The 576,716-nt window shown below is 42.7% G+C and overlaps 4 protein-coding genes and 1 long non-coding RNA gene across 15 annotated transcripts; 2 read left to right on the forward strand and 3 right to left on the reverse strand.

Moving 5' to 3' along the window:
* The first annotated feature begins 21,480 nt into the window (after positions 1–21,480).
* Positions 21,481–157,774, forward strand: OSBPL3 (oxysterol binding protein like 3). 9 transcript variants are annotated; one of them, XM_084620605.1, is made up of 24 exons: positions 21,481–21,630; positions 68,547–68,695; positions 71,788–72,034; positions 89,039–89,155; positions 89,321–89,374; positions 89,577–89,690; positions 90,821–90,991; positions 99,572–99,698; positions 101,343–101,446; positions 101,564–101,656; positions 102,245–102,398; positions 108,712–108,842; positions 115,318–115,425; positions 122,822–122,956; positions 123,729–123,822; positions 129,311–129,561; positions 134,338–134,475; positions 137,259–137,322; positions 139,957–140,035; positions 148,513–148,657; positions 150,511–150,655; positions 151,318–151,444; positions 154,036–154,158; positions 156,047–157,774. In XM_084620605.1, the coding sequence occupies exons 3-24, from the start codon at positions 71,942–71,944 to the stop codon at positions 156,141–156,143; spliced, it is 2,664 nt and encodes an 887-aa protein (XP_084476731.1). In that variant the 5' UTR covers positions 21,481–21,630; positions 68,547–68,695; positions 71,788–71,941; the 3' UTR covers positions 156,144–157,774. The 9 variants fall into 9 exon arrangements, with proteins under 9 accessions (XP_084476731.1, XP_084476736.1, XP_084476733.1 ...); XM_084620610.1 differs by having other exon boundaries at positions 71,896–72,034; XM_084620606.1 differs by lacking the exon at positions 21,481–21,630 and adding an exon at positions 22,701–22,906.
* Positions 157,775–176,852: 19,078 nt separating this feature from the next.
* On the forward strand, positions 176,853–207,997 carry GSDME (gasdermin E). 2 transcript variants are annotated; one of them, XM_084620615.1, is made up of 10 exons: positions 176,853–177,081; positions 182,374–182,604; positions 184,213–184,405; positions 194,981–195,152; positions 196,385–196,505; positions 200,476–200,664; positions 202,552–202,679; positions 202,877–203,069; positions 205,618–205,691; positions 207,069–207,207. In XM_084620615.1, exons 2-10 carry the CDS (start codon positions 182,394–182,396, stop codon positions 207,111–207,113), a joined length of 1,326 nt encoding a protein of 441 aa, XP_084476741.1. In that variant the 5' UTR covers positions 176,853–177,081; positions 182,374–182,393; the 3' UTR covers positions 207,114–207,207. The 2 variants fall into 2 exon arrangements, with proteins under 2 accessions (XP_084476741.1, XP_084476740.1); XM_084620614.1 differs by having other exon boundaries at positions 176,854–177,081; positions 207,173–207,997.
* A 22,940-nt stretch (positions 207,998–230,937) lies between these two features.
* PALS2 (protein associated with LIN7 2, MAGUK p55 family member) lies at positions 230,938–368,426 on the reverse strand. Of its 2 annotated transcripts, XM_084618346.1 has the most exons (14): positions 368,197–368,426; positions 365,366–366,870; positions 362,825–362,884; positions 283,291–283,409; positions 272,761–272,913; positions 269,400–269,552; positions 268,553–268,780; positions 254,515–254,646; positions 246,536–246,635; positions 242,833–242,901; positions 241,694–241,855; positions 238,139–238,341; positions 237,556–237,684; positions 230,939–232,174 (listed from the first exon to the last, which is right to left on the reverse strand). In XM_084618346.1, exons 4-14 carry the CDS (start codon positions 283,405–283,407, stop codon positions 231,998–232,000), a joined length of 1,623 nt encoding a protein of 540 aa, XP_084474472.1. In that variant the 5' UTR covers positions 283,408–283,409; positions 362,825–362,884; positions 365,366–366,870; positions 368,197–368,426; the 3' UTR covers positions 230,939–231,997. The 2 variants fall into 2 exon arrangements, with proteins under 2 accessions (XP_084474471.1, XP_084474472.1); XM_084618345.1 differs by lacking the exons at positions 362,825–362,884; positions 365,366–366,870; positions 368,197–368,426 and adding exons at positions 270,712–270,882; positions 296,898–296,965 and having other exon boundaries at positions 230,938–232,174.
* A 254-nt stretch (positions 368,427–368,680) lies between these two features.
* On the reverse strand, positions 368,681–435,621 carry LOC311516729. The gene is made up of 3 exons (XR_014710496.1): positions 435,504–435,621; positions 428,256–428,396; positions 368,681–368,785 (listed from the first exon to the last, which is right to left on the reverse strand). It is a non-coding gene; the product is annotated as an uncharacterized lncRNA (long non-coding RNA).
* Positions 435,622–503,975: 68,354 nt separating this feature from the next.
* Positions 503,976–517,472, reverse strand: NPY (neuropeptide Y). The gene is made up of 4 exons (XM_084620054.1): positions 517,233–517,472; positions 516,180–516,367; positions 508,286–508,366; positions 503,976–505,289 (listed from the first exon to the last, which is right to left on the reverse strand). The coding sequence occupies exons 2-4, from the start codon at positions 516,365–516,367 to the stop codon at positions 505,265–505,267; spliced, it is 294 nt and encodes a 97-aa protein (XP_084476180.1). The 5' UTR covers positions 517,233–517,472; the 3' UTR covers positions 503,976–505,264.
* Between the last annotated feature and the right edge of the window lie 59,244 nt (positions 517,473–576,716).

Consider the following 576,716-nt stretch of genomic DNA (forward strand, 5'->3'; position numbering starts at 1 on the left):
CAAGGTCTGAGGCAGGTCTAACTTAGCAAGATATTCCTGCCTTCTGTGCATTGCTATGTACCCTATAAATTCTGGGGCATATGAGGGCCATGTTTGACACCTACCATATGGAGATTCAATGTAGAAACTCATTTCTGAGGAATACTTACTTTCATACACCCAAACACATAGAAATTCTATTTTGGCAATAGGATAGTGACCATGCAAGTTCTGCAATGCAGAAATAAACAACTTGAAAATCTAATTTAACAGTGGGTAGCAGCCTGCAGGCCATACTAGTTTTCCTAAGCACCGAATTAGATTTATGATTCAGTTTCTCCTGGACAACCACAATTAATGTTTAGACATAAGGTAATGGCCAGTTTCAAAAGGGAGCAATATGTCTATCTGTCTATCTCCTAAACCCAATGTCCAGAACATATACAGTCCTGCCTGACTTTCCACAACCTCCACTGTGAAACTTAAACCAAATGTTCCAGACATTCTCCTCTACAGTGATGAGCAGAATATAATGAGATGAGAATGGTTGTGATTTGCAGCTGGAATCAGTTGTTGAGAGAGTTTTTTGACCCCGATTCTCCCCTGCCTTAGGGCTCCTTTGCACTAAAGGCACACTAAATTGACATGGCTAGCCCCAGGAGTATTCCACATTCACACACCCCCACTATTGATCAGTGGCTAGCACTGGGGACATGATATGGGGAAACGGGCACCTCAGCAGGGCTTTGCTGTACCTCAGCAATCCCTGATTGCTGAAACAGCCCCTTGGTAACTAGCCTGGTGCACAGCAAGCCCAAATCTGGATAGTGCAGAGATGATTTAATGCCAGTCTGCATCCCAACCCCCTCCGAAGTTTCTCTGTGAAATTGCCTAGCCACAAGTAAAGATCTGGGCCTTTGTAACTCTTGTAATGTCACGGCTGACAGGCCCCAACTTTGGATCTCTCCTCATTAGAAAATAATGTGTTAATTTCTTATCACTGGGATGTTTTGAAACAATCACCCCTGAGGGCCCAGTACTGAAGTCTTTAAAGTGGCAACTCTTAGACTGTGCACTCTACCCAAAGCAAATGCAGGAGGCTGAGTTTGTTCTGAGAGGGAGGGGGATGTTTGTGTGTAAGGTGCAGTTCCCTGCTGCCTCTGCCCTTGGTGGCTGAGAAGGGACTGGAATTCTCCCCTTTTGGTTTCCATTCATTTCAATTTGCTGGCTGCTCATGATACAGTCCTTTGATACAGCTGTTTGGCCTATGTGAAATTAACATGTGTTCTCAGTCCAGTTCCTAGTGGACAGGTGCTCATATGCAGAAATCAACATAGCTCGCACTCATTGGCACCCTCATCTACAGTCTCAGCTGTGAGGCCCACAAACTGGATGTGCCCGAGGACTCAAGTGCCCTGTCCTCCCCAGGGGTGGTGGTCTTAGGTCAGGATTGTGACACATCAGCAGGAGGCAGTGTGGGGAAGCTAACATGATTGCTGCCCTTGTTGTACCTGTTCTATGAATGAATATTTAATATTAAGCTGTATCCAGGATTCCTTACTCTAGCACTGGGTGAAAAGGCACATGTGTAATTTACCAGAGACTTTCTCTACCCTATCATTCTGACTACCACATCTATACATCCTGTTCAAACTTAGGGTATATCTACACTGCAGGCTTGCCATGTGTTTTTGCCCAAACCCCCTTACCATCCACACTCAAAGCCCTTAAATGCATGTGAGGATGTAGGATATGAGGCACATGCCACTCTGCAGTGTGGATGCTCTGAGGCGGCCTTGGCTAATACATGTCTGCCTTCGTGTGAGTCAGGTATAGTCTGGTGTGCAGATATACCCTGAATCTCCTTTGCCTCCCTGTGCTGCAGTGTGACATTTTGGGGTTTACCCAAGCCGGTAAAGGGTTCAGTCACCATCTGCCTTGTAACCCAGGGTGTCTTGTGGCTGTGCAGCTTTGGTCCAGCGCTCTGACCCCACCAGCAGCCCATAAGCCCAACCCTGGCATATTTTTTTTACAAATATTACTGCAGTAGGGTGTGAATAGAGGGGCTCTTCGTGTCACATGCACAGTTAAGGACTCCTGTGTTACTTCTCCTTCCCCATCTGTCTGAAATTCCCTCCCATCTTCTAAGGCACTGACTCTTCCTTCTCTTCAGCCATTGACTTTCACTGACTAGTTTTACATGCTGGATGCAATATAAGGAAACCAGTCCTACTGAAGTGTATTGGCAAACAGGCTGTTTGTTTGATTGTTGTTTTATTTTGGTTCTTTAGTTCAGCATTAAGAACAATTTACCAAACCCTTCAAACTTTCTGAAAAGACTGACTCATGCTGGTGACTTAGAGGGATTACGTAATGGCTTGAGACAGCTGTATGCGCCAAATGTCTTTCTCCTGCATTCATTCGTTCCCTTATTCAGTCTTGATCATTTTCTCTGAAATTATTCAGAGGATGCTATAGTTAGCATATTTCATGTAGAACTGAAGACTCAATTAACTTGTTCCCTATAATTAGACAGAAAAGGAACACCTCTGAAAATAAATGGCCAAGAGATGGTGGCTTTATTTTATTTTTGTGGTATGTTACAAAACAAGTGGGTGGACAGTCAGACAGAACTGTGGCTATGGGGCCAGAGCTGCAAGTGGTGTAAATCCACATAACTCCATTGGTTTCAGGGGAGCTACACCAGCTGACATCAGCTGTGCATCTGTGGTGCAGTTGTGATAAGGGCGTAAAAATGATAATGATGATATCAGTGGAAGCCTCTTCTGGCAAGGAGTTCTACACCTGGAGTCCCGCCAATGCAAATGCTGCCTGCCAGCCTGATCATCTGAACTTTGGGTCTCTTGTTGCACTGTCCATGAATAGCTTTGGGACTGCTTTGGGCAGTCATGGCTGATAATGACGTCTGAGGTAACTAGGTCCCAATCCATTAAAGCAGAGATTTACAAATGATGCCCTTGGAGCATTTACTGAGGCCCCATGGGGAGCTGACTGGTCACAAGATACTGTTCTCCTCATTTTCAGGAGATTGATGTATTTTTAGCTTCTTTTAATACAACCAAATACTTTCCTGATGTTACTTCTTCATGTTCATGCCTAGGTGATCACAATTCAGAGACAATGCATCAATGAGACCAGCTCTATATTAAAATGTGGTCCACGCTGAAAATCTGCATTAATGGCTGCATAGAGTTAGGCCTAGTTTTCACTAGTAATTTTTGCTGGTATAATGTCATTTTTGACAACATCTTTATAATGGCAAAAGCCCTGGTGTAGACAGTTATACTGGCAAAAAAGTGCTTTTACTGATATAGCTTATTTTTCTCAGGGAACTGGTATACGCTACACTGGTAAAAGCACTCTTCCCCCCTGCCCCCCAGTATAGATATACTGGCACAGCTATTCTGGCAAGCCCTTTCTAGTGTAGGCAAGGCCTAAGACTAGGTCACTGAAATATCTCTTGAAACGGATAAGGAGGCAATGGGATTTTCAAAAGTTAGGTGTGGTGTATTCTCATTGGCTACTCTCCTCAGGTATCGGCCTCATTGTTGTGTTTCCTTCAATATCAGGTAGGAACAGTTGCAGTACCTGGAGTCTAACATGAGGGACAAAAGCATCACCACAGTGGCTAGGCCCTTCTCCTCCTTAAACAGGAGTGCAGCTTCCAGACCACCGGAAGATGCAGCATTACCAACCCTAAACATTCACAAATCGTGAGTCAGGAGATACACACTCATGAGATCAACTTAAAAATTGAGATAAAACCACAACAACAAAAAGCACATTTTTGGTTTCATTTTACTTGTAGTTTTTGAGCCTTTTGGGCAGTCTTGGGTCACAACTTCATTGTTTTGTTCACAATCACAAGAACTAGAAACATATTTTTCTAATTAATGATGATTCTCACATAATCACAGGAATCCAGGAGTTGGGACTTTTGTTTTTTTCCTTAATCACTACACGACTCGCAATACAATCACTAGAGTGGGCTACACTGAAGATGCATAAAGGAATGCCTTGCTACTGTACTAATCTGTACATCCTGGAACAGTGATGATTCAAGCATGGCCTGAGGCATCATGATTTTTAGTCATATGCCCTTAATCACTTTTGAGGTAAGAATATTGACATATTTCCCAAATGTTTTTTTCTCTTCCTACTAACATCTCTTCTCTGCCTTTCCTGGATTAAGTTTTGGAGTAAAAAATTCAAAAAGCAGATAAGCCACTTTTGAAAATTGGGGGGGGGCCTCTTAAATCACTTAGGAACTCTGAAACTTTTACTATTATCCACTGCATATCCAAATTCTCCCATGCTGTAGCATTTGTTTATGGCATCTGACAGACGGATCCTCAGCTGGTGCAAATTGGTGAGGGCTCCATTAGGAGCTGCTAGGAGCCTATGTGGAGAGTGGGAGTTAAAATGAAACCTTTCAAATCCACATCAGTTCTCATTTTGTTTGCACTAACCGGACCAAAGCAGATCTGTGGGGGCTTACTTCAAAGTGTAGTACATGTTTCTAAAATTTAGACATCTTTCTTGAAAAGAAATCCATAGCCACTTGTTTTGCCATTTGAGAAAGTAAAACATTGTTAAATATGGTTATTTACACTGGCCTTTCCAGGTATGTGTTGTCTTTCCCATTTTTCTAAAAGTCAAAAGATTGTGTGACAGCTGTTGCATCTAGAGGATGCTCTTGTCACTGCACTTCAGTATTTATTACTCAGCAGTACCATAACACATTGTTCTTTTCATCTTTAGTTTATTACTGCCTTTGGCTTATCACAGCTCTGCATATTGCATATTATAATCCACGTGTAAACCTCATGAATTTATAGAAATTGGAGCACCAGATGAGAGCTATGTCAGTAATCAGACTGGTCACCAATTTTACAGACTCAATTAAAAAGTTGCAAAAACAAAGGATGCACATAGGAAATTAGTTCACTGATTGTTGGTTTTTATTAAAAACCTGACAGCACTGCTATGTGCTTCTGTAGTGTATTCTAAACTTACACTATGATCCTTGCCTATTCTTGCTCCGAGCACTCAGGGCAAGTCAACACTATGGTGCTACATCGGCACCGCTGAAGAATGTCTGGTAAAGATGTGCTATGCCGATGGGAGAGCATCTGCTGACGACATAGTGCCTGTGTGGATGGCACTTAGGTCGCTGTAACTTGCGTTGCTCGGGAGGGGTCTTTTTCACACACCCTGAGTGACGTAAGTTACATCCACTTAAGCGGTAGTGTAGACCAGCCCTGACTTATATCTCTGCCAGCAGCAAGGTCTCATCAATTTTGTTCTTTGCCTCTGCATTTCTGGAGTACATCTGACTACCCATGTTGGAGCAAAGGTTCATTTCTTAGTGTTGGCCTATGAATTTCAGGCTTTGACCCCAACCCTGTCCAATGTCCTGCATGGACAGACCTCACTGTGCAAGCAGAGCTCCAATGAATTGTGGATGTGGTGGTGCTAATGTTATAAGGATTCATTGTGAAGCGTAAAGACTGAGAGCTCTTGTACATTTGGTCTTCGCTAGGGTGACTGGAGGTGATTCACTCACTCCTATAAATGTCTAATGTTTCTCTTAATCTTAAAATGTTTCTCTTAATATTATCTGGTGGGATTAATTCTTCTGGAGGGGCTCCCTAGTATACACCAATTACTTGTACTTGGTAGATCAAGCAGAGATGGACCCTGGTGAGTAGAATTGATCAGTACCGCTAACATTAATAAAGCTATGATATTTGAGGCCCTTGAGACAGTCTGCAGCCTTTGGTAAGAAGAAACAGTGAGATTGAGGCTTTATTTCCCAAATTTATAGTGATGTGTGTTTTTATTCTAAAAGAGGTTTCATCTGACAGTCCTGAATGCCCAAAATACTTCTCTTTTAAAGAAGCTGGATTGCATGCTAAACAGTATATTAATGCACCTGTTAATGACTTGGTCTCTTTCACTTCTCCTTTCTTGTCTTCCCCCCCTCCCCAAATCCTGATTTCCATTCTCTGTTATATTGGCTTCTTTAACAGCAGTGGCTGGAGGGACAGATGCAAAAGGGCAAAGCTGTTTGAATTTTTAACACAATAAGAGCCAGTGTTTTCTTGCAAGAAAACAGCTTTGCATCCTGAAAACCAGAGTAATGAGGTAAGAGAATGGAAAGAGAGGGTATTATTGAGCCACAACTCTAAGGGGAGTGCTCAGGTGGTAGTTCTGTTCATCATAGTTCCTTTTCTTACAGCAGGCTGTACAGAGCTGCCTCCTACAGGTAGAAATTGAGACCAGTAGTGTACTCTGGGTTGGGATGGTGTGCAAATTTGCAAAAAACCCACACAATATACAGGTCTTATCTAGCAGTGACCTTGAGAATACTGTTGTTCTCCAGGAGACTAAACCATGAGCATCAGTGCAGTTAAGGCAGAAATGCTGAAGCCCTACACTGGTAGTCCAGCACAGAATTGTTTCCTATTTGATTGATGTGTGGTTGTTCTCTCACCTGGCAGTACTCGTGGCTCAAAGCTAATTCCAGTCAGATATCAGGGGCTAGACTGGATCAGTTCTGTATTTCCGAAAATAAGAGGTCAGTGGTCTTTCTCCCTCTTGGCAGGTCAGTGTTATGATTAAGGACTTCAGCTTCACAGAAGTGTTCACACTTTGGGGGAGAACTGTCAACAGCAGAAACATTTCTTTGCGTCTCTGAGACAGTGGTGGGATGTAGGGAAACCGCAAATGCAACTGTTTGTGGAAAGCTGGATGTACTATTCACAAATCTACTTGACTCAGGCCATGCAAGGTCTGGAATGGGGTATCCTGGAACTTGACAAGACCCTAAGCAGGGAGACTAGTATGAGGCTATACCAGACCTTATAAGAGAGGAAACCACTTTGGGGAAGCCTGTTGCTGGAGAGGTACCAAAGGCTCCATGTAGGGCCCATTTTACCAGATTGAAAGATGGGCTGCAGCAGGGTTCTTGTCTGGTTTGGAAAGCCTGGAACACAAAGTATGGCAAGCTGGCCAGTGGTCAAGAGAGAGAGCGGGTGCTGCAGAATTTACAAAAGCTGCCCATGCTGATTCAGGACTGTGAAGCACTGGCAATGGAGGAGCTGCTGCACCCAGAATTATCCGGCCCTGGTTTGTAATTCCCGTCTGAATGATCAGTTGGTTTTTCCTCATCTGTGTAACAAGAGAGCTTCTGACAGCTAAGGTTGGTCCAGTATGTTCTCTAAACAGCTTTGCACATAATTGGTAATGACTTATTATGTATTCCAGGAATGTATTCAGGAGAACGAGCTGCCTCTCCACTGCTGCCAGAGAAAGGAGATCTGTAATTTAAGGAACTGGAGACCTAACTCTTTACCCAGCTCCAATTACAAGCTATCGTTAAACTCTAGCAAATTGTTAAAGCAGAAAAAGGTACACGCTCAGCAGCACCAGGTGATCCATCTTATTGCATTGTAAATCCAATTTTTGAGAAATTGTTTTTAATCCGACATGATTTAACTGTTTGCAGACTTCATAATATTAAGCTCCTTTCAGTACATCTGGAAAAAGCGCTTCTTGGGGTTGATCGGAACTCTTGGAACGGTACCAGTTTTTACCTCTTGTGTTACAGTACTGTAGCACAATGTAGGTAGCTTTAAAGATTAATAAAGGCCTCAGCCAGTGTCCACTGTCTCTAATGCATTTGTTGATAAGCCTCTCGGGTGAATTTTCTGTGCGAGGTAGGTCAATAGGCACATCTGCTTGTCAGGGTAATCATGTCACTTTTTTAAAAAAAATTTCCACAGACTGATATGCAGGCTCTTTACTTCTGTGCCTGTTTGCAGTCTATTCTGTCTGCCCAAACTGGGCTAAAAAGAATACCTTTTAGCAAGTTCTTGGCAGGGCGGCAGCTCGCCAGCTACTCCTCATGGCAATTGCTTGGGGTGTTCTTTGGGTGCGATCAGATTATGACTGAAAACTGGGAGGAGCCATAAAATGAAGATCTCATTGCAGAACTGTTGCTTGGGCTCTTTCAGAGGAAAACCTTTTAGCTAGTAATAGTTTGACAACTTCCATGTGGGGGCACAGTTGAGTGTATGTAGGCTGTCCTCGGGGGGGCTGCTGGGACATTACTCTTTTTGTAATGTTTATTACTGGTTAAAATCCACTTCACTGTGTTTGACATTGGCTAAAGGAAGACAGGAGTTGATTGATCAGGTTGCTAGGGTGGCAGCATTTCACGTGCAGTCTGCTCTGTTGTTGCATTTACACTCTCCTTTTGCTTTTTCTTTCCTCTGTCCTGCTGGGTGCTGATTTAAACACTTATTTCAGCGGGATAACAGTGGGTTGTATAGCAGGAATTTGCACCCTGAAAAATAGAATCTTCTAAATGCCTAGAAACCATTACAATGTCGTGTACTCAGGTTGAAAAGAGACCCTACAACACAACGGCCCATGGCATTCAGAGGAGCATTGTTTTTTACTTTTCTCTTGCCTTCTGGGGTTTCTTCCCTTAAAGTTTGTTGCTATTTTTACTAATGCTGGGTTAGCAAAGCTATCTCATGTGAATGACTTTGATCTTTTAGGTTGGAAGACTGGAGGAAATCATTGCTGTTCAGACAGGGATTAGATCTTTGTTTTCTGGATAAAATCCTCCACAGGCTACTCAGTTCTTCCAGCACATTTTCAAGGAGAATATTTTAGCAGAGAGAGGATGCTGTTTTTCCTTCATTGGTTCACTCTTCCTCAGTGGACGAGATTAATGTGCAACAATGGAGTGGAATTGTCTAGGGCACTAGCCAGGGACTACAGAGACCTGGGTTCAATTTCTTGCTCTGCCACAGACTCCCTGTGTGCCCTTGAGCAAGTCACTGTGGCCCAGATCCTCAATGAGAGAGGCGCCTAACTCTCATTGATTGCAGTGGGAGTTAGCCATCTAAATATCTTTGAGGATCTGGGGTTTAGTCTCTCTGTGGCTCAGTTCCCCACCTGTAAAATGGGACAAAAGCACTTCCTGACCTCACAGTGGGGTTATGAGGATAAATATATAAAGATGGTAACCAGGACTGTACACCCATCATAGAAGGGGAAGAAACAGTTTTGTGGCTGTATAATGTTGCAGCATTATATCCATTGCTTAAAGATTTCCTTACTACCATTTGGTGGACTTATTTGTCCCTGTATGATTCCATCTCCTGTCTGCAGAAAGCTGTTTAAAGCCACCTTTATCTGCACCCTCTCCCTGAACTGCACTGGGGGAGACCACACAGAATCTCAACCAGAATATTTCAGGTGTGTTTTTTTTTCTGATTGTCCATGCCTCTTTCTTCCTTCATTCTGGAAGTTGTGTGTGTGTGTGGATACACACACATACTTTGTGCTTAGCCAATTCTGCACTTAGGATAAATTGGCAGTTTTGCAATGGCAAAAGAAAAACTTAAGCAGGAGCTAAGGCATACAGGGTATATTTCATATGTAAATCATAACTAGAATGAACACAGAGTATGCATTTTATAAGTGTATAATTTAGAAACACTTCAGATGACCTTCCTGATTACAGACATATTGTCAATTGACTATATTCAACAATGTCTGATTTGTAGATCTGTTCTGTGTAGAAATTTAACTGCTTTTAAAATTTTAGGATGTTTTTTACATGCCTGTTTAAATCAAGGTGTCTTTCAAAGTGAAGTCTCTCTCAGAAGTGAGGGAGAGTGTCTGGAAAGGAAGAATGGGTGAGAAGGAGAGGAATGGTAGAGAGGAGACAGTGAATGTGGTTATGGAATGAATGGGGGCTGGGAGGGAGGGAATAAGTGATTGCAGGGGTTGATGGAATGAAAGGAGTGGGGGAAACTGCACTCATAGGCCTTGATTCAGGAAAGCACTTAAGCCTGTGCTTGAATGCTTTCATGAATAGGGATGTTTTCCTGAATTGCCTTTTAGTTTCAAACTCTTTCTGTAGCAGTTCTCTGTTTCTCTCCTAGGAGGAGAATAGAGGGGAGCATTGAATGACATTGTGCTATGTGGGGTTTTTACTCATGATTCCCTTCTTTATACATTTCCACATTTCACTCACTCTTTCTTTGATATCTGCTGAGCCAGATGTTGACTGCTCATTGAAAATGGTAACACTTAGCTCTTTCTTGAGAGGTACAGCTAATTCAGAACTCAGTGTGTCAGTGTGCTGTAGTTCAAGTAAGTTCCTTCCAATGAGCATCACCTCTTTCTCCACAATTTCATTTACAGTTATGTCTTCCAACTACTTACAGTAGTTTTCTTAGATCCTTCTGGTGCTCTTAGTCATCCTGCCTAGTTTTGACAAACCAAAATAATTCTGTATCTTGAGCAAATTGTATTACCTCACTCTTTATCATCACTTGCAGACCAGAAATAATATACTGAACATTGGTTCCAACACTGATCATTGGGGCATTTGGTTAATAACCTCTTTCTATACTGAGAACTAGTAATCTATTCCTTCTTTCTCCAAACTAGTTTTTAATTCATGACAGGACTTTACCTCTCACCCCTGGTTATCAAGTTTCCTATGTAGTCTCTTGAGAGGGACTTTATCAAAAGTTTGAAGGTCTAAATAAATTATATTCACATTTCTCCTTTATCCATTATTTTAATTTATTTTAAAAATAATTTTAATAGCTTAGACTTGATTTGCCATCATAAATGTTATGGTTGTTTCTCTATTCTAATATACTCATCTACCTGCCTTAGAAATGCATTATTTCTCCCAATGCTGAGGTCAGGCTCACAAGTCTATATGATTCAACAATTCACCTTGGCTCCTCTTTTAAAAGTGAGCACTTATATTTTCACCTTCCTCTGAGTCCTTCTAAATTACATAGTAAAAGGCCTGATCCAAAACCCTTTTCCACTGTTTTAACTTGGTTCTGGATCAGGACTGTAGTGAGAAATTTAGTTACTTCATTCTTTAGTTCTCGGAGAACTCTCTCCTATAACCTGCTCCCGGTGATGTAATGGAATTTAATCTCGCTAACGTTTGCATTACCTTTTTAAACACACACCTCTGACGGTGTGTCCCCTTCTTTACCTGTAAAAAAGTAACCTGTGTGTAGATATGGCCTCCCTCTCCCCTACCTTTGACTGGGGTGAAGAACAGTGCAAATAAATCATTTGGCTTTCCTTCTGTTTGTTTTTCCTCTTTGACTGTAAATGGAGGTGTTTTGAAGAACTTCACTATTTTTAAGATTTTAAAAATGCACTTGTTGTTGTTTTCTGCATTCTTTAAATATGTACAAAGCAATGCATTGCAAATGTTTGCCCTGGGATTTAGTATAGCTGCACAATGGGATTGAGGAGGTCTAATGCTAGGGGAAGATTACATTTCCCATAGTTAAAGACTTTCCTGCGGGTAGTGGTTTTTTTTTTTTTAAATGCTCATGTGGTTTCAAATGGTATCATTTGAGATTACCAAGTAATGATCGGGTTTCAAAAGCTTTCCACCCTTTGTCTAGGAGGTTGCAGAATGGCGAGGCCACTGTATATACTATTATGCCTGTAGGGAGGTGTGGCTGCACACATTCCAAGCAACCATTTGCCAGGTCCATGATTTGGCTGGATTGGGGTGACCACATTGACCTGACTACATATGGGCTGCAGGTGAATGAGTCCCTTTCAAACCTGTAAGCAGTGACCTTTATCTTTGCTTGCTCACATACTGGACCAGTGGGAGGGATGCTTTTTGTTTGTTTGTTTTTTTTGCTTGCTTTACTCCTGTGTTAGCCTTGTCAGTCACTTGTGTCAAATTCTAGTAAAATGTGCCTGTTATGGAAAGGAAGGGATTAAAGAGCAGCTCCAGGTGACTCCACCCTGTTCCACATGCAAAGCTTGCACAGACTTGAGGAGTTCAGTAATGGTAAAGAATGGAGGTGGGATGACCTGCACTCTGAACTCCTGGGAAGGAGTCCCACAGGAGCTCTTGCTGCATGAAGCCTGGTGGTAGTGACTTTGCCAAGCCAACAAAGAAGGGTCCTGTGGCTGTCTGAAGGTTTATCTTTGTGTTCAGTTCTGTAAGATCTTTACCCACTGGAAAGAGAGAAGGTTGGGAGGAAGTGATCCAGAGAGGCAGCTGCATTGCACTCTAGGGTGTGGGACTTATTTGCTTACCAGTGGTCCCTGGACTGGAACTGGGTTCCCTACCAAACCCTCAGGAATGGTTGACTATGGAAGCCTAAGATTGGTGTGGGGAATATAGTTGAGGGAAGGCCCCGAAGCTAGAAGAGCGCAGATCATGAGACTGTGACCCAAGGTGAAGCCCAGGGTCCCTTGCCTAACCCAGAAGGCTATCCCATTGCTGGGCTCTTTACATGTACTCTGAATGAGGTGGACTTGAACACAGGACCTGGATGAAGGAGCAGATCTTTGCAGGGCCAGAGCAGCCATAAAAAGGGGAGTGCCTGGGAAGAGAAACGTCTGCCATGCCCTTGCCTGACCCCTGGGCAGTGCCAGCAGTGAGTATTCCCTTCACAGTACCATGTATACTTTTTCTCTCCTCCCCACCGATAAATGTGTTTCTATACAATTGGTGGTGTTTGCGGCTCTGCTGCTACAGCTTTCCTCCACGGAGGGACTCGGAGGCTCATCCCTCAGCAGCCAACACTGCTGCACGAATGGCATCTGCAGAGTAAAGCATGGATGGAGGTGTGCCTGTACAATGGCCCTGTTTTATATGGTATTGGGCCAGGGAAGGGCTTGGCTGAATTATCACCAATGGGAGGTCCAGCTTCCAGTTCCTGACTGTAGAGATGGTTTCTCCTTGAGGGTTGGGGACACAAGGAGTACTGGTGAAGTTTCAGCTGTTAACTATTTTGATCCTTTAGCATGAAGTGCCTAATCCAATATTCATGCTAGTGAAAATGAGGTAGGATCAGATCTAAAATAGGGAAAGAACAAGTTTTTAAATTACTTTAGACAAGTTAGATGTCTTCAAGTCACCAGGGCCTGATGAAATACATCCTAGAATAATCAAGAAGCTGACTGAGGAAATATCTGAGCCATTAGCAATTGTCTTTAAAAAGTTATGGAAGATAGGTGAGATTCCAGAGGACTAGAAAAGGGCAAATAGAGTAACTATATCTATAAAAAGGGAAATGAGGACAACCCAGGGAATTACAGACCAATCAGCTTAACTTCAATACCTGGAAAGATAATGGAGCAAATAATTAAGCAATCAATGTGCAGACACCTAAAAAATAATACATAACAGTCAGCATGGATTTGTCAAGAACAAATCATGTCAGACCAACCTAATACCTTTCTTTGACAGGGTAACAAGCCATGTGGATGGGGAGGGAAGAGGTAGATGTGGTATATCTTGACTTTGGTAAGGGTTTTGTTACTGTTTTACCTGACCGTCTCATATCTAAACTAGGAAAATCTAACCTAGATGGAGCTACTATAAGGTGGGTGCATAACTGGTTGGAAAACATTCCCAGAGAGTAGTTGACTGTGAACCACTGATAAGCTGGAAGGGCATATCAACTGGGGTCTGCAGGGATCAATTCTGGGGTCTGTTTCTGTTAAATATCTTCATCAATGATTTAGATAATGGCATAAAGAGTACACTTATAAAGTGTATGGATGATACCAAGCTGGGAAGGGTTGCAAGTGCTTTGGAGGACAGGATTAAAATGCAAAATGATCTGGACAAACTGGAGAAATGGTCTGAAATAAATAGGATGAAATTCAATAAGGGCAAATGCACTTAGGAAGGTACAAACTGGAAAATGACTGGTAGTACTGCAGAAAGGGACTTGGGGGTCATAGTGGATCACAAGCTAAATATGAGTCAGTGAAACACTAACATTTTGGGATGTTTGGGGATCATTTTAGCAGGAGTGTTGTAAGCAAGACATAAGAATTAATTCTTCTGCTCTACTCTGCACTGATTAGGCCTCGGCTAGAATATTTGTGTCCTGTTTTGGGTGCCACATTTCAGGAAAGATGTGGACATATTGGAGAAAGTTGGAGAGCAAGAAAAATAATTAAAGGTCTAGAAAACACCACCTATGAGGGAAGATTGGAAAAAGTGGGTTTGTTTCAGCTGGAGAAGAGAAGACTGAGTGGGGACATAACAGTTTTCAAGTACAAAAAGGTTGTTAAAAGGAGGAGGGAGAAAAAATTGTTCTTAACCTGTGGCGATAGGACAAGAAGCAATGGGCTTAAGTTGCAGCAAGGGTGGTCAGGTTGGACATTAGGAAAAACTTCTTAACTGTCAGGGTGGCCAAGCACTGGAATAAATCACCCTGGCAGGTTGTGGAATCGCCGTCATTCGAGACTTTCAGGAGTAGGTTAGACAAATTCCTGACAGGGATGGTCTAGATAATACTTAGTCCTGCCATGAGTGCAGGGGACTAGACTAGGTGACCTCTTGAGGTCCCTTCAGTCCTACAATTGTATGATTCATTGATGTCAAATGGGGTTTTCCCCATTATCTTTAGTGACTTTTGGACCAGCCTCTAAGGCCCAGATCCTCAAAGGTATTTAAGCTCATAACTGCTATTGATATTCATAGAATATCAGGGTTGGAAGGGATCTAAAGAGGTCATCTAGTCCAACCCCCTGCTCAAAGCAGCACCAATCCCCAATTTTTGTCCCAGATCCCTAAATAGCCCCCTCAAGGATTGAACTCAGAACCCTGGGTTTAGCAGGCCAACACTCAAACCACTGAGCTATCTTCTCTCCTCTTGCCTTTTAGGAGCTGGGCCTAAGTAACTGCCTGGAATTGTAATGCTAGTTTTTCCTCCCTTTTGCTGTATCTTGCCTTTGGCAACAAACTTTGCCTGGGGTAACTGACCTGTTCTGTGCAGTCAGGGTCAAGAAAGATTTGTACTTTTCCTATCCTCTAAGGTCTACAGCCAGGTGTTAAAATGGGAAATATGCCATTCTAGCTCACTTCTAAATCTTTTTAAAACTCAGCCCCTGAAGCTAATGGAAGACTTATAGGTGAGGTTTCTACAGGACAATAGCAGAATTCTGTCTATCTAACTTCACCTTTCCACCAAGGAAAAACTAACTGCAGCTTTCTGTTAATGCAGCAAGGTTCAGGCTGGACTGAAAGTGTTTCCTACCAGAACACTCCACTCATTTACTTAAGCTGTGGGCAACCTTTCCAGTTTGTTCTAGTTTGGTTCTTACATGGTGCTCTATGAGGGCTGGGTACAAATGTGGGGGTGGTGGAAAGATGTATTATCTTTTATTCAGGTGTTATGGTGTAGGTGGTGTGGCCTATGCATGCTGAGACTCCCTGTAATGCAGCCCTGGTATAAAGAGAAAGGGGGAAAATGTAAGTCAGAGTGCATCTTTTATTTAAAAAAATAAAATGGTGAGCTAGTGTGGGTGGAGGAAGGAAAGGAGTGTCGAAGTAGGGGTGTAGCTACATTGCCATCATAGAAGTCATCAGCACAGGCATGAATTCAACAGACCCAACCAGTCAGTAACCACCACAACTAACCAACAAAAATCAGGGAAACTGTGAGGACTGATCCAGTACAAATACCCACCCAGTTACTATGTACTGAGCTGTGGCTATTGCAGCAGTTCACTGTTTACCAGTAAGGATCAGACTTTGCATGTGCACGAGCCTGGAACAAATGCCAAGTACAGAGCCTTCAGCTGCTTCCTTATAGGGACTGGCTATACACCGCGCAGGGCAGAGGTAAGCAAGCATTCAGTGTCCTAGCACTTCTTCAGGATGAAGGGTAACCATAGGAGGTCTCCAGGCTGAACAACATCACGGTGCACTGACCAACACAAAGGGCAAGCCAGGAGTAGATGTGAGACATATGAGCAGCCCTCACCAACACACAACATGCAGCCTAGGCACTGACAGCATTAGCCAACCAACCATTTTCAGTGTTGCCAACGCCATGCGTACAAAAACCAGGATTTAGACCCCAAAATCATGAGATGGCTTAAATAACTGGATTTTAAAAATAATAAACGGGGGCAAGGGAAGGTATCTTTCTTCTCAGTTTTGAGGCTTCAGGATACTCTTAATTCATGTTTGCTGGCTCTTCTCTTTAACTCTGAGGGTTAAAAACTCCTTAAAACGAAAGCTGTGACTCCCACAAAATCACTTCATCCAGGTGCTAGGCTCTGAAGAAAAATGTCATCTTGTGACTTACCTGATTAAAATCACAAGAGCTAGCACCAGTGACTTCTCCACAGCACCTGTGAAGCCCAAGCATATAATAGAATATCAGGGTTGGAAGGGACCTCAGGAGGTCATCTAGTCCAACCCCCTGCTCAAAGCAGGACCAATCCCCAACTAAATCATCCCAGCCAGGGCTTTGTCAAGCCTGACCTTAAAAACCTCAAAGGAAGGAGATTCCACCACCTCCGTAGGTAATGCATTCTAGTGCTTCACCACCCTCTTTCAACACCGCTTTCCCACTTGCTGCCTTTGCAGATGCCCCCGGCTTGTGTGTGAAAATGTCATTCTTGTGGGTTTTATCAACCTGCGGAGCATCTTCCCTGACAGTCCTGGTAGTGAACCACACCCACTGATTTGGGCTACTAAGACACCATAGCAGCATCCCATTTCCAGTTTTACATGCTCCAGAGTATCTACTTTATATAGTGGGGGCTTGATTCTTTGCTCTCCCCCATTCAGTGTTAATCAGAAATAAGTCTGTTAAAGTCTACAAGGTTACACTGGTATAGGAGAAAAGGATTAATTAGCTTAATTTACAGTGCTTGTACATATGATTTTTTTCAGCATTCTTTAGACCACTGCAGATCAAATGTACCCCTTTGGTGTAACACTATTGCTTTCACTGGGCACACATCAGCGATGAATCGGTCCCAGGCAATCAGTAAACCATCTCATTGTGGTTGTGCCTCTGAGCCCCAGTCAAGGAACAGGACCCCATGGTGCTAGGCCCTGTCCATTCACAGAACACAAAAATAGTCCTGGCCCCAAAGAGCTTACAAGTACATTTTCCATTTCTCATGTCTTTTAAAGGAATTGATATTGCATTTTATTTGAGACTCCTTCCTTAGGAATTGGCTCATTGCTTCCTACTTTCCAGGGGTAATGTCCAGACCATGAATGTGAAAAATAATTTAAAATAATGGAGGCATCCACTGGTCTGGACAGACCCTCTCTATATATCAAAACATATGTGATAAAAATTAAATCTTCTCTTCGGTGGGGTTAACAACTTTTCTACTCAGTTTATATAGTTCCAGCTTTTGGAAGGGAGTTGCTGGGGTCAGAGTATAGTTCTGCGGGACTCCAGCAGAGGGAGTCTGAACGTGAAGAGGGAAAAAATCCTAGGCTGCCTCCTTTGTGGAGGAATCCGCAGGTCTAACCTATGGGAAAAGGCCAATCCAGCAGAAAGTGATTTTTCTCTTTCATTCACCTCCTTCCTCTTCATGTGATCGCTTCTGGTCAAGTTCCCTTCCCCTGCCCCTCCCTTGCCAAAATGGAAATTTCCAGGTTTCCCTCCCATTTTGTGTTAAAAAGCTGGGGGGCCAATCAGGTGATTTGCATGCGGGTAAGGGTTGGTGCAGCAGATGATCTGGTTGCTTGCCTCCACAGCTATAGACAAGCTGAAACGTCCATTGCAAACTTAGTAAGGCAAAGACAGAGTCCTCTTTTTCTTTTTTTTAAACTGGTATGAAATATTAGGCAAAGTTCATTGTTCTTGGAACAACATGGGTAAGCAGCAGGGCCAAAGGCATTGACACTGTGCCATAAGTGCTCGAGAGGGATAACTTGCACCCCAGAGACATTCAGCAGAAATGTAACAGGAGTATAATTGCACATTGACTTGCTAGAGAGCAGGGGGAATAAGTGAAGGAGGCCATGGCCAGGTGAAAGGAGGGACAGACAGATTAGGAAGATAGCCACATTTAGCAGTAGTGCAAATGGCTGGAAACATAACTGAGGGGGAGATGCAAACTAGTTTTACACAAGATCATGGAGCTATTTAGTCTGTAAACACAGCAGAGTGACTAGACACACCTTACTGTGTCCAGCCATTTAACACAACAGTGTGGATGAGATGTTATCCTTCCCGGTTCTCAATGGTCACCAACACATACTGGAAAGTAAGGCTACCACTAGGTGGTTAAGATGAGACTCCCCAGGGAGGAGGAGGAGGAAAAGGAGTACTACTAGGGGAGGATGAACAGATTTCTGACAGTGAGCCTGGAGGGAGGCTATAAAAAAGGGTAACACGCAAAATGCTCGGACAATAAGCAGTGATGAAGCTGGTCACTTCACTGCTCACAAACCTCTGCCACTATTCAAACTGCCTAAGCCACCAGGACACTGCACTGAGTGTAGATGCTTTGCACAGGTGCATTTTTCTTTCTCTCGGTTGCCTAACTTACACTTGGCAGCGTAACATGCACCTGGCACACCATGCCTTTTTCTGTCTTTGGCCTACTTAGTAACACACAAGTCTGACAAAAATGAAAAATCTTAACATCTCATTGAGTAGGATACAGGAGAGGTAATTGTGTTAGGGTTGGAAAGGCTGGAAATCAAAAGGCAGACTCTTTCATTGGACTAACTGGACTTTAACTGTGTACTTTTGAGAATCAAAACCTGGGAAAGAGCAAGATAGATACACACAGGTAGTGTCAGGGTCTTAATTCAGACCATATAATTTAATTCGGAATTACATTAGATCAAAGGGAAAGTGAACAAGGAATATGTAGAATGAAGTTCCTCTTCTTAATAGCTCGGGAAGAATTACAGTGGCATACAGCTCTATCAACCAGAAGAGGAAAATCAAAGCATGAGGATAAAGTGAAGGTTGAGTGCACAAGACCGAGGAATATCTCCCCAGCTTTCCTTTCATTATTGTAAATGGGATGGTTTTGTGGTAACAGATCTATTTAAGAAGAAAAACACCAGTCTATATGTGTACCTGATTTTTGTGTGTCCACACAGTTTCCTCTGATGAACGATAGATACATCTAACTTTAATTTTGTGGTCTGAATTTACATACTGCCATTATATCTCCGTCTTCCCATATCTGGTGGAGATAACAATGTGATTCTTGAAAGCGTGTCCATTTAATGTTTATTTTAGTTAGTCCCACAAAAGGGATCACCTAAAATAGCTGTTCATTATTTGTCAAACTGTAGAGTAGAACAAAAGAAAAGGGAGGGATAGCTCAGTGGTTTGAGCATTGGCGTGCTAAACCCAGGGTTGAGAGTTCAATCCTTGAGGGCCATTTAGGGATCTAGGGCAAAAATTTGGGATTGGTTATGCTTTGAGCAGGGGGTTGGACTAGATGACCTCCTGAGGTCCCTTCCAACCCTGATATTCTATGACTCTGTGAAAAAGAGGCAGACATCTGAGCCCTCAAAGAGCTTTGTCTTGTCCAAGGTTATTGCTGTCCAGAGGGACCGATTTACACATGTAGGCCACATTCCTTCCTGGTAGAACTGCAGTAACATGAACCCCAGAGATGTGTTTGGTCCATGATGAATAAGAGAACATTAAATCTTGGTAAGAATATATGGAACTCTAAATATCCCTGCCTTTAAGACAGGCTGAAAATCAATATTTTAGACTGGAATTCAGTTTGTCTTTGTTTAGCGTTTGGCTTTGATTTATTTCTTATTGTAGAGCTCTGTAGATATCATGGGCACTTAATCACTTTGCAGCTGGAGGCCATCATAACTTCAGTGCAGTAATGGCAATCTTTAAAGGGGTATTGCCAACTTTAATATGCCCCAAAACTTATATTTGGGGGAAAAACAAGCTTTTATATGACCTAAAACCAATAGAAATCTTTGCTCATTATTTTAAAATTCCAATTGTTTTCAGACCAATATACATTTCCTTGCAATGTTTGAAACCCATACACTGCAGCACTTGCAACCTAAAAGTAGAAAAATATAAATGAAAGTGAAACTGACGTCAGTGCTTTTCATTGGCCAAGAAATGTAAAAATTGGCCATAAAAAGTGACAAATTATTTGTCTCCTGTAAAGCATTATGAATTATAGTCTACGGTGATTTTAGTAGCATAGGTAAAATCTATATTGTGTTACAATATAGTTTTTCCGCTGCCTGTCTTTTTTTAAAGTGCCAGCATTCTCTGATGTATGTACTTCGAACAAATTCATAAGGTACATAGTACAGCGCTGCACGAGTTTTCCATTAAACTGCAGCCAAATAGTTAAGCTGTATTATTTGACATAAATATGATACTGAGTTGGGTCCCACACATTCATGTGGTCGACAGAGTTCCCCCCAAAACTAGGGGCACTGCCACGCTCTTTTTTTTTTTTGCCTGCATTGATTCCTGTCCCTGAAAACCTCTCCTCTCCCTCTATCCCTCTTTAACTTAAACCCCACTGCGATGGGGCACATTAAGCCCATTTTGTCAGCCTGCCTTTACTCTTCCCTAACAGCTTGGCACTGAACCCTGCAGGGCTGCACAGAGGTGTTTGAGGGCCCCAGGCAAAATCTGAAACTGAGCCCACCCACACCCTTTCAAAAAAAAAAAAAATTAACACTGAGGGGGCTTGGAGAGCAAGCCTGCCACTCACTCACCCCATAGGGGCGGCTCCTGTCCTGTGGGGTTGGGCCTGCCTTCTCACTCTGGGTGGTGCGACCTGGCATATGGGGTCACAGGGCCTCTGGGGTTTGGCCCAGCTGCTCCTCCATCATGACAGAGGACAGTGGGGCAAATTTGAGTGAGTGGCATCAGGACCACCATGTGCTACATCGCAATGCCAGTAGGGCCCTCTCAAATGGGCCTTTTGCTTTCCCCCGCATGCAGCCCTGGAACCTGGTATAGTGGCATATCTGAGCAGGAACTTTGTCCACTTACCACAATCATCCCAATTAAGGAAAATGCAAAGCTCAGAACATAAGTTGAAAGTAACTGATTTCTTGGTCAAAGAAAACTGAGTACAAACCCCCAGTTCTCTCTTCCAAGCCCGGGCGTAGCAAGTATTTACTTTGAAAATAAAAATTGTGTGCCATGGCACACACCTGCCTACATCCCTGGAAGCCTTGAGCTAACAATTTGGGAAAGATTTAGAGCACCCATTAAAGAGTACATAGAATCCGCCTAGCACTTCTAACCACGTTTGAAGCACCAAAAAAAAAAAAAAAAAAAAACTCATTAGTGATTCCGCTTGCTTCTTTTTCAATACAACTCAGCCAAGCATGTTAATTTTAGGGTGTTAATGGCTTTTTTTTCTGTGCGGGGGAGGTTGGATTTTTTTCTTAATTGAGTCTACTGCCTTTTAGAGAGAGCCCTACAACTCAGATTCCTTGTTGATCCAGCCGTTCTCAATCTGGAAGTTGAGGGAGCAGATCTTAACCTTAGCATCCAACATGTTCTTGTTGGCTGATGGAATATTTATGTCCTGTCACTAAAGACTCCAAGTATTTAATGCGAGGACTAGAAAAATGCAATGTGCAAGCAACTCCCCCTCCTTCCGAGGAGCCAGTAGCTGCAGCCGCCCCAGCGGAGGCGGGACTGGCTAAGGCTGTTCTTTGTTAGTGTACCGAGCGAAACCACAGGATGGGCAAGGACGGAGCCTGTTCGGGGAAAGGCAGACAGAAGTTAGATCTCTGCCTGAAATAGTGTAACAGGGGCTGGGGACCATTCCTGCCTCCTTTTAAGAATTAAGGTATAATCTTGACTCGTTCCCTTACGTTGCTCTTCTTTTCTAGCTCTGTATTGTACTTGTTGGTGTGCGCAGTAAGGTGGGGGTGCGATCCTTGCACATGTGAACGGACATGGGTAATTCAGCGCATGGACCTTCCTGGTGTCCTCTGAACGTTCCGGGGCGTGTTTGTAAATGGATCTGCCTGGCAGCGTCTGGACAGCCCGGTCCTGTCCGCTCCGCTCCGCGGCTGGGACCGGAGCCCTGGCAGCTCGCGTGACACTTCTTGTCCGCGCCCTTGGGGGAGAGCCCGGTCCCCGCGAGTGTGCCGCCTGCTGGGGGCACGGTGACCGGCCTCCAGCGGGGGCTGCGCGGGAGGAAGGGCACCACACACGTGCCAGGGGTGCTCAGGTCTGCCTGTTACCCCATGGGCAGCAGGCATGCTCCGGCCACGGACAGACCGCCCCAGTGGTTGTGGAAACCGCCGTCTCTTGGCTCCGACAAAGGTGCAACAAAGTTCGGAGTCAGTTTGGTTCACTGAAATCCAGGCTGTGCAGCCTTCGGCGCTAGGCTGCTGGGGGCCCAGACCCAGCCAGCTGGGTGCTGAGCCCCAGAAGCGCTGGAACGAGGGGTGCCGCCGCACCCCCTGGCTTGAAGAGGTTTCTGTTATACACAGGGCTTGCGGGTTTGGTTCAATGGCGCTCAGCACCCCGGGCGTAGAAACTGATCCAGCACCTCTGCTGAGCACGGGGCTTTGCTGTGCTGCCGGGGGAGCCGGCCCACCCCGCACTTGTTTCCACTAAAGTGCCAGCTGCTGCTCAGAGAGGGGCTGGGAACCTGTCCCTCCGGTTGGCCCCCTGAGTGACAGCTCCCCACGCCGCTGGCAGCAGCGTATTGACCGCCCGCACCCCATCCTCTTTCTCCACCTGTCCGAGAGGCGCCTCTCGCTGACATCATGGAAACACCCGCCCTCCTCAGACTGGCCGGGAAGGCGGGCGCTAGCGCCTCCTTTGCGTGGCCCAGAGTAGAGGTTCTCGTTGGTCAGTCCAGCTGTCAATCAATGAGATGAAGCCCGCCAGCTCTGGAACCTCCCTTAGAGTCAAGAGACCCGAAGAGCCGGTCCCACTGCTCCCCGCTCCAGCAGGCACCCAGGTGGAGCCGCTGAGTTTATGATTCTGGTTGCCATCCCCCGCCCACCTCCTTTTTTGCTGGCGCCTGTAGCGGCCGTTTGGGGAGAAGGGCTGAGCTGCTGGTGTCTGCCTGGGAGCTTCCATTAGCCCGGCTGCGGGCACGCGCTCAGGTAGGTGCCCGGCTCCCACCCCGCTGTGACCCTGCGGGGGGTCAGGGACCCGGCTGGGATTTGGCACCCCCGACCGCTGCCTGCCCTTGGGGCTCGGCGCCCTGGGAGTGAAGGGACCTTGTTCCCCTCCCCAGCCGGTTGGTGTCCCTGGGGTGGGTGCATTGCTGCCCCTGAGGGGGGTCTTCCTGGGGTGGGGGCTTGTTGCATCTTCTCCCGGGGATGTGAACTGGGGGGCTTCCAAGGGGCGTGGGATGTTGCTGCTAACTCCCGAGGAGCCCAACGCGCGGGGGATCAGTCGTACGGTACAGGTAAATGGGTCTGGTTAGATTTTCCCCCTTGCTCCGTGACACCCCCCCACCCCCCAAAGCTGAAGAGCTGGCTTGGCTTACTGGGAAAAGAGGAGCTGTGCCTTTTGGGGTGTCCCCTGCCAGCCCGGAGAGAGAGTGAAGAGACTGCGAAAATTGAAGAGGCACCAAGGAAACTTCGTAACAACGAAGTGGCTTTTAAAAACAACCACACACACACTTTTCAGTACGTGGCCGTTGGGAATTAAGGTTAGCTGGAGACTTGGGAGAAAAGAACTGGCTTGGGGGCGAGCTACTTATGCTCAGCCTTCATGTCGCTGCTTGGAAACCTTCGCCTTGCCAGAGCTATCAGCTGTCCTGTAAGTTTCAGTGCAAATGTCTGAAGAGGGTTTAGAGACTGTTCCCTCTTGTGAAATACAGCCAGTCGGGGAGAATAGTTCCTTTCTTCCTCTAATGTATGGGGAATCTTGACTTGAGATATAAACAAAACACATTACCATGTCAGTCGCTGTATATTCTGGCCCCTCTACTAACGTGTCCTAAAAAGAAATAGGATTTATATATCAGTCTAGTCATCTCTTGAAATTCATTGAGATCCTTAGATGTGCTGTTACAGTACGGAGTATTTATTTTGTTTTGATCACACAATTTTAAAAACAAATCTTGACCAGCTTTGAATTGTGCACCATTCAAGATTTTCATTATTTGTTGGGTTCATTGTGTTTTCTTTGTGGCGTTGAAATAGACCTAATTGTAGATTAATTGATATATTAAGCATCTGTTTCTAAAACATAATCCTGTATCAATTACTAAGTCTTCAGGGTTGAGAGGTGAATTTCCCGGGAGTCTTCAGCAGGGAGCCACTGCAGATTTTCCCCTCTTGCTGTGTGCTTTGGAAAATATAACTGGAAGCCAGCTGGCTGCTAAATGTAACTTCAGAGATCTTGAGGATATTTCCAAGTTACTCACTCTCAGCTGATTCTGTGATTCTCTTTAGTAGTAAAAAAACAAAAGTTGCCATGATTTTTCTTCTCTCCTTGTCCACCTCTTTAAGGAAAAATAGGTTAATTAAATCCAATCACTTCAGTACAATTTCCAAACCTGTGTAATTTCCATCAGGACTTTGAGTCCAAATGAGTAAATGAGCATTTAAGTATTCTACTGCATGAAATCCATCTGGTACTCTCAGCTCTCACTTGCTGACTTTCAGTAGTTTAATATTGTGTACCATTTGGAATGGATATAGAAAAGACTATTTAACTACATCCATCTCTTCCTTGGGAGGTAATGTGTCTGGCTTCCCTGTCTCGTCTCCCCCCCCCCTTCCCCTAATGATTGTGAGAGTGCTGTTCAGCCTTGACTTCCTTGAGAAGAAAGGATGTGGGTGGCTGTTTTGTTTGTTTGTTTTATCTTTTCATTTTCATTTTCATTGATTAACCACATATTTTATAATGACAGGTTTCAGAGTAGTAGCTGTGTTAGTCTGTATCAGCAAAAACAACAAGGAGTACTTGTGGCACCTTAGAGACTGACAAATTTATTTGGGCATAAGCTTTCATGGGCTAAAACGAATGTAATGTAATGTAATTTTGACCCTACTGAATTTCAGAAGAGTATGCAGGTGTAATTAAGTATTTAAAGCATAAGAAATATTCAGGCAAACAGGAAACCATTCTAATTTCCATGATCTTTAATGTAATTATTGGGACCATCTCCTGGTTGAAAAATGTAACAATAATTAACAAATACACTTTAATCTTTTTTTAAAGTTCTTCCTAGAATAGGAAATAAATTAATGTAGTTCTTGTTAAATGAATTGGTTGAATGTTCTGTAATTAGATTTCACCAACCAAGTAGCAAGAGTAAACTCCACAAGCCCTATCACAGCCTTACCATGGAATCACAGACAGGCCCTTGGGGCACTTCAGTCTATCTTGCCACCCAGGTAAGCCTGCCTTTGTGGTAGCTGATCCTTGCACCAAAAATCACAATAATATTCAGGCTACTCCAAGTCCCAAAGGATGAGTCACTTATCTCAGGTCAATTGTGCCCCAAATCTCTCACCAGAGACAACTCTTGTAGCCAATACTGTAATTAACTAAAGATTTATTAACTGAGAAAAGAAATGAGTTATTTACAAGGTTAAAGCGGGTGACATGTACACACAAATGAGTTACAATCTTAAATTCCAAAAGATAACTTCTATAATAAGCAAACTCCATATATTCTCTAGGGCTAAACTGGGTAGTGTGGGGTGGTGTTTTTTTGTGCTTAGTAATTCTTCCCCTTTAGGATATGTCTACACTTCAATTAGACACCTGTGGCTGGCCCATGCCAGCTGACTTGGGCTAATGGGCTGTTTAATTATGGTGTAGACATTTGGGCTTGCTGGAACCAAGGCTGTGGGACCTTGCAAGGTGGGAGGGTCCCAGAGCTCAGGCTGCAACCCAAGTCTGCGTATCTACACTGCAATTAAATAGTCCCTTAGCCTGAGTCAGATGGCATGAGCCAGCTGCAGGTGTCTAATTGCAGTGTGGACATACACTTGTAGTCCAAGCAGCCAAAAAGAACCCAGTTTCTCCTTGTCAGAGATGTTTATCCATTTCTCCCCATAGTCCAAGCTGGTGTGATGAGTTTGTGAACCACTCTCTTCCTGGAGGGGCTGAAGAATGCAATTAACAAAGTCTTTGTTCTTTGACCCTCACATCTGCTTATTTGGTTTCAAAGGCCTTCTTGTTGGCCGGGCCCTAAAGTTTTCTGGAGGAAGCCAGCATTTGCATTAGAAAAGGCTTCTCTTCTGTTTGAGTTCCACAGTTACAGAGGTTTACAATGCAAACACTCAATGTAACCTTATACCATGGGCTACCGAGGTTATAAGTGAGATCAGTAATGTGGCATCCTATAACACTAAACACATTCTTATCAATTTAACATCAATTCTAACAATGCTAATGTGCTGATAAGCCAGACTAGTTTCCAGCTATGCATTTGACAGTGTTCAGTGAGGCCTGGGGGGGGGGGGGGGGGGCTTGGCATGAGCTGGCACCGGGTCTGCTGATGTCACACGCTACTCCACAGGGAAGGTGGGCCTATTCGTGGAATAAACTATTACTCAGTGGTGCATGTGTGTGCTAGGGGCTGGTGCAGAATCAGGCTCAGAACAAGGAGGTCGCAGCTGAGAATTATGAGCTTACGTACCAAAGACAGGAAACGCTGGTGAGACTTCAGGTGGGGTTTATTTAGTACAATGATTAACATATAGTTTTTGTGGTGCACTTTGCAAATGCAAACACTATATATAAATGCTAAATATTTGATATTTGTCTTCTCACTACAGCTTGAGCAGTTAAAAGCACGACTATAAATAAGAGTACATTTCATTCAGTAATGGGCCTCCCCTGCATACATTTGCTATATTATATGTACTTTTGTCGCATACCATCTAGAGAACAGATGAAAAGTTGCATTATTCTGGCATGCTTAGATTTCATGGATTCTAATGGCAAAAAATGAGTTCTCAGTTGCTACAGTGGTGTTAGCAGTTTATATATTAATTAGTGTTTTGAGTATCAAGGTTTCTGTTGGTTTGTAGCAATTAACCTTTTAGCTAAATTTCATCTTGCTGTGGTGGTCAGTTCAAAGGAATGCTATGATGAATACGGCTGCAGTAGGTTATAAAATTATGGCTAGCTTTTCTCTTAGAAGAGGCTTATTTACTTCACCTGGGGACACTGAAGCCAGTGGAAACTTTTGCCATGGTTTCAATGGCATTAGGATCTGATGTTGGTGAACATCTTAGTGGTAAAGGCCTGGAAACTCTGCAGTATAGTCATGCAGCAACAACACTCATACTACATATGGACTGTTAGCGTAAAGGGCCTTCTAATTAGATCCTCTTTCCCATTCACACACCTTCTCTATTCAGGGCTTTAGGGAAGGTGCCCCATCATGTGATTAATGCAGAATTAGATTGGATAAAACAGTAGCACATATTCTGTTGTGCAGGGACCCAGAATCCATGACTGTATCACAGATTGTGCTCTGTAATAAACATTCATTTTTAAATTAAAAGGTTTTTTCTTTGCAACAATTTTTTATCACATTTTGTTCATGCTTTAATTTGTCCTCTTCTGTAATCTGCAGATAGCATGAAATGGTAGCTCAGAAATGTGAAATGCATTTCAAAGTGGTGTTAACTCTGAAATCTAAAGAGGACAAACTGAATGTCATTTAACTATTTCAATGTTGATCATTTTAGTTTCCTATTAATGTACTTATCCCAGAATTCCATGCTGCTTCTCATGCCTTCTCCGGTACCAACAACTCACGGGTGTCTCCTATGCACCTGCCAAAAGCTTCAGCTTCCCCTGATGGATTCTAGGATTGCAGTTGTGCAATATATTTTTGTGGTGGTTCTGGAAAATTAAAGATTTGGTGATAGCTTGTTAAATGTAACATAAAAATAACTTGGGGCTACAGTACTGATTGTTTCATATGTAATTCAACAAAATACTTGGCTTCATTTATATTAAAAAGCAGCTACAAAACTTCCAATCTCCTGCACTAGAGTAAAGGAGTACTTGTGGCACCTTAGAGACTAACCAATTTATCTGAGCATAAGTGAGCTGTAGCTCACAAAAGCTTATGCTCAAATAAATTGGTTAGTCTCTAAGGTGCCACAAGTACTCCTTTTCTTTTTGTGAATACAGACTAACACGGCTGTTACTCTGAAACCTGCACCAGAGTGGCACAGAATCTAGGGCCAGTTTGATATGGAGTTCACAGGGCCTTGACCACAGAGAACAATCCTGTATTGACAAAGAAAATGAGGTCACTTCCATATCTCGCTTCAGAGTCTGTAACTTGGCATTGGAGCTAATTTGTCTCTTACAAAATGTTACCGGACCAAAACTTTGCTGGTTTGGCACTTTCAGTCAGTTACATATATAACTGGCTGAAAGTGAGTGGGATATAATGTATATGGTTTGTTTTTATATACATCAACCCCTACTGGTATTTGGAAGGGGTACATTCTTCAGGTTGTGTGGATTTAGACTTGTGCAAGCTAATCATTTGTGGTGGAGGCATTTAAATCCTGACACACCACAAAGGTGCCTGGAAGTAAAGAGGAAGCTAAAATAATGAAACAATAGCCTCTCTGGGAGAGGAGGAAGGGTGTGTGTGAGTTAATATAGAAACAACTAAGAGAAATTTGGTTAAATTAACCCTGAGCACCTAGACTGACATACAAATCAACAAAAGTAAAAACTGGGATATTATGGTGATGAGTGTGCTATAAGTACCTGTACAGAACAGAAAATATGCCTCTTACCATTGGCCTGATCCTGAGAGATGCTGCATTTCCTTAACTCCTATTCATTCAGCTTCAGTTCGTAGTCTGCTACTCTTGAAGAGTTCTTGAAGCTGCTCATCTCTCTTTATATAAAGAAAAGGAGGACTTGTGGCACCTTAGAGACTAATCAATTTATTTGAGCATAAGTTTTCGTGAGCTACAGCTCACTACAGATGCTTATGCTCAAATAAATTGGTTAGTATCTAAGGTGCCATAAGTACTCCTTTTCTTTTTGCGAATACAGACTAACACACTTACAGGCTACTCTGTAATACAGACTTACAGGCTACTCTGAAACCTCTCTTTATATAAAATCTCTTACTTGTGATGTACTTAAGGTTGAGACATGAGTCAATGTTATACTTTTTGCAGCTTCTGAGTGCTACCATAATACTAATAATGAAAGTAAAGAGCTAGTGACTTGATCCAGTTTTAGTATTGCAGGTACTGTGCAAGCTTTACTGTGCAATTCTGCTAGTTCTCTTCAGATACAAAACCCCTACTACTCAATCCTAAGTCATTTCTTAAGAAATTCATATTCCCGTCAATTGTATATCTGTGGTGTGTACAGATGGAAACTAGAATAAGTCTGGAAGCTAACTTTCATTGAGATCTAAGGCATCACTTGAAATGGAGCAGCTAGCCCCATTGTGAATTTCTGGATTTCAAAGTAAATCTCATGTTCATTCATTTCAGTATCGTCTCAAAACCCTTGTGCTTTCAAGAATGGCTCAACACCTATGGAATCAGTAAAATCTAGATCTTAGTGTGCTGTTGATGAGCCATTCAAAGACTGTTGCATCTGTCTACACTTTTCTCGTAATGAATTATGACGTTGCTATTGACAGTAGAGGCAAGAGAGAGCATCTCTGACATCAGTAAAAAGAAAAGGAGTACTTGTGGCACCTTAGAGACTAACCAATTTATTTGAGCATGAGCTTTCGTGAGCTACAGCTCACTTCATCGGATGCATGCCGTGGAAACTGCAGCAGACTTTATTTATACACAGAGAATATGAAAAAATACCTCCTCCCACCCCACTGTCCTGCTGGTAATAGCTTATCTAAAGTGATCATCAGGTGGGCCATTTCCAGCACAAATCCAGGCCCACCTGATGATCACTTTAGATAAGCTATTACCAGCAGGACAGTGGGGTGGGAGGAGGTATTTTTTCATATTCTCTGTGTATAAATAAAGTCTGCTGCAGTTTCCACGGCATGCATCCGATGAAGTGAGCTGTAGCTCACGAAAGCTCATGCTCAAATAAATTGGTTAGTCTCTAAGGTGCCACAAGTACTCCTTTTCTTTTTGCGAATACAGACTAACACGGCTGTTACTCTGAAATCTGACATCAGTGTTTATTTTGAACCATTCGTTCAAGTCTGTTTACCTTATCAACATGCCACACGCAGTTAAAAAGCCTAGCTGGTGGTGGGTTTTGTTGGCATACCATAACACTGCAAGATGTTGCTGAGTGAATCCTGATGGAGGCTGTCGAACATTTTCCTGAAATCTATGAAGTTGGTGTAGTTTTTGCCATTCAATGCGCTCTTCAAGGATTGTTCTTAGGGTGAAAATCTGGTCAACAATGAACTTCTGGGTTGCAGTCCAGTCTGATCATCCCTTTGCTTTGTCTCACCTACTTGCTTTATTCTGCCTAAGATGATACTACCGGAAATTTTACCTGTCACCTGAAAGGACTGTTATGCTTTGCCAGTTGTTGCAATTGCTTAGGTACCTTTCTTTGGTGACTTATTATAATGCAGTTTCCCCATTGTTCTGGAGCTTTTCCTCATCCCAGTTTCTATAAATGTGGTGGTGTTCTGACCTCAATCTGGTCTGTCATTTAAAAAAAAAAATTAAAATTACTTTTTTTTTTTTTTGCTTGTATTTGTTTAATTGCTGGTAGAGTTGTGTTAAGTTCCAGGACGTTACAGTTAATTATATGCTTTCCGTCATGCAAGCCCTACAACAGACCACACACAAAGCACACCCACACTGTCACTTCTCCCTTGACGTACATTTGTACACTGTTTGCTCAAACAATAGAGGCATCCAATGCAAACACAGACTCTTAACATCACATCAGCCACAAGTGGAGCCACATGTATGCATGAGACTTCGCTCATCTCTGCTTGTGCACACATCCCATGTGTCATTCCCATGAAGTGGGAACCTTTGAGTTTCCTTTCCCTCTTTCTTCTCTCCCCTGCTAGCTTCCTGAATGAAACGTCCCATGAGCCATTATGTTACAAAGGGTTGAGAATAGCAAAGAAAAGCAGGAGGCTCATATCTTGCTACAAGAAAGCTTGTTTAATAATCCGCCTTTTTAAAGTGCTGTGGATTTTATCTTCTGCTTCCCCATCACTTGTCTGTTGCACAGATGGGACTGGATTCTCATTTACCCAAAAGCCCTTTTACACTGTCTTGGCAGTATAAAGAAACCATAGAGTGAATGTAAATGTAATTTTTGCTACCAGGGCCTTCATGTAAATGTGAATCAGGCCCCTGGGACTATTCTTCCCAGAAAGATGGAAGCATTTTATTGTAGGTGGCTGGTTGGCTGAGTTCCTCCTTGAAATGACTTATTTTTAGTGCTACTGAGATTTTATTGTATTACAAGGCTTGAGGCATCCTTATATGTAATTAGTATTTCAATCTAAATAAATCTAGGAGCTGGACTGCACAGGGAAGAAGAAACCAAAGTGCATGCCCTGCGTACCGCTGTAGATAGTGGCAGGGTAGCAGGGGGTGTTTGCCTGAAACCAGATGTTTATCCTTGTGGAAAACTGAAGTGGGTTTTGCTGGCTCACTGATGCAGGTCCCTTATTACCCCGCTTAGATATCAGAGAGGTAGGTGTGACTCTCTAAGGGAGGGGTAGATCCAGCTGTGGGCAGACCAGACCTACTAGCGAACACAAGGAACGGCCAAGTCTGAGAAGAAAATTTTGAGCTGAAATATACTAACGGAGTAAAAATAACTTAATTTCAAACTCCTAGATAAGGCATTAGAACTTTACATGTGTGATATCTGTGCCTGTGTTCACTGCATTTCACAGCTAACATTTCTATATATTTGAATGACACCTTAAAGTCCTAAATTGAAATCCTGGTTCCGTTGAAGTTAATGGTAAAACTTCCATTGATTTTAGTGGTGCCAGGATTGCACCCTCGCATGAAACTTCTTGAAAATAAAAAATCTAGTAGCAGTCTCCTTTTTCTTTTGCGGAATACAGTATGTTAAGGGAAACGTCTGAAACATTTCCCCCTGTACTAAGTAACAATAACGTGTACAAGCTGGCTGCCTGCTACCATGGCTTCTGTATGTAACTCCTTGTGCACTGAAGAACCCTTATTGATCTTCCCTTCTAAAAGATCAAATTTCAAGTACTAGGACATCATTTGATGTTTTCTTATGCATCAAAAAAAAATGGTCAGGCTTTACAAAAGCTGCTTTCAATCTGAGTTGATTAGCTTGATTAGCTGTAACAGGAAAGAAGTACAACTTCCTATTTAAGATCTAGCTGTGCGTTCAGCTATCTTTTATTTTCAAACAAACAGCTCATTAATGTTTCATTGCAGTTGAATTGTAAGGTATTGTTAATATCCTGGTGTCGTCATGAGTTGAATTTTCCCATATTTGGAAGTAGTAGGCCACTTGCCTAAGACAACAGCTACTCTCCACTGCAGAGCTACAAGAAGGATAAAGTGGGTCTGTGATGAAAGATCTTCTGTGAAGATTCTTAACTAATGGTTCCACTTCACAGCCTTGATAACTTTGATATAACATCACTACAATAATGACCATTCATATTATGTTGCCATCCATATCTTGCAAAATGACCTTGCATTATTTATTTTCCCATGATTAGGTTATGGGGGAAGCATAAAACAGTCCTTTGTTTAATGCAGAAAGACAAATGTTTACCTTTGGTACTCTCAAGCTGAACTATTAAATGGTAGGTTTCAGAGTAGTAGCCGTGTTAGTCTGTATCTGCAAAAAGAACAGGAGGACTTGTGGCACCTTAGAGACTAACCCATTTATTTGAGCATGAGCTTTCGTGAGCTGCTTCCGATGAAGTGAGCTGTAGCTCACGAAAGCTTATGCTCAAATAAATGGGTTAGTCTCTAAGGTGCCACAAGTACTTATTAAATAGTTGTTGCATATGGAATGGCTATTCAGATTAATCTCAACTCACTGCAGAATAGAATGCCTGTTTCATTAGAGCTTTGGCTGAAAGCTTTTCTGTTTGTATCTTGCATGTTGGCAAGGATATAGTGCTGTTTTAGCATGGTCTGTTATCTGCTGACTTTATCACTAAGGTTGAACTCTGAAGGGAATTTCTTTCCTAGTATCATTGCTCAACAGTGGCAAAACTTGTTGCCACTTGCCCAACTATGAGACAATGTTTCTGAACTGCAGGAGGGAACATGTGGGCATATGTTGAGCACTATGCTTCACTTGTGCCTACATAACTAGAGACTAATTAGCTTCTGTATTTGTAGACTGATATTCCTGAAATGAGGGAGATGGGGAAGGCAGGAGCTAGGAATCAAAATGGAATATTTTTAGAACTGTTGTCTTCTGTTAAAATGTACTTTTCATATTGCTTGACTTCTTTCCACTTCCCCCCACGGCTCTGCCTCCCTCTGTAAGCATTCGCGTGTTCTGGCCTATCTAGATAACTGTATGGTTCTCTTTCCCACTATGTGGGTGCCTCAGCTGCTCCTGCACATAGCCCTTCCAGGAGCAACAACATGAAAATGACAATGTTTGTGGTACTAGGGAGCACGTTATAGACAACAGATACAAATCACGAGACGGGGATTAAAAAACAGTGCTAGTGATTGTGAGAAAAATCAAGTATTTCCCTGATGCCAGTGCTAAAATTGCCCTAGGGTATATGAGTAGATGTAAAGAAATGTGTATTACAATTAAGGCTTCTGATTTTTGGTTTTAACATATAAAACACCCACAAAACACAAACACACACAATGAAATCGGTGTTTATCCAATAAACCCTGGAAATGGTTACTTGTATCTAAGGGTTTGTCTACACAGTAGTAATGTGGACTACTGGGGTGTGAGATTTTTTTTTATTATTATTTTTTTAAAGCACACTAACATGTTGTGCATTGATTGGTCCATGAAGACCCTGCTGGTGTGCACTAAAGGTTCACTAGTGCACTTGAACATAGTGCTGTTTGAAACAATAGTATGTTAAAGCACACTAGGGAACCTTACAACAAGATTACACATTACAATATGGACTACAGTAACGTATATAATATACGTAAATCATTACAATATATTAGATGAGCTCTGAAAGCCCCCAATTGTTTTACATCTACATAAAACTCAGTGCCTAAAAAATGAAATTAATAAACCCCCCAAAACAAGCCCTAATTATAATATGTATGAGGTTTAAAAAAAACTAATATGGAACTACAAATAAAAATAACTTTAGGACAGAACAGCAGTTTTAGATTTGAGACTTTACAATCTAAATTTATGACAGAAAATATCCGGTGACTGTATGGAAAGCATATGACCAATGAATCAAGGGACATTGCATTCATCCTACTGTATATTGTCAAGAGAAATGGACTGTATGGAGGTGCACAGAAGATCGTATATGGATATGACCTTCTAGTATATCAAACTGTTCCATTAGGAGTGGAAGGAAGAACTCATGTGATTTCTAGAGCAGTGACCTAATGAACATGGTGTAGCTATGACCATGTACGTGAACAGGGATGTAGAATTAATTGGCCCAAACTATCAACTAAACAAGACACCCAGATGATTGGGGGCAAGGTGGAAATAACTGTACACCTAGTTAGAGGGACTATTTTAATATGTGGGTTTTCTGAACTACAGTACATGCAAGCTATTCAATTCGATGGTAAGTTTTTTTTTTTGTTTTTTTTTTGTTTGTTTTGTTTTTCTTAAAAATGACCTATAAATTTTCCACAATGGCCTCAAAATGTAGTAATAGGTGCTGCTGGGGCTACAATTTAGTCATTCTTGTAAGAATATTAAGAAAAGGAACTGGACAGTGAACAACTTCTGGGATGTGTATGTATTATTGCTGGAAACATTAGATACATTTGTTTTGTTTTTTCCAGGAACAATTTTCTGAATAAGCTTAATATCAGTAGGCCTCAGCTACTGGAGGGTGACTTGTACATACTGGTGAAATTTAGGTTATTTTAACCTTGTAAAAAAATGAGGGGGCTTCTATAAAGTCTTAAGAATCATCCAGATTTCCAGATGCTTATCAAAGCCTATGGAGCTTGGACTCATAAGATTCATTTCCCCCACCCTCAGACTCATACTTGGAGGAGGAAGATAAATCCTTTCTGGTGTGTTCAGAGGCAGGACAGCAGATCAGTTTCTTCTTTCCTGGTGGGGGTTCCTCATCTTTAGAGCCCTGGTGGGTACAAAATTTGTATCTTCAGCTGATCTGCGATCCGCAAACATGGTCCATGGATATAAAGCTGAAATCCGCAGATTTGCAGGTCTCTACTCTTCTTTCTCGCCTGCTGAGATCCACCCGTTTCCTTCCTCAATGCGTACTCTTTCCCCCCCCCTCCCAAAAATCTGTCATCTCTTTTCTCGCTTAGCCCTGGTCTACACTAGAACTTTAGGTCAAATTTAGCAGTGTTAAATCGAAGTAAACCTGCACCCGTCCACACGATGAAGCCCTTTATTTCGACTTAAAGGGCTCTTAAAATCGATTTCCTTACTCCACCCCTGACAAGTAGATTAGCGCTTAAATCGGCCTTGCCAGGTCGAATTTGGGATACTGTGGACACAATTCGACAGTACTGGCCTCTGGGAGCTATCCCAGAGTGCTCCATTGTGACCGCTCTGGACAGCACTCTCAACTCAGACGCACTGGCCAGGTAGACAGGAAAAGAACTGCGAACTTCTGAATCTCATTTCCTGTTTGGCCAGCGTGGCAAGCTGCAGGTGACCATGCAGAGCTCATCGGCAGAGGTGACCATGATGGAGTCCCAGAATTGCAAAAAAGCTCCAGCATGGACCGAACGGGAGGTACGGGATCTGATCGCTGTTTGGGGAGAGGAATCCGTGCTATTAGAACTCTGTTCCAGTTTTCGAAATGCCAAAACCTTTGTCAAAATCTCCCAGGGCATGAAGGCCGTAACAGGGACCTGAAGCAGTGCCACGTGAAACTTAAGGAGCTGAGGCAAGCCTACCAGAAAACCAGAAAGGCGAACGGCCGCTCCGGGTCAGAGCCCCAAACATGCCGCTTCTATGATGAGCTGCATGCCATTTTAGGGGGTTCAGCTACCACTACCCCAGCCGTATTGTTTGACTCCTTCAATGGAGATGGAGGCAACACGGAAGCAGGGTTTGGGGACAAAGAAGAAGATGATGAGGTTGTAGATAGCTCACAGCAAGCAAGCAGAGAAACCGGTTTTCCCGACAGCCAGGAACTGTTTCTCACCCTGGACCTGGAGCCAGTACCCCCTGAACCCACCCAAGGCTGCCTCCTGGACCTGGCAGGCGGAGAAGGGACCTCTGGTGAGTGTACCTTTTTAAAATACTGTACATGGTTTCAAAGCAAGCATGTGAAAGGATTAATTTGCCCTGGCATTCACAGCTCTCCTGCATGTACTCCCAAAGCCTTTGCAAAAGGTTTCTGGGAGGGCAGCCTTATTGCGTCCTCCATGCTAGGACGCTTTACCACTCCAGGCCAGTAACACGTACTCGGGAATCATTGTACAACAAAGCATTGCAGTGTATGTTTGCTGGTGTTCAAACAACATCCGTTCTTTGTCTCTGTGTTATCCTCAGGAGAGTGAGATATCATTCATAGTCACCTGGTTGAAATAGGGTGCTTTTCTTCAGGGGACACTCGGAGGAGCCTGTTCCTGCTGGGCTGTTTGCCTATGGCTGAACAGAAATGTTCCCCGCCGTTAGCCACGGGGAGGGGGGAGGGTTGAGGAGGTAGCCACGCGGTGGGGGGGGCAAAATGCGACCTTGTAATGAAAGCACATGTGCTATGTATGTAATGTTAACAGCAAGGTTTACCCGAAAGAGTGTAGCCACTGTTTTATAAAATGTGTCTTTTTAAATACCGCTGTCCCTTTTTTTTTTCTCCACCAGCTGCATGTGTTTCAATGATCACAGGATCTTCTCCTTCCCAGAGGCTAGTGAAGATTAGAAAGAAAAAAAAAATGCACTCGTGATGAAATGTTCTCTGAGCTCATGCTGTCCTCCCACACTGACAGAGCACAGACGAATGCGTGGAGGCAGACAATGTCAGAGTGCAGGAAAGCACAAAATGACCAGGAGGAGAGGTGGAGGGCTGAAGAGAGTAAGTGGCGGGCTGAAGACAGGGCTGAAGCGCAAATGTGGCGGCAGCGTGATGAGAGGAGGCAGGATTCAATGCTGAGGCTGCTGGAGGATCAAACCAGTATGCTCCAGTGTATGGTTGAGCTGCAGCAAAGGCAGGTGGAGCACAGACTGCTACTACAGCCCCTGTGTAACCAACCGCCCTCCTCCCCAAGATCCATAGCCTCCACACCCAGACGCCCAAGAACGCGGTGGGGGGGCCTCCGGCCGGCCAGCCAGCCACTCCACCACAGAGGATTGCCCAAAAAACAGAAGGCTGGCATTCAATAAATTTTAAAGTTGTAAACTTTTAAAGTGCTGTGTGGCATTTTCCTTCCCTCCTCCACCACCCCTCCTGGGCTACCTTGGTAGTTATCCCCCTATTTGTGTGATGAATGAATAAAGAATGCATGAATGTGAAGCAACAATGACTTTATTGCCTCTGCAAGCGGTGATCGAAGGGAGGAGGGGAGGGTGGTTAGCTTACAGGGAAGTAGAGTGAACCAAGGGGCGGGGGGTTTCATAAAGGAGAAACAAACAGAACTTTCACACCATAGCCTGGCCAGTCATGAAACTGGTTTTCAAAGCTTCTCTGATGCGTACCGCGCCCTCCTGTGCTCTTCTAACCACCCTGGTGTCTGGCTGCGCGTAACCAGCAGCCAGGCGATTTGCCTCAACCTCCCACCCCGCCATAAACGTCTCCCCCTTACTCTCACAGATATTGTGGAGTGCACAGCAAGCAGTAATAACAGTGAGAATATTGGTTTCGCTGAGGTCTAAGCGAGTCAGTAAACTGCGCCAGCGCGCTTTTAAACGTCCAAATGCACATTCTACCACCATTCTGCACTTGCTCAGCCTGTAGTTGAACAGCTCCTGACTACTGTCCAGGCTGCCTGTGTATGGCTTCATGAGCCATGGCATTAAGGTGTAGGCTGGGTCCCCAAGGATAACTATAGGCATTTCAACATCCCCAACAGTTATTTTCTGGTCTAGGAATAAAGTCCCTTCCTGCAGCTTTTGAAACAGACCAGAGTTCCTGAAGATGCGAGCATCATGTACCTTTCCCGGCCATCCCATGTTGGTGAAACACCCCTTGTGATCCACCAGTGCTTGCAGCACTATTGAAAAGTTCCCCTTGCGGTTTATGTACTTGCCGGCTTGGTGCTCCGGTGCCAAGATAGGGATATGGGTTCCCTCTATGGCCCCACCACGGTTAGGGAATCCCATTGCAGCAAAGCCATCCACTATGACCTGCATGTTTTCCAGGGTCACTACCCTTGATATCAGCAGATCTTTGATTGCGTGGGCTACTTGCATCACAGCAGCCCCCACAGTAGATTTGCCCACTCCAAATTGATTCCCAACTGACCGGTAGCTGTCTGGCATTGCAAGCTTCCACAGGGCTATCACCACTCGCTTCTCAACTGTGAGGGCTGCTCTCATCTTGGTATTCATGCGCTTCAGGGCAGGGGAAAGCAAGTCACAAAGTTCCATGAAAGTGCACTTACGCATGCGAAAGTTTACGCAGCCACTGGGAATCGTCCCAGACCCGCAACACTATGCGGTCCCACCAGTCTGTGCTTGTTTCCCGAGCCCAGAATCGGCGTCCCACAGCATGAACCTGCCCCATTAGCACCATGATGCATGCATTGGCAGGGCCCATGCTTTCAGAGAAATCTGTGTCCATGTCCTGATCACTCACGTGACCGCGCTGACGTCGCCTCCTCGCCCGGTATCGCTCTGCCAGGTTCTGGTGCTGCATATACTGCTGGATAATGCGTGTGGTGTTTAATGTGCTCCTAATTGCCAAAGTGAGCTGAGCGGCCTCCATGCTTGCCTTGGTATGGTGTCCGCACAGAAAAAAGGCACGGAACGATTGTCTGCCGTTGCTCTGATGGAGGGGCCACTGACGACATAGCTTACAGGGTTGGCTTCAGGGAGCTAAAATCAACAAAGGGGGTGGCTTTACATCAAGGAGTATTTCAGGCAGGACTTCACGGAGGGTTCCAATAAGAAATGGTGCACCTAAGTTATTGTTCTTATTGGAACAAGGAGGTTAGTCTGGCCTCTGATTGGTACATGGCTAGATTTACCTCGCTGCACCTTCTCTGAGTGACTGCAGTGTGACCTAGAGGAATGAGTCCCCTAGACAGGGGAAGGGGGAAAAGCAAATGAGTACAAAACAAATCTGGTCTATTTCTTGTTTTGATACACTCCATCTATCTTTTACATCTTTGGCTGGCAGCAGACGGTGCAGAAGTACTGCATGCCATCTACATCTCAGGGCTGCTCGGCAGAAGATGGTACAATACAACTGCTAGCCATCCTCATCTCTTGCCTGCCCGGCAGAAGATGATGCAATAGGACTTCTAGCAATCCATATCGCCTGCCTGCTCACCATAAGATGGTTCAATAGGACTGACTGCAGGACTAAAGAGAATGACTTGATCAAGTCACTCCAAATTTAGTCCCTGCACCCATGTCTGCCCAGGCGCTCCTGATCGACCTCACACAGGCGACCAGGAGCACTTCAGACATGACGATGACGGCTACCAGTCCTATTGCACCGTCTGCTGCCACAAGGCGATGGGTTGCTGCTACTGTGTAGCAATGCAGTACCGTGTTTGCCAGCACCCAGGAGACATACGGTGACAGTGAGCTGAGCGGGCTCCATGCTTGCCGTGGTATGGCGTCTGCACAGGTAACTCAGGAAAAAAGGCACGAAACAATTGTCTGCCCTTGCTTTCACGGAGGGAGGGAGGGAACGGGGGCCTGACGATATGTACCCAGAACCACCCGCGACAATGTTTTAGCCCCATCAGGCATTGGGATCTCAACCCAAAACTCTAATGGGCAGCGGAGACTGCGGGAACTGTGGGATAGCTACCCACAGTGCAACACTCTGGAAGTCGACTCTAGCCTCGGTACTGTGGAAGCATGCCGCCGAGTTAATGCACTTAGAGCATTTTCTGTGGGGACACACACACTCGAATATATAAAACCGATTTCTAAAAAAACTGACTTCTATAAATTCGACCTAATTTCGTAGTGTAGACATACCTTTAGATAGGAGGCAGGGAGTCTGAAGCTACCCACTCTGGTACTAGGTATGGGGAGGATGTAAGGTGCTTGGGAACTCAAGTCACTATACAAAGCATGCCACTGTCTGACTCTTCTCCATCCACTCCTTACTTAGCTGCTCTGCTCATATCTGATTGGTCTCTGCTATCAGAGAATGTAAGGCAGGGAGGAGAGTGGAAAGCCCTTGTCACCAGCCTCGCATTCACTCCTTGGCAGCATTATAGGCACACTTTAAAAGTGTGTTTCCTTATAATACACTGAACATCTATTATTTTAAAATATATATGAATACGCTGAAAAGGCCACTCCGCCTTGGCTGGGGCTGGTTTTAAAACCGGAATGACTCCTACCAAAACAGAGCAGTTTGTAAGAGTGTGAGGCAAGAAATTACAGTGTAGAACAGGGGTTCTCAACCTTTTCCTTTCTGAGGCTCCTGCAACCCGCTACAAAATCTCCAGGGTGGCGGGGGGGACGGGGACTTGGTGTTCCAGGCTGGGAGCAGTGCTTGGGCATAGGTATAGTTTGACTTGTATTTTTGGGGGGCAGGGGACAGAGGGGCTTGAGCAAGCTCTGCATGCCAGGGTCTGGGGAGGGAGTGCCACCTCTACCCCCGACTCACTTCAGCAGGCCACCCAGCCTGTCTGGGTTGTATGTGTGTGTAGGGGATGGTGCAACCAAAAATTATAACTCAAAGTAGGGTGCGGGGGCGCAGTTCAAAAAGTTTGAAAACAGCGCAGGGAGAGGGTTGCTAGGGGCTGTGTGTGGGCTGGGGCGTAGCTCAGGATACAGGGAAAGGGATAGCTAGGGGCTGTGCAGGAAGGGTGTACCTCCGGGTACAGGGAGAAGGGTAGCTAGGAGCTGTGTGCAGACAGGAGGGTAGCTCATGATACAGAGAGGGGGGTAGCTAGGGGCTGTGTCCCGGGAGGGTCCCCTCTTGCGGCTGCTGTTTCCCAAGGGCTCTGCCGGTCCTGGAGCAGGTCCTTCCTCCTGGGAGACTCTTACCAGCTGCCCAAGCAGTCAAAGAGGACTGGGAGCTGAGGAGCAGCCACAACCCTGGGCAGCAGCAGGAGACAGGGGGAATGCTACGGCTTCCTGCTCCATGGCACCAGGAAGTGCATTGCCTGGCTCTGGCTTCCCGCCTCCAACCTGGCCAGGGAGCAGGGCCTCCGGGGTTGGGAGAGAGGAGGAGAGGGGTGGAGCTGCTCTTGGGACTGCTCTGCTCTGGGTAAGGCACTGCGGTTTGGGGTGGCAATGCTCCCCATGCCCTCCAACTCCACCCATGTGCTCAAGGCTTCTGCCCTGGGAAGAGCATCAGGGCTGTGGGATTCAGCCCCATAACTTCTGGCTTTAGCCCCATGGGGGCCGACGCAGGGCTACGGACCCCTCGGTTGAGAACCACTGGTGTAGAAGGCGCCTACAGAGCCCATGAACTATATACTGATCCTTATTTTATGAAACTGTTTAAATATTTTAAGTAAACTATTAGGTCGCTGTCCTAGCTACTTGTAGTAATTTCCTTATTCAGAGAGTAAATTGAGGTAACAAAGTCCATCTAAACCAGTGCTTCTCAACCATGGGTTCTCAGAGGCCTTCCAGGGGGTACATCAACTCCTCTAGATATTTGCCTAGTTTTACAACAGGCTACATAAAAATCACTAGGGAAGTCAGTAGAAACTAAAATTTCATACGGACAATGACTTATCTGTACTGCTCTAGTATAGTATACACTGAAATGTAAGTACTATATTTATATTCCAATTGATTTATTTTATAATTATATGGTAAAATGAGAGAGGAAGAAATTTTTCAGTAATGTGCTATGACACTTCCGTATTTTCATGTTTGATTTTGTAAGCAAGTAGTTTTTAAGTGAGGTGAAACTTGGGGATCTGCAAGACAAATCAGACTCCTGAAGGGGGTACAGTAGTCTGGAAAGGTTGAGAGCCACTGATCTTAACAACTTTAGTAGCCTTTTTATGCTCTAATGCAGAACTTTGCTTAAGTTCTCAGTGTGCCTCCTTGGCTTCCTTTTAAAGGGAAATTAAAGAATAAACAACATTCCTCTGAGTGTTTTGCCAGTCCAGTTTGTGGGTGGGGGAAGGGCCAGGGCAGTGAACAGAGTAAGTTGTAGCACCTTGGATCCACCTCTTCTTAATGCAAACATGCTGCTGTAACTATGTGTAATGCAGGTGACAGCTCTTTGAAAGCCACCTTCCTTCCTTTGCAACTCCCACATTAGTCCTTAAGGCAGATGATCACAACCCTATGACGTTGGCAAGGCTGCACTCTTAGGCACAGATCCATGTTTTTTCTCTGCTCCCGTGGCACTCAGCTAAAACTGTATGCAACTAAGCTTATGGAGCCCCCAATGAATGCCCATGCCCACCTTAGGTAGCTTTCCACCTTCTGTGAGTGGGGAACAAAGAGGGGAAACCCCAAAACAAGAGCAAAAGAACAAAAATAAGTTCAACATATGAAAGAAAAAGAGGTGGGTTGGTGAAATGGGAGAGAAAACAGGCAGTGGGGAGAAGTTGGTGACAACTGTGCAGCAACATGCATGCATGAGAGGAAATGGGGTACCTAACTGTCAGTTATTAGGGGTCTCCTTAAGAAAAACATTGGATGCCAGTGCATCTTGAAAAACAGAAGAGGTGTTGGTAGGGTATCTTGCTGTCTCACTTCAACTTTTATAATTTGCTTTTTTTTAATTACATGAGAAATGCTGAACCCATATATTGTTAGCTGACAGCTAGAAATAAATCTTCAGAGGTAGGTACTGGTTATGAATTCTTGAGATTTATCATTAAAACTGGAATTCGCAGATATCTTTGTTCCGTGCCATGAGACAAGAGTCTCTTTAGTGCTTTTGCATTAAGTCATAGAGAGGACGAATGGCTGACTAGGTTTGAAGAAGGATAGGTGTGCACGTTGCAGTGTAGACCAGCATTTTTCAAACTGTGGATCCTGCCCCAAAAGGGGATCCCAAGCCTGTTGTAGGGGTTGCGATATTGCCACCCTTACTTCCGTGCTGCCTTCAGAGCTGGGCTGGCAGAGAGCAGCGGCTGGGCACCCAGCTCTGAAGGCAGTGCAGAAATAAGGGTGGCATGGGTAGCACTAAATACTGACTTCTTGTAAATAGCTTATCTGCGGTGCAGTTCATGCAAACTACTTTAATGTGCAGTTTCTCTTAAAAATCAAGTCCACTGATGGCTTTGATACATAAGCCTTAGTGTGATTTTTAGAATGCACTTAGATCACTCCAGGTACCTGTTGAAGAATGTCTGCCTTTATTACTGTGCAGTGTTTAATTTTTAATGTTGACTTAGTTTTGTTGGGCTCCGTGGTGGACTTTTTTGCCCCAGAAATACTTTCAGGAATGTGCAGTTTCTGTGAAACTGGCACTGTAGATAAAAGCTTGATTGCTTTGTGGTTGTGAAATGGGCAATTGTGTTGCTGGTTCCTCTTTCTTTGGTACCAAACAATTCTTTTGTATCTCTTTCCTTGGCTGTGGTCACCCATGGGCAAACATACTTTATTTCTTAACTTCTTCTTCAATGACTCATATATTAAATTCTTCTGAAATCTCTCTTTGGAAACTTGTGAACTTGGCATACATATGTGTTTAATCTGTCGGCGACCCCTCAATTCAAAGATGACCTTTACCACAGATTTACATATGGTCTTGAGATGACTCAGGAGTCCGATCCTGGATCCACAGATCTGTCCGTAGTAGGCACAGACATTTTCTGGCAAGGCAGCTGCCTGCTGGGAGAAAATTTCTTCCTTCTCTCTGTCTTTTCAGCTTCTAGGGCCAGGCTCTTCTCCTCGAAGCAGGCCACTGCCTGATGGAGGATGTGGTGCCATTGAGGTCAGTTGGTGGCTTGCTCCTCCCAGCTTGTGATATACTTTGTGTGTCTTTGTAGCATTTCTTCTGACCACCATAGGATCTCAGACCATAGGTGAGCTGAGAGTAGAGGGCTTGTTTTGGGAGGTGAGATACAGGACTTAAGTGGCTACTTGTGTGGAATTCTTTCTTCCTAAAACTAAATAAAAAGGTGAAAAATTGTCTGCCATTCAGAGTTACAAAATGTTTGGAGGTGGATGCAGTCAAATTAGTTTGTATATTTCAGTGGAGATTCAGAAGTGCACTGCATTGCAATGGTATTCAAGAATTCAGTTTGTGTAAACGTGGATTATCAATTGGTCCAACAAAAAACAAGCAAAGTGATTTGTGGAAAGAACTTGCTGGGGTATTCAGGAGATGAAGAGCAAGCTCTATAGTCTTATCAGGCTGGTTGATATATCAACAGATAACTTGTATGTCACACAGGCATGTTCTGTGTTACAGGCTGAAGTTTTGGGGTCTTGCTTACAATGCCAAGAAGAGAGCAGAGGTTGGCTGAATGGAGGAAATGCGCTGTGTGCTGAGGTATCTGACCAAGGGTATATCTTCACTATGGAGTTAACTGCAGTGATGCAGACTTCAGTTACTCCTCTCCCGTTAGTGTCGCTCAAATGAGAATCACTCCACTGCAGGGCAACCCTCAAGTTGTTGTATCCACACTGGTGCTGCACTATTTGTGTGTGTTGCTAGGACTTCTGGGGCGTGTCCCATGGTTCTTTGTGCTGCAGTAAGCTAGGCTGTTCTATAAATTCTTTCCCAGTGAATTGTGGGAGAACTTGTCTGTTCTTTCTGGATATATTGGCGAGGGGTAGGGGTGGATCGGAGAACTAGTTGCACTCAAGTGATGCTAGCCAGCATCCATGCTACAGAGCGGTTGTAGCATGCTAGCAGCTGAATAAGGCTATGTCTACACTAGCACTTTTGTCGGTAAAACTTTTGTTGGTCAAGGGTGTGGAAAAAACCACACTCCTGACAGACATAAATTTCACCGACAGAAGTGCTGGTGTGAACATAGCTCTCCTGCCGACATAACTACTGCCGCTTGTTGCGGGTAGTTTAGTTATGCTGACAGGAGAGCTCTCTCCTGTCGGCACAGAGCAGCGGTACAGCTGTGCCACTGTAAGGTTTTTAGTGTAGACATAGGCTAATGCTTGAGTAAGGCTATGCCCCCGATGGGCCAGTCAAAAAGAACCACCACATCCAAGTTCTAGGTTGTTGGGTGTGGGGAAGACTCAAATTAGGAGCAAAGCTCTAGTTATAACTCAAGTTAACTTTGCAATAAAGACAAGGTTGAACAGTCCTTCCTACGCAGATAGGTCTGCTCAGAAAGCCACCGCTGTAGGGCTGTGGAAAATTCTCCAATTTTGTTTTCTGTGGCTTTTAGTGAAGTGGGATTTTTGGTTTTTAGGCAGAAAAGCAGATTTTTGGAGAGCAAAATAGTGATGCTTTCTACCTGCAACTCCCTTCTATTCCCTTGACCCATGAAATTACTGTCTAAGGCCTGGGCCTTGTAGGCCATGCTAAAACTGCAATTGTTTTTGGTTTTCTTTGGGCTTAAGCCTCTCCCATTTTTTTTTCCTGGTTTGGTTTGGGGATGACTTACTAATGGCAGGGTAGGTGGGAAATCTTTCCTGCCAAAACCTAATTGCTCATTTGTTTTGTTTTAAAATAATCAGGCCAAAGTCTACATATTTTACTTTTTGGAAATTTGAACACTTTTGCTATACATGTTAATTCATCAAACACTTCTGTGGTAGAAGTGCATTAAAAGGTACTCTTCTGCATATGTCACTTTGCTGAGATCCATATTAGAGTCTCTAATGGAATGTATACAAAATATATCTCAATTATAGTTTGATAAATAGCCTGTTTCTAATCAGAATATTTTTGTTTTAATTTTTACAGATATAAATGGTACAAGGAGTTGAAGCTACAAGCTTCTTAGTTTCTCAAGAAGGAATTTTATTACCTAAACAGTGAGGGTATTTAACATAGGATAGTCTAATTTGTGTGTCATTTGGAAAAAATGCTAACCAATGGATTTAGAAGTGTCTGACTAATAAAATTTCTATGTCACGCTATTTCAGCCACCCCTACACATTGCAAGTTCCTGCAAGTGAAAAATGCTGGTGGTCTTTTGCTTTGTTAGCTATTTTAATTATTTAATCTTGTAAGGCAACACAAAACAATGAAAAAAAAAGTTTGGATTGATAACATTTTGTAACTGATTCTGTCATACATCACTTTTTTTTTAATCTACCTTTTTAAAACGTCCATCCCTGGTATTTAACTGCTGCTTTTTATCAAAAATATATTAAGAACTAATAAAGTGAAACAGCTAGTATAAAAATACCAAGGAGTCTAGCTTCACAGGCAGCTTATGACTCGGTAGTGGTAATTTCAGGAATATAATATAACAAATGGGAAAAGGGAGAAGTTGATAGCAATGGCTATACGTTAGCAGTTATGAAATGTAGACAACTGGTGCGAAAACCTAAAGTGTATGGGTTGATGACAATACGGTTTTTTTTTTAAAAGAACTCTTAGCCATCAGCAATGATGTAAGCCAATTACTAGACAGGGATGGTAATATCAATAATGATTCCTAAAAGGCAAAAGTGCTTAATAAATAAATATCTTCTTTAGTTTCTGTCAAAATAGAAACAGCAACTGCTAAAGCTAAATATTTTCAAGTCTGCTGGACTAGAGAAATGAAAAGATCTCTGAGCCATTGATGTTAATATTTAATACATCTTGGAATACTAGGGAAGTCCCAGAGGACAGGATAAAAGCGAATGTTGCTCTAAGAGTTACAAAGGGTAAATGGGATGACTCAGATAAATTGGCTAGCTTGATTTGATCCTGGGTAAAAGGCTGATATAGGATGGCAACGTTATTTTCTTCATGCAGGAAGCACTTTTAAGTTCTATGCTTAGACTAGATGATAATGGTCCCTTCTGGCCTTAAAATCTATGAATATAGTTGTAACCTAAAATTATTTATCATCTACCCAAGACCTTGTCAGAAACAGCCTCCTGGCACAGGGCTTTCATTACTCTACAGGTGTATCTCTGGGTATGTCTACACAGGAATAAAAAGCCCATGACTGACCTGAGTCAGCTGACTCAGGCTCTTGGGGTGAAAAATCTGTGTAGATGTTTGGGCTCAGGCTGGAGCCCAAGCTCTGGAACCCTGAGAGGGTGCAGCGTCCCAGAGCTCAGGCTCAAGACTGAATGTCTTCATAGATATTTTTTGCCCCACCAGCCCAAGTCAGCTGACCCAGGCCAGCCATGGCCATGCCGTGGGTCTTTTATCCCTTTGTAGACGTACCCAATGGTGCCACTCTTCAAGCCCCTAAAGCTACAAAATGTGATTGTCTTATCAACAGGGGGTAGCTTTAACTAAAGGTCAGAACTGAAAACCTTGGGTATATTTTAAGGTAACCAATTTAATAATAGGTGGCAGAGGTCAACATAGGTCACTTTTTTTCCTTTTCCTTCTTTCCTCTGTTTGCTAATATAACTCTGAAGCCATTGTACAGTGTCCTGGAGCCTTGGGGGTAGGGATGGCTTCCATTAAGAAATCCACTACTTATTTATTTTATTGACTTTAATCTCACTCCAGGCTAAAATTTCACGGTCTTCCATGGCAGCGCTCTGCTAATTTGGACCTTTGATGCGTTATGATTGGAGAGGGGATCTTAAAGATTCAGAATATGTTAAGAAAAGTCAGTAATGTACTTTCAGCCTTGGTAATGCCTTGAAAATGCAAACCAATCTTCATAAGGAAAAGAGCTAGAAGCTAGTTACATTTTTTTTTTTAAATTAGAACTGACACTGATATTTGTAGATTTCCCCTTCCTCCTCCACCAGTCATAGTGGGTCACAGGCTTCATGGGACCCCAAAGGCCAGATGTGAGAATCAACTTTCCTTTTCTCCTCATATGTTATGTCTCTTTCTAGTCTAAAATCAGTTTAATGTGTGAGGTTGTCAGACTTTCCTGACGGGATTGCTTGAACTCAGAATGGCTAGAGAAAGTAGATGTTTAGATTCATTGCACTTGTGCAAGTAGAGGAGTGATCCAGTGTAAGTTCTTTGTTATGGTTGTGAATTCTCTCTCCAGACTTCAAGTAGAAACCAAGTTATTAGGGAGCCTAATTTCAGCCCAGAGGATGGACTTTGTTGCTCTGACAAGCTTTCATAAAGAAAGAAACTTCCTCAGACATACAGAGCTGGAGACAACTAGGCTTTAAATTTTCTCAACCATCAAAAATAGGCGAGGGGGGGAAAATCTTAGACATGGGGAGAACTTTCATTTTCTTTTGGGATGATGCATTATACTTATTGGTGCTGCCTAAAATGGAGGCCTGGGGTGGAGAGGAGGAATGAGCTTGTTCATAACCTTGGGGCACACGGTGTGTATTTTATGGTCTGCCAGTGGGAGGGAAATTGTTCAATTCCCACCCATGAAGGTATTGTCTAAGGTTCATTACTTCCCAGAGATGACTAGGAAGATATTGTGCATATAGATAGTGTTCTGGAATCTTTGAGAACAATAGCTCCATGTATCATCTTCTCATAAAAATGTATATACTTCTGTCTTGCTTTGCTAGTTTATTGCAGTGTTTGTCGTATTAACCAACAGTTCTGAAGCTCGGCAAATGAAAGAATAACAGACAAACTTTTCTGTGGTATGCTAAACCTGTAATTTTAATGTGTGTTTTGAGTTGTGAGCATGTGCAGGATTGTTAGCCCCTACTTGATCTGGCAGAGCTTATTTCACATTCTGTCCTCAATAGTTTCAGATAAGAGTAATGAAAAACATAAATATGTAGCAGGCCCCCAGCTATGCCAGTGATATTGCATCTTTCCTGGAAACTGCCCATCTAAAGAAAATATGACTTGTAACGTCTGAGAATTGAAAACAGACTCACAAGACAAAGAATAGCTGAAGGGGGTGGGGGGGGGGAGGAAACCTAAATTGTGCATATATTTTGTTTCTAGAAGTAGCCAGAAATTTTCAATAATTTTATTAAAAAGAAAAGGAGTACTTGTGGCACCTTAGAGACTAACCAATTTATTTGAGCATGAGCTTTCGTGAGCTACAGCTCACTTCATCGGATGCATGCCGTGGAAACTGCAGCAGACTTTATTTATACACAGAGAATATGAAAAAATACCTCCTCCCACCCCACTGTCCTGCTGGTAATAGCTTATCTAAAGTGATCATCAGGTGAGCCATTTCCAGCACAAATCCAGGTTCTCTCACCCCCCTCCCAAAAACCACACACACAAACTCACTATCCTGCTGGTAATAGCTCATCCAAAGTGACCATTCTCCCTACAATGTGCATAATTAAGGTGGGCCATTTCCAGCACAAATCCAGGTTTTCTCACATCCCCCCCACCATTGGTTAGTCTCTAAGGTGCCACAAGTACTCCTTTTCTTTTTCCCACCTTAATTATGCACATTGTAGGGAGAATGGTCACTTTGGATGAGCTATTACCAGCAGGATAGTGAGTTTGTGTGTGTGGTTTTTGGGAGGGGGGTGAGGGGGTGAGAGAACCTGGATTTGTGCAGGAAATGGCCCAACTTTATTATCATGCACATTGTGTAAAGAGTTGTCACTTTGGATGGGCTATCACCAGCAGGAGAGTGAATTTGTGTGGGGGGGTGGAGGGTGAGAAAACCTGGATTTGTGCTAGAAATGGCCCACCTGATGATCACTTTAGATAAGCTATTACCAGCAGGACAGTGGGGTGGGAGGAGGTATTTTTTCATATTCTCTGTGTATAAATAAAGTCTGCTGCAGTTTCCACGGCATGCATCCGATGAAGTGAGCTGTAGCTCACGAAAGCTCATGCTCAAATAAATTGGTTAGTCTCTAAGGTGCCACAAGTACTCCTTTTCTTTTTGCGAATACAGACTAACACGGCTGTTACTCTGAAACCAATAATTTTATTGCTAGTTGTAGGAAAGGCATGTGAGGATTGCAAATATTATTTCTTATAATACTAAGAATTAATACTTAACTTTCCTATAGCATTTTCATCCATAGATCTCAAAGCACTTTACAAAGAAGGTTGGTATCATTATCCCCATTTTCTTCAGGAATTTGTGAGGACTGCCTCATTCTCAGCTGTCTGGCCTAAGGGAAATTGATGAGTAGGTGCTGGTTTTTTGTTCTCCATGCTTCCCTACTGTGATGTTCTATAGCTACACATTATTTTCTAAGGAGGATCTAATTAGCTAGAAATGACAGGTTTCAGAGTAACAGCCGTGTTAGTCTGTATTCGCAAAAAGAAAAGGAGTACTTGTGGCACCTTAGAGACTAACCAATTTATTTGAGCATGAGCTGTAGCTCACAAAAGCTTATGCTCAAATAAATTGGTTAGTCTCTAAGGTGCCACAAGTACTCCTTTTCTTTTAGCTAGAAATGGCTGCCTTGAGCTATTGACTCCCTTAAGGCTTGGCTCTCTCTCCAATGCGCTCGTAGTATCAGGTAGCCTGGAACTTTTATCTGATTAAGTATCAGGTATTCCTCATATTAAAAACTCTTCTCCAGGACTACAGCAAACAGGACACTTTTAGTATCTCAGACTCTCCAAGTTTGATGCACAGTATCAGACTTTCAACCTCTAAAGCAAGGACAATTCTCTTCTTTTTACACTGAGAATTCTCATCCCAAGAAGTGCACAGTGGTTTTTAGTAAGGCTGGAAAGCACAGGACTCAGTCTGGTATAAATGCATGCATACACACACACATGCTGTTTTAAAAACACTGGTTCAGCAAATTTTCATAGTAACTATATTAAGATAAAATTATAGTGTAAAATCAAATCAATTGACTACATGGGCCCACTGCCTTGTGCAATTGGAGACCTACTTTAAAGGCCAAGGCACTCTCTGACTCTTGGTCCAATAAAGCATAGTCATGTAGTGAGAATGACACACCTGGATTCTGTTGAGGGAAATGTCTGGGTGCTGCATGAGCTCTTTACCCTGACAGAAAGTTGCATTGGTCTAATGCCTTTTAATCAAGAATTTCAATGAACACCATTTAATAAAAAGGCTTCCCCCCACTATGAGGCAAGTAAATGGACTCATTTCACAGACTGGGGGGGAATGAACAGAGTGAGTGGTTTGTACCCAAGGTCACACAAGAAGTCTGTGACAGAGCCAGGGCCATCCCTAAGTCTTCTGCCCCCAGTTCTTTACCTTAAAGAAAAAAAATAGACTGGAAGAGGTCTGTTACGGTAGGGTCACTAATATCCTACCTTTAGCCTGTTTAAAAACAAAACAAAAAAAGGTCTAAATATTTTAATTCCTGAATTTGTAAATAAATGGCTGCAACTCTTCCATCAACACTTATTTCTCTTGACTGGTACTAACTAGAACAAGTGGCTAAGGTTTTTGTCTAGTGGGTAGTTTTAAATGTGTTTACTGCTGCTCTCAATGCCCATAATCCTGTGTAATTAATCAAGGCCATGACATTTTTTTTCTTGATCCTTCTGTATTAGGCTATAACAAACTAGTGCCTAGATTCAGGATGGATTGCAATTGGTCTAAACCCTCCTGTTTCAATGCCTTACAATTGTTCATACTCACAAGGTAGAGAGGAACAAAGAGCTTGTAACAGAGTCATTGTAACAGAAGCAGTAATTAACATAACTAAACACAATAGATCTATAAAGAATATGAGCCCTGTGTACTGCATTGCAAACTCTTGCAGTAAAGTTTGCGTGCAAGGAAAACTATGGAAAAGTAGTGTCTGATCATTTTAGAAGGAAGTTTTCTTGGCTGGCCTGCACTTTAGGAACAGGAGTAAGTTAACTTCTGGAAGCATTACAGTAGGACTTAAAAAGAAAAGGAGTACTTGTGGCACCTTAGAGACTAACCAATTTATTAGAGCATAAGCTTTCGTGAGAGCTGTAGCTCACGAAAGCTTATGCTCTAATAAATTGGTTAGTCTCTAAGGTGCCACAAGTACTCCTTTTCTTTTTGCGAATACAGACTAACACGGCTGTTACTCTGAAACCTACAGTAGGACTTGTGCAACATGGGATTCTTCACCACCTTTCCTAAAGGCTTTGGAGGAAGCCAAAGTTCTTCCCACTCAAAATTCTTCCACCTCTCACTGAAGTTGTGTATACCCTTTTATCTAGAGCTTATCCACTAATTCAGCCCCATGATTAGATAGACTTTGTGGTTAAAGAATCCAGTAGTAACCTAGGCACTGTGATAATACAAATAGCAGCAACTTATGTTCCTTGTACCTCTGGTAATGCAAAGATGTCCTTATTTGCATGTGGTTGAACCCCAGTCTTCAATAAGTTCACATCCTAGTAAACATGGTAGACTCTACCCCGATATAATGCAGTCCTCGGGAAACAAAAAATCTCACCACATTATATTGAACTTGCTTTGCGCCCCCACCCCCCCACCCCGTTCCGCATTCCCTGACCGCCCCCTCCAGAGACTCTCATCCCTAATCACTCCCAGGACACCCCCCCCAACCCAACCCCCCTGCTCCCTGTCCCCTGACTGCTCCGACTAGAAGATCTCCTAAGGTCCCTTCTAACCCTGATATTCTATGATGTACGCATGTCTATAGTGTGTGTGAGTGTATATACACATAATTATAGAGGGAGCTGGTAGAAAACCGCTATAGTTAAATTACCTAATACTTTCCATTATAAATCCCTATCCACACCCCCTGCCCCCTGACAGGCACTCACCGGCAGCGGCAGGAAGCAGAGCGACGCAGCCCCAGCCCGCTCCACTCTGCCTCCCCGCCACGGCGCTCCACTTCCCGCCGCTGGTGAGTGCAGGGAGGTTGGGGAAAAGATGCCCCCCGTACTCACCTGCGGCGGGAAGCAGAGCGCCGCGCCTGGGAGCTGGCAGAGTGGAGCGGGCTGGGACCGGGCTGCTCCGCTTCCACCGCTGCCGGTGGGTGCGGGGGCATCCCTTCCCCCAAGCCTCCTCCCCCGAGTGACACGGCTGGGGCTGGGGTGAGGGAAGTGGAGCGGGCTGCTCCCAGCCCCCCAGCTAATCTCCCGGCCACCAAAAGTGCCCCCCCCCCCAGCTTCTGCCTCCCAGACCCGGGGTGGGGGGAGAGAGTCCCTGACCGTTCCCAAGACCCTCTGCCCCTTATCCAACCCCTCGGCCCCCTTAACATGCTGCTCAGAGCAGCGTTTGGGAGCTTTACCGTGTTGTATGCGAACCTGCATTATGTCATCACATTATATTGGGGTAGAGGTGTACATTCTATCTTGTTTTATTAGAATGAATATTTACCCAACCCTTCCATGTTCTTTTAAATCTGCCGAGATTCTGAGGAGCTGCTTACAGCAGGTCTACACTTAAAACGCCACAGCAGTGCCACTGTAGTGCTTCAATGCAGACGCAACTACATCTGTGGGAGAGCTTCCCTCGTCTGCGTAATCAATCAACCGCTGTGAGAGGCAGTAGCTGTGCTGCCAGGAGAAGCCCTCCCATCAACTAGCACTGTCTATTCCGGGGGTTAGGTCGGTATAACTGTGTCGCTCAGGGGTGTGGCCTTTTTCACACCTCTGAGCGAAGCAGTTCTACTGATGTAAGTTTTTATAGTGTAGACCTGGCCTTATTTGTCTACCAAGAATGGATGGATTAGCAAAGAAGAGATTTGCCACTTTCTAGGTGTGTAGGTCTGAGAAAAATATCAACAATGAATAATTGTCACACTGGAATTTTCAGAAAAACGAGACCTCTTATTGGACTGTATAAGATATTTAAAGGAGTAAAGCAAACGTGGCTTAGATTTAGAAACAAGTGCAATTGCTAGATTTCCCCTTTCAGTTTTGTAGTGATGTTAAGTACTGCAGTGTGGAGACAAGGAACTGAAATTGTGGTCCTGGCATGGGAATTTAGTTGGTGAAGGAAATATATTTGGCTGTTCTCTAGTGACTCCCATTCTCTCTCCCTTTCATCCTCCAGGTAAATGTCATAAGTACTGTTGTCTCCCTTTAGGAACGGTCATATCCAGCTCCGCTTCCAGATGGAGGGTCACAGTAACAGGACTCGAGAGGCATTTGGGGGAGGAGATTGGGGTGCCAGCATCTATTCGGATTTCAGACGTATGGTATGGAAGCTCTCCTGCGTCTCTTCTGTTAACATGACAGACAGGGGAAAACAACAGGTCATTAAATATGCAAAAGCTCTAAGTGTCACACAAATAAAAGAATGAGCCAGTTACTTGGTTTCCAAGAGTATATTATAATGGTGGAAACTATAGAAGGCTCTTACATAGGAGCTAGTTAGATCTCAGTGATATAAACTGGCATTGTTGCTTTTTGAGAGATCCAATGAGTACAATGAGTTTCCTTACAGAATGGTCATGAGTAAAGCCTTCTAGAACAATGGAAATGTAGATTATGGGGAAGTTTCTCTTACAGCAGTCTAATGGGCACAAGAATGATTTGTGGCATGCTTTCTCAGACATGTACAGGATATGTATGTAAATGCTCTGCACAATGAGTGAATGAAAATGTTTGTCTTAATTTGAAATGTGGGGCTATAGCATGGTGTGTTGCTTTAGAAAATTAGCAAGTGGAAAGGAGACCAGTTGTTTCTTTTGTGTGACCAAGTCTACATGTTTTATTTATTATATCTCCTAGAAATGCATTGTCTCTCTATTCCTCGTTTTTGTTTCTGAACCATGGACTACATCTGCAAAGTAATATTTTTTTTCTTTAAATTTGACACATCCAATCAGTAGTAGTGGATGCTGCACTTATTTTTATGGGAGTGGTTAGTGCATGGCTTTGAATGAAAATGAGCAAAGTCCTTTCAATCAGTAATTTTGAAACTTTTTTTGAGCTTCTAATCTATAAAATGTGAAAACGGTGTACTCCCCCCGCTCCCTCCCACCTTCTTTGTGCTGTACCTTACACCTGGATCATCTTTGCTTTCTTCCTTCAACTTCATTAATTCACATTTCACTCCATAAAACTCTCTGGCTCTGTTCTTGATCTAGTGCCTGGTCAGACCATTTAAAATGAAATAATAAAAATGAACATAAATAATTGTAAATAACTGCAGAGACAACAGGTGATCGCTCCTGAGCATGTATCTCCTTTCTATTGTGCAGTCTCCCTTTCCCTCGCTAACCAGCATGCACATTGTCATCTTTTGTGAAGATTTCTGCCTAGCCTAGGTTATGAACTTCTTAATGGAAGGGCAGTGACACAGGAACATAGAAATTATCATACTGGATCAGCCCGGTGCCCCATCTATTTCATGATCCTGTCTCTAGCAGTGGCCAATAACAGATGCTTCAGAAGAGTCCCTGTACTGGACAGTTACGGAATAACCTGTCCTTAGGAAAAGTTTCTTCCTAACCCTCCTTAGGTGGAGGCTGACTATATAATATTATATATTGTAATATACAATATTATAAATATTGTGGCAGCATCTAGAGGCCCCAGTTAGTATCAGTGTCGCATTGTGCTAGGCACTGTACACACATGTAAGAGAAGATTGTCCCTGCCACTAACCGCGTACAGTCTAAGTCAGTGGTGTGCAAACTTTTCCAGTTGTGCACAGCCAAGGCTTCCTCCACAGCAGAGCTGCGGGAGGAGCTGGGGCTAGAGGCAGGGAGGGAATGAAGGCAGAGCTGGATTGGGGGCAGAGCAGAGCTGGGATGGAGTGGGATTGGGGGTGAAGCTGGGCCTGGAAACGGACCAGGACTGGGGGGCTGAGCGGGGTTGGGGGCAGAGCAGGGCTGGAAGTGTGGTGCTCCCTCCCCACCCTCCGTAGGGTCTGTCCTGGGCACCCCTTCTCCCCCCCCACCCCCAAAAGTTACTCCATGCTCCTCTGGTAGGGCACCACCCCCTAGTGTAGGATAGTTACTGTTGATTTGGAAAGGGTTAACTGCACTTTGAATCAAACATTGTCAATGTTAATTCACACCTAGTTTCTTTATTGCCAGTATGAGTTATCCTGACCCTCTGACTTCATCCAGGTGCTACTACAAAAGTTCTCCTGTTGATTGGGTAGAACATAGCGTCATCTGGTAACCAAAAGCTGACCTAGAGGAACAGTAGTGTCAGCTTGTCTCTCTCTTGTAGGTTGGGGTAAGAGTGTGGCAGATCTGCAAGAACAATGTCCAGGGCCATAAAAATGTGAAAAATTGATACAGATGTTCAGTCGTTGTTGTCATCTTCCTCACTAAGCTAATCAGTCAGCTGCAGCGTTCCTTTGCCATTTGGTCTGTTCCTGCACAGACGCTAGGACTGAGTCCAACATTGGAACAGACTTGATAGATGTTCAGTGAAATGTTCAAAGATGTTCAGACTCTTCAATGACAAAGTCTTAATTCATAAGTTAGTTGCCTTTTAGTTAAGCACTTGAAATATGTGCTACTTTCTCTGACCAGCATCATCTAATGTACGGTGACATTTAATTGTCTTTAGGCCCTGAGGAATGGGATTGAGTGCAAGACTTCAGTATTGCTTAGTTAAATGAAATTCTAGTCTTTGACCTAGAGACGGAGAACATAAATGTTTTTAATTTTTCATTTCAAAGGTTGGCTTTATTTGTGATCCAGCTAGGAGCCTTAACATGGTCTCCAGTTAGGATGTGGTTGTTATAACAGGGGACAAGATGCTTGCTGGAATTATTATTTATGCAGGGTATTCCTGCAACACTCATTTAACCATAAATTCCTTTATTAAACCCAAAGGCCAAATGATATTTATGCAATTGCTGTAAACATGCATAAAAAGCCTAAATCAATTTACTACATCCAAACAGTAACAAAACACTTATCTGCATTTGATCAAGATCTTTACAAATGGGTGAAACCCAGGGGTGCTTATACCCATATTGGCTTGCTCCAGTGTGGTCAGTCAGGTATTGGCAATGAATGCATTAAGAGTTTACTTTTTATATACCTTTCAACAAACAAGTGATGTCATTGCCAAGTACTGACCTCCGCTAAAAACCTGTTTGAGCCTGTTGACCCCTTTTTTCCAGACTTAATCCCAGATAAGATTTGCAACCTCCTTTCCTCCCTATCTCTTCTCTTCCTCCTCCTCCTCCTCCTCGAGCAACAATTTTTCCTTTGCACCTGGGTTCAGAGGCCCTAATTTTTGAGATAACACTGCTATGTGGGATGGGCAGGACCATATTGGCTCATTTTAAGATGATTTTTTGTTTTATTTAAAATAATCTGCAGTTACCCCTGTTGATCAGAGGCCTTCTTTTTAGAAACCTCCCCATGTTTCATTATTCATTCTTTGAACCAGACCTTCCCCCTGCTTCATTCCTTCTGACCTTGTAACTGATTATTGAAGTACACCCTTGAAATTTTGAGATACAGGATGTTGATTTTGTCTCTGAAATATGTGAGTAAGACCTAGTGTTATACCAATAAAATAACAACCAGCAGGATCTTATTAAAGAGGAAAAGGCAAAATACCACATTTATTGTGAATACAGAAAGAATCATAGTAAGCAGTCAGTTATAGCTGTAACATTCCATTCAATCTCATTTATTTATTCACACACACACACACACACAGATTCTACAAGGTTGTTATTATAGTTACCAGCCTTAGAGTTGCTCATGCCAAGCCACTGGCCAGGTGGCCTGGACATGAGGAGGGAGCAGGGCCTTGTCAGATGCTCATCTGATGCTCCTGGAAGTTGGTTTGCAGAATCAGACCCCAAAGTTCTCACTTTCTAGAGTCCATTTTTATAGGAATTTCTTCCTATGCCAGTCTGTGGGAATTGCTTCATCATGTGTTACTGAATCAATCAGCAGATGGCACATTCCTGATGGCTCCGTGCTGCCAGGTGTTATCTTGTTCTTTGGTTCTCCCATTCTTGAGGCTGTTGGGTGGATTCCAGTCTGCACTCCGGGGGTCCTCGGGTTATTTCCACTTGACACCTTCTTCAGCCACCTCCCTGATCATTCAGTTATTATCCACACCAAGCATCCATCCACATATATCCTCTATCTCTCTTTTAATCACAATTGTTAATACAACAAAAGGGCGGGGAGTCTCTGGGTGCTGTTTCTGTTAGAGTACTGCTTTGAGTCTCTCTCTGTGTGAATTGCTTTGAGAACAGACTCTGTCTTAGAATGTACTAATGCAATTAGCAGCTTGCAAGTTTCACACAGAGGGAGAGAAACAGTACCAAAAACCAAGAGACCTCTTAATTAGTAATACCCTGGAATTTAAACTATGGGGAATCAAACTCATTTGTGATTTTAATACAGAACTTTTTTAATATGATCCAACACTAGCCTGTGCAAGATAGCTCTACAAAAGCTCAGATACAATGTCATTTGTTCATTGTATTTGAACTGTATGGTAGACAACTTCGAGACCTTAATATTTAACTCACTATCTAGGGGAGAAACCTATGTTCTTGCATAAGGACGTGAGGCCTGATTGTCCTTTTTCATTTACATCAGGGTAACTCCTTACTTAGATCAGTGTTGAAGGAAGGAAAACCAGGCCCATAGCATTTCTAGAATTGATTTTGCAATGTCCAAAATCTAAACATACTAACAAATGTTATCGCTCTCCTGGTGTAGACATAGCCAATCTGTGTGTATTCAGTTTCATTTACGGAGAGAGAGAAGGAGGAATGCTTGGTTTTTAAATGAACAGTAACTGGATTACTGTGCTTGATTTACTTTCCTATGCACGTTGTGTGGCATCCAACTAATGACAATTCTCGTGTGCTCGTTTGTGCAAGTGCTGCTAGCTTCTTAGATTTGCCTGGGAAGCATGGGGAAAGCGGTATGACCTCTCCCATGTGGGGAATGTAGCTAGCTGTGACACCCACCTGAAACGCTTCTGTATCCAGTGTTCTGGGCTACCTGTAGAAAAGAATTTCAAAAATTAGGTATTTGGCAGGGAGGAAAAATGAGGCTGATAGTAGACAGATTGGCCGTAACAGTTGAGAGACTATTAAAACCACGTGTGGAGTCCCCAGGCAAACAGGAAGACGGACCAATTTGTGGAATGAGGCATAGGCAGTAAGTTACAGCACTTACTGGACGCTGTTTATGCAATTCCAGTACACGGCCCTTCAGGGTAACTGAAGTGCAAGACCTGACTTAGGCTCTCTAAAAATCAGCTTGTTAAACACCACGAAGAATAAATGCAACTTTATTTCTAGTGTTTGGAAGCAAGAAAGAAATTCAGAGATGGATGGGAATTTGGGTGCCTACGAACATGGTATCATTTACAGCATATTAAAAATCCAAAGTGGGATAGAGAATGCAGTTCTTGGGTCAGAAGAGTGTTTTAAACACAAACTGAAAACTGAGCTAGAATTAAGGGGAGATTCTCAAAACGTACAGAAGGCAGACAGGTGCCCAGCTCTCATGGAAAGTCACCAGGAGTTGGGCACTCAACTCCCTCCCATTCATGCCTTTGAACCACCCCCCCCCAAAAAAAACCCACCCAAGCTAAAACCTAATTCTACAAAGATAAAAGTTCAGTGTGAAATACCAGAATCTCTCAGTCTAGGTATTTGGCAGAATACAACTATTTTTCCCTGCTCCTGAATCGTTCAGGTTACTATTATGTAAGCGGGGGGAATGGTCCCACTATTGGGGGGAACTTTCCTGGCTTCTGCACTACCCCGGTGAAGTGGGCTGGCAAAAGGATCTGAGTCTTCACTCCTACTTCCTTTACCCAGTGGCCTCCCTGCCCTTGAGGACTCCCCTTCCACTCTCCTGTCTGGCAGAGTCCTCGTAACTCCAACAAGGCTGGGCCCAGGATTCCTGGGGGCACTCGACCCCCAACCCTGTTGTGGTCACCTAGGACAGGGGCTAGGGTGTCCCCACTCCAGGATACTCTCTCTGCACTGGGCACTTCTGACCCACTGATTATTACATGCAATTTGAAGCAAATGCAAGTTATTTAATCCACAATTAATTTTCAAAAGAAAAAGGGGAAATGGGAAAGGTTAGAGGAAACACATCAACCCACTCTGTGGCAGGGAACATCACAAACAGTGTCTCTGGAATGTCAGGGCAGTTCAGTCTGTTCCTTGTAAGTCCCCGGCCTTCTTCTCAGGCCCTGGCTGTGCCGCAGGGATGCTGCGGGTTGGACACTTGCTCTGGTGGCGGCCACAGGCTCTAGGTGGCGGCCACAGGCTCTAGGTGGCGGCCACAGGCTCTAGGTGGCGGCCACAGGCTCTAGGTGGCAGGGCCCTTCTTCCCAGTGTTGCCCCCGCCCTGTCGGGGTTACCAATCCCTCTTCGAGTCTGGCCTGCAGAGCCTCCTGGCTGAGGCATCTCAGCTGCTCTGCCTCCAGCTCCCTGGGCTGCTTTTCTGGCCCCTCTGGCTCTGGTTGCTGCAGCTCTGCTCCCAGGACAGGGTCTGCTCTCTCTGGGCTGCTTTTCTGGTTTCTCTGGATCTGGCACAGTTCTGCTTCCCAGCTCAGCATGGGCCCCTGCTTTCTCCTTAGCTCGGCCCCACTCTGTCTGACCCAGGCAATTCCAGCTCACACGGAGGACGGGACCTCCCTGGCCTCCTGACTCCCTGATTAGCCTGCCCACCCTGTCATTCAGGCTGACCTGGAGCATTAGCCTCTCTCCATTGTTCCTGGGGACTGGCAGTCTCAGGGTCCTGATTCCCCATCGACCCTTCCCCTTTGAGTACTGGGAGCTAGCAACTAAAACACCCCCACTGAATGTTAGTAAGGGGGCAACAGTCCCTTACATATTATTGACAGAACTCAGTTTACTAAGATGGATCCAAATCAAAGGTACCGAATTGTGTCCTGCCGCAGTCTGTCTTTTTTTTATTATTAGCTTTTGTAAACTGCTGAAAGCAATGATAACCTGTTAACATGATGAAATGTCCTATATCTTAACTGTCTTCTTCCAGAAGTCACAGATGGAACTAGAGCAGAGGTTCTTACAACAAAATTTGGGTGGCCTCAGAATGCAGCCATCAACTCTTGCTGGTGGGCACTCTGACCCTGAGAAGTGGGGCCCCCACCAGCCCGAGCCGCCCCGCCCCAGGAAAGCTGGGTTAGGAGCTCACTGGCTGCCTGCAGAGTTCCAGGTGCCCTGTGCCCCAGCCAAGCTGCAGCTGCCTCTGCTGTGCCACACACACTGGCCCCATGTGTCTCCAGAGGCGCTGTCCAGAGCCACCTAGGAGACTGTGTGGTGCAGGGTGCAGATCCTTGCTGGCTGCACCAGTGCAAACACCAAGGCAGTGTATCCAAGAGCAACACCTGAGTGATTCAGGGCGGGGCCGCAGCTTTGCCTCCCCTCTCCCTAATCTCCGCCATCCTTTGAAGTCTGTCATGGCCGCAGTAAACTCTGCTGCTGGCTGCATGCGGTCACAGTGGCCGCCTTTGAGAAATGCTGAGCCGGAATGATGCAGGAGGCCTGTTGCTTGTGCTTTTCATCAATTTTATGGTCCAGCCTCCTGGCCACTGAATGATTTGGCAGGAGTTGTCTCATTACTTAATCTCTCCACCCTCAGCAGTTGGTATTGTAAACCCTCCCTTCTCAGGCTCTAAATCGCTGACCAATTTAGTAGTAGCAACAGCAGCCTGTCTGTTAATTCTCCAGATTAGGGCCAGCTTTAAAGCACAAAATGTCATTCTGACAAAGTTCTGGACGTACATGGCCTTTAGTTATCAGCAGAACTGCTTGGGCTGTAATTCTAGTCTAATTTAAGACCCTCTCCTCCTTCACATTGAAGTACACAGATACATTGAGCGTTCTTTGCTATGCATACTGTGCCCTTTCAACAGCCGCAAGCTGCTAACAGCAAAACTTGTTTGGTGTATGTCAGCTACAGAAATCTGTCAAAGTGAACCTTTTTCCTCATCTTTAAGGAAAGCCTAGAGAGATGAACCAGGGATTCTTTTCCCTCATTCACAACAATAAAGCTTCTTTTCAGAGCAACCCTTATCTTGCAAATGAAGGAAGTGAAATCTGCTCAAACTCCTTCCAGTTTTGCTGATCTTAGTGGGTGGTGGCAAGTAGTAGTGAGGGAGTTGGTAATCGGAAATCTGAATTCAGTGGGACTCCCCACTCTTTCCTTTGCTGCAGCGACAAGCATATGACTTGCTTTCTTCAGTTTGAGCGGAGGTGGGAAGATCTACTGAAACTACAAATGCTGATTCATGTAACGTCTTCTAATGTAATCTTTTCAGCTATTGCTCATCTCTCAACATTTATATTTAAACAAGCTTCCTGCAGCAATGCTTGTCATTTTGGGATGATAAAAATAAAAGCTCAGCCATTTTGACATATTTTGTGATATCTTCCCAACACAGTACAATAAGATGTTGTTAAGCAGAAACTGAACTTGTCTTTTCAAAGACACTTAAGTTTCTTAAAGGAGAGCTTAGGGAGCCGAGTGGCTTTAACACTGGTGTTTTGAGTTCTGTTTACTTATGTTACTATTCAAAGTAATTTTCTCTTTACCTTTACTCTTCCGTATCTTTGTTTTGCTGCAAATGAAGTTTCATTTTTCCTTTTCACAATTAAGGATTTTTTGAATTGAATATACATTATATTTTAATGTTAATATCATATTGTTTAAAATAACAATCTCAAGAAATGCAAAGCTAAGGTTCCAACGGCACTGTTAAATTGTCTGCATTGCATGTGTATAATATCTATTCCTGACAAAGTCAGTGCTCGAGTTATGCATAAACTTAAGTGTTTGCTGGAGAGGAACCTTATTTCCCCCCCCCCCCCTTAAATCAAGCAAAGGCAATAACCTTCCGTGGAAACTGTGTATGCAACAGGTTTCAAACTTCATGTTTGTCTGAAAAACTTGGGTCTCTGTTTAAACATTTCCCCCTCTTTCCTTCTACACGCACTTCCATATATATATATATAATGCCAGAGAGATTTAACAAAACAAAAATTGCATGCACGCGCTCTGTCTCTCTCTCTCTCTCTTTGGTTTTGGGTTTTTTGTTTTTAATTACATAAATATCTCTTCAGCTAAAGACCAAGCATAGAAAACAATCACCGAACATGAATGTTTCAGAACATTGTCTCTAATAAAAAAAAAAGTTCTTCCTAGAATGGACACAATCAGCACCGGCTTAGAAATTTACTTTCAATGTTGATGTTTCCTCAACTTTACACCCTAGTCTTGTCATGTGTGGAATTATTTTTGTGCTTTTAGCTCTTTGCTTCTACTCAATAGGTCTTTTTGCCAAAGCACATTTTAATGAATTTAGTCAGATGGATTAGTACAAATAAAGGAAAATCTTTAAATTGGTCAGGATTAAAGCTTCGGAAAAGTCTAAAACCATAGGTGTAACTATCTTTGTGGCAACCATATTGATTATCTAGAAAGCCATCTTGCTTATTTCCCCCCACACACACTTGGAAAAATAGAAGGGAGGGAGGAAGAAAAAGAAAATGGTGGGACTTCCATTTTTTTGGCGGTGTTCAGGAGCAAGTTTAAAACAGGAATTGAACAAATTATGGAGAAAGGTTGCATTTGCTCTTCTGTATAATCTAAAAATAAACCCCAGATAACGGAGTTATAATAGAACCATAATTTTAAAACCGCCATGGAAATGCTAAGCAGCGAGAAAAATAGTAAACGGTGAATGAATTATAAAGTGTCCATGACAACTCTGTTGCTAGTCTTCTCAGTATTTCCATTCAGCGGTGACTGGAGCTAGAATTGAAGTGATAGAGCTCTCCCTAGCAGTAATAAGACAGATTGTTAAATTATAGTACTGACACGCCCGACTCAGTTGAGGTGCATTGTGAATTCTGTTTTAAACACAGTGCTGGTAACTCATTTTAGAGCCACTTCAATCTTAACTTCTAGAAATACCAGGAAATGAGGAATGCATCTGCAGCTTCTTCAATTACTTAAAGAAAAGGCAGTTATCCAGTAGCCTGCAATAACCTATACAGATCTTGATTCTGCAAAGCGAGCCACCAGTGCAGACCGTAGGCCCTCATGGAAACCCATAAAAGTTTCCATAGGAATAAGGATTTGTACCACTGGCTCCTCTTCCTGGAGTGGCACCATGGTTTGCATTTGAGTGCTATACTGTAGTTGGAAGGATTGACTCTTTGGGAATAAGGCAAGTCCATTAAAGCTCACGTACATCTTTCATATTCTGGTCTGTCTGCAATAGTGCTAAATTCATTATTAACTCAAATCCTTCCTTGTTGGCCAATTTCCTATTTACAATTTACAGACATCATAGATATTAAATTGACCTAGGTAAAAAAAATTTAGCTTCTCAAAATCATGGAATTTACTACCTTCCATATAAAAAGGAGTATCAGACTTAAATTTAAATTCTAATAATGCCCATCTTTTCAAATAGTGCATCCCCTTAGTGGGACTCCAAGGCATCCTGGAAAGGGCAGTGGAAGCGAAGGGTCCTTTTTCTTTTAAGTGAATCTCTTTAAATTACACTAACATTTTCCCAAATTCAGGAAAGGCAGGTCCTTCACTAACAGACAAAATTGAGTAAAATTTTCAAAGGCAGCTAATTCTCATTTTCAAAAGTAACTTTAGGCTCCCAAGTCACTTACATACTTTTGAACAGTTTATTTTTTAAAAACAGTACAGTATCACTTAATATAACCTTTGCTTAAACTAGAAACTTTATAACCAAGACTTCACAGACTTGTACATTACTGTAACTGTATCAGTGGGTAATCTTGTCACAAACCATGAAGAAAAGAGTGAAAGATCTGTTGGATCAATAAAATGGAATTGCCATCCATCTCCTTGCCTATTTTAGAAAAGTGAGTTTCAATCCTACGTGAGGTCGCAACAGCTGTTTAGAAGATTTTTTGAGACCATGAAACCATTTTCCCTTTGTTTTACATTCTGCTTGTCATTAGGCAATTTGGTGTGCAGGAACGTGTTTATAATCTAGCTGGAACAGGTTCTGTGTTCTACTGCATAAAAACAGCCATTGTGACCTTTCCCTTCCCTTTAATGTCCAACTCTATGTTTAAGATCATATTTGCTCCATCAGGCAATATTTGTAAATTGAACATGTATATATGCAGTTCTATATTTTGTGGCTGTTTTGTTTTGCAGATTTTCCAGTGTTCTTACAAAATAAAGATGAGATGGTGACCAGGGCACTTAGTTCCTTTATCTAATAAATTACTATATTCATAGCACATTAATTTAATAGTACAGAATCTAGTAATCCTACAATCCAGCAAGAGGGTTCTTCATGGTTACAATGACAAAGAATCAGTCAAAAGCTATGTAATGGGTATAATTATGTTATTTCAGTTTATGAAACAGAATTTGAGGGATGTAAGCACACTAAAATAAAACTGATGAGTGGGAAAATTGATAGTGTGTGTGCGTGTGGTGGCTGGAAGGAAGGACCATAATTAGATAGGAGGAGGGGAAAATGTTTTCCTGTCGCCATTTGTTGTTGTCTGAGTGCTGTTGAATGGAGAATCCTATATTTATTCTGAAGTATGCTTCTGGGCAACTTCCGTCCATGCATAACTATACCAAAAACATGAGACCTCAATCCCACAAAAGCCTAAGCATATGCTTAACGTTAAGCATATGAGAAGTCCCTTGGAGTACAGTTGCATTGAGTTTAATGGGACTACTCTCATGCTTAAATTTAAGCATGTGCTTTGTGTGATTGGGGCCTTTGCAAAGAGTGTTTGTTTTTTGTTTGCACGCTGGCTCATTTCTCCGGGGCAAATGTTTTTGTAAACACAGTATTATTGCAATTTTCCCATGGCCCACTAATTTATGGGGGAGGGGGGAGAGAATTTTCAGATACAAGTTCAAGAGCTCTTTCAGACCATTTTTTGTCATGTTTATCTCGTTATTGTATATGAACTAGAGTTCTTAGAGGGTTGTGTTTTGTTTTTTTTAAACTTTCCTGGCATTAAGGGAATAGCTGTGGAACTTTTCACATACGAGTGCAGTTGATTGAAGTGGTGAGATCCTCCAGTAACTCCCTCACTCTGTGAGCAGAGCAAAGAGAGAATGAAGCCATGGCATATTGAGTTGTGGAGGATTAAATTATCTTCTGTAGATCAAAGGAAGACCTGTGTCTAGTTACCATGCTCATTGGTGGTGAGCTTTAAAACCCTAGGTGGTGATAGAACTTCTCAAAGAATGGAAAAATTAAAAATCTGCAAAAAGTGCAGTTTTTTTCCTAATTTATTTTAATTGAACCTCCATTTTCAAAAATTTCCTGTGATGTCCACTAGACAGGTATGTAGCAGAGTTCCAGTAGGAATTGGAAGAAAATACATTCTGCTTGACAGTATTTAATTCCTAGGATAGATAGCCCAGTCCTCTCAAACCTTCGTGTTCCTTCACTATTTCCAAATTATTGCCTCCAGAAGACAAGCTGGAAAAAGTAACCAATGCTCCTGAGTGATACCCAATATTACTGCTTGAGAGGGGTTCATTAGGCAAGTTACTGTAGGGTCCAGCACCCTTTTGTAAGTATGTGCACTTCCCTAAAGTGGCTGAAGCATCTCTGCTCTTGGCTTACCTTTAATAAACCCGGAACTATCTGTGTCATAATCACACCCTGTTGCTTTTTTTCCCCCTTTTCTCATTGCACGTCAGGATGTAGTCTTGGAATTTCAGAGAATTCCCCACCCCCTTTTTTTAAGGCTCTCCAGTGGGTTCTGATATGAAATGATAGAATCATAGGGTTAGAAGGGACCACAAGGATCATCTAGTCTAATGCTGCCAAGATGCAGGATCTGTTGTGTCTAAACCATCCAAGACAAATGGCTATCCAGCTTTTGTAAGCCTCCAGTAAAGGAGCTTCCATAACCTCCCTAGGCAGTCTATTCCATTGTCCATTGATAAAGAGACATTGATGCTTCCAGAGTTCTAGCAGCAGAAGTGACTTTGTCTCAGTTCACAGACACTACCAGCTTAAGATGCTGATTTATTTTGCTGGCATCTGCCATGTTACGTGGCCACGGGAAGGCATGCCACTGAACATCAAAGTTTAGGTATGTTTTCATCAGGCTGTGGGTATTGAAATAACCCTGTAGAAACAGGGCGAGAACTCATTTTTAGAAATCTGGGATGAGGGAGAGATTGCTGCTTTAAAACTTAGTTCTGTTCATTAGATACACTACTTCCATTATTTCCCAAGGCCTACTCCTTTTTAAACAGTAGGTGATGACTCCCCACCCCACCCCCCAAAAAAAAGCAGCCAGCCACTTCTGAAATCTGGAAGCTTAGTGGTAAACATTTTACATTTGTAACCCATCTCTGGGTTCTAATAATTAAGTATCATAAGTGATTGCTTCAGAGCGTTCTTACTGTAGATGAGGTGGGTGTATGCCCTAAAGAGTTACATCGTTTTCAGATGTGCTTTCCTCACTGAAAACTACACCTTGTTCTCCTGTATGCTCCCTTATCTTCTGTTTCTTGCTGCTAGTAAGGCACTGCCTCTAGCTGAGGGTAAGAAATGCACTTTCTGCTGCAGCTGTCTTTGGTACCTCTGCATTAATTGGTTGCAAGGGAGTGCTTCAGAATAATTCTGTCTGGGTTCCCTATTTATGTAACAGCCTTGAATGCTGTATGTATCTTGTGTATCAGCTGTCAAGTGATGGTCTGGAGGCTTCTCTTGTGTTCTGGTGGCCTTCCACATTATAGTGCAATGTACTGCCTACCACTAGCCAAGAGTCTTAAAAAGGATATTTTAAACTCTTAAGGCCTAAGACTGGCTGGAGGTAACTTTGGTCATATTACTTAAATGTAGTTGAAAATGAAAACACGTTATCAATTGGATCATATGGCTAGTATGAGTGAGTTGATTAGATGTATGATACAGTCATTACAACTTGCAATTTTGTCTCGACAGCTTTTCTTTATTTACAGATTAGTGCAAACTATATATGCAATATTTCACACATCTGTTGGATAGCTCCTTGGATAAAAATTAATGCCTGTATAGTACATTCACAATTATCCTTGTCACACCATACATCGAATACTCAATTTCTGGGGTGGGCAGGAAGGAGGTAATTTAAATATTTTTAGGGAGTGCACATTGACTGACTTCCGAATATATGTAACATCTTGCTAATATGAAAGACTGAATCAACCCAAGGGTTAAGGAAACAGCAGAAATGCTTGTCTAGCTCCACGAGAAGCTTGACATTAAGGAAAATATCAAAGAAAAATATGCCTCAGACTTATTCTAGTGCAATGTTCCTTAAATTCTAATTCTCCTGTTTCCTTTTGGATTAGAATAGGTACTGTCTTTTCTCATGGGTGATTAACTACAAGCATTATCCATCAGCTACCAAATGGTCTTTAAATGGTTTATGCTTTTTGAAGCTAGTTTGTAAATAACCTACTTAACTTTCTTCATTAAAATAGTGGTGCCTAGGTACTATGAAAGCCTGACCCAGGACTCAAGGAAGGGTTTAGGTAAGGGGAATAAATTTATATTGCAGTAGCTCTCAGGAGCCCCAGTCATGGACCAGAACCTCCTTGCTCTAGATACTGTACAAACACCTAACTAAAGAAGTCTCTGTCTCAGAGGTTACAATCTAAGTAAGCTCCAGTCAGGCTCTAGCTGAAACCTGTTTTGATGAATACAGCCTGTTTATTTTTTTAATTATGGGTTTTTTTTGTTTCCAGTGGAGTTTAATAAACTGGTACTTTAACCATCAGAACTGCTTCTACAAGCATTTTCTTCAAAAGGCAACCTAGAAACTTAACAGTATATACATACTACGATTTGTCTTTGCTCCTTCAAGACTGAATCTTGTAATCCCTTGGAAATACAGGTATCTTCTTCCAAAAAGACACTACCAATATTTCTCAGTTTGTATTCAATTCTTTTCTATATAGATGACTCTTACCTTTGGGGAACTATGTTAGGCTGTCAGATTAAAGCTGATGTTTTCATAGTTTTCTGTGACACTTTACAATTTAAATTTTTATATGGTGGAAAAGATGTTTAAACTAATTGACTTATTTTCCAGCACATAGACTAGGTAGATATGAAAGCACTTTAATTAGATTAACACTAACTTTCAGGGCAAAAATCTGGTTTGTTGGTTGTTTTTCATCTCCAATAACATTTATCCAACAAAATAATTTGAGAATTTTGTTTGCCAGCTAAATGTATTATTTTAAAATAATACCACACAGAAGACTGCTGACTTAATGTGCAAAGGTTAGTGCACTAGGAGTGCTGCAATGACTTCCATTGGTTATTTTTTTTTATTTTCCCCTGCCTTCCCTGTTCCTCCATTCATAAAGTGGATTTCAGTGACAGAAAACTTGCATCTTACTCTGTCTCCACATTTAAATGAATTTAAATGTGGAGACAGAGTAAGATGCAAGTTTTCTGTCACTGAAATCCACTTTATGAATGGAGGAACAGGGAAGGCAGGGGAAAATAAAAAAAAATAACCAATGGAAGTCATTGCAGCACTCCTAGTGCACTAACCTTTGCACATTAAGTCAGCAGTCTTCTGTGTGGTATTATTTTAAAATAATACATTTAGCTGGCAAACAAAATTCTCAAGTTATTTTGTTGGATAAATGTTATATTGGAGATGAAAAACAACCAACCTTCCCCTCCCCCCGGACTATTATCAGATGCCTGAGCCATCCAGTCTTGTGAGGACTTTGTTTTAATTTGACTTTAAAGAATGGTAGGGCTAAGTATCTCATTTAAATATAAGGTGAATTAGGTAAGAAAAATACTGTGGTTTAGATGAAAAAGGGGTATTTTGGTAGAAACTTTATAGTAAGTCTTCCATTAAGTTTCCTTAGAGGAAAATAAGTTTTTGATTTTCAAAAAGATCTTCTGATATCTAAATTCTGGTTTATAGCAGCACAGAAGATCTGGGGAAGACAGCACTGTATTAGGTTACGTTTGGACCTTATTTTAAACTAGCTTTTTCAAAAAGGAAGCTTGGATTCTTTAAAAATGTGTGCCTTAGGCCTCTCCATTTAGTAGGGTTGCTCTAATTCATCTGGCCTCTGAATGTATTTCAAACAAAACCAAATTAAACAAAATAAAAAAACCCTGCTCAGTGCACACTGAGACTAATGTACTACTGGAGTGTAAGCTGGCACAACTATTTATTTAAGGCAGTGATTTATTTAAGGCAATGGAGTCACATGCACTTACATCAGCAATAAATCTTCCTCCACTGTGTAGAAACTTCCTTACTTTTCTAAGCCCTTCCTCCTATCATGGAAATTCTTAGGCTGCTTTGTCCATGAGCAGTCAAGTATGAAGTGATACACAACTTGCACAATACTTTTTTTCCCCAGGTTTTGAAAAATATGACTGTCTCCTTTGTTGGGTGAAAAACCATTGCCATGGCAACCATTGCCAACACTGCAAGTCCGTCATTTGGGGTTTCCATCAAGTTTTTTTTTTTTTTTTACGCACACTGCAACCACCACTGTTATTAGACAAGTTATTAATTAATCTTCCTGCCATTCAGTCACAGAAGTGATATAGTTACCAATCTCTAACTCCAGGTACAGTTAGTCATGCCCACCTGTAAGTAGCTAAGTTTGCACAATTCTTCACTAAAAATGAAAGCAACTTCTGGAGCTGCAAATGTGCACTGTATCAAAATTCTCAAGGAACCTGGGAAGTTAATTGTGTTCTGGTTTTTCCCTTTTTGTGGGATATTTAGTTTCTCCACACCATTCACAAAGGTTCTGTTCTTTTCTAACTTTCTGAATTTCTTGTTTTTATGTAATAGCCTTGTTCAGGTATTTTTTTATATTTCTTGTGATGGGTTAGGACTCACCACCGCTGGCGCCTCCCACTGGTTGCTCCGGGAATTAGCTCTGTCCAGTCATTGAGCACCTTTTTCACATGGTACCTTGCCCTTCATCCGCTCTGTTGCTTCGGGGACACTTGTTGCTCCCTGCTCAGCAGGGTCCTCTTCAGAACACTGCCCTCCGCCCATGCCCACTGCTCCGGTCCCACCTCCTCCCAGGAATTTGGTGTTACTAGCACTCCACAATCTGTACCTGTTGTAGTGGCCGGCTGCAGCCTGGAAGTCTAGCCCCTTATCGCAGGGACCAGCCACAGCCTGGATCAAGCCACGCTCCTCTTCAGCCAGGTGTAGCACAAGGGGAAGAGGGGGACCCAGGCCCCACGCTACTGAGGGTCCTTGGGTCGGGACCCATAGCAGCAGCCTCTCTGCCCTCCTTCTTTCCCCTTGCCCTGCTATTGTCCCTGGGCCACTTTCCCTTCGATCCTATGCCCCTGCCTGGCCTAGGCCGGCAGCCTCAGGTTTTCCTTGGTCAGAGCTCCCCAGCACTGCTCTGTCCAAGATGCTACCTTTCAGCCTAGGAGCCAGTCCTCCTCCCTTAACCACCAAAGAGAGACTACCCACTCCCTTCCTGAGCAGCCTTTATATATGGCTAAGTCTGGCTCTGATTGGCTGTCTCTAACTCAGCCTCTAATTGGCTCCCTAGCAGGCCTTCTCTGATTGGCCGCCCACCTGCACCGCCTCCCTGGCCTGCTGAAGCCCCATCTAGGATAGGAATGGGGCAGTCACTCCACTACATTTATATATAAATAAATAATGCAATATGAACTTGCTCATGGTTTGGGATAATTTAATCTTTAAAGAGACGCTTGATGCTGCATTTGAACTGTGTTCTTTACAAGCAGTCAGATGGTATCATAACTTTCAAATGTCAGAGAGAAACAACAAGACAGTGGGCTCTAACTACTTGTTTTAAAATTATCCTAAAGCAGTTGTTCAGTTAATTTCTAATAACAAATAGTAGTGCAGTCCAACTACATAACCAAAGACTTTCTTATGAATTCTCATGTTTCCAAATAACGTGGACTATATCTGCTGCTCATGTGTTTTTGGTTTGTTTCTCTTAGGAATCTCCTTGGGGCTCCAAGGATGCCATTGGAATGCATATGGGTAAACAATGACTCTTGCCCATGTCTCTCCCATGTCTTCCAATACACTTGCTTAATTCCCTTCAGATGGTGTTCTAACTGAATAGACACAAAACAAACTGTCTCTGGGATCATGAGTGAAGAAAAAAGCTTGGGTATGTCCCAGAAAGTGTTGTCACCTTCAAGAAGTACCAGCAGCTGCTCCTCCAAACAGGGAAGTCGACAGGTAAAGTAAACTTCACTCACTCCTATTTGTTTGGGGGGGGGGGGGCGGGAATTCAAAGTATTAGGAGAAATGGTCCGTTCTAGTAACCTTGATGAACAAAATTATGTGTTTATGGGTCTGTTGTGCAGTTGTTTGATCTTTTTTCCTTTCTTTTTCCATTTTTCTTTTTTTTGCCAGTGGCAGCATCTTGTCTTCAGTCCAGTGAAATAAACAGATATTACTGAGTAGCAGATACCTATAACATTGGAAAGGGCAACCGGGAATTCAGTTAATGCCATGCTCTTGCTCTCTAGATGCAGTGTGCCTATAGCAGGGGTGGGCAAACTTTTTGGCCCGAGGGCCACATCTGGGTATGGAAATTGTATGGTGGGCCATGAATGCTTGTGAAATTGGGGGTTGGGATGCGAGAGAGGGTTCCTACTGGGGGTGCAGGCTCTAGGGTGGGGCCAGAAATGAGGAGTTCAGGGTGTGGGAGGGAACTCCGGCTGGGGGTGTGGGCTCTGGGGTGCAGGAGGGTGGGACCGAGGGGTTTGGAGGGTGGGAGGGGGATCAGGGCTGGGGCAAGGGATTGGGGCACAGGAGGGGGTCAGGGTGCAGGCTCCATGTGGCACTTACCTCAAGCAGCTCCCGGAAGCAGCAGCATGTTGTCCCTCCAGCTCCTACGTGGAGGCATGGCCAGGAAGCTCTGCACACTGCCCCTTCCGCAGATGCCGCCCCTGCAGCTCCCATTGGCCCCATTTGCTGGCCAATGGGAGCTGCGGGGGGTGGAGCCCCCTGGTTGCCCCTCTGCATAGGAGCCAGACGGGGGACATGCTGCTTCCAGGAGCCACACAAAGCAAGCCCCAGACCCTGCTCCCCAGCAGGAGCTTGAGGGCTGGAATAAAACATCTGAAGGGCCAGATGCAGCCCCCAGGCCGTAGTTTGCCCATCCCAACCTATAGTCTGCTGCTGAATGCTTGGCTTCTGTGGTTTGGTGCTTAGAACCCCTAAATCTCCTGTAGAAAAGGTCACCCCAGTGATAGCTGCCTACTCAAGCCTTCAGTGGCTTGTGTGTGTGTGTGTGTGTGTGTGTATTTCAGTTAGGAACATTCTTTATCTGCCTACGTTGCCAATATTGATACTGAAAATCTGCCCATGAGTGCAGATTGCTGCAGTGGCACTAGGGTGGCCAACTGTCTAATACACAAACCCAAACACCTGTGCCTCTTCTCCGAGGTCCCACCCCATGCACTTCATCCTCCCTCCCTCTGTCGCTTGCTCTCCCTGACCCTCACTTACTTTCATGGGGCAGGGGGTTGGGGGGACCTAAATGTGGCAATACTTCAACAAAAAAAACTTCAAAAACAGACTCCAACGAGAGACTGCTGAATTGGAATTAATTTGCAAATTGGATACAATTAACTTAGCCTTGAATAGAGACTGGGAGTGGATGGGTCATTACACAAAGTAAAACTATTTCCCCATGTTTATCCCCCCTACCCACCCCCCACTGTTCCTCAGATGTTCTTGTCAACTGCTGGAAGTGGCCCACCTTGATTATCACTACAAAAGGTTCCCACCCACCCCCCATCCCCCCGCTCTCCTGCTGGTAATAGCTCACCTTAAGTGATCACTCTCATTACAGTGTGTATGGTAACATCCATTGTTTCATGTTCTCTATGTATATAAATCTCCCCACTGTATTTTCCACTGAATGCATCCGATGAAGTGAGCTGTAGCTCACGAAAGTTTATGCTCGAATAAATTTGTTAGTCTCTAAGGTACCACAAGTCCTCCTTTTCTTTTTGCGAATACAGACTAACACGGCTGCTACTCTGAAATCTGTCATTTGCTTTTAAGATACTTTTTTCTTTCAAGCATTCTTTTTTTTTTCATTATAAGGTTAACTTTAAAAAATTACAAGATATAAATGAAGTTTGTTCTTAGAGATAATGTCAAGCAAGCATTATTAGCACACAGGATTTCAGTTATAACTTAATAAGATTTACATGAGCATGGCTAAATCCCACTAAAAGTATATTGCATAGTAAAAGCATTCGTACATTTGCAGGCACAATTTCTGTAAGAACATGCACAATAAGACTTCAAAATAAATACCCACTGGCATGGCTCAGCTTTGCTGGCCAGAGCATTGGGGTAGAACTCACTATCCACCCACTCCATGCCTACCTTCTCTATGAGGATGGGGGGGTTGCGAGAGAGTTGGTGCTGTGTATTCTTACTCACGGTCTGGGTAGCCTTCACACAGGGATTTAGGGAAGGGAGTGTTTCTTATATGGGCATATAATCCAAGCTATAATCTAGCCCTGAGTGTGAAAAGATTACAAGTCCAGCACATGGAGCATACCTTCACCCTACAAACCTTTGTCTGGGTTGTCTTAGCCATCTAGCCTTCAACCAAGCCATGTTGTCTGTTAGGCACTGGCTAAATTGCTCAACCGCACCAACCAGGTCAGGTGAGATGGAGGTATAAAGCTGGATGCCAGTTGTATCCAGGAGGCACCACAATTCATATCTCCTCCTCATAAGAGTATGAGACCTAGTGATATACCATCTTCCTGATTTAATTAATACTTAGACCTTTCCTCTTCTAAAGAGTCTGATAAATGTAGTCAATCATCACAACACTCTAAATGGATATTATCCCGATTTCACATATGGGAAGCTGGAGCATGAAAGTTGAGTGACTTGCCCAAGACCTCGGAGAAAGTTAATGTCCGAGTCAGAAACAGAATTCAGCAGGTTTCTTTGGTAGAGGAGAACATTGGTAATTGGTAGAACATGTGACCATTAAAGCATGCTATCAGGCTGAGATATGGAGGAGGAATGCTGAAAGCTGGGGCCAATACTGCATTATACAGTTGAAATGCAGAATGCTTATTTCTTAGAAATGTATTGCTGAAGAGCATATGTTATCAAGTGTGGGTGGCAGTGAAATCTTTTCTGAAGGATTTTTTTTTAAATGTGGATTTGTAATTACTTATTGCCAGATATTTTTCTCCCCTTTTTGGGGGGGGCAAATATAATAACTTAGTAGGCTTGACACTTAGAGTACAAGCTCTACCCAACTGCCCAATACAAGCAGGAGATCAGGAGGCCTTCTCTCAGTACAGTCTATTCCTGTCAGAAATGTAGTATTTTGAATTGAATTGGTGGACTTTCAGCATCAGTTGTCAGAGTTCCCGGAAGTGAGCTTGTCTTGACTACTACGTTACTGGTGCTCATTGTTTAACTCCACAATGATGTTGGTGTGCCATAAATGATTTGTACAGTCTAGTGTAGAATCAGTCAAGATCTGTTTTGTGGAATATTTTAAATATTGTTTTGATTCTACACAAACACGGTCTTTCCCGTTTGGATATTTACCTGCTAATAACCAGTAGGTGGGAAATACAAGAAATATAAAATTTGACTAAGAAAGATGGCTTGATCACATGTAACTTTTAAAAGTTAATATGTTAAGTATGACTGTCCAGTGTTCATGAAATTCAAAAAATAATGCAATGTTATAGAAAATACTTCTTTTCTTTCTGTTGCATATGAAAAAGACACACACTTTGGACCAAATAGTGCAGTATTCTACACATTGTAGATCAACTAAGAAGGAGGAGGCATGCTGCTAGATGACTTGCTGTTCATGTTTAAATAGAAATGTATTCTGTTCTCTAACTGTTTCAGTGCTAGTGAGGAGAGAGTAATCTCTATGTAGCTCAATTTAAATGGGTTCTGAAGTTGATTCTCCCAAAGAGAGGGAGGGAGCCCAGAAAAGAAAAGGAGTTATGAGTCTTCACAAAATCTGCTCATTCACCCTTTAACCTGATACTGATGCTGATGATAGCCACGCTGAAAGTTATGTGGTGGGTTTTTCTGGTAACTTGTGGGGGAGCAGAAATTTGTGAGGCTGGATTATATGGGGAGTTTCTATTTGGTACTGTCAATTGGATTTGACAGAATACACATCGCATTGTTAATTAATTGCCCTCTTCTCCCCAAACCCTTCTAACTGGTGAATAATTGCTGCGTTCCCATCCCTGCCACTGTCCAGACATCAGACAGGCATTTCCCTCCTTCCCCATCCGTAGAGACAACACCAATCCTTAAATGAAAGAGACTGGTTATTTTTACTAGGTATTTAGGTTTCTTCTCCATCACTGCAGAATTTAATTTGCTTAAATTACAGCATTTACATTGCTTGTTTTTCTAAAACAACTTTTTTTTTTTTAACCAGGGTAGTTTTATGAAACTATAGGAACTAAAACCACACTAGCTGAGAGAAAAGGTCCAGCAGTGCTCCAGAGGGACAAATAGAGTACACTCCACTATTTTTATGAGAAGGAGCCCCAAAACTACAGCTTACAATTTCAGATCCTCTGTGGGAAGGTGAAGAATATTGTTTCTAATCATCTAGTATTCTCCCCTTCTTCCATTCCAGTGAGGAATTTATTCCCCCTCCTCCCTGCACGCACACCCATATGCCCCTTCCTGATCCGCTTCAGTCAGAACTGTCCTCTTTATTTTCTGCTATATCGAGACAGCGTTGGCCGGCCACCTCTTTCCCCTTTGCCTCAGGGTCTCTGCAGCTGATCTCATAGGACAGGACAGTCCTTTAATCAGATTAAGTGAAAAGAAACTGTTACAAAGCACAGGGGAGAAAGGGATCTTGGCAGACGTTTTGTGGAGCAGTGGGGTACGCGTTACCAGTTTCTCAAACTCAAGCAAGCAGGGAGTGCTACCACAAGTGCACTCGGGCCCCAGAGAAAGGGAAATTTATTTGGGACTGCGGTATTGTGCGACTGATGGAATAAGGGCACCTCCTGGGATCAGAGTATTTTAGTCTGATGTGATGTGACTGCTCCTTCTCACAAAGCAGCATATGGCACTGGTGACACTTATGTAAAGATCCCCGTGATGCAGACCAGAAATCGTTACGGCTTGAGAGATTGGTTCGAGTGGGGTTGCGGAACTTTCATTTTAGGACAGTCTTCCTTCCATCGCTAATCCTAGTGCCCTGTTTCTGGCAGCCTGAATACATTTGCAGCATGACCCTGAAAACACTGACAATTTAATCCCTTCCCAGGAAATGGGACTGACCTTCACCTTTAAGCCTCAGTAGCTGATGTGAAATGATTTCCATTTCCACACCTCCCATCCCCACCCCCGTAATGCAATATAATATTAGGCCATAATTTTAAATATATTTGAGGGAGGGAAAAACATCATTATCTTTTTCAAAGTTTAAAATTGACATACAAAATAAATAGTGTGGATGGGAAAGCAATACATTTGTGAAATAAGCAGATACAGTAAGGAAAGGCACTGAGAGCTATATTAAAATCTTGTACTAAAAAGAAAATTCAGTAACTTTTGCCAAAGTTATGAACCATAACAAATGCTTTAGTTGCTGCTGATGCAAAATCTTATCCTCCACGAAGCCACTTTCTATTTTTGGCACTTTAAAACATGCAGTACATCTGGCTGCATTTTATACTAGAAGGAAGTCTGGCTTCAACTATATTCAGGCATCGATCTGAGAGCCACTCAAACTCGTTACTTCATTCTTTTCTCCAGAAACAAAATATAGCCTTGAGGAGTTTCTGATGTGCTGTGTGGTAGAAAATCAGGGGTTTTTTATTTGATGAGTTAATTTAATGCCAGGTTACCAGACCTTGAGACCAAAGTCCTTCAGAACTGTTCCATGGCTGACCCAGACCGCAGCAGTGCAAATTTCTTCTGCTGACCTGCCTCAGCCCTTGGCCTTTGTTGTCACTGCTGTCAGAGATAATGGTTTTGCTCATTCTGTGTTGATGTTGGTCCACAAGGAAGTCAATTTTTGTTCTAACTGAAGTCGCTTTCTGCCGCAGCATTGCATTTTTGCATCCCCGCCAGTCTGGACCCGGACTGTGCTGCTGCTATTTACTTTTTTTTAATGTAATTGAGCTTCTCCAAACTTAACCTTAGTTTTGAGTCCCCAGCAGGGGTAAGAATCAGCAAGAGAACATGCTATAAATGCTGCCTGCAACTGTGAAGAAATCTTATGTTCCCGCTCTGATATTTCAGACAGATTAGAACAGAGAGACAGCCAGACTGATTTATTTGACTTCATTTTAAGATCATTGGCTGAGCAGACCTGTCTAACTGCAGTAGTTCCTTCGAGCAGCATACAACCATAGATCCTTTTTCTCTTTTTCTTTTTTTTTTTCTCAAGATGAGACAAGTTGTGGATAAATTGCAGGCCACATCAGCTCCGTTCTGTTCAGTGTGGTGTGCTCTTTAAGGGGCATAAGATTCAGATCAAGGGAAAATTGCATCTTCCAAAAGAAAAGGAGAGACCAAGGAAATCAAGGGTTCATCTGGGAGTTATTTGATTCCTGGACCTTCTACATGTCTGAGGTCTTTCATCGTTGCTCAAGTGTTGATTATTAATGCAGGACAAGAACCTGCTAGTGGCTGTGTGATCACCCACCTCTCACCCTAACCATTTGGGAACTATAGAAACTGCCTTTTCCTATTGCCACATATCTCTAGGGTGACCATATTTCCCTATGCTGAATACGGGACACCTGGTAAAATTACTCCTTCAAGCGAGTTCAACGACAATCGTACAAACATTCAAATTAACATTAAGTTGACTGAGCCTCTGTTAAAAAGAAATACTGGGTAGTTGGCTTCTTTTTATTTACCTTTTTACATGGGGAGGGTTGACACACACATACTCCCGCTGTGTGAGAGAGGAGTATGGGAGTGACCGACCAACCTGACCCTCCATGCCTGGCTGGGCCCCCGGACAGAGCTGCCTCTTCTGGTACCTGGCATCACGTCTTCCTGAGGTAACACATGGGGGGCATGCATGGTCACATGCCCCCCTGCCTGATTTCTGCCAGAATGTGGCCAGCAGCAGCCTTTCGGCACTGTGCAGGAGGGAAGGGATAGGAGCTGCTTCCAACTGCAGGGGAGGAAAAGTGGGGGTGGGGGGAAGGGATGACCTGGCCTGTGTCTTTGCAGAGCTCATCTCTCTCCCACTCCTCCGGTGTGGCTGGAAACAGCTTGTCCCTTCCTGCCTGCATAGTGTCAAAAGGCAATTAACACCTCCAGGTGGTTGCTGGCCACCAACATAATCCAGCCACCTCCTGTCCCCTGGTTACCGTGCAGGCAGGAAGGGGTTAAGCCCTCAGGATGCATGGTGCACCAGGGCCCAGGGAGCCTCACTGCAGGGCAGTGCCTTAGCCAGGTTCTAATATCGGGGAACGAACACACAAAAAAAGGCACCATCCAACATATCAAATTACTAATTACATACTTTTAAATTCATTATACATATTTATTTTGTACTTAAAATAAAAACACAAGAATAATATTGTTTTACAAGTACATGTTTTGCATTTAAAATATAAAAACAGTTTTACAGTATGACATCTATTTATATTGTATATAAAATCAAAACATAATAAAAACGTGTTGTTTACTTATTTTATATTTCAAAGATAAGATCAAAACAATATGATCTATGAAGCAACTACAACAGCCTCTTTCGTCTAAGCTTCATTCTAGCAAAGTTATCTATTACTTTATAATAATCTATTTCAGTAGCCAATTGTCTTTCAACGGAGAGTAAAGCAAACCCAGACAATCTATCTTCACCCATTGTAGAGCGCAGGTAGGACTTCATAAGTTTGTCGGCTAAAGGATCATTCCGCCAACTGCTCTACTTATTGGCAAGGTCAGAAAAATGTGGGACAATCTCGAAAGGTTAGGATAAATGGAACACATCATTGGCGATCATGAATTTCAGTACACTGTTGATGGTGAGTTTCTCGTCGACGCTTGACTTTACCCTACTGCTAGTGCTCATTATCTCTTTGTACATGTCTTTAAATGAAAGAAACTCTTCCACAATTTTGGTTTGACTGTCGATCACATCTGAGTATGTCTGCCAAAAATTCTAATTTGTTCACATTATCCTCTTTGTCAAAATGCTTTGGATCTAAACCACTAAATTTGGCAGCCACATTTTTAAACTGCTTGAATCTTTTACTCGTGCTATTTATAATAGAATCTAAGGACACTAAGTAGGATTCTGAATTTCTCCCGGGCATCAGATATTCCTTCTTCATCCTCTGCAATTTCCTCATGGAATCTTTTTCTCTCTTACATATTCTGTGCTGCTTATATTCCGTAGTAATATCACATTTTTGAGCCAACTCAGTGGCTTCATTCTCAATCTGCTTGAATTCAGATTCAAATTCACTTTGAATGTTTTGCATATCATTTTAAAAAATCTGAAGCAAATGAGAAGCTGTTACCAGATCTAGACTACTTTTCTGTAAATATGTGGATAAATGGAAAGCCTTCTCTAGCACTTTACTCCAGAATATAAGAACAACTAAGAATTCGTAAGTATCGACTGTTGCCAGAATACCCTTTGCCTCAGTGAGCTGTTTAGGCGTACGGTTTATCTCACCATCCACAATTCTTTGCAGGGCAATTACTAGTGCTGGAAAATTTTGCAAGACTGCCTCTACTGCTGACTTTCTAGACGCCCATTTGGTATCACAAAGTTTCTTTAGAGTTAATGCAAAAGATTTGATAAGATTGCATTGTTCTTCTTTTAGTAAACTGCCAGGAAAAAGAAATATACAGACTTTCTAGAGTTCCAAAAAACAACCGAGTTTGAATATTGGAGCTTAATGCATCAATCAGAATTAAATTAAAAGTATGCGCACAGCAGTGTGTAAAGAGTGCATTTGGAGCAATTTCCCGTATGCTAGTTTGGAGACCTGATATTTCACCCGACATGTGCTTGCTCCATTGTAAGACTGACCATAACACATAGTTATTGATAGCCCCAAGTTTTTGATTGCTGAAAGAAGAATGTTGAAAAAATCTTCAGCACTTGCTCCAGGTAATTCGCTGAATTGTATAAATTGTTCCACTGCATCACCGTTTACTGTTCCATATCATAAGGATAAAGAAAATTGATCAGTAGAGTCAACAATTAAGGCAAAGTACTTTGATTTCAGCTACTATCTTTGATAGAAGTTCGGCTGATAAGGACTGTATCAGATCATTTTATGTGTCAGGACTGAGATGTTGCATTTCGATCACTCAGTAATAAATGTTGTTCCAGTAATGTATCATTTTTAGCCAACAGCTTAATAAGTTCCAAAAAATTGCCGTCATTTGTACTTGGGGAACCTAAATCTCGATACTCGCGATGACCGCGGAATGCCAATCCCTGAATTCCCAAAAAGAGAACTGCATCTATAATACGTCATAAAATCATCCTATTTTTTCTATCTCTTTCCTTTCCGCTGTTAGAAGACCAGCCAAGACTGTTCTATCATTGAACAAATGGAATTTGGTAAGGAAAAGTTCTTTCTCTGCTTTTTTATGACTTTCACTTTTTTCATGATTTTCAGTTTTGTGCATACCTTTTAGCAAAATTCTTGCAACCAGTTTTTGGATCACTTCAAGCATCCGACCGATTTGCAAAAAGCCAACAAGCAAAACAAATCATAGTGTTTGCTCTTGGTGAATAAACCAGCCAGTGCCGGTCAATTGTACGAACACTTGTTTTTGTTTGTACCAAGTTGCACTGAAATGACGTCCAGCTTCATCTTTTGGAAAATTGTCAAAATTGTCTTTAAGTCCTGGCTGATAAGGGCCTAACTCAAGCAGAGCACGTACTAGATCAGGTGTTACAGGTGTGTCACAAAACAAGTGTGGATCTGTTGGGTATTCCCTGTGTGTGTCAACGATAGCACGGAGTCTTATTGTGTCATTCTTGTCCTCTGCATGATAGTCTGCTGAAGTAATCAGGTCTTCTGAGGACTCTACTTCCACTACCTGTGTAGCCGCAGCAGCCCGGATGCTGTAAGCAGCTCCTAGGTTGAAGGTAGGTACTAACAAGTCTTCAGAGGGTTTTACCTCTGGTGAAGCCGCAATGGCCAGGGCACTGTCTCCAGCTCCTGGGCTGAAGGTAGGTAGCAAGTCTTCAGAATGTTCCACCTCTGGTGCAAAAGACGTCGTGGGTGTGTCGAATGAAAAGTAGGCCTCCAACCTCACATATTTTGATGATTCTTTTACTCGATTTGCATCTTCCTTCATCTTCTTTCTGTCCCACCCGGATAGTTTCTTCTTAGTGCACTTATCCAACCCTTATCAGAAACAAATAAAATAAATATGAACAATATATGATTGTTTTAAAATGTGATTTATTTAAAAAACTGTCCACACAGCAGCCAGGTCAATTTCACAGCTCTATGAAATGGACGCCCGTCAAATTGGGTCGCAAAGTTGAAAAGGCACCACTTCATTCAAAACTAGAGGAGAAGCGAAAACAATCCACACACTAAGAAGTAATCAAACAGACTGAACTATTTGAAATTATCCAAAGGGTTCAGCATTTCTTTACACTGCAGGAAACAATTCTTAGGAGTATGCACAGTTGTGTGGGTGCCTGGGTGAGTGAGTGTACATGTCAACCGATTTAAAAAAGCACTGACAAAAGGGCAAAGACAAAATGTTTAAAAAAAAAAATTGTGGGCCTCTTGGCTCTTGCAAGGGATTCACGTGTTACAAGACTGATGCTGGAGTGGTAAAGTGTTACAGATATACAGACAACATTTCTACCACATTTGATTATGGGATGGAAGCTTGTCCAGAAGAAAATGAGACCGCTCAAAAATTACTTGGAGGTACCTGTATCGGAATGTGCTCTTTCGTCGGCGTTCTTTTGTCAGCACATTTTTTTGTCCTGCGTCACACAGGCGCCAACTTTCCTTGGTGCCGGTGGGTGCTCGTGCCCCTGCCCTGCCCTGACTCCGCCCCCTCCCTGCCCCTATTGGACCCCTCCCCAAATCCCTGCCCTGGCCCTGCCTCATTCCCCCTCCTCCCCCACCCCCGGCTTGCCGCACGAATCGTAAGCACTGGGAGTCAGGGGGAGAAGCAGAAGGCGGCGGTGCAGTCAGGGGAGGAGGTGGAGCGGAGACGGAGGTGAGCTGGGTGAGGGGGCAGAGCAGGGACTGGGGAGCTGCCGGTGGGTGCTCAGCACCCACCAGTTTTTCCTCATGGGTGCTCCAGCCCTGGAGTCGGCGCCTAAGGTGCCACTTTTGGAGAATGTGCTCAGTGGGAGCGGCTGCTTCCCCCTCCGCCCCCCCGAGCTACATTACTGCTGCAGGGGCTTCAGCGAACCCAGCCAGAGAGGTGACTCAGCAGGGGAGGCTGCCTAGGGGATGGAGCAGCCCTGTGTTCCATGGAGACAGGACCCGGGGGAGGGGCGGGGCAGGTGGGTGGTGAAGAGGGTGCTAAGCCCCTGGCTTGGGAGCTGCTGTGGAGCCTGCAGGTTCAGGGTGTGAACAGGCTGGAAATCGCTCCCCGCCCCCGACCATGCCAGAGCTTAGCTGAGGGGCGGAGAGGCTTCTCCGTGCCAGCACTGTGCGGGGCTTTGGCATGTGCAGGGCTTGCCTCCTCCTGGCCAGTGCCCCAGGCCCAGCCAAAGGCAGTGGGGGAAGGAAGGGGGCTGCAGGCCAGGCTGTTAGTAAGCTGGATGCTCCGACCAGGGGCTGGTTCTCTGCACAGTGCTGGGAGCGAGAAGCGTCCCATTGTAGGGGATATGGAGGAGCAGCAGTTCTGGAGGTAAAGCAGGGAGAGAAGAGCAAGAGGGGGAGCATGTAAAGGGTTGATGGGTGGGCAGCAGCTGCCACCTGCCCACACTCGCCAGCCACTGGAGCATGCAGCCAGTGCCAGCCAGAAACAGGACAGGGGCAGGGCCCTGCTGGCTGAGAGCCGGTACACAGTGGGGGCTGCGCTGACAGACTGGCAGAGGGAGCGGCTGGCTCCATGTGCTGCATCTTCACACTACCACCAGCCTTGCATACCCACCCCCATTGTCGGCCACTGGACATGCCCCCCACTCCTCCCCCAGCCACTTGCTGCTGGTGGGCGAGTGGTTGGCGAGCAGGGATCCGGCTAGCGGCAGGACCCGCCAGTCCTGATGAGGGGGAGACAGCAAGTACGGGACAATTTGTCTGTTTTTAAGAAAAAGTCGGGACACCTGCAAAAGGGCTTAAATACGGGACTGTCCCTTTAAAAACCAGACATCCAGTCATCCTACATATCTCTGAAAGTTCAAACAAGAAGTCTTGTGACCTTAAAAGCATTTTCTTGTGTTTTGCCAATCCAGATTCCTATTGGAGCTGATGCCAGCTCCGACTGTTGTTCAGATTTGGAGAAATATGAGATCTGAGAAGACCCCTCTCCTGATCTCAGCTTTTCAATCACCCTGACCCCGAAGAGCATGGCAAGAAGCGTGTGCTATTCCTCAGTGCATTTACTTGAGCTATTGCAAACAAGTTTATGCCTCCAAATTGATGCATTTTGATGAGCCTTCTTTCTAGTCTTTCCTCATCACCTCATGTGCCCCCATCTGCTATGACCCTCTCGTCACCTGTGGACTCCACTTCTTTGTAACCTTCCCCCTATACAAGTGTCCTGATTCCCCTGTGCTCAGGTGTTTTCCAACCTGGAAATTGGATAGTATTCTGAGGAAAAGATTAGGCATGAGCTCTATTATGCTCTGATCCTTTTCAATATGTTCTTGTTGGTTGAGAGGAGTGCAGATTTAACTATGAATAACTAATTTGAAATGATAAGGTTCAGCTTCTCTCCCACCCATCCCAAGTGAAGGTGTTTGTGGTTTGCTAAAGAGCTTATGTGAACATGCTTGGTTTGTTTTCTTCTATGACCATTAGATCAGTAGAAAGTACTGTAAATCTCCTGCACTTAGGAAATTATTTGCCTTCCAAAAGATTGAAGACCTTTCTATCAGATCTATTCTCTGCTTATGCTTAACAAAAATGCACAAGGACTGAACCCAGATGATCAAGGACTTCCTCAAACTTGTCAAAAAAACAAATGATCTGTAGTGCACTAAGAAGGCTCCATGTTCAGTAGTTCAGTTCTTATTGGATTTATTCTTTTTCATTATAGGCTGTGATGTTGGGTGCTGCTATCAAGTATGTTTGGGCTAAAGCAGTGGGCGACAGTTGCTATGTATAATGCTTGCTTGGGAATTTTTTTCTCTGAAGGGAGTAATTTAATTGATGGGGAAGCCAATACAACTCTTAAGCAGTTGGCTCATTCCAAGGATAAAAATCTGTAGAAATACCAAGTACATTTTCAGTCTTTTAGCTACATTGGTAGGCTCTCCAGCCAAGGAAGACTTCAGTTAAATCCAGCAGCTTTTCTCTAGGTTTTTTTTCTTGAGCACCAAATTCGAAAGCAACCCTTGTCAAGCTAAGCTTAGTGGAAAATTCTTCCTTAACAAGGAAATTTATCCATTAACCTTTTGCAACGGTTAGTATAATTGTGACATTTTAACGTATTCCCGTTACTTAACTAATGTAATTGAAAATCACTGGTTTCCTGTTGAAAACAGCACTTGCTGTCAACTACTGTACTTGCATTCTGTTGTGTGCAGTGTTTCAGTTTACACTGCATAACTGTATGCTTTAGTCAGATTACAGTGCTGAAGCTAGAATGAAATTAAATGATTGAACACTTCTGTAAAGCATGTCCACTTCTCTGATATATGATGCGGACAGCTTGGAGCTACTCCAGTGGTGCAAAGATGTTGTTTAGGTTTAGGACTAGTCTCTAAAACTTGGGTGGTGCAGTGTGAGGCTGGACTTCCTTATGCCCAGCTGCCAGAACAGCCTTTTCAGGCCAGACTAGCATCCAGATGGTGCCAGGATTACATAGCACTGCTTTCTTCTGGGGTGGCACCTGGGGCTCTTTGACAACGTCTCTGTGAGTCACTTTCTGTTTTTAGCCTGAGAAACTTACTGAAAAATCCTGGATGAGGTCAGAACGTTTTTGGGCAGAATGATGACGACATGAAAGAAGCCTTGACTTTTTTCCAAACCAAGTGTAGCAGCACTTCACTGGGCAAAAGAACCTTCAAGACTAAGTAGGGAAGACGTAGTCTATGTTAAATCATAGTCTCCAGCTTCATAGCCTCATACAGCATTTGCTGAGTTTCCTGGGAGCTGCTTCCTAATATCATGCTTCTTCAATGATTTAAAATGGCTGGGATTATGTGAGAGTCAATAGACCCCAACCCCTTAGAGGTTGGAGTATTCCATCCTGCGTCACCATGGAGGCAGTTTCATTATAGACTCAATCACCTTTAGTATAGAAAGGATGGTGGAACATACACTTTCTTTGGCTTTAAAGAGTATACATTAATACATGTTGTTGGGATTCCCTCGGAGACCTACCTACACACACTGCGAAAAACCCACAACACCTTTATTTATGAAATTATAGCCTGCTTTAGTTTTTGCATATATCTCTAGCAGTAAATAGTCAACTAAGGCCATGGTTCTCAACCAAGGGTACCCCCTGGAAGACCCCTGCATATGCATACATCAACTCCTCTAGATATTTGCCTAGTTTTACAACAGGCTACATAAAAAGCACTAACTAAGTCAGTACAAACTCAAATTTCATACATACAATGAATTGTTTATACTGCTCTATATTCTAGACACTGAAATGTAAGTACAGTATATATATTCCAATTGATTTATTTTATAATTATACAGTAAAAATGAGAAAGTAAGCAATTTTTCAGTCATAATGTGCTGAGACACTTTTTTGTATTTTTATGTCTGATTTTGTAAGCAAGTACTTTGTAAGTGAGGTGAAACTTGGGGTATGCAAGACCAATCAGACTCCTGAAAGCGGTACAGTAGTCTGGAAAGGTTGAGAACCACTGAACTAGGGGCTAGCTTGATTGATTGATGGGAGGCCCTATGCCTCAGGGGTACCCATCTAAGGCCTAGTTACCTCTCTGCTTGGATCCTTGCTCCAGAGGAGAAGGGTAGTAATTTGCTGTGATCCTCAACCAGAAGCAAACTACAATGTCCACTACTCTGGCTCACTTTTGGCTGGTTCATTGGAGGACAGAGCCAAGAGTTCATCAATTCACCAACTACTCCATGTCCACCTGCTCTGTGTGTCATGATTAAAGGTCCAGGTAACTTACTTAGAAGTGTAAGGGGGCAGAGAGCCTCCTGTGGATGTATAGTTCAAGCTACAATCTAGCCCAAATGAGGAAAGATTAAAAGGATAGAACATGGAGCATAACTTCTGATTTCTAGTAAGGAAAACCATGTTTTTATAAGTCTTATTATAAATAATACTTAAGTGATCAGTTAAAAATATTGCAGATTGGAAGGGGTGAGGAAAATATTCTTCTATAACACAGCCAAAAAAGGAGGCATAACCAACAAAGGGCAACATGCAAAACTTTTCCTATAATAGGAATTTAAATTAGGGAAACTGGACATTTAGCTCATCTTTGGTTTGTGGAATCCCATTGTGAGTTAAATATTGTGTTGTGTTATGAGACCTGATTAGTGCCACCCTTCTAACTCTTGTGGACTGTTGTTTAGTGCTGGGGAATATTGATTCTCAGTGCAGGAAACTGTTCTGAAGTGCAAGGCAGGGAAAATAGAGGAACAAATTGAGGAATCCTCACCAGGGACACAAGTAAATGGGGGAATAATTTTGCTTAAACTGTTTATGGAATGCCTGCTTTGTGGTATCTTGCTATTCTACATCATTACTTTATTAATGAATATATTGCTTTACCTAGCTTCCCAAGGATTGTGGGGAGTGGATTATTGTACCTAGACACTTGTATTTACTGTAGCTCCCATGTCAACTAATGTTGCACAAAATGAAGGATTGATGTGCCTCTATATTTGTTGACCTCTTGTCTCTATGTGCTGGTCTAGTTTGGCTCTACCGAAGGGGCAGTGTGATGGTTCAGACTAAACTCTTGTTGGGTGTTCTAGATATAAAAATCTTTTGCAAACCAGAATTGTTTGAACACCGAATAAATAGAGGAATGCAACAAATACCATTTTAGAATTTTTTTGTAAAGATTTCTTGGATCAAGGAAGTGCTGTGTGACCCCTCTGCATGTTACTGCTTTGTATAATTTAAGTAGGGAAGCCAGGTACCTAAAATATTCCCCTTCCTGCTGTCATTTGGTAGGGCCAGTGTATTCCATTACAGTAGTGTTCCAAATCATTAAAAGCCAGAAGGTAAAGGTAAGATTATCTAGATTTTTTTCCCTCCCTCTTTTCCTCCCTCATCCTCCCCCTCCACTCCTGCTAAATATGTGGCTATGACACAAAGATCATGTATGTACTACTGTGAAAAATAAATTTCCCCCTATATATAGAATATTTTTCACATCAACACCTAACCAATAAAATAAAATAAATTGTCTGGTCCAATGATAGTTGAACCAAAGTCACTACTTTTATAGGAGGATACCTCTGGTCAGAAATCTGGGAAGTTGTTATACTTTCATTAACATTTTTCTATAAATAAAAAATCATGAACAAAAATCGTAGAATCAGCAGCAGCTCTGTTCCTACCTGTATGTCAGATTACTTCAAGGTCACTCCTTTAGGACTGTCATGCAGAAGAAGAAAACGTTTTCTGTTGGCATTTTCATTTAGGTTTTCCTCCTTTGCTCCTGCCTCTTGCATGTCTCAGTACTTGAGTTGCTCATCTAGCTTTGGGTTTGTTGGTTGGTTGGTTTTTTTGGGCGGGAGAGGGGAGGACCTTGAGTTGCTCACGTGTGCTGAAAAACATGCCAGAAATCTAGGTTTTTATGGTCTGCTTTACAGGCAATGATGCACTAAGGAGATCTTTTTCAGTAAGAGTTGTTTTTACCCATATTAATATAAAGGTTTTATACTAAACTGTGGTGTCTCCTGTGGCTATGTACTATATGTAAATAATCCTGGTAGGCACATACATTCAATGAGACATGGTGTCAGAAAAATTGCACTTCTTTTACTTTGTGTTGTCTCTCTCAAGGTGAGACTCTGGTCTCACTGGGTTTTATTCAGAGAAATGTTTTCATTCTGTTCCTTTATTTAAAAAAAAAAAAAAAAAGCAGGTTTGGATTTTGTGTTTTAATAGGACAGCTGGGAAGTTGTAGAAGGACTGCGAGGAGTCATGAATTATACTCAGGAACCACAGAAACAGGAAGGCTACCTGCTGAAAAAGAGGAAATGGCCTCTGAAAGGCTGGCACAAGGTAGGAAAGAAGTGTGTATCTTAGGATTAGTTGCTATTTAAACTTAACTCACTTGGTGTGTTGTCCTTTGTTGAAAAGTTAACAGCAGAAGATGCCCTTTTAGTGGAATATATTGTATCATTTCCTGCTCTGCTATAAAAGGTTTCTTTGCACTTCTGATTACAGAGATACTTCTTCTTGGACAGAGGAATTTTGAAGTATGCCAAGTGTCAAGCTGATGTAAGTTGTGTCTCTCCCTCGATTTTGTGGTATTTCATATGAATACCAGGACTTGGGTCATGTTGTGAAAAGGAAAGATAGATTTTGAATTTCTAAACTACAAGATGAATTAAAAATATTGGTCCTGCCAATCAGTGCATCTCTTCTCCTACCCTGCCTCAGGCATTAATGCTAATTTTCTATATAAAATCTTTCTTTGCAGGTAGAAAGAGAGAAGCTGCATGGCTGCATTGATGTTGGACTTTCAGTGATGTCTGTAAAGAAATCAACAAAATGTATAGATTTGGATACAGAAGAATACATATACCATCTAAAGGTAATTCTTCAAGGCAATCGTATTCTGTATCTTACCAATCAAATTGTAAAAATATTAAAACATTGTGATGTACCTAGTGATCTCTGTGTGTGTGTGTGTTGTTGGCCTCTTAATAAAGGGTGCTGGAAATGTAGGTTAACTTGAAGGAAAAACGTTTTAAATTCTGCAGCGGTTGTCAAATTTGGCAAAACTTTATAGTTTGCTGAGAAGCAGTTGATCTCCTTTATTTTGCTGTAGTTCAGTTTCTGGAATTTGTAATTTCTTTAAAATCTCTCTAACTTTAAATTTTGTCAAACACAAAGTCTCATTGTTGGCAGCAATTTTTTATACTTAAATTAGGTACTCCTTTTTGTGAGATGAATACGTTGGGGGGGGGCGGGGGGGAGGAAATGGACCAGAGTAATTAGATGCTGCTGTTGTGCCCTCTGGCATCTTTTCCATTATGTGAGCGTACTTGCACTTATCTAATCTATTAATAGGACATAATTAAGAAGGAATGTATTTATTTTATCTGTGGACTATATTCTGTCGTTTTAAAGTTGTAAGTTTATCTTTTTTTTTTTTTTTTAAACTTAAAAGCAAATAAGTTTGGAAGTAAAACTGAAAACATATATACATATACACACACAACTATGGCATGTGCAAAGATTTAATGCTGCCATGCTTCTGTGAGTCTAAGTTGAGCCTGTCTTCTAGATGACAGGCTTACAAGACTTGTATTTAAGTTCACACTATCAGGCCCTATTTAGTAAGGTACACCTTTTTAGGATAGCACTTAAGCGTGTGCTTAAGTCCTATTGAAGTCAGTGAGACTTAAGCATGTGTGTCAGTGTTGCCCTGAATAGGGATGGACTCAAACATTTGTTTGTGCTTTCCTGAATTGGGGCCTTACAGAGAGACTTCAGCTAACATAGTTTTCCTCTTAAACTGCTCCATGAATTTTTTTCTATGTTGTATTCAGGCAAGTGATGAGTACTATTTAACAGGCACACTTTATTGACGCTTTGTCAAGAATTCAGAACCCTTTGTGGCCACCTTATAAGAAATAAGAAAAAATAAGATCTAGTTTTGTCTAGTAATTTAAGGTTGAACCATGACTCCCTATCATATAACTTAACTATTTTCTGTAGGTGAAATCTCAGGAACTGTTTGACGAATGGGTAGCAAAACTGCGTCACCACAGACTGTATCGTCAAAATGAAATTGCCATGTTTCCACATGATATCAATAATCATTTCTTCCCCGCGTCCTCTACCGCAGACTCTGTACCTGGTGTGTTCGACTCTGTCTCAGGTAGAAAGGTAATGATGAGCTTTCATCAAGGATTAATGTAGCTTGAATTCCTCTACCAAACCAAAAACTTAATTACGGTCTTTCACAAACTGATAAAGATTTGGTGTAAGATGTAAACAGTAAAATGGTCTAAGGCAGGTGGTCTCAACCTTTTTCTTTCTGAGGCTCTTCCCCCCCCCGCCACCCCCCACCAACACACTATAAAAACTCCACAGCCCACCTGTCCCACAACAACTGGCTTTCTGCATATAAAAGCCAGGGCTGGTTTTAGGGGGTAGCAAGCAAGGCAATTGCCTGTGGCCCCCATGCCACAAGGGCCCCTGCGAAGCTAAGTTGGTCAGGCTTTGGCTTCAGCCCCAGATGGCGGGGCTCAGGGCCCCAGGCTTCAGCCCCATGTAGTGGGGCTTTGGCTTTCTGCCGTGGGCCCAAGTGACTGGCCATGCTTGATGGACCCCCTGGAGCCTGCTCAAGGGGCCCCGGAGCCTTGGTTGAGAACCACTGCTATAGAATACTGTACAGTTATCCTGTGTTTTTAAAATATCATTGTTTAAAGTTGTATTAAAATTTAATTTTATTTTGCTTCATTTAAACAGTAACAAGGCCAGTATCGGAAAAGTTATAATCTTTTTATGGTTGCATAATAAATATCTTTGGTACACATGAGTTTTGCTGTCAGAATGGGAAAAGTAACTCTAGATTTTTACTTAAATTTAAGCTTTGTCTATTCATGCTAAAGTGGTGAAAATGTGTGGTTAATGGTTTAATGGTTTAACATTAAAATTTAGATACTTTATGAAATTATTTGCTATAAGAACTACAAAACATTAGCAATCCAATATTATAAGTAATTAGGCTTCCTTTAAAAAGGTGCAGTGATGATAAAACTGTAAATCATAAATTTGCCAATGTGTTTAATTGACATGAAATTTTCTTCAAGATGAGTTGTTCACACAGATTCCAGTCTTACCATGCATGCACCCCATGTGCATGAGTTTGGATTCTTTTGGCCAGCCGCAGCAATTGGGGCCACGCCTGCACCATAGATATCCTTGTGCTAACCACCCCATACGCACACGCTCCTGAGGGAATAAAGGGCAGAATGGGTCTTTTGGTTCCTTTTTTACCGCCTGTGGCAGCAAGTCAAAACTCCTGCAGTGTTTGCCTGCTTTTCTGTATACTGTGCTAGCGTTAATTAGCTAGTACTCTCGCTAATTATTTACTAGTTGGTTATTGCCCACTTCTTTTTTTTTTTTTTTTTTTTTAAAACAAATATCAGTTTAGGCTAGATGCACCCATCCTACCAATATAGCAGAAGCTTTAAGACCTGTAAATGCTGGGTACTTCTGGTGCCTAATCTGCCTAGGATAGGGACATGTAGAGCATTTTGGGGGAGTATGTCACTCTTTCTCTAGCTACACTCGGAAAACTAGAAAAGTCCATCTGAGCTGTTCCACCTTGAGAGCCTGATGCTCTCCTCCTGGGACACTGAAGGAAGTTCGGAACTGGACCATAGTCATCTGGGCGGCCCCTTTCTATTAGTGCACCGGTGAGCCAAGATTCTAATCTGCGCTCCCAGACCACTACTTCTTAGAGGCTTTGTTTGCTATTCCAGCGTTAACAACTTCTGATGGGCAGAAAAGAGCACCACTGCGGGGCCAAGATAGGTGCAGGTCACCTTCACCCTAGCAAGCAGAGACAGAAGAACCATCAAACTTCTGGCTTGGCTTGGTTTAGGCTCAAGTTTAGGCTCAATCTCCCAAAGCCCAAAAGCATAACCAGGCCTCTTGAAGTACCCTAGTACCAATTACCAAGACAGCATCAGCAGTAGTCCCAGAGTCTATGGACTACTCTTTCTCTTTCTCTCTCTCTTTCTCTACCAGTCCTTCGGCATCAATCTCAACACTGGGTATCTTGGTATCCAGAGCCTTGGCACAGTGTGTCTCAGTACCCTGAGTCCTGGTACCTATTGCCTCCATACCAGTCATCTCAAAAGAGTGTTCCCCAGTACTAGCTATCTTGGTACCCAAAGCATACACTGTACCCAAGTGACTTAACCATGAGCCCAATACCCGAGTCACCCCTCCTTAAAAGATTGAAGGTGGTGATATTCAAGCCACCAGCTTCTGAGTATCAGTTTATCAGGTTAAGAAAGTATTTGCAGTGGGGTGGGCAGCCATACTCTAGAAAGCCTGCATCTTTTACTGTCTCCAGAGCTAGATCCTCCTCCCCAAAGAGGTAATATAGGTCGTTCCAGCCATGCCATCTGGTGCGGTCTCAAATATTGGTAAGGCAAGAGTTGGAAAGTGAGGAAGAGCATTAGCTGCAAGGAGGAAAATCATCTCGTCCTCCGTGCCATCTTCGCATCCTCCCCAGATGGGGCAGTGAATTCTGCAATGTCTTCCTCAGTGGATGACTTCAGGGTGTTCCAGGAACATGGCAAAGACCCTGGGTATACTACTGGAAGTGGTACAGGAGAAACGATATCAACTCATGGACATCTAATACCTTTCCACACCTGGCAGGCTCACCAGGCCCACAAAATGAGGGACTATTGGAGCCTGAAACACACCCAAGTGAGCCAATAGATCATTTTCAGATACTACCTCCTTTCCAGGGAATTTAGATATTTCTGTTCAGAGCCAGTACTGGGTTTGCTTGTAGTGGCCACTGTCCAGGAAACATAAAAACAGGGACCTCCCAAATGAATACCCTGAGAGAAGACCCCAAATAAATTGGACCTCTTTAGGTGTCAGAGATACTCCTCAGTCAGCTTCCAGATGCATATAACTAATTATCAGGCCCTCCTCTCCAAGTATGGGATCTAGCTTATAGATAAGCTTCCAAAAGCACATCAAGAGAAGATGAAGGACCTTTTGCTGAAGGACCAATTGACAGACTGTGCTGAACACATTTAACATATGTAATATGGCCACATTGGTGGCAATGAGTAGGTCTTCCTGGCTGTAGTCTGTAGGGATCCCCTGGAAGGCCTAAACAACAATTGATGACCTTGCATTGGCGGATAGTGAATCTCTTAATTCTAGGATGGATGAGGCCCTCCGTTCCCTGAGACTTGAGGACAACTCTGTTCTTGAGACTGGAACACAGCAGCCCAAAGAAGGAAGCAAACATGTCAACAATTGTCCTTCAAGCAGTGCTTCTCTGCCTAGTGCTGTTGTCAGCCCCAGAGGACCTCAAAAACACAAGAAAGATGTAGCTGAAGCAGGAGAAGTAGAAGTTCCACTAGAGATGAGACTCTGCCCTTCTCTCTGCTTCTGCACATGCTGTGATGTCCACCAGGCAGCAGGTCTGATGCCAACTTCAAGAGCCCAACAGAATTATCTGGAATCTTTGCCAAAGGGGGGTAAAAAAGGAAATTGCATCTTATTTTTGGAAAGCCTGGACTAGATCACCTTGGGCTGGTGGCTCCTAGAGATTGCGAAAAAGGGATCTTTCCAGTTCCAAACCCTTCCTACCCTTTATCCCCACCCCATCAATTTTCAGGGACCTGTCTCACAAGATACTGTTAAAGCAAGAAGTGGACTGCCTTCTACAACTGGGAGCAGTGAAGGAGGTACCTTCAGGGACAGGGGGTCTATTTCTATTATTTTTTCTTCCCAAAGAAGAAAGGGGGTGTCTCAGACCTTTAATGTCTGAACGAAGTAATTTTGTTTCAAGTTCAGGATGGTGACTTCCCTCATCAGAGCCTCAAGACTGGTTTGCAGCTCTTGACCAGCAAGACACCTAATCATCCAGCCCACAGGTAATTGCTCAGAGTCTTGGTAGGAACACAGTAGAGTATCCTGCCCTTTGGTCTTTCCACAACACCAAGGGCATTACCCAAATGCTTGGCAGTTGTGGCTGTTCATCTAAGGAGACAAGGAATCCAGGTTTGCCCACATCTTAACTGTCTGATCCAAGAAAGATCACACCAACAGGTGACCAACTTGAATCCAAGTAACCTTAAAGCTCTTTACCTTATTGAGTCTCAAAGTCAACAGAGCGAAATCCACACTGACTCAGACTCCAAGCGTAGCGTTCATAGGAGCAGTGTGAGATTCCAGGTCAATGAGCTTACCTTCCCAGCTTCAAGCGCACACATGAGCATCCATGAGAACTTACCTGGGATTTATGGCATCATGAACCTAAATGATATAGTTTGCCAGACTTCACCTCCACTCCATACAAGAGTGGCTGAAATCAATGTATCTACAGCAGGCATCACATAGACATAATGGTCATGGTCCCACAAGAAGCCCTCTTGTCATTAAACTGGTGGAAAGACCCTCTTCATGTGTGCAACCCCTTTGCATCTCTACCCACTGAGACTGTGAGGATGGACACCCTGGGGAGCTTATCTAGATCACCAATCCCCCACTACAATAACCTTGCAACCTCCCCTCCACACACACACACACACCCCTCTTTAGGTCAGGACCCCTTCAGTTACAACACTGAAATTTCAGATTTAAATAGCTGAAATCATGAAATTTACTATTTTAAAAATCCTATGACCATGAAATTGACCAAAATGGACTGTGAATTTGATAGGGCCCTAATTATGACAACAGACAAGGGGAAGCAAGAATGTCTTTGCTCAGTAAGGAGGGCATGCAGCTCTGGAGTTGGTGCATTTTGAATCAAATTGCACCATTGGCTGTGTACCTTCCCAGCCTTCAGAACAGCTTGGCAGATCAACTAGGCAGACAGTTCTCAGACAACTAGTGGTACAGTACATCTTTCACAAGTAGGGATTCCCAGAAGTAGATGTTTGCCCAGACCATGACAAGTGTTAGGCATTCTGTTTCAGAGCGGGGGCGTCAGCTCAATGGCCCGTGACAGATGCTTTTTTCACCCCTGGACACTGGGACCGATCTATGCTTTTCTGCTGATCCCCACGATACAGAGGATTCTTCGGAACTAAGGCAAAAGGCAGGACTGAGGATTAGGATAGCCCTGGCATGAGCCAGGCAGTTCTGGTATTTGGATCTGATGAATCTCTCAACATAGCCACCAAGCACATGACTTGCTGTGGCTGACATGGTCTCACCGAATAATAGTCAGATCCGGCATCCAGACCCAACCTCCTTACATCTGGTAGCCTCGAAAGAAGCTGCCCAGCTGGAGTTCAGAACAATCTGATCCACAGCAGAAAAGCCTCCGCTGGACTTATTTAAAGCAAAGTGGAGGAGGTATTCCAGTTGGACATTTCAGCACCCGCTTTCTCTCCTGACAGCACCCATTTCAGCAATTATGGACCATCTATTAGCCCTGAAACAAGTTTGACTTTCTATCAGCTCCATGCAGCAGCAATAGCTGCACTTACAATATGACCCTGAATAGGAGTGTATATTCCCACCCTACAGTGGTAGGGTTCCTTAAGAACCCTCATTCATGTATTTCTCCCAGTTCAGGAGCTCCCTCCCCCTTGGGACCTCAATATACTATTAGCAGGCTTGTTGGATTCTCCCCTCCCCTTCCCCCTTGAGCCAAAGCTATTTCAGAATTCTGGGTGAACCTATTCACTCATCTCCCAGTATTCTTCCCTAGGCCTCGCTCCACCTCCAGGGAAGCAAAACTTCACCCACTTGATGGAGTGAAGGGCACTGTTTCTTTACAGTGATGGGACAAAGCCATACAGAAACGTACCTAGACTGTTTGTAGCCTTTGTAGAGAGGGTCCTTTCAGGCTAGGTAAGTGGGTCTCCAACTGCATAAGGCCGTGTTATGAGTTAGCCAGGCTAGAGCCAGCCCCCTAAGCACATTAGAGCTCATTTCACTAGAACTCGTGCAGACTCTGCTGCCTGCTTGAAGAATATCCCTATTTCTGAAATCTGTAAGGCAGCTACAGGAAACGCAGTCCACATCTTTAAAAGACGCTATTCTTTTGTAGCTGTGTCCAGATGGAATTCCTGCTTTGGTAGGGATATCTTGCACTCACTTGTTTAGGTAGCACTCCTACTACCCACCTCTGAGCAGAGACAACTGCTTCCTATGGACGATCACTCAAAAGAATGGTTACTTACCTTAGAGTACCTGTGGGCCTTTGAGATGTGTTGTCTGTATGGATTCCACGAACTGCCCTCCTTCCCCGCTGCTACAGAAACCTACTCCTCTGGGATTCTGTATTGGCAAAGAAACTGAAGGATGGTTGGATCCACTCCACCCTTTATGCACACGGGTGGGGAAAATGCAAGGATATCTAAGGCATGGAGGCTCCCCCAACGGACACTGCTGCCTGAAAGAATCTGATCACATGCATAGCAAGAGTGGAACCTGTGTGAATAACGCTACTTGAAGAACCAGAGGTACAGTAATGTAACTTTATTTTTAATATGAAATACTTTAGTGTACTGCCAATTTATTAACCCAGCTTTGAAGTCAGTGGAGGCATGCCAGTTTACACCAGCTGAAGATTTGGCCCATGGGCAATGTTCTATGCTACACATTGTAACAACTTGTAGAATGTTTGCATTCTAAGAGTTAACGTTCTCTTTGCGAGTCAGTGTGTCCAGCTAGATGGAGCTATAAAGGCGTTTGCTTCCTTTCCTGCCTCTTTTTTGGCAACTTCTCTTCCACCCCCCTCACTCCCCCAATTTGTATATGAATTGTAGGGCAAAAGTAAGTTTCACATTATGAATTTTGGAGAAGTAAATGTGGAATGTGTGTACGAAGTTGTTCTAAATTGTACATCTTTATAAACTCCATCTGTACATTCCAGAAGGTGGGTAACATGTTTAATACATATGGATGGTTACAGCTTTCTGCAGTGATTTTAACGAACTAGAGCAGCTGTATGGCTGAGCAACCAAACATTAATTAATGATAAAGTTACTAATTGATATTTACTGTCTTGGTTCTGACTAAACAAGCTGTATTTAATACAGTTATTCTAATGTCAGTATATAAAACCAATAGTATCAATAGATATAGTGTATTCAGTTTTCTTCCCACTCCATAAGTAAAAAGGACTAAAGAAAGGCAACAAGCTTATTACTATAGAGGGATAGAAGAGACTTTCATATGAAGATGGATTTAAGGCTTGTATTGCTTGGTTTAGAGAGGAGCTGAGCAAGAGGAAACATGAAAGAAGAGTATAAAATAGGTGATAGAGATTATCTAGGCCCTTCCAATTAACCTTTCTCATAATACTAGAATAAAGGGGACACACAATGAAATTGCAAAGGAAGCAATTTAAAATGGATTTTAAAAGAAATGTTTTATGAAACTTCTAAATTAGCCTGGGGAACTTGTTCCTGCAAGAGTCTACTGAGGGTAAAAAGCTTACTGGGACCCAAAAAAGGCTTAGGCACTTGTATAAATAAGAAGTTCCTCTGTAGTTATTCTAGATAGGATAAGAGTATTATCAACCAACCACCAACTCATTTTAGTGTTAGGAAGAAACTTCCCCCATAAGCGTGTTACTGCATAATTGGCCTTTATGGGGGATTTACATGTTCTGAGGCATGTGATACTGGTTGCCGTTGGAGACCAGTAATAGAATAGCAGACTACATCAGCTATTGGTGGATATAGCATGGTAATTCTTATGCAGCAGAGGCATATAGTCAAAAGGATACTAAGGACTATCATTCAAGATCCTCATAATTGAGTCAGACCAATGGTCCATCTAGGCCAGTATCCTGTCTTCTGACAGTGGCCAATGCCAGGTGCTTCAAAGGTAATGTAAAAGGTAATTCATTGAGTAATCCATTCCCTGTTCAGAGGTTAGAGATGCCCAGAGCATGGGGCTGCATCCCTGACTGTCTTGGCTAATAGCTATCGATGGACCTATCTTCCATGAACTTATCGAATTCTTTTTTGAACCACATTATAGCTTCTCAGCATCCCCTGGCAATAAATTCCACAGGTTGACTGTGTGGTGTGAAGAAGTACTACTTTGGTTTTTAAACCTGCTGCTTATCAATTTCATTGGGTGACCCCTGGTTCTTTCCTTATTCAATTTCTCCACGCCAGTTACAATTTTATAGACCTTTATGACATCCACACTTAGTCATCTCTTTTCCAAGCTGAAAAGTCCAAGTCTTTATAATCTCTCCACATATGGAAGTTGTTCAATACCTTTAATCATAGGAATATGAACATTAGTCAGTTCTTCAGATAACATCTGGTGAAATTTGCCCCTTTCTTTAAATCTTCCTAACATTTAAACTATTTGTGGTTTGTTCCTTGTTTTGCTGAGTCGGAAATGGGGAGAACATTAAAGGCAGATGATGTGCTATTCAATTTACTACTCTGACATAACTGGTTTCAAGTGTTTAAACCTTTTTAAATCTACTTTTTAGCAAACCTAGTTCTTGTTGGGTTTTTCTTCTGTATTTGGCTTTCTGTTGCTAGTAGCTGCTAGTCAGCTCACTCCCTTATTCAGATTTTCACATATCTATAAGGGGTGGTATTAAATAAAAAATGTGCATATCTTTGTTGACTCATATATTTGTGACACCTTTGGTGCATATAATCTTCACCAGCTTCTGAACCTGGTCCTTTGCATCTGGATGCCATAATGTATCTTCACCACAATAATAGATTGTCTTTGTATTAATCATTCATTTCTGTTTCTTTGGAACAGGCAGACAGCATGACAAACCAGAACTCATTGCGAATTGGAAGTAGCTTACAGTTTTCCTGTCCAAGTAGTGAGTCCAAGATTCCACCTTGGCTGCAGTCTTCTGAGGATATGGAAAAATGCTCAAAAGGTTATGTTATTTGAAGGAACTTCAAACTATTAGGTTATTTCAGATTTCCTGACTGTACCTGGAATTGACTGACTCTGTAAGGGCTGTCCTCGTGTAGTGTTTACGTCTGAAAATGATGGTGGTAGCTTTTTTTTTAAGTGAATGATGTCCACATTTATAGGAATAGTCATTTTCGAGTACTTCCATTTCTGGGCAGCCAACATGAGACCTCTTAAAGAGGCCTGACTTTTTCAGAAAGTTTTGGGCATCAATCTTCCGATGATCAGGCTTTGAGGTGTCTCAAACGAGGCACCCAGAAATTGAAGCATCCAAAATTACTAGCCATTTTTGAAAATCTGGGCCTTCGTGGACATCACAAGTGCCAGCCATATTTACAGTCCAAGAGCTTGAGGTTCTTTTGAAGTTATTTCCCTGTAGAACAAAAATACATCAGGAGCAGTTTAAGCTTGCCCAATCAATATGCCTCTATCCTGACCTAGAAGGACCCACATCTAGGGGTGAGAAGATAGTACAGTCTCCAAGCCTGTGGCATCATTGCCCTCTCCACTAAGGGGGCTGACTAATGCCAAACTGTGGTAACAATCTTTGTGCTGCTGACACCAATCTGTTACAAACTAGACTGCAAAGACAAGGTGAATCAAAGTAAGACTTTAACTCTGAGGTGGGCAAACAACGGCCCACAGGCCACATCTGGCCCACAGGACCGTTCTGCCCGGCCCTTGAGCTCCCAGCCGGGGAGGCTAGCCCCCAGTCCCTCCCCTGCTGTCCCCCTTCCCCCGCAGCCTCAGCTCACCGTGCCACCAGCGCTCTGGGCTGCAAGCTCCTGCCAGGCAGCGCGGCTGCCAGTCCTCATAGAATCATAGAATATTGGGGTTGGAAGGGACCTCAGGAGGTCATCTAGTCCAACCACCTGCTCGAAGCAGGACCAATCCCCAACTAAATCATCCCAGCCAGGGCTTTGTCAAGCCTGACCTTAAAAACTTCTAAGGAAGGAGATTCTACCACCTCCCTAGGTAACGCATTCCAGTGTTTCACCACCCTCCTAGTGAAAAAGTTTTTCCTAATATCCAACCTAAATCTCCCTCACTGCAACTTGAGACCATTACTCCTTGTTCTGTCATCTGCTACCACTGAGAACAGTCTAGATCCATCCTCTTTGGAACCCCCTCTCAGGTAGTTGAAAGCAGCTATCAAATCCCCATTCTGAGTGGCATGGTAAGGGGGTGGGGCATGGGGGGGGTTGGATGAGGGGCAGGGATTCCCGGGAGCAGTCAGGGGACAGGGAGCAGGGGGTGGTTGGATAAGGGGCAGGGGTTCCCGGGGGGCAGTCAGGGGACAGGGGTGTGGATGGGGTCGAGGCAGTCAGGGAGCAGGAGGGGTTGGATAGGGCTGGGGGGTCCCAGGAGGGGGCAGTCAGGGAGGGTTGGATGGGTTGGAGGTTCTGAGGGGGGCAGATGGGGGTGGGGGCCAGGCTGTTTGGGGAGGCACAGCCTTCCCTACCCGGCCTGCCATACAGTTTTGGAACCCCAATGTGGCCCTGGGGCCAAAAAGTTTGCCCACCCCTACTTTAACTGTATGTAAAAAATTACATCCCATGTCTCCATTTCTTGGGAGAAACTGGAAGTATTTTCTCTTTCAAAACAGATCTCTCGTATTGTCACACATATTTAATGGAAATGAGCCAGCTGTTACAGAGCATGGAAGTTCTCCACAGGACATGTTCAGCACCTGCTATAAATGCCATGCAGGTCAGTTGTGAAAATTATTACGTCAGGGAAGTGGGAGGGGTGTCAAGGTGTTGTTTCTTCTTAGCAGTATTGCTTTATGACACCTACCATTATTCTTGTTCCCTGTGTTGTTAAAAGGGGGGACCTTTTGAAAGTCCAAAAAAGGAAAAAAGAATTCACAGGAGGTGGCGGCCTAGAGTTATTGGGAAAGATGCTAAAGGAATGTTGCAGGTAACTGGAACAGCCTCTTTCCTGCCCTAACCCAACTTTCTCAAAATACTAACCTGCTTATTGATCCTTTCTTGCTCTATCGCTTTTAAGGACATTTGAATCCTTCTAAATGAAGTAATATGTAAGATTGGATTTCACAGTGACTGACATCCATAGCAAAAATCCCATTGATTTAAAAGTGGCCAAGATTTCACACACGGTCTCAACTGACCCTCTGTTTCTGGGCCCAGAAGCCATTGCAAATCTTACAGTGCTGTTTAACTATCTGTTTACCTAATGGCTTCCAGAAATCATGTTGTTGGGGAGTAATAAGTTTAAACCATGGTACAACAATATTCTCTCCAGCACTCCCCAGACCAAAAATAATGTTTCCACTAAATTTTTGCCAAATCTCCAAGTTTGAAACCTTTGAGCATGTTCTTTCCTATTCTTTGGTTTGCCAAATGTACTATCCATGCAAAAAACCATTGCTGATCAACAGCAGTTCTTCCCATGCTGTTGTCTAAGGCCTGATTGTACATTGTCTGCAATGTAAATGTAAAACTTTGTCTTGTCATATTTTACCAATTGTAAATGTCCTCCATTTAGGTACCTACAGTATTTTCTGCCCCCATGCGACTGCATGCTTCCAATCCTAATTTATCTACAATAGATTTTGGGGAAGAGAAAAATTACTCTGATGGCTCTGAAACATCAGAATTTTCTAAAATGCAAGAAGACTTGTGTCACGTTGCACATAAAGGTGAGTGAGATTCTATGTGTTTCTTGTATGGCTATGTGAAGTGTCAGCTAAAATAATAATGTGATACCTGAGCCTGGCTTATGTGAAAATAAGTCCTGGATAACGTCACTTCCCATCCCCCTGCTTCCCAGGATGTGACAGGCACTGAAATGCGGTGGGCTCAGGTCATCAAAATAGTAGCTTAACTGTTGAATTATTTTCTTTTCTTCAGAATTTTAGATTTGGAGCCAGAGTACAGTCTGAGCCCTGTCCAAGTCCAGAAAATGTTGTGGTTTCACAGTTAGAGCCCTGTGCAATGCAAAATGTGGATCCCACATCTGATCTGCAATCTGTGGCTATAAAGTGAATATCTGCAGATTTGCAGGGCTCTACATGTAATACATAAATTGAAACTCATTTTGTGTATACTTTTTTTAAAAGTTGATTCTTTTTAAATAGACTTCAGTTTTCCTTTAGCTGCTTTTCAGTTCATAGTACACTCCAGTGGTCTCTTTTCAAGGGCAGAACCCCATCAAACCCAGAGACCTCAGAGTAATAAGCCAGTTTGAATGGAATTGTTGGAATTTCCACTCCCCGTTGAATGATGGCGGCCTGCCTTTCCACCCAGTTTTGTGTGTAATCACTCAAGACTCTGTTATCCTGGGAAGAAGCAGTTGTTCTAAAATCAGTTTCTATAAATGCAGCAGTATATTGCTCCTGTGTGTGTGAGCGAGAGAGTGCCAACTCTCTCGCTCATGTGTGTGTTTTCTCTCGCTTGCGTGTGCACACACACAGTAGGCATTCAGGATGGTTTCAGTATTTCAGAGCTAACATTTGTTTGTGATGCAAAGGTTGCTATGGTAGTAACCTATTTTTAGTGAATACCGAAGAGTAAAATCTCATGGTAAGCAACCACTAGTACAAGCTGCCACTGAACAGCCGTCTCTGCAAAAGCTCTTTTTTCCATAGCTATGCTTTGCTAACATGAAATAGCCAGCCAGCCAGTCTTTTTCTCTCTCTCTCTTTTCTCCCCCCACATCCCCACCCCACCATCTACTGTCACACCCTAGCAGTATCTTTTTATTTGGAGGGTGGGGGGAGTAAGGAGAGTCCTAGTAAATAAGGCTGTTATGAACAGGAAATTAAATGACTTTTTTTTTTTTGAAGCATTCCACCATTCTCAGTGGTTTGAGCATTGGCTTGCTAAAGCCAGGGTTGTGAGTTCAATCCTTGAGGTGGCCATTTGGGTCAAAAATTGGGGATTGGTCCTGCTTTGAGCAGGGGGTTGGACTAGATGACCTCCTGAGGTCCCTTCCAACCCTGATATTCTATGATTCTGTGATTAATAAGGACATCTCACAGAAAACCCACTTTCGCTGGCTATGCAGCAATGTTATCATAAACATTCCTCATTTGTTTTTCCCCTGTGGTGGAGGTATGTTTTAGATACTGTACTTACATAAGTGAACTCTCTTACCATTGAGCTTTGCAAAATCACATGTGGTCAAAATTAGATGTTTTTTTTTTTTTAAAATGCAGTAGCACCAAATAAGATGTTTTAAGAATCTTCTTCCTTGAGATAATCATGGCAGAAATATTGCTCTCTTAGAAATGAAAATATACATCATGGCTATAGGCTTTACGCTAGAAACCCAAGTGCAATACCTATTTTTTGCTGGGGTGATTGTTGGCTCAGTGTCATTTAATGCCCTTTTGTGAAGGGTATATAATAATTTCTTAATGCTGCTTTATTTCGCGCTGCCTCATCTATACTTCTGAAATAGGAAAATAATATTTTGAATGGAGGAGAGGTTTGTTTTATCTTTTGTGAATTAAACAAAATTCACAAAAGGCATAGTCTCTTTAATAAGTCTAAATATGTGCTGATACATCTCCTGGAGAGTAGAGAGAGAGACTTTTTTTTTAAGGCATATATTATGTAGTTGGAGATCAGACATGTCGTCATTTCAAAATTAAGAATTTGGGCAGTGAGAGTAAAATCAGCCTTTAGTTTCACATCTGAAGTAATATTTTTTTGAGAGATTACACAAATACACATTCTAGAATGTTATCTAAAATGGTTCTGCCCCTCTGACTCTGAGTATATTCTCAAATAATATTTGAGGAGAGAAGAGTTCCTGTGGGAACTGCACTTGTAAAACTAGCTACAGGTGATATACTTGTCTTTCTGGTGCATTTCTCTAAAACATTTGAGAATGGTATAATGAATAAAAGCTGAGAACCAGAGCATGATGATGACTTACAATGCGGCATTTTAGCATAAGAGCTCAAGAATAGTTCCTACTCCTCGGGGAGTTTAGATACACCAGCTCACATATTTAACTCAATCCCCAGGTGGGTCGGTAGAGGGCCCGTCTATTTTTCCATCTGCCAGAGGTAATCTCAGCTTACCAGTCAAGGTCTGGAATGTGGCCAAAGAGCTAGTACACTTCTCGGTCTGCCCTGCCTGTCTTGCTTTCCCATATCTGGTTCCAAATGTCTACTGGCAGCCACCCTGAACTGTGCCTCAGTTTCCCCATGTTTGATCCGTCCATTTCATCTGTAGTCTTGGTCACAGCCACCCTGAGCTAAGCCTCAGTTTTCCTAAACTTGGGCTTCAACTTCAGGTGGTGCCTTGGATGCAGCCAACTTTGACCTGTCCCTCAGTTCCCTCCAAAGGTGGTCCTCAGTTATGGCTGTAATCTAAGCCACAGCCGCCCTGAGATGTGCCTCCATTTCCCCAAGAGTGGTGTCAGTTATGGGTGGAGTCTTTGGCCACTGCCACACTGAGCTGTACCTCAGTTTCGCCAGTTTTTGTCACTGGCAGAGATGCTCACCATACTGCATGCCCCCTCCTTGCAGGGGAAGCACTGTGTCCTTTGGCCCTGTCCCTAAGCTCCTTCTCTGAGTTGGATCAAAAGTGTTTTTGATCTGTAGTATTCTGCCTGCTGGGGAGACCCCCCCCCACCCTCCAGGCATTCACTGTGCAGTGATGGGGAGAGCCCAGGCAGCCACCCAACCGGTCCCCTCTGCGGTATGGGGAGCCACTCAGTGGCACACCCATTGCCCACTCTGTGGTATGGGGACCTTGGTCAGTACCCACCACTGCAAGAGGCCACTCACCTTTCCTACTCTCGCTCAGCCTGCCCTCCCCCACTGCACATGCTCTCATGTATGGATGAGGAAAACCCTCCGCCAAAGGAAAACAGCCGCCCTTCTCTGGGTCCTGCAGCTGCCTGTCACTGCTGCTACTGCCCTGTCCGACTGTGGTGTGATCCTGAGGTGACTTCAGCCAGTCCTCCACTGGGACCCTGCTGGTCACCCTGAGGCTCCTCTGGACCCCCAACGCCACATGGTGGGGCCCTGGCAGGCTCCTCTGCCGCCTCCTTGTTGCAGCTGCTACTGATGGGCGATTGAGAGCCTTGTGGTGTCCCCCTTACTGACTAGGAGGGGGAGGTCCCCTTCCTCCTGTGCCTCTGCACCCCCCACTGCCTGGGGTACCCTAGCTCTGCATCCTGTCTCATATGTTTAGGGATCCTCACCCCTCCCAGGCCAATTTGAGGTCCCCCATGTGCTGGGTGGGGAGGATTCCCCACCCGCCCAATCTCACCATGCTGCTGCGTCTGGAATTGATGCTGTTGCTTCCAGCTTGATCCTGGTAAAAGGGCTTTTCTGAGGCTGCATGGGGTATAAATCACCCCATTGAAGGGCGGGGGTCTTAAAAGGGCCAGCACCCCTTTTCTTGACAGCCAGGCAACGACTGCCCACATGGAGGCTGTGCGGCACACATTGTAATACTTCCATTAGGAAATGCAGAATGGCTACGTACAACTTAATGCAGTATTGAAGAAGGCTCATCACCCATGAGTCTTGTAGTTGTTGTATCCTATTAGGTTGACTACAACTTGCTGTTTGATGTTAAAATCCGATGCACCATCTGAGGCACACTGCGCATACGCTAAGAAGATTGCTCTGGTAATCTCATGAGGGTTGGAAATCAGATTTTGCACAGTGCTGTTAGAACACTACAGTCCATTTCTTTTAGACATGTGATAAATTATTCCTCTGCTCTTAGTAACCACTGTAAAATTGTGAGTGGGATTTCATAAATGGCTTCCGTAAGCTTTGCACTGCATATGGCACAAAAAGTAATTAGGAGTATGACTAGAGTATCTTCTCTACATCGTAACTATAGGCAAAGATTTTCAAGTTGGGCACCTAAAATCACTAGTTTCTTTTGTAAATCTTGAGTGCAAGTCTCTGGGACCCAGTACCTGAGTCTGATCCCTTGGTTTTAACTCAAAAGACTCACTGACAGCATAGACAGAGCTGGCTGTACAGCACTATAGGTTTCCTCCCAGTAGGGGCTGAGCACACAGCATTCCCTTTTGATGGTTACTGGGAATTGTGAATTCCCTTTTATGATCAAGCCCCTTTAGGGCTTTTCTTCACTGCAGAGTAAACCTGCGCTCTTACTCGTGTGTTGCCCCAACATCTCTCCCATCCACACATACAAACCTCTAATCTGAGTTGGTGTTTTACACCCCGGCTAACTGGTCCATCCAGTGGTATAGGCTAAAGCCTGGGTTAAGCTTTCACTTGGGATGGTAACCTGTCCACTTTCAGTGAGGACACAGGCTAAGCCAGTCAGGGACTGATTTTTCTCCAGTGCCTCCCACAATTTCCCCCATATACTCAGAAGGACAGACAAATTTTCCCGCGATTCACTGAGCAGTTCAACTTACTGCAGCGCTCAGAACCATGGGATGTGTGCCCAGAAGTCCCAGTGATACATACAGGTGAGTGCAGCACCAGTCTTGACTCAGTAACTTTGCAATATGATCACTCACACCTGAGCTAGGCTGCCCAAGATAACTCTGGGTGCCGACTGCCCAAGATAACTCTGCAGTGAAGACATACTCTTGATAGAACTAGTTGCTTTCCTCTCCATTTACCTTTTCATTTGGCTCTGTCATCCTCACTTCTCACAAATCTTAAGCCCCCATCTACTCTGTGAGCATGTGAATGTATTGTTGCCAACTCTCAGTTATGTGCAAGTCTCATGATATTTGGTCCTACCCCTAAATCTGCAGCTCCTGGAATCAAGTGAATAAAAAAGTACTGTATGAGAATTTCAGCAAAGTTTCTAGCCAACATTGTTGAAGAAAAGCTTGAAAAAAAATGAACCCATGTACCCCCAAAATCTCAAAAACCAGAAAGAAAATGAAAGGATTCCAGAATGTATTACTACTTGAAGTTTTATGCTTTTTAAGCTGATCTCATGAAATTTTTGGGGCCTGACTCATGATTTGTGAACACTTGAGGTTAGCAACACAGAGGTAGGAATGGAAATAGAAGTGTGAAGTTTGCATAGTATGCAAGTTACCTACTAAACAAATTCAATATCTTGTTGTTTGTTCCATTTAGTTCTTGTAACTTAAATGTAAATATCCCCACACAGATAGATACAGCATGGCCCAAAACCACAGAGCCCTGTTCATGAGCAAACTATTAGCCTATGCACAGTTGGATTGCTTCCCCTGTGAATCAGTTAGCACAGGTTAGCATGTCTCCTTGATTTTTCACTGGAAACGTTACTTATTCAAGGAATGCAGGATAGATCCTCAAGTGTTTGGAGGCTAAAACCATACTGAGGAAGGGAAGCAAGTTAATGTAGCACGTGCAGTTATAATGCTACCATTTATAATAAAGAATCAAAATACTTTGACTCTGAAAATACAGGAGCACAGAGCATTTGTCATATAATAAATACTTAATTTGCAATATTGTGGAAATTGCAGATCCCTCAATATTCAGCTTCTACCCATGCAATTTTGCCAGCCGTGTGGCTGATGGCGGGAACCCTGGACATCCCAGGCAGCTGGCGGCCAGGGCTCCCATTGTCAACCCCATACAGTGACTGTAATATAGTTTCAGCAAAATGTCTGGTTATCAAAAAATTTAGCAGACATAACATAACACTTGAGGGTTTATATTGTTCCAGCAAATTTGTCTTTTAAAAAAAAGTGTGTCTTCTCTGGCTTTTCCAAATTACCACAATTAATAAAGATCCATTATTACTTTACTTTTTCTATGTCTTGTCCATAACTCAGCAGCAATTATTTGACAATCATCCGCGATCAAAGTAGGGCCTTTATAAGGAGCATTTTTCCTAGTAAAAATCCAGGTGTTAACCTTGGGTAACCTTGCCTATCTTTAGTGCTCTGTCCCCACAAGTCTTATTTCTGTCACTGTATATTAAGCTGCATTGAAATGTTGTTTCACAACTGGTGGCATTTTTCTAACTGTCTACTTTTAAAAAAAATTATTTTAGCTTACGTCACCTTAAAGTCGGCTTTTAGTACAATCTCCGTTGAAAGAGAGAAACTGAAGCAGCTGCTGGAACATGATGCAGCCTCATCTCCATCTGCACAAATAGCTGGGTTGAAGAATGCCTTATCATCCGTAAGTAATATGTCGAGTTCAGTGAAATTCAGAGGGATTGGTTATAACAGTTCATAAGATCTCTCATTCTTCTGTATCTTGGGTTATATATCTTATTAACACTAAAGCAAACAGACTATGTATATGGTGTTTCATATAATCTGCTTATTCCAAACCTTGGAGGTGCGGATGTGCCCCTCAAATTAACAGGACATTACTGTGCAGAGTTAATCTATCAATCATGTATTTTATTAAGTATTGGAAATACTCTGTTGAATCAGAGCTGCTGTTTGACAGTGATCCAGAGTTACTATTTTCTCTAATTTGGTGCTTCGTACTATACTAACAGTACAAATGGCTGTTGGAAACTGCATAACCCGATGGATCATAGCTGTGAAATTATTCATAATCCTAGCTGTGAAATTATGAAGCCGTGTGGCATTATAAACAGAACGGTCAGAGAACAGATTCTAATTTTAAAATTTCTATTTTATTTTTACCACCAAGGTGTGGGGAGGTTTGTATTACAGCAGTCAGGCATTGGACAACATGCTTTGGCCTAAAGTCATTTCTTGGGCGGCTGAAACCTTTGGCTGCCCCTGCTAAACGAATCGAAATGCAACTAAAAACAGTAGTTCTGCTTTCGCTAATGCTTGTTCATAGTTTTGCATTGATCAACTTTTTTCACTGGATTCTGGTGAAGAAAAGACTGCTATAAAATACAATCCCTGGTCTGGCACCAGCTTAGTCTCAGCAGTCAATTTGAGATTGATTTTGAGATTCCCACTCCCAAGACTGTTGGTGATCAAACTCCCGAGATTCACATTGGTTGATCTTCAGAGAGGGGAGAGTTGTCATTGCCTCTCTCTTAGATTGTAACTTATCTTGCAATCTTCTGGTTGGAGGCGGTGGGGACTCTGCTGTGGGTGAACTGATATAACTTGGTGCACAGCTAGAGTTAGCATAGGTGGTAACTCCATAAGCAGAGATTCTGGAAAGCGAATGGTAAAGAGTTTCTAGCTCATAGCATCTCTACTAGTTCAACTTCTAGCTGCCTCCTCTCTCCACAGAAATCAGAGGCAGCTGAAGCTTCTTGCATGCCAGCTGTGTTCATTTGACCACACCTTTCTGTTTGCTTCCCATGAGGCCTGCTTCTGAGAACTAGATAGGTCACAGCTGTACAAGCTGTCATTTTCCAAAGTTATTTTCTTACTACTTTTAAATCAGTAAGGGGAAAAAAATGCTTAGTTTAGGCTCTCTGCACAGAGTGGACAGTCAGTTAGTTGAGTGTGTAACCTTTTCCCAAAAGGCTGATCTTCAGATGCTTCCTCTTGGATTCCCTGTGAAAAACTCTCTGCCAGCTCCCATCCCCATCTGTTGCATAATAGGACTAAAAAAAGGGAACGCCACACTGAAAAGAGTGCTCCGTCTGTGAAGCTCTACACTCCTCAGCTCAGAATCCACTGTGAGACCTGTTCTCAGCCTGTAAAGCTAGAGACAGTGATAGTGCAGCAGTAACCTGATCATCCCATGCAGCAGGGAATGTTCAGGAAGAAGCCAGGAGCTTTCTTTGCTGGCATTTGGAAGGGTGGATGTACATCAAGAGTGCAGCAGTTATGATCCAAGTACCAAAACTCTTCCTGGCTAAGATCTGCTTCTTTTTAAATAGAGCTCCAGTCAAAATCCCCACAGTCCTTACCAAGATGTTTAAAGGATTTCTGGGCAGCCTGAGTTAAGTGCTCAGAGTAGCAGGCTGTGAAGGTGATCAGGAAGATTTAAAGAGAGAGAAATCATTCTACTACTTTCTTCCTGGCTCTGGAGAGAGGGAGGCTGAAAGACAAACTCATTCCTATCTTATCCTGTAAAAGGCACTCAGCTCACAAACAAAAGGTACTCTCTCTTGCTGAGAAGGCAATAATCCTGTCCTTCACAAACAAACCAAGAGCAGTAAATAATCAAAGACAAATCCCTCTCCTTAGGCTGAACGCTACAGGAAGGAGAACATTCTGCAGCAGACCATAAAAGTCAGGAACAGGATACATAGGAGGGTGTCAGTTTTTTCTTTCTTTCCATTGCTTATGTAATACTGTAGATTAGTAATAACTAGTGCTGTTCATCTAGCTAGTTGAAGGGGAAAGATAAATACCTACCTTCTGAATTGAAACTCATTGATTCTTGGTGGTGTGTGTGTTGTTTTCCCTCCTCCATCATTTCCTCCCCCTCCCCCCCCCCCCGCCCCAATATAATCATGAATAGATCAGAGGAGGCATCCCTTTGGGAGAGGGGGGAGATGAGTAAACAAGATCAAGAAAAAAAAATCTGGTTCAGATCCTGAAAGAAGACTCAGTGATGGCTTCTGTAGCTGGGGCCTTGGTGCTCCCATCAGAAGGTGATTTTTCTTTCTAGTAAACATACTCAAAGAAGAACTGAAAATATGTTTAAGGACTCTGAGGCCTTCATCATCAAATATTGACACCTACTTGCTTCATGAGAGTGGTGTTGTACTGGTGCAATCATTTAAAAAATACAGACCTCTCATCAACCCAGAGGATTTTTTTGTCCTTTTATGGATAATGTCAGTGTCCACATTTTTCATAAGACACTAAATATATATGCAATGTTTTTCACCCCCAGGGCTGTGGTCTGCAAAACAGTGGTTAGGGGAGGCTACCTCGGCTGAGACCATGGAAATCGGAGGGACTCACTCAAAAAGCCAATAATTATGCATCCGATGAAGTGAGCTGTAGCTCACGAAAGCTCATGCTCAAATAAATTGGTTAGTCTCTAAGGTGCCACAAGTACTCCTTTTCTTTTTGCGAATAATTATTCCTGTAAGCTTGCAGATGAAAGGTGGTTTGTCTGGTGGTCATTTCCATAATAGGGTTGTCAGGAATCCATCTGCACCTCTTCCTGGCTGAGAGCTGGCTCTTTTCAGTATATCTCCAGGAAACACTGGAGAAAGTGTTGGCAGGGAATATAGAAACATGCAAATGACCTTTTGTCAAATTATTCTAAGAGCCAGAGGAAATATTTCAAACCCAGTTACAGTAAGCAGTCCTTTGGCTGTATTCCTAGCAGAGATTTCCCCCAGAAGATATATGGTATCCAATAATGAAAATTCTGGAACAAGAACACCGGAGGCTGACCTTGTCTTTCCCCCTCCTCCTCCTCCTGACTAAAAAATCCTGCACAGTAACCAGAGAAGATGACTGAGGCTGAACACAGAATTGAGGGTATTTCTCTTCTTTGTGATCCAGCTGGTCAGCTTCAACAATAAACACCTGGGTCTGAGAAATTTTGTGGCAAGAATATGTGATAGTCCTCCTCCCAGCTCCCTCTCCATACTTCACTCAGCCCTGACAAGCATCAGACCTTCCAAAAGATAGATGGCCTATACTTCACTCAGGGCCATAGAACCCATCTGACCAGAAGAGTCTCCTGGCACTGCTCCACCTTCTTCATATGGGAAGAGACCCAGGAGAGTGATGGTTATACTAAACCCCCAGTACCTTATTAAATGGATAAAGAAATCCACATTCAAAATAGGAAACTGCAAGATCAGCAGTAACTGCAAAATCTCCAGAGACTATAACTGGCAGAAGCATTTCCGGTTCTCAGGGGCGGTCATTATGAGATTGTGTTTCTCATACAGATTAGACCTATACCTGGACAAACCCCAAAAGGCTTCATGAAGCTACTGAGGGGCAGACAGTAATGAATTTTTGCCAGAGCAGAGCTCCTGTACCTCTGTTTGCTGCATCAGTTATGAATATAAAAAAATTGTTTGAGCCCCAGCACCTCTTCCATTACAAATTAAGCACTAGTGGCAGTCATTATTAAGCTAGGTTGTCAGGCCCCCTGCTCTATCAATTCCAGGATGAACCAAATCTCTTCAAGAATCCAGGGAACCAACAGCCAAAGCCTTAATTGTTCTCTAGGAGTACTGTATCCACCCAAACCTGAAGAAGGGACACTAAAAGAGACTGTCCAGCCTCAGAATGGAAATAGACACCACAGGACGCTTATAATACTTACAAACCAAGAGAGAAAGGGATAATCAGACTCCAGAATAGATCATGCAGATTCCCCAAAAGACCAGTTCTCAGACATTCAGACATGTCTCAAAATTTTGGGATCTGTGATGACGCAAGTTTCTTTTATACACCATTGCAATCATCTCTGTGCATCCGGTTCTCAGATGGATCACAGCCTGTTCAATCAGGTGAGTATCAGCCACCAGGGTTGAGAGGTCTCAGGCAACGGCACATATATGCAGAGGCCACCTAGCTATGCATGTCTACATTCACCATACATTATGCAACTGATGTACAGTCTTCCACATATGAAAGCAAGAGTGTCCAAGAGGCAGTCCATACATACGCTCCTTAAAATGACTTTAGTTTTTGGGTTGCACTATTATTTAGATTATATGCTTTTATCTGAGCCTGCCCTATCTTATTACTTATAGTTTGTTATTCCCTAGACATTTCAGGTCTAGTGGAAATGCTAAGAGCTAGAATTGAACGTTCTTAGCTGAAAACTTCCTTTCTGGGGAATGGTGTGTCCACTAGTCCGTCACGCCCACTTAGATTACACTGTAGACTTCACATTTTATCCAGCATCGATGCTGCCTTTGTAACCTCTCAAAACTAATTTTATATAGTTATTTAAATATGTTCTATATGCAGTTTAAGGGAAAGTTTATTTCCAAGTTATCAAGTTTATTAGTGAAGTTGTTTAAAGATTTTTGTGTTGTAAATTCAGCTTCAGAAGCACTTATTTGGGAACTAAACAGAGCCTTGGCCAAAAAGTTATGGCTTCCGGGTATTGAGTTTCAATGGCATCCAGTTTCTGCAGTGAAAGTACACACTCAAAAGGACTTAATGAAGGCTCTATTACCAGAAGGGTAAATATCGGGAAGGAAACGTTTCATAGTGCCTCTGCAAATCTTCTAATGTTTAATGTTTCCTTCCTAAAATTAACAACTCATCTTGTTTATGAAATGGTGAGGGAATATTTGTCAGGGTCTTAGGCACCTGATATAAGGGGTTTGTTTGTTTTTTGTTTCATCCTGACTGAAACAAGTGAACTCACCTCCCCGTCTGTCTGTCTTCAGTATTTAAAAACTACCCACTCATGTTTAAATGTAAAGAAAACATTCCCATTTGGTACAGTGTCGTCATGCTATATATAAGTGGTTTCTTTTCATAATAGATCACCTTTGTATTATTTTTTTTTATTATTATTATTTGAAGAGATATCTGCTTCTGAAATGGAGTATAGAATGGGGCATTCCGTTATCACTGCTATGGAGAAATTTGTGTTTTAACTGTTCGTGAAAACTAATTTCAAAAATTAAAAATATATATAATTTCAGAATGTTTAGTAATAAAATATTTGCACTAAACAAAGTCTCACAATATCTTTCTCCGTTTGAGGGAGACAGAGCTAGTCCCATTAACTTCATAATTCTGTTTGATCTTGCGCAAACTACATGAACAAAACCTAATGTTGTTGAATTTAGGTGTTAAAATATGAAAAGTGCCTTTCCTCACTTTCACTTCTGTTCCCCAGTGTTCCAGCCACTCTGCCAATGGAACTGTCCCTCTGCCATCACTAGAGTTCTTGGAGAAACACGCTTGGCCTCTGGTGCATAAGGGTTGTCCTGTGCTCTCTAACACTGCTTGCTCCATCCTTGCCCAAGTAGCATAGTGTTTATAACCCACAGGTTCTGATGCAGCAGAAAGAAGTGGATTTGGGGCAGTTTTAGAGTAGCAAAGCCAATCATATGGCTGCTCTGGGGATTACTTTTAGGGAAAGTGCCAGTAGTCTGGATGTGCTGTCAGTGATGCAGTGGCAAGCGAAGGGAAGTGTTTTATGTCAGGCTGAAAGGAAAATGCATGTTTCTAATTGCACAGCTTTATAGTTCTGGGGGAAATAGTTTGAATTAACAGGCATGATTAGACAGGATAAGTTGTAGAAGGGGATAGAGGAAAAGACCCATAAACTTTAAAAAACCAGCGTATAGCCTCTGGTGGCCTAAGATTTCCCATAGAATCATAGAATATCAGGGTTGGAAGGGACTTCAGGAGGTCATCTAGTCCAACCCTCTGCTCAAAGCAGGACCAATCCCTAATTTTTGCCCCAGATTCCTAAATGGCCCACTCAAGGATTGAACTCACACCCCTGGGTTTAGCAGGCCAATGCTCAAACCACTGAGCTATCCCTCCCATCTCCCCATTGTGTTTATTTGAAGTCTCCCTTCCCTCTTCCCTGCCCCCCGCCCCCAAATACTCACGTTTGAGAGAGGAGCAATGTCTGAAGCATTTGTGATATACTAAATGCAGGACCAATAACAGGTCATGTATCTAGTGACCTTTTTTTCTTTTTTCTGCTTCATTCAAAGTTTTCTTCTGCTCCTTTTGCACAATGAAGCCACTGTCTACATTAGCTAAGAAAACTTTATAGCCACAATACTTTTTGTTAAATGTTCCAGGCCATAGCACAAAACACAGATCTTAAAGACCGGTTACGCAGAATACATGCCGAGTCTATGCTCCTTGATTCAGCAACTAATGCAAAATCAAGTCCCAGTTTGGTGAAGGTGGGTATGGATTTCCTGTTTCAGTGGTGTCTGTTGCTACAAACCCTTACACTTCGACTGTTGCATAGCTGCGTACTGTCTTGTTCCTCTGTTCCCCATGCAGTGAGTTTTATTAGCAAAAGGAGCTCCTCTTCCCTCATGCGTGTGGCTCACATGATGTTGCATTGTGCAGTATTAATTTAGAACAGTTTTTCTAAACACTTCCATTGCTTTTTGCTGGCAGGTCCTTTGTTCTCCTTCTGTTACTTGCCCCTTGCCTTAGGCATGAACAAAGTCACCCCATCATTCTATCTGGCATTATTTTCTCTCAACGCTGTCTGTTCTCCTTGATCATTCTTGTGTTCCCTAGTTGCTACTGTCACCCGTATAGCAGCTTTAACACAGAACCCAAGTAATTGCAGAAGGGGAAGGGTAACTTTACTGTAAAATACATTAAGTATTGTACTTTGGGTGTATTTTGTTCTATTGAATTTGGTTTGACTCCTTGTTAGTACAGAACATCAGCTGCCAGGGTGTTTCACTCAGGGCTAGTTATATTTTTAGATAAGTGCTAATAACTTGCAAAAATAGGTCATTCTTCTAGTTAAAAAAAAAAAAGCAATGGAAAAATGAGATATATGAGCAGTTTTAGCAATTCAGTTTTCCTTGTATGTAGCTAGGATGTCCCCTACATGTCTCAAATGTCACTTATAAATAAAAAAGTTACCCCTTGAAGGAAAGAGAGAGAGAGAGTGTGCGTGTGTGTTCATGTTCTGTTTCTGGTGGATTTCCTAAACGTTAAATCAAAGAAACTTCTGTAGCAATTGTATAGTAAACGTTTCATTAGAAGTTGAATGGGAGATTTCATTTTGTTTCATGTCCTCTGTAAAGTATTAGTTAATTTCCTTTATTTAAAAAAAAATAAATTATTCATTTATTCAGTTAGTTCAACTGTCTTGGTATAATGTACCATTTGAGCTAGATTTTGGTCACACTTGTAGATTTTAAAGTGTAATTGATTGTGCTAGTGGTCTTTGCTTTTTATCCCCTTGAGAATTTGAACAATGTTTCAAAAATGTATAACAGATCTTCTGGATGTTAGCTTATCTCAGACCAACTCCTAGTCTTGAAAAGATTTTCTTATTAATACATAAAAGGCCTTGCCATGACAATGGGTCAGTGCTGAAGCAATGTATATACCATGCAGTACATGCCTAAATTCATAAAGAAAAAAACCTTTAATGTTTCATTCACAAACTGTCCATAACTTGGCTCAGGATTTATCTTCGTTAGCTCAAGGACCAAGGCACTTACACTGGACCTGTTTCATTCTAGTTAAATGTGTTCTGGAAGACTGTTAGAGCAGTGTACTCTAGAGCAGTGGGAGTGGTGAGAAAGAGAAAGGGCCACTATACAAAATTTGATTTAAGTGCACTCAAGGATACTATTACTTTGCCATTCCAAGCTTCCTGTGTCATTTTTCAGGGTAAATCTAATTTATTTGGAGGGTGCTAATTGATTTTATCATGTTGAAAAGTATTGAATTTTCACAGGATGGGCAACTTTATTCATCCTAACTCTCTTGATGCCAGAAATTGGCAGGATGTCTTTCTTAAGCTCGGGTTGCACTCTGGCCATGGTTATACTCCAGAAATATACTACTTATTTTTACTTTGACTGTATGATGTCACAGGGCTTTGACTCAGCGACAGCTTCTCTCTGTTCTCTACACTCTCCGGTGTAATCATGGCACTTTGGTAACAAATTATGATGATAGACCCTGTAGAAATCAAACCAGTGTGTGGGAGGGGGCAAACCTAGTTCAAGATTTAGGGTAAAAGTTTAGTTTGTCCATATAGCAGCTCATGACTTTACTTTATTGCTCATCTTGGAGTCTTATGAAGTAAAGAAGAGAAAATAAAACTCCCACATAGTAAATTGTAAGAAACTACCAGATTCTCAGATGGGACTAATTAGTTCATCTTGTTGCTTTTTAATATTGTTGTCCGTCATATACGCAATCCCAGGAACAAGAGTTCTCCTGTAAGATTTAGATTATTAGATACCTTCCTCCTCCTGACAAAGAAGAAGATTATGAAGCTTTAAATATTGTGAAGTCATACCTTTTTTTTTCTTTTCTTCTTCTGTTTTATCACAATTTGTATAAGAAAAATCAGTGCTGTTTTTGGTATGTTAGTTCACTGATCTTGTACAGAATTTCATAGTACAGTAGAATCTTATTGACTGGCATAAGCTCCCATGGAAATGCACCTCAATTAAGCAATCCTCCAAATTCATCAGAGCATCACAGATATATGGCACTAGTGCACTTCACTTCCTTAAAGCATTGCTTTAAAAATATAAAGCACTAAAACAGTCTATTAAATGTAAGAGATTTGATTATTAGAACAAAATAGGGAGGCTGCAGAATGAAAACTTTATGCTGTTAAACACCTGGAAACTATTGCAAATATGTCTGCAGATAACACTGGGCTAGCTAGTGCTTTTTATCCTCAAAAGGAGGATCAGCTCAAAAGAAACAAACAAAGAATGGGGAGTTAGTGAACTATGGCAGGGAAGTTTGGGTAAGCAGGACAGGGTTTGTAGCTGGAAACAGATTTGGCATCATATGAAGAGGAGTGGAACCACCTCAAAAGATCATGGATTGTGGGGGTGGAAGAGGTTTGTGGACAAGGAAGATGGGGTGCAGGAAGGGAAGAAAGGAGAATGAGAAGTGGTGGTGGACCCCTGAAGTGCAGGTGGCAATCCAAAATAAGGAAGTGGTGCATAAAGAAAGAGAAACAAAACATAGAATATCAGGGTTGGAAGGGACAGCAGGAGGTCATCTAGTCCAACCCCCTGCTCAAAGCAGGACCAATCCCCAATTTTTGCCCCAGATCCCTAAATGGGCCCCCTCAAGGATTGAACTCACAACCCTGGGTTTAGCAGGCCAATGAGCAAACCATTGAGCTATGCCTCCCTCCGTCTGTTGCTCCCTGTAAAATGAGCTTGTAAACGACCCACAGTTGGCTGGCAAAAAGACTACTATAGCATTACAAAAATGAGACTCAGAGGGAAGGAAGATGGTGCTGCAACACCATTTGTAAATGATGACTACAGGAGACTGCTAGTAACACCCGAACAAGCAAAGGAGAGGTGGAAACAATACTCTGAGTCTTTCTGAAATGAGGCGAACCCCTTTCAGGTGGAGTTGCCCGCATCTGAGCCTAATGTGGTGCTTGAGCCTGACATAACGGAGGGAGAGGTGAGAAATGCAGTCTGGAAAATGAAGAATGGTAAAGCAGTGGGACGTGATGAGGTGACCATGGACCTGGTGAAAGTCTTGGGTTAGAGAGAGGCATAAAATAGATGAGCAGAGTGACTAAAACAGACTGGTAAGACAAGAGATTCCCCCAAGATTGGTGCAAGTCTATCTTGATCCCAGTACATAAGAAGGGAAGCATCTGTGAATGTGGAAACTATTAAGAATTAAAGTTACTGTTGCCTGGGATGATGGTACTGGAACATATCTTAGATGCTAGGATTAGAAGATGGTGGAAGCCATCCCCATATAAGAACAGTTCAGCTTCAAGAAAGGATGAGTAACCACAGATACCACAGATGTTTGTCATTCCGCAATTGATAGAGAAGGGGCTAGAGTACCAACAGGATCGCTCCTGGGCTTCTATAGACCTAGAAAAGGCACCTTATAAAGTGGACAGAAGGATACTCATACCAGTGCTGAGGAAATATGGAGTTTCTCATAATTTAATAACTATGGTGCGTGCACTGTGTAGATTACCCAACATGATCCAAACATGTTTTGGAGCGAGCTCCTTTTGAAGTGAAAGTTGGACTGCATCGGGGGTTGACCCTCAGTCCTCTCCTGTTTACCATATTGATGGATGACATCAGCAAAAACATCCCAGTGGGAAAAAGTGAGAAGCTACTTTATGCATGGTATGACCAGCTAAGCGGTCATACTAGTTTCCATCCCATGCCTAAGACTGAAGTCACTTGGGTCAGTAAAGTGCCACAGGGAAACTGGATATAAAGTTTAATGGAGTACCATTAAACCAGTCTGGCCAATTCAAGTAGCTTGGCGGCTGTGTTAAGGAGATGGCAAGCCTGAACGTGAGATACAATCCAGACTGGAGAGTGCTGGGAGTATGTGAAATAACATCTCAGGGGTCGTGAATGACCAGCACATGCCACTGAGACTAAAAGCCTAATTGTATAGAACTATGGTGTGCCGTGCAGTGCTACATGATTCAGAAGCATGGGTTCAGGGCCAATATCTACAGGTGTTTGAAATGAGATGTTTTCACGCAATAAAGACAGGTTTCAGAATAACAGCCGTGTTAGTCTGTATTCGCAAAAAGAAAAAGAGTACTTGTGGCACTATAGAGACTAACCAATTTATTTGAGCATAAGCTTTCGTGAGCTACAGCTCACTTCATCACCTACTATAGGACAGGCCTAACAAAGAAAATAACAGAACGCCACTAGCCGTCACCTTCAGCCCCCAACTAAAACCCCTCCAACACATTATTAAGGATCTACAACCTATCCTGAAGGATGGCCCAACACTCTCACAAATCTTGGGAGATAGGCCAGTCCTTACTTACAGACAGCCCCCCAACCCGAAGCAAATACTCACCAGCACCCACATACCACACCACAAAACCACTAACCCAGGAACCTATCCTTGCAACAAAGCCCGTTGCCAACTGTGCCCACATATCTATTCAGGGGACACCATCACAGGGCCTAATAACATCAGCCACACGTCCACCAATGTGATATATGCCATCATGTGCCAGCAATGCCCCTCTGCCATGTACATTGGTCAAACTGGATGGTCTCTATGTAAAAGAATAAATGGACACAAATCAGATGTCAAGAATTATAACATTCATAAATCAGTCGGAGAACACTTCAATCTCTCTGGTCATGTGATTACAGACATGAAAGTTGCGATATTACCACAAAAACTTCAAAACCAGACTCCCAGCGAGAGACTGTTGAATTGGAATTCATTTGCAAATTGGATACAATTAACTTAGGCTTGAATAGAGACTGGGAGTGGCTAAGTCATTATGCAAGGTAACCTATTTCCCCTTGTTTTTTCCTACCCTCTCCCACCCCCCACCCCCCCAGACGTTCTTGTTAAACCCTGGATTTGTGCTGGAAATGGCCCACCTTGATTATCATACACATTGTAAGGAGAGTGATCACTTTAGATAAGCTATTACCAGCAGGAGAGTGGGGTGGGGGGAGAGAAAACCTTTTGTAGTGGTAAAACACCCATTTTTTCATGCTTTGTGTGTATTAAAAAAATCTTCTATACTTTCCACAATATGCATCCAATGAAGTGAGCTGTAGCTCACGAAAGCTTATGCTCAAATAAATTGGTTAGTCTCTAAGGTGTCACAAGTACGCAATAAAGAGTCACACAAAGAGAGAGATTGACTTCCATTCTAATGCTTTCATTTTGCAAAGTCTGTGATGTGGCTGGCAAAATCTAGGAAGCACAACTTTGCTGGTTTGGATACATATAGATGGTGAATGAAGAGGGCCTGGGGAAGATAACATAGCAGGAGAGGGAAGTAAGAAAAGAGACCCTGAGGAAGCAATGGTTGAATTGCATCAAAGAAGGTGGTAAGCAAGTGGACATTGGTGTTGCCTTGGTCAGACGAAGGTGGTAGATGCTTGCAACACAACGCTGCCCCGGATGATGGAATAAGGGGAAGATGTGAGCTATTTATCGTGTGCTCAGTCACTAAAACTCATTGCACTGAGTGTGTTCCCTGACAGTTACCTAAGCAGGGGCAGCCATTTATTAGGCTACCAGTTAGTTAAGTATGTTCTTCTATATTGGATCTTACAGTTAACATAGGCATATGCAGAATGAAACTGGAGGGCAGTAACGTGCTCAGCAAGCCACCTTGTCCTTCTCCCCAGGAGCTGTGGAGGTGTTAAAGAACAAGGACGCTTGTTCCTACCCACTACTTTTCCCTCTCTATACCCAGTAGATAGTCCAAAATAATGAGTCTCTTGGTGCTTCTCCTGCCATCACTAGCCTGCCAACAGCGTCACTGTGCCAAGTACACAAAGACTGTTTAAGACTTGCTGTGGTCTTAAATCCCCATTATAATGTATAAACTCAGCTATGAATCCCACAGCAAAGGCTATTTCCTTTAAGTAACCTTGGTAATATGATATTCTTCATTAACAGGGGGTGCTGCACATGAGGACTGGGTGCAGTACTACTGCTGCATAAGTGGCCTAGCAGCAGGAAGATAGCTAGGAAAGCAAGACCTTCATTTAGAATACTCTTTGGCTCCTGTAAATCTTTGTATGCCAATTCACTGAACATCTTGTGTTTTAAACAAGGCTTGGGAGGAAATAAATGACAAATTTGCAGAGGCTAGGGGAGAGTCTTACATTTAGTGCCATATCCATTACAATCAGCCAGGAGTTTTGGGGGATGATGGCCTACATCCTACAGATGGAGATGCTGACATATGGCTACAATACATTCAGGTGTGGATTGGGCAGGGGTTGTGATACTGACCTGCATGACTGGGTGGGGCTAGTTGCTGGCACCCCCTGTGGCTTTTCTAGTGCAGTTAAGAGAATCAAATGAGGCATTCCCAGAAGTAAAAGTCTTGGGATTTTGGTGATAGACCTTGGGCTCATGTAATAGGGTGAGACCTTGTGGGCTGAGGTCCCCACCTTGCTGCAAAGTCCCTCCCCCTTGTGGTGGGGAGGCTGCTAAGACTCTAAGAGAGCCGCCTCCTTGGTGGGAGGGAGGAGAGGGGAGGCTGAGGAGAGAGCTGCCCCATGTTGTGGGTTATATGGTAAGGAGCCCTGTAACCCTGCACTGGAACCAATTAAGTGCCTGCTATAGAAGAGTCTGTGTGATGTGTGGCTGATGCCCCTCCCCTGTGTTAAAGTTTAATAAAAGTTGTGGCCTGCCGCTTAATTCCATGCATATGTCTGTTCCCATTTTGCTGTTGGGTCCACATCAATAAACGGAGTTTTTGTAGTTGCTTTCCTTTCATGGGGAAACTATGTACACGCATGCATTTAGCTCAACGGATCACTTGACTGTTACAACATTTTAAGAGCTGTTCTTGAAAAAAAGATGCATACGCAAGAGCAGTAACTAATTCTGCAAACTACACATTACTGAGCTTCACTTTGTCATTTGTGTGTCTGATTCTTCTGCACTTTGCTGCTTGTCCCCTCTTTGAAATGCATGCTTGCTACAGTAAACTGTGCAGGGCGCATGCATTCATCTGTGGCAACGTTTAAGCCCTCTCTGAGTCGTATATCTGTTGGTTTGTACGTACATGTGCACTTTGCTACTTACCATACTTTTCCCTAAAAGCCTTTTATTTATTTTAAACAGGAAAATTCAAGAGAAAGAAGCAGAAGCCTGGTTCACCAGCTCTCCAGTGAAAGTAGGCTGTCTGTCACGGACTCTCTCTCAGAGTTTTTTGATGCTCAAGAAGTCCTGCTGTCTGCAAGTTCTTCAGAAAACGAGGTCTGAGCACAAATATCAGAATATCTCTCTGATGTACTGTATTTCAACATATTTAACCTTTTATCTTTTTTGCGTGGTAATTGCAAACTTGCTGATCTACTACAAATTAAATATTTTGGAGGATTTCAACGTCACATACACTTAATTGTTTGCTACTCTCTTAAAAAAATAAAACAGTTAAAAAGTATGTACGGGAGGTGGCTGAAGAGGGAGAACAGGCAACGTAGCTTGCACACCTGATTTTAAAATAAATATAAGGAATGTATTTTTGCAGCATCTGTCCTGAGTCATCCTACAGGAGCTGCAAGAAATTTTATCAAACTATTGTGTATTTGTACGTTTTTTTTCTTGCGGCACCTGTAGGTTGACCTATGGCAGATGCTACTGCAGCATGCAATTTTAAACTTTGTTTTCTATTTCTTGAAATATAAGAAAGTCTTATAAGTCTTTAAGTTTTATAAGCTTTTTGGAATTTCATGAAAGGCCTCTCTCTAATTTTTCAGGATCAAAGAAAACAAGTTTTATATTCAATAAAATAATAATTTAGTAATGATTTATGAAATCCTTTTAGTGATGGATCTGTGATCTGTACACCTATTTGTATTGTTAGGCTTACCTGTTGCTTCTATGCAGCACAGAAACACAGAGAAAACAATACAGATCTCTTTAAATGACGGATCTTTTTTCCGTTAATTTCACAAAGCATCATAACAGTTGTCAGGAGTAGCATAATGCAAACTTATTTATATTATTTCCTTCCCCTGCCCACCAGGTATCCGATGATGACTCATATGCCAGTGATATAAGTGATAACATCTCAGAGGATAACCTAAGTAACGACATTGAGAATGAAAGGCAAACTTTGGGTAAGATTGGTGTTTTGTTGTATCCTATTCTGAGAAGAGGCATTTTCTTACCAGAAATCACTCTGGTATCACAGATTTCAAGACGTAGACATTGGCTAGTTTTTGCTTTCCTTTTAAGATTTGAACTGTTTTTGGAGTGGTGTTTTTGTTGTTTGGATACTCTTAGTGCAGTCAATTGTGCTCTGATCATTTTAAGGTGGGAGGGTTGCTGTGTATCAGCATAGACACTTGTCTGCTGTCTGTCACCTCTCTGCAGAGACCTGCAGCTGCTCCCAAGCTTCTTTCCATGACCTTGGGACCCTATGGAGTAGCTAACCCCAGGTCCTATCTCTTCACTAAAAGGTAGATATTTTCTCATCACTCTGGATCTTCAATACAAACTTGTACCCTTAGATACCATTCAAATCCACAGAATAGTTACGGTTAACAAAATGCAGCTTATTTAAAGAAATGTAAGAATAACTCTACACTGATAGGCCTGGTGTATGACCATAGTACTTTCCTCCTCTTGGTTTTGTCTACACTAGCACTTGTCAGCAAAACCTTTGTCAGAAAGTGGTGTGAGAAAACACAACCCTGACTGACATGAGCATCTCCTGCCAACATAGCTACCGCCCCTCTTTGGGGGTGGTTTAATTAGGCCAGCAGGAGAGCTTTCTACTCCCGGCATAGAGTGGCTACACAGGAGACCTTACACCAACGCAGCTGCAGCTGTACAGATGTGCCGCTCTAAGGTCTGTAGTGCAGATGTAGTCTTTGTGTTTAGGGCTGTCGATTAATCGCAGTTAACCCACACTATTAACTAAAAAAAAATTTAATTGTGATTAATCGCAGTTTTAATCGCACTGTTAAACAATAGAATACAATTGAAATTTATTAAATATCTTGATGTTTTTCTACATTTTCACATGTATTTTATTCTGTGTTGTAATCAAATTGTATATTTTTTATTACAAATATTTGCACTGTAAAAATGATAAACAAAAGAAATGGTATTTTTCAATTCACCTCATACAAGTACTGTAGTGCAATCTTTGTTGTGAAAGTGCAATTTACAAATATAGATTTTTTTTTGTTTTGTTTTTTGGTTACATAACTGCACTCAAAAACAAAACAATGTAAAACTTCAGAGCCTACAAGTCCACTCAGTCCTACTTCTTGTTCAGGCAATTACTAAGAGAAACAAGTTTGTTTGCATTTGTAGGAGATAATGCTGTCCTCTTCTTATTTACAATGTCACCAGAAAGTGAGAAATGCCATTTGCATGGCACTTTTGTAGCCGGCATTGCAAGGTACTTATGTACCAGATATGCTAAACATTTGTATGCCCCTTCATGTTTCGACCTCCATTCCAGAGGATATGCTTCCATGCTGATGAGGCTCATTAAAAAAAATGTATTAATTAAATTTGTGACTGAATTCCTTGGGGGAGAATTGTATGTCCCTTGCTCTGTTTTACCCACATTCAGCCGTATATTTCGTGTTCTAGCAGTCTCAGATGATGACCCAGCACATGCTGTTCATTTTAAGGACACTTTCACTACAGAGTTCACAAAACGCAAAGAAGGTATCAATGTGAGATTTCTAAAGATAGCTACAGCACTCGACTCAAGACTTAAAAATCTGAAGTGCCATCAAAAATCGGAGAGGGATGAGGTGTGAAGCATGCTTTCAGAAGTCTTAAAAGAACAACACTCCAATGTGAAAACTACAGAATCTGAACCACCAAAAAAGAAAATCAACCTTTTGCTGGTGGCATCTGACTAAGATAATGAAAATGAGCATGCATCAGTCTGCACTGCTTTGGATGGTTATCGAGCAGAATCCGTCATCAGCATGGACGCATGTCCACTGGAATGGTGGTTGAAGCATGAAAGGACATAGGAATCTTTAGCGCATCTGGCACGTAAATATCTTGCGACGATGGCTGCAACAGTACCATGAGAATGCCTGTTGTCATTTTCAGGTAACATTGTAAACAAAAGGCGGGCATCATTATCTCCTGCAATTGTAAACAAGCTTGTTTGTCTGAGCGATTGGCTGAACAAGAAGTAGGACTGAATGGATTTGCAAGCTCTAAAATTTTGCATTGTTTTATTTTTGGATTTTGTGTGTTTTTTATACATAATTCTACATTTGTAAGCTCAACTATCATGATAAAGAGATAGCACTTCAGTACTCATATTAGGTGAATTGAAAAATACTATTTGTTTTTTACAGTGCAAATACTTGTAATCAAAAATAAATATAAAGTGAGCACTGTACACTTTGTATTCTGTTATATTGATTTCAATTACATTTGAAAACAGAAAACATCCAAAAATATTGAAATAAATGGTATTCTATTGTTTAACAGTGTGATTAATCGTGAAATTAATTGTGATTAACAGTGCGATTAATTGTGATTTAATTTTTTTAATCACTTGACAGCCCTAATTGTGTTCATTTAAATATCTTGCTGATTGCATGGGGACCTTGCATTTTTCATTCAAAATGATTATTCTTTTTAAAAAAGAGAATGGGAAGAAATACATAAAACCAACATCATATAAATATGCTTTTCTCTTTTCCTGGACTATGGAAAGCTGCACTAAGGAGTTATTTGGTTACAAGGGTTAGAGGCTGGAACTATAACTTTCGTATTAGAAGTTCTGTGCATGCCGAGTTCCTGGTTCCCTGTTCTCCCTCTGCCACTTCAGCTTAAATCAAGATTGGATGTCTTTCTAGAAGATACGCTTTTAGCTGAACCAGAAGTTATAGGATTGATACAAGAATCATTTGGTGAAATTCAGTGGCCTATGTTCTGCAGGAGCTCAGACTAGCTGATCATAATTGTCCCATCTGCTCTTAAAATCTAGCTCTCAAGACAGCTCAGCATGTCCGTGATCTTCCGCACTGTGTAGCAAGACCATCTGTTACAGCTCTAGGAAACCATCACCAAATTTTTCAAATGTACACTCCTAAAGTTAGACACTGAAAGAAGCTTCCTGATTATTACAGGTGCTCAACACCCACAACTCTAAATGAAACCAGCGGCCACTGAAAAATCTGCACTTCTGGAAATAGAACATTGTATGTAGGCACCCAAAGTATGGATGTAAGTGCCTAACTGAAAAAGCTAGCCTTGGTGTCAAGCCTCCATTAGCATGGTTAGACTATACATCTGCTGTTTATCTCGGATTATGTATGCCCTGATGTATTTACAGCTGTTGATATTGCTTTTAATAGGCCACATCTTTGGTGACTTCCATGGAGCTACAACAACTTACACCAGCTGAGGATGTAGCCCAAACTATTTAGTTCAGTTGATTAGTCCTTGCTATGCAATCTGAGGGTTTCAAAGGGTGTGACAGCATCCCATTTCAAAGAGCTGTTTTGAACCACAATACATTTTTATCACTTTTGTTGCCTTTTCAAAGGAGATCTCCTCCCTGCTGGGGTCTAGGAAAACAGCTTCCTTTTGGGCTGAGTCTTTCTTTTTTTTTTTGGATGTTAATTGTCTTCCTCCCCCATGGGAAGGTCTGAGTCAACCTCTTTCTGAAAGGGAAGTCATTCAAGTATGTTAATTGTTTTCTTACCCCAGGTGGGCTCTCAAGTTCAGGATGCTTGCAGTCTTTTATGCAAACTAGCATTATGACAGATTGCATGTAGGCAGGAAAATAATGTGCAATAAATTATAATTCACCTATTCTGTGTTGTTTGTCATAGCTACCATGCAGGGATGAGAGTTCAAACTCTTAGTCCTTCATTCTTGGGTAATCAGTGTCTGGGAGAACCGCAGAGGCAGAGCGCTCTGGGCAGCGCTGTGACTGTGTGCATTGGCAACTTTCTGGAAGTTCACTGGTGCCCTTAAAACAGTGCTGGCAAAGTTGGCAGCAATAGCGTAGCCCAGCCAGGTGCCACTTTTCTACAGTGTCATTTTGGCATGGTCTAAGCAGAGTTAGACAATGTAATGTAGATGGCCACTATATTTTTACCACCCTCTCACCATTGCAGGCACCAGTGGAGTTTTACTGGTGTTAGTACAAAGTGGAGAACTTTTTAAAAATGGACAAACTCTATCTTCATGGGCAATGCTTTGCAGGAAAGTGTAGACAGACTATGGAGGCAGTCGTATCCATCCCTCTGAGTGAGACGTGGCCTTGAAGACTCATGTGGGGAAGACAACATGGAAAAGGAGGAAATGATGTACTGAGGCAGCACCCAAATGTACCAGGATCAGAGATGGGCGCTGTAGAAACAAATAGACGCTGTTCAGGGTGATTGATTGAAAATAAGCTGGTGAGATAGTGGGAGGGGTGAGAGGAGAATATACCTGATGATGGTTTAGACAAATAGGGTGAGGATATAGCTAATCCAAGTATTCTACTCAGGCCAGTTCATGTTGTGACACACTCTCTGGGCTAAGGCTTATCCCTGTGGTGTGGTTTTTATTTAAAATCTATCTCAAGTCATTTACTATAAAACTTGGAACTATTTATCATGCCCAGATTGCTCTGACACCCCAACACAGAGCTCAGCCGTTCTCTTGGATGTGTGAGTTATCCTTTTGAATGTCAAGTAAACTCATAGTCCTCCTGTGGCCTTCTCCAGCACATAGGTGTGTCGTGAAGCTAAATTCAGTAATGTTTGTGAGGTATTTGGGTACTCTGATGAGCATCATGGAAAAGCCTGCCAACAAATATCTGGTGTTTGCCTCCAGCAACAGATTTTTCCTGATATGAGGAGTCTATTAATTCAGTATAAAGAGATGAAGGAGGAGGTGTTTTCACACTTGGGTTCTGGAAAGCACATTTTTGTCTTCTAAAAAGAATGTCCGCTTAATTGAAGATCTGTCAGGAAGGCGTTTTTTTGTTACTTAAATGTACATGAATCAGTCTCTTGTAAAACAAGATAGATATCATATGTGCTCTTTAGAGGTGTAACTTCTAAGAGCCTGTGGATATGTCTGCACTGCACTAAAACACCCGTGTCTGGGCTATACCAAGTGACTCGTACTTGCAGGGCTTGAGTTGCGGGGCTATAAAATTGCAGTATAGACATTCAGACTCAGGGATTCTCCCTTCTCCTGGGGTCCCATAGTCTGGGATCCAGCCTGAGCCCAAATGTCTACATTGTAATTTTATAGCCCTGCAGGCCGAGCCCCATGACCCAAGTCAGCTGACATGGACCAGCTGCAAGTGTTTTATTGCAGTGTAGACCTACTCTTTTAGGCTTTTACAGAACATTTCAAGGGATTCTTTTCAAGCATTTATGCTTCATATATATCTGCATAAAACTTGCTTGGTTTAAAATCTTGTTTTAAATGATCAGTGTACAGCAGATATCTTCAAACCACAAGTCAATATTTGAGTCACATGGGGAGCGAAGCTTTGTCTGAAGGATAAGGAAATTGCTGATGCTTTAATACATCCATAATGTTTTCAAAAGAGATGATACTGTAAGAAAACAATGAATTGCTTAATGTGCTTCTGGCATTTCCTTCCAGATTGCATTGCTGAAAGTGGGATGGAAAGCCATTCCAAGCGGAGAACGTGTTTGCCGGCTCCGTGTCCTAATACCAGTAACATCAGCCTGTGGAATATCCTGAGAAACAATATAGGGAAGGATCTCTCCAAGGTGGCCATGCCTGTTGAGTTAAATGAGCCACTTAACACTCTTCAGCGACTTTGTGAAGAACTGGAATACAGCGAACTACTGGATAAAGCAGCACGTACCCCGAATTCATTTGAAAGGATGGTAAAAAAAAAAAACATACCTTTCCAATTCTGAGCAACATGAGATGTAACCGAAACAGAACACAATGGATTTTCTTAAGCCTAAGAGAGCAGAAAGTACTTTTTCATTTCTTGTGCTTACAGCACAGAGGGGCAGGTTTTTAAAAGAAAACATAACTAGCTCCTGTGATCTGTGTTTGACATAATTTCCATTGTCCTAACAGAGTAGCCATTCTTAGGTATCTGATTCTCCTGCAAATTTAGTTAAGGGAGAAGCTTAGTTCTGGTCTGTATTGCCTGTCTTCTCTCTCAAAGGTTTAAAATGTGATTTTTTTTGTTTTGTTGTGGAACTAATATGTTTTGTTAGAGGGCTTATTCCTTCATCCACTTACTTCCCTGGTCCTTCTCACATGAACAGAGAGCAACAATACCCAAAGTCCAAAGGTGCAAACAATTCAATGTTTATTGGGGTGAACTTCCAGCAAGCATGATTCCAGTTTCCTTCCTTAGTGTCCCCCTTCCCAGCTCTGACACTACAGAACCTTATGTGTGTCCCTGTTCCCATTTCCACCTTTAGCTAAACATGATTTCAATTTCCCCACCCCGTTCCCAATTCCCACCCACTTCCTGATTGACTGACTGCAGACTATATAGTAAAACTTGAGTTCTGCTTAGCTATACCTTAACCAATCATTTTACTGAAATTTAACTAACCAATCCTAACATATTGTAACATGATTATGTAACCAATTATATCCCACCACCTTAATTAGTTTACACCCAGCAAAATTAATTATACAGCAGACAGGAACAATCACAGAACCAGACAGAGATTATACAGACAAACAATAGCAAAGTGGGAACTATAATGACAAAACAATACAGAAGTGAGGGTTTTATATCCCAGCTATGGATAAGTGAGTTCTTGCCAGACAGGATGCTATCAAACTAAGTTTCCTTTTTCATTTTCTAGGCACTTCCCTTTCTCTGGAGGCAATAGGCACTATCAGGACAGGATTGTTTTCCTAACAGCCCAATAGCACCTTCTTTCAATGTGACTAGTTTGGAATGTGAGGAGGTGACCGTTCGCTTCCCGGCTTATGTCTGCCTCTGTTGCTTAGCCAAAGGCCTTCGCCTAAGAACAGGGCCTCAGACTGTCACAGTAAGAGAAGGACCTTACACTGGCAGACAGTGATTTTGATTCTTTCTTTTATACCTCTAACTAGCCAAGTGATAAGAATACACCTAAATTCTTAGAGCCTTTACAGACAGGCCTGAATATCTATATCCTAACATGCTTCACTGATTAACACAAATGGCACAATATCTATTCTGCTTTCACAACATTTTGTAAGTGCATGAGGGGACACAGAGATGACCTATGCCTGCCAATTAGTGGGGGAGAGGTGCAGAGTGAGGGCAGCCAGCTTCAGCAGTACAAGTCCAGCTGCAAATCAGGATGTGGGCCTGTGATCCCGCATATTCCCGCCCACACACACATGCGTCCCCTGGAGGGGGGGAGAACACGTCCTGGGTCTTCCAACAAAATGTTAACTACAACAGTATTAACAGAATGAGCTACCTTTTTTAAATCAGATTTTTTGTGTAAAGCTTTTTGAGTCACCATCAAATATTTGCGATCTCAAACTGGGCAAGAGATGTGTATTTGGTCAAAACACAAATGCCCTTTTGAAGTGAAATTTTTGAAGAGCCATTTCTCCTTTACTTATCGCCAAGACGGGACTTCACGTTTCTTCATTTCCTGGGCTAACCACCTAACTCTGCACTGCTGGGCGGGCTGGCTAGGGTGTGCATTTGCTATCGGAAAGACAGAACTTTGAATTCAGAACTTGGCAGGTAAGGGAGGGAGAAATGGATTTCAATCATACCTTGTTTCTAAGTTTAATCTTATATTAATATTTTAAGTCTATAATTATATTCTAATTGGTTTAAAATCCCTTATTAGCATTTTTAATGTTTTGGAACTAATGCTTTGCAGTTTCCCTTGAAGTGAATAAACACTTCAGCTCAATGGCTTTCATGATGAAGTGTCACTGTTCTCTTCTGTATTCAAACAATCCTGAACAGAAAGTTTTAAATTCTGTATAACAAAAACTTAATCCCACTTTTAAGATCCTACCTCATTTCTGCTGATTCTGCTAGAGGTATACTTGAGTCTGTGTCAAAGTAAGTAATGTCTTAAGGTCAATTATCAATAGACATTATTTTCTCTCTTCTTTTTGCTCGAGAATGTGTATTAAAAAAGGAAATAAGTAATTGCCTTTTTAGAAGGAAATAAAAACAAGACAATTTTTTTTTTGATCCTTAGTTGTCAGGGAAATTACATTCGGGAACAGAAATAGGGAATTCTCCAGCATGAGAACCCCCAAACCAGGGTTAATGTTAATGAATGTCCTGAAATCCCACTACCTTGTAGTCTACTTCTGAGTGTTTCATTTACGGATTAAGGTACTGAGATTTGAGAGGGAGCACATCTACAACACAGTCTAGGGCTTTCCCAAGGAAAGGAAAAGGGGAGGGAGTTTCCTTGGAAGAAGGCAGTGAAGGAAAGGAGAGATGAATCAAGGTCCACAGAATAACTTCCAAATTTTCATTCCTCGGACCTTTCAGTTCTGCAGAGGTGCTAATAACTATTGGGGGGGGGGATTTGTATCTGCCACCTATTGTAAAGGAAACTGGCAAGATAAAGATTAGCACACAATAGACAAATGGCAGGGCAAACTGGCTGCGTCACTTATGTCGGCAAAATGTATGTTGCTATGGGGTGTGAATATTCCACACACACACACACACCGCCGAGCGACGTAAGTGGTAGTGTGCACTTCTCCCGCCAACATAGCTATTGCTGCTCATTGGGGGTGGTTTAATTATGTTTACTGGAGACCTCTCTCCCATTGGCATAGAGTGACTACACAAGCTTTGCTACTGTCAGCTCTCTAGTATAGACATAGCCTTAATGACCCCACACAGAAACCTAAGTAGACCAGTAAACTGTTGCCTTAGAGATATGAGCCCCTTCCCCATGTTTTAGGGGTGGGGGACAAAGGATATGGTTTCATAAGTCTAGGGACCACAGGTGTACAGTTAATGTTTTGAGACATTTTCTAATATAAAATTTGAAATTGCTTTTTAAGCAGTTTCTCGTTTACTGGTTTCTGTTCTTTGGAATGGCATTTTGTTTAAAGTAATTTTTTTAGAAGTACCGTTTTTATGTACATTTTAAATTGGTGTCAAATTCTGAGTTGCTTTAACAGCTTTTTTTTTACTGGACCAACTTCTGTTGGTGGAGGGGACAAGCTTTTGAACTTCAGAGCTCTTTCTCTGCTCTGGAGAAGATGACAAGGTGAGACAGATTGTTAAGAATTAAGGGTCCACATGTTGTAGAAGACTCCTTAAAATGAAGTGGGTATGTAGCACATCTGCAGTCCTAGGCCATAAAATGAGCCATAAAAGCAGTGTCTCTGTTAAGCCCATGATTTTTAATGTCTAGCATAGTTATTAAATTAATTTCCCAGGCTTGTCTTTTGAAGATGTCATGTAGGTTTCCTTTTGAAGATGAGAATTGAGAGGTCAGATATACGGTGTACCACATCCAGTGCATCAAATGCCCCAACAACTATATGGGTGAAACCAGATAATCACTATGCTTTCAAAAGAACGTGTACAGCAAAATGATAAGACAAAAACACCCTATCACCCATAGACTAATACTTTTCACAAAGCGATCACTCCATATCTGACCTCTCAATCCTCGAAATCTTGTCCCTTCCACCGACAGAAGTTGGTCCAGTAAAAGATATTACCTTACCCACTTTGGTAACATGGTCTGTGTAGACATAATCAGAGGATGTTGTGAAGGCCAAGACTATGACAAAGTTCAAAAAAGAACTAGATAAATTCATGGATCCATCAATGACTATTAGCCAGGATGGGCAGGGATGGTGTCCCTAACCTCTGTTTGCCAGAAGCTGGGAATAGAAGACAGGGAATGGATCACTTGATGATGACCTGTTCTGTTCATTCCCTCAAGGCCACCTGGTATTGGCCACTGTCAGAAGACAGGATACTGGGCTAGATGGAGTTTTGGTCTGACCCCGTACGGCCGTTCTTATGTTCTTACACATGTTCTTGCAGTTGCGTCGCTGTAAGGTTTCCTGTGTAGCTGCTCTATGCCAGTGGGAGAAATCTCTCACACCGGCATAATTAAACCACCTCCAACGAGTGGTGGTAGATATGTCAGTGGTGGGATACTCTTTCACTGACATAGCTCAGTCTACAGCGGCGCTTTTGTCAGTTGGGGTATTTTTTCACACCCCTGACCAACCAAAGTTTTGCTGACAAAAGTGCTGGTATAGACATAGCCTTTGTGTGTCTCATAGTCTGGGACCAACAGGGCTGCAACACTGCAGACTAACAGCTCAAGTATTCTTTGATCCAGCATTTGGAGTTCACAGACTGCATGTGTGTGTCTCTCTCTCTGTCCATTTTTGGGGTGTGCCTCTGATTTCATTTTTTCCTGCATAGTTGTGAAAGGAGAAATTGAAGTACGTTTTAATCTTTTATGAATTTGGATCCTTCCTATTTTTAATAAAGGCCTTGAAATGACTCTGCAAACTGAGTCACACCTCAATGCTCATGTTAAAGGTTGGCTTGCAATAAGCCACACATTTGCAAACTGCAGAAGAATGTAGTATCTGGCATCTGTATGAGGCCTCTCTTTTGTCTATATAATGAAAACAGTTAATGACCAATTAAGCAAAATCCTGTTTATTCTCAGGTGTACGTGGCTGCTTTTGCAGTATCTGCATATGCATCCAGTTACTACAGGGCTGGGAGTAAGCCATTTAATCCGGTGCTTGGAGAAACCTATGAATGTGTCCGGGAAGATAAGGGCTTCCAATTTTTTTCAGAACAGGTACTGTATATTGTGCCTTTAACTGTCCCACTAGTCACTTAATAGACTGTTTAATTCTGTATACATGGCAGCAGTCCTCTGGGGCTCCCCACAGAATGTGGGCATAAGTCATATATAGCATCTTCAGAAGACATTGCAGAATTATAAGCTATAGAGATCACTGCACTATCTGCTAAAATGTAGCTACCTCTGGGGTGAAACATGGTAACAGCCATTATAGAAGTGCTAACATTACACACCAGTTTACGGCCACAAAGCAAAGAATAACAGCTTATCTACTTGAAGTAACAGAAGAACTTCCCTGGGCAAAAGCCAATTGCCTATATTGAAAACTGGCCTGGACTAGGGCACGTATTCATATTCCTGTGAAAAGTTTCATGTGATCTTTAACAATCAGTAATAGTCCAGACCTTGTTATTGCATTTCAGCATGGTGCCCCCGCATACTGCAATAAACCAACTGTCCAACCAGCAACTTTCTGTAGCATCCTGGGTTGTCTTCAGGTACTGGCTGGGTCCTTACTCTATAAGATCAGGGATCTCCCCTCATGTAGTTGTAGGCCATATACAGCTAGGCAAAGAGTCTGAGTATTTCTGCAAATAATCTCCAGACAGGAAGATGACTAAAGTATAGGAAATATAATACCAGGTTAAAAACAGGGCTCTACCAAAAGCAGGTGGGGTTATTGAAGCACTAAATTAAAAGGGGTGGGGGGGAATTTTGGTTACTATGGTATTCACTGAAGTAACAGGTTAAAAACTGTTTCAGCTCATCTAGACATGATAAAAAGGCATGGGGGAAAAACTGTGCCTATTGTAGGACTTTGGTCACAGGTAACCCTAAATTAGAATCCATTAAGAAACAAGTTTTTTCTTAAACTGTAAAGGCAGAACCTGGAACAATAGATCTTAAGCAGGTGACCAAAAAAAGTGCTATGTAATCTTAACCTAGCCCCAGGAAATGAGTCACAGGCATTACTGAGATGGAAATATGGGAATGGGTAGGGCAAGTATCAGGTTTAAAATTCCATTAGTGTTCCTGGTTCTCCAGTTTTATGGTGATGAAAACCATTGATTTGTGAAAATTGCACTGGCATAAAACCGACCTAGAGTAAGGAAGTGGTGAATCAGGCCCGCTGTTGCAATGTCACAGTAATTTCAGTTAATGTGGAAAGATTTGCCCTGCTACCCTGTATAAAGCATATGGTTGCCAACTCTCCAGGATTGTCCTGGAGTCCCCAGGAATTAAAGATTGTCATGTGATGAAACCTCCAGAATACATCCAACCAAAACTGGCAACCCTAATAAAGCAAATAATAAAAACACTAACTTGTTTGTTCTAACTTGTTAGGAATCTAAGAACCATCATGGAGGCTTCTATTATCCTACAGACACACACCACTATGTGCATATGTTCAATAAAAATGAAAGGTAATACAGTGAATTTACTGGCAAGAGGGTGAGGGAGCTGTTGGCAGGTACAGAGAAATACAGAAAGAACACAACATGCAGCAAGCAGGGCAGCCAACTTCTTGTCAGATCTATTTAGATTGAAAGTTCTTTGGGGCAGGGATTGTCGTTTACCAGGCATCTGCCAGCACCTAGTTGTGGCCTCTAAGTGTTACTATAATACAGATAATAAATGAGAATAATTCTGCTCTGTTACCAGTGTAAATATTTAGCCCATAGAGTATATTTTAGAAACTAGGGTGAATGCAGTGCCATCTGAGAAGGAGACTATCACCCCAATGTGGGTTAGGACAGTGCTAAAGGTTAGCTGTATATTAGACTCACCACAATATATTAAAGGATATTCAATAAGGACATGAATGCCTTTACAGAAAAAACAGAAGGATTTAATAAGGAATAAGAGAAATTATAACGGAGGAGAAAATAAATTGCATTATTTACATGTCCAGCTAAAACAGAAATGTGACTCCAAGTAGCATGCATTTACTCTTGACAGAAAATAAATTTCTTTGTCTCATTCCTGTTACTTGTCTGGCATTGAATGTCTGTCATTTAACACAGTTCCTGCTCACAGCTATCAAGAAATGAATGTGAATGTGATTGCTGCTGCTTCTACCCTGTGTGGTTGCTTTACCACACTCCTCTTCTTTCTTTCTCTGCAACGTCAAATTTATTTATTTTACAACCCTGGCTTTATTTGGCGGTTGCCCTAATTCAGATCTACGCAACTACACAAGCCCAATTCTGAGGAAATGCTGTGGTTGAGGTTTTCTGCTGGGAAGAACAAGTGCAGAAGACCGCATATTGTAGCAGCTATTGTCAGAAGATGGGGTTATGTGGTCTGATTTTTCCCAGAGGTGCTGAGCAGCACCAGTTTCCAATGAAGTTAATGGGATTTTTGGGTATCCGCAGCTTTAAAAATGAGGCCAACTTTCCCTTTACTCTGCTTACACCAGAGGTGAACTTGATCCTTTGTTTTTGCACATCTGTTTGTGGCTACTGTTAATACATTCATGGGTCCTCAGGCCATATGTAATTACCACATGAGTGACACTGTGCAACATATGCAGTTAATAGTTCACCCAACCCACAAAAGTCACAGGTCTTTTCTTTGTAATATTTGCTTGAAATCCCACTTTCCACAACCCTTTTTAATCATCAGTGGTTATCGGTTTATTCTACTAGCTCCCCTTGAGGACAAAATTATGAAAGGAAAATGAGGCATTTAAACTGTAAAATTCAAACATGAAAAAATGTAAGCAGATTCTAATGAACTTGTTAATGTTAATGCATTTTTTCCCTTCTTCCAACTAGGTCAGTCATCACCCACCAATATCTGCATGTCATGCTGAATCTGTGAATTTTGCTTTTTGGCAAGGTAATTCTTTAGTTTATCATTAACTGCTGTCATTTTCATAGTAGCTTCATTTTATGTCTAACATTAAACATCCAGATGAACAATAAAGGCAGGCCTCCCCAGCTGTTCAGTAATAATAGAACTGCTCTAGGCAATCTCAGCCCCTAGACTATGGCATGCCTGTTATAACGTTTGTGAAATCATTCCTGAATAATAATGAATGGTATTTCACCAGTACAAACGTCTGCATTTCTAAAACAACCTGGAAATGTTGTTCTGTAGCTTAAATAAAGCACTGGAAAAGTTGCATCTCAAGTTTAGAAAAAAATTAAAAATGTGATTAGAACTAGAAAACTAGGGCCTGGTCTGATTCATTTGCAGGATTTACCACATTTTAATTCCACTCCCACCTTGACTTCCACCCAAGAGATTTGGACAAGACAATGGAGAAACCTATGTACCATTTTTTAAAACTGAAACCATAAGGAGAAAAGGAAATCATTACAACATGACAGGCATTTGTGTGGTTTGACTGTTTAGCCCCTGTCTTGGGATTCCCAATTTTTCCAAAAAAACATGGGTGCAAAGACCTTGCCTGCTTCACAACTATGGCAAAGTCATGGGACCTAGTTACAACAGGGTTTTCCCTTGACCAATATACTTAGTCTAAGAAATAGAGTAGATGGAACCTAACCATGTCCCCATAACTGAGTTAAACCCTTTGAACTTGAGAGGTTTGACAATGCATGACATATCTGGGCTACTTTAAGTCTGTCTTTTAATTGTATTGTCTGACTTCAGTATAGTTATTACACCTGTGGCCATATTTAAAATAATTGGGGCTCTTACTAGTCTGTGTTTTCCTCTTTCCAATGTATTCCTCTTCCTTGCAAATAAATACAAGACAAGAGTCCTTTATTCTTGACCTGAAATAGCTAATGGTTAAAAGTTCAGGCAAAAGAGCCAGACAATGTACAGGGAAGACTGGATAGTATCATCATGGCAAGGAAGAAACTGTCTAATAAAATTGAAGACACTGATACACATGGCTGGTTTTGTGTTTGTTTTTTTAAAATACCATCTCTGGCTATGATAACATCTTGTGCATTGTGAGAACAAAATGCTCCTCCAGAAAGAATCTGGCCTTGTAAGTGAGAATCTAAAGTTTCCTTTTGGGTGCCTGAGGAGCCAGAACCAGGGCACACGTAGTTCATTAAAAGGTGGTCGGATGAGCTGTTAGAGAACTCTGACAACGCTTTGATTTTTGCTAGGAGAATGCTGGGGCTAAGGCTGCCACCTCTTCCCACAGGACAGTCCCCATCATTTGTGCAACTCTAAGCATCAAGAAATTTAATCCTAAAGCAGCTAGTGTGTGAGGAAAGTTCTTCGTATGATGTGAATGTTTCCCAATCCTGCATCCTTCTTTGTTAAAAGGAGGGAACTTTGGTCTAGTCCAGGGTTTGCTGAGCCTGGCAAGGCTGTCCGGATGGAGTATTTTAGGCTCTCTAAATTTAAGAGGCTCCTTTCCTCTTGAGAGAGCTGTGGTTCCTGGAATTCGATCATTCGTGTGTTTTGGAGGAACTGGATGCTGAGTGACAGTTTTTGTGGGGGTCTTCTGAAGAATATTCCTCTTTCTGCTCCTCCGTCCCCACCCAACCCTACCTTGCCTTTTCTATTGTGACTCTGTCCTCTAAGCTGGCTCTGATGCGTCTTTCTCATTCATGAGGTCATTAAAACTCTGTGAGGCAGGAGAGTGGGTTCTGGCCGTGCTGTTTATTCTGGTAACCATTTTTTTCCACATTGTGAAACTGAAACTTTTGGTTGCCTATTCCACTGTCACATGTTAAGGAGACTTTGATAAACACTGGTCTCTCTATTCTTCTAAAGCACCTACCATCGCAGCATCTGTGCTTTGACTTCCAGTTAACTCCTCATTTGGTACAAATGTTATCCAAACTTTCTGGATTTTCATGCTACATTTTTCTTGAGATGTTTCCAATATACTGATCTTTAAATATGACAGCCTAACTACATAAGAGACCATAAAGCATCTCATAACTATCTGTACAGTACCTTAACACTTAAACTTTGTGAGAGGTCTGTGTACCATTGACATGTCTGTTATATGGCAGCACTTCAGGTAATGTTGATCTTCTACTTATTATGTGATACGAAGTTGTGACAGGGTTCCCGGGGTGCAATCTAGACTGTGGACTGCTGAGCCCTCTGTCCCACCAACCTGAGGTATCCCTAGGGTTGCCAGGTGCCTGGTTTTTGACTGGAGTCCCCAATTTCAATTTCCTTGAAATATGAGCTTTGCTTTTGGAGATGGCCTCGTTCTAATAAAATATTGAGTGTGAATGAAGTATATGTTATCTAGGAATTGTTCATTCCAATTCCATTCATTTGAACAAAATCGGATAAAGAATATTATCATTTTCTTCTGCTTCTGGCTTTGACTTTCTGGTTGACATGTTAGACATGCATCCCTTGGAAAAATGAGAAACTATATGGAGCTTTGCAGGTCAATAGCTGAAACTTTGCTTAGGATCTCAAACACTTTATTACATAAGGCTTTTTCAAAATAATTCCTCTCAGAAATTGTTTTATTGACCTGTGTTTACTACTAAATGTGTCCATGTTTTTCTGTTTCAGATGTGAGATGGAAAAACAAATTCTGGGGAAAGTCCATGGAAATCGTTCCAATTGGTACAACACATGTAACTCTGCCAGCGTGAGTGCTGCATCAACATATTACTATCCACAGACAAAGCAGGGCTGCATTTACAAAATAGAACCACAACTACAGTATGGTAGTATACCTCTCAGAGCCTTTGCTATTGGTTTAAAGTCTAAAATCCTTTAGCAGTTCTTCTGTCCATACACAGTTAGAATTGTTTTACAAATACTTAGAAAATTAATTTATCCTTTTTTTAAGAGAAGGCTGCAGGCTTCATACTTGTGGTATATGGGGGTCACGGACTCTTTTCTTTCTTTGGCTACATTAACTGCCCTTAATAATGAGAGCGCTCCTTGGGTCAGGGACTCTGTTCTGTGTTTTCTACAGTGCCTAACACAATGATCCTGGTCCTTACTGGGCCCTACTGCAATATAAGTAATTACTATTAATAATAAATAGCAAAAGCAGCATATTCTTTTGTGTGAAATCAACAGCTAACGTGATGAATTACACAACTTCAGTACTTAATAAATATCCTTTGATTAAAAAGAAAAGAAATAAACAAGGTGTTCCTGTGCTGCTGTGGCACAGAGTATTCATTACTAGATCGAAAGATTAAAACTCCTTGGTAGAATCTGGCCTATTTCAATCTTTTGTTGCAAAACACAGGTCTAAAGTTTGAGCAGCGTTCCATTTAAATCTGCTATTTCCTAAACAATAAAATTGAATTAACCTGCCATTTAAAAGCTCTGGCTAGACAGACAAAACTTGTATGCATCTACAGATTAAACAAAACATGTATTCATTAGCTGGCAATGCTTATGCTACATCAGGTTCCTTTCTGGGCTCAGGGGGTGGTGAAGTAAGAAGAGGAGCTTTATCATGAAGAGATGATTGAGTCCACATTTATTAGTTTATTCCTGTTAAAGTTGACTCTGCACTGTGTGGTACACCAAGAAGAACATACATAGATCTGTGAAATACAACCCACAAAAGTTAAAGGCTAAAATCATTCTCACTAATTGTTCTTCATTACCTGAATTCATGAGCAAAATGATGTTGCTCCCTACCCTCGTTCCATATATTTTGCTTTGTTGGTGCAAAACAGCCCCAGTGAAGGGTCATTTGAGTGGCTGCCTCCTCCTTTGTTCTCGTTGTAATTTAAAAGGTATCCTTGATACTGAAGGTCCTTTAACTTTGCTGTCCCGGCTAGTCTGCTTGTCCCCTGTTTTGCTGAATTGGCACCTTTTGGAAGCAGTGACTCTTTTCTGAGTCCTAGAATTATTGACTCAGTAGAGCACTGGACTCTAAGACCTATAGAAATAAAATACTTCTTCAGACTAAGATTTTCAAGGTGAGAGAGAACAGAGGAGGAGTTGAAAAGACTGGGGCAAAAAGGAAGGAATTGATTCGCCAAGCACCATTCCCACTTTCTCTGGTTTCTATAGAAGCAGCAATAGCCTTTTTTCTATCTGGATATCTACTGTAAGACTTAAAGGTGGGGTTCCTCACACTTGCCCCAACACTATTCCTTGAGAAATATTCACAAGTGTACTCCTACCAACTTCCTCTCTCCACTCTGCCTCTCTACACCCTGTCTCTGTGTACTTTCTTTCCTCTTCTTCATGTCTTCTTTGTCTTTTGATGTCCTAGATTTCCTTTGCAACACAACTTGTAAAATCTGTGAACACAATTTTATCTATATCTATATCAGTAAATGTTCATGATGCAGGTACACTGTGCCGCATGGGTCCCTGTCCCAAAAACTTCGGTTCTAAAGACAATCCTGTATAATGTCATGTAAAGCAAACTCATGACCATGCATCACACTCACTGAAATGATTAATGGAATAGGTGGGTTTATAGAGAGATTTGGAGGAAAGGGAAGGAGTTTGGGCAAATATTAGATAAAGAAGCATAGTGTAATGGTTAAAGCACAGGATTGGAAATCAAGATAACTGGGTAGTAATCCTAGTTCTTCTATCCACTTTGAATGATTTGAGGCACGTCACTTAAAATGCATTTCTAGTCTGAAAAGCGATTGCATAAAATGGTATTCTGGAGTTCTAGGTTTGAGTCTCAATGGTTCTGTCTCAAATTTACTCAGTGCAGAATTTTTAAAATATTTTTACCAGCTGTAAACTCAGCCTGGTATCTGAGAGCCCAGTTGCGGTTAAGTCTTCATTGATGCTATTGAGATCATGATATGGCCCTCAGATACTTTATTACCAGTGATGATACTGGTACATGAAAGAACAAGATAATTCAGCTTGACTTTCAGATCTCAGGTTGTGTTTACAGATCTGGAGTAAGTTTACATCTTAATTGGAACTTCCAAATTCTTTGCAGTCATTGACTAAAACTGAAAATCTGTTCTACGGATACAGGTGTGTCAACTCCTTTCTCCGCTCCTTGATTATCAGTGTACTAGCTTGCTGTAATGAATGGAGTACATGAAGGTTTGTGTACACTGCATTGGGTAAAGATATGTCACTCTGTAATAGTAGAAGGCTGGGATTCTCCTCACATTTTTGAGGGTAAATAGAGAGCGTACATGGTGTTCCATTCCACAGAGGGAGGATAAGTGAAATAAATTAGGTTTCAGAGTAGCAGCCGTGTTAGTCTGTATCTGCAAAAAGAAAAGGAGTACTTGTGGCACCTTAGAGACTAACAAATTTATTTGAGCATAACCTTTTGTGAGCTACAGCTCAAATAAATTTGTTAGTCTGTAAGGTGCCACAAGTACTCCTTTTCTTTTTGTGAAATAAATTAGACTTTCTGCCTCCTAGTGGAATCGTGGATTTGGAAATGCTGGTGTTTCTGGACTGTACATGAAAAATAGGGGATGATACATTGTGGTCTCTTGTAGAAAGTCTGAATTGGGGAGGGAGAAATCTGTAGATGGAGGGTAAGAGGCAAGATATCAGTGGTTTGGGGCTGGTGAACTGGAAGATGGTCTGCGGGCCCTGTGCAGTTTGCAGGCAATGATCCCTATGAAAACAGTGTTCAATGTAGTGTTGGGTGCAGGAAGGTTTCTATAGGTAGAAGATTGGCAGAATTAAAGTTGGTTTGGGAATGTGCAATGTGGTATTTTTAATATGCATATATATTGGAGACCATAAGAACTGAGAGGATATTTGAACACTTATCAACCTTCCTTTAATTGTTCATTTTCAGACATTGTTAAATGTTCATTGTTTTTAAAAATGGACAATTTGCTTGGAATATAGATGTTAATGTTATATAATTACCTTGTTAGTTTATTTTATTAATATTTTTTCCTTTTGCTCTTGCTCTAGTATGCAACTGCCTCTTCAGGAACTAATTAAGTCTGTGTTGTTATGCTCTTACCTAGAGCACAAACTCACTTGTGCAGTGAAGTGCATTGAAGTCAATAGATTCCCCTTGACTTCAGCGGACTTTCAGTCAGGCCCTGGATGTTGGTGAGGGACTGTGAACAGTGGACACTTAACAAAATGGGCATAGATTCATAGATACTAAGGTCAGAAGGGACCATTATGATCATCTAGTCCGACCTCCTGCACAATGCAGACCACAGAATCTCACCCACCCACTCCTGCGAAAAACCTCTCACCTATGTCTGAGCTATTGAAGTCCTCAAATCGTGGTTTAAAGACTTCAAGGAGCAGAGAATCCTCCAGCACGTGACCCGTGTCCCATGCTACAGAAGAAGGCGAAAAACCTCCAGGGCCTCTTCCAATCTGCCCTGGAGGAAAATTCCTTCCTGACCCCAAATATGGTGATCAGCTAAACCCTGAGCATATGGGCAAGATTCACCAGCCAGATACCCAGGAAAGAAAGTAGTAACTCGGATCCCACCCCATCTAACATCCCATCACAGGCTATTGGGCCTATTTACCATGAATATTTAAAGATCAATTAACTACCAAAATCATGTTATCCCATCATACCATCTCCTCCATAAACTTATCGAGTTTAATCTTAAAGCCAGGTAGGTCTTTTGCCCCCACTGCTTCCCTTGGAAGGCTATTCCAAAACTTCACTCCTCTGATGGTTAGAAACCTTCATCTAATTTCAAGTCTAAACTTCCCAATGACCAGTTTATATCCATTTGTTCTTGTGTCCACATTGGTACTGAGCTTAAATAATTCTTCTCCCTCCCTGGTATTTATCTCTCTGATATATTTATAGAGAGCAATCATATCTCCCCTTAGCCTTCTTTTAGTTAGGCTACACAAGCCAAGCTCCTTGAGTCTCCTTTCATAAGACAGGTTTTCTATTTCTCGGATCATCCTAGTAGCCCTTCTCTGTACCTGTTCCGGTTTGAATGTTTAAATGTCCAGTTCTTAAACATGGGAGACCAGAACTGCACACAGTATTCCAGGTGAGGTCTCACCGGTGCCTTGTATAACGGTACTAAAACCTCCTTATCTCTACTGGAAATACCTCGTCTGATGCATCCCAAGACCGCATTAGCTTTTTTCACGGCCATATCACATTGGCGACTCATAGTCATCCTATGATCAACTAATACTCCAAGGTCCTTCTCCTCCTCCGTTACTTGTAATTGATGCATCCCCAGCTTATAACTAAAATTCTTGTTGTTAATCCCTAAATGCATTACACTTCTCACTATTAAATTTCATTCTATTACTATTACTCCAGTTTACAAGGTCATCCAAATCTTCCTGTATGATTTCCTGGTCCTTCTCTAAATTCGCAATACCTCCCAGCTTTGTATCATCTGCAAACTTTATTAGCACACTCCTACCTTTTGTGCCGAGGTCAGTAATAAAAAGACTAAATAAGATTGGTCCCAAAACTGATCCCTGAGGAACTCCACTGGTAACCTCCCTCCCTCCAGCCTGACAGTTCACCTTTCAGTAGGACCCGCTGTAGTCTCCCCGTTAACCAATTCCTTATCCACCTTTCAATTTTCATATTGATCCCTATCTTTCCAATTTAACTAGTAATTCCACATGTGGCACGGTATCAAACACCTTACTGAAATCTAGGTAAATTAGATCCACTGCATTTCCTTTGTCTAAAAAAATCTGTTACTTTCTCAAAGGAGGAGATCAGGTTGGTTTGGCACGGTCTACCTTTTGTAAAACCATGTTGTATTTTGTCCTATTTACCATTGACCTCAATGTCCTTAACTACTTTCTCCTTCAAAAATTTTTCCAAGACCTTGCATACTACAGATGTCAAGCTAACAGGCATGTAGTTACCCGAATCACCTTTTTTCCCTTTCTTAAAAATAGGAACTATGTTAGCAATTCTCCAGTCATACGGTACGACCCCTGAGTTTACAGATTCATTAAAAATTCTTGCTAATGGCCTTGCAATTTCATGTGCCAATTCCTTTAATATTCTTGGATGAAGATTATCTGGGCCCTCCAATTCAGTCCCATTAAGCTGTTCGAGTTTCACTTCTACCTCAGATATGGTAATATCTACCTCCATATCCTCATTCCTATTTGTCATGCTACCATTTTCCTTAAGATCCTCTTTAGCTTTATTAAAGACTGAGGCAAAGTATTTGTTTAGATATTGGGCCATGCCTAGATTATTCTTGCCCTCCACTCCATCCTCAGTCCATCCCACAACTTCTTTCTTTGTTTTCTTCTTATTTATACGGCTATAGAACCTTTTACTATTGGTTTTAATTCCCTTTGCAAGGTCCAACTCTACTTGACTTTTAGCCTGTCTCACTTTATCCCTACGTGTTCTGACCTCAATAAGGTAGCTTTCCTTGCAGATCCCTCCCATCTTCCACTCCCTGTATGCTTTCTGCTTTTTCTTAATCACCTCTCTGAGATGCTTGCTCATCCAGCTTGGTCTACAACTCCTACCTATGAATTTTTTCCCCTTTCTTGGGATGCAGGCTTCCGATAGCATCTGCAGCTTTGATTTAAAGTAATCCCAGGCCTCCTCTGCCTTTAGGTCCATAAATTCTTCAGTCCAATCCACTTCCCTAACTAATTTCCTTAATTTTTGAAAGTCAGCCCTTTTGAAATCAAAAACCCTAGTTACAGATTTATTTTTGTTAATCCTTCCATTTAATTTGAACTGAATTAGCTCATGATCACTTGAACCAAGATTGTCCCCTACAACCATTTCTTCTATGAGGTCCTCACTACTCACCAAAACCAAATCTAAAATGGCATCCCCTCTTGTCGGTTCAGCAACTACTTGATGAAGGAATCCATCAGCTATCGCATCTAGGAAAATCTGAGCCCTATTATTATTACTAGCACTCGTCCTCCAGTCTATACCTGGGAAGTTAGTCTCCCATGATCACACAGTTTCCATTAGTATTTACTTCATTAAAAACATTGAAGAGGGCTCTATCCATATCCAAATTAGATCCCGGTGGTCTATAGCACACCCCAAGCATGATCACAGGGGAGGCTCTAGTAGTTTTCTTCCCCAATGTGATTTTTGCCCAGACGGACTCTGTCTTATCCATTCCATCGCTTCTTATTTCTTTACATTCTACCTCATCATTGATATACAATGCTACTCCACCACCTTTACCTTTATTTCGGTCTTTCTTAAACTGCACATACCCTTCAATACCTGTAGTCCAGTCATGACGACTATTCCACCATGTTTCTGTTATCCCTATAATATCTGGTTTCACTTCCTGCACCAGTAGCTCTAGTTCCTCCATTTTGTTACCTAGGCTCCTCGCATTGGTGTACAAACTTCTTCATTTTTTCTGTTTGGCCTCGCTCACATTCTGTACCTGATTAGGCACGGTCATTCTACACCCAGTATGACCTATTAGACTGGTATCCACACTGCCCTTCCTCCTTATATACATTCTCCTACCTACGGCTGTATCCTTTCTTACTTAGTTTTCTTCCCTCTCAATGCTAAAATCCAGTGTGGCAATTACCTGGACATCTCCCAACCATCTCCCCCAAATTCCTAGTTTTAAAGCTCTCTTAATCAGTTGTGACAGCCTCCATCCTAGAAGTCTATTTCCTTCCCTACTCAGATGAAGTCCATTCCGAGAGAACTGTCCTCTGTCCATGAATGCCTCCCAGTGGCCATACATTCCAAAGCCCTCCTTATAGCACCACTGCCTAAGCCATCTGTTGATCGTCATAATCTTGTCACACCTTTGTTGCCCTTCTCTCTAGGAACAGGCAGAATCCCACTAAAGATTACCTGAGCCTCAATTTCCTTAAGCGTCTTCCCCAGCCTAGCATAGTCTCCCTTAATACTTTCCAGCGAGAATCTAGCTGTATCATTTGTTCACACATGAAGGATAATTAGGGGATTCTTTCCTGCTCCCTTTAGGATCCTTTTCAACTTCAGGTCTACATGCCGTATCTTAGCATCTGGAAGACAGCACACCCTTCTATTCTCTGGATCAGCTCTGGTTACAGGCCTGTCTATTCTTCTCAATAAGGAGTCCCCATTCACATAGACCTGCCTTTTCCTGGTGATGGTGCTATTCTCCAGTCTATCCCCTGTTCCCTCTGGCTGCAAGTTCTTTCCATTCCTATTCTCCCTTGTAATCCTCTTCAACCCATCCTGTATCCTCCTGGGGCTCATATTTGGTGTAATCTCCATTGACTCGTCCCCTTTTCTGATAGGACTAGCCACTCTTCTCTTCTTCCTTGCCCTTCCACCTTCAGTGACTACCTGCTGAGTCCCTTCTTCATTTTCCAACTGTGCAAACCTGTTCTTGAGCTCTATTTCTCCTTCACTAGCCCGTCTTTTCCTCTGCCTGGTTCTTTTAGTCACATGCTTCCACTGACCACTTTCCTCACCCAGTCTCCCCTCAGAATTCCTTAGTCCTGCTTCCATCTGCAAGTCTGAGCTTTTCCCTTCAGGTACCTCATGCCTTTGCTCCATAATCTGCTCGAACCCCTTTCTAAACTCAACCAAACTTTCCACCTGCATCTCCAGACCTCGGATCTTTTCCTCCATCAGCTCTATCAGACAGCATTTCATGCAGACAAAACTCTTACGACGTACCCCCTCCAGGATCAAGTACATACCGCAGCTTCCACATCCAGTCATCTTCATTGTGTCTTCCTCTACATGAGTCACTCCCACTGCTGCCTCTGTATCTGTCATAGCCTTTCCACCTAAATCCTGTTAATCTGGGAAACACAAACCACACCAAAACACCACCACCCGCAGCAAAAACAAACCCCAAACAAGCACCACAATACAAACTCCCACTGAAACTCCCCTGTTTACAGCTCTGTTTGCTAGCTTCTGTGCCATTAATGCTTCTTCCCTTAATCAATTGTTATATGCAATACGAGCACTGTTTTTTTAACTTTGGATGAGCTAAGAGAACTAACTGAATTCAGTGCTATGGTTTACACCAGAAGTGCAAAGGTTTTTCAGGGAAATTGATTTTCTTGCTGGGTCATTGTGCTTGCCCCGCAGGGAGGGAAAGGGGAAAGGGAGAGAAGACTCATTTAACATTTTTGAATAAGAAAATTCCTCCATTAGTCATTGTTATGAGTTCATTGGTTATTTTAGGGATGGCATCATTCACCTCTTTATCTTGCTTCAAGTTTCAGAGACCATTTTGAGTGGAATAAGGTGACTTCTTGTATCCATAACATCTTAAGTGGGCAAAGATGGATTGAACACTACGGCGAGATCATCATCAAAAACTTGAATGACGACACTTGTCTCTGCAAACTGACTTTCATAAAGGTGTGACTTTCACTCACCGCAGTGGTGTTAATACTTTTTCTGATGAGCACTGCTGTAAGGAGGATGCTATATAGTAGAGCCATGCCCAGCAGGGTACTCTTGTTCCTTGGGCTGCTTATGAATCACATTTTCCCTTTGATCTAATTGTAATTGACACAGGTGCGTTGGAGATTTTTGTCCATCAGGGGGAGAACCGAACTCTAAAAGAATTGCATTTCATTCGGGAGGGCCAGGCAGAAAGTAAAAGTTGCTGCTTGGTGTGAGGAGACTCCTGATGTATGGAAAGAAACCACCAGGGTCAGGGAAGAGTGGGCACTTTCCAGCTGCCTCTGACTAAAGACAGGCACTAGGTATCCACTAGTGGTGACTCCCCACATGCCTCTCACTAAGCCCCTGTGGGGCAGTCTGTTCTGTTTGCTTTCAAGTTGTCTTTTACCAGCAGCTGTAGATCTGGCACTTACAGGCCAAGTGCCTAACAAGACTCCAGCTGAGCAGCCAGCACTCTGCTTCTCCCTTTTGTGTACCCAAAGCACTAGCTTAGCTGGGCTGTTGTGTAAGGCGTGTGCTTCAGTAGGAGGCATGAAGTACTCCTGACCATGCAATTTAAAGTTATATCAGCAGTGGGTTAAAATGGCTTCTTGGAAGCACATGGCAACTAGAAACCCAGCAAGGCATCTGTTGACTAGGCTGGTTGCTACCTGACTGAGACTTTTGCATATCATATTGAGATACTTGCCTAAATCCTGGTTCTCCTTATCTAAGTTTCTTGGCGCAAGTATTTGTTTCATCCCTTCCATCCACATGGTAAGTGCTGTTGCATGCACCATGCATCTGCAACAGGAGAAAATAAACTACTGTAAAACATCCTTTGAAATTTCATTTTTGTGTTCATTTGTTCCCATGAGTATTATGACAGGTTTCAGAGTAGCAGCCGTGTTAGTCTGTATTCGCAAAAAGAAAAGGAGTACTTGTGGCACCTTAGAGACTAACTAATTTATTTGAGCATAAGCTTTCGTGAGCTACAGCTCACTTCATCGGATGCATACTGTGGAAAGTATTCTCAGTATGCATCCAATGAAGTGAGCTGTAGCTCATGAAAGCTTATGCTCAAATAAATTGGTTAGTCTCTAAGGTGCCACAAGTCCTCCTTTTCTTTTTAGAGACTAACCAATTTATTTGAGCATAAGCTTTCATGAGCTACAGCTCACTTCATCGGATGCCTTAGCCTCTAAGGTGCCACTAGTACTCCTTTTCTTTTTTCATGATTATTATGTCACTTTCTAGGTAACACTGAAATGATTTTCAAATGCTTATTTTTAACTGAAAAATTACAAAGGCATTGTATACAGTCCGTGTTTGGAACTGAGATTTTAAAGTTTGAGATGTATTGCAAATCTTAAGTATTCTGCATTGTAAACTGGCTAAAAGTGGAACTGTTTCTCTGAGCATCAATCTCTCAAATTTGCAGAAGTGAAGGAGTTTAGATAAACAGGCCATGGATCTGACCCATCTCTGGTTCTGCCTTGGGATTTGTAAAATCAAAGTCCAGTCCCTGCTTTACCTTTCTCTGCTTAACTTTGCCCTTTAAAAAAATGGAACTTTCAGAGATTTTTATAAACATTTAAAGGGGTTTTGCAAGTCAACTAGTTAAAATTACTGGGGGTTGCTTGATGTCTGTAACACTGTGTAGTGTAGATGAAAATGAACGGATGTGTGTCCCAGATCTTACATATAGCTATTCTTTAAGAAAAAGCACCCTCAGATGAGTCCTACAACAATAACATATCTAAATGGCAAAATAGTTCATACTTCCAAATTTGCAGCAATGTTGTTTCTGTTCATTTTAACTATAGGCAAAATATTGGAATCCTAATATGCATGAGATTGAAGGCAGTGTCATGGACAGAGATGGGAAAGTAGTGCATCGGCTTTTTGGGAAATGGCACGAGAGTATATATTGTGGAACCCCGTCTTCACCAACCTGCATATGGCGAGCAAGTTAGTAACCAGTATAATCAACACTTGTGCAGAATTTAAGTTTGCTTGAGAATGAATTTACCCCTATGTTCATACCTCATCTCACGCTACATGTTAGGTCCAGGTTTATTATTATTGTACACAGATTTGCTCTTCTGTTTGTAATGTGTAAAACTTAAATCTGAAAAGCTAAATTGTATAATTAGATTTCTCAAATATTACTTCTGGTAAAGAAACTAATCATGGATTTTTTTTTTCTTTCTGCACTATATTCCCCTTATTTTGGGTCTCAATTCCACATTTGGGCAAGTATAGGTGTTAGGGGTTTATTTCTAAAAAATAAAAGGGATGTTTTTAAGTTTCTGAAGATGTTTAGTGGATGCTTGTTCTTAGAAATTAAAGATGGGCCCAAAAAGTTCAGTACTGCAATCTGATTCAAATATGAACTCCCACAAAGTTAGGTGGTTTGCACCCATCTCTCTCCAAAATGGTATCAAGCTGTGAAGTCATGCCCTTCTGCAATATGTAATGTATTCATTTTTTATTTATTTTGACTGAGATTCCAAGAAGCTATTTGGGGTGGTATGAGCTTTAAAGCCTTAACATATTAAAATAGCAGAACTTCATTTAAAAAAAAAAAGATAAAAGCCTAATTTGCACTCTTTATACGTGTTTCTTTTTAGATCCCATGCCTAAAGATTATGAACAGTGTTATGGATTTACACAGTTTGCATTAGAGTTAAATGAACTGGACCCACAGACTAGGCCATTCCTACCACCTACTGACACACGATTTAGGCCAGACCAAAGGTAACATGTTCTGCATATATATTCCTTATTCTTTATGTATTTTTATGTCTGATTTTGTAAGTAAGTAGTTTTTAAGTGAGGTGAAACTTGGGGGTACGCAAGACAAATCAGACTCCTGAAAGGGGTACAGTAGTTTGGAAAGGTTGAGAGCCACTGGTCTAGTTCATCCTCCAGAGCTCAGGCAGGATTAAGTATACCTACACCATCTTTCACAGGTGTTTTCCTAACCTATTTTTAAAAACCTCCAGTGTTGGGGATCCCACAACCTCCTTAGGTAACCTATTCCAGAGCTTAACTACCCTTATAGTTCGAAAGTTTTTCCTAATACCTAACTTAAATTGCTCTAGCTGAAAACTAAGCTGATTACTACAGCTATTCTGTGGCCATGGAGAACAGTTGATCACTATCTGTTTTAGAACAACCTTTTACATATTTGAATTATCATGTTCCTCTTCAGTCTTCTCTTATCTAGACTAAACATGCCCAATTTTTTCAACCTTTCCTCAGACAACTGTGATTTCTAAACCTTTTATCATTTTTGTTACTCTCCTCTGGACTCTCTCCAGTTTATTCACATCCTCCTTAAAGTATGGTGCTAAAACTGGACACAGTACCTCAGCAAAGGCCTCACCATTGAGGAGAGTGGGGTGGGGAGGGGAAATTACCTCCTGCATCTTAGATATGACGCTCCCAGTAATAAATCCAGAATGACATTTGCCTTTTCATAACAGTATCACATTGTTCACTCATATTCAGTTTGAGAGAGACAAGATAGGTGAGGTAATCTCTTATTGGACCAACTTCTGTTGGTGGAAGGGACAAACTTTTGAGCTTCTCAGAGTTTTCCTTCAGGTCTGGGGAAGGTAACCAGAGTGCCTGAGCTAAATATAACAAGTTGACAGATTGTTAAGCGTAAGGGGTTCACACATGCTCTGGGAGACCACTTAAAATGAAGTAGGCAATTAAGGGTTAGCAGTCAGGGTGTTATACATTTGTTGTAAGGAGACAGTATCTCTAAGTCCATGACTTTTAGAGTCTAGTGGAGTTAGGAATTTAAACTCCCAGGCTTGTCTTTTGAAGGTGTTCTCTAGGATGAGAATTGACAGATCAGATATGGAGTGATCACTTTGTGAAAAGTATTCACCCCCGGGTGTTATGGTGTTTTGTCTTTTATCACATTTCTGTATGAGTGTCTGGTTTCACCCACACAGTTGTTGGGGCATTTGATGCACTGGATGAGTTACACCACGTGTTGTGATAAGCATGTGTAGGACCCATGGTTATTGAACAGAGTGTTGGGGAGGGGGATACTGATCATCATTAAGGCTACGATTTAGTCATGTGTATTTTCAGTAAAAGTCATGAACAATAACCAAAATGTCACAGCCAGTGACTTGTCTATGACTTTTACTAAAAATACCCCTAACTAAACCTTAGGTGCTATGGGAGGGGGCTCCTGGACTGATGCCCCGGGACAGTGCCTGGGACCAGTTGCCTGGGGCTGCCAGAGCAGCGGCCGATACGGCTGGCCCCAGGGCTACCCCAAGTGCCTTCCGAGACTTCCATGAAAGGCTCGCAGCCTTAATCATCGTAGCAGTGGAGATATGTCTGCAGGTTTTGCATCTATTGTTCTGGCAGGATCTGGTGCCACTTCCAGTTAATGTGTCCTGGCCTGTGGGGAGCTTGCTTCTGATGATGATCTTGGCAAGATTAGGTGGTGGTTTGAAGGATGGAATATGGGGATCAGGAAAGATTTCTTTCAGTATGTGGTCCCCATCAAGTATGGATTGTAATTCTTTGACACCACCCCACAATGGAACCCCTATGGGGTAGGTGACAGCTAGGGCTGTGTTCTCAGTGAGGTGTTTTTTTCTGTATTGAAGCAGATGCTCCTAGTGTATTTGGGTGGCCCATTCCATGATGCGATTTACTTCTCTGGCAGAGTGTCCTTGTTTGGTGAAAGCAGTTTTAAGTGTGTTTAGGTGTGTATCCTGGACTTTCTCTCTGGAGCATATTCTGTGGTATCTTTGAGCCTGGCTGTAGAAACCAATTTCTTGGTGTTGCTGGATCTGTGGAGGTAAGTGTGGTGATCAGTGGGTTTCTTGTATGTAGTTGTTCTTAGGATTCCGTTGTTGAAGATGATGCTCGTGTGGGAATGTTCTAGAGAGTGTTTGATGGATGGGCGGTGATTGTTGAAGATGTGGTGGAAATCCATATTCAATTTGTGATCCCTATAACCCCCTGATCCTTTTCCGCAATACTGCTGTCTACCCATTTATTTCATTTTTTTTTATTTATGCATTGGATTTTTCCTCCCTAACTATGGTCCTTTGCACTTTATTGAATGTAATCTAAATTCTAATCCTGTCCTCCAAAGTGCTTGCAACCTCTCCCGGTTTGATGCATCACTTTCTTTTTATGTGAATGAAAAATCTTGCTCTGCTGATTTTAATTGTTCACAATAGCTGAACTACAAACTGCAGGATCTTAGAGTTCAGATTCTGAAACTTTGAGTCAATGAGAGGGCATTGCAAAAACAAAGAGCGGAAGCACCAATAATCTTTGGCTCTTATACCATTGCTGTACTATAGGTTTCTAGAGGAAGGGAATATTGAAGGAGCTGAAATGCAAAAGCAAAGGATTGAACAGTTGCAGAGAGAACGGCGAAAGATTCTAGAAGAAAACAACCTGGAGCATCAACCTAGATTTTTCAGGTACTATGTAAACAATGGCAAATACTGTAATTTAGTGAAGTTTTTGCGTCACAGCACTGGCTTTGTACCACCATGGGGCAGAGGGTGAGTATTTCCATAAGTCAACTTTTACAACCAGGTTTTTTTGGAACCTGGCCATATAAACTTGCTTCAGACTTAGATTAGTAGCCAAGGAACAAACATACCCTTCCCCATGACATCCCTAAACTTTTTTTGTTTGTATTTGTAATCCCGGAAAACAAATCTCAGTTGGCAGCCTCCATACCAAGACTGCAGATTGAATTTGCCTGGGGAATGAACTTGTCTTTTCATCCCTTCGAGTAAGAGTTAAGACACACAGTTGAAGTGGAAGGATTAAGCTTGGCACCTGGTCTGTGTAAGCCCTCTCTGCATAGCCCTCCCAATGAAGTCGACAGGAATTCCATGTGCAGCAGGTTTGTTTCCTGGGCTAGCAATCTGACACTTTACGCAAGCAATGAAGTCACTTCCATCATTTGAATGTGTTTTGCCTATATAAGGGGGGAGAGAGAAACCTTGCATTCATAACATAAAATGGCTAACACAGGCTTTGGCGACTACAAGTTTAAAAGTGAATGTTGGAGAGAACATTGCACTTACCTGCCATGTCCTTGGTTCAGGATCTAGTAAGAAGGTTGGAGCCAGATTCAGAGTAGAACAGATATCTATTGAGACAAAAGGCCTGGGGATTCATGAGGAATTAATTCTTTGCAGTGGAGGTAGGTGTCTTACTTTTAGAGGGAGAATTTGTGAGAGAAATGTAGGAACATTTCCAATGTACGTATAAAGAGGTGACTAAAATACATTCCTTGTGTGTATGAGGAGTGGGGATGAGTTAACCCCTGATTAGTAGTTATAACTGATATTGGGTAAACTCGGATGGTAACTTGATGATTTTGACGAAAGGGAAGCAAGCTTTGCCTCCAGCGGGCTAACCAGTCAGTGTAGCAGGTAAGAGACCCAAGTACTGTTTAATTGTGCATTCCCCCAGATCCTTTATTATGAAGAAATTGTTGATCTATTCAATATTCCCCAAAGGCAGATTGCAGGAGGGAATGCCCCTTGATTTGGAGAAACAAAATTTGGTTAAATATTGGGTAAGATGGAACATATGTAAAATGTATATTGGTAGAAGTGTAATTATGAGGGTAGTGAGCTCTAACAGAGAGCCAGGGCAGGTCAACATGAAGGTAGAGTTACTCTAAGAGTATGTGGGGCATGTGCTTTGGTTTAAATTAATAGGGTAAAATCTCTAGCAAGGCTGTTACCCAAACCTTAGTTCAGATATGGATTTACAGGGTTTACCTTTGATTACTTGGATTTTCTCTCTTCTAAAATGAGTAAACCTGGCTTTATTTAAAATAATTTTAGAGTAAATGGCTGTTGCCATTGCATAAATGCTCTACATTAGATTAAAGTTCGATTGTAATCTTCTCAAAGCAGGACCTGTCTATACATACAGTGCCTAATTCCATGGGCCCTGACCCTTGATTGAGGCCTCTATGCACTGCCACCGTAAAAATAACTGCCATAAGCCATTCCTGGAGTGAAGTTAAAGACAGGTCCAGATTCAGACAGTCATAGTGTGGACAAAAGTAATATCGTGGATCATTTAGGAAAACCATTCTCACAAGGGTTTCCAGGAAGTTGGCTGTGAACCTTGAGGCAAGGGAGAAGCCTAGAGCCTGATTTTAAAAAGTACTGAGCACTCACCATTCCAGCAGAAGTCAAAGCAAACTGTGGGTGCTTACCACCTCTGAAAATCGGACAACTCAAGACCTAAACGGGGGTGGCAGGACCAAGAAACCAAAGGGCAGCAAAAGTACAAAGTTCAGCTATACATTCAGGAAATCATTTAATCTTTTGACAGGAAATCCACAGATGACTCCTGGGTGAGCAATGGAACGTACATGGATCTTAGAAAAGACCCTGGTTTTTCCAAACTGGACAATCCTGTTCTCTGGTGAGAGAGGACCTTAGAAGATGCTCATCTGTGTTTCTCTGATTTATGTGTGTGTACAGCTTCATACATTAAGTGTACCTTCTAGAATTGTGCTTCATTTAGAATTTGACATATATATTTTCTTCATTTGATTTCTTTACTATTTGATTGTTACCATGATTGTCTGAATGTATAAAAAAACTGGTTTTATAAACTATTTAATAAAATAAACATTATTGAATGTTAATGGCTGGGGAGGGGAGAAAAAGAAGCTTTAACACTACTTTTCCAAAAGTTAATAATGCAAATTCAGATTTAATGTATGCCTTATTGAATTACAAAGGAGAAAATATCAGCCTCTCCTGGCTGTGCTAAGAAACATGAATGGAAGCCATGGTTACATGAACTTTAAGTGGGCTACCAAGGTTGGAAAGACAGCTTTTAATTACTGAAACAAAGCGAGTCTGCTGGTGCTGGAGTCTGAGTAACCTTTTTATTTTTTTCTGTAGAGATTAAATAAATTCCTGTTTTTATTTGCTTGTCACCAGCCTATTTAAAAAGGTAATAGTGAGCTTGTATTTGTGGTTCTACTGCCTTACTTAGACAATTGTACCCTGCTACATGTAACACTAGAAGATCAGGAATCACCACCAAATCTTCTCACCCAGAATCTTCAAATTTACAGCCCCAAAAAGGGTTTGGTTAATGCTTGAGCACTGACGGGATGAAAGAAGATTTTTCTCTCTTTTCCAGTAAGTAAAATAGACATAGAGCACAAAATTTTCTGCTTCCGTAGCTGGACTTCTTTTATTTACCTGAAAAAATCAAACAGGGATACTTTTTAAAAACTTAGTAAAGTAAATTATTGTGTTAAAGTAACAGACGTTTTCTTAAATACATTTTTGATATATTCTACCTCTTATTATAAGCAGCATATTTAAGATCTTGTATTAAAAAAAAAAAGACCATCTGCCTTATAATTATATGTATGGAATCTTTGATCTTCCTTTAACTGCTTGTTGTGTTCAGATAAATATTTAAGTGTCTTGCACTAAATTGGTTTTATCTCTTTTCTGTACTCTTTGTACATATAGGTAGTATTTTCATGCAGATCAAAAGTATGTCTATCAAACCACAGCAGAAAATAGATGTAAAATTGCACATTTGAGTGGAGGTGGTGGGGTGTTCCCTCTTCCCTCAAAATCAAAGTAATACAGTAGCACATGTAGCAAAACAAATTGTACTCTCAAAGCAATTTACATTCCTGGCCATACTAGAACCCAAGCCTGATCCACATTTTCTAGGTCTGTTGCATGCAAACCTTTTGCGAGACTCTCTGTGGTAACAACACTGAAAGGTTTCCACTGTGCAAAAAAAAGAAAAAGTAAATTATTAGTGGAGGTTTTGAGATTGTACAAATTAAAACACAAGTGAGTCAAAAGTTGTTGCTATGTTTAACCAGTTTATTATTGGTGCAAGTTGCAGCTAGGGGAGATGAAGACTTAAGAGAGATCAAAAGCTTTGAAAAACTTCCAATTTACTGTGTGCTGATGCGGTCTTAAAGAAAACCCTTTAAATATTAGATCTCTTTACTGCAAGTTTATTGTATCATGTATAACATTAAACAAGTGCTATAAAAGTTGCATTTTAAAACTGTTCTGTGATGTCAGTTAAATTTATTATTTAATTTTGCCCGGTAACACCTTTACAATTCCACTTCACTGATTTCGTAGCCACAGCTGCTACCTTAGGAGTTTAACTCACTTTGCAAATCAGCCTTTCTCTCATTTGCACAATGTTACTTAAGCATTGTTCTCTTTTATTTAATCTGGCCTTTAAAGATGCAGGACACACTAATTGTTTAAAGTCAGCAATTTTAAATAATACATGCTCAGCGTGAGACAGGTGAAATCTGGACTTTCTGACTCAACAGGAAAACTGATCCACTGGGCATAGTTGGAGTGTTTTGAGAGAGAGTTGTGGGAATTGCACAGTCCGATCCGTTGTTGCATCTCCATCTTAGTTTATTTTCTCATAAAAGCTGTCTGAAGAATTAATTGCTACTTCAAGATCAGAGGGGGGATGTGGGGGTCACGTGACGTGCCCCCCAGATTGGTTACTTGGCTTGTACTGAGCTTGCTCACATGGAATGAGCATGCTCAGTAACACTGCTGAAGTCTGCGGCCCTCACTTTGCCCCCCTTCCCCCACTCTCAGCAGGCCCAGGTCATCTCTATGTTCTAGTTGTCCCTGCCGTCAGTAGTTACCAGGCATTCTAAATAGAATCTTTCCATCACTATTATTTTCCCACAAAATTAACTTTAAAAAAGAAAATTCTCAAGGAAAATTTGAGGAAGGGACTAAGGTGGTATTTAAGTGTTTGTGTCACAATTAGCAAGTGTCACCATTGCTGTCAGATGTGACCATTATTATACCTTCTGCATGCTGTCTGTTTTTTTTTTTTTCCTCCAAATCTGTGTAATATGCTTAATTCATTAATAATCAGAAGCTGGCTCAAGAACTGTAAGTTAATGGAGTCCAAAGCAGCAGGCTGTTGCCAACTCTCACAATTTTATCATGAGTCGGTTGAGGAATATTTCTAGCTCTCATGATTGTGAGAAAAGCTTGCAAACACGAGCTCCTAAAAACTCAGACTCCAGAAAGCAAATTAAACCCAAATGTGTATCTCATGATTTTCTAAGATAATCTCATGATTGGGGGAGGGGGAGTTTGACTCATTATTTTTGAGCACTGTGAGTTGGCAATACTGTTTTGGGATATTTGTGACCATTTAAAATCTTTAAAACTTTTCTTATTACATACCCCCTTCCAGATATACCAGCTGCCTGCATACCCCTACCCTTCTCATCACTGATATTTTGTGTGTTCTTCTTAAAACAACCTGTCTTTAGCCATTTGTCCCTATTTCACTGTTGCGTACAGATATAGTGCAACGTATACAACCAAGGGGGGGTGAGGGGAACCCTAAATTCTGAGCTCAATTAGACTGGACAGTTGCTAGACAACTGAACCCATGCTGTACAGTGATTAGAGGTGAGGGTTCTGTGTATCTCTGTTCTCACTGGTACATCTTGAAGTAAATTAACTACCGTATTATATATAACAAATTCCCACAGAGTTTTAAAGCTTTGTCTGACTAGCCTATTATGAAAATGCAATAAAATAAGAAAATCCACCAATTTCTCCCATGTACCACCCCCCAGAGATGTTTCATGTACCCCAGGGGTAAGCCTACTACAGTTTGGGACCCCCTGGATAATTTAGGACCTAAGCTAATGCAAAAATGCATTTTTACCAATGACTCGGTACACAGGCCTAATCCTTCACTCCTCTTTCAGGCAAAACTCCTAGATCAGGAAGATGGGTTAATTTTGTACTACTCCAGTTCTTATACTGTGGTACCAAAGGAATCCAGAATATTTCTTGTATATCGAAGTAAAACAATTGCACCTGGCAGTCCCTTCTCATTGTATGCTTCCCAGGTTTGCAGCATGAATATTAACTATTGGGAAAGGTAAAGCTACTGAGAAAGTTAGAGCTGTGGTGTTTCTCTTACACCACATTTCCACTGCTAGCTGACTCTAGTTGTTGATCCTTTAGTTAATTACAAATAGGTTCAGATGTGGAAGAAAAATGCCTTGAAAACATTCTGTGTGTGTGCACACAAACCCATTCATAGCCCATATGTGTAAGCAATTACTCATGGCAAGATGAACATGCAGTTCACACCAGCCTGCTGAAGTATAGTGTAGCTTTTCTTTTTAATGACTAAATAAATAACATTTTGTTTAATTTAGATTTCTGTGTAGTCACACTTTCTCCCTGCATACTGAGAACAAAATATTGTGTTTTCCTTTCATATTGTCCATTTTTCAAAAAAACTGCATTGAAATAAAAAGGCCCTGACATCCGCCCACAAAACCAAGGAAGCTGTTAAAATAGACATGCATCTTTAAAATAAATGAAGAGCAAGTATCATTGCTACCATCCTCTATTCTGGGGCGTTAGCTGGTCTTGCGCATCTTATGAGCTATAGCCAGGGATTCTGGCTTTCTGTTTTAACTCATGCAACTATCTGAAGCTACCTCTTCTGGTGGTGTTATTTTAAACATGAACGCTGAAAAGAACTGATTCAGTCGCCTAATTTGTTCATGAGAAATTAGGAGCTGTCATGACTTCAATTTTACCGACTTTTCAGTGTTAATAGATAAGAGCAGACTCCTGAACTAAAACACTGTAACTGGGAGGAAAATTTGAGTGAACATAGGGAAGCATGCCTTTGGATTTTCTAAAAAATTGTAGTAACAGACATTTTGAAATGAGTCAATTTGTGCAAAACAAACACTGAATTTCAGAAACGTGGTAAACGTAAAGCCAAAATCTCTAATTATAATACTTGCAGAATTTCAGGAGTGAGGTTTTAACTCTGTCCATTTTGCTGTTGTTGGTTTATTAGACTTTAAATAGTTTTTCTTCACACGCACACCTTTCGGTATGTAATTATTTTAGGGGAATTAAACAGTAGTATAGCTTATATAGGACAACCTTTTTGGAAGTGTAAAATTTGAATTAATTTTTTAAGAAGCAATTCACATACGCTGCCAATCTTTACAGAAAGTCAAATCACTGACATGTCCAAGCATCTGCAATCAGAGTTTGTTGAAGGGTAAACCAGTTTTGACATCTATAGCCTCTTCTGCAGAGAGAATATTTCTTCATTTCAGTTTATTCAACTAGTTCAGTTCAATGACTAGGTCATTCACAGTTACGAAACCAAGAGGGAGTTGAAAAAGCAGAAAGCTTGTGTTCCTCTTCCAAGCTCTGAATAAAAGACTGGGTGTGAGAGGATGAGAACTATTAGTTCTAAAATCTTGAAGGGCCTCATGAACTGAAACAATCCATTCAATTCATTAGCTACTGCTACTTCTATTTAATAATTTTTATTTAATAATATTTTGTGTAAAAAAAAAAAAAAAAATTAAAAATGCTCTTTTGGTGCATTTTAAATTGAATTTTAATTTGTATGCAAATAGACCTTGGCACAAATCACAAGTAAAAAAATCTAGTAAGTAAAATATGCATAATACAAAAATGTACAAGTTAAGAATTGGAATAAATGTGAGTTAAGCTATGTAATTGCTTAAATGTGTATAGATATAGCATAACTATAGTAGAGCTCTAAATTTAATGTGAGTCTATATTTAGTTGCAGATGAACACATTTTAATGGTTATTAAACCATGAGAATCCACCTTTCTTTAGGAAAATAAAAAGTACAAATGCAAACAAGATTAAAATGGATTATCTATTTAAATAATAAAAATGTATTTGAAAGTGTGATTTAAAATTGGCGATTTCGATCACTTCAATCTAAATCAATCCACCCTACTATTCTTGGTAAGCAGAATCTCATTAAAATCTGTTGAAATTTTGACCAGAGCAGATCTTAGCATTTTTTTGGGTGGGCCTGTGAAACACCTGGTTGCTTCTCAAGATGTAACCAACTCCCATCTGAACTGACCTGAAGATGTGGGAGAAGGTTGCTAAGATGGTTCTTTGGGAGATATATACCGGACTTAATGGACTAACTTACATTAAAAGGGTTGGTAGTGGGGAGGAACACTTTCAGTTCCTCTAAACGTGGCTTTCTGCTGCGGAAGTGGCTCCCGGCTGCTCGTGTTGGAGCTCTGTTTATGGGCACTGCACTACACTCGGGGGGTGTGATTCCCCGGCTTGTGTACACATACTTGCACTAGCTCTTACCGAACTAGCATGTGTGTACACAGCAGTGTAGCCACGGCAGCACAGGTGGCGGCAGGGGAGCAAGTACCGAGCTACCAGTTTGAGGCAGGTTTGTACTCGGTCTGGCTAAGCCTCCGCTGCTGCTGTCTGTGCTACCGTGGCCACACAACTGTTTACCCTGGTGCCATCTCGATGAGCACTGTGCAAGCATAGGTACACACGCAGGGTAGTCACATCCCTAATGCCTAGTGCAGCTGGAGCTAGAGCTGCCAACACTTTAAAAAAAAAAAGTTGCCAGAGGCAATCATCCAAATGAATTCGGGACCAGAGGACTGCTAGGTTCCTCAGCTCCTGAAAGATGTCGTGTCTCTTCTACTGGAATTTAGCATGGCTGTCTTACCGCCAGTTGGAAAACTTCCAACTTCAGACCAGACTGCAAAAGCATCTGTTAAACTTTTTGCTGAAACTATTTTGAAACTAGAGTTAGAAACTATTTTGTTTCCCATATTGGGACAGAGGCGAGGGAGTGGCTGCAGGGTTTCACAAGTCCTAAAGCTCTTCTCTAGTTTTTACCTAATAGAGTATTGCTACAGTGTTTGAGAAGCCTTCCCATTGCACCCCCAGCCAGTTTTTCTGCTCCTGGAGTTGTTCCAACGTGCAGCAGGATTTTTCAACAATGCTACACCCCAGTCTATCCTTCTGTCCCCTTTTAATGTTTAAATTGTGATTCATGTTTTTATTTTAATGAGTGCAAATAAAGACCAGATAAACACTGGTATAATCCTAAATTATTGAATGTTAATTTCACAATTTACAGCCATATACATTAACACATGAGAAAGATGAGTGAAGTTAAAATGGAATGTAAATAGATTTCTCCGCCATCAATAACTCTGCTATTCTCAGTACCGTCCAGGCTGCTACTGAGGGCAATCCTCCACTGAGTAAGGTCTTAAGCTAACAAGCGGTTACAAAGTCCCAGATCATCAAAAGTAAGTAGGCTCCCTCTTCCATTGAAACCTTTGCGGATCTGAGCCAAAATGTTAACTAGCTTTCCTGTTAAAACTTAATAAATGCCTAAACGTATCACCAATTGCATTATTGTATGTTGCAGCTGTTATAAACAATTCCTGCAGCTTCTAATTTTGAGAACAATAAAACAAGTTTAGTTGAACCCAGATGTAAACAGTTGTCATGTATTAAAGATTATTTCAAATGGTTATTTTTATACAAATTCTTTCCATACTTGTTACTGTTTTGAGCTTTGTACAATTTTGTTTTACATGAGAACTTTTGGGAGTTGATCTACAAGAGAGGGGGAGCTTTCTCAGTTCTGCTGAGTTCAGTGGGAGTTGAGCATACTCGGAATCTCTCAGGATCATGTCCTTTCTTGGTTTTTTTTGCTAGTTCCTATGTTTCGAAAAGTGTATTGTGTATGTCTGAGCTATTACAAATATTATACTGTTAAAAAAATTAAAAGATTTGATTTTCAGTGGGGCACTAGACTGGACACTATTCAAGGAAGGTATTTTATTCATTACAGTTATCACGACTGTCTATTTTGAAGACACTACTTCCATAGTCAGAATCATTTCTGTCCTCTTCATTTGCTGTAAAAATACTGGATCATTCTACTGTGTAATTTATGGCTTGTTTTCTCTCTCTAACCAGATTAGCTAGATGTTAATAAATATTACATATGAAAGGTCACAGAACATCCTCATTTTTGTTCAGATTTATTTCAGCTGTCATTTATACAGACGCCAACAATTCTATCTGCTGTAATGCCTTATGATTTTATACTTTCCAAAATCGACAGGCTGGAAGTACTCTCGTCTGGTGGAGCTGATGCATCCCTTCCACAATCCCCCTAGGACTTAACTTTGCCATTCCCCAGCAAGGTCTAGGTTGACTGTTTACCCTTATCTGCATACATTATAAAACACAACATCATGGATATTATGCTGAGGAGGGGATGGAAGAAAAATCACAGAATACATACATTTACACCAAAGAGAAACTTAATCTTAATGAGAATGATCAATAGAAAAATGCACAGCCCAGAAATATGCTATAACACAGCTAGAGAGACCACAGTCTTCACATTCTATCGGCAACAAAACCTTTAAACATAAAACTAGTACTTATGGCTGCAGAGAGAACATGAATGTGAACCAGTACAGTGCTTTCTTCTTGAGTCCACACACAGATACTGAATCAATAGCACTATGGTGGAAATCTTGCCCTTCCTTTTATGGGTGCAGGGGTCCTGAGATGTAGTTTGGTTGCACAGGGGATGGGTGGAATGGGATGTGGCAAGCCCATACAGATGGAATATACTCTGATCAGCCCGGAGCACAGCTCTGCTCCATTTCCTACACCTGCTTGTAGAGAGGGCTTTGGGGGCATGCCATGGTAGAGCTGGGAGAGTGTGATCACTGAATTCACTACCATAACATTACAGTGATTTCACTCTGCAGAACAAGCATAGGAGCCCAAGGTAAGTATGGCTACAGTGAGTGAGAATTCTTTCCTGCTAGTTCCCTTAGGGAAATCCAGCCACTTTGGCCACATGCTGGATTGAGGATTTGGCCTTATGTCAGTGAACTACCCCTGGTTCATACCAGTGAGGTGTTAACATCTTCATGATCATTTAAATGGTAGCTATTTCATTGCTGATTATGTTGATAGAAACATCAGCTAATGTACTAGAGCCAGTGTGGCTGGAGGAATTGTAAAGAACATTTCACAGAAGCAAATGTTTTTTTATAAAATATTTGATTGGGGGGGTGAGAGCAGCAGGATCTTCAAAGCTCAAGAGGAATAGGGAGCAGAGACTGAAGACCTAAGGGGAAAGGAAGATGTGGGAGAAGAGATGAGGGGAGGGAGTAGAGAAATGTGACAATTTGAGGAGGAAGATGAAAGTGGGGTTTTTTTTTAAGAATACAAAAGACAAACATGCAGATAACTTACTAGACTAGACAATGTATTAATGTGTTGTATGTGTATTGAGTTAATGGGCATTAAAAATGTCAGACTTCACAAAACATTTCCACATAGCCTATAGGATTAAATTCTGCAGCTTGTGGTATAGTTTCTACAGATTGCCAATGGCCACCATAATAGACCAAGCATCAGCAGCGTACATAAACACCACAATACACAGTTCCTACTTCTTAGGAGCTTCCAGTCTAAACTGGACACAACACTTCCATGAGCCACATTTGCTGTACTTACGCTATATTCTCCAAGTGTCCTACAGTACTCTCCATTTTAAAAGTCAGCTTTTGCTACACGATGACTTGAGATGCTCCTATTACTGCCACTAAATAGAAGGATACATTTTGACATTCGAGATACTCTAGCTCTGTATAAGGAAAAGGAGGACTTGTGGCACCTTAGAGACTAACCAATTTATTTGAGCATAAGCTTTCATGAGCTACAGCTCACTTCATCGGATGAAGTGCATCGGATGAAGTGAGCTGTAGCTCACGAAAGCTTATGCTCAAATAAATTGGCTAGTCTCTAAGGTGCCACAAGTCCTCCTTTTCTTTTTGCAAATACAGACTAACACGGCTGTTACTCTGAAACCTAGCTCTGTATAGGAGCTCTTTGCAAATGTTAAGTTTTTAATAAAATCATTTTAAGTTTCCCATCTTGCAAATGCTTATGTCCATGCTTAATTTAAAACACATGACTTAGTTCCATTGGGTTATGCATGTGCACAAGAATTGTTAGGACCAGGGCCTGTCTGTAAATCAGGTCAAGTAGAAAGCCTGGATGCTGTAATATATCACTATTTGGTGTATGCTTCTGACTTTTTCCCTGGTATCTGCAACACGACTCTTTATTTGTTACTGAGAAGAACTAGTTCCTAATATTGTGGGTCAGAATCTCAAATTATATAAAACAGCATAGCTGCATTGAACTCAATGGAACTGTGCTGATTTACACCTGAGGATTTGGCCCCTTGAATTTGTCAATGTAATTTTTACAATTTTTGGAAAAACAAAACAGTTAATACCTAGAATAGAAGAACTTGTACATAGAGTAATTTACACCAGATGAAGTTCTGGTCTGTACCTCCACAGACTTCAACAGTGATTCAACTTCTTGTAACTTGTTGAGACATTACTTTCTCTTATTAAGCCTTATTTGAAATGCTTCCTGTAATTCCATCTTAACTTCTGTTGCCCCAAGGCCAACGAGAGTCCTCAGAAAAGAATTATATTTGCATAATTAACAATACTTTTCTTTTACCAAAAATTGAGTTAGAGGTATCACCAAACATATCATTACTGGAATATTTAAAAATGGCATGAAAAGATTTGATCTTGAGCAAAAGACTGCACTAGAAACTAGTTTAAAAAGAAGTATTACAATAGGTGGCTTGAAACTTATTTTTCTCTTTGTTTCTTGTCAGAACATCACTGCAATGTCTGGCATTTTGGAAGGATTACATAGATTTATCACTAGACAGGATTCTGTCTAACAGCTAACAGAGAGAAGTGATTTACCATTGTGAAATGGTGCCAGACACAAAAGTAAACAGTGGTGGTCAAACTGAAGATGGAGTGAAGTCAAGAGATCATCCTTCTTGTATTCAATGTATGCTACTTACCCATTAGTCAAACAAATCTTCTGGAAGCAGCTAAAGATAGAATTGTTAAATAGCTTTGAAAAAGACAGCATTTTCTTAAAGGTTTTAAAATTCTGATCTTAATCCTGCAATCCTTCCTCAGGCAAAGCCCCCACAGATTCCAACGGAGGCTTTGGCCAAGTAAGGACTATCTGAGGAGGCCAATAACAAGTGTAATTTATTTTTAAAGGAAAATAAAATTATATAGTGATCTGATTTAGTTCTGTATATATCAAAACATGGCAAACCCACTCCCTTCTCTGTCCTAAACTGCTACCTAGCCTTCTTTCAGAAAATAAACAAAATCCAGACTTTTGTGCCTGCCAGATTAAATGTTGGGGCAGGGAGGACAAAAGGAGGCTAGCAGAAGATGGATGCTCATTTCCTAGTTAGCCACTGCAGTGCTTGTCCAAAAAAAGTTGACTGCTTCAGTGTGTTTAAGCGATAGAAACTCTGCCTCAAACAAACTCATTCTGTTTGTCCTATTGTACAGTGAGGGTCTTTTGTTCAGGGATACTTGAAAGGAGTTCAACTATCTTTATTCAGAAAATAATTTAAACCTTCCGTGACAGGGTGCTGAGCGGAAAGACTGCAGAATCAGCCCCCTGCCACGCCAGCCCCATTTAGGTGAATAAATTGGAGCTGGCTGGAAGGAACATTGCCCTAATTGGGGAATGAGAGCCAGCTGCCAGCCCAATTAGCCCAGGGCTATATAAGAGGCTGGGAAGAAGGATGCTTGTCTAGCTGGCTGGCTGGCGTGCCCGCCCAGGTTCAGACACCAGGAACCCAGAGCTATGAATGCTGTATGGTGATGAAGGTGGTGGGAGCATAAACTTGTAAATAAAAGCACCAGTGGTTTCAGAACCCAAGGGTCTCTAAGTGACTTTATCTGAGCCTAGCAGAGGCAGGAGCCAGGAGAGCTCTGTTACACCTCCTTCCAACCAAATTTGCAGCTGGTAAAAGAGGCCCTGATAGTAATTAATCAGTTTTGCACAGCTCTTTGAATATGTAAAGTACTCCAGAAATGCTATGTTATTACTTTTTCATTAATACTGGGCTGACAAGGGTGCACACAAATGACAGTGTTTACCCACGACTTTGAAATGACAAGGAAAAAAAGGACATATAAAATTCATGGAAATTAAGTATGTGGGCAGGAAGTGCTGGTAAAGAGAACAAGGGAGCACTCACTTTGCCTGTACTAGTTAACCATTTGTTCCTGTTAGCTTAACACTGGCTAGCAGGACACAACTTGTCTTCCCCCTCAGTCAAAGGCTGCGTCACTCCTCTCCTGATGCACATCCAGTAATTCCTGGAGGGCCGTGGCTCTGCCTCATCAGTCCAGGCTTAGACCTGTTCCATGGAAGGTAGTATGTCTCCAACCACTGCAAAGTGAAAAGGCCACAGCCACCCATAAGAAAGCCATTGATGGAGGCTACTTGCATCACCTTCTTCAGCAGCCATTCATCTGCTTACCTTCCAACCTACCCCTCCATTCAGCTCTGCAGAAAGCTCAAAAGGAGAGAGGAGCTGGGGAGCATTTGTTTGAATCCTGTGACTGAACGCCCAGCTTACACTGTAAACTCTTTGAGGAGGGACTCTCTCTTTGCTCTAGGCTTGTATAGTGTCTAGGTACCACTGCAATAGAAATAGGCTAGGCAGAATTAGATTTTTTTTTATAATTGACTGTTTTTAAGCACATTCTTATCAATTTAAATTTTCACAGTCATGCAAAATGCTGGGTTTTAAGGATTTTTTATTTTTATTTATTTAAATTTTCACCGTTTGAGGAAATTATGTGGGGGGTGGGTTTATCCGACTATGAGGGGAGTAAGACAATTGTTTAATGACAGTAAAGTTAAAGCTGTATAACCATTAAACAAACTGTCAACATCACGTGAAAATACACAAAGTAAATAGATTTGCATCAAACTCTAATAAGTGCTCAGGAAGCATTTTTCTTACTTGGCTTATCTATACATTTCAATTAGCAATGGCAGTATTTTTTCCTGGCTTCTGTGTAGGGTAAAATTGAGATTACTGACATTTACCAATAAAAATGTTATCTGTTCAAACCTAAATATAAATAGTAATAATTATCTGGAATGGGGCAGTTTTGGCCATTTCCACTATTCCACTGGCATACTGAGGTGGTTGTTAAATCTCCCCCCATCTGCTTCCTCACAGGTAGCCTCTTTGGTTTCCAATTTAGGCCCTGTGTATTTGTTCATCATACCTGGTATCTAATTTCCCACACAATTGGCAACCCCTGTAATTTTCAGCAATATGCCCCCAGTGTTGCCAGCTCTTCTTACTTTATAGCAAGTCTCACAATATTTGGTGTGTGAAGCCCCAGCTCCTGGAATCATGTAATTATGCAAGAATCTCAACTTTGATATAAAAGGAAACAATAAGTGAGTTATTGTTGAGAAGAAAAGCTTGAAAACTTGATCCAAGTGCCCCCTAAAGCCTCAGAACCAGATGACATTTATTTCAAATCCCATGATTTTTTTAGGATGATGCTTGATTTTCAAACATTTGAGGTTGGTAAGTCTGTGTCCCATATCTCTGTGCTGCAATTATCAGCTTATGAACTTTTACACTTTAGACACTAGGTGTCATCAGAGCACATGCCAATTCTGCAGTGACAAGGAAGAATTGGTTGTGGTCTGTGTAGAAAAGAGACTGAGGAAGATGAGAGAGAGCGAAAGAAAGGATTTTATTGAAGAAAATGGGAGAAGGAGAAAATATGACACAAAGAATGAAAATGGGGAAGGGAAAGGGAGAGAAAAGAATCGAGTAACATAAATGTTATAACAAAATAATTATGTAATAACCTACTCTGTGTTGTTATAATCATATTATTAAACAATTATAGTGCAGGAGCACCTAAAGGCCACAACCAGGTTCCGCCCCATTGTGCTAGATATTATACAAATACATAATTGTAACAGTCATTGCACCAAAGAACACAGAGTCCCAAAGATATATTGGTGGTGAAATATAAATATGAATGGCCTGATTTTCAGACATGCTGAGCACCCACAACTCCAGTTGGAGTTAACAGCTTGGATTCTCAGCACTTTTGGAAATCAAACCCTAATATTTCTTATTCTAGTATAGTCTGTCATTTACTTCATAAACTATGCGAAGGCAATCTCCTAAATATATAAGACAGAAGAAGAAAGGAAAAAGTAATTGCTTATAATCTTTAGAGATACTGTCAAGAAGTTTGGTTCCAAATTTTAATCTAGTATATTTGCAAAAATTCTTATCTTCTGGTGTGGAATATTTAAATACTTTGGATTTTTTTTACATTTATGTAGGACCTACATAAAAATGTTTTGTGCTCTTTTCTATTGTCTTCATAGCTATTCCTTTTGCTTTATTTATGTTAAAATCCTATATCTTGGACAATGCAGCTTTCAGGTGGTCCTTAATAAACATTAAAAAGACCAGATGGTTCTTAATAAGGTATTATTTAAGCAACCTTGGAAGTAGGCAAGAAACATTATCCATACCTAACCCTTAATTTACCACTGTTACACAGGAAATAAAGAGGACATTTCTATGTTTTATATTTAGTCCATGTTTTATGGTTTTAGTATCACTTAGCTACTGAAGGATTGAGTTTACCAGACCTATTATCACATATGCTTTCCATTATATTATATGAGAGGCACAGCTGGATGGTTCCTAAAGCAACCCGCAAGCAAAACACTATGCCACTTACTAGGAAGGAACCATCTTCTTTCTGCCACATTTGATCAATCTCCTTCAATCATCTGATCTAAGAACCATCATATTTTTGGGTCTTCAAGAGTAGATCTTTAAAAAGGTCTGGCAATCTCAAAATCCCATCTCTAATCCTCTCCAACCTTTCCTTGAGGAAGAGGAAAAAAAGTTTTAGCAATGATATGTGGGAGTCCAACAACATAATGTACTTCTCAGCTATAACTAAATATTGTAACTTCTTTCTCAAAGCCAAGTTCAACACCTCAGACACAAGCGGTGACTTCTGCATTACATTGAAATCAACTAACAAAACTATACTGAAGTACATTCATCTGTCTATCTAGGCTCCTTTATGTCCATCATCACCATAGTATCCAAGTGCCTTCCGCTTGAAAAGATTTGTAAACAATTCTCTTTCCCTTCTCCTCCTCCTGTAAGGGAGCCAATAAGCACATAAGCAAATTTGTCAAAATAGCTCCTAAATGTCTTCTGCCTCTAACCTCCTTCATTGGCTTTTTAACCACGGTGTCTGTGAGACATACAGTACAACTAACAGCAATGGTGGGAAATTTTTTCAAAAAAATCTTAGATTCTTCCTAGTAAACAAAACAAGCAAGGTTTGGGGGTTCTTTGTTTTTTAATGAAAAACTATTCTGATATTTTTCATATGAAATGAAAAAGCCAAATCGGGGGAGGGAGGGGCACCCAATTGCTCATTTCTTTGTTGGTTATCTTTAAACAGGAAATTTGCTCCACAAAACAGCCTTAAATTCTAAATAAAAACCCAAAAGGTCCCCCGTCTTTCTACTTCATCCCACTTCCCCGAAGGAATCTAGACCAGTGGAGCCTTCTCCAGCCACTTTGATGGCTGAAGAGGCCTGAAATGGAACCACAAACTTTGCAAGATTTTTTAAACTCTTATTAGAAAGAAATCATGCAACATATATATATTAATTATTCTCTAATAGGCACAGATGCAGATGGAAAGACCTCTGAATGACCATTAATAGGACTTTTATTCAGTACATATTAATACATGCACATAATTAAAGGATTGAAGAGAAGTACAAGTCAGGCCATAGATCTACAGTACTGACTATTTTCTGTCTAAGCAATTTCCCTTTGCAGAAAATTTTGTCCTTACATCAGTGATTGAAAAATAAATCAGTGTGATACTATTATATAAAATAAAAATATAAGCTGTAGCATTAATCAGTTCAAGGAAACAATCTTTCTACAATACTGACACCTGGTGGCTTTTAAATCTTATTTACTCTCTTACCATAGTTCAGACACAATGTGAGAGGATTCTCACACCAAGGCATTTGAGGAACATCTTAACACTTTTGAATTTTTCACTTCAGACTTCTCTGCCTGCATATTGTATGGGTCACTATTTACAGGTGAAGTGTACTTTCCATTGGTGAAATTTTGGGATGTAACTTTTTCAGTTCTTGATCAGCTTGCTTCATTTTGTCTCCTTTTTTGTTTGTTTGTTTGTTTGTTTGATTTTTGTTTTTCATTTGGGTGATGTAACCGATTGGGTTCCATCCCTGTCCTTTGCTGAATGTTGTTCTACCCTGTGCCACACTGACCACACGTTTACAGTTTTGTTCTGGTTCAGCTACTAGTGCCTTTCTTTCATGCAGCTCTATACAATGGACTTCAAGCGTCTGCTGTTGGTGTCCAGCACCTTCAAGAAGTTCAGAATGTGGCAAGGAGATTCTTACACAGGCTACTCTGATAGTCTGTATTTCCTCAGCGCCTTGGCCACTGTGTTGGCTTCCTGTTCACCAGTGAAGTAATTTCATAAGAATGACCACACTGGGTCAGACTAATGATCCATCTAGCACAGTATCTGGTTTTCCGACAGTGGCCTGTGCCAGGTGCTTCAGAAGGCATGAAAAGAACAAGGCATTTATTGAATTATCCATCCCCTGTCGTTCAGCCCCAGCTTCTGGCACTCAGAGGCTTAGTAACACCCAAAGCATCCCTGGTTGCATCCCTGACCATCTTGGGTAATAGCCATTGATAGACTTATTCCCCATGAACTTGTCTAATTTTTTTTTAACCCATTTATACTTTTGGCCTTCACAACATCCGCTGGCAAGGAGTTCCACAGGTTGACTGTGCATTGTGTGAAGAAATACTTCCTTATGTTAGTTTTAACCCTGCTGCCTATTAATTTCATTAGGTGACCTGTGGTTCTTGTGTTATGGAAAGGGGTAAAATAATACTTCCTTATTTACTTCCTACATACCAGTCATGATTGTGTAGAGCTCTATCACATCTCTGTTTAGTCCTCTCTTGTCTGAGATGAACAGTCCCAGTATTTTTAATCCCTCTTTGTATGGAAGCTGTTCCATGCCCCAATCATTTTTGTTATCCTTCTCCATACTTTTTCCAATTCTAACATATTGTTTTTTGAGATGGGGTGACCAAATTGCATGCAGTATTCAAGGTGTGGGTATAGCATGGATTTCTGTAGTGTCATCATATTTTCTGTCTTCTTATATTTCCTTCTGGTAATGGTTCCTAACACGGTTAGCTTTTTGTCTGCTGCTGCATATCAAGCAGATGTGTTCAGAGAACTATCCACAATGATTCAAAGATCTCTCTCTTCCTTCTATCAGTTTCAACTGCCCTACATGTCTGAACATCACCTATTTATATTCTGACTGAAGTACGAGTGATTACTCATCTGCCACAGGCATCCTTCCATATTCAGTGTTCCAGGGGTCAGGTTTGCCACCAGTGTATAATGTGTGAAAACTAATAGAATTGTATGGTTTTGAGGTATCATCATTCTGATACCTCGACCTAAATAACTGTCTCTTCCAACCACAGTGAGTGTATCTCAAAACTGTCAGGATTCCTGCCATGCTGCAAATTGGATAAATGACAGCTGGCTAAACTTAAACATTGGTAAGATGGAAATATCACTGGGGGAGTGAGGAGGATTTCACTTGTTCAGTAGAGCGCCTGACTATCAATAAGAGACACCCCAAGCTGGCTGACAAGAGTCACAATTTGTGGATACTTTTTTTTCCCTATTGACGTTTCCACAGTGATCCATTTCACTGACATCTTGGCTGGATTTCTCAAATGAGCTTCACTAGGCACTTCCATGTACAATGACTCAGAGGTTGTAACTGCAAAGAGTCCAAACTATGAGAACGGATGACACCTGTGGGTGGCTAGTGGGGGAGATTCTTACTGTCATCTGCAAGACTTGGTGACTCTGCAGCTGTGGCCTGATCCTGAAAGACTTTGAGCACTTGCGCTGAAGTAAGAGAGAGCTGTGGGTGCTGAGGATTAGGCTCTATTTTAAGGGGTAGGCTATGGTAGGGATTTTTGTTTTTTCTGTCTTTGTTTTTATATTATTAGGCCGTGTTGCCTTTATAAAAGTTTGTCATTAGTTTTTGTTTTGTAACTTTTCACACTGTTTTTTTTTTAACTGTAACTAACTAAAAAGTAAGTATTATTGAGTCATTAAGGGTATTAATGAGGGCTATTAAGGGATGGAATGTCAGATCTAAACCTCACTAAAATGCATAGGAGAAGCTGAGACATTTGGTAGGATGGAATGAAAAACTGGGAATAGGCCTGCTTTAAAAAAAAAAAAAAAGGAACTGTTACCAGGGTCTGTTAGTTAATTTAAGGTCATCTGACTTTGAGCTTCTTTTTGTTCCAAAGCCCAATCTTGGGCCTATTAACACCTAGTGATTTGACATTTTTGTCATTATGGCCGAGATCCTCAAAGGAATTAGGTATTAGGAATTAGGTACCTAACTCCTATTGATTTCAATGGGAGCCTAAATACCTGGATCTGGGCCCATTTCACTGCAGCCTAGAACTCCTGCCCCCAGACTCTCAAGGAAGCTACCTGTTGTGTGGTGTGATTCATGTGAAAAAGGCATCTCTGATTTCTATGCAAAGGTGCACATTCCTTGAAAAAATGACTTCCTTCTGTTTCTGCAGCCCGGTGTAAAAGCCAAATATATTTCTTTTGAATCAGACCTTTGATGTCTTTAAGAGCAAAGTTAGGAACAGAGCTACATTTAAAGATCATTTAAAGATCTTATAAGTATATGTATATGTGTATAAGTATATGTGTATGGTGTCATACAAATAGTTTCACAGTGTATTTCATAAATCCCCCCGCTCCATTTTATATGTTTTTTTATTCACTTGCATCTTGTTTTATACCATGTGGCTTCAGATATGGGACTAGATTGGGGATTGGACCTACATTTATGTTAGGAAATTAATGTTTCTCTTAATTCTTATGAAAGGTATCAGTTGGATTGCACTGGAGACTGAACCAGGAAAGTAAGTAGCAGAACAGGCTTCCCCAAGCCATCCTGACAAAACGTGCCTCCAGCATGTTATGGAAGGACTACATCTCAGAATAGGAGGGTAATTCAGTCCCCATGAGTCATTCAGTCCTTGGACTCTGCTAAGTCTGACAAAAATGCCAATTGTATTTGTGATAACATCTTTTGAGTTGTAGACAACCTGGAGAACTGGGGTAGATGCCAACAAATTCATTTTATATGGGCAACTGAACCTCCAGCAGATTTTTGGTCACTAGTGACATGAGCCAGATTTGAATAGGTGACTTAGGCTTTGTCCTCACTGATGACACAAAGGTGGTGTGTTTTTTGTTTGTCTGTTTATTTTTACAGCAAGGTAACTAACACATAATAGTTATCTCACTGTAAAATCTTCAGTGGAGACAAGGACTTATAGTGTTTATCAGGAGGTAGCTAGGTGACGTCAGTATTATGCACCCTGCCTTTGGCAGACCTTGCTTCATCTACTTAATAATAACATTAAAGTGCCTTGTCTCCGCTGTGGTTTCACAGTGGGATAGCTCATACACATTAGTTATTATCCCTAAACAAAAACACACCTACAAGTGCCTTGTATCCACTTTGGATTTTACAGCGAGATACTAATTAACTTGCTGTAAAAACACCACCTTTGTGTCAGTGAAGATAAAGCCTTAGAGGCAATTCTATCCCCAGAATTATCCAATACAATTATCTATACTATGTGAATAATTATGTTTACCATCCTTATTAAAGAACACTAAGAGTTATAGACAAAAAGCACTAAAGTGCAAAACATTACATTTTGTGTACGTGTGTAAAGCCTCATGTTAACATGGCACTTTCTTAATTTGGTGGAAGCACCTTTCATGTTAATTTAAGTTACAAACACAGTTATATTGTTTCCTGAATGGCAAGGAATGAAAATAATAGGGCTGTCGAGCAATTAAAAAATTAATTGTGATTAATCGCACTGTTAAACAATAATAGAATACCATTCATTTCATAGCATGATAGAATCATAGAAGATTAAGGTTGGAAGAGACCTCAGGAAATCATCTTTTCCAACCCCCTGCTCAAAGCAGGACCAACCCCAACTAAATCATTCCAGCCAGGGCTTTGTCAAGCCAGGCCTTAAAAACCTCTAAGGATGGAGATTCCACCACCCCCCTAGGGAACCAATTCCAGTGCTTCACCAGCCTCCCAGTGAAACTGTTTTTCCTAATATCCTCCCCCACTGCAACTTGAGACCATTGCTCCTTGGTCTGTCATCTGACAAACAGCCGAGCTCTATCCTCTTTGGAACCCCCCTTCAAGTAGTTGAAGGCTATCAAATCCCCCCTCACTCTTCTCCTCAGCAGACTAAATAAGCCCAGTTCCCTCAGCCTCTCCTAAGAAATCATGTGCCCCAGCCCCCTCCTAATTTTCATTGCCCTCTGGGTCTTCACTAGACCCGCTAAATCAACACCCACTGCATCGATTGCTGCTGCATGGATCTCCCCACAGTGAAGACAAGTCCCTAACTGCATCTACAGTGGGTGGTTAGGTCAATCTAACTTTGTCAAACAAGGCCTGAAATCTTTCAGAGCCTTGAGAATTGTAGGTAGGTTAATGACAGGTTTAAGGTAGCTTAATGTAATTTTTAGACCAGGCCTTAGGCACGAACCTGCAAACACTTCCTCCTGCGCTTAACTCTAGGGGTTACGCCAATAATAAAGTTTCACATGAGCATGTTTGCAGGACTGGGGCCTTACTGATCTGGCGGAACTGCTACCTTCCCTCCATTGCCTGGGTGTTCACACTAGGGTTGTCAATTCTGGTTGGAGGTATTCCTGGAGGATTCATCACATGACATAATCTTTCATTAAAGATTAATCTTTCAATCCTGGAGCTGGGTTGGCAACACCAGTTCACAGGGTGCCTTCTTCGCAGTGTCTCTGCAGACTGTCACTCACCACAGCTGTGGAATTGTGGGCCGCTGAGACACTCCACCCCAGCGTGGCAGCCAAAGTCGCTGGTTTTGCATGTTCTGGGCACTCAGACTCTAGACTCCCAAGGGCTTCCCGGCTGCGCGGAAAGAAACCATGATGGGAAGGGCAGTTTCAGCCTCTTCTGCAGCTGGTGTTTCCCCTCCAGCTTCAGCTGCTCGCTTTGCCACTGACCCCGGCGAGAAGCGTCCTTGTGTGCCCGCCCTTCCTCTCCCGCAGAGCGTGCTGCCTGCCGCGGGTCTCTTCGCACCCCCCCCCCCCCGCAGCCAGGGAGCCACCCCCGTCCCAGGTGTGTGCGTGCTCGCAGCTGATAATACCCCCCCCCCTCCGCGGCCAACCTAGTTACTACTTTCCAGCCGCGCTGCCGAGGCCCGGCAAACTCAGCTCAGCAGTGAGGCGGTGCTGGGCGGCGCGCGGCTGCGGGCGCCAGTCAATGGGCTAGAGAGCGCGGCGAGCATCCGTCCCCCGCGGGGCAGGCTGCGGCGGGGTGAGCCACGGGCGTGCTGGTGAGTACGAGCCGAGCGCGCCGCGGTGGCGGCCCCGGCACGCCGGGAAGGCGAAGGGGAGACGCCAGCTCTGGGGAGGGGAGCCGCTGCCCCGCGTCCTCCCTCCCTCCCTCCCTCCCTCCTCCCGCTGCGGGCGCCCGCCCCAGGGGCCCTCGCCCTCCCGCTCTCTCCCTTTGTTCTCCTCGCCCCGGTCCCCGTCGGGGTCCCCGTGCGCGCCAAGCGCTGGCTGCTTTTAGCGGGGCTTTAGTGACATCGGTGCCAGGTCGTGCCTGGATGCCCTGAGGGTGATTGCAGGCGGGCTTGGGTCAGTCTGGCTAACCACGGGTGTGTGTATCCACGCCCCGGGGTTACAACTGCAAGCTGCTGTGTAGACACACCCTAAGGCCTAAGTATGGCTTGGGGGGGGCCTTAGGGGTGTGTGTTTGTGGTTTTTTTTTTAACTGAAATAGTTATAAAGAGACCTTACACCACAGATTCCTCTGCCCCTACAGGGATGAAGTGTACTAGCATAAGCAATTTAATCCAGTGCAAACTGGGTCCCTGCTAGGATTTCTTTTTTACTGCTTTAATTATTGGTTTCAGAGTAGCAGCCGTGTTAGTCTGTATTCGCAAAAAGAAAAGGAGTACTTGTGGCACCTTAGAGACTAACCAATTTATTAGAGCATAAGCTTTCGTGAGCTACAGCTCACTCAGTACAACGCTGTAGACTAGCCCTTAGAGGCAAAGGCTGTAGTTCATCAGAATTGGAAACAATCATCTTTTCAGTGCTGCTAAATAATGTGCATGTGATTGCAGGGAGGAGGGCCTGAAATTAACTCGTTTGAGGACTGAATAACTGCATGAACTTTTTCCGAAGCCTGAATGGACTATTGTGATGACCCAGTCTGACCTGTGTAACACAGGCTCTAGAACAGGGGTGGGCAAACTTTTTGGCCTGAGGGACACATCAGGGTTGCGAAACAGTATGGAGGACTAGGTAGGGAAGGCTGTGCCTCTGCAAACAGCCTGGCCCCTGCCCCCTGACTGCCCCCCCCCCAGAGCCTCCAACCCCCCCTGCTCCTTGTCCCCTGACTACCCCTTCCGGGGACCCCCTGCCCCTAACTGCCCCCCCAGGCAACCCCTATCCAACCCTCCCTCTCCCCTGACTGTCCCGACCCCTGTCCACACCCCTGACAGGCCTATCCAACCCTCTCCCCGCTCCCATGCCTATCCAACCTCCCTCCCTGTCCCCTGGGAACGCTGTACTTAACTGCCCGCCCTGGAACCCCACCCCGTATACAACCCCCCCCCCGTCTCCTGACTGCTGCCCCCCCCCCGAACCTCTGCCCTATCCAACTGTCCCCTGGGGCCTCCTGCCCCTTATCCAAACCCCCTTACCCTTACCATGCCACTCAGAGTGGCAGGACAGGCTTATTTGAAAGCCTGGGAGGTGGGCGGGCGCAAGCCGTGCTACCCGCATGGCGGCATTGCTGTAGCAGAGGGGAGACAGCGGGGGAGGGGCCAGGGGTGAGCCTCCCTGGCCGGGAGCTCAGGAGCCAGGCAGGACAGTCCTGTGGGCCGCATGTGGCCCACGGGCTGTAATTTGCCCACCCCTGCCCTAGAACTTCCCTAAAATAATTCCCACACTAACCTTTTGGCGTTTGCTTTTATGGTTTTTAAACATTTAAGTTGTCCAGAAAAATAAGGCAATGAAAATAAGTTCCAAATTTTGCTATAACAGGGTAATAAAATTTACATGCTACTTGTTGCCGCCTACTCTCTTTACATGTCTCTCAGTATAGACTCAGGCCTCATTAGAATTCAAAGGATATCTCCTCTGGTGCAGTTCTTCACTAAATATAAAGTCTAATAGCTCTTTGGACTGTCAAGCTACTTGTTCAGACTTGTTTGGTACACAAGGACCCTCCTATGAAGTATTTATGTACAACTTGAATTTGTAATCAATGTTCTAACATTCTGTAGTATTGCTCTCATCCTCCACATCTGCCTTCCTCCTCATATTGCCTAAGGCTTTGAGCAATTTTGTTCTTTAGTCAAAACTGATTTTTTTTTTTAAATTACATTTTAATATACTGACAAATGGGAAATACTGTGGTCAGTTTGGATGAGCTATTACCAGCAGGAGAGTGAGTTTGTGTGTGTATGGGGGTGGGGGGGATGTGAGAAAACCTGGATTTGTGCAGGAAATAGCCCAACTTGATTGTCATGCACATTGTGTAAAGAGTTGTCACTTTGGATGGGCTATCACCAGCAGGAGAGTGAATTTGTGTGGCGGGGTGGAGGGTGAGAGAACCTGGATTTGTGCTGGAAATGGCCCACCTGATGATCACTTTAGATAAGCTATTACCAGCAGGACAGTGGGGTGGGAGGAGGTATTGGTTCATATTCTCTGTGTATATATAAAGTCTGCTGCAGTTTCCACGATATGCATCTGATGAAGTGAGCTGTAGCTCACGAAAGCTTATGCTCTAATAAATTGGTTAGTCTCTAAGGTGCCACAAGTACTCCTTTTCTTTTTGGGAAATACTGACTAACTTTCATGAAACTTCCTGTTTTGCTGTCCAGAGTAAAATGTACTCACTTTCACAATCCTCTTTGTCCCTTGTAAAAATGTTCCTGTAGAATTAATATTCCTAAATACAGATTACTGGAGTAATGTTCCTAAACATATAGCTATGGAATTGCAATAAATGTATGCAAATATTATGAAGCACAGGGAGATGTTTATTTAACTAGATCAGGGGCTCTCAAGCTGGGAGTTGGGACCCTTCAGGGGGTTGGGAGATTATTATATGTGGGGTCGCAAGCTGTCAGCCTGCAGCCCACACCCTGCTTTGCATCCAGCAGTTATAATGGTGTTACATTAAAAACACTTTTTGATATATTTGGGGTGAGGGGTGTCGCACTCAGAGGCTTGCTATGTGAAAGGGGTCACAGTACAAAAGTTTGAGAACACTGAACTAGATCGTTTGTTTGTTTTTTATTTATTTGTACTATTATGGCACCTACAAGCCCTAGATATGGACCAGAACCCCACTGTGATAGGCACTGCACAAATACAGGGGGAAAAAAAGACAATCTCTACTCCAAAGAATAATGAGGTGTCCATCATGGGGGTGGGGGGGGAGGGTGGGAATGAGTTTAGCTGACATGTTTTTCCTCTGCATCTTTTTAGTGATGTTCTTATTAAACACTGTCCCCTCCCCGTCCCACATGCAAACTCATTTTAAAGGCTTAGCTCAAGTCCCCAGTCAAGCAAACAAAACACCCCTCCTCTTCTCTGCTGGTTTCTTTCATCAGTTTGCAATAATTTGTTTCATTTAGGCATGGGGGGAATAGCTTTCCCTCTAGTTCTGTCAATCCAAGCCCTGGTCTAACATAAACCTCCAAAGCAAGAAAATTCAAAGGTAATGTCCTCTCAACAACACTTAGCGCCCTGCCCATCCGCCAGCACACCTGAAGTTTTTTAGGAAACCCGGTCCAACATTGTTTTACCATTGAGACTAGAAGTGTCCCTTTGAAACAATTCTATCTGAATGGAAGTCTGTGAAAAGGTATATAGGATTAGTTGGCATCAAGTTCAAGGAGACAATAATATTTCTATGAGCAATAGGTTTAAAATTTGAATTGAAAAAACAAGGTAACTCCTTCATGTAGCAGAAACTAATCTTAACCAAAAGCTGTTCTAGATTCTTCCTTTGAGATTCAGGTTAATCTAGAGACTTCTGACATTCCTAGAAGATGAGGCTGCTGTAGAGTAGACTGAGGTAAATGATGTGTCATTTTTAGTCTCCATTTCTGCAATTGTATATGTGTGAATGGTGAACCTCCTTTCTGCATTAATCTCTTTGAAGTCAGTGGCCCTCTTCATATGTAGAAGGGTCTGCCCATGCAGACGGGATAACTCGTTATTCTGAAATGGAGTCAAAGGATATGCAAACCACAGGTGTATGCGTGTACTGAGAGGGGGGAGGAGAAGAAGAATATGTTCCTTGGGGATAAGAAGCCATTGGATATTTAGAAACCGGTAACAGATACTTTAGCAGGGAGTGAGAATTTCTCTGGTATTCCTCCTCCACTGCAAATAATTTGTCAGGTTAGTTCCAGAAGTCAACTTCACCGTAGTAGAATTCTGTGGGGGAAACCCTGCCTGTTGGTGGTTGAGGTTCTTCCCTTCCAAATATAAATGGAGTTGAACGATTGTATTTTACAATGTTCTGGAAATGCGTTCCATACTTGTACATATGCATGTCATTGAGCCTAAATGATGCGAGTGGGAGTTTGAAAATGCAAGAATCTGAACAAATTTAGAGCTAAGGAATTGATCCACCAGCCACTGAAGTTAGTGGAAATATTCCCATTGGACACTGGACTGTGCCCCAAGTACATTGCAATAGCAGATTATAATGAAAGTGCTGAGAGACCTTTAGGTAAAATGTTGTTTGACTTTAAAACATTGTAAAATTCCTTCCATTTTTTGTGTAGTCAGGAAGTACCTTTTACTAAACTTGCTTAAATACAGAACTAAGAGTAGGCCACAGGGGTCTCATGAGAAAATACCTGAACGTCAATTGGTTAACATTGTGTGAAGTATTATCTGAAATGGAATTTTGGGAGTTAACGGAACGGCAAGTTTCTGTCTTTAAAGATATTTTCTTCTTTCCCTCTATTTAATAATGAAACGAGCTCTATGGCCAAGCTCCCCTCAGTATTTTTTTTTTTTCTGTCTCTTCTGTCAATATGCACCAATGTTCACTGAGTGTCTGTCCTTGCTTTGAAGTCTGTCCTCCCCTATCGTGGTTTGCACCTCTAATTGACAGATCTAATATCTGTGTGGAACAGAACAGATAATTAACGAAGAATGTATGAATATACAGCTTCAAAGAAAAGAAATGGACAGATAAGACACTTTACATTTCAACTTGAACTCTTCAGTCTTCGCAGTCAGATTTAAAAGAACACTGTCAAGTTAAAAATATTTCATTCTGAAAATATTTCACTTAATTGTTGGTACAAGTAACACGTAGGCATATAAAATCAGAGATGGGAGAAAAATATTTTCCTCAGTTTATGAACTTTATGTAGTCATTTTCACTGTTTCCTCTATATGGTTCCTCTTTTAGAAGAATCTTTGAAATACACTGACTTAGGTAGAGGAAGGCCATTAAACAAAAACTGATACTAATACGGACATTCTCATGTTAACTCTCTAAAACTCTAAGCTTCTTTAAAGGGGACAACTAAGCACTGATACTTTCCAATTGTACTTTTAAAGCGGATTTGTTCTTTCAGATATTAAACGATTCCACAAGATGTTTGCGAAAGCAACAAAAAATTTTGTGAGAGAGACTGACTGTGGCGGTGACTTGATCCCTGTATCCCGCTTGAATGACTCAGATAAATTACAGCTTCTCAACTTAGTAACAAAGAAGAAGAAATTGTGGTGCTGGCAGAAACCAAAGTACCATTTCTTGACAGTCACGCTGAATGATGTGCTTACTGAAGACAAACCTATAAAACCAGGTAAAACTATACTTGTATGACATTACAGTAGATAAGAATGCAAAGTACAATCTGTTCTAACCATTATTAAATAAAGTTCTTATAGCATGTTACTGTAGGGTTTCTTTTGGCTCTGAAATATTCAGCACTTTTAAATATGAGATGGTTTGATCTTTTCTATGCTTGACTTGTCATTTAGCTAATAACAATACTAATAAAATGTTAGTTAAAAAGTGAAATGTCTTGCCCAGTGGGAGTAGTGTGATTGAATGCTGGAGACTCCAAATGACAGTGTTGTTAAATGTTATTATTTTATGGCTTGACATTCTGAAGAGCTCTTTCAGAGTCAGTGTCAGGCTCCAGTGTGTGGTAATACTGTGCTGTCATAGTGCACTCTAGATGAGAGCGCACTGCGATATGCTCAGCGGTTACCCCTTGCCATTCCACAGGTGAGGTGAGCTGCATCTCCTAATCCTCAAGCCCTGGGGCAAATGATGAATTTGGGGCAAATCAGTCTTGACGGCTGTCTGACCTTTTATAATACATATTTAAAAACTGTTTGTTTCCGATGCTTAATCAGCTGATGTGGGAAAAAAAGGTTTTATATTGATCCCCAAAACAGAAACAGCGCAGGTAGCAGGAATGCAAGCTTTCCCACAGGTCCCCACCAATATTTATCAACCCTGACTTGGAAAGTCCAGCTCCAGTTGCATACAGAGGAGAGCTCAGTCTTCCTGCCTGTTTATTCCTTGTCATCTCTGCCAAAATTGAAGACATTTGGTCACAGGTGACTAAACCTAGATTTGATTGAGTGACCAGCAAGTGAAGGAGTCTGGGCCTGATTCTGATACCGGTTATACTGGTTTATACTAATGTGTACCAATGAAAATCTACTGGTGGTAGCAACAGTGGAAGCATTTGTGTAGACAGGGCTCAGGCATTTTTATCCCCATGTTGTCGTCTCCTGTGTGGAGTGTCTGTACTTGTGTTTCCTCAAGTTGTGTTACTCAATGGTGGGAACCACTGCTAGGCCAACATTCGAAAGGTAATAGCATGGCCAAGATCAGTATCTCTCGGCAGACATGCTATCCAACATAAACAAGTAATCTGAAGTGATCTATGTTTATAACTTGCACATTACAGTTCCCAATTTTGAGTTCTGTGCCTAAAGTGTGTTATATTTTTGGCATTAAAGGCCATGATCCAAAGCCCATTAGATCAATGGGAGTCTTTCCATTGGCTTCGGTGGACCTTGACTCAGGCCTATGATGAGACAAACCAAGATAATGGAAAATAAAAAGCTGAAAATATAGGTAGTTGAGTTGTGCATGTATTCTGTGTATGGCAGGAAAAAATCTCTAGGGTACTTTATAAAACTCTCATAGGATTTGAACTCAGTACTGTAAACATCATACATTTCCTTAAAATGCCAAAATGAAAAATAGTGTAAATTGGGGGGGAAAAGATGGAACAAACAAAAATAAGGGTTGTAGGCCAGTTAACTCTTCTGTGTGACTTTATTTACCTGTTCATATTTTCCACAGGCTTCTGTTTCAGGATCTATTGTTTTCAAGTCTGCATTAGTCATTTTTTATTGTGGGCTTTTTTGTTTTTTTTTTCTTTTCCAAGTTGTTGTTGAGTCTGACTTTGTGAAATATGAGGGGAAGTTTGAAGACTTTGTCAGAGGAAGTATTGAAACTTCATTTGGAAAGATCAACCTGGGTGCTGGAGGAAAAGGCTTTGTAGAAAGCCAGTCTTCGTTTGGAAACCTAAAAAAGCAGGAGGCTGATTTGCAGCAGCTTATGAAAAACCTCAAGGGAAGGTATGAGTTTTAATTTTGCCATCCATGTAAAGCTTAAAAAGGAATAATGAACATGTGAAATATATCTTCAAGTGGCTTATTTTTATGCTGAATTTACACGTTGAACTTGGAGCCAAATCCTCCCTCTGTGGGGCTCTGTGTGGGTGCAGGGATCTGTTTGTTTTGGTGGTTAGTGCAGGACTGGAGCCTGAGTTTAGACAGGTTGTAACCAGTGGGAGTAACAAACCACGGGAGAGGAAAAGGGAATGCCAAAGATATGGACTAGAATCAGGCAGTTTCTTGGATTTTAAGTCTTGTGTAAGGATTGTGTAGGTCTTGATGGATCCAGTAAGAATACTTTTAATGTATATTGGTTGTTTACGAGCTAGAACGTTTTGAGGATTTTCTTCACCAGACGTCTAGGGCAAATACTCATGGAAACCAAACTTCAAATACCCAGTATTCTAGTAAGCAAGCTTTAAAATCTGCTCTCTGAGTGTTCAAGCTAGTAAAACTTGATTGTTCAAATTTAATAGGAGTGAAATACAAAAGGGGAACAATATGTCAGTGAAAATTCATTTAAATATTAAATGAATAATCAAAGAAAACATTTTACAGCACTTTCCTATCACTAATACAAACTATCACTTATAACCTGAGGAAAAATAGACTTCTGAAGTCAGGGGCTTAGTTCCATAAGATACGGAGCACCTCCTGACAATCTCTGCGTGCCCCTAAATCCCATATAAGGGCATCATACTACAATGAGTTGCCCATGGACAGACCCCCTTTGTGGAACCCAACTTACTTCAGTGGGAATTTTGTGCACTTTTGCCTTATAGGATTGGGGCATGAATCATATGGGAGTCAAGGGTACTCAGCATTTGGTAGAATCAAGCCCTTAATCTGTTTGGATTAAATGCAACATACTTTAACAACCGTTGCTAATGCTTTGATGATGAGAGGTGGCAGGTGTAGAAATGAGATGGAGGAATTAGTTTTTTCGCTAGCTGCATGATAGTTGTCCAAAGCAGTGTAAATTTCCTTTAAACAGATCCTCTAAAAGTAATCAATTTCTCACAGTAAGGATTGCCTGCTGTTCTGCTTGTCAAAGCCTTTACAAACAGCCATTGAAAGGCACCTTGTTACTTTCTTAGTAAATTTCCTGATTAAAAACATAAATATCCTAGCAAATGTGTGTGCCATGATTCAAAAATGAATTTATATGTAGTATAAAGGGGGGAAAAACTCTCAAGATCTAGAGTAGTTGTCATGACCGTGACACACTAAGTCATGCCTAGTATCCCCTGGAAAAGATGAATTTTGAAAAAGCTAGTTAGCTGCTCCATTAGAATAGGCAACTCTCCCATAGCAAATGGAAATGTACTGAAGTTAATCCAATGTCTGTGGGCTCACAATCTTCACAGTAATTAAACCGCATTTACAAACATTATCTGTATTCCACTCGGGATGGTCATAAGGTATACACCAATCTATGAATACCTAAAATGAAAATTAAGATCCCAATGATTTGTATCATGTTTGTAACTGTAGTGTATTAAATTCATACAAGCCCCAATCTAGCAAAAATATATTTGGCTTCTGAAGTGTGGGAACGCACATGGGACTGCAGAATCCTTGGTTTGTTAGACTCAAACCAATTATTGAGGCCCTTAATTTTCTGAAGGTAATATGCACTGTATCTGAGTCTCACTGGATTGTTTATGCAGATTTTGCACTGGAAGTATGCCAGCACAATATGCCTGCATTGCACCCAAGCATCTGGCTCATTTTCTCTAGAAATGACACTTCATAACTTAATGCTTATGATACAAAATATATTGCCAATATTCCAGCCAGTCCTAGTTTCACTGGGAGTTGGGAGATTACAGAACAAGATTAACAAGATTAATTTGCAGTTTTTCTGTGTCCCTGGTCATAAGCAGTATGGCCCTTAGAATTTACCATGCTGAGGCAGTTCTTTAAAATTGAAATTTCCTGTATTTGTATTTTAGTTGTTTCATGATGTGCCACAAATTTTTCTCCAGCATCTACCTATTATCTTACTCATAGAACATTGTGATAATATTAAACACTGGTGAGCTTGAAACTGAGGGTTTGATTTTAAGCAATATATTATCAAGGGAGCGTAATTACTTGATTTCACCTAATGAAATGACTTATCCAGGGTTTGTTGGATCTATAATTATTCTGTTCATTTTTAATGTGTGTCCTAACTGTTCCTTTGCAAAAATGCAGTGCTTATTTTGCATTACTTGAATTGTGATATAATTCAGAAGTTTAAATAAAGTTTAAAAAAGAATTTGTCCTCCATGTACATAATACATGATACTGTCCTGCGTGGTGTAAAATCAGCTTCCCTCCACTTATACGTACCTCCTAAAGGAGAACCATAGTAAAGCTCAGAATTAAATTACAAAAAACCTATGATGTATCCCCTTTTTTAGCAAGGATTTAACAACTGAATGGTGTGATGTAAGGTCCTGCATAAATAAAATTTCATTACTTTTTTACAAAATATGCCCTACAACATCTGTTAACCTAATATGAAGTATCAAAAATAATTAAAATTAAAACTCTTGTCAAATACATGAACAAAGTGCATTTTGTGATACATTATCCTTGCTCTTTTTTGCTGTGTTTGCTGAACTAAGTTGCTATTTCACAAAATGCAGTAATTCACTGTCTTGCAGCTGCTTAGAGTGAATAAATGAGGCTCTACTACTAATCAATTTGTTAGAAAATAAGATCAAGAATAATTGTTTTGTTTTATACCATCATAGAAGTGTAGGAGTGGAAGGGACCTCAGTAGGTCATCTAGTCCAATCTCCTGCACTCAAGACAGGACTAAATAGTGCTAGACAGTCTCTGACAGGTGTTTGGAGGTTTTTAAGAACAGATTAGACAATGAGGGAGATTGTTCCAGTGATTAATTGCCCCAGTGATTAATTGCCCTGACAGGAAGTTTTTCCTAATGTCCAACCTACCCCCCCACCCCCACCCCCCGCTGCAATTCAAGCCCACTACTTCTTGTCCGATCCTCAGAGACTAACAAGAACAATTTTTCACCCTCCTCTTTGTAACAACCTTTTATGTACTTGAAAACTGTTATCATGTGCCCTCTGTCTTCTCTTCTCCAGGCTAAACAAACCTCCCTCCCTGCCCCCATCTTTCCTCATAGGTCATGTTTTCTAGACTTTTAATAATTTTTGTTGCTTTTCTCTGGACTTTCTCCAATTTGTCCACATCTTTCCTGAAATGTGGCACCCAGAACTGGACACAATACTCCAGCTGAGGCCTAATCGGTGTGGAGTAGAGTGGAAGAATTACTCGCTTCCAGCTCTCCTCCTAATACATCCCAGAATGATGTCTGCTTTTTTTTTTTTTTTCAATAGTGTTACACTGTTGACTCATATTTAGCTTGTGACCCACTATAACCTGCAGATCCCTTTCTGCAGTACTCCTCTTTATGCAATCATTTCCCATTTTGTATATATGCAATTCCTTCCTAAGTGGAGTACTTTGCATTTCATCCTATTTACTTTTGGACAAACTGGAGAAATGGTCTGATTTTGAATTTTAACCCTATCCTTCAAAGCACTCACAACCACTCCTAGTGTGGTATCGTCCGCAAACTTTATATATGTTCTCTCCATGTCATTATCTAAATCAGGGACCAGTAACCTTTGGCATGCAGCTCTTCAGGGAAATCCGCTGGTGGGCCAAGATGGTTTGTTTATCTGCAGCGTCCAACGGTTCAGCCGATCGCAGCTCCCACTGGCGGCAGTTTGCCATGCCAGGCCAATAGGGGCTGTGGGAAGTGGCAGCCAGCACTTCCCTCGGCCTGCGCCACTTCCCACAGCCCCTATTGGCCTGGCATAGCAAAGTTCTTTAAAATGGAGCCAGTGGGAGCTGTGATTGGCCGAACCTGCGGACGCTGCAGGTAAACACACTGGCCCGGCCCGTCAGCAGATTTCCCTGACAGGCCACATGCCAAAGGTTTCTGATCCCTGCTCTAAATCATTTATGAAGATATTGAACAGAACCGGGCTCAAATTGAAATATGTTCTGGTATATTCCAACTTAAAATTCACGTTATTATTGCTTATGCAGTGAGTTAATTAGCCAGATTTATTTATATATGCCTAAACTGAGTAATGGTGGGAGTTTTATTGCTGTTAATCTTGTCCTTCTTTCCCCTCCCTATTATTTGTTCCCCTCATTTGTCAAGTAATGCATGAAATTAAATTGTAATCTCATCAAGGCAGGGACCATGTGTTTGTATTTGTTCTTTAAAGCACCTTAGGGGTTTTTGAGCACTGTTGGAAATACTTAGACTGGTAAGATACCTCCACCGGTTATCTGTTCAATGTAGATTTCAATCAGTAGTATTATATGGCTTAAGTGAACTCATAAAACGTCACCACTCAGAATTGCATACAATCAGGTGAGGGGGAATAGAGTACAGGAAGTTGGAAAGAAAATTCTGGAGCAGTGTCCCCCTTTTGAACTCAGTCATAAGTCTTTTAGTACTCTCAGGGAAGATGTGGCATAGAGTAATTGTCTGGTGTCTCTGTAAGGGAACTGTGAAATACTGTATTTAAGGACAGGTTTCAGAGTAGCAGCAGTGTTAGTCTGTATTCGCAAAAAGAAAAGGCGGACTTGTGGCACCTTAGAGACTAACCAATTTATTTGAGCATAAGCTTCCATCAGCTACAGCTCACTTCATCGCAAAGTGAGCTGTCGCTCACAGAAACTTATGCTCAAATAAATTGAAGGATATTATAGTAAGTATTGTGTTATGGTGTGATGGTAAGTAATCAGTCAGAAAACTGATATTTTAAATGGCTTAATAAAGGAAATAATATGGAACTGTTTAGTGGAATGTGACAGTGGATTAGACTGGTGTTCTCTGCTGTCTGAGACCCGGCTACAGACTTTTGTTCTGAGAAGGAATAAAGCTTTACAAGAGTTGACCTTGTAAAGTAGGAGGTAGTATCTGAATAGAAGAAATAGGCTGTTGTGTTTTATAAGTGAGGTAGAGAAGATTGAACCGACTAGCACTAGTAGGTCTGAGAAATGCATTTTACAATGTGAAGAAGTAGGTGCATTTCTTTTCAGGGGGAATGTCGCATACATTTGATTGGTGCAGCTAGAAACCAGTTCACGTGTGGAAATGGTTCTTCAGCAGCGTAGTTGATTTTTAAAGTGGTGAGCAGAAATATGTGGTGCTAGGAGATAGGCACACTCACTGATGGGCAACGTCCTAAGGGCCCAACATTGCAAGCCCTCTCTTTGTTTAGAAAGCCCAGCAAATAGCTGAGTACTTAGCATAAAGGTTTGCAGGTTAAGGCCTTTCATCTTTTTCCCCTGGAAAATCTAGGTAGGATTGGATGGAAGAGTGGTCCTAGCCCGCCTGAGGAAACTCTGGCTGCTGGGGACCTGAGGAGGCCACTCAGCTGGTGGCTCTAGGTTTGTTTCTCTAGATTTGTGATCCTTTACCTATTAGAATGCAGTAGTGCCAGATGCTGGGCTGCTTGTATCCGCCTGTCGTGCTCCTTCCTTTTATTGGCTCCTCTCTTTTTCTCTTTGCTGCCTCTGTTCTGCAGCAGAGAGAGAGAGTACTCAGTGCACCTATTTACCCTTTCTTATAATACAAGAAGAGAACTTCCAATAAAATTGAAAGACAGTGGGCATAATCCTGCTCCCATGGTAAGTCAATCGGAGTTTTGCTGTTGACTTCATTGGGGGCAGGATCAGCCCAAGTGAGTTTAAAATTGATAAAAGGAAGCTTTTATTACACAATGTATAACTAAATCATAAAAGCTTTCATTTCATCTTGTAACTTACAAAAACACATACAGAATTAAAAGTAAATATATCTGTGATTTGAGGTATCCAGCATTTCAAATGTTTTATAATGTTTCCTTTGTAAAGCATTTCAGCTCACCTTTAAAGAGTTTGAAAGGAATGCAGTGGAGCGATAGGAAGTTAACCCAGATCGATGATGATGCTGTAAAATAGAATGTGAAAGATTAGAGTGATATGTTGCTTACCATAAATAAGAGCATTTAAAATATGACTTTTGAAATAGAGACTAACCAATTTATTTGAGCATAAGCTTTCATGAGCTACAGCTCACTTCATCGGATGAAGTGAGCTGTAGGTCACGAAAGTTTATGCTCAAATAAATTGGTTAGTCTCTAAGGTGCCACAAGTCCTCCTTTTCTTTTTGCAGATACAGACTAACAGGGCTGCTACTCTGAAACCTGTTGAAATAAAAACTGCAGCTCCATTTGTGTGCATCCTCAGTCATTTTAATGTAGCCCTTCCTGCATCTCATGGTAACTATGCTCATAGTACAAGGCTAAGGAAAACTGAGTGAATGAGATGTCTTAGGCTTGGCCTATACTACAGAGTTAGGTTGACATAGGCAGCTTATGTTGACCTGTGTCAGTGTCTACACTACAGCCTTCAGCCTTGCTCCCACCGATGTAAGTGCTGTGCTACACCGACATAACTCCACCTCCATGAGAGGTGTAGGGCTTACCTCTGTGTAATTAGGGTGATATGAACCTGTGTTTCTTACATCAGCTGGTGGCTATCTTGTCAATTTCATGGCTCCCCAGCCCTGAAATTGACAAGAAAGCTAGCTGCTGTCAGGTCTCCACTCCAAGACAGGCTTGGGCTGCCACTTGGGCTCCACACCAGGAGCCCTGCTGCCCCCCAGGGTCCTGGGACTCCAGGTGCAGGCTCCTAGCGGGGAGCTGTGTGGAACAGAGAGCCTTGGCTCTTTTTTTTTTTTTTCTCTCTCTCTTTCTCTCTCTGCCCCCCCACCCCCCACACACACTTCCCCTCTTCAGTCACTGTGTTGTCCTTAAAAGACTCATTTCAGGATTAATTATTACCATTATATATATATGTTCATATTAAAGTCAGTGAGGACAGGAGGGAGGCCGCTAGTGTACAGGGACCATATTCAGGAAAGCATTTAGTGTATGTCCTGTTGGAGTCAATGGAATTGAGACTTGAGAATAGGAGGCTTCAGTTTTGACACAGGACTCTTAGATGGTTAGCTGTACTCCAGAGTCAAAAGGTATAAGAGGGTTTAGGCCAGATTAACTCCATTGCAATAGATGAAACTGAACTCTGAAGGGCCATTTATTTTTAACAAAATTTAAGCAGGTTTTGAAGTACTTCTTGAGTTAGTACTATTTCTGGTACCAAATTAATCTGGTTGTATTTTTCTACATTCTCATTTCTTTTCCTATAACTGGATAGAATGGAGGATGTCCTATAACTTTGTAACCACCTAAAATAGGCACAAAATAGGTGGAATGAAAACAAGAGAGCATGGGGGAAAGGTTCTGGTGTTGCATCCCTGTTGGTCCGTATGTTGCCTATTGCAAGTTCTTTGAAGCATGGACCCATCTTGCTGTATATCTTCAAGATGCCTAGCACACTTCTGAATACTGCATAAAGCTTAATTATAGTAATAATATGGAAAGTGTAATCTCTGTTAGTTACTATGCTGCTCAGTAGCCCCAGTTTTGCATGTCGGTGGGAGTTTCCAAGAACACTGTTGTTTGTGACCATTTGAAAATTCTTGGATTTCAAAGAGCCTGACCTTTCAGATATAAAACTAAGCTTTACAAAAAAAAAATCTCAGGAATGTTTGGGTACATTGTTATAACGATTATTACATTGCTTTGATATATTTTGTTCCTCATCTGCACAATTTTTAGGGTTTTTAGACCATTCTTTCTGAATGACTGAGCTTTCACAGAAACAGAGGTTTCTAAATTCCACACTGATCAAAAATTGTCTGACAGTATGGTGTGTTTCATTTTTTTGAGGGTGGGGGTGGGTTAGTTTTTTGTTTTTAAAGAACCAACCTGACTTAAATCTGATGTTGTGCTGTCTGTGTAACGTCTGAAGCTCCAGAAATTGGGGTGTCTAAACTTTTTTAATTCCTAAAAAAAAAGAGCTAGAGATGTATTGATTTAAATGAATCTGATGCAGAACGTGTCTCTTGTATTCTATTTTCTGGGAATGATAGTTTAACCCGTCTGAATACCCCATTTACAGTAGAATGGAGAAGAAAAGATTAAATAACTCCTGCCAAGGATGGCAATCTTTTAATCTTCTAGCTATCTTGCTAGCTAGAACTGTCTGTTAATAGAAGGTATGACCCCTCTTTTAGGAACCTCAGATGAGTATTTTGAAAAAGGTTGGTATAATTAACACATTTTAGTTGATGGAATACAGTTAAAAGTTCCTTTAACTTCACTGACAGGATTGAATCCTGTCAATCATAGACCCCAGAAGATGTGGTAATGAAGTATGTAATCCATTTCTTAGAAAAATTTTGTGGTTTCTTGACATTTTTAGGGCATGATTCTGGTACCCTTTCTCATGTTGAATAGCATCTTACTTCAGGAGTGACTTCAGTGGGACTTAAGGACATGCTTAAGTGCTTTGTTGAGTTGGGATGATTTGCTAAATTGGGGACATAATAAGGTGCTACTCAACATGAGTAAAGGGGGCAGAATCGCTCCCCCCTCTTCATTTCCCCACCCTGCCATCTTTTGAATGTGACAGTTCTGGTAACTGATTTTTTTTTTTTTTTAATGTATCCTTGACCTTTGCAGGTGCATTGGAACTGACACAGGGAATAACACTGAGGTAACCTTTTAGTCCATGCAAGGGCTTTAAGCTAAACAAATTCATGCTAGAAATAAAGCCTGCATTTTTAACCATGAGGGGTAATTAACGATTGAAACAACTTCCTAGGGTAGGGGGGATTCTCCATTTCTTGAACTTCTTTAAGTCAAGACTGGATTTCTTTCTAAAAGATGGATGCTATCACTGAAATAAATTTATGGACTAAATAGTTTATTGGGTGAAGGTCTATGACTTGTGTTATGCAGGAGGTCAGACTGGATGATTTTAACAGTCTCTTCTGTCCTTAAAATCTATTAAATGTTATCTACTTCTACCATATAAAGTACTTGGTTAGTTGTGACCCCAGTTTACCAGCCATGAGTCTGACTAGACACTAAAATGGATTTATTAATAGCAAGATTAGAAAACGGAGGTAATTATTATAGGTGGGGTTGGGAAAATGTCGTCTTATTAAGGTTGCCTGATATGTCCTATTATAAGACCTGTTTTCAGTTGTTTATAACATTGCCAAACTTTAGCTGATTCGTCTGAAATTTTCCACTTTGAAGGTCTGTCTCGAGCAGAATTTTTTTTTAACATTTTTTAGCCAAAACAGTTGCATTGTTTCTGAGAACAACGCTAGGGAAAAAAATCTTGTTTTGCCCATTTTAAAAAAATTCTGGTGTCCTTTTCTTTGAAAACTGTAGTTGGCCCCATGCTTTGGAGCAGGGACTTGAAATTTGCAGGAGGGTGATCTTTGTGTCAGGGATGTGCCTTTTGCTATCCCCTGATAAAACTACCCAAGTTACAAGCTTTTGAAAAATTGCAGTTCACACATGGTCAGTCAAGACTTGCTAGAGCATTCCAGCTAAAATCATGGAAGATTCTGTCCTCACTGAGCATGCTTGAACCTCTTGCAGCTACTGGTGTTGACCAGACTGTACATGTACTGTCCCCATAGAATGACAGAACATGGTCCAGCCCAGGGCTACAGAGGCCAAAGCTGGACTTCCCCTATAATGGCTGCTCCGTGCCACAGTGGAGCCAGTCTCTCCTATGCTCTCAATGATACCTCACCCCTGCTGGCACCCAGACAGAGAAAGCTGTCTGATCAAATGCAGAGGGGATAAAAAACAGAGCAGGGAGGAAGGAAAAGGAGTAGATTGGGACAAGGAGATTTTTGGAACTGGGAGCTGGGACTGGGAGGCAAATTAATTCTGGTATTTTCTAGCGTTTGAGTGCTTGACTTTGCAGCCTTAATTTTCTTCTAATAATTTCAAATTACACCCAAAAAACATTGGCTAGTAGACAAGGGTGTGAGATAGGCATCCTTAGGTATGCCACTGGATGGACCACAAATATATATATATATTTTTTGGTACTTACTGCAGTCCTTATTTGGGAATTGGCTATTATGTGGCTCAGTGACTTCAGTGGGGCTATGCTTGTTAGTCAGCAATAGATTGAAGCTAGTGGGGCAGAGTCTCATCTGGTGTAAATTGTCATAGCTCTGTTGAAGTCCATGACAACTGACCCACCAGCTGAGGATATGCCCTTATGTTTGCAAGATCGGTTTATTTATTTTGAAATCACAAAGGAGTCTTAAATTTGTCTGAAGTTATTTGGCTTTTATTTAAACAAATAAAAATAACTAAATAGCCTTTTTGCTGGAAATGAACCAAGAATTCACTAAATATGGTGGGATTTAAATTGTTCCAAACAGATCATTAGAGTCTTGCTGCTACCAGATAACAAAAGAGAACATAATAATTTGAGGAGGATACTCATACTGAAACCATTTATACTTTACAATAAAAGCTTCTTACAAAGATTGCTGGGCATACAATTAAGAAGAATGTTTTATCAGCTGCAGTGTTTATGCTATTAATATCCTTTTTTTTAAAATTTCAGAACAATAAATCTAAACAATAATTTACTGCAACAAGTGCTAGGAAGAAAACATGAGGTACTATGTATCTTGACAGAAAAGATCGTAACAACTCAAAAGTGTTTGGTGTCTGAACATATTCAGACGGAAGAAAAATATGGTGGCGTGGTGGGACTCCGTACAAAAATTGTAAAGGTAAAAAAACAAAACAACCCACCAACCATGCAGCGCGCACACAAATATTTCTTCAACGTCATTAGATGCCTTAAAAACCTCAGTTATGGTATTAAAAAAACAATAACTGAGAAAATTTCCACTTTTTTTTCCTCCTGATTTTGGACAAACCATATTATAACTGACCATATCCTGCCCTTGATTTATTAATTGATCGAATAGATCTGTTTCTTCTTACTGCTAGAGCTAAGCACATAACTGGCAATGAGCATGTTATCTAATTAATTTAGCTCTTTCTCCTCCATATGAATTTTCTGAGAACAGATCACTTTCTTCATATGTATTCATTATTTTTAAGTATTTGGCAATTTTTGTCTATTTTAAACTGTATCCATTGCAAATGGTTCTCCACAAGTATTCGATACATTGTTTAGTTGCCACTGATTGGTAGAGTTCCCTAGTTGGATGAGTGTGCAAGCTCTTTTGGGGTGAATCTAGAACCTGGTTTCCATGAATACTCTTGGCATGTGATTCAGTTTTTGTGAACATTCATGCCCACGACATATGATAACACAAATGTTAAAGAAACAGCACTTTAAAGGGGCAAGAGCACAGCTGAAGCCAATTCATGTAAAAATTCAAGTGACTATTTAGAAACCAGATTTTGCCCTGTCACCCAGCTCCACAGAGTATGAGGATCCTCATTGTTTGACCGTTTTCTTCAGGTGCGTTCAATGTGCTTCTGAAATAACTAACAAACTGAGGCAAAATCATCAGAACTACCAACAAATCCCCACTGTAGGGGCACTTCCACTGACCTAAAGCTGGCAAAGGTACCTGCTTTACCAGTTCTTGTGCACCTGGTTGTAAAGAGGATGGGGATGAGCAGGAGGGGTGTCAGGATGGGAGGGCAGAGCAGCAGTATGACAAAGCAAGGACCAGTTTTTTCCCCTGACTTCATGGGACTTTACACCAGGAGCATAAGTGAAAGCTAACCCCTGCACACACTGGGACTGGAAGCTGAGGGTTGAGGTGCTGCTCTTGTCTCTTACCACTGGGCTGAGCTCAGGCCCAGAGAGCTTTGTTAAGATAAATGTTCAGACCTCTAATATCATATGTGATCTTGATTTGGGCACAGTGGAGAATTGAGCTAATGCTTTTCCTAATCTAATTTTTGTTACCCTGAAGTTCATTTTGTGTGCAAGCTGCTCTGTAGTTGACTCAAATAAACAGTGGATGAATCTGTCCCCCAGGTTTCAGTGAGCGAAAATGGGAATGTGAGAAAGGATTCCAATGTGGTCTTAGAGATTCCTGCTCCCACCACTATTGCCTATGGCATAACTGAACTGTATATAAAGCATGATGGTCAGTTCGGTAAGTACAATGCCCGTTTTCTTTTGCATGTAGCTCTGCTATGGAAAAGAGCTACCTCCTCAAGTAAAGCCTTTCATTCACCTGCAGGCTTACAGCACCTGGTTCTTGATTGCCCCTGCATCTTGCATAGTCGTTTACACCAGTGCAAAATGGGCATAAAATGTTGCTACCATTTTTATTTAGTAGCATTTTATACACTCTTCACACTCACTTTTCATTAGTATAAATAACTGCATAAGATGCAGGGCAACAGTCACAGTATTGCCTGTCTGTACAAAATTTTATTAGAAAAAATGAAGAAATAAAGTGTGAGGCTGGTAGTTCATGAGCTTTACTGATTTTACATTCAAATGAATATAGATCAGCTCAGAAAAAGACTGTAAAAATTTCCTTGCCATGTTCAGTCTTTGTCTCTTGGTTACTTCAGATCAGATTCACTCAGATTACAAGTAAAAATACATTGGGGTTGGAGATTTTGGTTTGTTTTGCTGGGTTTTTTGGTTTGTTTTGTAACTCCCTGCTCTGGACAGTCCATCTGGGCTCTTCCTTGTGTATCATAACTACAAATCCCAGACCCACGTGAGGTTACAGAGGATAATGTGCAAGAAGGAAAGAACCCAGGTTGAGTGTGCAGTGCAGGCAGTTAGAAAAGTTAGCGCATCCGAGATGAACTGTCGATGTCCTTAACGTGCAATTGAGATGTAAACCTACAATGCATCTCATTTGGGTCTGTTACAGGAGATGATGGCCAGCTGGAATCTGGACTGACTTTTTAATCTCCTGATGATGAGTTTGTAGGACTGGCAGGAATAATAATAATAAAAAAAAAATTGTAAACAAAATGTATTTGACCTAAAGTCATCGAGACACGATGAACAGGAAAATTCCATAAGGCCGTGCATTTTATAGTCGCTTTTCAGAACTGAACTGCATTTCCCAGTTAACTACACTACGCTGAATCAGGTCTTAATAAGACATCAGGCCAACGATGTGTATTGAAATATTATTTAGTAAAAGTTTGTGGCTGGGAATCTCTCCCTGGGAATATCCTGTGTTCTGTCAGCTAGTTAGTGTGTGCATGCATTCATTGATCCGTATTCTCATGTGTTTCTTCACTGCTGCCTGACCCTATTTTCATTTTAATTATCTAGTCTTTCCCTCTTCATAAACAACATATGTCTCATGTTGACTTTATTTGTTGGACTTCATAAACAACATATGTCTAGTGTCTTTTTTTTTTTTTTTAATTTTAGTTTGTTGCAATAATCATCCATCCCTTCCCTTCCTTTCAGTGGGCAGGGAAACCAGTGGGACTAACTGCAGAGTAAGGTACTCTTCAGCAAGAGTAAGAGTGGAATTAATATCTGCTTAAGAATATAAGAATTGCCATACTGGATAAGATCAGAGGTCCATCTAGTCCAGTGTCCTGCCTCTGATAGTGGCCAGCTCCAGCTGCTTCGGAGGAAGATGGAAGAATCTCCATAATGGATAATTATCGAATAACCTTCACATGAGTCTTGTTTGTTCTCATTTCTGTCAGTGGTTGGCTTATGCCCTAAGGCATGAGAGTTTAGTCTCTCTCTATCTCTCCTCCTCTCTGTATATACACTCTCTAACATGGCTAGGGAGGGTCTTAGCTATAAAAATGTCTAATCCTTTTTTGAATCCTGCTGAACCCTTTAGCACAGTGATTTTTGTGTGTCTGTGTTCTACAGGTTAATTATGCACTGAATATAAAAACACTCCCTTTTAAAGGGTTGAATTTTTTTCCCTTTTGATTTCATTTTGTCCCCTTGGTTTTGTGTTACGACAGCGGATAAATAGTAGCACCTGGCTGATTTTGCTTTGTACCATTCATTGTTTTATATACCTTTGACATGTCTCCCCTTAATAATCTTAGTGTCTCTGCGTCTCATCATTTTCATTGCCCATCTCTGGATCTCTTCAGTTCTTGTCACCTTATCTCAAACATGCTGGCAGAAACAGATGACTGTGTTCTAGGAGAGGGTGCACCAATGATTTTATATAGTGGCATTACGATATTTTGACTTTCCAATCCTCTCTGCCCTCACCCCCACCTCTATAAAGAGTCATGCAAACTTAATGTGCTATAAAAATAATGAACGATAGTAACAATACAAACTTTCATAGACTTGTTTGCTTTTGAATCCAGATCTGTTATGGGATTTGACAGTTGTGACTGCCTCACTTATTTTCACATGATGCTGTGTATGTATTTCAGTCACTGGCCTCATTCTCCCATAAAGGGCAGTTGGGTTTTTTGTTGTGTGTTTTTTTTTTTTTTTTAGTGATAGCTTCTCCCTTCAGGTGTGCGTATGTAAATCACTCTAACAGTAATGGGAGTAACACAAGCATACTGAGACAAGACTATACTCCTTAGTCAGTAATGCCTTGGCTGCTGCCCTTGCTGGGAAAGGCTTTTATTTGTTTTAATCTCTTTCTGTTCCTCTTTAAGTTGTTTTACAGGTGACAGCAGCTTTCTGAAAGATTGCTTTTTTTCCCCTTCCTTCTGTAGCAGAGATTTTTTTCCCCCTCACCCTTTGAAATACCTGTTTACTTTTGGACTTTCTTCTTTGTCACATACTACTTTAAAACTGACTGACTTACTTTTTTTAGTCTACCCATTTGTTTTGCTACAAAATGCCATGGATGGTATATGGTTCAATATCTTTTTGGGCCATTAAATTTTGTAATAACATACAGGGTCTTGGATTATTTCACATATATTATTCTTTTGGGCATGGCCTAGTGGTCTGAGCATAGGTCTGGAAGTTACAAACTTGTACATTCTAATCCTGGCTCTGACAGTGGCTCCCTTTGTGTCCTTAATTTCTGCCTTGGTTTCCCCATCTGTAAAATGAAACTTGCCTAACTCTCAGGGTAGTTACTGTTTGTGAAGAACTGTAAAGCTGGACATTGTTGGGTAGACAGTACTCTGTTACTAGCGATAGTCTTCCATATGATGAGCCAGATTGTGCCCTCTGAATTGAGTAGAGAAGGGATCCTCCACACACAAATGTCCCCTCTCTTTCACAGAAGGGTGGATCAGTGCCTTCTGTGGCATTGCTCCCACCTCCTTTCCAGTAGCCCACATAGAAATCTGGCTGGGGGCAAGGAAGTGGCAGCCCCACATTGGGTGGGGTAGAGGATGTACATCAGCCCATCGTGAACTGACCGAGACTAGACTGGAAATGTAATGCAGCTCGAAGCTGTATTTCCTTTCCCATGGAGTCTCCTCCACAGTGGGTGTCTCCCTTGAAGGGTAGTCCTGGAAGCATCCATGGCCAGAGGAAGACCCTAGTGATGCGACTCTGTGGGAGCCAGGCTGCTACTGAGCTAGCATGGACCTGGCCTCTCACTGATCTATGGGGCTTAGGGATGGACCTTCAGCCTTCCAAAAGCCAGGCAGCCCCATAGAAGAACCAGGGCAAAGCTCTGAGGGATGCTCATGGAGTTTTCTGACTTGTAGCTCTTTCACAGGGGTTTCCTGCAGGAAGGGGTGATCTGGCCCACTGTATATAACATCTAGTAGTTTATAGATAATGTGAGAAATATATAGATTCTTCCCTCATATATAATATGCAGGTTTTAATTGTCCATGAGGAGCATTGTTCTAATTTAGCAGATTGCTTCTTTTCTTGGTATTTGCTGAACGGATTATTAAATGCATCCACAAAATCTTGTCTCGCGTTCTGTAGTTAGTACCTGTTTCCATTTACATCAAGGCAGATCTGTGCACAGTACTGTTCTAAATAAGCAACAACATATAATGTACGTAGTTCATGTAGACAGTGACTGTTAGCCATTTTTTTCCATCTACAAGAAATCAGTTACATAGCCTTCCTGAGTGCATGTTTCTAATGTCTACATTGAAAGTTCTAGCATTAATATTTGCTTCTGTCCACTCATGTGGTTTTATTTATTTATTCACTTGTGTTTCTAATTACAGAATTCTGTCTGCTAAATGAGCAAGAAGGAGGTTTTGAAAGAGAAAACACAGAAGGCTCATCTTATCCATATTCTTTACCATTTAGAGACTCTTCCTTTCTATATCAGCCAGACGCTGTGGATAGTGACAGGCACTCTGGAGATAGAAACATCATTCCCAGCGATGCGTCCTTAAGTGTACTGAAACAAGGTATTACCAGAAACGCTTTATTTGATTACACTACAGAGTCTTAAGCAAGATAACAGAAGGAGGTATTCTTGCAGAATAGTACATAGAAATTATGCTGTCCTGTTTTAATAGCCTCTAGCAATAACTCCTTGGTGATCACTTAGAAAAAAATTGGAAGATATTGTACTTCTGGAATGAATGTATGAAGGGAATGGGAGTAAGTTGTTTCTCTCCTAGGAACATATTGTTACCCTTTGTCATAAATATAACCTTGTACAGTTTTGGTTTTACATCCATTTTATTATATCCCTGCTAAACTGCACAAGATTAATAATTTATGTTGGCACTGAAAAATGTTCATTGAGAATATTTGACACATGATGTGAAAACATTCTCTTAGTAAAGCTTCTCAGGGAAGGTTATTTGACATCTCCAGAAATACAAAGCAGTTTTTTCTTCATGAACCTCTGAGTTATGAGAAACCTTGAAAAAATCAGAGTTGAACACTAGGACTAAACTCAGATGTGAGCTAAATGGCAGTGCAAATTACATGTTGGTAAATTAAGTGGCTAGGGAGTGGAAAGGTACAGTTGTACCAAAACAACAAACAGGAAGGAGTAAGAAGGTCTAAAATAAAGGAGGCCCCATCCCTCTTTTATATTGCCTCCAGTAGTCCTGCCTTTACACCCACTTCCCCATACCAAGGTGTAATTTACCAGTTATGTCACCTCTGAATTTGGCCCTGAGTTCAGTTTAGTCAATAATTTATGACCAAAATAGCCATTTTATTGCACTAGAATAAATCCTATTCTTCTCTAGTGTAGACTTGCTTAAGAGAACTTCTCTTTGTAGGGATAATGGGTTTGTTTTTTTGTGTGGGAAGGACTCTGTGTTGCACTGTTATTTCTTAATACCCTCTGTGCCTGTCTTACTTAAAGAATTGTCATTCTGTTTCTTTGATTAACCTACCCTATTTATTGAAATGCTTTTATATTGGAATAATTTGGGGAAGGTGTTTGACCTCCTTCCCCCTTTTCCTCCCATCATGATGTTCTAGTATTTGTATAATTATTTGGTTGACCCATATGGAGAGACACTACCTAGAGTAAAATTATTGTTTTTCAATGTCTTATAATTATTGATGTGAAACAGGCATCTTTAAAGATCATGTGTTTGTTTGACAAGTGTTACATTAGGCTTTAAAAGTAACATCCGGCATCTTCAGGGATTAAATAAAAAAAAATCCCAAACCCTATATTTCTGTTGACTGGAACTCACTGCTGGAATATTGATTTCCTACTCATAAAACATCTTGGCTTAATACCACGTTTGCACTGCAGGAAAAGGAATCTAATAAACTGTAGTTGAGTTTATAAACTACATACTGTAATAGGTTAAATATTATGTAAAACATAAAACGTATGTTTTTTGGTCAAAGGAGAGAGGTGTAAAGCTGGTGATGATGAAATATATGAGGACAGTAAAATAGTGTTACTATCTGAGTTTTTAATTTGAAGTATGAACAATATCATCAGCCTTAGTTATTCATGATGTTTTACCATAATATGAAGCAGTTCAGGAATAAAATATTCTGGTTAAGAAGTAAGACTACCTGGTTCTAAAAATGAACATCCTACTGGGAATCATGAACAGCTTTCATGTGAAAAACAGTATTAAAATATTGAAATCTTAAAACTGAATATTGATGCCTAATAACAGTATTTATTTTCTCTCAGTTTGCACTGACACTTCATTAATTTGCAAGGGTCACTAGTAAAACACACCTGTAACCAAATGTGTCCTACATTTCATTGTGAATTCTAGAGATTAGTGATTACAGAATTTTAGTTGCATATACTGGCATTTGTAAGAGTCATGAGTTTAACATTGTGTTTCTTTCTTGGAAAGATCTGTTGCTATTAAAGATGCAGTTCCAACCCTTTGTGAAGCTTCCAGAAGACAAGCAAGGAGCTTTAAATAAAATATTTTATGAGCTCTTGCATCATGAAGAAATTGTGATTGCACTGGAGGAGGTGGTAAGATGATGGAACTTTTTTTTTTTTCTAAAAATAATAGAGCTAACACGTCCCTCTATTCAAACACTACTTTTATAAGTATTCTTTAACAAGTTTTGTTGACTTCAGTGGGAGGAAGATCAGGGTTTGTTTCTCTGTCTAGTTTAAAATGTGAGAACCTAATAATGTATCTTTTTTTTTTTTTTTCCTCTTTCCAGTTAGATAGTATTTTCACAGGAGAAGAGCCGGATTTTACAGACCTGAAGGAGTTGAAACCTCCACAGCAGCAAAACATAACCGACTTCTTGCAGCTGGTTGGGTACAGTTTACAGAATGAGCTGTTGCAGAAAGACCAGCTTCATTATAAGGGCCTCTTCTCAGCTGCTCACATCCTGATCAGTGCAGTGGCAGGTACAATGGAGATAACTGCAGCTTTCCCACTTAGAAACTCCTCTTTTGTGTACAGCATGAATTTTTATTTTGTAGGTAAATTGCAACAGCTGGGTAGCTTCAGTACATGTAGTGATTTCTGTTTCAGTTTTATGGGGCTAGGGTGGATAGAGAAGAAAGCACTTTGTGGTTCAGGCTAAGAATTAAATTCAAACCCCTTTCACTACATATTTTACAAGTAAAATTTAACGTTCCCTGGAAATCATTTGATTTGAGCTTCCATTGAAGCCAGACCTTTTCACTCAGTTTTGTAAATGATTTACTGTTCTTGTGCATCCGAATCCTTCATATCTAGTGTCTCAGGGTTGCACTGTAGGTGCTGGCTTCCTTGTATTTGCTGAATATGTGGCTTATGTTGAAGTACAAACCATATTTAGCAAAAATACTTTAATATGTAGATCTGTAATTAGAGGGTTTTTATGCTGCCACAGAAAAAGGAAATTAAACATAAATGTAAATGAATGCCACCCTCACAATGAAATTGGCACTACAGTGTTAATTAAAAGCCACCTGCAAATCCAACTTTCTTTCTCATAAAAATCTTCGTTCCATTAAGTCAGGTGTTGAGAGGAAGTGAAGTGTTATATTGGGTAACCATGTAGCACTGTACAGTGGAAGGTCAGTTTCTATGCAACTACATAGCACCAGTTTATGAAAGATAAGAGACCTTTTGAAAGCATGACCCAGTGCAGAGATTCAAAAGCAATTGAAACAAAACAGACCTGTTGATGTACTGATACTTTTTATAGTCTGACAAGTAATGTACAGTTCATCAGATGTAACCTGGCTCTGGACATAATATCTAGATCTGACATTCATGTATACCTGAAGCAGTATCCGTAACCAGAAAGCTGCTTTGTAGCTGTTTTCCACTGGGAATTATAACGATATGGATTATACAGCATGTCTCTCATATTAATGTTGGGGCAAAGACCCTGTCTTCCTTTAAGCCCAAATCCTCTGTCCAGCACCCAGACCTAATACCATGCCTGGCACTAGGATAGGCAGGAGACAAGGAGAGAGAAATTCTCCCACCCATGCTGGAAAGCTGCCTTTACCACCCAAAGGCTTACATTGCCCTCCTAGCTCCACCCCCTGCCAACCTACTTGCACCGCCCGATATGCTGCTGCTAGGTTCACGCAGAGCAGGACTCCGCAACACACGGAGAGTGTACACACTTAGTGCAGCTCCTAGCATCCGTTTCCTCCCCCACGTAGACTTAAAGGCTGTAAGGCCAGAAGGGGCCATCACGATCATCTAGTCCAGGGGCTGGCAAACTTTTTGGCCTGAGGGCCGCATCGGGTTTCCAAAATTGTACGGAGGGCTGTTTAGGGGAGGCGGCGTGCCCCCAAACAGCACACGCCCTGCCCCGCCCACAACTCCCCTGACCTTTATCCAAACCCTTCCCCCCCGAACCATGCTGCCTGGAGCACTGGTGGCTGGGAATGCTACAGCTGCACTCCCATGCACCACAGAGCACCGGGTCAGGCCGGGCTCTGCAGCTGCACTGCCCCAGGAGCTCATAGCCCCCCCCACTGCCCAGAGCACTGTGCCGGCGGTGCAGTGAGCTGGGGCTACAGGGGAGGGGGTACAGTGGGGGAGGGGCCGGGGGCTAGCCTCCCAGGCCAGGAGCTCAGGGGCTGGGCTGGAGGATCCTGCAGGCCATAGTTTGCCCACCTCCTGATCTATGGCCTGGAACGTGCAGGGGGTCAGACTAGAACCTCGCCTGCCCACTCGCTCCTATAATAGAATCATAACCTCTGAGTTACTGAAATCCTCAAATTATGATTTCAAGACTTCAAGTTACAGAGAATCCACCATTTGCACTAGTTGAGACCTGCAAGTGACCTGTGACCCATGCTGCAGAGGAAGGTGGGGGGGGGAGGCAAAAAACCCAGGGTCTCTGCCAATTGGACCTGGGGAAAAATTCCTTCCTGACCCCAAATATGGCAATCAGTTAGACCCTGCGTATGTTAGCAAGAATTTTATGTAGTAACTCCAAGCCCTCCCCATCTAGTGTCCCATCACTGGCCATTGGAGATATTTGCTGCTAGCAGTCGCAGATCAGCTACATGCCATTGTAGGCAGTCCCATCATAACAACCCCTTCGTAAACTTATCAAGCTCAGTCTTGAAGCCAGTTAGGTTTTTTGCCCCCATTGCGCCGCTTGGATGGCGGCTTCTGCTGCCTGGAGAGCTTGTACACACACAAGGAAGGGGCTAGATTTGGCTCTTATGGATGTACAGCACAAAGCACACTGACAGTGCTCAATAAAACACACAATAGTCTTCAGTGGTGGGTTTGTGTTGGTCTCCAGAGCACTTTATACTAATCAGGACAGCACTGAAGAGAAGCAGTGGGGCTGTCACTGCCCAGCAATGGAATTTCATAACTGTGTGTGTGTAGGCTTAGCTTGTTCATATACATCCCTACAGGCTACTTTTTAGCAACCAGCCTGCTTCAGAGATCATGGAAACTTAACTCTTCTTCTTATATCTCCTTCCACAGAATTGTCCGACTACACGCTGGCTCTGCTGCGTGCTTGCTGTGATATACAAATAGTCCCTATCCTGTGTTGTTTGGTAAGTAATCCAAAAGGGAGTGGACTGCCTTAGTGTTCAGAGGTCAGTCCTAGTGACTGTAAGGAGTCTGTAGGCTCTGGCTGATTGTATCTGTCATTAAATAAAGGAGAGGTCAGAATATGCTACAAATTACATCAGTAGGCATTGATTAAGCCTAGTCACCATCTGGTCCAGTGTTTTAAAATGACAAACAGTGCAGCTAGTTTAAACCAAAACTGGATTTCTTCCTTCTGACACGTTGTGGCATGTAGAAAACTAAATGAAATGTGAAGCAAGAGAAAATAGGAACTTTGGTTCAAGTGTCAAAGGTCACAATTTTATTTTACTAAACATCTAATTAGACCACTTCATAAACCAAAAACCTGCAGTGGGCATCAGAGGTAGGAATTGCATTGTGAAAACAGTAATATGTAGGCAGTGATAGGTTTGAAGTGCAGAAGCTCTGAGCCTGCCTGTTACAATACTTTGTTAGAGGTTGTGAGGAGAGGGGTGGGAGTTCTCAGTTGCTCTAGGTTCTGTTGGGTTCAGTGACCAAACTTTGGTAGGGAGCTATAGGCAGGCTTGTGAAGAACAAGGATCAGAGTGGAAAGTCAGCTAGGGGAAGAGGAGCTGAACTTGCCATCTGGAAGCAGAATGACTGGTGTCGGGGAGGGATCAGAGGCCTGCAGAGGAAGGATAGGTAGCTGAGGTTGTAGGATAGGCTGGAGTGCTCTTGGCCATGGACCACTCTGTCCCACTACACAACCATGCATGTAGGAACCCTGAGCTTTGAACTTCTTTGGAAGTCCTCTGGCCAGCTGAAACTGTCACAACGCCCCCTCGATTGCTGGTCCAGGGGCTTACGTTGATAGTGGCCAGAAAAGATGTGGGTCTCATCCTTTCTATCTATCGGAGCAATGGCAGTCTCTATAGGGCACTGGGGGCTAAGGATTACATATGGAAATAGTAGCCCCCACAGTGAGGACCTGAGCAAGAGGCTTCACTCAGCTGCTTTGAGGAAAAGGTTTGCAGTTAAAGCATCACTTTCCTTTGACACCAAGCCCCTACTTTAAGTGAGTGTTGGGGCAAAACGAGCGCCTCCATTGTCGGTGCCAGTCTGAGATATCTTGGGCCTGATTTTTTTTAGATTTGCCAAGCACCCCAAACTCCCAAGGAAGTCACCAGGAGCAGCAGGGTGTCAGCTTCTTTGAAAGCCAGGCTCATGTTGTCTCAAATTGGACACCGAAAACGGAGGCATCTAAAATTAGTGGACGCTTTTGAGAATGTCTGTGTGAGCTTAAGTCTTGATTCAGTCTGAATGGAATCACACTTGTTAATCTTTACTCTACCTAAATGTATCTTTTGGCAGCAAGACAATATATTTTCTCGTTTTTCCAGAACCTGAGTCCCCTGAGTTTTACTGCAGAGAGCAAAGATCTATGATGTCAGAAACTGTACTCTATGAAAATAGCTTTAACCTCTTTCTGTCTATATAAACACAGCCTAATGTCGCTTCAGCTGATGGCACTTTGACACTGAGAGATCCTGCCCTGGCCCCCCTGACTGACACAGGAAGATTTCACATAGTGCAAAGGCTGTTTGCCCTGTCAAACATCAACCTTGAAATGATGGAGTCTTCAATGAAAGCTGTAACCATGAAAGAACCTAGCTTTTTCCCATTCATTCTTTATATTGCCTTGTATGGATTTTATGCCTTAGGTGGGACCATCTGAGGAAAAAAGAAAAACCTAGAATAATAGCTGAACATACTGCACTAATAAATGCCAGATCTGCCGTGCTATAGAACCCTGCAAATTTTGCACTCATGTGCCTGGGAGACAACTGCAAATCACTGAATTTTGTAACCAAGTGGGTGAGTAAATGAACATGAAAAATACAAGGGCACTGCATCCCAGCATGGTCATTGTTCATTTAGGGCCTGGGCCTGCAGAGTGCCCTCAAGTGCTACTCAACTCGGCACCTTGCAAAATCAGGCGTTTATTTTGTCAGTAGTAGTTTAGATTGATTTATGGCAATACTCCACAGTATAGCAAATACTCCATGTCTCTCATTTACTTTCCTAAAACTAATCGAATTAGTGATTAGACCTCACTACAGCATCTTTACCGATCACTTTTTTGTGCAAGTTTCAGCAGCATGCAATGTTTGTTACACCCTAAACTCTCGCTTAAAAATGTAATGATTCCTTTTGAGGTGTATGTATGTACTTCACTCTGGTTCAGTCCAGACAAACACTTGTTCTACCCTTCTGACCTCTTCAGTGTGGTGATTTTTTTAATAAAAGTAAAGTATTTGTTCTCAGTGCATTACTTTGCTATCTGTCCTCTTTAATCCTAATTGGGGTGTTTTCCTCCTCGTGTGAATGGTGATAAAATATCACTGCTCTAAAAATAAAAATATCACTGCTCTAAAAATACAGTGCAAATAATTGTAAATGTTGGTTTGGGAAGATTTCAGTTAAAAGACTGAGGGTCATGTTCTTATACTGCATGTAGTGGATCGTAAAGTGAACAAAGGCAGCATTGTGGAAGTGTGCCTAGGCGGGAAGAATGGTTCAGTATCTAGGCTGCTAACCTGGGATTAAGGAGATTGGGGTTCAATTCCCTGCTCCCTTCCTCTGTGATTTTAAACATGTCATTTAGGGCCAGATTATCAAAGATATTTAGGTGACTAAAAGTACAGATTGACACCAAGGGATTTACAAGCTAAGATTGCAATGGCCGTTAAGGTGCCTAAACTGCTTTGGAGCTTTTGGAAATCCCATTAGGTGCCTATCTGCATCTTTGGGCACCTAAATACCTTTAAAATCTGGTCCCCGGGCTCTAAGCCTCCATTCCCCATCTGTAAAACAGGAGATAATAGCACTGCCTTACCTCACAGGATGCAGGGAGGATACATACATAAAGATTGTGAGGTGCTCAACTTCTATGGTGGCAAAGGCCACATAATTCCTTTACTAGACACACACTGTCTGTCCGATGAAGTCAGCTCACTTAAGCTTATGCTCAAATTTGTTAGTCTCTAAGGTGCCCCAAGTACTCCTTTTCTTTTTCCAAATACAGACTAACACAGCTGCTACTCTGAAACCTGACACTGTCTATCGTTTACTGTAGTCATGTGTTAATTTGTAAGTGGGGAAAGTGGAGTCCCTTTGTCTAATAATAATTAACCTACTTTGCTGTTTAACTGCCAACCACTAACTCTTTGAAAGCATTTTCATTGTAACAGTGTAAATTATCAACTGTTTGAATTTAACATTTGATCTGAAAACAGAACCATAACTTACTTCTCATTTTGTTCCGTTGTGTTTATACATTATGGACATAGTCAGTCTCTTGGGCATAATACATCACCCCACACATGAGCAATTAGAGTCCCTGGCACATTTGACTGAAATAATTTTGGGATAAGCCTGCATACAGTATTTTGCTCAAGGACTTCAGTGACAGGGTTAGACTAATGGATTTTTATGAGGGCTGAATTCCCCCTTCCCTAGGCTTCAGAGGCTGAGCTGCACTCTGAGCAGTGGATTCAATGCCCTGTCGACACAGCTACTTTTAGTGCAAGGCTTATTGACCCGGCTGGGTCCAAAATGTTGTGTAGGCATACCCAGAGTAGAATGGCCACAGATCTGCTCCAGAGCGGAAGGAGGTTTCTACCCCTGTCTGTTGGTGAATAGAGGGAAATATGGCTAGAGACTTGCATAAACTTTCTACCCAGAATTCTTCCATGGATGTGTCAGGAGCCACCATACTAGTACACAAACTCAGAATTGCTGGGCTAATGGAACAGAAAGGAGAGTAGGAAATGGCTTTTACCTTGGAGCAAGGACTATTTCTGTTTTAAGGGTCCTGTATGGTACTGATTACCTGCCACTGCCGTCATGTGCCTTCTTTAGGAAGACTCTTCAAAGGAAGATGAAACGGGACAACAGCACAGTTGAATGAACTTGTGTGAGGCTCCTCCCACACAGCCCATAACTAAAGCTCAAGTCAATATAGCTAGGGTAGCGGGTGACATCTTCCGACAGGACCAAGCACAAATTCCCAAAGGGCTGGAGGCAGGCATGCCCACATTCATCTCAGGACTTTGGACAGCTGCTTCTGGGAGCTGCACAAAGCAAGGGCAGGCAGGGAGCCTCCCTTAGCCCCAGTGGGCTGCTGACCAGACTTTTAATGGCCCAGTCAGCTGTGCTGTCCAGACGCCGCAGGGTCCCTTTCTGGACAAAAACCAGATGCCTGCAACCCTACCTACCTCCAATTGCCCTCCCTTCCAACAGCCCCTCTGCACTGCTTTGACTCCCTCCTCCCAAACCCCCCAGCAGTGGTCTTTTGATGTTTCCCCCTATTTACCCCTCAACTACCAGTAGTGCCACTTGAGGCCTCAAGCAGGGGTGAAGGCCACACCATGCAGTTCCTTGCTCCTGGAACAGTTGGATCAGCTCCATGAGCTAGGGCCTCTATAACCTAGGATGTTGTGACAAATCAAGTGGTGGCCTGGAGTCTGGGTGTGGGAGGCCTTACAAGTTGTGATCCTGCAACAAAACCATGACCTGCTTCTGTGCACCACCTTGCTCCCTCCTCACTAGCAGGCTGGACTGGGCCCTTTGCTATGGCTCAATGCTTGGGATCAAGCCATCCTGGCTTTACTCTGCCTTGGGCACTACTGGGAGAGAGTGGTGCAGTTTGGGCTCCTGGGTGGGGCCTGCACAGGGAAAAAGCCTGGCAGAGAAAACACTATTCCCAGGGCACCAGCTCCTCAGCAGTGTCCCTCCCACACAGTGACAGCTCCTCCTTGCCCCATGGCACCCTCCCCAGATGCAGCACCTGTCCTCTCCACCCACAGCCAGCACCCCCTCCTCCATTGCCCCCCCTGCCCACCGAGGCAGCTACCCAGCACATCCATGGGTGGCAGGTGAGCTGCTGGCTCAGGGAGGCTAGCCCTGGTCCAGCCCTGCCCCTCCTTCCCCTGCCGGAGTCCAGAGCCACACACAGCCCTAGGGCTGTCAGCCCTGGCCCCCTTCCCCCCAAGCATAGGGTGGGCAGCCTCAGCACTGGCAGCCACCCTAGTCCCAGCCCCATCACGCTTCCATGAAGACAAGCAACCAGCCTGCCTGGGCTGGGGCCAAGGGGGAAGGGCGGCTTCCGGGCAGAGCATGGGCAGGGTCACACTGGGCTGTTTGGGAAGGCACAGCCTCTTCCAGCCTACGATACATGCCGCCCATGGGCACCTCCTGCCCTAACAAGCAGCATGTGGGCAGCCCCACCCCTGCCAGCCAGCAGCTGCCCAAGCTCCTCTGTCATGTGCTATGGGGTCTAGGAGGAGCCCCACCAGCTAGGCGCCGTACAGCCTCTGAGGTGGCAGCAGCACGAGCAGCTGGGGGATCAACTTTTACTGAGTGAGTTGGGGGAGGGGGGCACCTCTCTCCAGCTGTGTGTGACACCTGCCAACTACCCCATGCACCACCTCTTCCCCCACCCTGCTCTGCTCTCCCCCCCCCCCCCCGAGCCACCATCCTGCCCCTGTGCCACCCAACCCTCATGTGTACCTTCCTCCTTCCATGGGTCCTGCTCCTCTCCCCTAGGGCTGGGAACACCCCCCCCCCCCCGGCAAACTTGACATGGCCAATGTCCTTCCCCTGCTTGTTCTTCAGGACACCACCCAGGAGGGCCAATGGCCCACCTTCCCAAACTACGATACCATCTCCCCTATAACAAGATGGCGCTAGACACCCTGCTGCCTAGATGCAGGCGTCCCAGTGGTAGGCCAGCTTGCTACACATGCATGTTGAGGCTCCCACCCAGGGGCCCTGCTGCTGGGGTGTGAGATTTCCACAGGCCCAGCTTGAGCTGGAAGGATGGTGCCAGGTTTCCTCTGGCAGAAGGAACAATAGTAGCCTTGCCTCCTAGGGGGTGCCATGGGGGGGGGGGGGAAGGCAGTGCTGGCTCAGTTGAAGGGTGCCATGGGGGGAGAGGTGCTGGGGGGGGCAGGGCGTGCTCTGCTGGCTCAGGGTGGGGGATTGATGTGGGGGGGCTGTGCAGGAAAGAAGGCCTGGCAGTGGCAACACTGCCCAGGCACCACCATCCCCTATGGCACTGGGAGGGATGTTGGTGTGTGGGAGAGGGAGGTGCTCGGGGGGGGGGGCATTGGCTCTGAGTGTGTGGGTGGGAGGTGCTGGCTCTTGGTGGGCGATGCCATGGAGGCAGGAGGTGCTGGCTTTGAGTGGGGTGTGTGTGCCATGGGGCAGGGAGGTGCTGGGTGGGCAGTGCCATGGGTGAGGGGGGAAATGCCAAGGAGCTGGCTCTGAGGGTGCCGGTTCGGGGATGGTGGTGCCCACAGTGTTGCCACTGCCAGGCCTATTTTCCTGCACAGGTCCCCAAGCCAGCAGCCCCCTGAATCTCAAAGATGGACATGGGTGAAACACTGGTCACAGTCAGAAGCCCTTGCCGCACCACTGCCACTTCCCTGAAGCCCCCCCTCCCCATCACTCACTCTCCCCCACCCTGACTCAAGACTGGAGTAGGGGGTTGGGATGCGAGGGGGGGTTGGGGTGAGGGCTCCAGCTGGGAAGATTTGTGTGAAGAGGCTCCACAAGTGCAGGATGAGTAGAGGTGGGGCTGCTGGGGGCACACATGGGTTATTTGAGAGTGTGGGCGGGGTGTGGTGTGGTGGTTAGAACTGGTGCAGTCATGAGGAGGCAAAGTTGATGGGCTGAAGACTGGGGCACATGTAAGGGCTTGAACACCATTCATGAGGGGCACAGATTTACATGGGGCTTTGTAATTAATTGCTAGGCAAGGAAATAGGCAGATGCGGTGGCAGTGGGGGAGGGGGCCCATGGCCTTCATGGGAATTTTGGGGACACCATCTACAAATTTGTGTCATTTGACCTCAGCTGGGTCTTCCCGTAAGACAGGGGTAGGCAAACCTTTTGGCCCAAGGGCCACATCTGGATATGCAAATTGTATGGTTGGCCATGAATGCTCATGAAATTGGGGGTTGGGGTATGGGAGGGGGTGAGGGCTCCAGCTAGGGTTGTGGGCTCTGGGGTAGGGCCAGGAATGAATTCAGGGTGCAGGAGGAGGATCAGGGCTGGGGCAAGGGGTTGGGGGGACAAAGGCTCCAGCAGGGGTGTGGGCTCTGGGGTTAAGAAGGGTGGGAGGGGGATCAGGGCTGGGGCAAGGAGTTGGGGCATAGGAGGGGGTCAGAGAGTGCAGGCTTTGGGTGGCACTTACCTCAAGCATCTCCGGGAAGTAGCAGCATGTACCCCCTCCAGCTCTTACGCAGAAGCGCGGCCAGGTGGCTCTGTGTGCTGCCCCATCCGCAGGCAGGGGCAGCATATGGAGCCCCTTAGCAGCCCCTACATGTAGGAGCTAGAGGGAGGATGTGCCACTGCTTCTGGGAGCTGCACAGAGCAAGCCCCCGACCGCACTCCCAAGCAGGAGCTCAAGGGCTGGTTTAAAACATCTGAAGGGCAGGATGTGCCCCCTGGGCCATAGTTTGCCCACCCCGCCCTAAGAGCTCCTGCACTGGGGGCAAAACACATTTTTCACTGTGAATTTGAGAGATGTAGTAGCACTGTAATTGTCCCACCCACACTGGGGATGGGCACTAGGAGCTCAAGAGGATAGTGTGTTTCGGTCTAGCATCTTTAAAAAAAAAAAAAAAAGATTTTGAGGCTAATTTCATAATGCTTCAGAGGGAGAGATCTAATCCCCCCCCCCCTCCCCTAAGGTTGGAAATACTGCTGTGTCACTGCAGCAGGGCCCCTCCCCTTGTAACTATCCTACGGCCAAGAGGAGACAAGAGCTGCTAGAGCAGTGGAAGGGAGGGGAAGCAGCAGCCACGGGGTGACCAGGACCCCCGCGGTGAAAGCTAAGGAAGCAGAAGAAGAGCGGTGCAGCTCATGGCTACCATAACTGCTCCTGCTTTTCCAACTGTCTCTTGACAACTAGTGACAAAGGGGCAACTGCTCCCTGCCTTAATACACATGACATGTGCCTATAGGTAAATGGGTAACAGGTGCCAGTGGCTGGCGCTCATTTAGTCCTGTGCAAAACCGAGGAACAAAACACATGCACTGCACTTGGCTTCCTCTGTGAAGCCCTCCATCAGTTGCAAAGAAGAGCTCCAAGGGGAAAAGGTCGGGATCTTCCCTGTAGCTCTGCTAGGATATGCCTCAAGGAAAGGTGGAAATGTGCCCGCCCCCCTATTGACTCCCCCTCTTCAGCAGGCACAGCCACCCACTTGAGTGATGGGGAGCCTGGAGCCCCTTCCCTTGTTAGGGATCATTCTGAGGGAAGCAGCTCCAGGAGAAGCAGCTGCAGTGGGATTTTGAAGTCCCTTCTGCTGCCAGCTGTTCCTTTTACAAGTGCTAATAAAGAGGGTTGAAGGAAGGTTGGACGGACGGAGACAGGAGCAGCAGAATGAAGCCGGGGTGTTCTGTAGCAGCTCCCAAACAGCAGGGCTGGCTCCCGAGCCAAAGTTTTAGGATTTGTCTAGATTAATAGGTAAGGTATAATGTGTTTGTGGTAGCTAAAATAGATTTGGCACTCACCTTGGCTGTAACTCAAGCAATTTAGCATGCTACAGGCAATGTGCTTGTCTAGACTATGCTTTCAAAACACATCAGCACATTAGTGAACAGGTGCAAATATCACACCTTAAATTTTAGTCTAGACAAGGCTGCAGCCCCTTGGATTGGATTGGAGGCAGAAGTCCAATGCCCACCTGTAAACTGCTCCTTCCTGCACCCGTGTGGGGAATCAGAAGGAAGGGAGTAGCTGAGAGGGAGGGGTTGCTGAAAGAGGGGTTGGACTGGGAGTTGTCCTAAGAAGCCTGCAGTTCTGTCTCTCTTCCTCCTCCTCCAGGTCCCCTGCTCTGTTTGGGGGGCGGGTAGAAAGGAGCGGTGTTTCTCTGCCGAGGTTTCTTCCCACTCCCCAGCTGAAAGAGCGGTAGGCAGAGCAGGACTGAGAGGATCTCCCTTAGCCAACAACCGCTCTCAGGGCCCTTCAATGTTCTCGGTTAGGTTTGGAGAAGTTGGGGAGAAAGCTGTTAACTGAGTGCAGCTTTGACCCACTCTGCTTGCAGCAGGCTGGGAGCTCTGTGACTCAGGAAAAGCATAGATAACAGCTCCTCCCGTTGCATATGAAGGGAGTAGCTGGGGGAGGTTGTGTGAGGGATGCTGCAGGAAGCATGGGAAGGTGAAGGAACAGACAGGGCAGTCATCACCTGGCAACCAATCAAAAGACTGGCTTATGAGTTGCTGCAGAGGAGGAGGGAGGGGAGCATTCCAGGAGGACTTTGCTGTGCTCCAGCTGCTACTCTCCCCCTCTCCTGGTGCTGTCCTTTGGGTGGGGTTCCATTTGGAAAGCTGGCTTTCATGGCAGCCACGGGTTTCAGTGGGAGCAGCATTTCATTGCACTGGGTGCTTGCCCTCCACAGCAGAAGCAAAGCGTTCCACATCTTTTCTTCAAGGATCACAGAACACAGACTTAGCAAACCACTTTCTCTATCCTTTGTGCCACCCCTTGCTCTGGCCACACCAAGAGATGCAGCCCCACTGTTCCAAAGCCTTCCTGCCTACGGATGAATGACCTGAAGTAGGCCAATGTGTCTGCCACCCTTTCACATCACGTTTGGGTCACTTTGGATCTTTCTGAAACACTCCTTAAGTCCTGAACAAAGCTGACTAAGGTCAGTAGAACCTTGCAGGGACTTCAGTTCACACAAGGATAAGGTTTACTCTGGACACATGTATGATTCATTTCTAGGTGTTAATGGAGGCCCTTGTAATTGAGCCTGTCTTGCACTCTTAACAGAGCTGTAGTTAGTAGCTCTCTTCCTTTCCCTTTCACCCTAACAAGGGAGATGGAAGGTACAAGAAGAGAGGGTGGGATCTGGCATTGAAGAAGTCTCACAAGAATAGCTAACAGCTGTAGTCACTGGAGACTGCCACCGTCTTCCTGCCTCCTCCAACTCTTCAAGACACAGACCTAAGAGAATGCAAGCCAGCTTTCATCTTTTCTGTTCTGCGGATAGACCCTTTTTAGAGATTAGGTATAGGACTCTTTCGTAGACCATGGCCTGCAGGCCTCCAGGCTACAGCTAGAACTAGAGGTTGAGGGCATGTTCTTCCCAAGTTTTCTTTGGTTATACCAACAGCTGAGGCAGCAGCTTCCTGCCCCTGCCCCCCCCCCCACACACACACACTTTCCTGTACGAATAGCTAACCCAGAACTGATGCTGAGCCAGATTTGTGGCCTTGTGCAGCAAATGGGTAAGCTCCTACGGCCAGATTTCTAGTGGTATTTAGGCACCTAAAGATTCAGATAGGGCATTTTGAAAAGCTGAGTAGGTGCCGAACTCCCAATGCTTTTTATGCACCTAGGGCCTTTTGAAAATCCCCCTATTTGCATCTTTAACTTCCTATGTAAATTTAAAATCTGACACCTTGTGTTAGTCCTGAGTAAGGAACTAGAAGGTGTTAGTATTCACAGCTTAGAGGATTTAAACCATAGATGGGTAAACCCTTCAAATGACTCCGACTACCAAAGTTCAGGAATTTGGGACACAATTTAATGGGTTTGGCTTATTTCCCCCCTCTAATCACAGTGAGTTAGGCACCCAGCTCTGATAGCAGAGGAGGGTATGGGAAATATCTACGGTACTTCTATGCTCCCATCACTATGCTGTCAATGTGCCTCAGTCTTTGAATGCATTTATCCTCACAATATCCCTGTGAAGGGATGCTATTACCCCATTTTACAGATAGAGAAGTGAGGCAAAGAGACTAATGCCCCACGTCACAGTCTGTGGCAGAGTCAGGAATTAAACATGGGTCTCCTGAGTTGTAGGCTAGTACCCTAATCACTACAACCAGGGGTTCTTAATCTTTTCCTGAGGCCTCGCCCCACACATGCTATACAAATTCCAGGGCCCAGCTGCGCCACAACTGTTTTTCAGAAGATTAAAAGCCAGGGCCAACATTAGAGGGGTAGCAAGCAGAGCAATTGCCCAGGGCCCTGCAAAGCTGAGTTGCTCAGGCTTTGGCTTTCTACCCTGGGCCCCAGTGAGTCTAACACTAGCTCTGCTCTCTGGTTTATTGTCGCAGACCCCCTGAAACCTGCTCACTGCACCCCTGGTTGAGAGCCAATGCACTAGACCATCCTTTCCCCTTTAGATAGCGGTGGTAGCATTTTTCTAGGAAGAATACACCTTCTTGCCTTTGAGACAGGGCTGTAGAATAAAGCTGTCTGCCACAATGCCTTCAGCAGCTAGTCCAAAGTAGGATGCAAGGGTACAGCCACCCTACTGGAAGGTGTTTCCTGGCCCAGGTATTTTATCTACGGCTCTTGTAAATTCCTGGACTGGCGTGGACTCAAAAACCTGGCTGACAAACTCCAGAAAAGTTGCCTTTACAATGGCATCAAAAGTATCATTCTGGTTAATTTATTTTGAGCACACAAGTGAGTGGATCTGAAAAGGTGATCCATAAGGCTGTATCCTTGATAAGCACAGTCAGTACTGACTACTCCTTTGTCAAAGACCCTTGGTGCTGGGAATACTGGTGTTGGGGCCAATTTCTGCACATCAAGAGAGCAAACTTCAAGGGCTTGGCCACTGATGTGGGCACACACGAAAGAAAGTCCAGTGGCACCCAGAGATCTGGCAACTTACGTCATAGGGCTAGGGGAAAGCTCCAGGGCAGCACTGGAACCTTTCAGCCAGCTTCAGGGATGACCAGGTCCCTGAACTTGCACTGCTACTGAATATTCCCAGTTTAGTCTCCTCCATGCACCATTATCCATCATTTCTTCTAAGGACAAAATACTTCATTGGATAAGGCAGAGCTTAGTACCATCAATTTCAAGAGTCAAGGCTTAGACAAAAAGAACAGGAGGACTTGTGGCACCTTAGAGACTAACCAATTTATTAGAGCATCAGCTTTCGTGGGCTACAGCCCACTTCATCGGATGCCTCAATACCTCAACAAACAGCAAGAAGTTCCAGGCTTAGAAGGGATGAAGAAAAATGATAAAAGACAAAAACACCCTATCACCTGTGGGTGAACACTTTTCACAAAGTGATCACTATATTGGTCCTCATTCTCAAAGGAAACCTACTCAATGCTTTCAAAAGACGAGCCTGGGAACTTAAATTCATAACTTTGCTAGACACTGAAAATCATAGTCTTAAAGAACTAGATTTATGGCTTAATACAACAATCTGTAACCTACTATTGCCCCCGTTCCCCATTTTTGTCCTATCACTACAGGAGTGTTAACAGGCCACTTCACCTTGAATGGTTTCAGAGTAGCAGCCGTGTTAGTCTGTATTCGCAAAAAGAAAAGGAGTACTTGTGGCACCTTAGAGACTAACCAATTTATTAGAGCATAAGCTTTCGTGAGCTACAGCTCTGAGGAAGTGAGCTGTAGCTCACGAAAGCTTATGCTCTAATAAATTGGTTAGTCTCTAAGGTGCCACAAGTACTCCTTTTCTTTTCACCTTGAATGGTTCCTTAGAGTATGTGCTAAGTACTTGTACTAAACTATCTGTTTGACCCGGTATTTAGTAGTGGCACTCTGAGTACCTTTCCCAGTCCTGAGGAAGAGCTCTGAGTAGCTGGAAAGCTAGTCTCTCTCACCAACAGAAGTTGATCCAATAAAAAAAATCTCACCCACCTTGTCTCTGTATAATCCTAAAAAATAAACTATACTTGAGGCAGGCAGTTTTGAAGCCCAAAACTCTGAAGCCACAGAGAAAACTGAGGCTTTATTAAATGTTTCATGGAGGAGCCCAACTACAGGCACTAAGGCACCAGTGTTCCCAAAACACAGACACTGAAGCACCAAGGCAAGGTGACAACTCACCAAAACCCTGACAGGAGATGGAACAACAGAGTACTGCAAATACAGGCGCTGGCAAGGCCAGGCCAAGGCAAACTGAGAAAAGTGCCTAAAAAATCTTGACCAGAGACTGCTCCTGGTGGAAGACGAGACGAGTTCCTTCACTAAGGAAGAAACTTCCAATAGTTTTGTTGCCTAAGAACAGTGGTTAGAGCCCTGAGTGGTGCACACAACCACTAGTAGCAGGGAAAGGATGAGGGTCACTTGCAAAGTTCTACCTTTCTTTGTGCTGTAAAGAGCACAAGAATTTAAGTGTGTAGGTTTCCTTTGAGCATGAGGACTGAGAAGTCAGATATAGTGATCATTTTGTGAAAAAAGTGTTCACCCGCAGGTGATAGGGTGTTTTTGTGCTGTAAGAGCACAACAGCCAGAAGACCTGCCAAAACACAATCTCTAGAGCGGAAAAAAAAATGTTTCCATTGGCATATATGGAAGGAATAGAATGGTTTTCCCAAAAAATTTAGAATAGATTGTGGTGTTACACAAGCACCAAAGTGCTTCTGGATATCCAAGGACCCAGGGTATTTCCCCCATAGATATTTTTAAACTTAAAGCATACATCCCACCAATATAGTCTCCACTTTATGACTCTTTCAAGTTAAATTACCTTATTGGAAAGTTGCCTGTTGGCCTCCCAGAGAGAGTTTTGGATAGGCCATGTCTAAACTAGTTTCTCATATAAATTTTCAGTGGAAGTGTTAAGAGGCAAACTTTAGGACCACTGCTACTATTTTAGACACAAAACAGAGAAACTTTAAAATATCTGTTTGATGAAAGAGGTTCAAGCCATTTCTGTAGAACATAAGACTTTCATTTCATTTTTACATCTGGCCTTTTTCCTTGTCCACTTCTGAGAACAGTACCATACTTCACATGGAGTGAATGTTAAAACTGATTTTTAGTAACTAAGGAAAACTACTACATTTATGTGCTTCGGGCTCAAACTGGCAATCTGATCCTTGAGGATAGACCTGAGTCCATGTGTAACCCCTTTGACTTTAATGAGATTCAGCCCTGGCAGAAAGATTAACTGGTGCTGATCAGATCACAGAGCCTTGGTTTGTATGATGTCTGCCAGAAGACTGTAGCAGAATTTCTAGGTATACTGATTAAGTGCCTTGGTTGACAGACAGTCCACTTGCAATACCAGAGGAATTTTTGCACTTAAGAGAATAAGATGGCTCTAGTTAGGGATTTATTGAGGTAGGATCTAATGCAGAGATTGGCAAACTATGGCCCGTGGGCCACATCCGGGCCGCGGGACTGTCCTACCCAGCTCCATAGCTCCTGGCCTGGGAGGCTAGCCCCCAGCCCCTCCCCCGCAGCCATGCGGGCAGCACTCTGGGCAGCGTGCTCATGCAGGGCAGCGCGCTCATGCAGGGCAGCGCGACAGCATGAGCACTCTGGGCAGCGTGCTCATGCAGGGCAGCGCGACAGCATGTCTGGCTCCAGCCAGGTGGCACAGCTGCCAGACATGCTGCTCAGAGCAGCATGGTAATGGGGCCAGGGATGGGGGGGTTGGATAAGGGGATCCCAGGGGGCAGTCAGGGGACAGGGAGCAGGGGATCCGGAGTAATACTACTACTAAGGGGGTTGGAAGTGGGAGCGGTTGGATAGGGGGCGGGAGCCAGGCCATTTGGGGAGGCACAGCCTTCCTTATCCAGCCCTCCATTTCGCACCCTGTTGTGGCCCTCGGGCCAAAAAGTTTGCCCACTCCTGATCTAATGTGTAGTGTGGTCTAATCTTGTCAACTTTACTATTTGGTTAAGAGTCACAGTATAGCAAACATGAAAAAAAGACTACATTTTCCCCAATATTAAATCTTTATTTTATTATATACAAAAATATTTTGTTGCGAATTAACAGAATTTCACATATTTGTACATTATTTTTATGCTGGACTATGCATGACATGAAAAAGATGACTGTGTAAAAGACAACATGATAATGAGAGGAGATCTTAGAATACAAAATGATTAAAAACGTAGTCCGACATGTCAGCTGATTTTATCCACGTAAAGATATAATACTAACAGGTCCCATTTGTTGGACCTGTTCCATATATCGTGTTTCTTAGGCAAAAGTTTAGTTGCTAAGTTATTTTCACAGTCTTACTTTAGAAAATATCACTCAACAGTTAGTTAATGTGGCAACGACAAGGTTTTCTTAGTTTTGTTTTTTGCACTGCTGAGACCTGTATACATCAGAAGAGAACAATTTTTAAAACTCACAAGTACCAAGTCTAGTTTTAAAATTTAATAAGCTACACAAAAAGCATGCATGTTAACATCCAAAAGAAAAAGCCACTTGTGAAAACACGCAAGGTAAGTCAAATCTTAATTCAAGGGGACAGAGACATATTTAATATAAATGTAAATCAAAGTTTAATTTGACCAAAATCTTGAATTTCTTAGCACAATCCCTGACAAAAACTCCAGAGTTTAGACTCCTTCAGTAATAGTGGGTACCCTTACTGTACCACAATATATAGAAACATTATACATAGGAAGTGTAAGATTTGTGGGAGAAGGGCATACTCAACATGCATTTTTAAAAGTCAAGAAAAAGTCTATGGAAGTAATATTTTGTACATCATGAACACAGTGTGATGTCCTGGACTGTGTTTTGAAACCTGTTCAAAACTGCACTGTACCGGCCAATATACTGCCATCCAACGAAACCCAGTGTTAAGAGGAATCTTGTGACCCCTTATTTGAGAGGTGAGATAGTACAGAAAAGCCACTTGGGTTCTGGAGAAAGCTTTATTATTCTTCATGTTCTAGAGAAGGGTATCTTATGGAGCAATATTTAGGTCAGCCTTACAGGTGCCCAACTATCTTGTCCTTGAGTTTGGATAACAGCTGCAGAGTCTCATTAAAAAGAAAGTAGTACAGGCGAAAGTGTCCCCATAGCCAATGTAACTCTTTCATGCTTGAGGACCCAATCTTATCTTAGCAGCAAAGGAAGGGGAATCCACACCCATGAGCATGAAAGTTGAAAATTATGAGTACCAAAAGTCTTTCCTTCTAATGTACATGTATGATTTCACATTTATTTCAGAGTAGAATTTACCCCATAGAATAGAAATACTGCCAACTACAAAAGTAATTAACTGTTTATAGGTGGGTTTACTTAACAGAAATGGAACTACTTACTCTACAGAATGCCTTTAGTCAAGATGCTTTTCATATTTTATACAGTTAAACTAGAACTTGAATAGAAATACAACATACTGCGAACGACATAAAAGACAACATATTGCAAATAATTTCTTACAGACAACACCCACTGACTTACTTGGGAATTCTCTATGCTGAAAAATGGTGATGGACATGTTAACCACTACTCCTGTTATGAACTAATGTACCAAAATATCCCTTTTAAAAACAAGTAGGACCTGACTTTTTCTACACTGAATTTGGAGATATAAATTATACTTAATCTCTCCAGGATTTAATGAATGGGGCAGAGTTCTAATTGCAGAAGCATGAACCTGCCTTTGAACACATGCATGTATGTTCCCCACTGGGTTTCTCAACTGGTGCATTTTGAGGCAAAAACCCCTATGGACCACACTAAGTTTAGAATCTAGCCTCATATCTGTATCACAGTAGTGCCTAGAGGCACCACCTGAGCTGGGGACTGTATTGCAGTAGGCATTATGTAGACACAGTGAGAAACAAACAGTCTTGTTTCTGAAAGCTTACAGCCTAAATAAGCAAGACAAAGTGTGGAGGGGAAACAGAGGCACAGAGAGTGGATCTGACATAGGCAAGGTTATACATCAGATCAAGGGCAGAGCTGGAAAAAGAACCCAGGTCTCCTGATTGCCAGTCTAGTGCCCAACCCACCAGATCCACATTGTCTTTGCTGTAGCTAAAATAAGGAACGGTATGGACACACAAACTTTAAAAAGGACACCCAGCCAGGCATTTTTCATATTTCATAAAACATTTTTCTATTTCATATTTGCATCATCTGGAAACCTAGGACAGCTCTTGAGTGCTGAGCATCAGGCATTTTGTAAAACGAAAGCACTGAAGTTTGATTTTAAAAGACATAATTAGGATAGCATGTAAGGAGCCAGTAAAGTAGGTCAAATTTTGAGCCTTCACAATCCTTGACAGTCTTTTTAAGCACAGACATTCAAAGTTAAGGTTGACTTGCCATCCTGTTCCTCTCAATTCTTGCACCTCAATACACACAGAAATTCTGATCTGAGAATACTGCACAAGGCAAAAAATAATACTGTATTGCCCACAAGGCTGAGTTTCCTTGCCGGTGTCAATTTATGATACTGCTCTAATTTCACATCTTTTATTTTATATTTACTAAACATTTTAAAAGCCCTTCATAAAATATATATAAGTTGACAGGTTCTATTATGGTTTACCACACTGAACCTTAAACAGACTATTGTGGGCTTGTCACAATATTTAGAAACTTAAGTTGAATCAATAACGTAACTTTTAAAGAATAGAGCTATTATGAACTAATCGGTTATGCACCCAAAGTATTTGCATTAAAGTTTAGTTTGGTGTTTACTTAAATTAGTTTACGAAACAGGGAGGATTGATTTATATCGAAGTGATTTAAATCAGCAATCAGGAACCCTTTATTTAAAAAATCAATTTTAATTGTGTTTTGCATGTGTACTTTTTAGTTATTTTCTCTAAAGAGAGGTTGATTCTTATTCGTTGGTAACCATGAAAACATGTTGATTTGCAACTAAATATAGCCTTTACACTAAACTGGTGTGTTTGTTTTGCTAATCAGGAGGATACATTATATCTATACATATTTATTTAAGCAATTATGTAGCTTAACATACATTTATTCAGATACTTAATTTTAAAATCTTTTATTATGTTAGAAAACGGTGAATGATGCATTTCTTATTTACTAGATGATTATTTTACTTATGATTTGTTTCAAGATGTATTTGGATGGATATTCTAATTCAATTAAAGATGCACAAAACCAGCTTTTTAAAAATATTAAACTACCTTAAATGTGCTACACGCCTAAGAAAAAAGTTGATCAAAATATGTTTTGCATTTAAAATTAAAATTGAACTGATAGTTTCTGGTCACTTTGTTCAAGATTTTAGAACTAGTAGATCTCATCCTGACACCTAGTCTTTATTCCTAGGTTGGAAGAGGAAAACAACCTTTCCACCTGGTTTCTTAATTATGAATGAACTAGTAACTGAATTGAACTAGTTGAATAAACTGAAATAAAATAAAATATTGCTTCTGCACCTGCAGAAGAGGCTACTGCTGTCAAAACTGCTGTGTTAGCCCTTAAACAGACTTTGATTCCAGGTGCTTCACCAGTGATTACTACCAGCTCAGTAGTTTGATTTTCTTTAAAAGTTGGCAGCAAAAATTGATCATTTATTATTTTTGTATTTAATTTAAATTATTTTAATAGATAAGTTTGACAACCTATGCTAAGGTCTATTTCAAATTTAAATAGATATTTTAAAAATAAACCTGCATTTAATTTAAATTAAAAAATCCAATTTTCTCTTTTTAATCTTTTAAAAGAAAGCATCAATTTTTTTCCATCCTGCCATGGAATAATTTGTGGTTCATGACATTCTGATTGCATTCTAGCAAAAAGCTAGCGTTCACAGGATGAACCCAATATTTCCTCTGTAACTCTATAGATACACACACAACATTTTATGGTACCTCATGAACTGCTTAATATAGATAGAAGTTACAGATACAGAATAAATTTTTAGAGTGAGCAAACGTATATTAATAATCACCACCATCCAGGTAGAGATATATGTGCCAGTTTTCAATATATCTCATATGCAGGAATATTTCCTTTGGATTAAGTCTTGGTACATAATATGATTGTGTACATGAACATTTTTTGTTTTACTATCCATGCATGCACACATTCACTTCCCAGCTATTTGACCATTATGAAGATAAAAGTAAACTAATATATTCATGTACCTTACAAATTTAGCAGCATCTCTAACATATATCCCTATGGTTAGTCAGCATAAAGTTTAGCTACTTTACTTTTCAGTGTCCAGGAAAAAGTGAGCAAGTGCTTAATACTCAGAAGAAGAACCAAACACAAAAGTGATTTCTGGACAATAGGAAATGTTATAACTTTAAACCCCCAAAATACTATTAACAACAATATAGTACATGCTATGAGAAATATTTTTATTTGTTCAAGCTTAATGCATTCATAGCATCTCTTCATTACTTGTATATTATGCAGTTCAGTCTAACTTGTGGATCTTCTAGCCCAGTGGTTCTCAATCAGGGGTATGCAGAGGTCTTTCGGGGGTATGTCAGCTCATCTAGATATCTGCCAGTTTTACAACAGGCTACATAAAAAGCACTAGCGAAGTCTGTACAAACTAAAATTTCATACGACTTGTTTATTCTGCTCTATATACTATATTATACAGTAACAACGTGCATATACACACTGTATTAAACATGCGTTTTATGTCATATGATGCATGCAAGCACGTTAATGAGGTTGAAGTTGTCAGTGTGTATGCAGTTCCAATGTAAAAACTGACAGTTTTTTAAAACAAGGTGCTAGAAGCGATGGTAGTGGCGACAGTGAAATTTGTAAGAAATTGAAAAGGACTGAAAACACTCGATCAGTTTTGTGAGGAATATATTGCTTTTGGATTCACATCTACAAATAGTGATCCACCTCAAACTTTGTGGTTCCTTTGCGGAGAAGTCTATTAAATAACAGCATGAAGCTGGCATATTTGCAACAACATTTGAAGACGAAACACCCTGTGCATGTGGGTAAACTGGAAGAATTTTTTCAAAGAAAGATTTCTGAGTTCCAGACTTGCCAGCTTAAAATGAAAAAAGCGTCAACTATTTCTACAAAAGCACATGAAGCTTTATATGCTGTCTCTCTTTCTTATAGCAAAGATCAAAAGAGCCGTACACTATTTCAAAAGATCTGATAAAAAAAGCAGTTGATACTCTCAAGAAAGTACCCTTATCACATGACACTGTCGTAGAACTGAAGAAATGGCTGAGGAAATTTTCTCTCAATTTTAGAGAAACTTAAAATGGCTAAAACATTTGCCCTTCAGCTTGATGAGTCACGGATATTAGTGGAGAAGCTCAGCTGATTGCTTACGTTTGATACCGTGAAACCACTGATATCAACGAGTACATACTGTTTTACAAAAGTTTAAAGGCAAACTAAATTGGAGGGGCCATGTTTAAACTGAATTTTTCTTCTGAACACGATTTGAGTTGGAATTCATGCAAAGTCATCTGCACCGAGGGGGCTGCTGCAATGACCGAGAGTGTGAACGGACTTGTAGCTAGGATCAGGAAAGAAAATCCTTCCTTGCAGTGGGTGCACTGTATCATACACTGAGGGGTACTTGCTTCAAACAAGATGAGTTCTTAACTGCATGAAGTTTCAAATGAGTCTGTCAAAATTGTCACTTTATCAAGTCCAGGCCCCTCAATGCTTATCTGTTTTGTGTTGTTTGCGTAGAGAGGGGGTCAGAACAGCAGCAACTGTTGCTTCACACAGAGGTTCACTGGCTTTCATGACAGAAAGTACTTGACAGATTGTCTGAATTACACACAAGTTCACACGTTTCTTTCTGATCATCCATTCCCTCCTTTCCTCAGCCATTTCTTCAATTCTATGACATACAGTGTCATTTGATAAAGGTACTTTCTTGAGAGTATCAACTGCTTTTTTTATCAAGCATGTTTTTTTTCCTGCAAGTGCCACAGTGGCAGGCAGAATCAGATCTTCTGTAATAGTGTATGGCTTCTTTGATTTTGCTACAAGAAGGGGGACAGCATATGAAGCATTGTGTGCTTTTGTAGAAATAGCTGAAGCTTTGAGAATACTGTGGTTACCTCAACTTGCCTACCTCGCAGATACACTTAGCAAGCTGAATGATCCAAATTTGTCCATGCAAGGACGTGACACTAACATTCTGAATCTCTATGAGAAAGTGAATGCCTTTATCAAGAAAACTGAATTCTGAAAGTCCAAATGTGGAGACAAAGACTATCTATCTGTTTTCCACTGCTTCATGCACATGTCACAGATTTCTGCACAGGGGAAATTGAGCAGAGCAAAATTAAAAGATATAATAGATTGTTTTGCTCACTTGACATCTGAATTCAAGTCTTATTGTCATGAGAGATTCTGCTTTTAATGTTCTGAAATACCTTGAACATCCTGAGAGGCTTACAGAAAAACCTGAAAAGGGGTTTAAATATTGCAAAAATTCACTTTTCCCAATTGATATAATTAAGGTGGTGACAGTATCAGGATACTTTGGGTTGTATAAAACAGTAATTAGTTTTAAGATTAAGGCAGTAAGTAAGTATAAATTAATGATAGTTTAAATTTAGAAAATCCAACATGGCCAGGAAAATCAAAATGGGAGAGAGAGGGATTACGGAGTTCAAAATTAGGTTGTGGAAAGTTTAGCAAACAAGATAGCATTAGAGGGAGGAGCTTATAAAGGTCTAGAATCCAAGATGGCGTCAGGGAGGAGCTTTCCTACCTAAAAATAGGTATGTTGTTATAGGGAGGAGCTGAAAAGCTAGCTGCTGATTGGCTGAGAGGAGCTGATATTGAGAGAGCAAACAGCATATAAGGCCAATAGCCAGCAGGTTGAGTTTATAGTGGGTTCAGCCAGCAGGCTGAAATTGAAGTACAGAAGCTGCTTGAAAAGAAGAATGGAACATCCTGGAAAGCAGCTACCTGGAAAAGCAACAGCAGCAGCAGAATTCCAAGGTTGTCATAGCAACGAGCAACTGCCTGCCAGCAACTAACTTACCAGCAGCAATGAATGAGCAGCAGCCACCACAGCATCCATGGCCCGACTGAGCAGTGAAATTGCAAGCTGTGAAAACTGTGCTCTCTAAATTCAAACAGATCAGAAGGACCAATAGATGAATCAGAGGGAAATTTTGAATAAGATGTGTAAGTCTGATCTTCTTTTCTATCTAATATTTAAGAGTGTATGGGTTTGTCTGTAAATAAAGCTGGATGCCTATGTCTTGAGTAAGATCTTCCCTTCTGCTCTTGTAACTGCTTGGCCAGCACTTATAGGATGGTAAATATTAAGTGTTAATGTTAAGTAAAGGTTTTATGTTAAATGTTATGTGACAATGATCTCATGTGTGTATATAGAGACTGCATCTCTTACAATCTAATCCTGTACTTAATGTAACACTAAGACTAAAAACCTTTGTGTATGTGGGATCTTTATATACATGTTACACTGAAGCTGCTGTATTCTTTGTGTGTGAAATATTGTAAGCAGTCTTATTTCATTGTGCCGCTTTAATTATGATGGTTTAAATGTAATTTTACTGCATTTTTACTATATTCTATTATTCTTTCTTGCTTCATTAAATACACTGTAACCACTTACCTTTTAAATAAACAATTATTTTGTTTTCGAAGAATTACTGCTTGTATGTCTATCCTTGAGCGGAGGGCTGTATCCGTGTCCTTTTAGGGGTTAGCAAAACTAGCTTACTCTGGGGAGCCCTCTGTGGGTCATAGACAAGCCCGCTGGTAACACCCTGGCAATTCCTTTAGGGCAGACCACAAACCTGGTTACCCTTTTAAGAAATTAAAAGCGCTATTGTAGGTAACATAATTGAAGTCTAAAATTTTAGGATAACAATACTGCCCCAACATTCAACACAACTTAGCTCAACTCAACTGGGTAAGAAACCCATTCATTTTGTCAGATGTTAGTTACAGTAACCTCTCTGCCAGTCAGCAAGAAAATCTTCTTGAGACATCCTAAGACATCCGAAGACCAAGGGCTGCAAATGAAGTTTAAAGACTCCACACTAACCCAGTTCTGGTGTTTAGTACAGAAAGAGTACAGTGACCTTGGGAACCATGCTTTGCATGTTCGGTTACCTTTTAGGTCAACATATCTTTGCGAAGTCTCATTTTCTGTTAAGACTGCCATCAAGACAAAGAGTAGGAATAGACTTTATGTGGAGAAAAACTTGATTGTTGCTGTCGCTTCACTGCCTCTCAGAATGACAAGGCTCAAGTGTCACACTGAAATGTAAGTACAATCAATATTTACATTCTAATCCATTTATTTTATAATTGCATGGTAAAAATGAGAAAGTAAGCAATTCTTCAGTATTAGTGTGCTGAACTGTTTTGTTTTAGGTCTGATTTTGTAAGCAAGAAGTTTTTAAGTGAGGTGAAATTTGAGGTATGCAAGACAAATTAGACTCCTGAAAGGGGTACAATAGTCTGGAAAGGTTGAGAACCACTGTTCTAGCCTACCCCCCTTCCTACCAATATGTATTATGACATGAAGCTATCACCGTAGTTACGATGGAAATAGCATCTTCATTCTCTAACCCTCTGATGAATGGCTTAACAACCTCTCTTAAATGGTTAGTTTGAACTCAAAATTCTCATTGCTGTCAGACTAGAAGACTTTTTTTTTTAAAAAGAGTAAAAGAAAATATTCAGCCATTTTTGAGTGACCATATGAGCTGAAAACCTATTTTTTATAGTTTAAAGAAAAGTTTCAATGTTTTCTGAACAGTTGTTTTAAATCCAAAGCAGGTGTGTTTATACAGCTAACCTGGTCCTCAATGAGGAAAGTATACTTTACCAGACTTCTTTACCAAATCTTTCAAATTTAGCAAAGAGTTTATTTTGCTTACCACCTTAAGCCTAGAGATCCAGATAACCCCCATAAAGGTTTTGATATACCAGGTTCTTATATACATCCTGCCAGACAATCCTTCCTGTGAGGGAGCCCTAGAATCACACTTTCCAGCTGCTTCTACATTAAAGACAATACCTAAAAGGATACAGTAGGCCTGATGGCACTTATGATAGGCTCAAGCGCGATCAATTTAACATTTTGCACTCTATTGAACACAGGAGGGCCTACGCCCTAGCACAAAACATCACCACACTGTCCCTTTTGACAGTCCTATTTCTATGATGGTACTGGTAGTAGTACAGTAGTTTTCTGACTAGACCTTGGCGCATACATTTCCATTTGGTGAAATATGCTCTGACAAAGCTGCGGAGTTAGTGAAATTTGCAATATACGGCTCTACAGTGTGGAAAGTAAAATCTTCTAATTTTACTCGTTAGGGAGGAGCTAGCTCAACCCACTTTTGGCATCACAGTTCAGGAGTTAGTCATTTCTAACTCATAATGAAAGGCATAGTATCTGACTAGATAACACTTCCTACATATAGAACACACTTATCTCCTATTACACAGTGTACAACAAGGACACTGATAGATCCATCATAGCTATAAAGTCCTTTAGTACCAAGATTGAATCTTTAAAATATTTAAGCAAAGGCTCTGCTATTTTTTGGCAACAACAGATCTATTCTTCAAAGTACCATTAGAGCAGTAGCATCATAGAACCTAGTCTCCTAAGAGTACCAAATAGAAAAGTGTCATGCTGGCACCACATATTATGAAATCTACCAAACTTTTAAAAAGAAACAAAACCCATATATACTTTGCAGAATTTAACAGAATAAAAACAAAGTAGTAATACAAGTTTTCCTTAAAAGTTTCAGACTCACTTTAAAAAACTGAAATCTCAATACCAAAAGCCACAGAGAAGACCAAGGCTAAATTTTGTATAACATTTACAAAATATACTGGAATCTTTAAAAAATATATCTTAGAGGTTTTTAAATCTTCTATAATAACTTTTGAGACTCACGGTTTCTTTGTATAAAGTAACTACATAAAGCTACCTGCACCCTGTTTTTTGTGTACATAGACAAAAATCTTTAAAAGACCAAGGGCACACTATTGTTTTTACAGTGTATCTACTCTTTTGGGTTTTTCATCAGAAAGAGAATTCAGCAGAAGTCCTCTTTTTGTTGGCATTCTGTGTAATATGCTTTGGCATAGAAAAAAACTTCAGAAGACAGGTGCCCGTCACCAGATAGAAAATAAATTAAGTGGATAGATGACTGTAATTTAGGCTCAAACCTGGTAACTGATGAAGAAATGTGACTACATACAATAGCTAGTGTAATATAAAATATGGTCACAAGAATAGTTTGTCTTACTGACAATTTGTATTTTCATTTTATACCTTGTTAAGGAGAATTTATATTAGTAAAAGTCTTGAAAATATGAATCAATATGAACTTGGAGATAATAGGAATAATGCCAGTGAGTCTACTGAATGGAGAATTATTTCATCACGAAACAGAAAAAAATCAAGCTATAAAACAAAATATAAACATTGATTTTTAGCATCTGTCAATAACTTTCTAATTTCACAAGCTATTCAATGAAGAATGCAGTTTAAACACAATATAACAAATAGCACAAAAATCTCATCACATCACATTTTATAAAACACAACAGCTGATCACTCACAATATTCCAAAATGTAAAATAAGAGCCAGCTAAATATCACAAGAACTCAATTCACAGATCAATATACAAACACCGAACAATGTCTCAATAAAAAAGCAGGTTTCTTTAGCAATGTGTTTTCACAAGCGTGAATAAATAGTCCTACACACTAAGCCTCATTGTAAGGCTCTGCAATATAAGGCTCTCTTCTCAGGCTACTTCACCATGATCCTAACTACAATGATTTACATTACATACAACCTTTCTGACATCAGTACCTCAACTGTAATGGGCTAAAAGGTTGGCTCCCAAGAATAGCCTAATAAGCAGAGTGCAAGGTATTGTTTTACATTATTGTTTTTTAAAGGTACACATAGGGGAAGTCTACAGTACATATGTCTAAATCAAGAGACAAGAAGAAACCATGAAACTGCAAAAGTGTATAAACATTGAGCAGAAAGATGTCAGAGCAATGTCACAAAGCAGTGATGGTTGCTGCTTTAATATTTAAAATTCTGCTCCCATAAAAAAATTTAAAGGTGCATATTAGGAAAAGAATTAGTGTTTTCTCCTAACAACAACTGACATTTGACCAGATGAACACTAACTTTCAAGAGTTTTACAAAAATTGTTTCAAGTATCCTTCCTTATCACAGTGAAAATGTAAGACCAAAATGTAAAAGTTAAAGTGAATGACTTGAAAGTTTTAGATGAAAAAGGCAAAGGTACTAAATTAAAACATATAAAAATGCTTCAACGCATTTCCTTCATGTGACATGAATAGAAAGGTTATCTGTAAAAAGTTAGAAAAATTAAAATAAATTACATATCTAAGTACACTTTTCCTTCAATATGTTATATAAAAACTCAGAATAGTGTACTATCATCGGAATATACACAGAGTAAAAATGCAAGGGTGCTGCAGGTATCTTCCATCTCTACAGAATGTCTTCTGAGAATGTTTGTTGCAGCTAATTTCACTTGTTAGCTAAACCCATCTTCAGAAATCTGTCAGTATACCCAACTAATTGGGACCCATTGTGGCTCCAACCTCAATTTCTCTATAGCAGTCTGTAGCTTCTCAAAGGCTTTGTCTAGATTGTCATTTACAATGAGGAGGTCAAAATAGTGGTTGTATGCTCTCTGAATCCGTGCACTTTCATCAACTGTTTTTTTCAAATCAGTGTCCTGTTGAAAAGATTTGGAGACTAATTAAAAATCGTGACATTAGCAGTTCATTACACGTTCAAATAAAGATAAATGAATGAACATAACTATTGGTACCCCCATCAGTTTGTCAGGTAGTGCAACTGAATTTTACTAAGTTTAATATTGAACAAAAGCTTTCATTTACTACAAATACTTGGTAGTAAAGTTTAAAATATTTGATGGAGATGGAAGAAGGTATGCTTAATGTAATTTGGTTAACAGTAAGAGCAAAATTTTCAAAATCTGCTAAATTTGAAAGGTGACTATCAGCCCCAATTTAGCAAAGCACGTAAGCATGTGCTCAGAGTTAAGTACATACTTAAATGCTCTGATGAGCTGGTGTCTTTCTGCCCAAAGAGGGCTTTTACTGCAGCTACTTATTTTGTATGTGGAACTGTTGGGTGCAATGAGTGTGGAGGTAATGTTTTCAGGAATAATTTGAGCAGCCAGTTTTATTTGGCCCTAAATATACTTAATTTTCCATCAGATACTGCCACCAAAACAAGAATCTTGATGAACAAGTTTTAGAATTGAAACTTCCAGTATCAAAGAATAAGTGCTGGCGTTTCTTGTTATTTTGGACTGCATTTCACCCAATCTTTCCATCTGTACACATCCTCCCACTTGTGGGCCTCCACTGCATCATTTTATCTGAGATGTTGAGGTGTGTGAGGACTGTTCCAAGACTGCTGATGAGGACATCCTATATCTGAAGTATAAGGTGATTAAAAGCCACTATAAAACTGTTGTTCAGCATCCCAGAGAAGAAATTTCACCTTTGTTTTGTACTCTATCAATACTGGATTTCCCACATACAGCACTACCAAGATGTGAGTGTCAAAGCAGAAGTCACTTTTGCATACAGCCAATTAAACAAAACCTGCAGTTACTGGTTGGTTTGCTCCAATGTTCTCTTCCGTAGAAATAAGTATTTCAAGGCCCAATACTAATGTGAGGTCACGTAAGCCACACTGAAATATAGGTTTTCTAAGTAGCACTTCTGTAACAGTAAGCGAAGGTAAGAAATGAACAAATCCAAGTAGGAAATGAACAGCAACAGTCAAATGAAAAAGAGTCCCATTCAATTACATCACATAATGGCAGACAGCTAAAAAGTGACAAATTTTATAAGTGCTTATATACAAATGCTAGAAGCCTAAATACTAAGATGGGTGAACTTAAGTGCCTGGTATTAAATGAGGATATTTATATAATCACAGAAACTTGATGTCATGATGATAATCAATGGGACATGGTAATACCAGGGTTCAAAATATATAGGAATGACAGAGTAGGTTGCACCTGTTGGAGAATGGCACTGTACGTGAAAGAAAGCATAAAGTCAAATATAGCAAAAATCTTAAATGAATCAAACTGTACCACAGAATCTCTATGGATTGGAATTCCCATGTTTAATAATAGTATAGCAGCAGGAATATACTACCGACCACCTGACCATGATGGTGACTATGAAATGCTCTTATAGATTAGAGTGATTATAAAAATAGAAAATTCAGTAATAATGAGGGGCTATCCCCATATTGACTGGCTATGTGTCACCTCAGGACAGGCTGAAGAGAAAGTTTCTAGACACCATAAATGACTGCTTCTTGGAGCAACTAGTCCTGGAACCCACAAGAGGAGAGGCAATTCTTGATTTAGTCTTAAGTGGAGCGAAGGATCTGATCCAAGAGGTGAATATACTGAACCACTTGGTAATAGCACTAAATTTAACATCCTTGGAGGGGTGGGGTAGAATATCAAAGAAGCCTCACACAGTAGCATTTAACTTCTGAAAGGGGAACTATACAAAAATGAGGAAGCTAATTAAATGGAAATTAAAAGGTACAGTAAAAAAGTGAAATGTCTTCAAGCTGCATGTAAACTTTTCAAAAACATCACAGTAAAGGATAAAATTAAATGTATACCCCAAATTAAAAACATAATAAGAGGACCAAAAAAAGAGGACCATGGCTAAACAACAAAGTAAAAGAAGTGGTTAGAGGCAAAAAGGCATCCTTTCAAAACTGGAAGTCAAATCCTAGTGATGAAAATAGAAAGGAACTTAAACTCTGGCAAATCAAGTGTAAAAATATAATTAGGGAGAATTTTAAGAGCAACTAGTAAAAGACTCAAAAACTAACAGCAACAAATATAAGGCAACTGTGGAGAAGCTAAATGAATTATTTGCATCTGTCTTCACTGCAGAGGAGCCATTCTTTCTAGGTGAGAAATCTGAGGAACTGTCCCAGATTGAGGTGTCATTAGAGGAGGTTTTGGAAAAAATGATAAATTAAAAACAGTAATAAGTCACCAGGACCAGATGGTATTCAAAGAATTCTGAAGGAACTCAAATATGAAATTGCAGAACTACTAACTGGTGTATGTAACCTATCACTTAAATCAGCTTCTGTACCAGATGACTGGAGGATAACTAATTTGACACCATTTTTAAAAAAGACTCTAGAGGTGATCGTGGCAATTACAGGCTGGTAATCCTAACTTCAGTATGAGGCAAACTGGTTGAAATTATAGTAAAGACCAGAATTATGAGAAGCATAGATGAACACAATATGTTGGAGAAGAGTAAAGGGAAATCATGCCTCACCAAACTATTAGAATTCTTTGAGGGAGGTCAACAGACAGGGACAAGAGTGATGCAGACATAGTGTACTTGGATTTTCAGAAAGCCTTTGACAACGTCCCTCACCAAAGGCTCTTAAGCAAAGTAAGGAGCCATGGGATAAGAGGAACAGTCCTCTCATGGGTCAGTAACTGGTTAAAAGACAGGAAACAAAGGGTTGGAATCAATGGTCGATTTTCAGAATAGAGAGGGAAACAGAGGTGCCCCCAAGGGATCTGTACTGGGACCAGTGCTGTTCAATATATTCATAAATGATCTAGAAAAAGGGTTAAACAGTGAGGTGGCAAAGATTGCAGATGATACAAAATTACTCAGGATAGTTAAGTCCAAAGTAGACTGCAAAGAGTTACAAAAGGATCTCAAGGCTGGGCAACAAAATGGCAGATGAAATTCAAAAGCTGATCAATGCAAAGTAATGCATATTAGAAAACATAATTCCAACCATACATACAAAATGATGGAATCTAAATTAGCTGTTACCAGTCAAGAAAAAGATTTTGGACTCATTGTGGATTGTTCTCTGAGAACATCTACTGAATGTGCAGTGACAGTCAAAAAAGCTAACAGAATGTTAGGAACCATTAGGAAAGGGGTAGATAATAAGAGAGAGTAGATGATATAATGCCACTATATATATCCATGCTATGCCCACACCTTGAATACGGCATGCAGTTCTGGTTGTCCCATCTCAAAAAGATATATTAGAATTGGAAAAGGTACAAGGAAGGGCAACAAAAATGTTTAAGGATATGGAACAGCTTTCTTATGAAGAAAGAAAAAAAGACTGAGAAGTTTCAGTTTAGAGAAGAGACAACTAAGGGGGGATATGACAGATCTATAAAATTGTGAATAATCCAGAGAAAGTGAACAGGGATGTTTATTTTCCTCTTCACATAACAAAAATTAGGGGTCAGCCAGTGAAATTAATAGGCAGGAGATTTAAAACAAATATAAGAAACTACTTCATACAACACAGAGTCAAACCTGTGAAACTCATTGTCAGTGGATGTTGTGAAGGTCAAAACTATAACTGGATTAAAAAAAATAATTAGTTAAGTTCATAGAAGATAGCTCCATCAATGGCGATGGCCAAGATGGTCAGAGATGCAACCCCATGCTCTGGGTGTTCCTAGCCTCTGACTGCCAGAAGCTGGGAGTGGAAGACAGGAGATGGATCACTCACTAATTGCCCTGTTCTGTTCATTCCCTCTGAAGCACTGCATTGGCTGCTGTTGGAAGACAGGATACAGAGCTAGATGGACCATTGGTGTGACTCAATATGGCCATTCTTATGTTCCTCTTTTCTAAAGGAGGAATGCAAATTTAGCACCATAACAGCCAGAAGCAGTAGGGAAATTTGCAATTGCTTGTTATATTAGAAGTGATTTAAAATAATCCACTAGTATGCAAAGCAGATTCAACCATCCAAATGCATCTATTTACTCAGAAGTGGCTGCATAAACAGATAATATTGAAAGAATACACACTTTCTGTCTCTGTGTGTAAAATACACATACACGGAGAGATTCTGTATACATACATATATAAAAGGCACAACAAAAACACATTAAAAGAACATTCTTTAGCTTGCAAAGTCAAACACTTGAAAGTCAGGAAATGCTAGATTTACAGTTGCACATGCAATCTGTTTCCCAATTTTAAAAAGAAAAGGTAAAAACCAATTGTTATATGCAAATGTAACAATATCCTGCCACAATCATGAATCATTAGTAGGATTTCAACCTTTCGTATTAACAACAGAGATTGTTACTACCAGAGCTACTTACAGGACTAAGTCCATCAACTAGCAGCAGAAGAAGGCTGTTTTCTCATATGGGACAGGGAAATAAATGGTTTGCTGGGTTCAGATGGTGGATCCAGGGAGGAGTTAGGGGGAAGCCCAGCCCAGCTCTCCCCCTCATGCTGCTGGAGTTGGAGAAGTTCCTGCCCAACGTGTTGACCCAGAGGGTGGATTGGTGCTAGGTTCATGGGGGTAGCCTGAGAAAGCACAGCTCATATTCTCTCCCCTGCCCTCTCCCTTCCCCAGAGAGTTAGGGGAACTCCTAGTCTATGGGACCACTTGGTTCCATGTGTTGGAGCCAGGTAATTTACAGGGGCAGGGAAACCCAGCTTGGCTCTCCATCATCTCCCCATCCTCCACCCCCAGCAGCTCCCAGGTGTTCCCAATACAGTATGTGCTGCTGCGGTTCAGTGATTGACAGGCTGTCAAAATCTTCCCAAGGAACACAAGTGAGAGAAGGACCATTTTGATTTTTAAATCATTTATAGTTTAGGCAAATCTCAGTGGAACTTCATGAAACAAAGAAAAGCTACTTCTGCAGCCCTAAAAGATTCCCCCTCTCAAATATCAAAGGTCTGCTGCAAACAGTGGAGGTGTGAGAACATCCCAAAGAAAAGTTGCAAGAATCCTTTATAACAGAAAGCATTAGGCAACCCAAATTATAGGGGGTACCACCTTAATAAATTAATTACCTTTATTTAAAAATCTAGCAATCCATGTCAGAACGTAACAACTAGTGTTAGTAGTATATGATCAGTTTAAATTACTCTATATTATGTAATCTAATATAAATGTTGCCTAATCTTCCTCAGCAAGACATTACATTCACATGTGTTACAAAGAACTTGTCGTAAAGGAAAAAAGGTTTAAGAAAATCCTGTGAAAACGAAACTATATATGGAAGAATTTGCTTACTGTTAGAAGTTTGGTTGTAATTCCAGCATCCACCACAGCCTTGTGCATAGCACGCAGAGTCTCTAACTCTGGAGCAGCAATAAACACTACATAGGGCATAAACTCTGCAGTCCTCAATACTTTCAAGGCCTAGAAACAAGAAAACACACAAAACCAACCAAACAAACAAACCCCCTCCAAACACTAAATTGAATTAGTTAAAAATGAGAATAAGTCACTGTACTTCAGTGAAGTACTGCAATTTTAATCTGGTACCATTAACAAAACAACAATACAATTTTTGCACTCCTATCCCATCCTCAAAGTGCTACCTTGCCAAAGGATGGTACGAAACTCCCCTTTGAAGTGTTCAACATCACTCTTACATTGGCTGAAGGGGTTACTGATCAGCAATGCAAAACACACTCGATTACAGGCCTTTGCACATTCCTGATCTCTTCCACCTCAAAATGCCAAAAAGCCAAAATAACTTGCGAGTCTTCCATGGTACTGTAGGATACAAGACTAGCTTAAAAGTCTTCAAATTTAACACATACCTCTTCAACACGGATACTCATTTTAGGGTACATGACACATTACTTACCTGCGGGTTCACATCCAAAATGCATGTCCTTCCAGTCTGAACCACTTCAAGGATGGAATCTATTTTGGTGCCATAAAGGTTTCCTTCATATTCTCCATGTTCTAGGTATCTGCCAGCTTTAATATCTGCCTCCATTTCAGCACGTGACACAAATCTGTATGCTTGCCCATCTTTTTCATCATCCCTTGGCTTTCGTGAAGTAACTAAATACAAATTTTTCACAAATCACTGGATATAAAAACCCCCAAGATATCTGAAGATTGATTGGCTGTAAAGCCATGTACATGTGTGTCTTTTCTGTGTGGGGAACAAACCACTGTCCAAGCTCATGTTCAAAATTTATGAGCATAATTCCTCCCAAACCCATTCCCTCTGCCATTACTCTCTTCCCTCCCTCATTTCATCTACCCTTTATTCCCTCACTTTCATCATTCTTTGTTCATTCCATATCCCAGACTCATTATCCATCCTCTTCAATCACTATTGCATAAGATTTTCAACAGCACCTAAGTCTCATTTTCAAAGATGATTTAGACACTTAGGAGCCTAAGTCCCACTGACTTTCAATGGGACTTAGGGCTTGGCTACACTTACATTTTATAGCAATCTAACTTGCTGGCTCAGGGGTGTGAAAAATCACCCCCCTGAGCACAGCAAGTCAGAGCGCTTTAAAGCGCCAGTGTAAACAGGCTCCGAGCGCTGGGAGCCGTGCTCCCAGCACTCAGAGCTAATCCCCTCATGGAGTTGGATTACCAGGAGCACTGGGAGAGCTCTTTTCCAGTGCTCACGCAGGACCACACTCACACTTCAAAGCGCTGCCACAGGAGTGCTCCCGCCACAGCGCTTTGAAGTTTCCAGTGTAGTCATGCCCTTACGCTCTTTCCAGCTGATCCCACAACACTCATTTATTTCTCTCTCTCTCTCAGACACACAGTGTGGAAGTGGAAAAGCTATAGGAAAACACTAATTATCCAGTCCTCCTTCAAGACCCTCTTCTATTGTAATGCCTCTGGTAAATTTTCAAGTGACAGTAAATTAGGCAGTTGGCCAGTAGAAGCTTCTAATATTTGCCTCATTTATTTCTTATAATAGCATTTTTTTAAAAATTGACAACTAAAACCATCTAGCTATGCTCAAAACTTCCCTGCATAAATGCATGTTCTTTTTACAGCTTCCTTATGGTACCTCCACCACTCCTTCCTACTGTTTGTTGCATCTTATCTTAAATTAGGTAGCAAACTCTTCAGGGCAAATACTATCCTTTTACTCTGTACAGCACATAGTACAATGGAGCCCTGATCCTGAATGGGGCCTCTAGGTGATATTATACAAATGAATAATAAAATACTAAATGTGTTTTATTTTTCATCTCTCTTTTATGGACACCCACCCAGCCAGCTAGCTATAAAATCCCTGTTAGCAGCTGTTCTTTACTTGCTTTACCTGTAAAGGGTTAAAAGTCTCACTGCTATGCATAGGTAAAAGGAAGTGAGTGGGCACTTGACCAAAAGAACCAATGGGAAGGCCAGAGCTTTTTAAAATTGAGAAAAAACTTCCCCTTTGTCTGTCTGTTTTCTCTCAGGGAGAGGGGGACAGGGCAGCAGTTATGTTGTAAGAAGCTTGGGCCAGGTATGAAAAATCTTCAGTATCATACCTAGAAACTACTCATTTGAAATCCCAGCTATGTCAGTAGGTCAGGAAATGTCTAGGAAGACACGATTAGGTTTATCTCTTTCTATATTTTTATGGCTCGTGGATTCCTCTGTGCTAACGCCAGGGGCTTTTGTTTTGCTTGCAACCTTTAAGTGGGACCTCAAGAAAGCTACTCTTGGTGCTTAATCCTGGTAGTCACTCTTTTAAAATCTAGCAATAGCCTGAGTTTCCAGATGTATTTTCTTTCTTTTTTTAAAATAAAATTTACCTTTTTTAAGAACAGGATTGGAGTTCTGTGTCTCAAGAGGTTTGTGCACATATTTTAAATTAGGGTGTGTGTGTGTGTGTTCTGCACTTGGGTGGTGGCAGCATCTACCAATCCAAAGTCAGAAAAAAGCTGTAACCTTGGAAGTTTAATACAAGCCTGGAGTGGCAAGTATTAGTTTTTAGAATCCTTGTGGGCCCCCACCTTCTGCACTCGAAGTGCCAGAGTGCAGAATCAGCCTTAATCTCCAAATAAATTATTATGGTAGCTTGATTAAATAGTATTTAACTTTACATGTTTTGTTTGTATGTTGCTGGTTTACTGCTTGGTAATTTGCCTTGTCTATTTAGGTTGTCAGATCTCTGACACATAGACCATGTCTTCTCTGAGTTCTGTGACATTCCGATTCAAGTGGCCAAAAGTGCTCTAAATAGATTAAACAACAAACAACAATAATAATAATGTTGGCACACATACGAATTGAGAGATCTCATTTATTACCTATCTGCAGTTATGACATCTTACAGAAACCTATAATTTGTTAATTTTTAGACAATTTACTGTTAATGTCATGTTGTGCATTACTCTTTGCCTACATGGATTATTAACCTGACTCCCAGCATAGGTTCCTTTGGACAGACTATGCTATCAGATATGCACCCCTGATTCTAATGGTATGGACCAGTTTGGGGGTTTGTGAGCATTACAGATGAAAAAGATTAGGACTCCTGGGGCTATCTAGTTTCCCCACCTCAGTTACAAGACACTCCTGGCTTGTCTTTCAGATTTGCCCACATCCCCACTACTGCCAGTACCATTCCTTGCCACATACTATGAGGCAGAAGAGAACAGATGGCTCTTAGAAGTGTCTGGGCATAATGGGTATGGGGCAATGAAGCTGTTCTGTGCTCAGAGGTCAGCCAGAAGGGGTGGTCTGGCAGACAGGAAGGAACAGGTTCTTTCAGAAAGTGCGAGGTAGGAGAAAATTCTGATACTGCAGGAAGGGGCAGCTCTTTCAGCAGCTGAAAGGAAGAAAAACCAGAGCGGAGAGGGGTAGGGCTGGTGCAGGAAGAAGTAGGAAGAAATGACATTAATTGGCCTCTCATCCCTCAATTTATAACATTAACAACCAATAAAATAGAATTCATAGTTTATTTATCCCTAGGATACTATGGGTTAAAGCCAGGAACTACAAATTTCATATGAAGTTTTTGTTTCACATACAGAGAGAAATAAAGAGTTCATTTAAACAATAAAATGAGTTTCGAAGCAAAATTCTAGTAACTGTTCATTATTAAAATGTACCAGGAATTTTTAGAAGCATTCAGATATTGACTATAAACCCCAAAATAGATATACTTGAACAATCCTGCCAGATGCATGCATTGGAACTCCTGTCTTCAGCATGAGTAGACAAAAGTTTGGCTGGTAGTTAGATGTCATTAACACAGAAGCAGGATCTTCCTACTTATTGAGGAGATTGAAAACACATTTCATTCTCCAGCCAAAGTTTTCAACCCACAATTATTACTCCCAGATTGAGTCACTACAACAAACTTCAGATTAGAGTAAATTTTTCCAGATGAATTACAAACTTCAATAAATAGGATTTGACAGTGGGAGTGCTGATAACTTACATGGCACTGTAGTTCCAAACCTAATGGGATTCAATACTATAAATCGGTTTTTCAAGCTTCTTCGACCCACTCCCTGGGCCCCAATTAAGACCAATGTCTTCCTCTGAAAAGGAGGCATTTTGGCTACTTCCTCATATATCTGAATTTCATGACGATCAAATTCTACATAGAAAAAAGTAACAAAATATTAAATGCAGATCAAGTCACTGCCATTTGTAGAAAACCTCAGCAATTCTATTTTATATTCACATATAACCTATTATGTAAATAGTACTTAAAAGGTATTTTTTCAGATATTTTTATCTCAGTTTTCTTATGTATAAACAGAAATGGGAATATTGTAGATTCTTTCAATGACCATCTACTCTAAACATAGTAATTCTGTAGTAGGATTGTTTTTTGGAAATTTAGGCAATAGTCACACCATGCATAGGTGCCGACTTTCTAATGTGCCATGGGTGCTCCCCCCAGCTCCATTCCAGGCCCCGCCCCCACTCCACCCCTCTCCCAAGGTCCCACCCTGCCCTGTCCCCTCCCCTGAGTGCCCCCCACTCTCACTCCTCCCTGCTCCCCTCCAGTACCTCCTGCACACCACGGAGCAGCTGATCCACAGCAGGGGAGGTAGAGGCACTGATCAGCAGGGCTGCTGGCAGGTGGGAGGAGTTAGGGGAGGCACTGATAATGAGGGCTGTCGGTGGGTGTTAAGCACCCATCATTTCTTTTGGGTGGCTGCTCCAGCTCTGGAGCACCCATGGAGTCAGTGCCCAGGACATCATGCCAGCATTTACCACTGTGCCAATCAATAGTGTTTTAAGTATTTAGAAAATTGTTCTTTGATCCTTTATTATGTCCCCTAATGCATCTGCTCAACAGTAACAGCTTTTCTTTGTGCACCATGACTTAACCACAAAAACTACCCTGTTTATAATTTCTGATCTAGCTGATTGATTTGCTAATCAAGCTACTATAATTTATTTTAAAACTTTCTCCTATAACACAAGCATTCACTGTCATGAGTTTAATCGGCTATACCCAGTGTGTTAACCTAAGTTTAAAATGCAGATTCAGAAACTCTACAACGTACTGGACTTGTACACTATTCTACTGGATTTTACACATAATGTAAGATTAAAATGTACCTGCATTTCTGGTTGTGAGGTACATCATCTTTTTCTTTTTTTTGCTACTTATTGTTCCACAAAAGGGCCCTGAAAGTAAAACAGACAAGAATACTGAAAGCTCTTAAACTCACTTTTTGATAAATATCTTTTCATGATGGCTTACTCTATGTAGATTTTAGGATTAACTAAAAAGACAGCCATATACTGAAGGATAGTTGCACTTTTTTTTTTTTTTTTTTAAAACCAGAGACACAATGTGACCTTTATTGGAGAGAGAAATCATTATTAATCCTCTTGGCATATACTTTAAATGGTACAGCAGACACACAAAAACTAATGCTCTGCATAAAATGTACCAGAAAACAAAATACTTTTCTAGAAACGAATAGGAAAGGACCAAAACTGTTTCCAGTAAATATTTATATTAGAGCTGTCCATTAATCGCAGTTAACTCACGTGATTAACTCAAAAAAATTAATCACGATTAATAGCACTTTTAATTGCACTGTTAAACAGAACAACAATTGAAATTTATTAAATACTTTGGATGCTTTCCTACATTTTCATATATATTGATTTCAATTACAACACAGAATGCAAAGTGTACAGTACTCATTTTTTATTACAAATATTTGCACTATAAAAATGATAAAGAAATAGCATTTTTCAATTCACCTCATTCAAGTGCCATAATGCAATATCTTTATCATGAAAGTGCAACCTACAAATGTAGATTTTTTTTTTTGTTATATAACTGCACTCAAAAAAACCAAAACAATGTAAAACTTTAGAGCAGTGGTTCTTAACCTTTACTGCAGCCTGCACTCCCTTGGTTCTCAAAATATGTTCTTGCACCCCTTATCAAAAATCACTGAAGTAGGTCAGTTCTTTAAACCTAGATATATTTTTTGTTTGTATACTACAGTAATCATTAAAAAAATTTATAATGTTAATAAATACATAGGTTTGATTAAACAAAGTAGTTGTTTGTACGTACGTACCTATGCTTAATTTGTGTTTTCGATGATTTACCTTCTAAAAAAATCTGGCATGTCTCACACCCCACGTTAAGAACCACTGCTTTAGAGCCTACAAGTCTGCTCAGTCCTACTTCTTGTTCAGCCAATCGCTAAGACAAACAAGTTTGTTTACATTTACGGAACATAATGCTTCCTGCTTCTTATTTACAATGTCACCTGAAAGTGAGAACAGGCATTTACATGGCACTTTTGTAGCTGGCATTGCAAGGAATTTATGTACCAAATAAGCTAAACATTCGTATGCCCCTTCATGCTTTGGCCACCATTCCAGAGGACATGCTCCCATGCTGATGACACTTGTTTAAAAAAATGTGTTAATTAAATTATTGACTGCACTCCTTGGAGGAGAATTGTATGTCTCCTGCTCGGTTTTACCCATATTCTGCCATATATTTAATGTTATAGCAGTCTCGGATGATGATTCCGGCACACGTTTGTTTTAAGAACACTTTCACTTCAGATTTGACAAAAAGCAAAGAAGGTACCAATGTGAGATTTCTAAATATAGTTACAGTACTCAAGATTTAAAAATCTGAAGGGCCTTCCAAAATCTGAGAGGGATGAGGTGTGGAGCATGCTTTCAGAAGTCTTAAAAGAGCAACACTCTGATGCAGAAGCTACAGAACCTGAACCACCAAGAAAATCAACCTTCTGCTGGTGGCATCAGACTCAGATGATGACAATGAGCATGCATCAGTCTGCACTGCTTTGGATCGTTATCGAGCAGAATCCGTTATCAGCATGGACGCATGTCCTCTGGAAGGGTGTTTTAAGCATGAAGGGACACATGAATCTTTAGAGCATCTGCCACGTAAATATCTTGCGATGCCGGCTACAACTGTGCCATGCAAACACCTATAAACAAGAAGTGGGCAGCATTATCTCCTGCAAATGTAAACGAACTTGTTTGTCTGAGCAATTGGCTGAACAAGAAGTAGGATGGAGTGGACATGCAGGCTCTAAAATTTTACATTGTTTTATTTTTGAGTGCAGTTATTTTTTGGTACATAATTCTACATTTGTAAATTCAACTTTCATGATAAAGAGATTGCACTACATTATTTGTATTAGGTGAACTGAAAAAACCTTTTGTTTTTTACTGTGCAAATATTTGTAATAAAAAATAATATAAAGTGAAGCACTGTACACTTTGTATTCTGTGTGCTAACTGAAATCAATAAATTTGAAAATGTAGAAAACATTCACAAATATTTAAATGGTATTCTATTATTCTTTAACAGTGCGATTAATCACGATTAATTTTTTTAATTGCTTGACATCCCTAATTTTTATATATATATATATTTTAAAAGCAACTTGAAAATGGTCACCCTATGGTTGATTTTCCTGCTTAATTTTACCATTCACCAGCAGGTGGCAAAAAGGATCAAAACTCTGAAAACAGTGAGTGTACATTCTAATCCTCGCTCTTCGAGTCAAGGTCAAAATAAAATACATTTGTAATAACTAGCATTTATTTTATGTATTGAAACCACCTGTGGAGCCTCTTTCATAAGGTCTGCCTGATTGTGCAAATGGAAAAAGCAAAGCAAGCTAATCATGGCAGCACCCCGGCCAGAGCCCTGCCCGCCCTGCGCAACACCATGTGTAGCCCCTGGGCTGCTGTGTCCTTCCAAAGCCAGTACGTGGAGCTTGCAGGGCTGTGTGTGGCCTTCCAGTCCCCACTGCCTTCCTCCCTGATATATTTGTTCAATATCTTCATTAATGATCTGGAGGATGGCGTGGATTGCACCCTCAGCAAGTTTGCAGATGACACTAAACTGGGAGGAGAGGTAGATACGCTGGAGGGAAGGGATAGGGTACAGAGGGACCTAGACAAATTAGAGGATTGGGCCAAAAGAAATCTGATGAGGTTCTACAAGGACAAGTGCAGAATCCTGAACTTAGGACGAAAGAATCCCATGCACTGCTATAGACTAAGGACCGAGTAGCTAGGCAGCAGTTCTGCAGAAAGGGACCTAGGGGTTACAGTGGATAAGAAGCTGGATATGAGTCAACAGTGTGCCCTTGTTGCCCAGAAGGCTAACTGCATTTTGGGCTATATAAGTAGGAGCATTGCCAGCAGATCAAGGGATGTGATCATTCGGCATTGGTGAGGCCTCATCGGGAGTAGTGTGTCCAGTTTTGGAGCCCACACTACAAGAAGGATGTGGAAAAAGTGGAAAGAGTCCAGCAGAAGGCAACAAAAATGATTAGGGGGCTGGAGAACATGACTTATGAGGAGAGGCTGAGGGAACAGGGATTATTTAGTCTGCAGAAGAGAAGACTGAGGGGGGGATTTGATAGCTGCTTTCAACTACCTGAAAGGGGGTTCCAAAGAGGATGGATCTAGACTTTTCTCAGTGGTAGAAGAGGACAGAACAAAGAGTAATGCTCTCAAGTTGCAGTGGGGGCGGTTTAGGTTGGATATTAGGAAAAAAACTTTTTCACTAGGAGGGTGGTGAAACACTGGAATGCGTTACCTAGGGAGGTGGAATCTCCTTCCCTAGAGGTTTTTAAGGTCAGGCTTGACAAAGCCCTGGCTGGGACGATTTAGTTGGGGATTGGTCCTGCTTTGAGCAGGCGGTTGGACTAGATGACCTTCTGAGGTCCCTTCCAACCCTGATATTCTATGATTCTATGATAAAGGAACCCATCTCTGAAAGTGCATTAAACCTTACCCGAATTATCCCAGTCCCTCCTAACAAATGCCTTCCGCTTCTCTTCCAGGAACTGGCTAGGAATAAGGCCGGCACTTCCTCCTTCTTTGACATGGCTAGCCTGAAATCAAGTTAATAAGCTATGAATCCCCTGTGACAAATACTTTAAATTTTAGTCCAGTGATTCAAACAAGCAGCAAACTTTCAATCAGACATTCACTCCTGAAGACTGGCTTCTTGAAAGACTGTCATTTAGGATTTCTGGAGGCTAAGCACTGAAGCATTAATGATGGACACCTGAAAATCCAAATTTAGAGAACCATGCTTCCCAGAAACACAGTGGGGTTTGCCGGTTTTCTAGTCCACTTAAACATCATAATTCAAGAAACATGGCTAGAGTAGAGACACAGAAAACTACTTCTTGATAATGAAGTCATTGTACTGTTTACCACATAAATTATTAAATCTCTAATTCCAGAGGTTTATATTTCAGCCATAAAAAGAAATTGCTAAAATGTACAATTACCAAATTGACCAAAATGGCTCAGAAAACACTTAAAAGCCAAACAATTCGTTTGAAAGGATTCTGCATGGCACAACATCTGTAGAGCTCTGCTGAACACTTATGCATTTATCCTGCATTCTTGTTGGAATCCAGAGGCCCTAAGCTAAACATGATTCCAAATATAGGCACCTGACGCACCTATTTTTTCTGTCATTTCACGAACATGTAATATTATCCTTGCCTATGAACTGACCATACCTTAAAATTCCACTGTCATTGTACGGTTTTACTACTACTTAGGAGAGAAAACTCATAGATCTAGGTTTTATAAACCAAACAGTATACTTAGTTATGAAAGCTTAGAAGTCAGATATTCTCCACTGAAATCATTTTATGGTGAGTGTCCCATTGTCAGTAATTCAGGACACACAAATGTGAAATTTTATAGTTTTGGTCCTCTCAATAGCAGCTACTTGCATCCATTTCTCTTAAAGAGAAATGGTATAAACAGCAGGCTGAGTCATATTTTCATCTTATTAGTAGCCAGATGGAATGAAGTTAATATCTCACTTTTTGCCCACTCAAGAAATACTGGATGGATGCTGAGAAGTCTCTAGCTGTAGGAATTCAATGACATCTATTTTGGTACACTTGCAAGTTACTACTTACGACACAATACATCATTGTTCATGTCAATAGACAGAATGAAATGTAAAAACCCATTAGAGATGGCTTGTGGGAGAGGGCTTTTGGTTTATTTTGTTTGGATTCTTGCAAGTTGCCAGTTGGAGGAGTTTGAAAAAACAGAGGTGACAGCATGCATGCTGAATGTCTCTAGTACGCTCTTGTGAAGAGATTCAGAGTGCCTAACTTCTGAAACACATTTAATTGGCAGTAAGTAATTATGCAGACTATTTTTTCTCTTTATTTTCCCTTCTGTAGTTACTGTAGCTGGCTGGTTAGAAGAAGATGGGATCTCTCCATCATCTTTTTCAAACACACAAAAGGAGTAAGATGGAAATCCAACTCTTTGAGAAAACAAGAGAAAAGATTCCTGTATCATAACTGCTGTTCTATGAGATGTGGGTGCAGACATGTATTCCACACGTGTGTGCATGGGCTTACTCTGCCTTGCAATATTCATCATGCTCACTCCTGCCCCAACCCCTCCCCCCAGTTCCTTTGTGCCAAAATCCCCGGCGGAAGACTCGACTGCAGAGGGGTGGAGAGTGGTTCATGGACTACATGTCTGCACCCACATCTCAAAGAAGAGTTACGATACAGGTGGTAGACATGTATTCCAATCAGGTAACTCACAAGCAGTTCCAGGGGAAAGCAGGCTCAGAGTTATTTAAATAGTGAGCACAGAACTGCTCCCCAAAGTTTGCAGCCATTGGTGATAGCACGTCTAGCAAAAATATGTACAGAAGATACATCACAGCCCTGCAGATATCCACTACTGAAACACCACTAAGAAATGGAGCTGATGTCACCTGAGCTCTCGTTAAATGAGCCCACAAAAGATGGTGGAGGTGTCATCTGAGTCACTTCAGAAGCCATAGTAATGCAGGAAGTTATTCACTTGGAAACAGTTTGAGCAGAGAATGGTTGTCCCTTCATCTGCTCAGCGTAGGAAATAAAGTGGCGAGGTGATGAATGAAACGGCTTAGTCCTTTCTAAATAAAATGCCAACCACTACATCTAAACTAGGCAGATGCTGTTCCTCCACACTTGAATGTGGTTTGAGAAAAAAAAATATAGGTAAGTAAATAATTTGATTAAGGTGAAACAGATACCACTTTGGACAAAAATTTTGGGTATGGTCTTAAAGCCATCTTGTCCTTGAAGAATTGAGCGTATGAAGGCTCTGCCATTGAGGCCTGCACCTCACTAATTCTTCTTGTGGATGTTATAGCCACTAGGAAGGCAGTCTTCTGAGAGAGGAGAGCCCATGAACATGTTGCTATCAGCTCAAATGGTGGACCAATCAGTGCTGTCAGGACATTAAGGTCCCACAATGGCACCATTTCTTTTGCTAGTGGAAAAAGATGGATAATACCCTCTCAAAAACTTCACAATCATAGGGTTTGAGAATACCAACTTCTCTTGAATGGGAGGATGAAAAGATGAGAACATCTCCAAGGGAACACCTTCAGGGAGCTCAGAGTGAGGCCTGAAGATTTCAAATGCACCAAATACTTCAAAACATGGGCTGAATCGGCATGGATGTTGCCCAAATAGAAAATTATTTCCACTTAGACAAGTAATGGCCCTTGTGTCTGGTTTTCTACTACTAAGCAGAATCTCTAACTGCCTCTGAGAACTAGCCATTCAGCATCCACACCTTAAGATGCAGACTGCTCAACGATGGATGAACAACCTGGCTAATTGGTTGAGTCAGTAGGTTGGAGAAAACAGAAAGAGGTTTGGGAGGTCAAGGCAACAAGAGAGAGGAGGTTGGAAAATTAACATTGCCTCAGTCATGCTGGTGTAATCATAGTAAGTTTGACGTGATCCAATTTGAGCTTGAGGATAGCCTGAGGGATCAGAGGAATGGGGGGAAAGGCATACATCAGGGTCCCTCCTCAATTTAGATGGAAGGCCTAGGAGGGTGGTGAAGCACTGGAATGGGTTACTTAAGAAAGGAGATTCCACCACCTCCCTAGGAGTTTTTAAGGTCAAGCTTGACAAAGCCCTGGCTGGGATGATTTAGTTGGTGATTGGTCCTGCTTTGAGCAGGGGGTTGGACTAGATGACCTCTTGATGTCCCTTCCAACCCTGATATTCTATGATTCTAAGGCCTTGATAAGAGACCCTGGCTAAGACATGCTCAAGAGCAGAACTGATGACATTTTCTGTTGCCCTTTGTTGCAAAAAAGTTTATGGAAGGGATACTCCGTTACTGAAAAATGGACGTCAACACACTCTTCTTTAGGGACCACTCATGGTTGATCAAAAAAGATCTGCTGAGATGATTAGCCATTTGGTTCTGAGAGCGTGACAAGTATTCTGTGGGTATATCATCTTCCTTGATGCAGAAGTTCCAGACTTTTGTTTCCTGAAAAAGCTGGTTGGAGCAAGCACCACTCTGGTTGTTCACATAATACACTGCAATGGCTGTGTCCATGAGAATATGAATCCATGCCCTCCAGATTGGATCCTGAATCACCTGACAAGCATTGTCTACTGCTCAAAGTTCCAGCAGGTTTATATGAAAGGAAGCTTCCTCTGACCACAAACCCTGAATTTAACTCTCCCAGATGTGTTCCCGAACCAATTGGGGAGGCATCAGAACTACTGTCTTAGTTGGTGGAAGGTGGACAAAGGGGAAACCCGACACAATATGTTGAATTCCACCCACCACTATAAAGAGTGCAGAATTTTTAGGGCACCTGGACAAGGGTGTCCAGCAGCTGGCAACACAGGCAAAAGTCTAACACCAGCCACAACTGAAGAAGGTGAAGATGCACCATTGCATGTTTCATTACATACATGCATGCCACCATAGGGCCCAGTAACCTCATGCATACCCGGATTGTGGTCAAAGGGTGCAACTGAAGATCCCAACAAAAGTGATGAATTGCCTGGAACAGTTCAGACAGAAGAAAGGCCCTCAAATTCATAGTCTATCGGAGCACCAATGAAAATTTTTTGAGTTGGCTTCAAAACTGATTTGCTCCTGTTTCAGATCAGACCAAACCGATAAAAAAAAGTCTAGTGTGAACCTGACATGACAGAGAACCTGCTCCCTGGATGGACATCTCAGTAGCCAATCATTCAGGTATGGAAAGATATAAATTCCCCTTCTCCTGAGAAAGGCAGCCATCACCGTCATGCATTTAATAAAGACATATGGGGCTGATGGCAGTCTGAAGGGGAGAACTGTGTACTGGTAATGATAGCTGGTGATGAGGAATCTGAGGTACTTCCTGTGGCCTGGGAAGATTGCTACATGACAATAAGCATCCTGGAGACTGAGAGCAGCAAACCGGTTGTAATTCAGAGCAGGAAGAACAGTAACCAGGATAACCATGCAGAATCTCTGATGAGTTTGATGAGATCAAGGCTAGGTCTCATTCCTTCCTTAGATGTGAGGATCAGGAAGTATCACGAATAAAACACCTTTCCGCAAAGATGACGAAGAACCTCCTCTATAGCGCCCAAAGTACACAAGGTTTGTACCTGCTCTAAGAGCAGTTACTCGTGAGATGGGTTCCTGAAAAGGGACGGGGTAGGAGGATGGGAGTGGGGAATGGATAGGAACTGAATGGCACAACCTGATCCCCCCAGTGCTTATGACCCATCTGACCATAGTTATTGTTTCCCGAACACTGTAGAAGCAAGACAGCCTTTCCCCAAATAACTGGGGCATAGAAACAACATTGACAACTGAGGTGCTGCTCTCAAAACACCAGTCAAACAGACTGTCTAGCGGAAGGAGGAAGAGGATAAGCCACTTGACTAAAAAGTAGACCCAGAAGGTTTCTTCCCTCCATGATTTATGCCCCTTTCTAGGGAAATCTTGCTGCCTTGCAGGGTAGGAATGAACACTGACAGAAATATCATTGAGGATGATATTGCTGCTGCTTCCCAAAATGCAGTCTTTGCAGCCTGGGTATAAATTCCCAATGAGTGTAGGGCACTCAGGAGTCTTTCAAACAGTATAATGTCTCATCAGTTTTCTCCGAGAACAGGACATGACCATCGAACAAGTCCTCTATGCTTTGCTGGATCTCAGGCGCTATGCCAGAGTTTTGTACTCATGAGGCCATGAACCTGGACGAAGCATCTGCTATATCCAGGGTTGACTGTAAGGATGCCTTGGCCACTAAACTACCAACCATAAAAAAAGCCTTGAACTCCTCCTTAGAGGATCCTGTAACTTGTTCAGATACGGACACAGCATCACGGTTCACAAAATCGTATTTTTATAATAGAGCTTGATGATTTGCAAAACACATCTACAAGGAGGAAGTAGAGTAGATTTTTCTCCCCAATAAACATAGCATTTTGGACTTCTTTTCTTTAGGCATAGATTTATATCTTCCTTCTCTCACTCTCATGTTCTGCTGTCACAACCAGGAAATTTGGAACTGGATGTGTGAAAAAGGATTTGAAGCCCTCCATTCCCACATAGTAACTCTTGTCAGTGCATTTTGCTGTGGGTGTTAACAAAGCCAGGGTTCTGCATAATGATTTAACAGACTCTAGTGTTGCTTCGTTTATAGGGAAGGCAACTCTCACAGGAGCCAATTGTTGGAAGATATCTACCATTTTATGGGTGTTTTCCAGCACAAGCTTGGCCTGAATACATAAGGCTGATGCCATGTGTCTGAGCAGATCCCGATATGATCTGAAATCCTCTGGTACTGGACATGAGGACTTGAGTACCACTGCATCATCTGGTGACAAGGACGACAATGTAGTTGGGGCCAATGGAATCCCTTGAGGAATGACATCCATCCATCCCAAAGGTTCAGAATGTCCTAATACACAGGGAGTGCGCCTTCTGCTGTGCCTGCAGGTCTGATGGTTCTGGCGGGGAGACTACTGGAGGTACAGGTGATCGCCTCCTACAGCGAGCTGATGACTGGGATTTTGCTGAGCAAGAGACTTCTCAGGGATTTCCAGGAGGCTGCTGGGCATAAATATACAGCATCTGAGGCCCGTAAGAACTAGGTCAAGGTACCTTGTCTCTGCTGTGGGAATGATATCAATCCTGGTACCAACTATGACTCCTGCTGTGTCTTGACAACCTTCAAGAGAGTGGGATAGGGAAGGGAAGGGGAGATCTCTCTGAGCTCAGGTGTGAAGATCCCCCCCAAACAGCCACTCCTGTCAGGACTACCAAGATTCCAGCGCCATCCATAGCCCAACCCAACAACGCCACGAGTACCAAAGGAGCAGTCAACAAGTCCTTGAATATTGGTACCAGCCCTGAACTCATTCTGGGCCCCATAAAAGGCATCAGTACCAAAAATAAAGCTGGTGTCAAGCCAGCAGATCCAGACTATGTTGTAGTCAGCATTGATACCACGGATTCTATCTGTGCCAAAGACGCCCTTGGTACCAAATAAGAAATCGACAACACCCATGCATCATGGGTAAACTGCAGTGAGGACGACGGTGTCAGAAACGATAAATTCACCAACAATCCCAGGGTAGCAGAGGACACCACAGACGATGCAATTGCAGTCAGAGGAGGGTCTTGAATAAGCAGTGAATCAGGAACAGACAGGCACAACAGATCTGCTGCTTCCGGATACACAGGGTGGAAACCAATGATACCATCATCTGTATTGAAGGTACCGGAATCAATGGGTGTCCCCAAGGCAGTACACCAGAATTGCTGGTACAGATTCACAAACTTGATCTAAACATGAGACCAGAGATTGGGTTGATGGTCCCACTCTATCCCTCATACCAAGAGACTCCCAGTGCCAATCAGTACTTCCCTTAGTCTGAAGATGAATCTCCCCATCCCCTGGAATGACCCTGATCTGTTTTGATTGTTTTTGTTTGTGGGCCCGATGAAGGGGAGCAGTCCTTCTTCCTTCTGGGCAAGTAATCTGAGCTCAGTCCAGAAGCACCAATACATACCGGCTCCAGTGCCCTTTCACGGGCCTGACACTGGTCCCCAACGTTGAGGCAGGCAATGCTGTCTGCTCGAGAAGGTGCTGTTTTAATCTTACATCTCTAGTTTCCTGTGTCCTCTTTTTAAAGGACTTACAAATAGAGCACCTTTCTTTAGCATGCTTTTCCTGAAGGCAAAATAAACGTCTAGGGTGTGGATGGTTATGGGGAATAGCTGCCCCACAAAAAGGGCAATGTTTTAACCCCAGTGAAGGCATCCTACCAAGAGAAGCTACCTGGCTATTAACTACCTAAGGGTACTAACAGTAACTATATACAAAGATGACACAAAAAGCTGTAAAGACAAGAGAGAGGAAAGATCACACTAAGTGCTCCAACTCTAGCTGCAAGCAGTGTGAAGGAACAGAGCAGGGTTGGGGTGGTGCTGCCCTTTTATAGCCATGGGAAGAGCTATGAGCGGAGGGAAGCCGGTGCCGATTCTGTGGGTACTGCTAGGCAAAATTATACAGCTTTGGTGCGCTGGGTGTGCACACACCTGAGTGCAACGCATGTCTGCAACCACTCAAAGAAGAACCTACTCTTCCGCAATCACTGTCAGAGGGAGACTCACCATAATTAATTGACAACCTAAGATGTGATACTTTGCTGGAAATTATCTGAATTTTGGAATGTAGCAGCTTCAGACCAAATAAGTAGTAGTATAAAAAAGATAGAGTGGTATAGATAATACTGAAGTGAAAGACAATGATGTAAGATTGTTTTAAGACTTTGAGGTTATGCTGGAGAGCGAAAAGCTGGATCAATACTTCTTCCTAAAACTCCTATCAACCGGATTAGATTAATACAAATCTATTACTATTATAAATAATCAAAGTAATAAAGGTCTCAGCATTTTACCAACCTGCCACCAATTTGAGTCTTCCCGGTTTACAATCTGAAGAATTTCTCCTTTAGAAAATTTCAAACCTGCTTCTTTGCATGGGATCAGGTTGTCATTGTATGGATTATAATCAAAATGACACTTCACAAATACCTGAAATACATCGTAAACCTTTAAAGCTTAAAAGATTGAATATCAACAATTGCTACTGATATCAAAAAGTCTCATTACTTCGTTAGTAAAGCCAAAACTGCTTTGTAACTTTGCTAAGGACATACAAAATTTAATTAATGGTTAACAATTTTCCTTGGCCAAGCAAAATACAAGATATTGGAGAAGATTTAAAGAACATTTTGCCTGATATTATACCAGCAGAGAGTACATTAAACTAAACAGCAACACTAAAATGATCTCAAAAAGCTTCTCAACCCAGGAAAATACAAAATTGTTTTTTTTTTTTAAAAATTACACACATATTGTCTAACTGAAACTGAAACACTCATTTTTACACTTCAGTATAAACCATAACTCCGCATTCTGACATGCACTAACCTGAAATTAATCTAAAGTATGCATTTCTGAGAATGTGAGCACTGGCCTTGAGATTTGTGAAATTCTAACTATGAACTTAGGCTACGAATTGCTGAGGTTTCAAGACCTCACTTGTATTAAAGGCCTTCCTCTCAGAGTTGCTATTGGAAAGGGAACTGGCAGTAAACTGCCCCCCTTCTCTGTGGTTCCAATGCTTCAGAAGATGGGGATTTGCATGCCTTATCCCCTGTATAGGAGAATGCGTCTCTGACTAAAGCTCAGTGCATTCCTATATTCCTACAGCTCCTGCTAGCCCAAGCAGTCTTTTGTCTTGCTAGTACTCAAAAAAGCTGGTTCTGGAGAATTTATGTTTTGGAAAACCATATTCAGGAAGATAAATTTACCACCTACAAAGAGCTTTTTTTGAATCTTCAAATCCATCGATTTAGAACAATGTATTTACTCCTTCAGTGTACAAGTTAACAGGCTACAGGAACAATCAGTTAGAACACTGAGCTATTTGGCACCTCACATTCTCTCAAGCAAATCAACTTCTGAGGAAGTTTCTCTCTCTCTCAAATTAAGCCTGTACCCAAATTCAGCCAAGTCTCTGAAAACTGCAGTTTGCTCAGTAGAGATTTGTTAGAGACTGGCAGCAGCATCACTCTCTGAAGATTCTGCCCGCACAGAGCATTCTTCATCCCTATACATCTCCTGTGGACCGACCAGACTAGTCACGTGCCATTCCAGGGATGAGGGGCTGGGCCAAACTTTACCTGCAATTGCTTCTCTCAACAGCTGAACAATTCTGTGCTGCCAGGCACTGGAATTGAGAGCAAGAAGAATGTCCCCTCTGTGTTCTCAATGCTTCCATTGCTACCGCCAATGCAGCATGAAGGAGAAGGAGGAAGCAATGTGACCTGAATGTAGAGGTGCGAACAGGGAGGAGCTGGTACGAAGGAAGGGGAAGCAGTGGAGGTGGGATAAGGAAATGAGCTGTGTTAGGGCGAATAAAGAGGTCCAGAGGAGTACTGACAGTCTGGAGAGAAGGAGGATGGAGCAGAAGGGTCTATAGCCATGTTAACAACACTTTAACTACAAGATCACATACTATTTTTCCAGAGTGTACTATAATGCAATCTTAATTCTCACATTTCTTAACTGCTGAGTGCTTGACATTGCAACTGTAGCTTTCTTTTAATGTAAAGGGGGGTGGGGCTGTAAATAATTAACAAATATATTAAAATTAAGACTAGTTGTAAGTTTTCTATCAAAACCGTTTCAACAGAAAACTGAGTTTTTGACTAAAATTGTTTTTGTGGAAAATGTCTACTTTCTATGGAAAATTGTTTTTGTCAAAAAACTGAACATCCAAAAACAAAACCCCTCCCCAGCTGGACTACAGCTTTCAGGATGCACAGTAGCCATGCAACTGCCATTATGTATGCCTCTGCTCATCAAGAGTAGAGACCCATATGCAACATGGGAGATTTAGTTTGCCAAGGGAACCCAGCCTACAGAAGAGAATGGGAGCATTATGCACACCAGAAGCACTTCAGAATAGAAATATTTTGGGTTTTGGCCAAAGTGTTCTTGTTTTCAATTTTTCATAGAAAACTCAACATTTTCGATGGGACAAATACCCCATTTTCTGAGGGGATATTCATGGGTGGGTGAACAGGGAATTTTGCAGATCCATAAACCAGAACTGTCTCTGCCAATTGGGCGCAATCAGGATGACTTGAGCTCTGTCTTGGTGGATCTTCCATAGAACCTGTGGTATCAATGGGATGGGAAGGAAGGCATACTCCAGGTAATCTGTCCATGACACCAGCAGATCATCTCCAATCGAGCCCCTACACAGTGCTGCTCTGGAGCAGTACTGAGGAAGTTTCTTGTTCCCCCATAAGGCAAAAAAAAGTCCCAGTCTGGTGTTCCCCATCAAGAGAAAACGTTGAGAACCAAATTTTAAACTCCCATTTGTGATTTGCAGAAAAATGTCTGTTTAGACAATCTGCTAGAGAGTTTTGCATCCCTGGTAAATATGCTGCTGGTAGGGCTATACAATGGCTGATGCACCAGTTCCAAAGGACGCTTGCCTCTATGCACAGAGGATAACAGCTTGTTCCCCCCTGCTGATTGCTCACAGTTCTAATAAATTGATATGCATTCTGGACTCCCATACAGTCCAGATGCCTTGCGCCATATGATCACCAGCATGATCACCCCAACCCAAGAGGGAGGCACTGGTAACAATGGTTGCCTCAGGAGTCAGTGTGAGAAACGGAATCCACATCCAACCCTTTTCTGGTTTAATTCACCGCCTGAAAGAGTGCAAAACTTTGGAAGGAATGGTCACCTTACCATCTATACTGCCCTTCTGATATGTCCATAGAGAGAAGGCAGGCTTGTAGGCAACAAAGATGAAGTCCGGTGAATGGCACCACATGTATGCAAGAGACAATGTGGCCAAGGAGGGAAAAGCGAGTTTGGACTGACATCCAGGGTCTGATAGTGACCTGATGTATGAGTGCACTCGTGGCCTGAAACTAGTCAAGAGGAAGATATGCTCTTGCTGTGGTTGAGTCCATTATTGCCCTGTAGAGTTTATACATCTTGTGGGTGTCAACGTGGACTTTTTGTGATTGATGCAGACATCCAAAGAAGGCAGAAGGCTGAGCAGAACACTGGCTGTTCACTGGACTTCCTCATAGGAACTGCCCTTCAGAAGCCAGTTGTTGAGGTAAGTGAAGCCTGTAAATCCCTTCTCATCCAAACTGCCACTACTGAAAAAACCTCTGTGAAGACCTTGGGTGTTATAGCTAGGCCAAAGTGAAGGACTCTAAACTGGTAATGTGATTGATTGAAGAGGAACCTCCTGTGAGTTGGGTGGATGTCTTTGTGAACATATGCATCTTTCAGGTCAAGAATGTCAAACCATGTGTTCCCCTCTAACAAGGAAATTATTGATGCCCACGGATATCATGCAGAATTTTAGCTTTCAAATGAATCTATTCAGCTGCCTCAGATTGAGAATTGCTCTCCTTTCCCCATTCTTCTTGGAGGTCAGGAAGTAAGGGGAATGGAATCCCTTCCCTAATGTTGTGGTGGAACCCTTTCTACAGCTCCCGGTAGGAGAGGGGGGTTTGCCTCTTGTTGTAGAATCGGCTTGTAAGAGTGGTCCTTGAAATGGAACAGGGAAGGGGATTTGTGAGTAGGAGGTACCAGAAACATGATCAGAAAGCTACAATGAATCATCTCTAATACCCATTTGTCTGTAGTGGGTCCTCTGGTTTTTGGCAAATTAGGTAAGGCAACCTCCAAATATCAGGGGAGGGGAATGAAGCAGCACCAGTAAGGTATAGCTCCACAGACCTATCAAAAGAAACTCTTCATTTGGAGGTTGGAATATGATGTGTCAGTTGATGTTACAGTGGCTGAGTTCCTGGGTCTATAAACCCGGTCTCTTGTGTGGTGGCTCCTGAGGATGTTGGTGGTTAAAAAGCTGAGGAGATCATCTTGCCCTATTCCCCTTGTCTATGGGGTTTTCTCTTAAGGGTGGGAGTATAAATGCCCAGTGAGCAAAGCATTACCCTTAAAGACTCAAGGAGTGGAGAGACTATCATGAAACAGGTTGATACTATCGAAGGGCAGATCTTGGATGGTACTCTGCACCTCTCTAGGGAAACCTGAGGATTGCAACCATTAGTCCCTTTGCATAACAATGGCTGCAGCCATCTTTCTAAATGCACAGCTTGGAGGGAAGCTTTGGTCACCATCCTACCCTCATCCACTAAGGCCTGGAGTGGGCCTTATCCTGAGGGAGCTTGTCCTTGAATTCCAAAAACTTATTACAGTTGCTATCATCATATTTGGACAAAAAGGCTTGGTAATTTGAGCTCCTGAACCGGAGTGAGGTGGATGAGAAGACCTTTCTCCCTAGCAGGATGAGTCACTTGTGTCCTTTATCAGAGACCGTGGGCTTTGGGTGCTGTTGCTTGGACTGCTCTGTAGCTACCTGTACTACCAAAGAGTTAGACAGTGGGTGAGAAAACAAAAACCTCTCCCCCTCCCCTCCAGGAAGGAACAAAGTAATGGTTTTTGGCTTTCTTTGGGGTGAGCACACAAGAAGCCGGGGTGTGCCAAACCATCTTTGCCACGATGGCCTCATTGATGGGGAGGGCCACTCAGCAGGGACTGGAAGATTGCAGAATGTCCAGTAAACTGTGCTGAGGCTTCTGGACCTTCTCCAGCTCATTCTGTAGCTCTACAGTCACCTTGTGCATGAGATCCTGGTATTGCTTAAAGTCATCTGAGGGAAACAGAGGATGGAGTAACCACCTCATTCGGTGAGGATGACAAGAACTGTAGGCTCTGACTCACTTTCCCCTTCCACATATTCTGACAGTTTCAATTGTGGGTAACTGGGTGATGATAAATAGGACTCCTGTAGGCTGAATCAGCTGGTTGAGGAGGAATCCATGGCATCAGGTACCACCTGTCCTTTGGCCAGTTGTATCTGGTCTGGGGCTGGAATCCTGATCATCTGGGGCTCTTATCTCATGCTCCCTCTGCCTGATGCTGCAGGGGATCCTGCAGGGGCTAATACTCATCTGAAGAGAAAGCTGGATTCCTTATCTCTGGTGGAACCAATGGTACAAATGGTTGCCTTGCTGTAATAGTCTCTGTAATAGGGTGCAGTTCGCCGCTCCAGGCCAATGGGGGCTGCGGGAAGGCCGCTTCCCGCAGCCCCCGTTGGCCTGGAGCAGGGAACCGCGGCCAGTGAGAGCTGCGATCGGCCGAACCTGCGGACATGGCAGGTAAACAAACCAGTCCAGCCCGCCAGGGGCTTTCCCTGAACAAGCGGCGAACTGACTTTGAGAACCACTGGGCTAATGAACACTGCTTACAAAAAATTACAGACTCAGACACATGGTGTGCTTGCATATCCCACATGTGAAATACACATAGGGACCATCACTCAAAGAACAAACTAAACTTTATTGCTGCCACTTCTAGCCCAAGCACATGTATGTGTCCACATGACTGGCTCTGACTGAAAGTGAATGTCTCCCTAGGACAAGTCTCAGGCAATAATGCCAACAGGGATCTAGAGGCATATAAAAAAAAAAAGGTAGGTTTCCCGGAGATCCAGACATATTACAAAATCCCCTGAATGAACTGTCCCCAACAGCAAAATCTTTGCATTAGATTCCATCCAGAATTTTTTCTTGAATACAAACAAATTCAGCCATTTTAAAAATCAAAATTGGTCCACCTTTTTTGGTACTATAAAACGTAGGGAAACAAGTCCCAGATTCTGCACCTGTACTTGAGGAGGCAATGAACTACACATAGTTAATAAAACCTTGTGTTATTTTTCTTCCCAAAAAGCAACTGAGGACAGGATGAACAGAGGGGACACAACAGGCATTTCTTGTAATTTTATGCAGTACCGCCTGGTCATTACTGAGGGTGCCCAATCTTGTACTTATCAGTGTTTTTCCCTAAGAGTGAAGAAGCCTCCCACTTTAAATCACTCAATGAGACAGAGTGGTAGATAGAATGAACCTTAGAAGATTCTTTCAAGATGAAAGAGCCTCCTCTTGTATTATAGGAAATAAGGAAATGTGAACTTATGGGAGGTTGAGAAAATGTTACCCTTTTCTGTATGGGTTTAGATTGGGGTGTCAAATGTTGGCTGGATCCAGCCCACCAAATACATTTGCATGGCCTGCATAGCATGTTCAGAATCTGTAGAATCTAAGCTCTCACCAAAAAAAAAAAAAAAAAAAAAAAGCTCTCTCTCTCCTGGCTACATATAACACCTTTCAAATGTGAACGGACTGTAACTAATGTAATGCCATCTGCCTGATTCTGCAAACAGCCTGAAACAATGATTCATTGCTGTGAACTGCCTCTGACTACCAATAATCTAATGACACTTTAAAATGTAATCATTAACTATTTAAATTTATTCTTTTAGCAAAGAAATGAGGAAAGGATTGAGATCAAAATCCACAGGTCAGAGGTGAGAAACTGGGAGTTGCTACAGAGAACAAAGTACAAATGAAAGACAGACAGAAGAAGGCAGAAAGAAAAGAAATGGTGGGCAGAAAAACAACAGTTTCTAAAATAGAGTATGTTTTCCCTTCATGCAACAAGAAGGTACTGAACAGATAATAAATCTGCACAAAATAAGTTTGACAATTCCAGTCCAGTCTTATGCTTGGAGGTTTGAAGTTTCAATTTTGAGTCTTTTAATAAGTCCTTTAAACCAAATGATATTTAAAAGCTTTTTACCTTAGTTCTTTTGGCCATGAGTTCCAAATATTTTTGCATAAAATTTCCAAGCCTTTATTCAACAGTGTTGAACTTAGTAGGATACGCAATTTTGAACCCTTTCAACGATTTCTGCTTCTGGATTACAGAGTTAGACTCATCTTCAGGCTTTAGTGCCACACTAGTTTAAAAATGTACCAAACTAACTAGAGAAAGAAGGCTGAAAAACTGCTCTTCAAAAGGCTACACTTTGAAGCTTGGTTTCTATTTTTTCTTGTTTTCTTTTTTGATCATGTAGTTTAAAAAAAAAAAGGATCCTCACCTGATAAAAGAACAGCAGTAGTGTTACTGAGTAATCCTTATCTGTCTTGGCAGAAGCTAGACTTTGGTGAGGAAAAGCAGCTTCTTGTTTTCTAGACTACTGATTATCTGAACAGAAGGTTCCAACAGGCTGAGGATCAATTTGCAGGTGCCCAAGATGAGACACCTTAAAGGGGCTACATATTCAGAAAACGCTGAGCACTTATCCTCTGAAAATCAGGCCATTTTTAGTAGTCTCAAGTCAGACAAAAAAAATGTAGACTCACCCAAAAATCACTAATCACTTTTAAAAATCTTGCCTTCAGTGTTCTAATTGGCCTTTTCTGTTGCCTAATAAGATATACACAGAAGGAACAACCCATCAAACCAGACTGATTGAAGATACAGAAATTATATTTCTTCTTGCAATTTTCCATCCCATGCTGATTTGCGTTAGCCAAAACCTTGGGTTGAAAAAAGTTTAAAGGGGGTTTTATTATCTGTCTCTTCATACTATAGAACACCTAGCTCTAATATAACACTTTTCATTAGTAGATCTCAAAGCACTTCACAATCTTTAATGTACTTATTCTTACAACACCACTGTGAAATGAGGACAGTAGCGCTTCCCTGTTTTTACAGATGGGGATTTGAGGCACAGAGGCTGAGTGACTTGCCTAAGATCACATAGGAAGTATTTTGTAGAGCAAGGAACTGAATCCAGGTCTCCCAAGTCCTAGGCTAGTGCCCTAACCACTAGACAATTCTCTCTCTCAATTAGGCCTCTGAGGCACCTAAAGACAAAGATCACTTGAGATAAGCTCACACGATTTACTGTGAGCCAACATATGTTTCAGTAAAATCATATTCAAATTTTTCAGGAATATGATTTATTTTGTGCTTTAAAAGAAATCTACCTTTAAATGGTCAAACCTATAGCGTGGAGCCGGTGCTCGGGCAGAGGCAGCATAAGGAACCCCATGGGCCCCCATCACCTAGGAGACAGACATGCTGCTAGCTGCTTCCGGGGCACAGCACGGTACTGGAACAAGCAGCTGGGCAGCACTGCTGACGGGACTTTTAACGGCTCAGTCAGCGGTGCTGACTGGAGCCGCCACGACCCAGTGCCTTCTATTCCGCAACCAGTACTGGTCGCGACCCACAGCTTGAAAACCACTTATCTATAGGGACAGTGAGTGGGAAAATAATTTGAAGAGACTTGACAGGAAGAACAAACCTGGCAAAGCACTAAAGCTGTACAGAGAAACAATTCACCAAAGCAACACCACAAGAGTCCGAAGTACTACAAGACCAGAGACACTGAAGAGAAGCCAACAAAATGTGCCAAAATAGACAATCTACTAAGACAGAAACCCTCCAAATACAGAAAAGCAAAGCAGGATAAAACAAGCTCTGAGCTGACTCATGAAAGGACTTCAGCAGAACCAAATGACAAAGGAACAACAATTTTGGAATTAAACAACAAGAAGCAATGACAAAATGCATTGTGGGTTAAATAAACCAGAAGAATTTATTACAGCTCTGACTGGACTGGCTGATTTAAAAAGAAAAGATATAAATACAGGAGAAAAAGCTACCCTGGGACATGTGACAACAGAAGTGGAAGCCACAAAAGTCAGGCTACAGCACTTAAGGAGAGCTCTTTTACCAATCAAGGCAACACTAAGTGGAAAGTCCTGAAAACTGAGGTAAAGACAGTTGCGAAATGAATGCTGACCAGACTTCTATAAGGGAGGACAGAGAGAAGGAGAGGAGAGAATCCTGCTTGCTTGACACCACCGTCTTATTTAGGAGAGTCAAAATCTCAGAGTTTGGATAGTTCTGCCTTATCTTATAATGGGGACATTTCTGCTCTATTTTGTTCATGATAGTTTGAGGTGCTTCAGAAACGCATTATGTGATATGACTAACATCTTTAAAATGTGGTTCATCCTCTCATCATCCCCCAGAGGAAAAATTGTGTGGCAATATAGAGTGTTCAGTTGTGGTAGTTTTTTTAAAATATATGTACGTTTATATGTTTATTTTAGTTAAGATATGGCCACAGCAGCATAACTTGCATTTGGAGTGGAAAGTGGTGAGGTTTGTGACAGTTCTCAGTTCCTGTGGGAGTATGTTCCACAGTCTTGGCTCTGCTCCCACAACAACTGTCTCCTGCACAAACGAGCTTTACCTTTGCAGCAGAAAGCACCGTTGTGCCTCAGGAGCAGAGCTGTCAACAGCGATCCTCATCTCTGAACTTTAGGTGATCTTCTAGATATCCTGAACCCAAGCCATAAGTGCATTGAAGGTAAGGATCAAGACCTTGAATTTGACACTATATTCTATGAAAAGCCACCGTAGAGAGATGACAGGTCTGATGTGCTCACTGTAGTCTGTGTTGCTGAGGAGAAGTTGTAGTAGTTGAAGTTTCCTAAAGTCTGATGGCTTCATGTCCAGGTATATTTTGTTGCTGGAATCACAGATTCCAAGGACAGCAGGGATCCATTGTGATCCTCTACTCTAAACTTCCTGTATAACACAGGCCATAGAACTTACCCAAAATCATTCCTATAGCAGATCTTTCAGAAGAACCATCCAACCTTGATTCTAAAATGGTCATTGACAGAGAATTCACCACCCCTCTTGGTAAATTGTTCCAATGGCTAATACCCTCATGGTTAAAAATTTACATCTTACTTACAGGCTGAATTTGTCTAGTTTCAAACTTCCAGCCATTGGATCATCCAAACAGAAGATAAGGGCAACATATAACTGAGGGCCAAGTCATTCTCCATCAGGATAGGACTTAGTCCTTGCCAAACAGAGATGGTAGAAAGTGTTACTCATGGATGCTGCTATGTGAGACTATGTCAGCCAAAAATCCAGCAGCAGTTCTAAACTATGGAATGAATTGACCAATTGTGCATATGTACTTTTAACTAAAAGAAACTGCACTCAAAACTTCCCAAAAGTGCTTTCTGCTGCCAATCAGCATAATCTTTATCTTGATTAGATTCAAGTTCAATCAGCTGTTCTTAATCCATTAGCTGATCTTGATAACCACATGTACTGAAGGAGAAGTAGAAGTTGTGTCTCATCTGCATATTGTTGGCACTTGAATCCATGAATTCTCACCAGTTTGCCTAGATCAGAGAAAATTTATCCTTGTAGTACTCCACAAATGAGGGACCTGGTGGCAAAGATGCTGCTTCACATCACTGTGCTTTGAGTGCGTCCCTTCACAAAGGACTTAAACCATTTTAGTACATTCTTATGGATCCTTGTTTCTTTTCTTAGATGGGACAGCAGTATCTCATGATCAGCAGTGCTGAATGGTGCAGAGAGGTCCAGGAGGATCAGAATGGATGTCTGCTCTCCATCCATGCACAGCAGGAGGTCATTCATCAGTGCCACTAAAGCAGTTTTGATCCTAGGTTCCGGGCTTGTAAATTGGCCTTTTTCTTCTCTAAGACTATGCTCAGGAACAAGAGATTTGATACTGGCTGGTAATTAAGCTAAATCTGAAGTACCTAAAGTGGATTTCTTCAATGGAGGTTGAACTATTGTATATCTGAAGGAGGAAGGAAAGATTCCTTCCTAAATGAGGTATTGATTATTTTGGTAAGGAGTAACACCAGTTGCTCAAGGGAACATGATACCCAAGAGTGAGAGTTCTGTGTATAGCACCTTAAATAAAGGTGCATTCTTCAGCCCTCTTTACCCCCAATGAATAAAATTCCAGTTACTTAAATTAACTATAGATATACATGTGAAACGTGGATTTTGAAAAGGAAAAGAAGTGTTCAAGTAAGAGAAGACATGGTGGATCAAGAGACTAATCTTACTCAACTCTTAATTGTTAAATATGTCCATTTTCTTTTCTTTACTATATACAAATAAGATTCAGTTACTGACATTTACAATTCCACAAAAAATAAAAGACAAAAGAAGAAAATCATCTATTACCAAAAATTGACAATTGGGCATTTGTTTCAGCTCAAGATTTTAAACAAAATAAAAAAATACAGGAATTGCAGCAGAAAGCCTGATTTTCCTAAAATATAGAAATCAAGCTATAACAGAATATATAAAGCCTTCAGGGCTTGACAGGCAAACTGGTTTACAAGAGCGTGATAGTCTGTACCCCTGCGTTCATTCCTTTTTCAAGACTATGATACATTTTGGACAAAGTATGCCTTGTGAGGTATTATTTGAAAACTCAAAATTTGCTGGTCATTATTATCCAGGTAAAATACGTGTGGCAACATTGTATGCAATGTTATATGATTCTACTCTATGATATTACTAATAGCAACCACAAACCAGTTCCTCAGAGACAAAAGGCAAACTAATGTTTCAAATCAGGTGTCAAAAAAATGAAAAAGACCATCACCTGATTCAGTGGCCATTCTTTGGCAGAAAAAAGGGTGAGAGAAATTTACATCTTGCAAAGAAATAGCTGGAGGTTCCCATCCCCACAGACTTTCTGTCTCCTGATTCTCAAAGAAGAGAACAAGATATAAAAATGGGGAACAGACACCCCCAAATCTCCCTTCATCTTTACTCACGACATCGACGACACTTGAAGAACAAAGTAAATAGCTTTGGACGAGGAGGAGAGATCCTGACGGAAAGACTCAGCCAGTAAAACATCTAGAACATGTGATGAGAGACCCTAGCTTTGAATTCACTTAGCTGATTATGTTAGGTATTAGTTGCGTTTTGCCTTTTATTTCTTTGTAACCAATTCTGACTTTTATGCCTCATTACTTGTAATCACTTAAAATCTCTCTGTAGTTAATAAACTTGTTTTATTGTTTTATCTAGACCAGTGTGCTTGGACTGAAGTGTTTTGGAAACTTCATTTGAGGTAACAGGGTTTGTACATATCATTTTCTATTAATAAAATGAACGACTTTATATGAGCTTGTGTTGTCCAGGAGAGGGCTCGGCAGTACAAGATGCACATTTCTGGGGGGAAATCTGGAACTGGTGTTGTTCTGCAGTGTAATTCAAGAGTGGCTCGCCACAGCACTCTCACAGGATAGCTGGGAGTAATTTACATGCTGGAGGCTGTGCGTGAGCAATATAAAAGGCACCCCAGGCTGGACAATTGAGGGGACACGGCTGTTCAACAGTCCAGATTGCACCCTGGGTAATGCCACGAACAGACACACCCCACTTTGTAATCTGTGTTGTAGGAATTCACAATCAGTGCACAAATTGTTAGAATATGTATGGGTCACTACGAGTAGAATCAGAAAGCCAGTACTAAAATACTACTCTGTTTGCATTCACAACTTAGTTAACTAAGTTTATTGGCTTTATGAAGCCAACTGCCCTAAAAGGGAATTTGGCTGGTGGATAAATATGTGATAAAAGCCAGGATAGGATGTGGAACAATAAGAGATTTATTTTGCATTGTATTATACTGTTTGGATCTCTTAAGCTCAGCAATACAGCTTTTTGATATGCTAGAACCTGAAACACCCATTAAATAAACAGTACTAAGCATTTATATAGAACTTCCTATTTGTAGGTATCACGGAAGGACAAGAACCTGTATTTGCAGAACGTTAACATGGATCTACCAGAAATCTATATAAACTGCAAATCCAGAAGAGTGGCTCTCTCATAAGGTTAGGATACAGTATCTGTTCTAGTGTGCTGACCCTTCACCAAACTTGTTGAGTGACTATGAGCAAGTCACTTAATTTCTCTGTACTTCACTTTCCCCATCTGTGAATGGAGAAACTGCTACCTACCCATCCTTTTAAGGCAGCTGAGCTCTTCTAATAAAGAGACATTATGCAAATGCAAAGGACTATTACTTTTACCACTCAATTGACAGAAATATGAAGATGTGAGGGATTTAGGGAATTCTTGGTATGAAATCAAATTAGAATTATTGGATAGTGAGGCACATGCAACCCCAGCTTTATGCTCACTATAAAGCAAATAAACCTTCGTCTTTGTTAATTGGCTAAAAGGTCTTTACACTATCCTATGTGTCAATATGAAGGACTTAAGAGGACAGATATAAACATATGAAATGGGCACACGTTCCCAGAACAAAAGTTTAAGACCAAAATGTTATTTATATTAGTAAAGGAATACCATATAACATTAAGCACACTCTTTATGTGCTATGTTTCTCAATAAAAAAGAATCCATAGCTCAGTTGTATACTCATCAGGTTTTGTCTGGTTAAAATCCTATTATGTGAACCTTCCTTTATTTGTCCATCTTTTAATATTTGAAGCAACCTACCTCATTAAGAAGCAGTAGGAGGCATTTTAAGACACCAATTACCATGATATCTATGGGGCCAGATATTTATATTCTCCAGTTTATCTGCAGTATCTGTGTTTACTACCAAATGCTCCAAACGAAGAGAAGGAAATACCTGTACCTCATTGTTTTACATGAGAAAATGGTAGCAAACACAGTCAAAAACAGTAAAAAAAAATTACTACAAAATTTAATCCAAAAATTGTCACTCTTCAAAATGTTCATTTTTTTCAAAATTTCAGCCAGCTATATAGCAGCTTTACATTACATGATATATCCTGTGTCAATCATTTAAAGGACAACTTAATCTAGTTCTTTTTAAAGAGAATTAAAGATACTACACTTACTCTTCAGCCCCTGTGTTAACTTTTGTGGGTTTAGTTATATATTCCTTTCTCTTTTAAAACAATCTTTTTTCTTCCTCTTTTACTGTATGGGAAAGACCCAGACAAAGGGGAAACTGACTGACTATGCAGGGGAAGAGTTAAAGTGACTATACAAAGAGTGCAGTCAAATGCACAAAGTAAGAAAACAAAATAGAGAGAAGTCTTTTGTTTTCATTCCTTCAGTAATTTATAATACATAAGATTATTATAACACCACTAAATAAAACGTTTTCTGGCAGAAGCAATGAAAATATCATGTTACTGACCTGTTGAGGAATAACAGTGTCTCTATAACTGGGAAGAATTTTCAGAGTGACACTGCCACTAATATTTTTCAGTAGTTCTTGTAGTTCTTTTGGATTGTTTCCAACTTCATGGCCATTCACCTCTTTAATGATGTCACCCACATGCAGAAGTCCTTGTCGATCTATCATTCCGCCATGCAAGATTCGTGCTATTACTAGATCATTATTCTCAACCCTAAATGTAACACCCTAAAGGAAGCATTGAGTAACACCATTACTTAGTTTAATATCACTGTTTGAGTTTCACCTTAAATTTTGTTCTAACAATTACTACTACTGCTGACTTTTTAATAGTGACCACAGAACAAATTGTTAACATACTGACATTATTGCACTGTATTATGCAATAAATATGCATGGTCCAAGTGAAATAAATGCAAATCATATGTACTCCGGACGGGAAGTTGATACGTAAGCATACACCGGTCAGATCATTTGCTCTTGATTTCACTAAGTTCTGTCATTCCTTAATAGGACCAAATATTCAAAAAAAGTTTCTTCATATCACTTATGCTAGGCATATCATCCTGCCTAATGACAAGGTCATCATTTGTCCTTGAAGAGAAAAAGTGTGGGAGAATGGTCATGTATCTTCAGATTTTAGCCTTTCATTCTTGCATCTCCTGTCAAACTGATTTTGAAAATGTTATAGTGCACATTATAATCAATGGGATTACTCAATATAAAAATTATAAACACCAGTATGAATAAAGAGAAATAATAAGAACAATGTAGAAAATTCAAAACATCAAAAATATTTCTCTTACTGTTTAGGTGAAAGACACAACACTTAATTACATTTACTTACCAGTGGCTCCCCTGCTCTTTTGTGAATACCAAGTATACGAATGGCATCTACTGGTACTACCTGGTTGTTCACTGAAGAACTATTAATTTCTGGGCTAGAAGGAGGGGAATCATAAGACTTTGATGCCACAATATCATGGGCTTCCAAGAGTGACTGTAAATGAAGAGTGAATAAAGCAGGTTTACTATTAATATCTATGGAAGGTATTGGTTATTAAATGACAATTCAGTACCTAAATAAGTTGCTACAAAACCTTTAAGCCTAGATTTTGCAACCCTTGTTTCGTTTAGAATACAGTAACACTTAAATAGACTTCTTTGGGACATATGAGTAAGTATTTACATGACTTCATCATCATACTATGTGAACAAATATGGGACTACTCACATAAACACTATTTACTGTAAGCAGTTGTAGGAGACAGAGTAAATATGGGGTCGAATAGGACCAGGTGAACTCTCACGCATGAACATGCGTGCAGACACCCTAAAATATTCTTCTTCTTTGACTAATAAGGAAGTATCTGAGCAGTCACATTAGGTTCCTGGAGGCTCATGAACACAAAGTGGTGGAAGTAAAAAATGAACAATCCCCCACTAAAAAGCTAAAACTACGCAGAATTGCAAGTCCTAGGTTTATAAGAGTTTCTAGTGATTTTGCAAGAAGTGTGTGGTTTCTACTTACAAGAACCTGAATTATAGTCCCATATATGATTTGGGATATATGTAAACTGAGATAACTCCACTTGCTGGAAACAAGTGATCAGAACTTTGAACTAAAGGAGTTCTTCCCAGTCTACATACATGGACAAACATACAAATATTGAAATCTTATAATGAATACCTTTGGAAAACAATTTACTTTACAGTTTTAAGATACCTTTCGTTAAAAAATCTAATCTTCTAACAATTATGAAAAAACCAACATAAATCTAGGTTTGCTGGACAAAGCAAAAGACCAGACTCTAGGGGACAGATTATAGTGACTTCAGGCCTACGTGGAAAACATGGAAACAAGAAGGGTACTCCAACCCACATCTGTATAACCTGGCAATAATTCACTCCCATGAGATGGAAGTACCAGGCTCCGTCAGAAAGGGAGCTCAGGGGAGTCTCATTGGTAGAGGCAGGGAGAGGAAATATGGGCCCTTGACAAGTTGGTGGAGTAGAATGGCCCTTAATCCTACCTCGCCTTAAAGTAGGATAGTGGCAGTTTATTTCACAAAAAGACATTCTGGAGTTCTAGTCACAGGCAAGGCCACTGACAGGCATCACATTAAGTAGTTGGATAGAAAAAGCAGAGTACAAGATACCATGGATGGTGGCTCTGGTAGGGCCACATGCACAGCCGGGGTAGGCAGAGGATAGGACCAGTAGCTAGGCCAGGCTGTACTACTCGAATGTTGCAGCTTCCAGAGGCCTACCAGAGCATGGACACAGAAAGCAGAGGCCTTCAAGCAACTCACATGGGATGCTTCAGGAGCCTGTGTGCCACAAACAGGGAAACAGCGAAACAGACATAACAGAGAAAAAGGAACTTCAGGTCCAGCTGTGGAAGCAGAAGATAGGGGCTACAGGTTCCTGGGAGCCTCTTGAAGGGCCAGCAAAAATTTGCTTTAACTGCTGCCACCAATTTGCTTGTGACTGAACCTGGCAGTTACAGGACTGGGAGCTATTCTTTTACCTGGTCCTCTGCTCAAAACTTGAGTAAGTGGGTTTTTGTGTAGGAATCTCTGCAAAGGGAGAGTCAGAATCCTCATGACACCACGAGGGGTAAATTATGAAAAAATATTCTAATATGCTCTTTAAAAATCAGTTTAACCTAATGTGGTGGCACAAAATGCTAAGATCCCTTAATCATAATAATCTAACAATGTTACTACAGGGCAGAGTTAAGGTTATTATTTTTTGTATGATCACAGTACCTAGGAGCCCTAGTCCTGGGCCAGTACCCCACTGTGCTAGGCCCTGTACACACACGGAACAAAGACATTCCCTGCCCCAAAGAGTTTAACAATCTAAATGAAAGAAAAGATGATAGAGGTATACAGACAAGCCTAAGTACAAGGACACAAGGGACATTATTGGTCAGCGCAAGAAGCTGCGGGCTCAGTACACTAGCAGCTTAACCATTGTCAAGCTTTTGTACATAACACCACAGAGGAGAGTCCAAAGGAGGAATCTTAAGGAAGATAATGAGTTAGCTTTTCAGATATTTAGGGGGAAAAACTCATAAGCGAAAGGGGCAACATAGGAGAAGATGCTTGTTTGAAAATTTAACAAGTGAGCCAGGGAGGCTGGAGTTGATCTTTCGGTGATGAATGAGAGATGATGGATAAGGTGGTTTCAGTGCCATAACTGTGAATTTCTTACTTTAACATTTTGGATCGCTTAAGTATTACCTTAGCTCTGAATTTCCTGATTTTGTAGTGCTTGGCTTTGGTAGGACATCATCATCCAGGTTATGTTTTTTCCCCTTAAGTGATACATACGCTCAACCTTGACTCTGCTTTGACAGTTTTTTGTTTGGGAATATGTAGAGGGCATAGCTCACATCAAGTGCAATTCCTAGACTATTAATGATTTAATAGGCAGAAATGTACAATACCTCTTTCCTGAAGAAACTTTTTCTGAGGGATGAGAGAAGGCCACAGACTTATGAATAAGGGGTTTCCTGCACCTTCTTGTGAATAGCCTGCTACTGGCTATAGTCAGAGATAGGATGCTGGAATAATGGTGTAGTTAAATGTCTGCCAAACACACCACAGCAGTGGAGAAAAGTAAATCCAAATTTAAGATAAAAAGTAAAATAAAAGTTAGGGAAATCCTTTTAGATCTTGTGTAACTTTTGAAGCATAAAACTGTCCAGTTAAAAAAAACCCCAAAACACAAAAACCCTGTATGCAAGAGCAACAGTGTGACCAGTTTTAAAAAAACAAAGATTCTTTAGCTGACAGTGCAGAATTAAGTTTCCAGGTGAAAGGATGTCAAATCTGTACGTAATATACATCATCCCCCTGAGCACAGCAAATTTGGACCAGGAGAAGAAAGAATTGTAAGTGCTTGGCTAGAGACAGATTTGAGAATATATCAAGGAATGTAGAATATGCTTTGATCAAAATGAATTCATCATCATATATACCTAATCCCTCCAAGTGGTCTTTTTTCGTTTTGGTTTTATCCTATTTCTCTTTAACTCTACTCTTGGTGAAAAAAAAGACTGTGGTGTTTCTTCCAAATTCTTCCTCCTTATTTGGCTGGAGGGGTTAAAATTATTTTTTCCACTCCTAGTTAGATCAATATGCATATGTTTATATATTAAGTGGTAACATTTAAATATGCAAACTGAAAAAAAATGATACCTGAAAATGAGGTTCCTTGAGTATACCAACTAATTCTGCAATACTTTCATCTTTGTTTATTAAAGGACTGATGTCTTCAAGAATTTCATTCACTAGCTCCAGGTTGTTGTCACTGACAGCCTCAAGTTTAGAATCTTCCAGTCGCTCATGAGCCTGTGAGAGATTAAAAACAAGATTATATTAATGATAGCCAATGAGTTGCAACAGTACTTTTAATTCATTTAGCCCTGTGATTAATTTTATTTCCTGATTTATCTTTTCATCAAGAGTAAAAAGAGCACTTTATCTAAAGTAAATCTGCTGTTTTGCCTTCACAGCCTCACCGCAGGATTAACGTGCTTAACCACTTGGCCACAGAACCCTCATTTTAAAGCAGCACTGGACTGACGTGTGTGTGTGTACACGTGTCCCCCCAAGCTCTATATTACACAACAGTCTAATAGCCCACCATCTCTGAACAATCTTTCAGTTTCTCTTTACTTCTAGAAGTGCTACAAGGGCTGGGCTCTGAAACAGAGAGGAAGAGGGAGGATCAATGTTGCTTTATGAAGGCAATACAGTTAGAGAACAAGAGTTTGCCTTGGTAACTCTTTTGCTTGATCCTGGACATTTCTGTCACTGAGTCCCACTCTAAGAGACTAGTTAGCAGTAGGGTAAGCAGATAGCAAGTATGAAAAATTGGGACTCTTTTTCGGGAGTAGGGGGTATAGTTCCTATATAACACAAAGTCCTTAATATCGAGACATCTGGTCACCCTAGTTAGCAGTGACCTCCTTGAAAAGAAGGTCTTCTCCCCTCTAATGACTGGGCTTCATAGTCTGAATTTCCTCTAAATACATTATACTCCATTTAGCCAAAACCTTATTATCCTTATTATCTGAATCCCTTCCTTGTCCCCCAGCTGCAGAGGGCCTGAATCTATGCTAGGGGCCAAGAAAGGGATTTGGATAATGCGGAGATTCTGATAATAGAGCAAAGACCCCTGGCCAGGAAGGCGATGACAACAAACCTTGGCCACAGGGGAGGCCACGATGATATGGAATGACTCCTGCAGCAGCACAGGGAGCCCTATGTAGCTCTGCTATCATGAGAGTGGGTGAAGTGGTGCTATGACAGTGGAACTGCAGAAAGCTCGGACCACTGCAAAGCTGGTGATCCCTGACCCCTGCAGGCGCAAGGTGCAGGCAGAAGGCCACACTTCTGATGGGGAAAAGCGGAGACCTCCCTCTACCCTCTGGCTAGGACTGTGAGGAGGAGCCACCCCCAGAAACCAAGGAGGCCACCCCCTGCTGAACAGCTCCTGCCCTCTCCATTTTGTCCAAACTCCCAATTATCTGAATGAAATCTGTGTCCCCCCTGCTATTTGGGTAATCAGGAGTATAGTGTAATAACTAAGAGTTCCTAACCATCTCAACTTTCCTTCCCAACAGCAGATATTGGGCTCTGGGGAAAAAACACAGGCAGAGAAACTGACTTATTGAGATGAGAGATAATTTTGGTCAGAAACTTGGGGTGCAGCCTAAGGACATTTCTTCTTTGTGGACTATCATAAGAATTGCTGACTCTCACTAGCAGCCATGTAAATATGAACAGTTGCCAAGAATTGCTTCAGTGATACCAGAGATAGGACAAAGTCCAAGACAATTGGAATCCGATAACCACCATGTCAAAGCATCTGCCTTGAGCAATTTTAAGCCAGTTCTAACTTTGTCACCCCCTATGAGGCTGCTTTTTGATCTCTGACTGACTGGATCACCTCAGACAAGTAAAGTCATCTTGCTTTGAAAATCAACAGCTATGAAGGGACATGAAGTCTGCATAAACTGCTCTGCTGAGACAAGAAATCCGGACTCAAGAGAAAGAGTGAAAGGATGACTGAGCAATATTTCCTGAGAACCAGGTCTGTCAGTTCCATGTTGGCTTTCTCCTGCCAAATCTTCCACACTACCCTGGCAATAAGAATAAGTGGAGAAAAAGCATTTTTTTCATAAAAGGCTCCTTTCCCCCATAAATATAACAGAAAGGTGTCTATAACCACACTGTGGATTACTGCTCAATCTAATGCAGAACTTGAGACACATCTCTACAACCTAAGATTCAGGAAGGCCAATCACAATAAAGGCTGAGCAGATCAGATGGCTGAAGTCCTGTCAGAGCTCTTCTCCTCTGTGCTGAACAACCTCTAACCTAAAGACCCCAGGAAAATGCTTTTTCCAGTTCCATTCAAAGTGATTGGATCTTAAGACTTATAAAGTCATTTAGCTTATGTTGTCATTCTTTAATGATAACCCAGAGGACAACTCTGAAATCCAGTGATGTGATATCAGACTTTGACACTGAGGCAGGCTTAATAAACTGCACTTCCAGTGCCTTTTTAGCGGAGGATAACAGGCTCATGAGCTTCCAGATCCCCTTGTAAAGGCAAGTTCTAATGAAAATTAGAAAATTCTGTTGGGCCTCTTCATCCCTCTTCTGAAAAGACTTACAGATGTACTGCCTTAGACAAAGTCCATCCCTAAACTCAGCAGTGCTCATCAGAAGCTGGGAATTTCCCAAGGAAACCAACAAAAAAATTAAGATGCTCAACACTATATAAACTACTAACATTATTTACAGTAATTTTAACAAACAGAAGTCAGCAAAAGAATTGATTCATGATCACTGGTTGGTACAGAGAGAACTGAGCCCTGGTCTACACTAGGACTTTAGGTCGAATTTAGCAACGTTAAATCGATTTAAACCTGCACCCGTCCACACAGTGAAGCCCTTTATTTCGACTTAAAGGGCTCTTAAAATCGATTTCCTTACTCCACCCCTGACAAGTGGATTAGCGCTTAAATCGACGTTCCCAGCTCGAATTTGGGGTACTGTGGACACAATTCGATGGTATTGGCCTCCGGGAGCTATCTCAGAGTGCTCCATTCTGACCGCTCTGGACAGCACTCTCAACTCAGATGCACTGGCCAGGTAGACAGGAAAAGAACCGCGAACTTTTGAATCTCATTTCCTGTTTGGCCAGCGTGGCAAGCTGCAGGTGACCATGCAGAGCTCATCAGCACAGGTGACCATGATGGAGTCCCAGAATCGCAAAAGAGCTCCAGCATGGACCGAACGGGAGGTACGGGATCCGATCGCTGTTTGGGGAGAGGAATCCGTGCTATCAGAACTCCGTTCCAGTTTTCGAAATGCCAAAACCTTTGTGAAAATCTCCCAGGGCATGAAGGACAGAGGCCATAACAGGGACCCGAAGCAGTGCCGCGTGAAACTGAAGGAGCTGAGGCAAGCCTACCAGAAAACCAGAGAGGCGAACAGCCGCTCTGGGTCAGAGCCCCAAACATGCCGCTTCTATGATGAGCTGCATGCCATTTCAGGGGGTTCAGCCACCACTACCCCAGCCGTGTTGTTTGACTCCTTCAATGGAGATGGAGGCAATATGGAAGCAGGTTTTGGGGACGAAGAAGATGAGGAGGAGGAGGAGGTTGTAGATAGCTCACAGCAAGCAAGCGGAGAAACCGGTTTTCCCGACAGCCAGGAACTGTTTCTCACCCTAGACCTGGAGCCAGTACCCCCCGAACCCACCCAAGGCTGCCTCCTGGACCCAGCAGGCGGAGAAGGGACCTCTGGTGAGTGTACCTTTTAAAATGCTATACATGGTTTAAAAGCAAGTATGTGAAAGGATTACTTTGCCCTGGCATTTGCGGTTCTCCTAGATGTAGTCCTAAAGCCTTTGCAAAAGGTTTCTGGGGAGGGCAGCCTTATTTCGTCCTTCATGGTAGGACACTTTATCACTCCAGGCCAGTAACACATACTCGGGAATCACTGTAGAACAAAGCATTGCAGTGTATGTTTGCTGGCATTCAACCAAAATCCGTTCTCTCTCTCTCTGTGTTATCCTCAGGAGAGTGAGATATAATTCATGGTCACCTGGTTGAAATAGGGTGCTTTTCTTCAGGGACACTCAGTATAGCCCATTCCTGCTGGGCTGTTTGCCTGTGGCTGAACAGAAATGTTCCCCGCTGTTAGCCACAGGGAGGGGGGAAGGTTGAGGGGGTAGTCACGCGGTGGGAGGAGGCAAAATGCGACCTTGTAACGAAAGCACATGTGCTATGTATGTAATGTTAACAGCAAGGTTTACCCTGAAAGAGTGTAGCGACTGTTTTATAAAATGTGTCTTTTTAAATACCGCTGTCCCTTTTTTTTTCTCCACCAGCTGCATGTGTTTCAATGATCACAGGATCTTCTCCTTCCCAGAGGCTAGTGAAGCTTAGAAAGAAAAAAAAACGCACTCGCGATGAAATGTTCTCCGAGCTCATGCTGTCCTCCCACACTGACAGAGCACAGACGAATGCGTGGAGGCAAATAATGTCAGAGTGCAGGAAAGCACAAAATGACCGGGAGGAGAGGTGGAGGGCTGAAGAGAGTAAGTGGCGGGCTGAAGAGAGTAAGTGGCGGCAGCGTGATGAGAGGAGGCAGGATTCAATGCTGAGGCTGCTGCAGGACCAAACCAGAATGCTCCAGTGTATGGTTGAGCTGCAGCAAAGGCAGCTGGAGCACAGACTGCCACTGCTGCCCCTCTGCAACCAACCGCCCTCCTCCCCAAGTTCCATAGCCTCCACACCCAGACGCCCAAGAACGCGGTGAGGGGGCCTCCGGCCAACCAGCCACTCCACAACAGAGGATTGCCCAAAAAAAAGAAGGCTGTCATTCAATAAATTTTAAAGTTGTAAACTTTTAAAGTGCTGTGCTTAAAGTGCTGTGTGGCATTTTCCTTCCCTCCTCCACCACCCCTCCTGGGATACCTTGGTAGTCATCTCCCTATTTGTGTGATGAATGAATAACGAATGCATGACTGTGAAGCAGCAATGACTTTATTGCCTCTGCAAGCGGTGATTAAAGGGAGGAGGGGAGGGTGGTTAGCTTACAGGGAAGTAGAGTGAACCAAGGGGCGGGGGGTTTCATCAAGGAGAAACAAACAGAACTTTCACACTGTAGCCTGGCCAGTCATGAAACTGGTTTTCAAAGCTTCTCTGATGCGTACCGCGCCCTCCTGAGCTCTTCTAACCGCCCTGGTGTCTGGCTGCGCGTAACCAGCAGCTAGGCGATTTGCCTCAATCTCCCACCCCGCCATAAACGTCTCCCCCTTACTCTCACAGATATTATGGAGCACACAGCAAGCAGTAATAACAGTGGGAATATTGGTTTCGCTGAGGTCTAAGCGAGTCAGTAAACTGCGCCAGCGCGCCTTTAAACGTCCAAATGCACATTCTACCACCATTCTGCACTTGCTCAGCCTGTAGTTGAACAGCTCCTGACCACTGTCCAGGCTGCCTGTGTACGGCTTCATGAGCCATGGCATTAAGGGGTAGGCTGGGTCCCCAAGGATACATATAGGCATTTCAACATCCCCAACAGTTATTTTCTGGTCTGGGAAGAAAGTCCCTTCCTGCAGCTTTTGAAACAGACCAGAGTTCCTGAAGATGCGAGCGTCATGCACCTTTCCCGGCCATCCCACGTTGATGTTGGTGAAACGTCCCTTGTGATCCACCAGAGCTTGCAGCACTATCGAAAAGTACCCCTTGCGGTTTATGTACTCGGCGGCTTGGTGCTCCGGTGCCAAGATAGGGATATGGGTTCCGTCTATAGCCCCACCACAGTTAGGGAATCCCATTGCAGCAAAGCCATCCACTATGACCTGCACATTTCCCAGGGTCACTACCCTTGATATCAGCAGATCTTTGATTGCGTGAGCTACTTGCATCACAGCAGCCCCCACAGTAGATTTGCCCACTCCAAATTGATTCCCAACTGACCGGTAGCTGTCTGGCGTTGCAAGCTTCCACAGGGCTATCGCCACTTGCTTCTCAACTGTGAGGGCTGCTCTCATCCTGGTATTCATGCGCTTCAGGGCAGGGGAAAGCAAGTCACAAAGTTCCATGAAAGTGCCCTTACGCATGCGAAAGTTTCGCAGCCACTGGGAATCGTCCCAGACCTGCAACACTATGCGGTCCCACCAGTCTGTGCTTGTTTCCCAAGCCCAGAATCGGCGTTCCACAGCATGAACCTGCCCCATTAGCACCATGATGCATGCATTGGCAGGGCCCATGCTTTCAGAGAAATCTGTGTCCATGTCCTGATCACTCACGGGACCGCGCTGACGTCGCCTCCTCGCCCGGTATCGCGTTGCCATGTTCTGGTGCTGCATATACTGCTGGATAATGCGTGTGGTGGTTGATGTGCTCCTAATTGCCAAAATGAGCTCAGCGGCCTCCATGCTTGCCTTGGTATGGCGTCCGCAGAGAAAGAAGGCGCGGAACGATTGTCTGCCGTTGCTCTGACGGAGGGAGGGGCGACTGACGACACGGCTTACAGGGTTGGCTTCAGGGAGCTAAAAATCAACAAAGGGTGTGCCTGTACATCAAGGAGTATTTCAGGCAGGACTGCACGGAGGGTTCCAATAAGAAATGGTGCACCAAAGTTATCGTTGTTATTGGAACAAGGAGGTTAGCCTGGCCTCTGATTGATACATGGCTAGATTAACCTCGCTGCGCCTTCTCTGTGACTGACTGCAGTGTGATCTAGACAGGGGAGGAGGAAAATGAGTACAAAACAAATCTGGTCTATTTCTTGTTCTGACCCACTCCATCTATCCTTTACATCTTTGGCTGGCAGCAGACAAAAAAGGCGCGAAATGATTGTCTGCCCTTGCTTTCACGGGGGGAGGGAGGGTGGGAACGGGGTCCTGACGATATGTACCCAGAACCACCCGCGACAATGTTTTAGCCCCATCAGGCATTGGGATATCAACCCAGAATTCCAATGGGCAGCGGAGACTGCGGGAACTGTGGGATAGCTACCCACAGTGCAACGCTCCGGAAGTCGACGCTTGCCTCGGTACTGTGGAAGCGCTCCGCCGAGTTAATGCACTTAATGCACATAGAGCATTTTCTGTGGGGACACACACTCTCGAATATATAAAACCGATTTCAAAAAAACCGACTTTTATAAATTCGACCTAATTTCGTAGTGTAGACATACCCTGAGACACCCTTACAGGGAGCGAACAATGTATACCCACAATATATGGAGCCCGATGGACAAGTGCACATATCCAATTGCCAAGTACTGCTTTAATATGGGTCCTTTAGTATCTGCCTAGGAAAACCACTTCTCAGTGGGGCTGTGTAGAGGCAGTGTGTCAAAGGCAGATGTTTAAATTTAATCTTGCTATAAAAATGGAAAAATCTGTATGTTTTTTCTGAAACGATTTTTCATGAAGTAAGTAGAATTCAACAAGTAGAATTTACAGGTAAGAATCCATTCTTACCTGTAAATTCTATTAAGCAAGCCCCAATATTTGTAATTAATTAACCTCTGAAGTAGCTTATTTAACACAGAAAGGACAAAGCTTCAGTTATTTTTCTATTTTAAAGAAAAAAAAGTCAGGTCATTGACTAAATAATCCTGTTTATTATAAGGCTCACTGAGAATTTTGAGCCAGACATACACATCACTCTTAAAAGAATAAAGAAATGTTATGGTGCTGCCGTTTTTTAAATGTATTTTGCAAATACCATACAGATTATATAACCATTTACCACTGTAACCAATACTGCTTTTACAGTAGCTAAAAGACAATAATACTGATCTTATAATTAGTAACATTTTGCAATGACAATTTGCATTAAAAAAAAATCTAACAAAAATTTACTCTACTCATTTCCCCCAGATATAATTGCATCCACACTAGGGGATTGTATAGTTAAAGTGATACAGCTTTCTAGCGGAGATATGCCAATAATCAAAAGTGTAAACATTTCCGTTATAGTCTCTCTCTTTTGCATTTGCAACTTGACCATTAAAAAAACTGCCTTAGGGCTCATCTAGATAACAGTGCGCTGCAAGCTGAGGTGTACATCTACAGAGCACTAGAATGCCACACAGTAATTGTCCGTGAGGACTCTGCTCCTGTGCACTAAAAGTTCCCTAGTGTGCTTTGATCTACTCCCATTTCAAAGTAGAGTAGATCAAAGGGCATGCAGTAGCAGGATCCACACTGAGTTACTGTGTGGCACACTAGCACTGTAGATTTGTCTTTAACTGTTCTCCTAGACAAGCTCTTAGACTGTAATTTGCCAGAGAAGAGAAGCTCTTGCCAAAGGAGCAAAAAGAAGCTGGTTTCTAAAGCACCCCCTCCCTGGTGATAAAAAAATAAAGTATCAAATTTAACATAAAAGTGGAGATATACAATTCACATTTGAAAGCCAACCACTGTACCTGTGCTCTAAATCTGTACGCAGTAGATACGGAATGCGAGCATCCACTTTTTGAGACCCCTGCAGTACTTTTGCATAGAGTTGCGGCCACTTTAGCCTAGAAGTGGCTCACTTTTGTTAAATTACACATAAACTGTGTTATTTTCTAATCTTTTCTCACTCCATTCTTGTTACTAACAGCAGCATACTGCCATTGTTTCTCTCTACACCTCTCTCTCTAGGCTGCACCATGGTGATCCATGTGGGTGGGTTTCTGTGCCTGCATGGAGCCCCACTGACTTCAGAGTGGCTCTATACAGGCACAATCTCTCATACGTGTGGATCACAATGTACGTTTGGTCAAAGACAAACCGGATGAGATGCGACAGGAGACAGTAGAGTAGTACTATATAAATACTAAATACTGAAAATCTTGAAATTGAGTATTTTGAAATTGTCTTCATAAATAATTTTACCATATTTTTGGTATCTGATGTTCCTAAAACACAGGAATTTGCCAAATCAACTCCTACCTTCCATCGGCTCATGATGCCAGCCTCCATTGCCCACTTGTTAAATTTTCATAGATTCCAAGGCCAGAGAGAACCACTGGGATCATCTAGTCTGGCCTCCTGTATAACACAGGTCATAAAACTTCCTCAAAATAATTCCTAGAGAATATCATTTAGAAAAACATCCAAACTTGATTTGAAGCTTGGCAGTGAGAGAATCCACCACAACCCTTGGCAAGTTGTTTAAATGGCTAATTATTGTCACTTTATGCCTTATTTTCCATCTGAATTTGTCTAGCTCCAACTTCCAGCCACTGGATCATGTTACATCTTTCTCTGCTAGATTGAAAAGCTTATTATTAAATATTTGTTCCCCACATAGATATTTATAGACTGCAATCAAGTTACCCCTTATCTTTCTCTTTGTTAAGTTAAACACATTGAGCTCTGAGTCTATCACTATAGGGCATTTTTCTAATCCTTTAATCATTCGTGTGGTCTTCTCTGACTACTCTCCAGTTTATCAACGTCCTTCTTAAACTGTGAGCACCAGAACTACACACACTATCCCAGCAATGGTTGCACCACTGCCAAAAATAACATCTATTCTTACCCGACGTTCTCCTGTTTATGCATCCCAGGATCACATTAGCTCTTTTGACCCCAGTGTCACACAGGGAGCTCATGTTCAGCTGATTACTTCCCACAACCCCCAAAACTTTTACAGAGTCACTGCTTCCCAAGATAGAGTGCCCCATCCTGTAAATATGTCCTATATTCTTTGTTCATAGATGTATACATTTACACTTAGCTCTATCAAAAACACACATTGTTTGCTAGCACCCAGTTTACCAAGCCATCCAGATCACCCTGAATCTGACTCGTCCTCTTCATTTACCCCTCCCCCTATGTTTGTGTCAACTGCAAACTTTATCAGTGATTATTTTGTTTTCTTCCAGGTCATTGATAAATATGTTAAATAGCATAGGGACAAGAATCAATTCCTGCTGGTCCACACTGAAAATACACCTGCTCAATGATGATTCCCCATTTACGATTACATTTTGAGACCTGTCAGCCAGTTTTTAATCCATTTGTGTGTGCCACATTAAAAAACTAGAATGATATAAAACTAATCAAAATGTTGTGCAGCACCAACAACCTTTCAAACAACCTCCTTTGTGTTTTATCCCTTCATGCTTGGAAGAAAGGCTCCATGACATCTACAAAACTCACTCATTCTCCCTCAATTCCCTCCTTAAAATTCTCCTTGATGATGTGTGTACAAAAACCTGACAATGGTAAGGCTGCTGGTGTGCTGAGCCTACAGCCTATCACACTGACTAGTAATGTTTCTTGTACTTACCTGTTGGTCTGTCTATATCTAAAAATTTCTTTTTTTTAGATTGCAAGCTCTTTTTGTTCTGTGTGTACAGTGCCCAGCAGAGTAGGATCCTGGTTCGTGACTGGGACTCCTAGGCTCTTTGATAATACTAATGATAAATAAACTTATTTTCATCCTCCATATTCCAATCCCTTTTCTAAATGCTAGAAAAGCAACTGAGTTCAATAGATGGAGAAAGGATCAAGTCAAGCAGGTCCAAGATTAAATCTGTTCTCACAATTTCCTTTAAGTCCACCAGTGGTAGATATGCTCTGGATAAAATTAATTTATACTACCAGTCAGACTTCTTGACTTGACAATATTCCAAGTAAAAATATGCAAAGTGTCAAATTTAATTAAAGCTATCAATACATCAAAATACCTTAGCAAGTGATTTTACAATAGGGTTCTCCATAATTCCTTTGAGGAAAATAAGGTCTATTTCTTCAGCTCCTGTTGATATGGGCAGATCAGTAAGATTATCCAAAACTTGCTGCATTGCTGCTGATAAAAAGAAACAGTAATGACAAAAATACTCTGGACAAGCCTTTAAAAACTGAAATACAACTAAAACCCAATATTCATAAGACATCTCAGATGTTTAGAGACTACTGATGTAGTGATTGCTCCAGTGGAATTACTGCAGATATTTTATATAGCACATTGGAGTGAGTGTGGGGCAGCCAACATTCCATTTGCATTTACAAAGAAAGGGGCTTGGACAGAAAATAAGATTTTTTTTTTTTGCGATCCACCTAGAATTTTACCAATGCAATTGCTTTGAAGCCAGGTGCAGCACATTTTCCCAACATTTGCTAGTGTTTAAAGGTGTCAAGAAATACATAAATGAGTATATGCTATACGTTATATCCTTGGAGACACACTTGCACATATTATTAAATGTAATGTGTATTAATGGCTGTTTTCCTTCTATTTCTCTTTTCTTTGGACATTCGAGAAATGTTTTCAGCCCTCATGTGCACATGTCCACACATACTGCAGGTCCAAACATATGCATGTGGTACCTGTACACTTGTGTACAGTTGAACAATTCTGACATTTGCATGTACACATGGGCTTGCTAAGGTTCAACACAATTTTTTTTAAATAATAATCGTTAAGCTACTATACTACAATGGTCCACAGGCTGCAAAAAAAAAAAAAAAAAAAAAGTCAGAAAACTACACACATACCCTTTCCTCCCACACAGAAATGTATTCCTAATCTGCATTACTTCTTCATGGCTTTTCACAATAGCTTTCATTATGTAACAACAACTGTACAGAATGGATGGTATTTAAAACACCTACACTCTGATATCTATCCTTCCTAGAAAAATCCATTTCATGAAAATATTTACTGGCCACTCTTTATTAAAACATTCTACTTAACACAATTAAATGCTATCCTGAAGTACAGTAGCTTCTGTCAATCAACAGGGTTTGTGGACCATTTTTAACATTTGAAAAAGTCTGCTATAACCATATTTTGTAATAAACACCCCAACCCCCATTTACTTTAAGAAAGTGAATTCTCCTTGAAAGGATGAGTAGGAGGGAAATGACAGTTACATTATGCTTTCATAGATTCTGACAGCAATATATTATTTCCAATCTTTAGCTGAGAGACAAAAGCTGTCGGTAACCACATTGTGAGCTTCATGCTGCATACCGTATTTAAGTCAGCAAAACAAAAATGACTAAAAACAACCAAATCAAACTCTACATAGCCCATATGTTTTTTAAAAGCCCCTATGACATGTTAAATCCCTCTTCACCCATTCCAGTTCAAGTTGGCAAAACAACGTTGCACTCACATTTCATGACTTCCAAATTCTCTAACTCAGTGGTTCCCAAACTTTAACAATCTGTGAACCCCTTTCACTAAAATGTAAAGTCTCGCAAACCCTCTCCTAAAATTATTATTTCCAGGGATTTTCTCCTTTACTTGAGTATAAATTATAAAAGCAGTGATCTTGGAAATATAAATTTTTTGTTTTTATGACATGCTTATTACACACTATTTATTATTCTTAATCATTACAGTATTTTTATTACATTATGAAAATAGCAACACTCTTCCAAGATCTCACTTTCATAGCTTGTATCACTTTGAATAAGCCTGTTATAAGACAAGGCTTTTATGTTTTATCAGTGAGTATCAGATGTGAAACAGCATGAAGGTATTTAAGAAGCCAATTCAGAGTTCCTCTTACACAAGCATTCAGCTCTTGAGCAGTCCAGGCAAACACCACATGTTACAACAAAGCTTAAACTTGTTCATAGTAATTTTAAAAACAATACTAGCTGCCTATTTAATTTTAAAAACAGCAAGAAATATCCACCTCCCTTTCCATTTCTTATAAGGAGTCTTGAAGTTTAAATCTCCTCAGTGTGATAGATATGCTTGCTTTGATCTGCTTAGCTCTTGGAAGTCGTACTGCCCAAGGCTCCCAGGGACAGCTCTGTCCACCATGAGGGAATTTTTTCCCCCCGAGAACCCCCTGTAAAATTTCATGAACCCCAGTTTGGGAACTACTGCTCTAACTACACAACTGTAACATTCTCTTAATGCTGGTTTTCTGGCATAAAATACATACATTTGCACAAGTATACAAGTGCTTCTATCAAGCATTTTTATTGGTGTACTATGTGTCATACAGTGTTGGGATCATAAATGCTAAATTACAATAATATGCTTTCTTTGCTTTACGAATAAACTGTGCAGAGCTCACCAGATTCCACAAAATTACACATCTATGCCAATGCCATTTCATAGTTAACACTTGTCCTAAGATTAAGAATTTATTCCACAAAATTCTGACAAATTATGTTTTACACAAACAGAAGCAATCATTATATGTGGACAACAGCACTAGTTACTTATTAGCGATACGATGCATCAGTTTCCTTCTTCTCTCTCTCTTTAAAGTCCGTCATATGGGTGTTCTAACAATTTTTGAAATGCTAGGGAGCTCTTTAGGCTGACAATCTGTATCCTTTTCCACATTTATTGGGCATAATTTGCCTTTGCAGACTGTAAATTATTTGGGGCCAGGACTGTTCTTAAATGACTGAAGCACCATGTGTACCACAGCACTGTATAAAAAAAATAAACTACCACCACCTGTCCCCTCTCCAGGGCAGATTAAGTCCTGAAAGCAACACTGCGACACTCTGCACCATGGGGGAACCCCCTGCAACCCCCATATTCATCATTTGTATCTAATTGTAATATTGCATATAAAGCATGCCATGTACGGTATCATGGGAAAGATTATGATCTGCTGAAACCCACTGTTCCATCTAAATATGTATACCATTAATGCATATGAAGTTATGAGAATTGCACTGTATGCTTCTCATTAAAATATGCTGAGAGTTTAGGAAGCACCCAGATACTAGCTCCCCAAAGACAGTAAGAAGGGAGATAACCAGCGCTCAGGTGGGTGCTGAACAAATATCAGCCATTGTCCAGCAAGAGACTTACAATTCAATGACTCACTTGCACAAGGCCACACCAAGGGAATTGCTCAACCTTGCCTGATGACCTAGCAATGCCCAACAGACATGCCTGGACATATGTTCTCCAGTCACATGAACTAAGGATATAAAACACAACACAATGGCCGCATGCTTTGTCCTCTCTCTTCTCCCCCACCTACGCGGAAGGCAATGAGAATGCCGGAGCTGAAGAGACTGGTCCACAAGCTAAGAGGGAAAAAGCCTGTGTATTAAAGACTGTTACCAACCTGCAATATCCAGGGAGGTGAGAAAAACTGCTTAATCTACATCAGGGGTCCGCAACCTTCGGCAAGCAGCCCATCAGGGTAGTCCACTGGCAGGCTGCAAGACATTTTGTTCATGTTGACAGTCCGCAGGCACAGCCCCTCATAGCTCCAAGTGGCCACGGTTCACTGTTCCCGGACAATGAGAACGGAGGGACACAACGAGCTGCTGAAACATGATGGCCGCCACTTCCCGCAGCTCCCATACCCTGAGAACAGCAAACCGCAGCCACTGGGAGCTGTACCTGCAGACGGTCAACATAAACAAAATGTCTCGCGACTCGCCAGTGGATTACTGTGATGGGCCGCATGCTAAAGGTTGCCAACCCCTGATTTAGACATTGCCCAGTCTAACAGGGTTGAGAGTTTAGACTGCATGCTTATATTTTCTTTTCTTTCTTTTTTTTTTTTTGGTAACCACTTTTTGCCTATCACTTATAATCACTTAAAATCTAGCTTTTGTAACCAATACACTTGTTTTACTGCTTATCTTTACCAGAGAGTTTGTCTGAAGTGTTTGGCAAATCTGCTCAGGTCACAAAGGCTGGTGCATGTCCACTTTTCATTGATGAAGTTGTGAACCAATTAATAAATTTGCATTGCTCAAGAAAGGGTCTTGAGCAGTGCAAGACAGTATATTCCTAAGGTACAAGGCTGGGAGCTGGTGGGATTTGGCTGGTACCTTTCTCTGTGAGAGTCATGAGTGACTCTGAGGGCATTTATGCAATCTAGCTGGGTGTGGGACTCCACATGCGGTTGTACTGAGTGGTAACAGCACTTGGAGGGATTTGCTTCTTGCCACCAGTAAGGCATTGTGAGAGAACTCAGAATAATGAGCAGAGGGGGCACAATGCCCCCACAGTCCCAGGTTGCACCCCAAGGATCCTGTGACAAGTAGATACACTAGAAATCTGCTAGGCACCGCATTAAACCTACAGTGGTAAAGTTCCATTCATTCTTTAATAAATTAACTAATATAGTATGTAGCTGAAGTGCTAAATCCGTGACGCACCAAGAAAATGAGAATGCTCTTAGGTAATATGTAAGACAGTTGATCCTGTTTAAATATTATTTTCTGACTTTCCTTTCACTTCAGACATCTATCCCTCAGAGCTGAATCAATCTCTGTGCCACTAACCTCAAATATTTTTGCAGCAAGAACTCCTGACATAAGGGGGACTTCCAAAAGAAACTACCCAAAGTGAGATGAATGCAGGGGACTAGGTGCCCAGAAACTGAAAGTCCTGATGTGCTCACAACTTTCTTGCTGCCGTGAAGGAAAAGAGTATTTACCGTATGAAGGCTTATTCATTTTGGAAGATTATTCTGGACACCATATTCAGTTTCTAGTGATCTTTGCTGTGCTAGTAGACCTGAAGTAGCCCTACTTCTGAGCCTCAATTGATTTTTAAATTTGATACAATGCCAGTATTGGCTATGCTAAGCTGGCTTTAGCATGGGAAAATGGAGTTTACTTACCATATAGTTACTGGAGTTCAAGATGCACGGTCCCTATGAGTGCACATGTTCTATGTGCCTAAGACCAGAAGACTTTTCCATAGCAGTGTGTTCCACAGCACCTGCACTCTGTGCTTCCTCATGCTCTAAACTGAGGACATAAGTGGCAGTGAGGACCTGCTGCCTCACCAGTTCCTACTCTACTGCGACTCAAGTAAGAATCTGAGCAGAGGGGAAGGAGGGCAAATAATACCCATCGGGACCACACATCTCAAATAAACTCCAGTTACTACAGAAATAAGTAACCTTCACTTCAAGCGCTAGTCCATATGGTATGCACTGTGGGTGACTCCCAAGCAGTACTCATGATGGAGAAGTATGTAAGGAAGAATGCTGCAAATCACAGGATTGTTGAACCAAAGGAGGCATCCACGGATGAAGCTTGGACAAAAGCATAATGCCTGGTAAATGTATGAATGGAGCCTTGAGCTGCTGCTTTACAGATGTCCAAGAGGGGAACTAACTCCCTGTAGGAAAGCCACACATACAGTTTGTGCTCTAGTTGAATATGCCCAGATACCGTGATGGGGAGGCGCTTCCATAAGCTCTTAGTAGTGGAGAATACACTCTGAAATCTATTTTGAGAGTCTTTGAGAAGAGACAGCTTCTCCTTTCATTCTCTGAGTAATGAAAACGAATAGCCTTGGAGACTTTCTAAAGGGTTTTGCCCTTTGCTAGTTGGAGGCTAAAGCTCTGCCAACAACCACAGAGTGCAGCTTCCGGTCATTCCTATTACTGTTAGGTTTTGGGTGGAAGCCTGGCAAGCGAGCAGTATGATTCACGTGAAATTCAGAGGGGACCTTTGGGATGTGATTTCAACACTTTATGCCTGCGGAACACCATGTGGAGAGGATCCACCATGAAAGTCCCAAGCTTACCCACTTTCATAGCCAACATGATCACCATTAGGAAGGCCACTTTCATAGACAGGGCCAAAAGAACAGGAAGCCAAAGGTTCAAATGATGCAGACACATCATGGACTGTTTTCTACCCTAAATCTTTCATTTTGCAATCCGTCTCTGTGTGAGACTCTTTTTATAGTGCAAAGACATCTCATCTCAAACATCGGTAGGCACTGCCCCGCCACCCCTTTTCTGACCATGTTTCTCTACTGCAGAGCATTGCAGTGGCACCATTCTTCTACACAGTTGAGCTTTCAGTCACAGTGACATATGTTTGTCATACACAACACCTGAAATGCTATTACACACTTTGCCAACACTCCCCAGTCTGGACCATATCATGTTTAAGCTTACTATCTTCTGGAACCCAGACACCAAAGTACTTGAACTGGTCAGTCTGATTTCGTCATACCCTATTAATTTCTTAAACGATCTGCCATCCAAAAATCAGGCTGCCAGATGGAGGGAGGCTGGATTTGGATGGATGGCTCTGTCCTCATTCTGAGACAGCAGATTTAGAAACAGTTATAGGCTATGCATGGGTGAGAGGCCATCTGCAGTATGGTGGCAAAACAAAATTATCTCAGCAACCAAGGTGCTATCAGGATTATTTTTGCCTTTTCCTGCTTGACCCTCTTGTAGGCAAAGGCTAATAGGGGAATGGGAGGGAAGGCCTACATTAGCAGCTCCAGTGTCCCAGAAAGGCATCCAGCATAGCAGTTCATGAGCAGTAAGTTGGGTGCTGCTAGTTTGCTTCAGTCATGAAGTCCCAGAATCGGAAACCCCACGACCTGAATATGTTCTGCACCACTGAAGAGTGGAGTTCCCACTCACAATCCAGGTAGATATGCCTGTTTAGACTATCTTCTAGCATTCAATACTCTGGTCAGTGCACTGCCAATACGGATCTGATGCACCAGATCCAAAGCATGATTTCATCCATGCAGAGTGGGGGGAACCTCACTCCTCTCTGCTTATACATAATACTGCTGTAGTCACACTGTCAGACATAACTTAGACATGTTGGAGCAGATGAAGGGTGACAATCTTTTGCAAGCTTTGTGCATTCTCTGAAGCAGAAGATTGATGTGCAGTTTAGTTTGTGTGGAATGCAGGAGCCCTGAGCCATATGACTGCCTACATGCACTCCTCAGCACAGTAAGGAGGAATCTGTAATGAATGTATCTGTGGGTGATGGGAGAACAAAGGGAACCCCTACACGGTCTCTTTGTCTTGCTCTACACTGGGGGGAGGGGGGGAAGACAGAAATCGATCCAAGTTACGCAACTTCAGCTATGTGAATAACGTAGCTGAAGTTGACGTACTTAGATCGACTTACCGTGGTGTCTTCACTGTGGTGAGTCAACTGCTGCTGCTCCTCCATTGACTCTGCCTGTGCCTCTCGTGGTGCTGGAGTACAGGAACTCGACGGGAGAGCACTCATGGGGGTAGATTTATCGTGTCTAGACTAGATGCGATAATCGATCCCCACGGGATCGATCGCTGCCCGCCGATCTGGCAGGTAGTGAAGACATACCCTTTGTTTTCCCACTAGGTGAGGGATGAGAGGACACTCAAATGAAACAAAACTTGTTTGTCCAGGGTGCAGCTTCCTGGAGCATAGGCCATCCACAACTAGACTCTTACAAATGATGTCACATAGCTGCATGCAGCCAAATGGCCTAGAAGGACCAGGCAGGACTGGATTGTCATTTGTGGGGATTAGTCAGAGCTGGGTGATTAGGTCCTTCATCACACAGAATCTGTGACAGTAAATATGCCATGACCAAAATGGAGTTCAGATTCACTCTTATAAATTCCATAACTTGTGTTGCAGCTAAAGTGGACACTTTTGGATTTACCTACATCCCAAAGAGTGAAAGAAGTTTAGTAAGGAGAGGACCACCATCCATTCCTCCTGATACGAGTGTCCTGTGATCAGCCAATTGTCAAAGTAAGGAAATACCAGGCTGCCTCAGCAATGAAGATATGCTGCTATCCCAGAGAGCACCTTTGTAGACACCGCATTAAGTTGATGTAATTTACGTCATTCAGGGAGGTAGTTTTTTCACACCCTGAGCAACGTAAGTTACACTGATTTCAGCGGTAGACAAACCTAGAGTCTCACTCAGTACCAAGAGCAGGGGAGAGACAGTCTATTTCTTAGAGGACTTAGGAAGTAATGTATCCCTCTTTGTGAAGGGGGTGTCCACCTTTACCTTCCTAATGCCTCTGCTTAAACAAGTCCTTGAGCTTGATCAAGGATCGCTAGAGAGCATTGTTGCTAGAGGGGCACTACACAGAAGCTCCAGCCAGTGTGCCAGGAAGCAGGAGGGATCAGAATTGGAATGGAGCCTCTTGGAGAGTTCTATGAAGTGTCTACAGAGTTGGAACTCCCCAGCCTCCTCCAGTCCAAAGGGGAAAGGATCGACAGATTTTGCACTTAGAAGAAATGTGTGATTCCCTGAGTCAACATAGGCAGGGTCCTAACCAGAAAGGCTTGTGGGCAGGCGAGGCAGGGCTTAAAGCCTGGAATCTTGGGCATACTAAGTGCTTCAGACATTGGGGCAGCAAGTAGGGAAAACCCCCAAACCCCAAAACTAATACTAACAGCTAACCAAGGGAAAAAAAGTGAATTCAAGCAGGACTGCCAGCAAAAGCTGAGGACACTGAAGGGTTCTGTCTCAGACCACAAGCAATAGAAAGGAATTAGAGAGCAATTGATCCATGCTGCCCTTTATATCCATGGTTAAGAGTTTGAGGAGGTGCAGAGCACAGGAGCAGACCAATGAATATGGCCATTAAAAAGTCTTCTGGTCTCAGGTGCATGGAGCACATGTGCACCCTCTGTGAATACCAACTGGGAGAAGCGCTTGAAGAACTACTCCTTAGATATTCCCTCTGGCATTATGCTCATACCTCTCCTAGTTCCACCACATACATCAGGGTATTCTTGCTGGAGTATCTGAAAATATAGGACCATGGTCAAATAGGCAGTCAACTGACTTTATTTGACTAGTTACAGCTGACCACCTTCTCTGTCCTACAATCCACGGAGCTAGTCATATAAATAATAGGACTGGAAAGGACCTCGAGAGGTATACTAGTCCAATCCCCTGCACTCAAGGCAGGACTAAGTATTATCTAGACCATCCCTGACAGGTGTTTGTCTAACCTGTGCTTAAAAATTTCCAATGATGGAGATTCCACAACCTCCATAGGCAATTTATTTCAGTGCTTAACTATCCTGACAGTTAGGAAGTTCTTCCTAATGTTCAACCAAAACCTCCCTTGCTGCAATTTAAGTCCATTGCTTCTTGGCCTATCCTCAGATGTTAACGAGAGCCATTTTTGTCTGCCCTCCTTGTAACAACCTTTTATGTACTTGAGAACTGTTACCTGGTCTCCTCTCAGTCTTCTCTTCGCCACACTAAACAAACCCAATTTTTTCAATCTTCCCTCACAGATTATGTTTTCTAGACCTTTAATCATTTTTGTTGCTCTTCTCTAGACTTCCTCCAATTTGTCCACATCTTTCCCGAAATGTGGTGCCCAGAACCGGGCACAATACTCCAGTTGAGGCCTAATCAGCACAGAGTACAGCAGAAGAATTAATTCTTGGGTCTTGCTTACAACACTCCTGCTCATACGTCCCAGAATGGTAAGTTTTTTTTTGCAACAGGGTTACATTGTTCACTCATATTTAGCTTGTGATCCATTATGACCCCCAGATCCTTTTCTGTAATACTCCTTCCTATGCAGCCATTTCCCATTTTGTATGTGTGCAACTGATTGTTCTTTCCTAAGTTGAGTACCTTCAGTTCTTCTTATTGAATTTCATCCTATTTACTTCACACCATTTCTCCAGTTTGTCCAGATCATTTTGAATTTTAATCCTAACCACCAAAGCACTTGCAACCCCTCCCAGCTTGGTATCATCCTCAAACTTAAGTGTACTCTCTATGCCATTATCTAATCATTGATGAAGTTATTGAACAGAACTGGACCCATAACAGATTCCTGCAGGACCCCACTTAATATGCCCCTCCAGCTTGACTGTGAACCACTAACTACTACTCTCCGGGAACGATTTTCCAATGAGTTATGCAGCCACCTACAGTAGCTCTATCTAGTTTGTATTTCCCCAGTTTGTTTATGAGAAGGTTATATGAGAAAATATCAAAACCCTTACTAAAGTCAAGATATACCACATTGACTGTTTCCCTCCTATCCACAGGGCTTGTTATCATGTAAACGAAAGCTATTCGGTTGGTTTGACTCAATTTGTTCTTAGTCAGCATGGATTTGTCACTACTTATCACCTTATCTTCTAGGTGTCTGCAAAATGATTGTTTAATTATTTGCTCCATTATCTTTCTGGGTACTGAAGTTAAGATGACTGGTCTGCAATTTCCCTGGTTGTCCCCTTTTTATAGGCTGGCACTATATTTTCCCTTTTCCAGTCATCTGGAATCTTACCCAAGAGGAAAAAGCAAACAAACTTTTTAATGAATCTATTAGTCTTGCAAGAACCAGACAGACATTTCACCCTTTGGAGACACCTAAAATTGTTGAGCAGAGAGGCTACTGGTTAAATTCAAATTTGACTCAATCTCCACCTGCTCGTCACAGGATTAATCCCCAAATCCCCATACTGGTATGTAGAATGAAACAAATATATATTTGCTGGTTGTCTTTAAACAAAGATTTCTAATCGGTTCAAAAAACGTCAAAAAATATTGCACTTCAAGCTCAAAGCAAGCATCTGGTGAATACAGTTGCAAACTTGAATCATGTAACAAGTAATTCTGAATGAACATTTTTTCCAAGTCTTCATTTGACCGTATCACATAACTGGAAGACTTTTCCGAACAGGACTAATAATTAAATAGGAGTGTTACAGGACAGAAGTAATATGTATTTGTGTCGCACACTGCTTAGCACAGTACCCCTAAACTAAGACAGTGCTATTAGCTGTTTATTTTCACGAGCACTAAAATTTAATTTTTTTTTTAATTTTTATTTTTTTTAAAAGATGGATGTGTTCAGAGACATTGAGGGCAAAAACCCAGTTCTCTTTTGAAGTGATTTCTCCATCTGTAAATTATTCCCAAAGCCAGCCTGTCAAAATTCTAGCATGCCTACAAAGAAATGGACAAATCTGTTTCAAAACCGCATAAACAACAATTCTGTTCAATAATAAGATTTGAATCATTGCCATTTTTCTTGCACTTAGCATGTCTATGACTTAGCTAGAAAAGCTTTGATAGAATTAATTTCAGCAGCCATGTCATAAAATATTCTGAGTCTTCTGGAAAGATTATGAACAGTTAGCACTGATAGTGTTACAGTGCTTGTCCTGATAGAGTACAGCAACTGAATTTTTCACTGACTGGAGTGGCAAAAGGCATTCCATATGTGCTGTCAGCACCAAATGATGAGCATAAAGTGGTTTGATTTTGTGCAAAATGCAAAGATCTGGCTTTCCTTCAATCACTCATATTCAAAGACAGCATTCCATGTTCTTCATCCATGTTGCCAGGATGGACAAAAACACTTTGATGGAGAGTATAAGAGCATGGTGTGCCAAAGTGTGAATGGGTCCACACCCTGGACCATACCTGGTGCTGCCTGCGGGACCACCCCAGCATGTCATGGATTTGCAGGACTGAGTCAGATCTGCAAACTTCACTATACAATGCCTGGTGCAACTACATCAACCGTAGTCACTCTAGCTGGTTCAATGGTCCTCAGTAGACCATGCATGCTTGATGATGACAACTGACCGAAGACGCACTATGTGAGAGTACCTTATTAAAAATGCCACAAATGCCTGTTTGGCCCCCTTGTGCAGATGGATAATGATACAGTCTTTAATTACACAATCACATCCTATTTTTTCCCCTCATAGGACCCTTGGTTAATTCAGTAGACAGGATGGACCTGCTCTGGGAATGAATCAGGGTTGCACAGCAAAGGAGGTCTGTCAGACCGCTGCTTCATTTATTGCGTAAATTAGAAAACATGTAGTGAATGAGGCAGGGGAATTGCAGGAAGAGAAAGGACAGTCTCATGGTTAGGGAAGCTGAAGGCTGCCCTGAAGAACTGGATTTTATCCCTGACCCTGCCACAGAGTTCCTGCATGATGCTAAGCAAGTCATTCAAACCAAACCTATCATAGGTGGTCACTAATGGTGTGTGCCTTATTTTCTGCATGCCCAACTTGAGATCCCAGGGCCTGCTCTGTGCACACACAGCTGCAACTGAAGTCAGTGGTAACTGTGTTTGAATACATAAAGTGCTATGTACTGCTACATACTCGGGATGGAGGGAGGGGGAGATCAGGCCCTAGGCATCTCAAATTGGGCACCCACAGTTAACTATACCTTTAACATGAACCTCTTTGTGCCTCAGCTCCTCATCTGTTAAACAAAATTTTGAATAGTTGCTCATTAAATGAACACCATCCACTCTGTGCACTGAATGAGACAGGGGTTCTGTGGAGAAAATCATTATGTGATCATGTAATTAAACACTGTATCATAAGGTACATGTACAAAGGTGCAAAATTAAGGTTGCACAGGAATTCCCAACTCGAGTGCCTGACATTGCAACCTTTATTATTTGTAAACAAGTAGATTGTATGTGTAATTTTATATAAATACACACAAAAAGACATCAGTGAAAAATTCATGGGGGGTAGGATTGCAACACAAACAGCAGCTCTCCCCCTCTCCCCCTCTTTTCCATGCCCTATCATCTTACTTTCTCTCCCTTCTCTTTTAGGGCTTACATCTTTTGTGGTTACAGCCTCTAAAAAGAGGAATCATTACATATATTTGTATCCCATAGTTGTTTGGAAGAACAAAGCCATGGACACAATAGATTAGACACACAACAATTTTGAGTAGTACATAATCTAAGAAAGAGGATCCCCACAAAGGGGAATAAAAACCAGGATGATAAAGAAATATAAAAAGGTCGGCCTACTGGATGCAAGAAAAAAGAAACTTGATCAAATATGGGGCACAAGCATTTAAAACACAGACAAAGGAAAAGTGTCTCATAATATCCTCAGGATAAGCACCATGTTTGGCTGAACTGCCTGGTGCCATTTTTTGGCAATATTATATCATCATCTTAGAATCCCTTCATAGTAGCAAATCCTAAAATTCCAGTTTCTGGTACCAAGGAGTTACAGATACTTCAAGCAGGTTTAAAATTTTAAAAATTTTAGTGTCTGTTTTAGGAAGGGCTATAACCTCAAGACTAAGAACAGGATTTAAAGAGGAAAAAACAGAACCAGCACTACTTGGGACAGCTTCACAAGAGTTACTTAATCTAGAACTTTTTGAATAATTTAAGCATGAACATACAAAAGACTACTATTTTTAGGGTCTAAATGGCACAGTGGTTCTTTCCCCTCACTTAGATTGAAATTATAATTTAGGTGTCAAGTGACTAGTTTAGCTTTTTCTTCAGTTATCTACACTGCAAAAATATTTCCCAACTCAGTCATGCACAGAGATTGTCAGCCTAGTACAATGGAATCCTGGACTGTAGGTAACAGATTATTTTTAATCTACAGAGAGGTAGAAGAGTAGGGGTTTAGCAGATCATGACGGAGATGCAGTATTAGAGCTATGGATAGAAGCTTGCATCATGTCTACTTGTCTACCTACATTATACCTGACTCAAACCAGTGCTATCAAACCCTTATTTTCATAAAGTATGAAACTCTCACACATTTAAATGAGAAAAAAAAAAATCTACAGCCTTACTTCTTTCAGGCTGTGAAGACTTAAAAAAAGCTGAAGCATCAATTGTCTGATGAACGGCTGGTCTGCAGTGCTGCATTTTCTGGAAAGAAGTGATATTTAAAAATTATTTTATTTCCTGCAAAAAAGTGGATACCTAAACCACCATTCCCTAAAGACGATGAAATAAAAGCAAATTTAGAATTTTTTGGATAGAGGCATTCTTTGGCCAACAGAAAAGGAAGATACTGTCAATGGAGAGAGAAATCAAGAGCCAAATATTGAGGAAACTGTTTTAGATTTTTCTTTAAACTCTCAGCTGTAAAGAATAAAGACAATTCACTAAAACTAAACATTTATTTTGACAATAAGCATAGATAAATTAAACAATTTACTAATTCCTGTTCAGTATACACTGATGCAACCCCCACCTGCTGAAAACGAACTAACTGGAGAGGAAAAAAAGGTAATGAATTCCTCAATATGTTTTGCCTTGCTTTGACAACCAAAAGACGTTCTACCCTATAGTATGAACAAGTCCTGCTTCCAGAACTGAAAGTTCTTCTCTGTGGTAGATAACTAGCAAAGCAGAACTCCATATTTTATTAGTTTCTCTATAATTCAAGCTGCCTAATCAATTTCTGTTTGACTCTATGTAGGTATTTTTATCATGTCATCTCTATAGTATGATCATCAACAGTCAGATCATCACAAAAACCAGAGGGTTTAAAATAGGTTCCAAAAAGTTTAAGGTTAGGCAAGTAAGTAGAGGAAGTATTTCTTCCCCACTCTTTGCCACTGCAGCTGAGCCATTTTTGGATGCAACACTAGAAGAAAAAACAGTTACTCATCTAATCGTAACTGTTGTTCTTTGAGATGTGTTGTTCGTGTCCATTCCAATCAGGCGTATGCGCACACACGTGCACGTTGGCTGGAAGATTTTTCCCTTAGCAGCATCCATCGGGTCAGCCTAGGCGTCCCCTGGAGTTGTTCCCTCATGGCACCTAATATATAGCCCTGCCGACCTGCCACCCCTTCAGTTCCTTCTTGCCAGCTACTCCAACAGAGGGGTAGGAGCATGGGTATTGGAATGGACATGAACACCACATCTCAAAGAACAGTTACAAGAAGGTGAGTAACCATTTTTTTCTTCAAGTGCTTGTTCATGTCGATTCCAATCAGGTGGCTCCCAAGCAAAATTAGGAGGTGGGGTCGGAGCGGTCTACTGACTGGAGTACTGCTCTACCAAAGGCCAAATCATCTCTGGCCTGCCTAGCAATCGCATAGTGTGTGGCAAAAGTGTGTATTGATGACCACGTTGCCGCCCTGCATTCTTCCTGGGTGGGGACTTCAGCCAGGAAAGCTATTGATGAAGCTTGCACCTTTGTAGAGTGTGCTGTTATTGGAGGTGCTGGGATCCCTGCTAGACTGTAGCACTCAGTAATGCAGGCCAAATTCCATGATGAAATGCGCTGTGTTGAAACAGGCTGGCCCTTCATCCTGTCTGCTACTGCGACAAAGAGCTGAACTGACTTCCTGAATGGTTCATCCTCTCAATGAAAAAGGCCAGCACGCTACGGACATGGAGAGCATGGAGTCTCTGCTCCCTACTATTTGCATGAGGCTTGGAGTAGAAAACCAGGAGGAAAATGTCCTGGTTGATGTGGAACTGTGATACAACCTTTGGGAGGAAGGCTGGATGGGGCCTCAGCTGAACCTTGTCCTTAAAAAACACGATGTAGGACGGCTTGGACGTTAGAGCCCTGAACTCAGACACCTTCTGAACTGATATTATCGCCACCAGGAATGCGACCTTGTAGGAAAGGTAGAGCCAGGAGCATGTTGCTAGAGGCTCAAAGGGATGCCCCATGAGCCTAGAGAGGACCAAGATAAGGTCCCAAGCCGAAACCGGTTAGCAGACGTGCGGGTACAAGCTGTCGAGACCTTTCAGGAAGCGACTGACCAGGGGGTTAGCGAAAAACGAGCGGCCCTGTGCCCTGGGCGGAAAGCCGAGACAGCAGCCAGGTGTACTCTTATGGAAGACAAGGAGAGGCCTTCCTACTTTAGGTGGAAAAAAAATCTAAAATCTGGGGCAAAGTCTAGCGCCAGGGGAAAGTCACGCTGAGCTGACCAGATTTAAAATCTCTTCCACTTGGCAAGATATGTGGCCCTAGTGGAAGGTTTCCTACAGCCCAGGAGAACCTGTCTGACTTGTTCTGAACAGGAGAGCTTGAACGGATTCAGCCATGGAGCCTCCATGCTGTGAGATGTAGCGACTGCAGGTTCGCGTGCTGGAGCCTCCCGTGATCCTGCGTGAAAAGGTCCGGGAAGAGCGGCAAGGTACTCGGGGCTCCCACTGACATGCCTAGGAGAGACGTCTAAGAATGAGCTGAGCCCAGTCTCTGCAGATCTTGAGCAGGACCTTGCAGATGAGCGGTATGGGTGGGAAAGCGTATAGAAGCAGAACCCCCCCCACCCCGCAATGGAAGAGGAATGCATCCGCTGTGGAGCCCGAACTGTGATTCTGGAAGGAGCAGAACTGCTGACACTTCCTTTTGCATTGTGTGGTGAAGAGGTCGATCAGAGGACAGTCCCACCTCTGGAAGAGTGAGGATGCGATGTCTGGGTGAAGGGACCACTCGTGGCTGTGAAAAGACCTGCTGAGGCGGTCCGCCAGCTCATTCTGGACCCTTGGAAGGTACGATGCCTGTAGATTGACTGAATGAACTATAAAAAAGTCCCATAACCTGAGGGCTTCCTGGCACAGCGGAGAGGAGCGTGCACCCCCGTTTGTTGATATAGAACATCGTGGTCGTATTGTCTGTCATGACTGATACACATTGACCTGCTAAATATGGGTGGAATGACTAACACCCTAGGTGTACTGCCCTGAGCTCCTTGGCACTTATATGGAGACTGAGATCTGTCTGTGACCAGAGGCCGAGTCCTGTGATCCCCCAGATGATCTCCCAGCCCCAAATCTGACGCGTCCATCACTAGCGCTAGGGATGGTTGTGGGGCAGCAAAGGGAACTCCTGAGCACACCTGCTTAGCATCCGTCCACCACAGGAGCGAGTCAAGGATATGGCGAGGGAGGGTCACAATCCTGTCTAAGCTGTCCCTGGCAGGTATGTACACTGACACAAGCCACGACTGCAGCGGTCGAAGCCTGAGTCTGGCGTTCTGAACCAGGTACGTACAGGCCGCCATGTGGCCAAGAAGTTTGAGACAATTTCTCGCTCTGGTGGTGGGGAACTGCCTGTGTCCCTGGATTATGGCGTCAAGGGCCTGGAATCTCGCCTGTGGGAGGAATGCTCTGGCTTGGGTTGAGTCCAGAACTGCCCCTCTGAACTCTATCCTCTGGACTGGGGACAGAGTCGATTTTGCCACATTCGGTAGCAGGCCCAGATTCTCGAAGGTGGCTCTGATGAATGCCACCTGAGCCCTGGATCAGCCAGTTGTCGAGGTATGGAAACACCTGTACCTGATGTCTCTCCAGAAAGGCATCAACGACTGCCATGCGCTTGGTGAAGACTCGAGGTGCTGCTGACAGACTGAAAGGAAGGACAGTAAATTGGTAATGTGAACCACTGACCACAAACCTGAGGAACTTTCTGTTGTTGTGCATGATCGCTATGTGAAAATACGCGCCCTTCAAGTCGAGGGCGGCATACCAGTCTGCTGGATCCAGTGAAGGGATAATGGACGTCAGGGAGACCACGTGGAACCTGAGTTTCCTCACGAACTTGTTGAGGTCACACAGATCCAGGATAGGCCTGAGGCTGTCTCTGGCCTTCAATATTAGGAAATAGGGGGAATAGAAACCCTCTCCCCTGTGCTCCAGTGGAACCTCCTCCACTGTCCCCAGTGCTAGGAGCGATTGCACCTCCTGAATGAGAAGTTGCTCGTGAGAAGGGTCCCTGAAGAGGGATGGGAAAGGGGGGTGGAAGGGCGGGAGGGCACCAAATTGGATGGAGTATTCCCTCTCTACTGGGCGAAGCACCCAGCGGTCCCAAGTTATAAGGGACCATGCCCGGTTGAAAGAGGATAGTTGGGAGAAAAAGGTAAGGCAGGGTAGATCCAGTCTCTGGTCTGGTGCGCCGTCCTCGACCGCACCTTCAAAAGGCCAGTTTAGGGCCAGAAGGTGGTTTGGGCTGGCCTTGATTAGTGGAGGAATGTTGCCTTCTCCTACCACTCCAGTTCCTCCTCCTAGAATTGTCCTGGCGGTTCTGCTGCTGGAACCTTTGAGGAGGTTGTGGGTGGAAATGTCTCTGCTGTGTGGCAGGGGTATGCAAGCCCAAGGATCTGAGAGTGGCTCAGGAGTCTTTTAGGCTGTGGAACCATTTGTCCGTCTTTTCTGAAAAGAGTCTCACCCACAAACGGGAGGTCCTGAATCGTCTGTTGGACTTCATAGGGCAACCCTGAGACTTGCAACCAGGCCCCCCACCGCATAGCCACCCCGTCACCATGACTCTTGTGGCAGCATCTGCAGTGTCTAAAGTTGCCTGCAATGAAGCACGGGAGACTAATTTCCCTTCTTCCACCAATGCGGTGAACTCTGACCGAGAGTCCGAAGGGATGAGATCCATGAACTTCGCCATTGAAGCACAGGTGATATAAAAGAGTACCTGCTCACAATGGCCTGCTGGTTAGCAATACGGAGTTGCAAACCACCAGTGGAGCAGACTTTTCTACCCACGAGGTCCAGGCGTTTAATACCCCTATTCTTTCGGGAATGACCTTGGAAACCTTGTCTCTCCTACTTGTTAGCCGCATTGACCACTAGCAAGTCTGGAGGCGGATGGGAGTAGAGACGCTCAAAGCCTTTGGAGGGGACAGAATACTGCCACTCATTACGTTTGGCAGTGGGTTGCAGGGATGCTGGTGTCTGCCAGTGTCTTAGTGGTGTCCACCACCGTCTTTATGAGGGTAACACTACCCGTGAAGGCCCCGAGAGTGCTAGGATGTTCATCGTGGGATACATATCCTCTATCACCTCCTTGGCTTTCATGCCCTTGGGCAGCCCTGCGGAGCAACTGCTGTAGGACTCTTATCCTCAAAACGCAGGAGTTATGGTCGTCCCTGCCAATGCTTCGTCCAGGAACGAGGGGAAGGAAGCGTATGCCGGTAGTGGAAGCTGTCTACCATCTGCCCTGGAGGGGTCACGTAACTCCCCGGGCAGAGTTGGAGGAGACTGAGCCGGTGCCGATGTCAGTGCCAGGGCCATAGGCATCATAGCAAACGTGGGCAGTCTCACCAGAAGGAGCTGCATCGGCACGCTCACAGGAGCCCCCGGGGTCAGGGGGCCCAGTGCCAACATCGACACCGGGGCCGTAGGTGCCTGCATAGAGGTCGACCACGGTACAAGCATGGGAGACTGGTGCATCAACGTCGTGAAGGCCGGTACCAAAGTCAGAGCAGACTATGGTGCCAGAGTCGATGACAGGGCCAGAGGCAAAGGCGTCGGGACCGTAGGTGCCGGGGGTGGATGCACAGCAGAAGGCGGCATGAAAGTGGCAGAGGCCACTGAAGTTGTCGCCGAGCGTGGGCCCTGGGTTCCTCCCTGGCCCTGGTGATAAGCCCAGAGAGTCCAGAAGGGCCAATGAGGTGGATTCTGCCATTGAGGAGGCCACACCCGATACTCCCTTCGGTCTCTGCCCGACCTTGCTCTACAGCTTCTGCTCCTACTTGAGTGATAGGAGGTGGGCTCTGACTCCGAGGTCTCAGACACTGAAGACCACGGAGGAGCTGATCCTTAGTGCCTTGAACATTAAGAGCTTGGGGAGCGGGAAGGCTCTCTGTCAGAGCGTGCAGGCACCGATGGACAAGGCGAAAGGGAGTGCCTCGACATCGTAGCCGGCTTTCCCTTAGAGTGCACTGGAGGATGGGGCTCCATTGGTGCTGAGGGTTCCTACCTGGTAGGCGAGAACAGTGCCATCAGGTGGAGGAGATCTCTAGTGGCCTGGTATGCTTCCGGCGTCAACGGGAGCTGCAGCTGTTGCATAGGCACTGGTGATTGAGATGGGGCCAGACTCGACTGCCTCACCTGGACAGGAGTCGACACGGCCTAGGAAGGAGATGCCAAGGAGTGGAACACCTGGGGTTGTGTGTCTCGAGGCTTAGCCGGAGGAGAACAGTCATCCGGCTTTTTCTTCTTTTGAGGCACTGGTGAGTGTGAGCGGTGCCTACTATCAGATGGGCCCTGTGAGGAGGTGTGGCAGTGCTGAGCTTCCCTGGAGGAGTCCTTCCTCGGCGCCGAAGTTGCCAACAGCACCGGGGCACTCCGCGTCGAGGAGGACGCCATAGGGGTCAGGTCTCTTGAGACCAGGTCGGAGTGGGGGCATAGGGCTGCCTCCATGAGGATCACCTTCAGCGGCTGTTCCCTTTCTTTATGTGTTCTCGGGTGGAACTCGTGGCAGATCTTACAACGATCTTTCTGATGGGTCTCCCGCAGGCACCAAAGACACTATGAGTGTGGGTCACTCTTCAGCATGTGGTTGGCACAAGCCACACAGTTCTTGAAGCCCGGGCATCGCGGCATGCCACGGCGTCAGGGCTGGAGTGTGGGGGAAAAAACCCCAACTACTATACTACACTAAACTATTAGCTGGAGTACTACTAAGAACTAACTAATTATATACACGGAATAGAGAAGAAAACTTGCTGAGCAAGAGCCAAGGGAAGTTCAAGCCACCGTCACTGGTGGTAAGAAGGAACTGAAGGGGTGGCAGGTCGGCAGGGCTATATATCAGGCGCCATGAGGGTGAAACTCCAGAGGGCGCCCAGGCCAACCCGACAGATGCTGCTAAAGGAAAAATCTTCCGGCCAATGTGCACATGCGCGCGCACACATCTGACTGGAATCGACATGAACAAGCACGCGAAGACGACCTTGTATTTTCCTTACCGAATTTGAAGCATGTACAACCATTTCTAAAGGAGAATGATTTAGGTGGAATTTCTAAACAACTGTTCAGGCTGTTAGTAGCAAAAGTAAATATTTTCCATCTAGTAGCGCATTCAGGAATGTATCAGGCCAAGTTAGGAAAGCAGTATTAATGAATTTTCAGAGGACTAATTAAAATTCCCCAAAGACCTGCACAACATACAGCCCCCAGGCCGCATGTGACCCGTGTGGGCTCACTGTGCGGCCCGCACGGGGTGAGTAGGGGCGGCGAGCTATATTCTCTCGTGGTGCCCAGGCTCCAGAAATTTTCAGGGCTGGGGGCCCTGCTCCACCAATGTTTGGAGCGGAGTCTCTCCCCCAGCCCTGTCTGGAAAGTCCCTGGCCCTCACCTGCCCCCGGAGCACCCCTGCCTGAGTGAAAATAGTGCAGCTCTCCCTCGCCTCCCGCTGCTGGCAGCTACAGCACAGCACAAGAGCAATGCCAGCAGGAGGCTGAGGCAGCTGCTGCTGCTACTGCACCTCAGGAGGGGGAGGGGAAGAGCAAGGGGGCACACACATGCTTGGCAGCCCTCCCCTCCCCCCGCTCCAGACAGTGAGGGGGCTTCCAGCGGGAGACATCTGGAGTGGATCCGTGACTCACCTGAGCAGCTACTGGGCCTTCAGTGTGTGATCAGCCCCCCCCTCCCCCACTCCCAGCCACCACTCCTGCCCCACCCTGGGCAAGGCGCAGCGCCATCCCCCACCCCCAGTGAGGCTATGGTGAGGGGCAGCTAGGGAGGAAGGAAGCCACATATGATGGCCATTCCCTCCCCTGCAGCACCCACCACCTCCTCCCAGAGCCCACACCCTTTCTCCAGCCCCCAAACTCCCTCCCAGAGCCTGCACCCCCACCTCTTCCCACACACCCTCCCTGGCCCCCAAACTCCCTCCCAGAGCCTGCACCCCTCCACCTGTCCTGCACCCCACACCATGCCCCAGCCCAGAGCCTGCACCCAGCACCCAAACTCCATCCCAGAGCCTGTACCCCCAGCCCCTTTCCACACACCCCCTCCTGCATCCAAACTCTGTCGCAGAGCCTGCACCCCTCGCCCCCTCCTACACCCCCAGACCCTGCCCCAGTCCACAGCCTACAACCAAACTCCGTTCCAGAGCCTGTACCCCCTCCCTCCGCAGCCCCTCCCATCCCCAAACTCCCTCCCAGAGCCTGCACCCCTCCACCCATCCTGCACCCCCACACTGTGCCCCAGCCCGGAGATTGCGCCCCGCACCCGAACTCCATCCTAGAGCCCAACCTCTCAACTGTCCTACACCCCAATCCCCTGCCCCAACCCAGGGCCTGCACCCCAGACCTCCTCCCCCAACCCAAATTCCATGATTCATAAAAAAATTAAAATAATTAAAAAATTGTTTAACTGAAAAATTCTTAATAAAGTATCACCCCCTCCCCGCCCCCAACTCTTCCTTTTCAGCCCACAGCTGTTTTGCAGGGCAACACTGAGGAAGGAGGGTTTGTTTCTGCAGGGCCAGGGGATTATCAGCCCTCAGCTGTTTTCTTTGGAGTAATATGGCCCTCACCGCTTTACAAGTTGTGCAGGCCTGGTCATATAATTCTGGAGTATGTGCTCCAGAATTATTAACTGACTAAATCTTGGTATTCAATCATCCATCAAAACAGAAATTAAATCTTAAAGTACCTGGTATGTTCAGGATTAATTCTAGGCTGCAGGTTCACTACCTTGGTGCCAGAAGCTGAGATTACAATAAAAGCACCTAGTAACTTAGTAGCCATTGATTTTCAAGTCCCATTGATTTTCAGCAAGATTTAGGAACGTAGTCACTTAAGGGCTTTTAAAAATTTTACCTAGTGTCTAGATTGGTGTTCAATTTCCTTGTTTGTCTATCTTTAATATTATGAGAAAAACTTCAACAGAAAAAAGTTTAAATCATCTGTTAGATTTTTCTCAGCACCCATCCCTTCACTGAAAGCACAGCTAAATTACATAAGACAAACAGTTATTTAAATTTTTTCAAAAGCAATGCAGAGGGATTAAAACATGACTAATTCTGTAAATGGCAAGTTATAGCCAAAAGCCTTTGAAGTAATATTAAAAAAACCAGATGTATATAAATATTTCATCACTCCTCAATCATGATTTAAACATGGGATTTCTTTCCCAAATTGAAAGTGCATGCATAGTATATTTTTATTTGAATATCTTAAAAATGTATTTAATGTTTGAAACAAAGTGGTTGCTAAGATTTTAAATGAGTATTCATAAAGTCCAGAAGAGTAGCAAAATAGGGGTAACAAAATGGGCACAGCAATCCATTAAAGTGTGCCTTTCCTCTTTCAATTTAATTTATCTCATCTCTAACATGTACCTTTACAGAGGAGTCATAAAACTGATGCAGTTACAGCTAGGATTCTGCTGAATCATTTAAATCAATTTGTTGCAGTGAGGTAGAACAAATAGTATTGCTTTAACCAGTCATACTAAGAAGCATCATTCATTGCTGCAAGTACCATTACTCAAATTCCATACCACATTACTAGCCACACAAAATGAATATTCATAATATACATACATTTGTTAGACTGTTTGTCTTTGTGAAAAGATTAAGTAATGGTTGTTCCAACATTCCTCACTGCACGTCCAGATTCGATAGAGAACAAGAGCTACAGAACTTCATCCAACAGATGCTCCAGTCTTGTCCCTCCCTGTTAATTAGTGAGTCCACTGGGTAGCATGCTGCTTTAAAAAAAAAAATCCACATCTTCACTGTATTGATGTTGAGATCTTATCTTTCTGCTCTCAGCTCCAGAATGTTCATACATAAAGCATTTTTCCATGGATACCAAGATCAAGGTATTGTTAATGTGTGTGACTTAAGTGAGATCCCCTGCTCCCCAGATTAGAATCAGTTTTGACTAACACCTCGTTTGATTTTTCCAAGGGGCGACCCTGGTCAAGGTTAAGGTTCTTGGATCACCATACGTAAAAGGGTGAGGATGAATGAACAACTTTCTGGAAGAATTCCTTTATTTTCTACTTTCAGTGCACCATTATCCTTCCTATTTAGAACACAGACTGTTGATCAGCCAAATCTTAACAGAATTTCTGAGACTAGAAATGGGGCTTGAAGGCTCTTCAAGCTTCTTCACTTGTGCTATAATCTTGGGGTTCAGATAGTCTTAAAAATATCTAACTCTGCAATAACGCCAGAAGTGGAGCTTGCTAGTTCACCACAACACCAAGAACGGATACTGCGATAGCAAGGCGCCCAAGACTAGTAGAGGCTATGCCAGCCTGACCAGACAAGTGCCCAGAGGAAGCCCACCAGCCAGCATAAGGCATCAACCAGACATGAGATCACCTGGTCCCCCAAACTGTAGTACTGTTGTGGAGAAGCTAAATTAATTCTTTGCATGGGTCTTCACTACAGAGGTTGAGAGAGAGATTCCCACATCTGAACCATTCTTTTTAAGTGACAAATCTGAGGAACTGTTCCAGATTGAAGTGTTAGTAGAGTAGGTTTTGGAACAAACTGATAAATTAAACAGTAATAGGTCATGTGGACAAGATAGTAGTCACCCAAGAGTTTTGAAGGAACTCAAACACTAAATTGCAGAACTACTAACTGTGGTATGTAACCTTTTGTTTATATCCTAAAGTTATCTGAACCAGATAACTGCAGAATATCTAATATAACAACCATTTTTTTAAAAAGGCTCCAGAGGCAATCCTGGCAATTACAGGCCAGTAAGCCAATCTTCAGTTCCAGGTAAATTGGTTGAAACGATAGTAAATAACGGAATTATGAGGAGCATACATGAACACACTATGTTAGGGAAAGAGTCAACACTGCTTTCGCAAAGGGAAATCATGTTTCACCAATCTATTAGAATTCTTTGAGGGTGCTGACAAGCATGTGGACAAGGGTGATCCAATTAATCTAGTGTACTTGGATTTTCAGAAAGCCTTTGACAAAGTCCCACACCATAAACTCTTAAACAAAATAAGCAGCCATGGGATAGGAGGGAAGGTACTCTTGTGGATTAGTAACTGGTTAAAAAGACAGGAAACAAAGGATAGAAATAGATGGTCAGTTTTTACAATGGGGAGAGGCAAATAGCAAGGATCTGTACAGGGACCAGTGCTGTTCAACATATTCATAAATGATCTGGAAAAGAAGGTAAACAGTGAGGTATCAAAGTTTGCAGAGGATACTAAATTACTCAAAAAAGTCCAAAGCACATTGCAAGGAGTTACAAAAGGATCTCATAAAACTGGGTGACCGGGCAACAAAATGCCAGATGAAATTCAATGTTGATAATTGCAAAGCAATGCATGTTGGAAAACATAATCCCAACTATACATATAAATGATGAGGTCTAAATTAGCTGTTACCACTCAAGGAGATCTTGGACTTGTTAGGGGTTGCTCTCTGAAAACAATGTGCACCAGCAGTCAAAAAAGCTAACAATGTTCAGAATCATTAGAGAAAGGATAGATAATAATACAGAAAATATCATAATGCCATTATATAAATCCATGGTGCACCCACACCCTGAATATTGCACGCAGGTCTGGTTGCTCCATCTCAAAAACAATATATTAGAATTGGAAAAAGTACAGAGAAGGGCAGCAAGAATAATTATGGGTATGGAACAGCTTCCATATGAGGAGAGATTAAAAAGAGTGGGACTGCTCATCTTAGAAAAGAGGCCACTAAAGGGGGATATGATAGAGGTCCATAAAAGCATGAGTGGTGTGGAGACAGTGTTATTTACACCTTCACATAACACATGAACCAGATGTCACCCAATGAAATTAATAGGCAAGAGGTTTAAGACAAACTTAAGGAAGTATTCCTTCACACAACGCATAGTCAACCTGTGGAACTCTTTGCCAGGGGATGCTGTGAAGGCCACAAGTATAACCGGATCCAAAAAGGAACTGGATAAGTTCATGGGGAATAGGTCCATCAATGGCTATTAGCCAAACTGGTCAAGGATGCAACCCCATGTTCTGGGTATCCCTAAACCTCTGACTGCCAGACTCTTGGACTGGATGACAGGGGATGGATCATTCGATAATTGCCCTGTTCTGTTCATATCTTCTGAAGCACGTGGTGCCAGCCACTCTCAGAAGACAGGATAATGGGCTAGATGGACCATTGGTCTGACCTAATATGGCCATTCTTATGTCCTGACACTAATGACTGAGCAAGCTACATAAACTTTTTTCTTTTAAATACCATTTTCTTATCCCTATTTTGTGGTTAGGGACACCTGCCACCTATATTCAAGATTTTTCTCTCAACGGTTCTTTAGGTATGAATGAGAGAGTGAAAAATAGCATGTGCGTTTCCAAATTCTAAAATTTTTCACTACAAAAGGTCCACCCTCGCACTCCTGCTGGTAATAGCTCACTTTACCTGATCACTCTTGTTACAGTGTGTATGGTAACACCCATTGTTTCATGTTCTTTGTGTATATAAATCTCCCCACTGTATTTTCCACTGCATGCATCCAATGAATTGAGCTGTAATTAAAAAATTATTTTCAGAAAGTCCCACAATAAAGAAACTAATTAGACAGAAGAGACAAGAGTTCTCAGGTTTTCTGGAATTTTGAAGTCAGTAGGTGCTACAGTCACAGAATTTCATTGCTTCAAAATTTCTGTTATTTGCAGAAGCTGGCTCTGACGTATCTCAGAATTCGAAGGTCCTGAATAAACGCGCTACAGTTAGAAGCAGTGCCAATTGCTTCTGTACATACGCTACATAAGAATAGGCCCAGTTCAGCCTAACCTTTCCAGAAAGACTGAACCAAACCCATCCTCGTGCACATTTATCATTTAATCCATACAAGAAAAAAATCAAAGTTAATTTCATATCTGTTCTCATATCACCAAGAAGTTTAAACTAGTCAGTGTACTGTAAGTGCCCTCCATAGTATATTAAAATTGGAATGTTAAAGGAAGCCATAAGGCATTAGCTTCCTATACAATGGAAGAAAGAAAGGATACGGCCATGGGTGGGAAAATGGACATAAGGAGGGAGGAAGGATAGTGTAGATACCAGTCTAATAGGTTACACTGGCAGTAAAATGTCTGTGCCCAATTGGGTAAAGAATGTGAGTGAAGCCAAACAGCAAAAATTAAGATGTTTGTACACTAATGCAAGGAGTCTAGGTAACAAAACGGAGCAACTGGAGCTACTGGTGCAGTAAGTGAAACCAGATATTATAGGGATAACAAACATGGTGGAATTGTAGTCATGCCTTGAGATCAGATATTGAAGGGTATGTGCTATTTAGGAAAGACAGAAATAAAGGCAAAGGTGGTGGAGTAGCATTGTATATCAATGATGAGGTAGACTGTAAAGAAATAAAAAGTGATGAAATGGATAAGACAGAATCTGTCTGGGCAAAAATCACATTGGGGAAGCAAGCTACTAGAGGCTCCCCTAGGATAGTGCTTGGGGTCTGCTATAGACTGCCGGGATCCGATCTGGATATGGATAGAGACCTCTAATGTTTTTAATAAAGTAAATACTAATGGGAACTGTGTGATCATGGGAGACTAACTTCCTAGCCCTGGTCTACACTAGGACTTTAGGTCGAATTTAGCAACATTAAATCGATTTAAACCTGCACCCGTCCACACAGTGAAGCCCTTTATTTTGACTTAAAGGGCTCTTAAAATCGATTTCCTTACTCCACCCCTGACAAGTGGATTAGCGCTTAAATCGACGTTCCCAGCTCGAATTTGGGGTACTGTGGACACAATTCGATGGTATTGGCCTCCGGGAGCTATCCCAGAGTGCTCCATTCTGACCGCTCTGGACAGCACTCTCAACTCAGATGCACTGGCCAGGTAGACAGGAAAAGAACCGCGAACTTTTGAATCTCATTTCCTGTTTGGCCAGCGTGGAATGCTGCAGGTGACCATGCAGAGCTCATCAGCACAGGTGACCATGATGGAGTCCCAGAATCGCAAAAGAGCTCCAGCATAGACCGAACGGGAGGTACGGGATCCGATCGCTGTTTGGGGAGAGGAATCCGTGCTATCAGAACTCCGTTCCAGTTTTCGAAATGCCAAAACCTTTGTCAAAATCTCCCAGGCCATGAAGGACAGAGGCCATAACAGGGACCCAAAGCAGTGCCGCGTGAAACTGAAGGAGCTGAGGCAAGCCTACCAGAAAACCAGAGAGGCGAACAGCCGCTCTGGGTCAGAGCCCCAAACATGCCGCTTCTATGATGAGCTGCATGCCATTTCAGGGGGTTCAGCCACCACTACCCCAGCCGTGTTGTTTGACTCCTTCAATGGAGATGGAGGCAATACGGAAGCAGGTTTTGGGGACGAAGAAGATGAGGAGGAGGAGGAGGTTGTAGATAGCTCACAGCAAGCAAGCGGAGAAACCGGTTTTCCCGACAGCCAGGAACTGTTTCTCACCCTAGACCTGGAGCCAGTACCCCCCGAACCCACCCAAGGCTGCCTCCTGGACCCAGCAGGCGGAGAAGGGACCTCTGGTGAGTGTACCTTTTAAAATGCTATACATGGTTTAAAAGCAAGTATGTGAAAGGATTACTTTGCCCTGGCATTTGCGGTTCTCCTAGATGTAGTCCTAAAGCCTTTGCAAAAGGTTTCTGGGGAGGGCAGCCTTATTTCGTCCTTCATGGTAGGACACTTTATCACTCCAGGCCAGTAACACATACTCGGGAATCACTGTAGAACAAAGCATTGCAGTGTATGTTTGCTGGCATTCAACCAAAATCCGTTCTCTCTCTCTCTGTGTTATCCTCAGGAGAGTGAGATATAATTCATGGTCACCTGGTTGAAATAGGGTGCTTTTCTTCAGGGACACTCAGTATAGCCCATTCCTGCTGGGCTGTTTGCCTGTGGCTGAACAGAAATGTTCCCCGCTGTTAGCCACAGGGAGGGGGGAAGGTTGAGGGGGTAGTCACGCGGTGGGAGGAGGCAAAATGCGACCTTGTAACAAAAGCACATGTGCTATGTATGTAATGTTAACAGCAAGGTTTACCCTGAAAGAGTGTAGCGACTGTTTTATAAAATGTGTCTTTTTAAATACCGCTGTCCCTTTTTTTTTCTCCACCAGCTGCATGTGTTTCAATGATCACAGGATCTTCTCCTTCCCAGAGGCTAGTGAAGCTTAGAAAGAAAAAAAAACGCACTCGCGATGAAATGTTCTCCGAGCTCATGCTGTCCTCCCACACTGACAGAGCACAGACGAATGCGTGGAGGCAAATAATGTCAGAGTGCAGGAAAGCACAAAATGACCGGGAGGAGAGGTGGAGGGCTGAAGAGAGTAAGTGACGGGCTGAAGAGAGTAAGTGGCGGCAGCGTGATGAGAGGAGGCAGGATTCAATGCTGAGGCTGCTGCAGGACCAAACAAGAATGCTCCAGTGTATGGTTGAGCTGCAGCAAAGGCAGCTGGAGCACAGACTGCCACTGCTGCCCCTCTGTAACCAACTGCCCTCCTCCCCAAGTTCCATAGCCTCCACACCCAGACGCCCAAGAACGCGGTGGGGGGGCCTCCGGCCAACCAGCCACTCCACAACAGAGGATTGCCCAAAAAAAAGAAGGCTGTCATTCAATAAATTTTAAAGTTGTAAACTTTTAAAGTGCTGTGCTTAAAGTGCTGTGTGGCATTTTCCTTCCCTCCTCCACCACCCCTCCTGGGATACCTTGGTAGTCATCTCCCTATTTGTGTGATGAATGAATAACGAATGCATGACTGTGAAGCAGCAATGACTTTATTGCCTCTGCAAGCGGTGATTAAAGAGAGGAGGGGAGGGTGGTTAGCTTACAGGGAAGTAGAGTGAAACAAGGGGCGGGGGGTTTCATCAAGGAGAAACAAACAGAACTTTCACACTGTAGCCTGGCCAGTCATGAAACTGGTTTTCAAAGCTTCTCTGATGCGTACCGCGCCCTCCTGAGCTCTTCTAACCGCCCTGGTGTCTGGCTGCGCGTAACCAGCAGCTAGGCGATTTGCCTCAATCTCCCACCCCGCCATAAACGTCTCCCCCTTACTCTCACAGATATTGTGGAGCACACAGCAAGCAGTAATAACAGTGGGAATATTGGTTTCGCTGAGGTCTAAGCGAGTCAATAAACTGCGCCAGCGCGCCTTTAAACGTCCAAATGCACATTCTACCACCATTCTGCACTTGCTCAGCCTGTAGTTGAACAGCTCCTGACCACTGTCCAGGCTGCCTATGTACGGCTTCATGAGCCATGGCATTAAGGGGTAGGCTGGGTCCCCAAGGATACATATAGGCATTTCAACATCCCCAACAGTTATTTTCTGGTCTGGGAAGAAAGTCCCTTCCTGCAGCTTTTGAAACAGACCAGAGTTCCTGAAGATGCGAGCGTCATGCACCTTTCCCGGCCATCCCACGTTGATGTTGGTGAAACGTCCCTTGTGATCCACCAGAGCTTGCAGCACTATCGAAAAGTACCCCTTGCGGTTTATGTACTCGGCGGCTTGGTGCTCCGGTGCCAAGATAGGGATATGGGTTCCGTCTATAGCCCCACCACAGTTAGGGAATCCCATTGCAGCAAAGCCATCCACTATGACCTGCACATTTCCCAGGGTCACTACCCTTGATATCAGCAGATCTTTGATTGCGTGAGCTACTTGCATCACAGCAGCCCCCACAGTAGATTTGCCCACTCCAAATTGATTCCCAACTGACCGGTAGCTTTCTGGCGTTGCAAGCTTCCACAGGGCTATCGCCACTCGCTTCTCAACTGTGAGGGCTGCTCTCATCCTGGTATTCAGGCGCTTCAGGGCAGGGGAAAGCAAGTCACAAAGTTCCATGAAAGTGCCCTTACGCATGCGAAAGTTTCGCAGCCACTGGGAATCGTCCCAGACCTGCAACACTATGCGGTCCCACCAGTCTGTGCTTGTTTCCCGAGCCCAGAATCGGCGTTCCACAGCATGAACCTGCCCCATTAGCACCATGATGCATGCATTGGCAGGGCCCATGCTTTCAGAGAAATCTGTGTCCATGTCCTGATCACTCACGGGACCGCGTTGACGTCGCCTCCTCGCCCGGTATCGCGTTGCCATGTTCTGGTGCTGCATATATTGCTGGATAATGCGTGTGGTGGTTGATGTGCTCCTAATTGCCAAAATGAGCTCAGCGGCCTGCATGCTTGCCTTGGTATGGCGTCCGCAGAGAAAGAAGGCGCGGAACGATTGTCTGCCGTTGCTCTGACGGAGGGAGGGGCGACTGACGACACGGCTTACAGGGTTGGCTTCAGGGAGCTAAAAATCAACAAAGGGTGTGCCTGTACATCAAGGAGTATTTCAGGCAGGACTGCACGGAGGGTTCCAATAAGAAATGGTGCACCAAAGTTATCGTTGTTATTGGAACAAGGAGGTTAGCCTGGCCTCTGATTGATACATGGCTAGATTAACCTCGCTGCGCCTTCTCTGTGACTGACTGCAGTGTGATCTAGACAGGGGAGGAGGAAAATGAGTACAAAACAAATCTGGTCTATTTCTTGTTCTGACCCACTCCATCTATCCTTTACATCTTTGGCTGGCAGCAGACAAAAAAGGCGCGAAATGATTGTCTGCCCTTGCTTTCACGGGGGGAGGGAGGGTGGGAACGGGGTCCTGACGATATGTACCCAGAACCACCCGCGACAATGTTTTAGCCCCATCAGGCATTGGGATATCAACCCAGAATTCCAATGGGCAGCGGAGACTGCGGGAACTGTGGGATAGCTACCCACAGTGCAACGCTCCAGAAGTCGACGCTTGCCTCAGTACTGTGGAAGCGCTCCGCCGAGTTAATGCACTTAATGCACTTAGAGCATTTTCTGTGGGGACACACACACTCGAATATATAAAACCGATTTAAAAAAAACCGACTTCTATAAATTCGACCTAATTTCGTAGTGTAGACATACCCCTAGATATAGACTGGAGGACGAGTGCTAGTAATAATAATAGGGCTCAGATTTTCCTAGATACGATAGCTGATGGATTCCTTCACCAAGTAGTTGCTGAACCGACAAGAGGGGATGCCATTTTAGATTTGTTTTTTGGTGAGTAATGAGGACCTCAGAAGAAATGGTTGTAGAGGACAACCTTGGTTTGAGCGATCATGAGCTAATTCAGTTCAAACTAAATGGAAGGATAAACAAAGATAGATCTGTGACTTGGGTTTTTGATTTCAAAAGTGCTAACTTTAAAAAAATTAAAAGGAAATTAGTTAGGGAAGTAGATTGGACTGAAGAACTCATGGATCTAAAGGTGGAGGAGGGCTGGAATTACTTCAAGTCAAAGTTGCAGAAACTATCAGAAGCCTGCATCCCAAGAAGGGGAAAAAAATTCATTCAGGAGTTGTAGACCAAGCTGGATGAGCAAGCATCTCAAAGAGGTGATGAAGAAAAAGCAGAAAGCCTACAAGGCGTGGAAGATGGGAGAGATTAGCAAGGAAAGCTACCTTACTGAGGTCAGAACATGTAGGGATAAAGTGAGAAAGGCCAAAAGACATGTAGAGTCTGACCTGGCAAAGGGAATTAAACCCAATAGTAAAAGGTTCTATAGTCATATAAATAAGAAAACAAAGAAAGAAGAAGTGGGACCGCTAAACATTGAGGATGGAATGGAGGTTAAGGATAATGTAAGCATGGCCCAAAATCCAAACAAATACTTTGCCTCAGTCTTTAATGAGACTAATGAGGAGCTTAGGGATAATGGTAGGATGACAAATGGGAATGAGGATATGGAGGTAGATATTACCACGTCCGAGATAGAATCACAGAATATCAGGGTTGGAAAGGACCTCAGGAGATCTACTCCAACCGCCTGCTCAAAGCAGGACCAATCCCCAACTAAATCATCCCAGCCATGGCTTTGTCAAGCCTGACCTTAAAAATATCTAAGGAAGGAGATTCCACCACCTCCCTAGGTAACGCAATCCACTGTTTCACCACCCTCCTACTGAAAAAGTTTTTCCTAATATCCAACCTAAACCGCTCCCACTGGAACTTGAGACCATTACTCTTTGTTCTGTCATCAGCTACCCATTGAGAACAGTCTAGATCCATCCTCTTTGGAACCCCCTTTCAGGTAGCTGAAAGCACCTATCAAATCCCCCCGCATTCTTCTCTTCCACAGACTAAACAATCCAAGTTCCCTCAGCCTCTCCTCATAAGTCATGTGTTCCAGTCCCCTAATCATTTTTGTTGCCCTCCGCTGGACTCTTTCCAATTTTTCCACATCCTTCTTGTAGTGTGGGGCCCAAAATTGGACACACTACTCCAGATGAGGCCTCACCAATGTCAAATAGAAGGGAATGATCACGTTCCTCAATCTGCTGACAATGCCCCTATGTATACATCCCAAAATGCCATTGGCCTTTTTGGCAACAAGGGCACACTGTCGACTCATATCCAGCTTCTCGTCCACTGTAACCCCTAGGTCCTTTTCTGCAGAACTGCTGCCGATCCATTCGGTCCCTAGTCTGTAGCGGTGCATGGGATTCTTCCGTCCTAAGTGGAGGACTCTGCACTTGTCCTTGTTGAACCTCATCAGATTTCTTTTGGCCCAACCCTCTAATTTGTGTAGGGCCCTCTGTATCCTATCCTGGCCCTCTGTATCCTATCCCTACCCTCCAGCGTATCTACCTCTCCTCCCAGTTTAATGTCATCTGCAAACTTGCTGAGGGTGCAATCCACACCATCCTCCAGATCATTTATGAAGATATTGAACAAAACCGGCCCCAGGACCAACCCATGGGGCACTCCACTTGATACCGGCTGCCAACTAGACATGGAGCCATTGATCACTACCCGTTGAGCCCGACAATCTAGCCAACTTTCTATCCACCTTACAGTCCATTCATCCAGCCCATACTTCTTTAACTTGCTGGCAAGAATACCGTGGGAGACCGTGTGTCATAAATATAAAGGGAAGGGTAAACCCCTCTGAAATCCCTCCTGGCCAGGGGAAAGCTCCTCTCACCTGTAAAGGGTTAAGAAGCTAAAGGTAACCTCGCTGGCACCTGACCAAAATGACCAATGAGGAGACAAGATACTTTCAAAAGCTGGGAGGAGGGAGAGAAACAAAGGGTTTGTGTGTCTGTCTGTAGTCGTCTTGGCCGGGGACAGAACAGGAATGGAGTCTTAGAACTTTTAGTAAGTAATCTAGCTAGGTATGTGTTAGATTATGATTTCTTTAAATGGCTGAGAAAAGAATTGTGCTGAATAGAATAACTATTTCTGTCTGTGTATCTTTTTTGTAACTTAAGGTTTTGCCTAGAGGGGTTCTCTATGTTTTTGAATCTAATTACCCTGTAAGATATATACCATCCTGATTTTACAGGGGGAATTTCTTTATTTCTATTTACTTCTATTTTTTATTAAAAGTCTTCTTGTAAAACACTGAAGGCTTTTTCATTGTTCTCAGATCCAAGGGTTTGGGTTTGTGGTCACCTATGCAAATTGGTGAGGCTTTTTATCCAACATTTCCCAGGAAAGGGGGGGTGCAAGTGTTGGGAGGATTGTTCATTGTTCTTAAGATCCAAGGGTCTGGGTCTGTAGTCACCTAGGCAAATTGGTGAGGCTTTTTACCAAACCTTGTCCAGGAAGTGGGGTGCAAGGTTTTGGGAAGTATTTTGGGGGGAAGGACGCGTCCAAACAGCTCTTCCCCAGTAACCAGTATTAGTTTGGTGGTGGTAGCGGCCATTCCAAGGATAACGGGGGTAATATTTGTTACCTTGGGGAAGTTTTGACCTAAGCTGGTAAAGATAAGCTTAGGAGGTTTTTCATGCAGGTCCCCACATCTGTACCCTAGAGTTCAGAGTGGGGGAGGAACCTTGACATGGTGGCACAGTGGTGGGATTAACCTGAAATCATTTTGAGATCCAGTTGAGATTTTTTGAACTAGAAATACAGATTTTAAAAAGGAATTTTTAGGAAGTCCAGAAGGCAGCTTTGAAACTGAAAGCAGCTTGGTTTCTCTCTGCTTTGTGGCCAAGCAGAGACAAAAGGGGATTATCTTGTGAATTGCAGGTTTTCTTGCCTGGAGGCAGGGTACTTAACTCCTGCAGGGAAATTCACAGTCTTCCAACCCAGAGGTTTTTTTTTTTTCTTTTCTTCCTAAAAGTAAATAGGGGGTGTGTGCTCTACCCATTTGCCTGGAGACAAAAGTGGCAGGGTTTTTTTTTAGGATTTTGATTTTTTTTTTTTGTTTTACAAGGAGCACAGGTTTGAAAAGAAATTTTTTTTTTTCTTTGGGCTGGGTAAGCAGTTTTCCAAGTAGTTGGAGGTTTTTTGCTTTAATTTGGGCCCAGAGCAGAGACAAGGGAATTGTCTTTTTCTGTAGGCTGACAATCACTATCAGAGAATAGGTACTCTATTCCAGCACAGCAAAAGTTTACAGCCAAGTTTTGTTTGTTTATTTCTAAACCTCGGGTGTAAAGTTAGTTAAAAACAGAGAGGTTAGAATGGCCAAATCCTCAGCTCGACTACAGCTGGAATTAGCCAAATTGCAGGCTGAGGAAAAACAAAGGGAACATGAAAGACAGATAGAACTCATGCGGCTGGAGAAGGAGGTACAGGAGGCTGCCCACAAGAGGGAAATGGAGGCAAGGAAGCATGTGGAGGAGATGGAGAGGATAAAGGCCCAGCAGAATATACCAACAAACCCTAGCAATCCTTCTCCAGGTACCACTTCCCATCCCAGAAAGTTCCCCACCTACAAGGCAGGTGATGATACTGAGGCCTTCTTAGAAAACTTTGAAAGGGCCTGCCTTGGGTACAACATCTCTACTGACCAATACATGGTAGAGCTGAGGCCGCAGCTCAGTGGACCCTTAGCTGAGGTGGCAGCTGAAATGCCTAAAGAACACATGAACAAGTATGAACTGTTTAAATCCAAGGCGAGAGTCAGAATGGGGATAACACCCGAGCAGTCTCGTCGGAGGTTCAGAGCCCTAAGGTGGAAACCAGACATGTCATTTACCCGACATGCCTACCACATTGTAAAACATTGGGATGCCTGGATATCAGGAGCAAGTGTTGAATCTCCAGTAAATTTGCCCTTCCTAATGCAAATGGAACAATTCTTAGAGGGTGTTCCTGAGGAAATAGAAAGATACATCCGAGATGGGAAACCCAAAACTGTAATTGAGGCAGGAGAGATTGGAGCCAGATGGGTGGAGGTGGCAGAGAAGAAGAAAACTGGTCGCAGTTGGAGCGGAGACCAGAAGGGACCACCCCAGACCACACCCTATTACCGGGGGCCGCCCAAAGCCCCACCTACCTCCCAAAGAACCCTCCAGACCCCTTATCGTCCCACCACCCCGTTCTCCAGCAACCCTCCTCGCCCCAGTGACCCGTCAGCTAGACGATGTTTTAAGTGTAACGAGCTGGGGCATGTAAAGGCCAACTGCCCCAAGAACCCCAACAGATTACAGTTCATTGCACCGGAATCACACCAGAGGTCCACAGGCCCAGATACCTCCCAGATACCCTTGGAACGGAGGGAAACTGTGAGTGTGGGTGGGAAGAAGGTCACCGCGTGGAGGGACACCGGAGCACAAGTGTCAGCTATCCATGCTTCCTTAGTGGACCCCAATTTAATCAACCCAGAGATCCAAGTGACGATTCAACCCTTCAAGTCCAACTCTTTCAATTTGCCTACAGCCAAGTTGCCTGTCCAGTACAAGGGCTGGTCAGGAATGTGGACTTTTGCAGTCTATGATGATTATCCCATCCCCATGCTGTTGGGGGAAGACTTGGCCAATCATGTGAAGCAGGCCAAGAGGGTGGGAATGGTCACCCGCAACCAGGCTAAACAAGCCGTGAGGCCTAGCTCTGTTCCGGAAACTTCTATCAGGACCCAGTCAGAGGTGATGGACCTGGACCCCAGGCCAATGTCTGCAACAGCAGTAGTGGATCCAGTCCCAGAGACCCAGACGGAACCAGTCCCAGAACCGGAACCAGCCAAACAACCAACACCAGACCCCGTGTCAGCACTGAATCCAGTACTTGCAACCTCAACACCAGAGGGCCCCACCGAACCTGAACTGGCAGCAGCCGATAACCCTACACAAGAGGCTCAGCCGGAGCCTGAATCCCAACATAGTGCACCAGCGGAGAGCGGTTCACAGTCAACAGAAACAGCTCCATCCCCTATATCGCTTCCAGAGGGACCAAGCCTAGGTCCACAATCCCATGAGGAACTGATGTCTCCAGCATCAAGGGAACAGTTCCAGACCGAACAGGAAGCAGATGAAAGCCTCCAGAGAGCTTGGACGGCGGCACGGAGCAACCCACCGCCTCTCAGCTCTTCTAATCGATCCAGGTTTGTTGTAGAAAGAGGACTTTTATACAAGGAAACTCTTTCTGGGGGACACCAGGAAGACTGGCATCCTCAGAGACAGTTGGTAGTTCCAACTAAATACCGGGCCAAGCTCTTGAGCTTAGCCCATGATCACCCTAGTGGCCATGCTGGGGTGAACAGGACCAAAGACCGTTTGGGGGGGTCATTCCACTGGGAGGGAATGGGCAAGGATGTTTCTACCTATGTCCAGTCTTGTGAGGTGTGCCAAAGAGTGGGAAAACCCCAAGACCAGGTCAAAGCTCCTCTCCAGCCACTCCCCATCATTGAAGTTCCATTTCAGCGAGTAGCTGTGGATATTCTGGGTCCTTTTCCGAAAAAGACACCCAGAGGAAAGCAGTACATACTGACTTTCATGGATTTTGCCACCCGATGGCCGGAAGCAGTAGCTCTAAGCAACACCAGGGCTAAAAGTGTGTGCCAGGCACTAGCAGACATTTTTGCCAGGGTAGGTTGGCCCTCCGACATCCTCACAGATGCAGGGACTAATTTCCTGGCAGGAACTATGAAAAACCTTTGGGAAGCTCATGGGGTAAATCACTTGGTTGCCACTCCTTACCATCATCAAACAAATGGCATGGTGGAGAAGTTTAATGGAACTTTGGGGGCCATGATACGTAAATTCGTAAATGAGCACTCCAATGATTGGGACCTAGTATTGCAGCAGTTGCTCTTTGCCTACAGAGCTGTACCACATCCCAGTTTAGGGTTTTCTCCATTTGAACTTGTATATGGCCGTGAGGTTAAGGGGCCATTGCAGTTGGTGAAGCAGCAATGGGAGGGATTTACACCTTCTCCAGGAACTAACATTCTGGACTTTGTAACCAACCTACAAAACACCCTCCGAACCTCTTTAGCCCTTGCTAGAGAAAACTTACAGGATGCTCAAAAAGAGCAAAAAGCCTGGTATGATAAACATGCCAGAGAGCGTTCCTTCAAAGTAGGAGACCAGGTCATGGTCTTAAAGGCGCTCCAGGCCCATAAAATGGAAGCATCGTGGGAAGGGCCATTCGTGGTCCAGGAGCGCCTGGGAGCTGTTAATTATCTCATAGCATTCCCCACCTCCAACCGAAAGCCTAAGGTGTATCATATTAATTCTCTAAAGCCCTTTTATTCCAGAGAATTAAAGGTTTGTCAGTTTACAGCCCAGGGAGGAGACGACGCTGAGTGGCCTGAAGGTGTCTACTACGAAGGGAAATGTGCTGGTGGTGTGGAAGAGGTGAACCTCTCCATGACCCTTGGGCGTATGCAGCGACAGCAGATCCAGGAGCTGTGCACTAGCTACGCGCCAACGTTCTCAGCCACCCCAGGACTGACTGAACGGGCATACCACTCCATTGACACAGGTAATGCTCACCCAATTAGGGTCCAACCTTACCGGGTGTCTCCTCAAGCTAAAACTGCTATAGAACGGGAGATCCAGGATATGTTACAGATGGGTGTAATCCGCCCCTCTGAAAGTGCATGGGCATCTCCAGTGGTTCTAGTTCCCAAACCAGATGGGGAAATACGTTTTTGCGTGGACTACCGTAAGCTAAATGCTGTAACTCGCCCAGACAATTATCCAATGCCACGCACTGATGAACTATTAGAGAAACTGGGACGGGCCCAGTTCATCTCTACCTTGGACTTAACCAAGGGGTACTGGCAGGTACCGCTAGATGAATCTGCCAAGGAAAGGTCAGCCTTCATCACACATCTCGGGCTGTATGAATTTAATGTACTCCCTTTCGGGCTGCGAAATGCACCCGCCACTTTCCAAAGACTTGTAGATGGTCTCCTAGCGGGATTAGGAGAATATGCAGTTGCCTACCTTGACGATGTGGCCATATTTTCGGATTCCTGGGCAGACCACCTGGAACATCTACAAAAAGTCCTTGAGCGCATAAGGGAGGCAGGACTAACTGTTAAGGCTAAGAAGTGTCAAATAGGCCTAAACAGAGTGACTTACCTTGGACACCAGGTGGGTCAAGGAACTATCAGCCCCCTACAGGCCAAAGTGGATGCTATCCAAAAGTGGCCTGTCCCAAGGTCAAAGAAACAGGTTCAATCCTTCTTAGGCTTGGCCGGTTATTACAGACGATTTGTACCGCACTACAGCCAAATCGCTGCCCCACTGACAGACCTAACCAAAAAGAAACAGCCAAATGCTGTTCAGTGGACCGGAAAGTGTCAGAAGGCCTTTAACAAGCTTAAAGCGACACTCATGTCTGACCCTGTACTAAGGGCCCCAGACTTTGACAAACCGTTCCTAGTAACCACAGATGCATCCGAGCGTGGTGTGGGAGCAGTTTTAATGCAGAAAGGACCTGATCAAGAATTCCACCCTGTAGTGTTTCTCAGCAAAAAACTGTCTGAGAGGGAAAGCAACTGGTCAGTCACTGAAAAAGAATGTTATGCCATTGTCTACGCTCTGGAAAAGCTACGCCCATATGTTTGGGGACGGCGTTTCCACCTGCAAACCGACCATGCTGCACTAAAGTGGCTTCACACCGTCAAAGAAACTAACAGAAAACTTCTTCGGTGGAGTTTAGCTCTCCAAGATTTTGATTTCGACATCCAACACATCTCAGGAGCTTCTAATAAAGTAGCTGATGCACTCTCCCGTGAAAATTTCCCAGAATCAACTGGTTAAAATCGTCCTTGAGATGTGGAAAATATTGTTAGTCTTTATGTACTTGGTAGTATATTTAGAGATGCATGTGTCTTATTAACTCTGTTTTCCTAGAGCTCCAGGAAGAAATCCCAGCCAGTGTTTCACCCTAGCTGAGATTTGGGGGGCGTGTCATAAATATAAAGGGAAGGGTAAACCCCTTTGAAATCCCTCCTGGCCAGGGGAAAGCTCCTCTCACCTGTAAAGGGTTAAGAAGCTAAAGGTAACCTCGCTGGCACCTGACCAAAATGACCAATGAGGAGACAAGATACTTTCAAAAGCTGGGAGGAGGGAGAGAAACAAAGGGTTTGTGTGTCTGTCTGTAGTCGTCTTGGCCGGGGACAGAACAGGAATGGAGTCTTAGAACTTTTAGTAAGTAATCTAGCTAGGTATGTGTTAGATTATGATTTCTTTAAATGGCTGAGAAAAGAATTGTGCTGAATAGAATAACTATTTCTGTCTGTGTATCTTTTTTGTAACTTAAGGTTTTGCCTAGAGGGGTTCTCTATGTTTTTGAATCTAATTACCCTGTAAGATATATACCATCCTGATTTTACAGGGGGAATTTCTTTATTTCTATTTACTTCTATTTTTTATTAAAAGTCTTCTTGTAAAACACTGAAGGCTTTTTCATTGTTCTCAGATCCAAGGGTTTGGGTTTGTGGTCACCTATGCAAATTGGTGAGGCTTTTTATCCAACATTTCCCAGGAAAGGGGGGGTGCAAGTGTTGGGAGGATTGTTCATTGTTCTTAAGATCCAAGGGTCTGGGTCTGTAGTCACCTAGGCAAATTGGTGAGGCTTTTTACCAAACCTTGTCCAGGAAGTGGGGTGCAAGGTTTTGGGAAGTATTTTGGGGGGAAGGACGCGTCCAAACAGCTCTTCCCCAGTAACCAGTATTAGTTTGGTGGTGGTAGCGGCCATTCCAAGGATAACGGGGGTAATATTTGTTACCTTGGGGAAGTTTTGACCTAAGCTGGTAAAGATAAACTTAGGAGGTTTTTCATGCAGGTCCCCACATCTGTACCCTAGAGTTCAGAGTGGGGGAGGAACCTTGACACCGTGTCAAAAGCTTTGCTAAAGTCAAGGAACAACACCACGTCCACCGCCTTCCCCTCATCCACAGAGCCAGTTATCTCGTCCTAGAAGGCAATTAGATTAGTCACGCATGACTTGCCCTTGGTGAATCCATGCTGAATGATCCTAATCACTTTCCTCTCCTTTAAGTGCTTCAGAATTGATTCCTTGAGGACCTGCCTCATGATTTTTCCAGGGACAGAGGTGAGGCTGACTGGCCTGTAGTTCCCAGGATCCTCCTCCTTCCCTTTTTTAAAGATGGACACTTCATTAGCCTTTTTCCAGTCATCCAGGACTTCCCCCGATCGCCATGAGTTTTCAAAGATAATGGCCAATGGCTCTGAAATCACACTCGAAGCCAAACTCGAACAGCTTAATGAGACTAAATCGGGGGGCCCAGATAATCTTCATCCAAGAAATATTAAAGGAACTGGCACACGAAATTGCAAGCCCATTAGCAAGAATTTTTAATGAATCTGTAAACTCAGGGGTCGTATGACTGGAGAATGGCTAACATAGTTCCTATTTTTAAGGAAGGAGGAAAAAAGTGATCTGGGTAACTACAGGCCTGTTAGTTTGACATCTGTAAGGTCTTGGAAAAAATCTTGAAGGAGAAAGTAATTAAGGACATTGAGATCAATGATAATTGGGACAAAATACAACATGGTTTTACGAAAGGTAGATCCTGCAAAACCAACCTGATTTCCTTCTTTGAGAAGGTAACTTTTTTTAGACAAAGGAAATGCAGTAGATCTAATTTACCTTGATTTCAGTAAAGCATTTGATACGGTTCCACATGGGGAATTATTAGCTAAATTGGAAAAGATGGGGATCAACATGAAAATTGAAAGGTGGATAAGGAACCGGTTAAAGGGGAGACTACAACGGGTCAAACTGAAAGGTGAACTGTCAGACTGGAAGGAGGTTACTAGTAGAGTTCCTCAGGGATCGGTTTTGGGACCAATCTTAATCTTTTTATTACTGATCTTGGCACAAAAAGTGGGAATGTGCTAATAAAGTTTGTGAATGAGACAAAGCTGGGAGGTATTGCCAATACAGAGAAGGAACAAGATATCATACAGGAAGATCTGGATGACCTTGTAAACTGGAGTACTAGTAATAGGATGAAATTTAATAGCGAAAAGTGCAAGGTCATGCATTTAGGGATTAATAACAGAAAATTTTGTTATAAGCTAGGGATGCATCACTTGGAAGTAACAGAGGAGGAGACGGACCTTGGAGTATTGGTTGATCACACGATGACTATGAGCCGCCAATGTGATATGGCCGTGAAAAAAGCTAATGCAGTCTTGGGATGCATCAGGCGAGGTATTTCCAGTAGAGATAAGGAGATGTTAGTACCATTATACAAGGCACTGGTATATTCATCTGGAATATTGTGTGCAGTTCTGGTCTCCCATGTTTAAGAAGGATGAATTCAAACTGGAACAAAAAGAAAAGGAGTACTTGTGGCACCTTAGAGACTAACCAATTTATTTGAGCATAAGCTTTCGTGAGGTACAGAGAAGGGCGACTAGGATGATCCAAGGAATGGAAAACTTGTCTCATGAAAGGAGATTCAAAGAGCTTGGCTTGTTTAGCCTAACCAAAAGAAGGCTGAGGCTAGATAGGATTGCTCTCTATAAATATATCAGAGGGACAAACACCAGGGAGGGAGAAGAATTATTTAAGCTCAGTACCAATGTGCACACAAGAACAAATGGATATAAACTGGCCACCAGGAAGTTGAGACTTGAAATTAGACAAAGGTTTCTAGGCATCAGAGAACTGAAGTTCTGGAACAGCCTTCTAAGGGGAGCAGTGGGGGCAAAAGACCTATCTGGCTTCAAGACTAAGCTTGATAAGTTTATGGAGGAGAAGGTACGATGGGATAGTCTAATTTTGGCAATTATTTGATCTTTAACTATTCATGGTAAATAGGCCCAATGGCCTGTGATGGAATGTTAGATGGAGTGGGATCTGAGTTACTACAGAGAATTCTTTCCTGGGTATCTGGCTGGTGAATCTTGCCCACACGCTCAGGGTTCAGCTGATTGCCATATTTGGGATTGGGGAGGAATTTTCCTCCAGGGCAGATTGGAAGAGGCCCTGGGGGTTTTTTCGCCTTCCTCTGCAGCATGGGGCATGGGTCACTTGCTGGAGGATTCTCTGCACCTTGAAGTCTTTAAACCATGATTTGAGGACTACAATAGCTCAGACATAGGTGAGAGGTTTATTGCAGGAGTGGGTGGGTGAGATTCGGTGGCCTGCATTGTGCAGGAGGTCAGACTAGATGATCATAATGGTCCCTTCTGACCTTAATATTTATGAGTAATACACTACACAAAATTAGTATTTAAATATCCAAAGTTATTCAAGACTATTTTAAGAGATTTGATATTAATTTGTACAAATGAAATCAATTATACAGGACAGCTTTTATAATGAACTGCAGAGCAAAGAAGATGAATCATAATATTTCCACCCCATTATTTAAACATGATCTACATTGACACCCACCTAAAAACAAAAAAAAAACTGAATATATTTACTATTGTTACAACGAACATATGGGTTTTTTTAAATAACAATTAGAGAAAAATCTAAATTTCAGTTCAGTTACTTTGTGCATTTGACAATTATGAATCTAGTCAGTTTCACCGGTGTAGTTCCCCCTTTTCTTTGTGTACGTCTTTCACAGAGGAACAGGGGAGCGTAACATTTTTCAAAATAGAAATTCAGATTGTAAAAGCACAAAAATTGACACATAGAAATCAGGAGCAAGTGTACATCTCTAATCACAACTTTTTTTCTGTAGTTAGACATTGTCAAATTGAAATCTGTCCAAGATCATCATTCAGAACAGCTTTATTTACAGCTTATTGCCAGACAAACTTTAGAGATTTTTAGATCACTGCTTTTTACATTGAAATTTAAAAGGTGAACATTTAAAGTTTATAATTTAAATTTAGACAATTAAAGATTGTCTAAAAGCTACAATAAAAGATTAGACAACATGTTGGCACTTCCTACTGTAAGGAGGCAACTGAAGTTGGGGAAAGTATGTTTGGGTCAGTGCAAGGTGTTTTTTTAGATTGATATTAATATGTGAAGTGAGGTTTTGAGATTCTTGAAACATTGCCAGTATGGCTGTGAATACAGTGACAGACGCTGATACAGGATCAATCAAGTCTGTTTGCAGAATCTTAAGTGACCCCCCCAAAGAATCTTTTTAAAAGTGGGCATTTGCACTTGAGTTTCTTTAAGTTTTGCTACCTTTCTTTTTTTAAAACACAGAAATATCAGGAATGATCCTCTAGAAGATTTCTGGAATTTTAATCATGAGCTCTAGCACCCTTAACAAGGGGGCAAGAGTGAACTGTTAACACAGGCTTCCTTTATCTAAAGTGTTAGGCACTGAAGCTAAATAGATGTTAAATTAAAAAAAAAGTTTAATGCTTATTTTCCAGACAATTTTTGCTTCCTTTTACTATGAGAAAATGGGATATGAGATTATCACAAGTACAAGTGTTCCCAAAGTGTCTGTATTTACCACAATATATACAGTATACAAAGCACCCTTTTTTTTTTAAAAAAAAAAATTTGAAATTCAAGGTATATATTGCTGGGGAGAGCTTTGAGGAAATACAACATTACAAGAAAAGGATTCAGAAGTCTGACAAGTTATTTCCATCAGTTTACAGTCAACCTTAGCTGGACTGGTGTCACAAACAATGTTAGACACTTTCCACCCCCTTGTATTTTCCCAAACATAGTCAAAATGGAAGCCAGTGCTCTGCATTTTATGCAGAGATTAATAATGGGATTTAGAAAACTGAGCAGGACATTTCCAACTGTCAGTTTAAAAAAAACTTCTCACTATCAACAATTCTAAAGGCATTCACTACAAAAGGATGCCTTTAAATCAAATCCAAAGTCAAGTTTTAATTTCTCCTCTTGTTTAGGCTGTAACGTATCGAATATTTTATGCCCAGGCCTGACGTACACACAGTTTTTGAAAGGGAATAACTTTTGTTTAGGAATGTGATTTTTACCAAAATATGTATGCATTACAACCCCTACTGTGGATGCAGTTATACCAGTCTAATTTATTCCCCTTTCTGTATGAAACTAGTATCCTTTTACTGATATAACTGGTGACAGTGATGGGTGGGGGTGTTACTGGCCCAAGTTGTAATACATGGGTCTGCCCATGAGTTTCAGTTGCAGGGCCCACGTGATTAAATTCCATGTGCAACAACCATTCTGCAGCTGTCAAATGTAAACAGGAAGTTGTCCGTACATTTGTCATGCATCATGAAGTAATATGAAATGCTTTTGCAGATTGAAAACAAACAATCTTCGAGGCAGTTAGTGAAAATCTGAAAATCCTACAAAACAGGATATTGACTCCATTTGCCAACAAATACCAAATGGCTGTCTGAAAAGGTTTGTTATGGGATTGCTCAAATACTGAAGTCCATAGTATGACAATTACTATAGAGGGAAATTAATGTTCACTAGCTAAAGCTGTTGAAATGTGGAAGAAAAAACCTTTCAGTGAATTGCAATTATATACTGTCAAAATGTTTTTAGTATTTTGCACCATGTCATTTTCTAACGTCAGTGATCAGTTCAAGTATGAGCCATTTCCCCCAAACAAAACACATGCAGAAGTTTTTAAGTTGCAACTGAGGCCTTGTCTACACTACCAATGTAAATCAATCTAAGCTATACTACTTCAGTTACATGAATAACGTAACTGAAGTAGAGGTAGCTAGATCCACTTACCATGGTGTCTACACCATGCTGTGTCGACAGGAAATGCTCTCCCACCAATTTACCTTATGCTTTTTGGGGAGGCGGAGTACAGAAATCGACAGAAGAGCGCTCCCCTATCGATTTAGCATGTCTTCACCAGACCCGCTAAATCAATGCCACTGCATCGATTGCAGCAGCAATGATTTAGCTCTGTAGTGAAGACATGCCCTGAGTTTCTTCCAATAGTAGTTCAATTGTAAGCCAAGTTTCCTGTATTTCAAAAACCACACTTCTCCAGTTAAATACTATAGAATAGGACAGTAATAGACAAATTAAGGGTATGTCTACACTGTCCACTTTACAGCACGGTCGGAGCAGCACTGTGATGTAGGCAGTGTAGACACGCTTTATCACCAGGGGAGAGCTCTCCCAGCAATAAAAAATACACACACACCTCCCCGCACAAGGGGTGGTAGCTTTATCGTCGGGAGCACAGTTCCCATCGATAAAATGCTGTCTATACTGGCGCTTTTCACGGCTAAAACTTTTGTCACTCAGGGTGTGTTTTTTCACATCCCTGAAAGACTGAAGTTTTAGTGCTGAAAGTGGCAGTGTAGACACAGCCTAAGTGCTCTGGGAGAAAACAAGGATGTCTTAATCATTAATTCCTATAGGCCTATGCTGGTGCTAAATGTGCACAGGGCTTAAGAGTTGCTTTCCTATCTCAAATATTGATTCTGAAAGCTTTGAAAGCACCACCTGTGAATTTGAGAAAGAACTCCATCATAAGTCATTCATGATTATGGATTGTACTTACTACATTTAAAATGCTGCATTATGTAACTGCATTATGTGTTTAGTAAAAAGTTTGTATCTAAAAGTTCATAATTCTGAACTTTGTTAATGTACCAAAACTTCTACTTTCCACGCTACAATGCCTTCGTTGTACAGTGACAAATAGTTTAATGACATTTAAAATTTGAGAAAAGTTTTGAATACAGTTATACCCATGCATAACTGGAAGCATAAGTAGTTCCACTTAAGTCTATGGGACTATTCACTTTAATGAAATTACTCATGTGAACATTTGCTTGCAAAATCAAGGCTTTAGTTTTCCACTGTGCACTAAAAGGAAAGGAGTACCTTCACGGAAGAGGCACGAGTTTTTACACTTTCCTAGCAGAGACAGCCACCCTCCCTTAAAACCAGAAGTAAGAGAATGAACTCAAAGGCTTAAGAGCAGAAGCAGAACAAAAACAAAAAACAGAATCCAAGCCGGGGGGGGGGGGGGGGGGAGGGAGAGAAAGTACTGGTCCAAGAGATATTCTCAGTCATTTTCAAGAGCCTGTTGACTAGGGAGATAGGAAACATTGGGAAATTTCTCTATACAGTCCCCAATGACTCCAGGACAGATGCCTGACCCAAAAGAAATCTAAGAACATAGAATATTGGGTTGGAAGGGACCTCATCTAGTCCAACCCCCAGCTCAAAGCAGGACCAATCTCCAATTTTTGCCCCAGATCCCTAGATGGCCCCCTCAAGGATTGAACTCACAACCCTGGGTGTAGCAGGCCAATGCTCTAACCACTGAGCTATCCTCCCCCCCATCTTTAATCTTTCTTCCTACATTAACACCGCCACCACAGAGCCATTTCCTGCTTTATCCAACCCTTCACCGACAAACCAAAAGGAGGATTTTTTGAAAAAAAAGTCTCTTTGGTATATCTTAGGATTCCAGAATAACCTCAATGCCCTCATAAAAATAGGAAAACCGAGTCAGGCTTTCCTCCTGGAGCTGAACAGCTTCTTCAGAGCTTTTGGTTCTCATGACTCCATTCAGGACAAAAAATTCATGCTTTGGACATTTTTTGGGGGGAAAGCAGTCTCATATGGCCAAGACTGATTTTTTTGGAAGCAAAGGAGGGAAAGACTCACTCTCCTCAGAACTTGCTAGATTCTCCATAGGCCTGACCTTAATCGTGGATTAACTGGGGGGAGGGGGAGAAGAGAAGGTGGCCCTCTCCCATCTAATTTCCTCCAACAAAGCTGAGTTCCATCAGAATGTTTTCTGTGAAACCTGGATCTTAGCCCCAGCACACACCACTACGGGATAGGCCAATCTGCCTAGTCCAGGGAACAAAGGGGATGGGGCACATTATGCAATATCATTCTTATCAGATATGGGGAAAAGGTCCCAGAGAGCAAACAGGATAATAGAGGTCTGTCCCGTAATGGTTCAAATCTACTTTGGTCACTCTAATGCCCCCAGATGTCACTTCAATCACCAACATAACAGGAGGAGCCACCCCATCTTACCAAAAGGTACCAGAAAAAAAGAGGAACCAAAAGATGATTGCAGGTAGGACTGGTAGTCAGACCCAAGAGCCTGGCAAGAAACAAAGGTCTGCTTTGTATGGGGAGAAAGAGGGAGGAAAGGAAAAGGACAAGAGAAAAGTGGAAAAACACCTGCAAACAGCAAAACAAGAAGCAACAGCCACAGATTCTAGACTGGTGGGCTTTTTATATGAAGAAAAAAGTATTCACTATCCACTTGATATTTTTTTCTGCTTATGATATTAAGCATATTTGAAAGTTTACTATGCTTCATTGCAGGTTACAAAACTGCACCATAAGTATGTGCCACAGAACTGACTTTGCAGCTCCAGTTCAGAGGCATACTGACATTCTTGCCTTATCTTCCAAAACTCACTGATGGAAGTTTGAGTGTTATAAGCAAAGCCAACAGAAAGTTGCATTTGTTTCCCATTACCTTTGGAATCTATTTTTTTCCCCAGAAGATATCAGAGTAAGCCCAGACTGCAAGCACTTTATAACAATTAGCCTATTTCTTTTCAAGATATACAATAGTTGGGTATGTGTGGGTGTGGAGGGGGAGAGAGAGAGGTGGCGGATCTTAATCCTTCAGCATTTGGGGAGTTCTTCTCTTTATATGCATCTCTTATTTTAGAAATTCTTTAGGTTGTCCCGTTCATCACAGTATGTGATTGATTACCAAGCATGGTAATTAAGACTTACATAAGGCCATATGAAGTGGTCTCTGCTCTTCACCTTGCCTATGGCCTGTCCACATGAGGACAAAAAGGGATAATTTTAAAAAATATTAGTATCAAAAGTCTATCATGTGACTTTTTGATAAGCAAATTAGGGAAATATAGCCTAGACAAACCTATTATAAGGTGAGTGCATAACTGGTTGGAAAACCATACTCAGTGTATGGATCAATGGTTCACAGTCAAGCTGGAAGGGCACATAAAGTGGGATCCCCCAGGGATCTGTCCTGGGTCCTGTTCTATTCAACATCTTCATAAAGGATTTAGATAATGGCATAAAGCAGAGGTGGGCAAACTACGGCCTACAGGACCATCCTGCCTGGCCCCTGAGCTCCTGGCCAGGGAGGCTAGTCCCTGGCCCTTCCCCTGCTGTCTCCCCTCCCCTGCAGCCACGCCACCATGTCAGGCAGGCAGCACAGCGGCGTGGCTGGCTCTGGCATGGTAAGGGGGCGGGGAAGTTGGATAAGGGGCAGGGGGTAATGAGGGACAGTCAAGGGACAGGGAGCAGTTGGATGGGGTGGGGGTTCCTTGGGGGGCAGTCAGGGGATGGGGAGCAGGGGGAGTTGGCTAGGGGGTGGGATCCTAGGGAGGCAGTTGTGTGGATAGGGGTCGTGGCAGTCAGGGGACAGGGAGCGTGGGGGGTGGGGGTTGGTTAGGCGCGGGGGGGGGGGTGGTTCCTGGGAAGAGGCAGTCAGGGGTCAAGGAGCAGGGGAGGTGGCCAGGCTATTTGGGAAGACAGCCTTCCCTACATGGCCATCCATACAGTTGCACAACCCCAATGTGACCCTCGGGCCAAAAAGTTTGCCCACCCCTGGTATAAAGAGCTCATTTAAAGTTTGCAGATGATACCAATCTGGGAGGGGTTGCAAGCACTTTGAAGGATAGACTTAGAATTAAAAATTGAGAAATGGTCTGAAATAAAAGGATGGAAGTCAGTAAGGAGAAATGCCCCCCTCTGGGGACAAACCCTGGAGAAGGAGGCAGGAAGTGAGTTCCTCATCTTCCTGTTGGTGGTGGGGTCAGGCTTCAGCCTGGGGGTGGTGAGCAGCACGCTCCAGGCACAGGGCTTAGAACTCCATCTCCACCCTAGGGGTCCAGCCCCAGGCCTCATTCCTCGGGTGCAGGGCTCAAGGCTCTGCCCCCCAGCCGCACAGTGGCAAGTAGGAAGGAATAATCAGCTGCACAAATACAAAATGGGAAATGACTGCCTAGGAAAAAGTAGTGCAGAAGAAGATCTGGGGAATATAGTGGATCACAAACTAAATGTGAGCTGACAGTAATGCTGTTGCAACAAAAACGAACATCATTCCAGAATGTATTAGCAAGAGTGTTGTAAGCAAAACAAGAGGCAACTCTTCCACTCTTCTCAGCACTGACAAAGCCTCAAGTGTAGTACTGTGTCCAGTTCTGGGCAGCACACTTCAGGAAAGATGTGGACAAACTGGAGAAGATCCAGAGGAGAGCAGTAAAAGTTAATGGACTAGGAAACATGCCCTCTGAGGAAAGATTGAAAAAAACTATTTTGTTTAGTCTGGAGAAGGGAATAATCAGGGGGCAATAACTCTTCAAGTATGTAAGGTGTTATAAACAGGAGGGTGATAAATAATTCTCCTTATCCATAGAGGACAGGTCAAGGAGTAATAGGCTTAAGTTTCAACAAGGGAGATTTTAATCAGACAAGGCAAAACTTTTTAATTGCAAGGTTAGTTAAGCACTGGGACCTCTGTCACTGGAGGTTTTTAAGAATGTTATCAAACATGTGTCACGGATGGTCACTGTTCTCACATGCAACCACCAGGGCTTTTCTTGTGGCCACAGCCTCCTGGGTGGCGATTGATGGGGAAGGGAGGGGAAGGAGAGAGCCATAGCCCCTCCCCTGGGGTAGCCAGCAGAAGTTGGGCCTTTCCCCCCTCTGGGAACACAAATGCTGGAGAAGGAAGCAGCTAGTGAGTTCCTCACCTTCCTCTGGGTGGTAGGGTCAGGCTTCAGCCTGGGGTGGTGAGCAGCAGGCTCCAGGCACAGACCTTCGAACTCCATCTCCAGCCCAGGGGTCCAGCCCCGGGTCTCATCCCGTGAGTGCAGGGGCAAGGCTCTGCCTCCCTGTCACACAGTGGCAAGCTCTAACCCCAACTGTCCCTGGCCCCTGCTGCCTTGCCCAGCCGCCATCCATTCTCCCTATCGCCCCGGCCCCATTGCCTCCCTATTCACCTCCCCATCCAGGGCTTACTTTGTCTCCTCGCTAGCCAGGGCTGAGTAAGTTTGCGGTGAAAAGTGATATTTATATGTTTGTTAACAACACTTTTCACCACAAACTTAGAAGATAGCTGGGAGGCTGTGCAAAGTGATATTAATATACAAGCATCACTTTTCACAGCAGCAGACTTACTAGCCAGCAAGTCTTTAAAAAAAGCAACTAAAACAGCCAAAGAAGCAACAAAAGACAAGCATGTGCAAAGCACCTCACTTGTGTTTCAATTCTGTTTAGGTCCAGTAAAGAACAGAGACAACTGTACATTATTTTTATTATTGCAAAGAAACCCTACATAAATAAATTACAATGATTTGGACATGTGTATGTGCATATTTGTGTTTTCCTAAAGTTAAATATTTTAGGACAAATTGTCAGAGCAGCCACCAGGAAAAGTTTGTGGCCACACTCTGAGGCCACCAAAAAAAAAATTGTTGCGAGAACCCCTAGATAATATTTAGTCCTGCCTCAGTGCAGGAGACTGGCCTAGATGAACTACCATGGTCCCGTCCAGTCCTATATTTCTTTGATTCTGTGATTTAAAAATCCTACAACAGACAGGACAAGCTGTATTTTAACATGTTAACACTAGGTTCAAGTTAAGAGTTAAGAGTACAGTGCCTTCCCTACACTTGGATTTAAAATAATTACACATACAATTTTAGTGTGTACAGGGCTCTAGGTAGCACAGTTTAGTCTGCCATTTTTGTTCTCTCATCGTCTCAATTGAAGATGAAGAATTGTACCAGTTTTTCCAGCCAAAATAAGACGACCCTCAACTATGTGCAGAAATGATGTGGGTTGAGATGAAAACAGAATTTGCCCTAAGATTGTGACTTTGTCTTCGTCTGCTGGGAAGTCCTACTGAAGTCAATGGACTAGTAAACTGAATAAAGCAAAAGATGATTTGAGCCTGGGTTAGTTTATCATTCCTAAAATAATTCTTTGTGCAAGAGCCATCCTAGTGAATTCAGTGGAAATCTACTGCATAATCAAAGGCAAAACAATGCTTGGAATGTAGGAAGTGTGTAACTTCTGAAGCCTCATGTTAAAGCTAGCGTTCTGCAGTTGTATACAGCAAAATAGGAGATCCTCACCTTTTCAAACTGATTACCAACATTTAATTTGTGTTTATTTTGCCGTTGTTAAACTTTCCCTCCTTTGGTTATACAGTCCTACAGAACTCTTAAAATAGTACCTCTGGCTGGTAGCAATTTCTCATTTGAAAACTGATGAAAATTGCCAAGAGAAGTTTTTTTTAAAAAATGTGCCAAAATATTGTTTTCCATTTCTACCATCACTCCTGGCTTTCCTCAGATAATTTACGTTTAGTGCCTTAGAACCAGGGTTGATTTGGAAGAGTTACCATACATGGACAAAGAAGACTGAACACTGGATATCAAAGTTGGGATTTCTTTCAATCAGTTCCACTAACCAGCACAAAAGTAGTGTGTATAATTGAGTGATTTAAGCATGTGCTTAATTCTAAAGTCAATGGGATTACTAAACTGCTTAAAATTGGACATGTGCTTAAGTGCTTTTCTGGATCTAGAACACAAGAAGGGCATGGAAAGAAGATTAACCTAATTGTATTAGAGACTCAGATTGAGTTTATATTCAGCCTCTAGAATAGAGATGAGCTAATATGGCAAGAGCATGTTCAGTACATTTATTTGAATGAGATGAAATTTACTTGAACTGTATCCATAACCCTTCTTATTCAGTTTTCATATGCAACTTGTGATCAAAACTTGTGACAAAAAGTGCTAACCTCTCATTTATCACTTATTTCCATTCACCTAATACCATACATTACTTTCCTACTCTGTTCTCTGTTGACTTAATGTATGTTCAAAAAAATATTCTGAAGTGTTGAAAACTGCCTCAAGCCACAACAGCTTCTCTATTGCTTGCTATGTGGGAGGAGTTTGATTAGAAACAGTCAGTGCAAGAACAACTGAGGCCTGTAGGCAATTTCCAACACTAAAAGTTATCTGAAACACAGCTTTGATAGGGAGACGAGAGAGAAAAAAAAATAGTGAAAGGCAGAGCTATCACAACTGTAGCCTCAGTCACAAGTTAAATCTACTGAAGTTTGCCAGTGAATTATCAAAGCTTGGCACCACAAGCCCTTGCATCATTCTAACACTGCTCACAGCTATAGCAAGGCAATGTTAGTTAGGATATTCATGAATAATTCAACATACACTTTTCTTAATGTTAGTTTGCACAGGAGTGGCTTTTTGGATATCACTTGAAAATAAAGTTGCAATGTGTATGTCAAATGCAAGGAACAGTTTGAATACTTAAATTTTTTTTGATGTAAGATTTACATTTATTTTTTTCTCCATAAAAAGAACACACAAAGTTAGTCCTAAATGCTATAATACAGCATGTACTGAGTTCCCAGATTAAAAACACATATTGAACTGGAGTTAACTGAAATGCATGTAATGCTTTTACCTTTATCTAAAAAACAAAGCATTACAAGCCACAGATATTCAGAATTAAGGTTACATTTAAGGATATCCAACCAGGTTAAAATATGGAAATACTTAGTTCAGGCACCCAAAATATTGACTGTATAATGTCACTACAGGACATGTATGACTAGTGCACAGTAATATTTGTAGTCCTAGATACTATTAAACTGATTTAAAAAACCACAGATTTCTTCATCATTCCAACCTTCTCCTCACCCATGTCACTACAGAACAGAAAATGAGAAGGGAGTAGTTAAGGTTTTCCTTAAATATGTGAAATCCAAGTTAGCACTATTCCCTGGGAACTCTATATTTCATAGATCAACACTAAACAAGAAACCCAAAGAAAACATAACCTTCCAGTTATTAGGAATATTACATGACATGTAGTATCAACCTTAATTTGGTGTTTTTACTTTGAGTCAGATTCACCTGTGGATTCTGACCACTTTTTGCCATTCTGGGAAAGCCTGAGCTTTCTGGCCAAGTTTCCAGTAACAATTCACCACTACATTCCATTTCACACCCACAATTTCTCCTCACTTTCCCCGGAGCATATAGGTTTCCTGTCTGGTTCTCCTTGTTGACTAGATCTGATGCAATGGATAGTCCTAAGCATGCACATTCAAACTAAGTTTTGGGGTTTTTTTGGACCATATTTAATAATTAAGTTTTGTGAAACAGAGGCTGCAGGATATTTTTCTTCAGATAATTCCATGAAGAACAGTGTTCTTTCAAGACGGTTGCCGCCTACCATCCTCAGTGAAACTGAGGCCATAGTGTCCTCAATTAAGCCAAGCAGCTAAAGGTGACTGGAAGCCAGTGAAAGGATTTTAGCATGGACCCAATTTGCTCATGATGGTCTACAGCATGGAGTAGGGTAGGCAGCCACATTCTGTACCAGCTGCAGCCTGTGTATGTTCACTTTCAGCTTCAGATATAATAACGGTCATTTTTCCAGCTGGAAGTGACCAGTGCATTGATCACTGTGGTCCAGACCTCATCTAGGAGGAAGGAGTGAAGTTTCCTAGCAAGCTGGAGGCAAGAAAACATCTTTTAGATATCAATGCTATACTGTCATCCAAGCTAGTGAGGAGTCAAATAGGGCATACGTGCACACCAGAGACTTCATGCTACTTTAATAAAAGGGGTTGTAGGATTCAAGAGGAAGAGGACAGTGTCTGTTAGTTTTTCATTTCAAGATCAAAAGAAATCTAACACAGAGCAGGATTTCTTAAATGACCAAGTTTTAATTAGCTGCAACTCAAAATTAAAGATTTAGTTGCAAGTTCTCACAAAATTCATTTTGTACTCAAAGTTCTGTAATTTTGGGAGAATACACTATATTCTTCATATGTAAGAGTAGTTGAAATCTCACTTTAAGTGCAAACTCAATCTTAAGCTACAAACAAACAAACCAGTTTCCACACTATAGAAGAATTCTAGGATGTTAAACTGAACAGACTTGTCTGAAACACACAGTTGAAAAGATATTCCTAAATGCCACAAAAGTTGACCTCTAAGCTGTGTGACCCAGACAAGTGTGTGACTATTAGAAGTTAATTTTCTCACCAATAAAGAGAATGTCAACTTTGACCTCTCATTCCTTATTCATCTAGAGTTCAATTCTTTCATGCATTCTTCATATTCTGGTTATTAAGGCAACAGACTATACGTTACTGTCTTATGAATACACAGCACTAGCACATAGCAAGGCACAAGGCCGAAGTCCAAGTTCTTTGACAACTCAAAGAGCTTTAATTGTAAGAAAGTAATGCACACAGAGTGCATTATGACAAAGAAATATTTAAGACGCCCGTTAACAGTCTTTATTTATCATAACTGATTGCCAGGTCAAGCTCCAACCACTCAATTTCCAAATAAAGTTTTTTCATTCTGATCTGTTTACCATACTGAAACACCTAAACTGAATATGCAAGTATTGTAGCTACTTTACAATTCTAGATTTCTTAATCATTCCTGTTCAGAGTGAATACTAGGATGGATTTTGTATTTCGATTCAGATTTATTAAAACACAAATATAAAACTAAACTGCTGACAATAGCCACTTCACAACATGAGGAGTAAGGCGGCCTTAATAAGTCTTATTTTCAAAACTGCTGCACAGTCACAAGCTCCACTAACTGACTGGAGTTGCAGGTACTTTTTTTTGAAAGAGAGGCTAGATGTTCACTGGAAGTTTAGACCAAGATCAGCATTCATAGTTTTAGAAACTTTGTCAAATACCAAGTCAACTCCTTAAGTTCTGGGTACTGATCAAGAACTCTCACTACATTCTCTTTTGCAGAGTGACTTTTAAAGCACAGATGAGAGTGGGTGGGGATGAAGTTTTTGGCCTGAGAAGTCACAAAGGAATAACCTGAATTTATAGGAGATGTAAGCCACAAATTTAGGTGGGGAGCTCTGAGACAGTCCATCAGCAGAGGGGAAAAAAACTGTGCAGTTAGTTACAAGCATCTATACCATCACTTCTGGAGCACACACAGAATTCTACAGTGTAGCAACCCTACACCCACCTGTACAGTGGTCCCCAACCTTTCTTGTGGGAATAGCATATTGCTATTCCCAGAAGACTGTGGCGGGTGCCCGACACCCCACTGCCAAAATGCCACTGCCAAGAAGTGGCAGCGGCAAGAAGCCTCGCCACCAAAATGCTGCCGAGAAATGGCAACACTTTTCGGTGGCGGGGTGTCCTGTGGGCGCACAAAAATGCCCTGGCGGGCACCACGGCACCAGCGGGCACCACGTTGGGGACCCCTGCACTAGTATCTTCAAAGAAACCTTAGTGGGGTGCTTCAGCTTGAAGAAGTGAGACTAAAACATGCAAGTACAGCTTCATCATACTGCTGCAATGACTTCTCAAGGAACCGGTTCTTGGTCAGGAAAATAGGTAAGCCTCCAGTCTACCCTTGACCTAAGACTGCCAGATGATGAGCAAACTACACCTGTATTTGAGATCAGAACTAGATAAGTCATCAACACATTTAAATATAGGCCACTGAACACAGCAACAGCTTTGTCACTTTTGTTGAAGTGCTTGTAGAATTAGGAATCAATTCTCCACACAGAATGGAAGAGGTTGATTTATTTTTCTGTGGGGTATGGCTGACTGTGCTCTTCCTGGCTTATTTATGAAAGAAAATTCCATTACACACATCTGTCACAGTCAGAATGTCACCTTGTCTACAGTACAGAATTAGGTCAATGCAAGGCAGCTTACATTGACCTAACACTGTAAACATCTACAATAAAACGTCGCTCTCGCCAACATAGCTTGCCTATTACACTGACTTAACTCCACCTCTGTGAGAGGCGTAGCTCTTAGGTCAATGTAGTTAGGGTGATGCAGCGTCAGTCTACATTGACGCTGCTTTCTTTACGTTGACTTTAATGGCCTCCAGGTGTCCCACAATGGACCATCATGACTGCTTTGGTCATCATTTTGAACTCCACTGCCTTGCGACCAAGTACACACCCCATCTCTTATAAAGCCCCACACATTTTAAATTCATGTCCTGTTTGCTCAGTGTGGACACCTCACATAGCAACTGCCCAGCTGACCATGCCTGCGCCATGCTGCAGATGCAGTCCTGCTTGGAGTACACAGAAGGTGGTGAGTCTGCGGGGAGAAGAGGCCGTGCAGCCACAGCTCCAATCCAGCCACAGAAGTGTTGATATCTACGATCAGATTACTTGGGGCATGGAGGAGAAAGGCTACAGGAGGGACCCACAGCAGTGCCTCATGAAAGTTAAGGAGCTGTGGCAGGTGTACCAGAAGGCAAGAGAGGCCAGCAGCCGCTCTGGCGTGGAGCCAGAGACATGCTGCTTTTACAAAGAGTTGCATCCCATCCTCAGCAGAGATCCCACCACCACCCACAACAGCACCGTGGATACTTTAGAGGAATTGAAGTCACAGGCCTCCCGGGTGGACAATGAGGAGAAGCATCCGATGAAGTGGGTATCGCCCACAAAAGCTTATGCTCCAATAAGTCTGTTCATCTATAAGGAGCCACAGGACTCTTTGCTGTTTTTACAGATCCAGACTAACATGGCTACCCTGCTGATACTTTGTGCAGGAAATAGCCCAACTTGATTGTGTAAAGAGTTGTCACTTTGGATGGGCTATCACCAGCAGGAGAGTGAATTTGTGTGGGGGGGGGTGGAGGGTGAGAAAACCTGGATTTGTGCTGGAAATGGCCCACCTGATGATCACTTTAGATAAGCTATTACCAGCAGGACAGTGGGGTGGGAGGAGGTATTGGTTCATATTCTCTGTGTATATATAAAGTCTGCTGCAGTTTCCACGATATGCATCTGATGAAGTGAGCTGTAGCTCACGAAAGCTTATGCTCTAATAAATTGGTTAGTCTCTAAGGTGCCACAAGTACTCCTTTTCTTTTTACTTAACTGAGTTACTTTAACTACGAAAAATGTTAAACGCAATGAAATAGAGTTCTAAAAGAGCACAGTGTCTCTTCACCGGTCACGCTGCAATGCCCCCAGCAGCTGCATCAGTACAACTGTGCTGCTGCAGCGCTGTACATCTAAACATGCCCTTAATGGACCAACTTCTGGTGGTGAGAGACCCAAAAATTTGAGCTACTCAGAACTCTTCCTCAGGTCTGGGAAAGGTACTCAGAGTTCCTCAGCTAAATACAAGGTTGAAAAGATAGTTTAGCATAAGTAGTTAGCACATCATCTAAGTGACCACTCGTCCTGTACCTTGTGGGAACACCCTACACTCCAATGTTCATCCTTATAAAATGATTGTGTGGTATCTAATTCGAAGTTTGTTATGTCAGATGTCTTCAGAAGGCTCATGATGCACTGAGCATTGTTATAGTAATCATTGTTATTGGTTGTAATTTTATGTATATAAATAATATAATAGTTATGAGGCCGAGAATGTGTCCTCTTGGCTTAAAGCAAGCCCAGGCAAAAAACTCTCCAAGAGCAGAGGGGCAGTTCACATTTCATCAGGGCATGTATGGGACAAACCTAGGTCAGTCTCATAGGAACAAAGGACACTGGCCTTGGCAACAAAGGATCCGTTGGACTCTTGAGTGAGTCACCCCCCTTCCTTTGGTCAGTTTGGGACTGCGATGAGGTAATGCTCACTTGACTTTGAAGGGGAGGCAAAGACAAGAGGGAAGAAAGTACATGATAAAAGGGAGAGTCGTTTGCCATGCTCTTCCTCTCTCTTCCACTTCCATCTACAGACACCACCACCAAGCGACTGAAGCGCTGATCAAAGGTGAGAGCCTTGCTGAAGGGCAACCCGCCAGCCTGTCGTGAGAAGCATCTAAGTTTGTAAGGGCACTGAAAGTGTTAAGATCAGCTTAGAATGCATTTTGCTTTTGTTTCATATGACCAAATCCGACTTGTGCTTTGACTTATAATCACTTAAAATCTTTTATGGTTAATACATTTATTTGTTTATTCTTCCTGATGCAGTGTGTTTGGTTTGAAGCATGTCAGAGACTCCCCTTAGGATAACAAGCCTAGTGCATATTAATTTTTGTTAAATTGACAAACTCATATAAGCTTGCAATGTCCAGCGGGCATAACTGGACACTGCAAGACTGAGGTTTCTAGGGTTGTGTCTGGGACCGGAGATATTGGCTAGTATCATTCAGTTGCACAATCTAAAGAGCAGCTTATATACCAGAGGCTGTACGTGAACAGCCCAGGAGTGGGGTTCTTACAATAGAGCACAGTAAGGCTGGCTCCCAGAGCCAAGGATTAGAGTGATCCAGCAGATCACCAGTCAAGATATCACCAAGGAAACATCACAACCACTCAAGGTGAAATGGCCCCTTAACACTCCTTTAGTCAAAGAACAAAAAAAAAATTCCAAGAACAACTATGTGGGCGAAACCAGACAACCACTATGTGATCAAATGAACTCAGACAGAAAAATGATAAACAAAATCACCACCTGTGGGTGAACATTTTTCAGAAAGCGATCACTCTATATCTGATCAGTCCTCATCCCAAAAGAAAACTTGCATAAACTTTCATAAGATGAGCCTGGGAACTTAAATTCATAACTTTGTATTAAAACCATGATTTTTAATGTCTAGCCGATACTGGATTTTGGCTTGATACAACAATCTCCCCTCCCCTTTTTTGACCTATGACTACAGAAGCAGGTGGCACTCTGTACCTCAAAGCAGCAACCTGGAACCCCAATATTCACCTCTGTCATATATTTATGTTTTGTACAAAATATACCTCGTGAGGTATCATTTTAACATCTTGATTTGTTGAATACTAATGTCCAGTTGGAGTGTGTGTGTGTGTATGTTACTGAAATATGTTGTGAGGTTGGGAACATCTGTAACAGCTTTTCAGGTACAACAATGGAGTAGCCAGACACACTGACAGACATTAAAAGGGAATCTACTTTCCCAACAGCTATCCCAAATGACTTCTCAGAGACAGCACATAGACAATGGAGAAGGATTGACCAATGGGGGTGAACCTCTCTGTCATAAGCATAGATCTTTCCAGCAAACTGGAAGAAAACTATAAAGAAGGGAAGTGATGTCATGACTGGGCCTCACTTCCCCCACAACTCAACACCTGGAAGCACATCTGAAAGAAAGATTTTGAACAGGGGCACAGGTGGTCCCAGGCTGGAGGAGAGTTCCAGCCTGTATATTGAACTATATCATCTGCCAAGGTGAGACACTGCTTGATTCTAATTCAATTTAGTTTATAGAACTCAGACAACAAATTATTTTATTTCTTAGGTAACCAACTTTGACCTCTACTCCTAATACTTACAATCACTTAAAATCTTTCTGTACTTAATAAACCTGTTTTATATTTTACCTAAAAGTGTGTGCTTTGGTTTAAGTGCTTGGGCAATCTCAGCTCAGTTTGCAAAGGCTAGTGTATGTCCACTCCACAATGAGACAGGGGCAAACTGGGTAATGAACTTGCTCTGGTCAGAAGCCTGACCAGTGTAAGACAGTACAGTTCTGGGATTCAAGGCTGGTGAGCTGGAGGGGAATTGGCTAGAGCAGGGGTGGGCAAACTTTTTGGGCCAAGGGCCACATCTGGATATGGAAATTGTATGGTGGGCCATGAATGCTCATGAAATTGGGGTGCAGGTGGTGGTGAGAACTCTGGCTGGGGGTGCAGGCTCTGGGGTAGGACCAGAAATGAGGCGTTCAGGGTGAGGGAGGGGGCTTCAGGCTGGGACAGGAGGTTGGGATGCAGGTGGGGGAATGAGGGCTCCAGCAGGGGGTACAGGCTCTGGGGTGCAGGAGAATGGGACTGAGGGGTTCAGAGGGAAGGAGGGGGATCATGGCTGAGGCAAGGGGTTGGGGTACAGAGTGGGTAAGGGGTACAGGCTCCAGACAGTGTTTACCTGAAGCAGCAGGATGTCCCCCCTATGGCTCCTACATAGGAGGCGTGGCCGGGGGCTCTGCACAGCCGCAACCTGCTGCAGCAAGGGAGGGGTGCCCATAGGCAGCAACTTCCCCTCTAGCTGGGAGGTGCTTGATCCCTCCACTCCCATTAAGGGCCCGCCTCCTCCCCCACCCTCCTGAAGCTTCCTACATGCCACGAAACAACTTTTTGCAGCGGGGGGAGGCGCTGGTCAGTGTGGCCACCCGGACAGGATGCTGGGGGAGCTTGGTTGCCCATCGGTGCTGCTGAGAAGCATCTGCTAATTTTTCTCTGTGGGTGCTCCAGCCCTGGAGCACCCATGAGTCGGTGCCTATAAGGGCACCCCTCCCACTGCCCCAACTCAGCCCCAGACCTGCTGCAGCTGGAGGAGGGGCAGCCCCACCCCAGAGCCCACATCCCCATGCACCCCAAACCTCTGCCCAGCCCTGATCCCTGCCCCCCACATGCTGAATCCCTCGGCCCCAATTTTGTTGTGTGCACCAATATGGAGCTCATGTGTCACACATCACCTCCATATTAGTGCACATAAAATTCATTCCACACATGTTCCCTCTAATTTTTCCCCCCACACACTGACTGGGAGAATCATTTTTATTTAGCTGTGGCACTGAGTACCTTTCCCAGACCTGAGGAAGAGCTCTGTGTAGCTTGAAAGCGTGTCTCAACACCAGAAGTTGGTCCAATAAAAAGATATTACCTCACCCACCTTGTCACCAATATCCTGGGAGCAACATAGCTACACCACCACTGCATAATGCAGAACTATAAAACAGTCCATATTCTGAATGGATAGAGCTATAGGTTCAAGTAAAGTGAACTGAGTTTTGCCTCCAACAGACAGTCTTCAAGAATGTTAGTGCTGATTACTTGGGGGCAACACCTGGCAGCCCCTTCAACAGCAGCTGACTGAGGAGCTTTCTTGCATATCTGAAGATCTTTGGAGACATTTAATAGAAGATGTTTATCCAGTATGACAAGGCTCTCAGTGTGGATGAAATTGGCACTAAAAATGGCTACTAGTAACTGTTTTTGAAAAACTTGCTAGTGCTTTTCACTTTTGCTACATGTTGGAGATCTGACAACTTTCTCATCACATCACCAGTGAAAACCATCATACAGGCAGCACATCCAAAAAAAGGTGAGAATACTCATTTATCATTTTCATATTAGCCAGGTTATTGGTCAACCAAAATAACCTTCACGGACCCAGTCCATTGACTATATTTTTAAACTGGTCACCAATACATTGGGCTGTGTGGTGATGCTCAGTTGTCCAACAGAATGAATGAAATACTGGTTGTGGAGTTACCATTAAGTTGATGGCACACTCCCTGTGAATACTGCTCTATCCATCAGAAACTGGAAGAGATGTGAGGAGTCTGCAAAAACACCAACTCCTTTTCACATTGTCGCGAAGACTTCCGGCAAGCTGTCTCCTACTGGGTACTTTGTAAATTGGATGTAATTTATGAAAAAATTCTAACATAATGATTAAGCAATACACCATTTCATATAGTTATCATAAATACCTCTAGCATCAAGTTCATTTTTATGGTCATGGGACATTCAATCCAAAAACCTCTTAAAACTAATTTGATGAACATCTGAAGACTTTCCAGCAGTAGGAGTTGACACTGAAACAGATGGGAGTAGCAAAATTATTTTTAGAAGATCAAGAAATAGAATTGCTTCATTCTCATTGCCACTCATACCACTTCCTTCATCAAAAGGCTTCATGTTCTGTGGTGATGCTGCCAAAAATGAAGGATAATGCACAGAAAAAAATTCTGATGTAGACCAGTTTTCCTCCTGTTTGACAGCAGTTGGACATATCTGAAGAACTTAAGTGTTTCTCCATTCTATCTACATATATCACACACCCAGAAGAAGAGAACCTGCACTTAGATTTGACAGTTTTTCCACATTCATCTCTAATAAAAGATTTTCATACAAATGATTTTGTCTTTCCCAGATTCTGCCATGTCTACTTATTATTGTCACTGTTTCTGGACAGTATTCTTTTGCATAGAGACTGTCTGGTTTGGCCAATGCACATGACAGAGGAGCACTGCTGGCACATGATGGTATATCACATTGATAGATTTTCCAGGGGAACGAGCCCCTGATGGTGTGGCTGATGTGGTTAGGTCCTATGATGGTGTCCCTTGAATAGATATGCGGACAGAGTTGGCAACAGGGTTTGTTGAAGAGATAGGTTCCTGGATTAACGTTTTTGTTGCGTGGTGTGTAGTTGTTGGTGAGTATTTGCTTCAGGTTTGGGGGGCTAATCTGTAAGCGAGGACTGGTCTGTCTCCCAAGATCTGTGACAGTGAGGGATCATCCTTCAGGATAGGTTGTAGATCCTTGATGCACGGAATAGGTTTTAGTTGGGGGCTGAAGGCGATGGCTGTTGGCATTCTGTTACTTTCTTTATTGGGCCTATCCTGTAGTAGGGGACTTCTGGCTCTTGCCATCTGTTTCTTCACTTCACCATGTGGGTATTGTAGTTTTAAGAACACTTGATAGAACTCCTGTAGGTGTTTGTCTCTGTCTGAGGGATTGGAGCAAATGCAGTTTAGAGCTTGGCTGTAGACGATGGATTGTGTGATGTGGTCTGGATGAAAGCTGGAGGCATGTAGGTACGTATAGTAGTCAGTAGATTTCCAGTATGGGGTGGTGTTTATGTGACCATCACTTACTTGCACTGTAGTGTCCAGGAAGTGGATCTCTTGTGCGGGCTGGTCCAGGCTGAGGTTGATGCTGGGGTGGAAGTGTCCACATCTGATGAAGTAGATTTTAGCTCATGAAAGCTTATGCCCAAATAAATCTGTTAGTCTCTAAGGTGCCACAAGTACTCCTAGTTGTTTTTGCCGATACAGACGGACACGGCTACCACTCTGAAGGCTATAATCTGTAGGTTTATCTCCCTCTACCATCTATAGGGGTAGAGTCAACCAGATTGTGATTTAAAGGTGGAGGCCTATACTTGCAAAGTTAAACCAGTTTAATTGTATTAGCCACTGACCTTGCATTTAACAAACAAAGCTCAACATCTATTCACATACGGTACTCTTGCAATGAAACCCTGGAAGATGCCAATAGAACTGAAACTAAAAGCCTTGGCCTAAGCTTCACTTTTTGTTCTTTCTGCCTTGTCTTGCCTTTGGTCAACACTGCAGTAATCAAGGGGAACAAATCGTATAATCAGAAATATAGGGATGGACAGGACCTCAAGAGGTCATCGAGACCAGCCCCCTGGTGTTGGGGCCGGATGAAGTATACCTACATGATCCTTGATAGGTGTTTGTCTAACCTGTTTTGTGAGGATTCCACAACCTATTCCAGTGCTTCCTATCTTCAGGTGATACACAGAACAATTCATCTGCAGTATTGTTGCAGCTGTGTTGGTCCCAGGATATGAGGTAATATCTTTTACTGGACCAACTTCTGTTGGAGAGAGACAAGTTTTCTGGGTTACACAGAGTTCTTCTTGATCACCAGCCTCTCTATAACAGTCCTAACAGATCTGAAGACCTACCAGGTTCTCCTTCAGTCATCTTTTCTCAACATTAAACATGCCCAATTTTTTAAGCCTTTCCTCATAGACAATGTTTTTAAATCTCTTATTTTTATTACTCTCCTCTGGACTCTCTCCAGTTTGTCTGCATCTTTCCTAAAGTGTGGCACCCAGAACTGGACACAGTACTCCAGCTGAGGCCTCACCAGTGCTGAGTGGAGCAAGATAGCTTCTTCAGTTCTCTTACTATGACACTCCTGTTAATACACCCCAGAATATTATTTGCCTTTTTCACAACTGCATCGCACTGTTGGCTCATTCAGTGCGTGATTCACTATAACCCCCAGATTCTTTTCAGAACTACTGCCTAGCCATTTATTTCCCATTTTATATTAGGAAGAAAAAAATCAAATGCACTAAGTAGTACTCTGCAGTTGTCTTTAATGAATTTCACCTTTCATTTTAGACCAATTCACCAATTTTGTCAAAGTTGTTTTGAATTCTAACCCTGTCCTCTAAAGTTGAGACCCCTACTAGCTTGGTATCAGCCACAAGCTTTATGAAAGAGTTCTCTCCACTATTATCCCTATAGCCTGTCCCCACCATAGACCATCCTACCCCCAAGCTCACAGATACTTGCGTCAACAGCTTCTGCCTGGTAAAGGGTGGATTGTGATAGGGTCTTCTTGATGGTTGAGCATTCCTGGCTTTGAAATTAATTAGTCTCACACTTTGGTTTACTAATATCCAGATTTGGTGACCTTCAGGGCACCTTAAGAGCCACCTATTCATTCAGGGTCCCCCAGGAGGTAGGAGTTTCCTGACCATAACATTTTCTCCAAGTGGGTACCTGGTGCTCCATCAATCTAGCTCCAATAGTCTTTCCACTTAACCGCACATGGCAGACAGAAAGATAACTTGTTTTGTCCAAGCTGGTTGGTGGTTTTTCTGGCTGACCTACTTGAGATGCTGCAGCCACAGAGCCTAGGCATCCTGCCACAGGTGAAATACAGAGTAAATAGTAAGTTAGCACAAGAATGCAAAGATATCCCCAAAACTAGCCTATGTGATTTTTTTTTAAAAAAATATTAATTTGTAGCAAAGTCTTTCATGTGAATAATAATGGAATCTTATTTCTCTCTCTCTCCAGTATTTCCATGCAAAAGTAAAAACCCTACATATTACTGAGACTTAAACACAAGATGGGTTCTGACAAAAACAGCAGTTACTGACTTGGAGAAAGTAGAATTACAGGTAACGCAGCTTATTTTACTTTTAAGCCATATGAGTACACAAGTTCCATATTGAAACAATGGGAAGAAGCAAGCATTAACATTTTCAACAGCCAGTTTACTTTTTACAAAGGGGGGGGGGGGTGCAACGACGCCTAAATCCACCAGTTCATCCATCTTCTTGTGGAGAAAATGGCAATCAGAGAAATTAATTTAAATTGGTCTGAGGTAGTCCTGGAGTTTGCCTTCTGGAAATATGGCGATTGTATCTGTGCTGGGGAGAAGATTGTTTCTCTGGCAGGGATGCCCAAGGGATATCCTTTTTAAAAGCTTGGGAGAGTAAAATTTCCAGCTGCCAGGAAGTGAATACTGAGAAAGTTTGTGTGTGTGGGAAGACACTTTGACCATGGTCCTCTAATGTCTTGATAACTGTTTTTATACTTAAGTAAAAGTTCAGGCCTTGTCTACCACTACAGAGTTTTGTCAGCAGATGACAGCTTTTGGTGGCAAAACAGTGGAGGTGTGCATACTGCAATGCCACTTTTGGTGACAAAACTATCCTGTTTTGGCAACAAAATAAAACCACCTCAATGAGAAAATTTTGCAGCAAAGTTTTAGTAGCAAAGTGCCAAAGTAGACACCACATTTGGTTTTGCTGCTGTAAATGGCCTCCAGGAGACATCCCATAATGCCCATCCTGACCACGCTGGGCAGCAGTTTGAACTCTGCTGCCCTGCAGCCAGGTAAACAATCTTCTGCCCTTCCCCCTTTGAAGCCCTGTGAATTTTTGAAATTCCACTTCCTGTTTACTGGGCATCGAGAGCTCACTTTGCATCTTCCCAGCTGATCATGGTAACTCCATGTAGCAAACTGTCTCCTGCTTGGACCGATACTGAGCAGATCCAACAGCTCTGCATTTGGAGAGAGGAGGCTGTCCAGTCCCAGCTGCGCTCCAGCCATAGGAATTTCAATACCCACAGGCAGATTTCTCATGGCTTTTGTGAAAAGGGGTACATCAAGATACGGTGCAGTGCCGAGCAAAGCAAAGATCAAGGAGCTGAGGCAGGTGTACCAGAAGGCAAGAGAGGCAAACCGTTGCTCCGGTGCTGTACCAGAGGCCTGCCAGTTCTATAAGGAGTTGGATACTATCCTCGGCAGCGACCCCATCTCCACCACCAAGAGCTCTGTGGACACTTTGGCAGCACTTGAGGCAGTGGAAAGTAGACATACCCAGAGGACGAGGTCGTGGATGAGGAGGTAGAGTTAGAGGATGCCATGGAGCCCACAGCGGGGTTGCCAGGTTGTCAGGCCAGTCAATAACTGTTCTCCACTCCGGAGTGGCCTAGCCAGTCCCAGCACTCCCATGAGCAAGAAGGACAGGAGACACCTAGTAAGTGGTGTTTAAAAAAAAAAGTTGATGGTGCTCAGTTACATGATGGGTAAAGAGACAGAAATGGACAAAACTAGCTGTGTTTCTGTGTGCTCGACATTTCTGTATGCAGCTAAGCAGTACAGTGAAACAGGTGTTGATGCACACCGAGATTTCACGGGAATCCTCCAGAGAGATCTAGGAAAAAAAAAAAACTTTCCTGGAGGTACTTGGCAATCCTCTGCCAGAGATTCCTTGGCAGAGCTGCTTTGTTCCTTCCCCTATGGAAACTTTCCCACCCAACTCTGCAATCACTTGTGCAGGGACAAAGTGCCACACAGGAAAGTAACATAGGGACCAGGTTGGAATCCACAAGCCTGCAACAGATGTAGCCTTGCTATTTAGCCCAGGTAGAAACTCACCCACCCTGGCTAAACTCACCATGCCTAGGGTGTTCGCTGAGATGCGTACTTGCCAAGGGACAGAAAGAAAGGAGAAAAGGCTTGGTATGTTACAAGGAATGTGCTAAACTGTAATGATTCAATGTGTGTGAACAACAATTATACATCTGTGTATTGTTTCTTGTGCTTCTGCAGATGTGGCCTTCATAAAGACAGTGCAAGGAGGACATGCTCTGGAAGTTCTGCAATACTCTGATGCAGAAAAAGGGGAACACGAGGAGTGAAGAGAAACTGAAAGGCAGGTCAGAAAAGAATCAGGACTACGTTAAGGATGCCACTGAGCGGATGATAAAAGTAACATAATTCATTCACAAACATGCTTAAGTCCCTCATAACTCTGCAGTCAGAACAGATGCCTGCCTGCCCACCCTCTCCTGCAGCACATTCAAAACTGTTTTCCACACCCCCACAACTCCACCTGCGCATTCCCCGACACACTCTGGAATTTAACGGTTTCCCATTCACTTCACCCCCGGGACAGCTTTCAAAATGATAGCTAGGCCTACGCACAGCTCCGACAGTCTGCCCTTCCCTGGTCCCTTCTCTTCCCACCAAGCGTTTGTGTGTGTTGAGTGTTTCATAAAAACAAAAATATACAAGAGATACCTCAATTTCTAGGGCATAAAGATGCAGGTGCACCAAGACACACACAGGCAGTTTACTCCTTTGCTTACTGAAATCCTAAACCACGAATCACCACAAGTGCTTCCTAGGAAAATTTAATTTAATGAAGCATTGCAGTTTGCAGCATAAAAATATATATTGTTGGTTCTCATTCTCAAGGTGTTGCCTCAAACTTCTCTGATTTGAATTGGCCCCCATTGTGCCCCTCTAATAGCTTGGTATCAGGCTGCTCAAAATCAGCTTCCAGCTGGCATGCCTCAACAGTCCACTACAATGAACAAGAGCCGTTGAAAACATGCAAACCAATGCTGGAAGACCATGGAATGCTGGGACAGAAAACAATGTATCATGGGATGTTAAGCACGCACTCATGATGTGCTGTGATCCACTCTACCAACCCACAAGTCATAGTGGCACAAGGTAGTGAGTATCCCTGTGGGATAGGTACCCACAGTACACTGCTCACTGTCTATGGCACTAAATGTGGATGCCCTCTGCACTACGCTCCCTCTGTCAGCAAACAGTCAATAGTGCTGCTATTATGATTGTCAACCTAACTTTTGTCTACAAAAAAGTCTGAAGTGTAGACATAGCCTTAAAAAGCACTGGTTGACAGGCATAATTAAAAATTGAGTGTCATCTAGTATCCATGTAACTTTTAGATGTACATTTAAACCAATAAGTGAAGAATTATATTGTAACTTCTTGCAACAGTACTTCATCCTAGTTTGTAACTAGACTAAGCTGTATCTAGCCTACAGTCCCATATGCAGAGCTCTCACTAATTTCAAAGAACTGCAGGATCTCAGAAGTAGCTTAAAAGAGACTAAGCATTTGTCAAAATAAAGAGCATATGCATGAACTTCAACTCACTTAATGAAGTATATGAAGAGAGACTGGTCTCAGTCCCGTCCCTACTGGGCACGTACACACATAAGTAAAGACAATCACCATAACTGACAATCTCAGCAAGCAGGTAGAAGATTCAAACAGCTTTCTTACTGACCTGAAATATTAAAATTTACAGAAAAGAAAATGCAAGTTTTTTTTATTACATGTCTTTATGAGAAGCCAGGAAGGAAATGAGGGTTAAACATTGGCTCTTAGTCTTCCGTACATGGCTAGCAAGATAAAGATTTAGGAGTCAGCCGGTTCTGCATAGTAATGATAAGACTAGAGCCTACTGTGAAACATCCTAGACAGTTTAGACAGGTATGCATGTTTGACTGTAAGCAGCAAATAGCAGCCTTTTAATCTAAACTAATCTCTATGTAAGCTCAAAAGCTTGTCTCCCTCCCCAACAGAAGTCAGTCCAATAAAAGATCTCACCCACTTTGTCTAATATCCAGAAAAACAAGACTAAACTGCGTAATCTAAACTATTACCATTCACCTGCACAACACGCAAAGGGTAAAGCCATCCTGCATTGGTTATGCAAGAAAGTGGGAGACCCAAGAGGTACCAGGAGTTGCTTAAAACCCCCCAAGAACAGGAAGTTAAAGACTCCAAAAGGAGTTGTACAATTTAGTCAATAGTACAGTACTCCCTTGCACAAACTCCAATGTTATTTCAACTAACGATGAAAAAAGCATGCTTCTAAATCTTAAATCCCCCTTTATCCCACGTATAGAAGGTGTTTGACTTTTTAGATGAACACGTCACTGAGAACATTTGTAAAAGAGTTCCTGTTTTTTCCTAATAGGCATTTTGGTCCCTGTAAATGAGACAAAATAAATACAATTCCTATGCTCTTTGACCACTTTTATTAGCAAAACTGCTAACTCAGTGCATCACCATAGGGAGCCATTCATTACAGATCTATTTGGTCATAGTTAGCTGAGACAGACAAAAAAGTGCTGGACTGCAGCTCCAAAACTTAAGTCCTGGAAGTACACGCATCTGCAGTCTCTCTTGGACATGTATTAAAAAAATCAAAGTGCTGAATGGACAAGAGATTGTTAAGTTTGGAACAAACAGCTTTTGAAGCATCCCATGAGACTGGAATTTTTATTTACTTAAGAAGTATTTACTTACACCATTGAGGAAGCATGAGAAGTCAGTCTAATTAAATTACTTAAGTAGCTTGTGCTGTCAACCTTGGGCCTGGGTTACGCTACAAAGTTAAGTCAATGTAAGCCACCTTGCATCAACCCAGTTGTGCATGTGTGTGTGTGTGTGTGTGTCTTTAAATTTTGTCTCCTATCGATGTAAATGCTCTGTTACAACACAGTAACGCCACCTCCTCAAGCGGCATTGAACCTTGGTTGATATACTGAGATCAACTCAGTGACTATAGACACCGCATTACTTTTGTCAACCTTAACAGTCATCCAGTAGCTGTCCCACAATGTTCAATACTGACCACTCTGGTCACAATTGTGACCTCCATTGCCCTTGGGTAACAAAGAGGAAGCTCCTCCACCCCTTTAAGCCTTTGAAATGCCTTTTCCTAATTGTACAGCCTGGTGAGCACACCTAGCAGCTCTCTATTGTTGTGCACAACTGCTCAGCTGAGCATGCTGGCTATATACTCCAGACGTGCTCCTGCTTGGAGTAGACAGGAGATATTGGATCTCCTGTGCGTGTGGGGAGAAGAGGTTGTGCAAGCACAGCTAGAGACCAGCCATAGAAACATCAACATCCACGAGCAGATTGAATGGGGGATGCAGGAAAATGGGTACGACAGAGACCAGTAGCAGTGCCATGGGATAGTGAAGGAACCGCGCCAGGCATATTAGAAGGCCAACAGTTGATCCAGTGCTGAGCTGAAGACCTGTCGCTTTTACAAAGAGTTGCATGCCATACTTGGCAGATGGCCCACAACCACCATGGATACCTCCAATGGATCCAAGACACAAGTCCCTAGCTTCAACAGCAAAGACAAGTTGGAGGCAGAGGAGTAGGATGGGAAACATGCAACCAGGTGGTCCCGCTATGCTGTGAGCCAGGACCTGTTTGAGACTCCCCCACAGTCCAGTCAGCTCTGGCAGATGAGCCAGATGAAGAGGAAGGTACCCCAGGTAAATGTGAAACTATTTCACATTACAAAGATGTACTGATGGTGTCCCCAACTTAACAGGGCACAGCTATCAACTTTTTATTAATTTATCCATACAAGAGAGATAACTACAGGAGAATGAAAAGCAGATGATAATGCTAAGCAAGCAGGGCTATATGGAGTAGTTTGTTATTTACACAAGTATGTCCCTTGAATCCTCCTGAAAGATCTTGATGAAACTTTCATGGAGGTACTCTACAATCCTCTCCTGAAGGTTTCTAGGGATGGCAGCCTTACTTCTTCCTCTGATGCACGACACTTTCCCATACCAGTGAGTGATAACTTCAGTAGGCACCATTGCAGTATACAAGCTATCAGCATACAGGGGCAGACAGCTTCAGGATATCAACAACAGCTGTCCTTTCTCAGCCTTGGTTACCCTCAGGGGTTAGAGATCAGCTAAAATCACAGCCACCTATGGAAAACAGTGCCAGTATTCAGTGCCATTGCCCTATTTGCATACTTTCATGCAACTGAGCAATTCCTTCCTCATTTTGCTCACCTGTAGGCAGACTATACTCACCATGGCTTGTGCTGTGAGTGTTGCTGTGCATAAGCACTCCAAAGCAGAAATTTCAATATGCATGTCTTGTTTAAAAAACTTTAGGGGAGCAAGGGAAGGAAGTTCTGAATCTTAACTTTTGATTTCTGTTGTGACTATACTGTTTTAACTGCAGCCTCGAGGGGTTCCCCCTTAATACCAACAGAACACCTGAGCCAGATAAGGAGGAGAAAGAAGAGAATTTGGGATGACAAGTTCAAGGAGATCATGTAAGTCAGTGTTGCTTCAGGTCACGGGCAAAGGGCCTCATGGGTGAACACTACAGACAATCTGGAGAAGGAAAGAGAACCGGAGAAAGACTCTGGACTCCCTGCAGGAAAAGGAGATGCAAAAGCACCAGACCATGATGGGGGTTCTCCAGCAGCAAAACACAAATGCTGTTGACTCTTGTGGCCCTCTCCCTCCTTCCTTAGAGGTTTTTAAGGTCAGGCTTGACAAAGCCCTGGCTGGGATGATGTAACTGGGAATTGGTCCTGCTTCGAGCAGGGGGTTGGACTAGATGACCTTCTGGGGTCCCTTCCAACCCTGATATTCTATGATTCTATGACCTACAGGGTTAACACTCACTGGTTCACCTCCCTTTCGAGTTCTCAATGGAGTACTCCATTACTCCACCTCCCTAAATACCCCCTCAACATTCCACGTGACATCAGGGACATCTCATTCTATATGACATCCCTACCACTACCACTCCACCCTGGAGGTCATTAAGGACAACCACAGCTTCACAAAGCCATGATTGTTCTCACAGATCAGCCTATGTGCAGGTAAAATGGACATGAATATTCTGTCCCCTTAAGTACCATTCCACTAATGTATTGGGTTTAATGTATTTGCTTTTAAATTACAGATTTTTCTTGGCACTGGTTTTGTTACTGAATAAAATTCTACTTTGAAAACAATTCATCTTTATTAGTTCACAACATATGCTGCAGAGTGCCTAGCAGTTCTGAAAGCACCCACTTTACTAGTTGCTGTACAGGGTGACGATTCATAGGAGCAGCGACAGTAATCATAAATGTACAGAAAGCACTGCAAAATTAATAGATTCATTGACAGTATCGTATTCATAGACACCAAGAGCACCACAATTTCTAGCCAGCCCTAAAACAGCAGGGTCAAGTACAGCATTGTACACCACAACACATTACTGTGGCTCACTGTTAAAGTGCTCTTCCAAAGCCTCCCTGAGCCCCACATTGAGCTCTAATAGCCCTTATGGCTGACTATTCAAACTCAAAAAGAAAAGGAGTACTTGTGGCACCTTCGAGACTAACCAATTTATTTGAGCATAAGCTTTCATGAGCTACAGCTCACTTCATCGGATGCATACTGTGGAAAGTGTAGAAGATCTATTTATACACACAAAGCATGAAAAAATACGTCCCTGCTGGAGAGTGGGGTGGGGGGGAGGTATTTTTTCATGCTTTGTGTGTATAAATAGATCTTCTACACTTTCCACAGTATGCATCCGATGAAGTGAGCTGTAGCTCATGAAAGCTTATGCTCAAATAAATTGGTTAGTCTCTAAGGTGCCACAAGTACTCCTTTTCTTTTTGTGAATACAGACTAACACGGCTGCTACTCGGAAACCTGTCATTATTCAAACTCAGCAGACAGCCACTTCAACTCTGCCCTCCACCCCAGCAGCAACTTTTCCCCTCTTTGCTTCACAGATATTATGCAAGACACAGCAAGGAGCTATAACCTCTGGGACTTTTTCCACCTGACTGAGATACAATCTTGTGAACAAACAACAGCAACCCTTCAAAGGACTGAAAGCACATTCAACTGTCATTCTGAACCTACTGAACTGGTAGTTGAATCTCTCCTTGGTGCTGTCAAGACGGCCAGTGTATGGCTTCATGAGCATGGAGAGCAATGGGTAGGCTGGGTCCCCCAGGAACACTATTGGCATTTCAGTATTCCCAATGGTAATCCACTAGTCAGGAAAGACTCTGGCTTGTATCTTTCTGAACAGTCCTGTGTTCTTAAAAGATGCAAGCATCATGCACCTTCCCAGACCAGCCAATATTGATGTTGGTGAAGCATCCCTGGTGATTCATCAATACTTGCATAATCACAGAAAGAGTAGCCATTTGTGCTCTGTGGCAAGGTGGTCTAGTGCAAAAAATAGGGATGTGAGTGCCATCTATTGCTCCACCACAGTTCTGGAACCCCACTGCTCCAAATCCACCCACTATGTCCAGCACATTGCTGAGAGTCTCAGTCCTGTGTAAGAAGAGGTAATTAATGGCCCTTCACACTTGCATGACAACAGCCTCCATAGTGATTTTCCAACTCCAGAGTGATTTGCCACTGACTGGTAGCAATCTGGCATTGCAAATTTCTACAGTGAAATCGCCACTTTCTTTTCCACTGTCAGTGCTGCTCCCATTTTTGTGTCCCTGTGCTGGAGGATTGGGGCAAGCTTGGCATACAGATCCAGGAAAGTTCTGTAGCCACTGCTACTATCCCACCAGTCAGTGCTCATTTCTCAGATCCAGAAGCACCACTACACCATCTGCAGCTGCTCCACAAATATCACCAACAACCTTGAATTGGTTCTCATTATATCCCACAGAAATCTGTCCTCAAGAAATCATCATGTTTCACACTGAACCAGTTCTTGCAGCTCTGCAAATACCAGAGGATCATGCATTCTGTGCTTGCAATTGCTTATGACAATAGCACAGAGCTGTGCAGGCTCCATGCTTCTGTCAGAGATGGCCAACAGCGAGGAGGGCCATGTGGGATTTTTTTTTCTTAAAGTGTGAAAGTTATGGGATACAGATGACATTACGAGATGGAGACAGTTGCACACTGGGAAGTTGATCCCTTGCTCCCAGTCACCCCTGCACAACTCCTTTCTTGCCCCACCATGCCAAAACTTCCCAAAAGACCATGTATTGACTGGTGGCAGGTTGCACATGATGCACCGCACTGTGTATTAACACAAGCATTCCTAGTGAGTACACACAGCACTGACACAAGGAGCCAAGTATATACACACACACGCGCGCGGGCGATATACTAACTGTGGCAGCTTTATGCTGATGTAACTTGCAACAACCAGTTTGTCGTATAGACATGGCCTCACTCTTCACTGAAGTGATCTGTCTTAACAAGTACTGTTAAAGCTAAGGTTTGCTCGGTGCAGTGGATCCCTAGTCACATAATTAGCTGAAAAACAGACATTTATAACTGCCTTATGATTCATTTTTCACTCCCAAAAAATGCACTTGCAAAGTTTTAGGTTGTTTTCTTTTTTTAAGCAGAGACTTTAAAAATTCCTAATAACTTTTCAAGCATTGATTATCAGGTTATCAAGATTTCTAGACAGAAGACTAAAGAAAGGTAGTCGGGCTCCAATGGCTGGGGGATACAAAAAACCTCATACCATAGCAACTCGGTCTAAACTAAGAAGTGCTTTGGCAGTAAGCTACACTGGCAAAAGCAGTTTTTGCCAGTGTAACTGCATCTACAGTAGGAACTTTTACCATCACAACTATATCAACCACAACTCACAAATGTAGACTGGGTCTGGGAAGACTAGGGATTGGATTTCTGCCAAGACACAGTCATTGTTGAAGGGCTTCATTTTTTCTATCAGCCTTTGCATAGGTAGGTGTGTGACTAGTTTGAAGCCTTCCATCCCCACCCTCTGCTGGAAAGACATTCTCTGTTCTACCTCCAGCTCCAGAGCTTCATGACTGCTAGGGATAAAGGGCCTCTCTGCTATTATACACCCCCTGGCCCAGCTTTTGATTTGAGCACCTCCTCCCCCCTCCCCACATACATTAATTAGTCTCAATGCATTGACTCCTTTAAATCCCCAGATAGACAACTTCATTGCTTCTGCAGCTGCTCATAGGTTTCCTGAGATTCAGAAGAGTGAAAACTCACTTGTCAGAACACTGTGATAGACTGTGAAATTGACAAGAATGTCTGTTTATGTATATTTATGTGGAGACTTAAGGAAGCAATGTATTGACTTCAGCTTCAGAAAGTTCTCTTCACAGTCAGAGCTAACATACATGTTTTCTATAAGTGGAAGATAGATATAGATTCCACATGATTTGGTAGCACTACCCCCCTGCTTGTCAGGGAGAGAGAACCGCTGGATAAGTAGGCAAGTTAAATTTCCAAGCCCACTTATTACATGACATTTTCTGAACCCCTCTCTATTTTGTCATTTATTTTTGTAAAAAAAATGTAGTTGGCTACCCTAAGAGACACTACAATAGATAATTTTTGAAAAAAGTTCACAACCAAGGAACTATACACTAAAAAGTTCATCAGGCATCTATATAGTTTCACATAGCTATATCTACATCTATATCTACATATCCACACCAACTACAACCTCTCCCAGGACTACTTCTCAATCTCATAGATACCACAACTCAACCACTAGAGGGAGTACTCTAGCTAAATTTGTTTTGTAAGAATGTTCTGCTTTATAATACGGATACACAAGGCGTGAAAAAATTTGACAACCTTATGAGCCAGACATGCTCCCACACCAGCATCGCCCTCCCCATGAAGTCCAAAGGCAATACCCAGCCTCTCTTCCATTCCAGTAGCTGGGATTTCCACTACGGTACTGTGTCCCTGAACTCTGCATCTTTCATTGGTGGAAATGGAGGGGAGAAGAGGAAGAGAATATTTTTATTATATGGAATTAGACATCAAAGGGCTCCTAAAGGAAATCTCCCAGAGTTCTCGGAAATCTCCCCTTCGTACAAACTCCTTTTCTGAGCCCTCCACAGCCTGTCCTAGCTGCTGCTCATACATTTCCTCCTAATCCACGCAGCAGAAAAATGAATAGGGCCCTACAAAATTCACAGCCGTGAAAAACGTGTCACAGACAATGAAATCTGGCTATTGTAGGGTAGTCACAGTATTGCCACCCTTACTTCTGCACAGCCTTCAGAGCTGGGCGGCTGGAAAGCAGTAGCTACTGGCCAGGCACTCAGCTCTGAAGGCAGCACCGCCACTACCAGCGGCACAGAAGTGAGGGTGCCACAGCATTTTTTTTTTTTTGGGTGGGGTATCACTTTTTGCAGGAGAACAGGGCTGATCTCATAGGGTGATGACTGCCCAAGGTGCTATGGTCAACTCCCCCCCCCCCCCCCCCAACACAGTTAGCCCCTTTAACACGAATGCTGGGGAGGAACAGAGCTGGGGCATCCTACCGTGTGCCAGGCTCCAGCTGCTAGTCTTGGCAGGGCTGTGGTGGGACAGGACTTCCTCTTACCCACACAGGCCACTTCCAGGGCCAGGTCAGACCCACCTCCTGGGGCAGCACAGAAGGGTGGCAATACCATACCATGCCACCCTCACTTCTGTACTGTTGCCAGTGATGGTGCTGCCTTCAGAACTGGGCTCCCAGTCAGCAGCCGCCACTCTCTGAAGGCAGCACCACCCATCTCTGACAGCAGCACAGATGTAAGGGTGGCAATACTGCAGTGGGTGGCAACAACCCCACCACCACCCATAGACTTGTGACCTCCCCACCACAAGCCCTTTTTGGTAAAATTTCATATTTAAATATCTGAAAACATGAAATTTAAGATTAAATCCTATGACCAGGAAATTTACCAAAATGTACTGTGAATTTGGTAGGGTCCTAAACCTGAGTGTTCCCTCTTTCCCACAAGGGTTCTTAATAATCACAGTCAAGATGACTAGAGCATTACCATAAGTCCTTATGGAACTCCAAATGGGCTGCATCATCTAATCATCAAAGGCTACGATAAGCCCATCACACCAGATGGTCTTCTGCTCTCTACCTAGTGTCCTTTTAAACAGGAAGTCAAATTCAAAATTTTCTTCATTTTCAAGGCACTCTGAACTGGATCTCAGATACCCAAACGGTTGCCCAAGGCTCCAGAATTAGGACCATGAATAGAATTCCAATCCTCAAGCACAATGAAGCCACTTTAAAACTCATTTGTGGAGCAGGCACAAAGTTCTAAGGCTGTGGAATAAACTCACAGGAGCTAACAATCACCTTAAATATCAAACTTTCCACTTGAAGAAAAAAAACCACTGCTTCTCTTTTTTTTGGTCTGCTGTGCTATGTGTTCTACTGAAGGCAATGTCAGTTTTCCCCTTAGAGAAGGGCTCACATGATAAATTCTAGTCACATCCTTTAGGACTGGTCTGCACTTAAAAGTTAGGTCAACCTAACTATGGCACTCAAGGATGTGAAAAATTCACACCCAGAGCACTGTATCTATGCTGACCTAATCCCCATGAGACGCAGCTAGGTTGATGGAAAAATTCTTCTGTGGCTCTAGCACTGCCACTCAGAGAAATTGATCACCTACAGAGATGGAAAAACCCTTCCATCATTGTAGAAAGTGTCTACACTATGGAGTTACAAAAGCACAGCAGTGGAGTCACTGTGCCACTGCACTGCAGCACCTGTAGCGTAGACAGGACTTTCTGGAAGTGCTCAAATACTACAGTGACGAGGGAAGTTTAAAAGCCTCGTCAAAAATGAATTGAGCAGAGTGAGTATTGTTCATCTTATTCTGCTGTAGCTTAGCAAAGCTATAAAAAGCATGAAGCTACAGAAGCCGCCTACCTGCACACTTTGGAAGACCACACAAGGTTGTTTTTGCAGCCAGAAGGACTAGAAACTTTAGAAGTAGCCTCCTGCAATCCTCTCCACTAGTGAGTGAGCAAGATCCTTTTCAAACCTTGTTAACCACAATAGTTCCTCCTGCATTTCAATCACTATGGCAAAAATGCAAACACAGCTAGTGTGAAATATTATAGACACAAGATTTAAGTTATTTCTGTGTAACATTGTAACTAGGTACGAACAGCCAAGATTACTGTAACCTAGAGTTCCTTGGAAGTATTTCTCTAGTTTTTCTATTTGATCATTTTGTGCATTTGACTGCAGCTTCTTTATAGTCAGCTTCACTGTTTCTGCAATATAAGTACTTACTTTTTCCTGTTGAAAAGACCTTTGTAAACATTAACAGGAGATCAGGAAAATTATAAGTCATTTGAATTAAGTTTAAGCAAAGAGGCCATTTAAAGGTTGATTTACAAGAAACTGGATTTTTCTAAAAATTAGTCTCAAACAATTTAAGTCAGTGTCCTTTTAAGACAAGTTAAAAGTTTATCTAGGAGGCTCTTCCATTCCATGGAATCCTGCTGGTGTGATAAAGAAAGAATATCTGCAGCCCTTTGTTTACCCTGGAATGGTGTCATAATTGCATTCATTTTTTTCTGGAATTCTAACAATAGCGTATCAGCAATAAGGCGGTTAGAACTACTAATTTTTCCATTCCTTATCCCCCTCCTATTTTTATTTTCCCAATGGACAGCAGATGCTATACAAGAGCTCTATCTCCCTGGTGACTGTATAGAATTTAGTCTTAACTCCCCTCCCTTACTAGATAGTTTTGCCATTAAAAAAAACCTCTCAATCTACTCAATACATTTTCCTGCACCTTGCACTTCAATTCTCAGGTCGCACTTCAGCTTCTCTGCTAAACATTTGACCATGAGGTGGCAATATAGCCATAAAAAGGACAAATTATAAACCAATGAATTGACTGCAATCACTCTTCTTGGGCAGCACACCAGCATGCTCACACTATCTTGATGAAGAAGTAGAATGCAAGAAACATGGTTTTTATCAGTGATTTTTCACAATCAAGCACACATTAATAAAAGTGTGCTTGCATCTGCTTCATGATCAGCAGCATTCTACCAATACTTTGGCAAAATGCTAAGAGTCAAAACGCAAAGGTTTTAACTGGTTTGAGATCAACTGCTTGTCTCCAGCTACTGGAGAAGTGAATTTAGCAGAAAAAGCTAAAGCAAGATTTGATCCTTCGAGATTCTATAACTAAGCAAAAGCAGAAACTGACAGGTCAGTGCAAGATGCAAAAGACTGAAAAGTCAAAGCTAAACTGAGCCCCACAAACTTATGGAAAAGAGACGATAGTCAGCCAGCAAGGATATAGAACTCTTGTGCTGTTCCTGCTGTTGAAAAAGGCTGTCAAATGAAAAAATGAGAGTCAGAAGGGTACAGTTACAATACATAAAGTTCTTACTTTATTAAGACATACCTTGGTAGTTTTATACATCAAGTGTTGACTTAATTCCAATGAATTTTTCTTTTGATGTCACTTCAAACAGAATTTAAGGAGACAGACATTAAAAATCAGCAGTAATTCTAAAAATGTTTATATTACATATCTAGAATATTTCATATTAGCAGCACCCCTCAGATTTTATTCATGTTCTTTAATCAGCAAGAACTTTAAAGTAATTAAACATGGGCTAAATAGAAGGGAGGGCTTTCTGAATTCCTTCCATCTTAAATTATAGGAACAAATTCTGTTTTTACCAATACCATTTTGGATTATATCATATGGTTTGTGAAAGTACTTTACAAGTACTTATGCTATAAAAGCAGTCTCCTCTCTTTTTTAAAGAGTTGTTACATTCTTACTCTTGGCCCCTTTGTTTCTCACCGCTCACACACACTCACACCCCCTCTCATATAGCCTTCCTTCCGCTGTCATCCACTTCAGCCACCATTTCTCTACTAACAACTAAGACTACGTTGTTAACAACAAAAAGAGAAGTTTATTACCTCAGGATAGCCAATGCTCATCAACTATTCTGCTGTAAAAACATAGTGGGAACAAGAAACTGTAGTTTTAAATTTATTGTGATTAAGTGAAGTCAACCACAGGCATGGATGTAATGCTGACCTCACCTAATTTAGGTTCGGTTAACACTACAAGTGCTTTGTTTCCATTTGGGATTTTGCAGCAAGATAACTATTGTAAATTAGTAAATCATGCATCTATTGCTCTCGTCTCCTCCATCCACACCTGTACATCAGCCCATCTCCCTGAAACCACCAATACCAAAACTCCTTTTCTTCCAACCACCTCACTATGCTTATGCTCCCTGTCACATCTGACACCACTTTCAGCCTCCCTGTCACAGACTCTTCATATGGTCATTTTTCACTCTTCCCTCTTCCTTCCTGCCCCTCCCCACATATAGCTTGTATCCAAATCCTGTTGCTTCTCCCCCTCCCCCAACATTTCTAGAAATCCAGCTTTTTTGTTCTGCCCATAAAACCAAGAAACCCTCAACGAGTTCTGCCTTCTCAACCCCAACACCCATCATCACCCCCCTTTCCAATTCACAGAAGACAGCTGCTTAGGTCACCTTACTATCTCATCTAACCAGGCCTTCTTTCCTCATTTTGGGTATGTCTTCACAACAACCAGAAGGTGTAATTCCCAGCAGGGGGTAGATATACATGTGCTAGTTCTGCTTGAGCTAGCATCTAACAGTATGGCCATGGCACCACAGGCTAGCTGCCCAAATACGTATCCAGGGAATCAGGCAGAATCATACTTGGGCAGCTAATCTGATCTGCCACCCATCCCACCATGGCCACACTTCTATTTTTAATGTGCTAGCTCCAGTGCAGTTAGTACAAGTGTGTGTAACCATGCTAGGAATTACACCTCAGCAGCTATCCGAGTAGCAGCCGTGTTAGTCTGTATTCGCAAAAAGAAAAGGAGTACTTGTGGTACCTTAGAGACTAACCAATTTATTTGAGCATAAGCTTTCGTGAGCTACAGCTCACTTCAGCAGCTGTGTATACATATCCTTTGAATCCCTCCACTGGCTTTCCTTCCCCACCACAAATTTAAACTTTCCACCTTCAAGGCTATGTAACTCGGTCACTCCCCATTCAGACAACTTTATTCTTTAATATATCAAACACTCTTCACCTCTTGATGCCAATCTTGATACCTCATTTAGGATCTCGTCCAGGGCACCCCCTATGCACAGAATTACCTTCCTGAACCAGTTGCTTGGCCACTGCCTTTTCCTTCTTCAAATCCCTTGCTCAGAAATTAGCATTTTAAGTAAAAAACAAAGAAACTGACTTGTTCTACTCTGTGGCTGAAGTGGAGCCCACTAGTGCCAATCACCTCAACCACTTGCTTGCATTTTGCATCCCACTTAGTCCATAGGACACAAGCCCTTTGGGGCATGAATTGTTTCTTCCATAGATATATAGGTACAGCACCATGCACATTCCAACTACTATTGCAATAATTAAAAGTGTTAAGGTTATATAGGTCCTACTGACACACAACTATTAAAGAAACACACTTCTCTGCCTGTAGGAGTAGAGACTTGTATATAGATTTTTATTTTAAATGAGCAAGCCTGTATAGAGATCCAGAGAACTGGACAGATCAGACCTTGGTTCTATACCCAGCTCTTTCTTGCTGTATGACCTTGCCCAAGTCATGTCTCTGGACCCCCGTATACCCCTCCACTCTACACCTACCCTATTTATGTTGCCAGCTTTGGGCCATGAACGGTGTTACTCTGAATTTGTACAGAGCCTAGAACAATGGGGACATAATCTCAGTTGAATCTTGATTGTCCCATCTCGCTAACAGAACTGGAAGATGCTTACAAATGGCTTTTAAACATTACAGGATCAGATCCTTATATGGGCAAGTTTCACTCTAGACCATTATTTGTGGGAGAGGTTATTATAATTAGTCTTGGCATTCAAGAATAAATGATGCTTTCTAGATTTCTGAACATTTCAAACTTACCCAAGTTCTGCTCCAAACCACTAGATATAGAGTTAGTCCAAGGGCAATTTTTTAAATCCAAAATTTCTTGGGGTCATCTTTGTTTAAAGGCTTATCCTTTCCCACATCCTCACCAACAGTTTGAAGCTTGCATACTTCGGTAATTTACATTTCTTTTTATTGAAAAGGTTCAGGTGATTAGTCCATTATTTAATTTATTTGCTTCTGCTGTTTTCAAAAAAAGTTGTAGTTTTCTTTAGAAAATGATCTACTGCACATATGCTACAACAGCTTTTCAATCATTTCAGAAATTTTTGGTATGCACAGTTGGTCCATAAGTATAGCAACAGAACAAATACAGCTCTGAAGGAGCTGTGATGGTCTAATTGGCAATAACCTTTACGTTACATTTTCTTGACAAGATAAACCGAAACAGCAGTGAACTGCAGAATCTGCATATGGAAGCAAGCACATTGAATTCAAAGGAGTTGAAGGCGCAATACATTCAATAAGATATTGGTGGAGTGCTATTTGAAAATAAAATGTTACAAAAGTTGGAGAGTCTCTTCTACAATAGAGCCACACAAATCCAAAGCCAATACTGACAGGTTTCAGAGTAGCAGCTGTGTTAGTCTGTATCCGCAAAAAGAAAAGGAGTACTTGTGCTCAAATAAATTTTTTAGTCTCTAAGGTGCCACAAGTTCTCCTTTTCTTAAAGCCAATACTGACACTCCAGCCTTATTCATGACACTGTGCCTTGACACTGCAGACATCTCTGAGCAATGCGTGATCTCAGGTAATCTATGTTTATATGGTGCAATACCCAGGCTCAAGCAGATATGAAGGCAGAGAGAGAGCCTCTGTACTCAACATTCTTGTGTTTTGTCAGCTTGATCTTTTCTTAAGAGCCTTTTAAGATTATTTTCAAAATATATGAAAGAGTAGTTGATAAACCAGTTACCAATTAATCAACATTTTATTTAAAATGTAAAATTTCTCTATGGCATTTCTAAACTGTATTTGGCGACAAATGTTGGCTCATTTAGGAGTGTTAAGAGCCAACCACCACAGCAGGAATAGAAGGAAACATTATGACACTACTGACAACCAACCAGTTTAACAGACAGTGTGTGTTCATAAGTAACACACCAAGATTTGTTCAAAGCCTCCTCTAGATGTCTATTTATAGCCACCCAGCCTCTCTCCAATTTCCCTCAGCCCCTCCTCTTCCCAGAGCCAAGTCAAGGGAAGTTTAATGGATGCAATCCTGGGCCCTGAGCTGCAGAGCTGACAGGAAATTCTGCAGTTCCAATCCAATGATCCCATGTACCGCAACTGGAGATAGAGAAGACATGAGTGGTCTGACCCAAGTGGGAACCATACATAAAGGGTCACCCATAATCGCTACTCCATTAAGCGAACTTGTTTTCCCTTCATTTAGTGTCACTGCAGCACTCGTCCATACACATACACCAGGGTCCAAGTGCAAGATGTTTACTCCCTTCCCCAGGCAATCCATCAACTGCCTTAAAAAACAAAAAAGAGAAAGGTTTCAGAGTAGCAACTGTGTTAGTCTGTATTCGCAAAAAGAAAAGGAGTACTTGTGGCACCTTAGAGACTAGCCAATTTATTTGAGCATAAGCTTATTTGAGCATAAGCTGTAGCTCACGAAACCTTATGCTCAAATAAATTGGTTAGTCTCTAAGGTGCCACAAATACTCCTTTTCTTTTTACAGAAAAGAGAAACATTCCGTTCAGAGCTGACCCTGCACAACAGCAATGTCATCCATGTAGCATCTTCATGTTTTAATGCTACCTTACTACTGTATTTGATGGGTTTTTTTTTTATGAACTGGAGTACATATTTTTGGAATACTGTCCAAAAATAAATGATTGAAAAGGAGACTCCAGAACCCAACAAGAAGGTGTGTTTGTACATCTATAAAGCATAACCCAGACAGCTGGCTTCTTCTCTCTCACCAGCAACATCATCAAGAGCATTCACGCTTTGGTGAAGCTGGGTATTTCCTCCTGCATTTAGCACACACTGCAGCCCTAACTCTGCCATGTATCCCTTTACTCCCCCCCCTCCGCCCCCCAGACACCCCATGTACTTCCATCAGCCTGTAGTACCAGTACAAAACCTAATAAAGTGACAGCCCTGTGACAATTACAGCCCACCCTCCTCCCCGATCCAAAGCAGCCCTCTTTCCCCCATCTCACTGCGGACTGCAGCGAGGGGGGCGGGAGGGGGAGGAGGTAATTCCTCGGGGAAGGAGGAACGCCGACCAGGGGCAGCGATCGGGAATAATCCCGCAGGAAGGGGAGATAATCCCTGGGAGGGGTAGCACGGGATCAGAAAGGGGGAGAAGGGAGGCAGCAATAGGGAGAATAATCCCCTCGGGGAGGGAGGGCGGGAACAGATAAGCTCCAGGAGAGCAGAGAATGGGGGCTGGGGAGGGAGAGATAATCCGGAGCGGCCGGAGAATCGCTGGGGACACGGCAACAGCGAGTGGTCAGTCCCCACCTCGGGGGCAAAGGAAAACCCTCTCTCCCTCGCCGCGCTGCCATGTTCCCCCGCAGGTATGGGGCTCGGGGCGGGCCTGCGTGCGAGCGGCTCACACACGGGGCGGCTCGACCCCCGGAGGCAAAGCAGCCTCCTCACAGCGCCGAGGCCAGCTGGCCCCACTCGTTGCAGCCTCCCGCCGGCTGCGCCCGGCGGGGGAGAGGAGCGGGGCGGAGAGGTCTCCACCGAGACACCAGAATAGCAACAGGACCCCCTCCCCCGCGGCCTGAAGGGGAACCCCGTCAAACATCCCGCACCGACCCCACCGCGTGAGGGGGGCACTCACCGGCTGGCCCCGGCTCTTCCTCAGCGGGCACAGCTCAGCCCCATCTACAAACTCGGGCTCGGCCAGTCGGGTGAGGGGGAGTGCCCGGAAAGCCGGGCCGCCTCCTGCCGTTGCCCGCCAGCCGCCCCAACTCGTGCTCCAGCACGAGCGCTCCTTCCTCCCTCACAGCGCGCGCGGCCGCAGCCACTATGGCGCGTGAGCGCTAGCGGGGGCAGCGGTTGCGCTTCTGCCGAGCGCCCAACAGTTGCTCTAGCCAGAGAGCGCGAGCGCGAGCGCGCCCCCCCGCGGCTCCTTTCCGCGGGCCCCGCCCCTTTAACTCTTCGCAGCCCACGTGGCTCGGCCGACGTTTGGGAGCTTGCGCGCGCGGGCCGCCTCCTCTTCTTAGGGCGGCTCACGGGCCTGGTGGCCTCGCAGGAGGGAGCCGGGATCTAGTTGAGGGAGCGTCCCATGTATTAGGGCTGCAGGCCTTGGCCCCTTAAGGGAACGACAAATGGTGCGTTATGTTCATTGGCTGCAGCTGATGTTTGGCCCGACTATGGGCGGCTTCGTTCTGGAGCCGGGTGTCAGCGGGGTCACGCCCTTAATTAGGCTGTAAAAAAACAAACAAACAAAAAAACCTGCTGTGAATCGTGCCCTGCACACAGTGGGCTGGTGTGCACAGCCCATTTCCTGGATCCGAATAAGGGTGTGTGTGCACAGCCCATTAACCCCCCACTGGCTCTGCGCCTGGCTCGCTAACAGCAGGTTTGGGACTCCACTGTAATCCCCTTGGAATCAGTAGGGGTTACACCAGGGATTAATTTGGCCCGATGGGTGGGGATCAAACGTGTTTAGGGACCCAGATTTAGGGTTAACACACTCTTCTCTGGTTGGTGTCTCCCATTGGCTAGTTTGGCAGCTCCTTGCCTAGTATGCTTGATTTTGTGGGTCCCATTCTAAGGCATGGATCTTTCCCCATTCATTTTATAGGGAGCCTAGATGGCTAATGCAGGCTTTGTGAAGTACTGTGTGTTCCTCAGATTTTCTAGGTGCTTAAACGTTAGGCTCTGCGATGCTGAGCCCTGCAATGCCTAAGTCCCTTTGTGGATCCCACTCAATGTGCTTAGCCAGCCAGTGAGAGAGACTGGCAAATGGAAAGAATGGAAAATTGAAAATCTAATTTTCCTTTCAGCGTTTACTCGTTGTTTGCTTTTTGCATTTTACTCCATTTGAACAATGACAATAGACTAATGATATCACTGTGCCACAGAAACTTTCACGTTTAGGTTCTCATGGCTTGGGCCAACCTAATGCTGCAGTATCTGAGTTGCAAAGGCTGGGCCAATTTATATCCTTAGATTAGATATGCACGCAAAACTCCCATTGAAGCCAGTAGGAGTCATGTGCATGTAAAAGGAAAGAATTAGCCCCAATGCAGGAAAATATTTAAATCTAAAAAACAACCAAAAAAAAAAATACTACTACCTGTTTTCATTCAAACTTTAAAAAAAAAAAACTGTTAGTCTGTAAACCCATTTTTAAATTGAACATACATTTTGGACTTAATCTATCTGATTACTTTAAGAAAACCAGATAGAGTGATGAACACATGATCACTCTGTGTAGTGGCTCAATGCAATTCACACTGGCTCTTGCAATGGAAGTAGTAAAGGGGAGGAGAAATAAGGGCTTACACAGTCAGAGCAATTTGGGGTAGAGTTCATTTGGAAAAAAAAAATTGGCTAGGTATTGATTTTCATTTAACAGATTGGGGTTGTGCTCTACCACTAGATAACGAACAAGCTGACTTTTTTGCAGCCAGAAGAGTCAAAGGAAGCAGTGTATATAGTGAACTCAGTAAAAGAAACTGTGAAGTAGCAGCTAGCATGTTAAAAATCTTTTTCACATTAACAAGTTAGTACACATAGTAAATATGATCTTGCCATTGTATGTGCAAGATCTTAGTTTAGGAGGCCAGGCTGTAAAAATTCCTCCTATAATTATTTACTATTTGAATTATAGTTGTAACCAAAGACTCCAATCAGAAGTGGGTCACTGTATTGGGAGCTGTACAAACTCGTGGGATGATGTTGTCCCTGCCTCCAAAGAGCTTACAATCCTCTCAGTTTCTCAGCAACGAAGAGTGGGAGCATGAATGGGGCTTAAAGACACCTTTATCCCCTCTTTCCCCCCCCTCCATCTTGCACTGAGTACCATTGGACTAGACTGGAGATTACAGCCATAAAAAGTTGTGGACTCAGTCCTCTGTGTTATGAGGAAATGGGCCTCATTTGGGTGGAATCATCTCTTTATTATGTCCAGTGCTCAGATACTCAGTACCCTTCTAAACATAATGAAAGAGAACAGGGTTTCTAGTTTTGTGGTAATTCTCTGTTAGTGTTACTAGTATAATGGTATATTTCTGTCTCTTCCCTTACCTAATACCCTTGGCATTGAGATAACAGAGGGAAAGGCATATATCCCCTTTATCCACCTATTATTGGAGCAGTGCTTCCGTTGGTAGTATCTTTGGGGCACATTCTGTTCTGCTCCATGTAATTCCACCAGAGTCTGAATAATTGTTATAACTACTGATTTAGCTGTGAGATCCAGCTTTGGAAGATCCTGTCTTTTTGACAAAGTGTTCCCTGTGTATAATCCAGTTGTTGTGAAGCAGTGTGGTCAAATTGTTAAAGTGGGGGACTAGGCATCAGTATACTCTTTGGCTATGTTCCCATCTGTTCACTGACTCACTGTGCAACCAGTGTAAATCCTGTAATTTCTGTGCTTCTGTTTACATTTCTGTAGTATGGATATAATAATGCACACCTCGCAAGAGCTTTGTGAAGGTAAATTATTGAAGTACATTGAGATTTGTTTATGAAATACGGTTGTTATTACTTCTTAGATGAGTTCTAGTCTACTATCATGTTGGGCAGCCCATGGAATATGCTCCACTTGTCACATGATATTATACTGTAGTCAATACACCCACAATTACTTTGCCATATTTGCCAACATCTGGGTATTGGCTCCCTAGTTTATTTATTCTGCTGACATACTGCACAAGGCAATCATAATGAACCTTATTGATCTCTTTTTATGAGGTTCTTTATAGCAAAGGATCTAGCTAGGAGTTTGAGGCAGATAATATGAAGTGGTGTCTCATGAAATATCCTCCAAATTGATAATAAAAAAAGGTCCAGTGAAGTGCTATGAAGGTGTTAAGCAACATGAGTGTAATCTGCATTTGGTGAGAAATTGCACAATTTTAGGAGTTTTTAGCTGGAAAGAAAAATAAGTCAAAGGAGTCATTAACATTATTAAGGATAAAGTAAATATTGACCAAATTTCTCCTTTTATCTGACCCAAAATGGGATAATTAGGGGAACATTCAGTTATATTAAAAGGCAGAATGTTTTGAACAAATAAAAGAGAATATTTCTTTATAAAATATAAAGTCTGTTTATTTAGGCTCTTTCACATATTCCATCAATGTGGTATTTTTACATGTGGAATTCAACTCCACAGGAGGAGGTAATCAAGACAAATATTGTGGCTAGATTTTTTAAAGGGTTGGATAATTTCATGACTGCTTACAATATTGGTAACTGGGCAAGCTGCTAATCAAATCTCATGCTTCAGAACACTAATTCCCTGTGGGATCAAGAAAGGTTCTTTCGCCTATATACAATATTGCACAATTAGCTAGCCTTGTTATTGGGATAGAGTAGAGGGGAAAAATGCCTTCTTCTAAAGCAACAAGTATTGCTACTCTTGGCAGTAGGATGCCATACTTGTTGGACTAGATGGGACAGCAGGCCAGATAGACAAAAGATCAATGATCTTTTGTGCCTGTTCTGTTATTCCTCCCTGGATCATCTGTTAGGTCCAGTACTTTAAGGATATAATAACCAAGATTTTTTAAAATTACTTTCCTCTCTGGGCATTACTGCTTTCAGACATCAATGTTGCCAAATATCTGTCAGAAACCTTCCCCAGTAGGGCTGGGCAGGCCAGCCAACTCAAAAATAGCAGGCATTGATTGGACTCAAGAATGGCAATGATTAAGAGTTTGCAGGTGGCTTTTCCTCAACTTTTGCAATATATATTATCATCTGTTTAGGTCAGTATTGGTATAGAATCTGCCAAAAACTGCTTCCCTGTGGTGGCTCAAGCAGAAACTCCTAGTTCCAAAATGATGATCAGCTGTTTTAGCTAGAAGCTAACGTGACATGTGTTTGGAATATTTAGCTGTAGAAGTACTGTTCATTTTCTTTAATTGCATGAACATATTGTTGTAGGTGTTCTGTCTGTATACTTGGATTTTATTTTCCTTCAATGCATGCAGCAGGGAGACGATGTTATTTCTAAGTGAAAATATTTTGCTATTTCTTTGTGCAAGAATGATATTCTCTACGTGAATGTGGCAGTCCTTTACTATTTTGTATTAGATGTGGAAGGATTAGAATTAAAGCACTGAGTGTCTTGGAAGTCCACATTCCAGAAGGAACTTCATCTCCACAAGCTATACCTTACACAGTGTAACTGGGAAGTGCTCATCCTTGATCTCTACCCCCAAATATATTAATTTTAAACATATAAATTATTCTCTAATGTATAACTCTGCTCCTCTGTGCACAGCCCACATACATTCTCAGCTCACACAGTTTAGAATAAAAAACTAACCCCTTTCTTGGGGTTGGCTTTATTGACAAAGAGATTAGCATGAGATGACATGACATAAAATTAATCTCAAGCTTTATCCCTAGATGTGGATGCTTCAGGGATTCATACCTGAGGATTACACAGTCAACATCCTAGATTCTCTCTTTATAGACAGCCATTCTCACCTTATACCCATGTAGGACATTAAACCACCTGCCTCAGCAAACCCCCTTAAGCCTCCCAAAAGGATCAACATCTAATAAGAGAGTGGGGTATTTCAGGCAAATATTGCCAGCCTGTTACACACATATTCGGTCTAATTAGATGAAAGGCACTGAAGTTGTGTTTAAAAGGAAGGGATATAGTTAAGTATGCCATATGCTATGATGAATATTCTTCTTTCCCGTCTTTCACCTTTCCCCAAGATATGTGCATGTTTTAGCACGGAACAAAGAATATCCACAGAAAAGCATAACCATAAAAAATTCTTTACATGCTATTCCATTCGGTCTTGGATCCTGTCAGAGGGAATCACCCCTCTCTGTCCTTCTCTGATAATTGTGCAGCGGATAACAAACTATCTGATTACTTGTAACTTGCAACTGATGAAGTGTTGTCCATACCTTATAAAAAAACTAGATGAAAAAAAAGCACAGAAAATAAATAATGGGTGCTTTGAAAGAAAAAGTGAACATTTTTAAAAATGGCTAAATTGTAGAAAATTAGTTTAATGGAAAACAGAAACTAAAAAAGAATGAGGAAAAAATAGTCAGATAAAGGACCCCCCCAAAAAAGGTGAAATATGAAAATGAGTGAAGAACAAAGGGAAGGGAAACATGGTAAATTAACCTTGACAAATAATTTTTATAATACTATCTTCAATTTTATAGCACTTTTCATCTAAAAAAACAGGGATAATTTCACTTCCAACCTGAAGTATAACAACCCCAGGAAGAAAGCTTGGCAGTTGCCTAATAGGACACAGCAACACTTCAGAACAGTTCAAGAAAGGAAGTGAAGAAGAATATGATGTTTAATTGAACCTGCAGAGAGAATTTAGGTACGTAGAATGTAATCATCCAAATTGGAATTTGGACAGGACCCCAAAATTCACTCCTGAACTCTTACAAAACTGCCATCTGTTCTCTAACCATGAGCGATGAGGGCCATTTACTTCTCATTCAGTTGTCAATTTAAGCCAAAGACCTTCATGTGGTGATTTGGCATTATCACATTGGGCTTTAGGATCCGATGGGTTCTTAAATGAAAATTTTGTAGGGGGCAATGCACAACAAACAATCTATTTATCAAAAGTGTTTAAGGCATTACATATCAAGGCAATTGATTGTTTTAGGCTTGAAGTAACTGTGGTGCCATAAAAAAGATTAGTCATCTGCTGTCCACCAATTGTTGACCTGTCATCCCAAAGCCTCTGCTCATATACATTCCTGTCACTTTCCATCTGCATTGTCTCTATTCAAATCATGAAATACTATAAAAATGCTCCCCATAATCAACTTTTTAGGTTCAAGATAAAAATTAGAGGAATGAACAGGTTGGATTATGAACAGGAGGCTGCCAGGCAACTCCCCAGCACGACATTCTACAGGTCACTATCCTCTGACCCCACTGAGGAGTACCAAAAGAAAGTACACCATCTGCTCAAGAAACTCCGTGCTACAGCACAGGAACAAATCTACACAGACACACCCCCAGAGCCCCGACCAGGGGTATTCTATTTGCTACCCAAGATCCATAAACCTGGAAACCCTGGACACCCAATCATCGGCACTCTTACAGCAGGATTATCTGGCTATTTGGACTCTCTCCTCAGACCCTACGCTACCAGCACTCCTAGCTATCTTCAAGACACCACAGACTTTCTGAGGAAACTACAATGCATTGGTGATCTTCCTGAAAACACTATCCTGGCCACCATGGATGTAGAAGCTCTTTATACCAATATTCCACATGAGGATGGACTACAAGCTGTCAAGAACAGTATCCATGATGAGGCCACAGCACACCTGGTGGCTGAGCTTTGTGACTTTGTCCTCACCCACAACTATTTTAGATTTTGGGACAACTTATACCTTCAAGTCAGTGACACTGTTATAGGTACCCGCATGGCCCCACAGTATGCCAACATCTTTGTGGCTGACTTAGAGAAACGCTGCCTCAGCTCTCTTCCCCTAGCGCCTCTCCTCTACTTGCACTACATTGATGACATCTTCATCACATGGACCCAGGGGAAGGAGGCCCTTGAAGAATTTCACCTGGATTTCAACAATTTCCACCCCACCATCAATCTCAGCCTGGACCAGTCCACACAAGAGATCCACTTCCTGGACACTACAGTGCAAATAAGTGTTGGTCACATAAACACCACCCTATACTGGAAACCTACAGACCGCTATACTTACCTACATGCCTCCAGCTTCCATCCAGGACACATCACATGATCCATTGTCTACAGCCAAGCCCTAAGATACAACCAAATTTGCTCCAATCCCTCAGACAGAGACAAACACCTACAAAATCTTTATCAAGCATTCTTAAAACTACAATACCCACCTTGGAAAATGAGGAAACAGATTGACAGAGTGAGACGGGTACCCAGAAATCACCTACTACAGGACAGGCCCCACAAGGAAAATAACAAAACACCACTGGCCATCACATACAGCCGCCAGCTAAAACCTCTCCAGCACATTATCAACGATCTACAACCTATCCTGGAAAACGATCCCTCACTCTCACAGACCTTGGGAGACAGGCCAGTCCTTCCTTACAGACAGCCCCCCAACCTGAAGCAAATACTCACCAGCAACTACACACCACACCACAGAAACACTAACCCAGGAACCAATCCCTGTAGCAAACCTCGTTGCCTACTCTGTCCCCATATCTACTCTAGTGACACCATCAGAGGACCCAACCACATCAGCCACACCATCAGAGGCTCATTCACTTGCATGTCTACTAATGTTATATATGCCATCATGTGCCAGCAATGCCCCTCTGCCATGTACATTGGCCAAACTGGACAATCCTTACGTAAAAGAATAAATGGACACAAATCAGACATCAGGAATGGTAACACACAAAAGTCAGTGGGAGAACACTTCAGTCTTCCTGGACATTCGATAACAGATTTGAAAGTAGCTATACTTGAACAAAAAAACTTCAGAAACAGACTTCAAAGAGAAACAGCAGAACTAAAATACATTTGCAAATTTAACACCATTAATTTGGGCTTGAATAGGGACTGGGAGTGGCTGGCTCATTACAGAAGCAGCTTTGCCTCTCCTGGAATTGACACCTCCTCATCTGTCGTTGGGAGTGGACTACATCCACCCTGATCGAATTGGCTCTGTCAGCACTGGTTCTCCACTTGTGAGGTAACTCCCTTCTCTTCATGTGTCAGTATATTTATGTCTGCATCTGTAACTTTCACTCCATGCATCTGAAGAAGTGAGGTTTTTACCCACGAAAGCTTATGCTCAAATAAATCTGTTAGTCTTTAAGGTGTCACCAGACTTCTTGTTGTTTTTGTGGACACAGACTAACACGGCTACCCCCTGATGCTAGAAAATTAGGGGAATTCTAAAAACTGTTGTATCTTCTCAGTAGCTATAAATTTGTTTTTATTACCATATGTGATTCAAACTAGCCTATGGAGAGTGTATAAATTCAATGACATTCTTCCTCAGGAGTGGCAAGATGAGCTCCAGAAGATTTTCTAACTGAAAATATTGTGTGTATGCCCCTAGAAGTACTTGAATATGTCATTTAATGCATATGACTCATTCATTTAGTTTAGATTAAAATTTTCCTGTCTCATACAAATCTGGTATTATCCCAGTGTTACTTCTTGAACATCATTAACATGAAATTTGTTGGATCATGAAACTGAGGAAATGGGTAGTGTTTAGAGGCGGGAACAGGAAGTCCGGGTTCTTGGATCCTATTCATAATTCTTCCACGGATTCTGTGTGAGTATACAAGTCACTAAGCTCTCCAGTTAACTGCCTCAGTTGATTCATTTGCAAAATGGTCTACAATTACACTACCCTGTATCTATCTCATAAGATTGTTAGGCAGCATAATTGATGTTTATAAAGGGTTCTGTGATCCTGGGATGAATGTAATAGTATCATTTATGTTAAAGAAATCAGCCTGGATTCATTTTATTCAGGTTCTTGTACTGCACCATTCACTGTGATGTCCAAATACCTTCCAATGTTAAAAATAAACAAGGTGACTAATGTTGATCATGTGTTCTCTCTGCATTTCTCCCTTACAGAGGCAATGGTATATAATGGGGTATTGAATTAATTAATTTAAATATAAGCAATATGCTCTGTGTTGCTATGCAGGAAAGCTTGGTAAAAGGGGAAGGATAGTCCAGTGGTTAGGAATTAGGAGATCTAGGTTCAAGTTCCTGCTCTGCCACAGACTTTCTACGTGACCTTGCATGGGTCACTTAACCTCTGTGCCTCAGTTCCCCAGCTGTAAAATGGGAATAATAGCACTTCCCTACTTCACAGAGGTATTGTGAGTATAAACACTTTACAGATTGTGAGGTGCTCGGAAACTATGATGAGGGATGCCATACAAGTACTTTAGATAGATAAAAGAAGGGGGATTTACATTTGGACCACAAAGAAATGAGGTTTGTGTTTACTTTTAGGATCTAATTCACCATTACCCTGCACTATATGTAGTCATTTACAGCACTGCAGTAAGTACCAAGTGAGAATGGTACCAGAGCAGAACGGTAGTGTTTTAAGCCAAATTTGCACTGGTGTAAATAGTTACAAAAAGTGTAGGACAATGGTGAATAAGGCTTTCTGGTCCAGCAGTAGTGAATTTCACAGTTGTGGGGTAGGTCCTGAGAAAGCCCTGTCTCCAGCCCATACAAACTTCACCCTGGAGGTTGATAGTTCCATTGTTCCAGAGGGGCAGAATTGTCAAGGGCTATCCACGTCATCATAGAAGCTTTGGTATCTATTTTTTGTTGTGTTCCTTCTTTGGGCTCTTGTTGCATATTTTGCAATCTTTTTCGGCCTCAATGAGGTGGAGATCTCTGTGGTACTCAAATCTGAATATAATCACTTCCAACGAGTGCAGCAACTCCTTTCTTTCAGCAACATTTCCTCAGTTCCGACAAATAACAGCTCACTAAAAATATTAATGAATACAAAGATCCTGATTCTCATTTGCACTAAGGTCTCTTTTATACTCTCAGAATGTTGTATAGGGCCTTTAGTGTAAATAAGAATCAAGCCCCCAGAAGCCTTTTTTCATATTCAGTAGAATCAGAGCACAAAGGCAAAGACTTTAAATTAAAAAAAAAAAAAACTTGGGGAAGTCAAATCATTTGTGGATCTCAGCACATTAGAAAAGCTACAGTTTGGTGGCCAACGTGAATGGACTTAGTTCACTTCCTAATAGATTGGTGTCCACATTACAAAAACAACAACACAAAACCATCACAAGCTAAAGTAAAACTAATAAGGATTAGGAATCATCATGTTTCGGGGCAAAAAGTTAATCATCAGCTGTGGTCAGGAAGAAATATACACCCCCGTTACATAATAATGCACAATATTAGTATCCTCAGGAGTGCATACCCCTCTTCACTCTGCTGCAAATACATGTGCCTGCAAAAGGCAGCTCCTTTCCAGATCTGCTTGACCTGCCTCAAATCTTCTCAAGTCATAGTATATTGTTCTGCATCCCTACAGCTCCCTGGGATGCCAGGGAAAGAATTAAGCGCCTAATGAAAATCTTATAGAAGATGATGATCTTCAGTAGCAAGCGTTGCTGTCTGTTCCCTGTTGTCTGCCCTGGCAAATTAATTTAAAGGGAACCACAAGCAGATCTGGCAAGAATGACAGCAGTGTCAGAGGAGATTTTCTGCCTGAATGAAGAAAGAAAGAAAAGAAAATCAGGGGAGGCAAAATACGAAGCAATTTTCAAAGCTAAACACTTTAGAGAGGAAATAAAAGAAAGGCTTAGGATAGGTATTTTACTGTATCTGACTTTCACATATTTAAAAAGTGTTCATTTTAATTACAATCACATTTAAGGACCAAATTCTCACTTCAGTTAGGCATGACATCATTGGGGGCTGCAAGTGTATATCCAGTGAAAAAATCTGGCTCAACTCTGCATACTTTTCCTACTTACTTTTCTCTTAAATTTCCATATACTTTTTTAAGGGTCAGAACCTGTGGATTTAGGATGCAGGCCAGTTTGTCCTAAATGTACTTTAGAACAGAGGTTTGAGGGTTTTTAGGCAAGTTTTCAGAGAACCAAATTAATTTTGCAAACACAGTTGTAGATGCAAGTTGTAAAATACAGAAATCTAACTACCTGGATTACCCAATCGAGTTAGCTTGGTGTATAAACCCTACTGTTTTTTCCTACAGTTAGTTTCAGGCATGAAATTAGAGGCCAGTTGTGAAGACTTGGCTAATAAGGACCAATTTTGCCCTTACATACACAGGTATAACTCCCATTACAGCATCAATCTCATTATGAGGTGTACCCATGAAAGCCAAGGTGGAGTTGGATTCTCTCATCCCTTTGTGCCAACTATTCTCATGCAAGTGGGCTGCAAAGCAGCTGCATGAATCCATGGGGAATACCCACAGTGCCAGGAACCTTCTGTGGGAGCCACAGAACAAGCTATGCATACCTTTTCCCTAACAGGAAGCCATGGCACAAGGAGCTTTTCAGGGCATTCTTATGCCCTAGTTATTCTCCACGGCTGCAGTGGCCTATAGGTACCATTGCAGTAGGAGCAAAAGTTAGGGCAGCTGTAGCCTGCACTGAGGGTCTAATTGATCATTTGGCAGTCCTCTGAATAGGAGAGGTGAAAGCCCTCCAGTCCTTTGCAAGTGCTGACACAGGGTTGAATTCCCTTGTTAATGTTTATATCCCACAGTTATGAAATCTATTACCTTTTCACATTCAGAGACTAATCTGAGTTTTTAAATCAAAACTGAACAGAGTATGTCTGATGCTTTATATTGCATTGAGTTTAGGAAACCCTGGGATTATTTACCTTAAAAAATACATATTAATTTATAGTCAAAACAGCCCTGTTTTAGTGTTTTATAATATTATCTCCCCTTTCTCCACCCTTTTGTCTGTCTTGTCTATTTAGATTGTAAGCTCTTCAGGGCAAGGGCTGTCTACAGCTGTGTATTGGGACAGTGCCTAGCATGATGGGGCCCTGTCTTTGGTCAGTTCCTAGGCACTATCATAAAAATAATAGAATGTAATATTATTTTGAATGATTTTTTCCTTGTTTTTTTAGTCATGTCACCTAAATGCTCACTTTGGTTCCCCCTTCTTCTTTTCAGACTTCCTGCTCTGACTCCAGGCTTCAGCAGATTTCTACCTGGCATCAGTGCTTGTGTGGTTTCAAAAGCACTTCACCCACCACAGTGCTTCTTTTCAACATTTGGTTGTTTTTTTTAATTAATAAAAGTCAAATTGTGAGGGGTCTTTAAAGCTCAGGGTTTTTTTAAAAAATAAAAAGTTAAAAGCTGTAAAGTCAGGAGGGATAGTTTCTGAAAGTCACAGTTGAGCTAGTGCCATCAAAGGAATAGAAAGATCATTTTTTCAGCAGAGACTGTCAGTGGCTTTTAATGCTCCCTCATCTATGGCTGCGTCAAGATTGATTTTCATTTCTCGTTAGAGAAAAAAATCTAGAGAATCAAACGCTTTTCACTAAAATGTGAAAGTTAAAAGCAGCAGTGTCCTGGGTACAGAACTGTTCAAAGCTGTGCTGGGTAATATTGGTAACTATTTGCCATGTAATTGTGTATCAGCATTCAACCTAAAGGATCCTAAAACACTTTATAAACTGATACACATGTTGTATAAAGGCATTATTTCATTTTACCACAGAATACAGTAACCTGCAGGGGAGATGCAGCAGCAGTGAGCAGCTGTTCTACACAATACTTTAGGACAGGGTGTGAAGAAGAATACCCTAATTCAAATGAAACTACAAGTTGATTTTAGGAAGGAGGTAAGTAATTTGGCTGGGTCACTCAGGGGTTAACATTTCTACTCTTACAAATACTGCTATCTGTTTTTAATCACTGCAAGTACTCAGGTTCCTTATTTTACATCTTAGGCAGATGACAGAGGACCAGATCCTCAACTGTGGCCAAAGAAAGCACAGCAGAACTTGTGTGTGTGTGTGGAGGGGTGACCTTAAGGCACTTTCATAGTCCTCTAATCATTGTCCAGCTGTGCGCTGGAATATGTTAGAACCTGAATGCAACTGGGGATTACCATGGTGCAGGGAATCCCCAGCCATGACCACTGTTTTATGGTCCCACCTTTTACTGTGGGAGGAGAGTGCTGCAGGAGCCGTTACACCAGCTATGCAACCCAATGGATCACCCATGCTGGAGTGATCCTCCTGTAACCATCTACAGTCAAGGTTTGTAGAAATTTTGGTGGTGCCCAGAACCCGCCCCTGCCCAAACTCCGCCCCCCACAAACTCCGCCCCCCACCTGCCAAGGCTCTGGGAGGGAGTTTGGGTGGGGGAAGAGGTCTGGGGTGCAGGCCCTAGGCTGGGGCAGGGGATTGGGGTACAGGGTGCAGGCTCTGGGAGGGAGTTTGGGGATGGGAGGGGGTGCAGGGGTGAGGGCTGTGGCTGCAGATGAGGGGTTTGGGATATGGGAGGGGCTCAGGGCAAGAGTAGGGGTGTAGGTGGTGAGGGCTCTGTCTGGGGCTGTGGGGTTTGGGGGTTACAGAGGCTCAGGGCTGGGCAGAAGGTTGGAGTGCAGGGGGATGAGGGCTCTGTCTGGGGCTGGAGATGAGGGGTTTGTGGTGTTGGAGGGGGCTCAGGGCTGGGGCAGAGGGTTAGAGTGCAGGGGGATGAGGGCTCTGTCTGGGGCTGGAGATGAGGGGTTTGGGGTGTTGGAGGGTCTCAGGGCTAGGGTAGAGGGTTGAGGGTGTGGTGGGGGGATGAGGGCTCTGGCTGGGGGTGTGGGCTCTGGGGTGGGGCAGGGCTGCGGATGAGTTTGGGGTGCAGGCAGGTTGCTCCGGGACAGGGGCCAGAGAGGAGGACTCCCCCCACCCCTTTCTCTACAAGCAGCAGCGAGTTCTGGGGGAGGAGCCCCTCTTTCCCACCCCCCCCAGCAGCACATTCACCCCCACCACTGTCACTGCATGTGCTCCTAGGGCCCCTCTCAGGTCCAGGGGTCTCCCTCGCCTCCCCCGTGGTGGGTGCTGGGGGGGGGGTGCTGTGTGTGCCTCCTCCCCTGCTGTTGCCCCTGACTGTAGCCTCACTTTTGGGCCAATGGCAGCATGGCATAAAGTGGCCCTAATGCAGGGAAGAATCTGGGTCACCAACTTCAGAAACACAATCTCCCATGCCAAAATTTTGGTTCAGTGCTGCTTCTGAGGGAGGTGTGCCATCTACTGAATCACCTATGCCACTTCCTGCAGAACGTGGTATTCCTTGGAGGTCTCCCATTCAACTATTGATAAGATAGGCAGTGCTGGGCTTTGTCAGAGCTAACAGGCTCACTGCACAAGATGTAAGTAGAATTGAGGCTTGAACATAGCCTAAAACAGCCAATGTATAAATCAAGATTTAAAAATCCAGGTAGTTATAAGAATAAAAGAATGGCCATACTGGGTCAGACCAGAGGTCCATCTAGCCCAGTATCCTGTCTTCTGACAGTGGCCAATGCCAGGTGCTTCAGAGGGAATGCACAGAACAGGTAACCACCAAGTGATCCATCCCCTGTCGCCCATTCCCAACATCTAGCAAACAGAGGCTAGGGATACCATCCCTGCCCATCCTGGCTAATAGGTATTGATAGATCTATCCCCCATGAAGTTTTCTAGTTCATTTTTGAACCCTGATATAGTCTTGGCCTTCACAACATCATCTGGCAAAGGGTTCCACAGATTGACTGTGCATTGCATGAAGAAATACTTCCTTTTGTGTGTTTTAAACCTGCTGCCTATTAATTTCATTTGGTGACCCCTAGTTCTTGTGTTATGAGAAGCAGTAAATAACACTTCCTTATTTACTTTCTCCACACCAGTCATGATCTTATAGACCGCTATCGTATCTCCCCCTAGTCATCTCTTTTCCAAGCTGAAAAGTCCCAGTCTTATTAATCTCTCCTCATATGGCAGCCATTAGATACCCCTAATAATTTTTGTTGCCCTTTTCTGAACCTTTTCCAATTCCAATACATATTTTTTGAGATGGGGCAACCACATCTGCATGCAGTATTCAAGATGTGAGCGTATCATGGATTTATATAGAGGCAATGTGATATTTTCTGTCTATCTATCCCTTTCTTAATGATTCCCAACATTCTGTTCCCTTTTTTGACTGCCGCTGCACATTAAGTGGATGTTTTCAGAGAACTATCCAATGACTCCAAGATCTCTTTCTTGAGTGGTAACAGCCAATTTAGACCCCATCATTTTGAATGTATAGTTGAGATTATGTTTTCCAATATGTATTACTTTGTATTTTTCAACATTGAATTTCATCTGCCATTTTGTTACCCAGTCACCCAGTTTTGAGAGATCCTTTGAAGCTCTTTGCAGTCTGCCTAGGACTTAACTATCTTGAGGAATTTTGTATCTTCAAATTTTGCCATCTCACTGTTTACCCCTTTTTCCAGATCATTTATGAATATATTAAATAGGACTGGGCCCAGTACAGATCTCTAGGGGACACCACTATTTACCACTCTCCATTCTGAAAACTGACCATTTATTCCTGTCCTTTGTTCCTTATCTTTTAACCAGTTACCAATCCATAACAGGATCTTCCCTCTTATCCCATGACAGCTTACTTTGCTTAAGAGCCTTTGGTGAGGACGCTCATCAAAGGCTTTCTGAAGATCTAGGTACACTATATCCACTGGATCCCCTTTGTCCACATGCTTGTTGTTCCTCTTAGAGAATTCCAGTAGATTGGTGAGGCATGATTTCCCTTTACAAAAACTATGTTGACTCTTCCCCCAACAAATTATGTTCATCTATGTTTCTGACAATTTTCTTCTTTACTGTAGTTTCAACCAATTTGCCCGGCACTGAAGTCAGGCTTACTGGCCTTTAATTGCTGGGATCACCTCTGGAGCCCTTTTTAAAAATTGGTGTCACATTAGCTATCCTCCAGTCGTTTGGTACAGAAGCTGATTTAAATGATAGGTTACAGACTACAGTAAGTAGTTCTGCAATTTCACATTTGGGTTCCTTCAGAACTCTTGGGTAAATACCATCTGGTCCTGGTGACTTATTACTGTTTAGTTAATCAAATTGTTCCAAAACCTCCTCTAATGATACTTCAATCTGTGACAGTTCCTCAAATTTGTCACCTAAAAAGAATGGCTCGGGTTTGGGAATCTCCCTCACATCCTCAACTGTGAAGACCGATGCAAAGAATTCATTTAGTTTCTCCACAATGGCCTTATTGTCCTTGACTGCTCCTTTAATATCTCAATCATCCAGTGGCCCCACTGGTTGTTTAGCAGGCTTCCTGCTTCTGATGTATTTAAAAAATAATTTGCTATTCCTTTTTGAGTCTTTGGCTAGCTGTTCTTCAAAATTTTTTTGGCCTTCCTAATTATATTTTTACATTTCATTTGCTAGAGTTTATGTTCCTTTCTATTTTCCTCACTAGGATTTAACTTCCACTTTTTAAAGGATGCCTTTTTGCCTCTCACTGCTTCTTTTGCTTCGTTGTTTAGCCACGGTGGCACTTTTTTGGTTCTTTTACTTTTTTGGTTTTTTCAGTTGGGGTATACATTTAAGTTGAGCATCTATTATGGTGTGTTTAAAAAGTTTCCACGAAGCTTGCAGGGATTTCACTTTTGGCGCTGTACCTTTTTAATTTCTGTTTAACTACCTCATTTTTGTGTAGTCCCTCTTTCTGAAATTAAATGCTACAGTGCTGGGCTGCTGTGAAGTTTCCCCCACCACAGGGATGTTTAAATTTAATTATATTATGGTCACTATTTCCAAGTGGTCCAACTATATTCACCTCTAGAACCAGATCCTGTGCTCCACTTAGGACTAAATCAAGAATTGCCTGTCCTCTCGTGGGTTCCAGGACTAGCTGCTCCAAGAAGCAGTTATTTAAGGTGTCAAGAAACTTTATCTCTGCATCCCGTCGTGAGGTGATATGTACCCCATCAATATGGGGATAGTTGAAATACCCCATTATTATTGAGTTTTTTATTTTAATAGCCTCTCTAATCTACCAGAGCATGTCACACTCACTATCACCATCCTGGTCTGGTGGTCGGTAATATATTCCTACTGCTATATTCTTATTATTAGAGCATGGAATTATTATCCATAGAGATTCTATGGTACTGTTTGGTTCATATAAGATTTTTACTTCATTTTATTCTATGCTTTCTTTCACATATAATGCCACTCCCCACCAGCATGACCTGTTCCGTCCTTCCGATATATTTTGTACCCTGGTATTACTGTGTCTCACTGATTATCCTCATTCTACCATGTTTCTGTGATGCCTATTATCAATATCCTCATTTAAAATGAGGCATTGGTATATAAGCTCTTTAAAAACTTGTCATTTTTTAGCTGTCTGCTATTACATGATGTAATTGAATGGGACTTTTTTTCATTTGACTGGTTTCAGAGTAACAGCCGTGTTAGTCTGTATTCGCAAAAAGAAAAGGAGTACTTGTGGCACCTTAGAGACTAACCAATTTATTTGAGCATGAGCTTTCGTGAGCTGTAGCTCACGAAAGCTCATGCTCAAATAAATTGGTTAGTCTCTAAGGTGCCACAAGTACTCCTTTTCTTTCATTTGACTGTTTCTCAACAGATCCTACCTGTATTTTATCATCTTTCATCCTCTCCTCCTTACTAGGACATAGAGAATCTCCATTAATAGATCCTCCCCTAAGGGATGTCACTGTCCGAACCACGTGCTCCTCCACACCTATTGGCTTTCCCCCAGCCCTTACTTTAAAAACTGCTCTACGACCTTTTTAATTTTAAGTGCCAGCAATCTGGTTCCATTTTGGTTTAGGTGGAACTCATCCTTCCTGTATAGGCTCCCCCTTTCCCAAAAGTTTCCCCAGTTCCTAATAAATCTAAACCCTCCTCCCTACCCCATCGTCTCATCCACGCATTGAGACACCTCATTTAAATAGCTTAAAATAAAAGTTAAAAAATTGAGATTCACAGTTTTTCTATCAAAATGAATGTTGACTTCCAGTATCTGCCAACCTCAGGTATCTACCAATGGCAAAGCCATTCACATGGATGGATACCCTCTCTGTTCTCTTTAGCAACACAGCTTTTGTAGTGCCTTTCACCTTTTGATGTCCTGGAAATTCTTCTTAGGAGGGAGGTGGGGCATCATATCACTGTGGTGGAACTGGCATAAATTAATGCTGACAGGGTTAAGGAGGTGCTTCTGGGTCACCACTGAAAGCAGGCCATAGAGCTGACATTCCCTGCTCTGCATCCATCCGCTTATCAGGATCTGCAGCTGTTCGCTCTCTTCCACTTGCAGAAGCAGAAGGGAACATATGGCTCAGTATATTCATATTTTACATCTCACCCTTCTTTCCCTGTGACCTGTTTAAGAGAATGTATCAAAAATCTTGCCTTTTTCAATTGAATTTGGAGATGACTATTCCCGGGTACAAATTGATGGTGTCTGTTCTGCTTAGTATTTTTTAAAAAAAATTCTTAACCCAATAGACAAACATAATTTGGGACCACTTCTGGTGCATCAAGTTTAAAGTACAAATTTTAAAAAGTCATTACAAAGAATAAACTAAATTCCCCCTTCCTTTTACTATAATCTATTCTTTTCATAAAATAAAGATGCATTCAATGAAATGCACACAAAATAATTTTCAAAATTTCATTATAGACATCCCTTGGTAAATACAAAGATCTGTATTATTACAGCAATTAGACACAACAAGGAATAGGTTAATTGGTCATTAATACACTTCTTGGGTGGTTGAAGTTACTCGGCCTTTTGCTTCACAATGCACATAAGGCACATTTTAATAGGCCATTAAAACATGGCTTGTTATGTCTTATTGCTGAAGTAATCTATTATTTGAATTAACAAGAACTGTGCTAGCAGTTCTTTTGGAATGAAACAAGTGGTATTCAGATGAGACCATATTTAATGCTTTTTGCCTGGGAAATGAATGAGAGCACTGTTCTCCAAATATGCTGCTCTCCATTTACAGTTGGGAAAACCAGAAAAGCCTAGTGTTTCTCAAAAGGTCTAGAACTTTTTGGAAAGATTTTGAGTCAGATTGTCCCCTCTACCTCAGTGGGGTAAGTGAATGACTCAATGCATAGATACTTCAGCTATGAACACTAAAGAAAAACCAAGGATGGATGGATAAATGGATAGGCAGGCATAGAAGGAATAGGAAACTTGCCCGCCACAACACCATTCTCCCCACTTCCTCTGGAGTTTTGTAGGTTGGGCCTCTGTAATACTTGAACATGAGAGAGAATGGATAAGGGGGACAGCTGCTCTCAGTGTAATTATTCTCTGTGGATCCCGTAAATTTCTGATTGCGAGTTAATGTGCTTCAAGGATTAGCTCCTGCTAGGTCATCTTCCTGGACTCTCTTCCTAGCCCAGGGGAGGGCAAACTATGGCCCGTGGGCCAGATCCGGCCCATCAGGGCTTTCAGTCCGGCCCATGTGATTGCCAGCCCCATGACACGGCAGGGCAAAGGCAGGCTCCCTGCCTGCCTTGGCCCCACGTGCTCCCGGAAGCAGCCAGCACCACGTCCCTGCAACCCCTGGGGGAGGGAGGGCAGAGGGCTCTGTGCGCTGCCCTTGCCTGCAAGCACGTTCCCCCTCTCCCCGCAGCTCCCATTGGCCAGGAATGGGGAACCGCAGTCAATGGAAGCTTCGGGTGTAGTACCCACAGTGAGGGCAGCGCACAGCTGAGTCACCTAGCCCACCCCACCCCCAGGAGCCACTGTCCAGCATGCTGGCCACTTCCAGGAGTGGCGCGGGGCCAGGGCAGGCAGTGAGCCTGCCTTAGCCCCGCTGCATGCCACTGCCACCCCGGAGCCACTCAAGGTAAGTGGCATCAGGTCAGATCCCACACCCCAAACCCCTCCTGCACCCCACACACCAACGCCCTGCCTTGAGCCACCTCCCGCACTCCTTACCCCCTCCTGCACGAGAACCCCCTGCCCTGAGCCCCCTAACCCCATGCCTTGAGCCCCTATTGCACCCCTCCTGCACCCCAACCCCCTGTCCTGAGCCCCTGCCACATCCCGCACCCCTCCTGCACCCCAGCTCCTTTCCCGGAGCCCCCTTCCTGAACACCACACCCCCTCCCACAGCCCAGACTCCCTCCTGCACCCCAACCCCCTGCCTCAGCCATACATTCATGGCCCTGCATACAATTTCCCCACCCAGATGTGGCCCTCAGGCCAAAAAGTTTGCCTACCCCTACCCTAGCCCCTACCACTAAAGAGGATGATCTGAGGAAAACTTCTGTCAACAATCGTGTCCTGGAGTTTCTTGGATGTATTGCGTCTCTTGTCCCTTCAGTGGGTATCTTTGCAGGAAGTGATGGTTTGACTATTATGCTTTAAAGTCCTGGTGACTGTGTCCCCGTTTCCTCTCCCTGTATCAACTTTCAGTCAGTGTTATCAGGGCTGAAAATTAGTTGCTTCCAAGACTGCAGAGCATGTCAAATTACAGAGAGGATCTCTTAAACCAGAACAGAGTAATTAAAACACAATCTAAATTTACTCCTCACTCTAGAGATCCTAATCCATTTTCCTGTGTCTGTCTTTTAGATTATAAACTCTTTGCAGCAAGGGTTGTCTTTATATTTGTGTCTTATACTTTTTCAGTTCTTAGCAAAATAATAATGATAGCAGCAGCCCCAAAACTAGTCTACAATCATACTTTGCAAGTAGGCTAAAGTATATCTGTATTCTAGTACATTTAGAAAAAATACATTAGTGCTCCAAAATACAGTGAAGCAAATAAGCTATGACAAGAGAGAGAGATGGTATAGAGAGATATGAAGTGACTAAAAGCAAGTTAGAAAAAAAGAATCTCTGTTTATTCAGAACTGAACTAAACGGGGAATCTGGCATATTGATCTGACAATATTAAGTCTTAACATTGTATTATTTGGATGGTTTTGTACCTACATACTTTAACGTCACAGAGATAAAACTATGATGTTGCATGCCCTGTTTATCAAAAACCTGTATGAACAAAAGAAAAGGAATTTGTTTCTTCATCTTCTTCATTTTTGTGTTGTTGATTCCACATTTTATTTTAATCTGAAAATTAATTACATTTTGCATTAAATTAGGATACATACAGATGTTATTAATTGGAAACACAAGGCATTATTAATAATAAGGGAATGTTTCATTTAAGCTCCAGAGATCTGGTCAGGTGAGGAGCTAAGTGCTTCCTGAAAAGGAGACAAGGGTCTTTCAGGAGGTGCTCAGCACCTCTCAGGGCTGCACCCACGACCTCTGATATTTGTTTTCTATTAATATTTTAAAAGATTTTCAATATGTTTCTGTTGCCTTCATTAAATAATGTGGATGCTTGTGATGGCCAAAAGAAAAATCTAATCCTTCCTGTGCTGAGCACCTCTTGCCAGGCATTGATTGCACTCAGTTCCCAATGAGGTCAATAGATTGAGGACACCTTGCAGGACTGGATCGCCTACCCCATTAGCACCTGCTACTCTCATTGACTTCAGTAAGAGTTGAGAATTCTCAGCCCCTCTAAAGAGGTGTTCAACACCTTTCACAATTAAGCCCTTAATTTCTAGTGAAAATGGCTCATGCAAATGTAGAAAAAGAGTGTGTTTTCTATTTCAGAAGATACTTAGTCAAAATGTTGGGTCTGATCTAGTTTACAGCAATGGAAATCAGAAGCAACAGTGATGGAGTTAACATCAGAGTAAAAGAGGTGTAAGTGAAAGGAGAATCAAGCCCTTGTATTTTTTTTTTTTTTTTTTGGAAGTTGATATCTGTTTTCTCTGTGTCAGATGCATTGCTACACAGGGCCCATCCTGTCCTCAGATACACAATAGGAATAATAGGAATTACACTTGTGAAACTGAGGCCAGGATTGGGCCTTTAATTATCTTATTCATTCCAAAATACTTTAACAAAAGTCCGTGAACGACTATTTTTATTGAAGAACTAAAACATAATATAGGCTATTAATTCAAATTTTAATTAAATGACTGTGTGTTGATTTTGATATGTAATATAGAATGCACTCTGTACCTCACAATCCTTATATTCAATTTTAAACTTAATTTGTTAGTCATTCTCAATAAATTTCTATTGCATCCATGGGAAAATATGTGAGCCCTCTGGTGGTCAAAACAATACTTTTATTTCCCATGGATGGTATGCTAAAATAGCATATCCTAACAGGAAAAGTGTCTGCTTTATATAGTTCAAAGATATTGAATTAAAATTTTGTTAAGATTGTACTTTTACTAAGACTTCTTGTATGTTTTTCCTCCATAGGTGATTTTACACTGATCCGTACTACCTCTGTAAAGCCAAAAGTAATGATATCTGAATCAAAACCTTTGCATTAAAAATAACCAACTTAGGACTTGTCTACACTATGAAATTAAATTGACCTAACTTATGTCGGTATACATCCGCCACAGTAATTACATCACTTGTGCATGTTGTTGCCTGAGTTTCGGGGATTTACAGTGTCTACACTTTGCTCTTTGTGTCGGCAGTTTTTGTCCTCACCAGGAACGCTTGCACCAGCTGAACTGTCAATGTGGCACTTTGTGGGACAGCTTCTCAAAGCCAGCAACAGTTGATATAAGCAATGCAGTGTCTAAACTAACACTGCGTTGACCTAACTACATCCATGGGTGGCCAGTGACCCAGCCATGGGGCGAGGCTAGTCCCCCCCTTGTGCCCGACACCCCTTCCCTTTTTTTCCCTTCCCCTTCTGCCCCCCTGCCCTGTAAGAGCCCAGAATGCACCCCCGCAGCGCCCCCAGCCCCAGTGCCCCAGGCGGCCAGGCAGCATGGTCCCAGCACCAGCCACCCTGAGTCCCTGCGGGAGGCAGGCCAGCCAGCCCCAGCCCCACCCAGCCTGGGCCAGGGCAGAGCACCAGGAACTGCAGAAGGCGGCTGGGTGGTGTATAGGCGGGGCCATGCCAGGCTGTTTGTGGAGTCACAGCCTCCCCCTGCCTACGTTACCCGCCACCCATGACTACATCAACATTGACTCTGCACCGCTCGTGGAGATGGAGTTGTTAAGTCGGTGTAATGTGCGAGTTACATCAGCAGGAGCGAAATTTTAACGTAGACACTTACATAGTTAGGTCAACGTAAACTGCCTGATGTTGACCTAACTCTGTAGTGTAGACCAGAGCTCAGAAAAATCACAGTTCCTCCACACAGAGATACATGACTTTGTTCTCCACTGCCTTATACTTTGTGAAGGCATGAACTCTTTTGCCCAGTGGGTGTAAAATACTACCCTTCTGATCTGGTAGCATTTTATACCCACTTTGCACAAATAAATGACTACATACAGTTCAATGTGGCAGAGAATGAAGCCCATGATGTTTAATATTTATAGAAACAGCCATGTTAAAAAGGTATTAACTTTTAAATGGCCAAGTTAAACAAGTCACAATTAAAGCCAACTTGATCATCCTGCCCAATTTAGCACTTCAGTGTGTCACCGGGCTTTAATAAATTCAAAGATTTTTATGGCTCAGAAGGATATCTATTGTTTCCAGAGTTGTTGTAGCCATGTTAGTCCCAGGATATGAGAAAGACAAGCTAGGTGAGGGAATATATTTTATTGGACCAACTTCTGTTAGTGGAAGATACAAGCTTTTGAGCTACACAGAGCTCTTTTTCAGGTCTGGGGAAGGAAGCAGAGTGTCTGAGCTAAATACAAGTTAGGACAGATTGTTAAGCAGAAAATCTAAACTCCCTCATACACTGCCACCACAGCTTCAACAACCACCACCTGTCCATTAAACTCTCTCTGGAACACTCCCACAATAGAATCAACTTCCTGGACACCACAATGAGCTTCTGCAATGGAACCCTACAGAAAACCACATACAAGAAACCCACAGATCACCACACCTACCTCCTCAGATCCAGCAATCACTACAGACACCCCAAAAAATCTGTAAGCTACAGCCAGGCACTCAGATACCACAGAATTTTCTCTGAAGAGAAAGTCCAGGATACACATCTAAACATACTTAAAACCACCTTCACTAAACAAGGACACTCCACCAGAGAAGTAGGTTGAATCGTGGAAAGGTCAGGAGATACAATACAGGAAAAGGAAAGCCACTGACTGCACACCACTAGTTATCATCTACCAGCCCACCCTGGATCCCATACAGGAGTTCATCAGTTACAACTGATATTTGATGGGGACCACATCCTGTTAGAAATCTTTCCTGAATCCCCTCTTCTGGCCTTCAAATAACCCCCCTCTGCTCCCACTGCCTCACCAAGCTCACCATCAGAAGCAAGCTCCCCACAGACCAGGACACACCAACTCAAAGCAGCACCGGACCCTGTCAGAACAACAGACACAAAAACTTACAGACATATCTTCACTGCTACAATGAGTAATAGTTCCCACAACACACCTTTCAAGACCCATGAGTCCTACACATGCCTATCACAACAAGTGGTTTATGTCATCCAGTGCATCAAATGCCCCAATAACAACTATTTCAGTGAAACCAGACAGTCACTAAACTCTCAAATGAACTCACACAGAAAAATGATAAAGGACAAAAACACCATATCACTGGGGCTGAACACTTTTCACAAAGTGATCACTTCACATCTGATCTTTCAGTACTTGTCCTCAAGGGAAACCTGCACAACACCTTCAAAAGGTGAGCATGGGAACTTAAATTCATAACTCTGCTAGACTCCAAAAGCCATGAACTTAGAGATACTCGTTTAATGGTTCATTACAACAATTTGTAATGTACCACACTACCCACTACCCTTTATTGCCCACTTCAAACACTTTATGCATATCCGTCAAACTCCCAAGCGCGCACTTCATTTTAAATGACCGCCAATAATATGCATTACCCATTCTGTTTAATAATCTGTCCCAATTTGTATTTTAGCTCGGGCTCTGCTTCTTTCCCTGGACCTGAAGAAGAGCTCTATGCAGGTCGAAAACTTGTATCTTTCACCAATAGAAGTTGGTCCAATAAAAGATATTACCTCACCCGCCTTGTCTCAAGGATATGCATCCGATGAAGTGAGCTGTAGCTCACGAAAGCTTATGCTCAAATAAATTTGTTAGTCTCTAAGGTGTCACAAGTACTCCTTTTCTTCAAGGATATCTGTAACACTCTTGTGTGATTGATATTAACTTGCCAGCAGAACAAAGTGCCACCAGGCTGGCGTCCTACAGAATCACAGAATATCCACAGTAATCCATCAAAAACTGGAATGTAATTTGCTACTGAACTTTCATACCCATTTGTTTGTAACAGTTAGAACTTGATGGTGTTTGCACCTGGTTTTTCATTTAAGGATTCATAGAGTTTAAGACCAGAGGGACTACCAGATCATCTAGTCTGACATCCATCCAGCACCAGCATACTAAGACAACAACTGAAATTAGACCAAACTATTACAGCTCGATTGTTATGTGCCACAGGCAGAGAATAGGAGGGACCGAGGTGCAGCAGTGCCTGAGGCCCTGCAATGGCAGGGAAATGATTGAGTGTTTCCTATTGCTAACACCTACACTTAAAATCTAAGACCTCTGTCATTAACTGTATGTTAACATCCAGCAGAATTACAGAAAGGAGCTGACACCCAGTAATTTCAGATAGTCATAGTTTTCTCTGCAAACTCTTAGATCATTGATACACTGATTTTTCTTCTCCACAAGTCTGGCCATTTATATTTAAACCAGGATTAAAACCCCAAGTGTATTGTAAGAGCCTTTTTTAACATACACTGAAGTCAAAGGGAGATTTGCCATCAATTTCAATTGGGCAAAATTAAGCTGTAATTGCCCAGCTGCTAACAAAGAAAAATAATTTACATGTCCATGTGTTAATGTATTTTTATTATACCCAGATGTCCAGGTTTATGAATACAAAGAAGGGCCCTCCCGTTAACCTTAATTATGGTGTTTTGCCATCTTTATTAACTTGACAAAGGTGTCAGTGCTGCTGTTTTTGTTATTGGGACAAGTTCTCTCAACCCCCTCCCCCTCTGACTCCCACACACTGCTCGGGCAGCACATATGAACCCTTAATGCACCACAACAGTTTGAGGAGAAGTCCCCCAGCACAGGCACAGCAAACGATCAGCATTCACAGTGCTATGCTGCCTACCTTGCAACTAGAGAAGGGCAAAAATTTTCAGCCAAAGTTTTTCTCAACTGAAAAATGCAGATTTGCATCGAATAAAGTGATCTATGCACTTCCAGTGCTGTGCTTTCAGAAGTGGCAGCTCAGAATCAGACCCATTATCTATTTATTAAGTACCAACTTTGTGCTTGGCCCTGTTTTAAATGAGGACATTTCCTGCTCTGAAGCAGAGAGTTTATTTGTGTATATAATTTTGTTTCACTTTTGGAGGGCTTCACAGAAAAATGAGTCATTCAGAGGAGGGACTTGAATGTGGAGACAGTTGATGGCTAGGGAATTTGGAATGAGGGATAATGGTACAGAGGTGGAAGCAGAAGGAGGAGGAGAAAAATGGGGCAATAAGACTGGCTGTGACCGACAGCACCACAAAACCTAATTACAGCTGAGGAAGTTGGTGAATTTCATATGGCAAAAATGGCACTTGAATACTAACAAGTTCTGCCCCATTATTGTCACTTTTTAAATCCATTATGTTTGAGGGGGTTTAAAATTTGGCAGATCAAGTTTCCCCAACTTTGTGCCAGTGCATCCTTAAGGAATAATGTAGGAGCTAGGAGACATGGCATAATACAAGCACTCAACGAATGAATTTCACTTTTGTGCCAGGGGACCAGCACAAAGTCATTTCACCACTTAAGTCTCATTTAAGCCCTCAAAACAAAATTTAAGTGGGATTTAGATGGTGCATAGGGCTTGTGATGGGTCCCTGCACAGGGATGGGAATGTCTCTTAATATCTTCTTTCAGATATTAGCATTTCAGATGGAGCATACTTTTCATTTGTTTTCGTTTTATGGCATTTTTGAAAAAAATGATTTGTCTTTCCATGGCTCTGTGATTCATTTGATTGTTTTCTCTCATTTTAAGATAAATTTTAATGTTTTAATCTGTTTGCTGTCATCTCTCATTTCTGTGAAGCATTTAGATTGTCATGCAGATAGGTTCTATATAAAGAAGATGTATTATAATAATTAAAGTTAGAGAACCTTGAGTCATCTCTTACATAGTACATTTCTTACTAAAGATAGTGCTTGCACTCCCATCACCCTGAACCTTCATTTCTATAGGTAGTGCTTCCTTTTAGGTGACTGGGAGGAGGTGCAGTTTCCAAGTGTGTCAATGCAGAAGAGCAAGGATGAAATATTAAACGAGAATGACAGGGTGGATTTAACACTGATATGTTCAGAGAATTACTTTACTCAATAAAAGCAATGATCAGGATACTGCCGCAGAGCTTAATTTCATCATATCAACTCTCAAACAAATAGAATAGGGACAGGTCAGCACTCCACAGGGAGATCTCCAAAGTACAATGGTGCTCCAGGAAGTGGTGTTGTTGAGTGAGGAGGTGGTACTCTCTTCTCTGAGGTTATGTTTACAGTGCAGTCATGGGATGTGATTGTACCTCATGTAGACATACCCAAGCTAGCTTTAATCTAGCTGGTACTGGCACAATGAAGTCACGGCAGCGTGGGCTCTACGAGCCCATCCAGGAACCTTGATTAATTACTCAGACAGCTAGCTCGCACAGAAGCCCATTCTGCCATGGCTTCACTCCTCCAGTCCCCAAGCCAGCTAGACTAAAGCTAGCTTGGGTGTGTCTCCACAAGCTTCAATCACACACCACAATTACAGCACAGACATACGCCGAGTCAGGAATGAACCAATGCACAGCAAAGTGCTAGGGGACAATGCTGCTGAAGGTTGTGTCTTTTGGATAAGGGGCTTTTGGATCCTGGCTCAGCCCTTTTACCTGCGTAGGCTTCCCTAATTAGTACCACTGATTTCAGTGACTACTATGGAGCAATGCCGGGGTGCAAAATCACCAATGCTCAGGTTTACCCCATCCACGTTCCCTCCCTTTTCTGGCACGCTCCCATACTGACCTCTACTCTGCCCCTGGAATGCCCCCTGTACTGGGGACTGCTGCAGAAGCAGCACAGAGGTGATGGAGTCACCTTCGCCCTCTGCACCAGTGCAATTCATTGCAGGGCACAGAGGAGCAATAGAACAATGATGAACCAGGACTATGGACTTCAGTGGGAGCTGTGAATGCCTGGCATTTCTGAGAATCAGGCCCATAAAGTGTTGTTGTTTTATTTTATCTGCACTGCTAGGTTTAATGCTCCAGGATTAACCCCTTCTTCCCCACAAAATAATTATCCAGTCCTTACTGCGCACTCCCATATTCTTCTTCAAGTGCTTGCTCATATCCACTCCAATTAGGTGTGTGCGTGCTGCGTGCACGATCGTCAGAAAATTTTTACCCTAGCAACACTCATTGGGTCAGCTGAGGCACCCCCTGGAGTGGCGCCTTCATGGCGCCAGATATATGCCCCAGCCGACCCAGCGCCCCCTCAGTTCCTTCTTACCGCCTGTGACGGTCGCTGGAACTGTGGAGCACAGCTTAGCTGATCTCCACTCACCCTAGCATTCGCTTTAGTACCTGTTAATAGTTTGTGATTAGTTGTTTATAGTTGTTAGTAGTTGTTAATAGTTTAGTTAGATTTAGTTTACTTAGTGGGGTGGAACAGAGTTTTTTCCCCTCTCTCCTGTCCTGGTACATGGGCCCATGCCTGGGTCTCCGGGCTTCAAACCCTGCTTGGCTTGCCTGAAGCTGATGCAAACGGGAGACCCCCACGACAAGTGCTGCATTTGCAAAGCTTTCAAGCCGAGGACCAAAAAGGAGTAGGACTTTAGACTGAAGCAGCTCCTTATGGTGGCAGCACTTAGCCCAGTCCCTTTCTCTGTGCACCGGGACTCGGTGCCATCGTCTTCGGTGCGGAGTGCCCCTGCTGCACTGACTGGTCCAGCACTGCTTTCGGACTCTGCTAAAGACTTGTGGCGCCGGATCTCCCCGGCACCTCCACCACCACGTTGCCGGTCCCTATCTCCGGGCCAGAAGAAGCAGCAGCCCAAGCAGGTGCCGACTGCTTCTTGTTTGTCGGTTCGACAACCACCGATGCTTCCTGCACCGCAGTTGGAGCCGCGTCCATTGCCGGAGCACACAGGACAAGTAACGGCTCCTGCACCGTCAACTGTGGCGCCTCAAGGGCTGTTGAGTCTGGTGCACACCACGGTCGAGCTGAGGCTGCCCTCCACGCCGGAGACCTTTTCAACAGCGCGGGACTTGATCGCGCTCACAGAGTGGTCTCCCCTGCAGCCGGCAGCACTTACGGTGTGGGTGGCGCCGTCGAAGGGAAAACCGTCCCTGATACGACCGCCATCCCCAAGCAAAGCAGGGCGGCACCGGTCCCGGTCCCGATCTTGGTCCTGGCACGCATCACGGCATCACACGCAGTCCCGGCACCGATCTTGTTCTCTGCACCGGTTGTACTCGCAACGCTGCTCCGGCTCACGGAGATCCGAATTCCCGTATGGCCGGTACTGATCGGACTCCCGGCACCGCTCCCAGTACAAGTCAGAGCATCACTTGACCCGGAGCCAGTCCTGGCGCCGATCTCACCAGAGGTTGCCATCGAGATCCAGATCAGGCTCCTGGTACTGATACGACTGCAGACACCGATCGACGTCTTGGTGCCGTTCTGCATCACGCCACTGGTCCCCGGCACCACGGCACCATACAGCACCGGGAGACTCAGCGCTGACACGTACAGCACCGCCTTGGCCGTCTTGCTCTGCCTCTGCGTTGTCACTCTCACAAGGTGGCTACCACACCCAGGACTAGAGTGAGGACGGTGCAGGCCAGTGGCTGGACGAAGGCCAGAACCCAGGCCAAGGACCTCCACAGTGGTCTTTTTGGAACCCCTGGGCATACCATCAGGCCCAAGGGGTTCCTTCGGGGCTTTCTGTTCCACCCCTTCAGAGCCCCGAGTACCGGAGGCCACTGTGTCTCCCCCCCGGGGGGGTTCTGAAGTGACTGTTCCAGCACCAATACAGGCCTACGCCCCTAGCGTGGTGGACGTTGGGCAACAAGATCCTCCACAAGAGGACCTCACACAGGATCCCTTAGTCATGGGGTATCTTCCTCCTCCTCGCCTGATGAGGCAGTGGCGGGGACTACGGTTTTGGGCCCTCCTCCTAGGGACCTCCACACCCACCAGGAACTGCTCCGCAGGGTGGCGCACAATATGAACCTCCAGGTAGAGGAGGTGGTGGAGGTAGAGGACCCTGTGGTTGACTTTCTGTCGGCAGAGGCACCGTCCAGAGTGGCCCTCCCCGTTATACAGACAATACAGGCTGATGCCAAGACAATCTGGCAACCACCAGTCTCTATTCCACCTATGGCCAAGGGGGTGGAAAGGAAGTACTTTGTCACCTCAAAGGAATACGAGTACCTCTATATGCACCCCCAACCGTGATCCCTTGTCATGGCTTTGGTCAACGAGAAGGAACAGCACGGTCAGCAGGCCCTGGCGCCTAAATCAAAGGACGCTAGACGCCTAGACTTGTTTGGGGGCAAGGTGTACTCGGCTGGAGACTTGCAGCTCAGGGTGGCCAATGAGCAGGCACTCCTGAGCCAATATGACTATAATTCGTGGCACTCTATGGAAAAATTCAAAGAGTTGGTTCCACAGGAGTCCAGAGAAGAATTTGGGGCTGTAGTAGAGGAGGGCAAGAAGGTGGCCAGAACCTCCCTACAAGCCTTTCTGGACATGGCGGACTCGGCGGCTAGGACCCTGGCCTCAGGCATAGCCATGCGCCGCATCTCGAGGCTGCAGGTCTCTGGCTTACCACCAGAGTTGCAGCAGACCCTCCAGGACCTGCCCTTTGATGGTCAGGGCCTATTCTCCGAAAAGACAGACTCAAGGCTGCAGAGTTGTTATACCAATAAAATAAAAACCAGCAGGATCTTATTAAAGGGGAAAAGGCAAAATGTCACATTTGTTGTGAATACAGAAAGAATCATAGTAAGCAGTTAGTTATAGCTATAACATTCCATTCAATCTCATATTTATTCACACATTCATTCATACACACACACACACACACACACACAGAGGTTCTGCAAGGTTGTTATCATAGTTACCACCCCTAGAGTTGCTCATGCCAAGCCACTGGCCAGGTGGCCTGGACATGAGGAGGGAGCAGGGCCTTGTCAGATGCTCATCTGATGCTCCTGGAAGTTGGTTTGCAGAATCAGACCCCAAAGTTCTCACTTTCTAGAGTCCATTTTTATAGGAATTTCTTCCTATGCCAGTCTATGGGAATTGCTTCATCATGCTGTTGCTGAATCAATCAGCAGATGGCACATTCCTGATGGCTCCGTGCTGCCAGATGTTATCTTGTTCTTTGGTTCTCCCATTCTTGAGGCTCTTGGGTGGATTCCAGTCTGCCCTCCAGGGGTTCTCTGGTTATTTCCACTTGCACCTTCTTCAGCTGATGGACACTGGATTCTTAGGCTGGCGCCTCCCTGATCATTCAGTTATTATCCACACCAAGCATCCATCCACATACATCCTCTATTTCAATTTTAATCACAATTGTTAACAAAGTGATATGAATACAACAAAAGGGGGGGGGAATCTCTGGGTGCTGTTTCTGTTGTTACAGAGTATTGCTTTGAGTCTCTCTCTTTGTGAGTAGTTGTTGTTACAAAGAATTGCTTTGAGAACAGACTCTCTTGCTTTGAGAACTGTCTTAGAATGTACTAACACAATTAGCAACTTGCAAGTTTCACACATAGAGGGAGAGAAACAGTACCAAAAACCAAAAGATCTCTTAATCAGTAATACCCTGGAATTTAAACTATGGGGAATCAAACTCATTTGTGATTTTAATACAGAACTTCTTTAATATGATCCAACAGAGTCTGAAGGACTCGAGAATTATCATGCGCTCTCTGGGAATGCATACCCCAGTAATGCAGAGAAGGCCCTTCAGACCACAGCCTCAGAGATCCTACCCTCCCCCTCGGCCAAGACAGGACTTCTTTAGAAGACGCGGTCGAGGTGATAAAAGAAAACAAACTGGGCACCAAGCCAGCCAAGGCCAGGGCCCTCCCAAGCCATTGGCAGGGCCTAAGCAGAACTTTTGAAGGTGCATCCGAGGATGGAGCACCCGTCTCCATTCAGATCCTTCCCCGCCTTTCCAAAATCGTCTCTCCCATTTCCTCCGTGCATGGTCTCACATAACATCAGACGGTTGGGTCCTACGCACAGTGGAAAGGGGATACTCCCTCCAATTTGCTTCCCCCCCCTCTCCTTCCCCGTCCCTCTTCAGGGACCCTTCTCATGAGCACCTCCTTCTACAGGAGGTCCAATTACTCCTAGCTGTGGGAGCGATAGAGGAGGTTCCAAGAGAGTCAAGGGGCAGGAGTTTTTACTCCCACTACTTCCTAATCCCCAAGGCCAAAGGCGGGCTTCAGCCCATCCTGGACCTACGTGGACTCAACAAATTCATGGTAAAGTTGAAGTTCTGCATGGTCTCACTAGGAACCATTATTCCTTCCCTAGATCCTGAAGACTGGTATGTCATCCTTGACATGAAGAACGCGTACTTCCACATTGCGATCTACCCAGCGCACAGACGCTTCCTTCGCTTTGTAGTCAGTCAACAGCACTTTCAATTCACCATCCTTCCTTCGGCCTGTCCACAGCCCCCACGATGTTTACCAAGTGCATGACTGTTGTGGCTGCCTCCCTTCATCAACAACGGATCCAAGTGTTCCCATATCTCGATGACTGGCTTATTCGGGGTTACTCCACGGATCAGGTGCAGTCTCATGTTCAGCTCACCACGAACATGTTCAATCAACTGCCTCCTGCTCAATGTCGTGAAATCCACTCTGGTACCAACCCAGAGGATAGAATTCATAGGAGCAGTCTTAGACTCAGGCCTATCCCGGGCACTTCTGCCGGAAGTACGCTTCCAATCCCTGGCGAACATCATGCACAGCCTGCAAAGCTTCCCGACTTTGACTGTGAAAACATGCCTATGCCTCCTGGGACACATGGCCTCTTGCAGATATGTGACCATGCACGCCAGGCTGCGACTATGTCCACTCCAAGCCTGGCTATCAACAGTATACCGCCCAGGTCAGGACAGCTTGAGCACGGTGGTTACCATCCCGTCAGGGATATTAGCCTCTCTAGGCTGGTGGCTGGAGCCCAAATCAGTTGCGAAGGGGTGCCATTTCATGCCCCTCAGTCCTCCGTGTCCCTAGTCATGGATGCGTCATCCCTGGGATGGGGAGCCCACCTCAGGAACCTCCGTACACAAGGGCTGTGGTCAGCAGGAGAGTTATCCCTGCTCATCAATGTACTGGAACTCAGAGCAGTGCGCCTGGTCTGTCAAGCATTCCAGGAGCGCACCTGGCAGCTATTTCGGCTTTCCACCCGGGTGAAAATGGGCGTTCAGTCTTCTCCAATCCCATGGTCAGCAGATTTCTCAAGGGTTTGGAGTGGCTGTTCCCACGAATTCGACAACCGGTTCCTATGTGGGATCTTAACCTGGTCCTCTCCAACCTCATGGGTGCCCCATTTGAGCCAATGACCACCTGCTCGCTCCTGTACCTTTCCTGGAAGACAGCCTTCCTCATAGCTATCACCTCGGCGAGGTGTGTGTCTGAGCTCAGGGCACCCATATCAGAACCATCGTATACAGTGTTCAACAAGCACAAGGTACAGCTGCGACTCCACCTGGCCTTCCTCCCTAAGGTGGTGTCTGCCTTCCATGTCAACGAGGACATCTTCCTCCCTGTCTTCTACCCGAAGCTGCATGCCTCTCGATGGGAACAACAGCTGCACTCCATGGACGTTCGCAAGCCCTCGCCTTCTACATCGAGCGAACAAAACCTTTCAGGAAAATGTTGCAGCTATTTGTTGCTGTGACAGACCGGATGAAGGACCTTCCGGTCTCCTCCCAGCACATCTCGTCCTGGAGCACATCATGCGTCTGTGTGTGCTTTGACTTGGCTGGTGTCCCAACTATGCACCTTACCATCCACTCCACGCGGGCTCAGGCTTCATCCTCTGCTTTCCTGGCACACGTACCCATACAGGAGATATGTAGGGCAGCGACTTGGTTATCGGTGCATACCTTCGCCGCCCATTATGCGATAGTTCGGCAGTCCAGGGGTGATGCTGCATTTGGTTCAGCGGCCCTTCACTCCGCAACATCTCACTCCAACCCCACCGCCTAGGTAAGGCTTGGGAGTCACCTAATTGGAATCGATATGAGCAAGCACTTGAAGAAGAAAAGACGGTAACTCACCTTTGTAACTGTTGTTCTTCGAGATGTGTTACTCATATCCATTCCAAATCCGCCCTCCTTCCCCTCTGTCAGAGTAGCCGGCAAGAAGGAACTGAGGGGGTGCTGGGTCAGCTGGGGCATATATCCGGCGCCATGAAGGCACCATTCCAGGGGGGCGCCTCTGCCAACCCACTGAGTGTTGCTAGGATAAAAATCTTCCGATTATCATGCATACGGCACGCACACACCTAATTGGAATGGATATGAGCAACACATCTCGAAGAACAATTTACAAAGGCGAGTAACCATCTTTTCCTTACCAATTTATTTGCCAAAGGTCAGAGATAAATACTGAAAATATCTACTCAACAAAATTTTTAAAATAACACCATGACATTTCCACGTAAAATAGCTGCAGGTGCTTTGTCTTCATCACATAGGGGTCTGAAACTTCCTGACAATTGGAAAAAAGACATTAATGCTCAGAGCCCTTTATTAGCCAAACAAGATTTGTTTTAATTTTCCATTAGCAATAGCAGTAGTTCCATCAGGCTGCTCAACCAGCCACACCTGAGCAGAATCCGGAAGAGGATGTCTTTCTTTTCAGCCTGGAGTTTTTAACTCTTAGCGTGGCTGTGAAAAAGCACCTGATATAGCTGGGTTGCATAAGGTACAATACAGCATGATATTCTCCCCACAGCTATACTATAAATATAAACACATAGGTCCATTTACTCACACCACCCATCACTGCGGAGAAGCTCCTGGCACCTCTTTGAAACTCATACAGTTGTAATGTACTATTCAACAGAAGAAGCACACCACGATCTCCAGATGTAAAATGTATTGGGGATATTAAGTCAGCTGTCTGTCAAGAAACCAGTAACATCATGAGGTAGTGATTTGGTTCTGATTAAGTCTTTCTCTCTAACCAATTGATTTTTGCAGTCTGAAATATCTTACCCAGAAAGGTTTCAGAGTAACAGCCGTGTTACTCTGAAAGTGATTTTTATGCTGATTGCCTGTAGGTCAGGTTTACTAAATCGTTCAGCCCATCTCTCTAGCAGCTGATCCACCCTGAACTGAGGACTGGTTTTTTTTAAGCATGAAGTAGTGACAATAATTACCCATCGCATTTCCCTTTTTAAGGTGATGTCAGAGTTCCAATCATTCCCCCTGCCTATATTTGTATTCTGTTCTCATCTGAATTTGAGTGAAAATTGTGCTTTGCAAAGTAGACGAAAAAAATCCAGTACTATCTGTGTCAGCTTTAGTTTGTTTAGAATCCAACCATACATCTTAAGAGCTCTGAGATTGTTGTTTCTTTTGATAGCAGCACATTAGGTTTGCCTGAATCTACAAAAATATATATATTGAAATGGTTGTCTTTGAGCATATCTGATTGTTATTCTTTGACAGAGCTAACACTAAAGGGTCCATTTTGAGCTCATTCATTGAAAGCTGTGGGAGCAACAGCAGCCAGCTTTGCTCACTTCTTCCTCTAGAGATTTGAAAAGAAGCTATTGGAGTTTATCACACAGCTTTACAAAATACTACAGTCTCAGCATGCTGTTATAAAGAGGTTCTCACTCCAACTGGGATCATTAACAAATACTGTTTTATTACTCTCTAGCCTATTTTATCTTACACTTTGCAAAGCCTTTCTTTACCCACTTTGCTCAGTAGCTAGATTAAACAATTCTGGAATGGCATCATAAATGTTTAGAGAGACAGGTGGATGAGGTAATATATTTTATTGGACCGACTTCTATTGGTGAGAGAGACAAGTTTTCCAGCTACTCAGAGCTCTTCCTCAGGTCTAGGAAAGGTACTCCAACCGTATTTTTAATTAATTTATAATTCAACAGACATTGTGGTCCTAGTACACTAGAGTTCTTTGATTCTGAGATTGTCTTTCATCATGAGTCCTTCTTGTCACAGTTCACTGGGAAAAACAATAAACTGATGTGGACCCAAGTATCAAAGTGACCCTCCCCCCATATTCGGTTTCTATCTATAACTATGCTGTTTGCCATCTATCCACATGTCAGGCACCTCCATGGCATCCTTGAGATACGGAAATGGTAAACCTGGAGCACACGAAGCCATTGATGTGTGAAAGGTAGTGTGATTTTCATTCCATTTTTATGAGCTGGGCAAAGCCTGGTTATGGTGAGTTAAAATCTCATTGAGATTGATGGGTATGAACACACTCTCCACATAGCCTAATTGTAAAGATAAATTAATCACAATCTGCCACCTAAAACAAAATGGTTATGTGAACTTACCCCAGCAGAAGAAAAATTCGCTGTCACCCAGAGAGCAATGGAAAGGCGAATCTGCAAGATATCACTCTGTGATCACATACCAAATGAGGAGATCAGAAGGTGTACAGAGGTGACCAATGTAGTTCAGGCGATGAACAACGCAAAGGAAGATGGGCAGGTCATGTAGTCTGTAGGCAAGACAATAGGTGGACAACCCGCATCATTGACTGGATCCCCAGGGACTACAAGTGACCGCTGGGCAGACCGAAAACTCACTGGACGGATCCCATGACAAAATTCTTTGGCCAGAAATGGAAAGAACGTGCTCACAACAAAACAGAATGGCGTGGTGTCAACTTGTGTGCGTGGAGGAACAGACAAGGGCAAGCTGGAAAAGGAGACCCCAGCAGAACACAGAACCAGAGAGAGACAGAGACAGCCTGAAGAAATCCAAGCAGAAGCCTGTAAGAATTCCATGGTGTGACCCTGAGCAAAACCTAGAGAGAGGTTCTGGGTTGGATGGGGCTGCCCTGGGCCTGTAAGCCAAGAAATGGCTCCTTTTGCCTTTGGTTCCTGCTGCATTCGGAGAAGCAAGACTTTATACATTCCTCCAAATAAACAAGATCGCAACAAAGAAAATGCCAGACTCCATCATCAATTTCTGCTCCCTACTGAAACATCCCCAGGTCCCTGAATTTTGACTAGCTACTTGGATTGAAAAGGGGTACACTCTCTATAGACTATCACAAGCTAACAAAGGTACATAGAGCCCAGTTCGTCACTACATCATTCCCCTTTTATGCCACCTCTGTCAATGAATCGGACCTTCAAAGCATTCTCCTAATGTGGGGGCTTGCCCAACTGGTGATGGACTAGGGGAAGGGTTTTATGCCACCCTCGACAGTGTGACTGCTCCCTGTGGATGTCTAGGAGAGGAGCTTGCTCCTCTCTTGTAGTCCTGTGCAGGGTCTAGTCAGAAAGGCAGCCCTCACGTTCTCCTGAGTGCAGGGAGTGCCCCATCAGAGACATTCCAAAGGGAGTGGGGAGAAGGCTGGGCATTGGTCTTGGCAGCAGAGCTAAGTTACTGTAAAGGGGGAAAATGCTGCCCCCTTTAAAGGAGATGGTGCAGTGGGTAGGTTCCCCTCGCAGGCCAGCAATCTCCAGGCAGCACATCAAGGAAGCTAGGAACTACTTCCAGCACAAGCAGGTATATAAATGTCAAAACTGGGTCTCTGTGACTACCTGGTCACTATTGAGCTCTCCAATTTTGGTTCCACATTTTATAGGAACCTTTCCCAGAATGCTCTGCTGGCAGCAGGTCCTTTAAATCTAGGAGAGAAAAGCTATTTTGCATATGACTGCTGCTGGCTAGCCCTCCCCCTTTCCCCTGGTATATTTAGCTCCTGTTAGGTTTTCCTCTCTCTCTCTCTTAATCCTGAGAGGTGGCATGTCCTCACATATCCCTCTGGTCAGGATAGAACTTCAGTTTTATCTGACATCACAGTTCCATATGGGAAATGAAAATTACATTTCTTATGTTGCTGTCTTGGCCAGTGCATGATTTTATACCTATGTGCTGGAGTAATTCAGGTGTTTATATCTTACATATGCTGTTCATACAGGTTAGTGGGTGATGTCTGTTACTAACAAATTCGCACCCTAGTAGATAACAAAACATATTTATTAAAATATATTCTCACCCCTTAAAAATGCATTTCATAGCCACGTATTCCTGGTCTGTCATGGGATCATAGCTGTTCTATCATTTGTTCTCTTGAGAACCATTTTTTAACCACATAAAGAATTTACCGTTCCACTTCTGCAGATTCTTGATTTAATGCTACTTCTGTTACGGACATAGAGGCCGTGCTTAATTTGTGCTGGCCCTGGCAAGCCCTGGAACCTCTAGGCTTGGTAGTTCATAGCCCCAACACCTTTGGGCTTACCGCATCAGTTGTGAAAGTTAAAACATTGCTTAATTTCTTGAGACTTGCCACCTCTTTCATCACAAATTAAGCACTGCATAGAGGTATCTGTTTGCAGAAGGGTTTCTCAAAATCTGGGCTATGTAAAACAGAACAGCACAACCATTTCTTTTTCTCTTAAACGACTCACTCATTCTGTATTATACTGATTTTTTTACACTTATCTTCAATTATGCTTGTTGATAGAGCAGTAATTTCACAGAAATTACAGCTCTAGTGATAGATCTGTAATAGTTGGCTAACCTTATACAATGTTTCACTTCTTTTTTGGTGTTAGGAAATTACCCCGCTTCTCTGCCTTGACTTTATCCTAATCAGGTTTCATCACTTCAATCCTTATAAACCCAAACTCTTTAATTTCCCTATGGCTTAAATAGCTTTTTTTATTATTATTAATAGTAGCCCTGTTGTTTCCAATTGTTTTATGATACACAAAAATCCAAGAAAGTAGATTATTTTAAAATGTCTTATGCTGCTCATATTGGAGCCCAGAACAAAGCTGGAAGACTCCTGAACGTTAGGATATTGTTACAGTTAATGCTAATGTTGACCAGCATGTTCTTCCCTTTTTCAGCTCTTTTGCCCTAATGAAGAACATAACATAGCTGCTGAGGAGCTTGCGTGCACTTCTGACAGGAAGGACTCCCTTCAGTGTGTGACTGCCTGAAGCAACATATGGATGTGTCTTCCAGGGACCCTCTTCTCACGCCCATGCCAAACTCCAGGGTTAAGAATAATCCAGTGGTGGACAATATAAATCTTACTCTTGAGAGCTGCATTATAATAGATGGTGTTAATGTACTGCTGTTTTTACGGGGGGTGGGGGGGTTAAAATGTATGTGTACTTATGTAAAGTCCTCAATTTATTTTTCAGAAGGGATGCTGCACAATTGGGCTTCTGGTTCTGCCTCATGTGTCACCTGCATAGGCCTCACCTGGAGGTGGTTCTTAGTTTCTCAGCTGAAACTGCTGATGGTGTGACGTGAGCGCAGGTGGACAGAAATGAGACCACCAACTCCTTTCATATAGACTACCAAACAAATCGCTATCATAGGACAACTTTTGATCACCACCCACCTTGGACCTGATCCAAAGTAATGACCTAAAGATGAAAGATTCTATATCCCAATACAAATCCTCTAAGCCGTTCAAGTCCCTCTAAAGCTCTGACTGTTTGTTAGCTGAAGACTTTTAGTCTGAATATAGCATGAGTGGCATAAAATGCTTTTATAAAGTGCACTTTTTATTTTGGATGCTTAATCTATTTCCTTTTTACTTTACATACAATTATTTTTATTGTACATCTGCCCTGTGGGAGGACAATAGCTGTTTCATAGCATTTTACTTTTATTCAACAAGTTGCCTTGTTTAATTAATTTGCTAGACCTAATGAGTGTGAGCTGTTATTGCAGACTGTTGTATTTATAAATGACAATTTTATGTTTCCTGGGTTTACTAACTTGTGTGGGCTTAGATTCTTATAGCAAAACAAACAGTAGAATATGTTTTCAAAACATCCAAAGCTGCCTAGTTTACATTTTTCATTGAAATTGACAAAGGGACATAGAAGGAGTTTTAGGTTTTTGTTTGTTTGCAATACCCTCCTGGAACCTGGACAATTAACATGTTTTTTCTTACCAATGCAAGCCTCTTCTATTAGGTCAATTTTGGTTCCCCCTTCCAAGCACCCAGATGTAGTGAAGCAGAAACAAAATGTGGCTGTGTTTCACTTAGTTCTTTTTTAAAATCAGTAATACTTTTACAACTCTGCAAAGTACTTAAGGACATCCTTAAGTCCCATTGACTAAAAGTTAAGCATGTGTTTAAGTCCTTTGCTGAATCAGGGTCTGAGAGCCTGCAAATCCCACCGATTTTAACCAGCATTTCTTAGTATATGGCCCAGAGTTTGTTATTTAACATGTGCTCCCTCTGCTAGATCAATGGCTGTAAAGCAGCAGAGCACTAAAAACAGTGGGTGAAATCTTGATGCCATTGACTTCAACAGGGTCAGGATTTCAAGCAGGTAGGTCCTACCTAAAAAAATGTATTGGTGACCAAGTGATTGATTAAAACTTGCATTATGGTTGCATTCTTGAGCTTCACTCTTTCAAACTGCTCTGTTGTGGTCTATGCCAAGTGGAGTCGTAATAAAGTCAATAGAGCTAAAGGCAGGTGCAAGAATCCATCCAAATAAAGCCCCTTACAGAAGCAGAGCCTTAGTTTATGTTGTGCTTTAAGCTTGCTGATCCAAGAGGATACATGTGATCTGTATCAGGCTTTTGTATGAAAATATTTTAAAATCACAAAAATAAAACTTTAAAATGTTATTTCAATCTCACAGCATTCTCTCCACCAAATTATGATAAATTCAGGTAATGACAGTACTGGACTGTCCCCTTACATTAATGCTTGGAAATATTCCAATACACTGCTTACTGCAAAAAATTAATAATAGCTGCTAAACAGTATTCTGGCATCTGTTTCCTTTGAAAGTTGTCAGAATAATGTTGCATTCTTTGCAGATGACATAACTGGTTTAATTCCCTGGTGTGACACAGTCAGGAGAGTTTTAAAAGCTAATCTTATATTGGCTGATGCAGGAAGATAACAATAATTTATGGTTTATGTGTAAGAATCATAAATATAATTAAATACATTAATAGAGACATTCGGCTACATTTGCAGCTATGTGTAATCTTATTAATGACACTAAGTCAAATTCCAAACAGAAAGTTGGGGATAGTCTTCATTTAATTTACAAGCACCTTCTAACTAGGAGCCCAATAGAGTTCTGATCATTTTATGCTAATGAAAAACAAATTTCAGTAGACATTAGACATGCTAATTCAATGCATTCTATTGGCAATAAATTTATGAGCTATTTATTAGTACTTATTCAAGCAATTGCAAATTACCCAAAGAGAAATCCAGGCTGATATGCCAATTTACTAGTTGGACTTCTGGATATGAAATTTTAAAAAAATCCTAAGGGCCATGTAAATCTCTCTGAAGTGCCTGGTTCTTTATATCCTTATCCAGGAAATTATTTTAATGGGGAAATGAAATTGATATAATATGCAAGTGTGTCATATAGGAAGTTTTAGTTTAATTTGCTTATGGTACCCTAATAACAGAAATTTTAATTTAAATCAGTGAGCAGACAAGATGCTAAATGGAACCTAAGATGCAACTATATGTGTATTAGACATGGGACTAAGGCCATCAAATCTGTGGACTTTGCCACACAGTTTGGGAGTGTTTGGATATGAGGTTCTGATTCAGGCCCCTCGCTGATGTTTATTTTTAAAAAGTCCCAGTACCCACCCAGGCTGATTAGATGACATTGCTGTTACCACAGCACCTGCAGCATAGACTCATACACTTTAGGGCCAGAAGGGATAGATCATCTAGGCTGAACTGCACATTGCAGGCCACAGAACCTTTCCCACACACTCCTGTAATCAGTCCCTAACCTCTGGCTGAGTTACTGAAATCCTCAAATGATGATATATAGACTTCAAGTTACAGAGAATCCACCATTTTCTCTAGTTTAAACCTGCAAGTGACCCATGTCTCATGCTGCAGAGGAAGCAAAAATACCCCAGGGTCTCTGCCAATCTGACCCGAGGGAAAATTCCTTCCTGACCCCAAATATGGCAATGAATTAGACCCTGAGCCCATCAGCAAGACCCAACAGCCAAACAGCTGGGAAAGAATGCTCTGTAGTAACTCAGAGCCCTCCCCGTCTAGTGTCCCATCTCTGGCTGTTGGAGATATTTGCTAATAGCAGGCACAGATGGGCCACATGCCATTGTAGGCAGTTTCATCATACCATCCCCTCCATAAACCTGTCAAGATCAGTCTTAAACCAGGCAAGTTTTTTGTCCCCACTGCTCTCCTTGATAGGCTGTTCCAGAGTTTCACTCCTCTGAAGGTTCATCTAATTTCAAACCTAAACCTATTCATGACCAATTTACATCCATTTGTTCTCGTGTCAACATTGGTGCTTAACCCAAATAACTCCACTCTCTCCCTGGTATTTATCCCTCTGATGTATTTATCCAGAGCAATCATATCTCCCCTCAGCCTTTGTTTGGTTAGGCTAAACAAGCCAAGCTCCTTGAGTCTCCTCTCATAAGGAGGTTTTCCATTCCTTGGATCATCCCAGTAGCCCTTCTTTGCACCTGTTCCCATTTGAATTCGTATTTCTTAAACATGGGAGACCAGAACTGCACACGCTATTCCAGATGAGGTCTCCCCAGTGCCTTGTATAATGATACTAACGCTTCCCTGTTTCTACTGGAAATACCTCGCCCGATGCATCCTCGGACTGCATTGGCCTTTTTCATGGCCGCATCACACTGATGGCTCATAGTCATCCCGTGATCAACCAATACCCCGAGGACAGTGCACTGGAGTAGAGCTTTCAGCTCTCTCCGGGGGTATGTCTACCCTGCCGTCAGACAGTATGACTGGCGCACCTGTAGGCACACCTGACCTCGTTGTGACTGAGTCAGATCACGAAAAACAACAGGGGCAGCAGCACGGGCAGTGGCACAGGCTAGCCACCCTGGGGGGGATGGAGGGGGTGGTCTGGGCCGGCTTGTGCTTGAGCAGCCAGCTCATGTTGCCACCTGTACTGCTGCAGCTACCCTACTATTTTTAGCAAGCTGGCTCCATCAAATCTAGCTTGGGTATGCCTACATGTGGTGCTATCACACCTCCCGACTGCAATGTAGGCATACCCCAGGAGACAAAGGGCCAGATCTCCGGCTGGGGTAAAATGAAGATATGCTGATTTACACCAGCTGAGGTTCTAGCTTAAAGGGGCCCTTATGTGTATCAACCAAAAACCCTCTAAATTACTGAACAGGAGAGAAATCTGTGAAAACGTCTAATATATTCCCAGTGAACATCATCAATAATATTTCTTTACTAATGGTCTATTTATAAATGTCTAAACCAGTAAGATAACATTGAACCAATGTTAAAACCAGTGAATATAAAATATTATGATATATACATGGAAAACTCCACTATCCACTCCTCTTTCAACTCAGCTGACAAGGAATCACAGTTTTCTCAGATTTCCAATTCCCATATAGTAAGACCAGCTGGTCATAATCAGAGAATAAATATGTAGTTTTGTTATTAACAATCTGATATTTACAGTGTGATTCCTCCATGAATTTAAGATAAGGAATGAAAGCTAAAAATCTTTTCCTTGGACAAAAAGCGAACTGAATAATGTTTGGGCAGACTAAAATGCTCTGCTCCTGAAAAAAGAATTCCTGGACATTGTCAGGCCAGTTTACATATCCATTTTCAGCCAGTAACAAAACATTAATGAATAAGAGCTTCTTTTTGTATCATCAGTAAAAATGGTGCACCTTTTCTATAAATGCTGGCACTAGTGAGATTGGTATGTAAAATATTTTTGCTTTAGGAGGAAATGTCAAACCTCTACTACATAGTATTTTTTAAATGTCAGGGCATACATAACAAGATGTCTCAGAGGTAATCAAAAAGACAGTTTTACAATTGGTTTGCTTTTCAAACCAGAATTATGATGATTATTTCAATATTTTTCTGATCCTTCTCCTAAAAGATGGAACTAACCTTTACGCATAGGGCCCGCAGAAGTTATTTCACTTAAGTCTCACTTTAGCCCTGTTTTGAGGTCCTTGTGAATTTCACCCCAAAGGCAAAGGCACAGTTGATTTGAAACAATTTGCCCATCTTATCCTAACAAAAGGAGCAAGTTACTGAAATTCACCATCTGTGAGGGAGGAAAGCATGATCTTGTAAAGGGAAACACTCTTGTAAATATCAGATCAAATTCTCTGCTGATGCAAGTCTATTGCTGGCAAAACTCCACTGACTTCAGAGAGTTTAGCCCATTACTTCAAGAAACGATAGATAAATTCATCTTCGAGAATGTCTACCATCCCAACATGGCATCAGAAATCTTTTGGTAGAAGAGGATGCTCCCCATGTTAAATTTAAAATTGCCTGAATATTTTCCTGACATTGAAAAATGTTCGTTATTGGTTGTTGCCTAGTTCAGTTCCATTTCCAATCAGTGGAACAGCAACTTTAGTAACAGAATCAGAATGTAATTTATATCAAATTTCAGTTGTATATAATAAATTGAGTGATGTTTGATGAAGGCAGCACGCGGTACTGGTAAATTCCAAGCCCTGGTGGCAGGGGGTTAATCTTAATGTATTTAGATTGTCTTTGTTTCCCAGACTTTAGGAACAGCCTGAGATTTAGCTGGCTGTTTAGATTAATCATTAATGGCAGCTGCTGGAAACACCAGATTGAGCATAAACTGCCCGTCATTTCTGGGAGTAACGCACTTGTAAACAAGATCATCAAGTGGCCATGAAATATCTTACGTCATCAACTACAGAAAAACCTCTCTTTTTGCTTTAGACATTGCAAGAGTCTTGTCACGAGGGTCAAGAACAGGGCTCTGAAAATTCTGCAGCGTTAGGAGCCCAAATTCTGCAGGAGAATTTCTTGTCTATAGCACTGGCTAAACCAGTTCTGAAACAATAGTCCTCAAAAAGTACCTTTATTAACAGCAGTATCATGTCTGTGTTTGAGAGTCCTGGTAGGGAATCCAAGGTGAACAAGTAGAACATTAGGGCATCTATTCCTCAATACAGGCCAAACTATATGGGAAACCTGCGATATTATTAGTCTAAAAATATCATGCATCAATCTTTGTACTTTTGAGTTTCTGCACAGATTGGCTGACTCCAGCATCATGAGCAATGAGTTGGTGCAATAATGAAAAAAAAAAAAAATCTTTCAGACTTCAATGTAGAAAAAAATCCCCATTTTTCGGTAGAAGTAATAAAAACCTCAGATTGTTCCCTCTGTCTCTGTGGGTGGAGGGATTGAAAACCTGACAGTTCCCTAGTATGGGGAAAGAAATGAGGTAACTGCTGCCCCCCGGGCATTATTCCCCCTTCCCTTTCCTGGGACATGAGAGAAGCACCTCTGAGGTAGCTCCGCAGGCCTGGTCTCTCTGGGGGTGGAGGCTGTGGTGGGAGGGAGCAGAGCAGAGAACTCATTGTTTTCCACAGCATCATCCTTGGCTGACCCTAAGGATTTCCAGCTGGAAATCTGAGCTACAGTTAATACTGCTTGACACAGAATTAATTCTCAGAGTCTCCTCTGTAGCTACTATTACACAGCCACGGGGGAACTCTGCCAGTTACAGCATACCTCCTGTGCTATGTTGCTAGGAGGACTGTAAGGCTAGAACAGCAGCATGGGGGGACATCCCCTCTGTGAGTCTGGGGGTGCCCATGCTCCTGGAGCCCAGAAGGTGATAATTTGAGGCAGACTCCATGATCTGAACTGCCCTAAGTTTCCTAGATCTCCAGTGACTCTCCCACAAGTATAAAAAGGGAGAGCACAATATGCCCCACAGTAAAATGACGTTGGGTTTTTCGTAAAATTTAGCATGCTGGTTATATTTTGATATGAATTAGAGAATGCACTGGAAATTTCCTAACCTTTCTACTGAAAGAGCCCTCAGCAGCTCCACAACAGCACCTCTATGTGGCAACCTAACCCAACCCCCTCCAAAGGGACTATCCATGACTCCAGCCCAACTTCCATATATGGCAATCAAGCCACTGTAGATTAAATCAGCTCAGGCAATGCCTCATTGTTGTCACAAGGAGGGCAGGTTTCTCCCCATTTGAGAAACAGGTGGGCATAAAATAAACTGCCACCAAAGAGAGTGCCCATGGCTAACTGTTTCCCTTCTTTGCTTCCTGAAATAACATTAGTGGGCAGGGACTGAAGACTGGGTCTTAAGACCAAAAAATGCCCCCTTGATAATCAGAGCTCACATGTTTGTGGGGGCATGGCAGGGAGCCTTCCAGGAACCCCCAGCTAGTTCAGGTGACTGACAGACGCTGTGTATTTGGTCTCTCTGTTCCATACACCGAAGCTTGAGTGAAGGTTACTGTACATCCTTCCCAAACATCTCAGCAGCTCTTTACCATGGATCTCACCTGGATGTTTTTGATGCTTTGATGTTTGCTTTATTAGAGGGTAATATTAACTAATAATATTATTAACCATTATTTCTGCAACTAAGTGGTTCCATACGCTGGGCTGAATCCTCTTTTCTAGCCAGGCTACGCTCAGCAAAGGACCAGAGAGAAGGAACAAAGGTGACTTTGTTTCTGTGGGTTCTCCCAATCCCGGAGCTGTCTAGGGGCCAGTTCGGCTCCCAGTGCAATGAAGTGCAGCTTCAGGTCTGCTCTAAGTTGTATCTACCCCAGTGGGCTGTTCCAACAGTTAGGGATCACTGGAGTGCAGTAGTACTCAGAATACACCCATTTTTCGCCAGATAAGCCTTCTGTGCCAAGAACTGCTACACTGGCTCTTTGCCACCCAGGAATCTTCCTACATAAGAGGGCTCCTCAGGAGGACAATTAAAATGCTTTTATGGCCCTTTGTGCTGCCAGAGATTTGCAAAGGGACTGTATATAGCGAAGCTAAGGATCTGGTCCAATACTTGTATTTCATGTACATTTAATTCTTTCAGAACTGTCTGAGACTATATTAGATGACAAAGGGGCTCTCCAGATATTAAAGATTGTGTGCCACTGATCCATATAAATGAAAAGGGCAAGGATTTGTGCCGTAAATATGAAACAGAGTGCATGATTGCAATTCAAATGGGTTACGTTTGTCATCTTAGATTAAATGGCCTTTCACCCTAACTCTTCTAATTTTAGCTAAAATCCTTCAACATCAGTGCTCCTCTGGGCGTGTTTTCTGTTTTCTGACGTGCTCCCTGTGACGCTTTCTTGGGGTATCTAGAACTGTAAGTCAGCCTTGTCGCCTTTCTGCCTTAGCGAAAAAGGAATGTGTTGGTGCTAGCCTGCATGACAGCTCCCTGCCACCCCAGTCTGCTAGCCAGCCAAATAAACTCCTCAGGACTCTGTCAGTCCTAACTTTGCCTCGCAGGGTGGTCCCTGGTGTACTTCAGGGACCTGAACTCTCCAGAAGCGTCTCCCTGCAGCACCCAGCCCCTCTTCTGGATGCCCACAGAGATATCAAGCCCACTGCCTCCAAAAACACGAGCCTGTTGGTTCAGCTGAGGGGTCCCACCTCATTCTAATACAACAGCCCTGGGACGAATGTATAACAAAACAGAGACTTAAGTGATACAACGCAGAGATACTAGAAACCAAAAATGATTACAAATAAAAAATATAATCACACTTCCTAGTGACCAAAACTTTACTCAACAGGTTACAATCCTTGTCTAAGGCAGTTTTCTCACCTACGGCCACTTCTTTGAGTCACCAGCCCCACGAGGTTGGGCAGTGCCGGTGCTAGCCCATTGGGCACAAAACCCATATTAATAATTCATAAAGGGCCCCCTCAAGCTGCTTGGGGACCTAAGCAATTGTTTAGTCTGCTTACGCCTAGCACTGGCTCTGGAGTTGGGGATCCACTGGTCGTGGAATGCAAAGAGCACTGACCTCTTTGTTCCCTCAGTGGTGGATAACAAGGTGCCCTTTGCTTCTCCTTATGTTCCCGCAGAGTTCACTCTCTTTGTCTCTGGGGTGCTGATGCCATGCTGTTTCCTCATCCTCCTGATCACTGGCGTTTACCTCAGATACAAATGAACTGCCCATTATCTCTGGCACTGCCATGCTCAATTTACATTGGAGACATAGGCAAACACTCAAGTCAGCATTCTTTTCTCTAGGACAAACTTTTTTTTTTTAATCAACTCTGCCCCAAAACATATTTAGGAAGGTATTTCCAGCACACACACCATCCATTCCTCCACACACACACAATTATATTAATGACCAGGGTGTCACTAGCTTTCATTTGATAATTCATACCACACTCTTTACAGACAAACACTATGACAGCAATGGGTTAGGTGTAGTGAGTATGTCAGGCCTGACAGGAGTTACAGAACAGTGGGCCCTCTGCCAGTGACACTGAGGAGCTCTTAGAGTAACACTTCCTCTCCAAAATTCTCTCAGTGATATTCCTCAGTGGGATTTTCTCCTACCTTTTTTTCTGTGTGATAGGGAAGGAAGATATCTGAAACCCTTTTAGGAGATGGCATTGTTTATTAAATAGGAAGAGGTATCTGTCATAATTATATCATAACACCATGGCCATCCATAGGGGGCGTGTGGAGCCCGGGGTGGAAGTGACGGAGGTGTCTCTTCCGGGACCAACTGTGCCAGCCAATCGCACCGGCCCACAGGGCCCCCCAAAGTGCAGGGCCCGAAGCAGTCGCCCCGATTCACCCTACCCAAGGGACAGCTCTGCATACCACTGTGCCTCATTTTCTCTAGGCACTGACAAATGTAAAAGACCACATGATGGAGAGTAAACCAGGGGGAGAATACAGAAGAAACAAAACCAAACAAGGATCCAAACCCCATTCAAACATCAATAAAAACACCAACATTAATATATCTATCTATATATAAAACTATATATATCTACATGTAACTATATCTACATCTAATCTATCTATCTACATATAACTACATCTCTCTATCTCTCTATATATATCTGTATCTATATCTATAGTTCCTGCTGTTTTGTTCATATTCCTTTGGACAAAGTGGAAGTTTCAGAATGGTTGTAAAATATCCAGTATGATAAGTATAGTGCCAGAAATCTAAATCAAAGTTCTTTTGATGGTGAAGATAAAAGGATCTTCCATGTACAGCTTAGTTAAAAATCACACACTGAGCATATCAAAGGTAGCAACGCATGCAGCAACACGATTTCACGTTTTGGAAAATAAATCCCTCATCCTTTTCACCAGAGGTATATATTAAATAGCTGACATGTACAGCCAATGTTTCATAAAATTAGAAGACCAAGGTCACGTTGAAAATTAGTATAAAATTGCTTGCCTAATTTACAGACCAAATTACCATGATCACATGGGAAAATTACTTATTTGTAAGTCTGCTTTGGATATTTTTGCATTTTAACCAAATTATCATAATCAGATTTATGCACCAATACCTTTTAGGACAAGATTAGCCATAATTGTTAGTCATAATCCTGAGGTAATAGGACATAATAATGGAACACTTATACAATTTAAACAGCATGTTTTGTACAAACTGCAAAATTATCAGGAAGCAGAATTTCTGACCACTACATTATGGACTTCAGCATGATTTGCATGGAGCAAGGGTATTAGAATGACACTATTTTAAAAATAGAATCCCATAGTATTTTTAGTGTAATCAACCATGGACAAGGCCCATCTGTTATATCTACTCCGTATGTCTAATTGTTAGGGATCTCTAATTGATATTTAGTTGTATTAACTAAACGAAGATGCTATTAGAAATCCACTAATTCAATCCTATTATAAGCAGTACTTTGGGGGTGGGAGCAGGATAGATGAGTCTATGTGGTAGATTTTTGGCAGTGGTTATGTTTATATGTACTAAAATAAATGTGTTCAATATTAAAACTAACAAATCTATCTGCAACACACAGCAGAGCTGTGTGACAGATGTCTAAGTTATGGCAAATCTCGTTTGGAGTGTTCCATGCTTTGGAGATCATTGTGAATGAAAGATGGATTCACCCTTTTTAGAGATTATGTCTTCTAAGGGATTCTGGACAAAAAGTGCCATACACATCCAATACAATACACTGAGCTCCAAACAGGATCTGTGGTTTTGCACCAGAGCAGTAAAGGCTAATGCTATCCCAAAACCAGAGAATTTACAAGACTAGTTTAAAAATCGAGGATGAAATCCTACCCCTGTTGATGGCAAATCTCCCATTAACTTCAGTGGAGCCAGAATTTCATCCCTTGAAGGTAAAATGCACTTTCTGTGAGGTATTAAATCCCTTAATTGTCATAGATCAAATTATGTGAGAGATGAGGTTACTCAACCCCAGACAAAATTGGATTCTTCATCATTAGAAAGCAAAGGGACTTATTGCTTGTGCTTAATGAAAGAGTGTTTGTTTTAAAAACCACCTTCTAAGGCAGGGATTGGCCCGCGCCACTTCCCTCAGCCCCCATTGGCCTGGAGCGATGAACCGCAGCCAGTGGGAGCTGCGATCGGCCGAACCTGCAGATGCGGCAGGTAAACAAACCATCCCGGCCCACAGGGGCTTACCCTGGCAGGCCACGAGCCAGAGGTTGCCGATCTCTGTTCTAAGGGCTTGTCCACACTTGAAATGCTACAGCAGCACAGCTATGCCGCAGTAGTGCCTCAGACAATTCCTACACTGAGGGTAGCAGTTCTTCCGTCAGCGTAGGTAATCCATCTCCCTGAGAGGTGATGGCTAGGGCGACAGAAGAATGCTTCCATTGACCTAGCATTGTTTGTGGGGGTTAGATTGGCTTAAATACACTGCTCAAGGGTGTGGTGTTTTCACACACACCTTGAGTGATGTAGTTAAGCCATTTTAATTTTTTAGTGCAGACCAGGCCTAAGACCCCTAACTCTTGCTCAATAAAATAAATAACCACTCTACATATATATATGATCACCAGATGCAATTTTGCAGTGGGTGTCTTCATAAACCAGAAAAGTGAAACACCACAACTTGTGCTAGAAGCAGAAAAGTCTAGAGATCTAGATTTTTTCCATTTCATTTAGCCTCTACTAATTTTCTCAATTAATCTGCCCCATTATGCAGGTGTCTTGTCACCATAAAATAAAACTGAGCAACATATTTAATTCTAAAGACTTAAGATCTTGTATTCCGTTGGTGTCTGTTGTTGTGTAACGACCTTGTCATTGTGACTACCTATGTTTGAGAAGTATGTGGGATATTTTTACTGCTAAAAAGCAACAAAGGGCTTGATGCTGCAAAGTGTTGAGCACCCTTCCCTCCTACTGAGCACACTGATAATCGCATTCCGTACCCACCAGGAAGTGCTCAGTATCTCACAGGATTAGGCCCTGGCTAACAGTGCTCTGTGTATTTGGAATCGTTTTTGGTACTTTGGCCATGTAGACAAGAGTTGTTTTTCCTGAGTGTCACCTATTGGCTGGGTAGTGTTGCTTTTATAAGATTTAAACTTAAGCCATTCAACATACAAATGTACATATAAGTAGGTGACCACTTAGGGCATAACCTATGAGGGCAATACCGGAAGAAAGCGGAGACAACTAGGGCCATTCACCAACAGACCACGCAGAATTGTTCTTCTCTGGCTTAAATAGAGATTCCAAGCCAGCCCCCTTCAGGAAGGTCTCTCTGATTCTGCTTAGTCAAGTAAATGCCTTGGGTCTTAGACATGCTCCCAAGGCCTTTTGCATTGGTTGCTGTAGAACTTCTCGCTGAAACACCACTGTAGCTGCTACAAGTAATTCAGTGGTGCTGTTAGGAGACTGAAAGCACCTGTCACAGACGACAAAAGCAGAAACAGGGACAACCTTCGAGAGGAAGAAATGGTTCAGATTTGTGGCCAGACCGCTAAGGAGAAGGGAACAGGAAGTCACTATGTGGGAAGGAGAGTCAAATCCTGTCTGACTAAGGCACCAATGCCCTGATTCTGGCTGCCAATCATAGAACAGGATCCACAATCATTTTGTTACCTATACTTATAAGAATCATGTCCATAAACTTAGACTGATGTGCATTTTTATTTTTACTGACAGCCCCCCACAGCTCGTATGAAAGATTATTCTAAAAGGGTGGACAATATTGTCCAAAAATACCACTTATTGCACAGAGACCAAAACTTGGTTAAGCCCTGTGCTAGAATACCTACCAAATGAGTTTACTATCTCCAAGAGTTCAGAAAGAAAGTGGGAGAACTGCAGCATTGTGTGGCATGCAGCATGAAGAAAAAGCATGTCACTCAGGCTGATTCAGTTGCCTGGCTTGTTCCATTGAAAGCCCCAGACTCTGTCTTATTTTCTGCTGTAACTACTTTCACTTCTTTGAAACACATAGTCCTGTCCACAGTGCAGAGCTGACAGCAAGGATTGCTCTTGCTCTAGAGAGCGGAACTGATGCATAGGCTGGCTTGGCTGGAAGCCAGAATACTCAGCTTTGGGACGCTTTCAATTCTCTTTTCTTTTAAAGCGTGCTTTCTGTTTGTTTCTTATTTTATACTGTTGGTCAGGATCTTCATTTGCAAGCTAGTGTCATGAATGTTTGCTCTCTATATCAGCTCTTTATTATTTTTTCTCCCTTTCCCAACGAACAATTTTCTTTTCCTTGCTTTATGTCTTTTTTTTGTTGTTGATAACTTCACACAATTTTGAATACTAGAATTTTGCTTCCCGGATTTTGCCAATAGGTGTGGTTTGTTGTTAAGTTATACGTTATTAAAGCATACTGATATTTAGGGTTGATTAAAACAAACAAACAAACAAACCCCCAAAACTGTCACCTGCCTGTGTTAGTCTGTGCTAATATACCAGCAGGTTCTACATCTCCAAGGCTGTGGGGTAACATTTTCAAAAGTACCTAAGTGACCCATTTTCAAAGGGGACTTAGGCCCAGTTCCTTAAAGGTATTTAGACACCTAAATCCACCGTTTAGGCACCACTGACATTTTCAAACTGCCACTCAGCTGTCACCTAACCTGCTAGGCACCTACGTTTTCACCAGTCAGCATTTGCAAAGCCCCACAAGCCCTGCCTCACAGTTATCAAACAACTCCCAGCCTAGCTCAAGCCAAAGCCCCAGTACATCTGCACAGCCTATGGCGGCGAGCCACCCGGTCCAAGTGGGCAGACTGGGGCTAATGCTCTAAAAATAGCTGTGTAGCCAAGGGTGCTGGAACAATTTTTATAGCTGGGGTGCTGAGAGCCACTGAACCAAACTGTAAACCCTGGATATAATGGAAACCACTTCAAGTTAGAGGGTGCTGCAGCTCCACCCCAAGAGCCTGCGCTCCACCCCAAGTGGCAACTTCAAAGCGCTGGCCACACAGCTATTTTTAGAGCACTAGCCCTTGTCTGTCCATCCAGGCTGGGAAGCTCACTGCCAGGGGCTATGTGGACATACCCCCAGAGGCCCTGAAGCAGGATTCTCAAACTAGAACACCAGTCTCACCAGCAGGGCCTGATCCTATAGGCATCTCTCCTGCTGAAGCTGTTCCCCTGTAGATAAAGAAAGAAAGAGTCATTGGACCAGAGAGAAAGAATGACTCTGTAGTCCAGTGCTTAGGGCACCCAGCTGGGGGACAGAAGTCCCTGGGTCCAGTCCCCCTGATCCAATCACTCTTTATTTTTCCACAGTAGAACTGCTTCAACAGGCAATATTGATGGAGAGGTGGCAGACCCCAGCTTCAATCTCCCAACCCCTTCCCTGATGCCAGGGAGGAGGGAATTGAACCTCGGTCCCACATCCCAGGTAAGTGCTCTAACCACTAGGCTAGAAGTTATAAGATGGGCATGCCGGCATCTCTTCCAGCCAGTAGGTGCCCTCTGAGTGCACCCACCAGATCAGACCCTTGGGCGAGTTAGGCAGCCGAATACCTATCTTCCTTTTGTTTGTTAGTCACTCTGGGGCGTAGGCAGGAGATAGGTATATGGACGTCTAGAGGGAAGTAGCCTTGCACATAATCAGAGGCAGAAACTTAGACACCTAGGGAATTTTTTACTTGGGAAAACTTAGGTGTCAAGTGAATTTAGGCACCTACAGGGTTTGACGAGAGCTTTGGGGATCACAGTGGGGGGACTTAGGCACCGAAAGATGGGTTTAGATGCCTAAATAGCTTTATGGATTCCACTCCTAGTCCCCTGTGGCTTAGGCGATTTTGGAAATTTTTCCTGTGATCTCACAGAAAACACTCTTCTAGATGCCATACAAGTGTTAGTTTGTGTTATCTCACACAGCAGGTGTGTGTTATGCCTTCCATTTCATTGCCCTGCATGCCACACATGCTGCAGACTGCTTTGACATTGAGTCCATTTATTTTCCATTTTCTCACTTGCCAGTTCCCAAATAGAGGCCAAATTACTTTTCTGCCATGTACTTGACTTTATGGGCCAGATCCTCAGCTGATGCAGACCAGCATAGCTCCACTGACTCCAATGAATCATGAAAAGAATAAAGACAAAAATACTGTCATATTCCACACTATACATTAATGGAACATTGGTGCAGTTTTGGGGTTGCTGAAGAAACTCAGCTGTTAGCCTCATTCCTTAAAATGCAGCTGAGGTTTAATACATCAATAGCCCGTGACTGAACTCCCTTGTACATTCTGCTGACTATATTAAGCCCCAAGATCCCCGAAGACCAGGCAAATTTTGCTGTGCCAAGCCACCTACTGGGGGGATGAGTGTCTTGCAGTTCAGACAGCTTCTCAAGGCGGTCAGTCAATGTTCACTGTCATAAGACATCTAAATCTAGTAAGTAGAAATGAGGTCAAGCCCATAATGTTTACCACAGAGTGAACACATATAAATGTTGAGACTGTGATTAGATACTATCTCTTCACTCGTCTTGCAGTTTTATAGATTACATACCAGCTTATCAGATTCATAACTCATACATAGGGCCTTACCAAATTCACAGCCATGAAAAATGCGTCATGGACCGTGAAATCTGATCTTCCCCTGTGAAATCTGTATAGTACAGGGTAAAAGTACACAAAAGACCAGATTTCACAGGGGAGACCAATGTCTCTCAGATTGGGTCCTGACCCAAAAGGGAGTTGCAGGGGGGTTGCAGTACTTCTGCACTGCCTTCAGAGCTGGGTGGCCAGAGAGTGGCAGCTGCTGGCCAGGCTCCCAGCTCTGAAGGTGGTGTTCCGCCAGCAGCAGGGCAGAAGTAAGGGAGGCAACACCAGACCATATTCTCCTTACTTCTGCCCTGCTGCTGGAGGTGGCTCTGCCTTCAGAGCTGGGCTCCTGGCCAACAGCTGCCACTCTGCAGCTGCCCAGCTCTGAAGGCAGCGTTGCCGCCAGCAGCCGCGCAGAAGTAAGGGTAGCAGTACCGCAACCCTCCCTACAATAACCTTGGGACTCCCCTCCCCCCACAACTCCTTTTTGGGTCAGGACCCCTACAATTACAACACCATGAAATTTTAGATTTAAATAGCTGAAATCATGAAATGTATTATTTTTAAAATCCTATGACTGAAATTGCCCAAAATGGATCATGAATTTGATAGGGCCCTACTTACACAGTTTTGTACCAATGTCGCCAGTTTTTATTCAATTATTTCAGCTCTTTGGTTTTATAAACTTTTATTTCTTATTTTGTCTCTCCCTCTGTCAGGAAATGTCTTCTGGGGTCAGTTTTGAAAGCACTGCACTATGATTTAGGTTCATGACTCCCATTAATGTCAGTAAGAATCATGCTGCTAAGTTTCTGAGCACTGTCTTTAAAATATACCCGCTAGTATTTTCAGCTATTTCTGCATCGTAAGCACTTCTGTATAGAATGCCTCATGTCATACAAATATGTGTTTAGCATATACAGAGTAGCCAATGAAAAAGCACTCTTTTCGCTACACCTCCCCTCCACCCCCTGTAATTGCACTGGTAGAGGAGATGAATGAAAGCCTGTGGGGAATGCAGATAAAACGACCAGGGTCAGACAAGGAAGGTTAATGCCTTCTACAGAATCTCATCACAGGACTTAGTATAGCTGCAGCGCGGCAGAGAAGCAGATTGTGCAGCTTGGTCAGCAGCATTCTCAGTGCGACAACATGAGCATTAAGCTAATTAAATAGACAAAGCAGTTTTCAGGATCAACAACTGTCCCTGTGCTCACTCACTTTTCAAATTAAGAGATTTTATTTATGTAACTTGTTCTGATTTCTGTATATATCTGCCTATAAACTGACACATGACCACCCACCCCATACTTTACATTACACGTTAAAGTTAACTTAAAAGCATTGACCAGTGCTTGGTACTGTCTGCATGGCACTGGTCCTGCCCCCGTGACAGAAGAGACTGAAGTGTGCTAGGGACCATGAGTGGAACATAGAAGATATGGATTTTTATAAGTTCCGTACTTGCATTTATAGGAGTCACACTTAATAAGCTCCACAACTGTGCATTTTATACACTTCACATATATTTATTTTTGAGCAGCCACAATTGTACTCGTTGTTTTACAGAATAAAGTAAACGTAAGTATTGTTGACAATCCATGGCCTCGATCCTGCAAATACTTGTGCACATGCTGAACTTTAGTTCCTTTGAGGACCTGCTCATGGGTATAGTCACAGGCATAAAATTAAGCACATGTGTAAGTGATTGCAGGATTAGCCGGGACTATTAAATTCCACTTAGATGAGATCTGCACTTGTACCACAGGTAGAACCAGCTGTTCTCTGGTGCAGCTGCTCTTTTCCTGACCTTTAATTCTACATATAATGCCCCTTTTCCCCCTCCAAAGAATGTCTGGCACTTTTACTAGAGATGGCTGGAGGACAACAACTGTGTTCCATGGCAACTTTTGAGGTTTTGAAATTTGTTCTCGTTCTGCATTGGAGTGAAAACAAAACATTTTTAACATTTTCATGAAACTGAATAGTGTTGAAAACCCATTTTTGAATCAAAAAGCTCAGCTTTTCAATTCAGATCTCTCTCTTTCTCTCATCAGAAGTGACGAGAGAGCCCATGTACCAATATATCCCTCACTATGAAAATGTTGCCAAAACAAATACATCTCCGTTAAACACTTCAGTGAAACAGCATGTTTTGACAACATTTCATTTTGTTGAAAATGTTCGAACCAGATCTACTTTTTACCTAATTTTTTTTCCCCTACAGTATGGAAACTGTATTTTTATTCTTCAGTGCCTTATATACCACTATTAGAAAGGAACAAGGTGAACAAGGTCCAGAACAAGGGTGAACAAGTCCAGATAAAATAAGAACCCCGCAACTCCTACAAACTTTCATTCAAAACTCAAATGGAATCCAAACCAAACTTTCCTTCAGGGTTCAAAATTTTTTTCTTAGGGTATGTCTACACTGCGGATACTAGAGCCGCCCAGCTACAGCTCTGCAGGTGTGTCTCTGTAGCACCATAGTGGGGGATTTTCTGTCACCGTAGTTAATCCACCCACTGGAGAGGCAGTAACTAGGTTGATGAACAATTCTTCTGTTGAGCTAGCATTGTTTATACCAGGACTTAGGTCAGCTGAACTATATCTCTCAAGGGTGTGATTTTTTCCACACAACCACCCAGAGTAACACACTTTGGTTGATCTAAGTTTTAGGTACAGACCAGGCCTTAGTTTAAGGGAAATGTAGTGAAATGTGGCAAGAAAAGCTGTTCACACAATACTTCCATCCTGACTGGAAGCCGGGTGAAAGTGAGCTGGTACGGGCCAGTACGGCGTACCAATAAGAACCCGCCCCGGCCGGTACACAGCCCACATTAAAGCGCTGCAATTTAAAAAGACCCAGGGCGCCAGATGCTGCTGCTGCTACCGTGGCAGCGGTGTCCGGAGCCCTGGGCCCTTTAAATCACCACTGGAGCCCTGGGTGGCATGGGCCAGGCAGCCTGGAAGGGCTGGCTGGGGGATGCTGACCCCCAGCCCTGCCCTGCCCCTTCCACCCGAGGCCCTGCCCCTTCTTGGGGCTGGAGCCAGTCCTGGCCTCATACCGGTAAGTGTCCTGAGTTACTTTCACCCTTGCTGGAAGCACAAAATACTGGAGCTCTCACAGGAAAGCCTTTTCTGATGAAATTCCAGTCTTCACTTTCAATCTCAAGTGGTTCAAGGTAGGTGCAAAATGCCTCAGCTAAGCATCCAAACTCTGGGGTGATTATCTCACTGAGCTAAGCCTAGGAACCTTTCAGTGTTTCTCTATGTGTGATACCATTCTGCAATACAGCTTTGTGATTGCTGATATAATTAAACTGAAAAACTGGACACTTTCTTCCACTGAAACATAACTAATGTCGTCAGGAATTAAACTTAATCTAAACTAAATCTCTGTTGTTTCTAGCTCATACAATCACACAGAAGGATGACTTTCTGCCCACATTTAGCTAGTAAAGTTTCCAGAAATAATTGTTTGATCTTTTTGGCAGCTCCATCACACAGGGCTGAGGGATTTTCCCTCCTTCCTTTTTAAAACAATACTTCTGATTTACTGCGATTTTTTTCCCCACCATCAGACACTGTAGCTGGATAAACTACATTTTGTCAGAAAAGGGAGTAGAGCAGTGGTTCCCAAACTTTAACAGCCCGCGAACCCCTTTCAATAAATTGTGAAATCTCGTAACCCCCTCCTAAAAATGAATATTTCCAGGGATTTAAGTTTAAATTTCCTCCAGACTCCGCGGAGCTCCTGCTGCTGGACCCTGTTGACCGCCCCAGTCAGCTGAGCTCCACTGAGCTTGGGCTGCAGGTCCTGCTGACAGGGACAGGGCTCGGGCTGCCAGCCCAAACTGCCTGGCCCCCGCTCTCCCTGGGGCTCGGGCTGCCAGCCCCGCACAGAGCGCTGGGGTTCGGATAGCCGGCTCCCCTGCTGACGGGGGCAGGGCTCGGGCTGCCAGCCCCAACTGCCCAGCCCCGCTCTCCCTGGGGCTCGGGCTGTCTGCCCTGCCACTGGGTCCCACCTGCTGCCTCCAATGCCTGGGGTCCTCTGGCCGCCATGAGTGACATTTTTCTGGCGAACCCCCTGTAACATTCTGCGAACCCCAGTTTGGGAACCACTGGAGTAGAGGAAAGGGGCATGTATACTCTCTAGCAATTGAAACCTGGCTCTAAACCCTGGGTGGTGTCATATTTCTAGTAACTTTTAGCCAGAAGCCTTTCAACCTGTCAACACACAATGGGCGAATTCACAAAGTCCAGATTTACATTGCTCACAGTTGCGGACAAATGACCAAATTAAATCATATGCTGTAAAAGGCTGCACACAAGGACAGGTATGGCAGCCAACTCCTGAGCAAGCATCCTTGATCTCTCTTCTAATTCAGGCTACCTTTTTCAGACAGGGTAATCCATCAGACTTCATAAATGAAACTAGGGGTTTTGTGATGACCGAATGAGCCTTGCTGGACCCACGGCAGGTTCTTGCTCTTCAAAGTACGATATTTTAGAGGCAGCTCCTTACATTTTTTTACTTCTCAGACCTAGGGTATTGTCTACACTACTATGGTACATCTGTGTGCTGCATCTACGCCGCTGTAGCATCCACACTGCCTACAACAACAGGAGAGGTTTTTCCACAGCTTTAGCTGAGGTTCTTCTGTTGCTGTAGTAAATTTATCTCCCCAAGAGGAGGTAGCAGTGCCTACACAGGGGCTTAGGCCAGCTTAACTGTCTCTTAGGGTGTGAATTTTTCACACCCTTGATTGGGCTCGTTTTGCCATTTTGTTTTTCTATTACTGTTGTTTGTCCTCCATGTTGGGTCCTTTCCTTGTCGCCCAGTTGGCGCTCTTTTTGAATAATGGCAGGAAAGTGAGAGCAGGAAAAGTCATCTGATTTGGTGAAATCTACCTAGCAACGTCTATATAAAGACTGTATGCCCTGGATGAGGTGCTGTCCACACCAGTGGTAGCCGTGCTTGTTCCGTGTCATCTTGGAAGAAAAAAAAGATCATACCTACCTGCTCCTTGTATCAATCCTGATCCTGTTCCTGCGTTGTGGTCCTCGTCGCTGTCCGGTCCGTTTTGATCCCTGGTGGTGTCATCTCTTGGTGGTTCCTGATCCAGTCGTTGTCCTGGTGTTGTCTTGGTCCCTTGTATCCCTGTGAAGGAAATGATGATATACATAATTATCTGTCTTTCTTTGTAACCCACCTTATTAGTTTGTGGTCCTGGCTTTAAGCCATTGAAAAGTTAACTACTGAGTTATTTTTTTAATAAATGTCTGTTATTGTTTCTTAATTGCATTCCCATTGTATTATTGGTTGGGAAAAGGGTCACCACTGGTGAATAGATACGGAATCAAGAACAAACCTGTGGGAGGGGGTCCCTTATAAATAATGCCTCTCTTTGTTGAAGCTGTTATTTTAAGCATTTTGGTTAACACCTTGAGTGACACAGTTAGGTCAACCTAAGTTGTAGACCAGGCCTTCTCAGGCAGGTAATAAAACTACTTTTTCCTAGAAACTTGGTAGAAGAACACTTCTTATTTCTGTCTTACTGGAAGCCATTCTTCAGAGTAAGTTTTTTGCTCTTTCCTCTGCCATGTCTAGGGCTGGTTGTAAATTTTCCTTTGAAACAGTTTTTCAACAGAAAATGAGGTTTTTGACTGAATGAACTTCTCTGCAAAAAGTGCATGTTTTCTATGTTAATTTTTGATTAATCAATCTAAAACAGAATGCCCAAACAAACAAAAGATTTTGGTTTTTGATATTTTTGCTAAAAAGTCAAAATTATTCACTGGGCAGGGAGGGTAGATCAGTCTCTGACTGGCTATAGTCAAGAAACATCAGATGTCTAATTCATTCTCTGTTCACTCTTCCAGTATCAAATTACTGTTTCTTTCAAAGGACAGGAAAAAGCTAAGCTTTCTAGCTCATACAAGTTCTACAGGTTTTACACTGTTCTGACTATGAAATAATACTTCCCTGTTTTTTTCATAAGATACTCCTTGATTTTCCCATCATGGTGTGAGAAGTGAGAATCTCCAAATAGCTAGCTAGCTTTTGGTCTAAAAGCATGGTGGAAATATTATATCCCCAAATCCATCCTCTGAAAGTTATGTCTGTCTTCCCTCAAGTCTTTGGGCTTAATTGTTCCTCTCTCTGGAGAGTATTCTTCTAGCACGAGAGGATTGGGAACTGAGCTGCTTTTTTCAGAGGACAAGGTAACTGCATCCTTCTTCCTTTTCCTAGGATGATCCTGTGATTCATTCCTTCCATTTTACCTTCCAGTTTTTACTCTTGTTTTTCCTCTGCTAAGTGAGGCTTATGATATACATTAGATTATCAAACTCTATCTGAACAAGACAGGGGACGAAGGTGGTTAGGGTGCTAGTTTGAGGCTCTTAAGACCTAGGACACCATGGTGAATCATGGGAGATGTAGCCTAGCCACAGAGCCCAGTCCACTGAGGGCAATGGGGGCATGAGGTGCCTGAACTACAAGTCCCATGAGACACTGTGGCAGCATTTCCAGATCAAAAGATCAGTTTTCAGATGAATTTTTGGGGGGTTTGCTTCTTTGCCAAAAAGTAAAAATTATCTGAGAAAAATTAAGAAAAAAATTCTTTTCATTTTCAGTAATGTGTTCTCTAGAAAAACCAACCAGCCCATTGTTTGATCAGCACTAGTATCTAATCACATAAGAAAAAGCCTCTTGCATAAGGTTGCCTTTACTCTCTCTCCCTTAAAGATCCTTAAGCAGAAAATCTGCTATGGCCAACTGAGGCCAATTGCCCTCTACGTATTGGATGATGGGGTATCCTGGGAAGCTCACAAGGGCTAGGTACAGTTGCTCTAAAGCTTTCCGTTTCTTTCACCTCCAGTTCCTACTGAATGTATGGTCCCTGTGGACAGAAAATGAAACTCTCACCTGTAAATTGTGTTTATATAAAATAGACCCACAAATCTTCCCAGGAATCAGACTGACAAATCTCCATGATTATTTATTTTGTTTGCTTGTTTATTTTGGCTTTGGTTTTGCATCAGATACAAAATAATGGATCTGTTTTATGTTGTTTATTCCAAGGATGCTGATCTGGGCATTTTAATAAAAAGCGCCTATGACTGGCAGGATGATTTTCTCATCTCAGATTATCCTACCTGAATGTCAGGCAGGAAAGATACCAAGTTTCATTGTTAAATCTGCTTTGCAAAAACCCAATTTACAGTCAGAATAAATTCCTTTTTTCTTGATTTGGGAATTTAATTTGGCCTACACTGAGTATGATTATGCATTTATTGTGCACCCAAAACTCCCATTGACTTCAAAGAATTTTGAGCACACAAAGAGTGCAAGATCAAGGTCAACATAATTCTATCATTTGATAATACCGTATAGTTTCTATATGGCAATGTGAAATTACTTTCTCCCATTTAAATGCTAAGGGCCCTAAACACTAAAACATTGCACATCTACTGAGGAGTTGTTAAGGACAGGAATAGAGTGGGCATTGCAACTCAGAATTGAAATGCATTAGTAGAGCACTGGGAAAGAAGCACCTCTCTCACCTTATGCTTAGCTCAATACAGGGATCCCTTTTCTGAACCCTACATTTACTTACAAATTAAAAAAGTTTCTCATGTCTGCACCATACATGATGAACAGCAGAGTCACACGTGATAGACAGAGCTATCCACCACAATCATGATACCTTTCCTGTAAAGCATCTTTGCAAAACTAGTGCTGATAGGCCAACTGGCTTTACAGCTGCACACAGGAACATGGTTACATCCTTTCACTCTGCCTGCTTTTTTTTTTAAGTTAGTTGTTACTGATTTTCAAGAGTAAGTGCATCCAATAAAACAGCCATTTCAACAGAAGAACAAAACACAGGCTAATAAAAACTGGTGGAAATAACAGGTGACAGCAGATTATATACCAAAGCACAAATCATGGACCAAATTTTAGTCCATGTTTACACTGGAGGAAGGACATATGACGTTATTAGCATATAGGAGAGGTTACGGTAGATTAGAATAGGAGCGGGAGCTCACCAGTTCTGGTGACTGTCATTACAGGTGACATGTCCTGCTTTGGCATTATCTTGTGGCGACAGGTTGCAGCGAGAGCTGAAATGTATCCAAAAAGAATCCATGTACCCCAGTAGGCCCATAGCTAGTCAAGCACAAGTATGTATGTTGGGGGTGAGCTGGGCAGAGAGGCACATCCCTGAGGCTCTCAACAACTATCCTTATAAATACCCTTGTTTAGACTTACCCCGGGGTGGAGAAACTGTCCTGATGTAATGACAAACAAAAAGAAAGGGCCCAGAAGTTCTTTTCTGGAAAAACTGAAGTGCCTGGTGCAGTGCCCTGAATTTTAAATGATTTTAAAACATTTTAGAAGAGAGATTTTATGAATTAAAAACAAAATGAAAAAGGAAAAGGAAAGGAAAGGAGCCTGATCTCTGACTGTGATTTGCCAGTGGTAAATTAGGTTTGGTTAAAAAACAAAACCCAGCAAACACTGGAAAGCCACCACATGTCAAACTTGCAAATTTTCCCATCCAACACACATATTTAAATATGTCAAGCCATTGCCAAATGTCAGCATTGTTGATGTACAATGTCATAGCCCACCAGAGCCTCTCCGCTTCTCTCTAATAATTCTAGGTTCCTGTATTCATCTCCCACCCACAGCCAAATCTCTACATCCCCCTCCTACTCGAGCCTGTGCCCTGTCAACCACTTTGTGTATTTCATTGTAATACTTTTATATCAGACTTTCTATATGACAATATACTATTTTTTTTATTTACTGTGTCTCCTAGGTTTTCTACCCTTCCTTTTCTACCCTCCCTTTTCTTTTCATTAATTCACTCCATTTTTTCTCTCTTTCTATGCCTACCTGTCTCTCACCAGCTCCAACTTCTCTTTACTTCTCTCCTCACACTCCTTTGAGGATACATCAACACAGCAAAAAAAACCTGGGCAGTGAGTCTCCGAGCCTGGGTCAACTGATTTGGGCTCACAGGGCTCATGCTACGGGGTTAAAAATAGCAGGGTAGCTGTTTGGGCTCTGAAACCCAGCTAGTGGGGAGGGTCTTGGAGCCCAGCATCCATCCCAAGCTCAAGTATCTACACTGCTATTTTTAGGTCTGCAGTACAAGCCCGAGTCATAGAATCATAGAATATCAGGGTTGGAAGGGACCTCAGGAGGTCATCTAGTCCAACCCCCTGCTCAAAGCAGGACCAATCCCCAATTAAATCATCCCAGCCAGGGCTTTGTCAAGCCTGACCTTAAAAACTTCTAAGGAAGGAGATTCTACCACCTCCCTAGGTAACGCATTCCAGTGTTTCACCACCCTCCTAGTGAAAAAGTTTTTCCTAATATCCAACCTAAACCTCCGTCACTGCAACTTGAGACCATTACTCCTTGTCCTGTCCTCTTCTACCACTGAGAATAGTCTAGAACCATCCTCTCTGGAACCACCTCTCAGGTAGTTGAAAGCAGCTATCAAATTCCCCCTCATTCTTCTCTTCTGCAGGCTAAACAATCCCAGTTCCCTCAGCCTCTCCTCATAAGTCATGTGCTCCAGACCCCTAATCATTTTTGTTGCCCTTCGCTGGACTCTCTCCAATTTATCCACATCCTTCTTGTAGTGTGGGGCCCAAAACTGGACACAGTACTCCAGATGAGGCCTCACCAATGTCGAATAGAGGGGAACGATCACGTCCCTCGATCTGCTCGCTATGCCCCTACTTATACATCCCAAAATGCCATTGGTCTTCTTGGCAACAAGGGCACACTGCTGACTCATATCCAGCTTCTCGTCCACTGTCACCCCCTAGGTCCTTTTCCGCAGAACTGCTGCCTAGCCATTCGGTCCCTAGTCTGTAGCTGTGCATTGGGTTCTTCCGTCCTAAGTGCAGGACCCTGCACTTATCCTTATTGAACCTCATCAGATTTCTTTTGGCCCAATCCTCCAATTTGTCTAGGTCCCTCTGTATCCTATCCCTCCCCTCCAGCGTATCTACCACTCCTCCCAGTTTAGTATCATCCACAAATTTGCTGAGAGTGCAATCCACACCATCCTCCAGATCATTTATGAAGATATTGAACAAAACCGGCCCCAGGACCGAGCCCTGGGGCACTCCACTTGACACCGGCTGCCAACTAGACATGGAGCCATTGATCACTACCTGTTGAGCCCGACAATCTAGCCAACTTTCTACCCACCTTATAGTGCATTCATCCAGCCCATACTTCTTAAACTTGCTGACAAGAATACTGTGGGAGACCGTGTCAAAAGCTTTGCTAAAGTCAAGAAACAATACATCCACTGCTTTCCCTTCATCCACAGAACCAGTAATCTCATCATGGAAGGCGATTAGATGAGTCAGGCATGACCTTCCCTTGGTGAATCCATGCTGACTGTTCCTGATCACTTTCCTCTCATGTAAGTGCTTCAGGATTGATTCTTTGAGGACCTGCTCCATGATTTTTCCGGGGACTGAGGTGAGGCTGACTGGCCTGTAGTTCCCAGGATCCTCCTTCTTCCCTTTTTTAAAGATTGGCACTACATTAGCCTTTTTCCAGTCATCTGGGACTTCCCCCATTCGCCACGAGTTTTCAAAGATAATGGCCATGACATGGACTCAGACATGGACTCAGAGACTTGCTGTCTAGGGTTTTTTTGCTGTGTAGACATACCCATAGTTGTTATTCCTATGACCCCTGTCCCCATAATATCCAACCACTCACTTTTTTCATGTATTTAGCCTTACAACACTAGAGTATGATTCTCCCCATTTTGCAGATAAGAGACTGAGGCCCTGTCTACACTGTCAAGTTTCTGCGCAGTAAAGCAGCTTTCTGTGCTGTAACTCCCAAGGTGTACACACTGCCAAGCCACTTAGTGCGGAGAAATTGCGCAGTTGTAGCACTTTAAAAAAAAACCACCACAAGGAGAGGCGTAGACCTTTCTGCGCCAGAGCTACAGCACTGCGGTGCCAATGTAAACACCGTGGCAATTAAAGTGCTGCGACTGGCTCCCAGAGGTGTCCCACAATGCCTGTTCTCGCCTCTCTGGTCATCGCTTTGAACTCTACTGCCCTGCTGTCAGGTCACCAACCGTCAGCCCCACTCCATACATTCCTCTGGAATTTTGAAAGTCCCCTTCCTGTTTGCTTGGTGATGCGTGCAGTGGTCTCAGCACATCAGAGCAATGCCGAGCTGCTGGACCTCATCAGTATTTGGGGAGAAGAGGCTGTGCAGTCCTAGCTGCGCTCCAGCCATAGGAATTATGATACCTACAGACAGATTTCATGATGCATGACAGAAAGGGGCCATTGACCAGGACACACTGCAGTGCAGGGTCAAGGTGAAGGAGCTGCAGAACACCTACCACAAGGCACAAGAGGCAAACTGCCTCTCCGGTGCTGTGCCCATCAGCTGCTGGTTCTAAAGAGAGCTGGACGCGATACTCAGTGGTGACCCCACCTCCACTGCGAAGACCACTGTGGATACTTTGGTGGCTTGCGAGTCAGTCGAGAGTGGACCAAGCCAGAAGGAGGAAATCTTGGACAAGGATGTGGAGTGGGAGGGGGACCCAGAGGCAGAGGATGACTCGGAGGTCAGAGATGCATGCAGCCAGGAGCTCTTTTCTACCCAGGACGAGGCTAGCCAGTCACAGCTGTCGGATGTTGGCGAAGCGCAAACAGGAGAGGAGGCCCCTGGTAAGTGGATTTGATTTTGGGAATTGCTGAAGCAAGTTATTGGGGGAAGGAGAGTTGCAGGAAGCAGGTTTGTCTCCCACCGCATGGCTAGTCTGAGAGGAGGAACAGGCTGTTGATTGACTCCCTCACTTCACGGGAATCTGCCTCAGAGCTCTCCACAAAACTCTCATGGAGATACTGGGTAATCCGTCGCTGCTGCCACAGGTTCTTTGGTTACCCATTCATGGTAACTTTCCCACGCCTGTGCCATCATGGGGACAGGGGGACCATTGCTGCGCATAGGCAAGCCGCATAGAGGCCAGGGCGGAAGCCACAGTCTTGGAGAAAACACTCCCTTGATTCTCTGCTCACCCTCAGCAGCGAGACATCTTCTATAATGATCACATCCTGTGGAAAATGTGGGGACAGAAATTATTTTCAGCCCTTCCCCCCTCCCCCCCCACTACAGTGCTGGTTCTCCCCAGGAGCCATGTGCCCAGTGTACAGCAGGTCCGGGAAGAGTGATTTACCCTGCCCTGTGGCTACTCACCATTTTGGGGGTCTTGTAGCTCATGTGTGCTTGTCAGCGGCAGCCAGTGAGTGACAGGTGTGTGAGTACTGGCTGTGTTTTAAAGCACTGAATCAGTGTTCTGTGTGTTGCAAACAATACTGCTTCTGTAAAATGTTGCCTTTAACCCTAACCCTAACCCTAACCCATACTCCCTCTTCGTTATCAGTGGCTGAACAGCTGCGCAGAATTAGAAAGAGCTAAGGAGGACTTTCTGCGTGATGTTATGATGCCCTCCGCGTCCAAGAAGCAGAAATTGAAGGAGTGGTGGGACAGCGCGAAGAGGGATTGAAAGGAGAACGCAGCATGCCAGAATGAAGCCACGGAGCGGCTCTTAAACATTATGGAGCTCCAGGCAGACACACTCCAGGGGATAGTAGCTCTGCAAACCGAGCAGCTCCACACCCGCCCTCCCTTGCAGCCACTGTCGCAAAACTCTTCCCCATGCTCCCCCCGGACACTGCCAACACACTTTTATCAACCTCCTGGCTCCAGTCTCTACCCGCGACATTCCACTCCGCCCCCCCTCACATTCCAGCACTGTGGACTCCCACTACACTCAACACCCGTCCCTCTGGAGTTTGGGCCTGCTGAAGTACAGTACCCGCTGCACTGTACTCCAAAGCAGAAGGCTGGATATGATCTCTGGATATACACAAATCTTGAACTGTCCCGGGACCCCACCTCCTCCTGGGACCTGCCCTTCCCCAATTCCCCTCACTGCTGATGGTTTTTTTGTTTTTTGTCTGAATCTCCCCTCCCATTGTTGTTTTTTAGAAGAATTGTGAATTGAATAAAAAGAATAAAAGAATTGTGTTGGAATAAAAAGAAAAGAATAAAAGAATTGTGTTGGTTTAAAAGCAATCTTTAGTCTCTTAATAGAAAACAAACAGCGCCCTGCAAAGAAACACACAATTATGTTAAACCTTCATTTTGCATTGCTTGCACCAATCACATCCTAGCATTACAAGCACTGCACTCCTGAGAATAGCAACAAATATTTGTGGCTTTCAGCTTCAAATTGGTGCCTCAACGCATCCCTGATCCTTATGGCCCCGTGCTATGTCCCTCTAATAGCCTTGATCTCTGGCTGTTCAAACTCAGCCTCGAGGTGCTGAGCCTCTGCAGTCCAGCCCTGAGTGAAGCTTTCACCCTTGCCCTCTGTGCTCCTTTTTAAAAATATTATAGAGCATACAGCACATGGCTATAAGCACAGGAATATTGTCATCGGCCAGGTCCAGCTTCCCATAGAGGCAGTGCCAGCGGGCCTTTAAACGGCCAAAAGCACACTCCACAGTCATTCTGCACTTGCTCAGCCTGCTGTTGAACCGCTCCTTGCTGCTGTTAAGTTGCCCCATGTATGGCTTCATAACCCACTGCATTAAGGGGTAGGTGGGGTCTCCCAGGATCCCAATGGGCATTTCGACTTCACCTTCTGTGATCTTCTGGCCCAGGAAGAAAGTCCCTGCTTGCAGCTTCCTGAATAGGCCAGTGTTCCAAAAGATGCATGTGACATGCACCTTTCCAGACCAGCCTGGATGAATGTCCATGAAACACCCACAGTGATCCACAAGTGCCTGGAGAACCATTAAGAAATACCCCTTGCGATTAATGTACTCGGTGGCGAGGTGGTCTGGTGCCAGAATTGGAATGTGTGTGCCATCTATTGCCCCTCCACAGTTAGGGAAGCCCGTTTGTGCAAAGCCATCCACAATGTCACGCATGTTGCCCAGAGTCACTGTCTTTCAGAACAGGATGCGATTAATGGCACTGCACACTTCCATCAAAACAAGTCCAACAGTCGACTTTCCCACTCCAAACTGGTTAGCGACCGATCAGTAGCAGTCTGGAGTAGCCAGCTTCCACAATGCAATCTCCAATGCTTCTCCAAAGGCAGGGCAGCTCTCATTCTCGTGTCCTTGCACCACAGGCCTGGGGCGAGTTCATCACACAGTGCCATGAATGTGGCTTTCCTCATGCGAAAGTTCTGCAGTCACTGCTTGTCATCCCAGACATGCATGACGATGTGATCCGACGTCCCAGTGCTTGTTTCCCGAGTCCAAAAGCGCCATCCCACTGTGATCAGCACCTCCGTGAATGCCACAAGCAACCTCATGTTGTAGCTACTATGCGTGGAAAGATCAATGTCGCACTCCTCTTGCCTTTGTCGTTTAAAGAATAACTCCACTGACACTCATGACGTGTTGGTCGGAGCGAGCAGCATACTGGTCAATAGTCTGGGATCCATTCCTGCAGCCCAAAGAGGCAGAGTGTGCACTACACAAACCGTTGAAAGATGGCGCCGAATGTGGATGGAAGCACAGGGAATGCTGGGATGCAAAGCAATGCATCACGGGGCACTGGGACAGGACCCAGGATGCCCCATGACCCCCCTCCACCTTCCCATAACTCTTAGTGGCAGAAGAGGAAGAGATGCTCTGTGGGATAGCTCCCCAGAGTGCAGCGCTCCGAATACCACTGCAAATGCTGCAAGTGTGAACATGTTATTGTGCAGGCAGCTGACAGTGTGAACACACAAAAGCGGTTTCCCTTCAGTGCTCTCTGAGTGGCGCTGTAACTCCCGGCACTGTAACTCTGACAGTGTAGACATGCGCTAAGTGACTCAGAAAGGCTGTGGCTGAGTAGGGAACTAAACCTGGGTCTCCCAACTAGCAGGCTAGCACCCTAACAACTGCACCATCTTGCCTCTCCTCAGTCCCCTCTATTCTCCCCCCTCGATTGCCCTCTGTGCTCCTTTTTAAAAAGAAAAGAAAAACCATTTCCAGCCTCCATTAGTCATCATAAAGAAGCAAAACAGGGCATAATTTTTATTTCTGCTTTTCTCAAGTCACCTTTAATTGACGCGCAATAAGAAGAGAAACAAGTTTGAAAAAGGTTTTTCACCTTTCTCCCCTGTAGGTAACAGTTAAGTCTGTGCTAGAATTATGTTTGAGAAGGGCCTGATTTTTCAAAAGGAATATATCTCAGGGCTGGTTTACACTCGGGTGAGGGGAGGGGGATCGATCTAAGTTATGCAACTTCAGCTATGTGAATAACGTAGCTGAAGTCGACGTACTTAGATCTACTAACCACAGTGTCTCCATTGTGGTGTGTTGACAGGAGACGCTCTCCCGTCGATTCCCCTTGCGCATCTCATTGAGGTGGAGTACCGGAGTCGACGCTAGAGCGATCGGAGGTTGATTTATTGCATCTATACTAGACACGATAAATTGACCCCCACTGGATCAATTGCTGCTGGTCGATCCAGCTGGTAGTGTAGACAAGCCCTTAGTGTGCAACACGTTCTAATGTTCTCCAAACAAAACCCATCTGAAACAGGACAGTACACAGCGCTTACTGGGGAGACGGTTACAGAAAGAAAAACCTCCCAGGACAAATGTTTGCCATGTTGTTGAATGCAGGACTAGAAGGGACGCTGGTGAGAAGGATTTGATAAGAACCTATAGAGAATTGAATCGAATGGAAAAAATGATAGAAAAACATTCTAAAGCATGACATTTCTTTTTAGTGTCTTTGGTTCCTTTTTGCTTGCAAAGCCCTTTGGGACACAACAGGAGATATAACCATATGTGAGGCGATAGACCAACATCAGAACACATCAAATCTATGTTTTCTTGTGTATGTGGTGACTGGAGCCTTTGACAGGATGCTTATGATTTCCATTTGTTCTTTCCAAATCTATAAATAGGATAAAGAAAAACATATTCACAAAGGAGAATATATGATATAGAAATATGTCAGATACATCTAAATAAAAGAAGAAACAGCAATGGCCTGATCCTAAATACCAGAGGCTCCCTAGATCATTTAACTCCCGCTTGTCTTATGTACCAAAATCTCAAAGTAAATGTTTGGGTACACAAAGAAAGCAGGATCAGACTCCAAATTACATGTACAGTATTTTTCTATTTGGTCTGAATTGCTGTCCTTAAAATGACTGTGCAACACTCAGCCAAATCCTTTTTAAAAAGTGTTTAAAGGTGTTTTTAAAACAATGTAATGCCACCATGTAATATGTCATAACAAAATGTGCCATTTAAGCTACCTAAACCTAACTACATATAAAGAAATTTGTTAGTCTCCAAGGTGCCACAAGTACTCCTTTTCTTTTTGCAAATACAGACTAACACAGCTGCTACTCTGAAACCTATAACTACATATGCAACAGCAGGGAAGAAGGACAGTTCAGTGATGAGGGCACTAGCCTTGGATTCAAGAGGCCATGGTTCAATTTACTGGTCTGTCACAGACTTCCTGAGAGATCTTTAGGCAAGCCATTTAGGGCTAGATTGACAAAGGGATTTAGGCATCTACTTGTCACTTTAGGCAGCTCAAGTCCAAAATTTAGATCCTCAAAATCCCTGCTCATCAACAGCCTAACCTTGTAGGCATCGAAGTTTCCTAAGGTCACCTACGCTCTGAATCTCTCCTGCTGAAACTGTTCCACTTAGCATAAAATACTTGAATATTCATTGGGCCAAAGAAAACATGAAAATGATTCTAGAGCCCAGTGATTAGGACATCTCCCCTGGGGTGTGGGAGAGTCAGGTTCATAGTCCCTCCTCCAATAAATATACAAAGTGGAACAGCTTCAATAGGAAAGACTGAAAGAAACCCACTTGAGAATATCCCAGTAGCTATAGGACTCACATAGGAGACCTGGGTTCAAATCCCTGATCCACATCAGGCAGAATGGGGATTAGAAGTCTGATCTCCCACAGTCTGAACAAGTGCTTTAAACACAGGGCTATAAGACATAAGGTGGGGGGGCAGCACCTCCTCAGTTCTTTGTGATAAATCACTGACCTAGTTTAGGTACCCAACTAGGGTGACCATATATCCAGGTTTGGCCAGGACAGTCTCTTTTTTAAGCTCTGTCCCAGCCGTCCTGACTTACATTGGCAAATGTGGGTATTTGTCCTGTTTGCTGTTGCCAATATGGGACAAATGCTCACTTTTGTCAAAACCCTGGGGTGCAGAGGATCAGGTGGAGGGGCGACCAGTGATGCCAGCCCTCCGCAGGTGGGGAGGCAGGGCTCGAGAGAGCACTCATGCCAGCCCCAGCCTTTGGGAAACATGGTCACTCTATCTAGTATGTGCATCACTGCTCACCTAAGCCCTGCCTGCCCCCCATGGAGGGAGAGGGGCTTGGGCAAATGGTTTGGGCCAGCCCCACCCGGTGTCCTGTTTTTCTTTTGGGAAATATGGTCACCCTACACCCAGCTCCAGGAGAGTGCTCATGGCTGAAAATCCTGAGCGGTGGGAGGCAACTCCCTCCAGCCCAGAGTTAGGTACCTCCCTCCCTTTGAGGGGTGGGGCTTAGGCAGTGGTGGATTAATGATTTTGCCGCCCCTAGGCCCAGAAATAATTGTCGCCCGCCTCCCAGCTCACCTCCGCTTCCTCCCCAGAGTGCGCTGCCAGGTCCTGCTTCTCCCTGCTCCCTACCAGTGCTTGTGCGTGAAACAGCTTCGTGAAGGAGGAGGGAAGGGGGGGGGAAAGCGGCATGCTCAGGACAGGAGGCAGGGCTGGGGCGGGGATTTGGGGAAGGGGACCAATAGGGGCAGGGAGGGGGCGGGGAAGGGGTGGAGTTGGGGTGGGGCTTGGGGCCGAGGGTGCAAATCGGCACCGGGGGAAGCAGCCTCTGGCTGCTATTATAAATTTGCCCTGCAAATTTGGCGGCCTAGGTGTTAATACGCCGCTGGGCTTAGGCAGTGGTGTAGTTGTAAACTGCAAACTAACCTACAGTAAACTGTACATCCCCCAAATGAGAAGTGGGTAAATTCCATTTACCCATGTTGACCTTCTTCTACATTACTCGAGTTTAGGCCACACCCCTCTCCTTGACATTTCTTATTGGCTAGCTGACGTGGCACCCTGCCCAATGTGCTGGCTTCTGTGCATTCTATTCTTAGGCGCCTAACTCTCCCCATGCATCCTATAGGGAATCTGGGCACCTAACACAGGGCTGAGGATTCCACTAGGTGACAGGGTGCCTAAAGTTAGGTATTGCAACACTGAACCTCAGTTCCCTTTGCGGATCTAGCCCTTAGTATCTGATCCCCCATCTGGAAAATAGCACTTCCCTACCTCACAGGAGTATTGTGGATAAATGCATTAAAAAGATTGTCAGATGCTCAGATACTATGGCAATGTTGTCCATATAAGGACCATAGATATGTAACTGCATGCACTGATAGCCAAGTCTGGTAGCTTGTCAAAAGCTGATAACCCAATTTGTGTGCTCAGTCATGATATAATGGATACAAACGACACATGCTGTTTGAAAATCTGGTCCCCAGTGTCCCTATACATGCTCCAATATCTGTCTGCTAGTACCACATTATTAGCGATATTAAGAGTAAAGTGTAAGACACATCTTTGGTGACTTTTTATTGTTGTTTTGAAGAGAGGGAATAAAATCCTTTGCCTAATATTTTATATTGTTCCTTTGATTTATTTCCCATTTAAAATCAGGCTTATTTTTTCTCTTCATAAAATACATTTGCACTCCCTCTAGTGTCAGAAATTGTATATGAGCTTAATCTAAGTTTTGATCAAGTATTGTTGTAAATGCTAGACTAAGGTTCAGTTTCATCATTCTACATTTCAAGGTTAATAAGTTACAGTAATATATAAAATTAATATCAGCCCTACATGGCACTGCCTTGCAGCCACAGGACTGAAGCAGTAGAAAAGAAATCTATTGTTGAACTGTAAAATTAAATGAGTGCTTCTCTTATTTATAAAGCCAATGCCCTGATTAGCATAAAACATTTATTCCCCATTATTTGTCATTTCTATTCTAAGTTACTGATCTAGAGGAAAATAAATACAGAGCCAAGTCCCACAATAAAACCTGTCAAAAGAGCCCACTTGGAGGAAACTAATTTCTTCTAATTATACCCCAGAGAGGAAGTAGAGGCCCCAAGAACCTATGGATTCTTTCCTCTCCCAATCTTATGAATTTTACGGCTCGAATGGATATACAGGGCTATCAGTTCCCGGAAGATATGCCTCCACACTAGCTCCAGGGCTCTTCAATTGCAGTGCTAGGGCTTTTTCCACAAGGTCCCCTGTGAAGGGGGTTCCACTGTGTGGAGTGAACCTGTATTATCTTTCAGGGACAGGATACTGGGGGATGCTGGATATCCTCTCTGGTCTCTTGTCCCCATTGCAGCCACAGTGCCTCAGATCTGTGAAAGGGGTAAACACCATCCAGGTTACTGCTGATGGTATGAGGGCCATGGCAAGTGTCCGGCCAGCTAGCTGCCTGTAAATGAACTAGCTCTTCTGCTAAGCAGCCAGTGCCACAAGGAGAGGTAGCATTCTTGTGTGAGAAGCAGCATGACCTAGTGGAAAGCAAAGGACAAAGTCCAGCTCTGACAGTGATTCTCTATGAGGCCTTGGTCAAGCAACATATGGCAAAAATTCCAAACTTTGGGACCTGAAGTTAGACACCTGAATTCAGAGGTTCTGAGCACCCCCAGCTTAAACTGGGTTCAGTCAGAGTTAGAATTACTCAGCACTTATGAAATATCAGGCACCTAAAAAAAAGGGGGTCTAACTGTTGATTAAAGGTGCCTGACCTGAAAGATTTGGCATTAACTTCTCTATGCCTCATTTTCCACATCTGTAATAGGGGACTACTATTGCCTTATATTACAGCTTGTTTGTGACAATGAAACGGTTAATGCCTGCAAAATGCTACATAAAACCCCTAACCTTGACAGCGTTCATGCAAAAAACACCAGCGGCTAAGGACATACCTGTACCACCAATCCCCAGGTTTTTGGACAATTATCCTTTGCAAAACTTTTCCAAACGTTGGCAAGTACACACAGACTCAGGCCAAGAGGGGCAACTGCTCTCATTCTCTTGCGTGAGGCTGGGGGTGAATCGGACTTAAAGAAACTCATCCCCCCCGCACCCTTACCTCAATTTATATTATGTGTTAGGCACCAGGCCAACAAACAAAGGCACAGTCCAGTCCCCACTATGAAGAGCTCATAATCTAAAAAGACAGGCAACAAACAAAGGCGGTGAGGGGAAGAGCCAAAAAATGTACAATCAACATCTGATGGTTTTTATAGGTAAAAGATACAAATATCTCCCACTGGCCTTTGAGCTAGTCCTTGTGAGTTGGATAGCTGCTGCTGGGCTCCATGACAGAAGTGGGGTGGAAAGAGTTGAAGGAAGAGAGGGAATTAGCCTTATGAAACAGCTCAGGGAGGGTGTTGCATGCATAAAGGGGAGTATGCAAGAATGAAGGTCATTATAGGAGTGGACGAAGGGGCGGTGGTTCAAGGCCAGCACCAGTTACACAGTAGGAGGGGACAAGGCACAGTAAGAGATCAGAGAGTCTAGACAGGGAGGGAGAGTTGTGGAGGGCTAGTGAAATTAGGGTGTGTGGCAAACTCTGGGCATATTGGCAGCTAGCCAGATCCAAAACCCAACCAGCCCTGGGGATATTGGCAGGATCCTGGTAGACAGGAGTCTTTTGCAGTTTTGAGGTCTCTCAGTGCAGTGACTGACTGAGAAACAAACTCCGGGTGAAAGAACTGACTTGAGGCACTGCTCACTGAGAGGCTTCAAGGTGGCAGGGCAGCAACATTATTGCATGAGGAATTACTATAATTTATTCTTTGTATTTGTAAAGTCCCAGACCCCATTGTGCTAGGCACTGTACAAACATATAACAAAAGATGGTCCCTGCCCCAAAAAACCTGCAGTCCATGTAGACATGGAGGTGATCCAGGAGGTGCATTTATATTCACCTCGCCTACATCCTATGTTACTAGGGTTGTCAGGGATCCTGTTTTCGAGTGGAATGCCTGGTCAAAAGGAGACCCTGGCAGCTCCAGTTGGTAGCGCAGTGGGGACCCAGGGCTAAGTCAGGTTCCCTGCCCGCCCTAGTTGCGTACTGCTCCCGGAAGTGGCCACCTGGTCTCTGTGGCCCCCTAGGCACATGGGAGGCCAGGAAGGCTTTGCGCGCTGCCCCTGCCCCGGTGCCGACTCCACAGCTCCCATTGGTCGGGAACTGCAACCAATGGGAGCTGCAGGGGCAGCACCTGAGGGTGTGAGGGCAGCACGCAGAGCCTCCCTGGCCATCCAAGCGGCTAGGGGCCTCAGGACCCTGGTGGCTACTTCCTGGGAGCAATGGTAAGCGATGCTGGGACCCTGCACCCCGAGCCCCCTCCTGCACCCCAGCCCAGAGTCCCCTCCCACACCCAAACTCCCTCCTAGAGCCTGCAACCCCAGCCCAGAGCACATACCTGCCCCATCCCCCCACATCCCAACCCCCTTTCCCAGCCTGGAGCCCTCTCTCAGACTTCAAACTGCTCATCCCTGGTCCCACCCCAGAGTCCGCACCCCCAGCTGGAGCCCTCACCCCCCTCCCGCACTCCAACCCCCTACCCAAGCCCAGTGAAAGTGAGTGAGGTTGGGAGAGAGCGAGTGACAGAGGGAGGGAGGATGGAGGGAGCGGGGCCAGGGCCTCAGAGAAGGGGTGGGGCAGGGGTGTTTGGCTTTGTGCTATTAGAAAGTTGGCAACCCTAAATGTTACCAGCTCAGCAACTCCTTCTGGGCACCAGTCTCCTCGGAACAATACAGTGCTGTCTTTAAAATGGACAGAAACATGCCCTGAAAATAGGGACTTCCTTCTTTTCAGGGATGCATAGTCACTTTATTTTGTTATAAATACCTAGCTGGGCTGTTCACTCACATTAATACAAAGTGGTGTGCATTCAACTAAATTTTTTGGAGGTGGAAAGTAGGAAAGAGTCAGCCATTTTCATGGCATAAAAACGGGGTGTGCTGGGTTAGTGGAGATACGTTTTGCAGGTAGTCCTAGCAAAAAACTGCTAAACTCAAGCTTGCTAGAATATTTCTAGGGTGAGATTATCCTTTCCCCTCATTTATTTTAAATGCTCTGCGATTAGATAGGGTAAAACACATAACCCACAGGAACAGAAACTTTTTGGAGGCTGTGAAAACTTCTTGGCCTCCTTCTTGGCTTCACAAAGCTAGTTTGAGCTTGTGAACCTTTCTTTAAACCTGTAATTTTAACCCCTCCCCCGCAATCCCATATATTTTAAAATACATGTTTCTCTTACTAAAAGAAAGCCTTTGCTATGTACTGGAAACAGAAGAACCCTCCCCTTTCCAAAGCTAGACTGGTTCAACTGGATGCCCACTAAAAGTGTACATGAACGTTATTTTTAAAGTTAGAATTCTTTTCTCTCTCATCTGACACATGACAAGAGTTGGTACGACTGCTTGGCAGCTACTCTTATATCCAATACCCTGTAAGAAAATGGTAGGTTACCCTGGCAAGGGCCAAGTACTCCGTATTATATTAAAAGTTTTGTGATTTTGATTATTAGGCCCAGCTCCTACAAACATTTGTGCATGCTTAAATGTTTTATTACATGTGCTTCACTTTACCACCAGGAGTAATCCCACTGAGGTTAATGTTGTGTTTGCAGTGTGAACTGCTTGCAAGGTTGGGACCTTGTATCTTTCGTGCTGGCTTATTGTAGCAGGAGTATTGTATCAAACATCATCATGCCTCATCCACAGTGACATCCGTTCATTGAGAAGGGCATTATGGACAGTTTCTTTTTAGAAAGTGACTGATCATCCTTTCAGATTTTTCAAGCTCAGGACATATTTGTTGCCAAGGCACTGGAACAGCTCTGTAAATGCAACAATGTGTTTACATGTTAGGAATATTGCAGGTGTTTTGAGGAAGGTAGTTTCACTTGCTGGAAGATTACAGAAACATTAAACTGTTATAAAGCAGCGATTCATTTATTTATATTCACTGGTATCCATTTTCTCTACTCAGTTCTTTCATAACACACAGAATAGATATCACTAGCCCGTTAAAAAACAGTTCTTCTTTTATTGTCCCACTAGAGGGTGCTTTAGCAAAATATATCTTAAATACTTGATTTAACACTCCATGATAGAATCATCAGGATATAGAGTAAATTAACATATTGAAAAATGCCCAATTCTTTTAAGATGCTATGAAAAACATGACAAGAGTGAAGCTAAGATTCTGCAATGTGTGTGTACGAGAGATTGATCAGCATACAAATAAATTAAATAATGCAAATAATTATTGTGCACATTAGTACCAGCTTTACGAAAGAGAGAAATTTCATAATATCTAATGCTTTACACAAGCAATAACCCTGAAGATCCTGGCTGCCTTGCAAAAACATCAATTATATTTTATCTCAGTTTGCTACTATCTTGGGTTAACTCTCAGTGGATAAACATCAGAGCTTAAATTTCAGAGTGGTAGCCGTGTTAGCCTGTATCAGCAAAAACAATGAGGAGTCCTTATGACACCTTAGAGACTAACAAATTCCAGTTCTGCAGTTTCTCATTGGAGTCTGTTTTTGAAGATTTTTGGTTGAAGAATTGCCACTTTTAAGTCTGCTATTGAGTGTCCAGGGAAATTGAAGTGTTCTCTTACTGGTTTTTGAATGTTATAATTCTTGATGTCAGATTTGTGTCCATTTATTTTTTTGCAGAGACCGTAGAGACTGTCCAGTTTGGCCAACGTACATGGCAGAGGGTCATTGCTGGCACATATCACATTGGTAGATGTGCAGGTGAACAAGCCCCTGATGGTATGGCTGATGTGATTAGGTCCTGTGATGGTGTCCCTTGAATAGATATGTGGACAGAGTTGGCAGCATTAGCATTAGGAATCCTCGCTTACAGACTGCCCCCAACCTGAAGCAAATACTCACCAGCAACTACACACCACCGAACAAACACACTAACCCAGGAACCAAACCCTGCAACAAACACTTCAATCTCCCTGAACACTCAATCACAGACTTAAAAGTGGCAATTCTTCAACCAAAAAACTTCAAAAACAGACTCCAATGAGAAACTGCAGAACTGGAATTAATTTGCAAACTGGACACCATCAAATTAGGCCTGAATAAAGCCTGGGAGTGGATGGGTCACTACAAAAACTAATTTCCCCCTGCTGATATTTACACGTTCTTGTTAACTGTTTGAAATGGGCCACCTTGATTACACTGGCCTCATTAGCACTACAAAAGTGATTTCCACCCCTTCTTGTCAACTGTTGAGAATAGCCCACTTCCACCTTAATTGAATCGGCTTGTTAGCACTGACCCCCCCACACACTTGGTAAGGCAACTCCCATCTTTTCATATGCTGTGTATTTATACCTCTCTACTGTATTTTCCACTCCATGCATCTGATGAAGTGGATTTTAGCCCATCAGAGCTAGTTAATTCAAACTGTCTCAGTAGTTGTTAAGTTGATAGTTTTGCAGTGTTGCCAATTATCATTTTATTGTGAGTTTCAAGATATTGGGTGTTTATTGCTCCTGGAGTCAGGTGACTGCCTGAGAATCAAGGTGTTCATTGGAAAAAAAAGGTGTAAGACAGAGGTGAATGTGGGCCAGTACAGGCTGGTACGGCGTACTGATAAGAAGTCGCCGCTGGTACCGGCCTGTATGCAGCCAATGTTAAAGCACTGCCATGGTAGTGCTTTAATGTCACTGCCCCATTTGCCCCCTGCAAGGCTGCCAATGTGTGTGTGTGGGGGGGAAGGGGCAGCTGCCCCGAGCCCAGTGATTTAAAAGGGCCCAGGGCTCCCGGCTGCTACTGCAGCAGCAGCCAGAGCCCTGGGCCCTTTAAATCACCACGAGAGCCCCACGCGGCACAAGCCAGGCAGCGTGGAAAGGCTGGCTGGGGGATGCTGACACCCAGGCCCGCCCCTTCCGCTGGAGGCCCTGCCCCTTCCGGGGCCCCAGAGCCAGGCCCCCATAACGGTAAGTATTTTATCTTACTTCCACCCCCAGTGTAAGGTGAAATCTTGGGTCCATTGAAATCGGTGGCAAAACTCCTCTCCCCATCCAAGGGCTAGGATTTCACCATGAGCCCTCATAGTTGCAGAGAAAAGCTTGAAAATTTTACACTGGCCTGAAGGCTTAACATTCAGAAGCCAAATAAAAACCCAAACTTTATTCCTTTCAAAGAAGGTCTCTTGATATGCAGTCTTGGCTTATAGGCTTGGGGTGGGTGATCCTGGATAAGGCAAAGTGGGGGAAAAAATTCCCCTATAGCTGTAGTCACAGCCCAGACAAAGTAGCAGATCTCCTCAGTGATGTGTTCATATTGTGAAAGAATATACTGAGTCTGACTGAGCCAGGGTTTAGTCATAGTGTCAGATAATGACAAGGAAAAGAGGCTCTATCTCCTTCATTGCTGGTACTCAATAGAGACCTGACATTTATCATCAGATAACTATGGCAAGTAGTGGCTGTTAAAGTTTACTGTATTGTAGCTGCTGAAATATATAGGCAACAAAGCAGTAAAACTGGAGGCAGTTTTACTGTAAGCTACAAATCTGTCATTAGCAGCATAAGTAAAATGTCCATAACAGAGCCCAAAGGTGAGTTCTGCCAGTGTTGTCACATGACAGTAAAAGGCACTGAAATCATAGAAACATAGGACTGGAAGGGACCTCGATAATCCAGTCCCCAGCACTGAGGCAGGACTATTATCTAGACCAGTGGTCCCCAAACTTTTAATGGTTGTGCCCCTCCTTACCCCTGTCTGTGCCTTCTCCCCATCCCATGAGCCAGGGCCAGGAGTGGGGTCATGGCTCCTGGCAGGGGTGGGGGGGGAGAAGGGGGCGAGACTGGGGCTGCAGCTGGGGGAAGGTGTGGGGCCAGGAAGGGAGCTGCGGCCAGGGGGAAAGGGGGTGGAGAGGGACTGGGGTTGGGGCCAAAGGCCTAGGCTGGGGCCGAGGCTGAGGCTGGGGCCGGGAGCAGAGCCGGGCCTGGGAGGCACTCCTGCCCTGTCCCCCATGGAGGCTGGCTCAGGCCCCGCCATGCATCCTGAACATTCCTGCACACCCCCCTGGGAGGGAGACACCCCACAGTTTGGAGACCTCTGATCTCGGCCATCCCTGAGAGGTGTTTGTCTAACCTGTTCTTAAAAGCCTCCAGTAACCGATTTCACAACCTCCTCAGAGAAATTGTTCCAGTGCTTAATTACCGTTACAGTTAGGAAGTTTTTCTTAATGTCTAACCTAAAAATCTCCCTTGCTGCAATTTAGTCTAGAGTCCAAAAAAAGTACCTTTATCTACAAAATAGTTAAACAAACAAAATAAGCTTCTCAAAACTAATCTCCCCTTTTCTTTTTATTCTTCTCTAATATCTAATGCATGGGGTTGACTTGAAGCCCTCCGGTTCATCTGCACTCTTCTGGATATTCCTGGGAGTGTGTCTACTCACTCAAATGTGTAGTTAAATCTGGAAGAACACAAATAGGCTCTGAGCAGAATAAGATTTAAAACTAATTGGATTTTTATAAACCAATTTGGTTTGTTTGTAAACGGAGTAATACAAAAAACTGATTTATATTTTAACCATTCATATTATACATAATCTACTTTTTCAAATATAGTTACGGTTAGGTAGCATATGGTTGACACGTTATGAGAAGTTTAGGTACTATGGGAAGTTTATGATGTTTTATTTTGTGTGTGTATATATTAAACATTTAATAAAACATTATAGGAACAAATGGGCTCTGAATTCATTTTAAAAAGACAAATATTCTCTCTTTTGCTGTGTCTAAATTGCCTTTTTTCTTGAAAGATTTCCCATTTCTGCTAATATTGGTTAAGCTCCGCTGATGATATAGCAAGCCCTTAGTGGAAACAGAGCCCCAGGCAGCTGCTGGCATTTTAACTACAGTGCCACCTGAACCTACTCAGAGCATTTTAAAAATGAAATGGTGGTAAAAATACTGGCAATAGACGGTGCAGGTAGTGGCACCTGTAGTTAAGGTAGCCAGACAGTTCTCATTGTAAGACCCGATTTTCAGTTGCTTTCGCCAAACTTTAAATTTCCCGGGCTGGGAGTGTGCCTCAAGCTGAATTTTGTTGGAATTTTTTAGCCAGAATGGTTTATCTGTTTCTAAGAACAAAGCTAGGAGAAAATATGTTGTTTTGTCCTTGTTAATGAACTGGTTGCATTTATTTGTCTGGTTTTTTAAGAAGCTTTAGTGTAGAGCCCCGCACAGATACAAGATTTATATCCGCAGACGCAGATATCCACGGATATAAAGCGGATATCTGCGGAGCGGCGAAAGCAGCAGCATGTTGGGACGCCACTCATAGGAGCCAGCGCCCAGCCTGGGAAGCTCCTCTGGCGTGGCTGTACCTCCCCCAGCCTTGCCCACTGGGGCAGACACCAGGCTCACCGGCAGATGTCCCTGGTCGCACCAGTGTGTGCCAGTGGCTCACACATTCCCGGACAGGAGACGCAGACCAGGTGAGGCTGGTATGTCAGGCTACAGTTGATTTTACTCCCAAATATATGACAACTGGTTGGAATGGCAATAGCCATTCTTGTACGTGGATTAAGATGGGTTGATTGGCAAGACGATTGTTTAGATGGAAAGCAGTTGCCATTCTCCTGGTTTCATTAAGAAATAGTCTCCATTGCTGGAAGTCAGTGGTCAAAATGCCCACGTCTTGACTCAGATTCCTTTCAATCTTATGGCAATTGTTTCCAGTGTCCGCAACACAGATCTCACCAGCATACACATGCTTCTCGGCCTGCATCTCAAAAAGGTCAGATGTGTACATACACTGAACAAAAGAAGAGCCAACACTGACCCTTGTGGCAGGCCTTTCTTTGTCCTTTGGACAGTCAAGTTTTCCCACACTGCACAAAGAACAAAAGGCTAGATCAGCCACATTTTTGGAGGGTGCTAGGAAGTCTGGGATATGGGTAGTTAGACTCAGGCCCACATAATTCAGTGTAGATGCTGGATCCAGGGTTCAACAAGTCCTAACCTAAGATTATAAATGAGTGTAGACACTCAAGTCATAGTTTAACAAACCAGGGTCTGCTAACTTGAGTTCTACCAATCCTAGGCTTACATTGCACTCTGGACTCTGTGTGTCTTTCCATCCAGTGCACAGGATCTTTTGTAGGCACTTACTTTCAAAGGCATCTAGTTTTCTGTCTAACATTTTGTTAGCTCTCCAGCTCTGACAGCCACGTTAGCACTGAAATAACATTTGAGTTGAAAATTCTCAGTGTTCTGGTGCTATATATCTTTGATTTCCGTATGTTGTTGAGTTTAGCGAATGCTGTCGATGCTTTTCCCTGTACTTGATGTCACTTCCTTCTTGAGGTCTTCATTGACTAGTCAGCTGCTGCCCAGAAAGATGGACTGTTCTACTTTCTTGATGTTTTTGCCTTCTAATGCGATGTTGCAGCTCAAATGTCTGGATTTTGAGGATGCATAACTGATTATGAGCCCTGCTTGGCCTTCAGTTTTTGTATGTCTTTGTAGCTTTTAGCAGGTGTCACTCAGGAGCAAAGATCATCTCACTATTATTTAATTTATCCTTGCTATCACACATCCCAGAACAGTTTCTTGGAGCTCAGCTTTTATTTTATTTGTATTTCACCTGGATACTAACCAAATTGCAAGGCCTACTTCAGGCTGTAATGTTTAGAAAGGAAGATACATAAAAACATCCACTATTACTTTTTTTCCTTAAAAGTTTCACCCTAAAAAGGTGTGAACAGGGGTCCCCAACCTCTCAGGGGTGTGCCCTAACCATTGAGATATGGGATATTCTGATGTGAGGGCCCCTTAATTATTCCTGTTGAAACTGTTGCACTTTGGATCAATAATTAGTTACTGGAGCAGGGGGACTGGACCCTGCATCTCTCACATCCCAGGGGAATGGTCTAACCACAGAGCTAGAAGTTATCAGGGAGGCACTGCCACCTCCTTGTCTCCTGGGATTTTGTATGAGCCCCAGTCTGGTAGGCCTGCTCTGAGCACACCTAATAGATCAGGCCCCACATGGAAGACAGGCAGAGGAACATCAGTCTTCATCTAGTTTGACAATCCTGCTGGGCCTTGTGCATGAGACAGGTATCTGGGCTCTGGGTGCCTAGACTGAGATGTGTTGATGCCCAGAGGTAGAAATATAGGGGACTTTTATGGCAAAAATTTAGTAACCAAGGGATTACAGTTACCCACAGAGGTAGGTAGCAGATGAGCAGGGGTCTTGAGGATTACAGTGCTGCCTAAATTTTGGACTTAGGCACCTAACTCCCCACTTTAAAGGCCTATATGCCCTTGTGGATCCAGGCCTTAGACTCTAATGTCAGGAGAGGGCTCTGAAGACACAGGAATATGTGAAAATAACCCTGTGCAGAGGGTTAGGCAAGCTCCAGTCTGAAGTCTTTTTTTGTACTCCAGTGAAGCCTAGGCTTCTTGTCAGCAACTTCTTGTCAGCAAGTTAAGGAAGTATGGGCTGGATGAATGCACTATAAGGTGGGTAGAAAGCTGGCTAGATTGTTGGGCTCAACGGGTAAGGATCAATGGCTCCATGTCTAGTTGGCAGCCGGTATCAAGTGGAGTGCCCCAAGGGTCGGTCCTGGGGCCGGTTTTATTCAATATCTTCATAAATGATCTGGAGGATGGTGTGGATTGCACTCTCAGCAAATTTGCGGATGATACTAAACTGGGAGGAGTGGTAGATACGCTGGAGGGGAGGGATAGGATACAGAAGGACCTAGACCAATTGGAAGATTGGGCCAAAAGGAATCTGATGAGGTTCAATAAGGATAAGTGCAGGGTCCTGCACTTAGGACGGAAGAACCCAATGCACAGCTACAGACTAGGGACCGAATGGCTAGGCAGCAGTTCTGCGGAAAAGGACCTAGGGGTGACAGTGGACGAGAAGCTGGATATGAGTCAGCAGTGTGCCCTTGTTGCCAAGAAGGCCAATGGCATTTTGGGATGTATAAGTAGGGGCATAGCGAGCAGATCGAGGGACGTGATCGTTCCCCTCTATTCGACATTGGTGAGGCCTCATCTGGAGTACTGTGTCCAGTTTTGGGCCCCACACTTCAAGAAGGATGTGGATAAATTGGAGAGAGTCCAGCGAAGGGCAACAAAAATGATTAGGGGACTGGAACACATGAGTTATGAGGAGAGGCTGAGGGAGCTGGGATTGTTTAGCCTGCAGAAGAGAAGAATGAGGGGGGATTTGATAGCTGCTTTCAACTACCTGAAAGGGGGTTCCAAAGAGGATGGCTCTAGACTGTTCTCAATGGTAGCAGATGACAGAACGAGGAGTAATGGTCTCAAGTTGCAGTGCGGGAGGTTTAGATTGGATATTAGGAAAAACTTTTTCACTAAGAGGGTGGTGAAACACTGGAATGCGTTACCTAGGGAGGTGGTAGAATCTCCTTCCTTAGAGGTTTTTAAGGTCAGGCTTGACAAAGCCCTGGCTGGGATGATTTAACTGGGAATTGGTCCTGCTTTGAGCAGGGGGTTGGACTAGATGACCTTCTGGGGTCCCTTCCAACCCTGATATTCTATGATATTCTATGATTCTAGGCCTTTTGCACAGAGGTGAACTGCACCCCGGGAGCAGATATGTTGCATAGTAAAATCTTGCACAGGCAAAGTGGAACCATAATCCGGAGAGAAGAGATTTCCTTTAAAAAATTTGTGTAACTTTACCCTCAAACTAATCAGGTAATTTGAGCAAATCCAGGTGGAGCAACCAGATTCTATAGCCATGCAGCAAGAGGGAAGGAAAGGTTACCCACGCTTATAATTATGTCATGAGGTCTTATTCCTGGTGATTTACTGCTCAGAAACTAAAATGGTGTGCATCTGTTTTGTATCAGTTTGATCAGGTGATACCATCAGCACAGGAGAGGGATTAACCTCTTGTCATGAGGATATTTTTAGATGGCACTTGCTATCAGTGGTTTGTTATAAGACTAACTTTCTTTAAAACCTCTAATTAAGACATTTGTCATATGATCTGACAAATCTATTTCTCATTCCATAATAACACTACATCGATTTTAAAGCTGGAAGTCAAGCACCCAAAATTAGGAAACGCCAGAATTAAGGTTTCCCACACAACCTTAGTTCAGCCCCTTAATTACATGATCACATACTATTTTCTCCCTGGGAACTCTTCCTCATTCAGTGCACAGAATGGATGGTGCTCAATGAGCAGTTACTAAATATTTTGGTTTATTCTCATCATTCAACAAGTGGCCCATGCTTTATTTGCCAATCACCATCTAAACCTTGCACTGAATACAGAACTATTCATTTTCTCATGGGCTTTTCTATGGCACTCTCATCCTAGTATCTTTATGTACAAACATTAAAGAAGTTATTTTCACCACACCCCTGGGAAGTGAGGTTGTAGTATCTCCATTTACTAGATGAAGAACTGAAGCACAGAGATTAAAGCCAAAATTGTCCGAAGATGGTCCACTCATTTTAGGTACTTGGTTTGAAAGGTCTAGAGCCTGAGTTTTTGAAGTACTGACCATTACATTTTAGCATTTTAGATGCTGCGAACACAGCTCCCATTGACCTCACTTGCAACTGTGATTGCTCAGCCCTTCTGCAAATCCAGCCTCAGGTGTCTCAAGTTGGGTACCTAGACTATGAAGAACACACATTGGCCACCTCTGAAAAGTTTGGTTTACATGACTTGTCCAGCATCGCACGCCGCTCTGTGGTGGAGGACGGAATAGAATGCAGTCTCCGGGTTGGCACTCAACTACTTTAACCATGAGACAAACCATCCTTTCTTTTCCTCGTGACATCACATCTTCCAACTTCCACAACAAATGAGGGAGGGATCCCACAGACAACAGCCTCCTACATTACCCAGGCCTACTTCATGCCCAGAGCACTGCCCAGACTGTGCACTGAACGAGGCAGGGCTCCTGTGGGAAAAATTGTAAGTGATTATGTCATTAAAGACTGTATCATAATACATCCACACAAGGGGGGCTGAACAGAAGTTTCACAGACAACATTAATTCTGGCATTTTTTCCTAACTTTAGAATGCTTCTCTTTGTAATCTTAAAGTTCTTTTAATCTTCTCTTTTTCTTCTTCATATGGCTGATGTAAATGTAGAGCAACAACTATAATGTTACATTTAGATGATTAAGCCAGATAATTGTTTCTGAAGTAGCAGAGTATATTGCTGTGATGCTTCCTTCATATTTGTGAATCAAGCATAGAGTTGTTATATATTCCATGGTCTGTTCTGGGTGACCACAGTCGCACACTGGAGTGTCTTTAATTTTCCATTTGTGCATCTGCCCGCATCTGCCATAGTTTGTGTGGATACGGTGTAGGGTTGCCTATGAACTTCCTGGAAGATCAAAGCCAGGGATCTTCAGCATTGGGTTTTTCATGAGGTGTTTATTTGTGACTTCTTGTGAACTCCATTTGGCTTTCCAAACTTCATCCGTGTTGCAGTTCCATTGTTGAAGGTTAAATGCGTGAGTCCGAAAGGGTTTATGCGGTGTGACAAAGCTGTCCTTGCCTCCGTGTGTCCCGCGTTTCCTGGCAGATTTTGCTAGCCTCAGAGGCTCACTGTGACCCTCCATGTAACCCTTCTTTCTCTAGAGAAAAGGGTCACAGTTTACTGAGCCATTTTCATCATAAGCCAGTGAGGGAGGTGAGGAGAAGTTATCCTTCCTTGCACAGTCTCTGTTGTCTCCCAGTCTCAGTGATTAATCAGGGGGCAAAGGTTGGGGGCCCACCCTCTACTCCGGGCTCCAGCCCAGGGACCCTAATAATATCAGCTACGGTAGCTGACCTTTTAGAAACATGACATGGACAATTCCCTGGGCTACTTCCCCCACAGCAGGCCTCACTTCCTCAAGCTCCACTTCACCCTTACTTCAGGGCCTCCTTCCTTGTGCCTGATATGGTGTGTACTACTCAGCCTCTCCAACAGCGCAACTTCCTCCCACAGCTCCTGACATGCACACCCACCTGACTGACTGGGAGGCTTTTAACTAGTTTCAGACAGCTTCTGATTGGCTTTAGGTGTCCCAATCAACCTAGCATTCTCCCTTCCTTCCGGAAAGTTCTTAATTGGCCCCAGGTGTCTTAATTAACCTGGAGCAGCTTCCATTTCACTTAACCTGGTACCAGGGATTTGTTTAGCCTGGAGCTAATATATCTATCTCCCACTACTTTTCTATAGCCATCTGGCCTTGCCCCATCACATATCCCCCCCGCCCCCGCTCAAAACCATAGAGTTGGGCAACTTGAGACACCAGGCAGTATGCTCGTGACAGACCATCAGCGTTGCCATGGTGGCATCCAGCCCTGTGCCGTATGCGGAACTGGAATGGTTGGAGGGATAAGAACCACTTGGTGACCCTTGCATTCTTTTCCTTATTCCGCTGCATCCACTGGATGGGTGCATGGTCCATCACAAGAGTAAATCGCCTGCCTAAGAGGTAATAACGCAGTGTCTCCATAGCCCATTTGACAGCAAGGCATTCTCTCTCGACTACTGCGTATTTCTGTTCTCTTGGGAGAAGCTTTCTGCTTAGGTAGAGGATTGGGTGTTCCTCTTCTCCCACCATTTGCAACAGAACTGCCCCCAACCCCACCTCAGAAGTATCTGTTTGTAAAATAAATTCCCTGTTAAAGTCCGGGGCTATGAGTATGGGGTCATTACAGAGGGCCAGCCGAAGGTCTGTAAATGCCCCCTCTGCTGCATCAGTCCACTTTACTATGTTTGGACCTCGGGCCTTCACCAGGTCCGTTAGGGGACTTGCCCTAGTGGCGAAGTGGGGAATAAACCGTCGATAGTAGCCTACCACGCCTAGGAACGCACGGACCTGCTTCTTTCGGGTCGGCCGGGGCCAGGTTTGAATTGCCTCTAGCTTATTCATTTGGGGCTTCACTATGCCCCTTCCCACAATATATCCTAGGTACCTAGCCTCTGCTAGCCCTATGGCGCATTTAGCGGGATTAGCAGGGGTAATGCTAAAATGCGCAGGGGTAATGTTAAGATGTGCAGTATTGCCTCAACTTTCTCCAAATGGGTTCCCCAGTCTGGTGTATAGATGATGACATCATCTAGGTATGCAGCTGTATAACTAGTATGGGGGTGCAGCAGCTTATCCATGAGGCGCTGAAATGTGGTTGGGTCCCCATGTAGCCCAAAAGGGAGGACAGTGTACTGGAATAGCCCATCCGGGGTGGAGAATGCTGTCTTTTCTTTAGCTTCTTTGGTCAGAGGAATCTGCCAGTACCCTTTTGTCAGATCCAGTGTAGTAAAGAATCAGGCACTACCCAGTCAGTCAACCAGTTCGTCGATGCATGGTATGGGGTATGCATCAAACTGGGATATTTCATTCAGTCGGTGAAAGTCATTACAGAATCTCATGGTACCGTCAGGTTTAAGCACTAGAACAATTGGACTGGACCACTGACTGTAAGATTCTTCAATAACCCCTAATTCTAACATTTTCTTTACTTCAGCCTTGATTTCTTCTCTTTTGGCTGTTGGGATTTGGTAAGGTCTCAATGTTACCTTGGCTCCGGGGATCATGCGGATATGGTAATAGGTCTCAGTCGTCCAGCCTGGTTTTGTAGAGAACACATCTCTGTTGCGATTAATCATGTCGGCTGCCTCGATCTTTTGGATCGGCGTCAAGTCAGATGATATCCTCACTTGCTCGTGTAAGTTATCCTCCTGGGGAAGGGTCTCCTGCATGACTAAGCATGCCTCTCGATCGTGCCAAGGTTTTAGAAGATTGATGTGGTGAATTAGCTCCGATTTCCGGTGGCCTGGCTGCTTCACCTTATATTTCACCTCTCCCATGGCTTCGATTTTTTTGTAGGGTCCCTGCCACTGGGCCAACAGTTTACTTTCTGCTGTGGGCACCAGTACCATCACCCAATCCTCTGGTTGGAACCGTCGAAGCTTCGCTTGGTAGTTATAATGGTTTCGTTGGGTCTCCTGTGCTCTCTCCAAGTGCTCCCGTACAATTGGCATAACTCGGGCTATTCGATCTCTTATCTGCAGTACATGCTCAACTATATTCCTTCCGGGATTTGGCTCCTCTTCCCAGGCTTCTCTGGCTATATCCAATATGCCCCGAGGGTGGCACCCATATAGTAGTTCGAATGGAGAGAAACCCGCGGAGGCTTGTGGAACCTCCCGGATGGCAAACGTGAGATAAGGCAATACGGTATCCCAATCTTTCCCATCCCGGCTCACCACTTTCCTTATCATGGCCTTGAGGGTCCTACTGAACCTTTCCACAAGGCCATCTGTTTGCAGGTGGTATACAGTGGTCCGTAGGGCTTGTACATGGAGCAATGAACAGAGATCTTTCATCAACTTGGACATGAAAGGTGTCTCTTGATCAGTCAATATCTCCTTGGGTAGCCCAACCAGGGCAAAGATCTGTACTAGCTCCTTAGCTATTGTCTTGGAAGCTGCGTTGCGCAGGGGAACAGCTTCCGGGTACCAGGTTGCATAGTCCAGTACAACAAGCACATGTTGGTGGCCCCAAGCTGTCTTCTCTAGGGGCTCTACCAGATCCATGGCTATCCGTTTGAAAGGAACCTCTATTATTGGAAGAGGTATCAAAGGAGCCCGCAAGTGCGGGTGAGGGCTATGTAACTGACACTCCAGACAAGAGGTGCAGTATCGCCAAACATCTTCATGTACTCCTGGCCAGAAGAACCTCCGCAGGATCTGTACCTGGGTTTTCTCTACCCCTAGGTGTCCTCCACGCAGGTGACTGTGGGCGAGACTCAATATGGCTTTTTGATGTTTTCGTGGCACCAGAAGTTGTTGTATCTCTTGCTCCTGCATTTGCACCTCGCAGTACAGGAGATCTTTCTTCACTATAAAGTAAGGTTTGGGACCCCGGACCTTCCCATCCACGGGTACCCCACTTCTAAAACCAGTTGTGACAAAGCTCTGTCCTTGCCTCCGTGGGTCCCGCATTTCCTGGCAGATTTCGCTAGCTTCAGAGGCTCACTGTCACCCTCCACGTAACCCTTCTTTCTCTAGAGACAAGGGTCACAGTCTACTGAGCCATTTTCATCATAAGCCAGTGAGGGAGGTGAGGAGAAGTTATCCTTCCTTGCACCGTCTCTGTTGTCTCCCAGTCTCAGTGATCAATCAGGGGGCAAAGGTTGGGGGGGGAGCCCGGGCCCACCCTCTACTCCGGGCTCCAGCCCAGGGACCCTAATAGTATCAGCTATGGTAGCTGACCTTTTAGAAACATGACATAGACAATTCCATGGGCTACTTCCCCCACAGCAGCCCTCAAGCTCCACTTCACCCTTACCTCAGGGCCTCCTTCCTTGTGCCTGATATGGTGTGTACTACTCAGCCTCTCCAACAGCGCAACTTCCTTCTGCAACTCCTGACATGCACACCCACCTGACTGACTGGGAGGCTTTTAACTAGTTTCAGACAGCTTCTGATTGACTTTAGGTGTCCCAATCAACCTAGCATTCTCCCTGCCTTCTGGAAAGTTCTTAATTGGCCCCAGGTGTCTTAATTGACCTGGAGCAGCTTCCATTTCACTTTATCTATCTCCCACTACTTTTCTATAGCCATCTGGCCTTGCCCCGTCACAGCGGCTTAAAATGGTGGTGAAGGACATTGTTAAAGTCCTAGTGTAGGGGAAGATGTTCATTTTCCACGATCCTCTGGAATTCCTGAAAGGTTGCAGCATCAGTGCAACTGGATGGGGGAGCAATGTGCAACAGCACTGGCAGCCATGGTGTTGGGGTCAACTTGAGGGTTCCAGTGATGCACTGCATTGCAGTGTTCAGTTGGACAGCAACAAGTCGAGTATGGCTACTTCTGGTCCATACCGGTGCACAGTAGTCGGCTACAGAGTACACAAGAGCCATTGCTGATGTCCGTCACAGTGATGCTGATGCGCCCCAGCTTGTGCTTGCCAGGTTCTGGTCCAGGTTGATCTTGTCTTCATCTTGGCAGTTACCTTCTTCAGGTGGTCATGGAGGGTTAGCGTATGATCCAGCTTCACTCCAACATAGGTCAGCGTGGGGTCATGTTGCACAGCATTGCCGCAGAAGGTCACTCTCAGGCTGCACTTAGCATTCCTATTATCAAGATGGAATGCAGTGACTGTTGTTTTGTGAGGATTCAGCTCCAGAAGTATTCCTGCATGGTGTTTAGGTCCCTGTTGAAGGTGGACTCGATGTCACTGAAAGTGGCTGCTTGCTTTGCCAGGGCAAGATCATCTGCATATGCAAATTTTCATGCCTTCATTGGAGGCATGTTGCTCATGTAGACATTGAAGAGTGTCGACACAAGTACTGAGCCTTGTGGCAGTCCACTGTTGAGGAACCAGGGGTCACTGACTTTGTTGCCCAAGTGGACACATAGCTGCCTATTGCTCAGCATCATCCATAGCAGGCATAGTGTTTTACAGCAATGGATGATCCTTGCAAGCTTCACCATCAGGCTTTTAATCTAGACCCTAATATAGAATGATGATAGGTCTACAAAGGCTGTGCCGGTCTTAAATTTCCTCTGTAATCTGGCTTCAGTGTGCATTATAAGGGCCAAAACTCGGTTGCAACAACTGCATTTAGTCCAGAGTCCTGCTTGTTCTTCAGGGACCACTGACTCGATGAAAGGACTGATTCTCCAGAGAATGATATATTCCAGGAGTTTGTAAGTAGTGCAGAGGAGCGATATCGGCCTATAACTTCCAAGGTCATCAGTCGTCTTGCCCATTTGAGTATGGCGCTGACTATAGCCTCCCACCAGGCTTTTGGGATTCCATGATTTTGGCATACAGTTTTGCCAGCCATTGGAGTCGCTGCGGGCCTAGTTGATGAAGAAATTCTGGGGGGATAGACAATGAACCGGTAATAACATTCTGGTGTCACGGGGATTCGGATCACCACTTTTTCTATGGCTTCCCTGTAGCAATCCCAATCGGCTTTGGGGGCTCCACCGTGGGATTTGTTTAGACAGAATTGTGGGGATTTCAATGCCAATGTGGGTGATGATGGACCTGTGTTGGCCGTTGGAGAAGTTGGGAAGTATTTTGAGGGATGCATGAAGCATACTCCCGCTTTGATCTTTGGAAAAAATGGTGAGGTCTGGGTTGTAATCACATTACCAGCAAGCAGAGGGGAAAATTGGTCACTGTTTGGGATCGAAGACCAATTTTTTTAATGTAATTTTTGGATAGAATTTATACTAGCATTAATCCAGTGTTAGCAGAATTGGAAGATTTTTTGTTTTTTGTTAAAAAAAAATGTCTAGTGTAGATAAGGCTAATGAGTTACTGCAAATCCTATTGATTTGTTTGTTCTCATGTCTCCCAACTTCACCCCATCTGACCTGTAAAATAGATTAACAATGTTGATGTTTAAATTGCCTTCCAGAGACAGTCTTCAGAATTAACACCCCTGGGGATGAAGGGAGGAGTTCTGACCTCTCTCTCAGCTGTTGTTTCAGGCTCCCTGCATAGCTATCAAGTTTTGTGCAGCTCCATGCACTCTACATTTCACAATGATGACAAGTCCCTGATTCCTTCAAGCAATGGGAATGAGTGGGAGTCAGGCACCTATTCCCTGCACCTCTTAAAAACAAGATGGGACATGAGGGAGTCAGAGGCAGCTTGTGGGGAGCCTCAGATAACTGTGGAAGTAGGAGGGAACCTGGGGGTTCTTAGGGAGAACTTAAGGGAGACTGTTGGGGATAGATGGGAGAGCTGAAGAACTTCCCCCATTCTGCCAAGCATAGCCTGTCTTTGTCCCCTTAACTCCCCACCCCAGTTCATCCCTTGTCCCCAGTCTGCCTCCCCACATTGGCCCCCATGCTCCCATTAACCCTTGATTCCCATTCAATCCCCCCATACTATAGGCCCAATACATCAGAAATTCAGGTTAAAGGGCATCACATGTTTTTGTAAAACTGACACAAAGGTGAACCCTAACCTAAATCTAATCTGGTTACAAACACCACTTTTATCAAGGTAATCAATTTGGCAGCAGTAGGTGCTGTATCACCTCTTCATTCATCCAGCTTCATCCTAGCTATATCAAACATGTGATTCCATTCTTACAGTTGTGACCAAACATCTTATTTTTAAATACAGCCACAACTGAATTCAGCAAATGTTTAAAAAACAAACAAACCAAGCCAACCAAAACCTACCAAAACACTATGTATATTGGTCAGGGAAACCTCGCTAGAACAGTGGTAAAAACCATCATGTTTATTGTTTCTAGTACGGTTTTAATCTGTAGACCCTGATCCTACAAAGAGAACCATGGAGGATCTGTGTGGACACAGAGGTCTGCCTGTGCAGAGAAAGTTGTTGGATGGGGACAGTAATGTGCATAATATGTCAGTTACATTGTTTGAGGGACATTGGATAAGCTGCCTGGGAACAACCCCAGTTAAGTAGATGTGCCATTTATCCAGGTGCTGTATACAACCATAACATTTTGGGGGCAGGAATTAATGCAAAATATTCTTTGATAAATGCCACAATAACACTGCAAAATAACAATTTAACATTTAAGCTTATGCATAATTAGACTAGATAGTTATATAAATAAAGTAAAAGCGGTACTCATCACTGTCGTGTAAAAGTAAAATATATGTGTTATTTTACTTTTTGCATGCAGAAAAAATATATTTGGCACCAAGAAGCAATTGTTTAGCTTAATTGTCTTACTTGATTGTGATGCTACATCAGTCAGACAGCATTTAGTAGACGTATTAAAGTATATTAGCTCTCTGCTGGTGCTTAATGACAAACAGGCATAGCCTATATTCACCAAGCAATTATTTATATCATGACCTTTTACAGAGTTGTGAATTATCCCTTAGGATTTTCACAGTGACTGATATTTCTAATACACTCTTAATTTTGTTCCATAAATTGGTGGTACTTTTTTTCTGGGGAACTAAAAGCTGTAAAATTAAACTTCTTATGCAAGCTGTGCAAATCTATGAGATTACGAGGCAGTTGCAGGTCACTCTAACGTAACAACACTGCACCATTACAATACAAATTATGGGAAACATTACTGTCTACAGATGCACTTTTATGAGAATAGCTGTATCTAAATTGCTAATGTACAGAATTTATGTAAGCGCTGCCACTTCTGCTATTGGGACAGGCTTTAGATATTTTTTAGTTCTCACCAGATTTATCCTCATTTTTCTGTAATCAAATATTATGGTTGTTGAGGATGTGTTAGGAAGTCTTCACATGCTACAGCTGTTGCTGTGGCCAGCACTTGGCCATCAGGACCTCACTGATACAGGTGCTGCAAAATTCTCATAGCAATTACAAATAATAGTACACTGAAAAAATAAAATGCAGTTCCTGGGCCTGATCTTGCACTCTCTTACTCGGGCAAAAGTCCCTTTGATGTCAACAAAAGATTTGCCTGAGTAAGGAACGCAGGATCAGGTCCTCTGATTTTTGGCCCCAATTCAGCAAAGCACTTGGGCCCAGATTTTTAAAGGTATTTAGGCATTGCTCCACTCGGCGTTGCAAAGCCCAAGTGACTTAAGCTGTATCTTCATTATAAACCCTTCAGTGTAGACCCTCATGGCAGTGATGGGAGGGGTTCTCCTGTTGCCGTAGTTAATCCACCTCCCCGAGAGAATTGTTCCATCAACTAGCACTGTCTACACCAAGGGTTAGGTCAGTGTAACAGCATCGGTCGGGGCATGGCTTTTTCACATGCTTGAGCGACATAGCTGGGGTCAATCTCACTCTGTAGTGTGGACCTGGCCTAAGTCACTTAGCCATTGCAATGCAGAGCAGAGCAACACCTAAAACTACCTTTAAAAATCTGGGCTTTTCAGCTTGATCCAATGCCCATTAAAGTGAATGGAATGACTCCTATTGAATTCAACCGGCTTTGGATTATTCCCCATAATCGTGTGCTTAACTTTAAGCCCATACTTCGGCATTTTGCTTTTTCAAGGCCTTTGTAGGGAGCTTTGTGAGCATTGTTTTTGGTTCTAATACAGTCAAGTGGTAGTGTGCACAGTGCTATTTTGCAAACTGGTCTGTTTTCCACTTTCTGATGACGTACTTTCATCATTTATATAACAAGAACATATTCCTGTAGGAGCCTGTGACGTTTTTTACAATGCTTACATCATAAAAAATGACATATCCCATAATAAAAATGCCAAAGACAGACTGTGATGGACTTTCTAGCTGTATACACACACAAATGGAAATTGTCTTTTTCCATAAAGGGCTTTAGCCTCTCCAGCAATATCTCACAATCTAATTTTGTGTGGAATCCTGTCTACCAAGAAAGCATCAGTAAGAACTTACAATATTGTGTAAGCATATTTCTGTCAAAGAGAAAAACCCCTGATGTGTTCCTAACACTGTGGTGATTCCAGTTTGGGAAAAGTAATCAACAGCTATAGTACATGATTTTGTGATGGTGATAACCGGGAAAGATTAATAGCCTGGCCTCATAGTTCATGGAGAAGTATCTCCAGTTACCCAGAAATAAAGTAACACCACCAAAAGCAATTGGTTTTAGATTGCTTCTTGAAATATAGGCTGGAATGACAACAATGGGGAGTTTAAGCAAGATTGCTTACTTTGAAATGTCTCAAGTGGCTGAGGAAATATCAGAATCATTGTAACTACAATTATTGGTGTTACTTTTAAATGACTTTAGTTCCTCCAAGTTCTTGCTAGTGGTAGTATACAAGATGTCAGACCTGTAGATTTTAGCATTAACAAAAGTGAAACTATATTTCCCTAGACGGCTATGTCTTGACAGGAGCTCTTCTTATTTATTAATACAACCATTGCTTTTTATTTTATCTACTAGCTAACCAGTAATTTCTTAGTCAGATTTAGTCCTTTTAGCTGTTTGGAAAGTGTCCTTGAACAGACAAGTTTCTTCAGATTTGTTTCCTGGTTGAAATTGTTTAATATTTTATGCCAACACATTTTAGCCTATGCATTGCTTTCAAAGTGTTAGCTATTGGTATTACTTTAAGAAGACAAAATTCATTATTGAACTGTTTTGCTTGGCACATAGATCACATGGTACGTTTCTGTTCTCTGATTGGACGAGAACTCAGAGTTCTTGTGTAAATACATATTCAGATTCACTTTCGACAAATATTTTGCAGTATTTGTTTAGAACTCGATGTTTGGCTGAACACTCTTGCCAGGGAAATTAACTAGAACTTTAGCAGAAGACAAACTTAAGAGGAGAACAAACATGTTCAAAGAAAACGCATTTAAAAATTGGCACTCATGTTTGGAAATACATTTTTGCAACTCCACACAGCTGTGCTAGTGACACAATCTTGCCTCTAAACAGAGCTGTCCTCCGGAGAACATGCTACTTGCAGAGTCAGACTGAAGTATTGCCAACCCCAAGCATTCAAAAAACATGAGGCAGGGACTCAAAAAACCGCATGAAATGGTTAACAGAAAAATGGGAAATTCAGGCTTCTTTTTGGCTTGTGAGTTCTCCAAAGCCTTTAAGCTTCACCCTTACAACTTTTCTCTGCAAATCTGGAAGGACAGGAGGGTCTAAATTGATTTTTTTTTATGAAAGATGTGATTTTCATTGACAACATGACTCCAGCAGCTGGAGCTTTAAGATAAACCCACACATCGCAAGACTTATAAAACTGTGAAAGTTGGCAATAATGAGACTGTGAAGCTAACATAGTGGTTTGCTTATCAAAGAGCACACACTTTCAGTCCCTGGACCAGGCTGTGGTGGTGTTGGCTTGTTTGTTTTGAGGGGTTTCGGTTTGGTTTGGTTTTGGTTTTGGCATAGCAGAGGCTGAGGCTGAGAGTGCTTCAGGGATAGTCTGCTCAACTCTGTAGAAGGAGGCATGAAGAGGGACCAACACATCTTGCTCAGCTGTGCCCTTTTAGGCTGATTGAGGAGTGGTGGTATCAGGGCTTGAAGGAAGTCCTCTCCATTTTTCCTTAGATGGAAAATGGCCTTGACATGTGGTCTTTGAGAGAGGTTACAGCAAGGGAAATGGGAAGGGAAGAACCTAAGCTCACCTTAACAACTTAAAAAAGTCCATCCCTCATTTCCTGCAATCATTCACATAATAAACAGTCACTAGACATTTTCTTGTCCTCAGAGAGCCCTTGTTCTGCCTAGGCTGATAGATCCAGCCAGGGGGAAAGTAAGGAATTAATGGCTTTGTCTAACTGTGAATTGTAACCTCACTAAGACTGTAGCTACAATGCCCTACTTTGGGATGCCATGGAGCCACACCACCCCAGCAGGAGCACCAGGAGGGGCTGTGGCTAAGGAACATTCCTTAGGACTGTGAAGTATGCACTTCCTTCCATGGCTGGCCAGATCTGCTGGCCAGCACATAGGTATGCAGGGCTAAGGCCCTGCTTCCTTTCTGCCTCCTGTGGAGGGACTTGAATCCCAGAGGATGCTAGGAGGGAACGACAAATTGGAGGGAAAAAAGGCAACTCTGTAAACCCCAACTCTGTACACAGTCACAATCTCACCCGTCCTGGATCTGAGTCTGCCCGTGTTAGGAAAGGAGTCTTTTAGAGCAGGCATACTACTAGCTGCCACTATCTACTTAATCAAAGCTCTACATAAGAGGGTAACACATTTTTAATATTAACCATACATTAACAATAACACAGCTTGAGACGTGACAGACTTTATTTAATATATCTGCTTTGAAAGTGCGGTGTATAGTTTCAGCCTTGTTGAGGAAATTCAAAGCTCATGTTGTTTGGACATACTGACAGGGTGTACTGCTTTTGACAGACTACATTAAGCAATACCTTGCAGAAGGCAAATACTTTATATTCTCAAATCATAAAGCTTTGTAGATTGCTGACAGCCTTCTTGGTCCTGTTCCTGTTTAACCCCTCCCCCGCCTCCCCAAAGAAAGAAAGAGAATTAAGTGTGGCAAATTGCCTTTATGATTGTGATGGGTCCCACACTTCCTCTTCTTGTGGGGGGTTCAGGATGCGGTTTCCTGCCCCTGAACTAGGGTATCTACTGTCACATTAGTAACCCAGAGAAGGGTAATGGAGAGGGAGGGACCCGGGCCCACCCTCTACTCCGGGTCCCAGCCCAGGGGCCCTGGGGATAGTGGTAAACCGCCTGAACTTGTGCTTCCTTCCCCTGGGCTATTTCCCTCTCCTGCTCTTCAGCTTGTGGGGCTTCCTGCCCTCTCTCTCTGCACAAACCAGGTGTCTCTTTACTTAGGGTCTTGATCTTCTAGCCAGCTATGGCACTTCTCCAAACTCTCCTCTACTTCAACTCCTTCAAACTGCTCTCTGCTCCAATTCCTTCCCTTGGCTGATTGAAGCAGGGGGTTTTTATCAGGTGACTAGCTTCAGGTGTTCTAATTGGCTTCAGGTGCTTTTAATTAATCTATAGAAACCTTTCTTCCCTCTACAGGGAATAAGGCTTCTCCTCATCCTGGGACTTACATATCTCTCCTATATCATTCTTCTGCTGCCTTCTGGCCATGCTGTGTCACATAAGGAATTTATAAACCATAATTTTCCATTAAATGTGTACATTTCTAGAAACGTTTGTCTGATCTCTAAAAATATCTTAAATATCAACCCTGAGGAGACCTGAAAGAAAGGAAGCCAATACTATGTCTATAAATTCATTTGTAAATTTGATGTTTTAAGAGCCTATACTTCTCTTGCTATACCGTCAAAAACACTTTACAAATATCAAGTCTCACAACAGCTCTGTTGAGTAGAGACATCTCATCACCCCCACTTTATAGATAGGGAAAATGAAGTCCCACGAGGTTAAATTACTTTCTAAGGCTACATGAATTAATTGCATTTATTAAGAGACCCCAGGAGTCCAGAGATCCAATTCCCTGTTCATTGTTATTTCTGCCAATTAAAAAAAAATAACCATTTCTATTCTCACTTTATTTTATTATAATGTTTTCATATCTATAAATATGACACACACAGGGTTAGTTCTGTACTATTAATACTGCACTAATCTTCTATTAATATAAGTGGGAATTACTTGTGCAATTATAGAAAAATATCCTTGTACGTAGAGCTGGGGGGAAATTTTCAACCAAAAAACTTTTTCAACAAAAAATGCAGATTTGGTGACACCACAACCATTTGTGAATTGTCTGTTTCTCCAAGTTTTTCATTTAGAAAACAAAACAAAATCTGAAAAAATCAAAATGTTCCATTTTCATTTAAAATTTCTTTTAATTATTTTAATAAAAAATATGTAAAAATGGCTGAAATCAAAACAAAATATTTTGTTAACCCAAAACAGAATATTTTGTTACTTTTTATTTTCTGAAAATTTTGAAAATTTTTATTTTGGCCAGAAAAACAATTTTCCTCCTGACTTTTTGAAATTGCCAACAAACCAAAAAATCTGGTTCCGCTCAGCGCTACTCAAGTTTTCCTTCGTATCGTTATCTTCCACGTACTTTCCTACAAACCATTGGTTGTGAAAGATCTGCTATGTATTTCTCAAAGAAAATACTCAAGTCACAAAATGTTATTTTATTTTTAGTGCCATAACCTTAAAATAATGTTACAGTATTTATGAAGTCAGATCAGAAAGATGGCACCTTAGCAAATTTCCTCCTTCAAAGTGGACCCTTGGATACACTTCAGTGAGCTGACAATGGTGAACTGCTATACATATTTCACCTCCACTTATTTCAAAACTTCAGCCCAAATAAACTAAATGTTTCTTCATGATAGTCCCTCATGAGGAGACTAAGTGTGCCTCTGTACTGAATGGATGAGAGTGGCTGCAAGCCACACTGTAGAACACAACTGACCACTCTTTAGTTACCCCAAAACATGTGTAACCCTTCTGCCCGTCAGAGTTGGCAGCAACAAGGGCCGGGTTCAATATCTAGGGGTTCCATTCCAATAACACAATGCAAACCGGCTCGAGCCCCCACCCAGTGACCTGGGACCAATATATACCACCCCCGCTGGGCGCCTCCAAGAGGCAATACTTCCCCTCTCGCAAGCACATAGTCTGAGTGTAGCAAAAGTCTTTTAATAACAGAGAGAAACAATGTGGCATTATGTTGGGGAAACACCACCAACAGGATTCATAACACAACCCATGAGCAAAAACAACCCCACCCCAGGCAAATTGGGGCATGCCCTTTTCCCTTTGGTTCTTGAGTCCAGCAACCCCAAATCACCCAAAGTCCCAAAAGTCCAATGCCCCAAAAGTCTCTGTCCCTGGTCAGGGCAGCCCCAGAGTTCGAAAGTTTATCGGCGGAGCTTTACCTCCCAATCTGGGTGGAAATGTGACAGGGGTAAGAGGCACCTTACGTGATCTGAAGCTGACCGCCCCATAGCTCCATAGCGGCGCTCCGCTCCGCCAGCCGCCCCACGAACTCCTTCGCTCAGCTGCGCTCCGCTCCGCCAGCCGCCCCACGAACTCCTTCACTCAGCTCCACGGCCCACAAGCAGCTCCTGCCATCCACACACTGCTCCGCGTCGAACTGCTTCACCAGCCGTCCCGCAAATTGCTCCACAATATATCTTCAGGCTCCCCCACTACTTAACACAACACTCAGTGATTTCAGCTCTTAGGTGAATTCAGCTTATAGTAGGGGAGCCCCAGTGCTGATGCACTGTCAGCCCAAAGTGAGCTCAGCAGCCTATAACTAGACTTCTAATGAAATCAAAATTAGCTCTGATATTCCACAGTGGAGAGAGGAGGAAGTGCAATCAGCATGTAAGGCCCTCACCAAGGGGCCCATGCCACCAAGTACTAATACTTGTCCCCAGCCTCTCTCCATTCACACAGTTTTGGAACCCATGACCCTTGCCTAGCGAGTGCTACTTAGTTGATGGTGAATCCCTCCATCATAACAAAAGGCCACGTACAGTTCCAAGCACAGTTCCCATAATCAGGGTAATAGCAATTTATTCTTCCTGCCCCAATAACAGAGACACTGGGGATCCCACAGCAGCCAAAGTGACCATTTGGGCAGCTATGGTCTCATTCTAGGCGTGGTGGGTGTGCCTATGCAAATGAGATCGGCCCCTGAAGTTCTTTTCCACAACTTGCCACACCTCACCACCAGATGTCAGGGTGGAGCTCATCCTGACACTGCTTACATCCTCCCCCCAGCCGAGACTTTGTCGTCCCGACAAATCACACTCCCTTTATACCAACTCATTGGTTTCCTCCAAAGGGCCTCAGGAAGCCCACTTTAGCTTCCACAAGCCTGTGTGCTAAATGTATTGGCTCCTCACTAGTCACCCCAGGTGCATCATAAGTTAACCGTTTCACTGGTCTTATCACCCTGTCTCGTCTATTGAGAATCTCTGTTGCCGAAGTAAGGGGAACATCCTCTTGAGTGACGGATGGAGAGGCTTCCCTGGAGGGTCCCTCGGCTACTGGCGTAGGCCCCTGCACTCCTAGTTCTAACGCTGGAGGGTCCAAGGTGCCCAGGACATCCTCTACCTGTCTGTCCCCATTGTCCAATAACCTGTGTTTGTCATCACAGGGGGGTCTCATCAGCAGCACCGGGGTATCAGAAAGGGGCCTAAATAGTTCCGCCAATGGGTTTAGGGCGGAAAAGGGAGAACTCTCGTTTGGTTCAGCTGATCGAGACTGAAATCTTGTCTCCATCCCAGGATACACCAGGGTTGTGTCTTCCTCCTCAGACTCACTCTCAGATGTGCAGAATAGGGGTAAGTTAGCTGCAGGGGGCCCACTGTCTGTGTTGGATGGCGGCTTTGGTCTAGCACCTCTGTTCTGCCCGGCGGCCCTGCCGTGGCCCATCTCACAAGGGGTGCTTACCAATTCCCCCACAGGGAGCAAAAGGTTTCTATGCACCGTCTTTATTTGCCCTGGACCGTCTTCAGGTTTGATCTTGTAGACCGGCAGATCTCCCAGCTTTTCCATCACCAGGTAAGGTATTGCCTTCCATCTGTCAGCTATCTTGTGTTTGCCAGCAATACCCAAATTTCGCAGCAGGACTCTGTCCCCCGGCTGGAGCTCCTGCGAACGCACTCTAGCATCATATCGATGTTTGTTGCGGTCTGCGTTCTTCCGAGCCGCAGCGGTAGCTAAGCGATAAGCATCCCGCAGCTTTTCTCTTAGTCGGGATACATATTGCTGATGAGTTTCATAGCTATCTCCATCCTCTGATACACCAAAGCACAAGTCTATGGGTAATCTTGGTTCTCGCCCAAACATCAAGAGATATGGGGTGACTCCCGTAGCATCGTTCTTTGTGGCATTGTAGGCATGCACCAGAAATGCGACATGCTGGCTCCAGGTTGCCTTCTGCTCTGGTCGCAAAGTTCCCAACATATCTAATAGGGTTCGATTGAACCTCTCGGGCTGAGGATCACCTTGGGGGTGATAAGGCGTTGTCCTAGACTTTTTAATTCCTGCTATCTTCAGCACCTCCTTCAGAAGGTGACTCTCAAAATCCCGCCCCTGATCAGAGTGTATCCGAGCCGGGAATCCATAGACTGAGAAATATTTGTCCCACAATACTCGAGCAACGGTGGTGGCCCTCTGATCACGTGTGGGATATGCTTGTGCATACCGTGTAAAATGGTCAGTCACTACTAGAATGTTTCCAACATTCCTCTTGTCTACCTCTACAGACAAGAAATCAATGCATACCAACTCCAAAGGTTTGTTGCTGGTGATGTTCTTGAGATATGCAGCCCTCGTGGGCAGAGTTTTCCTTTGAACACATCGAGCGCAAGTCTCACATTTCCTGCGAACATCTTCAGCCATTCGGGGCCAATAGAACCTACTACGAATAAGTTCCAGGGTCCTCTCCATCCCTAAATGCCCAAAGTCATCATGCAGGGCCCTCATGGCCAGGGCTCTGTACTTTTTTGGCAGTACTAGTTGTGCTCGTTGTTTTTGTAAAGGGTCAGTGGTCATTCGGTGTAGCACTCCCTGAATCAGTTTTAGTTTGGTCCATTCTCTCAATAGTAGTTTACCCTCCGGGTTAGGTGGGACAACCGCAGTTGGGCTTCGCCCCTCCCTTTTGGCAAGTAGTGTATCACGAATGTCAATATCTTGCCGCTGGGCTTCTTGCCAGTCAGCCGCATTGAGCATGGGCAAAGGAGATTGGTCTAATGCAATATAGTTCACCGAAGCAGAAGGCATGCATTCAGGGGGCAGGCCCAAAGCTTCTGCAACACATCCCTGAAAGTCTTCACGGGCCTCTGGCTCTCGGCGACTCACACTGCAAATAGCTCTCACTCCATCTGTGGGTATCACAGCAACTTCTGGAGCCTGCGGACGCCTGGACAATGCATCTGCATCTACATTGCTTCTCCCTGATCGGTACTGAATGCTGAACTCATAGCTAGCCAAGGCGGCCACCCATCTCTGCCCTGTAGCATCCAGCTTAGCACTTGTTAACACATAAGTCAGTGGATTGTTATCTGTCCACACCTGGAACTGAGCACCATACAAGTAGTCTCGAAATTTCTCAGTGATGGCCCATTTCAAGGCCAAAAACTCCAGCTTGTGGGTGGGATAGCGAGTTTCACTATCAGACAATCCTCGGCTGGCAAAGGCTACAGGTTTACATTTGCCTTCCACTTCCTGGTACAGGACTGCTCCCAGACCCTCCAAACTGGCATCAGTATGCAGGATAAATGGTTTGCTTGGGTCAGCAAAGACTAGGACTGGAGCATGAGTTAGGCAAGTAATGATTTCTTGAAAAGCCCTTTCACATCTCTCATCCCACCGTGGCCCAAATGGTGCAAAGGGGCCATTGTGTCTCTGCACAGGAGGCTTTGGGGACCTCCCCTTATTCTTGGACTTAGATTTGTTCTTGCTGAACTGATGTCCCCTGGTAAGATCATTCAGAGGCTTTACAATCGTAGCATAGTTTTTCACAAATCTGCGGTAGTAGCCACTAAATCCAAGGAAGGTCTTGAGTTCTCTGTAGTTACTTGGACGTGGCCATGTAGTGAGTGCTTCTATTTTATCAGGATCAGTACTCACACCTTCTTGGGACACAATGTGACCCACATACTTCACTGAGGTTCTGCAGAACTGGCATTTGTCAATTGAAAGCTTCAGACCATAATCCTCCAACCTATCAAGCACTTTAAGAAGTCTTTCTTCATGCTCCTCTAAGGTTCTTCCAAACACAATCAGGTCATCCAAATAAACTAACACTTGCAGTAAATTCATGTCTCCCACAACTTTCTCCATGAGACGTTGAAAGGTGGCAGGTGCTCCAGAAATCCCTTGGGGCATGCGTTCAAACTCATAAAACCCTAATGGGCAGATGAAGGCTGTCTTCTCCTTATCTTCTTCTCCCAGAGGGATCTGGTAGTATCCACTTCGAAGATCCAACACAGAGAACCACTGGCTTCCCAGCAAACAGTCTAAGGCGTCTTGCACTCGAGGCATAGTGTACTGGTCGACCACAGTACGGCTGTTTAGGGTGCGGTAGTCAATACACATCCGGATTTTCCCATTCTTTTTGCGGACTACCACAATGGGTGAGGCGTATGGGCTGCGGGACTCTCTATAAGGCATCTTCGCTTTTCTGCATCTGGTACGGCCCACTCTTGCAGCATTTCAGTGGTATGCTCTAACCAGGGTTCAAACTCCTCCTCCCCAGCAAATAATCTTAACTTACGACAAGAGTCTGACTCAGCATGGGGAAGCACAACCTTTTCCAATATTTGCCCCAGAGCTTTTGTCCAATCATCAGCCGAGGCTGCAGCCTCTGAGCTAGAAGCTGCTGAGCCAGGGCCCAACAAACCTGACATATTAGCCATTATACAAACAGTAATTTCCTCAAAATATAAGCACAAACAAAAAAAAATATAAATTGTTTCCCAATGTAGTGGATCACTCAACAGGTGCTTGCGAGGGGTACTGACCCAGGCGATCCCGGACGAGCCCCCAAAAATGTAACCCTTCTGCCCGTCAGAGTTGGCAGCAACAAGGGCCGGGTTCAATATCTAGGGGTTCCATTCCAATAACACAATGCAAACCGGCTCGAGCCCCCACCCAGTGACCTGGGACCAATATATACCACCCCCGCTGGGCGCCTCCAAGAGGCAATACTTCCCCTCTCGCAAGCACATAGTCTGAGTGTAGCAAAAGTCTTTTAATAACAGAGAGAAACAATGTGGCATTATGTTGGGGAAACACCACCAACAGGATTCATAACACAACCCATGAGCAAAAACAACCCCACCCCAGGCAAATTGGGGCATGCCCTTTTCCCTTTGGTTCTTGAGTCCAGCAACCCCAAATCACCCAAAGTCCCAAAAGTCCAATGCCCCAAAAGTCTCTGTCCCTGGTCAGGGCAGCCCCAGAGTTCGAAAGTTTATCGGCGGAGCTTTACCTCCCAATCTGGGTGGAAATGTGACAGGGGTAAGAGGCACCTTACGTGATCTGAAGCTGACCGCCCCATAGCTCCATAGCGGCGCTCCGCTCCGCCAGCCGCCCCACGAACTCCTTCGCTCAGCTGCGCTCCGCTCCGCCAGCCGCCCCACGAACTCCTTCACTCAGCTCCACGGCCCACAAGCAGCTCCTGCCATCCACACACTGCTCCGCGTCGAACTGCTTCACCAGCCGTCCCGCAAATTGCTCCACAATATATCTTCAGGCTCCCCCACTACTTAACACAACACTCAGTGATTTCAGCTCTTAGGTGAATTCAGCTTATAGTAGGGGAGCCCCAGTGCTGATGCACTGTCAGCCCAAAGTGAGCTCAGCAGCCTATAACTAGACTTCTAATGAAATCAAAATTAGCTCTGATATTCCACAGTGGAGAGAGGAGGAAGTGCAATCAGCATGTAAGGCCCTCACCAAGGGGCCCATGCCACCAAGTACTAATACTTGTCCCCAGCCTCTCTCCATTCACACAGTTTTGGAACCCATGACCCTTGCCTAGCGAGTGCTACTTAGTTGATGGTGAATCCCTCCATCATAACAAAAGGCCACGTACAGTTCCAAGCACAGTTCCCATAATCAGGGTAATAGCAATTTATTCTTCCTGCCCCAATAACAGAGACACTGGGGATCCCACAGCAGCCAAAGTGACCATTTGGGCAGCTATGGTCTCATTCTAGGCGTGGTGGGTGTGCCTATGCAAATGAGATCGGCCCCTGAAGTTCTTTTCCACAACTTGCCACACCTCACCACCAGATGTCAGGGTGGAGCTCATCCTGACACTGCTTACACATGTACAAGCTGTCATCAGGATTTTAGGTGGGGTCAGTTTAATGGTGGGGGTCACAAGTGCGAGCCATGTCTACCTTACCACTTCTGTCGGCAAAACTTATGTTGCTCAGGGGTATGAAAAATCACACCCCTGAGCTACATAAATTTCGCCGGCAGAAGTGGTAGTGTGCACAGGGCTGTCAGTGGGATAGCTTCTCCTGGCGACATAGCTACCGCCACTCATTGAGGTGGTTTTATTATGTCAATGGGAGAGCTCTCATCCATCGGCATAGAGCAGCTATACGAGCCATCTTCCAGTAGCGCAGCTGCATCGGTACATCTGTGCTGCTGTAAGCTCACTAGTGTAGACATGGCCTAATACACCTCTTAGGAGAAAGTGTTGGGGGATTTTTCTTCACAAAAGTCTTCACACTAAGGAAAGCTTCAGTGTTACAGCAGAGGGCCTACCTGCAAAGTGCACCTATGGGAGGTGACAAGGCTGCTCTATGCCTTTCACTGGTACAGGTAGTTCTGTACTGAAGGGCCTCTAGAGGCTGTATCTTCTCTACCAGCAGGGAGCAGCTGTAGCAAGACTAGCTCCTCTCCATCTCCCCCTAGGGTTGCCAACTTTCTAATCCCACAAAAACGAACACCCTAGCCCCGCCCCTTCCCTAAGGCCCTGCCCCGCCCCTTCCCCAAGGCCCCACTCACTACATTTCCCCTCCCTTGGTGGCTCGCTCTCCCCCACCCTCACTCACTGTCACTGGACTTGGACAGGAGTTTGGGGTGCGATACGGGGGTGCGGGCTCTAACTGGGGATGTAGGCTCTGGGGTGGCACCAGAAATGAGGGGTTCAGGTTGCAGGAGGGGGCTCCGGGCTGGGGCAGGGAGTTGGGGTGTGGGAGGGGTTGAGGGCTCCAGGCTCTAGGATGGGGGGTTTGGGGTGCAGGAGGGGGCTACAGGCTGGGGGGTGGGGCCCAGGGATTCAGAGGCAGGGGGTTGGCATGTAGGAGCGGGTACAGGCTCTGGAGTGGGGCCGGGGATGAGGGGTTTGGGGTGCAGGAGGGGACTCCGGGTTTGAGGGGGGCTCAGGGCTGGGGCAGGAGGTTGGGGCTCGAGGGCAGGCTTACCTCAGGCGGCTCCTGATCAGTGGTGCAGCGAGGCTAAGACAGACTTTCTGCCTGTCCTGGCTCCGTGCTGCGCCCTGGAAGTGGCCAACAGCTCTGGCTCCTAGGTGGGGGGCCAAGAGGCTCCATGTGCTGCTCTCGCCCTCAGGCAGCTCCCCCTAGCTCCCAGTGTCTGCGGTTCCCAGCCAATGGAAGTGCAGAGCCAGTGCTTGGGGTGGGGGCAATGTGCAGAGCCCCGTGGTCTCCCCCCGCCGAGGAGCCAGACCTGCTGGCCACTTCTGGGAAGAGCACAGTGTCAGGACAGGTAGGGACTAGCCTGCCTTAGACTGACAGCACAGCCGACCGGACTTTTAACGGCCCGATTGGTGGTGCTCACCAGAGCCGCCAGGGTCCCTTTTCAACCGGGCGTTCCGATCGAAAACTGGACACCTGGCACCCCAAGTCTATATCCCACCCTATCTCTCCTTCCACCTCCACTGCATGTAATTGCAGCATGACTTGAAGCCAAGGATTCCTCATAATCCCTCCGTGCCGTGACACAGGTTTAATCCCTAACAAAAGCACTTGGTTAAAAGAGAATTAGGGATGCTTAGCAGAGCCTCAGACCCTTCCAGAACATGCAGTTGGCAGCCAAAACGTCTCAGCCACACAAAACACAAATGTTAGAAGAAAGCCGGGAAATGAACAGCTGAGGTAAATGCAGTCTGGAACACACTACTCTTTCTAATGTCGCAGGGATTAATTTCAGACAAGACAATCACAAGCACTGGCCCAGCCCAGCCCTGGCCCACCCCGGATATGCTAGTGTAGTTTTGATATTGCTTTGGTTTTGTTTATTTTTTATTCTGCTTTTTGAAGACTATTTTTTTTTAAATCCGAATATGTACCAGAGAGGCTGTGTCAGAAACTGAAGTCCTCTGTCTATTGACAAAAATGGAGAAGCCTGGGCAGTGACAATACGAGTTTCTGCACAAACATACCTAAGCCCTTTTCAAGAGAAACCTCTAAAAGTGTTGAATCACTTCTGCAATTTACAAGGATTTCTGATTGGTATAAGCAGGGAAAAAAAAAAAAAAAACAAAACCCCCCAAAAAGCCAAAAAAATAAACCCCCAACCCCACTGTTTTCTAAAGAGGTGATCCACTGAAATCAGTGAAAGCCTTTCCGCTGAAGCCAAAGGGCTTTGATCATGCCTGAACACACTTGAAATTAAGATTGAATAACCATTTCTAGAATCTTTAATAATGGCCAAATGTAACTAATTATATGGTTTATGTCTATACAGAGTTTCCATATCCATTCGGGCCTTGGCCAACAAGGTTCTCATTTAGTGCTAGTTGCAAGGGTGGGTTTTATGACTCACCAAAACTCATTTCATTTAGACAATTCAACAGCCACCAAAAGCAATAACATTTGCTTGAACCAATATGTACTGCTTTCCCAAAAATCCTATTTAGGATAGAAAAGTCTGAAATCTGGTTAACATCATATCAATAAAACATCAGACTACCTTTGTTAAAGCTGTCTTCTTCAGAAAGAAGTGGGAAAGGACATGGAGGTGATTTCAGTAAATACAATTATCCAAACATATCTGTAAAAGATAGAAAAAAATCTACCAGCCTACCTCCTGTAATATAACACATCTCAAACTCTATTTGTCAGTACACGTGAAGTCACTGATGACCCTGCAGACTACAGCTATGGAGCAGAAAACTATTCTAAAGAGTTTGTTCTGTTTAAAATATAAAAATAGCTGGCTGCTGGGATTACTCACTATTAGCTATATAATGTGCAATAGCAGTGAACTGAGACACTGCAGAATTAAATGATTTGCCTCTTTATGGGGGTTTTAGAAGAAAATGTAGAAAATGACATGCTCAGACATTTAGTAACAACAAATCATAAAATTAAATAAATAATACAGTTCTGTACTGCTATAATACTGTATATCACCAGGTACAAATGTTAACTATTTAAATACATCCCCAACACTTCTGAATTACGTAACTATTATTATCCTTGTTTTCACAAATGGAGAAACTGAGGCACAGCGTGGCTTGCTCAAGGTCACACAGTAAATTAGTGGCAGTGGCAAGGTTAAAACTGAGCAGTTCCTGGTTCCTAATTCTATGCCCCATCCACTAAATCACATTAAAAACATGCCTGTTTGAATTCCTTTTATTATCTATATCAAAATAAGCACCTGGTTGAGAACCTGCTTACTTAATTAACATCTCTTTAGTGTCTTTCTTCCACTCTTATTCTTGCATCTTCTTTCTGGTCATTCCTTATGCTCAGATTATTTTCTCTAGTTTCTGTGTCAAATGATCACAAATCCTCCCTTAAAATACCCTGGCTCTGAGAAGCCCATCTGCAATAACTCAAAGTAAATGGTGCATTTGAAACGTTATTTAGAGTCACTCTGAGATTTAACTATCAAGCACCTGCTCATCTCATGCATTGTCCAATAAAAGATGTTACCTCATCATCCTTCCTTTGACACCACGGTAGGTGGGGGCATAGTTAGTATAGCAGTTAGGTCTGCTGGCTTTACACCAGCTGAGATCTCTCCCATGCTGGAGGAATTCTCAGCTGGCCCGAGCTGGTTACTTTCCAGCCACTTTGCACGACTCAGAAACGCAGATATCCTGCACGTTTAGCAAAAAGTGCTTCCCCAGACAGCAAACGTGTTTTTTACTGTCAATGTACATGTGTGTTATTAATAAAGCTTAATACTTCCTTTATTTGAGGACAGAGATTCCCATTACTCATTTGTAGCACAATTCCATGGCAATGACTGAAGGCCACTTCTTTGCAAAACGTATATCCATTAAAAAAAGCAGACGATGACAATGAAGTGACCGTATTATTCAATCTGGTTCTTAGCTGGCAAATTAAGAGAACCGGTAATTATCTGTTTATGTCATCTCCACCCACGAGTGACGGTTGAAGAGCACAGTGGAAGGGTGCATTAAAGGGTAAGGTGGGTGTTATAATTTGCATTCATTGCTTCAGTAGTTTTTCATTTTTGTTCCAGAAAAGATCAAAAGATGATCTTGTGCCATTCCAGATACTGGTCTTGTATTAATCTCGGTGGAATAAATGGATGAGGAGATTCAAAGGTGTTAACAAAGGTGTCACTGTACATCACCAATGTCCCTCAGAATCAACAAATTTGTTATAGAAAAGTCCTATTAGGTCACCCAGTCTTTCCCCATCCAGTACAGTACTGTTCCCTACAATGTATTTCCTAGTGATTTATACCATGTCTCTGTCAATAGCACAGTATACTAGCACTTGATGTATGTTGTTAATATCAAGCATTTTAGAACTGGGTAAGTAAAATAGGCAGATTGGGATTTGCAGAACTCAGAGCCAAACTGTTTTAGATTCATATGTACAACTCCCCTTGACTTCAATCTCTCTTTCTCATACACATATGGCACCTGCAGAGCAACAGACATACACATTTGTAGGTCTATACGCCATTTGAAGGCCCACTCTGTGACATTTTGGATATCAACCATTTCACCTTTGAATCCATATTTAGGACACTGTGTTATGCTATATTCAGTGGTTTGGATGTTCTCACCACAGGTGCATGAAGGGTAGTCTTTGATTTTCCACGTGTGCATCAAGTAGCCTCATCTTCTGTGGTTTGTTTGGATGTAGTTCAGTGTGATCCAAAGTCTGTGTGGCAGGTCGAAACTATGAGAGCGGCTTGGTGGATCAGTGATAATGTGCTTGTTTGTAATGGGGGATGAGGTCCAGCCGCTTTGCCAGTCCCTGGCCAGATCCAGAGACATGAGGAGACAGTGGTTTTTGCAATTGCAGGCATTGTTGAGGTATGTTGTTCACAATCTGCCAGATGGGAAGTTCTGGGTAGTCTTCGGTGTGTGTAAGTTCTCATGCAGTGGCTATATCTCGACAGATAGCTGGAGGTTCAGTGTTTGTTAATCCAGAAATCCACAGCAGAGGTGTTGATTTTTAAAGTTCCCATGATGATTCTCATGGTCTGAGTCAGTTGCTTGTCCACAAATTGGGTATGGCAGTTTGCCCACACCAGCGCACAGTAAGTGGTGAGTGTCTGCATGCAAGTACACAGGGCCACAGCCAGTGTTCATAGCTACGGGGCAATTGATCTCTAGCTTGAATAACACTGATGTGAGTCTTCTCTTTGGAGGCTACTTACTTGAGGTGGTCATGAAAGGTGAGTGTGTGGTCAAGAATGACACTGTGATATGTTGGCTTTGGGTCATAACACAGTTTCACCTCAAAACTCAATAGAGTGTTTTGTGCAGTTCTGATGTCAAGGTGGAAAGCAGAGACCACTGATTTGCTTGTATTTGGTCTCAGCCACCACTTTTGGAAGTAGGCCTCCATGATCTGAAGGTCAGATTACGGGTCACATCAAGCTCTTTAACTGAATACAGGCCTGAGTTGCGAGTGCCAAATCAGGAGCATAAGCAAACTTCTGTGCTCTCATTTCAGGCATATCACTGGTGTAGACATTGAAGCATGTCAGAGTGAGTACAGAGCCTTGTAGAAGCCCATTATTTAAAGTGTGCGGCTGGCTGGTTTGACCTCCAAGATATACGCACATATTTGGCTACTGTGCATGGTGTTCAGCAGCCAGGGACTCTGCACACAGGGGATTACTTTGGCCAGTTTCGGTAGCAGTCTGTCCTTCCAGATTGTGTCACGTGCCACTGACTGATCAATGAAAGCAGTACCAGACTTGAGTTGTCATTGGAATCCAGCCTCAGTGTTTTTTAGTGAGGGCCAGGACCGGGTCACGGCAACTTCTGTGTTGTTGGAAACCAGCTTGAGCATTGGGTAAGTTGGGGTCCACAGAGGGCCCAATTCAGTTCTGCATCATATGCTCCATCACCTTGTAGGTAGTGCTCAAGAGGGAGCTTGGCCTATTACTAGAAGGGTCATCTGCACGTTTTCCAGGCTCTAGGAGTGCAATGACCCTGGCTTCTCTCCACACATGTGGGATTTCAACAGTCTCCAGATGATGGTGAAAATCTGCATCATCCATGTCCAAGCCAGCAGCCCCAGGTTATATAGGAACTCTGGATACATGACTTCAATGGGAGTTGTACACATGTATCAGCACTTAGAATCCAGTTCCTAGAGTTTCCATGCCTCCTCAGAAGTAGATCTCTAGATGTGTATCTGAAAACATAGCTACTCGATTTACACTACTTAAATAGGCATGTCTCAGGCTGCTTGGCTTAAACTGATTAGTAGAAACCAAGCACCTCACTGTAGTTTGCACAACACTTAATATTTCATTTAGTGCCTTGTAATAGCACTTCTGAGCTTGGAGTATGATTACGCCTCCTACAGCAGCAGTCGTTGAGCTGCTTTGGCTGAGTGCCCCCAGAACTGTTTGTGCCATGATGAGCACAGTAGTGTAAAAGGCTCACCAAGAGCAGCTCAAAAAGCAAACAGAATGCAAAAATAATCTTTGCCCATATTTGATTTACTTCTTGTAGCTTTGCTCAGATAAAGAAAATAGCTGTAGCCACAAATCAGGTGACTTAATAAGTCAATACATTCTCAGAGTATTTGGGTCGTATTTGCCCTTTGAGGCTTTTACTGAATCGTATACAAGAAATGGCTGATCAGATTATTTTTGTTTGCAGTGTTGTAGCTGTGTTGGTCCCAGGACACGAGACAGAGACATGGTAGGTGTAGGCCAATAAAAGATATTACCTCACCTATCTTGTCTCAGATTATTTTTTATAAGGGACAGAGTAAAAGTGAAGAAACAAACTGGAATTGACCATAATTCACTGATGACCTGAGGTACAAAATTTAAGTATTGCTGACATTACATGTAGTTACCACAGAAAAATTTCTGGTCCTGGTTCAAGTCTGTGTGTATTCTTATTGTTTTGGGTTTGTTTTTTTTCAAACATGCAGCATGGAACTGAGATTTATGAAGAAAGCATCTGCTTTAAGTAGACACAAGTGAATGATTAATTATTATTTGTTCAGTGCTGATTGGTACCACATGCAATACGCAGCAATATAGACAGTTCCTGTGCTGAAGACCACACAGGACTTGCTCACATTTGATTGCTTAGCTAGCGGTGCTTTGACGGGCTGTGCTGCAGCACCAACTGAGTGCATCCATGTTTGTTCTCCACTCTTGAACTGGTGTAAGGTTTATGCCTGTGTCCCCACAAGGGCTGCATTGCATTGATTGATTGGATAGCAAGGGTGTCATTTTTACCACTTTTTATCTGATGAACCACCCGAGATCACTGGTGAGATTTTCTCCTTTGCCCTCTCCCTGTCATGCCCCCTTCAAACTTCTGATGCTACCTCCTTCCTAGAAATATACCCCGAGGCATGAGTGCCCCATTACATCTCTGCAGCTCCTCCAATGGCAATCCAGCTATCAATAGTCAGCTGAGACTGCAATCTCTCCCCCTCTTATAAAATTCCTCCTTTCCTGGCCATGTTACCCTACAAACACTGCTCCCTCCCGTCAGTATGCAACTGGCTTGCATTCTGCTCAGTAAATGCTAGGGAAACTGAGCCTTGGCAAGGACTCGAAGCTCAGGGCTTTGAAGCGTTATCAGGCTGAACCGTGTGGAATCTTTATTCATTTGGCCTAACAGTGACAACATCAATGAACAAAGAGTCAGGCGCTACCCTCACTGTTAAAAATATTACAGGATATAAGATCAGCACAATACACTGTGTGTAAATTAAATTCAGGCTTGTAATTGCGTAAAACAGCTTTGTTAATGGCTTCTTTCTCACGAAAACATGATTGCATTAAAAAAAGAAAAGCGTGGTGTAGTATTACTGTATCCAGAAGTGGATTAAGGTCTGGTGGGGCCCTGGGCCAAAACAAGTGGAGGGCCTCTCCCCACCCCTTCTGCCTGAAGCCCTGCCCCCATTCCGCTCCTTCCACCTGCAGCCCCGTCCACAGCCCCACCCCATTTTGCCCCTTACCCCTGAGGTCCCACCCCATTCCACCCATGGTCCTGCCCCATTCTGCCCACCCACTGCAGCACTGCAACCCGCTCCTTCCTGCCCCCACCCTCGCATCAGTCCTGGGGCCGCAGTGGGGAGTGATAGCTCCTCCAATCTCGGGGCCACAGCCGGGGTTTGGGCACTAGGGCTTCCCCTGCTGCGGGAGCAGGGTCGGAGCGTGGGGGCTAATCTGCCACTGATGTATCATTGGATATTATTAAAACATACAGTTTTGTAGTGATGGCATATGTTGCAGCATATTATTCTTTGATGGGTTTCAGAGTAGCAGCCGTGTTAGTTATTCTTGTGCAGATTGTGATTTTCTACCAAAGCCGGTACTATAAGACACCACATATGGCACGTGTGTGTGTAAGAAAATATGCACGTTATTTACAGCATGTTTTAGACAGAAAATGATCAGGTAAGTAATGACCATAAACATGCTGTAAGACCGAATTAATTTTGCTTATGGCTATGCTCGTGTATTTTGAATCTTCCCTCTGTTGGATCTTGTTCTTTATGTCATCGTGTACAATACCCTTCAGGACAGATCACAGTGGTAGCTGTTTTATTACATTTTACAGTATTTCATTAGCTAGGATGGAAAGAAAACAGTGTCTCTTATATAGTACATGCACAGTATTAATGCTGCTGTTTGGTGAGCCATAGGAAAACAGGAATTGTCAAAATGGGACAGACCAACGGTCCATCTAGTTCACTATGATATCGCTAATCGTGGACTAGATGAGTTCAGAGGAAGGTATAACTCCACTGAGACAGTGATACTAAATAGGCGGCCCACAGGCCAAATGTGGCCCACCAGCTCGCCTTAAAAAAATGTTTATCATTAAAGTCACAGACAGTGATGCACTGCCTATCATTTGCCTTTGACTTCTTTAGTAAGTAACTTACGGGCAGTGCTTAATTTGTAATGAAAGAGGTGCCAAGGCTCAGCCCAAGCAAGCCCTGGAACAAATGAAGCACTGACTGGGCAGCCAGAGAGTGGCAGCTGCTGCCACCCAGCTCTGCCGCCAGCAGCAGCAGGGCAGAAGTAAGGGGGGCCTGGTATGGTGTGTTGCCACCCTTACTTCTGCCCTGCTGCTGCTGCTAATGGCAGCACCGCCTTCACAGCCGGGCAGCCGGAGAGCGGCAGCTGCTGGCCAGGAGCCCAGAAGTATCAAGCCTTGAGGTGCCAGGGCTCAGCTGACATTGGAAAGAGCTAGAGCCAGAAGGTGGAGGAATAGGAATCAGTACCAAAATTGCCAGAGGGGTTCAACAATAATTTGTCTGGTTCTAGACACAGATGATCCAAAAGCATGTAATGTGTGGCTGATTGGGCCATTTTGGTGATGTCAGAGTTGTGCACCAACTCCTCAGAATGCACAACTGGGACCTCTCATCCGCAAGAGAAAAAGCCCCATGCGCTTTATGCTTAAATGAGTAAAAAGTTAAAAAGCAAATGGGGGAGAGGAGGAAGAATCTCTCACTTTAACAGAGAGATTTACATGAGTACTGCCAGCTCTAAGCGTTCAAAAATCATGAGTCAGGCCCCCCAAACCAAGAGATTGGCTCTAAGAAAAATTAAAAGCAATAACTGTAGGGTCTCTTTACTTCCCTTCTGCTGGCTTACATTTTTCTGTTTTTCTCCACAACCACAAGGGCTAGAAATTTCCTTTTTTGTTGTTGTTTAAATGAAAGCTGAGATTCCCACACACTCACATGGCTCCAGGAACTGGGTTATTAGAAAAACACCAACTATAACAAGACTCACAATGAAATCACAAATGTTCATAAATGCATATATTCATAGACTCTAAGGCCAGAAGGGCCATAGTGGTTTTCTAGTCTGACCTCCTGTATTAACACAGGCCGTAGGATTTCTCCAGAATAATTCCTATATGGACTAGAGCATAGCTTCTAGAAAAACATTAAATCTTCATTTAAAAGTTTCCAGTGAGAGAGACCCTTGATAACGTGTTCCAGTGGTTAGTCACCCTCACTGTTAAAAATGTACACTTTATTTCCAGTCTGAATTTATCTGGGTTCAACTTCCAGACATTCAGCGTGGATAAAAATCTATCTATGTTTTAAAAAACAGATAATAAAGGGATTTTTAATTTAAATTAGATTGTTTTTATTTAAATTGGATTTTTAATTTTAGATTAAATGCAGGTTTATTTTAAAAATAAACCTATTTGAAATTATGGCAATTAAAAACATTTAAATTAAATTTAAAAAATATTAAACAGTACATATTGTCTGCCAAGTTTTATAGGAAGTCAAATCATTGAACTGGTGGAAGTCACTGGCTAAGCACCTGCAACCAGAGTTTGTTGAATGGCTAAACGAACTTTTGACAGCAGTCGTCTTTTCTGCAGGTGCTGAGAGAATTATTTTCTTCATTTCAGTTTTATTCAACTAGTTCAGTTAAATGGCCAGTTCATTCAAAGTTAAGAAACCAATTGGTATTTGAAAAAAGCAGGAAAGCGTGTTTTCTTCTTCCAATCTATGAATCAAAATTAGGTGAAATAGGATGAGATCTACTAGTTCTATAATCTTGAAGGACATGGTGACCAGAAACAATCAGTCCAATTCACTAACTACACATACTTCCTCAGTTTAACAACTCAATTAGTTTTAAATGTAAAACATGTTTTGATAAACCTTTATAAACTTTTCTCTTCTGTATCCAGCACATTTAGGGGTTTTGCATGGGCTTCTTCTCTCCTTCCTTTTCCATTCCTTCCCTTTCCCCAGCTTAGGTGCTTCCAGGCAATGATGAGCTCAGTGGCTGAGCTGCAGAGGGAAGCATTGGTTTCCTCTGAGGCTCCACTGCCGGTGCTCCTTCTGCCGCAGAGTTTCTAAGGCAAACTAAGGCCTCCTCCTGCACCTCAGCAGCACCAGGAAGCCGCCAGCCTGCTTTTTAATTAAGCGCCACTATGTGGAAGGAGGGGAAGGCAGAAGAAGGAGAAAGGTGGAGGGAGCCCTGGGGAAGGGGAAGTGGAGAAAGGAGAACTGTTAAAGGAGAAAGGGTAAGGGTTACACAGTTTTCAACTGCCCCCTTTTCCCATCATCCCAGATACTCTGTAGGCAGCTGTTTACAGTCCTGTGGCCACACAGTTTTGTTTTCAGCAAATGAGTTGCAAATAGATTCTGGGCCATGGACTCCTGCTGGCCATGCAGCCAGACTCAGAGGAGAAGGGATCCATGTCGCCCAGGTGGCTGAAAAGTGATAAAGGATTAATATACTCTAAATAGTCAAGAAAGAGGGATGGTTAATAACCTTTGCTCATAGCCTTCTGCTAGGAACTGTTCTGCCTAGGGAAAGTTATTGCTGTGTAAAACCTCCCACAACTGGACTTTCAAAAGGCTTTTTCACATTAAATACCATATTAAAGATCCTGATTTTAATAGGACACAGCATGGCGTACATAAGCAGGCTACTGGTGCACTTCTTCGAGGGCTATGAGGTGCACACCTGTCACTGGAGTAATACATACCCTGTTGTGGCTTGTTGCTCTATTCCAAGCTTTTCCCACTAAAGACCATTCATTGGCAGGCTAAATGAATCTTTGGTTTACATTTCTTCTCACACCTCCAGTGTTTACCTCATTTGTTTCCACAGATGCTGGAACAATTTGTATAGTGGGGGTGCTGAGAGCCCTTGAACCAAACTGTAAACCCTGTGTATGATGGAAACCACTTCAAGCCAGGGGGTGCAGCAGCACCCCTAGTTCTAGCACCTATGTTTGTTTCTGTGGAATTTCTTCCCCCTCTATTTACACAAGTTAGAGCACATGAGTTCCCAGGAGATAAGAGGATGTCTCATGTTTCCTTGGGTTAATCTTTTAGGAGCACACATTGTGATGCTCTCTCTGACTCCAAAGTGGGTTTTTTCCTTACCTCTACCTTAGTATACAGCTCGCCCCTCCAGGGTGAGCAGGAGTTAAAGATGAATAGTTGCCTGCAGCATTAGCCTATTGTGTTGTGTTAAAGCACTGAGTGGTTTTCCATTCCTCTCTCTACAGTGTTTGCTCTCTACCTGCAGCTCCCAGTTATCAGGCTTGTTCACTTACTCTTGAACTCCAGATGTGGGAGGTTTGTAATTCTCACTAAGGGGATTAAGCCTAATGGAGCTGAACCTGCAGATATTAGGGAAGCCTCTCTGTGGATTTATGCTGCTGTGAAGTTCTGCCAAAAAGAGGGCTGTGTCCTATGCTAAATCCAGTAACTAGAATTGCCTCAGTATTTGCTTTCTGAAAAAGAAAAGGAGTACTTGTGGCACCTTAGAGACTAACCAATTTATTTGAGCATAAGCTTTTGTGAGCTACAGCCGATGAAGTGAGCTGTAGCTCACGAAAGCTTATGCTCAAATAAATTGGTTAGTCTCTAAGGTGCCACTAGTACTCCTTTTCTTTTTGCGAATACAGACTAACACGGCTGTTACTCTGAAACCTTTGCTTTCTAAGTGGCTCTTTACCACAGTACCCAGCTCTGGTCCCTTACAAGATGTTACTGCTTTTTGCATCTCATCCCTTCCTACAGCATTCAGCTCTTCACCTTACACTATGCCAACATCATACAAGAAGCCACCTCTAAGCCCCTTTTAAAAACTTACCTTACACATTTGACACTCCAATACTTCCAAATGCCAAAAGCCTGCTCTGCATCATCAGACTAGTTCTGCTGTTGTGAAGCATCGTTAAAATGGAAACTTTATTGACAGAGACAATAGCAACGTCACTGAAACAGAGACAAATACAATATTTCTAAACAGTTAACAACTCACAGATAAATCATTTTCTAAGGGTCAGAATCTCTCTTCCAGTCATCTCATGTAACTCAATGGACAGGTTCTCAGTTGTGCCTCTTAGGGTATATCTACACTTCAAGTTGGGTGTGTGTGTGTGTGTGTGTGTGAGAGAGAATCCAAACCCAAGGAGACATGCCCGGGCTAGCTCTATTTTTAGAGCATTAGCTGGATTAAAGTGTAGCTACAACAGCACAAGTGGTGGGAGGGGCTAGCCTCCCCAAGTACATACCTGTCCAAGACACTAGGCATGTGCTCCGGCAGTTAGCCCCTCCTGCCACTCACCCCACCATGGCTACATGCTATTTTCAGCACGCTAACTCAATCAGAACTAGCGCTGGAACAGCGCCTCGAGCTGGGAATCACACACATAGCTCAAAGTGCAGGCATAGCAGAGACCTTGCAACCCTAAGCAATGGCATCGCCGAGGTGACTTTTCAGACACCTTTGTGCCTTCTTCATCCTGGGCTCTTCCCGGGGCTGGAGAGGTCCCCAGCATAATTCTGGCAGCCTAGGCAACCTGCCTAAGTTACGGCAGTCTCCCAGAGCTGCCCTATGGGCCACAGCCCTGCCCAGAGTCTGTACAGCTGTATGTGCTGCAGCCCGAGCCCTGACACAATCTTCCTGCCTCCAGCTCTGCCACCATCATGTCCCCGACACCAGGGATTATGAGGGGGTCCTTGAAAGGCAACCTTACAGCTGTCTTCTGCAGTGCAGGCACCAAGGGAATTCTTTCCCAGCTAGATATGGGGCTTTTAGGGACCATTTATGCCACTCTGGCCATTTTATGTGATGCAAAGGAGCCAGAGCAGGGATGAGGATCACCCAGTGAGAAAACCAGGAGTAAGATACTATTCAGCACGAGTAAGGGTGGCAGAAATGGGCTATAAATAAGTATGTATGCGGATATAGAAGACAGTTATCTATCTCTCTAAGGCTTCAGTTCTCAACTATCCATGGAACAATTGCTAGTGGTCTGTGAAGAGCTGGCTGGTCAATTTACATGAATTCTCTTTCTTATTTCCATCTGCTAAATTACATCACAAGAAGATAAAAATACATAAAAATCCTTCCTAATATTAATTTCCATGCAAGCAATTGCTTTAGTTGCCACAGGGATGTTATGTATTCATTAACAGGAATCGAGGTGGTCCATGCAACTGCAAATTGGAGAGAAAGTGTCCCCAAGAAAATCTCTGTTAAGATATTAACCATACTATGAAAACATAAGAGAACCTCTGATATAACCTTTAGTATCCTAGCCAAATTTTAAATTTATTTTCAAGCATACCTCCATGAGTCAGGGCTTTTATTTTTGTATAATAATGCTTTTAGTTGCTCAGATTCAGTGGTGCAGACATTTGTCCATGTGCATTGATCCGTGGACTCCCATCTTATCTGTAAAAAGCTCTGAAGTTTGAAGCTGGGTCCCAGATTAAGTTATCTAAAACAGAAAATAAATTTTAGGCTCTAAGGAAAAAGAGAGAATCTATTTTAATTAAATGCCTAGGGTTTTCCTCTAAAACCCAGAAGAAAATGTGGGATACCTGATCAAAAAGAAATGCTTTTAAAATATAATAGCACATTGTACCAAATTATTTCCGCCACACAGAATGAGGCTGAAACGTTTTTATTGGGGGTGGTTAATTTGGGGGAATTAAAAAGAAGCTTCTTATAAATCAGAACTATTAAATGAAATGAAAAACTACTCCTTCTCATTTAAATATAGCTCATTATGAATAATAATGCCTGTCTCATTGTACAGAAAATGCATTTCAATCCATGCATGGCATTGTGACAATTACTATGAATACTGAAGCACAAACATTCTGAGATCAGTGTAGCTGTAGCAGACAGAGGCACCTCCATTTGTATGTGAAGGAATGTTAAACGTACTTCTGGCTAAGGCAGATAAGGCAGTCAATTTAAGATGGGTTTTTAAGCAGCTCTAAATACGATTCATCTTTTAAATGTAGATTTATATTAAGCTCAAGGTGCGGCAAACTCATAGCTTACACGTCAAAGTCATAGCAATTTTCTGTCATTTCTCATTTTGCTTCGGAGGCAGCAAATGATGGTAAGTGAAAATCAAAATGCTTACATAATTACACATTAAAAGGAAGTTATAATTTCTGATCTAATATCTAGGTTTGGCACAATTTGCTCTCTGCATGAAAGGGGCTCATCTTGTCAAGAGGGGTTTTAGCATCTGGTCTATTAACATTCAGTTGGTGATGTTTATTTTCTGTTTTAAATTGTGATTCAATCTTCACAACACAGTAAGGAGGAAATGGGTAATTGTGGGTCCGCTCCTCTGAAAAATCAATCTGAGACACTAACTCTGAGGTAGGATTAATCAGAATTGCAAAAGATGGTAGGGGGAAAAGGTGAAATCCCTGACTGAGTCTACCATGGTGATGCTTAAAAGCAATCTTTTTTGTTAGGAATGTAGGAAAATTTTTAGGAAAATTTCAACATCTGGTTACAATCGTAATGCAGAGATGATCATCATGGTAAAATACATATATGGATGATATCAAGTTACAATAACATTACATGTTATAACTGCATAATCTCAAAGTTACATTCTCCTCTTTTCCACATAAGGCAATCCAAACTAAACACAGCAATTAAAAAGATGTGTTTTAAAGGGGAGGAACACTTGCCACTTGAACAAAAAGACAACAACAAAATGTGCTTTGAGATCTCTTAAACAGCCAGAAAGTCACACTAGAGAACACACTCAACAAATTTCATTACAGTCTCCTAATTAATACTAAGATATCCCTATGCCAGATAGGCTTTCAAATCACATAAACTTCTGAGAGTGGCTGCCACAGTATATCCTAATTTATGAGGTTTGAAGATCTGGTGAAAAACACTGATTACCTCAAGCAGATTGTTACTCCAATGTACAATATTTGGCACCATAGGCTGTTTCCACAGTTAAAGTTTTCAGCAGAGATGATTGCTCTCACCAATGCCACTTTAGGGTATGTCTACACTGCAATTAAAAACCGACAGCTAGCCTGTGCCAGCTGACTTAGGCTTCCAGGCTAGGGCTAAGAGGCTGTTTAATTGCAGTGTAGATGTTCAGGCTCGGGCTGGAGCCCAAGCTCCGGAACCCTGAGAGGTGGTAGGCCCAGATTTTCAAAGGTATGTAGTAGCCTAGAGATGCAGACAGGTGCCTTGTGATGTTTTCAAAAGTACCTAAGTAGAGATGATTGAATTTTTTTTTTTTAATGACTTTCTGGTAAAAATGCCCCTTTCACAAAACCAAAAGTCTAGGCCCACAAATTTTCCCCATGCCAACCTTCACCTAGGCTCACAAGCCAGAACAATCCAGATTTTAGCCCAAACCTAGAATGGGACTCAACCCCACTGTGACACTACATCCCATATTCATCATAGTAATATTATTATGATATGATTATGGCATAATTATGATGCATTTTGTACAAGATGGGTCATGTAAGATGTTATTGGAAAAGTTATGATTTGCTGAATATGATTATCCTATTTGTATGCATGTATCATTTGTGTATCTGAAGTTATAAATATCAACTATGTATCTGTATTTCAAATGTGGTTACACCTGGGTGACACCCACTAGGCAAAATGCTTCCAGCCTAGACACCTGGTTGCGAAGGGCCAATTCAGGGTAATGGGCCATTCAGAAAAACAGTAGGCCTTAGGAGAAGCTTACCCCCCACCTGGTGAGTCTTTCTGAGAATGCTCCAGACAGCCGATAAGTAATGGCTGTTATGACTCAGCAAGGCATGCAAGGACATGTGACCAGAGCACATGACACTGATCTCCATTTTGAGTAGCTGTATTTTTCCACAAACTGGGCTGGGAACATTTTTGAAACAAAGGGTTCCCGCCCTATGGAAAACCTATATAAGACAGGGAGTGCCATCATCTGTGGTTCTTCACTTCCCCACAACTCAACGCCTTAGAGAAGCTCTGAAAGAAAAGGACTTGGAATGGGAATGGGGGTGGGGAGCCCAAGCTGCAAAGCAAGTGCAGCTTGTGCCTTGAGAATCTGCAAGCCTGCTTGTATCATCAGTCAGGGTAAGAAATTGCTAATTCATATCCAATCTTTCTAGTATTTTAGGATTCGATTCCAATTTTATTTATTTACGAGGTAATCTGCTTTGATCTGTTTGCTATCACTTAAAATCTATCTTTTTGTAGTTAATAACCTTGCTTTATCTAAACCAGTGTACCTTTGAGCACAGGTGAAAGTAAGTCGAGTGACTAACTGGTACGCTGGGGGCAGCACTGGACCCTGGAAGGGGCGGGGCCTAGGGTGGAAGGGGTGGGGCTGAGGGGGTCAGAGCCAGCCCCAGTCCCCCTGTAAGGTAAGTGTCCCACCCTCCTCCTCCTCCTTCTCCCCCGCCCCCACTGGGGTAGCAGCAGCAGCCCAAGGCTCCGGGGGTTAGTTAAAGGGCCTGGGGCTCCCCTGCTTCTACCACCCTGGTCCTTTAATTAGCTGCCAGAGCCCTGGGGAAGCGGCGGAGCTCCAGCAGCTATTTAAAGGATCGGGGTGGTAGAAGCAGGGGAGCCGCAAGCCCTTTAAATAGCCCCCAGAGCCCTGTGGTAGCGGGGGCTCCAGGGGCTATTTAAAGGGCCAGGGCTCCAGCTGCCTCTGCTGCCCTGGTCCTTTAAATAGCCCCTGGAGTAGCAGGGGAGTAGTAGAAGCAGGGGAGCCTCGGGCCCTTTAAATAGCCACCGGAGCCCCGCCACTGATACCTCAAGGCTCCAGCAGTGAGGCTCTGGAGGCAATTTAAAGGGCCTGGGGCTCCAGCCACTGCTGGGAACCCCAGGCCCTTTAATTTGCCCCCTGGGGAAGCCGGGCTGCCCCAATATGGTGCACCGGCTCTTGCTGGTACGCCATACCAGGGCGTACCGGCTTACTTTCACCTCTGCCTCAGAGTGAAGTGTCTGGGGGAAAATCTCAGCTTGGTTAACACAAGCGTATTGTGCATATCCTTCCCACACTGAGGGGAAGGTGAATTTTATGAGTTTACTGCACAGGGATCTGTACAATGTGCAAGATGGTACAATTTTGGGTTTATACCCAGCAAGGGTCCAGGGTGACGGACCTAGGAAATTGGCTGTCGCCGCCTGCCTGTCTTTGAGTAAGGCACTTTGGTACCTCAGTTTGGGTGTGTGGCGCCACCTGCTGTCATGTTGAATGACCACAGGGCCTGAAGAGGCTGTGAGTCGCCAACAGAGCAGCGTAGGAAAAGCCAGGCCAGCTGGGAGGTTAAAGAGGCGCAGGAGTTCCCGTGGATCCCAAACTGCACCCTAGGAGTGACAACCTGTCACACCCACCCTCACCTCTAACCCTCAAAATGGTCCATATCCTAACATGATCCAATGAACTGTCACCAAAACTAACCCTAGTTTGATTTCAAATTCAGCTGCAACATTTACCTGAGTCCAACTCCACAAGCCGGTGCCAAACCTAATCCTAACCCCAGGCCACAAACTGGCACCAATACTATCTGTAACTTGAACCTATGCCTACTATTAAACCTAATCCTTGAGCCTTGACTACGGTGAGTCCTGGGTTCAGCCTGTGGGCTCAAGCTCAGCCTGGCATAGGGTAAATTCAGTCTCAGGCTCAGATAGAAGCTGGTGTGAGTTCGTAGACTCAGTTTGGGCTAAGGAATGGGCATGTGGTGGAACTGGATGTGAATCAGGTTAGGAATGGATACAGCTGCAAGTTTGGGCCAGGTATGGTATGGAGCAATTTCTTGGGCTGGTGTAGAGGTGATGGTTGTTGCACACTCCCAGGCTAGGGCTGGTTCTCAGAGTGGCTTGGGGGTTCTAGCTAGGAGCTGGCCTAGATGAGAAGCAACAACCTGGATCTGAAATAGTTTTAACGACTGCATGTATGAGCAGGAAATACAAGATATATAATACTTGCCTGCATTTGGAATTTCATATTTTTAATTTCTTTAATCAAAAATTATATAAAGCTTATGCAGGGAGTGTGCTGTGACCACTGCTTACCCCACTGATCATGACCATTTCATTGTTACCTTGTGCTTCCTCCACCACCATCTGGTTTTCTTAGATTGCAACGCTCTTCGGTACAAGGACCATCTTTTTGTTCTGTATTTCTACAGAGCTGAGCACAATAGAGCCCTCTTCCACGACTGGGGGATATCACTATATAAATAAATAAATATTAGTCACGCAGCCCAGCAACAAAATACAGCTGACTAATTTGTATTGCACTATTTTTTGCATAAGCAAGTTCCATTCTATAACATTTTCACATACATTGTGTTCTGAACCAGTAGAACAAAGTAAGGAATATTTATAGTTTACATTAGTAACTTGTATTAATATATCTGTGCATTATTTATTAATAGATCATTATTACATAATAAAACTGAGCAACCAGACTTGACATAGTTTGAATTATGGTGTAATAATTCAGAGTTTGTGAATTACCACGTGTAATGCAGTCATTGGTTTCTAAACCCAAAGGCCTCAAAGGAGTACCACAAATCCAGGTGATATCCCTACATGATAGATTTTGCTGTTAGATTTCTAATTTAGATGAAAGTCATGTAAAAATTCATGTAGCAGACAGCTACCTGTTGGTATCCTATCTAATCAGCTTTACACACAAGATATGCCAGCTACTATAAAATTGACATATTTTGGTTTACAAAATGGTCTTGAGATCAACATGTTTCAGATAGTTGCATATGACGATTTTCAGGGTTTGGACTAAATCATTCACTTTGTGCCAAATCATGTCTCCTTTCGCGGATTTGCTGTTGTACACATGGAAGGCGTATATCAGAGATATGGACTGTGGCAGAATAATAGCCCTTATTACAGTGCTTAAATTGTTCCTATTTCTGGATATACATGGGCAGAACTGAAGACAGATTTGTCAAAGAGAATGAAATTGTAGAATTTGCACTGGGTTTAATTTTTAGAAATCACACAAATTTAAAAGGACTTGCAGCATATCTCTGGAATACTATGATCACATTCAAGAACCAGTAAAAGTTATAATAATTTTGTCAAATGATTTAGTTATTCACAGATGAGAATTAATATATTTGCATCTCCTTTCTATCAGTAATTCCCATGTTAGAATTCATAGAGATGGATGCATTCAACAGTTCTCTGTTAAACATCCAAACTGATACAAAGCCCATAGAAGGTTGATTAAAAAAAGCAAACCAGTGCATTCTCAGAGGTATAATGGACAAATGTAACGTTTGAGGTGTACTAAATCCCATCAATAGTTCCTAAGAGATAATAAATAGGTATTCCTAAAATCATAAGATGGTTGTATGCCACTGAGAGGATATCACCTTTACTATATATTGTGACAAAGCTCTGTCCTTGCCTCCATGGGTCCCGCGTTTACTAGCGGATTTCGCTAGCCTCAGAGGCTCACTGTGACCCTCCACGTAACCCTTCTTTCTCTAGAGACAAGGGTCACAGTCTACTGAGCTATTTTCATCATAAGCCAGCAACAGAGGTAAGGACAAGTTATCCTTCCTTGCACAGTCTCTGTTGTCTCCCAGTCTCAGTGATTAATCAGGGGGCAAAGGTGGGGGGGGAGCCCCAGCCCACCCTCTACTCCGGGCTCCAGCCCAGGGACCCTAATAGTATCAGCTACGGTAGCTGACCTTTTAGAAACATGACATGGACAATTCCGTGGGCTACTTCCCCCACAGCAGCCCTCACTTCCTCAAGCTCCACTTCACCCTTACCTCAGGGCCTCCTTCCTTGTGTCTGATATGGTGTGTACTACTCAGCCTCTCCAACAGCACAACTTCCTTCTGCAGCTCCTGACATGCACACCCACCTGACTGACTGGGAGGCTTTTAACTAGTTTCAGCCAGCCCCTGATTGGCTTCAGGTGTCCCAATCAACCTAGCATTCTCCCTAGGTCGGCCCCAGGTGTCTTAATTGACCTGGAGCAGCTTCCATTTCACTTAACCTGGTACCAGGGATTTGTTTAGCCTGGAGCTAATATATCTATCTCCCACTACTTTCTATAGCCATCTGGCCTTGCCCCGTCACAATATTTAGACACTGAGGGGCTAATTACTGCTTTAACCCTTTTAATACTTACACATCATAGCATTAAAACAAAGGCCTTGATCAAATAAAATCAGCGCTTTCAACAATATGCCCCACATAGCAGCAGCCCATAATCCAACCCATTTAGAACGTAACATTGTCTGTGAAAATGGGGACATATAGGAACCGACCTTTCCTTTTGTTTGATGCCCCACATCACCTGTACCTCTGTTCACCAAGTGGTAGCTACAGCCCTTGATAAAATGCTGAGCAAATCAGAAAATTCAGAATTTATGGGAGATAAAACCAGGGATTTTCGTAGGTGCTGTCACTTTTCAGTGGGTGTGTGGTTTTCTTTCTTCTCCCAGTTGTACCACTTCCTGGCAACCTAGAGGAATGAAAACATATCTGGCTGCTCTGGTCCATTTGTTTAGTGTTACCTGTGCTGTCTCACATGTATTAGGCATATGGCGAGAGCTCCTGTAACCAATTCTCCACAGAGCAAGAAGATCTTCATTCAAACTGATAGACTCCACCAGAACCTCACGTGGTGCCTCATAGAGATGGATGAGACTAAAATCACAGGTTGAGCAACATAAATGTAATGTAGCCACTCACGGCTATTTAGTGAGCCAATATAAACCTACTAATATCCCTTCCTAGTAAAAGAAAGAAGGAACTACTAAAGTTTTTACTAGTAATCTAAAAAAAGAGAGACAACAGATTTGCAGGATGATACCAGTACATCAAATTCTAGATATTTGGTTAATTTAGTTCCAATATTGCTCAACTGCCATCTTTTTTTGTTTTAATTGGGAGTTACAGTCTGAGGTCAAGGGTGGTTTAGAGGATAAGCTTACCTATATAGTTCCAATTGATACCACCATAAATTTGCCCTTACATTTTAATATCTTGTTGTTGTTGTTGTTGTTACAGTTTTGTTTCACTGGTATCAAGTCAGTTTGAATACCCACATTTCTTGTAATAGCTAATTTTGCAGATTCTGCAGATGGTCTGCCATTAAGAGAGCAGTTGCTTGCAACAGAAAAGCCAATTCCAATTGCAATATTTAGTAATTTTAATACTGTTTAAGATACCAAATCATTAGCAAGAAATGTGGGTATTACAAATACATTTCCATTGTCAAATAAAATAATTTAAAAACCATTTCTTTTTCTCCTACATACCAAGAATTTAGCTAAAGATTACATAATCTCCTCTGTAATCACTGATGCTATTGCAAACACCTAAAACAGTACACGCAGTACATTCCCTGCAGCATCATCTTTACTTATGTGATAGATGGGGCTAAGGACCAAGGCAACAGTAAATGAGGGGCAACGTGCACTGGTCAACAGGGAGATACATTAAGGATTTTTCATGAAATCTTTTCATTTTCATTTCAATTTGGCATAGATGTGTTTCATACAGCTCCCCGGATATGCTCTGATGAATACAACACAGTATCCAATGCATTCTCTGTTGCTGATGTTTTGACCATTAGCCAAACGGAGTGCCGGTACCACAGGCAGTCTTCAGTGGCTGTAGGCATGTTCTTTTTGTTTTTATTTTCTTCCCTTTTAGGGATTGTGCCAAAAAAGTGATGGGTGAGTGTAACATCTTAAAACAAGGATTATAATTGGCTACCTGTTTTTAAAAAGTAGGAGTAGTAAATGTTCAAGTTATTAAAGCCAGAATTAAAATCTAACATCAGGCTACATAACCTTAATCTGGGATTGTACAACAGTGTTTAAGATTTCTTTGTACAGTCATTACAAGCAAGAAACACAGCAATGTAAGCGAGACCATTCACATCAACTCAGGGCTTTCTTATTTAATATCATTAACTTCCATTATGCACATGCAAGACTTGTAACTGAAAAGGCAATAATTTAATTGTAACAAAATAACTGATCAAGCTGCCTATTACATAAACACTGTTGACAACGTAGATCAATGACATATTTCAAAATGAAAACAAATTTGAAATGATTAAGCCCATATCTACAGTAGTCAGTGAGACAGACCCAAGATGCAATGCAGAAGAGAATCAAGCCCACTGAAGGATTTAGGAGGGTGACCTCATCCAACTCTACCAGTAAATGAGGCTCCTATAGTGACTGCATATAACTGAGGGGAAAGCAGGTGTAAATTGTGGTCCCAGAATGAAACAACAGAGGAAAACCTAAGGATCTTAGAAAATAAGACCTTAGAAGGGGCCAGGCATGATTGTTTCAGGAGCTGCCACTTCATTGTGGTGCAGGCACATTCTATCCCCACCTGACAGGAATGTCTATGGGATGAGCTCCCTTAACTCCATCACAACCAACCCTACTAACACAGCAGCAGCAGGACTGGGTCTAGCAGCTGCTGTTCCACTACAGCTCTGGGCCACCCCAACTGTAACAAAGATGTGACTCAGAGAGCCTGGTTTTTTATTTCCAGTCCCTTGTCACATGACTGAGGTCAGTCCCCACTGATTCCTGTAGCTGCTGTTTCCTCCCACCCCTTTGTATTAAAACCAAATGTAAATAAAACATAGCAGCCAAAAATCACCCCACATTAATAAAACACACAAATAGAGATGTGTAGGAGGGAGGCCAAGGGAGATGACTTGACAGATTAGACAGACTGGTGGCTTTTGGACATCACAAATTAAAAAAAGAGAAAAATCAAGTATTCAGCTACAGAACTGGACTGTCTGGCTATACTATATGTCCACAATGCCTATTGTCCATGTATACTAGGTACGGAATTCATCATGTCCACAGACAACTGTGTCCTACAGTGGCTTCTTAAGAATCACAACCCCAAAGAATGCCTGTGGAGATGGATTCACAAACTGTTTGAATATACATTTCGACCATAAACCTGGTCCCAGCCCTTCAAGGTCTCCAAGATGCTGGGAGAACATGGGGATTGAACATGGCAGAAGAACAAGGTCCAGAACCGTGGAGCTGGGTCACAAAAACTCTCAGTGCAGGTGGGGTTGAATACTGTGGAAAACACTGATGAGTTCATCCACCTAGGCTGCAAGCAGAATTCAAATGGTCTCAACAATCTGGATATTCTTTGACAAGCCGGTCTCACTGCCTCCTGCATGTAGGCCATTTCTCTCTTATGGATACAAAAATCTTTTTGTGTTGGGACAAAATTCAGGATCTATCATACCTGTGTGGTACCTGTATTGCTAGATGGTCAGAAACTTGGACTTTCTTACAGGCTGATTTGGAATGGCTAGATGCATTACCTTTGTGCTGTCAGTACCAGATTTTGATCATAAAGTGGTTTGACTTTGTGCAAAATGTCACACTCTTTCAAGGATCTGGCCATCCTTCCAGTCACTCATTGTATTCAACAGCAGTGCTGCATGCTCTTCAGTCATGTCGCCAGGATGGACAAAAGCACACCGTGCTCACAACTCTCCATCCATGTGTGAAGGAGTACACACGCTGACTCTACATGGTGCCACCTCCAGAGCCACCCCAGAGATACATGGAATCACAGGATTAAGTCAGATCTGGGAACTTCACTACACAATACCTGGCACAACGCCGTCAACTCTGGCTGTTGCAACATTCCTTAGTGGACTGTCTGTGGTTGATGCACAAACCTGGAAAACAAAATGTGTAGACCTTGCTGGCACATTCTAAAAGGTATCTGGTTCGCACTGATGTACTCTCGTTTCAAAGAGAATGACGTTAATGCACACTAGGTACCGTTTAGAGCATGCCAGCAAGGTCTACACATGACAGTTAGAACACAACACGTTAGAGCACTCTAGTCAGCACTGCAATGCCATGTAGACCAGTCCATAGTATGTGGCAGGCTAGTGCTGGGTAGCTCTACACCCCAGTTTGCTGTGAACTAAGTGTTTATGTAGCCAAGCCCTAAATCAGCGAAGACCAACAAGACTGGGATAGAGACACCTTTTGTCATTGTTGCATAAAGCACCAGCCAGCACCCCACTATCCATTATTCTCCCTAGGAGATTATTTTTGGCTTTTACAAACCCATGATTCCCTGTGACTTGCTGATCAGGCAGCAAGAACCAGCAAGGCCCCCTGCACCTACACAGGTGGATGATGCAGCAAAATCTTATATCACTGACCTGATGATAGATCCCAAAGGGAGAGGACTAGATGAGCTGGAAGCTAGCATGCCAGGCTCAGGATGCAAGGAAAAATGAGGATTTCTCTGTGGATGAAGTGTCCCACAGCACAATTCAGACAGCCGAGGAAGCTGCTCTCAATTATGGTAGCTCTATGTGGGCTGCCTTGGAGCATCTGCACAACCCAGAGCTCCCCAAAAAGGTCATAGTGGCCTCCCACCTGCACACTCCCAAACCGCTTCCTATGCCAGGTGAGGCACTCTTTTGCTCCTACAGCATGTATAGAGGCACTGGAAGGCAGGAGGATCATTCCCTGTATGTAAGGGGAATTAGGATGATTTTCTCTGCTTCCTAGCTCCCCCTAACACATTCTCCCAGCCCTGTTTCCTATGATTCCAGTTGGGGTGAGAGTCTTATGGGATTAGGGTGAAATAAACATCAGGTGTTTCCCATGCCCTACTTAAAGTAAAATCAGACTTCCAGATCCAGGGGTGGGCATGACATCTGGAGGAAGGGCTTTCAGACTGCACGAAGTTGGAGGAGGCACCAGGAAGTCTCTCTGTATGCAGATGGCTAGGAAAGGTAAATGCCAGATGGAGCAGGTCTGCAAAAAATTGCTTTAATGAAGAGCCAGTTTAGGTTAATAAGAATGGAGCCCTTTCATGTTATTTCCCAGCACACAGTATATGAAAGGAGAGAGGGTAAGGCAGAGGTTGACTTGAGTTGGGTGATGCCCTCCTGTGATAAATGAACTTGGGGGGGAATAGCTCCCTTTTATGGACACCCAGCCAGCCAGTTAGCTATAAAGTCCCTCTTGGTGGCTGCTTGCTTTACCTGTAAAGTGTTAAAAAGTCCCCAGGTAAACACCTGACCAAAAGACCCAATGGGAAGGCTAGAACATTTTAATATGGGAAACAAACTTTCCCTTTGTCACTCTGTTGTTCTCTCTGGGCTGAAGAGACAGGGGCAGCTGGAATGCTGTGTAAAGTTTGAACCAAGTATGAAAATGCATCGTCCATACCTAGAAGGCTTCATTGGGACAGGGAATGTTTAGGGTTATTTCTTTTATTTTCTGTAAGGCTTGTAAACTCCTCTGTGCTAACCCCAGATGCTTTTGTTTGCTTGTAAACTTTAAACTGAACCCCCAAGAAAGCTATTTTGGGGGCTTAATTTTTGGAATTGCTCTTTTAAAATCTAGCAAAAGCCTAAATTCCAGACGTAGTTTCTTTCTTTTTATTTTTAATAAAATTTACCTTTTTGAAACCCATCAGGTTCTTAGTGTCTTAAGAGGTCTGTGCATATGTTTTTCAATTAGCCGGTGGCAACAGCTGGGTTTCCCTTTTGTTTTTTTTTCTCGGCTTCCCCAAGGGAGGGGAGGAAAAGCCGAGGGGCCTCAGGGAAAACTTCCCAAGTGAATTTTTCCAGTATTTGCAAGAGGCAGGTTTTCACTTGGGTGGTGGCCGCGTTTATCAAGCCAAGGTCAGAGAAAAGCTGTAACCTTGGGAGTTTAATACAAGCCTGGAGTGGCCAGTATTAATTATTTTAATCCTTGCAGGCTCCCACCTTCTGCACTCGAAGTGCCAGAGTGGGGAATCAGCCAAGCCCAGAAGTTCAAAAATCATGAGTCAGACCCCCTAAAACTCAAGATTGGACTCCAAATTGTGAGGTTTTTTTAAACATTTGTTGTGCTTTTTTCGGTCTGTCTGTTGCTCCCCAGTCCCATCCCCAGTATGAGAATGAGGTAGGGGGATTGGGGTTTTTAGTAGATTGTGTGCATATAATTTTCCTTTTACAAATAGGATCTACAGGATATATATGATCTGCCTTATTTTGGAAACCCTCTCTTTGGATCAATCAGAGTTGGGCGGACGTATATTTTGGAGATTTTGCCTGTAGTAAAGGTAGACATGCAATATAATAACTGGCCTGTCACTTATATGGTTCACTCCGCAGGGGTAGGCAGAAGTTCACTGTGAAGGAGACAGAGGTGAAGCAAGGGAAGTTATTGAGACTCAAGAGGGTAGGGAGCCAACTAAGGCTACGAAGGGGGCCCCAGCAGTTTCTGTTTGTTCCCTGGCCTGATCCTGGATGCTGTGTCAGTACCTCAAGCTGCCTCCACCCTCCCATCCTCATGCGCATGCATGAGTTTCTGCATAAATGCTCCCTATTTGTGCTGCTCCTGGTTCACCCCGTGTTTCTTATGAATCCAGAACTCCCAGTGAAAACAATACAATGTTGCCAACTCTCATGATTTTATTGTGAGTTTCTCATTTTCTTAAAGCCTCAAACTTCTGGAGTCATGAATCTCAGCTTTTTTTATAGAAAAAAATTAGGTCTACCCCTCACGGTTGTGGAAAAGTTTGAAAACATAAATCCTAAAGGCTCAAAAACCAGAAGGCGAATCAAAAGAACCCCAAATTTACCATTTAAGATAGTTTCATGATTTGGGGGGCCTGACTTGTGATTTTGAATGTTCCAGTTTCCTCAGTATTTGGAAGATGAGATACACAAAGGCTCAGTTCTTCAGAAGGCAAGTTTCACTCAATACTATAAGAGCTTCATTTGGAACAGAGAGAACACAGGAAGATTTAGAAAGAAAATCCAAGATATTAGTATATATAATATCATTCGGTTCCATGTTGTTTGATTGCTTTGCCTCTATAGTCAATGCCTCATTAAAACAATAAGGTAAATAAAACTTAACATCTTAGAGCTCTCACTAGCTTTTGTACACAGGTGTGTGCTCCATAAGATGAAGAAAATTCACAGAATTAGGTGGGACTGCAGAGAGTGAGTAACTTGTGTATATGCTTCTTCTTTAACCATTCCTTTCTCCATTCTGGCATATATATTGAAGATAATGCTAGGTAACTCTAATTTAACAATCATGGGATCTACTAACATCCTCGTTACCATCAAATCGTAGTCCCGCAAGATCACTAATGTATTTATTATACACAATGCCAGAAATCAGTGGTAAATACAATATATATCTCATTAAATTCAATTTTTGTAAAGAATGCACCAGAATAGACCAAATATATAGTCTAAATCAATAAAGTGACAATGTAGGTGTTGAAAACAGTTTGCCTATTAAAATACCATCTGCGTGTTTTCTTTAAATGAATATGTTTTTAATGTTTCACTGAAGTAGGCGTGACATACAGTAACTGGCAAATGTCAAGGAACTACAAAATGTAACAACACATCCAGTGTGTATCTCTAACAAGCAGATTAAAAACCCACTTAAATTGTATAGATGTATTTGTGTTTTAGCTATATAACAATATTTGGAAAACAGATATGAAATGTTTATACATCAAACTTCCGAGCAGATTTTTTTCTGACTTACAATTCTGGTTGTGTTCTTTCACACAATCCCTATGCACTCATCGCTGACATATAAATAAGGGGTAGCATGCTAAAATATCAGGGATCAAGGACCAGAATCTGTACCACTCTACAGAAGAGGCCAAATATAATACAAACAGCTACTGACAATATTCCACACTGAATCTCTGACAATGAAAGAACCATATATAGAATGAGGGTAGAAAATGCTGTTATAACATTAAGTAGTTTTAGATGAAAATATTAAGGTTATTTTCAACTCAACAAGCATCAGTAGCTCTCCCACCAGGGTAATATGGATTTTACACATGGAACATTTAGAGAATAAACATCAAAGAAAATACCATTGTACCTGATCTAGGTACTCTCTGCTCATGGAAAGGGTGACTAGGATAGAAATTAGGAAAATTCTTTGTGTTGGATTCAGTTATTCAAAACTTTGTGTTGCAAAGGAAATATCAAACGTTCACTAGGTAGCTTTTCATGTAATCAACTATTAACCCTCAAACACTTCCAAATTCCATATTCATAGTCCTAGGAATTATATTGTTTCCTGTCATTTTATATATTGCCAAAATGAAGAGATTCAACTTTTTTAATTTGAATTCTTAATCAGTCTTGACTATTTAGCAGAATTAAACCTCTTTGTATTTTGAAAATGCTATTAATTTTAATATATGGGTTAATGTAAGTAATAAACAATTGTTCTGTATAATGATTAATGAAAAACACTTTCCAGATCACTTTATTTTCCTAAATTATGTAGGATATATTGGATGTTATGAAACAAATAAATCTGTATAAATCAAAACAGAAAAATTGAATTAAAGGCCCAGCTAAGTGTTGTAATTATTTCACTTTTCACAATTATTTTAATATTTGTGAAATGATCACTGTACATGCTACTTTAGACTGCAGGGAAGTTATAATTCGGTTTTAATAGTTTAAAACAAATCTTTACTATGCCAATAATAGTGTTGTTGTCTTTCATTTAATATGTTACATTATGGAATGCACAAATAAATTATTTAAATAAATGTATATACAAGTATGATGAAGGAAAAATGCTACAGAATTCAATACGATGGTTGCATGCACTGAGGAGTGATAAACTGTGATTGATTTTATAGCAATAAGTATGGATTGAAAACTAGGAAAAGTTTGACGATGTGCTGAAATTTCCATCACCACATAGAAGGGTCTTCAAACCTGTAACACACATTAAACATGTTATGAAATTTTCTCTGAAAGATTAGTAATAGAACCAAATAGATTTTAAGATAATTGATGATCTTTTAACAGGCAGAAGTAATAAAAGTTCTCACTTTAATACCACTAGTAGAGTATGGGATACATTTCCAATGTGATGTATGAAGACTGAATTGCTCCACTTCCACAAAAATGAATGGAAGTCAGGTGGTTAAATACCCACACATTATTATGTAATGGGACCCTAAATGTTGCTGCATCAGTGCTGTGTCTTTACAGTACTAAGACCCATTGCAGAATAATTTTATGCCAGTGGCTAACACTTAGTGCATTTCTGCTACAAAATTATAGCACGTAGAGATATAAACATGCCTATCAGTACATTTGTATCTCTGACTGAATTGTCTGTTGTACTGCTTAAAGAGAGGACTTACTGAATTTAGCAAAATTCTATAATGCTGTTCACCCAGAATTTAGTTTTTTCAAAAACTCAATCTGAAGGTAGCAGCAGTGATTGCTAAAAACTTAAGTGGCATTATTGCTTAATATTTTAAATAAATGATGTTTAAAATATTTGCTAAAGCAAATGCCACGGGCCCAAAGTATTTCTGTATCCTGGTATTGTACTACGTGCATACAGAAAAAGACACAAAAAGAGGGAGAACATAACTGAGACAAAGGATGATACACATACAGTATAAGGATTTCCTAATGACCACATGGGATCCACAAGATCAAAACCATGCATAAGAGAGACATTTGTATTAAACTCAGTGCTTTCCTTAGTTTCGCAGCACATTTATTTTTAATCTATTTTCCCTAAGAATCTAGTAAAGACGTTCTGCTAAGGGAGAAACTTTCTTTATATGTCCAAACGTACCATGTTAATTCGAGACACTTATGGAGTTTCTCTTTATTAGCTGGTAAGAGTGCACATCAGAGGAGACAGCCACTCTGAATACTATTCAAGTTTTTCTTCATACTTCATTAATTTTGGGTACAATGTCTAAGTTCACAGAAGTGACAGAGGCATGAAATGTGACCTTCTGGTGATGATACAGCCATGGGAAACTAGATCTATTCTCTAGCTGCCCATGCATGCAACTATTTCTTAAATATAAATACATACATAATTACTTTATTTTAAGTTATGAACTAATTTTAAACTGCTTTTATTTTTTAATAATATTGGACCTTGTTTTAATCTTACTGTTGATTACAATACCCTGTTGAGGGCATGAAATTAAAATCTCTTCCTTATAATTTTTTCCATTTCACACGCACACTCGGTTATTCTTTTTTTTTTTGTTCATAAGCTTTAAGTTATTAATTATTATTATTATAAATAAAGCATTGTAGCATTTTTGGAGTGGAGAAGAATCATGTATAAAGAATTAGATGGAGGAATTACATAAATTGTAACACTACATGTGTGCTGCCCAAAGCAGACGACACTGATAGCATTCCTTGAAGAATTAGTGTTTTGCCTGGTCTTTATAAAGCATAGAGAACCTCCATAACATATTTCACTACAGTTTACTTTAACATATACATCAAATCAGCGAGATAAATTGTATCATGGCAGGTGCACTTAAAGTCATAACCATAATGCTGTATTTTAACTTTGTAGTAAAATTTCCTATACTTGGGCCCAATCTTGTAAGTCTACTGCACAGACAACTTCCATAGGCATCAATGAGAATTCTGGACACAAAGGGTTTGCAGGATTAGCCCCTTCAGTGCCAGTGCTGCAATGATTTACATGTGTGCTTAATTTTAGACACGAGAGTACTCCCATGGGGCTCATGCATATTGACTTATGAAACACAACAGCTGGCTTGGGCATTATGACATAGCTACGGTGAAAATAGTTTACTTCTGCAGTAGACATACAATCACCAGCCTTTTAAACATAACCGTCAAGGCTTAAACTCTGCTTACCCACTCTTAACTACAATTAAGATTAAAAATACTATTTTACATCTTCATTAAAAAAATTGACTCAATCCAGATGAGGTGGCAAGTAGAATTTTGCAAGACTGTATTAATCTTAGTCATTATTATAGTATTTTAATCAAGATATGCCATTAGCTTAAATGGATATATACTTACAGACTGAAATTCACCCCTGTGCAGAGGTCCAACACCACACCTATGCATTTTTGAGACCTCTGCTTTTTCCGCTCAACATCAAGTTTAAGTGGAATTTCAGTGATGCATAGATCTTATACTGGCCCTCTGCATTGATTGTCATACCTTAGCAATTAAAATTATACTGAGATAGTCAATAACACATTTAATAACATCAGCCACCTTGTTACAATGTTGTTTTATATAGTGTTGTAGTAAAATCAGACCATGGGCTTTCAGATATAGACATTCTTGTGTGTGCCAACCAAAATTTAATAACTTGTGACCTTTTCACTTTGTAAAATATTAGGCACAAAACTCATGCAAAATGTAATATTTTAAAGAAAGTCAATGTATATAATCTGTGTGTAGATTAATATAGGCACAGATTTTCCCACCTAAAGCTATTTTAAAAGAACCCAGGATTTCAGAGAGAAAAATAAAACTAAGAAAATTAACAATTAATGGGGAAACATGCCTCATGTTTCAGTATGTAGGTGGATCACCATCAGGGGTCAGGGTGGTATTCTGTGCAGCATTTCACAATAAGGGATATGCATTATGAGGATTCTTCCCTTCCTTTAAACACCAGGTATCAGCTACTGCCAAAAGTAAGATACAGTACTCTACTTGAGCCAGTGGTCTGATCTGGTATCATAGCCCTTACATTCCTAGGATGTTTGTGTTGTTTTAATAATGGATAAATAATTTTATTTGTTTATATATACATATATATATAAACTGACATCCAAATACAGTGTTCTAGTTTTTGATGCTTACATATTTTCTGCCTATGAAAATCATTTACTGAAATAGTTAAATTTAAAATAAAAATAATAGTTATCACAATGCACTTTTGTACTTACCTAGATCTAGGAATATTCTCTGTGCTTTCTCTCAACAAAAGATCGGAGATCAGTGTCTCTGGGCTTGATCTCTTTCCATATCTATTAAATGGGGGGAAAAAATACCTATTTTTTCATACCTCCAACTTTAAAATTGAGACTAACTTTGGAATGTTCATATAAACCTTTATTGTAAAATTTTGTAGGGCAGAAGTAAAGGCAATTCTCCAGCAGGTTTAGTTGAACCCAGTTTGCTCATTTGAGAATGTGTCACTCTACTGTCACATTGGTTACAAATATATCAATAATTAGAACATATAAAGACCCCTCATATTGAAATATTTTCCATAATCACCTGTTATAATATACATGATAGAAACCGGACATTTCTAACATTTCTTTGTTTGGCAGGTATTAGCAGATATCCTACAGTCACACTTTTTGTGCGGGAGGATGTGCAAGGGAGGGAGAGAGAAGTGGAAATATAACAGCAGATCTGAGGTTTATGATCCTTTTCTACAAATGCAATTAAGGTTTTTTTGTTCAATTCCAGCACAGATTTGGATAGTGCTGCATCTTCCATCAGAAATTCATTGAGTGAGAAATCCACAAAAACTACCTGCCCTATACAATGAATACAAAAAAACTCATACTGCATCAAGTTACCATACATACAGACCAAGATTTTCAAAACTGACTAGTAACATGAGATGAGATGCCTTAAAGGGGCCAGATTTTCAAAATGTGCTGAGGAAAATCCAGCACCTTTAAGTTGTCTCAAGTGGGGGACCCAAAACTTGAGCTACCCAAACTCACTCGTCACTTTTAAAACTCTTGCCATCGTAGATCTTGTATTGCAAATCAGAGCTTTGTTAGTAACATGGTATGACAATTGTTGTCAGGTGTGATCTTTGTTCTTAGTAAACCTGACAACTGTGTTTCTATTCCTGCATTAAAAAAAAATATCCTGGAAAACAATAGAATCCATTAGGGGCATTTACTTGAAAAAATAATCCCAATTTCCATTTCTTCTAAAGGAATGCACCCTTTTTCTCCTTTCTGAAAACAGTATCAATAATAAGCAGTCAGCTTGACAGGTAATCCATTACTGCCTGGGACCACTAGGTTAACAATAATAATGGTAACCACAAGAGAACACTTCCTTCACTATAAAGAAATAAAGTTCATGGTTTATTACTTGTATGGATATACAGTAGAACCTCAGAGTTTGGGAATGGAGGTTGTTCATAACACTGAAATGTTCGTAACTCTGAACAAAACATTATGGTTGTTCTTTCAAAAGTTTACAACTGAACATTGACTTAATACAGCTTTGAAACTTTACTATGCAGAAGAAAAATTCTGCTTTCACTTTATTTTTTTAGTAGTTTATGTTTAACAGTACTGTACTGTATTTGCCGGGGGTTTTTTTTGGTCTCTGCTGCTGCTTTATTGCGTACTTCTGGTTCCAAATGAGTTGTGTGGTTGACTGGTCAGTTCATAACTCTGGTGTTCGTAACACTGAGGTTGTACTGTATCGGCAAAATGACGGTAAAATTACATTGGCAAAGAATTACTAAATGCATGGGGTGAAATCCTGGCCCCACTGAAGTCAATGGTCCTCAAGGTGTCCCTCCAGTGGATTCAGCTAGATTGCAGAAGAGCAAACTTCCAACAAAAAAGTCTTAGCTTTTCTTGATATGATTTGTGTGATTTTCATATGTTTATCATGCTATATGACTGTGGAAACAAGGATGACTTGTTATTATTATATCTTAATGACTGGATTTTTTCCATGGTCTTGGTCAATTTAGTATCTGTTTCAAGTTTTGGAAGCAAATTTCTGTTATATCAACTGACTGAAAATGAATATCTGAAAAGAACCAGCCGCCCACAGTGAAATGCTATTATAGTAATTCAATCAAGCGTGATGCTGAATCATATGTCTTATGCTCCACCACCACAAAGGAACTTGTTTCTAGTTACCTACTCCAATTAACATGGATGTGACTGGGACTTCCCCTAAGGAGGAATCTAATTTCCCTGATTAAAATATTTGTTTTAAAGACATTGATTAAACAAATTAAAAACTGGATTAAGTAGCCCATACCTTAGCAAAATTCCCATTGACTTCAATGAGAATTTTGTCTGAATAAGGACTAAAGAGGGTCCCTTGCAAGAGAGGAGACATGGCTCAGATACATGAAGAGGATTCTTATTTTGAGATACTCGACACACTCTGTCCCTGAAGCTCCCTGGCTCCCAGATTGAGGACAACACATTGTGCTGCCATACAGGGTGTCTGTGTCCTGAATAGGATTAAGCCATCAAGGAATGGAGTGCTGCCTTAAGGATCAGCCCAGGTGGCAGAAAAGGAAAGCAAATTCTTCTAATGTTAAATGTTCAAGGCTTGGGTGTGCCCCTTAGTTTTGCAGTCTCTATCACTTAGGATAGCCCTTATAGTCACAATAGAACAATGACAAGAGAACTGAACTGAAAGCCAGGGCTGAACACAAAATAGAATTAGTTGCCATTGGAGGAAATCCTTCATAAAGTCTTTACACCAGAGTAGATGGTACTGTCTCCATATCTATCTTGCACAATCCAGAGACTTTCCAATGACAGTATCCCAACCTACTGCTTGCTGTGTGGAAAATGTTTGAACAGTCACTTCCACCGAATAGTATTAACATTTTAAAGACCAAGGACCAACTTTGCAAAAGTGGCCAGTAGTGTTTGGTGCCCAATCTGAAGCCTGGTCTACTCCTAAAACTTAGGTCAACCTAGCACAGAGCTGTGAAAAAAGTCATGCCCTGTGCAACATAGTTAGGTCAATCTAACCTTCACTGTAGATGCAGCTAGGTCAATGGAAACATTCTTCTATCAACCTAACTACCACCTCTTGAGAGGGTGGATCTACTACAGTAACAGAAAAATCCCTTCCATTGCTGTTGTGTCCACAGTCGTGTTACAAGCAGTGTAGCTGCAATGCTGCAGCTGTCCTGCTGCAGCACTTGTAATGCAGACATACCCTTAGACATCGCCTGTTTTTCAGAGGTGCTGATAATCCACAACTCCAGTTGAACTCAAGGGGAGCTGTGAGCACTCAGCACTTGTGACAATCAGGCCCTTGGTGTCTCACGTTGGGCACCCAAAGCCATTTTTGAAAATTTGGGCCTGGGCATTCAAATCCTTGAAGGTGTTCAGCACCTCCAGTAGGGGTTGAGGGTGCTCAGAACCTTGCAAAGTCCTCAATATCAAAAGAATCTGCATGTAACAAAGGCTCTTTTTCGCATTACATATCTGATATAGATGTGAAATGGGAAAAATCTAGTGTTTTCTGAAATCCAAGTCATCAGAGATGGTTCAGACACATCCAGGGCCACCTGCAGAGCCCCTGGATTAGAGCCACTTTCTATAGGAATGCCCCCTTCTTGTGGTCTTATATTTAAAACAATATGTTGCATGTTTGTTTATAACATAGAATGGCAATGCATGCAAAGGACAAGCTGGGGGAGGCAAGAGATGACAATGACAAGCTGTGGGGGAAGTGAAGACGAGATGGAAAGTTCAGTGATCTGAAGCTGCAGGCAACAAAGTGGCAGGGCAGTGCCAGTTGCAGGAAGGAAGCCATTGTACAGGGACAGAAGATGGTTTGAGGAGGAATAGAGTTCTGACTCAAGCAGCAGGACAGGGATGAGGCCCAGAGGAAGTTCCCAAGGTCACCACTGGAGGGGGTGAGAGTACAGTGGAGAAGGGCCCTGTATGGGAATGGAGAACAGCCTCACGGGAGGTGAGGCTCAGGAAGTACAGTAAAACGTGCCTTAGTGACGAGCTCTGACAAGAGATCACTTGTCATGAGTGACTACTTGCAGAGGCCAAGGAACATTTTTCCCCTATAATTTAACTGCGAAGAGTGACCACCTGTCATCTGTGACCAGCAACCACAATTTCTTACTCCCATCCATAAAAACAAACTTGTAGGAGGAAACCAATCTTCCTTACTTCTACACTGCTGCTGGCAACGGCACTGCCTTCAGAGCCGGGTGCCTCGCCAGGAGCCACCGCTCTCTCATGTGCAAACCTTTGAAGAGAGGCCCCTTCTTACAAGCAACTACTTTTGCTAGCTCCCATGAATGGTCATTCTTGGCAGCAGGTTTAACTGTAGTTGCGGGTAACAGTAGCCCATGGGAAAGGGACAGTAAGAGGTACTGGTTAAAGCAGCAGCAGTTGCCAGGAGGGATGGGACAGAAAAATGCAATCAGTAGCTACAGAAGCATCAGACGACAAAGCAGGAAGTGGAAACCCAAAAGGAAAGGGCACTTACCTCTGCCTCTTCCCCCTCAAACATACCCTTTCACATATGTTTCACCAACTGTGCGGTGAGTTGGAGGCTCATGGCTGGGCCTACGGGGTTCAATATCCACAGGGTAAGATAAGAGGCTCAGGGCTTGTCTACACTTGAAATACTACAGCAGCACCACTGCTATAGCACTTCAGTGTAGACACTATCTACACTGACAGGATGGGTTCTCCCACTGGTGCAGGTAATCCACCTCCCTGAGAAGTGGTAGTTGGTCAACAGAAGAGTTTTTCCATTGACCTAGTGCAGTCTATACCAGGGGTTAGGTCGGCTTAACTGCATGGCCCACGGATGTAGATTGAGCGACGTAGCTGGGTCATCCTAACTTTTTAGTACAGACAAAGCCTCAGGATCTTGCTCGCACTCAGTGAGAAGTGATGAGCATGCCCAGAATTCTCTCTTCCTCCTGGCTGGGGCCTCTCTGGTTATATCTACACTTCACACTAAGCCCAGGCTCTAACTCAGGTTTGAACCCAAGCCCCCTTCCATCCACACACAAATCCGTCTGATTCAAGAACCTGGGTCCTCCTAAAACTCTGCTAAGGGTCAGAGCCTGCAGCCTGCTGTCACTCAGGTCCAAGCCCTGTCATTTGCAGTGTGGACGCAAATACGAACACATTAGCATGGCTGTGAGAGCTAGGTCCAGAAATTGTAAACCCAGGTTTATAATACAGAGTGGACATTCAAGCATGGGCTTGAAAATGCTGAGTACACAAGCCCAGGTCCCACAGACACAGGCTTACTTTGTTTGCAGCTTACCTATGCCCTCTCATCACGAGTCTCCCTGCAATCACAGGTTCCATCAGGAATGCTGGAACAATCTGTATAGTGGGGGTGCTGAAAGCCATTGAACCAAACTGTCAGCTCTGTATATAATGGAAACCACTTCAAGCCAGGGGGTGTGGCAGCACCCTTAGTTCCAGCACCTATGGGTTCCATAGCCCGCCAGAACCAGTCCTCAAAACCATCATCCAGTACTAAGTAAAATGAAATAAAGTTCTCACTGGGGAACTTTGACTTTAGTTATGCTGTTCATCATGAAAAAATCAATTCTGATCTAGGATCAGTTTTCCAAGACGTTTATGCCACAACATTTTCTATTATTACTGAAATAGGAAATGTGCAAGAGTTAAATTAAAACCAATTGCAAGCCTGTTGCCGTGGGTTGTTTCAGTGCAGTTAATGCACTGAACAAGAGAAACAGTGCATCATGTTTTTCAATTAAGTCCTATTTGGGCCTCCATTCCTCTGATTACAGTGTGGTCCACCCTGGAAAGTGACATTGTGAAACTGGCTTTGTAGGGTTCTATATTTGTTGTCTCTCAACTCTCTAATTGACTGTCCAACTCAAATTTACTCCATTTAAAAGTAAAATGATTGTTCCCCCTGCTTGGCACGTGGAATATAAAAATCAAACTTGATTCTTTTTTCCTTCATGCCTTATCATCAATAAAGACTTTGGTTCAACATTCTATTTATAATATGCACACCAGAATGGAATCTAGCTCACTCATCCCTGCTATACTGACTTTGCAGAACTAAGAGGGGTAAGGGGGGAGTAAAATCTTGTTTTTGTCACTAAAAGAAGCAGATATGAATATGATATATATGCAAGCAGTGGATCTGTTAAGTAAGGTGATGTCATTTTTACACAGTCACTTTTCAGACTAGAACCACACTTGAAATACTGTCTAATGCAGTGGTTCTCAACCAGGGGTACCATGTACCTCTGGGGGTATGCAGCTATCTTCCAGGGGGTACATCAACTCGTCTAGATATTTGCCTAGTTTTACAACAGGCTACATAAAAAACACTAGCAAAGTCAATACAAACTAAAATTTCATTCAAACTATGACTTGTTTATACTGCTCTATATACTAGAAGTACAATATTTATATTCCAACTGATCTATTTTATAAATATATGGTAAAAATGAGAAAGTAGGCAATTTCAGTAATAGTGTGCTGTGACACTTTTGTATTTTTATGTTTGATTTTGTAAGCAAGTCGTTTTTAAATGAGGTGAAACTTGGGGGTACGCAAGACAAATCAGACTCCCGAAAAGGGTACAGTAGTCTGGAAAGGTTGAGAGCCACCAGTCTAATGAATAAATCAGCTGATATAAGAAATTGTATTTAGGAAATGGGATATGAGAGAAGAGGTAGGAAACCAATGTAGTGAATTCGAGTGTGTGAAGGAAGGGGAAGATGATATGGGCAGAGCCATGGGGAGGAGAGAAAATTTTGGCATCTGCATTTTATATGAACTAGAGGGAGGAAAGCAAAAGCACAGCAAAGAGGAGGTTCCAATAGCCTAGATGGGAAATTATCAGAGCATCGGCTTTTCTGGGCAACGCTTAGTTCAGAGGAAGCTTTCTCTTCTATTAGCCAGCTGAACTAAATCGGACTGACGCCCCCAAACAAAGAGACTTGACATTGTAATTTTACCTTTCTTTTCAATCTGAGGTTTCATCACACACATCTGCAGTAACATGAGCAAGTCAGGGCCATTCCTAGGTAACCATTCTAGGGAAGGGCAGACTTGTCTGCCGATACAATGCGCTCTTTAATTATTTGTTAAGTGACTGGTGTACTAAGCAGCTGTCAAAACAAAAGATTTCTGAATTACTACAATTCTTCAGCAACAATAAGAACTGTCACTCGCTCCAGATAAACACCATATGAGACACAGCGGCAGCAATGGAAGTATGAAATTGTTCTGCTTTTTTCCCTGTCTGTCTCACACTCTCATGTTCCACGTTTACATTTTATTTCCCTCTTTCCCTGTTTGCTTCTGCTGGTGCTCTCTCCATGAAATAAACTTCTTTTGACTTTTGTGTTCCTAGCAACGAAAGCTCTTTGTGTTAAAACCTGACAAGACTGGATGAGACCAGCCTCTAGAGCCCATATTGGTACCACTCCACCAACCCTTTATTACATGTTATTCGTGTTGGAGGTCACATTTACCTCCACCTTACACAAAACCCATGTGCTGTATCCAGTCAGGATCTGCCCCATCATGAAGAGGTGGCTGTGGTTGCTACAGAAATGGAATCCACCCTTAACCGACTTCTTTCTCTATTACTGTTTTTCTTGGGCACCTCATTTTGTGAATTCATAAGTGCTCAGAGCTCCAACTGGAGCATTTTAGCTTCCCCTCAGTTGTGCCCCCCTCACCACTTCGGCACTCACATTGCTGTTTCCATACCCCTCACTGGACCATGCTCAGCCTCTGGTGCCTGATCTCAGCCTTGACGGGACCGTCCCTCACATCTGCCCACCTGGCTGGTGTAGAAGGACCTATGAGCTAGAGATCCTGGAGGAGTCAGACCGCCCCTCGGGGCAGTGCTCACTAGTGGCTGCTGTGCGGAGGGAAAGAGCCCCTCCTACAGAGCAGAGCCTGGGCGAGATCAGAACGTATTTTCCCAGTTTGTTTTCTGAGAAAGGCGGTGGGGATGAGCCTGGTGAATACACAGGCTTCCCCCTACCCACCCACCCAGGACAGCTGGTCTGTGCTCGCCCTCCCTGCCCGCGCTAGGGTGCCCGGTACCTACCTCTGCCTCGTGATGAGGTTGATGTAGTGCCTCAGTGCCGAGTAGTATCTGGCCATGTCCTCCGCAGGCGCGTCCTCGCCGGGGTTGTCCGGTTTGGATGGATACGCCTCCGCCAGCGTCCCCAGGCAGATCAGCAAGGACAGGGCGAAAGTCAGCACGGACGGCCACAACCGCATGGTCCCCTGCATCTGCGCGACACGCGGGCGGCGGAGGCGGGAGAAAGGAGCGTGAACGGGCGGGCGCCTGGCTGCCGCCCAGCCCAGGGAGCAGCAGCCCCTTCCCCCAGCCCCCGCGCCCCGGGACAAAGCGCTGCGGGGCGGGCCTTGGTCAGTTCCACCCGCGCACGGCTTGCAGCGCCTCCCCCCCCCCCCCCGGTTTCTGGCGGGCACCGGCCACGCGGGCGGCTCGCGCTGCATAAAGTCACCGCGCCCCACTCGCCGCGCGCGCCGAGCTTGTGCAAGGAAGTTGCGCCTGTTGTCACCTTTGGGGGGCGGGGGGGGCGGGGGTAAAATCTGGCTCGAGCAGCAGCCCCGGGGTAGAGCTGCGCCGTGGGACAGGGCACGCTGCGGGGAACACAGCGGCTTTTCTAGGAGGATGCTAGGAAGAGACCCGCAGCCTCCAATGAAACGTGAGTGGGGAGAGAGACCCACGCACCGGAAAACTTGATTTCCTTTTAAAAAAAAAGCATGGGGGGGGCGGTGGCTGTTTATTACCCCCTGGGCTCCACGGGCTGCTGAGCTGGTCCCAGCCCAGGCAGGAGGCGGCACCCAACCCGCGGCTCTCCCACAAAAGGGGCAGAGGCTTCGCACCTTCTCCGAAAAGCGGAAGAAACGGCTGTTTCTGAACGCGAGCCCGGGCGGGCGAGGAGGCGCCGGAGGCCGCGGCCGCGGGGCTCACGCGGGGAGCAGAGCCGCTCCCGGCAGCCACGGGGCAGGCGAGATTTTGAGCCGGGGTCCCCGGCCCGCTTTGCACGCGGGAGGGAGGCGCGCGGCGGGCCGGGCGAGCGGGTCAGAGCCGCGTCCCCCGGCCCTCGGGGAAGCCCGCGGTACTCACGGCCGGCTCCGTCGATGGGGCTTTTCCCGCGCTCAGGTCGGCGTCGCGCTCTTGCCAGTGGCTCGACTCTCCGGTCTGTGGCTCGGCGCCTCGCCGAGGTTTTTTATGGCCTTCCCAGCAGGCAGGAGGGGCCTCGGGCGGTCACGCTTGACGCTTCGGTGACTCCAATCCCCTCGCCGCCTGCGCCCTGCCCCGGGATTGGCACCAGAGGCTGCTGCTGCCTCTTGACACTGACATCCCCGGGGGAGGGGAGAGCGGGGTGGCTGCTGACGCCTCCGATGGCTGGGTCCCAAGGCAGCCGCCCTTCCCCCCTCCACACACCCATCTGCACCGCCGGGCACCTCCCCCGCCCAGCAGCCGGGTGAAGCTGGGGCTACCTGGCTCCGGATGGACCCTCCCCGTTTTCCTCTCCAGACTCCCACCCTGCGCTGTCAAAACTGCAGCTTCTCCTGCTGCACCAGAACAAAAAAGCCCTGGGCCCTGGCACAAAAGGGTCTCAAAGCAAAACCGCTCTCTTGCTAGATCCACTCACTCCCAGATTCCAAAGCCTAAATGAGGTGTCGCTGCTCCTACCGCACCAATAAACATAGCACATGCTGGAGCAATAGTAGTTCAGATGCCCTGGATCTTACACCTGAATCCTGCCAGAGACAGCCCTTGTTTTGCACAAATCCTCTAATTCTACAGGATAACTAGAGAGCAGGTGTAGATATGCCTCTTACACCCAAAAAAAACCAATACAAAACCACCTGATCCCCGATGCATCCTGACACAACAGCACCACAGAAAACTTGCACTGCCAGATATAGTCAATTTTTCACCCTAATCCCAGAATGTCACTCCTTAAATATAGAACAAGATTAATTGCTCCTATTACACCAAAAGGCACCAGACTCTGATGTACAATTGCATCATAAAATCCAGATTTCACATCTGGATCCTGCCAAAATTATAAGACCCAGAAATTGTACCCTCCAAATAGAGAAGTCTTGAGGCTTATCTGTTCAGGGAAATTGATCAGCTATAGCTCTGCTAATATAACTCCCCATATGGACACTCTATTCTCAAGTAAGTGACTTTTTTCAGTATAGCTTATGTAAGTTCCACAGCAGAGGATGTTCAGCACCCCAGGTAACCTATGATGCCAGCAACAGCGAGCCCCTCAAAGTTCCAGGAGACACCAACACTTCAACTTTCTTAGACCATGGTAGTGCTCACTGAATCTGGAAAAGAGAAACTGCTTATGGTAGTGGATGTTGCATAGGTCTCTAAAGCCGCTCATAATTTGTTGCAAGGAGTTTGTGGAACTATGGAGAGGTTTTATAAAGTAACATTCAGTAACCTAACAAAATATGGAAAATATATGTTACTAAATGAGGTGAAGCCAGCCTTTAAAATCAAATCATTCTGATTGACATCTTGCCTTTAGGCCCCCCCCCCCCCCACTTCAGCACTAATACAACTTTCTTTCAGTTATTTTTTTCTTTAGATTTAAATAGTAGTAAAACATAAAATGCCTACATAAGAGCGCTAGGCCCCCTGACAATTAATCTTTCAACAATGTAATACACCAGGCAGAATTAAAAATCAAACATTCAGACAGGAACAAATTAACTCAGCCAGTAGGCCATCTGAAAAAAAGCTCCTTTCCACCTGCATCATTTCAAGAACATAGTCAAAACCTTCTCCAAAAACCCTATCAAACAAGTGCTTTGTGCAGCATGCCTGGAAGGTCACCCAATTCTGGCTATTTCAGACCAAGGCAGGGGAGCAAGTTCAAGAGACCCAGGGCCTCAACAAGATATTAGCCAATAGTTTATGATTCAGTAAAGCAGGGGGTGGCCAACATGAACCTGAGAAGGAGCCAGAATTTACCAATGTACATTGCCAAAGAGCCACAGTAATACGTCAGCAGCCCCCATCAGCTCTCCCACCTTGCTCCCAGCACCTCCCACCCACCGGCAGCTGTGCCGATCAGTGCCTCTCCCTTCCTCCCCACACCTCCTGATCAGCTGTTTTGTGGCATGCAGGAGGCTCTGGAAGCAGGGGGGAGGGAGAGGAGTGAGGGCATGGCAGGCTCAGAAGAGGGGGCCGAAAGGGGTGGAGTGGGGGCAGGGCCTTTGGCAGAGCCACGGGTTGAGCAGTGAGCACTCCCTGGCATGTTGGAAAGTTGGCACCTGTAGCTCCAACCCCGGAGTCAGTGACTATACAAGGAGCTGCATCTTAACTTCTGAAGAGCCCCATGTGGCTCTGGAGCTACGGGTTGGCCACCCCTGCAGTAAAGCATTGACCATGACACAGAGAGACTGTGGGTTATATTTTACCCCATGTAGAAGATGACTTTCAATGAGTCTCTATGCCTGAAGTTCCCTGGAATAGCCAGGGGCTTTGGCTTTTTCCATGGAATAGCCAGGGGCTTTGGCTCCTAAAATCAGCAGCTCCAGAAAGCGATCCACAGAGCTCTGCACAGCAGCTCTGGTAGCCCTCATCCCCCAAGCAGCGCAACTCCTGCAGAACTAGTAAAGAGACATCATATGCATGTTATCTTGTAAAGAGTTACCCTATTAATTCTGCAGAACTGTACTAACACTGGCTGACTCCCCCAAGGAGGCTCACTGGAAACCCATGGGTTCAGCTAAAGAGTATGCGATAGAAAGCAACGGCTCCGTGGCCCTACCACTTCCAACTTTGCCTCCAAAATCCTGCTGAATCCAAACCCTGCAGTGCTTCAGTTAATTAGTTTTCATAGGGTTCTGGGAAGTTCGGATGGTGGTGGCAATGGCATATTGGGAGAGCACGCTCCAAAGCTGGCATTCACCATCTTTACCACTCTCTGGCCTGGCCCTGCTTGATTTGGCTCCCATCAGCTCACAGAAGTGGAGAAGAGTTTACCACATTAATACTTCTAGTCTGCAGTGGTGTTGGAACCATGTTGATTCCATGACCTTATAGAGACAAGGGGGATGAGGTAATATTGGACCAACTTCTTTTATTTCTTGGATCAAAGATATTAATACTTGCATACAGTCTGAAAATTGAGACTCCTTGCACTCCAATATTGCTCTTATTTCTAGTACTAGTGATTCTCAAGATAGCACCCATTAAAATCAAGTTGAAATGGAAATAAGAGTAAATGACGAAGATGGTAATCAGAATGAAATTAATGTAAAGTCCAGTATCTAAGGATTTACAGGGCTATAACAAATCCTGCATAGTGATAAAAAATCTGCGAAAATACACTTTGTGTGCATGCCTGTATCATTCATTTATACTAGGGACCATCTTTTGCTATTGGTGTTGTGTAGTTGAGGAGCACTTAGCCCTTGTCCATAACTGGGGTTCCAAGTTGCTACAATAATAAATAAATAAACAAACAAACAATAGCATAGTGGTTCATGAAATATCAAACCATTAATTTCTCACTGTTCTTCAGAATATCACTGCTTTTTTTGTACCAACATTTAATTTAGGAAGCCCAAGACCTTGGACCAGCATATGTTCAATCTCTGTATATATGTGAACTCATAAATGGGCTGCAGTAATATAAATAATGTCAACAGTAGGGTTTTTTCGAAGTTTTAAATAGAGAGAACAGCACTCTGGGGCATTATCTAGGCCATGATTCAGGAAAGCACATATGGATGTGTTTAAATCCATCTTTTTTTAGGGAAGCACTTGAGCATGTGCTGACCTTTAAGCATGTGCTTAAGTCCCATATCATACATTTAAAATTAAGCACATACTTAAGTACTTTCCTGGATAGGGATGTATTCCTGATTCAGAGCCATATGAAACCTGTCATGTAGAATTGTAGTAATACATTTAATTTACTCTAACTTTTTATTAAAATTTTCTCAGGGTGTTTTTCTTGTCTTATTTCTCAAAACACTCAAAGGCTCTACGGGCTAATCCTGTTCCTATTGGAGCTAATGGAAAAACTTCCACTAAATTCAATGGGAGCAGTTTTCGCCCCTTACCATGTTAACTAGTGCAATCCCCATCTACAAGGTATTGAAGCTATTAAAATAGTATGGGAAGGCCAACATTTACAAACCTGGTACCTAAAGTTAGGAATCTAATTTAGGCATCTAGGTGGCCTGATTGTTTGGTGGAGCTGAGCATCTCTCCAGCTCCCACTGATTTCAGCGGGAGTTTTGCAAGAGGTCTGCAGGCTTAGGGCTCACTATGCACTTAATGACATCATCCATACATTATATTCCCACTTGGGTTCTTTAATTGCATTGCTGTTCTGCAAGACGTCCAGCATCAAGCATGCTGGTGTTTGTTGCTTCCCTTTGCTGGCAGACATGAGAGGAGTGATATTCAGATATTCAGCAGGAGGAAGCTTTTGGGAGAGGAGTGAAATGGGAGAATAGTTGGAAGAGATGACTGTGATAACGTAGGGCTGGAGAGGAAGGACAGAAAAGGATGAGTGCAGTTTGGGAGTGTTAGACAGATGGGAATGATCCAAGAGCAGTTCGGGAGGGAGATCAGAAAGATACAAACTCAGGAGTGTTAGCAGCTTAGTTACTTATATTTACTCTTTGCCAAATGATTTAATATCCCATCCATATCCCCAGAAATGTAGCTGTCAGATGATTGCATTCTCACTCTGTTCACCACACACTCTCTTTAAATGAGGTCCACACACACTCTCACAATATCCTGTTAAAAATCAATACACTGAATAGTAGCATTACATATTCAGAGCAACTATTCACATCGAAGTATTACTACATAAAGTGCATGATCACATAAAATGTGTTAATAAAACCAGTGCCAATCCACCAGTTATGATACTGTTTATTCACATCAGCAAGCAACCGGATGGATATTGATGTCTACAGAAGTAGATGTCTGAGCTCACTGGTGCAGGTTAACTTCAGTGGCAGCATAAAAAGGCAGTCAAAGACCCCTTGTGTGTGTAACACTATGTACAGCGTGGAACACGGGATTGTTTCAAAGTTGCTAGCAAATATCAGATCAAAATACAGCATTCAGAAAAAAGCCAAAAGGAACACGAAACTTCACATTACATACATTTTAATTTCAAAGTATTTAAAAGTTCAATAGAAGGCTGTTTAGCTACAATTTCAGACTAAGATGAGAACTTGAATTCTTCCAGTATGCCAACTTGAAGATGACATTGTTTTGCAAATACCATAAATTTGAATGAAAAATTAAGCCATTTATTAAAGGTGATATACATGTTTGCACTAAATATGGGGCATGACAGAGCGTGATTAAACTGAGATGTAGTGTGATTAAGTTGTAGTGTGGATAGACTATTACTCATAATATGTAGCCAGTGAATTACAGGGGTTTCTCATTAGTTAAAGAAACAAAATGTTAAATTTTCACTAAAACAAAATGAGATGTCATGCATCAATGATCCCATTAACAGCACTTTTTATAAATGCAAGAACAAGATTAACACTTCACTTAGCACAAGGAGAGTATTTAAGAACACAAGCTCCAGCCTAAGTCTTAGGAGATATGAAGGAACTGGCAAGGGCAGATATTATCAGTCAACCGATGATGGCTCTGCTCCCTTGTAAGTCACAGTGGTAATTTGAAGTTAACATGTTAAAAAAGAATTAAAATGACTCCCTAAGGGTTTCCTTACTTGAACAAACCTTCCAGAAATTTTGAATCTTTAAGATTGGAATTTTGGAAGTTCACTTTGATAAGAATAGTATAATTATTATTCAATAATTGCATGAACTTATCTGAACCTGCACAGTAAGAAATTTGGGCTGGTAATCTCACAGAATCAGACTCTCACACAAAATACCTAATATTTCCGGTTTCGATTGTTTACAAATACTTCTAGAAAAGTCTCTTTCATGGCACTTTAATACACCTTGCCAATACCCACTTTTTCACCCTTTTAAGCCAGGACTCTACTAAGGCCAAAGGAGTTGTCTTGGTTTTTTTACACATATTCAAATCCCCTTCTTGTTAATCATTTTACATATCAATAAGATTCAAACTTAGGAACTTCAGTCTTAAAGCAGAGCACTTCTCTGTCTGCTAATATTAAAGGAGCATCTTCACTGACTCAGCAAGCAGTGAAAAGGCCCATGATATCCAGGAAGGTTCATGATATTCCACTAAAAGGCGGAGATATGCTTGTACCCCAGCTAACTCACCAGGCACTCTCTTTTTAATTTATGCTCACTCAAACAAGTGAGGAACACAGGCAGAGCACAGCACAAGTCATTCAAGGAGCAACACAGTCAATTCATCCCTTATCAGGAACACTCAGAAGAGCATAAGAATGCAAGCCAAGTGCTGAGAGACTTGAAGAGCTCCCTCTTACTTATTTAATACTATGGCCCAGATCCTCAAAAGTATTTTGATGGCTAGTTCCCATTGATTTCAAGGAGAGTTAGCCACCCAAATACCTTTGAGAATCTGGGTCTATACTCCTATATGGCCCCCATCATCAAAGTATCTGAATATTCCAACACTTTCATATTGAGAAGGCCAATTATATTCAATGACCAAGTCGGGGAATTGGAACCTCAAGCTCCACAGAATTTGAGTTCCTTTTGAAAGCTAAGTTGTGGAACTACAATGATGAACTAAAGAAAAATGATACAGCTAGGTTCCCACAGACACTCAGGACTCCATGCATCTCCATCTACCCCCTCTCCCTTTTAGGCAAAAGGAAAGGCAACATTCTTGAAAATAAAAATTTTTGGTAATGACTGAATGACTGTTTAAACTGCTTGGATTGGAGCTGGAGTTTCAAGATTTAATATAGATAAATTCTACTTTATTTAAAGTGGTGCTGTTCACACCAGTGAAGACTCTGTACGCCTTTGCCTTATAAACCACAGAAATGTACAACTGAAAACGTGAATCTTTGCTTCAGGGGAACCTTGCAATAACTATAATTGGTTTTGTAAAAACACAGCAATAAACCCAAAGTTCTGAGAACGCTGTTGTGATGCCAGAGGGGATCAGTAACAATTCTCAGGACACATACAGAAATTCACAGTTTTAACAGGAACACAACCATACTAGCCAAAGCAACAAAAACATTATTATTGATAATAGGGAGTTCCCCCCCGACATCCCCGCCCCTGAAGAAGCACAGAAACACAGACACATTCAAGAGGTTGTAGAGAATAGAACAAAATCTCTGGCAACAGCTCAACTGCTGTCACCAAAAACAGCGAGTAACAACAAAATAAAACGTGGGTTTCCTGGCAGAAATACAATCTCCCAGCTCTGGGGGAAAGTGATTTTGCAAGAGTACAAGACAAGAGAGATTGAGAAAACTGCTGTAGCTCAACAACAAATAAAATTACTAAAATGTACAATAATAATACAACTGTAGTGTAAAAGAAGGGGAAGAGAGAGAGAGAGAAGTCCAGGTAGGCCCCACAACAAGTCTGCTAAAATGAGGCATCTGAAAAAACTACAAAGGCTCGTCTGAAATGCAAAAGATTTCAAAGGCTAGTGGGAGTATGCCAAAGACTGAAGAAAACCAAACACATCCAGATAGAGGACTGTCAGACATCCTACCTGCAGGGAGTAAATTAAAGAGGGGGATACAAGGAATACATCTGCTGAAGCTTTTAAAAGAAATCTGAGAATATTCATTAGTAGAACATTATCACTGACTGATAAGTGTCCAGAAATGAATTCATCTAGATCTAAGGCACTGAAGCTGAAAAAACAGCCTTGTGCTTAGAATGTGGTTATGGTTAGGAAATTAACTGTATAAAAATGCCACCTTCTTTCCCAACAGATCCACAACCCGGGTGTAGTCAGAGTCATATTTGATCATTTTACTGATAAAGATAGTTTTTACTTTTGGTGGGGCTTTTTTTTTTCTTTTACTCTTGTTAGCACTGCAAAGCCAATACAACTAAGAGAAAGTTCGTGAAAGTCAGTCTGGTTTAATAATTTTCTAGGTATCATATACATTGTTGCTGGTAATGTCGAGTTACCCACAAAAGCCATATTGACTTTCAAATCCAAAGTTGAATTTGCAGCACTGGCAGACATTAAAAAAGATTTTATATTGGGGATAGCTGTGACTGATCAATTATAAGCCTGGTCTAGCCTAGCATGGGTGAAGTGTGCCCACTGGAAAAGCACTACCCATGCTAACCCTGTGTAACTGTGTCTGCGATGGTACTGCATTAGCCAGTGTGCTGGGATGATTTCTGGTGGGATTTCCCATGGTTCTTAGTGGTGCATTAAACTGAGCAGCTTTATGTAACTATTCACAGCATATTGTGGGAGAACTTATCTGTAGTGCATGGACTTGCCATTTCAGTAAAGCGAACAACCAGTGTAAAAGCCTGGGTTCTATTCTGGAAGAGGACCTGTTCCAGCTGCTATTAATGCAACCCACATTGCATGAAAAGCAAAAAGGCAAAGTTGCAGGGCATGAGAACAAGGGACATAAGGAATGCCTTATGTGCCCACACTCTTGCATTGCAGGGGAAATTACTATAAGAATATTAAATGTTGTAAAACATTGACAGAGAGAATACTGTGACCGTAGGTTTGGACAGCTGTAGCAATATACCTGTGTGAATCAATATATGGTATAAAATTGACCAGTGTTATAATCAACTAGATGTATGTTTAAACTGAGATTTTATTAAAAGCTTTTGCTTTAATTCACGTGTCCATTGACCGCAAAACAATAACAAAAGGAGCTATTGATTGAGCAGCAAAAAATAATCAATGGTGTGTCCAGGTACAATATAAACAATCATTGCAACAAACTGACTCCGACATATGAAAGCCACCTGAGCAAGATAGCAGCAAAGGCCAAGACACGCAACCATCTTCTCAGCAAACTGGCACGTTCTTCGCAGGGAGGAGATGCTCCAACCCTAAGGACCTCAGCTCATGCCATCTCATACTCAATAGCATAGTATTGTGCGCCAGTATGGAGTCAGCACACACCAAACTTTTTGACATGTAACTCAACTCCACAATGAGTATCGTTACAGGAACTCTCTGACCGTCTAATCTTCCATGGCTTCCAGTTCTGAGCCACATTGCTCCCTTTTCCATCAGGAGGGAGATTGCAGCTGGCAAGCTGGTTGAGAAAGTACATTCCAATCCAAGCTTGCCCTTGTTCAATGACCTTTTTAGCCCACAAACTACATCTTTAATCACTACACCCATTGTGGTCAAGGCTACCATGCCAGGACATGACAGCAGAGTCCCTGTGGTGGGAAGACCAGTACTTAACGCCAATCACCAATCAGTTCCTCATCACAGACCCTATTGCTTGTCCACCCAGCTTTGATCTGCTGTGTCATCAGTGGGCCCTTCTTAACTGATTCTGGACTGGGCAAGGCCACTGTGCAGCCAAACAGCACCGTTGGGGTCTTTGAGACAATCCAAACTGCAGCTACAATGCAGATCAAACAGTGATACACATTGTTGAGGAATGCTCACTAACCAAATTCAGCAGAGGGCTTTGAAAGCTCCACTTGGCCACTAAGAACGCTATTGCTTGGCTCAGCAAATATGCAAGCACTAAATAAATTGCAACAAAAATAAATGACTTCTTCCTCCCCCTTCCCTCCAAAAAATCACTGACAACAAGAGGTAATGGGTTTAATTGGCAGCAAGGGAGATTTAGATTAAAAATTAGGAAAATCTTTCTAACTATAAGGATAGTTAAGCTCTGGAATAGGCTTCCAAGGAAGGTTGCGGAATCCCCATCACTGGAGGTTTTTAAGGACAGGTTGGTCATGGATGGTCTAGGTTTACTTGGTCCTGCCTCAGTGCAAGGGGATGGACTTGATGACGTCTACAGGTCCCTTCCAGCCCTACATTTCTAGGATTCTATGAAATGATGAGACTGGTCCTCAGGATCAAACTTGTTTTCCTTCCCCCTTTGCTGTGCTTGACTAGAATGAAATAGGTACATCTGGCCATGTGCACTATGTACATTACGTGCACCTTTTCCGTGTACTGTATTGAGTGGTTCATTCCCCACCTAAGCTTGTCTTCTGAATGCATGGCAGCAGCTAACATCATGGCTGGCATTTTCTGCTGCCTGCAGGACATTATGCTAAGCAGCCAGTCCATCAGCTTATCTCCCTATGTTGATTTTGCTGTCACCCGGTGCAGCTCTCTATCTTCCTCCCTCACCTCACATTCAAGGGCAATGTAGTCCACTACCAGCTTCTTCTCCTTTTCCATCATCTGCCTGTCATGTTCCAGGAGACAGTCCACCTTGCTGGAAAATTCCCGGTGTATTTTTTGCAGCAGTTAATCTCTGGCCTTTTTTCTTTTCGCCCAATAGTTCTTGCACACCTCACTGACAGTCCATAGCATCACGGTGCTGTGCCTATTAACAACTGGGGTCAATATGTCTCTGAAAAGCAATGAAACAGCTTTTTATTTTCATGTCCCCCAAAAAAGAAAAAATTAAAGAGTGGAGAAAAAAATCAGCAAACATAAACAGGATGCTGAATGAGGATGCAGCTGCTTAGAAGAATTACAGATGTATGGTTCCCACTCACCCCCCTTCCACCTGTATCAGGATCCACCAAACCCACAAAAATTTTGCAAGTGCTCTGACTGGGCTTAATACCAACGAAGGTCATGCAGTGGACTTAATATGCAGACTGCCTCATCGAATGCTTTAATGCTAGAAAAATCAAACAGCAAAATATAATATATGCATATATTTTTGTTCTGCCCCATCCCCGTATTTGCAGGCAGTGCCTTGCTGTGCTTTTACTGAATCCATGCTTTGCATACTTGCAGCAACACATACCACAGTATATCGCTGTTTTCCTTTTTACATTCTTCTCACTAGGAATCCATCTTGAATCACACATGACTGCAGAAGGCTGGGGGAGGTAGAAGGGGTATCAGGGAAAATAGAGTCTTTTCCACCCTCAACTGAAGCTTTGCAGGCAAAGCCAGACCCCTTATGCTGTAATAGGTCCTATAACAATAACAAACCTGGCTACACACTACTCACCCTGATGCAGAGATGCTGTTTCCACTTCATCCTGGGATCAGTCCATGAAGAATTTCAGGGTCAACGTTAATTTGAGGTTGTTGTCCAAAGCAGGGGCAGTGTATGGTATGGTGGGGATAGGGGTTGGGGTTGAGGGTCTGCTCCATGTCTTCTGGTCCCATTTCCTGCTGCAGCTGCTCTACGCCTTCTTCCCCGGTACCCAAAGATCATCAGAAATTAAAGGGGGCACCATGGCATCAGAAGTGCCCAGCACCTGGTCAAAGTCATTGTGGAATGGGCGTATTTCCAGCAATTTGCTAGACGTAGTGTTGTGGTCCATGGCCTTCTTGTACGTGGTCTTAAGGAATTTGATTTTTTCCTTCTGCTGAAATCCTGTCCATTCAATCTCCTCCTTTGCCAGCTTCTTGGAGATATCATCATAGCTCTGTTGATTTGGGTGCATTTCCCTGAAGTATGGGTCTTAATGATATCACACCATGGTTTTACCAGAGGGGTGGTTGTCACATTTTAGGACAACTGCACCTCTGTTTCCCCTCAGTGACCCAAAAGGACACCCACTTTCAGGCTTTCAGCTTACTAGCCATTGACATTCTAGGGTGGAGACACGCATTCCTCTCCCTTGTGACCAGGGTAGTTCCAGGGTGCGCAGTTTCCTGCTTACATTGGGTTATTCCCAGCACAGACAGATTGCTCAAGGACACCTGATTGCTTTCTCTTCAGTAATGGTTAACAGGTACAATTGCTACAGTTATAAGGTACTACATAAGACTAAAATAGGCTTGCATAAGAAGTGCTAAGGTAAAAACCATTACAGAGAAAATACATTCAAAACAATAAAAGAACCTCCATGAATGCTAATAAGCCTACCAGAGATCACCCTAACCCTAACATGGATTCTGGAAGAAACAGTCTTTCAAACCCCTCACCCAAGGGGGATTCCTTTTGGTTACCAGTTCACTACAGCTTCAACTCAAAACAAGCACCCAGACCCTCTAACCCTACCGTAGAGATGTGGATCAGGGATCCTGCCTGTTTGCTGGATCAGGAAGGCCCTGAGGCAGTTTAAAACCAGGCTATTTATCAAGAAACCCTCTCTTTGTATGTTAGTCCCTGGAGACTCTAGTTTGAATAACTATATGGGAACCTTTCCAGGGAGTGGTTTCCAAAGATTGTTAATGAAGGACATACATTAGCATCCCCCTTCCCTACTAGAGAAGGTACATACAGTGCCACAACAACACAGACACGATTGCATTTTAATACAATAGACCCCAAAGGTAATAATCCTAATTCAATAAGGTTTGTTCAGGATATTGTCAGTCTGATACAGTGGTGTCAGCATCTGGCCAACTGGTAGCCTGGGAGGAAGATTTCTTAGCTGGCATCTCTCTCAAGTACCGTGGAAGTGCAGCAGAAATGGAGCAGGCATTGAGCCAGTGTAAGTGCTAGTAACTTCCAGTGCAGAAGGAGGGGGGAAGTAGACAAGAAAGTATAGCCCAGGTGGAACTGTGGGATAGTACTGGAGGAGTAACTGCACCCAGGTTCCTCACATGACTGTGGGGTCAGAGCACAAGTACAATGCTTGCCATGGAGGCTCCCCCAACATTTGATTCACTTAGTGATAATTCTTTACCTACCAACCAGTCTGTAAATGTGATTACACATTGGCCTGGGATTTAGAACATGATAATAAATTAATTACTTTTCCAAAGAGCCTGACTTTGATGATCTTTCTGAAGTGGGGGGACATGTGACTGATGCTCATTGATTTGTCTTGACACAAACACAGAATGGCTAAAGCACAGCTAGGGCAACTGAACATTGAACAGCCTGGGTAGCTTGGTAGCTGTGGTCTGACTAGGATTGTTTCACTTTCATCTGCTGAGGCCAGTTGTTTTTAACCCCTTATTAAGAGGATTGGTACAATAGGATGAGCTACAAGTTTAGCCAGTAATCCAATAACTCCACCTGAAAGGGGAAACAATATAAGAATCTACTTAGTGGTAATATATGAATTCTGCAATTGGCATGGTGACTAGGATGAAGGAATTAGCTGCAGGCTGGAAGCCAAAGAAGGCACATTGCCAGAGTAGCTAGAAGTATGATGTTAGGATCCCATTACTAACTGGAATAATGGTCTATTGAGAAAACAGTAGCACAGAATAAGAACCCTGTTCTATTTTCAATAGTTGAAATCAGTGGTCACATGAGTGTAGTTCAGGACAGGATTTGGCCTTTACTCTGCAAACTACACTTAGCGGAGCATTCGTGTTGTCCATTCTTTGAGTCTTGGAAGGATCTGACACAAGAAGACCCTCTGCTAATTGAAGTTGTTGTTATATATTCTCAGTACTACCATACATGTTTGTTATTCATGTGTTTTTGAAAAAACTGATGGGATTAAGCTATCTTTTGTCAGTGCTTTGCACAATGAACAATCACTCCTGTGCACTGGACACCAATGGAAGCTGTCACATCACTTCTAAACCGTCATGTTCAGTCCAAATGAACATTTTCCATTTTTCTCTATCTCCTCACAAAAAGCAGACTTCCTGCACCAGTGATTAAAAACTGTTAGTCAAACAAATCCCAACAGAAGCCAATACACAGCTTTGTACTTTGGAGATTCTTATTGAAACATGCTGTTTTCCAGCATACCCATCCAGATACAGAGTGGCAGGAAGGAAGAGTTCCACGATACCTACTTTATGGTTTTGTATAGTACCCATCACCATAGTGGTTTAGTGCTTGAGATTATATAATGTAATTATATACACATATAGATACACATTCACCATAACTCAGTCAAGCTGCATCCATTGATATAATATGCCTCTATAATATTTTAAAATAGAGTTAACATGACACATTGCTCTTGGAGAGCAAAACCTTGACTGTGCAGTATACTCCACTTACCCTTTAGTTTTCTGCCTTTTAGTAGTCTTGATATCTTTTATAAAATCAGTCAATATTTTTCCCCTTACAAGATTTGGTATGATTTCTAAATCAATATTAAAGACTTTCTGGCATTTGTCTTGATGACTGTTATGCCCTGGACTGCTTAGAGAACATCAGCATTGCAATATTTTCCAAAATTTCCCAAACTATTTGTCCTTACTACAGTATAGAACAAAACCACCTTAGAAAAATGGAATTTATTATTTAAAGCTATTGGGCCAAACTAATCCCTGCGGTATCTATCAGCTTCAATGGTGTTACGTTGAGGATGAATTAGCCCATTTATTTGTAGTTGAATTTGGTCATCATTGTATTGTTCAAGTCTCATAGACTATCAGAGTTGGAAGGGACCTCAGGAGATCATCTAGTCCAACTCCCTGCTCAAAGCAGGCACAATCCCCAATTTTTTTTGATGGTTTATGTTTTTGTATTCTCAAGCATATTAATCTAATTGAGCTGTCAATGTTGAATTTAAACATTTTATTGAAGATAATAATAATACATAAACTAAAAAAATAAAAAAAAACTTTCAAAAGACCAGGCAGGCAGACACAAAAAGGGGATTCCATAGTAAAAGCCCTCTATTAGATCAGAAACTCATTCACTGCACAATCTGTGTAGAATTGTATAGGTTCCCAAGGGCGGAGTCAGTCCATTGTATTGAAGATTTCTGCAGAATTTTTCCAGAGTTGTAAATCCTCCCCACAGGAAAAGACCATTTTAACATTCCCACCACAAAGGAAATTGAACTGTCAGTGGAACTCATTTTAAATATGGTTAAAGTGTAGTACACAATTTAATCACAGCTTGTCTGGTCAGCCTAGCCCAGGCATTACTTCTCTAAGATATGTTTAAAAACCACTCTAGAATACATTTTTCAAATGCAAATTTAAAACCAGTTCTGCTTGCATGTTTCTTTGGTTTTTTTGGCCAGATCTTAATTCGCCCTCCCTTTAATAGAAGGATAATGAAACCATTATTGTAACAAACAAACTAAATTGAGACTCCCTAATGAAGGGCACAGTCACGCAACCCTTACTCACGCAAAACAACTCCTACTGACTGTCTAGTGCATATATTTTCTAAAATGGCATAATTAAGAAGTGGGTTCCTGGACTTCTGGTGTGTCTGAAGAAGGAAAAAGTAGGGTAATCAGCACCAAAATGCTGATGGGGGGCCTCATAGGAGGCAGAAGGAAATTTACACAAGTAGAAGTGTGTAAGGAGTGACACCATGCTACCTCTGGGGAGGATCTTTGTCCCATGCAACATTTAAGGCAATATTATTACATTGATTGTAAATATATTTGACACTCCCTCATAAACTACATCTTTTGTACGCTGCCATGGTACAGCAATGATTGGTCCATGCAGACTTTCACTGGCCAAATTTATTCTTGGGGCAACTTCACTAAGTCACATTTATTTAGCAGTTTTTCTGTGGCACTCTTTATTCTAGTGGCTATTCTAGAATCTAGGTACCCCATAAACACAAATGAATTCATCCTCACAATATGCCTGTTGGGTAGGGAAGTGTTAGCCTTGCATTTTACAGATGAGGAACTGAGGCACAGAGAGAGAGAGAGAGAGAGACTGACTGAGTTATTTTGCCAAGGTTACACAGAAAGTCTGTCAAGCCTGGGAATAAACCCAGACCTCTTGAGTCCTAGTTCACATAAATTTGGCCTCCTTACTTATAAAAAAATATTCCATAATAATAATGTGCAGTGCTTTTGTAAAACATTTTCTTATGGACTGAAGCTTCTCTAAATATTTGATAAGAATCCCATGTCGCATTGAAATATTCCATACAGTAGATGCTCATCATGCAGTTTCTTAGGTGCCTCCACCAACAGCAAGCCTTGCCATAGACATCAGTACTAAACATTACCCAAATACAAAGGACTATAACTACAGCTACATTACACTGGATGAAATCCTGGCCCCATTAAAGTCGATTGGAAAACTCTCACTGAACTTGAGGGGACAGGATTTGGTATAACAGAGAAGAAGTGGGTCCAAAGACTGTAAGATATTGGGAAAAAAATCAGGAAAGGTACAGTATGTAAAAATCTATGTGATTTAATGGATTAAAATCAGAGTGATGGGTTGGGGCGGGAATTGGTGGTAGAGGAGTTAATACCATAAAAACACACTACATCTAAATTAAAAGCAATTAAAATGAGGAAAAGACTTATCCTTATACCATGTGACAGGTTCTCTGCAATTTCACTAATTTCAGTTTTCTAGGTGACCATGTTTACATTCTGGCAACAGGAATATAATCGCTGTGTCAATCAGAAATTTTAGAATTCCACACAGCAAACTCTAGCATCACTGATCAAATGAAAAAAAAATGTATCAAAAATACATTTCTGTATGGAGGAAATTGTGTCTATTAAATGAAAAAACATCATTACTGAAGAGCATACTATGAACAAATCATCCTAGAGGGCATGTAGATGTTAGAATCTTGCAGCATTTTATATGAAATACACATTTTGTGAGTGTTTTTAAAGCACAATGTAGATTTGTAATGAGGTTTTTAAATGTTATGTATAGGGCAGAGTTTGATTAAAGCTCTATATGATATTATGGGCCAAGATAATTTCCGTCTTATTGTACACAGGTTCTTTATTCATTGAGCTAAACCTGCAACATGATAGATAGCATCCCAGCTCAACCTTTTTTAACCCCTGGACTTTGTATAACCACCAGCACCCAGTGCTGCTCGCACCATTGCTTTTGTTCAGTTTCTCTAGTCATTCTGGACACTTGTCTGAAATGCTGACCTTTTCTCATCATTCCAGCACAGTTCGTTGTTTCATTTGTAAAACCAAGAGTATTCATTATTACATAATTTATATAATCATGTATTTCTAAAGTCAATTGTCAGTACAAGGGCTGGATCCAAAGCCCATTGAAGTCCATGGGAGTCTTTCCATTAACTTCAGTAAGCTTTTGATCAGGTTCCCATTTAGATTTTATAAGCAAAATTAAAACTTCCTAAAGGTCTCTCTTTGTGAGGCACTAATGACCATGGGTGGTGAAAAGAGGAAGGGATAGACAAAGGCAGCCTGGGCAAATAAACATTTCATGGGGAGGACTTAAACATTGCTATGACATTATAATAATGTACCGCTGAGAAGTCAAAAGCCCCATTACAAATAAAACCTCAACTAATATGGAACTTGTTCGCCCCTTTAGCCTCTCTCAATTTGCAAAGGCCAGGGTGGGTCACATGGCAGGGGATAAGTCCTGCCTCCCCTAGGTGCCCCAGGTACAGCACAATTCTGCAGTGTATGTTAGTACCAAGATTTGGGGACTCTCCACTGGTTTTCCATGCCACCTAAGCACCATTGAACTCAGCTTTGTGAGAGTGCTCTGCGCATCCCTGCACAGCAGGTTGGATGGGTAGCAAGGGTAGGCTAGTAGTGAGCCAATGGTAGAGCTGTATTTAGAGCTGAAATTATGGCATAGGGACTGTGAGCCCACGTCTAGGGACTCGGCTCCTTGAGTCGTATGATTATATCACAGTTTAAAAAAAAAAAAAAGCAAGTTTCTAGCCCTTATAGTTACGAAGGAAAGCTTGAAAATGTGAAATGAGTGTAACACATGGAAGTCTGCCTGCATCTGCAGAGAGCCTGAAACAATAGCTCTGAGAGGTATTCCAGGCCTCTCAATGGTGTAAACACTGCACTGGACTAACAAGATCCCAGCAAAGGATTCTGTGCGCAGCAGGAAGGAAGAGTGAAGCAGGAGCACTCACCCCAGTGAGCTACACCCTGGCTACTGGGGTAAATGGTGTGGGAGAGGAGGGCCATGACACCACTGATCCAAATCGGGGGCAGGGCCATAGTGGTGGAGCTCCAGGAGGTCCCTTGTCATGATGTGCCTGGAGCCCTAGACTGCCTTTATCCAGCCTTGGCTTGGACTACTGTTACACAAATACACTGGCCATTGACCCCAATGGAGAGGGATCACAGGAATTATGGGTTCTAGAGGACGTTCCTTTCCTCACGTGCCTGCAGAACAGCTCTGTTAGAGCAGCACAGTGACGCAGGGGGAGTAGAGGGATGTTAGCCCTATGGGGGAAAATGTGCAGCAGATAATCAAAGAGGATGCAACTAAAGCATTTCTACAAAACATTTTAAAATCTATTGTCAAAAAGGTATTAACAGTAAAGAGCACAGGAGAGTGTTTGTAGGATAGGTGTGAATATGGGATTCCTGGGAAGAGAAGGCATAGAGACGGGATGAAATGAGTAACTCTCAATAGTATGAGGTTTGTAATAAGGAAAAACACTAAACCTGCATCGTATTGTACATAACTCAAAATACAATTTAAGTAGATAAATCTCCATCTGCAAAACAATAGGTGATATTCTCAATTATCAAATTAAATGGAAGAAATACATTATTTTCCACCCACTGTTCCTAGCCTTTCTATGGTTAAAACCTTTCTGTTTGCACACAGCTTTCAATCTGAGCCTTATTATTTCAGTTTCTTTCAGATCAATCTCTTCATCTCTTAGAAATCTCCATAGGTCCATGGTTGGAGTGTGAATAACATAGCCAATGACTTGCTGTTAACAATGGCAAGTGGAAAATAAGCATAAAAGAGAGAGACTCCCTACCAGACCTTGTAATTAAAGACTTGGCTCAGTTCATAGATCTATAGAATTGGAAGGGACCTTGAGTCCAGTCCCCTGCACTCATGGCAGGACTAAGTATTATTCTACAACCTTCCTAGGCAATTTATTCCAGTGCTTAACACCCTGACAGTTAAGAAGTTTTCCCTAATGTCCAACCTAAGCGGCTCTGGCTGCAGTTTAAGCCTATTGCTTCTTGGCCTATCCTCAGAGGTTAAGAACAATAATTTTTCCTCCCTCCTCCTTGTAACAACCTTTTATGTACTTGAAAACTTATCATGTCCCCTCTCAGTCTTCTCTTCTCGAGGCTAAACAAACTCATTTTTTTCAATCTTCCTTCATAGGTCATGTTTTCTAGACCGTTAATCATTTTTGTTGCTGTTCTCTGGACTTTCTCCAATTTGTCCACATCTTTCCTGAAATGTGGCACCCAGAACCGGACACAATACTCCAGCTGAGGCCTAATCAGTGCAGAGTAGAGCAGAAGAATGACTTCTCGTGTCTTGCTTACAACACTCCTTCTAACACATCCCAGAATGATGTTTGTTTTCTTTTTTGTTGTTGTTGCCAGTGTTCCACTGTTGACTCATATTTAGCTTGTGATCCACTATGACCCCCAGATCCCTTTCCACAGTACTTCTTCCTAAGCAGTCATTTCCCATTTTGTATGTGTGAAACCAATTGTTCCTGCCTAAGTGGAGTACTTTGCATTTGTCCTTATTGAATTTCATGCTATTTTCTTCAGACCTTTTCTCCAGTTTGTTCAGATCATTTTGAATTTTAATCCTTTCCTCCAAAGCACTTACAACCCCTCCCAGCTTGGTATCATCCTGCAAACTTTATAAGTGTACTCTCTGTGCCACTGTCTAAATCACTGATGAAGATACTGAACAGAACTAGACCCAGAACCGATCCCTGCGGGACCCCACTCAATATGCTCTTCCAGAGTGTCAGGATATTTAAAAAAAAACAGAGGGATCAAATCCAATAGAGATACTTCAATGGAATTACAACAGGGTGCATCTGGCCCAGGCTGTTGATTGGATGTATAGTTTTCATTATGTGGATGTCCACTTTTGGTATACTGTGCAGAAGATGAATGCACAAATTAGAACCCATCATCAAATGATATGTTTAATGGAGAGTCTTTGAAAATGTTGCCCATTTTGGGGAGCATCACACGTGCAGAGCTATTATTCAGTCAATGTGTGGAGACTTCTAGCTCTTCTGCAGTGATTCTAAAGCAGAGGTGGGCAAACTACGGCCTGCAGGCCACATCCGGCCCAAGGGACAGTCCTGCCTGGCCCTTGAGCTCCCGGCCAGGGAGACTAGCTCCCTTGCTGTCCCCCCGCTCCCTCACAGCCTCAGCTCGCCGCACTGCCAGCGCTCCAGAACCGCTGCTCCTGCTGGGCAGAAGCGGTGGCGTGGCTGGCTCTGACCAGGCAGTGGGGCTGTGAGCTCCTGCTTCTCTGAGCAGCATGGTAAGGGGGCGGGGAGCGGAAGGGGGGGGTTGGATAAGGGGCAGGGGGTCCCTGGGGGCAGTCAGGAGACACGGGGTGGTTGGATGGGGTGGAGGATACAGGGGGCTGTCAGGGGAGGGGGAGCAAGGGGAGTTGGATAGGCATGGCAGTCCCGGGGGCCTGTCAAGGGGTTGGGGTGCGGATAGGGGTCGGGGCAGTCAGGGGACAGGGGGGGTTGGATAGGGGGTGGGGTCCCAGGTGGGGCGGTTAAGGACGGGGGGTCCCGGGAGAGGGCGGTCAGGGGACAAGGAGCGGGGGGGGGTTGGATGGGTCGAGGGTTCTGAGGGGGGCAGCCAGGGGGCAGGATGTGGGAGGGGGAGGGGGTGGGGGCCAGGCTGTTTGGCGAGGCACAGCCTTCCCTACCCGGCCCTCCATACAGTTTTGCAACCCCGATGTGACCCTCAGGCCAAAAAGTTTGCCCACCCCTGTTCTAACGACTTCAGTGCTTGAGTTGTGTCCAAGCATGATCAAGACAAGCTTTTCATCTCATAGTTTAGTTTTGTTTTGGCTGAGGAATTCCTTTTACAGCCCCAGCAGATAGAAAACCCATTTCTTCACTGGAGCTATGCTCATTGGGATGGTTTATAAGCAGAGAATATGCGAAACTGTTCAGACCGGGGCCAGGGCACAATTCAAAGGTTCTGTTAGTATGCAGTGGAGAGCAGAGCAGGGCATATAAACCTTGGCAGAAATCTGGGGGAGTACGTGACCCCACCTGACCCCCCGCACACATCGCCTCTGCTTATATGAGTAAGGTGATCACAACTCAGTTCTTCACATTCTCTGGACTAATCTGACCATTGCTCTATAAAATAGCTGGTGGATCCCTAGAGACTGTGATGTCACTTCCAAGAGGATCACAGGCTCCTAAAAAATATTGAAGAGGAGTCCAGCTTGTGGTCTCTCTCCAATCTGGATATTTGTGCAGCAACAGCACATGGCTTCTTGTAAACTGAGATCTGTGCTTTGTTATGCTACAAATCCTTAACCACATGTGACAAAAAACAGTCAAAGTACAAAGCAAATGAAATACAATCCAGAGTAAAAGATACATTCTTATCTAACCAGTGTGTAAAAGTAAGGCCAGTTTTAGATACAGCAAAGCTGTCAAGGTTACTTCTAGTTTTAACTGTTATGTGTGTGCCTTGAAACCAATAAAAACAATTTAAAAATTATATCTGTCTTATGTATTTGTGCCTCGCATACGCAAGGTGGTTCCCTGGTAATAGAACCTTTTTAGATACATTTACCCTTCTTTATCCTGGAGCAAGAAGAGAGGGAGCAATTTTTTAAAGGTTGTATTTATTTTTTAAATGGTAGAAAGAAAACCACACGTTTTGTCAGCCCAATCAGTACATAAATCACCTCCAGGCTGAAATGAAATACTGAGAAAATTTTACAAACTAAATGAATGAATGACTAATTACTTTTTGATTAATAGTGTTGTCTCTCAATTGCTCAAGGCAGGTTAAGGAGGGTGAGGCTTTCTAAAAAAGTGATCAGTTTCCACAGTGTTAGCTGGTAATTCATAGATGTGTTTTAGCTTCTACAAAATCTAGACAACTTTACTAATGTTCTGGGAGCCTGAGAATTAATTTTGTCCTGCACAGTAGATGGATTACTTAGAATATATGTGATCCTTCTGGCATGACAGATGGGTTGCCAGGCCAAATTTGAGTGGCACTGCAACCCAGTTCATGTGCTCCTGCTCCCAGTCCTGGGCTCCACCCAATCTGCTGGAGCATGTGTACATGGGGGAGCAGCAGAGAGAAAACATTCAGAAGGATGTTTATTATTTTCATTGATTAACCCCCTTCTCCTCTGAACTTTGAAAAAAAAAAGGTTAGTGAAAGAGTTATGTGTAAACTTTGGTGTGGGGGTTCTTTTGTTTTGTTTTTAAAGGTTGTGCTAAAAGGCACTTTTATATTTAAGGACACTTCAGGTTTACACTGTTAATACACAGTTAATTGTATGTTAAGCATGCTGTACTGTAGCAAACATTTCTGAGTTATGCAATATGTAGCCTCTTAAAAAATGTAAGACCCACCAAAGGGTTTTAGTTGGGGCCCTCTACTACCTTAAAGTTGTCATCCCTATTCTAGACTTGGATGAGTTGGAGTGAAAGGTAACAAACCATCCATCCTCTCTATACAGGCTAGAAGAATCACTACTCCTATAGCTCTCTCTACCTATCTTTTAGTTCCCCCTCTTGACTTTGGTCAGGGACCCCACATATGATGTAAAGTGGTCCTAAAGCAAGGTAAATGTTGGACCAAGGTCAACAGGCTGGCTGAATGTCAATAGGCTAATGAACGTGTGTGCAACCCCACTGCCAAGATCATCATTATTAGGTACAGAACTGATCCTGGAGAAATTTGAAATCTCTTGATTCAATATTTTAAAATTGCTGCTAAGCACACAGGCAAAAACTCAGAGTACGTATGTACATATCCAAACTATCAGATGTTTTCCCCTAGAGCTCAGAACTCTGCACAGGTAAGAAATAGCTTGGACAAGAGTACAGGAACTGGCATGCAAATGAGCCACCTGCTATAACATATTATGTATTTAAACTGGGCCAGTGTTTAATCAGACAAGGTGTTCTAACTCTGAATTAATTAGCCAGGGGAGTGGAATTCAAGACTATCTGTCCCATAGCAGAGGTAATTGTAAAGTACTAGCCTTGGCCCCAATCCTGCCGAGTCTTATTTGCATTCTCAACTTTATACATTGAGTCGCTCCCCTGAAATACCTTCAGTGTTTCATGCTGTGCCTCAAACTATTTCTACACTGCCAAAAGAGTTGGGGGGGGAGGGAAATTCAGCGAGATAACTAGCACGTTAGTTATCTCGCTGAAAAACTGCATCATTTTTAAATGAATACATAGCCAGAGAGGAGTAGCACAAAATTTGCAGCTTGGGAGAATAGTGGCTACGGCAGCTTTAAGACACCTTTGCACCATCCCCATTCTTGGCTGCTCCAGGGCAGGAATGGCCCCCCGGTATAACATAGCCTTAGGGACCTGTAAATTATAGCAGCCTCCCCATGCTGCCTAAAATCTCCACACTGCTGTGTGCGGCAGCCCCACCCTGATGCTCACCTCCTGCCCTAGAGCCCCACCTGTGACATGCCCCTATGTCAGTGGTGGTAAGAGTTCATCTGAAGATAGCATTATGGTTGTTTTCTACAGCACCTATCCTGGGAGAATCATCCCATGGCCAGAACCAGAGCTTTTAGGGCCCCATTAGACCATTCCGGCCTTTTTACCTGCAAAGGAGCCAAAGCAGTGGTGAGGATCTCATCCAAAATGCATAAAGTTAAGGATTTGCACAAAGTCTTTGTAGGATCAGTGCCTTTGTGCATACATGTCTGTGCAGGCACTCAAATTTTCTCTACTGACTGGCCTACATAGAAATTATTACTTTTTCTATTAATGAATTGGTCTGCAAACAATTTGTGATTTATTCATTATGCAAAATTATTTCCTGAATAATTTCATTCTGTAATTCTTGGTCTGTACAGTGCTCATGAGTAAGACTGCGAGTCTTGTGCAGCCAGCAGGTGCGACTGACCCCAGGTCTGCCCGAGCAGTTCAGGAAGCACAGCCGCACTGTGCTCCTCCCCTGCAACAGCGACAGTCTTGGGCCATCCCCACTTTAGCAGCAGCGCGGTGGTCCCACGCTGGTGGGGCTGCCCCTGCCAGCAGCAGCAGCTGCCACAGTTTCCCTGTGCCACCCCCCAACCCCCAGCAGGCGCCCCAAGCCCCCAGCACCAGTGGGCACCCCAGCATGTGCCCCGAGTCCCCCACAGCATGTGCCCCAGAGCCCCACCAAACCCCAGAGCAGCAGCTGCACCCCTGGACACCCCAGAACACCAAAGATTTAGACAGGGGTATATAGTACATGTCATGGACAGGACACGGGGCCGTGATTTTTTGTTTATTGCCTGTGACCCATCCATGACTTTTACCAAAAATGCCCATGACTAAATCTTAGCCGTACTCATGAGCAGTTTATTGCAAGTATTCTGTATTCAAAATCTAAGGAATGTTGGTTAATTTTGCCTGGACTGATAGATCACATGCTATTTTTGAATGAGTTACTCTTCAAATCAGCTTTCTAGTGCTAATATTTAGATTTCAGGATAGAAATTGGCTGTCTGTAAAATTTGCTGTTTGCATGAATGTATCTAGCCAGGAATATGTTTACTAGAATATTCATTTAAATGAGTATAACAAAAGCAGAGCTTAGTTGAGTTAATATTCACTAAATTTCTGAGCTATAACTAAGCATACTTAAGTTAAAACACCTGTAGCTAAGGGAGATGGGAAAGTGTGTTGGGCTTCAACAAGGACCACAGACTGAGGCTTTAGTGCCCAAATTCTTAGCATGAGGAAAGGGAAGAATGACAGAGTTTGTTCTGTAATCTAATCCTAATGGGCCATATTGTGCCCTTGTCTTTCTTGTGCCCTACTTACTAGTCACTTACATACCTTGTCCGCTGCTCAGCTGGAGAGTAAGACCCTTCCATCTTGTTCAGCTGAAGAAGACCTATGTGAATCTTGGTCTAAGTCTGGCATGAAGCGCAGTCCCTGCTCTTTGGGTACTCCCTCCTGTGTGCAAGTGAATAGCATGGGGCTATGTGGAGAAAGTTAGGTAATGTATTCAGTTACTATTATGTTGTGTATGGGACTGTAAAGGAAGTAAAGGCAGGAGCTGGACATGAGTCAGTAATGCAAATCTGAGGACTCTGTAGAGACCCACTTGATTGCCAGGAGCCACCACGGAACGTTTGTTCACACTCCAGCAGCTGGCCAAGCACCGCTGGAAGGGAAAGTTGACCCTGAGTGGCTGGAGGTGACTTGTTCCAGGACCTGGCTGAAGATGCCAGGAATGGACTCTAAATTAGTTCATTCATGGGTTTACTTGAAAGTAATAAAGAGTTCATTAATCAAATCTGGATGTAGCTGTGGTGAGTGGGTTTTTCCTGCAGTGGCCATTGAAGAGCACCAATGATATCTACCAGTAATCACGCTGCTCCTTGGGAACAGCATCCTTGGAATGAAGAAGCAGAGTGAGGGATGACACAGGGTAAAATTTCCAAGTGCAAAGCTAGGTGGTGGCAGAAGTTACCTGAGTCCAGGCTGTAGAAAACCCGGGGCTGTGACAAGCTGAAAATGGGCAAAGCCTTGGCCCCATCCGCTGCCACTTGCTGGCCAGAGTAGCTGGTCAGATGGAAAAGGGAAGAAAGCTTCACCCTTATGAGGTCTGAAGTAACCTACTCTTCCTGCTAGCACAAAGAGCAAGAGAGGAGGAACTGTATCTCAGAGGGGAATCTCTGAAGCAAAATACCTCTATGTGCTGCTCCAGGGGTGATGCAGCTTATGTACCACCCTCTGCTGAGTGCTGTGCAGAAAAGCACAATCTAGTTGGAGGTTGGTGGGTGTCTGGGTGTGTTGTAACTGGATTCCTTCCACCCATGTGGGCAGCTTGTAATTAAAGAGCTCTGCATTGGACAGGTCAGCTGCCAGGTAACATAAGTGGGGACACTTCCGTTAAATGATTTGGTGAAGCAGCCGTCATTCATTTACGCTACAATCACCTGTGTGCAGTGTGCGCTTCTTCCGCTACAGAATCTACCACAAGAAAGAGGCTAAAAACATGCATGAAAAATTCATTACCAGAGTAACTTATTCCAATTGCTACAAAACTATGGATATGGCTACACTGCAGAAAAGACCCATGGCAGGGAGTCTCAGAGTCCGGGTGAACTGACTTGAGTTCATGGGACTTGTGCTACGGAGATAAAAATAGCAGTATAGATGTTCCTGCTCAGCCTGGAACCCGGAATGTGAAACCCCATGAACGGAGAGGGACGCCGAGCCCAGGCTCCAACCCTAGCAGAAAAATCTACACTGTTATCTCTAGCCCTGTAATGCGAGCCCAAGTCAATTGACCCAGGCTCTGAGACTCACTGCTGGGGGCAGCCGGGGGCAGGGGGAAGAGGTTGTAGTGTAGACGTACCCTTACTCGATTTCCTATTTTTAACTGCAAATCCATTTTCTCATGCACTTTCAGCTATAAACATTAAAAAGCTTCCTGTACCATTCAGTACAAATGTAGCATAGGGAACCCAAAGGAGAAACTGGATTCTTCCAAGCATCAATTGAATAAAACTAGTATTCTAATGCCCAGTATAAAAAATGTTGAAATTATTAAATCAGTAATATTGTACCATACCAATATATTTTTGTTAATAACTTACAGGAAAAGTGGTAAATTTCTCAAGAAAGAAGTTTCCAGTAAATTACTAATAAAACTGTAATCACCATAATGTAGTAATACTTGAATAATTTTCCTTAAGATTTGCACCAGAGTAAGCGAAATGTATTTGTTCCTGTAATCATATATACTCACATGCACATATTTATATATATTATAGATATATCTGACATTGTGTATTTGTAGATACATATACACATGTATATTCTCTCAGAAGAATTCACTTATAGCTGGCTCCAAGACCTCTGCTGGGACATGCAACAACTAAATTATTTCACTCAGAACTATTAATGAACATATTCAAACAGGAGTTACAGAACTAAGGAATATGTATATTCTACAGGATTGATCAGGACATTTTATCTTCCAATGCTAATATACTTCCTGGAATAGCTAATTGGCTTTTCAGTGCATGGCTGATCTTGGTTAGCTGTGCATTAACAAAGAGTAACATGCTGACCCCAGCACAGTGAGACATCATTACTTTCAATCAGACCAGGCCATTTCAAGGGTAAATTACAAATCCATTGAATATTTCTGTTTGTTGTGCCTTTTGGGTAGTTCATATATTTGACCCTAATGGAACCTCTCTCACTTTTTGTCATTAAGAGATAAAAACTAAATTGAATTTCTTGTTTGTTTGGCGTTTTCTGTTAGACAAACTACCAGCTGCCTCTTTGTTTTCAGAAAACCATTAATTTATTTCCTGGCTTATTCTAGAAAGAAAATCGATCTTTAAAAATGGCTTTCAAATATCACCGTACAGCTCAAATACATTGCTGGAAAGGGCAAATAATATAGTGATTTTGATTAGATTATGCTTTCTTTTGAAGGTGTTCTTCTAATACCTCTTTGAGAGTTAATCTCAAGAGAAATATTTAATGACTAGATTTGGGCTTGGACTATGAATTCATTCAAGTCAAAGAGAGGGATTAAGAAACCCATTCCCCCTACGTAGGCTACCAGGAACTTGGTCCAAATACATAGGAGTAAGTGGGGTTACTCACCAGATTACTCCATTTTCCAGCGCAAATAGGCAGGGGTATAAGCACAGCCTTCGTTCTTCTCCCCCTACTCTATGGCCAGAGTAGGTAATGCCAGGAGCAAATTGTTACTCCACCCTACCCTCTACAGCAAGAAAGAAGCAGAGGAGGAATTGTGACTCAGAGGCTGTCTGTGAAACAGTGCAGGGTCAGTGCCTTAAATTAACAATACTGATATTTAAATAAAGACAACTATTTAATTCGTTAATAATAAAATGCACTGCAGTTAATTTTTTCCAGCTCTTTTTTCAAATGTTTGAGCAGCACTTTCAACTACAGGTTGAAAATAATTGACATTTTCATTGAACATGTCTGCTACCCTTACAAAAAAAGCTATGTTAAAAACACGTAAAGATTGCACTGCTTAGCACTCAAAAGTCTGGAAATGCGTAAGATAAGGTTTCACGTGCAGCCTTAAGTCTGCCCCTTTAGGTGTATGCCTGATGATTACCTTACCATCTTAAATTTCATGATCACATTATTTCTCAAATAATCTATTGAATATAATACAGTCATTTGTAACAGGGTAACTGAGAGACCTAATTAATTTCCATGTTAGTTATACTCACTTATGGAATGCCACCATCTCTCCCTTTAGAATACAGGGGGCTGGTGCTTAACCAGCAGGGAAGAGGGAAGGGAAAGTATTTCCAGTAAAGAGAGAAAAGGAGTACTTGTGGCACCTTAGAGACTAACAAATTTATTTGAGCATAAGCTTTCGTGAGCTACAGCTCACTTCATCGGATGCATTCAGTGGAATGAGACACACATTCCTTGTCTTCCTCCCTCTGAGTGTTTCTTCTCCCAGTTCCATACCACTAGTCCTCTATGAGCAGGACATATATTGCATTCTGCACCAGCCCCTTATGCCATAGCAGCCTCTACCAGCAGTGGAGAGGGCCAGGACTCTTTTAGCACTGGTCTCCTTCTCCACTTGGGCCAGAAGGGGCTGCTTGTGTTAGTGCTGTGAAATACTGTCAGTAAAGCTATAATAAAGCCCAGCACGTAGAGAGGTTCTCATAGAGGAAGGATGGTCCTGTGGCTGGAACTTAGGAGCTATGGATTCAATTCCTTGCTCTGCTGCAGACTTCCTATGTGCCCCCTGGTCACTTAGCTTCCCTGTGCCTCATTTCCCCAGCAGTAAAATGGGGATAATAGCATCTCCGTACCTCACAGCAGTGTTATGAGGATAAATACATTAAAGATTGTGAGGCACTCAGATGCAAAGATAACAAGGTTAAGATAAAAATTGTATTAAAGCTAATGTTAAAAATATCTAATACATGGGTTAAGGAAAGATTTTCGAAACGTCTGGGTATATTGCTTAAATTTTCCAAAAGTACAAAGTTTGGTTTAAAAGTCATAAAATACCTATACTGTATATAATCTACGGGCTGTATCAGACTAAAGATAGATAGCATCCTACAGCCTGCTCAGCTCTCCCTGCGCCCGCGGCTGTCCTGCTTCAACACCCCTGTTTGGGAATAGGGATCACAAGTAACTCAAAGCCATTAGCCCCAAAAGTTTGACACCTACTATTATTATAAATGTTTCTGTGCTTCATGTTTACCTAGGGAGGTGGTTGGAACTTACACATTCATTCCCTCCAATATTTGCAGCTGAAGCTATGTATTATTGCGCTAGTGCAAGACAATCAGAAAGCAAAAATCACTAGAGACAAAAGTGAAACAACTACTCTGATGATGTTACCCTAGCCAGAAACAGACAAAGGGTGGAAAATCGATTTTTTTAAAATTATCTCAGTTATGATCTAAGTTATTATTAGAAAAAGAGGTACGTTAGTTTTAAATATAACTTTTTTACTGAACAGTGCTCCTTTAATCAATATTTTAAAACTGTCTGTATTTTTCAGTTGGATTTATTCTTTTGGGGCATTGGACTAATGTAAAGGAAAATATGTTTTTCACAGGTTTTGGAGCTTCAGGATACTTCTGTTCTTTGGCAGAACCACGTTTTCCAGCAAAGTGATAGTATTTCTACACTTGCATTAAGTGAAATTATACTGATTTTTTAAAACCTATTTTAAACCCATTTAGAGTTAGTTACTGTTGTGTTTGTGAAAATGTGACTACAAGGGCACATATCTTGAAAGAGGAGGAGGAAGGAAAAAACAGTCTTGTTCAGGACAAAATTACAGCATATTAACTTCTGGTCCGCTTTTCTATTTCATGGGACATGTAGGATGCACTTGAAAGCTCCATGGTTAGGTTAGCTCCATATTGGTAAAGCAGCTGAACATTTTCAATGAGAAGCAGAAATGACAAATACACTGGAGAATTTACTTTACATTGGGGTCAAACAGGAAAACTTGACTTACAGATTGATTTCTCCAACACGATGTTTTTAATCCTGCAGAATAACATTTTAATAGCACATTTACAAAATGCTTATCTTCCTACTGAGCAGACTTGATTTTTAGATTGGATGTTTATTCTACATTTAAATGTAGATTGATCTGGCAAAATTAGGTAGCAAATTATATTGGAAAAGTGACAGAAAGGAACGTTAGACTGAACAATCTTATCCTCTAAACACACTTTGGGCAAAATGTTCACTTAGGTTGGCACCTAAATCATGCTTGAATAATTTGTAAAATTTGTAAGTGGGAGTGGATTCAAATTTTGTAGGCGTAGTTTAGGGACCAACTTTTACACTTGAATACATAGGACCATGTTAGGTGTGAAAGTTAACCATGAAGCAGTCATGCCAACCAGACCAAAGTCAGGCTAAGAGAGGCTGCTGCGAAAGTCTGAAAGGAGAATGAAGGAATATTTGTTTAAGTTACAGAGAGTGAGAAAGAAGGGGAGGCTTGCATTCCTTTACTTTGTACCAGACCTTGAGATACAGAGGCGCTGTTTTCCACTCCCTGTTCTTGTGTTATGTCTGTTTTAACTCCTCGTCTCCTGGTTGACACCCATACCGTTAAGAAAGTTAGTGAAGCATTACGATTTGCTAAAAGTTATCTACAATAAGGGAGTAGAAGTTCATGCATAATAGAGAAAGAGGATTTTAACTAACATGGGCGTGGGCTGCTTTATGAATAAATTTGTGACGCGACGGAACTGTCTATAAAAACCTATTAGCTTTACTTAGAGGCAGCTGCTTCTCTTTGGAGACGGGCTGCTCTCTATTGTTGTGTGCATTCTTCAATAAAGAGCTTTGAGTTCAGACCTTACTGGTGTTGCCTGTCTCTCTCCGGTCAGACAACGAACCGTGCCGTCTGGAGTTCGAGTCCTTGACAGCCAGAACCTCAGTTATTGGAAATCAGCTCCAAGTCAATAGAGACACACTGATCTAACCTACTGAGAATCTGTTACTTATTATCCCAAAGATGCATCACCAGTAAGGCAGGCACCTGTTTTTATGGATACACAAGATCACAACGTTATTTACAAAGTGCCAACAACAAGTGCACGTAGGTAGTACTTGCCTAATCATAAGCTACATGTTGCACATTCACTGAGGTGCCCAGGGTCAACCTCAGGCATGCTGTATCCACTCATTAATCCTATTGCATGGCAAAACCATCCCCATAGACACATCTCTGCCAACAGCAAGCACATTAGCTATGGGGCAGGTGACATTTCTAGAGCAGAGCTACTTACATCCCAGCCATGCCCATTTTCATACAAGTAATGAGCCATCATCTGCAGGCACATCTACCACCCTTGCAGATTCTACTGTTTCCATTGCTCTCTAGCTATGTGTATAGTGTTCAGGATGCACTATTTTTTAAGGTCTGATTTTTAGCTGTAATTCTTCCCTCTCCATCCTCAGCCACACACACACGCTGTTAAGAAAGAAATGGACTAGGTGGCTTAATAGATCATCTCCATCCTTATGTTTTTATCATTCAATGACTTATTGACATTAATAATGTGAATAATAATTGGGTAGGCAAGTGGTAAGCTGAGAGTCCTATTTATCTGTTCACTCTCTGTTCATTTTGTTACCTCATCTTCTCACCCCCACCCACCTCTCGTCTGTTCTGTCCGTCTGTGTTGTCTCTTACATTTAGATTGAAAGCTCTCTGGGGCAGGGATTGGCTGCTCTCATGATACTTATCCTGGTTTATGCAGCATCTATTACATTAGGGCCCTACTCCTCCTTGGGGTCCTCATGTGCTACTGTAATTAAATAAAAGAAAACCTAAGAAAGCAGCAGAAGCATTCAGAGCAGCTTTGAGCGCAAACAATTCCATTGCCAGGAATAATAGAAAGCAACGTATAGATGTCTCATAAGGCTACACAACAAACAGATGTAACTGCCCATCCAATAAACAGACTACTGTACCAAGTAGCCATCTCAGTTAACAGCAGCGGCAAATTTAAAAGGTCGGGCAAGCTGAGCTATGGGCCCCAGCAAGCTGAAAAAGAGGCTTCTCCTGCCGGGTGGCTACTTGTATGACTATCCAAGAGATATCAAAGTCCAGTCCCAGCTCCACCATTTTTGCCGCCCCAAGCAGTGCGCCAAATTGCCGCCACCATGAGCAGTGGAAGAGATAGAAGCTGCTGCCGAAGCGGCTGAAGAGATGGGAGCTGCCCCAAGCACCTGCTTGGAATACTGGTGCTTGGAGCCGGCCCTGCCCTCACCTTAACCCAGTCATTTGGAGTCCTGCCCCAGTCCAGCATGCCACATTATGGTAGTCCAATGGAATTCTTTGAAATCACCCACCATGGGGTTCAATCCAAACCAGCCAATGTCAAAAGCCATGAGCCGGGAGTCAGACTCTGGGGTATAGGTGTCAGCATAGTGCTCTCCCACAACAAACTATTCATCTCACCTAAGGGAATTGGAACATAAGGGAACTGGAACTGCAGGTCATTGAGAAGGGTGGAAGGGAGGCAACAGGAGAGGGAGAAGGAAGGAACATTCTGAAAAGTGACAGCTGGCTCAGAAGGAGCAGCTTTTGAACACACTATTGTTTTTTGACTTATGAGCCTGAAGATTATTTTTGCCCTGAATTAATAACCTGTGTCTTCCAGCTTGCCTGCAGTGATAAATAAATCAGACTTCTGCGCCATTCGGAGAACTGGAATATTACATTTCCCGTACACTTACATTCTGCTGGCTAGCAACTTTCCACTGAGAACAGGGAACCGGAAGATCTGCGACAAGAATAGATATTTATAGTTTACAACCAGACTACTACATGGTTCTAATGACAAAAACCATGCGAAAGTTTCACCAATAGTCTAATCTAAGAAAATATTAATATCGGTGTCTGTGCAATGTAAGTCAAGTCCTGGCCCATTGTAAAGGATGGCAAAATTCCACTAGATATGAAGACTTATTATATCACAAAATGTAAAGAACTAACAAAATAACTGGTTTCAGAGTGGTAGCCATGTTAGTCTGTATCAGCAAAAACAACAAGGAGTCCTTGTGGCACCTTAGAGACTAACACATTTATTTGGGCATAAGCTTTCGTGGACTAAAACCCACTTCAGCAGATGCATGGAGTGGAAAATACAGTAGGCAGGTATAAATACACAGCACATGAAAAGATGGGAGTTGCCTTACCAAGTGGGGGGTCAGTGCTAATGAGCCAATTCAATTAAGGTGGAAGTGGGCTATTCTCAAGAGTTGAGAAGAAGAGGTGAATACCAAGGGAGAAAAAAAAAACATTTTTGTAGTGCTAATGAGGCCAGTTTTCAGAGTAGCAGCCGTGTTAGGCTGTATTCGCAAAAAGAAAAGGAGTACTTGTGGCACCTTAGAGACTAACAAATTTATTTGAGCATAAGCTTTCGTGACCTATAGCTCACTTCATCGGATGCATGTGTAATCAAGGTGGCCCATTTCAAATGGTTGACAAGAAGGTCTGAGTATCAGCAGGGGGAAATTAGTTTTTGTAGTAACCCATCCACTCCCAGTCTTTATTCAGGCCTAATTTGATGGTGTCCAGTTGGCAAATTAATTCCAGTTCTGCAGTTTCTCGTTGGAATCTGTTTTTGAAGTTTTTTTGTTGAAGAATTGCCACTTTTAAGTCTGTTATTCAGTGTCCGGGGAGACTGAAGTGTTCTCCTACTGGTTTTTGATTGTTATAATTCTTGATGTCCGATTTGTGCCTTGAAATAGGAGCTGACTGCAAACTGTGGGGCCAATCCTGCAGTCCATTTTCAGGTAATTAGATTCAAAGTCGATTAGAGTTTTGCCTAAATAAAGACTGCAGAATTTGGCCACACAGTACATTTGTAACTGATCACAAAGCATATGTTTTCTAAGTCCTGTTTCATATAACTTTTGAACTCTAAATTCTCTCTTTTACCTAGTGAATTGCTAGTCAGAGGCCAGCTACTACACCTGTTGAAATAAATGGGAGTCTTGGTATGGACTGCAACAAGAAAGGCTCACAATCCTAAAACTATTAATCCTCCAGATCATGAAAGACATTCTTATCCACTTGGTTAGTTCACTTACTTGGTGTTAAGGATTTTAAACAAGAAAAAATTTTGGAGAACAAGGACAAACAACCTCGATCTTCTGAAGTTCTCATATATATATCACACACTTTTTTTTCCAGACACTGGAATGTTCATTATACCATTCAGAAAACAGGGTCTAGTGTGACAATCTGCTGAAAAGTGCCTCTGTGATTATAACGAGAAATCAGTCACTTATTTTGCTGGATTGTTCATCAGACTGACAGATAAGCTCAGTATGAATCTGAGAAGCCTGCACCTGGTCAGGAAACTGCAAGATATGACAACAGTCTCTCTGTTGCTAATAATTATGCATCTAGTTTAATCACCAACCTCATGCTTAACAAAATGGAAGCATAAAACTGTGTCAATGATGAAGCTATAGGTATTTAAATCATGAAGCATTTTTCATTCAATTAGTATGGTGATGAGTTGTTGCATTTGTTTGAAATTCTAGCTGATGCTGACAGTATTTAAAATTAAGGTTAGAAAGTACAGCAGAATAATTTGACTAGTGACATGCTACATAAAATGTATCATTTTACTACCATCTGGATATAGATTTTTGATGGCTCAAATCATATCTCAAAAAACTGAAATGCAAATAAAATTAAAATATTATTGGTTATTTCCTATATGAAATAGTCACTTTTTTGGTTCCACTTGGTTTTTAAATTGTTTCAAGTAACACAAATGGACAGTGTAGGAATGAAAGTCTGATCTTATCCACCAGTGAAGTTGTGCTGGGCCAATTAAACCTTCTATGTTACTCATTAGAAAGGATTAAAAACAATAGTGGTGGGAGGGTAAATGGGTGTTTACAGCAATAAACCCAGTCCAACAGTGTTTGTTTGTGATAATGGTGCGTGAGGATTTTTTTAATTTTATTTTTAACATATCACTGTGTCACACTGAAGTTTTTATATGAGTATAGCATGTATTTTACAGTTTTTTGACACTGGAAATTAATCATGGGGATCTAATTTCAATCCATAAATGAAAACTTTAACTATTCTACAAAAAGTTAAGGGAGTAGCAATGAGAAGAAGGTTAAGGTTAGCGTTAAGCCTGTTAGGAAACAATAACAATGCTGTAGAAATTACTAGAAGCCTAGAGGGGAAAGAGAGTGGGTAGAGTCACTTGAGATTAGAGACACGGGCATGCCTAGTGGGCGGCATCAACTGTCACTGGATGTTGAAGACAGGGGAGTGGGTAGAGCTGTGAATTGTTAGAGGAGCTAGATTTGCTAGTATCTAGAAACTTCATGAAGATGAATATCTGGTTAATATGGTCTGTTTAAAGCTAGCCGATGTCTACACTGGAAAAACACAAGGTGTTGGAACATGTGTTAATTAACACAATGTTAAAAACTCGGGACCTGTCCTTACTAGGATAAAAGGAACGTTTCAGGGTTTACTTTGACCCACTAATACCTGTTAAAATAAAATTTGTCCTGTTTATACTAGGGCTTTAGAATGTATTAGTTAAAATGTGATCAATAACTTGTTTTAAAATACACCTTATGACAAAAGTGTAATAGGTCTGTATCAAATTATGAACTCCATTTTGTATTATGTGCTGAACACACGTCTAAACTTGCCTGAGGGCAACCTATTGAATTGCATTCCAGACAGCTATCCTGCTAAGGAAAGGGGACCTCTGTGACAGCCCTTCAACAAGGTGTCACAGCAAGTAATCTGGAGTTATGGACTTTGAATGACTGTCAACTACCATCCCACTCCAACAGAACTATGGTCTTTCCACACAGATGGGGCATGCATGACAGTGGGAGGGAGCAGGAGTTTCTCAGTGGAGCACACAGCAGACAGACAGAGGACTTCTTAAGAGCAGGGCTTTGTTCTGAGCAGTGGGGCTGACCATCGCCACAGGGAAAGTGTGGGATCCTTACTGAATGGGGGAGGCAACTTAGTGACAGATGATGTGGAAAAAGCTAATGTACTCAATGCTTTTTTTGCCTTGGTCTTCTGGGAACTGACTTTTTCTGTGATTGCTGCACTGGGCAGCACAGTATGGGGAGGAAGTGAGCAGCCCACCATGGTAAAAGAACAGGTTAAGGACTATTTATAAAAGCTGGACATACACAAGTCCATGGGGCTGGATCTAATGCATCCGAGTGTGCTGAGGGAGTTGGCTGACGTGAATTCAGAGCCATTGGCCATTATCTTTGAAAACTCATGGTGATCGGGGGAGGTCCCAGACGATTGGAAAAAGGCAAATATAGTGCCCATCCTTAAAAAAGGGAAAAAGGAGAACTTGGAGAATTACAGACCAGTCAGCCTCACCTCAGTCCCTGGAAAAATCATGGAGCAGGTCCTCAAGGAATCCATTTTGAAGCACTTGGAGGAGAGGAAGGTGATCAGGAGCAGTAAACAGGGATCCACCAAGGGCAAGTCATGCCTGACCAACCTGATTGCCTTCTATGATGAGATAACTGGCTCTGTGGATATGGGGTTAGTGGTGGATGTGATATACCTTGACTTTAGCAAAGTTTTTGATACCGTCTCCCACAGTATTCTTTCCAGCAAGTTAAAAAAGTATGGAGTGGATGAATGGACTATAAGGTGGATAGAAAGCTGGCTAGATCATTGGGCTCAACAGGTAGTGATCAACAGCTTGATGTCTAGTTGGCAGCCGGTATCAAGCAGAGTGCCCCAGGGGTTGGTCCTGGGGCTGGTTTTGTTCAACATCTTCATTAATGATCTGGGTGATGGGATGGATTGCACTCTCAGCAAGTTCGTGGATGACAGTAAACTTGGGGGGAGAGGCAGATATGCTGGAGGGTAAGGATAGGGTCCAGAGTGACCTAGAAAATTTGGAGGATTGGGCCAAAAGAAATCTGATGAGGTTCAAGAAGGACAAGTGCAGCATCCTGCATTTAGGAAAGAAGAATCCCATGCACTGCTACAGGCTGGAACCCAACTGGCTAAGCGGCAGTTCTGCAGAAAAGGACAAGAGGATTACAGTGGCTGAGAAGCTGGATATGAGTCAATAGTGTGCCTTGTTGCCAAGAAGGCTAATGGAATATTGGGCTGCATTATTAGGAGCATTGCCAGGAGACTGAGGGAAGTGATTATTCCCCTCTATTTGGCACTGGTGAGGACACATCTGGAGTACTGCGTCCAGTTTTGGGGCCCCTGCTACAGAAAGAATGTGGACAAATTGGAGAGGGTCCAGAGGAGGACAACGAAAATGATTAGGGGGTTCGGGCACATGACTTATGAGGAGAGGCTGAGGGAACTGCGCTTATGTAGTCTTCATAAGAGAAGAGTGAGGGGGGATTTGATAGCAGACTTCAATTACCAGAAGCAGGGGTTCAAAGAGGACGGAGCTAGGCTGTTCTCAGTGGTGGCAGATGACAGAACAAGGAACACTGGTTTCAAGTTGCAGTGGGGGAGGTCTAGGTTGGATATTAGGAAAAACTGTTTCACTAGGAATGTGGTGAAACACTGGAATGGGTTACCTAGGGAGGTGGTGGATTCTCCATCCTTAGAGGTTTTTAAGGCCCAGCTTGACAAAGCCCTGGCTGGGATGATTTATTTGGGGTTGATCCTGCTTTGAGCAGGGGGTTGGGCTAGATGACCTCCTGAGGTCTCTTCCAACCCTAATCTTCTATGATTCTCACAAAAAGGGGAGCATAGACCAGGGGAGGGTGCATCTTAGGACTTTGTTGTTTTCAAGCAGCCATAACTCTTGAGGGCTTTAAGAGTAAAGTGACTGCAGTTAAGAAATTCCTTTTCTAAACCTGTGTTCCTTGCTTTCCTGCCATGTTATCCCTAAAGAGATTAAACTAACAGCCCAGATTGCTCACGGCCTAGATGGAACCCTGAGGGAGTGTGTATAGGTGATTGGGTGTGCTCAGGATGTCTCAGACACTATTTTTGAGGTCTAAGGTGGCTGGAGAGTAGCATCCCTCATCCCCAAGAAGGGTGTTAGACAAGAAGTCTGAGCCTGGGCATTCACCTTAGAGCCCCAGAGACAGAAACAGTGAATAGACTCTACCCAGATCCAATAGGCTTGGAAGCACATGGAACCCAGTGATTGGGTCAACTCACAACAGACTAGTGAAGTACGCAGAAGTACTGGACCAGGTTGTTACACAACTCTTATCTCAATGAGCCAGGCACATAATTGTTAACTTAGGTCCAAGTCATGTTTAATCACAACCAGCCGACATGATGTTAAACATGACAGTCCTTGTCTACACAGTGTGTGCAGTCATCTTTCACTTTGTGTTAGCTAGTGTGATCTACAATGGTCCATTTTGTGTGTGTAGACAAACCTTTTTTATATATGAGGAATAAATATTCTTCCACAGTGAATTATACAGTATGTGTTTTGTATTTCATTTCATAAAATCTTGATGGGTTTTGGGGAGAATTTTTCAATTTTTTTCAGGTTGGGGAAAATCACAACAACCCTAACACTTGATAACACATTTTGTAACTGATAATATCATTACAAGTTAAGAGATGGGTTTTCACAGCTTGATACAGTACCTTCATGACAAATTAACTCCCATTATTGCTAGGTTAGGGGGACGTTTTGTTTGGTTGGTGTTTTGTTTAGGTTTTGTTTTTCTTCTCCAGTGAGGCTGCTTTTAGGTTTCTGTACTTTTATTTGGAAGTTTGCATGAAATGGACAAAATAAAATTAATCAGTTACTTTTAAAGGCTTTCTACTCCTGTTTAATTATATTGTGGTGTGTGACATTTCTGCACAGGGGCCTTCTAATAACTCATTACTTACAATTTCTTGAATTTTAATTATAATGTGGGCTTTTTCCTGATACATATAAAGAACAGAAAAGACAAATTATATCAGTACTTCTTACACTTCCCACCACAAACCGGTACCTTAGAAAAGCAACAAAAAAGAATTCCAATTAATTAAACAATCACTAGCTACAGAGTTATTCTGTTTATTATCTGGTGAGGGCTGATAAAGAATGATGACAACAGAGCTGCTAGATGTGTGCTTGTGAGCAATGTCATAGGCAGCGCTGCCCTGGATTATGTTGTTTTCAAATTATTTAGAGAAACTGTCTGAAAAAATGCAAAGAGGTTTTATTGGGAATTTAAATAAGAAAAAAATCTAGGATACAAAATCTGAATTGGTAACATGATGAAAATACTTTGGAAGGATTCATTAAGTCTTGGAAAAGTCTCCAATAAAAGGATAATATAGGAGTAATCTTCACAACGGAGTATTTTCTCATTTAAGATGTTTAAGAAGGCTATACTTTATGGGAGAGAAACCTAAAAAGAATGGATCATAGTTTTCATTTCCCATCTGAAAGCACAATTATTTACATTACTAATGTTAATTGTATTATTTCTTTAATTACCTGCCTTCCTATGTGCTGGCATATGCAAAGCCCTATATATATATATATATCTGTGGTACTTTATAAATAAATGAATAATAATAGGCAGTGAGAATAGCATGCAGATATTTTTAAACACTGATATTAATTACTACTATTGTCTTTACTTCCCCACTGTTGTAACTTTATGACCAGGTGTCAAGGTTCCTTCCCCACTCTGAACGCTAGGGTACAGATGTGGGGACCTGCATGAAAACCTCCTAAGCTTACTTTACCAGCTTGGGTTAAAACTTCCTCAAGGTAAAAACTATTTTACCCTTTGCCCGTGGACTTTCGCTGCCACCACCAAACGTCTAACCGGTATTATTATTATTATTAGGAAAGAGCCCGTGTGGAAATGTCTTTCCCCCCAAAATCCTCCCTTACCTTTACACCCCCTTCCCTGGGAAAGGCTTGATAAAAATCCTCACCAATTTGCATAGGTGACCATAGACCCAAACCCTTGGATCTTAAGAACAATGAAAAAGCATTCAGTTTCTTAAAACAAGAATTTTAATAGAAGAAAAAGTAAAAAGAATCACTTCTGTAAAATCAGGATGGTAAATACCTTACAGGGTAATTAGATTCAAAACACAGAGAATCCCTCTAGGCAAAACCTTAAGTTACAAAAAGACACAAAAACAGGAATATCCATTCCATTCAGCACAGCTTATTTTCTCAGCCATTTAAAGAAATCATAATCTAACGCATATCTAGCTAGATTGCTTACTAAATTCTAAGACTCCATTCCTGTTCTGTCCCCGGCAAAAGCATCACACGGACAGATAGAGAGGCTTTGTTTCTCCCTCCCCCCAGTTTTTGAAAGTATCTTATCTCCTCATTGGTCATTTTGGTCAGGTGCCAGCGAGGTTATCTTAGCTTCTTAACCCTTTACAGGTGAAAGGGTTTTTCCTCTGGCCACAAGGGATTTTAAAGGTGTTTACCCTTCCCTTTATGTTTATGACACCAGGTTTTTCCTCTTTCACTCTTATGAAGTCTTACTATTGTTCCTTCTTTGGAATACTGTATATGATTGCTTTTATATGCTATTTTAAGATCATATATGTATTTGTATATTGGGGGCTGATTCTCCATTCTTTTACATTGATATTACCCTAGTGTAACTCCACTAAAATCAATGGAGTCACACTGGCATAAAACAATGGAGAACCTAGTCTTATATTTCACATATAGTGGCAAATGTAACAAAGTTAATATGATATACAGAAATATATTCAGTTATATTTTAAATGTAACATGGCTCTTAAAATTAGCATGGTTGTACTTATATGCTTCCTTTTTGTGCACTAGCATAAAACTGAAGTCAGCACAGCTTGTGAGGTTCCTGCTATTGAGTAGACTCTGCACCAAATGAAGTCAATAAAAAGATATCAGATCTCCATCACAACTTACATGTTGCCTGCTACATATGTCCTGCATGAAACCCTCCTTCATCCATCACCTCACTCTGTGCTAGATGTGCAACTCTATCCCATTCATATCCCAATATCAGTCAGCGACATTATATTCCAAATATAGGTCAGAAATTAACTTTTTCAACATCTATCTTGAACATATGACCACAAATGTGTGCAGAGCCATGCAAGATGAGCCTGAACTTCCTCCTTACCTGGATATAGACTGGAAGAGGGGGTGAAAGTTATGGGATTGTAGAACAGAACATACTATGGACTGACTAATCTCGCCTCAGCATGGATGACCTCTTGAGGTCCTTTCCTACATTTCTATGATTTTAAATTGTATGCACAATAAGAAACACATTCTTTCAGTGGGCAACTACTGAGGGGCTTCTTTCACAAGTAAAGGGAGGCCAAATTAGGATAAGGAGCCAGGGGTGCTAGGACACTTGTGCACAGGACATTTAGGGCGCTTTGAATTACAAACTTTGATTTTTATTTTTTTTTTTTACTTTAACTCAGAATTTCCTCACTTTCAAATGTTTGATTTTTATGTAAACTTCAGCTTTCTAGCAGTGCTGCTTTAAGTTCTATTTACTGTCTTTTTTGGTGGGGGGATGAATTAACATATGCAAAGTTCTTTGAGAACTTCAGACAAAAGGTTCTCTGTACAGTCAGTGCAAAGTATTATTATTATCATCATTAAAGTTGGGGTGAGTTTGTCTTTGACATGCACAAATGCTTCATGTAAGTATGCTGCGTCGACAAGGTGCAGCAGTGATTTCTAAAGGGTTTTAGAGGCTTAAAAAGCTATCACTTTTCCTTTTGAAATTGAGCTGAAATAGTCTCTTGATTAATTGTTTCATCTTGCAGTTCAAAGAAATTAAGTACATTCAGATTTTAGATAATTAGTTGTGTGGCATATTGTAACCTCCTCAAAAGAGATAGTAGATTTGCTGCCTGCACATTTAATGGATTAGTATCTTGTCACATTACTAACCTTAGGCATGTTTAAACATCATTAAATTAATGTTTAATTAAATGAACCAGCAAACTGCTGCGACACAACGCATAGTTCAACTGGCAAGAATTTTACAGGGACAATACACAAAATTGTAAAAAAGGATAAGTTACCCTACAATTATACACAATTACTGAGACAGGTACAGAGGAAAAGCAGGGCACGTTTTTTCACATGGGCTGCCAGAAACTGGCACTCAAAAATGTAGAAATAATGAATGCTTATTATTTGAATTCAACTTTAAAATGTCTAAAATATTGGATCTCTGAAAATTAAGACACATAAAGCTGATCCAAAAGTTACTCTCCCTTTATGTCTCTGAAAGTGTGAGATTTCAAAAGAAATGTTTTCTGAAGTCATCCATAACATTTTCTATGCTAATAGACACTGCTACACAAAACCAAAAGAAAGTAGCACTTCCTAAATGTACAAATTCCAAAGCTAGACAACTTGAATCCTGATCAGTAGTTACCTGGTAAAAGCTAAATATCTTCCCCACTGTAAATTATATTTATTTTTTGCAGTACTGCCTTGACCCAAAATTGGGATCCCATTGTATTAGGCACTGTACAAACATATAGTAAGAGAGAATCCCTGCTCCAAAGATTTTAAAATGGAGATAATACTTGTCTATTTATATTCTATAGATGGGCAACTGAGGCACAGCATGATTAAGGGCACATCTACACTGAAAACAAGCCAAAGGGAGTGTGTCTCTGAGCTCGGGTCAACAGAGTCAGGCTTGTGGGACTCAAAATAGCAGTGTTGATGTTTCCACTCGGCCTGGTGCCTGGGCTCTGAGACCGTTCCCACAAAGAAAATGCTAAACTCTTGACAAACTGAGAATGACCTAAGAGAGAGATTTCAACAATAGACATAGAATGCTAGAATTTTAACATCTTCACCTACATTCACATGGACTATTTTTGCTTTGTTTGACATTTAGGTTTGGCACATGTAAAACGCTTCATATTCACAAAAAAGTACCTATTCTACTGATATAAAATAATAATTGTGAATACTAAGTCCTAATTTGATTAAACTATCAAAATACCTATTGCTATGGCAGAATAATGCCAAGGGAAGGATGGGAATTATTTCCTGTAGCTTTTTTTATTACAAACACATTTACTATTGGCCAAATCCAACAGTCCTTGCTCAGGAAAAACTCTCATTGAAGTCAGAGAATTTTGCTTAACAACTGCAGGGTTCAGACCAGTAATAGTACCAATAATAATAAAAAATATACCACCACCACATATGTAGCTTTTCATTTTTAAATTGCTTTAGAAAAAAACACGAGGGCCAGAATCCTCAAAGGCATTTAGGTAACTACCTTTCTTTGAAATTAATGGAATTTAGGCACCTAAATACCTTTGAAGATCTGGGCCTAGCTAGTTAACCCTCACAAACAGAAGCTATACTCTCCCTGCAGTGCTTGACTGCAGGACTACAGAACACTTGAGAACTAACATCAGTGGCTAGAAATTCTCTGTTCCTTGCATACTTCCAATGTGGAAAGGCTAATAAAGATAGGGACATGTCAAGCTTTTCAACTGTCCACTGTCGGCAATTGTAATATGATCATAACACAACAGAACAAGTGGTTAGCAGAGCACTCCTTGCCCCAGGTTTCAAATACTATACATTAAAGTTAACTTTAAATCAATACTGGTTTTAATAGACAGGTTCATAGAATCGATGGCTCCTAAATTTGAGGCAAACTAGGTTGTCATTCAACTATCAGTAAATCTACTTACTGTCAGTAAAAAAAATATAAATCAGAAACTAACTTTCATTTAAAAAAAACTATGTCAGTAAAAATGACAAGATAATTTAGCTAAATATTTTCCAGACTATACAAACACTTTTAAAATATGTATTTCAGTTTTAGGGTCTGCTTTTTATGCCCAAAGTGGTGTATTCTGTAAAAATAATAATGCATGGCTATAAACTGATGCTGTACAGACCCAAAATTGGATTTTTTTTTTAAAACAATCTATGAGCACTTTTTACTCCAATGAAAAATATGGATTTACTGGCCCTTTTTTGTGTTTAAAATTTAGTCAATTATAAGGCTAGCATATTAAGAAAAAAGCGATTACTGTCAGATTTTTTTTTTAAATGGAGGTTGACTGCATTTCGAGATGCAAAGAGAAGGAGGATGTGCTCCATCAAGACACTCAGAAAGTTGGAATTGTCTGAAGTAAACCCCCTTTTTAAGGGTTGTCAATCTTGCGTATTTTGACATCATAACATTTTGTACTGGTAAAATACTATCTGCTTCTAAAGGGATGTGGCATTAGTTACTTAAAGAACTTCACTTGAGGTTTAAAGGAGCTCTTCCCTCAATAGGCACTTTGAGATTCATAACCCTCCATGTACGCGAAGAGACATCTCAAGGCAGTGGGGGTTAAGGTGGTCACTTTTGCATTATTTAGAATTCTCTGCATAAATCCCATCCTGCTTTCTTTGGAGAAAACCAGCTCTGACTTCTTCTAGTTGTTAACATTGGTTTGTATGAACAATTTCAGCTACTGCAGATATAACATTTGACTTCTCCATGAAGCCCCTCAACACTGGTACATAAATAATGATGAGTAATCACATCTGACTGTACAGATGAACTACCTACAAGTTTTTCCTGCAGCACAATGGAAATCTGTGAGGGGGAGAGTTTCACTTTTGACAGGCTGAAGTTTCAGAGTCGCATTGCACATTAAAGGATTCACTTAAGGTTTATGAAGCAATGATGAGACAGCTGGTGAGAAGCAAATGTCCCAGGAATTGACAGTTCAGTCCCCATGGACTATTAATAAAGGGTCATTCAAAGCAACTATCTGTAGAAATGAGGCAGGACAGAAGTTCTGTCCAAACCCACATATCAATTCAGTGGCAGCATTCAATTTCATCTTTTATCAGAGTAAATTGGATACAGAAAATGGGTCACACTTCCATAATCTTGATCTTAAAAAGCCTGTCCTTTGTCTTGCTGTCATAGGGCTTCAAGAACAGAGTTGGTGTGGTTTCTGTACTGTGACATGAATTTTTAATCTAAGCAAATTGTGGGGAGGTCTCTTTAACCACTTGGATTATTATCATTATTACAGCCATTTTTGCTGAGATTGAATTAAAGCAATGATGATATTATTATTTGTCTTACACGAGGGCCTAGAGGTCCCCACCAAGACTGGAACCCCATTTTGCTAAGCACTATGCATACATATAATCTGAGCCCCAAAACATTTACAGCTTCTGTGGGTCAATCATCAACAGTGCCTATGGGATTTGGAGCACGTACAGGATTTGACCTCCTAAATTCTTTGAAAAATCTGTCCTTAAATAGAGAAGACTGAGAAAGGGTGAGAAAAAGAAGAAATTCCATTTTACAGCTGGGAAACTGAGGCACAGAGTGATTAAGAGATTTGCTCAAGTTCAAAGGAAGTCTGGGGCACAGTTGGGAATTCATCACAAAACTCCAGAGTCCCAGTTCACAAGCTCATCCTTCCTTTTACTGGATGTTACACATGGCTCCAAATTAGTTTTATTCTACGTTGTACACGTGAAATTATTTTGAAAGAATTTTAGATGTGGTCTTTTACCTCAAAGAATTTAGTTATGGATTTTCTAGCCCATTCTTTATATATCTTAATATTTTGTTTCAGTTTTAGGACTGCTACTTCACATGGAGATGTTTCCACTCAGCTGTCCACATATTCCCATCAATTCATATGGGTAATTCAACTGTTGCTTTACCTTGCTTTGGAAACAATTAATTTTATCTGCCATTGTACTGGTCAGTCACCCAGCTTCATTAAATCTCTTAGAGTTGCTCATAATTGTCTCTAGTGGACCTAAATCATTTGTGCTATCTGCAAATTACGTCATCTCACTGATCATGCTGTCCCCAGATTATTAGTACAGATCTGTGGAACTGAACTACTGTTCACCTTTTGCAAAGCTGACAATTTAATATTATTTCTAGTCTTTGACTGTTGCTTAGCCAGTTTCTAATTCATGAACGTACTTTACGTCACATCTTGTGACTACTGAAACTCTGATTTGCAGTTGACTCTGTGTAAGCAAATACTTGTGTACAGTCCTCTCCAATAAGAAATTTTATCTTATTAGATTCTATGAATATTTCTAGTCTAGAATTACTCCCTCATCTCTATGACATAATCTGGCCTTTCTGTATAGATTATACCCAAAAATTTCAGTATCCCACTGATTTTGGTCAATCCATCAGCGTTTCAGAAATGCCTATTACAGCAAGGTCTTCCTCCATTGTCAAGCATTCTAGTTGAACTATTTTAGCTTTTAATTTTGATTTTAAGCTTCTCATATTAGTATATAGGCATACATTTTTGGCTGTGTGCTTATTTTTATTTAACTATTTTTTCTGATGCCCTGTTATTTTTCTGGAATATATTTCTGTGTCCTCAATTTGTCCCTTCTCCAGTTCAGCTGTACGTTCACTCACACAAAGGTAACCCTTTATCCAGTAGAGCAGTGTTTCCCAAACTTGGGACACCACTTGTCCAGGGAAAGCCCCTGGCGGGCCGGGCCGGTTTGTTTACCTGCCATGTCCACAGGTTCGGCCAATCGTGGCTCCCACTGGCTGCAGTTCGCCGCTGCAGGCCAATGGGGGCTGCGGCAAGCAGCGGTCGGTACATCCTTCAGCCCGCACCACTTCCCGCAGCCCCCATTGGCCTGCAGCAGAGAACCACGGCCATTGGGTGCTGCCATCGGTCGAACCTGCCAATGTGGCAGGTAAACAAACTGGCCCGGCCTGCCAGGGGCTTTCCCTGAACAAGCAGCATCCCAAGTTTGGAAAACACTGCAGTAGAGGGTATTTCTGATGTCCCTAGTAAATGTCTTTGTCCAACCCTCCTCAACACCCGACATCTTTTTCTCCAGCTCCTAGTCACCCTCAAAACCCTAGTCAGGTTTCTTTATTAGCAGTCTCTGTCTTCCCCAAAAAGTTTCCCAATGCCTAATAAATTTAAAGCCTTGTATGATGAACTATAAACAGTTCAGAAAAGGTCACTGTAGAGAGCCTAGATCTATACTTTTTTTTTTTTTTTTAGTTACCTAATTCTAGTTTCCAAAACCACCTTCCTACATCTCCGGAAGTTACCAGTACCAATATGTACCCTGACCACAGACTCCTCCCAGAATTCATTACAAGTTTGTCTAAATGTCTTGTGATAGCCTCATCTTTGCTTCTGGTAAGTAAGTCACTGAACAGCTCTGGTGGTCACTCTGAACTCAGCTATCAAAATATTTCTAATAACTGAATATCCTATTAACCATATCTTTTCCAGGCTGTACAATGATATCCAGATAATCTCCTGGAGGGACCTCCACAGTGTGTGAGAAATGATCAGCTTTTACAGAAAAATGGACCCCACGTATGGGTGTTTGTCTATCCATTACACCTTGGCTCTCTCCCACCATAACACTGGCTGCCTGCAGGACAGGGCAGCTAGCTCTGAAGTGAGCCTGCTCCTTAATGTTCCTGTATGCTTTATCTATAAATACTTTTGTGTTTCTCTTCTCCACCAGTTTAGCACCTCTGACTTCAAGATCTTGTGCTTGGGCTCCGAGGAACATGAGCTGCATACACTCAGTGTGTAGATATGCCACTTGGTCACAAAGAAAGTAACCTTATTAATTGGACAGAGTGCAAAATGTAAGTTGCTCGATACCCTGATTTATCTACTACTAATCTTCTGTCTCTCAGTAGGGTATTTACTCAGTGAAAACCAGTTTGATTTAGCTTTGAGTTAATGGTAAAAAAAAATTATTTTACAGATTTTACTTTAGTCCATTAACAACCAATTGAGCAGCTGACTCCCATCAGTGCTGGATTGCACCACAGTTCAAACATGCCTTCCCTCACTCTGGCCTTGTTCTGGGGCTCTTCTCCCATTGAAACAGCAGTCTGCAAATGCAAGTTTATAGCCTTTTCAATCTATAGCCAAAAAGTTCTATATTCCTTTTAAGATTCAAGGATCTTATTGATGAAACATCAAATAACCCAGGCTCAGCATTGTTGAACACAGAAAAATCAGCACAAACAGAAAGACAAGGGTTAATGTCTCACCAGTCCGGAGAACACCATACAGTATCTTCAATTCTTTACCAAAGCATGAGTTTAATTAAAATTGTATTTATAGAGGATTTGTTTATAAGAAGCAGGAGACTAATATCTCACTCTTTATTTATCTTAGTTTCATATCTATTTTTCAGGGGACAAGGACTTCTGTACTAATCCTCCCTAGAATGCTGTTCTAGACACACAATAATATTTTGGATGTTAATAAACCTTAGAGACATTGGCACTAATAGTTCATATTTGGTACATCTCATACCTTTTTGTTCCACTGAGCTGTCAGAAACAAGAGGAGGCTATACAGAGTTTACCATAAGCTTAGCATAGGTGCAAAAGAATGCCTGAGTTTAGTTCATAGCTTAGCATAAGCATTCTGGTTCATTTTATAACATTGGTGAACATTCCCTTTCTAGCCCCCTGAGCCATCCAGTCCCTTAAGTACACTTTTCCCCATTCATTTTAAATAGCACAATACTTTGGTAAATTCCTGTAGGTAAAGAAGGAAAGTTGATTCAATCTGATCAAAAGTTAAGGACAATGGAATATGATATTGTCACAGAATTTTCCAGAGCAAAGTTGTGACTTTTAGCAAAAATAAATTGCTAAAAACAAACAAACAAATATTTGTTTGTCAGTTGAAGAGATTGAGCAAGAATTTTATTCCTGTCATACCTAATAACTGACAGAGAAGTAATGGTTGCTTAGAATACCATAACAACATTTTGGTTTAGTTAAAGCAGAACATTTTCTTGTGATTCACGCAGAAGCTGTTTCTTTTCCCCCCCGAAAGCTGAATTTTTGAAAAAGTTTACTGTATGACTCCGAAAAAGCTGTTTTTTGAATGGCTGACGTTTCATTGTTTTTAGCTTCAATAAAGGTCAGCCCCTCAGCAGTGTAATTGGCAGACTCCTGTTTCATTTGTTAATAGGCTCCATTTGGCATCACACACAATAATAGAATGTATTCTTAATAGTATGAAGTTGTAGAACAAAAGGAGTCTGTGTGCTGTCTAAGATTTCCTTAGGCTGAATTACACTGAATGAATTCTTTGGGAATTATTCAGAAAATAAATTGTTTACTATTTTATCATAACAGATGCTTCAAACAAAGGAAACAGGAAGTTATTGCAGCCTTTGACTGATCTCCAGTTCTTCACAGCTGAATATGGTTGCGTAAATTAGCTGGTAGACTTTGTTGAAGAACCCAGCAAGAAGCAATTAAAATTACAGAGCTAGTTAAAGATTCTTTAGTTTGTAATCAGCTAAAATTGTGCAGTTTTCCATATTCTCTGCTGATAATGCAAATATAACCTTTGAAGCAAACTGCTCTATCCGTAGCACATCCTGAAAGCAAGAAAACGCCAATGTAGTCCAAGCAAATGGTATCCACCCCACACTAAGAAATATGTTCTTGTCAAGTTAAATATTGTCATAATAGAAACGGTCATCAAACTCTACAACCATTTGGTCATCTCTACAAATGACAGAGTAGAACCAAAGGGTTAAAGTAAGATCCATTAAGATAAATACACTGACATATTCTGTCACTCAGTAATAAGGTTCTTGCTGAACACACTGTATAGATACCATTACAGCAGGGGAAGAGAATTGGTTCAATTTGTCTGAATTTCTCCAACCTTCGCTACCAGGATGACCCAACTGAAGCTTTACTTGTGTAGCACAAACACAAAAATTCATTTGATCAGAGAGTAGAGATGGCAAAGCTCACAGGTCAATATCAAGTAAATGTATTTAAAATGATTAACACTGCAAGGCAAAATAAATCTTGATATTTAATAAGGGCCAGATTGTGAACCTTTTTACTCAAATTGGTAAGCAGCTACTCACACAAATAGCCCCACTAACTTCATTGGGATTGCTCACTGAGTAATTGATCCTCAATATGGGTAGAGGGTTCACAGAGTGTCCCTAAACATTAAGGTCAATATACACTTTGATCTGGCAAATGTAAAGTACTTACAAAATTAACAAGCCTCACAACACTGCTGTGAGTTCGGTATTAGCTTCATTTTACAAATGGCAAAACTTCACAAAAAGGTAACTTGACTTCTTGCACTAGGTCATTTTATGTCAGTGGCAAAGTCAGAAATGGAGCCTTTATACTGCCTTAACCAAACAAGCTTTATTAGGTTCAAATTCTGACCTTTGAAACATACAGGCAAGTCATATTACCGTCAGGATAATCAGAATTTAACCCTTTCGTACCTACCTCCTAGCAGGTGGGGGACGGGGGGGTGTCAGGTTTAATTTATGCTGCAAAGTGCTTTAAGGTATTTGACTAAAAGGTGCTAGATAGATATAAAAAATTCATTACTACTTCTGTTCTTTGACCTGGATATTCACTTGAACTCCACACACTTACTGTATAAAAGTAGGTCATTTTTCCTTACTAAATAGCTTCTCCATATTAAGGAGGGGAATTTTCCAGGTCTTGAGATTTATCAAGTGAATCTTTTGAGGCTCCATACTAAGTGATTTATTGTTTTCCTTTATCTATAAACTACTGGTAATTGGAGTAGAAAATTGGGCTCACCAGAGCCAGATCACACTTCAAGATGCATCTGTACTCTCAGGCTTTTGGAAGGGAAGTGAGGAGTGAATGGGTGGGTGTTACGGGAGTGCTTTGAGTTTTAAATTATAGGGATTTGGAACCATCTTTAGTTTTAGAACTTTAGGTCTTCTTTGTTCATTTAATATTTATAGAGGTTGTACATGTTCATAGAGCACTGGATGGGAAAGTTCTTATAAATTGAAAGAAAATTATACATAAACAAATATATTAAGTTACATGGATTTAGCTTCATTAGATACCTGAGCAAGTAAAGCACAAGTTAGTTTTTCTTGCCTATTGTTACTGATGCAATTTTTTTCTTCCATCTCTTGAAATGTGTTACTCGATGCAGTAGAACTAGGATAAGTGTCAAATACATATCACTGGGAAAAAATAAAGACCTTCTGCAGTGACAATTTGTGGGTCATTGCTTGGCCTTAAAGCTACCACTTCCTGTGACAGTATATGTCCAGTGCACTGGGAAATTTCATAATCACCAAACCATTTTATATATTTTCCAGATGTCTTCATTAACTCTGTGTACAGATAAGCTGCAATAGGTTGTATATAACCACAGCTTTAGGTCTAAAATATGAATCCATCTTCTAGTAAGGGGACAGGGAGGAAATACATTAAATCTTGCAGTATCGGCTGTAAAACTACTTAGAAATATGGTGTTGGATCGTAAGGTTGCAGAAGACAATGCCAGGCATTTTCCTGTTTTACTTATTTTTCTTATTTCTTTTGATTTATAAAAACCTTAACAGATGCAAAGGCAATCAATTAAAATACACAATACAAAGTACAATATAAAGGACTGCCAATCACATTGACTCCTTCAGTATGATGATAATAAAATACACCTGAACCTTTCCCCACCTCCACAATAGCCTGCAGAAAAACATGGTCTTTGGAGCATGCCCATAAGGAGAATAAATCCAGGCTTTAGAGGTTTGATGGGATTCAAGGAATCCTCACAGAGAATGCCTTACTGGCTGCTCCTTCTCTTTATAGTTAAGGAACCACACACACACACGCACACTCTCTCAAACCATCAATAGAGTAATAATCTTATTCTGCAAGGCTTCCTTGGAACTCACTGGCTTGTATTTACGGTCTATATAGCACAGTGGCAGTATGGTACCAAGACAGAGGTGGTCTCTCAGGTAAATGGGTACAAACTTTTTAGGACTTCATAGTTTAACACTAGCCAGAAACTTATTGGCAACCAATGGAGATGCTAGAACAATGTAACTCCACTTAATAAGAGGGCTGCAGCATTCTGCATTAGCTCCAGTTAATGAGTGGCCTTGACGTGTAGCCCTCTGTAGAGTGCATTTCAACAGTCTCATTGCAAGTTGTGGCTAGCTGAAGCAAGGTCTATACTGGACAGAAAAGTTGCACTCTTCACATCAGGCACTACTTCATATTACACACTTGGTCACGGCTGCTATCTCTGCATCAAGGAGCAGCCCAAGAATTTGCTCCACACCTAAGGTGTGCCCCTTTGTTACAAATGCCCATAGCACTCCTCCCAAAGAGGGTCATCAGTATAAATTCTGCTAACTCCTCTGGCTGCTTCCCTCATCCCACCAACATTACTGCCATCTTGCCCAGGTTAAATTGCAGCCAACTATCTCCAATATGTCACAAACTCTTCTAGACACTAAGACACTGGGTCTACTGATTTGGTCAGGTCAGTTATAATAGAACTGGGTGCCATCATCATACTGAATATATGGCAGTCCATGTCTCCTCATTAACTTTTCCAGCAGCCTCAGTACCTGTTGACCCAGAGAGGTGGGAATATGGTACCCTGTACCACCCTGCAAGAGAGAACCATTGTCCACAGTTACCTTCTGGGTTCTCATAGTAATAGAAGAATGGATCTACTCATGAGTGAACTCCATCCACTCCTGCTAAGGCCACGAGTCAACAAAAACTCACGATCAATGGTAGCAAAAGCTGCCAACAGATCTAAAAGTATCTGCACAGATATGATCTCTTCCTAGCTGTGGATGAAGATCACCCTAGCTGTGGATGAAGATAATCAACTAATGAAACCAATTAAATTTCTACCACATGTCCAATTGGCTAAGTGGGGTCAAGGAAATCTAAGGATTCAAGAAATCAATCACCACTTTCAGTGAACTTTTCAAAAAAAATAGAAGATTAGATACTGGTTGATAGGTAGTCCGACTGTCAGTGTTAAGAGTTGGTAGCTTGAGCACTGGCCTCATAACAAAATCTTTAACAACTAGCATCCTCCCCAGCCCTGCACATGAGGAAAAGCTGACATCTCAAACAATAGAAACAATATTTCCCCAGGTTTCAGAGTAGCAGCCATGTTAGTCTGTATCCGCAAAAAGAAAAGGAGTACTTGTGGCACCTTAGAGACTATTTATTTGAGCATTTATTTTATTTGAGATTTATTTGAGCATAAGCTTTCATGAGCTACAGCTCACTTCATGTATCCGATGAAGTGAGCTGTAGCTCACGAAAGCTTATGCTCAAATAAATTTGTTAGTCTGTAAGGTGCCACAAGTACTCCTTTTCTTTTTGCAAATATTTCCCCACTGGCTTTCACCAGCCAGGCAGGTTGAGGATACAGATCACAGGCTGTGACACAAAGCAACTTCAGTTGTTCCATCACTTCATTGAGCAATACTGGCTGAAATTCAAGCACAAAATTTGCTCCCAGAAACACTGTTCTGTGTCCACAACAATAGACAGGTCAGACTGAATCCAAGCAATTGTATCAGCAAAGTAACATAATTCGTCACCGTGAGAAAAACTTGACTCTAACAAAGCAGAGGCAAGACTGTCAACCAGGCTGTCAAGCACTTGAAACAGTTCTGTTTGTGTGAAACAGACTGCAGATGTTGTGACCGAGCTGAAAAAAACCTTTTCCAACATGCATCTATTTAAAAAAATCGACTTCATAAATGGTGGGCTGAGCCTGAGACTTCTGTCATTGGCACTCTAGCTGACTCTCCTCCCATTCATCTGTTGCAGATCATTCTACAGACATAGTGACCTGTGAAGAGGGAATTTAGGGGCCACTGAATTGGTAGTGGAGGATGAATAATTATTATGAAGTCCTGCTGAACAACCAACAGAGTGGACAATCAGAACAACTTAAATCTTCAAAGCTGCCTAGAACTCTTTGACTTCATCGGCTTCCAATGGTGGATCATTAAAACAGATCCCTCACCCTGTTGGGATAGGTGCATTCCAAACAGAAACCAAAGGAGACCATCATCAGTCTATAGCAGAGGGTGAATTATTCTTCCCTCCCAACAGGCAGATCCAGAGTGCGCCCAAATTTATGAGTGGATCTTTGTCACTTGGGACAACACCAGTGTTACTGTGGCAGCCATAAAAGTCTCAGCCAATCCACAAGAATTACCAACTACATGGACAGTAAAATCCATAAAACACTAAACAGTAAAAAAACACTAAGTTTCTACTATTCCAGTGCCATAACTGTGGAGAACTGATCACTCCATCTGGGCCCTATGTTGGAGCAGGTTCAGGGTGACTTACATACCAACCCTATCCTTTTCCCATCATGCACCAGGTGACATACTTAACTCAATATACCAATGGGGCAGCAGATCTGCACTACAGGTTGGATGCAAAATCTTCCCCTGCACTACCTCTTCTTCATGTTTTGACATCCCCCTGCCTATCATCAAAGGGATCAAGGGGTCTTAGCCCTTGTAACCATTAATTCTGAGTCCCTCACATGAATATGACATCATTCAACTTTGTCAGCAAAGACAGACAGCTGGGTACACAAGGAAGAACTGCTAGGATAGGCTGCTGAGCTCTCCATAACCAATGTCTAAGAACTATTCCCAATATTTGGTATAATTATTCTTAAAAAATAAGCTTTGTTTATAAAACAAAGACATGAAAGAGACAGTGAAAACATCATTTAGGAGGTCTCTCTTTGACATTAAACAAAAGGTCCAAGGAAGAAACAAATTATATATACAATATTTGGTTGGGATAACGCACTATCCAATGAATCCAGCCCTGACCTACTGCCACCTAAAGCCTTCATAGAATTTAATATTAATTTGAACTATATACAGAAAGTAAATGGGCCAAATTCATCCTTGGAACAATTCCAGGGCTTCCATGGAGATGCTCTAGAGATGAATTTGGCCTAATATCTTCAAGTACTTGCTTAAATACTGCACATGTGGAAAACACTTTATATGCAAACTGTGGAACAAACAGTAGAAACTGGATATTTCTAAATCATAGCAATTTGTTTTGCCCCTGGATGAGGATAATTTCACAGAAGTGTACATTACTGAAGCTTTGAAAAGCTCTCTAAGCAGCATAGGTATATTCAGAGAAATCTGTTTTTGTCTATGTCCTTTAAATATCTCTTCTGCCAGGATCAGGAGAACATAAGGACTGTTCTGATGAAGACATCATTAAGTTTACCCTTTCAAAAATGTCTAAAGATCTTGATCTGATCTAGGATCATATTTTCATCATTCTGGCGGTATTTTCCCTATAAGGTAGCTTTAAAATTGCCCCTGAAATCATGCAAAATGTCTTGTTAGCAGTCCAGAAAAGACAGACATGCCACTCTTTTACTGGTGCAGTTTAATTTCAAATTTTATATAAGTCAACCTGCCTTTCTTAACAGTGGGGTCCTTATCATGTGTTTCCCTTGAAGCATTCTTATTTGGAGTCAGACTTTAAATGTATGGACCCAAGAACTTACACAGCATTTCAGAAATCAGAACTCAATTTATTTTAGTGTAAGAAATCTGACTCTGTTAAAGAAAAAAAAAGAGCACAAAATATCCCTATCTCTAAAGACAGCTTTAAACATGAAAAGTTTTTTTGCATTTTTTGTTTTCAGATTGCTTACGTACCACCTTGAAGTTTCATTTAGGATGACTGTGGTCATTTTTAAAGATACAATTTGTTTAAGACTCTATAAATCAGACATCAGTGCAAAGGAAGCTGGTATATGAAGATGTAAGATAGACAGTGTCAGTTTAATAGAAAATTACCTTTTATTAATAGGAATAAAGTTCATTATCTTCTAACCCACAGATGGTACATGCACAAAGAATATGGATTAAAGTTTAGCAATGGGCTCAGTTCTATTCTCAGCCCACCCACCCCTAGCCCCCAAGATTCACTAAAGAGAAAAATGTCCTGGAAAAATAGAAAAGGGAGATGTTTTATTTAACTAGATTTCAATTATATTTCTGGAAGAATAGTTATCAAAATAGATTCAGCTACAAAGTTTAAAAAAATGTAGTATTTTTCCATAATTAAATCATATAGTAATAGTAAAAATATCAACATGAAATGTTAAAAGAGGGGACTTTATAATACCAGTACTATTAAAAGCAGAATTTAACATGGAATCTGGATTTAAAAGGGGAGATACATATCACCACGTAGTAGGTTCCACAGACATGAGGCATAATTACTAAAAGCCATTGCCCAAGATCACTTCAAATTATACTGTATAATAAATCAACAAACTTAGGACCCCATGCTACTATTCACCGCACACAGATGGACCCCTGCACCCACTCAGAACCCCGTCAAAGTCAACGGAGCTCCACAAGGACTCGGAGGATTCCACCCATGGGTAACAACATTGCAGGAGGACTGAAATCTTAGGGCCTTATCCTGTGCTCACTGAAGTCAATGACACACATCCACTGACTTCAATGGCAGCAAGAACAGAAGTAGAGACAATTTTTCAATTGTCCACTAGCCTTGGGTGCCCAAGTTTTTGGGTCCCATCTAGGTGTCTCTTTCTGTTTCATCTGTTCCTGTTGGCTGTTCCTCACTTCAAGTTATAAGTATAACTTCAAAGAAATAAAAATGACATCTGAACTATTTTAGGATCCTAACAATGAGTGTAAGCCCTGTGGCCTGAAGCCAAGGAGAGAAGGAAGATAATTGAGCGAGCTCTCTGATGGCACCTGCTGGAGAGTGAGGGGAGTCAACTGAGCAAGAAGTACCTCATTTGCATATTAATTTTAGGTAATTTGGGGACATTGGAGTATAATTTGACTATGTTTTGTACCTGGGGGCCATATTTTGGAGGTTACTCTGTTGGGAACCCACCTGGGCAGAGCTTGGACAGTGACTAGGATCACCCTAATGACAACTGATATTTGCTGAGGTGGGTAAGAGGCCCTGGACTAAGAGAGAGGACATGTTTTTGGTTTGCTGCTGGGAATGTCTCTGTGGACAGCAGGGACTCTGATGTATTTCTAAGACCACTGATTCCCTTGTATCTGAAAGGGCTCCTCTAAGAACTGTACTTGCCTTAGCTTCCCAGATGTTCCAGTTGCGTAGCCAGTCGCAGGCCATGGTCAGAGCCCAGCAGCAGTTCTGATCATCTGAGCAGCAGGCAAAGCAAGGCACCAGTTGGGCCCAGACACAGCACCCAACACACAGAGCAAAGCAGTAGTTGGATTCACCCACAGGCCACAGCTTCCAGCACACAGCAGCAGAGTGAGACCAGTTGTGTGCACTACAGTGGGAGCAGACATATTCATAGCAACCATCTACATCAGCCTAGAGACTCTGGTGAGGCCTCGCCGTCCTAGCTGCGGAAAGTGTTATAGCAGGACATGTGGTAGAGCCCTACAGCTGCCAGTGAAACAGGACCCTGATTTTGCTGGACTCTTGGAACCACAAACTGTGAGTGAGGAAGTGGGGGACCCAGGAACTGCAAGTGGGAGGCTGGGAGGCAGAACAAACTGATTCAGCCATTCAGGCTCCAATTGTTTGGACCGTGATTTATGCACACTGAGGTAAATGGCAATGGAAGGTGTTAAATTGTAAGTATTTGTCCCAGTTCAACCTGGCCTTTCCCATTTCTTTCCCTCCCCCAAAAAAGTTTGTTTGCTAAACCCCTGTGTTTGAGAGTGGATACAGATTTGCTAGCAAAGGTGCCCAGAACAGTTATAGGTTCCCTGATTACTGAATGGGGACTCAAGCCAGAAAATTAAAAAAATTATAGAGAATCCCTTCAAAAACGGACCGACTCTTGTTGCTGCCAACGCCATTGAAAAAGGGGTTCAAAGAGCGTAATCAGAAAGGGGTAGTTGAAATGGAAAGGTACATGCATTGCCTATGTGAATAATTATAGAGGTATCCTACCCATACAACACCTCATCTGCACCTGCAGGACATTCTCATCCATAAACATTTTCTTTTCCACTAACAGCCACCTTTCAGTTAGCTGTAACTTTTTCTTAGAACTGCTTTCATTTGCCTTCCCTTTCCAAACCATGCTAAAAGAGATTTAATGAAGCGTATGCACATCAGTGTCTGAGGTTGGGACCATTATTTTTCCTCCTAGGCTCTGGTATATACATTGCCGTGATGATTATACATAACTCTCATTAATGCTAAGGGGCAATCACATGCACATCTGGCAACGGAGAATAAACACCACTATGTTAGAAAACTAGGGACACCTTTCATACATTTTACTGATTCTGTTTAAACGCCTGCTGTTTTTGATGTCTGCAAGAAATAAGTACATTTCTCCCAAGAAAATTATATAGCGATTATTCATGTTCCAGAATGTATTTGTTTATTCTCTCTGTTGTTTTTAAAATATTACTGTTCAGACACTCTCATGCATACTCTTTGCAGTGTACGACAGAAACTCCTCAAACAAAGAGCAGCTCAAGACATCTGCTCATAGGTCGCATTTTCTATGCATCAAATCTATCAACTCTTTCCACAAGAAATACATCAAGAGCCCCTCCCTCCTAAATGATTATTAAAGGGTAAACTTGCTACAGAAACAGCTCCTCAGTTCCAAAAGCTAAATAACAACTTGCCCTGTGAAAGTTGTTGAATGAATATTCTTAGCTTCACAAAGGCAAAGATGTATAATAATACAAACTATAGTGCATGCTGTGGTAGACTGAGCACGAGAATGGGAGACAGGAACTCTCAAGGTTTATAGCTGGCTCTGCCATTGACTCAGTGCATTACCTCAGAAAAGTTTCCTAATTTATCTGTGCCTCAGTTTTCCAACTGAAAAATGGGAATGGTACTTACTGTCCTATTTCACAGGGATGTTTTAAGGATTTGTTAGTGTTTGTGCATTGCTTTGAAGACAAAAAGTACTAAGCAGTGTTTTTCAGAAGGAACCCTCAGAAATCAATGGTACTTCTTACTGGTACTTAAACTTACGCATGTGCTCAAGTGTTGTGCTGGATCAGGGTCTCAGAGCTGTTGTGATCAATACATTCTATTCACAAGACTTCTGATTTTCTGTCTTGAGATCCATCCTGTGCAGTTTGGGGATGTGTGTGGCAGGGGAGAGAGCATGAGTCTTAAATACCGCCTCTAACGTGGCAGAAAAATATGTACGTCTCTTTGCTAGCAATGATAATAAAATACAGGAAACTAATGAATCAGTTAAGACCACAGATTAAAGGGAAGCCTCTTACACACAGCTTTACTCCCCAGTGAGAGAATAAAAAGAAACGTTAAATGATACTTTCTCCAATATTATGCATCATCCTTATCCTTAATATGTGAACACACACACCGGAAAAGTACAATGGATATAAGAAAGGGAAATATTTATTTACAGAGGGATGAGAGGAGAAAAACAACAAGGGGAAATGTAGGGGGAGCAGTAGAACAGGGGGTTGCATCCAAATCAAGGCCCCACAGGCCCAGTGGTAGCACAGTCTGAAAGGGCAGACACTGAGTAATGCATCAGCACACAGAGTTCAGGAGGCCTGAGCAAAGTTCCAGTCCAGTGCTGAGTCTTGGGTGCTCGTGGTCATCTTTGCTGTGCTGGCTTATTATCCTTTGCAGTGACAATCACCATAGTCTGTCCTTGAAATGGCTCCTGTCATGATCAGAAAATATGTTTACACCACTTTGTTGTTATTTTGTTGTTTATTTCTTACATACATGCGCAGAGCATTAGAACATAAATGGATGAGAGGCAAGCAGGCCACCCCTGAATAGGGCTCTTGGACACCTTGGTAGCTGCCTCAGGTTCCTTATGCCCCTTACAGAATTCTGCAAGCACCACATGAAGACCTTCAAGTAGGGTTGCC

The sequence above is a fragment of the Lepidochelys olivacea genome (assembly GCF_965140295.1).
Source record: "Lepidochelys olivacea isolate rLepOli2 genome assembly, chromosome: 2".
Lineage (NCBI taxonomy): Eukaryota > Metazoa > Chordata > Testudines > Cheloniidae > Lepidochelys > Lepidochelys olivacea.

Coding starts and splice junctions, on each gene's coding strand:
- NPY (XM_084620054.1), bottom strand. CDS start 516,367: ATGCAGGGGACCATGCGGTTGTGGCCGTCCGTGCTGACTTTCGCCCTG. Junction 508,367..516,179: donor AACCTCATCACGAGGCAGAG/GTAGGTACCGGG, acceptor CCCATTTAATAG/ATATGGAAAGAGATCAAGCC. Junction 505,290..508,285: donor GAGAATATTCCTAGATCTAG/GTAAGTACAAAA, acceptor TGTGTGTTACAG/GTTTGAAGACCCTTCTATGT.
- GSDME (XM_084620614.1), top strand. CDS start 182,394: ATGTTTGCGAAAGCAACAAAAAATTTTGTGAGAGAGACTGACTGTGGC. Junction 200,665..202,551: donor CTTAAGTGTACTGAAACAAG/GTATTACCAGAA, acceptor TTTCTTGGAAAG/ATCTGTTGCTATTAAAGATG. Junction 205,692..207,172: donor TCCCTATCCTGTGTTGTTTG/GTAAGTAATCCA, acceptor ATATAAACACAG/CCTAATGTCGCTTCAGCTGA.
- PALS2 (XM_084618345.1), bottom strand. CDS start 283,407: ATGCAGCAAGTTTTGGATAATCTTACTGATCTGCCCATATCAACAGGA. Junction 242,902..246,535: donor GAGGGACTGGGATAATTCGG/GTAAGGTTTAAT, acceptor TTTTACTTTCAG/GGCCCTTTTGTGGAACAATA. Junction 237,685..238,138: donor TTTTGGATGTGAACCCGCAG/GTAAGTAATGTG, acceptor TCTTGTTTCTAG/GCCTTGAAAGTATTGAGGAC.
- OSBPL3 (XM_084620605.1), top strand. CDS start 71,942: ATGAGTGAAGAAAAAAGCTTGGGTATGTCCCAGAAAGTGTTGTCACCT. Junction 101,657..102,244: donor ATGCTAAAGGAATGTTGCAG/GTAACTGGAACA, acceptor TCCTCCATTTAG/GTACCTACAGTATTTTCTGC. Junction 129,562..134,337: donor CGAATTCATTTGAAAGGATG/GTAAAAAAAAAA, acceptor GTTTATTCTCAG/GTGTACGTGGCTGCTTTTGC.